This window comes from Trachurus japonicus, chromosome 1 (genome assembly GCF_045865225.1).
Source record: "Trachurus japonicus isolate A0001 chromosome 1, Traja_1.0".
NCBI classification, from domain to species: Eukaryota; Metazoa; Chordata; class Actinopteri; order Carangiformes; family Carangidae; genus Trachurus; species Trachurus japonicus.
In genome coordinates this window covers 12925944-13502659 of record NC_140907.1, presented here as the reverse complement: position 1 = coordinate 13502659, position 576716 = coordinate 12925944, and the positions used below count along the sequence as shown (strand labels likewise).

The following is a 576716-nucleotide window of genomic DNA, read 5'->3' as shown; positions in this document are numbered from 1 at the left end:
AAGTGGGGCTCGCCGTTTGCAACTTTGTAGGGGTCGCTATTTAGCCATTTTGGCACGTTCATTTTAAACGACTTTACCAACGTGCCGTCCCGATGTGCATGCCAAAAATGGTGTGTTTTTCGAGCATGTTCAGGGGTCCAAATATGCGATTGAAATTGGGTAAGAATAATAAAAACTATATATATTACTATTTCAATATAGTGTTTTTTCCCCCGGGGGCGGGGCTTCGTGTACTACTTGATTACTTGGTTACTTTTTACTTAGGGTGTTCACGGGACTTTGTTTCACTCTTTGTTGCTTGACACCGCTCTCGAATACTAATAGGGTCCTCATGGGACTCTGTCCCGCTCGGGCCCTAATAAAATAAAGAATATTATAAAAACATACAAACATGTTGAAAATGTTCAACTTAAAGGAAACTAAGTTACACATTTAATTCCTCCCGGCCAGTAGTGTTGCACTCTCAGACTGAAAACACACCTGAATCATTTCACACTAACTGACCTGTAGACGAACCCGACAAACCCGCAGCATCACGCCTGCGCCGGAAACGTTACAGTACCGACTGACTGTTACATTAGCAAACATTTAGCTTATCTGTCCAGAAGGAAAACGGCAACCTCCGCGTGGCTTTTGAGCCCCCTTGCTTCCTTAAAGCAGAAGTAAGCGGAATGTTTGTGTTAATATAAGTCTTATGGTGCGTTCCAGGCAGGCTTTTTAACCCGTAAGTCACGACTTCAAGTCACCAGTTACGAGTTTGTAGCGTTCCAGGCAAGTTACGAGTTACGAACTGGGAACTGGGAGTAGATCGATCTAGTACGAGTTCACAGGTGGGAAGTTACGAGTTTGACTGTACGTTCTAACGGGTAACCATAGGAACAGGTCGGAAAAATACGAGTTACGGGTTGCCTGGAACGCACCATATATCTTCTGATGGCAATCACTTACATAGAGTGTTTGTTGTTTTACAATATACAGTATTTCTAATTAGAGTTTATTGAGAATTTTTTCTATATATAGTCTATATAGTTTTAATTATAATGGTAACAGTTGAAATACCATTTAAAAAAAAAACATTTTTATCAAATTAATGACAACAACATGGTTGACGTTATGGTAACAGGGTTGACAAGACTAATAGATGACAGGACACACATTCTATTGTCTACACTGTAAAGGTAACAGGGTTGACAGTAACAGGGTTGACTATTTCAAGCTAATTTGCCCATTGCTAGCTGAAATAAATGCTAGCTAAAGGGCAAGCTATGTGCTTTGAAAGGTAATTACCTGTAGATATTGATTATATTATGAGAAATAGAAAATTGTTTAGATTTATATGTTAAAAAGTGGTAACAGGGTTGACGTTGTATGCTTGTCCCCCTCTGTCCAACCTTGAAAAAACATCAAAAATAGCACTTGTTACTGAGCTGTTAGCATCCTGGGTAAGAGATGATGCAAACTCCTGTCAACCATGTCAAATCTGGGATGTACCATTGTTTTTTTAGGGTTTTTTGGTTAGGGTAACAGGGTTGACATAAAATCAGGGGACACCGATAAATTGGTAAATATTTATAATAATTAATATATATTATTACCCAAAACACTGTTTTACAATAAGATCATACTTATAACAATATGTAAATGTGAACATTTTAACATTTTGCCAACATTTTACAAATTAAAAGTCCTGTTGATGTACAACAACAACAACAGTGAGGGACAGGCCAAAAACCTCACCCTCATCAGCATAAAAGTCATTTTAATTATTTAAAATTATATTTAATTGACTTTAATTTGATGTTATAGTAAGGAGAGAAGACATGGTAATTATATATTTTTAAATTACATATTCATTTGTTGTTATCATAATTTTATGACTGATTACTTCTTGGGGACGCAAAAGTTACCGATTTCATGGAATGACCCCAATACATTAGCAAGCTAGCACTGCAGCTAGCTGCCTTAGCACCCACCAGTCCAGCAGTACGCAGCATAACTCAAAGTCGGTCCTCAGCCCCAGCTTTTCCCTTAGGGCTCGGAAGGGGCTGAAAGCCAACTTCAGATTCACCATGGTTCTTTTAAGATTTCTGTCCGCCTCGCGTCTCGCCTCGCGTCTCGCCTCGCGTCTCGCCTCAGTGTCACTGATGTTCCTTTTCTTCCTTGCTGGAAGGTGTTCATCCTCCATTTTCCCAGGCTTGATGGCAGCTTCACCGTGCTCTGTCATTGGCCGGGGGGGAAAAAAAAAAACACACCCACTGCTCGCCCACAAACGTCCCGGGCGGCTAGTTGAACAGTTAAACGAGTGGAAGATTAAATGGTCTCCAAACTTTTACTTAGGCACATAATTTTATGTCAATTTATTGAATATAACCCACAGGTGTTACTGTCACACAGCTCATGTGTTTATTCTGCACAAAACCATGAGAAACAAACACCAGACGTCAAGCTGGTGTAGGAACACAAATTCTTTTGTTCACTTAAAGCAGAAGTAAGTGATATATTTGTGTTAATATAAGTCTTAAATAGTTATATCTTCCGACAGCAATCACTTACATAGAGTGTTTGGTCTGAAACACGGGTCTCTCAGTCCCTCTGCTCTGCTCTGAGCCGAGGAGAAAACATTTATCGTATCCTACAGTTTTTATCCAATGAGGAGAGAGAACGGCATGCAGGGCTGTCAGCCCCCCTGTAATCCTCTCAGCAGGCACGCCGATTTTTCCCAGTGGCCACCCGTGGTACTGCAACAAAAAATCCCATGCGGCCCAGAAAGGATTTTTCCCATAGACCGCAATAGTAAAAGAGAAGCCTGTAAAACTGTTCACAGGACACCTCCAGCTGTAACCTCCGTTAATTACTAATCTTTGTATTCTATATTTTTAAGTCATGGACTTTTTATCCGTCAAAATGTTTTCTAACGGTCAGAAAAGCCACAGAAAAGTCTCATTTCTGGCCGTGACGTCACGGCTGTGTCCGTGCACCAGCAGTGCGCGGTCGTGTGTGTCTCGGGACCGAGGATGCCTGAAACTAATGAGACGCTGTCCGGTGCTAAAATCACTCAGAAAAGTGGAAAACACGGCTCAAAGGTGAGTTTTTGTTTGGTCACATCGAGTTAATTTAACTTTATGATAGTTAATGTCTGTTATTAGTCTCTTGTCAACTCGTATTCTTAAACGTAACGTTTTAATTGATGAGATCGCCTCGTAATGACTGCTTTTACTGACGTGAAACCCGGACTGTTTTACATTACTGCTCCTGTAAAACTCATATTTTTCAGTCATTTTAGCTTGATAAGTCATTTATGCTTAACAACAACAGCCCCAACTAACAGTTTTATTATCAATAATCTTGGTTAATCGTTTGAGCCATTATACATCAGAAATGTTCGATATTCTAAATCCCAAAGTTATTTCTTAAATTTGGAGATCATCATTTATATTGATCAACCGATTGTCAGCAATCAAAATGCAACTATTTTCAAACTGTCCTCCTTGTCCTTTTTTCTGGTTTCATCTCTCACATGTCAATTTGCTGGTGGGTCAGTCTGTTGTTTCAAAAATCTTATATTTAGGAAACAATGTCATAGGTTTTGTTGGGCCAGATAAGATTTTTTTTCAAGCAGCCTTTTTTATTTATTTTACTAGGTTGTCCCTTGAGGTTCAATGTCTTTTGCGAGGCTGAGCTGGTGCACAACAGTAATAAAAGCACATATAACTGAGGACATGCACAAAACTCTTCAATCTATTCTAACCGTACATTGTGTTAACCATTCCTTAAAGTCTTTAACTTTAATGTTGTTTGATTTTTTTAAAAATTAACCTGATGTGTGCTTTCTGATCGCTGGGAGCAATGATAATCAGTCTCTTATGCATTTTCCTTTTCTTTATTCACCCATTAAACATGTGGGCTCCCCCCTCTTACCAGTCTGCAATGTCCCTACCCTATTTCCATAAAATTCAGGGTACCATTGTAAATGTGTTTAATTGAGGTTTGAGGTTCTTAAAACACAAGTATCAAAAACATTAAGAAAATGTTACTGAACAGAGTCCAGAAAATGCAGCAGTTCCAGCAGTATCGTGACAAAGTCAATATAAAATCAACATAAAGATCAAATTAAATCTTGAACTGAAGGAGGAGAAAGTATAAAAATATATGTGCTGTCAGTAACACGTGTAATAACTGGATTCTAGTTTCTGATTGGTTGAGCTGGGCTCAAAATAAGAAGTTACTTCAAGATAATTTACATCTAGTAATAACATGACATCTGTATATAACAACTGTTGTCATTACATTGATTCTGACTGGACCACAATCAGAGCTCAATAAACAAATCAATCATGCGTAGCACATCCAGATCACATGTTAAAGCCAGGTGTGAAGGGCGCCGTCAGTTTAACCACTAACATTAAAAAGGGAACTTTGGGCTCGACTTTGAAGGAGTAAATATTCCAAAGGAGTTTTGTTACAACAGTTATCAACTTCTTACCGCTAATTGTAACTTAACTGATCAGCACAGTGTGTGACCTCATGTCAGAACAGCACATTCTCCGATGGTGTGAACAGATGACCACCACTACCTGAGGTCTCCATCCTCCAGTCTGCAGCAGACGGTCCTTTAAAGATGTGATGACATCAGTAAACAAGTGCAGGGGAGAAACTGCTGACAAGTCGATGATGGTGTGAAGACATTTCAGTGAAAAGCAGCAGAACAACCTGACGTCCAGCTGCTCAGTCCACTACATCTCAGGTTGAAGCAAACACTGGTACATGTCCCTGCTTCAGTGTAATCCCAGTACAACCACTGTCACCTTCACACCCCGTCTCAGCTGCTGTTGCTGCTCGGTGACGTTGCTGTGTTGGTCTGTCCATTGATCTGGTCACCGCCATCATCCTCATCGGCATCTGGCAGGTTAGTCCATGTGAAGCGGCTCTCACAGAAATAGCACGCCTGGTTAACAACTATCTTTAGTCCTTGGACACGTTTTCTGACTGAACATTGTTTGTTGCATTCCCGGCACGACTTGAACATCTGGAGGATGCACTCTTCATCAACGATGAACTCTGAGGAGCTGATGAGAAGAAGGTAAAGGTGTTAGTCACTTGGACAAAGAGAAATGAACAACTGAAAGCTAAAGATGACAAAGGTAAGAGGGACGGAGGAAATCTCATCAGCATACCTTCCCAAGTCCACTGTGTAACGTCCATCTTCCACACTTAAAGTGGTACTGATTTCCTCATCCCCTTGAATATCTGCTTGTGGATTCATTTGAAACAGTTAGTACCTTACTGCGTGTTCACACTAAAAGCTTCCAAAGCGTCAAAAACGCCGGGAGTTAAATCATTTTCAATGAGAGCCCCGCAACCTGAACCACCAAAGCATTAACTGCCAAAATATTTTGCCGCTTTGGAAGCTGTCTTGTCTGTAGTGCATCCTCAGGCGTTTTTGACGCTTTGGAAGCTTTTGTTGCGAACATACAGTTACTTTTACTATAAACAAGTTGCTTGTAACCAGAAGGCCTTTGTTAATGTAAATGTGACTCACCTCTATTAACTTTTTTTTGTGAAAGCTTGATTGTCAACCGTCTGTCTTGACTTCCTGCTTTTTGAGGGGCTGCAACTTTTTTCCTAGGAGCCTTTAAATGGGACAAGGCACAGAAACCCACCAGCACACCAAATTAGTATCTTCTATACCATTGCATGTACCGTACTATACACTTTGAATTAACTTAAAGTAAAAGGAAGACGTGATAACTCTCCCATCACAAGAGATCAGTCTGTTCAACATACCTTTCCATTTTCAGATGGACAGACAACAGGAGCAGCACAAGTCTCTTGTTTGTCTTTGTTTAATGAACTTGAAGAGGATTCACAATCCATACTGTCACTGGACAAACAGAAAACAAAGAAGCACAAGGTGATAGATGAGTTTTCCTGCTCATATGTGTTTAGGCAAGCTGAGAGATGCTTGATATAATTTCTAATGAAACATTTCACTATGTCCAACACTCTGATCCTAATAAAGCCATTGATTACTGAGCCAATAAACCAACGTATCTAACAAACCTGCTCATAAGACTCGCTCACTCACCACGTGTCATTTGAATCACGTCTGTCAGACGTCAGCGGTTCAGGTCGATTCTCTGAACTGGTCCGAATTATCGTGTTTATTTACATTCACACTACTTGGAAACACGCAAGACCATGACCCGTTTCTGGTTGTAGTAGTGGTGTAAGTAGTTTAGTTCAAACTAACATCCGTCAGGATGGTGGGCACTTGGTGCTAGCTACCTGCTAACGCACCCGTCCAGCTGAATAAAAAGAGTCCTTCTGGGTCCTGGGTACTTTTTCCTTAATCCCACAGGCATTCCCTTGATCTAACCCTCTTCTCCTTCTGCGTCAATACGGGAGAGATATTTGACTGACTTTTGTAGAGCTTCAGATGCCATCTTGTATCTTTGTATAACATAACATTTGGTGAGCTGAATCCCTAGGTCATAAAATGTGGTTTAAGTTAATTTAAATGTAAGCCTAGGCTACCAGATCGTTTACCACCTCAGCCAACAACAACTTCAATCACACACAGTGACAATGTTAACAGCAACTGAACAATTATAAGCTTTGTGTGTCACACTGCTTCAGGGAAAAGGGTAGCAAATGTCAACAAATACAACAGAGCATTGAAAGGTAACTTTGTTATCAACAGCACTTACACAATCCAGGAGATGGTGGCTCCATTCTCATTAACAATCTGAGTGTCCTTCACACTCACTGGGTGCGTGCTGCATATTAACAGTGAAAAAATAATATGATGAATCAAGAAGTCATCCCAACAAGTGCAAATACATTTGTAAATCTAATAATGACCGCAGGTAATGTGCTGTGATTAGCTAGATAATTGCAAACATACTTGGTCTACAGAACAACCTGCAGAAATGCCACATACACAGACAAGATTACCTCTGAGATTCAACACCGTTGCTGGAAAGTGGTGGTGGACGGGGTGGCTGGACGTTTCTGATGACCGTCGTCTGGATTGATAAGCATGTTCCCTTTGAGTGTTTTTCGTAACTGGAACAAAAAGGATGGAAATTGTAATTTTGTACCCTTGACTGCAGTCAAACATACACAAATATAACAGTGTATTCCTGTTCACTTCCAGTCTGTGTGAGTGAAACATTAGCTTCCTGTGGCGAATCAAGAAGCCAATCCGCAGATTATTATTTTATACTTATATTATTGTATTATACTATGTTATACACATACTATAATATGTATTATTGCGAGTGGCTCACCCCAGGCTGCTGGCATGGTTGTTTAGGCCCACAACCGCTGGGGGGGGGGGCATGATTAGAAAGGTCCCAACCAGGATTCAATTCAATTAATTTAACACAAACATAAACACGTGCCTGGTTTGTTCAGTTGTAAGCAGTGTGTGTGATGGTGTTTGGCTCTGAGTGTTGACGGGGCCACAAACAAAACGTTGTAGGGCCTATGGCCAGCCCTGGGTTCTCCCCGCAATAAACAAGCACATTGCTCAAACTTTTGTAGTAGGAACATTGGGGGAAATAAACGCTTGAGGCATTTTTTTTTTACCATCAATAAGTCCAGCTCCCTACAAAGTCCACCCATCTCTTCCTCTTGCCTCACTGCACACTAAAACTACCTGTCCAGCAGAAACTTCGCGACCATCTCGTCCTTTTTTAGCTCAGGATGAAGCTGCATCAGTCTCCGCCATCGCTCGAAAGAAGAGCCAATGTTGATGCGAGTTTTGGCTCTTGCTTTATCAAGTTCTCTCTTGTTTTGGGCTTTTTCAAAAACAATCTTCCTTTTGCCGACCGGTTTCCCTGCGGGGGCGGCTGAAGGTGGCCCGCATTTGTCGGCCATTGTTTTAACACAGTTCGTTTCCCAAAACGGCCCTTATTATTGTCTCACAGCTTTGCTCTTCCTGGTCGGGGGCGGGGAAGAATGCGCGCGCGGTTACGTCGGAGGCACGGCGGTGGAAGATAGTGAGTTTATATCCCTGGTGGATTTTTCTCTCCCACATTTTAGTGTCCCATCAACTTATTAATAGGATTTTAACTTTAAAAAATAAATAAAAGAAAGATGTTAATTTCCAGGAAGGTACGTGTTGGTTTAACATTTGTTTTGGAAGGTTGCTTTTATTTTGAAATCAGTTACACGCTCTTTCCCTAATGTCTAAACACCTACCGAAAAACAGCGTGGAGGCTGGCTTGACCACAGTGCTGACATTACACGACACCCTGACAGAAATCCCAAGACAATTATACATTGACTAGCCTATAGGACAATAATAGCGATACATCTACTGACACTGCTTCAGAAATTACGTTTATTACCTGTCCAACAGCCGTAAAGCCATGTCAGTGTCTGACCTGAGTCCGAGTTTTGCTTTCAAGGCTCTCCATAGAGGAAAAGCAACACCGATACAAACACGCGTTTGTCTTCTCTGTCGGTCACTCTCTTTCTTTGACTTGATTCCTTCTGCTGAGCGACGGGGTTTTTTCTTGGGAATACAACCCCCCTCTGAACCCTGGCTTGGGGGCTTCTTAGGGTCGTTAGCCATGTTTATATCCGTCGCTTGGAGACCACGGATGTGTAATGAAAACGTGGATCTACTATAATGCATCCATGGTAGAGCCAGTGCTTCGCCTCCCTCATGCTGCGTTCAAAACAACTCGGAACTCTGGGTTCTCCTCTTTGTCTTGCTGGTGGGCTACAAACCAGAGTTTAAAAGGTGCATGCCGCCACCCAGTGCACTGGAGTGTGTAGCATCATGACTTTGGCCCCGTTTCAGATAAAAAATAAAGCTTTCTAGAATTGTACTTGATTTCCCCCTATTTCTAACAATCTTTTTACCCTCCCTCGTTTTCATTTCTATAAGTAATTGTTATATACATATAGGTTTTGGTTTGCCTGTTTTATTTGTTTACTTTTATGTTAGATGTGTAATTATTGTACATTGGGTGTCAAAATTAAAAAAAGGACCACACAGTCAATGCATCAATGCATTTTAATGCCAAAATAAGTTAAAACATTATGAAATATAGTATTTATTTACGTCAACAGATTACATACCAATAAAATGTATGTTGTTATTTCTCTTTGATTTTAAATGATCTGTTTTCATTATTAAATGCCACTCTGAGCCTCTGCATACTATGAGCTGTATACAGAGTGGTGACTTTGAACAGAGCACATTTTACACAGAGAGCACATAGAAAATTTCCTCAGCAGCATGTTGGTCTGAGCGATGATCCATAAGATCATATGAAAAGATATAATGCCAAGATATTTTAATTCCCTTGACATGTCCAAGGGGCCCTCAGAGGTAAAACACAGGAAAAATTGGGCAGTATATCCATCAATGTTCTCCTTAAAGACCCGTTTAATTTCCCCCGGGTTGACGGTATATTCCCAGTGGAAGCCTGGAGGGGCACAGCCTTAACATTTAGCACCATAGCTATTGAGATGTGGTCAGAGGTGGCCATCCATAGCAGATCTCTATGTTTTCTAGAGAGGCATAAGCATCTGCTGTACACACACAGTGGGTGAGGCCAGGAGGTACTTACATAGGTAAAAAAAATCAGAAAGAAAAATCAGAAAGAGTAGAACAGTTGAAGAATAGCAAGAATAGTTTGCAGATAAAATATAGGCCTAATTGTTATCCTCACAAAAGTGTACAAGATGTTTTGCAAAAAGAGAACTACTATCTGATAGGTCAGCATTAAAATCACCAATGACATAAGTACACATTGAGTCATTATCCTCAATGAAGGAATGAATAAAACCTCATCTGTTCTGAAATTCATCCATAGACTCATAAGATTCAAATACACCATGTCAGGGGAGAGCATGAGCGGTCTCTTGATACCTGTCAACATGGTCCCTTAAAGGAGGACAGAGAAAAGGAGTGGATGGAGAAGGCGTCTGTGATCCAAGCTTTGTCTGAAATCATTCTCAGTAAACGCTGGCTGAAGGAGGATCACATGTTTAAACTTCAGATATGATTATGCAGTTTAATTTTCAAGTTGTGTTGCTTTAAAAAATATAACTTAGTGTTTCTATTTAACATATGTACACATGTACAGTACTGTTCAGAAAAAAAGTTATATACTCCATTCTCTATCGATAAAAATGTACTTACTTAATAGAATTTTTAGATTCTAATCCCCCTTTAATCCAACGTTGTAACATTGTCCCTAAAGTCTTACAAACATTTTATTTTCAACATCAAAGGCCTGCTACAACACCATCTGAGTGTTACTTCTTTTTTTCCAATAGATTTTACTATATTTGGGTTTTACAGGGTAAACATTGTGAGTTCATAAAGAGCAGGTTTATAGACTGCCTAGCTTATATTGCTGTTGTGAACAGTCAACATTTCTGGCCAACAAATGCGCAGACATAAATCTTGTAGACATGTACAGTAATCTACAGCAATATGTACTTGGTAAAAAAAAAAAGAAAGGAAAAAAAAAAAAAGCAAACTCTAATTCAGTATTTCGATGTTTGGAGAAAAGAGAAACTGACATGAATATTTCCAAATAAGCAGTAGACAATAGGCGACATATGACAGCACAGATGACTTTACACATATTATGAGGACAAACGCCAAACCAATGAGACTGCCTGGTATCTGCAGTTTTCTGACCAAACAACGCCAACCAGTATCCTTCGCATCAGAAACAAGCTCACATATGCGCTACAGAGTCCTACTCTACAATTACAATGTAAGCTTTATGGTTATTTTCCACTGAAAATCAAAACAAATGTAGCAGGGGTAATTACCTGTTAAGAAGATATGTGGACAACTCGGCATCGGTTTTAAACCCTTTCAGGTCACGTAGCTCCCTCCACCTCTGAAAAGCTTCTCCGATATTTACCCTTGTTTTACCTCGGCTTCGGTCGAGTTCTTTCTTTTTTGCTTCTTTATCTTTCCAAGCCATCGTCTTCTTTTTTGTTGTCTTAGTACTCGCCCAGACTGTTGTTAGCAACCGGCGTACGGTGAGTTTCTCCATTGCGGCTGGTTGTTTGTCCGCCATTGCTCTCTCTAACCTCCTGACGCTGTGAACGACACAGCTGAGCGGCAGCATGAGCGGAGGCAGGGGGCATGGGGCGGTCCGCAGCCAGCGTGTGTTTGATTCATTCAGACGCTCCTCTGGCTGTATATTCATGCAAATCGCGGTAGAAGCAGTAGGTGGGGCCAGAGCGATATCTATCGCTCTGGGTGGGGCTAATGAAGCAGCCTTTTTGTTTTTTCACGGATTACTTTATTTATATACCACTCAGTGGCGGCTGGTGCTAAAATAAATTGGGGGGGCGTCAGATAAATAAGATAAATAAAGAGCATTGCTAACTTCACATCCAGCAGTAAACAGCAGTCAGCAGCGGATCAGCTGATCTCTCCCTCCGTACAAACGCTCCGTTCTGATCTAGCCCCACTGGACTTTCAAAGTAAAGGTGACGCAGCTGAAAATTAGTTAGGCTAAATAGTGAAACAGCGGCGCCTTTATAGCCGATTTTAGGATGAAACTCTGAACATAACCTGAAACAACAGATTTTTCTTTTGCTGCGGCCGCCATTGTCTCCTGTCTTGTTGTTGTCTGTCTGCTCCGTGTGCACGCCATGGATGTATTATATTAACGGTGCACGCGGGTGAGTCTGTAGCTGTTTGAGTGACAGGCACGTCGCCGCTGCCAGGGGAGTGACTTTGATTGACAGGTCAGGTATCATGAATCAATCCGATTGGATGAAAAAATGACCCAAACGCGCTGATTGGCCACGGGCGCAGAGAGCTGCGCCCGGAGGAGAATCTTGAAGTGACCAATTAGAGACCAGCATGAAGTCACATGGAAGCCAAAAGTTTAAGAGCCCACATACACACTCATTAGGCCGGCGCCCCTCGCTATTGAAATGTATGAAACAACCCAGACTAAACCCAATATGGAATGGAAAGGCTTACGAATTTCAAAGTAAAACCCATTGTATGAGTGAACACTGAACAGATATGGTAATTACTTTTTATTATATTTATGTTTACTGTGTCTACACTTTTTTCCTGAAATTTTGATGGGGGCGGCGCCCTAGCGCCCCCTATTGACCGGCCGCCACTGATACCACTGTCTGGACAACATATAGCGACAGTTTTAGCAAATATGACAAAAAGTTACTTTTAGCCTTTACAAATCATCAACTGCTTCCTGGCATGACATAGGAACGTACACTTCTTGGATGTGACTCATGTGGAAACAGCGATTTACGGATTATGTTTTTACATTACGGGAAAGTAACATGATAAACTATTATTCAGATGGCGTGTCACTCGAAGTCTCCAAAAAGGCAAAAGTAAAAAAAAAAAAAAAAGAGATTTGAGCTTTCTCTAATTCTCAAAAGTCACCAACAGCATGTAACAACAGGATTGTCGTGGTCGTGTTCGCCCGGGGAATGGTTTTAATGGAACACCGACCGTTACCTAGCAGTTTAACGACCGGCTTCAGTTACTTTTGTTTACGTATGTGGATCAACATAGCCTAGAAATCTAGACGCACCCTAGCGGCAGCAAAAATATTTGCTCCGTAGGTAGGTCTAGAAACAATTAGCCATAGGAACTTTTTGAGTCTCGAACACCGATTGTGTTCACCAATCACATCGCTCTATCTGTTTAGAGAGTCGTTGGGCGGGCTTAACGCGATGACGACATACATTTTAATTGGCTTGTCAGGCTAACGTCATCCTGCTCTTTGCTCTGATTGGTCGTAGCGCTACCCTATTGCGTGCAGAGGCAGTTTGAAAGACAGCCTTCATCCCGCCCCCTGGATTGAGCCGAGGTCTACCGGTCGTTTCCAGAGTCCAGACTATACATATAGTCTGGCTTGTCAGGCTAGGATCAACAGTTATATTATGGCAATAAACTAAATAGGCTAAGCAAGTGTGCTTTAACTAAAACACTAAAACAGGACAGAATGAAACATGGTGGCAGCATGCAGACCATATAATACATCCATGATGCAGACAGTCTGTGATGTAATGCATGGTTTTTGGCACATCAGACTAGAATAGTGATTCCCAAACTGCAACTTTCTACTCTCTGAGCATTTGCATGATAAGGAGTTTTCTACAAGCCTGCCTTGTCTGGGTGATATTTATTCTGGTCTGAATTAACTTTATCTTGGATTACAGTAGGGTTCTGCAACTATAAAATAAGATAAAATAATCCTTTATTTATTCCACAGTGGGGAAATTCACAGGGGGCAGCAGCAGACAACAGTGAAGAAATGTTTTATGTTAAAGGAGTCATCACCCGGAAATCGCATTTTTCCTTGTTAAAACATGTATACTGGTGTTGGACCTCAGTGGAGTTTTTTCGTTTGGGCTCTTTGTTTAAGCCAGAGTAGCTCATGAGGCTGCACACCGCAAAATTACGAGATTTTGACTCTGCTCCTATGGTGACGTCACACTTCTCTTCCACCACCCCGACTTCCGCCACGCTGCCATTACTTATTGTTTTATTTCCCACTGTAGCGCTGTTATTTCGTCACTTTATTAAGTTTTAATATTTTTTCATGCGAGAAAGTAAGGGTTTAGATCCCCAATGTGCAGTTAGTTTATCCAAATGACGGCTGTTTAGAAATTTTCTCCGCGTTGGGAGAAGTGAGGCTCCAGCGAGCTGTAGCGAGCACCAGAGGAGCGGAGGAGGAGTGACTGTCAGCAACCCGCCTGCAGTGCTCGTTTAGCCGGCCGAACGACGTCGTCATGCCGCGGGAGGAAACAATCGTTAATTTATTACGTTTTAATATTTTTTCGTGCGAGAAAGTAAGGGTTTAGATCCCCAATGTGCGGTTAATTTATCCAAATGACGGCTTTGTTTCCTGTTTTACATTATTGGACACACTGATTAATCCAGGTGTGCCTGAGTAGTCACAATGGTCAGACACACCTGGATTAATTAGGTTGTCCAATAATGTAAGACAGGAAATGAAGGAGCAGCATTAAGTTCAGGAAGTAGTGGAGCTGTGCAAAGAGCCCATTGTGGCAGTCGTATTAATTTGTTTGAATGAAAAGTGAAGCTTCACACAGAGCAGCTCTGCCCCGGGGCTCTGTAGTCTACGTACAGAAATCACCACATTTGCATCAATAAATACATGTTTTACAATGAACTGATAAAATGTTGTTTTATTTTATGAAGTTATATAACATGGTACACGACTGAGAGCAGCATAGTATGCGGTTTCCAATACAGCCTGCATGTAGCCCACTGGGCCAGCCACCATTCCGGCTCTGTCCTTCGTGCGTCCAATCAATGCGCACCTCATTACATATTCATACAATGAACATCCGGATCAGTCAAAACCTCGCGCTTACTCTCACGAGAGAAAGTTGCCGTATGAAAAAGTGTCAGAACAAGCTCTATGTTTGAATTTTTTATTTTATTTTAATGTTTCCAATAAGTTTTAAGAATTGATTCAAAGCAATTTAAGGGGGATTGGATACGTAAAAAACCAGGTGATGACTCCTTTAATAAATTGATATGTGAGAGATAAAGTTGAAAGTTGAAGCCCTGGTTAAAAAAATCAAGTCAAGCTACCTCACCACATTCTCCGCCACATTTGGCCGCTTCTGTTGGCTCAGAATGCCGATGGGAATAAGTCCAGCACCAGAAGTCTTCCAAAGGAAGCTCACACATACACTGCAGGGCTTATCTGGATTATAACTACATCAACTACATCATAGCTGATGATGTGTTGATCACAGGATAAGGGGTAACAAGAGGAGGCCAACAAAGATCACAACAAGAAACTGAGACACTTCCTGCTCAGGTGCTGGGAGAACAACATTAAGCTGAATAAAGACAAATTCAAGATGCGACAACCAGAAGTATCCTACATTGGACACCTACTGACTGCTGAGGGACTGCACGTTCACCCGGAAAAAGTAAGAGCAGTCAAGAAAATGCTGTAGGCCAACAGATCGTGAGAGGTGTACAGAGACAGATTGACGTGTATGGTAAATTACCATGAGCACCTGTCAGAATAGAGTTAGAGGTTTTAAGACAACTCACACACATTCATTTTATGAGAAAATTGCAACAGAAGCAAACTCAACTGATTTTGTATCCTCAACATCTCCTGAGTGAGGGAAAAAAAAGCCCAGAAGAATCCCATTAGGGGAAAGTTTTGAAAAACACCCAAACATATCCCATTTATACGCATATAAAAAAAAAAATTTCACGTGAATAGGGTAAAATTTTTAACCTTTACATATCTCCATGAAAATTACTGAGTTGATTACTTACATTAAGACAAACAAAAAATGTATTATAAGTTTTTAGAAATTCTTTGTTAACATGAGAAAATTTGCATAAATGCCACCGTTTTGATGGCACATAATATGAAGTTGCTGTGGTGGTACCGGCATGAAAATTGGAATGAGTTGACTCCATCGGTCAACCGACAAGTTGACCACTTTAAATTTCAAGATGACTGCAATTTTTCAAGACAGCCACATCCTTAGTAGAGCAGGTATGAGCCAACAGTGCATAATCCAATTACGTATGGCTAATTTGCACACATACAACACCTGATCTAAACATTGGGTGGGCAGGTGAAAATGTCTTGTTCAATATTGTTAACATATTACAGTTAAAAAACTTAAGGAATGGAACCAATTTAGGCTACTCATTAAATTAATGCTCATTAAATTAATGAGCATTAATAGAGACCATTTACAGTCTATGATAGAGACGGAGCATGTCATACCTGCTCTACTAAGGATGTGGCTGTCTTGAAAAATTGCAGTCATCTTGAAATTTAAAGTGGTCAACTTGTCGGTTGACCGATGGAGTCAACTCATTCCAATTTTCATGCCGGTACCACCACAGCAACTTCATATATACATGTGCCGTCAAAACGGTGGCATTTATGCAAATTTATGCAAATTTGCTCATGTTAACAAAGAATTTCTAAAAACTTGTAATACATTTTTTGTTTGTCTTAATGTAAGTAATCAACTCAGTAATTTTCATGGAGATATCTAAAGGTTAAAAAGTGTACCCTATTGACATGAAAAAATGTTTTTATGTGCGTAAATGGGATATGTTTGGGTGTTTTTCGAAACTTTCCCCTAATGGGATTCTTCGGGGCTTTTTTTCCCTCACTCAGGAGATGCTGAGGATACAAAATCAGTTGAGTTTGCTTCTGTTGCAATTTGTTTAACGTTGACCCCTTTTTTGGCCTAAAATTACTGTAGGCTACTACAAAGAAAACATGTGGGAATGGTCTGATGTACATAAAGAGGCATTTCAGGGGTTAAAGGACAAAAAAGCATGTCCTTTGTTTAAGATTGCTGTTTATAACTAATATTAAGTGATGTTGAGTTTACAAGTCTTTCGTTTAAGGTTAATGTTCATTAAAGCTATGTCAAGGTTGAGAAAGACGACGAGAAAGATTTGAAAATAACGCGTGCACACACACGCACGCACACACACCTCCCCTCGGCGCCTCCTACAAACAACAAAATCAGTTGAGCCTCTGAGATTTGAAAAAAAAAAAAGCCAGTATTGGCACAGACTAATGAAAGTTATTTATGTAGGCTAAGATCTACCACAATAAAACACAAAAATTACCTGTTCAACAAGAATTCTGCTGTCTCAGCGTCTGATTTCAGTCCCAAATCCTGGCAAAGCTTTCTCCACCGGTCAAAGGATTCCCCGATGTTTACTCGGTTCCTATGTAGGTCACATTTCTTCTTGGTTTCTGCCTTTTCCTCGGCCGACTTGCGTTTTCTTGCAACCTTCGCCGTTGGGGCAAGCAGAAGCCGCTTGCTGGTATCGGTCTTTTCCTTCTCCATGGCAACAGAAACTCTGGTAGCTGAGCTGCTAAGCTAATCACTAGCCGCTCAGAGTTTACAGAGAGGGAAGGGGAGGGGAGGAGAGGAGTCGGGATGACGAAGAGCAGGGGAGGCGAAGGGATTGGATGGAGGGTACGAGCCAATGCGAGCCAGACGGGGCGCGTGGCTCCCATTGGTCAGTTTCTATGCAGGCCTACAGCTGATAGACTGAATGGATGGGTTTTTGGTTCTTTTTTGCTATTTAGTAGATCGGACTACAGGACCATAATTGCCGTATAAACGATGTTAATAATAATCGCCAATCTTCCAAATGGTAGACCATAGCTTTAAGATATTTATTTGGGACAAAATAAGTTACTTCAAAAGAAAAAAGAAAGATAACAACAGTAGCCGTGCTGTCGTGTTGTGTCCCGGGGAACGGTTTTAATGTAACACCAACCGTTACCCCGGAAGCAGCTTCAGTTCTTCTTGTTTACGTTCTGAGTCTGATAACCCACCCACCGCTCCACGGAGGGACTTCTCCACAAAAGCACACAGCTGGGAGGAGGGGGCTTGTCAAAACAACCCAAACACCCACACCCGTCGAGGTTGTATTCATCCTGCAGCGGTTATTATCCCTCTCTCACACACACACCGACGGCGCTGGTGTTAGTGACCCGTCTTTTGAAGGGGGTTGCTCTGATCTCGGCTAACCCCCGCCGGGTCGTTGAGTTTGGCTGCCGGAAGCCGCTTCAGTGTTTGACAGCTCCAGGTCACATAAGGTGAATTGACACAGCGATTTACCTGTCCAGCAGAAAGGCAGCCCGCTGCGCGTCCGTTTGAAATCCTTTCAGATCCCCGAGTGTCCGCCACTGCTCTATGCCACACCGATGTTCACTCTGGTTTTATTTCTTGTTCGATCCAACTCTTTCTTTTTTGTTTGCTTTCAGCGAGAGATTTGCCACTACCAGTTTCTTTTTTTTGTGTGTGATTCTCTTATCTGATTATTTATTTACTTAGTTTTTATTATTATTATTTTTTCTTTCTTTCTTTCTTTTTCCCATTTGTAAGCTTAGATATCACAAGTTGACTATTATTCTGATATCTGGCCGTTTGTGGATTAGCTGGGGTTAGGAGAGCCTTGTCTGTGTGTGTGTGTGTGTGTGTGTGTAAGTCCTGTAATGTGTTTCAATGTATTTGTTCTTCTCTTATTTCTTTACCTATCATTGTATCTTTTTGTGGAAGGACCCCCTCAAAAATGAGATGATTCATCTCAAGGGGCTATCCTGAATAAATAAATTCAAAATAAATTCAAATCAGGAACCCCCTGACCAGAATAGGTTTAATTATGATGCCGGGAGCTGTAGGCTTTTCAGGCTGCTGCATAAATAGACATAGAGAAACATGATTGCCCCAAACAAACAGACCTTTCCTTACTGATAGCTAAATGGGAAAACATAATAAAAAGAGGAAAAACAGCTATATGTTTTGTTTTTAAAACACATTCTGCCTACCTCAGCTTTAATGTTGGTTGATTAAAAAAGCACCCGGGCCAATGACAATCATGACTCATGTCTCTCATGAATTCTCCTTCTCTTCATTCCATTGTGATTGTTTTTAGCTCATAGGCAAAACGTACACATGCTGGTTTTGGATTGAAACACAAAGGGCTGCAATGTTAAAACACCATCTTCTCATAGTGTGATGGATCTAATGAGCACACAAATGTCCTGTCATCAGCCATTAAACATGTGGGCTCCCCCCTCTTACCAGCCTTCAATGTGTCTATTTCCATAAAGTTCAGGGTGCCATTGTAGGCTATATGTGTTTTATTGAGGTTTGAACTTCTTTCAACACACTTTACCATAAAGTATCAAAAACATAAAGGAGAAGGCAGCAGCAGTTCCAGCAGTATCGTGACAAAGTCGATATAGAATCAACATAAAGTGCTGTCAGTAACACGTGTAATAACTGGATTCTAGTTTCTGATTGGTTGAGCTGGGCTCAAAATAATTAGTTACTTCAAGATAATTTACATCTAGTAATAACATGACATCTGTATATAACGAAGGTTACAGTTGTAACTACGGTTCTATGAGTCCCGGATGACCGCCAGAGGCGGTGCTTTAAGCACTGGATAACTCCGCCCGCGCTAGCGCATGTCGAGTACGAATAACAACAATGTCACCTGTGACCCCTGCATGACCCCCGGGAGGCTATATCTTCCGGTGTCAGCAGGCAATCGGCTCCCAAAATCTGCTCGTGAACGCGCGAGGATTCTGAGGGACAGAGCGCTCTGGCGGTCATCCGGGACTCATAGAACCGTAGTTACAACTGTAACCTTCGTTCTATTTCGTCCCTCCTGACCGCCAGAGGCGGTGCTTTAAGCACTGGATGACATATACCAACAGTGTCATGAAGAATCCCACAACCCACCTTACTGAAGAGAGGTCGAAGGCCCAGGGCAAAGGACCACGCCCAACGGGTGGGGAGCAGCAACATTAAGCCGGTAAAAGCGGTGGAAAGTACCCGGCGACGACCAAGAGGCTGCAGAACAGATGTCATCCAGGGGTACGCCCCTCAGGGCAGCCCAGGACGTGGAGACACCGCGTGTGGAGTGGCATCTGACCCCCGCCGGCAATGCCCGACCGTTGATCCTGTAAGCACAAGAGATGGTGTCCACAATCCAATGAGAAAGGCGCTGTTTGGAGAGGGCACAACCTCTGGTACGACCCCCATAACAAACAAACAACTGTTCCGTCTGCCGCACATGTGCAGTGGCACTGATATAGGCAGCCAGGGCCCGCACAGGACACAAAACACGCAACTCATCATCAGCCGCTGGGGGATCAAACCGCGCCAGGTGAATAGGGCGGTTGACATGGCCACGGGGCAGGGTTTTCGGCAGAAACGCAACATTAGGCCACAGGGTCACACTCGCACCCTCAGGCCCCCAACGTAGGCAGGACTCGCCAACAGACAAAGCCTGCAACTCCCCCACCCGCTTTGCTGAGGTGATAGCCAGAAGAAAGGCCGTCTTCAACGACAGCCACTTAAGGTCAGCCTGGGCGAGAGGTTCAAAGGGTGAAGAAGCCAGGGCCTTCAGCACCAGGGAGAGGTCCCACGCTGGAACCCTCGGGGACACAGTGGGCCGCAGCCTCAATGCCCCCCTCAGAAATAGAGACACCAACCGCTGGCACCCGACGGTAGCACTGTCAACGAGATCATGCCGCCCTGAAATGGCAGCCACATACACCCTCAAAGTGGAAGGTGCACGACCATCGTCCAGGAGAGACTGAAGAAAGTCCAGAACGGTGGTCACTGGACAAGAAGTGGGGTCCTCCCCCCTGTCAGCACACCAGGCAGAGAACCTCCTCCACTTGCAGTCATACTGGAGGCGGGTGGACGATGCACGAGCATGCGAGATGGTTCGTCGGACAGGCTCAGTGCAACCGGTCAGAAGTGTGTCGGGCCCTGCAGCGGCCAAGCCCACAACTGGAGACGGCAGGGGTCGGGGTGCCAAATCCGGCCCCCTAGCTGGGACAGGAGATCCCTCCTCCCTGGGAGACGCCATGGCGAGCTGCAGCAGAGCTTCCGCAGCAGAGGAAACCAGGGCCTCCCTGGCCAGAATGGGGCCACCAGGAGGAGGCGATGTCCCCGAAGAAGGACCCACTGCAGCGTCGGGAGGATCAGAGGCAGCGGTGGAAAGGCGTACAGGAAGACGCTGGGCCACTCGTGCCCCAAGGCATCCTGTCCTAGAGGACTGTCCTCCTCCGTCCAGGAAAACCACAGGGGACAATGGGTTGACGCCCTCGAGGCAAAGAGATCCACCTCCGCCCTGCCGAAAACGCCCCAGATCAGCTCGACCACCTCTGGGTGTAGCCTCCACTCCCCCGGCGGGGGCTTGCGCCGAGAAAGGAAATCCGCCACCTGATTCCGATCCCCCGGGAGCCACATCGCTCGCAAGCTCAACAGATGGGGCGTGGCCCATGTCAGCAGGCGCTGGGACACCTGCAACAGTTGCGCTGACTTGGTGCCCCCCTGATGGTTGATCTGGGAGACCACTGCCCTGTTGTCTGACCGAACCAGCACATGTTTCCCCTGCAGGTGCGGAAGAAAATGGCGGAGAGCCAGGTGGACAGCCCGCAGCTCCAACACATTGACGTGCTGCGTGCGGTCCCGAGGAGACCACCGTCCCTGGGCGGACCTGCCACGCCAGACTGCACCCCAGCATAACTGGGATGCATCTGTTGCAACCGTCTCTCGGAAGGAAGGAAGGACCCCCAGAGGAGCGCCCCCCAGTAGGAACGCCCTGTCCTGCCATGGCGCCAGGGCGTGGAAACAGACCCGAGACACCCTGAGCAGCTTGTGCTTGTGAGACCTCGGGTGCAGATGGAAGCTGTTCAGCCACATCTGAAGCGGACGCAGCAGCAGCAGGCCGGAAGGTATGGCAGTCGATGCGGCCGTCAGTTTGCCCAGGAGCTGCAGGAACTGAACGAAAGGGAGCCGCCTGCCCCTCTTGAAGAAAGGAAGGAGCCGGAGGATGTCGTCCACGCGTCTCTCCGACAGGTAGGCCTTCATGGCGACAGAGTCCAGAACCAGACCCAAATAGGCAGCCCGCTGAGTGGGAACCAGACAACTCTTTGCAACGTTGACCTTGAGGCCCAGTCGAGACACATGCAACATTAGACGGTTGGTATCCCGCATCACCTGGGCCCGGGATGGCGCACACACCAACCAGTCGTCCAGATAAGGCAGGACCTTCATGCCCCCTGCCTGCAGAGGCGCCAAGGCCGCTGCAACACAGCGGGTAAACACCCTGGGGGACAGGGAGAGCCCAAAGGGGAGCACCCTGAATTGATAATGGTGGCCCTGGAAGGCAAACCTGAGGAAGGGCTGATGATGAGCCGCGATCGGGACATGAAAGTATGCATCTTTCAAATCTATGGTTGTGAACCACTCGCCGGGGCAGACCACACGCTGAACAACTGCTGTAGTCAGCATGTGGAACGGCAGAACTTTCAAATACCTGTTCAGGCCACGCAGGTCCAGGATGGGTCGCAGTCCGCCGTCCTTCTTGCTGACCAGGAAGTAGGTGGAATAAAACCCCCCGGGATGAAGGAGGGGGTCCACCGGTAGGATGGCACCCTTGTCCAGGAGGGTGGACAGCTCCTGGGCTAGGGCTTGGGCCTTGGCCGGTAGATGTGATCTTCACCCGGCCAAAGGCAGGGGGCCGGCGTCGGAATTGCAATTCGTACCCCTGGGTCAAGGTGGACACAACCCAGGGGTCCGGACAGCAGGCAGCCCAGTGACTGAGCTGCTGCTGGGAAAAGCATCCGACGACCGGCCCCGTGGCCCTAGCGCCGCTGCCCCCGGGCCCTGAAGGAACCGGAGGAACGGCGGTCGGGCTTAGAGGCCTGCTGCTGGCGCGGTGAGCGGCGCACTGTGGCACGAAAGTCACCTGTCGGCTTCCTCGTGTCCCGTCGCGACGGCCGCTGAGCAGCCTGGGGGGGCATCTGTGGAGGACGTGGAGGGGCAGATGGGAACGCCCTCGGCCTGCTGGAGGTAGGCGTCCTCTTGTGGAGACCTGCCAGTCGCCTCCTGGTCTCATCCGCCTCAGCTGTGCGGTCCAAGGCCTCCAGGGCTGCGGAGCCAAACAGCTCACCAGGCGCCGCTGGCACCCCACGAAGGACCCTGCGAGTCGCCTCCGTCAGGGGCGATTGGGCCAGCCAGACGTGACGGCGAGTGTGGACCAGAGTGGACATGAGCCGACCCAATTCTCTCGACTGGCAGGCAAAGGCCTGCAGGGAGGCGTCGCAGATGTCGCGGACGGAGTCGTCCACGTGGGCATCCTGCAGAGAAGTCGAGAGAGCCAAGAGGAAGTGGGACAGGGTGTTTCCCAGGCGGCCGATGCGCGCTGCTGTGGTGTAAGCCCTGCAGACATAATCATCAAGGCAAGGCAAGGCAAGGCAATTTTATTTGTATAGCCCGTTTTTACAAACAGTTTGTCTCAAAGGGCTTTACATGGCATCGTAACAACATCCTCTGTCCTTAGACCCTCACATCGACTGAGGAAAAACTCCATGGAAACCCTTTTAACAGGGAAAAGTCGGAGAAACCTCAGGGTGAGCAACAGAGGAGGGATCCCTCACCCAGGACGGACAGACGTGCAATAGATGTTGTTACAGACTTTACACTGGGCAGAAGGGCACCGGGGGTCAGGCTTCATTGCCTCATCCGGAGACACGATCAAGGCCGCAATCGCAGGCTCCACCGCTGGCATGTGGAGAAGGCCAACTGCCTCAGCACCCTCCATGGCAGCCAAGGCCCGCTCATCCGACCCCGGCCTGGTGAAGGCCGACGTGTCTGCCCAGCAAGAGTGCAGCTCCTTCAAAAAATCTGGAGAGTGCGGTACCACAGTCTTCGCCGGTGGGGGGTTGCGCCTGTAGAAAGCACTGGGAGCCTTACCCTCGGTAGGCGCATCAAGCTGCAGGCGTGCCAGGGCAGCCCGGATGATTGCCCCCATGGACGAATCCTCAGAGCCCCGCCGGGAACCCGAGGCCGAAGAATGCGAGGAGCCCGCTACCGTTGGAGTCGCCAACTCAACCTGCTCAGAATCATTAAACTGGCTGGATGAAGCTGCAATGGAGATGGCATCGTCCACTGGCAGCGGTGACCCCCGAGTAGCCGTAGCAGCAGCATGTGGCATCCTACCAGCAGGCTGCAGGCCAAGGAGAAGCGCCTTCATCTCCTCCATATCAGCCGCCAGACGGTCAACCTTTGAGGAGAGCTGGTCGTCCGTCTTCCTGCGTCGTTTCCCTGCGGGGACAGCACCCACGTCCCGTGAGGCAGGCCTCTTCTGTGCAGCATCCCGACAGGAATCCGCCCCCCCGGACTGGAATGAGGGCAGACAGGAGAGTGGATCCAGTTGGGCTAGCCTGGCCAGCCTTATCGACCTCGGCATAATGCTGCAATTTATACAGGCTTCATCGTTGATGGCCTCCCGCAGGTGATCCACACCAAGGCAGGACACACACCGGTCATGGCCATCCTCAGGCTCCAGGGACGCCATACAGCTGCCACAGGCATGCGCCATCCGGAACCAGGTGGCAAAAAAACACAAAAAAGAGACAAGATGTGACGTCGCCGGGACGGAAACGCCAACACCTTGAAACACAAAGCCAAGTTGGGAGAGGGGGCAGGAACGCAACCTTCACCAACAAGGTAAGCAGTTTTTTAACACAACTGAGCTAGAAGAGGGATTGGAACCCTACCTCAATAACACAGTTGAATCCTTCAATAATACTTTGAACACTAACAGAGAAACACAAAAAAGAACAGTTAATAGCATTCAAAGCAGCACAAACCTGCTAGCAACACAGCCCTCAGCAGCTGCGTGCAATGCTGGAAGGTGAGGGGCGGAAACGCCACCACCCAGCCAGCCACCTTTACAGAGCAGGTAAAGAACATACAACGTGCAAATCGCCGGCTACAGCCTCTGGGAGGACGAGCGTCAGCCCATTACTCCCGCCACGAAGGCACGAGGCTGCACAAAGCCAGCAGCACGCCAGTAATAGCTGTACCAGGCCAATTAAATGGCCATGCTATACTTACGTACACCTCGACGCGCGGTCGCGAGAAGAATGAAGGCCGATTGCCTGCTGACACCGGAAGATATAGCCTCCCGGGGGTCATGCAGGGGTCACAGGTGACATTGTTGTTATTCGTACTCGACATGCGCTAGCGCGGGCGGAGTTATCCAGTGCTTAAAGCACCGCCTCTGGCGGTCAGGAGGGACGAAATAGAACAACTGTTGTCATTACATTGATTCTGACTGGACCACAATCAGAGCTCAATAAACAAATCAATTATGCGTTCTGGGCAAACTAGTTCATCCAGATCACATGTTAAAGCCAGGTGTGAAGGGCGCCGTCAGTTTAACCACTAACATTAAAAAGGGAACTTTGGGCTCGACTTTGAAGGAGTAAATATTCCAAAGGAGTTTTGTTACAGTTATCAACTTCTTACCGCTAATTGTAACTTAACTGATCAGCACAGTGTGTGACCTCATGTCAGAACAGCACATTCTCCGATGGTGTGAACAGATGACCACCACAACCTGAGGTCTCCATCCTCAAGACATTTCAGTGAAAAGCAGCAGAACAACCTGACGTCCAGCTGCTCAGTCCACTACATCTCAGGTTGAAGCAAACACTGGTACATGTCCCTGCTTCAGTGTAATCCCAGTACAACCACTGTCACCTTCACCACCCCGTCTCAGCTGGTGTTGCTGCTCGGTGACGTTGCTGTGTTGGTCTGTCCATTGATCTGGTCACCGCCATCATCCTCATCGGCATCTGGCAGGTTAGTCCATGTGAAGCGGCTCTCACAGAAATAGCACGCCTGGTTAACAACTATCTTTAGTCCTTGGACACGTTTTCTGACTGAACATTGTTTGTTGCATTCCCGGCACGACTTGAACATCTGGAGGATGCACTCTTCATCAACGATGAACTCTGAGGAGCTGATGAGAAGAAGATAAAGGTGTTAGTCACTTCAACTCAGCACTGAAAGCTGAAGATGACAAAGGTAAGAGGGACGGAGGAAATCTCATCAGCATACCTTCCCAAGTCCACTGTGTAACGTCCATCTCCCACAGTTAAAGTGGTACGGATTTCCTCATGCTCATCTTCTTGAATATCTGCTTGTGGATTTATTTTAAACAGTTAATACCTTACTTTTAGAAGAAGCTAGTTGCTTGTAACCAGAAGGGCTTTGTTAATGTAAATGTGACTCACCTCGATTGTTCCTTAACTGTTTGTCTTGGCCTTTTTCCCTTGAAGCCTTAAAATGTGACAAGGCATAGAAACCCATCAGCACACCACTTAGAAGGCACTGTTAGTGTAACAAGGACAACAGCATCTTCAGTCAGATGTTATACACAGGAAGCAAACAGCAGGACATCCCATACAGGAAGCTAAGAGCCCATCCACACGGATAAGGCTTTAATGAATCCGCATAAGTTTTTTATCGTTCAGATGGAAACAGTGTTTTCAGGGGGTGATAACGGTATTTTGTGCAAAAGGGAATCTGAAAACATCGCCCCAGCGTTTTCATGCAGACACCCTGTCTCACCCTGGCATTTAAAGCAGAAGTAAGTGGTCCGGTCGTTTTCGCTAATGCTGCGTTCCATGCCGGCTTTTGAAATCGTAAATTACAGCTTCAAGTCACAACTTACGACTTTGTAGCGTTTCAGGCAACCCACTCGTGTTTTTCCGACCTGTTTTACCGGTGAAAGTCACTATAACGGCCACTCGTAACTTCCGACCCGTGAACTCGTACCAGATCAAACTGATACAACTTCACAGCTCGGAGTTACGAGTTGCCTTGAACGCACCATAACAGTCCTCGTCCCTACGTCGCCACATTCACGGCGTCCCTTGGCTGCACACACAGCCCTGCATGCCGTTCTCTCTCCTCATTGGATAAAAACTGTAGGATACGATAAATGTTTTCTCTTCGGCTCAGAGCAGAGCAGAGGGACTGACAGACCCGTGTTTCAGTCCAAACACTCTATGTAAGTGATTGCTGTCGGAAGATATAACTATTTAAGACTTATATTAACACAAATATATCACTTACTTCTGCTTTAAACTACACCTTCAAGTTCACACATGTTCGAACGTCAGTTTCCACCTTTGAATGTTCCCTTTTTTTTTTTTTATTAACAATTTTTCTTTATTTGTTTTAGTTATCAATGTTAACAATACATTGCAATACAATCCCCTCTGGATTATAGAGAACAATAAAAAACAAAAAACAAACAAACATAAAATACAATCATCAAGAACAGAGCCTGTATACAATTATATAAAATCAAGTCTCTCCTTATATAATAACCATTTCCCCCATCTTTTAGCAAATAAGTGTTCTTTCACTTTCAACTTGTATGTGAGATGTTCCATCGCTAGTATATCGTCTATAATTGACATCCATTGTTTGTTACAAGGGGGGTCAGTCTTGAGCCAGTTTTTAGTAATGGCCCTCTTCCCAGCCACCAAAAGCTTAATCAGATATTGGTCTCCTATATGCACCGATCCATCCAAATGTCCGAGGTACAGAACAAGACAAGACTTAGGAATCACATATTCCAGCACATTGCAGAGAACTGAGTGAACATTCCCCCAGAAGGGCTGTATATTTGTGCATTTCCAAAAGATGTGTGTGTGATCTGAATCTATGTCATTACACAGTCTCCAGCATGGCCGGTGAGTACCCAACTGTTTGCTTTTGATTCTAGGTGTGATAAAATATCGAATTAGATTCTTCCAATTAAATTCTCTCCATCTCAGTGACTGTGTAGTAGTTTTGGTGTGCTTTCCACAAATCATGCCATGTCCCTTCTGGAATCTCCTCACCCAGCTCCCTTTCCCACTTGGCTTTAACATATAATGTTGACTCTATTTTAGATTCCATTAAGCAGCCATATAAAACAGATACTGCTTTTGGGATGAATGTTCCCATTTTTAAAATAATTTTAATTCTGTTCTAATGGCGAAGTTCATTTTGACAGCCTTACTATACACTATGAATTAACAGGAAGATGTGATAACTGTCCTATCACAAGAGATCAGTCAGTTCAACGTACCTTTCCATTTTCAGATGAATAGACAACAGGAGCAGCACAAGTCTCTTGTTTGTCTTCGTTTGATGAACTCGAAGGGGATTCACAATCCATACTGTCACTGGACAAACAGAAAACAAAGAAGCACCAGGTGATAGATGAGTTTTCCTATTAATAAGTGTGTTTAGGCAAGCTGAGTTTCTTTGTTTGTTAGTCCAAAGAATCTCAGATTCTGCATTACACAGGAACAGTTGGATGAGAAATTAAACATCTTCAAGTGTCTTTTACACCAATAAATGCTGATACGTTTCACCACTGTTGTCATATTTATCATATACCCAAATAACATCTATCTTGTTCCAACCAATAAAAGCTAGGCATCAATTATAAATGGATTAAAAGCAATAATCAGTGACTTTTCCCAGGGCTCCAGACTTCATCTTTCAGTAGTTGACTGATGTGCCAAAACAGAAATGCTTGATTCAATTTCTAATGAAACATTTCACTATGTCCAACTCTCTGGTCCGAATAAAGCCATTGATTACTGAGCCAATAAACCTGTTGTCTTATCAGATACCAATGTATCTAACAAACCTGCTCACCAGACTCACTCACTCACCACGTCTCAACTGAATCACGTCTCTCAGACTTCAGCGGGTCGGGTCGATTCTCTGAACTGGGCCGAAGGTTACTGCAGTCATGGGAAAAATGTGTTTATTAGTGTGTTTATTCACATTTACACTTCTTGGAAACATGCGACACAAACACGTTTCTAGTTGTAGTGATGGAAGTAGTTTAGTTCACATTAACATCCGTCAAAACGGTGCCATGTCAGCATCTGTTCTCAGTCGCAATTCAAGTTGAAGCTGCCTCCATGAGTTGAACACGTGTCCGATGTTTACCCGGGTGCCAGACCGGCTTTTGTCGTAATTTCGTATCGACTCACGAGTTGCCGCTGATAAAACCTTTGTTTTCTTATTAGTTTGACTTTTTAGTGGACTTCGGGTGGTGGTGGTGGTGGTGGTGGGTCGTTTGCTGCACGTAGCAGAATCCATTTCTACCCAAACACTAGTTTGAATTGACTGCGCTCGTCTTCTTCCCGCATCGAAGGGAGGACGCGCATTCAGCATGACTGCGCGGGACCACAAATTGCAGCACATTATGCAGCACACGTGGGTGGGCTCCTTCTTTTTGGTTTTGAGCACTCGATCCGTGATGAAGAGGCTCCAGTGGTGCTTCGACACCTTGTTCATTACTTAGTGCTCGAGTAGGACATCTAGTGGTCAATAAAATGAAGTGAAGCGCAATCGAGATGTGTCAATAATTGGTTTGTGGATTGTTTGGGAATTGATTTGCCATGCACATTCCTGTTCGACAGTGCTACATGGTTGCATGGTCTGAAGCTGACACAATAAAATATAAATGAAGCCATGTTGAAAACCATGTTTCCTATTTTAATTGTAGTAGTATAATTAGCCGGATATATTATGCTATGAATCATATTCAATCCTAAAACAAGTCTAAATAGCCTATGGCTTAAAATGTTAAATGGTGTGTATACTAAATTGCAAATGTGGTCTCATTTCAAAAGAGATGAATTAAATGACAATGATTTACAGCCCAGGATTCAATCTCACTCCAACTCTACGACTTCAGCTAGGAAATTGCATCAGTCCTTTAAGTGAGTTCACTTAGTTAGTAACTAAGTTAGTAACAAACACAAGTTAGTTACTCCTTCAATGATACTTTGTCAATTCCCACCAATGTGCATGTTACAGCGCTTACATCAACTGTTTTCAGCTACTCCGAGTATCATTGTTTAGTAATGCAACACTGTCAAACTAAATCTCTGTTGACTCAGTCTTTCCTTGCTTCGAAGGCTCAGCCCAGCTCGGCTCTACCAAAGAGCTGAGACAACCAAACCAGTGACAGGTGATTCACGTGACGTCCGAAGCACTCAACTGCTCCGGACATCACTGGTGTGCTTCAAACGTCACTAATCCCGTGACCAAACCACGCATCGGCACAGTGGTTCGATACAACTGCTTCATGAGCTACCGTGCAAGTGTCGGAGCCTCGGTTGTTAGAAGACCTATTCATCACCCATTAGCATTAAAAAACTTAAATTAAATGCATGTTTAGTTTTTCACAAATCCTGCCCCAAGTTCCTTTAAGGTATCACATCATTTACCACTTCAGCTACTACAACTGGAAATGGTACACAGTGACAGTGCCAACAGAAACTGAACAATTATAAGATGTGTGTGTCACACTGTTCCAGGGAAAAGGGTAGCATATGTGAAAAAATACAGAACAACAAGTAGAGCATTCAAAGGTAACTGTGTGTTAGCACTTACACACTCTGACTGAGGATGTTGACTCCATCCTCATCAACAATCTGGGTGTCCTTCACACTCATGAAGTGCATGCTGCATGTTATAAGTGAAAAAATGATAAAAACATGAGTAACTCAAACATGATCCCACACTGTAAAAAACCCAATGAATGACATTTTGGGCTAACCAAAAATATATTGCTGAATCAATTTCTTGGCGTGGTATCAATTGACTGAACCTGTTAATCTATGTTGGAATGATCATTCTTTGGAAATTGTTGAAAGAACTAACATATTCAAATACAGTGAACACCCACAGTTAGCTGTTGGCTCAATTAAAAGACATAAATCCAGTCAAAGAGATGCTGGCTGTCATGTGACATTTCATACGAGTGACTCGTTCAATCAATGACAAATGATTCATTAAGTGAATGAAGTTAAAACTTGTCCACAAGGCCAGTGCAAATGTGCCATTCGAGGAGCAGCATCTTCAGAGACCAGACAAGGTGAGTTTATTCACATCAAGTTGCTAAATAATAAACTCTACTTTGTTGGTAGTTGTATCTTAACTCATGATGGTCGACGTGTTCCTAGCGAACAAGTTAAATAACCGTCTTAATATTTCTTTGGCTTTGATATTCTAGCTAGTTAGCTAACATTAGCTAGCTGACAGACTGACTAGCTAATGTTAATGTTGGCTGGAGGATACCGGCCATCAGCTAAACTAACGCTTAGTTTTAATATTTTTTCATGCGAGAAAGAAATCATTTAGAGTCCCAATCTGCGGACAGTTAATCCAAATGACGCCTGTTTGGAAATTTGCTCCCACGTTTTTGGAGAAGTGAAGCTCCACCTGAGCAGCCACAGAGAGTAGAGGGTCGTCAAGGAGTCAGCAGCTGGTTAATTCATGATCTCATTGAATGGTTTGTTAAATGAAAAGTGAGGCTCCAGGTCAGAAGAGCAGCGCTGCCCCGGGGCTCTGGATGTACAGAAATCATCACATTCATATCAATAAATTCATGTTTCACAATTAGCCTAACTGATTGGTCTACATTAAATTTAATCTAATCAACATACAACAGAGGGAAATTCTTTGTGACGCGTTTGTGTTTTCACTGTTTTCGCCTGCTGTAACTTAAGCAATATTTTTTTTCATATGATATATGCAGGACCCACTGTGTATATTGTTTTATGATTTATTAATGTGAAACAATTTTAATGTTAGTAAATATTATCTCCCACGTGTGGCCTATCGGTGCAAGTAATAATGCAGTGTTGAACATTGTGTGATGCAATTTCCTAATTGTTCTTTCTATACAGAACACAACATTACCATGCATCGAAGATCGGTTGCAATCCAAGGCCTGCAGTACTTTCTCAAAGAACCTACACTATCATGAAGACATGTCAGGTAAATCAACATTTCAGGCATCAGGGGGAAACACTTCTGCTATAAATATCTTGAAAGATTTTAACGAGTCTTGTATGTACTTTAATTTAGACAGCTGATGTGGAGACTGCAACTGACGGAGTTAAGGTCGACATCCTGGAGTTGGTGCCAGTTCCTGCAAAGTTGCACTATTTGCATTTTTAATAAAGTTGTGTTAAAAAAACATTGCTGCTTTCATTCTGTTGATTCAGTATGTCTAGTTTTACATCCAATTAAGAATTTTATGTTGATTGCTTTAATGAACAATTGTATAGAAACTAATTCCCTAGCTATTTTTCATTGGGATGTCCAATGAAGAATTTCTAATTGAAAGTATGATAAGATAATGGATAAACTTTAATTGAGTGAATTCTTTAATGGTTGGGATAATGGATAAACTTTAATTGAGTGAATTCTTCTGATGGTTGGGCAAGCAAACAAATCAAATTGAGCCAACCAAGATTTTTTAATTGAGAGAATTACTTGAACAGAGAAATTGAGTAAATTAACAATAGCTAGGGAATTAGTTACTGAAAGATTTTACATTGGAACAGCTCTTTTTTTTTTTACAGTGCAACAAGTGCAAATACATCTGTAGGTCTAATAATGACCACAAGTAAAGTGCTGTGATTAGCTAGATATTAGCAAACATACTTGGTCTACAGAACAACCTGCAGAAATGCCACATACACAAAGATTACCTCTGAGATTTGGCGCCGTTGCTGGAAAGTGGTGGTGGAGGAGGTGGCTTGACGTTTCTGATGACCATCGTCTGGATTGATAAGCATGAACCGCTCAAGTGTTTTTCGTAACTGTAATAAAAAGGATGGAAGCTGTCAAATTTTGGCGCCTTTTCATATTAAAATAAAGCTCTCTGGAGCTGTATTCAATTTCCCCCTATTTCTAACAATACTTTTGCACTCCCTCATTGTTCCTAACCATCTTAGGCTTAGTCGAAGATCATTATACCCTCCCCCAACCCCCTCACCAGGGATGACCAGACATTACTACATTTTCCACTTCTTTTCAACCGCATCTGTAACTTTTTTTTGTTATACTGTATTTACAGTTTTTAACTTTACAACACATACCACAGTAGTTACACATAAAAGAAAACAGAGCAAAGGAAGAGGGGAAAAGAAAGGGGGCTGCCAGACAGTTGTAATTTTACATAAGTAGACTTACAGGAAAAAAAAAACATAGTTGAAGTTTTTAAAGTAAAGCAAGTACCATGTGAAAGGTTGAGTCAGGCATCACACCTGACACTGGGCCAATTTGGCCAACCTCAAGGTAAAACGCTAAAGGCGGACCAAGTGTGTCCCATTTCGGCAACCGTATTCCAACATGGCGACGCACTTGGCATCCTTATTCTTACAGTGGTTTCTCATATTATAGCCTAACGTTACTAAATGAAACATGAAACTTTCACAGGTTTTATTGGTGCATTTTAGGCAAAATTTCGGCTTATTAGCTGGCATTTACTGTGACAAAAAGCCGGCTTTTACAGCGACTTTGACAGTTAACGTTACTGAAACCACGTAAACATACCTACTTCTGTATCAACGACGCTTGGATACACACATAACAACACAGACACTACACATACACTGACCTCACTCCTCCGGTGGACCTGTATGTTTACGTGGACTTTGACAGCTACTGAAACCACGTAAACATATACAGTTCTGTACGTTAGCCTATTTTAGCAGGAACTACGGTTATGCTGCTTTTGGTAATGAGGAACTCCAAACCGAGTGAAAAACGTTAGCTTTGGGCTAATTTAGGCAGTACAGTCGACTTACATGTCGAGGAGAACGGTGGCCAATTCCGCGTCCCTTTTAAAATCTTTCTCCTTCATGAGTTTCTTCCACCTGGTGAAGGCTTTCCCGATGTTAACCCGATTTTTTTGAATGCTCCGGTCACGCTGCCTTTTAACTTCCCTTTTTTCTAGCGATGGTACAACTGGCTCTAGTGCTGCATATGCATGGTCCTGCATTATGCTGCAGTTGTGCAGGTTTGCCGGGGAAGTAAGTTAAGCCTCCCTCGCTGAACTCCTCCGGCGTCTCAAGCAACAACTCAATTAATGACAGTTTCCATGGAGCGGGTGAGTCCACCACTGACCTCAGCTTGGGTATAAAAAAAGGGAAGGAGCAGAATGGGGCGGTGTTTAGCTCAGTTAGTAGCGCACCCGCCCCATGTGTTGAGGCTAGAGTTTTCACTGCATGAAAAGCCAAAAAATATACAAAAAAAATCCTGCAATCCTGTGGAAGAAATTGGACTCAGTGGTGAATGGCATTAGGCTTGGTGTGGACTGGTGCATTGCCATACACTTGACACAGCTTGATAAGGAAATTGTAATTGTAAATGTCTATACCCCATATGCCAGAATAATGAAGAAGGCTAGGCTATATCAATAAGTTGGCGTTTATACATTTTTTCTTAATAAATGAGCAATTTACTAGTGTCTTTATTGTCGGGGATATGAATGCAGATATTTCAGACAGTAGATCTGTATTTGCTAACCACCTGAATCATCTCTGTAGAGATAATAATCTAATACTGTCCAGCAGGGAGTTGTTGCCATCTGAAAGCTACACATATAAGTGAGGCATGGCACACCACATCCTGGTTAGATCATTGTCTCTCAACAGCTGATGCTCACACTTCTTTGGAAATTTTATATAATGCATCTACCTCAGATCACATTCCTGTAAAGATGGTTATTAGATGGGATAACATACCTGACACTGTAAAATGTGCAAACAGTTTTATTCCAGATCACGTGGACTAGTCTGGCCCTCTCTTTTAGAGGAAGACATTGCTTCCTATTTTACTCACACCGATCAACTGTTGAGCAACATCTGCCAATAGAGGCACTGATTTGTAAAAATACTATCTGTTCTAACATTAAACATAAAATGGATATTTCTGCAGTGTACATTGATATTGTAACAGCTCTAGGCTACTTAAAGTCAGCGAGTCTCTTCTTGAAACAAAAAAGAAGGGGAAAGCTAGACCTGGCTGCAACACGTATGTTGCTGAATTCTATACGGAAGCCTGTGAAGCTACTAAATCTTAAACCAAAATCTGGTAAACCAAGACAGGGACCTATTTTTGAATACAAGAAGCATACAAACGCAAAATATAATATTCTATTACATCAGTAAAAGCGAGCAAACTTTGAGGGCTGACTCCATGGCCAAGAAACTTTTAGATAAAAACAGCAAAGCTTTCTGGAAAGAGGTAAAGTGTGTTAATAATTGCAAACCATCATTACCATGTAGGATGGAGTCTCTGGTGCAAATGCAATTGCTGCACTCTGGCAACAGCATTGTAATAAACTATTTAACTGTGTCCCACTGTCCCAACTGAATGCTATCAAGTAGATGCTGTTGAAAGTGTGAGTACAATCAAGACCCATGAGGTTTATCAAGTGATCAGAAACCTCTCAGTCAATAAATCTACAGGCATGGATTATCTCTGCTGCTGAGCATCTCAAATTTGCCAGCTCAAGGTTATCTCCTCTGCTTGCCCTCTGCTTTACTGCCTTCATGGTCCATGGCTGTCTTCTATGGTGACAGTGCTGCTGGTTCCTGTTGTCAAGGATAAATCAGGAGAAGTATGCAGCTCACCTTTTATTGTGAATAGAGTGTGCCAGGGCTGACATCATAACCTAGAAGTTTATCATTGCCCTGGTCCGGAAGGAAAAGTGAATAGGATTGTTGCATTTTGTTTTGGATTATGTCAGAAAACAAGCTACATCTGACGCAAGTTTATGAAGTAAAAAGCTAACGTTAGGCTAACGTTACTGCTACACGGTCTGAGAATACGTTACAGTTACTGCCATGGACTAACGTTATAGCTATTTTATGTCAATGTAAGGTTACAGCATTCACACAGAAAGAAAGACCAGAAAGAAAACTTACCAGTCTAACAGAAACTCCGCTACTTCTGCGTCGGTTTTAAAACCTCTAAGCTTCTTTAGTTCTCTCCAGCTGTCAAATGCTACTCTGCCCAGGGAAACTCGTGTAGCATTTGCAATTTTTACATAGTTCTGACGGTCTTTCATACTTTCAATAAAAGTTTTAGGTTTTTTGGGTGGTGGTTGACTAGGAGGTGCAGGTGGAGGTCGGAAAACCGGCTGGTCCTTCGGCTGTGCCATGATTAATGCCTAGCTGCTGGCAGATGGCTGGCTGTGATGTGCTGAGTGTAGAATCAAAAGTGCTTGCATACTAGAGCGCATGCGCAGAGCAGCGTGCACGTTGACTGACAGACGGGCCATCCAACCAAAGTTGTCTGAGACTAATTTGATTGGTTGGCCAAATTTTAGCCCCTACTCCTTATACACAGAAGACCAAATTTGTCATTGATATGTCAAATCACTTATGTCATCAATTACTGTCTAATACTTAACCGATATACTTGTATTTTTATATTTTTGTCACAAAATGAGCCGCCCGGGATGGTACCTTTACTACATTACTTTTATAATGTAGTAACTCAGCTACTTTTTTGGCAATAGTAATTAATTACTTTTTAAAAGTAACATGCCCAACAGTACATATCCTACAAAATACATTCTTAGTGTTATAGTCGACCGGTCTTGAGACCATATTTTCAAGGTCTTGGTCTTGGCTCTCTGAATTACGTTTTACTCAGTTTTGTCTCAGTCAAGCTGGACTCTGGATTTTTTTTCTCAAGACCAGCCAAAACCACACTATTCTTTTTGTTAACCGCAAATGTCTCTGCTGGTACTGAATCCAGTAACGGTCTTGAAAGTGGTCTCGGTTTTGCCCCCCTCAAAGTCTTGGTCTTCTTATACGCTCAGGTCTTGGTCTTGACTCGGTCTCGGGTTTGGTGGTCTTGACTACATCACTACTGTTGTGGTCTAAACAGAGACTTGTATTTTTGTTGAGAGACATGGATTAAAAATGAGATTTACAATGAGTCAGTTTAGGCATCTGTGTCGTTACGCTACAAGATTACAGTGACTATTGATTAAATTTAATTACAGCCCCAAAATGTCCATGGTCCCTCCCTTATGAAAATCACTCCATTGTTGCAGCCAAAAAAAGACAGTAACACATGTGGATCTATAAAACAAAATGCTGTGGGGCCCAAACAGCATAGTTTTATTGCTCAGCTTTCTGCAAGAGTACAAGAAGTTTATTACATTGCTTCTTTATTGTCCATATGTACAGGTGTCAGTTACAAGCTCACAGAGCAGCTGATGTGAAAAAACTATGAACATGTATACTGTAATAATAAATACAAAACAGGTAGAGGATCAAAAGAAATAAAACATGGTGCAGTTAAAAAAAAAGGGTTGTTTTTTTTCCTCTTTTGTACTGAATTCAATCGAAAAGTCATTTACACAGACACACACAGACACACATTTCCACATTAAACTGTAAATTTGTGCTTAAAAGTGTGGGGAGAGCTTGTTGTTGTGTGTCATCTATTAAACCACCATTACAATATGTCATTTTGATCAGAGTTGTCTCTAAATTTATTCAAGTAAATTAATCAGATCAACCAGAGTAAACAAAAATGTGTTTCCAGAGCTTTATAAAGTTAACAATGACCAGCAATTTTATACTTAAACATGTGATCGATTTAGCCGCTTAACTGGGGAGAAATGTTGTTTCCCCTTGTCTGGAAGATGCTCAACCCCCCACAACTTCTGCACTGAAGACTGAACCAGCCAGAGAACTTGGTGCCCAAAAAAAAAAAAAAAAAAGAGCAGAAGACAACTGTGTGCACTGGACAAACATACTGTACATGTGTGTGCATATCAAGAGCATGTGTGTATATATGTTGTCGACATAAAAATTAATCAGTCCATTAACTATTTGGTACAAAGAAGGAAGTGTCTGATTATAACTTGGAGCCCAAGTATGCATAATGTGTGCAAAAAAGTAATGCATTTCTTTTCTGCCTCTGAGTTGAGTTATTAAAGGTGAATTTGAATAAAATCTCTGCAACTGTACAAAGACAACAATTTCAATGTACTCTGTTTACTTTTTGTTTTCTCTCATGACCACAGTAATCAGCTAAGAAACTTCATGGTTGCAAATGCAGGCAGATACATACAGAATACAAAAAAAAAAAAAGAACATTTAAGTGATTTTTCCAAGTCAACAAGTTTTCTAAGAGTAATAATTAAGCAAATAAATAGGCTTGATCTCTCGAGCATCCATTCATGCAGTGGGGTTTTGTTTTTGGATAGAGGCTCTGTTGATGGAGCCGCCTCGCAGGATTTTAACTGACTTTGTGTTTTGGTTGAACATTTTCACCATGTAGCACCCAGGAGTTCAGCCACAGTAAACTGCCAACATTTGCAGTCCTGAGGACGTGAGACCACGAACAGCATTCGGGCTACTTCCTCACTTTTGAAAAATTCATGTTACAGACTGCTCTTGTGCATATGAAATAAAACGGTTTGTGTGTGCTGTTTGGTATTCAGTGGTGACACAGATGTCCAGAGCAGCAAATATAGCCTTTCTTGTCCTTCCATGAAGGTATGAGTGTGCCAAAAATACAAAAACAAATGTGTCCCATCTAAATCAAAATCTCACTTTAAACTGCCAACTTTTACACTCTATCACGGGTTTAAAGACAAGGCCTGTGAAATATTAGTTTCCATTAAAACCAGTTTTACCCCTCCTCACATACTAGCCTAATGAATGTAAAATAAGAAAAGGAAAAAAACAAAAACAACTTCACCTGAGAATGCAAAGAGGTCTGTGACAGACACCAACATGCTTGCATTTAAATTGAACAGAAAGAACAAGCAACAATATACAAAATAGCTATGTATTTGTACATATATACTCAAAAATTACAAGTGTTTAGATATTTTTTTTCTCTGTATATTTCTATTGTAGTTATATAGCAAATGAAACATGATATATTTTAATCTATCGTGAAGAAAGCACTCCTGCCATCACTGCTCAGTTTGTAAAGTGCGATAAAGTGACAAGAGAGAAAGAAATACTTCTGCCTTACTAAACCGATGTGACTGAAAATAGACATCTGCCTTGAAAGGCTTTTTAATGAAGCCTGGTCCCGAGGACAGTTGTGCCCTTTTCACATATGAGCTGAAAGGAAGCGTGCAGAGTTACGCTTTCGCTTTGTTGGATAGAATGAAAACAAAAAACAAAAAAAAACATGCATACTTGTATTTTCTGGGAGACAAATAAGACAAAAGGAAGACGAACCAGGCTCAAACAGTGAGGTTCAATCAGCTTTGCAGCGACATCGACAGGATACTCTGTGGTGGCAGAGTTGAAGGAACTCATTTACAAAACGTCTACCTTCCCTGCAATACAAACACACACTTGTGTACACATGCAGGAACACACAGACACACACGTTTACAAGAGCTGCGGCCACAGTGTGCAGTGATTCAGGGAAAAAAATAGGATTCATGCCTCCTTCTTCTTCACTAGAGTCTGTCCCTCATCTTTGAACAACCGCCACAAACTTGACTGAGAAACGCCACAAAACATCAGCTCGTCTGTACATTTGTACATCGACATCAGTGTGTGATGAGTTTCATTTCAAAATGACACATCCACTATGAAAATCATATGGTCTTACAGGTACAAAATGACTGCTGGTATAAAAGTTGAACTAATTATGAAGCATTGGTGTAAAAAGCAAAGATTTTCTATTCTGGATTTGAATTAGCTATGTTTTTTCTTTTTTCTTTTTTTTTTAACAAAAGATGATATGTAGCATTTTGGAATGAAACCCTTCAAATGCATCAAAGCATCACACTGAGGTAGAATAAATGTGTTGCTCTCCTCCAAGATGAAGCACATCTGCACAACTCTGCAGTCATGAGGACTGGTAGGTGTATTGGTTGAGGTCAAGATGGCTACTTAGGGCAAGATATGGCTACCTGCAAGAATTCAGTAGCATGACAATGATAAACAAAAAAGAAAAACAATCTTATCAAATTGCAAAACAAAATAGTAACTCACTTTCCTCAAAGGCCTCTGAATAAAAAAACAAAAAAAAACACTTTTGTAAGATATTGAACTGTAGATTGATAAACCATTTCCTGATTTGATTAGATTCAAAGTGAGATGGCCTCTACAGGTCTTTTCACTTTTTCTTTTTTCTGACTGCAGTGGATGTCGACGAGAAAACAAAATGTGTCATGAAACTGCCCACTCCAAACAATAAAAGAAAAAAAATAATACTCATAACAGTTCCTAATTTCCTCTCAGTATTTCACATGAACTAAAAAACAAAAAAACAAAACAGGATGGGTTGACTCTCTAGCAGCTGTTCAAACATATCTATAAGAAGACAGCGGTGAGGGGAGGAGGAAGACTGCAGGCTGGTCAAAGACGTACGAGTCAGGCTCTGAGTGCGCCCTTTGGCATCTCACACACTTAAATTGATCATCTGTCAGAGTCCTGCACACAGTTACGCACAAACACACTCCACGACGTTCCTCTCATTCCACAGCGAAGCCACAGGTCTCCTCGATCGCCGTCAGCAGCTTATCGTACAGCTTGTCGTAGCTCTCGTAGGGCGGAATGTCGATCCGATTGAAGCTGGATGGAAACAGAGAGAGAACGGGTTGAGGCTATGAAGGACTGAAAGACACTCTTTAGTCATACTCGTGATAATAAAACCGTGTGTGTGTGTGTGTGTGTGTGTGTGTGTGTGAGTGTGTGTGGACTCACCAGGTGTGGGCTTTGGGCAGGTTGTTGGTGTTGGCATCAATCTGATGAATGGTGAAGAGTCTGGGTCCAGCAGCACCTGCAGGAAAAACACACGAGGCTCGATCAGGCGCAGTTTGACATCAAACTCCACAGTGAAGACCCTCACCAACATCTCAGCTGATAACCTGCAGGGCCAGACACGGTTTCATCACACCGTTTTTTCCACTGGTCTTTTACAAGAGCTAAAACATGTTCCTGTAATTTCTTGTATTTTAAGGGAAATTATATCTGAGAATGAACCAACATACACTGATCAGACATAACGTTAAAGCAGTTAACAGCTTTTGTTGTTGTGGCTGCATTGCTTATTTATCCTATACCCCAACCTGTTGTCTGTTTCACTTTTTTGACACTTAAATTGAAGTTCCAATCATTTTCTACAGAGTCATGTCAAAAAAACAAAGATCAGTCCTAACATTATAACTAGTCAACTGTTTTAATGACGTGGCCCATCTATGCACTTCATATTATATGTTATTGTTGTCTGAGCCTCCCAGGAACTGCAGTTTTTCAATGGAAACACTATGATCACTTCAAACTTTCTTTCTTTAAACTTGATTCTAGTTACCCATTTATCAATAATATGGACCGTAAACACAGTATCAAGTTTAAGAGTTTAAGAAAATGCCCTGTTTTCTAATGCCAACTGGAGAATTGGTTTATTCGGGCGTTTTAACTTTTTTCTCCGGAGAGGAAAAAAACACAAATGAGATCATGAATCAATGAAGGAAAAAACAACTTGATTCGACGATTAGTCGGCTATGGGCAAAATCTGACGAATTAGATTCGACTATGAAAATCCTTAGTCGAGGACACCCCTAATTAAAACAGAAGCTAAACCAGTGCTCGACTGGAAGACATGCGCACACACAGACGGAGGCAGACACGCACCCTGCAAAGCCTTGAAGCCCTGCAGTGGGACTCTGGATGAGCCAGTGACAAACTGCAGTAGTCGGGCCCTCCTCTCCTCATCAAACGACTCCACGGCTTTCCAAAACCACTTGACGATGTTGCTGTCAGGGGTGCAGTGCTTCAGGCGGGTGTTGGACTTCCAGTCTGAGATGTCGATCTTACCCAGGCCACACACGATCAGCTGAAAGTAAAAAACTTTAATATTATTTCAGGTTCATTCACAGGTACTGAATCAGTGTAGTGTAAATTGTTGTGTTTTCTCTCTTGAAATATAGAGTAAAAAGTCAACGAGTTGTCTGGTTTTGTGTGTGCGTATAACGAGAGCTGCTGAAGGTTTTCTACTGTACCTCCAGTTCCTTCTCATCAAAGGCTTTGAGAAGGTGTTCAGGGATGACCTCATTGAAGCCTTTCTGCAGGGCCAGAAACTGAGCCTCGATGCCGTGCAGGAAACGCCAGTTCACATACAACCTGCAGAGGTTAAGAAGGGAGAGGAGGATGGGAAAAAGGCAGTGTGACGGTGAAAATCAATGGGAATCCGGTGAAAATGTGAGAAAATGTTACTTGTTTGGGCTGAAATTGAACCTGGTTGCTAAGTGCGTGTATTTTTCACATCCTCATGTTTGTATGTATACACGTGTTCGTCCTTCTCCATACCTAACATACTCCTTTTTGGTGTCCTCTGTGACAGGGACACTCTTGCCGTTGGGTTTCAGTTCATGCTGGATGATTTCTCCGTAGGCATTGTGCTCAACACAGAAAGTGTGGTCCAGGACGCCGGTGATGTCGTTGTCCCTGAGGAGAGAGAGAGAGAGAGAGAGAGAGAGAGAGAGAGAGAGAGAGAGAGAGAGAGAGAGAGAGAGAGAGAGAGAGAGAGAGAGAGAGAGAGAGAGAGAGAGAGAGAGTCACAACTGGGGTCAACTCAACTTCTAAAAAAACAGCTGTAACCTGCAGGCACCATCACCAGACTAACATACTGTTTGTTATTTAGACCTCGTCTTAGCAACTGGTTGGTTGCTGAGGTTTTTTTTTTTTAATGGTTTCTTTAATTTACGGCAACTTATTCTATCTGCAAAGTACATTTTCTTCTTCATTAACCATCATTGATTGTTGCTGAGTCATTGTCAGCAATGACTCGGCAAGAATTTCTTCTCAACAGCTCTGACGCAGCAGACTTAACCAAAGTAAGAAGCGTTAAGTCACACCAGGATAAGAGCAACTCGGCCTCCACAGGTGACCAGCACTTGTTGAAGTGTAAGAGCTGGACTCCAGATGTTAACCTGAATTGGCAGCAGAGGGCGCCACAATCTTTAGGATTTGGTTTTCGCTAAACAGTTGACAAAGACAAGCGGTCAAGTGTCTGCATGCATTTCAAATATGTCTGCTCTATCCTGGTTTTAGTGGTCTTTGTGTTTTCAATATATTGACACAGTATTTTTCACCGCAATTAAATAAAACCCTTTGTAAACTTTCAATGACAATTTTACTGGTTCATGCAGAAAATCAGTATAAAGTTACAGTTAGTGTGTAAGAAGTGTTGCGTAACCCATATTCCCATGTGTTTTGAACAGAAAAATTGCTTTTGCATTTAAGATTTAATAGCAGTAATGTGTGTTTTCTATTGCAGGTTGCGTTGCCAGTGTAGTGCATTTAAAAAATAATGGGTCATTTGAGGGGAAAAAAAAAAAAAAAGTTCTCACAGAATCCAGACGAGGCTGTTGTGGAGGTCGGGGTCAACAGACTCCATGTCATCCAGTGTGATGGGTTTTCCCAGCAGCTGTTTGTAGAAGGGCAGAGTGAAGCCTCCGTCGATGTAGTGGCCGTGGAACACCGCCATCCCCATGATACGACCCACAAAGTGGAAGTACGACAGGTGCTCCTGCAGAAAAATATAGATATTAAAAACAAACCAGTTTTAATACTAATACTATTACCTAAGAGTTGCTCATTCAAATCATACCATTGATACATGGCATGGTAATGGAAACATTTTGTTATTATTATCATGATTTATTTATAATTATTATGATTATTACTACATGTCCACATACAGAGCAGAACCCAATTACATAAATCAAGTTAACAAGTACTATCTTTTGCTTGAAGATGCCAGATCAAAACCATTGTAACAAAAAAAAAAACATTTCACATGTCTACGTCTGATGACTGGCTGCATAGAGAAATCCTTACAACACATTTATTACACTACTTCCTTACGCTTGACTATAAAGCTAGATGACTCGTACCGGGTTGACAGCAGAGTCGGGGTTAATCTGTAGAGTGTAGATGTCGTCTCTGGAGTACTGGAACAGGCCGTAGTAGGGGTTCAGCATCTCGTGGGACAGCAGGTATAACCATTCCCTAATGCATACACACAGATTTACCATACTGTGAAAGCAGTGCTTCAAATGATGCTCAAAAAATAATAAATAAATGTTAGCCGACATTTAAAAAATCACATAAATGTTAAAGTAAATGTGACAAATTACCTTGCGACCCCACCATAGTCCAGCCCCTCCTCCCCTCTGAATTTGATCATCAGTCTTTTCCAGAGATCCTTCGGACGCATCTTCATCACCTGTCGATACGACTCCTACGGTTCAACACAAACATCAGATTTAACATTTCACAGTACGTGAAACAAGACCGGCTTTGATACGACAGAGCAAACCTCAACAAGGTAACACTTTATGGATTTAGCAAAAAATAGTAATGTTGAAATGAGTTGAGGTGTCAGTATACTATGAACGTGTGTGGACATGTTAAGAGGTCAACATGTAGGAACTAAAACAGTCATTGCTGATGTATTGGTTTCCACATAATGATGATTTGCGTGACGAGCAGAGGCAAAAATTACTAACTGTTAATAAAAAAAATATTTCAGTCTATCTTGATTATTCTGCTCTTGCCTCCCTTCATCACACCCCTGCACACAGTTACAGTTAAACAAACAGCGTGTGTGTGTTTCCTTTTCACATTACATAAGAGACTTCTCTCTGTCGGTGCTCTCAGCGGAGTCCAGGCCGCACCACAATAAACAATCTGCTGCTGCAGCAACAGCAGCGCTACAACCCAGAGAGCATGACGGAGCTGGGCTGCACAGGCACTGAGACGCTTTTAAACACACACATTTTACAAAATGTATTTGAATCCGCCAACGCAAGATTCAACGTTTTAGGACTGATTATCATGGAGCTGTAACAGCGGCGCAGATGGCGTCTCCTCGGTCACACGACCGGGCTGCAGGCAAAAGCCGAGACAGCGCTCAGGTTGGTACGCATCCTGATCATCGACATGTTGGTGAAAGGGAGGAAATGTATAAAGAGCATCCAAAACCCACCACTTCATGGCTGAATGTACACGGTGCAAGACGGAGCATTTGTGTTTGTCACATGTCAACTTGTGGCAGTGAACATGTGTGAATGGGAAACCTTGCTATAAGCCTTGTAAGTTCATGCACACACACACACTGCCAATGGTAAACTGCAGCACTGGTTTCTGCAGAAAAAAAAAAAACCTCAAGTGGATCTGCAGAGCTGGTTTTCACACTTAACTTTCCCCTTCCACAGCTGTCACGTCGAAGGGGGATGAAGTCATATTTTTCATTGCTCCACTTGTAGTTATGAAGTTATGTCTGGCCCCGAACACTTGCCACTGCTGCCTTAGCTCCTTTTCTCACCCGCTCCCTACCCCACCTCCCCCCAACCCTTTAGCTGCTGAAATCATCCAGAAAGAATGCCTTTGCCTTGGTAGAACAAATGATTGGGAGAGAAACAAAAAGAGAGACAGAGGAAGAGAAGAAAAGGCATAAAGGAATAGTTTCTTTGTGGTGTTGTGAAGGCCTTTTTGTTCTGCTTTTCCCTGGAAATCATAAAATGGTTCTCAGTACTGCTTATGTGCTGCCTCAGGCCCTTTTCTAGCAAACACTGTAAATGAGGTGATAAAATGTCAGTAAAATGCACAGATCTGGGTTTGCGATCGTTTTCACGGATGTTTAGACTTAATCAGTCGGCATGTGATGCTCTGAATGCCGAATTATGAATTTCATGAACGCGTGATTGATGCACATTCACGGCGAATTCTTTGTTGTTATGCATTGGTTTGCATGCATGTGTGTGCAGCGATGTTCAGCGGGGCCTCAGATGTTTCCTTTTATGGTTTAAGGCACATCCGAAATTTCAGGTTTGAGTGTCATTTTATGAGCATCGCAACTATTTTTAGACGAGCACGCGCGCTGTTGAAGTGGATTATTTCTGGTGCATGACGGTTCATGATCTGTGAACTTAGGGGGAAGTAATTGTTTATGTTCATTTTGCCATCTAGGCAGCAGGACTGTTCTCAAGGGCATTGGGTTACCAAAACAAAAACAACCGCACTGTTACTGTTTTGTTTGTGTGTTTATCGGTGTGTGAATGGGTCATCTCTTCTTTACCTCAAATATCTCCTCACGGCAGACCTCGATGCGGCAGTGGCCAGCCTGGGGTTGCTGCTGAGACAGTTCCTGCCGCAGGATCTTCAGTTTCTGCACCAGGTCTCTCTTGTATTTAGGCACCGTCAGGCACTCGGCGTCTTCAGGTAACTGGGCAGGTGAGAGCGGTTGCGGAGGGCCCCCGGGACCACCCTGGTCCTTCAACTGAGGCGGATGACTGGAGGGATAAGATGTTTGGAAGGGAGGTGGAGGGGGAACAGTCAAGGAGAGGGAGGGGGATGAGTGACATGAAAGGGGGGAGAAGACAGAATAGTGGTGTCAGTGTGATTCATCGTTCACTTAAACAGCAGTATTGCATAGTTTGTCCCGAGTTGCCCTCTCCAAAAACACAATTTCCATTCGTCGTAGCGCAGCTGTTTACTGTCTCATGGTCACAGGGAAATTTTTCATGTGCACTGCTTTGGTGGAGGCAACAGATTTATACGAAGATAGAAGGAAGAAAGAGGGATATGTCCTGTAGGGAATTCCCCAGCCCCTCCATCTCAAATATCCTTTAACCGCTGAACTAGGGAGTTTTGTAAGAAATTCCCTCTCCAGCCCTCACCGTCCTCACTCCTCTCCAAGCAAAGAGCACTAAAGAGAGGACTAAGCCCTGAGTAAATCTGATCCAGACCTGTGGACAGGCTGGGCCTTCGACCAGACGTTTGGTAAATATCACCACCAGGAGAGACGGAGAGGAGGAGATAAAACCTGAGCGAGTAGAGAGAGGGAGACACACACACAAATGAAGAGAAAGGAAGAACAATAGTAGCTGGCGCCTCTGACTAGCTGAGCTGGGCAGATAGGTCAATGTATTCTCTTTGTGCATGGTCATCACACACTTCTCTCTATTTCCTTTTACCCAAATTTCTTTCTTTTTTTAACTCCCTCTAAATCACCAGCTCCATCTCTGTGCCTTCAATTCTTTTTACATCCCGAGACATCTTCACTTCTTGTCTAAAGCTAATAGAAGTTGACAGCTTCCATCATCTGTCCACTGAAGCTGCCAACATCCCTCATACCTGGAGGTATAGAGGAAAAAAAAACACCAGCATTTCTGTAAACTCCCAGCCTTGTTTCTGTCAACATTGGCACTGGAGATACCTTTTTTTATGGGCTGCAAGTTATGACCTGATAAATGCATTGCAGACTCAAGCCGCCACTCTTGAGATCGTGTTTGCCTGGTCAAAGTGCAGCCTTGTTTTGCAATTTCAGAGCAACAAGGTTAAGAGTGGAAAAGGCTGTGGGCAGGGCGGCAGGCACGTCTGTCACACAGAACTTAAATCCTGACCTTTATCCTCCTTCGCTCTGCTGCCATTCAGAGCCTGTATATTCTAAGAAAAGGATAAGATACAATCTTATACAATCTTGGCAAAGATGTGCGATGGTCAGTGTTCTAGGTCTGGCCTCCTCCAGGCCTCACTGTGGTGTCGGTGGTGAGACGCCTGGGTGGGCCTCCTGAAAACATAATCCATCTCTCCCTTCAACAGGACAGCAGCCCTTATTTTCCTGCGAGGAGACGCTGAGCCAGCAGAGGACTTCTTGAAAAGAGGCTACTGTCCTCCGCTGGGAGCGGAGAGTCCGGGCTGCTGTTCGCCAAACAAAGGCGGCACACCGAGAGGCCAGAGCTGGTATGTGAGGGAAGGAGAGGACTTCTAAGGCGGCGGCACACAGCCACCCACTTATTCCAACACTCATTGTACACTTGGGCTCTCTGGTTCAGTAGGTTGAAAAAGGCCTCATCTATTTGGGCTTTCCAAACTAAACGGGTGCAGTGTTTCACCAGTCTATCCCTGTATAATCAAGTCTGCTGCTATTTATTTTATTGGCAGGCACTGGGGCTCCTAGCATGTCAAAGAAAGGGTAAGACTGCAGCGGAGCAGTCCTGAAAACCACTTTAGGAAGGAGGAGGAGAAGAAAAGATGACCTTAAAACAAAATGGAATGAGTTGCTTTTGGCTGGGAGGCTCAAGAACCATATAATAAAGCGTAATTTCAGCGCACTTTTTTTTTTCTCCTTCTGAGGGCACAGTGTAATTAAAAATATGTTTCAACATAGTTCATCGTCTCTGGTTTCCAAATGGGACAAGCTCTGCATATTTGATGGTAAATATAGAAAATACAAGCACAGCAAAGTTGAAAATCTGCCCAGGCCGAAAAAGAGAAATGGTTCCTATTGCTGTGACAGCTTGGGTGAAATATGACATTTGGGAAGAAATATAAACTTTCAAATTCAACGCAAGAGCCAGAGGATTTTATTATTGTTATTCCAAGGTAGAAGAAACGGGAGGAAAGAGGCTGAAGGAGTCAAGAAATGAAGGAGTGAACATTTTTCTGAGCTGGATCACCTGCGCCTGAACCTGCAGAGTCATGATAGGCCTCGGTCCTCTCTCTCCGTGTACGCGGGGAGACGGTCTGGCCGTGTGTCAGGTCAGGTGAGAGAGTGCACTGCGCGCACAGGAGAGCGAGTCTGCGCGTATGTTTGTGTAAGACAAAGTATACTTGCTCCTTTTTCTCTGACAGCTGCCACAGGTGGGCCGAGATGACAGTTGAGTAAGTAAAGCGGTGTGAAAGCCAGACCAGCCACCACAACACACCCACTCTGCCCCCCCCAGCCCCCCACCCACCCAGCTCTGAGAATTAAAGGGGTCCTTTATAAGTCGATGTGCTTTGAGTATCAGCTGGTGCCCCCGCTCCTTGCACTTGCCTAAAAACCAGGAGAGGGCATAGAGGTCGGCCAAAAGTGCCACTGCTGCTGACTCTGCAGTAGTCTGTGTGTGTGTGTGTGTGTGTGTGTGTGTGTGTGTGTTGCCAGTAAAAGTGTGACCTCTCACATTCTTCCCAACTGCCAAGCTCCCACATCTGCACACTTCTACCCTCTCCAAAAGTACATGAAGTACAGGAAACCAGCAGCAGACAGACTGTGGTGATGAGACTGCCTACTGACTAAAATATGTTGCATCTGAAGACACTTCTTCTTCTTCAGGATGAAATATTCGCAAAAATTCTGCCATGACACAGGAAAAAAAAACAAAAAAAAAACACACACAATCTTCTTTCTCCTGACATTTGATTTTCATGAGCAACATCCAATGAGAAATATTGCTAAAATCCAGTGAAGTTGCTACAGTAACCCTTGAACGAGCAGAAGTTTTACAGTAACAGCAGAAAGCGGTTCACCATGTGCACTACAGAGTGAAATCCATTAAGTGTCTTAATAAAATACAAAGCATTTGTTAGGAATGACATTTTTTTATAGGGATTTAAGCTTTCACACAGACTGTCCTCTTCTGTTCACTCTTACACTGACGGCCTATTAATACCGCGCCTACAGACGGAGCATTCATCCTGCTGTGGATACTGTTTAGACGGCTGGCATTTACTGTATCATCAGGTTGCACGTGAGGTTTAGAAACTACTGCAGAAAATGTCAAGTACTGTACATATTGTAGATATACACTGGATTTACTGCTAACCCAATAATTTGCTTTCCTATTTATCTTCCACAGGTTAAATATACTACACACCCATGATGCACCAAGTATAATCATCACTTTTTAAACATAAATGCAAATATTGATATAACTGTCATGAAGATTTATAACTTGGTTGGGAAAATACCTGCTGATGCCCACTAAACTTCAACCCAGAGCCAACTAAAAATACCTTCGGCAAACACTGATGTAATCTTTCAGACATATACGATGTGCTGGTGCAAGGGAGGAAGCTAAGTATGCGAGAAACAGTGTGGCAGACCACAGTAATGTAGCTGTGTCTGACTGTCTGACAATTCAAAGCCTTCATCAGTCTGAGGTTGACGGCAGCAGGACTGTCTGAGTCACTTTTAAACCAAGATGTGTGCTGGAGGTTCAATAGACTGGAGGTGCAAACTGTAGACTTGCAATGCTGAATATCAAATCTGTTCCACGCCATCCTGCAGTCAAAACACACACTGTTAGTGTTTCCACAGATGGGGAGGAAAACACACAGACTGAACGACAAAAGGGGTCAAAAGGTGCGAGGTGAAGCAACAACTACAAAGTTGCAGAACCCAAAATGCAGTTTCAATGAAAAAGGAGTTTTTTCCTCTTTCTCTTGTATTTCAGGACACAACATTATCAGCAGGTCTGATTATTATTTGTCAAAATAAATCTAAATAGGTATGCTTAAAAGCATACAGTCAAAATGAAGCAAAGACTTCTTTAGACTGATTACATTTTAAAAATTGCTGCCAGTGCAATTTAGTGAAGAAGTGACAACACCAGCTGCACATTTGGGACCCTAAAAAAGCACCGAAAACAATCCTGTCTGACAACTCAACACAACAGTATTTTTGTGTTTTTTTTTCCCAGTAGAAAGACTCTTGTTATTTAATTATTTCATTGCCATCACTCTCTTTCCAGGTCAGCACTGACAGTTTGGCTTGCAGCAGGTTTTTTTTTTTACTTTAAGTCAACACATTGCTTTTTGTTCACCGCTTGATCAAAGCGAGTTTCTCTTCTGCAGCGCTTATATTTGTTTGGCCGACCAACTCTGTTTTCTCCGTTGTCAACTGCTGTATTTTATTCTATTGATTTAAGTTTGTGTCCATTTGCCAGAAACTAAAAAGAAAACATGCATTAAAGAGAGGCAGATAAACCCTAACAAAAGTGAAATCATCCTCCGGTGGTATGAAGGGAACAGCAGCGTCCTGACATCTCAGTGCTGTAAGAAAAAAAAGAAAAAAGTCCCTTTGCCCCCTCTCTCTCTCTCTCTCTCTCTGTGCAGCATGCATACTTTCCTTTACAATGAAATCAACTATCGCACCATCTATGCAGCTATGCAGATATCTAAAGAAAAACAAAGATTTTTAGTTTCATTTAGATTTTTTTTCCCTCGAACGCCACACATCAGCATGATGTAACATGCACTCGGCTCATCCTGAAATGCAACCCCACCCCCACAAAACCATCACCTTCAATCTCCCTTTAGGAAAACAGGTCAGTGCAGAGCTGCATTACAGCAGGTCACAGTGTGTGTATGTGTATGTGTGTGCGCAACGTCACGTGTGGTGCATGAATTGGACCTGTGTGGATGTGGGGCGAAATATTCTTAAATCCTGGCATAGATAATGAGAATTATTGAGGAGTCACAAGCATAATTTAAACTCACATCCCTACATTTTTCTATTAGATATATACGCTATAGAATAAGGACATCTTAATTTTTTATCTCCTTACAATCTACTTCATAACCTCCTTTCTTTCTATCTATTTTTCCCCAGGGGAGCAATAAAGTTATTTTGATTCATCAAAAGTGTTACAGAGCTGAGGATAATGTATAAAAAGGTCAACACATTAACATTAAATAGTCAGATGTTAAGACTATTACACACTAAGTATGTAGATCTACAGTGTGTGTAAACAGACTTGCCCCCCCCCCCCCCCCCCCCCCCCCCACCATGTTGTCTCTGCCTCTCTGCCAGCTGTTTTCTTTTAATGGCCCTCCTGTCAGTCACCCTGGGTGTTTAGATTGGACGCTCTCACGCAGTAAATAATCCAGCGTTATATTTGGACTGTTGAGACCATTTAACATGGCCAATAAAATGTTGTGTTTCGGAGCCAAAATCAGTCGGCAGTCTCATCACCACAGTGTGCACGACACTCATCTACTTTAATTCTTCCTACGCCACGGAGAAGAACAACCTTTTTAATAAAACGAAGCTAAGAGGGTTTTTGACAATCAACTGATGTGTTTTTTTGACACACAGATTTATTTCCACTGGTATGATGATGACATCAGAGAGAAAAGAGGAAGTGTTTAAAGAGAAGTGGCACCGACCGTTTTTGATGCTGAGCTCATTTGCTTTTATACGTTTTAAACCTCTTAAGATAAAATAATTCATGTGATTTCCTGGCCATAATTTTGCGTTGCTTGAAATGCAGCTGATTTGACGGCTAGTCTTACAGGCACAATACAAACCTGATTGGCTTGAATATTGATTAGACTTATGACAAGAATCTAAAATAGAAAAACTCCAAATTTGGCTTCAACTTCTGCTAAAATATTTATAAAGATACAGGCCAAATACAGTTCAGGTGCCATGTGATGGATCATGGACTGCATATAGAGGGTGTTTTCATTAACCCAGTCTGCATCAAGGTAAGCCGTCCTAGAAATTAGAGCTTGTTAATTTCGACCTTCTCAAAGCTCTAAAACTGTGTCTGAACTCTCTCAAATCTCTCCTAATAAGGAGTCAGACAAGCAGTTAATGATGCTGACTGGATAACATAGCTGAGCTTCAACTCACAACCAGGGGCTATTCTGACACATATGGATACTATTTGACCAAATGACCAGATGTTGATTTCCCAAACATGTCCATCGTGCCAGCAGCTGTTATTGCAAGAGGTTTTGACAAAGAATTTGTACAAAAAAGAAAAGAAAAAAAAAAGCTACAGGGGAAAAAATCTCCACATCTCGATGTTCCTCTTGCTCTCGTGATTTCTAGCTCATACGCTGTCAGACGTGAAGTGACGGGAACTTACCAGACAGAGAACGATCTAAGATTCAGTTAACGCGGTAGTTGTTTTATCAGTGACACACAACACAAGCTCAAGTCCGTTCAGCGTGAATGTCACAGATTCGTTCGTTAGCCATCAGAGCTAACGCACGGCTGATGTTTTCATCCTGTATATGTTCAGTGAGTCTACGCGCTGGTGCTAAGCTAACAGCTGCTGTGCTAACATGTGTTGAGTATTATTTTTCCTGGTGGGGTCGGATACATCAGGCTTCTCTGTTGGCTTGGCTGGCTGCGGGCTGAGCTACAGTGAAGGCAGACTGCTGACAGAGAGGACAAACACACTGAAAGGTGGAGTGACAACTCCCACGACATAGAAGCCAGGGTTGTGTGTGTGTGTGTTTGAATGACATCCTCAGGGTTGGAAGTCAACTTTGATGAAGGCTACACAAAACATGCACATATATACATAAACACACACCAACTGGACATTGGAGGACTGTCATGGTCAGCATTTTTTCTTCATGATCATGTGTGTGTGTGTGTGTGTGTGTAGCCTTTGAGTGACTGGCTGCTGAAAGTGCTTTATACAGACAGCTGGAGTGAGAGCATGAAAAGTCCTGTTAGCCTGTGAATGCTGACTGCATTGTTCACATGTACGTATGTCACAGACCCCATGTAAGCGTGTGTATGCACACTTTGCACAGACATTGTGTTGCCTGCGTGCAAGTGCGTGAATGTGTATTTGTGCTCACAAATATCCTCATGTGTTTGTGTGGGTTACCTGAGGTTAGTGTTTTGGCTGTCCATGGCCACACGGGAACCATTTGGACTTGGGCTGCTGGAGGAAACAGGAGGGGAGAGGGGAGGGAAAGACAGGGAAAGACAAAGAGGGAGAAAATTACATACAAGAGAAGGTGAATGACAGAGAAGGGTATTGAAGCATTGCAGGACAGCAGGACAAATACAGATAGGACAAATGCATAGATAAGACAAGAGAAAAGGACACAAAGAAGCAGGAGAGATGAAAAGGGTAGTGAAAGAGAAGAGGAAATAAACAGAAGAAGGAGACATTAAAAAAATGCAAAGAGAGGAAATGGATGAAAAGACAGCAGAGTTGGTGAGAACATCAGAAAGTGGATGGGAAGGAAGACAAATTGGCAGATACACGAGACAGGGGGTAGGGGAGAGGACAAACAGAGAAGAACAAAAATATAAGGTGAGATGAATAAAGACAGTCATCTGTGTTTATCTTATATCAGACATATTCATTGCTGGGGGATTCATGACTGTCGTGTGCATCACAGGCTCCCTAACAGTTTTTTCCCTCATGTCGGGTTATTCCAGCATCCCCAGACAGGAGTCATCACGTCCATTTCCAGGATGGATAGTGTGAGTGTAAAGCTTCTTCTAAAAACACTGAGTCTCTAACAGTCACATGAGCAGAGCGGAGAGCGGCTCTGGATGTCCTCTACTCAAAACCATAAACAGGGCAAATCTGACTTGTTTAAGAGCCGTGGCCAAACATGTAAGAGATCAACATTGACACAATTAAACATTAACACCACTAGGTCTGAATTGGTGTGAAAAATCTGATTATTTCCCTCCATTGAGAAAACGTGTCATGCTGATTTCTTGTCCAGGTCATCTGCCTCTATTTACTCTCGTGGCCAGCTCTTCAATACAAGGACATCTGGTAACTTTTATGATCAAGTGGCTACGAAGTCATAATCCATCGGTTGTTGTTTCACTGAAATTATTGCTGTTTGTTTCTGTGTTTCTGTCACAGCTAGTTTGAGTTTTTACGGTAACGGGGACTGTTACCTTTACAAAACAGACATAACCCTACAGATTTGCATTCAGCAACATATTTGCAGTTGTGTTTTATAGTTGTTGTGTACACGGCTTTTATGTAAAAGGATAAAATGCTGGAACAACTTAATTTGTCCTGGGAAACGCTGACAGTCAATGTGATCTACCCTGAATATTCTGCCCTGGCTGACACACATTATTAACTGATGGACTCACTTGAGTACAAGATGCAGGTTCGCAGACAGTCGCGGGTCCGTGAACTGTGTTGTTCGGTTGTTGTGGTCGACGAAGTAGACGCGGCCGGTGGCTGTGTTTCTGATCTCCCAGCCGGGTGGCAGCGGGCCAAGCTCCTCACAGTTCACATTGCTGAGGTCCCTGAACAAAGTTATGTGAAGCCATTAGTAACAATGACACAGCAAATAAAATGCAAGTCTGAATGTGACTGTAAATAGAAGCACACATGCTACAGAAAACAAACAGATCAATGACCATCATACTACACCATCTGTAGCTTTCATCCTAAATTAAAGAATAGACTGGGCACTCTTTTCTTTTGTTTTTCTAAACTCCCAAATATGAAACAACTGATCAATAAGTGTTTTTAGTTTACTTGATAGTCCTGCTGATAGTGACAGACAGTGATGAAAAATAAGTTGTTCCCACAGCAGTTTCACAAGACTCAACCAATTAAAACACAGGAGCTCAGACCCAAGAGCCTCTGCAACATTAACATTGTCATTATCCTTCTGAAAAAGTCTCTGCTCTAATTTCTGGATTCTCTTTCTGTCCTGTATACTGACATTCCTGTCAGTAGAAGTCCTGATCTGGGACAACGCCATAGCCTACAGAGGTCTTGTGTGTGTGTGTGTGTGTGTGTGTGTGTGTGCGTACACTTTGTCCTTGTGTGAAGTGAGGACACATCACTCAGGGACAAAAGCACATGCCTCGCTGCATTCATCACAACATACCGGGTCATTTCAGCGGCTCTGTCCAAACTGACCAAACCCAAAGTTGCTGCTGTAAGTTGGACGTTGGACGCATGTGCTTCATCACTAAGCAGCAGCTACACCGACACAAGGCCAAAAAGTGTAACGCAATCACACCGCCTGCGATCTCTGGTGAATTAAGTAGTGGGCTATTGAGAGTTGGTGAACAGAATGATTGAATGCAGAACCACTGGCCTGCTGGTGTTTTCAGCTCAACATCTGTCCAAAAACTTTCTTCCAGCTCCACGTCGGACTCAGAGGTCATTATTTTGGCTGACCCCGACTTGAGCCTGAAACTTGACTAATAAGACTGTTTTTGAACAAAGCCCTGAGCAATTACGTGAGAAATTAGGTCTGATCCAAACCAGTCAAGTCGACTTTGGCCCTGTCAGTTTTGGGAATATATGTCAAATTTTATATTAGGATTAAAACAATACAGGCTGTCCACACTATGATGAATCTATCATGTACTTAACTCAATATGTTTTTAATTCTGAGATAATTAAGCTCATATTAAGAGATCTTTGTGACACCTCAAAAAAAAAAAAAGAGTTGCTTTAGAAATATAGATATTTAACAATACATGTGAAAAACATACAAGGGTATGCACAAAGTAATTACCTGGGTACCCGGGGGTCATGCCAGGTGCTGACTCCAGTCTGCGTGTGGAGGAAGTAGACCTGGCCCTGCTGAGTTGTTCTTTGCTCTGAAAAAACAAAACAAAAAACAAATGAGATTTTTTTTTAAAATTTGCATTAATATGCCAAAAGGCAAAAAGCAGCACTGAAACAAGCTTGGGACTGTTGTCGACCGTTGTTGTTCTCTAGTCTAGTTCAGATGGGTACAAGCGTGGATAGCGAGTTTGTGTATTTTGGAGACGAGGAAGTCTGTTTATAATTGATGTGACAGGCAAACTGCTGGGACAATGTTGAACTAAGAGTTTCTTAAGGTGTGTGCCAATGTAATCAATTAGTTCCTCTACAGTCTCCAGTAGGCCTTTCCCAGGAGTGTGGGGAAAATAAAATGTGAGGGAAATTTATCAAAGACTTCCATGAGTGTTTTTCCTTACAGAGCGTTCCTTGATGCATCCTAGTTGCCTTGTTTTCTCTTAAAGGCTTGTGTGTGTGTGTATGTGTATGTGTATGTGTATGTGTATGTGTGTGTGTGTGTGTGTGTGTGTGTGTGCGCTGAAAGCCCATCCACTCCTATTAATCTCCAAAACCAAAAGAAATGGAAAGGAAAATGCTGCCATTCATGCCAAACCCACTAATATAATATACTGTAAACAAATAAGGGAATTGAGGACACCAAAGTGAAATCTGAGGAGACCGGCTCTTATTTGTAATCCGTCACTGACTCGTTGGACCTTTGGTTCGATCCAACTCATGGATGAATGGAGAGTGAGTGTGTGAATGTTGGCACACGGTGTGCGCGCTGCACGGGCGTGGTGGTGTTCATGTGTGTATATCCAGCCGCTAATCCATCACTACCCCCCACCCCAACTTCCTACTGGCACAACTTGTTTCCTACCCACCTCTCCCTGTCTTTTTTCCTCTCACACATTCCCCCTCTCTCCTGTTCTCTCTCTCTCTCTCTCCTGTTCTCTCTCACGCTCCCTCACCACACCCAGCCGCTGGTTCAGAGGGTTCAGCTGAGGAAGAAAGCTCACTAGCTGTTGGGCATCAGTGACTCATTTTGTCCGACCTCGGCCAGCCTCGGTGGACACAGCAGGACGTTTCAAAAGGGGGCACAGGTCCAGCGGTGCCATTCTAAATCACTGGCATGCAGCCCCACACTTAAAATAATAATTTATTTTACAGACTCTGTGGGTATTGTGGGGTGCGCTGTGGCCGACTGTGAAAAGTGCACATTTCGGAAAAACATTCAGATGCTGGAAATTGTACTTGCTCCGGCATTATTTTCCCAATGTGTTTGAATGCCGCAAGTAAGGCCAACTTAAGTAATACAGTACAATGAGAGAAAATAACAAGTAACTCCAAGTGCCTTTCCTGAATTAAACACAGAGCTATGAATACTCCGATTCCCCTCCTTTCCTTCGTTGTGGGAATATCAGTCGGCAGAGCCAAAACGTTCCAACAAACAGGAGAGAAAATGAGAGGAGAGACAGACTGTTAACACACAGCAAGAGATGTTATGATGTGGTGCTGTGGGAGGGAGGGGTGGAGGGAGGGAGGTAGAAGGGGATTAACGGTGTGAGTTAGCCCAAATGTGGACCAGAGAAACAGACAGAGACAGAACAAGAAAGGAGGCTACAAATGACATTTAAACATTTTCTCATCATTAAAGCAGAAGTAAGTGATATATTTGTGTTAATATAAGTCTTAAATAGTTATATCTTCCGACAGCAATCACTTACATAGAGTGTTTGGTCTGAAACACGGGTCTGTCAGTCACTCTGCTCTGCTCTGAGCCGAGGAGAAAACATTTATCGTATCCTACAGTTTTTATCCAATGAGGAGAGAGAACGGCATGCAGGGCTGTGTGTGCAGCCAAGGAACGCCGTGAATGTGGCGACATAGGGACGAGGACTGTTATGGTGCGTTCAAGGAAACTCGTATTTTTCCGACCGTGAAGTGGTACCAGTTCGATCTGGTACGAGTTCACCGGTCGGAAGTTACGAGTGGCCGTTATAGTGACTTTCACCAGTAAAACAGGTCGGAAAAACACGAGTGGGTTGCCTGAAACGCTACAAAGTCGTAAGTCGTGACTTGAAGCTGTAATTTACGATTTCAAAAGTCTGCCTGGAACGCAGCATTAGCGAAAACGACCGGACCACTTACTTCTGCTTTAAGAGAAAGAAAAGTTGTACCAAGTATTCCTGCCTCCAGGCTACAAACACCACAGAGCCCGAGAGCAGCTCACCACGTCTTTGATCTGCGTGTGTTGTATTTTTGAGGTCATGTCTGGGACCTCACCTCATAAGTAACTCAGGTAAACGCAGAGCGACGACGAGAAACTCCAAGATGTTTAAAAAACTACAGTTACAACACAGTTTTGAGATGTTGTGACTGGCCACTCGGAGGATTACAGTATCATGCACTCCTTCTCTACTTTCACAGTGTGAATTCTGAACAGGTAGTTACCCATAGAGAGTTACTGTGTGTGTGTGTGTGTGTGTGTGTGTGTGTGTGTGTGTCTCTGTCTCTGTGAGAGTGTGTGTGTGTGTGTGTGTGTGTGTGTGTGTCTCTCACCATAACCCTCGGGCAGGTCAGGAGGCGTGTGCAGGTGTGTCCGACTCATGTAGTTACGATGCCGCTGTGATCTGACCCGTCTCTCCTGGACCCGCTGCTCGCCTGGCGGGCCGCTGGCCACGGCCCCGTTGACCGGTGTCATCACTGGCGTGTTCTCATCGACCACGCAGCTCAGCGGGCGTCCTGATGGGCTGGAGTACTCCGACGCCGGCCTGGGAGGGAGGAGAGGGAGAGTGAATGTTTGTGTTTAGGTAAGCTGTGGTCCTATGAAGGTGTGTCCTGCTAAATCAAATCTTACAGTTTATTTTCATGTTTGCTACTGTTTGTAGTTGCTAATCAACATACATGGTGAGCAAATAAACATTTTAATTAACAAATTGGGAAACAATTAAAACCAAAAAAGCTAGTATTTGTCTTAATAAGACAAAACTTCAGCTTTCTTGCTGTGAGCTGGATGGATTAATTGACAAGAACAACACTTTACATGCATGGTGGGGTGTGTCTCTACCGTCAGGGTGAGAAGGTGCTTTACAGGTTTTCTAAAAGTGAAATCTTAGGTGTAGCAGGTTTATTTCTCCATGTGATGTCTAGACAACTGAAGTGTAATTATTGGAAAATAGCTTGTGTCATCAGTCCTCGAGGGGAAAATGTATTTCATAGTTATGGTTAAGATTTAAGTGATATGCATGATTATGGGTTTGAATGAGAGCAAACAAAGTCTTCATAGACTACGGCAGAATGTTAAATTGTGTTTGTGTGCTGGCGAACAGCAGGACTCCTACAGCAGATATCTAATAAGCAGACACAGACACAGGCATGTTGGCTTACTGACACGTTTTGTGTCTGTGTGTGTGTGTGTGTGTGCGTATGCGTACGTGCGTGTAGCACGTCTGACCACTGTCTGCGTGTCTGGAGTTACTGACGCCTTGGCTATCTTAAACCTTGGACCATTGTCTGTCAACCCACAGCCAACCTGCTCCCCCCTCAACATACTCCTGGTCCCTCGCATTTCCTCCGCTTCCACGCTCATTTAATTCCCGGCTCTCTGTGTTCTTTCCTCTTGTTCTACCATTATTCCCAGTCTCTGAGCCAGTCTCCCCAGTCCTCCAAAGTGTCAACTCATAACTAATTCATGGTCCAGATTTGTCTTCAGCCAAGAGCAGCGACAACAGCCAGTAAAGAACAGTGTGTAGAAAAAAAACAATGGCTACAATTCAAGATAATCTGCCAAAGAGAAAACTAATTCTTGAGGAGGAACATTAAGTTTTACAGTATTACATTTTGTTTTTTTGGTAGGTTAACTTGTAATGTATCCATAGACAGACAAAAAAAACAAAAAAAAAACACTTTTAGTCAACTTATCCTCTTGTTCACAAACTGTTTCTCTTCTGACACTGAATGACAGCATCCCTACCTGATCGTTTTCATTCTTAAAATCAACTTTTCGACCTCCTTCTCTGACCTACCACTTAACCTCTTCTTCACCACTTCTTGTTCTTCTTTTGTACCTGGTTCTGCTGCCGAAGGGGCCAGAACGGATGTGTAGTAAGAGTGCGTGAGGCTGCGAGGGACAGTTTTTTTTTTTTTTTTTTGCATACTACCTTACTGCTCCACTGATATGGGCCAAGTAGGAAGGCGACAGTTGTTCTTACAGGAACAGGGGCCAAGCAAAACCTGGCTGCCCGACTGGCTGGCTAGTTTGTGTGTGTGTGTGTGTGTGTGTGTGTGTGTGTGTGTGTGTGTGTGTGTGTGTGTGTGTGTGTGTGTATTGTAGTGGGGTGAGGGGCTAAGGAAACTGACAGCAATTCACTCATTACCGACAGACTGTTATTGTTGTGAGCGGAGCTGAGTGGAAGTTTTTTTTTTTTTCTGAAAGGGGAAGTGGAGGAAAGTACAACCACTTAAACAGACCGCTCCTGCTTTTTTTTGTGAAAGGTCAAGTTTGTTGTGGTTTACAATAGTGCAACTGCTGAACTAAAGACAGGCAGTAAAATATTATGGATGATATTATTTTGGCCTTTGGAAAGCTCTCGTCGACTTTCTTTTCTAATATTCTACATCATTCATCAGTCATCATGTGTGCATGTGTGCAGTCGTACCTGGTGGGTCTCTCCCATTGTGTGGTACGGGTGATGTGGTTAAGGTACTGTATCCTGCCAGAGGCTGTCCTCCTCTCCTCCCAGCTGTTTCACAGAATATGAAGACACACAGGAACTTAATATACATAAAGCAATATCAAAAATTAAAGCAATAAAGAATAAACACTGTTTTTATACCTGAAAGGCTCTTAATGAATCATCATTAGGCATGGAGATTGATATCCCAAATCAACAATACAATGCATAAAAGTTGAGAAAGAAAAAAAGCAGGAATAAGACGAACCCATCAGGCAAATCATTGTCAAACAGACGACTGCAGTCCACCACCGGCCCTCCTGTCCCGATGCGATCTCTGGACTGAAGACTTACTACACATGACAAAGACAAGGAAGGGGTACATCAATAACATTTGATTTCTTATCTATGATGGCAAAGATTGACTGTGATCAGCATCTTGTAGGGCATGAACTCCAGTTCCACTGATGCTCTCATACATATGCCTCGTGTATATTCTTCATGTTTCCTTTTCCGTCTGACATCCCCGCTGCGGTTCAGTGGTTAGGTAATGAATTGAGTCAGAGTATTGACACAGACTATACCGTCTGGGTCAAGTTGTGTTTTGTCATTTTTACATAATATAGCCAGAGTTGTGTTTGACACAAACATTGGTTCAGCATTTACTTTCATAGTCTCCAATATCAAAAAAACATTTGGTATCTGAATTTTCCAACTTATGTGTACTTAATCGTGGAGGAATTTGAAATAACAGAACACTTTGTGTTGAGATGCCTTAATAGTCATTTCCAGCTGGTACTTACTTGAGAGTTTTCAGACAATTAAACTTGACTTATGTCTGGGCTATATTTGAGTCATACATACCATACTCACACTGTGATTTTATTCTATGCAGATGACATAAGATCATTTTTGTACACATATACAGTATACTGTAACTGGTGTAGCGTTACTTACCTACTATCTGTCCTCTCACAGTGTCATTGTCATTGGGGCCCAGCTTATTCAGGTCCAATCTCTGATCTGGAGGGCAAAATAAACAAAAACCATAGATTTAACATCTGCTCCTTTTTTTCAACCATCACCCTGTTCAGGCGCTAAGATGTCTAACCTTTCAATATTTACACTAAGTGACCAAAAACATATTTGTCTGACAAACAGACTTCAAGTGCACTACTAGGGCATCATTTCAGTGGTTTTTACATGTATAGCGCTGCAACTTATGAAAGGAGGTTGAATAGTTTGGAAAATCCAGCCAACCTTGGCAGGGCAGCGACCAACAGGGACCGAACTGGCCGGTGCTGGCAGAGTGTTGGAGCTTTTATTTTGTTCCAGTCATCACTATTGTCAAGCCAAAATAAACGGATTTTCTGAAAATTCACAAATGTATAATTTACACAGTCCAGTAGCCTAAATTACTTCCCCCCCCCATGCACAAGTCAGTTGGGATAAACTAACGTAGCCAGTCAAAACTCTTGATATTATAAATCAAATCTCCACACTATTGCGCCTTTATAATGTTTAAAAATACAACACTCTGCCCTGCAGTAGAAACGCCTCTGCAGCTTTCCCTACTTGGTGTGAAAAGGTTTAAATACGGACACACCAGTGTCATGAAATCTGGGCCTGAAATGTGTTAACTATCTTGTTGTTTCTGGAAAAGTAAGAGCACATTGTCTGTTAAGCACAGGATAGCACTGTCGGACACAGACAGCACAGGAACACAACCCAGGAAGAGTCGGAACAAGATCCAGACACAGATACACTGCAGTCTCTTTCTCTAGCACACACACACACACACACCGAGCGACTTGTGCAGTGCCAGTCCAGCTGACCAGCACAGGGACCAGGAGTGACATCAATTGGTGCCCATTAACAATAAAACCTGTGTGTGTGTGTGCTTGATATGTAAGCATAGATTTACTTAAACATGTAAAACTACAACATATTCAGACATGAAGCTGAGTGTAAGTTTAGGAGAGGGAGGAGAGGAAGGGAATTATGCAGAAGAGGCAGAAAAAGACAGAGTGAGAGGGAGTGAGAGAAAGGAAGATAAAGAGATGCCCCAGTTCTCCATGTGCTAATACTAAAACCAAAGTCAGACTGGATTTGTAACGGCTTGCCAGTATGGTTTTGTATGCACATGAAATTGTATGTCTGTTTGTATGTATAGACTAAGCAGATCTCAACAAACCTGTAACTTGTTTCCAGACTTGTGTGTATGTATGTGTGTGTGTGTGTATGTGTGCATCTGTTCTGGATATGTGTCTAGACTAAACAGTGATGGCCTAAGCCTTTCATGGCTAGAAGAGTAAGCAGATTTTTCTCTTAAATAAGAGAGAAGAGAAACTGAGAGACACAACATTTACAGACCATTAACCACAAGCCCTCAGTGCACCATGCAACTTCTCAGAGCTGTCATAACTGTGTGTTACAGCGAACTAAGTACACACGTGTTAATATAGACTAACATGAGTTTAGCATGTTTAATCACTCCTTCACTTTATTGCACATCTGTCTCCACATGTGTACGTACACATATCGTGTCCGTACAAATATATTGTGTAAGTATCAGTCTGCAAATAAGTGAATATAATTAGCCATTACTTCAACACTATAAATGCTGACAAATGAGTTACCATCAGGGTGAAAGGCGAGGCAGTCTGACATGTGAAGTCATTTAGAAAGAAAGAAAGAAAAAAAAAAACTGGCGGTAGTGCATTTGTGGGTTCAGAAGTGGGGCAGAGGACTTGGAGATTTGTTTCTGCCCCGCTACAGGAAGTGGAGCTCACTGCAGAACCAGACAGGCCTCTGGTAAACAGACAATCATGGTGGATCCCCTTCTGGTTTGCAAACCTGTGTGTGTGTGTGTGTGTGTGTGTGTGTGTGTGTGTGTGTGTGTGTGTGTGTGTGTGTGTGCAGGGGTGAAACAGCTCTGTGAGGTTGTGTTTGCACTGCATGACCAAGAGAGGTATGTGTGCGGATGTGCCTTCTAGGAAAAAGGGCAATTCCAGTAAACTATTTTGTGTGTGTGTGTGTGTGTGTAGGTTTAATGTTTGCATCTGTATGTGCATCATGGTTAGACCACAGACTGGGCACTGTTCATGTGTCTGCCCCACGCAGGACGAGGACAAAGGGATAAAGAGAGCGCTGGTGTCTCGTCGTACATCGTGTCTCCCTGTCCACTTACAGCGACTATGATAAAGTATAACGTTTGCTGTACAATAAGTGGCTGGTCTGGAGCCTGACTGGAGCCTATACCGCATGTTTCTTGTAGTTGAGGATAAGTCTGAGGGCAAATCATATGGGGGTAAAAGTATGGCACCAGGCTTCGATGGCCATCAAGGTCCCTCTTATGGCAACAACGATACTGCTGAGGTTCTTGGTGAATTAGTGGGTGAATTTTATGAGCCAAGAATGAACTCTACAGTGACGCATTAAACTTGACAGTTGAGGGCTATTTTATCTGAACCAACGTAATTACAAGTGTCTACAGTCATGGAAGTATCCAACTATGCAGTTTGGATTTTAAAAAGCATCCAACAAATGGTAATTATATTCAGACAGACAATTTTTAAAGTGGCTGCGAGGACGACTCTGGAATGAATGAATTTAAATAGGGAAAAGGTAAGACGCATAAAGGCGAGGGGGGGGGGCATAAGACTTTGTGTGTGAAGGTGGATTGAAGGAAAGGAGGAGAAGGAATGTTTGAAAATATGGACTAGACAACTGTTTAGTGTTTATAGCCTTGTTCAAACTTGGCATTTAGGTGTGCCTTGGGTGACCCGATCACAAGTGGACAACTCTAAGCACAGCTGTGATTCATTAGGACTCATCTGATCTGAGAGCTGGATTCTGGACACATGCTTTTCACAGTGCAAAGGCATCCTACTGTAGGTGACAACAGAGGACCATCTACTCAAATGATGTCCTGCGTTATAGTCTAATTGAGTCAGCTGCCATGAAGGCAGACAGGGTTAACAAGTATGTGACTGTTCACAGAGAAAATAAATTTAAATCAATTGTAAATTAAACAGCATCTTGTGTCAAACACTGACAATAACTTCATCAGCAGGACTAGGCCTATACCTGCAATAATAAAAGCTATTTGTTTCCTTCACAGAGAGTTGCGCTGCTCTAAAATGAATTGTGGCTATTGATTCAGCCCCAGGTGGAAGATGTCTACAGCGGGCAATATCTCTGATATGTGTTGCCTAAATGACTTGCTTGTGTACTGTGGCCATAAATCTTCCAGCAATGAATGGCTGGCATAGGAGCAGCAGCAGGATGCAAGCTGGGGGAGCAACAGCAGCGCTGTTGAAAGAGTGAAACATGTAGCAGCAGGCTACCTAGCTATCACACTGCTGCAGCCAGATAAAATGCAGGCACAGGAAAGACACCCTGGTCCCCGGGCACGAGCTCTGTCTCTGCTTCTGGAGACAGCGCGTCTGACCCACACACGTCTATCTGACTACGCGTGGTGAGTGCAGGATGTACTGTATGTGCATACACCGAATCAAAATGAAAACAACTTTCAGTGTCTGCATTTGTTTACCAGGAGGAAATTCATCTGCAGCTCGCATGACAATCAGAATCAGATATGACACACAACACAGTAAAAAACAAACAAAACAAAGAAAAGACAGAGATGCAAACTTGGTTCTTTCAGCCACTGGATGGAGCCTCCCCATCACCTTTCACTAACAAGCCAGACTGGCACCTCGGGGTAAAGGCCACAATAAACATGCAGACGGATCATGATGAGACCAGACGCCCATGACCTCTTCCCCCCCAGCGAGTGTTTAAAAACACAGAGTAACTATGCACTTACTCATAGACAAACATACACAGGTACTTACAGCCAGTGTCTTTGAGTCTGTTGATGGCACTGGACAAGAGGCGGACACAGCCCAGGAAACCTGCGCCCTGCTTTTTGTGGATCTTCTTGTGGTTCCACACACTTATGGTGATAGAGTCCGCCTTTCCAATGTATCTGACGAGAAAGAGAGAGAGCGAAAGGCCGAGTCAATAAGACAGAAAATGGGATTGATGGCAGAAGGAGAAGTCGTTTGCAGTGTTGTCATTATGCATATAATTTCAGATGATCCAGTGAGACGTGCTTGTTTGCACACCGCAGGGGGCTCAAACCTTTAAAACTATTTTTTTAATCAACTGACAGGAAATGAAACTTGGAAATTAAATTAGCTCATAAGCTAAAACAAACTTGTACTCAGAAAAGTTTCCAATACACTAACACACACACACACACGGCGAAAATAAACAAAAAAATCTTCAACCTCCATTTTGCATCTCTTATTAACTGCGTCTCGCTGACAGCATGAGAACAATGCGCGCAGTGTTTGTGGTGCAGACTTTCAGACTGTGTAATGAGGCAGATTAGTTGATTTAAAAGTGACTTCTGTGTATGTGTTTGTGTGTCTGCAGATTTAGCACAGCTGAGGCCAGTCTAGTCGTGGTGGAAGAACAGAGGAAGTCCCCGTGATGTACTCCGCCGCTGTCTGAGACCCAGACGGCTCCCGCAGTAGACACACAGAGTTGAACATTGAACACACACACACACACGCATGCATGCATGCACGCATACACACACACATAATTACAGCCTATCATCTGGCTCGGATGCAAAGCTCTACATTATGCCGTATATCACTTGTGTGTGTGGGGGGGGGGGTCCCTTCTGAAAACATTAAAATGTATAAGTTTAGTAAGTAAACAAAATCACAGGAGCTGGTAAATTGTTTCACTGAAATAAAATGACAACCTGTGTGGGTTGTGGATATTTGTATGTGTGCAGTGGTTTAGTTTCAAGTCAGCATCTGAATGTCAGATCAGGATGATATGACCGTTTAACACTAAGTGGTGACAAATGGATAAGAGATAACACTCAAATTTCTTCTCCAATAAAGTTAATTTAAAGCTGATTTGCCATGAGGGGGCATGTACAGACTTGCAACCACTGGAGGTAAAGCAGTGCCAGTTTCCAATCTTGTCAAGTCCTGTGTCACATCATAATATGCACTTTATAATCAGATCATTTCAGCACATCCTTCGCTGTGTTTTGTGTGCTGTGATGCTCCGTAAATCATCTCCCTGTGGACGTTAATGGTGTTCAAGTTTAATCTTGTGCTCCTGCTTTCACACAATTTGGTAGTCAGAGTTGGAGGCAAGTGTGATGCTGTGGGATGAAGCATCATAAAAATAACAGAAAGAAAGGAGAACTGAAATAGCAGACGAGACAATGAGTGTCCGAGGACAAGAGAACAGGTAGAACAATATGTTATTTCCTCACACAGAACTGCAGAGCCGAATCCGTTTTAGGACAGCGGCATTATATAACATTGCAGATACTAAACTATACAGTTTACTGTACTTTTAGCAGATTAAAATCTGGCTCCAACACAACTACAGATTAAAATGACTGATGAGACTCTCCGTCCTCTGTAGATGGTTGTTGGTAGTGAAGTTGAGTTGCACAAAAACCACTTCCCAGTGTCTCACAGTTGATAAAAGGTGTTTAGCAGTGATAAAATAAAAGCTGCTTGCTGAAAACACAGATATAGTTGTAGTGTGCTCAGCAGAATAATAAAGGGATCACCTAGTAAAGGTAAATACGTTCTTAAAGGATAACCCTGATTCCTGAATATTGTCAAACCTCAAACGTAATGAGAGCCATTAAAGTAAGTTATTCCAGAAATAATAATGTAACATAGCTAACATTAACTGGAAATTAATTATTATCTGATAATGTAAACCATTACATATAGACATGTCCTTTTCTCTCCACTTTGTTGACATTAGTTTCATTAAGAAACTACCACTGAATCTTAATTTCTTTCTTGCATAGAGACACACACACACAAATAGACACACAAACCACCACACACACAAACCACCACCACCACACACACACACACACACACACACACACAACACACACACACACACACACACACACACACACACACACACACACACACACACACACACACACACACACACACACACACACACACACACACACACACACACACACACACACACACACACACACACACACACACACACACACACACACACACACACACACACACACACACACACACACACACGCTTCATTATGTGGTTACATCAACAACAAAAAATAGGGATAAGCATTCCTAGTCTTACAGACAACAGCAGTGGAGGGGAAAAAGTCTTGGGTCAAATTCAGATTAGCTTTCCAGAACATACCAAAATCCAGACCTGCAAGATTTCCCCAACCCTTTTTGCCAGGGAACATACATTACAAAGTGAAATTGAAAATATTATTTCTCTCCCGATTGGACATATTTCATATTACTATTGGACACTTCTCAGTTGTTAACGTCCACAAATCTCAGAGTGGAGATTCTACAGCGCTGGCTCGTCCATATCAAGTACCTTGATCTGATTTATGTGGTGGGAGTAGATGCCAAAGCATTCTTCCTTACTTCCCTCAAAGCTTACTCTTACCCTACTCTTATATTCACCCAGCACCTCAGTCTAGTTCTCCTCTTCCACTTTTCGACATACACTTTCATAGACTTTTGTTCCGTCTCTTAATGGAAAACTGAGCAGATCTGAGCACTAACATCACTTACAGAGTGCAATAGGTTCTGGGTGGCACAACCGCCGCCTACTGAAGTAGGATGAATCTCTGCTGTCAGCCCAAGACAAAATACTTGAGCGTACAGTCATAGTTATAAAGACATGCTTTCTATTAATATTGACTTTGATGTCAGCCCATTTTCACCTATGCCAACTCACTGCAGACAAGAATCAGGCAGAGTGAAATCGTAACCAGCTTAAAGGACTGACAGGGCGTCCCGCTGGTTCACGTGGTAAACAGTGTAGCATGAAGGCTTAGTTCTTATTGCAGCAGCATCGACTCGAATCCGACCTCTGGCCCTTTTCAGCGCGACGCACACTCTCTCTTCCCTGTCTCTCTCGCTATCTTTCCCTGCAACTATTGAAAAGATAACACTATGTGCAGGATTCCTCACTTTTTGATGAAGCTGTGGGTGGGTATGTGAGCTTCCAAGAGAGTCAACTTGGCAGCTACTGTCAATGCCAACTACACATAGATGTTAAAAACTCACTACATCCATGACATTCAGCTTTTTTGGGGACAAATCAAAAAATAGAAACAACTCTTGCTCAGGCTGGATGTGTGAAGACCGGTAGGGTAACAGAGGCTGTCACTGGGGAACGGGGGCTTGCACAGTACAACATGTACTGCGTGTAATGAGAGTGAAAGCTCTGGGAGCAACTGAAGCAATGTGAGAAGTTGTACTAACTGAAAAGGCTGAAAACTGGTGGCCAAACATGAAGAGGAAACCTGCCAAGACCAGACCTACATATACTACTATGAGTTCATGAACTTTCTGCGCTTTAAATGTTTTAAAAGTTTTTGCACGGTCTCGGACACCGATACATATTATAGAGCATCAACTGCAATATATTTTTAAGGCATTTATGATGCGTAATATAGGGTAGCAAAGCCTCTGGCGGAATTAGTGTCATGTGGGGAGAGACCCCACCTCCTAATGCTGGCAGCTCGAGACAGGGGGTGTGGTGAGCTGGCAATCCGCCAAGCCCACACTCCCATCTGCTTTCTGTGGCATGTTAGCCATTTCCTGAACCAGAGGAAGAGGCCAGGGTCGCTGGCAGGGAACGCACTCCACAGAGAGGGTGGGGATCCAGTAGGGGGAAGAGAATTATGTAAAAGAGGGAGCGGATCTGAGGTTGATGTTGACAGGCAAGTAGAAGCATTGCAAAACATTTTTGTGTGTTTGAAAATAAATGCATGTGACGAGAAAGGCCAAATGCATCTGTTGTTACATGCAAATGGCCGAGACACAAAAACAGTAACACGTGCATGGACATTTAAAAACTGTACAAGATCAAAAAGGATTGTAATTAGAGCCACTAACAATGACAATCAATTAATTTCCTATTTTATAAAAATCAAAACATTAAGTCTATTAAAGGTCAGGAAATAGCGGGAAAAAAGTCAACCCAGGTATCAACTAATAGGTAGACAAAGTACAAAACCAGGTTAGACTCACATTGGAGAAGCTGAAACTAAAACTCTGTATTTCAGTAAATTTTGCTTGAAAAATTCCTCTTCAGTCAAATATAGCAAGATCGTTGCCTATTCACCAACTGTTGAACAAATATTAATAAATAATATGGACGTTTTAATTATAGCATCATATTTGCTGCTATTGTCTGAATGATTCAAGTTAATATATGTATTCATATATTTTATAATCCATCTGGAGAGGCAGTGCTGGATATCCGTTGTCATACACATTTTCACCTTGTCATTATTCCCACCCACTCTTCATTGCCAGTCCCTCTGTGGTTCTTCCCCTTCAGTGTGTTCAACTCTTAATATCTGGCTTCCTTTTCCCTCTGCACTTCCCCTCCTTCCACTGTTTCCTTCCATCTCTCACCACAACATAATCTCGGTTGCCAGTGGGTCCTTTGGGTCCTGTGGGGTGATCACTCCACGTTAAGGGCCTGTCAACACAGGCCTAAGTACAGGGGACGTTCACACCACACAGTCTCAGGGAAATACTGAGCTTCATAGTTTAATACAGGCACTTGTCGAGCATATTGCTGATTCTGTTTCTAGTCATTCTGGGTTCTGAGGTCGGTAGACAATATAATGACCACATTTTGCTTTAACTCGCTCAAACAATCTAGCCTGCAAAAATACGAGACGCTTTTGCCTCCTGTTTCCCTTCTGGTTTCCTTGACCATTGCATAATTCATAGATTTCATTTGAAATGCCAATGATTTGCATTTCCGAGACTAAAGGCAAAGACGGAGTTTTATTTCCTTGCCAGGTTTCAAGAATCATGTTAAACAGATTCACAAAGGCATGAGCGGCTCACCCCAAAAGAGATCACTGGAGTAATAGTGCCCCCCCACGTACAGCCACAATTGATTCAGAGAAAGTGAAGTGACCAGAAAAATCTAGACAAATTAATCGCTTGGTAGCCCAAAACCATGTAGCAAACTGCACATTTTACCACCCAAAACAGGCAGAATATGTTGTAGAGAGTTGTGTTTTCCACAAAACTCATTTGAATATGTCTGGCGAGGCCTGTGGTATGTCACGTCTAAAATTTCACCCATGTTCATTCGTAAAATGTGTCTAAAAGGTTTATAGATGGGTGTTTCCTAGCGCAAAAACAAATCTACATTCCTGAAACACTTGACATAGCAGTTTCATATAGCGACACACTGGAGAACAAACCACTATACAACCCCTCTGTGACAACTATGGTCTCTCTGTCGAGGTGGCGCAACATTTGTTTTCTTTTGTGCTGCTGACTTACAGATCATAATGTTGATTCCACTTTGGGTCCAGCGTGTTTCTCACAGTATCTGTAGAGTGGCATTGTCCTGAACCGTCCACCACCACTTTGGCGAAGGGATCTGGCAACCCTGTAAACAAACAAAAAAAACAGTCAGCGACAAGTGAAATGGTCGTGTTGAGCTCGTGTACAAACCCTCTGACCCATTTACGAGACTGCAGTCACACATTCATCTCTGGTTGTCGCTGTTCATATAGACACTTATGATGACAACTGCATTTGAATACACTCGACTCTCAACCATAAAATGACACACATTTATTTACACAGGTACCTATTCAAATTACTTTTCAGTTCTCCCTGCAAACTCTCTGGCTTATTTTATTCTTTTAAGAACAGTGGGATAACGCTGGTTGATGCTGTTAAACATCACATTTGATCTACATCTGTAAGTGAAGTACTTGTTGACCAAAGCCAAGCAGCGTTGACTTGGATTTAACTCTGTGAAGGTCATGAAACTGAAATAAAGACCGACCATACACACATATTGCTGTGTCAGCCTGAGAGCTACTCAACGCTAGAAAACTACTGGTCTAATGAATCAAGCATCTTGTTTTAATGACACTAGTGGCTTCAGATAGTTGTAATCTTGTTTGAGTTAATGTAACCAACATTATCAAAACATATGTCAGGAGGGGCTGGTTAAACAGGTTGGTCATGTAAACATTTCTGCTAACAGTGTGTATCTCATAAAAATTAAACTGAAGATATCTAAAGGTAAGAAGTGAATACTGTTAATAAAATGATGTCCTATGTGAATCATCGATGTGAAACGTTTACAGAGCGCAGACAGGAAGCATTAATGTCTCACAGTATCATATTCAGGTGGAAACCTGATAAGTGATTTTGTCTTGGTCTGCTTAGCTGGAATTTTCTTTGTTGGACTTGGTGACTGTGCATGTGTGTATGTGTGTATGTGTGTTTTAAATGTGTCAGAGTATACACACCTCTGGGCACCGATACTTGACACAAGTCAAACCTGTTCAGTCACCCACTCTCTGGCCTGGGACTTCCCACAGCTGTGGGTTTGCGTGTTAGTGCGTGTTAGTGCGTGTTAGGCAAAAATAATAAATCTACTATTGTCTGTATCCATGACTTCCAGGTTAATGGAGAATCAAGTCACTGGGTAACCACCCTGTTACGGCTGCAATTAAGTGTTTAAAACAGGTAATTAAAGTAAATGATATGAGATGGGAAAAAGGTATCCTTTTGTGAAACTGTCTCATCAGCCGGATGAGATGATGCATCACCTCTGACATTAATGCTGGTGGCAGAGAATGGCTGTCGGTCCTCGTAACTTAAAGAGACAAAAAGCCCTCAAGCTTAATGTAAATAAGAAACCATGAAGACAACCAGGAGCAACCCTCCCACAGACGCTCTCTAATTTCATCAAGTCACATATTACTTCTGTTTTTCTATATTTTTATTAGCTTGTGTTCAGATAGACAGCAAAATATAAACTAATTTTCCACCCATGCAAAATGTATGATTTGATGCAGAATCAGTTTGAAATGTTTTCTAGACTTTAGACTGACATTTGTATTTATTCTCTGTAACAGCCAGTGAGGCTTGGCCGTGGGCTTGACTAAATAAGGTGCAATTTCTGTTCAGTCCTATTAAAGCCATTTAATTAAGTCTAGTGCTTCCATGCCAGTGGACCTGGTATCTATTACTAGAAGTTAGATTAGCGGTGGGTCCCCATGCGTGCCAGACCTCCTGCTGTGTATAACAGACAGACAGCTCCTAAGGGACTTCATTTACAGCATGGCTTCAAAAGCCAGCAAGCTGCCACTGCTGACAAAGCCCATTCTCAGGCACGAGGGGGGGAATGGGACAAGAATAGCAACACGTAAAAATAGGCTTTACTTACTGAAGAAGTCTTTCTTTGCCAGGTTCTTCGCACACAAGACTGCAAGAAAAGAAATAAAGAACGATGTTAATGACAGGTTAAAAATTAGACGTGTACGAAATAAAAAATAAATAAATACACAGGCCGACCACCGTTAAGAATATTAAGATCAAAAAAATTATAAAGAATACCGCTTCAAGAGTATGAGACATTTCATCATCCATCAGTTATATTGTTTTATTTATAGTGTGCCATGTAGCACATTAGTGTATCATTACCTTCCTGCCTGCTTGTAGACGAGTTTTATACTGTTTTAACTACTTAAATTCTTTTAGTGATGACACTGAATCTCTACCATATTATATTAATTTAATAATGTTTTAAAATTACACAATTTTGGATTAGGTTACCTTTTTCTCACTAGTAATATTTCAAGTAAAAGGCCAGCTAAACATTACATTATTAATTTCTCTCTTATCTGTAAAAAATTGACACACTTTCCTATAAGTGATGGCTACTGTCTTTTAGTCTATTGGTTTGTCCTTCCCCAATGCCCTTTTGCAGACCTGGAGACCAGTTTTTAGAGTTTCTCTTTGTAAAATATTAAGTAGACAAGCACTTGTTTCGTGTATAAAGCAAGTCCCTGAGCGTATGCATCACAGACAACATACAATGGCTTTCAGCAGAGACGGGAGAAATAAAGACAGCAAGTCTGTGTTTGACTTTGTTCTGCTCTTGTCTTTTTTATTCCCATCTCCAACTGTCTCTCTGCTGGCATGTTGTAGGGCCTAGGTGAACTGAAGCAGACTAGTGCTTTCATTGGAGCTGGCTAGACAATCCTATGACAGTTATAGAGCCAGACAAAGTAGGCCAAGCATCAACATTCAAGAGCAATGGCAGAGAAAACTAACACAATGAATATAACAAAAAGAACAGTGAACCTGAGACTCGTCAAAGCGAGCTCAATGAGCATTGTGGGCTGGTAGTAGACACACCAACACTATAATCACGTATTTATCAGTGAATAAGAGGTGGAACTCAACTCTAAGCAAACAAAGCGAAAAGAGAAGGTTACATCTTTCTGCAAGTGCTTCCACCCATTTATCCTTTTTCCATAAACTGCTTTTGAGTCACAGTCATGGGCAGAAACCTTCAATTGATCATTAGGACAGATATAGGTGACCACTTTCTTTTCCAACTTCAAAGTACCTGACCTATTTGATATAGTACCGCAATAGTTTTTTAGGGCCAAAAGACGTAGATCATCTGCAGTCGTTAAACAGCTCAATGAGCTGTAAAGGGACACTGGAAATTGAGATACATCCTGCAAACTTTATTAGATAATATGGCAAGCAGTGCACTATGAATACTCTACGTAATATCCATCATGACGCAAAAAGACTGAATTACTACATACAGGAAATTATTTTTCATTACTTCATTCTGCAGAATGAATCCCGTACAGACAATTCATACAAAACAAGTTTGTCATGTGAGAGTATAGATGTCACAAAAAACAGTTATTCAGGACCAATTCGATGCTAAACTTCTGAGAACAGTACTTGTTTTTTTTTACAGTCGCATAGATACCAAAGGTGCTGTAGGTAGTGGAGATGATTCTTCTTGGTCGACAAAGGCAGAGTAATAAACACAGAAGCAACATGTGGTATGGCAGCAGCAAATGCGGTGCAAGAATCTACTGCAGATTATAAAACTGACTCTAACATAAATACCTTCACACAATGTGACTGTCTACTTTGAAGTCAATACAAACGACCACACTACAAAAGTCCTTGTATATCGACATGTGTCTGTGTCAGAGGCTTTCTTATCGTTCCATCTCTCAAGCGCTTTAAGACCCCTATAAAGCAAAACAGTGACGTATTGGGCACATCGCGTACACGACTTACACAACAAATCATGTCAGAGTATGTGATTTCTGGCAGGAAGTCGAAACAAGCAACACTTTTGTAAAATATATGGACAAGTCTGGGAAACCAACCAAGCATTACATCCATTCAATATGGAGACCTTGACGGTGACCAAAATGACACAGTCAGACAAATCAGACAGAATCACAACATGGGAACAGACAATCTCAACACAAACCAAATTACACTGACTGGGCCGACTGAATGAACACTAACCATCAGCTTGTCAGGGGAAATTACACTGCCAAAGCCGACAGTATGGGCACAGGCCAAATCAGAGGCGGCCAGAAAAACCTCCTGTGGGACAAAACGGACACCGTGTTGTTGGCAGACGGGAGAAAAAGCAGGAGAAACAGTGGCCTGAAATCTTGGCAGAACATTTGTGGGCAGAGAATCCATCTCAGAAACTAAATCAGCCAACAAAGTTTCAATAGGTGATTATCCTAAGCCTAAAAAACTCACTAAAATACATATGTGTAAAACTTTTTGGATTTGAGGGTATCGTCCAGGTTGTGTAAGTCTGAAATAATTCAAACAAACTCCTGCTGTATCAGTGTTGATTTTACATTGGAGCCTTATACATTTGTATGGGGTATTTGGTTTATTTTGTGAAAAAGATGGTCTGAGAAATTTTTCTGAAAACCTCTATTTGAGGCATTGTTGGCGATATAACCCTCACAGATTTCAAAAATCATCTTACAACTAGCTCCACCAGGATTTAGATAAACATGGGCTAAATATGTTGATAATCTTATCTGGGCTTATGAAGACTCCACCACTGTGGATCCTAGCATCAATGAGGAATCAAATCTCATCTCGGCACCCTGTGGGTATCCAGCAGTGTAGACGAGCTGCCACGTGAGCAGGCAGGCCGCGGTGACCCAGCGCTGGCAGAGGACCAAACTCATCCAGATCCTGACACGGAAAGCTAGGTCAACTAGGAATCAGTAAACGACCAGGGAGCCCGGGGCTGGATCGTCATCTCTATCACAGACAGACACCCATCTGAGCAATAAGAAGGACAATAAATACGTCTGCACAGCTAAGGAGTGTGGGACACAACCATCCACTGATTGATCCTTTACTACATTTTTTTCTTGAGACAGTTTCTCTGATGACTACTGTTTGATAAAAGAGTTGAAAGGTTTCTCAGAACATCCAGGTGATATTTTTGTCTAATTTTAGTCTCTTTTTTAAAACCCACTATCGGTTCAAAACAAAGCGGCTAAAAAAAGGCAGCTGAGTAATAGCCTAAAGATATAATTACACATTTTGGCTGTACTCCCAAGTACCATGGATCGGAAGCACTGTGTTGTGTCATGTCGTACCACCTGGCTTCCACTTTCACGTTCAATGTGCTGGTGCACTACAGGTCACCAAAACAAAACAATATGTTGTCAGTGTTGAACTTCATCATAGTGTGCGAGTCTGACATAACTAACCTCTGTAATGCATGCCGAAAATGACCAGTGTCAGCCGTCAATCAGCCAATCACCGCAAGTTATCACTCATCAAACATCATCAAAAAAAATCTGATCAGGGTATCCCTGGTAATCACAGAGCATAATAAAATGAGACCGACATATTTCTCAGTATTTGGTCAAAATGTAATAATACTCATATTGGCAGACCGTGTATGTGAACATTCATCCGAGGAAAAGAAATCAGCTTCGAGAAGGAAAGGAACCTATTAAGAGCTTACATAAACTGCAGCTTTTCATGGCGCATTGCTCATTTCGTCATTCGACCACCCAAAGTTGCCATCGCCTTAAACCAATCTGTGAGAGTAGTTAAAGGGTCAAAAAGGGTTCAACTTGGCTGCATTGTTTATCAAAAGGATTTGAAACAGCTGCTGTTTTGGGACCATTTGTAGGTGTGTTAGCCCATTCCACAGTCTGAAACAAACCATAAATCAAACTAACAGTCAAACCAAGCAGGCCTATCCATCTGAGAAGCTAACAGGGGATAATGGCTTTACCACTGTCTGGTAGCTAAGGGACATGGAGACAGACAGTGCCCTGTCATTGACCCAGACAATATGTACTAAGGCTTTAGAGGTCATAGCTTTCTGTCACCAGGGGAAATGGTTGTGTACCAATCAAGTGTTCGGCTTTATAAAGGCTGCAAATCTACATCTGAAAACTAGAAAGTATCATTATCTTTGATTATGCCCCATGACCAGAATGGTGCAAAATAAATGCCACACAATGAGTCAGAAACTATCAATGAAAGGGAGATGTTTTTAAAAGATATGATTATCTTGGTGTGAGAATATCACATTTGTCCTGTCGCTTCGTTGTAACAGCCAGAACACCAAATATCATTTTACAGCACAAACACAGCCCAACCGATGCCAAACTGTAATTTACATAAATCGTTATCCAATAATGTATGGTAATGAGCCCCTTTTGTAGTCATTACAAAACAAGCACTATGTCCCCCTGACCTTATAGCGCAGCCGTTTGAGCGGCGGGAGCTTTGTACGTCTCCGTCTGTCTGAATACAAAGGTCGGGCTGAAGGTTGGCATTAGTTCTGGTCAAAAGGTCAAAGGTTGTAAACAGACAGGGGTGGGGGGGCCTGAGGGGATTCCCTCTTGTTTTCTCAAGGGAGACTTCCAAGTTGCCATTTGCAACGGCTGCTTAACGCCTCACTCTGTTTGTTGGGAGAAGGCGTTGGGGGTGGGATGAGTCAGATGCTCAAAATCCTATAAATCCTAACAGAGTGCACTATTTTTTGATTGAGCTGATATTTTTAGCTTGATACACCACTGCTTGCGCATACAGTATAATAGCAGCAGAACTCACAAAATTAAACATTGTCAAACTTTTTAAAATAGAATAAATCTTCTACAGTTCCAATGCACATATCTATTCATAACACATCACTGGTATCTGTCATTCATTCATTGTGATATTATTCACTCTGAACAAGAGAAAAGTCGTGTGTGGGTTGTGTAAAAAGCACAATTGCAAAGGCCCACAGTTAAGTCAAACAAATTAGAAAATTTACTGATTAGGAAAAATATGTGGTACTGATGGTTGACTTTGTTGGTGGAGTGCAGTTCAAGTGTACATTAAGTTTAATCATCCTGCCTACAGATCCTGGCACTGTAAAATGACTGTCGTGGGGAAATAATAATTCGTTTATGAAGAAAGCGCAGGAAAAAGATAAAGGACATGAGCTGCATTCAAGTTCACAATAGTGTGTGATTTGCACTGCACAGTCCACTGAACCACCAGCATGCCTCTCGCCTCTTGCGCTCTGCATTAACATTGTCAAACCACAGAGCTTGGCTGCTCTGCCCTAAACCAAAGGAGTTGTTGTCAGTAACTCCAGTGGACGATCGCACGATAGACCGCCGCCAACTCCATGGTCAAGTACAGACATTTTGTGGTTCATTTGTTCAATGAATTCTCCAGCAGCACTACAATGACAGGACAGTAAAGCCATGCTGCATCAGCATCCCTTTGCAGACTACTAAAAAAGCAGCGTTTTGGAGCAGTGAAGAGAGTTCATCCTATGATCATTTCATTTCATCCTCTATTTTAGGGCACATTTGGTTTCTGCACCAATGAGATGGCTGGACCTAATACGTGTATGAACGAGCTATTCCCTTTAACACTTCTGATCACTTTGCATGTCTCGTCAATATGACATATTGAACGCATCTGTTCATTGGATGGTTATATCCATCAGCGTTAACAGGCACAGCAGAGCAGGAATACGATGCAGCTGCTTCCACTGGACATGTTGTGAGCTTGGTTCACATGTTGTAATGTAAGGGGAACAAGCCAATTTTCACATTTCACATTTCCCACCTGCGAAACAGTGCAGGAGACCGAGTTAAGACATTTCAAGAAGCCTGCTTGTCCTCATTTAAATGTTGTTGCTAAAAGTTCATTAACATCAATGAACTTCTAATGATTTTCATTCACTCACACCCTGTGTGAGCATGACAACACCCACGTTATCTTTTGAGTCATCAACCGCTGCATCAAATCCTCCTGAACCCTCGTTCCATTCTTCAAAGGACATCTACATAAAAGTGTGTTACAGTAGCGGAGCTCCTTCAGGGAATAAAGCAATGTGTAACGAATGAGCTGCAGAAAAGTGATGGTGGAGCAGGGAATGGGAGCCGAGCAGAGGAAAAGGTTGGCAGTCAGTTGTCAATATGGCAGTGGACGAAGTTTGTGCTGCAATGAGTCAATCCATAAATACTGCAGCTTCTCAGGACCAAGAAAAGTCACATTGTTTCTCCCACTGATGGTAAATTCAAGGGGGTATGCTCTAGTAAATATCTGCCCAACATTAACTGCGTTGGGGTTTTTTTTGTAAGGTTAATTACATTCAGAGGAAGGCACAGTGCTTGTCATTACTACCTATAGAAAGGCTATTTCAACCCGCAGGCAAGCTACTGCCTTGGCTGCAGTGTTACCTGTCCAGGAGGTGAAACGCCACCTGCCTAATAATGTGTTGGTCCCTTTTGCTGCCAAATACGCAACAAACTGTGTGTATTTTGACAGCTTTCTGGTTCTTTCACAACCAGCATGAACTTCTTCAGCGGTTTGAGCAACAGTAGCTGGTCTGTTGGATCGAACCACACGGGCCACGCAGCCTTCACTCCCCACGCGTATTAATGAGCGTTGGTTGTACCACTGCTGCCTAATATATCGCACCTGCTAACAGGAGCCATGATGAAGTGTTATTCACTTCAGCTGTCACTGGTCATCATGTTGTGCCTGATCAGTGTCCATCTTCATAGTGAAAACAATATTTCAATTTGGAAGGAGCTGAGGTGAGTAAAGCGAACAGCAGATACAAACTGTCAACTAAAGCTAGTGATATGTTCATCTCTGAAGCCACTTTTAACTTTTAATAAATGGTATAAAAAATTTCCAGCGTCGTGGCATTTCATTTTCTGATCTTAATTTCTACATGTAAATGTCAAAAACATAACATAATTGATCCCATCTATGATGACTCTGGCACAACAACACCACCACCACTGCTGCTGCTGAAAAAAGGAATTACTGAACACTCATCTACTTGGTATGTATAGCTACAAACAGAATTAAGTGTATTATTGTGCATCTATAATGGGCTAATGACCCTTAATTGCCATGCTGGTGGTGTGTAATGAAAACAGAGTAGAAGCCAAACATTAACATGGTAGACAACGTGGGTTGGTGTTGCTTACGGTTCTGGAAAAAGCCACAAGGGTTGGTAAAATCAGTTTTAGTTTCTTATACATATTTGAATAAAAAAAACATATTCAAACTTTTCAAGACCTACCTGGAAAATGCATTTCACCCTATAGGCCTGTGGAGTAGCTCTCTCTGTACATTTATTAAAACTAATTCATTTCAAAGTTAAAAAAAAAAAAAGAACAAAACCCTGCTCTTTACACAACCTTCCCTGTCATTAGTGACAGTCATTCATATTCAAAATAGGAAGGCCCACATCCTTTGTCATTGCCCCTGTTATGACTCTTGCTCCAGCCGCATGCTGTCTCATTCACAGTATTGTTCAATCTTTAAACAAAATACTTCCTCTTCCCCTCCTCACGCTTCCCTAACGGGCATGCTCACTCTCCTCAACACACAGAATACATGTTGGCAAAATGTCAAGCACAAGTACCGTGTGTACGTGACCAACTCTATGTTACTGCTTCAAGTACACAAAGCAAAATAATAATGATGCCGTGGTGTGAATGAGCATTTATGGGTGTCTAAAATTGGGTAACGTTGCCAAACTGGTCTTCTAATCTGCACTACACTTCCTTCCCAGCCTCCCACCCTCAGCCTTCCTCCAGCCCAGCGAATGCTCGGGATGCCAATTATGTCATTCATTTGAGAGGCCAGCAGTCTACAGCTGACACTCCCCCTCCTTCTCCTCTTCCTCTCCGCTTCCCGAGGAGATGCCAACAAACCGGAGTCGGGCCTGTGTGGAGGGAAACGTAGCCGAGTCCATTGAGGGAGGAAGAGGAGGGCTGGGTTGGAGAGAGGGGTGAGAGGGTAAAAGACAAAATGTTCATCTGGAGAATCTGCCGTGGAACGGAGAAGGAGGAAGGGAGGAATGTGAGGAGAGGAAGAGAGAGGTCTATCTAGAGTCACAAATCTGAGGAACGTAGACGGCGGAGGGGGAGAGGGGAGAGGAACAGGCAAAGCAGAGGGAGGGAGAGACAGGGGAGGTTAATTTGGACATGGGGATTTTGACGGTGATGATATTCAGGCAGTGACATAGTGTTTAAATACTGTGCAAGGAGTAGCAGGGATGGCAGGGAGAGATAAGAGGTGATGACAGCACAGCAGAGGAGGGATAAAAGAATGAGTAAATTAGACTAGCATTTAGTTTGGAAATTCATTGTGTGCACAGTGAAATTTTGTTGGAAGTCTGCACATATAATACTGTGGCTGAAAACCTTTTGAAGAATCCAACCATTTCCATTCTGATGAACCTGAAGCCCCATCTGAAGCCGTCGCCTCCATCAGCATGTGTGCCTCTCAAATCACAAATGTTTCCATGAATGGAGCCTGGGCTCCTACTATTATTATTACTCTATCAAAGCAGAGATTGCACCCTCAAAAGGTGATACACAGCATATAAATGTCAGGTTTGAAAAAAAATTCAATCTTTCTATTCTTCCATTTTACTACAATTTCATTTCAGGTTGCGGTCCATGGCAATTTAACCCAAGAAACAGTCTGCTAACAAACAAGAGTCAGCTGATTGTGGGTAATGAATGATCCCCAACACTTATCATTTTCTCTGTACTATTATTACACATTGTATGGAATTAATATTAGATCTGCCCTGATTTACACACATCTGCATCACCAGCATATAATCTATGCTTGCAATACTGATGTACATGCGATTGTCCAACTGATTATCATTGAAGAGCTGCTTGTTGTGTGCTGATGCTGAGCTGTGATTGAACAGAGTAGAGGGGATCGATAGACAGAACATGTCAGGGACAATCACCATGAGAGAGATACAAAGACAGAGCGGTAGAGACAGACAGACAGACAGACAGACAGACAGACAGACAGACAGACAGACAGACAGACAGACAGACAGACAGTCGTTTCTCTGTGGCTCCTTCGTAACTAATGCTTTGTTTGTGATGACAACTTTCTTCAGTCAACATAGCCATAACAGCAATCTATCATCCTACTGTCAGCACTGAGGGCAACTCACTCTTGCCCTATGGTCACTCCTTCTCACCTGCCCACCCCCATCAACACCAGAATAATATCAGCTATTGGCAATTTTGCAAGATGTTAGGATGACCGTGTACAATCCTATCACACATGGGTAGTTGACATGACGCATGATTTTTCCGTAATCAAGTAAAAATATCCATTAAAATGTATTCTTCCTCCACATAACTCATGTCAATAATGCAAAATAGGATGTTTAATGTAACTGTTTTCCTTTTTGATTAAGGATATGTTTTATTCTGTCTTTATTTTACGATAACCATGGAAAAAGTCCTGCGGTGTGACCGTAATAAATTAGATATGAAAAATTAACATGTATAAAATAAATACAATCATCAAAATAATTGTTCATAAACACCTTTTGGCATTCATTTATACATATTTACTTGACTAATAGAAAGGTTTAAAATGCACAAGACTCCTATATTAAATATCACAGTAAGTTAATTTTTGTAATGAAAATGCTGTCCTGCGGTGTGACATGAAAGCTCAGGGTTTTTAAACAGGCATTTTTTATAGACAACTATAGGCGTTCTTTTGTCAAGAGGAACCAGGAAGTGCCTCAGATATTGCACTGTCATTTGAGGATTAAAAGGTGAGTGTTAATCTCTCATTAATTTAACAAATTTCATACTTTATGTCAAATGATCAACGTGTCCACTTTTGTTAGTCCTGCGGTGTGACAGCTCTACTTTGAGAAAATTAAGACATTTATTTTCAAAAATCACCTAATAAGGTTAGAAACACTATATTTATTCAGCTAGCAAGATGCTAACACTCAGCAATGTATAGTAACGATTCAAAATGGCCACAATTGTGTAAATGTCCTGTGGTGTGACAGTATTGTCCCACGGTGTGACACACCTTAGTCAACTGTGTTATGAGTTAAAAGCCTGTTGTTTTTAAAATGTAGGCTGTTTTGTAACATTTTATCATTATATTGTATTTTGTAAAGGTACCATGTACAATATTTAGCATAAATTTTGCCATTTAATGCATTGAATTAGCTTGGAGCTCATTTTTTATCTGCGGTCCCTTTGTTCCCCTGTTTTATCATTGTTTGTTGTGTATGAAAAGTAATTGGTCACTGAGAATTGTTTTGAACTGTTTTTTGTTGTTTTAGGAATGAGCAGAGAAGGACAGGAGGTACTGTGAAAGGCTGAACCAGGATGAGATCAGGCGTGTGGAGATACTTAGGGAAAGAAGGAGAAAGTAAATGTGTCCAAGCTGTTCAAATTATAAGTTGTTTTGAAAATGTGCTTAAAATGTTGTTAAAATTCTTAGTCTTGACTATCCTAGACTTTATGAGTTAAAATAATTGTCATTAATTACAGTGTGTCTTGTTTAGTTACGAATCTGATGTGATGTCTCCAAAATGTTAACATGTCTTGTTCACAAATATTAAGTTTTGTGTTAAAATTCATATAGTTAGAGCCAAGAGTGAAACTATATTTTTGTATTTTGTCAGATGATTTACATAAATGAATGTAATTGTTCTAGTAGCACCTAATAAATTTCTACTAATAATCGTATAGTGTCTCATCTTGTCCTGTGGTGTGACATCATGTCATGCGGTGTGACACCACTTAAAATAAAATTAAAAGGCTTTTATGAAGATTTAGTTAATCCAATCCTCATGTGTTTGTTTTTAAACAATGCATAATTTAACTGTAAGAAAAAACAGCATTTTCATCATAATATTAACATTTTGTAAGAAAGTTTCACTAGTGTGAGCAATACAAGAGGCTACAATTAAAGAATGGAACTGAAAAATAGCTAGAATAAGTTACCTGTGTAGATTATCAATGATAGTTTGCAGAAAGGGATCCTTAAACTTTCAATTAAAGTAATCTATATTTGAAAATATTATTATTATTTTTGTAAATTTTACTGTAATGTGATGTCACACCGCAGGACAATTTATGTCCGGGCATGTGAAAAAAGCTTATGAAAAAGTGGAAAAAATAAAAAATATCTGCTGAACACTAACAGTTCAAGAAAATTCATACTTTGAACATTAGAATTTCATTTAATGTCATTAATAATTTGTACTTTGTAAAAAAAATTACTGTTTCACCTTAGTTTGTCAACTACCCACATATAGATTCAAAGAGCCAGGACAGCAAATGACACCACCCAGCTACACTAAAAAAGGGGAGTATTGAGTTACTGAGGCCTCAGCTCTATGCAAATATCCCTCAGATGAAGCGGTAACACCATGCAGGTGGGAGTCAAATGTGGTCATCAAGCAAAGTCTTGCTCCTACAATACTATAGTATTACCTTTAAACTTTTGTTTCACTTTAAAGTATATTTTTTGGCGTTTTTGCCTTTATTTGATAGCACAGTGAGATAGACAGGAAAGGGGGAGGCAGAGAGAGGGGGAATGGCATGCAGAAAAGGTCTGCCCAACGCGAGATTCACATCGGGGACGCCTGCGTTGAGGACTGTAGCCTCTACATGGGGCGGCCGCCTTAACCACTGCGCCGCGCACCGCCCCCTTTGTTTCACTTTAAACAAAATGGAGAGAAATCTGATTGTTGAGGCGTCCAGCTTCTGGTGCACTGATGTGTCTCTGTCTAATAACTGATCAGAAAAGAGCAGAACACGAGACAAACTGAGAACAACAACAAACCGACAGCATTGTTGGCGTGTCTGGTGGTGGCAGGGACATCAGACACCAACTGCTCAGTCAAAGGAGAGTACGTAAAGAACACAGCACACCGCAAAGAATACATATTCATGAGAGGCCAGAAGGAAAACGGGGGGGGTTGGCTAAATTACCTTTTAAATGGGGGCAAGCTGTCTCCTGGATAGTAGGAAACCAAGCAAGAAAAGTGACATGACACAGAGAGAAAAGGATGGAGGGAGGGATTAAAAAAACACAAGGGGGAGGAAATAAGCCGGAGGGAGTCAAGCTCATCTTAAGTCTGAGTCACAAAGTAAATGTGATGCTCACACAGGAAGCATTCAGACTGAAGTTTAATTTAGATACAGTCAGGTGTAATATACCACGGGGAAGAAAGGAGGCATCTCGTTCTTATCTACAAGCGCTTTAGCTTATGTAAAGCTGGGACGGTCTCTTTATGAGCACAGACCTCTCTCTGTGATTCACACAACAACGGTGTCAGGAATGCAGCGCAGCCACTTCTCGTCAAACATGTGGGTTTGGACAGTTTGCCTCAATATGTGGACATATAAGACATCATGTTGGAGCTAATTAGCCACTTAAACTGCTTGTTTATTGTACTTGTGAAATTCTGTAATCTTAAAAAAGACAGCAGTTATGATGCTCCATTAGCGTAACACTAAAGCTTATTCAACTTGTCTCCTTAAGGCGCCTTGAGCCACATCTACTGTGTCATCATCCCCAAAGGATTGAGTGTTTCTGTGTGTGTGAAAATAACAGGCAGCAGATGTGTACTACATTTATGTGTGTGTGTGTGTTCATTCACATATGGATGCCAGGGTTAATTTATTATCTGTCCGCGTGTGGAGTGTAAGCCTTAGAAACAAGGGAATGAGAAAAGACAGGGGCAGAATCAGATGACGACTGTGATTATGAAGTGGAAAACAGTGTTCAGAGGTTGAGGTGGGGAGGTGGGGTCTAGAGAGCGCTGAGAAGAGAGGAGAGGGCAATAAAAGAGAAAAACTGCAGTGATGGAAGAGGGGATGGGGACAAATAAAACAGGGGAAGAAGAAGCTGCAAAATATAATGAGGAAAATTAAGGAGGAGAAGTGAAATAAAGAAGGGAGGGCAGAGATGAAGCCTTGGGTACCACAGCATGCCAGTCCTCTTGCGTCCCACAACCACTAAGGGGGGAAAGCAACACAGAGCCTATGGTCTCAACATGTAGGCGTCCTCCCAGACACAGACATTTATTCTGATTTCCAGTGAGTTTCACCGAGGCAACAACAGGACACGATGGGACGGCCACAATAAAACCATGTGTTGATGAGACACTGGCTGCAATATTCATCTAATGACTGTTTCAACACAACACCAATCAAAGTCATACTCTGACTTTGTTTTGAAAACATTATTTTGTCATCTGCCAACAACAACGCCACACATAAAAGCTTCCCTCTGGCTAAACCAGTGGACAGTTCAGTCAAAATTCACTGGAACATGTTCAAGTTCCTCAAACTCTGCGTTATTGTTCCAGATCATATATTCCTGTGTTCGCAAGTTTCAAATCCTCTGTTTTTACAGCTTTGGACTTTCTATAGCTTTAGTATCAAATATGTAAAAATCAATGACAAATAAACATAGGCAAACGAACAGCAAAGATTGCGATACTTGCCACCATGGGCAATACATCATAAAATGAGGAACTCGCTTTATCAAATTTGCATTTCACTGTTTTGATTGTGCTCAAGACACAGACACAAATACACACCCGCCTTCACATGTTAAATTATTGACATGATATAATTAATAATAACAAACATTGTGCTCATGTTATGACTACACACTTCATGTTGCGTCCAGAACGGTTAAAAAAAACCCTTTTCATTCCCCCATCATATTCAGGTACAACTGTGAAAGGTGTCTGTCTCATGGCGATAACATGACGATGTCACTTCCGTCAAGGGTTTTCTACAGTAGTTTTGCTGGGAACATGGATCACGTGAGAAAAAAACAAAACAAAGACCTAATCACCCAAACTTTTACCCTAACAAGAAGGAGAAAGGAGGAGTTGTCGTCTCTGGTTTAGATGCCATAAACGGATGTAGTGTGATACATGAGTTTGACGCTGCTGCCCAGATGTCCCATGATCATATGACAGGCACTGGTGAGGAGCCAAGTCATTAGACTGTGTTTATGTATTGCAGAGTATGAGCAGTAAACGGCACTTGTACCATATATTCCTCTACTGACGTAGCTGCTCTATTCACTATCCTACCGACAGACGATAAGCGCCGGAGGGGCGAGCTCGGCGGATAGTGGTTGTATGTGCGAGACAGAACGGTGAGGCGCCGCAGCAGCTACGACAGAGAGAGTGATAGGCCAGTGCATGTTATGTTTCCTGTCACTCTGAGTGTGAAAAGCACGGAGAGAGAGGTTACTTCAGGCTGCAGGAGTTTTCCTCGTCTCTGTGTACACATAAATATTCAACTGAGCCTGGCGGACTTTGATGGCAGAGTCCAGGGCTTTTTTGTTGAGTGTGGGTGGGTGGAGGGTATTGATGTCTGGCACAAAACCACATCTACCAAAAAAAAAAGACAGTAAGAACCTGACTGTGCATAGCTAACACTGACCGCAATAACAGACAATTCAAAACAGTACTTCAACTGACATGGGGCAACACTGGCCACACAGATATATTTATTACTCCGCACATCATGTCAAACTGAAGTGTCATCTCAAACTTTCTCTTTCTGTACAGACGTATATCCTTGTTATTATTATTATTATTATTATTATTATTATATAAAAGCTTCAGTAAAACACTACTTTTTACAGCTATATTAATAAGAGAGTGACTCTAACAGTCAGTTTGTCACCAAGCAGCTGGATTGCCATGTTGCAAAAAAGGCCTGAGACTGCAGCCACTCTGTGTGTCACCAGAGAGCGGCTGCCTACTGTTGCTGAACGACAGGTGCTGTTATTGTGATTATGTTAAAAGTGGAGCGGGACAATGAGGCCGGCCAGCACTGTGTCCGTGCTACCTGATCCCCGTCTCCACAGTAAAAACCACAATCACTGTCAAACTGAAATCACTCATCTCCTGCTGCTGCTGCTGCTGCTGCTGCTGCTGCAGCTCCTCTCTCCCAGGCTGGAAACACAGACGCAGACAGAGAGTGGGATGTGATTTGAGTGGCAGTGTATGTGCGTATGTTAGTACAGTAGACGTGCTGATTGGTCCACCAGACGTACAGACGGGCGCGCACGCACGCACACAGAGGTGGGCAGGCTGACTGCAGAAACAGTAGCAGGAGAGCAGTGAGGGGGAGGAATACCGTGCGATGCCGTCCTGCTTCCACTGAGTTTAGAATAAATGAAAAAATAAATATATATATATATACCAGTTAGAAATCAAACACATTTTCTTTATTCACAGGCAAAAGTTGTTAATATTTACGTCTCTAACCAAGCAACAGTGATGCATCTGTGGTGAGGCTGCACACTGGCCACATTTCTCATTTACTGGGAGTCAAAGAGAAAAATTGTTTTATTTCAGCTCTGCTTCCACTTTTATTTAAATAAAGTTTTGTTTCAATTTAAGTAATACGCCCAATTTTCTACTGAGATTTGAAAGCTACATAGTTCTTTTAACAAAAAGATGGAGACTGTGGTACTAAGGGGCTGCAAACATCATTCCTCTGATAGCACAACAGTTTGCTCTGAGTCTGGTTCATTGGGATTTCTAATTAAGCAATTTGATTTAATGTCGATGTATGCCAAATGCAAGTGCAGACTCAAAACACTCCTGTCGATGATGACAGTGGCTGCAGTGATTACTACAGTCGCTTCCTGCAATACTTTTAAATGGTTAAAATGTAAATGAATCTATTATTTTTGCTAAAGCTCTCTGAAATCCCCCCATAGAGGCCTTGGGGTCCCCAAGCAAACTCACTAAAAACACTAAGTACTGTACTGTGGCGAGGGACCGGTACAGGAAGTGCGTTTGTGTATGCACGTGTGTGTGTGTGTGCGTATGTGTGTGTGTGTGTGTGTGTGCACATCACAAGTTGAAAACAGATAAAGCAAAAAATACACCAAGCTGGAGCCACACCGACAGAGTCGTCTGTCAGCTGTCTGGACGAGATCCGGGGTTGAGTGAGGGAGAGGAAGGAAGAGAGAGAAATGACAGAGAGATGAGGGACATCCTGTTCAAGAAAGAAAAGAGAGTAAAAGACTGCAAAGAAAAATGCAGGATACAGAGACACATGATGAGAGGCTGCAGTGGGGAGGTGGAGAGTTCAGGCAGTGAAAGGAAGAGAGATAGGCAGGATGCAGTAAAGTGCTAGAGCAATTACCTGCCTCTTCACATGTTCCAAATTAAGTTTTTAAGACTCAGGTTTTTGCCTTCCCTCATAATTTTCAGAGGCTGTCAGAAATATTATGCTCTAGCCATATGAAAATAAAAATGTGATATTTCTCCTCCATATTCTGCAGGAAAATCCTCTCGAAGCACTTGGAAAGTTTAATGTATTCTGCATATTGAAGCCCACCTCCTCTCCAGTCCGAGGCTGTTATGCAATACTGAGGTGTTCAGTCTTTCCATTTTCCTGCTCCGAAGTACACAAATGCCACCAAGTTCCAAAGTAATTTGAAAAGCAGATAAAACTAAAGGGTTGACTGAATCAAGCAAAGTCTAAGAGCAGCAAAGCTATTTAGAAGAAGGCAAAACCATAGGCTATGCTGTACCAGATGATAACGTATTGAATATTTAACAATATCCCTTATGTATGTTCTATATTCAAAGGAGCCAGAATCAGTTTTATCCTGAGATCCAGCCATATATCGCACAGAGAACAGATTTTGGTGCAGCAGAAAGCACACAAGCTTCCCTTCCCTGTGTGTTGCATGGTGAGACACAGGTCATGAGTGGGGAACAGTAAAGCTGAGTTATGAGACTGGCAGTGCCCTGTGAGATTTCATTACTGAGTCACTATTCTTCCTAATACACTGTTGTGGTGTTGAGATACAAATAGCAAGGCTGGAAATATTAAGTCAGCTTGGATTTGTCATTTTCAACAGCAAAGTATCCAAACAAATCATTAAGACCCGATCAGATATCAGGCAGCATTCGTCCTGGGTTAACAGAGGACTGACCAGCTGCACACAGCCGACATCTCTCCAGACGCCGCCTCTGTCTGCTGTAACTGACTGTTGTAACCCTGATAGAAAAATCCACAATTTAACCCAAAAGAAATATACCCAGTGTTTTCCTATTTTAACCTACCTTACCTCGCTATCTGTTCATCTTGTTTCATTTCAACTCACCGTGACAGTCAACATTTTTCTCCCATTGACAGTCAGGTGTTTTTCTCAGACCCTCCTCACACACACACATAGATATACTGACTAGATGCCGCGTTCCTAGGCAACTCTATTGAGTGGAATAAGTCAACGCGGCCGCCATCTTGGTCCGGGGGAAGCCGTGTCTATACTGCACTAGTCAACAGAGGCAGACGTGTATCAACCATAGACTGTAAAAAGAATGGACGTAGCGTCCGTGACGTCACCCATTGGTTTTGGGGAGTCGTTTTTGTGACTCAAATATGGCGGCCTGAACAGCGCCATGTTGGATTGGCCGGCCGAGAACCCGCCCACTGGCCTCGAAGCAGCTGTCCACGGAGCTGCTCGGACCTGTCACTCAACGTTTCCGCGCCCTAATTGGCCAGGGTTTTAACCTAATAACAGTAAAACGGTAGAGTTAAAAAAAAATTCACCCCCCTCAGAGTGTGTGCGGGGGTAGAAACTATCGATTGAGACGAAAAAACGTTCTGACACCAGGCTTTTAACATGTTTACTGAGGATGTAAAGTCGGCGATTTTAACATGGGGGTCTATGAGGAATGCTCCCTTCTGACACCAGCCCCCAGAGGAATCCGAGGGGATTGCAGTTTTTTGAACGCGGAAGTGAGCTTCACTTCTCAGACCGACAACTGCCCCCTTGGTATCAACCATTAAAATCGCCATAACTCATCGAATATTCAACCGATTTTCAAGCCGTTTGGTTTATTATAAATGTCAGACATATATTTATGATACAACATTCATATTTTTTGTTTTGATGTATTAAACATACACTTAGATACTCAGACACACACCCACATGCATAAATACACTGAAATTTGTTCTACAAGGGTCTGACCGGGTCTGACTGCTTGTCAGCCGTATATTATGTCTATGGTCAGAACCCCGGACCAAGATGGCGGCGCTATTGACGTACGCTGAGAAGCAGAACGCGGCATCTAGTCAGTATATATATCTATGACACACACAGAGCAGAAGTGAAACAAGAGCATTGTTTTGGTTTATTTGCTATGGTGGCCCAGACGGGTCAAAACAATGCAAAAGCCACAAAACAAACACATAGCAACAACATGCATGCAAATAAAGCCACAACATGAAACCAAAAGGCACAACACAAATGCAAAAGTGAGAACAAGAGTTGTTGTAACCTTTACACTCCTGGTGTGATATCTTTTGTTGTTGCCGTATTGTTGCTATGCATCAAAGCCGCTGTAGCCTACTTTTACACCCGATACTGGGATGAACAAATGTGAGCAATGAGCATCTTCTCATTGATAATCCATTTTCTGTTCTAGTCTGTCACGTGAAATCTGAAGAAAAGTGTAACTGTGATGAAAAGGTGCCTGACAATCAAGAAAATCTTATATCTGGAGTCCTTATACAAGTAGTTTCTACAGAAATTCTTTGTTTGCAAACAGCTTACAAGCGGAGGTCAGTGTATTTTCAGGCAGCACACTTACGTAACTAATAAATGAAAAAAAAAGTGGAGATTATTAGGTGTTTACAACATTCCTCTAGTTTGTAAATTAGAACCAGAGGTTGATTCTTCTAGTCTGAAATGATGGACTATTAGAAACATTTTTATTGAGGCTTTACTCATCTCAGGGGCATAACCACATGTTCAATCAACAAGTTGACATTTACTGAAAATACCTTAAGTTAAAATATTGGCATTTATTGTTTGGGATTACCCAATGTGCAATTAGAACCGTTCATGTTTTGACGACAAATTACGCAAAATGTGCCACATTATTTTGTCTGGTCTGCTGCGTCTGAAAGCTGCTGTCTCCTGTGTTTCCTTTTAGATCTACCGATAACGCAGCTCACAAGGCAGTGCGTCACAGAGTGAATAAAACGTTTCCATATGATGAGGAGGGCCGCATGAACGGTGAATGGGTGTATAGGATCCGTCGAGTGTGTGTGCGGTCAATTGAAGTATATGCTTGTGATGCAGACTAAACAGAGCTGGAGGAAGTTTGGGTATGGAGCTCTGCGCTGCACTACAAAACCTAACCACAACACAGTGACCCCAGACGCTAGAGGCAAGATCAAGCAGACACACAGCATGGCTCACAGGAGCATCATCTCCTTCCTGACAAGGACCATGCACACAGACTAATCTATAGCGCTCGTATCGATGCTAGACCATAACTCAACACAGCACTTACAGCCAGATGACCGGACTGAGTCATTCATTGGAAATCAAAGACTGGAAGTCCAATTTTACTTGGCACAGAGCATGCATTTGACACAAGAGCTCCTCTGCATCCCATAAACTAAGACCATTTTACACTTTACCAAAACATCTTAACACTGACATCTGCTGCAGATGTTCTGGGTAATTGATTCAAGCTTAGATTGAAAGCTTTGAGTGTTTTGGTTTTTAAATGCAGCCTATTAGAAATCACAAAAAATGAATACATATATCATTAATGTTTACTGCTGCTGTGTGGTCTGCCTACTGTTGGGTTTTGGGGAGTCGTGCTTTTTGTCCCTTACTTCAACATTGCACGTTCAGAAGTCACAGTGACAGACGGGCTCAGAAAAACACAAGAAGCCAAGTCGAAGAGGAAGTGTCTGATTCCAGAAAGAGGAAAACCAGAGGTAAGCAATATGGAAATGAACACGTAGGCTTCAACATATCATACTCTCGGGAATGCTGGCTAAAACAGCACTGAGTCTCTGCCTTCAAAAAGGCAGTGGACTGTAAAGACGAATCGCCCACTGACCTCCTGACACAACACATTACTTTTGTCAATGTGGTGAGGTAGAAATAAGAGGTGCATACTGCATACACACAACGGCTGAAGGCTTGCTTATCATGCTAAGGTTCATGAGCAACGCTCTGCCCTCTGCCTTTATGCCACGAGTTTAAATCAGCATTACATCTGCAGATTCCCTCCGCTCAGCTTTCGATTTCCTTTATGCAAATGCAAGAAATGTGAATATTTTTATCCCATGGTTCTCAATATCTGTGGGGTAGCAGGGCTGTAAATAAAACTGGTCAAAAAGAACAGCTCAGTCAGTGTCTGGGAGACGATTTCTATACGATCACAATATTCGAGCAGCGCTTATTAATTACTTCATAACTGGGTCAAACTGCACTGTCTGCCAGAGCTGCTCGCTCCTAAAACACGCCGTTCTCACAGATACAGTAAATAAAACAGAGAGCAACACAGTAAACATGTCGCCATGTGTATGCTGTGTGCCCATGAATCATTATCACCAACTCTGGTCCACATTTCAACTGTCAAAACTTTGTATTGTTTGAAGTGGGGGTAAAAAAAAAAAGCCACCTGGAATTGAGAGAGCTCAGACCTAACAAAATAAATATCACCACATGGTCCAAGCACCTTCTGTGTTGATTATAGACGTGACAATCACTATGTAATCATTCACATCGCAGAGACTGGTCGATGGCGAGCCGTTTCGTTGGCTCGGCTGAATCCATCCGAGGTGAAAATGAGCGAATGAGTCAGAGATGGTAGTGTGAGACGCAAAATTGTGTGATTAAAAAAAAAAGAAAAACAGAAACGTGTACAATACAGCTGCCAGATTCAGACAAACAGAGAGAATTATTTCCAAACAACTGTGTTTTATTTCCTCTCATTTCAGGCATCTTCACTGAATCAACTCGTCCAAAATGGCGGTAAATATTTGCCTCTTCGTCATGCATTTTAAAATTCTTCTAGCGTTGATTCTAATTTGAACAAAGCTTAACATCCATGATGTGCAACTCATGTGGACATCATAAGTTGAATGTTGACAATTCTTGTTGATTTCTTACCATCGCTATAGAGCAACTTCTTGTAACATTCATTCTTCATATTCCAGGGAGCTGACAGACTTAATTTAGCTCTGACAGCACATCCTGTGGAAGCTGGATTGTGTACAGGGATTTGTCCGTGTGCATGTGGACGCAAGCTTGTGTTTGTCTTCTGTTTTGAGTGCACAAACATTGCACATACAAACAAGCCGACACACAGCTGCAGTCTCTGAGAGCTGACGGCGAACGCTAAGACGGTGGTCCCTGACTAGTATACTTCCCTGAAATGCACTCTGCCCTGGCGCTAACGCTGGAGCAGAGAGGAAGGCTCGATCTTTATCTTAATCACCAGCTTCCTGACTTTTTTCCCCCCCTTCAACACACAAACACACAAGCTCCCGCACCAGCTTCCCAACATTTTACCACGAGGCGCATACACACACACACACAAACTCAAAGCATGACACTTGATGAAAAATGTCCATGTGGGTTTCCTTTGCTTGCCTGAGTGTCACGCGCTCGCACACAACAGGGAGAATCCTGAGATGATTCTTCCAGTCGTTCCCTGCTCGCTGCGTGCCAACTGGAGGCTAATGGAGGAAATGGATCACATAGACAGACTCCCTTTCCCCCCGAGCAGCAGAAAGCAGCAACAGCAGCACAGTGCAGCCAAGAGGCCATATTTGAATGGGGCGAGGGAGACTCAAGACTCGTTCCCCTCGTACAGCGCGTGTCACTGACCTATGAGGAACTCCAGATTCCATTCAGGGAAGGAAAGTGAGGGGAACACCCTGTTCTTGTTCAATTTCAGCAAATCATACACCAGCTCTCGCTGCAAAGGAGACATAAGGGGGAACTAGACCAACTGTCGGCTCCCTGCAGTGTTCAGAATAACAGCTCTCACAACCCGAGACTGCTCTCTTTTACAAGCTTGGCAGCGTGCTCTGTGGGGACACGACGACACACCGCCTACCAGCAAACTCAAACCACAATGTTTTCATTAATTTAGGCATCAAAGAGCAGCTGTCCCAGATAAATGTTCCAGACTTGAGGAGGATCCACACAAAAAAAAAGAGCGATTCTGATGAAATTAGAAGGTGGCATTTAAACGTAGTGTGGGATGACTTATCTGGGGATGAATACAATCAAAATCTTGCAGTGTGTCTGTGTCTGTGTGTGTTTGTAAGACCACCCTACGCAAATGCTAATCTACTGCCGTGACGGGAGGGGATCCCAGTGAGGGTGGCGAGCTCTGACAGTCACATCACCGTGACGGCAATCGAGGAAAAGCTTCACTTTGACTGGGGAGAATTTAAAGAAAACGCATCGCACAACGACGACTGACTAGATTGCATGAGCAGAAACAATAGTAGAATGTTTTTATGAATAACACTTGTCTTGCACCCAAGAGGAGGTTCAACATACGTGCAGAGAATTGCGATTGAAACAGCAAAATGCAAAGAAGAAAAAAAAACCAGGATCCTCTGCAGGGGCAACATGCCCCAGTTACAGATGGAGGTACGTGTTACTAGTGATAACACAGTGATTAGTCTCGGTCCTGCTCCTGCAAAGACCTGCATCCATATGAGGACTTACATGGAAGGCTTTAAAGCAACTAACGACCAAGACAGAAAACTTATCTTACACAACTAAACTTCAATTGAAATGTTATTCTGCAGTAAAACCTGATCGATAAAAACCCATTGTTTTCCAAGTAATCTGACTTGGCCACACTGGTGTTGACCAGCAGGGATTAAAAACTGGGAAAATGGCAATGAGGCTAGACTGCAAATAACACGCCATACAAGTTACTAACTAGTCTTAATGATTTCAGCTGAATTCAAATCAAAACTGTTGGTCAAGACAAACAAATGTGATATAGTTCCAACCACAGGTGCCTTATCTCCTTTAGATCCCAGGTTTTTTAGTTTGACCGATTCCCCATCTGTCGAAAACGAAAATAAAAACAAATGCAAACTTGGAGACCACAGCGCAGACTGAGTGAAACTGGACTATGGCTGGTATGCGATGTTAGGTCAAAATGCACCCGGTCTCAGACACATAAATCAAACGTGGCCACAACCAAACACACATGTTTAGTTGCAAAGAACGCACCAGTCTAAATGTTGACTTAGCATCACTGATCATCACTGTGTGAGCAGCAGCAACTCTGGTTGGCTTCTGCCATGTGAACCCAAATGGCTCCCTCCCAAGACACACACATACACACACACACAGTTGTCCTTATCCTTTCTCTTTAGTGAAGGACAGACAGAGGATGTGTCTAAGATCAGGAAAGACTCACATTTCCTCTCTGAGGTTTCACATTCCTGGGATTCCATCTGAAGACCACTGCAGCCCATTTAAAACCATTCCCCATATGGAGGGGTGAAAAAAAAAGAGAGAAAGAAACCCAGAGCAAGCGAGCAGAAAGGACGGCTGAGTAGTTCTTTGGGCTCTTACAGTTTATTTCTCTTTATAAATACCAATCTACCCTTGTAGATTAATGACCTTGTTGTTCACTAGCAGCACATTATGCTCAATGAGGAGACTCTTCATTCACTATACCTACCAAAAATCAAACCATGACAGAACACCTGTTTCTGACCCAATGCTGTAGAAACTTAAAAGTTATAGTACCCTGTTGTGAATCTATAAAGATTATAGTAGTTTAACATCAAACACCAGTAAAACATCAACAGATTAGAGGCTCTGTCCTTCCACCATCAGGTGTGTCATTTCATGTGGATACAATCAGGAGATGCTGGGGGTGAAAGACTGGACATTTGGTCCTGTCTACATCCATCACTCCAGGCCAAACATACCAATGCCATCTCCTGCCCTAGTGAGATCACAACTAGGGGCAAACCAGAAACCGCTTGCCAAACTGGGAAATGCTTATGAATACCCATACCTTGGAGTATTAATTCAAGGACCACCATATGGTACCACATGGTTCCTCTCTTCTGCGCTTTCCACCGTTGTTCATGGACCACAGTTAAAAGACCTAAGACACCACTAGGCCATAAAAGGTGATACCAAGGTGATAAAATGATGACTTAAAAAAAACAACAAATAACTGCGATGAGTTGAGTGTGCAGACACACGGTATGAGCCTTGTCATTTCCTTAGAAAATCAATGCACCGAAGCCACGGACTCATTGATAGATAATCACACTTTGGTTTTTTAATGAACTGAAGAAACAAGTGTCGGGAATAATCACAAACTCCAGACGTCGATTTACGTTATCAGACTTCCCGATGCCCAATCTAAGGATATACATCTAAGCTAAGTTTTATGGGAAGCCCAAGCAAAGTGAATAAAGAGCCACAAATAATGCTAACCAGCTCCAGCTCGGTTATTAACCTTCAACATAAACAGTTAACAGGAGGTTACAGCTCTTTTTTTTTTTTGCTAACGAGCAAGGTTCACTGGCTGCCTTTTGTGTTGCTGTGCAGGTTAGCCTGGGATACACCCGGTAGAAATTATACAATTTGAACGTGTCAAACATTATAAGTATAGGGTGTAGTAATAATAATGAGAACTGTAGAGCTGATAGGAGTAGTTTTGCTCTCCGTTTAGCAGCAGCAGATGTTAACCTGGTGGGTCGGCCAGTAGCATGCTAACGTGCTAACTAACGTCTGTCGCTGCGGCGCAGCAGCAGCAGCAGGAGCAGGAGGAGCAGGAGGTTTAGACTCACTTACCTGTCAACCGCAGCTTCACTGGGCCATTTCTCCTCACTCCTTGGTTAGACATTCCCCTTTGTGTTCCAGCTTGATGAAAAAAAAATCACAAAAAGTCTCTAATTCGTGTGTCACCGTGTGGTTTTCTTCAAAAGGGTATCTCCCAAAACAATCCCCGTGCTAGCTTCAGGTTAGCCCGTAGTATCACCACCATAGCAAATCACGCTGACTGATGCAACGTAATGGGATCACAACCATGTCGCTGGGGTAACACTCTCGTCTTGAGCCTCTTTCGCGTAAAAATGGCAAATAAAACTACGTCCCCAGGGGTCGTTCATGCCGCGAGCCACGGGTGCTGATACCGATCAGGTGAACGGTTTGCCCTCCATCCGGACGAGCGTCTCCTGTGCCGAGCAGCTCAGACTGAAGCTGCTGCTGCTGGTGGTGAAGGCTGAGCTCCAGACAGACAGGCTCAGGCACGGTACGCACACAACCACTTCCGCTGCCGACCGGCCTTCAAAATAAAAGCAGGAGTCACCAATGCGTTGGCTCATAAACCTCCAAGCGCAATGGCCTGCCTTTAGAAACGGACACCACCCCTGCTGCTTTTTTATACAGTCTATGGTTATTAAGTCAGGACACATTTACTTTTAAAGTTTTGTTGTTTTCAACTGTAAAGCCACGTTTGGTTTTTTAAATGCGCTATATCATTAGTATTTTTTTATTTTTTATTAAAGTGGGTCCTGACGTTAGATTATCTCTCTAGCACGACGATGTCGCGGAAAAGCCACCAGTTTTATTCTAATCTCTAGTAATGTTAAGTTACTTAACAATAAACCACCAATCAATTTTCATCACTGCAGTGGTACAAGGGTGTACATTTATTTTGAAGGTACGGCTACCAATTTCCGTCTTTAATTTAGATAACTTTATGCAGATTGTGGTGACGTGAACAAGCCAGATATATGTGAAAGCTGCTGGAACATGGTCGAGTGGTATCAAATTTTAATGAACTTCAATATTAGGTGTACAAATAGGATTAATATGAATCTGTGAAAACGGAATAAATTATGACCAGGGAAATGTAGAAGAGACTAATTTTATAAGTCTGTTACATGCCCTCCCATGTGAAATGTCACTGGTATACATAATACAGCCACCATGTGGCAAAAACAATAACACACATAAAAAGAAAAAAAACAAACTATGACAAGGCTATTTTGAACCAATTCAACCATTGAACCCCCATGGACATTATGTGATATTTCCTGAGGGTAGGTAAATACAGGTATGAGGAATGTGACATTTCAGAGTCACTGGGCCTGATTCGCCTCCTTCCTGGGCCATCTACTGTGATCTTAGGAAGAGACGTTACAAGTTTAACATTTCAGTAAAATATTTTACATGTCCAACAAACAGAACAGTGTCATGAAATGATGTAAGCTCACAACAAGAGAATAAGCAGCGCCACCTAGTGGTGACATGGACTCAGAACAACCCTTCATGCCATACTAGTTCCTCACACCTCCACTCTGTCACATCTTTTCAACAAATTACTGAAGCGGTATTTCCCATCTTATAGTCTGCTTACACATCAAGAAAAAAAAAAACACTGCATGTATGAATAAAATTTATTTACAAATATTTTTCAAAACGGAGATATTTTGTCTTTGTACTGTTATGTACAAGGATGAAATGTCTAAAAAAAATTACAAAAGTACAAAATAAAAGGACAGAATCTTCCTTTTTGTATATGTTACAAATAGCAAACTGGATGTGTTAAAACTGGAAAGTGCTTTGGTCTTGGGAAATCTGGAAGTTATAGCTGTCCGCTGTAGCCTCAGGAACCACAGAGTCGTCATCTTCATTCTGAAAGACAGGGTGGACAGGAGGAGAGTGGCATTAGAGGATTAACCAAGTCTTGGCATGTTAGCGGATGTTTCATGGACACGGATTAAGATAGTTTCCCTGTCCCTGAGCCAAGAATGAACCTGTTGAAAACTGATTGATATTAAAAGGCAGATCTAAAAGCAGAGGGAAGTTCTTTTTAAAAAGCTTTTGGTTAGAGATTTGGCTGGAGGTGCAAAACTTTCATTTAAAACTACAGGGAGCATTTGTGTCAGTACACTAAATGATTGCCTCCGTAACAAGCCAACAACCAGTTTAAGCTACTGTACGTGTAAACTGCACCACACCTCACATTTATTCTTTGACAAAAGTAAGTAGAGCAAAGAAATCCCATGAACAACATCTGCTGCCAGATTGAGTCATACAACTGACAATGTAGTTGTGCTTCTACAGCCAACACATAACAGGGCTATTGTCAGCGACAAAAACAGAGATGCAGAAAAAAAAAAATCAACTACAAACACCTCAGTGAAACCGCTATGGTCATTAAAACATTTAAAAACCATGTGACATTGTATTCACATCTCTACAGATCAACAGAGATCAGATGCCTGTCATCAGTCAAACTTACCTCATCAGAAAAAAATTTGTCTATAATGTTAAGAGAGGACTTGTAAACGGCTTCATTGTCATGAGACTGCAGTGCTTCAATCTTGTCCAAACCGCCCAACTCCTCAATCATCAGGCACAGTTTCTCCGTCTCACCAGCTTTGAGTGCCATCTGTGAGGAAAAGAGAAAAATCTAATTATAAAGGTTTCCTCACACAATAGATATCCAGTGACCATTCATTTTAATCCGCAAATGTCAAGACTCAACCTGCGTCATTTAATCTATACTGTGAGATTAAATTCAGCAGATCTACATGTTTCCTCATCTCAAAAAACCCAGTGTTAATCTCTAGCTCCCTGAGATCTAAAAACAAATATCTGCAAACAGAGGAGTGTGTGAGGTTACGTTTAAAGGTCAATATATCTCTTAAAAACTTTAACTCTTTTGAGGCTCTTGCATTGAAATCATCTCCACATATTAAGAAGTGACTCACTGGCCCTTGTTCACATTTTTAAGAAGAATGAGGTGAATAGACCGTACATTATTACAGATACAGACCAACAAGTGAATCTGTTACAGTGATTGACACTTTTGGTTTCACCCAGTTTGTGACTGAACCAAGAGGTAACACTCTGGACTGACCGTCTAGTTTGACCATCTCTCAGCCAGAGAAATTACACAGTGAAAAAGACAGTTGAAAAGGTTTACACTGTGGGCCTCAAAGGAAGCCTGCAGGAGATTGGACCATAAATGATGCAAATCAAAATGAGAAGCTCTCTACTTCCCCTGGCAAAAGTGTGTGTTGGTATATATTAGAGGGCTTCCTCCACTACTATATTAATCAGTAACTAGATCTCTTGTGACAAACTCACACAGAAGTCTCTTATCTTTACAGCCCATTATTTTCTAACATTTACCAGTAATATAATAGAGATTTGGTACAATATCAGTTCTTTAATTATGTTGAATCTCAGATACTCACACACCTTGAGGCGGTCTCTTGAAATATTGTCCAAGCTGGTGCTACTGTAGCTTCTAAATTAAGTGAACTGTTTATCTGCTAACCTGCACCCTAATCTTTCACTCCAACATTTTGACAAAACTCAAATGCTGGTCATTGGCCTGACCATGACTACTTCAAGACAAATACCTGTAAAATGTTGTAGACCGCATCCAGGATAACCAAGATGATCTTGCTGTCTTTAGCTGTCAGTAAGTTGAGCAGAGGGCCCAGGACATTGCAGTGGACAAGGTATGCCACTTGCTCCACTGTTCCACCACTGGTGTAATTGGTGATGGCCCACACGGCCTCCTTCTGGGTCTTGTAGTCTCCCTAAACAAAACAAAAAGAAACCTGATATCTTAGGCCAGTGAAAAGTACAAAAATATAGCTGAGATACTGATACAAAACGAACAATCATGCAACAAACCATGACATCATGATCATTAGCACAGTTATAGAACTAATCGCCTTGTTGTTTACATCTACTTCCGGGTAGAAAACCCGCATGAGAACAATAGTCACGGACAAGAGTTTCGCTATATATACATATATATATATATATATATATATATATATATTTTTTTTCATGTCACTATATCGCCGTTTAGACTAATCTGATGTTTGTAAAGTTTATAAAACCAATGACTGGACAAACATTACTATTTATGTGTGCACATTTTTGTAATTAGTCATGGTTATCAGAGATTAGCTGGGCTAACGGTTAGCTACCTGTTTAACTGTAATAACTCAGTGACTGAATAAACGGTCCATGAAAAAATATTTTCTCCAACGGATATCTTAGTTACAACATGACTGAGCTAACTGGATTAGTTTCATGTCGTGTCCGACAACAGGAGGGTTTTAACAGCTGACGTCCTGGTGTTAGCTTAGCTACCGCCGTTAGCTGTCCCCGTCAGCTGAGCCACTGATGCTTTCTAGACACACACACAAAACACACACACACAGAAATAGTAATGTTTCTTCAATCATTTCAGATTTGTCTAAACGGTGATAGGGCGTGAAAAATATTATATATATAGCTAAACTCTTTGTTCAAATTACGTGCTGTTTTCTACCTGGAAGTAGTTGTAAACAACAAGGCGATTCGGTCTATACCTTAGAAAAATGTACTTGATCATAGAACAGTGGAACTATGTTTAACCTACAGAGGGTCCGATGGGTGGAGAAAAGTGAAAAGTAAGTGACTGTGTAGGTTTGTTGATATTATATCACATTTAATTACATTAAGGTTAATTTCAGAACTAGAACCGTCACATCAAGCACTACGGATACTAGGAATGGGGCCCAGATGTTCCCTTAAGGCTGTTTATTGTTGAATAATTGTAAAATGCTTGGGTAAAAAGAAGAGGACAATGTCCCCCATCAAAAAATAAAACTGATTATCCTGTAATTAATTAATTAAGTCCATTTGGACATGCAAAAGGCCAGCAATATTATCCTTCTGTTTTTATGTCCTGACCTGTTGGAGGATCTCCACCAGAATGGGTATCAGTCCTGAATCGATGACCTCCTGAATCTGGCAGTCCTTGCCAGCTGTGATGTTGGACACTGTCCAGGCTGCTTCTTTCTGGATGTTGGGCTTCTGGTGGCGGAGGAGGCCGGGCAACATCTGCAGGGCACCTGAGTTCAGAACACTCTGGGTCTGCTCATCAGTCCCAGTCACAATGTTGCCAAGTGACCGCAGAGATGGAGTCTAAGAGGAAAAAGGAAACGTAGTCACATCTTCAGATCACATCTGACAGCACACATGGTCTGAGACTTTGTACCAGAAAAACAGCACTAAAATTCAACAGAAAGATTTTCCTGTAGCACTAAATTAAAAAGAGCATTGTAGACTGTGCGTTAATTGCCCTTTCAAATGACAAAATTAAAACAAACATTTGAGTTTAACAAACACTACACCACATACACACATACTACACTACACCACATACCACAATAGAGAGCTCCCCACAGGCCAGAAGCTCTACCAGACGAGGCACCAGGCCAGCCTGCACCACCACTTCTATCCTCTCGTTGACGCCGTCCGTAAGATAGGACACAGCCCAACAGGTGTCAGCCAGGACCTCCCTGTCGTCATGGTGCAGGAGACGCACCAGGGCTGGAAGTAGCTGCTGCACTGCCGTCAAGGGAGGGGCGGGGTTCTTGTTCCGACACAGGTTGGACAGCGTCCAGGTGACATTGCGCAGGTAGCCAGGCTGGTACAGTGGTTTAAGAGTCAAGTGTTATTTTGGAACATCACAGACAGAGTCACAACATGATAGAGTAACATGCAGTGTGCCACATTGCTGAGTCTGACAGGACTCAAATGTGAAAAGTCTCTCTGCAAAGAGACAAATCAGAATGAATTCTCTAACCCCAGTAAAAACAGTTTAACTGTATTTCTGTATTTCTATTTCTCGAGTGTATGTGCTGTGCAACAGACCTCTTAACTTGTCACTAGCTCTTAAAAATCGAAAAATAATAACTTAACACCAAATGCAGATAAAAAAAAGAAAAGAAACAGGAAGCTTATTGCTCTTCCTCTTGTTGCAGTCAATAATCTGACACCAAATGTCACAGTCATCAAACAACAGTGTCCTTGCTGTATAACACTGTGTTAGACATGTTAATTTCCCTGCTGCAACTTCTTGAGGCGGTACCAGAAACAGGCAGGAGAGGAATTGGCTCCGAGTCTAATGCAGCATTGGGAAACATATACTCACATACTATAAATGCACCCATGACCACAGTAATGAGAGCAGTGAGGTCAATTCTGTACTGCACGAACTGTATGACAAATCTATTACCCGTTGGATCTGGCTGATTTGCATACACCAAAACAGACTGTAAATATCTTTTAATCTGCACCAGGCATCTCCCCAACTTTACTGAAAACAAATATTTAACATAGGGAAATGCAAAAATGTTTTGATGCCTTACATGCAATATGTCTAAACTGTATCTGGATAGAACATACGGGTCCTTAATGTGACATAAAAGTGCTTCTTAAAGCCAGCAGTGTAATCATGTTTAGAAAAGGAAACTCACAGGAAACACAGACAGGTCAGGGGCTGTAAGCAGGGCCAGGAGCGGCTGCAGTCCTCCATGTTTGATAACTAGGTCTCTGTAATTGGAGCCATCACCTGAATTAAGATAAAAGACATTTTTAATCAATAGTCAACAGCACATTCACAGGACAGAAAAAGTTTCATGTAATGAAAGTTGCTTATGGATGCTTTACCATGAAAGATGGAGCATATGGTTAAGAATTTCAAAAGAAGCCCTTAATGGACAAGAGCTTTCTGCATGTTATTCTATTTCTATATAGTACCAGTGCTTAGCTTTCATTATGCATTGTACATGCATTGTAACACATTATCTGACTGAAACAAGTGCTAGATACTCCAAGCGGCTGAGGCTCCAAGGTTGTTATGCATTAACAATGAACTAACAACATCACGCTGCAGAGTTTTATGGCACACCCTTTGTTCATAAATTCATTATTACAACCTCTGGAGACCGACAATCTTTCCAGCCAAAAATAATATGCAGCTCTTCACATTACACATTTCTAGGCTAATAAGATAAACAATCTAAGGACGCAGGGTGCGGTAACAGAGCGACAAAAGTGAAACAAGTATTTAAAATCACAAAGAGAATACCTGCAATGTTGCCCAAGGCCCAGATGGCCTGTTCGCTTATGTGCAGATGGGGCGATGCCACCAGGCTGATGAAGGCCGGGATGGCCCCTCCTTCCACGACAGCAGTGGTCTGGTCTGATGTACCTGAGGCAATGTTGGTCAGAGCCCAAGCTGCCTCAAATTGGATGGGAGGACATTCAGACAATGCCAGAAAACTAGCAAACCTTGGGATGAGATTGGCAGCAATTATGCTGTCAATTGGTGGGTGCTTTTCTCTGGAGAGGAGCTTTCTATACATAAAAAAAAACACAAACACAGTTGGTTTAGTGATCAAGAGAAGGTAAGGAGGAAGTAAAGTTGTGACAATGTTAAATGTCATTAATTTAATAACTAGTTGGAGGGAAAACACGGAATGGTGTTTGACTGGTTTGGGTATAGACTAATTGCTGTCTTACTTAAAGCAGAAGTAAGTGGTCCGGTCGTTTTCGCTAATGCTGCGTTCCAGGCAGGCTTTTGAAATCGCAAATTACAGTTTCAAGTCACAACTTACGACTTTGTAGCGTTCCAGGCAACCCACTCGTGTTTTTCCGACCTGTTTTACCGGTGAAAGTCACTATAACGGCCACTCGTAACTTCCGACCGGTGAACTCGTACCAGATCAAACTGGTACGACTTCACGGTCGGAAAAATACGAGTTTCCTTGAACGCACCATAACAGTCCTCGTCGTTACGTCACCACATTCACGGCGTCCCTTGGCTGCACACACAGCCCTGCATGCCGTTCTCTCTCCTCATTGGATAAAAACTGTAGGATACGATAAATGTTTTCTCTTCGGCTCAGAGCAGAGCAGAGGGACTGACAGACCCGTGTTTCAGACCAAACACTCTATGTAAGTGATTGCTGTCGGAAGATATAACTATTTAAGACTTATATTAACACAAATATATCACTTACTTCTGCTTTAACAGAAACTAAACAAGAGTCCTGAAAAATATGCTTTTCAAACCCAACCGTCTGAACATATGATGAACAAATGGGTCTTGATAGATGTCTTTTATTGTCCCATAGGGAAATTTTATCTCACAATACACACACCATGTACACCACCAAAAACATAAAACCCACCAGACACATTATCACACACTTGGCTGGCTTTACCGTTAGTAAGAATAATGCCACAGTCTAATGCTCATTCTAATAATGAAGATGCTTGTTATAATAACATTTAAACACACTTCTAGTATTGTTCAAGACCATTTTTACCTGGCAGCCTGGGTGGCCTGCAGCTGATGATCAAGGTTCTGGCTGTTTACACCAGCGACAATCTCTTCCACAGACCAATGCTGTGGAGGCTGTGGAAACAGAAACAAAACATGATTGCTTGATCAAACAGCAGTTAAAAACAACTTCACTGAAGCATGTTTAGGTGGCAGGATCAGGTTGATGCAAATCAACTATGAAAAAGACTTTCAGCTACATGGTGTTTATCCAAAAGCCTTAATAACATGGTGGTATAATATTATTCACAGTCAGCCAGTCTTTTTAAAGACAGGGGTATTTTTAAATGAGGTAGGATAGCGTCCACACTGCTATCATTAGGCGCTCCCCTTAAGTTTCTCACTGACCTTTGACCACCGTGTGAAAACAGTGAACTACTTTCAGATTATCAGCCGCGCAGGTTAAGTTTGTGTTGACCTTTTCTTGACATATAGGGTGACGCAGCCCGTTTGTAGGCGATTATCATATTTCAAACGTGGCAGGTGCGTCCTATTTACTGCACCCCGCCAAATCAAGAGTGCGACCAGGGCAGTCCAGCAGACCAGACCAGACCAGACCAGGGGCTGATCAGCTAGCTGCAGAGTGCAACTACACTAGACTACCTGTGCGTTTGGATCCTGCTCTTGCAGAGGGGAGGTCGGCTCGTCCAGAAGACTCTGGACATTTCTCCTCTTCAGGATTTGATCGTCTTTCTTAGCTTTTCGGAGCTCCACGTTGACTTCCGCTCTCCTTCGCCTAAGCTCCTGTGAAAATGAAAATGTCGACACCCACAAAAGTTTTATCGATCTGCAGGCCTGTATACGTACTACTGGACAATCCACCACGGACTGTCACCACAGTAATTATGTGTGTGTTAGTTTTGTGCCAGTCGTTGCGAGCTAGCGGGGCTTACGTTGGCATCTTTCCCTTTGTTTTTGAACTGGTTGAGCCGAGCTCCGCTGTCGCTGCCCGCTGACATTCCTGACCGTTGAGCAAGACGAACGGTTCTTCCACAGACGTTACACACCCGCTGCCTGCGGAGAGACGGGGCTCAGCGGTCAAACGGCCGGGCCAACGGCTGCCTTCACCGGCGGCGGCGTCGAGCTAAACCGGGTTAGCGAGAGTCCGCTCGGCTGCGCTTGTCGTGAAGCCAAGCCGGTTATCTAACACCATGTGGCCCAGTGCACACGGAGCCCGTCTGGTAAACCAACACCCCCCCCAAATCCCGCTGAAAACCACAGAACTGAAGGTAGTATTATCAAATCAGAGGCAAAGACAACGATTTAAACGATTCAAGTACTAATACGTTTGTTAAAATGTATATTTAGACGTAGAGCATGTGCTACCGGCTTACCTTGCAGATTTCTCCTAGGCTATTTTTTTCTTACAATAGATGTGACGTCAGGCACATACCGCCCTGTGTCGCTTCTGATTTGCCATTGGTCGGTTGTCCTCCAAGCTCCTCCTCCTGACCCGCGATTAGAAAAAAATGCATCAAACAACAAAACGTTGTCAAAGGCAACCGGCGTTAGTATCGCGAGATAAAGCGGACACTGTTTCTCAATATGGGTATTTTCTTTACTCCAACATGTGTATTTAGGTTATCAGAGGCTTAAATGAGCCACAAATCGCAAGTTTCCGTCTATGGGTTGATTTGATAACGGATATTTTTGGCATTGTATGGCGTAATGACCCAGTGGCCTAATGGATAAGGCATCAGCCTCCGGAGCTGGGGATTGTGGGTTCGAGTCCCATCTGGGTCGTCTTTAACTTCCTTTTCTGGGCTCGTCCAGACGAGGATGAGCAGCATGACGAACCACGGCCTCGTCTCGTTAGTACGTCGGTATATCCTCCGGTGACGGCCCCACCTCGTTGCCAGACTCTGAGCGACCTCGATTCTTTTAGCAATGTATAAACGATCAATAGCCTATCTACAATGGTCAAACACGTCAAATATGGCTACCCCTACTGCAATCAAGTGTAGGGTAGGCACGGAAGTAGCCTACCTAGTATTTGATTTGAATATGCTGTAGGATACAGAAAAGATTGATCATATAATATAACTGGTTCCTCCATTCACATTTTATGTTTGGCAGAACTTTTTTTTTTATGATAGACTGCCTATCCCTTTTTTATTCTACAGCTTATCTGCATATTTCCTGATATCTGTCTTATCTATGTAGTTCTGTAAATTTGTTTAAATGGAGGAAATGGTAAAATAAGTGGAGCAGTTCAATTTATTTGTAAAGTTCTAAATCATATCATACACTATCATGGCATTCACCATTTCCTTTCTTATTTGAAAGTGTGATGATAAGGGCGGTTTTTAATCAGGTCTCAGAATTCCTCTGGCTGTGCGAACAACCACTCAACTGAAACAGCCCTGCAGGCAACCAGAGCCGCAGCTCAGTTCTTATCTTTGCTGGAGCTATCAGCAACCTGACCACATCCTGCTGTCCACACTCTTTGATATGGGCATCTTGAGTTAAGTGCTTACTTAGTTTAAATCCCACTGGGAGCTCCTTCAGTGTGTCACAGCAAGGACAAACATTTTCACTTCATCCCCTCCCCACAGGAGTGCCCCAAGTATTGGCACCCCTCTTCTTATATGCACCAACTCCATGGATGCAATTAGCCTATCTGGTCACACGACCTCTCTTGACCTGCAGATGACATCCAACTTTACCTGTTGTTCCCACGAGTAAACCCAAAGGTTTATGAGTCGTTCTTAGCCTGTGTTTCAGACATATCTGCATGGATCAATAAATATAAATGATCAAACGTTTGACCATGACCAGCTGTCCTTCCATGTGCCACTTTGCACTACAACATAGGAAAATGCAGGCCCTTCCTGACTCGGTGTACTGCAGCTCTTGGTCCAAGCCAATTGGTTACATCTCATTCGGCTGCACATCCCATGGTCTCCCAAATCAAATTGAAATCACTGGTATGATGTAATACATGTATGTTTTTCCTGTCATTAATGCGTTAAAAACTGTACCCTATGCAATGACATACTGCAAACATCGCAGTCAAGATGCATCACCCTTCTTCTTTAAATCTGAATCTGAAGATGGTAAAAATGGTAAAATACGGTTATTGCTGGGTGATTAGCAATTAAACCATACAAATGATCTAAAGAAATAGTGGTCACCATGATGCAAAAAGTAGTGATTGTGGAATATTTTATGTTATGCTGCATGCAATTTCTCACTGTGGCCATCAGAGGGAAGTAAAGTCTGGTGAATTTAAACACATTCAGGTCAATAATCACATCCAGCATTGAAGCAGGATAACCCCCAACCATTACTTGAAATAGCGAGTGTTTTATCTTACCCATTAAATTTGTAGTAAAGTAAGTATGAATAGGTACATTCCATTTTTGTCATCGTTTTGGACACAACCAGTCAGAAGGTAAATCTAGTAGCCTATCCTTTTGCATAAAATACAACTAAGTAAACAGCAGATAATATCAGAGACATATTTCCCCTCTTATATTGTAAACAACCATGTATGAATGAAGGGAGTGTCATGCCAAAGTGTTTATTTCTATGTTTGGGACGTCCCACTACCTCCCTTTCCCCCTCACATCTCAGTGGGCAGTATAAAAATCCCAGGAATCCCAGCTCTGGTGCAGACCTTAAAGCTGATCTCACTGACCATCCAGGATGACAGGGATTACTGTGTTTCTCTTGTTTCTAGGCTTTCCCTTATACAACACAGAGGAGCGTGTTGTCAATGGTGAGTGCAAACTTTGTTTTTGTCAATTTTAAGCAGGAGTGGTTTTCTTAGGGCTACATCCTCACTTGTTACTTTATCCTTTTAGTTGGATTCTCCACTGTTGTAGTTTATTTGATTGCTTTTAAACTCCTAAGCCTTGCATGTAATAGTTACAAACTGCATGGATTTAAATATGTGACAATATATCACTAAAAAACAATACAAACATTTTTAACAATCTTGGGTGATACTGAAAAGTGGGCTATGCATTTGACTATGATACAATTATACAATTAGATAGGTTTGATAATGTGCTACATGAGTTAAGTTGATTTGTGTAACTTGGTTTGATTTGAATTTCACTATATTGTAGATCTAATTATAGGCTACATGTTTGGTATAGCCTATTTGGTATTTTTAATCAAGGTAAGGTCCACTATGCAAATCAGTCTGCTGTTATAGCCTATTGCTGGATCAAAGGAGTTTTGCAATGACACCACTCATTCAGGTTGTGTAAATTTAATGGAAATATTTTGTGTTTATTAAACTCAGAGTTATACAGCTTAATGGAAAAGGGTCAGAGCAGCTTTGTGGATCCAGCCCCGGGCAACCAGAGCCGGCTGGTGGTCAAGGAGTCCTCCCTGCCCATCAACGAGCTGCTGGAAAAAGGCAGCAAGACCTCCGAGTCCAAATTCGCCCTCCATCCTCTGCCCTCGGTTTTGTGGCCCAAGCACAGCGACCTGGCCCCCATCCCTCGCCACCACACCCCCCACAACAAGAGCAAGAAGGGCCCCAAGAGCGACCGTCTGCTGGAGCACAACAGCGAGAAAACCAGAGGAGGGGAAGCCGCCGGTGTGCTTCCCAAAGCCCCGCTGTCAGGAGCCGCAGCAGCCGCCGCCGCCACCAACCGCTCCGGGCAGAAGCCCAGCCAGGACGCCCAGTCCAACAGCAGCCCCCCTCAGCAGGGCGACGCAGAGGGACACCCCAACTCCAGACCCAGGGGTCCAGCCCACTCGCAGCCCCAGGCTCAGCCGCAGCAGCCGGCGCCCTCTCCGCGGAGAGAGCCGCCCAACCGGCGGCTGGACCCCGAGGAGAACCGGCCGGGGAAGTCCAGCCTCTATCAGTCCGGTATCGGCGCGGCGAGCCGGAACAACAGCCGGCCGCCGGTCGTCTTCAACCGGCGCTCCTCCAGCCTGCTCTACCAGTTCGACATCCTGAGGCGAGGTAGGCTACAAATAAGGATTCATTATTGTATCCTGACCTTGACAAGTGACCTCTGTAGTAATATTATTGACCCATTCACATATTCATCAGGATTTTCAAGACTGAGCGCTGCAGTGTCATCTTTCAAACTCCCTGTTGGGATATTTCAAAAGAGTGAAATTATGCAAGAGTTCAGCCATCTGGGAAAATCTCTGATGCGAAACATCAGTGTTATTTATTACCAGTAATAATCTGTGCAGTCTGACCTTTGATATTCAATATTACACAATCACAATGAAGGATGCAAACCTTTTATGTGATAAACTAGCCTAATAGTTGGGCCTCCTCGCTCTTACTCATCTACTCCCTAAAGAGCCTTATGTATTATAATGTTTTGGGGAAATTGCATTCAAACTGAATTTCAGTTTCAGTCTTAGTGAAACTACAGACTTTCCAAAAAATGTTTCTAAAGAAAGAAACAACTTTGTTGCAGGTCATCATTTGTTTCTGTCTTCCCAGTTCCCACGTTCTTGTCAAAGAGAAAGAAAGAAAAAATGATATGTCAGTCAAACAAGATCATACTTATCAGCAGCCATATAGAGTTCAGCGAGTTCACACATAAAGTTAAAGAGCTATAATGACAGTGATGGTTTTTCCTCACCCAACGTCCCCTGCCACTAATTATAACCCCTTCCCTACAAATCTGGCTGTCACCGTGTCGCTTTGTGTGTGTGTGTGTGTGTGTGTGTGTGTGTGTGTGTGTGGTATTGTAGAGCAGATGGAAAATGCAGGAACTGATGTGATCCAATCACACACAGGTCTACCACCTCCTCCTGTCTCCTGTGGAGGGATGTGACGCCTGCGTTTTGTAATGACAACCTCTTCTCTTTCCTAATGTCGGTGGAATGAGAGCGCGGCTCCGAGCAGACAGGAAGTCCCTCTTCTTTTCTTCTACTCATCCTTCCATCCTGTCCTGTGCTTGTCTTCTCCTTCTGCAGAGCCTGACTTCACACATGATGCCTTCTGCATGAGCGAGTGCAGGAAGGAGAAGGAGGAGAGAGAGTATTACTGCTACAGTGAGTTTGGTACGTATCCTGTGAGAGACAGCATTAAGACTCCTGTCCTCTCATATTTTCTATTGAATTACTCTTTTTTAAATTGATCTTTTACATTGATCCCTCAACCACAGGTATTAATTCGGAGCATGTTGATAAGTTGTGGTGTTTCCCGTGTCTTTCAAACAGCTATCAACGGGATAGTGCACGACATCGAGGTGTTGCGTAAAGGCATACGGCTCATTACACTGATGGTAAGCAGTGATGGTTTCTACAAAATGAGCCGTCTCTACGTGACCCCGGACAGCTTCTTCTTCAAAGTTCGCCTTCTGGTCCTGGACACATTCAAGTGCAGCAAACCCTGTCCTGATATCAAACTTGGTGAGTGCAGCAACATACAGAAGTCTCATAAATCAAGCAATCTGCCTTAAATTTGAACTAATTAAACTCTATCATAAGGATAGTTGTGCAAGCCGAGATCTCATGGTGGATTACAATTACTAAGTGCTTTACATTATTTTGTAGCTTTAATATCTTAACAACCTTAAATTCATACTTGACATTATTTTTAGTTGTTGATTTCACTGGTTTTGTTTATAGAGGCTCCTCAAAGTCACTTATTGTGGGAGCATGCACAGAGTTGGGTAATTCACATTACACATAAGCACATTTCTTCAGACACTTCACATCATAGCTTCTCTTCATTGGATGTGGGAATTCTATTTTCCCGAGATCAGCAGAAGCAGTAACAACTCCTTGTTTAGTGCAAACATAAAAGTTGCTTGATTGTGCACATTTTTCACCCCCTCCTCCTCATACTTTAACGTTCCCTCTTGCTTATTCCCAAGGGACCAGATACATTATAATGGGCCAGATCTACCACCGGAGGCGCCACCTTCCCAACGACCTCCTGAACCTGCTGAGTGGTAAACTGAAGCCTGGAGACGGACTTCTGCGAAGCAGCAACTATGTCAAGAGGTTCAACAAACGGAGACACCAGAAAGCCCTGGAGGCCTCACGCTCCAGGTGTAGGTGAACCCAAGATAAGACAATCGCCCCCTTCTGCAGGGGAAGAGACATTGCAGCTTATGAGAACTGATCGTAACTAACCGCTCAGTGTTGTGCAAGAGAGAGGACGTTTTGCAGGAGAAGGCATGGATTTATTTTCATATGGACTGCTATGATGTACCATAGTGTAACAAAATGAGTTTATAGAATGGGTATATTTCCTCATTTTGCATCATGTGGGCACTTCTTGGTTTGATTCATGTGTATTTAACAACCTAATATTTATCCTGAGAAAAAGATCAGATCCAGCCTTTTTATCCCCAATATAATCCAAGCAACAAAATCAACCTACAAGGTCATTGTAATACGTCCACACTATATAACACAATACAGAAGATGAAACTTATTTTACATTCAAACATATTGGCTTTTATTGATAACAATCATTATCACAGTTGCTCACTCTTAGTAAATGTAGGAGCCTTGGAACTTGTCATACAAATTCAACTTTGAAATCTCCCTTTAATTAATCTTTGATGCTTCTTAATAGATATGAATGCAAAATGATGTATTGCACTGAATAGTATTGTTTTGTATCACCCAGTCCCGTGCATGGTGTCCCTGTGGTTGTTATTGGTACGCAGGAAATGCACTATTATTGTTACAAGGTCCAAAGGGAGGGAATGAAGGGCCTGAAAAAGCAGCAGCAAACCCCAGAGGAGGAGGAGGAGGAGGAGAGAGGAAAAAGGAGGGGAGGTGGGGTGGGTGGGTGGGTTGCGGGGCAGGACCTTTACTTGTCATGAAGGCGGCTTATTTTGGGCCATGCTGAATGAGGAAGGGGTGTGTTGATGTAGGGACTAAGCCATAAGTCTAATCACAGGAATCTGATCCTCTCCGCACCTGGACACATGACCTGGAAAAAAAAAAAAAAAGTGCCTCCATCACAGCTCCTCTTTGGGTCGGCTCTTGTTTTCTTGCTTACACACAAACACGCACTCCTTTGGGAAGGCTGGGGGGATGGGGGAGGGGGGAAGGGGGGCACAGGAGGTAAGTGTTTAGGGCAGGATCAGAGAAAGGGGCAGGCAGGGCCGAGCTGGAGAAGGAATAAAGACAGTTATGTAAAATGACACAGGGAGGGGATTAGGGCAGGAGAAGGGGTGTTGGGTCTGTCTTTGTGAAGAAGCAGCTTCTTATTTAATCAGAAATCCCTGGCTTGATTGTAGTACGACCCTGAGCCCATGCTTTTTATGAAAGGGAAAAGATTTGCACTGAATGCTGACATTGCTTTTAATACACAAACCCAATAAAAAGGTGTATTTGTTTTGTACTCCATGACCCAGTGAGGAATTTATTTGTCTTTGAACTCACCCTCCACTCTCACGCTCTCACATACATCTCCCCCTCTGACTGAAACATTGATCCTCATTATCATTCCCAGTGATTGCATGAGGGGGAGCCCCCGAAGTAAGACGCTTTAATTAAAGTTTAACTCCCATGGTCTCCGTCTCGCCTCTGGGAAGAAGATACAGTAGACCGACTTGGAAACTTGGTCCGTGGAGTCGGCCACGGCTGAGCTGAGCCTCTCTTCTCCCCCTCTGTCCGTCTGTCAGCCCGAGCCGGTCAGTTCCCAGGCTCCACGAAGCCTCTATCTGGGATCAGCGCTGGAGGGAACAGATGCAGGCGGGCAGGAAACAGGAGCCTGCTCCACATCTCGGCTACTATCGCAGCAGGAGGACATTCCTCATCGCGGAGGATGTAAAGGGAGCAGGAGGGGAGAGAGGAGGGGGGAGGTGGGAATATCTCCAAGTTGTTTCCTGTGTGATAGCCCCCAAGCCACAAGAGGGGAGTGAGAGAAAGAGACAAGGGTGGTGGACTGGAACCACTCTGGGCCTGTGGTCATCAGCGCCGATGTGGCCCTCTGGATTCATTTAGCTGCAGGGGGTGGGGAGGTAAGAGGAGGGGAGAAGGGCGTTAAAGGACAGAGAAGGGTCAACCTTAGAGGTCGACCTCGTGTGTGATGTTGGTAATTTGATCACAGGGGAGTTTGTATGAGGATCATGACCTTGTCCTTCAGCTCTCAGGAGCAACCACCTCAAAGCCCCTCTCCCTGAAAGATCATGTAGGATGAGGTCTGAACACGCTTTGCAGGTCTAGACCAACACATGGGTGTTAGGGAAAAAGAAGGGTTTAATATCCCCATCTCTCCTCTTCCATGTACCGAATGTATGTAATGGTTCATAATTCAGTTGTTGAACCAGATTTTTTTTTAAATGTAATAAAACTGACTATGGCCCTTTTACTCGATGGACCCTGGGGTCTTCAGGCCCCCTGGTGGTCTGGGGTCATGGGCAGGGCTTTGTCTTTACAGGGGTGATAATCAAACCAAGATAAAGAAAGCAGATAAGCAGATAAACAAGCAAAAACTAACATGAAGTAGCAAGATCCAAATGAACCGAGATCGTTATGAACATTTACTTCTTAGAAATGTTAATTCATATTAAGTGGTGAGGTCAAAACAATAAGTTGGTTGGGGGTGCTTGGTGGTCAGGTGGTTAGAGCATACTGTATGTTGGCATGGCCTCCAGCAGTGATCACCGGTTCGACTCCCGACTAAGACAATCTTTACATCATGTCATTCCCCCACTCTGTGTGCCTGCTTTCCCGTCTGTTTTCACTAGCCAATCAAATAAAGACATAATAAATGAAACAAAAAATTAACAAAACAAAACAAAAAAAGAGTCTGCCAAATCGCTTTTTAATCTGTTCTGTGGTGTCACTCAAGGTTCTGTCCTGGGTCCTCTGGTGTGTACGCCTACACCTGTCCGAGAGTAAATTAAAGTGGGGGCAAAGTAAAAAAAATTTTTTTTTTTACAAACAGTTGAGTTTAAGAGGGAACGAAACACAACAAAGACCCATGACTTGGGGATGCTATGGGGTGGCTCAAGTTCTTTTGAAGGTTTCAATTAGACTTGTTTACGCTAGGACCGGACACGGTGAAATATGCTAATTAGTTATTTTTGTGTTTTTTCCAGCTGAGAATCATAACTAGATTCACAACCAGATTCTTGTAATCATTTAATCACGTCTAAACGTCTCAATCCGTCCACGGCGTTGCTGTTTTTAACCAGGTCATCTAAAAGGTCTTGTGACACCAATCTTGAATCCTGCGTCCCATTAAAATCAGGATCCAGTTCTGGATTCTTGTTTATGGCTCTTCAGTGTCTAGTGTGAGAATTAACGTTGCATTTTTCTTCCCTCTGTTGTTCATTCTCCTTAAGTCAGTATTTATGCTTACATTTATTTTTTATAATGAAATTCTTTGTAACATCTGTAGGCACAATATAAATCCATGTCCTGACAATGTGAGAATACAAGAATTACACAAGAGCACACAGTGACAACCTTGTGTGATAAATCAGATAAACTAGAGTGTAAGTAATAAGCGGATGCAACCGAAGAAAAGACAAATCTTTCCAGAGCTGGTGTCAAAAACATTACTTTATTATCTAGGATGAAATGTCCTATCAAGTACAAAAGAGAATCTCTTCAGAGTTGCCACAATCTGTTAAAAACATAGAGTACTTTGTATCTGCAGTTTCGTTGCTTCAAGATTACTCAAAAAAACTGAGAACTTTTCATTGATATGAATAAATAATACAAGAAATGCAATGTCAATATAGACGTTATGCTGAACTGGTTGGTTTCTTACAAAAAATGAAAAAAACTCTTTTCAAGAGTTACTGTGTCACTCTACCCCATTCAAAACCTTTATGCTCACAATATGCAGCGCTTTTAATATAAAGGGCAAGTTCACCTAAATGTAGAGTTCACTTTAATTAAAGAGAAAAAATAGACAGTTAAAATATACAGGCGGGCTTAGTTGCTGGTTCAAAGAGTGAAAAATAAAAGTTTCTACTGCTCTAAAAATCTTTCATTTCTACATATTTGGACAGCAATAATATACAATAGAGATTACAAACAGTGGATGAAACACGTCATCGTCAGATTACAAAGAGACATACATTTGTGTGAAAGACACACAAACAGAAAAGAGGACAGAAGCTACATTATCTCTCAACTCTTGTACGCTGAAAAGAAAAAACTTTGATTGAAACTGAAATGTCTGATTAATTTGAAATAGTCAACGATCAACTTAGAGACAACTGTAACTGTGTCTTAATACTGCTCCCTTCCTACAAAAATGATAAACTCACATTACAAAAATGTTCCCAAATATGTTAAAAATGCAGCTATAAAATTTTCATACAAACCCCACGGTACAAAGACTCCCCAGTCCCCACTCACAGTTTACTCCCAGACATGCTGCCACAGACCGCAACATAACTGAGCTGATGCTGAGTGGAAAAGTCCATTATCCAATTACTTAACCATGCTTTGAGGGCGAGTTGAGAGACAGATGTGAGCCAACCTGTCAACTTCAATGAAATATGCTGGAAGAAGTGGCTGATAGATAAGGGGTGGGGCATTCGGCCACTGACAGAAAAGGACAGAGAGCTTAGAGTAGATGTTTATGTTTGTGTGTATGTGTGTGTGGGTGCGTGCGTGTGGAGGGAGGTACAGTACATGTGGGTTAATTAAGCCTTTCACAAGTTTCAGCCTGGAGCCTCGTTCTTGACCTCCTTTTAAAATAAAGGTCACATTTAAAAGGACGCCAAGACAAGGTAACATTCTTCTCTTCAATCTCAGAAAAGCAGTAGAAATGATAGAAGCTCAGAAGAAGGGCAGGATGTGTTCGGCGGACGGCCTGTCGTGGGTGTTTTACAGGGGAAGGCCACGCAGCCCTCGGTTAATAAAACGACGACCCTGTTGAATTACTCAAGTGAGTGCTGTCTACAACGATATATCATTTTAAATAAAGGGAATGTAAATGAAATGTACCATTGACAGACATGTTCAGAGTCAATGCGTCCGATAACCACCCTTTGAACACAACCGAGGGCGAAGTGACGGGTCCAGAGGTGTTAGGTGTGAAACATGGAAGGTGACACTGCATATTCACCCAAGCCAAGCTGAATCAAGTGGATCTGAAAACTGACCGTGTTCAATGGGATCCCTTCTTACGGTGAATGAGTTACAAATATCCCTACAGCACCGATGAAGTGCTGCTTTCAGACATGCACCATGTTGAATGAGACAGATGAACCCCATGGTAAGTGAAGTATGTGAAATGTGCAGATCCTGTATATTTAGCCTGACGTCGGGCACGAACAGGGGACATCTGTGCACTCCTGAAGCCGTTTTTTTTTTCATTTGCAGCTGCGAGTTAAAGCTTAGATGTTTGCATCGTAAGAATGTGACGGGATGACATTACAGCTGGATCCCTGGACGGGAGGAACAAAGCAGACACTTTGCTATATAGGATACAGAAACACAAATCTCAAATAGTGATCCGCTACAGAGTGAACACAGCTCTTCAACATTTAGCTTCTGCCGTGAGATCGGACCGTCACTGCACGTCCAACCAGCCAGTTTACACACGTGGTCTGCTGATGTTGACTCCCCACACCTGGATCTCTCTCCTCACTGGTAGGTAGGAGCGGGGGGGACCAGGCCGCCCAAACTGGGTCCAGGACCGTCCTGCCCCTGGTCTGAAGGGGAGACTTCACTGCCATTAGGTCCCACTGATGCTTTGGATGAAAAGGGGCTTTTGAATCGACTTCTCTCTCTCCCCCCTCAGCACTGCAGTGGAGGTGTTGGAGGCCTGGCTCTGTCACGCCAGTGCGAGCCGACTGTCAGCCGGGAGTGTGCTCTCCTCTAGAGAGGCTCAGGTTCAGGTGCAGCCTGACTGGGACCACAGGGCTTAATCATTCAGAGGAAACCACAAGCCTTGCCTTTTTGACACTTGTTTTTTTTGTTTGTTTTTTTTTAGGAGGGAGCTAAGAGGCTGCTGATTGTAGTTTGTTGTTATGAGACCTACAGAGACGGGCAAAGAGAGGAGGAAGAAACAGTTGGAAAACTTCTTTTCCTTTGCTTTTTTTTTATTAAAAGCTTTACAATATGACAAAAATATGCACTAAGGGAAATACAAAAAAACCCCAAAACAAAACAAAACATGTATTGGATGCCAGTGGGTCAGACACTTTGATATAGCCCAAGCAGCCATGTTGGTGAAATGTTAACGAATTTGTGTGATGTGTGATGTTGGCCCGACAGTGTATGTACAAGGGCTTTTTGTTTCTCACTGGAGACTGCCGAGCTCGCCATATTTAGAACAGGAAAGCTAAACTAGATTTTCTCCAATCTATTTTTACAGTTCCTACCATTATTTCCTTTTTATAGCATAAAAATAATCCTTCACAAAAAAGATAGAATATGCACATAAAATAACATTATACATGGGAACAGCCAGTAAAAAGAAACTAATAAATGTTGCATGCTTGTTTTTTAAAATTCTCGGCTAAGAAATGAGGTAAAAATGTTCTGCTGCAGCATGTTATGACCAATACAATAAACAACAGTTCTGTCAAATTAAAAGATAAGTTATCTGTGTGTGACTGTGTGTGAGGAACTTAAAGAGGAACTCAGATTTCACAAAAAAACTCAATAGCTTGGTTTCTTTTTTTCAAAATTGTATCTCAAGAAAGAGAATGACAAACTTAGCTTCGTATTTTGCCTATTATCCAACATAAACAAAATATCAGTCATCTGTTGCAAGAAGTGTAAGAAAATACATTTTTCCCTTGAATGCTTTGTGTTACCAACATGGCTGCCATTATTAGACAGTAGAAACTTTTTTTTTTTCCTTCCTTTTGCTTTTAAAATAAAAAAAGATCACACCTATAGTGTGGCTTAATATATGCACTTTCTTACAAAGTTTTTTTTTAAAGCTGTTTTAGACAAAAACAGCTGAACCTGGGTTAGCAAATTATAATTTTTTGTTTGTTTTAAGAGTGACCCGGGCACCCAGGAGTTTGACATCACAATCTGCAAGAGAGGGAGAGAGAGAGAGAGAGAGGGAGAATGGATGGTGTAAATACATGCGGGTGAAGCACATTGCCGTTTTCGGCACAAAAAAGCTGGATGCAAACCATAAGACTGACTCTGCTTAGTAAACATCGCAGCTGAAATGCTCATAGACGCTCCATGCGTGATGAGATGAGCCAAGAGAAGGACTATGAGCATCTCCTCATGAAATGTTTCATTTCCTCCACAGTAAATTAACATAAATCAATAAAGCTGAAAGAAAACAATGTACACATATAAGAAGTAACCAAAATGCAACTAAGCTTGGGCAAAATCTTGTAGTGTGCATCCACCCGAAGCAAATCACATCGCAGCGCAGCAAAGGAAAATGCAGTGAGGTGAGTTTGGATGCATAACAAAGCAAAACATTCCTATGCTACAAGGTGCTAAATTGTTGTGCAGGGCTCAACCGCATAGGATCGGCTGCTTCCATGTGATGCACAGCAGCAGAGGCAACTGCATAAATGGCCACAACTTGCTTTTTAACTGGGCTGTTTCACGGACTATAAATCATGTAAAAACATCAATAACAGAAAATGGACCTTGATTACAGAGTGAAAGCCGAGGCAGAGATGTTGTTATGGGTGTAAAACCAGCGGACCGAAGCCTGAGTGTGTGTGAAACGAGGAACCCACCAAGATGGAACGAGGGTGTGACTGAACGCTCATACGGCACCGCAGAGAGAAAAAAAAAAATCTCATGGCGGCAAATGCATGTATCACTTCCAATAGTGCGGAAGACAAATGAGACTTTAAAAGGACACAAACAGAAATAATTACTCTTACAATGATAGTTTCATGTGGACCTGGCTGTATGAGCATTCACTCGCGTCCACAAATAAACAGTAGGTGAGTGGAGGGAACACCAGACAGTGATCGAGGAAATCAAAGGGAAGGAGCAGTCGACTAGTGTCAGTGACAATGGGCTTTCCCATAAAAAGTTATGTTTTATTGCTCTCTCTGGAGAAGGCCTGTGTCTGCTGAGGCTCCAGGGAGGTCAGAGGTCAGAAAGCAGCATGGCTGGAGCTGCCGACGACTCTGCCCTTTTATTCAGTGAAGCTCTTACGACTGCACTTCTCCTGTTTCTAACTAGTTGCCATTTCGTGTTTCTTTTCCTAACAAGTGTTCATCGTTTTCGTCGTCCGCCCGTCTTACCTGCTGGCTTTGAAGCCTTTGAGCTTCTGGACAAAGAAGTTCTCCAGAACCTCGGCACACTGGTAGAACGGCGAGTCGCTGGGGTTGTAGTAGCGGCAGTTATCGAAGATTTTGGTCATGTCCGCCACGAACTCTGTCAGCTTCACGTACTCGCGCTTCTGTAACCTCTCCTCCATGGTGGAAAGGTCTGAAAACAGGGGATTGCAGAAATATATTTGGTCAAAGATTGTATGTACAGTATGTAAGAACAAAACAAATCCTACAAACTTAATTGCGAGGTCTTGCTGGAGACAAGCATCACATATGCGGAAGCAGCAGATAAATAGCTTTTCTAATCAACTCTGTTGATCAAATCAGCATGTCTGCTCCAAAGTAATTGCAGCTTATGTGGGATGTCTTTGACAGGCTTTCAAATATGTTTCCTGGGAGCACAGTTCATCACTTTATATATGACAGCAAAAATCCAGAGCGTCTGCCAGCTTTAACCTCGATCTACTCAGACTTTCAGAGTCGAGTGAGATCTGACCGATTTGTCATTCCTGAGGAAAGTGTCATTATCCGAGTGTCATTCCTGAGACAAAAAAATCCACCCTTAATTAATGGAACCTTTGACCATCCAATGAATCAGTGTAGAGCCGCTTTGACTTTCAGCTTTCAGTGACACTAACCTGGTCGGACCGAGTTAGAAACTGAATTAAATGAGATTGAGTTAGCGAGAAGGCTAACTGGCAGCAGCTGAGGCTTGGTATGATCGCTGCTGCCGGCGGGTTTGCTCTGCACGGCGTCCCCGGGGCTGCGTTTTAAACAAACATATCCGACTCTTAACCTCCTTAACCCCCACCCAGCTGGCCAGGGGCTTACAGACCTCATGGTCAATATCAAAGACCTCCTTCTTCTCCGTCATCAGATTTCATCTCAAAACCCTCCAAAAACTACCAACGGCTGCAGCTACACCGGCCAAATGCTCTTTTTATTTTCTGAAAATCAACAAGGTCTTTTTCTTGCGGTGGAAGGGAGAGGGGAGGGGTTTCCAGGAGCAGGCCAACAGGGGCCGAGTGTGGAGCTGGTCCCTTTCCACAGGGAGCCCGGCAGACCCGGAGCAGCTCATTAACGGTTTGTTTGTGTGGAAGTTCAAAAAGGCCCTGTTGACGAAAGTCCCCGTTTACATGGCCGGTTTGATCTGAGTTGGAGGGCTTCCTCCCTGCGAGCCTCCTGACGGCCGTGTTTTAATGTTGGAGATATAGAGACCGGCTGTTACGTCCGAGGCCTAAAGCAATCATGAAATGAAAACAGTACGACTGAGGCAACTTGATCTACTGAACACAGATTGCTCCCAATCCTGGTCTGAGCAGCTCAGTATTAAGTATCTGCTGATTCACAACTCATGATCTGATGTTTTCCTACATAACACAGTCAAAGTAGTTAAAGGATGTTAAAATTCATGAGTCCAGTCCACAAAAGATACGGAGTCTAAAGTCTGAAGAGCTCTGCCCTGGACCACAGCTCCCTTTAAAACTTGCACTGTGTCCAGTAATAATCACTGTTGTATGATATCGTCTGGGTTTACAAAACATAGTCATTACTTTCATCATAAATTAATGTGCCTTTTTATTTAAATTTATGCATTATTCACTATCATGACTTTAAAATAGTGAAAATTATCAATCATATTTAACAATATTTTTCTTATTACCAACACATTTGCTAGTCATATTACATCTTGTTTTTTGCTGTTGTAGTTTGAACGACGACGTGTTTTCTTTCGTTTTGTCTTAAACTACATCCTGCAGCTACAGCACAAAATGAACGGAAACTGAGGAAGTTAAATCTCATTGGTCGACTTCAAAAACTGATGTGTCTCTGGAAAATCACCATCGACTACATGCAATTTTAAGTAAATGAGCTGTAAGATGCATCATTTATACCGAACTTTACATTTGTATGACTTGGAGATCTGTTCAGTGATAAGCATTTTAATTCAACAGGCTTCTTCAGCGGGGCCGTGAAAATACAGAGGGGGAAAAAATGGTGGAGCCGTTAAAATAAAAGTGAGAAATGTATAAAAGCTCAATATGTGCATAAATACAGGCCCTCAGTGGTGGAATGAGCATGTTCAATGGGAATGGGAAAACTCATTTCCCAAAGGCTGCTGGACAGTAGCTGGGAGACGTTCGATCACAAACCGTGTTGTGGTTATTTGTGTCACGTGGTCGTGGTCTTTGAACATTCGTTACACTCACCCATTGGTTCCTTGATGACCCTGTAGTAGTCCGGGGCGTCATTTGTATCCACTGGCTCCAGGAACGGCCACGCCATTTTATGTGCCTGCAGAGGAGGGAGGGCCCGAAAGAGAGAGATGAAGAGAAAGACAAGACACTTGAGAAAGCTGAAACCAATGAAGAAAAACAAACAGCACCGTGAAAATGACACTGGAAGCAGGTGGGTCAACACAGATGTTCGCTCTCTCCCTCTCTCTCCCTCACACACACACACTCGCACAAAAATACCACTTGGACAGAGGAGGAGAAAATGAGAGGAGAAGAGGTAGGAGGAGGGGGAGGAGGAGGAGGGAGTAAGAGAAAAGAAAGGGAAGCTAAAAAAAGAAAAGAAAATCTGACTCCAGGCAGCGGTCCAAGTGGAGCTCTGGGGACTCGAATCAATCTGATAAGTCGCACACAGAGGACTTTTGTTTGCTGCCTTTACACTGTAGTGGGACGAGGAGGAGCTGTGTTGGTGTTCAGTCTGTTGCTGCTCATAAAAACACCACTGCTCTGTTACAGCTGCTTCAGAGAGCTGGTGTAGCCACATGGTTCATAACATGGGGAGGTTTTTATTCTTTTATTATGATTTGCATAATTAGGTTTGTTTGTTTCTCAGCAGTGCCTTCACTAAATTACATTTCCTTTTCACAACAGTATTGCAGCTACCCGTCAATACTGGTTCATCTTTGCCTGATTATCACAAACCCTCTTCCATTCACCGCTGCTTTGCTGCAGACGGTTTGGTGTGAACGTGTGCAGTGGTGGCGGCTGTTCACCTGTAGGGAACGCAGGATTCTCCGCAGACCCTCGTAGTCCTTGTCAGTGAGCGGGGTGAAGACCGTCATGGCGTCCTCCGTCGACTGACACTGTGGGCACACGTACTCATCGATGTGGTTGGCCTCGCTCTGCAGGATGCCCACGCAGCGACCGTGGTACCAGTTTTGACACCGATCGCAGCCGATGTAGAACCTGAGAGGGCGACAAAGTGTTGACTTTTAGTTGAAGCTTTTGCATTTTAAGTCGTCGGCCTAAGTTTAGGTTTCGTCCAATTAACAATTTTCATATTTTCTGTGTGCAGTCTTGAGTGATGGCTCGAGAGTGTTTTGTGACCTTTGACCACCAAAACATAACTAGTCTTGTCAAGGCATTAAGGCAGGAAAGCAAAACACCTCCTGTTCTGGCTGTCACCAGCGTGGAGGCATAAAAATGAGCCATCTTTTTTTTTTTTTTTTTGTAAAAAGAGCTATCTTTCATATAAATCAAGAATTTTCTGAGTCTCTCTGTCCTTTGATTTTCTTCAAAACCACTCATCTGTTCGATATCAAATTTGGACGGTGTATTGCTCAGGGTTTTGGTTGAGAAGCTGTTGAGACTGTAACTATAACCCTTACATGACCTAACCGTAACCTTCACATAAACTCAGCTCAAAATGGTGACTGCAGACACTAAAGAGGGATGTTAAAAAAACGTTAAGGCTGTGGATGGCACACTGATAAACTCGAGTGAGCAGAGAGAGAGAAAAAAAAGCCATTCATTGCCATCCTGCCTGATACCAGAGCTCTTTAACTATCATGAGGGCTCCAGCGCGTGGTTTGCTTGGACATGGGAAAACCACGCTGGGCAAGGAAGCTGCAGCGAAGTCAAAATGCCACATTCTTCAACATGACCGCTGCCAGTTTCGATCACCAAGTATGTGAGGAGGAGGTAAGAAGCTTGTACGAAGCTCGCTGGAGAATTACAGCTCTCTGTCGTCTTTACCGATGAAGCGGAGAGCTTGTTCTGTGAAAGGAGGGAGAACACGATGCCTCCCGTCGATTACACTTCATTCACCATAACGGAGTGCGATCAGCAGGAGACGAGGCTCTTGTAATCGGAGCGACCGGTATTCAACGAAGCAGTGCTAAGGCGCTTTGCAAACAGGGTTTATGTCGCATTACTGGATGAGCAGAGAAAATTCACACTGCTGAGTGATGTCCCATCTTGCAAAGGAACCGAGTGCAGGATATTAAGGAAGTGCACTGACGCTGTTAAGTAAAGATCCTGCTCTCTGGCTGATTAGAGTGTTGGGACCAGAACAACGAGCCAGTGATTGTGAAACAACAACGACAGCAATTCAGGTCCTGAAGAAGAGGAGGAAGTAGCAGCTGAACCAAAAAAAGTCAAACTATTACTCAAGGAGTTTATAGAGCGCAGTGCGGCGGCCCAGTGGTTCTCACTGCAGCCTCACAGCCAGCAGGCCGTGGTTTTCAGTCCACTGACCAGCTGCCCCTCTCTCTGTGTGAACACTGTTAGGGGTTCTCACTCTGGTTCCCAAACCCAGTTTTGAACCAGCCGGCGCGTTCAGACCGAAAAAAAAAAGTTTGGAAGCTGAGAAGTCGATTCTCAAGGGAACCAAGAAATAGTTGGTTCTTCCCTGCAAACCGTTACATCATCCCTGGGCATGTTGTAGATGAACAGGAAGGAGGAGAAGGCAACGACTGACAACCTGGGGAAAAACTATTTGTCGTGGTCTGCCAAAGAAACAAAATGTTTAATGGCGATTTTGGCGTCTACAGAATTACAAGAAAGAACAAGTTGTATGAATTACCCTTTAATTTGGCGCTTAATAAAGTAAAGTAATTCTTATCTTTTAAATTGGGTAAGGGATGGCAAAGGCTGGGTTCACTTGAGCACCAGACCAAATAATTAATCAACTTTAAAAACTGAAGAGGGATTATTTAGACAGCAAAAAAGCAAACATTTTGCCACTGTTGTGTTTACTTCTGCCAGAGTAAAGCAGAGTAAAGTCCTCCCACTTTGGTTCCACTTAAAATGGTGTGAACGTGGGCTGGTTCGCCAGAAAGCACAGAAACCAGAGCCAGAACCAGAACCGTGTCTGTCTGAAAACACCCAGTATTGATCGTCTCTCGGAGCTTTAAATATTCACACTTTCTTTGTCATTCACTGATCACTATTGATCAAAAGGGTGGAGGTCAAGCAGTGAGGTTTAGTTAAGTCAGCAAGGCAAAACAGCCCTTAACTGTTGTTTTCATACACGCACACATACACACAGCTTACTGGGACTCGTCGTATGGTGTTTGACAGATGCAGTACAACTCCTCTGTGGTGCCCTCCTGGCCCCGTTTACACTCCACACAGATGTAGTCGTCCATTTTCTTGGCCTCCTTCTCTGTGATGCCGACACAGTCACCATGGTACCAGTTGGTGCAAAGGTCGCAGCCGATGTAGAACCTGTGGAGAGAGAAACATTTAATGGTTCCTTTGTTGAATAATGACTGAAGTCAAGTTTTTTAAAGACTAGTGGCTACAGCTGACAGTTGAGTGATATCAGTTATGTCAGAGCAGTGCTGATTTAAAGCCCATGTACACAACACTGGAGTGTGATACAGATATAGTTAGGATTTAAATGTACCGTAAAGCATTTGTATTTTTAATGTTTCCACCACATATAAATCAGAAAAATGATTTAATGCATCAAAAAGAGACTTTGTGTTTTTGTTTGACATGAGAAAATGCAACATGGTGGAAAGAGATGGTGAAAGAGGAAAGGTAAAATGCAGGGATTACTTATTTTTGAGATTTTTTTTCTGCTTTAGTCTGTGACCAGATTGCTTTAGTTTCATTCTTGGTTTTACTTGTTTTCTTTTAGACAGTCAGCAAGAAAACGACACAAATGAAGCTTTTGTTCATCCCTTGTTCTAACACTGGTTCTACAACCAGGGCTTGCTTGTATTTCAGATGCATGCCCTGCTGCAGCCCGTGGGCTTGTGTTTGACTGCAGCCCAAAAGTACAACCTCAGCTGTGACTTCTTCAGAGTCATGAATTTAAATCCAGGAACTAAAAGGTTCCTAGAGAAGTTACTGTACCAAAAAATAAGTATTTCATTAAGCATAAGGGAGCATGATCATACTTGGTCTCGTCGTAGGGCGTCTTGCAGATGCAGTAGAGCTTGGTGTCCTTTTTGCTCTCCTTGGTGCTCGTCGTCGAGATCATCTTCTTCTTCTTGGACTTCGCCGACAGCGTGGTCTCCTTCTCCTCTTCTCGTTTCCGTTTGTGTGTGGGGGTGATGGCGGTGGTGTGGTGGTGCTGAGCGGCGATGCCATGCGTGTGTGCCAGAGTGTGTTGCTGCTGGTTGTGAGCGGCGGCTGCGGCGGCGGCGGCCTGGGCTGCCTGCTGGGCCGCCGCCTGCGCCCTCTCCCTCTCCTTCTCCCTCCGCATCCGCAACAGGTCTCGCTTCAGCTCCTCCTGAGGAGTGGAGTGTCAAGACAGAGGGGGTCAAAAACAAGTAGAGTTTCCTACACCGGTCATATTCTACAGATTTATGAATGTGTAAGACCTTTTGGCGCAATAAAGGCAATTAAATCTTTTTTTTGTATGAACCTCCCACTCTGTTCAAGAAATCGTTTTGTGTGCCTCCCTTCAGTTCTTCGTACCTGAGCCTCAAGCTGCAGCTCCTTGTCGAGAAGCGCTCGCTTCTTCAGGATTTCCATCTTGAGGCTCTCTTTGTGCCGGTAAAGGAGCGAGGAGAGCTTGCTGGCATTTGCCAACCTCCTTTTCGCCTCCACCACCTCCTCCTTCTTCCTCCTCTTGGCCGCCTGCCTCTCATCCTTGTCTATCCGGTCCAGGATGTACTTCATCACCTGGTTGCATACAATCATTCTAGACAGACACAAAGAAGGAGGAGGGGAAAAAGAGAAAAGGACTTCATTCAGATTCTACATCCTTGTGACCTTTTACAAGTTACAGTGGATCATTAATGCACATTGTATAGACTAGTAAGGCCCTGTATACTGGGCATGAACAGGCCCTTGAATGCAGCAGAAAAAGAGGTCATAGTTAAACCTAAAAACAGAGCTCAAGAACAGGCCTGCTCAGTCTAATGAGGACCCATGTGAAATAGGGCTGTGGCCCATTAAGGGTATTTTAAAGGAATAAAAGACAAATAATACTCCTGCTGAGAGAGGCGAAGGATAAAAGAGCAGGGAGGGAGAGGATTATCACAGATCTGAATCTTAAATTCAGAAAGCCAGTACAGTCAGGACACAGAGGAAGAAAGTTATCCCTCCGACACACCAGTGGGAAGGAGCCGAATATTAATCCAAACAATGCTTCAATGTTTCAGAGAGCACAACCTGCAGACTACTGGCTATTTCAAAAATGTGAACATCTAACTTTCCACATGTTAGAAACGGCAGTGCGTATCAATGAACAAAGAGAGCATTTCTCTCGGCACAGGTCCTTGAGGCATTCTGGTGGCTTGGTTGTTTGAGCTATGTGACTCCAAAAGTCCTGGGTTTGACTCTGGTTCTGCGCTTTTCTTGTATCTCGTCTCTATCTGGCTCTACATATTTCTGTTCTCCACTGTGAACTATCAAATAAGAGCCAGAATGCAAAAAAAAAAAGGAAACCTACATCTTGGAAAAACAAATTGCTTTCTTTCCTACCATTTCTGCTTGTACTGCTCGGAAAAGCTTTCTGCATGACTTGACAGACGAAATGCACAATCACTTTAGATCCTAAACCTAACACTGCTACAAGCGATGAAACGTAGAAACAACGGTGCCATCATTTCTAGTCCCCTAGTTGTGTTACTAGACCGTGTGTCTTACAGATGTTAGAGGGGTATTTGGTCGCCCAGTGAGTCCAGAGATGGACAGATAGAAGATGAGTGAGAAGCCACACTGCTCTTGTAAACATGTGAGGGACAGAGAAAAGTAAAATACATAAGGTTGTGCATAAAGTCCTATATAGTGTGATACCAGTGGATCCTGGATGAGAAAACTATGTATAAGATATGAAAAGTAAGAAAAGAAAATTGACAGCCTGACTATTTATATGTAAATATAAAAGTTATGGCTCTACGTATGCAGTATGTTCACCGCTGTTCGCTAACATTCACAACTAGGATTGAAAACCGTTCCGAGAGCCTGGTCCAGGGCATGTTTGTGTGAATGACATACAAACACATCCATGGCTGCCGAGGTCAAAGACGGGCCAGGGCTCCTGCAGCGTGCTCTGAAATACACACTGCAAATGCAGCGTGAAAGTGGAGGACACAAATGAAACAGGACACGCCAACACAACCGACGTGATGATGTGAGTTCCAGGCTTGCACCGACGGGATTATGTTTTGACGGAAAAGCGAGAGAGAGAAAAGGATGACATGAAGAAATGGAAAAAAGGAGGAAAAAGTAAGCAGGGAGACGGACAACGGACAGAGCTGCTGTAGTGATGTCACGGTAGTCTGGGTTTGGTGTTTCAGGTCTGTGTGAATGGAAACAGTGTTGACACACCGTCTGTGGACATAAACACGGGGTTGTCAGAGTCAACGGTAGGTCAGAGTATAATCTATCTATATGAAGATGGAAGGAAGGGAAGGAACGAGCTTTTCTAAACATTCCACTTCTGGTTTTGATTTCATAGATTTTATTGTTGGTGTTCAGAGGAGCGGTGGCTGTCCGAGCTCATCTTACAAAATAAAACAGCACTTTTTTTTTAATGGTCAAAGTGACACATCACTCTGGGTACTACACTACCGGTACTTTGGTAAAACAGTGCCAGGATACCGGCAGCAGTACGGCTCAGTGGAATGATACACGGTTAAAACAGACAATCGCCATCTGAGAATCAATACACGTAATGTTAGTAATAAAAGTCAGATTACTTCATTTTCTGGACAGAATGTACTCAGAGGGGGAAACTACCAGTGTTGGTAATAACGGCGTTAGAGTATAACGGCGTTACTAACGGCGTTATATTTTTCAGTAACGAGTAATCTAATTGATTACTTTTCCCATCGTTACAACGCCGTTGCCGTTACTGAGAATGTGAAGTGGCGCGTTACTACAGTTCGGTTGAATGAAACGCAAGGTGGTTTCGACCACACATCAGCTGCCTCAGGTCAGGGCATGACGGCGAGCTAAAGGTAACGCAGCTAACGCAGCATCCGAGACCCATCAGCTGTGCGCCAGTGCAGCCTGCAGCCCCTGGGACACAGCTGGAGAGTCACAGCGAGACACAAGCACCCACTCCACCCGAGCAGCAGCAGCGGTATGAATCCGACAGACAGACGGACTCCAATTGACGCCTGAAACGCTAAACACAGAGCACTCGCTCTGGGTAAACACAGCTGATAGATCGAAAAAAAAAAAAAAAAAAAAAAGACCGCTGGAGTGAATTTACCTACTTTCCGTCAGGTTCTTGAATGTAACTCGGTCAAGATGCAGCATGATGATGATGGTAAAATTTACAGATAAAAATACGCGTTTTTTCATCAGCATCAGTCTACAGAAATGACGGATAGAGGGGAAAAGGCTTTATGCACAGCTCCACTGCTCCACTGCTCCTGATTCCAGGTGTCTGACCATTGTTGTGACTACTGAGGTCAGAGTCACAGACACACCTGGATTAATCAGTTTGTCCAATAATGCAAGACAGGAAATAAAGGAGCTGGTTTAAGTTCAGGAAGTAAGTGGAGCTGTGCATAAAGCCCATTCCATCAACCTTTATTTAGTGGGAGCATTGGAAAAAAAACACCAAAAAAAACGTTTTAAAGTAACGAAAAAGTTACTTTCTCAGTAACGCATTACTTTTTGGTTTAAGTAACTCAGTTACTAACTGAGTTACTTTTTAAATGAAGTAACTAGTAACTGTAACTGGTTACTATTTTTCATTAACTTGCACAACACTGGAAACTACACAGAAAAAAAATATATAAATAAAAAACCTGAACGGGGGTTTATATAAAAGTTAACTACATGCCCACAAATCAGTGAAAGGGCCGCTAGGGCTTTGTGTGATTTCATTGTACAACCTCTCTCATTTATAAATGGATTTGTCTTTGTGTTCATGCTCCCAGGGTCACAGTGAGGACATGCAGCTGTTGATGGTTACACACCCAAAAGTTCCCATGCTGCGTAGTACCTCCCAGTATGGTGTTGAATCAATGTCACATGGAGACAGGAGGGGGACGGGATATAGACTGCCAAGTGTTGGGGATGCACATCCATAAGATCAGAACATAAAGGCATCGACTGAAAGAGGCAGGACCGTCTCACAGATAATGATCCTAAACATATTTTCTATTCCGTTCTTGTCTGCATGTTGTCACGGTGCATTTTATCTGATAGGTGAAGCAAATCAAGCGCTTCTTATGATCCCCAACCTCAAAATGTCCTGCCTACATTAACGCGCGCGGAAACAAAATTTATGAACACAAACCTCTGATTCTCTTCTCTCTCTGCGGGCGTCATGGTCTTCTTCTGCTTCAGGTGCTCGATCACAGCGTTTTGTTTCATCACCACCTGAAACACAACGTCAGAGCAGGCGGCGCGTTCAGCAGCAGAACAGATATTTACATTTTTGAGAGGAAATGATCAAATGTGAAACATACATGCAGAGTATAGTAAATACACACAGCGACAGGTGAAAACACACACACACACATAATTGGCAGTATTAAGCCCAACAGACAGAGACTGTAAAAATAAACCCAGTCTTAGCGGAGGGTTGGCGGTTGGAGGACGGTGACTGTTTATGTACTGATGGCAGGGAGACGGACGGCTCTGGAGCGAGATGGATGACCCGGCTGTGACGGCTGCCAGAGCACGCTGCGCACTCGACGCACCTGTTTCTGGATGATGTCGCTCTGGCTGGCTGCGTTGAGGGCTTGCTCTCTCTTGGCCTCAGCGGCCTGTCTCTTCTTCTGCTGCTGCTGTTCTCTGAGCTGCTGGATCCTCTGCAGCTGCTCCTGCACAGAAGCTGCCTGGATGGTCACCACGTTCCCAATCTGCACAGAGACAACAACATGGTGGTGTGTTGAATAAATGCACTTGGGGGGTGAAAAGACTTCATCCCTGTAATTTAAATGAGCAAAATCAAAAAGAAAAAAAATATGAAAGATGTAGAGAAAAGTACCAGTTAAAGAGGAAACTGAAGAGAAAGAAAAGCTAAAATTATGTAATATTGTACTCCCCCTGACCCAGATGAGATACTTAGAGGTGTGAAGTCATCAAAAATGGATTATATGACCCATTTGTATCTGATCTGCTACAGGTAGCCAGAAGATAAAACACACAAAGCCTCCTAATTTCCCGATGTTTGCTTTTAATTTCACTGTGATCAAAAGCTTTCAAAAGTATCATGAGTTACGATCTAGTTTAGCAAACACGCTGCGCTACCTGTCCTCCCTGAGCTGAGGTGGTCCCGGTCTGTTGTATCTGGATAGGAAGCTGCAGTTTGATGTGCTGTGGCAGAGAGCCTCCACCCTGCTGGGCCTGCAGCTGAGCCAGCACCTGAACACAAGAAACACAAGATATACACATTTAACCGAGCAGAAAAGAAAATCATCAGTTTTTGCTTGTGCATTTACATCAAGTATTTATCTAGGGGGTTACATCACACTTTCAGCTACATTATACGATCAAAGCTGCTAATGCAGAATCCAGACACAGTTTGGACCAGACAGATGAAATCAATGGTTCACAGAATGATCTGGGCTTCAAATGTTTGAACTTCTTTATTAGCCTTGCAACAGATTACACTCCCCAGTACAGTAAAGTGTCTTACTGGATACTTTGTAGCTTCCCCTGCGTCATTTGAACTGCAGGCGTAGTGGACTGAGGTTTTATGGCTCATTTTCCAGTACCAACCACTATGTTTATTTTCTAATCATACCTGTACCTGCTGCTGCAGTCCAGACATGCTGATGAGCTGAGGCGTCTGCTGCAGCTGCAGCTGGGCCGTTCCTCCTTGTGTTTTAACCTGCAGGGAGGTGGGGGACTGGATGGGCATGTGGGCCTGCGTCTGAGGGGGCAGCTGGCCTTGTGGAGTGGCTGAAGTAGGGCTGCTGGTGGTGGCCAGTGGGGGCACCCCTGCCTGGACGGGGGCTGCTGCCTGCTGGGCGGGCTGGGCCGGGGTTTTCGTAGAGGTGGAGTTGGGCTGACCGGGAACTGTGGTGGCTAGAGAAACAAGGGGTTTGGAGAGGAAGGGAAGATAAAGACTTAAATGTCACATTCACAACATGGCGCAGAGATATGCACGGATTTACTTATCTAATCTAACTACTGTGTTTTTATGATGTTTTAAATGTAAATGCAGAAAATGGAGGTGTTCTGAGCTTCCTTTGTATTGTCTCTCACAATTTTGAGTGATTTTCTGATACAGTTTACTACTCAGGGGTATTTTCCCAAATTTTTCAGTTCTTTGACTCAACCTTAGTGATAGCTGATCTGTCAGGTGAGCCTTGCTTGTGTATAAGTTGTACCTGTGCTTGATGTGGGTGTGGCAGCTGAGGCCAAGGGCGTGAAGAGGAAGCGCTGCACCTGGCCGTTGGGCAGAGCCGCCTGCATGAGCTGCTGCCCCGGCCCTGGGATGACGGTGACCCCGTGAGGTATCACCTGCAGCTGGCCGGTGGTCTGACCCTGGCCTTGAACCATGACCGTCAGAGCCTGCTGGGTGCCGCCGACACCAGCCTGCCGATCGACACCCGACCCCGCCTGCTGCTTCTACAGGAGGAGGGGGTTGTTAGTCGGAGGATACATCAGAGCAGTGAGGTTAGGGAACAGTGCAGTTACACTGCCTGTCCAAAAAAAAGTCACCACTTGGATTTCACTAGGCTAATAGGTAAGAGCCTCCCATTGGATAATTACTGCATCGATGATTATGTTTCAGCTGGAAACAACTTTTTTAGCCCATTTTTTAAATGTTGGAAGACACTTCCTGTGGTCGTGGAAAATATGTTAATCTGTTTCAGAAGGGTCAAATTATTGGCATCAAGCAAAGAAACATCTAAGGAGAATGTTGAGTATACTAATATTGGGTTAAGAACTGTCCAACGTATTATTAAAGACTGAATGGATCGGGGTATATACTGTATAATGGATCGGGAACCATCAACTTCAAGGAAGAAATGTGGTCCAATGTGACCACAGAGTCCAGACCTTAACCCCACTGACAATATTTGAAATAAATGTTGTGACATTGCAGAGGCTTATTGAAACAATGCCACAGCAAGTGCGTGCCGAAATTAAAGTTAAAGGCGGTCCAATAAAATATTAGAGTGCGTGACTTTCTTGTTTTTGGATGGGCAGTGTATGTTTTAATAATACAGTTTTTTTTTTTTTTTTGCTCTTCAACTATTTACTTTCTTTTCACTTTTTATTGTAAAGAACAACATGTCAGGAGGAATAATGTGCACATGACATGATCATTAATCTTTTCAACACTAAATTTATCTCAAAGATTTTATAAATGATACACACAAATAATTTATAAAAAGACTAATTTCATTGCTGTGTGCTCAAGATAACATTTCCCTCACTGACCTGTGTGAGCTGGGTGAGCTGTGCCAGCGTGAGTTTAACCTGGCCTTGCCCCTGTGCCCGTGGGGTGCCGGGCGGTGTTTGGCCCGCCGCTTGTCCTGCTGCGGTGGGGCTGGCTGCCCCCTGGCCAGTGACCGTGGCAACGGGGCTGGCACCAGATATTGCCGTGGAAACTGCCTGGCCTCGAATGATCTGCGTCACTACTTGCTGGCCACCCTGACCTGGAAGAGAGAGGTGTGGCAGATCTGTCACGGAGCAGGCAATAAACATGTAGCCATAGAGGCTGGGCAACATACATGACTCACAGCGGGGTGAGAGGTGGTGGTGGCGGTGGTGGTGGTGGGGGGGTCAGTTATTCTTTGAGGGCGAGTTCCTCTTTGGCCAAATAAAAAGCACTCAAGCTCACAAGAGGAATACGTTACCTTGCTGGACCACGAGAGGTGTCCGAAGTATCGTCTTTCCCATTGGTCCTGTCTGCTGGATCGGGGTTCGGATCACTGTCATTCCTGGACGGATCTGACTACCAGCTGCCAGAACCTGGAGAGATATTTGCGTCAAGACATTAATAATAAAGACGACAGGTTCATCCCTAAACTATGAGAATCTGACAATAAGAGTGAGGTCTAGGATAAAAAACCCCAAATAAAAACAAACATCTGGTTTCAATATAAAATACATTATTTCCTATGGTAAAACTAATGTAAAGAGAAACTACAGAGAGCAACAGAAATGGTAACGGAGAGGCATTGTATTTACTTCTTTATTTTTGCAAACAGACTAGAAAATAAACCAATGGAAAAAAATGAAGTAAAGCTCAAATGTACAGATGATAATGACAGGAGTGTTTATAAAAAAACTCTTCACAGATAAGGTGAGAACAGAAGGCAGCTGTACCTGTTGCTGGGAGCCGGGGGTGTTGGGCCTGATGTTGAGCGTCGTAGTGCGGGGTTGGAATGTGGTGTAGGTCTGGGCGCCACCCGCCGTGCTGGATGGGATGATACCCAACACTTTCTGCTGGACCACACCTGCAACGAGAAGAGGAGTAGAGAGACACCAGGGTGAATGAGGAGCAGGATGAGGAGAAGGCAGGGGAGCACTTTGCCAGTGTTAAATATTAGGTAAGATGAACTCAAAACATAACTGGGGGAATGAAACAAGAAGAACAAGGAGCGATATTTAGAGATGTAACAAAATGGCGTTGGAAGACATGTGGTTTGATGCAAGCGAAAAAGTCGAGGGGCAATTGAATTTTAAAGAAATTGACAGGCGCAAGATGTGTTTCTTATAGACGCAATTTTGTAACTTATCCGACTGCTTGTCAACTTGAATTTGATCAGTGATGTTTATTTTTCACAGGGCTGCCCTTTATTACATCAAACATATCCACCACCAAATTTAAAAACGCTCAAACGTCTCTAATACAATTAGATGTTTGCATGTTACAAGTGAGCGGTTGTACAGAGCTGCTACATTGACGCGACTCAGTACAATATTTGTGGCCTTCGCTCCCCGCTTGATGGCCAGCGTTTGATCACGGCGACGGTAAATATTAGTCGAGCAGGTAAACAAAATCTTCAAAGGCTCACTGAAAGCTTAGTTGGGTTCCCCCCAACATATCTGAACCCCCCTCATACATTATGCATGAATTCAGAACCTACTTTAAAAACTTTCATCTGACAAAGGCAGCGTTTCATATTTGTTCGACAGGCTCTGTGCCTTCATGAGCTCACGTGAAGCTGATGGCAGAAATGGAAACCATGAGAGCGCTGCTCTTTTTCCTCTGCTGCCTTGTTGCTGCGGTTTTTCGACCGCAACCGAGCAGGTAAACCTATACATCAAGGTTTTCCCTCTTCAAACAGGGACGCTAAACCCGGTCGTAAGACCTGGGGAGTAGCTGCTCTGGTCGCACACATCAAACACTTGTTTCTATGGACTTGCTGTTTGGAGAGGTCGGGGAGTTGGGACTCCGGTGAGTGGAGAGGTACACTTTTATTCACACACACAAAAAAAAAAAATCTGAGGGGAAAAAAAGAAAAATGGAATCCCACTATAGAGGGCTACCTGTCTGGGCAGCAGACCTCAGGGTAAACTTGTTTTCCTCTCTAACTTCCTTAAGCCGTTCCAAAACAAACAGGGCGCCCAACAGTCATGCTGGATAAATACACATGTCCATTAAATGGCTACACTCCACCTGAACTTAGTTTCTCCTTCATGACAACTTCAAAAGGTAAGAAAAGTCACTTCCCTCAAATCCTTGGTGAATATCATTCTCTTTATCTGGTGATTGCATGTACATGTTAAAGAATACATTTATTACACATTGAGATGCTCTTTTTCTGTCTATTAATTGCTACATTGCTTTTTGTTTGATAATTAGATTTTATTCCGTTTTTTCTTTTCATTTTGGTTGTTCGCCTGACAGAAAGGATAGAAATAAGGAAAAAGGTCAGTAACTGTAAAAATGAATCCGTATTACTTAATAGAAACATTTCCAGATGAACCTTTTTTACTCCATGTTTCTGTGTTAGTCTTTGAATGAGAAAAGAGAAGAAATAGCCCGCACAACCTCGTTTGTCCAGAATATTTTACTGACAACGTTCTTCTCTTTTCTACTGTCCTTTTGGCCCAGCACCCCAAGCAAGGGATGTGCGTATATTTTCACAGTCTTTGAATGATATACATCCTCATTCTGAAATGCTGTAATTTAATTTGGAAAAATACAGAGTGTAGCTTGAAGTTACTGGTTTTGTGAATACTGAATCTGACCTATGTGACCCAGGCGAGAGCTGTCAGCAGCTCTAATGGAGCCTGTCAACGTGTCAGACCACCTCTACCGAACGCTGAGCAGCATCCATCATCCGATCGCTTGACAGGGCCACAGACAGGTCAGGTGCTGCTCTGTACAAACCATCACCTCATCTGCGGTGTCAATATTGACATTTAAAAAAGAAAACCTAATAGGCACCTAAACTTAAGATAGCTCAATTCTGAATCCACAGTCTGGATTTAGATCCTCAGACTACACAAGTCTACCATCCTGAAAACCCATCCAACCAAAATAACAGCTTTCTATTAGATTACCATGCCGACAAGACACAACCAGACATGATGTGCCACGCCGGACTACGCTGCTGAGTCACAGGGTTGGCACACAATGGGCACCACAGTGGGGCTGGGGTGGAGCGTGCTGCCACAGTGGCACAAAACACAGTGAGCGACTGGCTGCTTCTCAGATGGCAGCACCTTTCACATCTGTGGCATCTAGAACCAGATGGAACAAGAGGCTCATTTAAAGCCTCTTGTATTGCAAGGCTCGGTGTAAGTTTTGCAGTTTTGCATGTTTACATTTGAAAAATGTGTGATGAGTAAATAACACAAATGATAATCACACATCATCTTTACCTTTTGTTCAGTCATTTACTCAATTTAATTTTAGGTTTATGCCGTAACGTCTCTTAAAGACAACCTTACACAGAGAATTAAGCCTCTGGTAAGACTAATCAGGAAGGGCGCTGTGACTCTGAGGTCTGGACCTCGATTAAATGAAGTGCTTCATGCATGATTTCAAGCACTAACAGGAAAACACAAGTGCATTAGAGCAGCGGGAAAACCAACTGTGACAAGTGTGACTGATTCAGAAAGAGTGTAGGGTTTTAATAGAGGCCTATTAGTTCTTCTGAGATGTGGGGCTAAAATGACAGTCTGCTTCTGTACTTGGTAATCAAGGACAGAGGATGTTTAATTTATGTACTGTATATATGTTATTGGAGATTTCAAAACATTTGGGTTTGCGTTAACTGGCACTGACAACGTTCAAAAAGACTGAGAACAGGCTCGGTCCTTTCTGGGCGACACGCGCGCGGTTGGCACGCTAATTTGCTTACACAATGCCATTAACCCGCTGGATCTAATTTGACTCCTTTGACACGTTTGAAAAGTTTCAGCTGTGGGGTCGAGGCGAAGAAATGAAAACACAAACTCATCCTGGAATGGCGACGGATGGAAAGAAACATCTAGTCCGAATAACTGTAACTTGTGCTCTCTGTTTGCTTCAGAGGTGTGACTTATTCAAATCTGCCTTACCTCCTTGTGAAGTTGGCACGTTGACCGTGACGATCTTGCTGTTGGCGGGCAGCGGCAGCTTGGTGGTAATTACCTTTCCACCCACCGAGGTTCCCGTAATCTGGAAGGTGTGCCCACCAGACGTGGCCACGGTGGTCTCTGTACCGGCCCCTAATCCAGCAGACGGACAGAAAACATGATCAGAAACACTGTAACTACTGTCAATCAGTTGATGATCGCTGCTTCTAATTAACTGTGATGCTACGGCGGTTGATGCCGCTGGCTCTCATGAACTTCAGACTTCACATACATTACTTGTGATTACTTTACATCTACATGAAATAGAAAACAAGAGATTTAATGTCGGTAGCCACAGTCCTCTGTCAGGTACCTGTGGTTTGACCCTGCTTCACCCAGGTGGCAAACGACTGCTGGAAGTTCTTGCTCTGCTGGAATGTGACGGGGGTGCCCATCTTGGTGGACAGCACCACCTTGGTGCCGGGGGTCCCCGGGCCGGACAACGAACCGACAATGACTTTGGGTGTGATGGCAGATGTTACAGGAGTCCCTGTTGGAGTAACTGTGACTGTCCCAGGCTTTTGCTCCAGACGTTTCTGAAACGGTAAGTTAACACACATTAATGCACATTCAATAACCGAATACAGACACTAAAAGACAACACAGAGTAGAGATGTAGATTGGTGAAGACTGAGACGTATTACATGTTTCTTGTCTTGGCAGCAACCGCTCAAAAAGGTTAAGTACCGGTAAGTGCATAATAACCCACAAACGCGAGACAAGTCTGACTTGACACAAATGGACAAACAGGAAGAAACTGAACATTGGAAATTGAACTAAACCACACTTACCTTGGCCTGCTCTGCTGCCTGAGCTTTCTCTTTCTCCACCCTGTAAAAGAAAAAGGAAGCCAAAAATCTCATCAGAGCCTTTACAAATTAAAAACAATGGAAATTGGGGTTATGTAAATATCGCTGGTTTTTAAAAAACTGAAGCTTGAAAACAGGTTTCAACACAAATCAGTTTAACACAAAAATATCGGCAAACGGACAGTTTCTGTGCAATATCACAAGTTCCTAAATGGTTGTGGCAGTTCACAGTATTGATGCTACGCAGCAGATGTAGCCAACAACATGCGTAATCGCCATGAGCCTCGGCCCTCTGACCTTTCTGAGAAGGCTCTGATCTCCCAGAGGTCCAGCTCCTCCTCAGCCACCCATGTCTCAATCACCACCGGGCCCGTCTGCTTGGCCGGCTCAGGCTTCTTGGGGCGCAAGGCACTGGAGCGCAGGCCCTTCCTCTGAGGGGTGTGGGTTTCTGGGATTGTGGACAGAAGAATAAATTAGAAATATCCAACAACAAGCCCAAATGGTCTGTCATCATCAATAGAATAATATTACCAACCAGAGAAGGAGAAATGCAACTGATGAACAAACACAGGGACAAGTGTAGGTTTTGTTTACATAGTCTGCTCTCTTAAAATGCTTTCCACAGTGTTGGGAATAAAAGAAAAGCACCCTAACCTTTGGGAGTCTCGGGCACTCCAAGCGGGCAGATGATTTTGCGGATGCAGTACTCTGAGCGAATGCCGTAGGGCCCCACGTCACGGCGCTTGATGATCTCTGTGGTGGTGATTTCAGTGTCCGACGTCTCTGTAGCAATGAGTGGGGATAGGGCTGGGTTGGTATGGTGATGAGGAGGAAAGCCCGAGAAATGGAGGGAATGCACTCCAACATAAAAACAGTGACACCCAAATGAGACTCAGGGTCTTTTTTTCTTCAGGCTCACATAAAGGAAAGAGAACCCAAGTAAACACAAGAATATATCAAAGTTTCTATCAACAATTTCTCATTTGTGCATCCATCTCCCACAGAGCAAGTGGAAATTCACTAACTTATATAGGAAACCATTAATTCCACTGTCAACAGAAGCCATTTCCGCATTTGCTTTATTGCCCTTATCCCCTTCCTTCCAGAATGAAGAGCATCTTTATTATGTGCTGATTTGGGGGGGGGGGGGGTTCTACCTGTACGGGTGGTGCCCACGGCAGCGGATGGTTTGACAGCCATGTCGTCCCACCTCAGACTGGCCCACAGGAGCCTCAGCATCAGACTCACACCAGCCAAAGACTTCACAGTCTGCAGACGGTACCTGTAACACGACCCCGAGGTTCAAGCATTAGTCACGTTTAGTTACATGTTAACAATGTTGCAGCTGTAGTGAAATAAACTGAGACATGATGAAAAAGTCTGTTTGCTGAAAATTTGGGAAGATAGAAACAAAAGAGTAGGCGCTCTACTGCCTCGTGTCATGCAGGTCATTAGAGCAGTGCAGCTGACTCCCAGTGACTTACTCAGCATCACAGAGAAACACACTGCAGTATGATCATGGAACAGGAAGAGGCCGAGTAAAAACAGACTGAGGTTTCTGGTGATGCTGCCGTCCCCTCATGCGAGAAACAGAACAACCGTCTGCCATCTTTAATAACTCATTTAAAAATGCTAATTTCAGTTGAGGAGGAGATATTACTCCCGACTACAAAAGCACACAGACCGAGAGTTTTAAATCACAAAGTTCAAAGTGGAAGCATGTGCATATTTCATTTGGTTCTTTTTAATGTACCAACAATCTGAGTGCTACAGACTGCTCTCAGATGACAGGACGATATCAATGAATTATTTCCTCAGATTTCATCTTAAAAAGAATAATTCCTTCCGTTCGTCATTATGGCCGTGGCTGCCAGCGATGAACTTGTCACATTCGATATGGTCATGTGAAATATCTTGAACAACATGATCATCACAAGGCTGTGAGTGTTGTATGGGGTTTGGTAGATGTTCATTTTCCCATGTGTGAGTACAGGCCAGGGAAATAAAAATCCCTGGGTTGCAGGGTTGGGTCATTGCACAAAGTGAACATCCTGACACTTCTCCGACCGCCGGATGATTCACGTCTACTTCGGAACTCTGAGGTCCGGTCAAAATAACCAGAGGTCCCTGTGTGACACCCGGCTCAGAGCCACAACATGGCTTCAGGGCCAAAGCCACAAACGTCAGACAGGCAGAGAGAAGACATAATGAACGACAAGTCAACAGGACGTGGCGCTCCGACAGAACCAGGAGAGGGTTTGAAGGTGAATAATGAAGAGGAAGAGTATCGTCTAAACGCCTGCAGTCCTTTTTTTTGTGTGGAAATGTCACACAAGAGAGATAACATTGACACGGCTGCATTATTTGACCGGGTGTGGGTAATAAAACAAAAGCATGTGACACAGGCACAGGTGCTGTCAAACTCATTTCTTTCTGTTAGATTGCATTTCTTTTCTTATTTTCATGCAACAGAGACAAAATGCAGTAAAAATGTTGCAACGATACAGACAAACCTCTTCCATACACCATCTCTGGTTGGCTGCCCTCCCACAAAGCACAAATCAACTCTTATTCGTCTAATAAATATGTGATAAACACAGGGTTGTCTTCTGATTAAGGTTGTATTATAAATACATTACTCTGAGATGGCCATTTATAATTCAACAGTGTAAGTCGGTTCTAGCCTTTCCTCAATTTTAATGAAAAGTAAATCTGCTGTGCTGCCATTGAAAGTTTTTTAATGAGAGAGATTTTTCAGTAGATACAAATCACATCCAAGTGTCAAATTCTAAAATTTATATATTCACTTAAGAAAATGAATCAAAAATGTGATTTGTTCAAGAATAGATTCAAAATTCTGGGAGCTTAACAGCACATCCACAGTCACACAGGAAGTTGTGAAAGCACAGGTTAAGGTCTAGTGTGGCAGTGTTGTAAAACAAATTACATGTTAATATGAAGGCAAAGATAACGTAGATTTGTTCGTATTTGTGTAAAGTGCTTCATTACAGATCATAGGTTGTCAAATCCGTTCTCACAGATAATATAGACACAAATCTATCTCCATACAATACCAGAAGTAATGAAACCGTGTGTGATGAAACGACGTGTGGTTTGGGCGGTAAGAGCAGCCTTACCTCCAGGTGATGCCAAACGTGGGCCTCGGTGAAGGATACGGCCAGATGTCCAGGGCGGGCTTCGCGTTGTAGCTGAACACATGCACCTCTCGGAAGCCGCCCCGCCTCGCCAGCACCTTCAGGTCGTCGTGTGGCAGCACGAAGATACTCTTGCGGCTGCTCTTGGTGACGAACTTGCGGTAGGAAGGAAGAGCCGTGTCCGAGCGCGTCTTCTTGGTGCGGGAGAACTTGAGCAGGCGGACGCGGCCCTTTGTCAACGAGTCCTCTTGGCTCACGGTAACCGACGTCACCGACGTTTTGCCGCTCGGGTCGGTCGTCGACTTGCTGACGCACGCGGAGAGCGTCGTCCTCTGCTTCTGCGTCACCGTCTCGCTCGGGCCGCCGTCCGACTGACCGTCCGGCCCCGGGGAACAGACTTTGGTCACAGTAGTTTTGGTCATGGTGGTCAGAGTGGACACTGCGCTGCTTTCTGTCGTCGCCGTCGGTGCGGTGGCCGTCCTCGTCTCCTTGGAGACCACCGTCGTCGTCGTGGTGGTGGTGGTGGACACCGTGGTTACCTGGGTGACGGTGGTCTTGGACGCATCCGCCGCCGCCGCGCCGCTGTTGCTGCTCTCCTCCGTGAAGCCGTCGCTCAGACTGGACTCCTCGGCCGACGGGATGGGGGACGGCGCCATCCGGATGATCTTGACCGCGGGACTGGGTTTGGTTTCCGCGGACTGAGCCTGCAGCGGCGCCGTGCTGTTGTGCTGCGGAGCGCTCTGAGTGTTAGTATCTCCAAGTGCGTCTATGTTGTTCTCCAGCCTTTTCATCTTCAGCGGGGGTTTGTAGTCCTGCTCCGGTAACGTCTTGCTCTCCGCCTCCGGGGCCAGGCTCGGTTCTTTCACCGCTGTACCGTCATTTACAGGCGTCACGTCTCCGTTCACCAAAGGCTTTTGCTGCGTGACGTCTTTCAGCGGCGCAACTAGTCCTTGGTCTTCAGTTTTACCAGTGCTGTTCACCACCACGGGCTGGGGACTGTCGGTGAGTACGCCGTTATTCGAGCTCATTACAGAGTTACTCAACATGCTCTCGCTCCCCAAGCCGTCATTTCCATTTACCTGAGGGAGAGGAGGAACTGGCTCGGGAGTGCTAACACTTTGGGCTTTATGTTGTCCAATTTCTTGCATATTTTCTCGGTTCTCCCCCGGCCCCGTGCCATTTTCCTCAGTGCCTGAATGTGCTGAGCTTAATGTTTCTGGGTTTTGCTCAACAGGTGTAGAAGGAGATGTGTTATGACCGCTCTTTTGGTCAAGAACACTTGTGGATGTCCTTTCGGAGTCAAGTTTCAAACTGGGCACGTCAGACCCTGGATTTTCAACATGTGCAGCCTTGGTAACATCTGATGGTACACTGGCTGTTTGTTGCTCTAAAGAGCGATGAGTTCCCTGTGCTGTTACCTCCTCTCCACCAGGCAGTTTAACACCCTCTTGCCCTGAAATATCTGAACTGCTTTCTTTTGGCCCCGTAGTCCTTTCCACTAAATCTGCCTCCAGCTTCTGGGGCAGGGAGGTGGTTTGGTTTTGCGGTGGAGCTGAATCTCCACCTGTACCTGCACTGCAACTGTCTTTGGGTGTGGAGTCCGTAACAGGAGAAGTTAGAGGCGGAGTGACGACGTCCTCTGTAGGTTTAGAGAGTTCGGTACGACTCTCCGCCTTGACTTCTCCTCCTCCAACTTCTCCTGGTCCTGGAGTTTGTGTTGTGGAGGGTTTCTCCTCCACTTTCACGGCGGTGCCCAGTACGAGCTGTGTCTGAGTGAGAGAATGGGGCTTGAGTGGTGACCGTGGCCGGACTGGAGTGCTCGGAGCGGGGACAAAAGTGGATGAGACTGGTGTGGGAGTCTGGGGTTTGGAGGCAGAGACCTGCTGCCTTTGCTTCTCTTCGATGATGTGCTGCTTGACTCGGCGCTCCAGCAGGCAGTCCAGCTTGGAGGCCTTGACCTTCTTCTTGTAGGCAACGCGGGTGAGGAAGCCCTTGCTGACATCCACTACATCGTAGTTAAAGGGTCGCTGAGGGCCCTCGGGAGCCTCCTCCTTCATGGAAGCTTTATTCTCCTGAATACTGGACCCTGGAGAAGAAATAAAGGTTTAGGTTTTAATTTGCATCGACGAAAAAGAAGATACTTCTTCACACACTCTTCACAATTCCTCAATTAAGTGAAATTATTATATAAGGGTATTAGGGATGTCACGATAATAGATTTTTTTGGTACGATTATTGTCAGAGAAATAATCACGGTATTACGATTATCACGATTATTGTGCATTAATTAATTTCAAACACTATTAATATGTAAAATCAAATATCGTTAAAATAAACATTACCAATTATAAAATATTTTAAATATCTATTAAAATATGACCAATTATTAATCCACCAGGGGAAGTGTTTAAAATTAACTTAAACATTTGGTATCGATGACAATTAATGACTTGAATATTTCAATCTTTTTTTTTAATTACAAATGACACTCTAGCATTTAAATTCCTACCAATTCAATGCTACGTTAGGTAAATGGACCAGTATCTGTGCATTTACCTTTACTTTGGTGCACATCTGCCGACACGGTTCATACATAATCTTTTTTTGGAAAGTGACGGTATTTAGGAATCTTTGCGATCAATTAATTGTGGCGTTTAATACCACGATTAATTGTGACATCTCTAAAGGGTATGTATTCTATCTTTTTTTTAAATTGGAAAATATAACAAAAATCAGCACTCATACCAGACAGGCGATTGAGTATAATGCTTTTAGACATGAGGTCACCTGTCTTACTTTGCTCTTCGTCTGATCGTGACTCTGGTGGATCCACCTCCATCTTTGCTGGTGATTCATTTACTGACAATTCCTCCATCTTTTCTTTTTCATCCACTGCTTCTTTCTTATCCACTTCCATCGTCTCATTTGACTGTTCGACAGATAGCGGACGATCCGTTGCAGGTTCGGAGAGGCCTTGATCTTTTGCATCGCTGCTTAAAGCAGCAGCTCCCTGAGCTTCTTCTGGTGTGGGTGCACTGGGCCGTCGACTCAAGTCCAGCAGGGTGCATTTCTTGCCAAGTTTAGCATCTTTGGTAAACAGATGGACAAAGAGAGGTTTTTTTTAACTTATTCTGAAACACTGCTGGGGTCACAGATAATGCAATTAATCAGACAATTCAATAGCACAAACTGTTAGTTGATTAAAAAAAATAAATAATAAATAATCATGAGAAGGATTTTTTCGCCGTTTTCAGGGCGAAAAAAATAAATGTTAAATGTTAAATAAATGTTGACTCTGCAGTTCAACATCACTTTGACATAATTACACAATGTTTAACGTGGATGTTAGAGAATATAAACTATCTGTGAGGTCTGTGACTAAAGTAATAACACACAACTCAATCACATCCTCAAATATATCAAAGGAGAGACTTAATTCACTGAAGCCCAACCAACCCACGATGACACTGTGGAGATTACTAAACGAGAGACTAATTCCCTCTCAGAATCAAAGAGACTTTGAATTTGAGAAACCCTTAGTCCAAATAACTAAAAACCACATTTTAGGCCCCAAACTTTCCCGTTCCAGACCTTCCAGTTCTTTGCGGTAGTTGGCATTGGTGTTGCCGGGAAGCCGAGGGACAAACCGCTGCACATAAGTCTTACTGATCCAACTCCAGCCCCCGTAGCCCGTAACGCGATACTCCTCTCCTTTCTGCTTCCACACCTTCACATAAGACATAAGAAAGGAGAAGCAGAGTGAGAAACACAGGGGAAAGGTTGAAACGGAGAAAAGTGAATTAGGAGGGACAAAAAAAGTGGTGGGAACGGAGAGAGCGAAGGTATAAAGAGAGATCTTTTAGTTTAGAGGCTGTTCACACACTGATCACTAATTGCTGAGGGAAATGACTCACACAGCTCAGCTCGCTGTATCAAAGAGCCCTTGATGGTCACTCACGCACTTAAGTGCACAACATGCACACCAGTGTTTCCCATTGCAATGACTCAATTTTCCAGGCATTAATTTCTCAACCAAGAAGTAGACGAGTCTGAAACATTATTACCGTCATCCTATTATCAATATGTTTCATGCTGCATTATAATAATATATAAAATACTTAGGACGGCTGTATTTTATACATGAAATCAACACTCCTACCACTCAGTGACTGACAGTCTCTATTCACTGTACGATGCTGTTCACAGTTGCAAGAAAGATTGATTTCACTTGCATATACAGCTTGGCTGTTTTGTTGATGTGAAAGAACATCTTGTTGTCAGTGGTGAGCAGATGGAGCTGAACACTGAGCATCTGCCACTGTGCAACCTATATCGCATCTACATAAATAAAAAAAATCTAAACTGTTGACCTACCTGGTGTTTAATTGGGAAAGTGTACTTGACCCAAGTGGCCTGTTGCATGGTCTCTTCATCCTCCAGCTTCTTCTCCCTCTTTTTCACTTTCTCCTTCTCCTCACGCTCCATTGATGTCATGCGATTTAACCTGAAAACATTTTCAACTGTTACACATGCATGTTAAGCCTGCAGCTCTTAGAGATAAACTGAAATTACACAGAGGTAAATGATCGCTCCAGGTTGTGTTTTAGCATAAGAACCTTTTTTTGGGCCTTCACTGTGTTTTGTTTACTTGCAAAAGCCTGTTCAATGATGGTGACTTCACAACAACCATTCATTATCTTTTCAACCCTTAAAGTTACATATTTTGCACTGTGGTGCTGACAAATGCACCTGGGAATACATTTTCTGTTTGACAACCTGACAACATTAACTGATAAAAGATGGGAGGATGGCGGCTGCTCTTGGAACAGTTTCTATAAAACACACACACTTGTTCGAAAAAAGTTGCTGAACTGCAACTTGTGGAGCTCACACACTCTTTCTTTGATGATCTCACTTCAGTCACACACACACACACACACACACACACACGGAGCCTGAACTTGTGAAATCTTGGACAATCACTTCTTTAGAGGGGCGTTGTGGTGTGGAAGCAGTAGTAGAGGCAGAGGTGGGTGGTACTGGTAGTGGACTCACAGTCTAAATATTATGCCTCACAGCTAGGGTGGGCCTTTTGATCTGATCTGGTTATGATCGCCTCTGCCTGCTAAACCCGACCACACATCCCCTACGCACATGCACTGAATGCTTGTTTGAGTCCTTAGCTTTTTGAGAGTATTTGAATGTGTTGCATTTAAGCTGAACTTGTGGATGGATCATACAGTATAAGTAATATTTTGTTTATCTGTGTGTGAGTAAAAGCACTGATTTATGAATATGTAGTGTACATGTATTTAGTATAAGATGTGCATGATGTGTACCTGGTGTGGCCCAGCGAGTCCTTCCAGACAGGCAGCATGGCCACAGGTTTAATGGCACACTCCAGGATGGCCAGAGCCAGCGCAAACTCTCTGGCCTTACTGCACATCTGAACCGCCTTGATCCAATTGGTCCTAGAAAAAAAAGAAAAAAAAAGACAGACCGACATTAAACATTTTTGTTGCTTTTATTTCTACACATACATTTCTGGATTTACTGAAAACTAAAGCAAATCTCCACTGAACATTTTGTGTAGCTGTACATACAAACATACATCGTTTCTATATCCCTTCTTCCACTCTCTTCTTTACCTGTGTGAGGCCCAGTTCGGGTGCATGAACGGTGCTGGGACGTTGTTCTCCAGCTGGATGATGGTGAGTCTCAGCGTGGAGATGGTGAGGACCTTAGAGCCGTGAATAGATCCGTTCCACTTAAATTCTCCTGCAGGTGTCATGCAGAACTTGTGCGAGAGATGCCGCCTCTTGTCGTGGTCCTGATGAAAGACACATTAAGTGGGTTTAAGTCAGGGATAGACATTGGGAATCTGAAAGACTGGGAATGTTTCACACAGTTACCGCCGTGCTACTTGCCTCTCTGTGCTGGTGCTTGTTGAGAGCCAGGGCGTTGGCGCTGTACTGGTTGTGATAGACGCGGTACTTTCCCTCCTGGCCCAGCTTGAAGAACTGGCTGAGGGTGCCCTTCATCACCACGTCCTTGCGCGTGCTGACACGGGTGACGTCGCCCTGTGCATTCACTACTAGTACCTGTGGGGGTAAGATAATCCGATCAGAACCCATTGCATTCACGTTGAATGAGACGGGCATCGACTCGGAGAAGTCCTTGCTGTTCTTACTCAGCTGATTGACTGTCTTTTCACTAGTTAATGAGCAGTTTAAGTATTATCCCGAGGAGCCAGTGCTTGAGGCTCATACCTTAGTAAACACAGAACCTGCTGTCTGTAAGAGCAGCATCATTTCTTCCATGACTCTCACCTCTTTTCCTTCTTTAAAGCCCTTGTTGGCTTCGTGCACGGCGGCAGCCACCTGTTGACTCTTGAGCTGGCTCAGCTTGCTCTCTGGGTTCCTCAGCCGGGTCACCATGCGAGTTGCAGCAGACTTCTTGCTGAGACCTGTCGCCTCACCGTTGGCTGCATCTTTACCCTCCCCTTAAAATGCAATAATCGTTTCAGTCAAAGTCAGAAGAAGGCGATTGATACACTGAAGAAAATTTTATGTGAATAAAATATGATGTGCAGAGATTATTGTAATAGAAAACCAATATGACTGGTTTGATATACGGGACAGTCATTCAAAGCTATAGTATACATTTCTCCAGAGGAAAGTTGTTATATTACATCAAAACGAGAAGTTTTTGTGTCAGACCTGTATCATCGAGGCTGGCTAGTGATGACTGGGAGGACTTGTCAGCCAGGTCTGGAGGTTCAGGGCCCCTGGGAGGGCCCCCGGCTCCCATGCTGCCGTTACTGTTCTCCTCGCTGGTCTGGGAGGGCTGGCTCAGGCTCGGGATCCCGTCTCCACTGACAGAATCTGATGATGATGGGTTCTCTGCTGCACACAGAAAATCAATACTGATTGTACAATAAACGAAGCCTGCAGGTATCAACTGCGCTCTTCTTCTCAATATCTGTGAGATCTTTAAATTGTTTGTGCAGCAAGATGCAGGACAGGTGTCAGCGCATATTGAGATTACTGAGCAAATAAAACTGTAGCATGAAAGCTGTGAATACTGACCGATAAACATGAAACTCTGCTGAAAAAGCTCAGTTTCAGTGACGACAAACTGACTAGTAAGAGCTCTGAAATGTAGTTTATAGTTAAGGCTGCGGCTCCCCCTACTGTTAAGTCATGCGTAATGCATGCACCACATGACCCATCCAGGAACGGCAAAGGTTTGTTCACAAATGACCACACGGACAAAAACAACAAATGCTGCTGTGTAGTTTTTCCGGATGAGTATGTGCAGGTCATCAATCATCGATCACAAGCGGGCAGCCAAAGAAAAGCTTTTCATAAGAATTATTGAACCAAGAGACAAACGATCACTGTCCCTTGTTGCCTGATCCCTGAGTGAGGCCAGTCATGCTGAATGCAGTGACAAAGCCATCTGATTGCAAATCATTTGATGCAATCAGCTTCTTGGCTCTTGGGCAAAAAAAAAAAAAGAGAGAGCATGAGGAATTAAAAGTTTGAGTGCAGAATGGCTGAAAGAGCTCCAGAGCTGATGCCAGGCTTCAAGAAATAAAAAACTGGACGACTGAACACAAAAGCCAGCAGATGGAATGAGAGCTACATGCAAAAAGAAGCAGGCGGCGTCGGAAACACCAGAGCACTCTGGGGCGTATGGCGGAGCACACAAGTCGCAACGGATGTTAGGTGCATGAGATTCATCATCACACAATCCGGTCTCGGGCAAATCCCCCAAAACGAAGCTTAATGAGGGTCGGCGTCATCCTGACAGCTCCTTTGATACCTTTGGTGTTGTTAGAGACCTCCACAGGGGAGCAGCCCTCTGTCCCAGCCTCTGGCGTGGAGGCCGCGGGCTTTGGAGGCTCAGCGGGCAGGCTAGAGCTCACGGTGGCAGTTTGTGTCGGAGCAGAGGTGTGGGCTGGAAGTATAGTAGGTCCACATGAGAGGTTACTGCCACTGTGGCCTTCTTGGTCAGTGGGCGGAGCCTCGGCAACTACAGGTGAACAGCAGCAGTGTTGTAAATACTGTAGATTTTAGGCCATAATGCAGCAGTGGTTGAGGCTGACAAATATGGTCAAACATTGTGTCAAATACATTTTAGACACTGTTGGCAAAGCTATCTAATGTTTCCTTTAAAAATGCATCTACACATCATATGGAGCTGTTGAAATTAGCTTTTTCAGATTTACGCAGTCATGCATTTATGGAAATATAGACATTTATATTCATTATGCTCTCAAGGCTAATTAGACGGCGCCTACCAAACCTGTATAATTCACTCTCAACTCATGCCAAGATGTTTATGTTTTGTTCTGCGGCCAATACAGTAAGTGTCTAGTTATTGCACAGTTAGAGTTCCTTTACTGCACCGGATAATACATCTCTAGCAAGACACCAATATAAATGAACATATGTGCACTGTGAGCGTCCAACTCCTCACTTGCATCTTCACAAAGAGCGCAGCATCTCTCAATGGCCACGCATTCAAATAACTGTGCAATTGATTCTTGAGTCAATAACTAATTACACTATTGTGATGATGTCCTTATTTCTAAAGCTCATAAAAGAGGAGAGTGGAAGTACTGAGAGTTAAACAGTAAAAAAAAGTTTTTAAAAGGTTAGATGTTATGTTGTTGTTCTTTTAATGGCACTTTCATCTTTACTTTTGGATACATATTTGGCCATGGTAGTTATTGAGTATTTTGTGAAATATAAACTTCATGATTACCTCCAGTTTTGACCCCATCCTTTTTCTCCTCTTTGACATCTTCGTTTGTCTCGTTTTTGACATTGCCCTCCAGTTGTCCCTCCTCTTTCGGCTTCAACTCGGCGTTGTCCTTGTCTGCATCAGCCTCCTTCTTCTCCTTCTCCAGCCGTGCTTTCTGGGCCTCCTCGGCAGCCCGTCTTTTCACCTCCTCCAGCTCCTCCTCCTTCTTAGCCCGCAGCCGGTCCAGGATCTCCTCTGGATGAGAGAGGACAGGGAAAACAAAAGAAGAGCAGTTGTTGTGAGATTAAAGAAATTCAGGGTCGAGTCCATAAAGCCCCTTTTCCCACTGGCCAAAAAAACTGTTTAAACCTGCTAACTTTAGTGGGAAAGTCGGCAGAAATGTCCCAAGCCAGACAGACAGAATGAGATTCATGGCAGTCACACTCAATGAGACAACACTGAGAAACAAAACATGAAATAATCAATTCAAAAGTAAAGCAACTCCCCCAATAAATAATTCTGCAAGATATTCAGAACATCGCTGACAAGCAAAAAAAAATTGTGCCTGGAAACAGAAAAATGTCATGTTCAAGAGGTATCCTAAAATGATTTTAAAAAAGATGTGTGTCACTTGAAAGGATATTAATGGTAATAGAAAAGAAACAATGAGATAACTTTGTTTGTTGTTGTTACATTTGTGACGTAAAGGCAAAAAAGCTTCAAAGTGTTTATACACTGATTATCTGTTCTCTGATTTTGACTTCTAACCTGCTCCAGCGTATTGTGTGTGGTTGGAGAGCACAGACAGACAAAGTGCTTTATCTCAGGCTGATTGTTCCACTGATACTGAGCAGCGAGCGTGCCGGGTCATTAATACACAGTAGACGACTGAAGTCATTTATGAGTATGACTCATCATCCCCATTGTGGATGAACACAAACCAGTGGCGTGAAACCTCGATCCGCACTGATGGGCAATTTGTATAATAAAGCTGTAAATAGATGATAACCTTTTGTTTTGTTAAATCACATAGCGGGGTGTGAGCAGGAGAGCATAAACAAAATGGATAGAGGGATTAAATGCAGAAAGCTGTCGTTCCAAAATACATAATGCACAGAAAAACAGCACTCAGGGAAAGTAAAAACACCAGAAATGCAAATGGACTGAATCTGTGTTTTATTAATGAGATGGCCACAAAAACTTTGTGGTCAGGCTTGTTTTTGTTCAGTATGTTGACCTGAACATTGCTGCTCATGTTCAGCGGCTGTCGTCCGTCTGCCGTCTGCCCAATTTCATGTGAATGCAGCATGAAAAATACGATTGAGTTGCTTGCGATATACAACCGCAACGCTAGATGGGAGTAATTCCTACACAATGTACCTTTAAACAACGCAAATTTATAAATGGCGAGAGAGGACTGACACATGTCCACTATCACCTCACTAGGGAAGACACTTGCAGGGTAGACTAAATACGATGATAGTGTGATAATGTCATCAGTTTACCACCGGTGTCACCAAGTTTTAGGAAATACAACACATTTTATATACGACAGCCACAAACTGACTGTGTAAAAAAAATGGCTTAAAGAAAAGTTGAATCCAACTGAATTTATAAGCCTCCATCTGTTTTCCACATATTTTCATTTATTGTATTTTTGTGTTTTGGGGTTATAATGCAGTCTTGTTTAATGAGTTGTAAAAACCAGCTGCCACATATACAAACCAGAACAAAATAACGACGGGACACACCGAGTAGTAAGTGCTTTCTCTAACTTACTGACTGATTATTCCCTTGTACATTAAGTGTGCAAGAGTGCATTCATATGCCAGCTCACACTGTGCTAGAAAGAGACCACATTGGCAGCACAGACATGAAGCTGCTGCTGCTGCTAGTTTGAAAATGTTTGACAAAAACCATATTTATCCTTTCAAGTGACACACTTTTTTTTTTCTCCTTCTACCACGTTATCTACTTCCTGGGTGTGAAAAAAATGTTCAAGACTGTTGTCAGTGGGAACCTGTAACTTATCTATGCACAGCAGACGCTTGTTGGTAAACACCGAATTACACGGCACAGTTTCAATTGTGCTGCTTTTTCTTGAAGCTACAAACTGTTATGAATTTGACTGAATGGTATTAACGGCCAAAGGCACGCACATGGAGTTGGTGGATACCCTGCAGACAGAAAGGAAGGGATGAGGGACCGCGGGGAAGCTGGATGTTAGCCAGACTGGGACCAGAGTAAGGTTACATAATAGCTGGGTTGATTCCTATGGCCCAGCCATCTATGACTGGGTGGCATTCATGAGCAATGAGGGGGGGGGGGGGAGGAGAGGAGAGAGACAGCCAGAGACAGAGAAGACAGAAATACTTTGTGCTTAAAGATGTCCTTCATCCGCTCTGATCAGGACGCACCTCAGATTCTCTGGAAACGAGGTTCATTTATGAAAAAGGCAAAGAATTAGGAGCTCTTTACCGTTGGCGGCTGTGAGGAAACACTTGTTGCTGCCGCGGGCCTTGTTGGTTAGGTCCTCAGTGATGTCCATGTGTGTGTGCACCTCATCCCTTATCTCCTCAAGGGCTGCATTCAAGTCGACCTCCCAGAACTCCTTATCCAGGCAATCTATCAGCTCAGCCAGCTGGACCTGGGAAGCACAGAGTTTAGGGAGAGTTCACTAAATGATCCAACACAAGATTATGACTGCAGCACTGCCAAAGATTGTTTGGATGAACTGTGTGTTAATTAAAAGAAATAACAGTTAGTTCATGAGGTATGACTTCTTCAAAAAGGAAACAAATACAGAAGTGACGAAGACGGAAAAACAGATGTTTAAGTGAGTTTGTTTAAAGAGATTACATCCCTTGTTTGAGGAGAAGATGAGACCCATTTACCTTGGTGCTGTAGTACCAGATGGCTTTGTCCTCCTGCTCACCGTCCTCCTCACTGTAGGGGAGAAATGAGAGAGGAGACAAAGGTGAAAAATTAGGCAACACGACGGGGGAAGGTCGGGACATATGCTTGCTCTCTGTTATGCAGCTGTGTGTGCTTTAATAATAACTGGTTGACATTTGTTTGGTCAGCGGATGAATTTCTCATCTCTCTTTCTTTGTTCACATCAAACTCATCATCAAGGACCGCGAGATACAATTTACATCACATTGATGTGGATTGTGCCTGATTAACTTCACCTAGAGGATCCATCCATTATAAATGTTCATTTTACAGCTTGCCTGCATGAATGTTAAAGCCCATTTCCATGTCTCTCTGGTGATACAGTGACGTCTATTCCTCGTCCCAGACAATAGAGTGAACATCGACGACGCGGCCATTCAACAACTCAAAAACAGGAGCAGGTGTGCAAAGCATACAAGGTGCCAATGGGGAATAAAGGACAAAAAAAATCCACTTAAGAATCCTCCACACTGCAACACTGTCTGTTATTTTCTTCAATTGTTCTGTGAGTGTGCAAGAAAACACTGGAGGTCTGTTTTTAAACACAAATCAAATAGCTGATGTACAGTCTGTGTATCTTGCAACCGTAAAATATTTGTTAAAGAGCTGTAGTTTAGATGCATCGCTTGAGTTTCATAGGTCTTTTGGAAACATAACATAACAACTGATCTTAAAGGTCCACGGTGTCTTCATAGCAAGTGCACACATTTGGCTGTTAGAAGCATCTTGGACACACTGGTTGTCTGTGATGTTGGAGAGAATAATTAATTTAAGTTACAGATACACATTTAATTCAAAAATTGAAACAATGGAAGTATGATACAGCTTGAATAATTAGACTGGGCGAGGCTGGTAAATAAAATACCAACATTAAACCTATTTTTAATCGTATGTACGGCAAAAAAATTTGTATCACAACCACCATGTCAGACATTTTTTTGGTTGTATTAATTTACAAATTGCTTGAAATCATTACTCATCCCTAGGACACTTGAGCTCATGTAGCAGCAGCCACTAGTATCTACAGAGTGGCATATCTGACAGCTTTTGGCCCAGCATGCTGCATGTCCAGGGACTGTGACGCCCGAGGGAACATAACACTTGTGTCTGTCTGTTCAGCATCCTTCCAGGACTCCTCTAACAGGCACATTTGTGTACACACATCCAGACAAGTGCACACACAGATACACCTAACGTTCGTGCACATACAGTACATACAGTCACGCAAGCTTGTTTCCTGTGCACATTGCTCTTTTGCACACACACACACACACACACACACACCCTCTGGAGGGAGACTGAAGATCAACACCTGCTTGGGGCACAAAGTGGAGAGCAGTGCAGAGCAGAGAAAAGAAAAGAAGAGAGAGACAGTGAATTGCAGCAATGACAAAACTTTGTCCACCCGTCCTCTTAAATCTCACTGCATTATCATTCAGGTGATCCATCTATCCTTTATGGTTTTTTGTAGCAGCCTTTCTGTTGCTGCTGCTGACCACACACATACCATCTGTGACTGCTCAATACAGAGATAATTTGCGAACGTGTAGGACCAATACTGCTGATGGTCAGGTTTATGTTAAATCCTATGGAGTAATGCCGTTATATGTTTTGGTTTATTAAAAAGCGTGGCTTAGCAACATGCAGGAAATCAGCTTGTGGTTTGCTAAAACGTATCCCTATGATCTCACTGTCGGTGAGAATTGCAAGCAGCGTCTGCAGGTGCAAAATAGTTTGATGGGCAGTAAATGGAACTTGTTTGTCCAAATAGTCGTGCAGTAGTGTTCAATCTGTCAACGTACACTTTCCGTGTACGTTTGACTTTGGGTGCTGGCCTATGTGTCAAACTTTTGGGCGTGTAGCGAGATGGGTTACTGAGGGTGTTTCGACCTCGCTTCATTACTGACTCCCAGACCTGGGTGGGCTCAGACAGGAAAGAGCCTGGCTCAGCACAATTATATTTTATTCTACTATGACATAGTAGTTAAGATCAGGGCCCCAGACTAACTTTTTTTTAATTGGAGCACAGTGGGCCCTAACTTAAAATTTTAGGAATGCAGTGACTGTAAATCAACATAGTAGAGATGCAACAATTAATCAAACAATAAGCGATAGTCGAATAATCGGTTTGAGTAGTTTTTGAAGAAAAAAAAAAGTCTAAATTCTCTGATTTCAGCTTCTTAAATGTGAATATTTCTGGTTTCTTTGTTACTTTACGACAATATACTAAGTATCTCTTTGGTTTGTGGACAAAACAAGACATTTGAGGATGTTATTTTGTGGTTTGGGAAACACACTAATTGATATTTTTCTAAATTTTTTTACATTTTATTGATCAAACAACTACCAGTAATCAATTAAAGCAGAAGTAAGAGGAATGTTTGTGTTAATATAAGTCTTAAATAGTTATATCTTCCGACAGCAATCACTTATATAGAGTGTTTGGTCTGAAACACGGGTCTGTCAGCCACTCTGCTCTGCTGTAAGCCGAGGAGAAAACTTTCCTTGTATCCTACAACCTTTATCCAATGAGGAGAGAGAACGGCATAAAGGGGCGGTCCTCTCTGTGTGTGCAGCCAAGGGATGCGCGTGAATGTGGTGACGTAGGGACGAGGGCGGGGACTGCTAACTCCATCTGCTGACAGGAAGTTAGCCAAAACAAGCGGATCGCTTACTTCTGCTTTAATCGTTTAAATAATCGACAGATTAATCGATAATGAAAATAATCGTTAGTTGCAGCCCCAGCACAGTGAATATTCACATTTCCTTTTCATTCATGATCCTCACACATATTGGCCTGCCACCTGTAATGACAGATACCAGATTCTTTGAGTTGCCCCTTCCATGTTTAAATGGTGTTTTAAAAACAAACAAATTTACTGGTTGCACATGCGCAAGTAGATAAAAAATGTACTTGCACTGTCTCAAATCTTAAGGGCAGTCTGGAGCCCTGAAGATACAAATATAATTTATGCTCCATAAGTCAGAAACGCTTAAATAACATTAACAGTTTATGAACAATGTTGTGATTAAGTAATGCTGTGTTAAAAACAACTCATACAACAGTCTCTTATGATTGAGCTATGTCTCTATGCATTTCATGGGTATTATTAATTCCTTGGATTGGCAAGGAGGCTCCCAAATGCACAAAGCTAATCACACTGAGCTCCACTGACAGTGTAACAGAGTAACAGTGCATGGTGTAAGTCAAGAAGACCGCTGATCTCACAATTGCCAAATGTCTTGAGATAAGATCCTGGGACAAGGTAATCTGACCCACAATTAATGTGGCAGATCAGCTGCACAGATGGCAGCTACAGTTTATGTTGTATTGTGTCAAATCACGGCACCGGAATGAGCAGAAAGGAAATAACAAGACAAGTGGCCAAATCTCTCCTCCTTGTGTTTATAACCCTACATGCAGATGCTGATGTTTGTGACCACACGTTTGCAATGACTGGTTAAGCTGCTTCACCTTCATGGGCAAAATACTGCATATTCTATAAGACACTATATAACACCAACGCACAGAAATTGGACAACTGTGTGAGCTAGGGATGTCACGATTACTTGTTTTCACAATTAATCGTGGTATTAAACGCCACAATTAATTGATCGTAAAGATTCCTAAATACCATCACTTTTTAAAAAAGATTATGTTGGAACCATATCTGCAGATGTGCACCAAAGTAAAGGTAAATGCACAGATACTGGTCCATTTATCTAAAGTAACACTGAATTAGTAGGAATTTAAATGTTAGCGTGTCATTTGTATTGTGAAAAAAATGATTAAAATAAACTTAAACATTTGATATGGATGACAATTAATGACTTAAATATTTCAAACACTTCCCCCAGTGGATTAATAACTGGTCCTATATTAAGAGATTAGTAATGTGATTATATTTTGACTATATTTGATTTTATACATTCATAATGTTGTGAAATTTATTGATGCATTATGATCGTGATAATCGTAATACCGTGATTATTTCTCTGACAATAATCGCACCAAGAAAATCTATAATCGTGACATCACTAGTGTGAGCTGGTAATGTCTTTTACCGGGCTAAAATAAGTGAACTCAGACTCAAACTTGTTTCACAGTCAGTCCTAATCAAATGTTTGAGTTATATTTGTGTATTTTAGTAACTTTTACTATAAATTTTAAGATGCCATATTAGATTGAGCCACTCACACTGCCCCTCGGAGTTCCCTCGGAGCATAAAAACAGTGTAAACTTACACAACAAGGCGGCGGTTCAGGAACCAGTATTTTCGGTGATGCCTGTCGAAGCCGACTGGCAGCTGACGGAGAAACGGCTTGCTCTTCTGAACCTCCGGGATGCAGTCCGCAACGCCGGGTACCTTGTGCGCCACGCACACTTCGCACTGCCACTCGTCCTCTGGCACCTCCTGCAGCGGCGGCTTCACACACTCCAGATGGTAAACGGCCGAACACGTCTCGCAGCACAGCAGGTCGCCCAGACGATGGCACACCCTGCAGTGGTCGTCGTAGGCGACCACGCCTTCTGACATTAGCTCCTCCCGTGCAATATTGGTCGCCAGGAACTGGTCCACCAAAAACTGAAGTACTTTAATTTTGCTGTCCAGTGGTTCGTACGGGTAATCCTCACATTCCTGAAAAGGCAGAATATGCCGGTACTCCGGGTCGCTCTCGCAGTACGCCCGCACCACCTCCGGCCAGGTCATACCGTCCACAAAATACAGCGTCGAGTTAACGGAGTCCTTCACGTCGGCGGGTCCAAATGTGGTGTTGGAAGTGTCCTCCTCTCTGAGAATAGCCTTGAGCAGGGAGATGTGGGTCTCTGCCAGCAGCGTGCACTGCTCCTGGCTGGCCAGCGCCGAGCAGAAGTCCTCGAAGCGGAACGGAGAGAGCCGCAGAACCGAGCCAAAGTTGCGGAGGACCTCGTAGACGGCCGACGCGTTCAGGAGCTGTGAGGTAGGAATCAGGAGGTCGTCAGAGGACTTGGGAAGCTCCAAGGGAGGAATGTCCTTCGCCTCGAGGATTGGAGACCGCGGTCGCACTGTCCGACCCCTCCGACTCCGGCCTGCGAGGAGGTGAAAGAGGCAGGAAAGGAGGGAGAGCAGGTAAACAAAGGGGGAAAAATTAGAAAATGTCCATAAGCATTGTGGGCTGCCTCACTTTTCTATCCATTAAGTAGAAAGTTAACACGCAGTAACTCCATCTGAAATATAGGTGTTCGGAGAGAAAGTTGATGAGAATGAAAATAACTTTTTGCTGCTTTTAATCACCACACACAGTCTAACAACTGGATTGAGCCAAACTTTATACCGTATGTTTACCGGCAGTCAACGTGACTCTATGCCTGAACTTATTAGCTCACTTGATGTCTTACTAAACTCTTATCTTGCTCCAACAGCGCAGCGCCTTCAGCGATGCAGGCATGAGGAGGGTATCCCCGGGGTCCCTGGGGAGATCCACAACAATCTCGCAGCTTGCTTGGTGGCACTTAAGGAGAGATAAGCCAGAGAGCCGCCACCGTACCTTAGGAGCTCAAAGCCTCAACTCCTGTTCGCATCCAGATGGGATGAAATAACTTCAAATGTAATATCTATATTAAGTGAATAAGAATAAGCCTGCATTTGTGGTTGATTTGAGGAGGGGGGTGGGTGGCGTTCCAGGTCATTCAACCTGCATTATCTTTTCACAAGTAGACCAAATAAACAAACGGTGTGATATTACACCACTGCATCCGCAACGTCTTTGATGCTGCACCTTCCCTGTAAACACTGCATTTACGGCTGATAGCATCATGATTCAGTGGTTTTAGAAGTGATGCGTAAACAAAGCACGAGTGATGTGTAACCACAACAACATGAATGGCTATATCATGAATGGTGAAGGTCAGCGATTGAGCTGTGACAGCAGTATGGTATGGACGGGTCAACCAGGAGATGACGGTGGTGGGTACATTTGGAAAACAGCATGGATATACACCAGTCAACAATTAACACATTAATACAGGTGACTGGTTATAATGTTGTGATTCATCTGACTGGGTCAAGCCATAAAGCCGTGGAAAATAATTAAAACTGCAAATTAAGTTTCAAATCAAGTTAGGAATAGTTAATTAATGAGCCACAACATTAAAACCTGTCACCTGTTTTAATGTTAGGGCTGTCTGGTGTATGTACCTAATTGCACTAATCCTACCCTCCTCACCCTCACACTCAGAGCTGCACCACAATGTCATGTTCACACGTCTTCAGAAGAAGCAGATGACCTGGACATTTAAAGTTGAGAGGTATAGTAATCTCTGAACTGCAATAAATCCAGACAGGTCAAATATATCAAGAGAAAAGCGTAGTGTTAAAGTTTTTTTTTAAAGAGAAAGTTGTTGTTTCACGGAAAATGTAGATTTATGAAGGCACAAAAATACCCTGAGTCATATTTTCTAATCCTGTCCATCAGCCTGCAAACCGCTCCCAGTGCATTACTTTACATAACAGGACGTGTCAATTGATTTTTTTTTACAGATACAATATTATGATAATGACTGTTCATGTCCTGGGATGTGGTGGCTCTCAGCTGCTCACCTGATAAACATCCCAGTGGTTACTATGGTAACGGTGCACCGCGTTATATCGTAATGAGATGTTTGCAACAAGTGCAAAAAAAGAGCGCCTCTCTTCAAAACAAAGGCCTGCCAAACTCATTTAGCAGCATTATGTAACTGAAATATGTCTGCTGAAATCCAGCTGGAAAATGAACATTTAAATGTTTTGAGTCCCCACGCCCCCCCCCCAAAAAAAACAAAAAAAAAACAATTATTATTTATATACACCTTAATTGGGTACCCCAGCTTTGGAGCCACTGTGAACTGTCAAACTGAGACCAATGAGAAACAATGTTTATAAAACTACCTGTTTTGATGGAGCGTAGTTTACATAATAGAAAGTAGACTTACTCTGTTTTTTTTTTTTAATATAGTCTATAAGTAGAAATACTGAATGAATGAATGAAATGAATGGAAAGTAGCAAACGCTGTCCCCTACATCTTCCCTCCCGGTGTGCGCGAGAACACGTCAAAAATACGGTGCATGTGGGGAAAAAAAAAAAAAAAAAGTCCGGTGGAAAAACACTCATTATTCATTATAAAATGACAACAAAAAATGTGCTGATTCGACAAAAATTAAAAGCATGAGAGCCGGTTGAAGCGTGCAGCGGATCTGCCAGCCAGCGGCCAGCAGAGCACACGGTAAACAAAGGCCTGTTTCTGAGTGCAAGCTCCATTTTGAACAATGCGGCTTGGTTTCTGTACTGAGCTAAAAATAAAATGCACACTTTAAGTAATGCAAACATGCGTGGCTAAAGTGCGCGCACTTGCAAAGCATCGTACCTGGGGTGCTACCGAGCGTGCTGTGGCTCCTAAAACTACTCTCGGTGCAGTAGCTGGCATCATCATCATCATATGGTAGCTCCTCCAGATAGTCCGAGTCGTTTCCCAAGGCCTCCTCTTCTTCAAGATCCGACGAAGGGTTGTCGTTCAGGAGTTCATCTTCTTCTGACCTGTAGCTTAAATTATCCTCCTCCTCGTCGCTGTTGTCGTCGTAGACCACCTTGGTCTGCGGCCGCCTCACTCCGCCTCTGCCGCCGCGGCCGCCTCTCGACCCCCTGCCTCTGCCTCTGCCTCCTCTGCCCCGCGACGCCGCGGCCGCCGCCGCCGCCGCCGCGATGGAGCCTCCAACTTTCCTGCGGCCCCGGGACGAATGAAAGTTGTCTCGGCCGGAGATCTCCGTCTCCACCTCCGTCGAGCTGGTGCCGCAGACCCCGCCGCTCCCTCCGCGCCCCCGGCCCCGGCCCCTGCCTCTGCCCCGGCCGCGCATCCCTCTGCTCCGGCCGCCCCGGGAGCCGCGGACTGGCCCCGGCGAGCCCTCCCGCATCACGGCCGCTTGTTTGGGCGGCCTTCCTCTTCTCCCCCTCATTGTAGGAGAGAGTCTCTTCTGTTCCGCTTCAATCTCGGTGCTGGGATAAGGCACTCACACCGGAGAAAAACGGGGTAGAAGGAAAACAACGGCTCTGGTGACGGTTCCCGACGGTCCCCCACCAAGCCCCGGTCTCAATTTCAGGGCGGAAAGCTCAAACTGAATGGCCGGTGTCCCGCTCTGGGTCGCCTGCAGACGCCATTTTTCTTCTCGGCTCTCCCTCCGTTGAAAACACAGCAGGCCCCAGAGCTGCGTCAAGCCGCGCACACATAGCGGTTGTACCGGAAGTACGGCGGATATCCTTCAAAGTAAAAGCAAAGCAAACACTGACATTGAGAAAACAATAATAAATCCCCTGGCGCACTCAACAAAACCCCACGACCACGCCCATTTATATTAAATATTTACTTTCATATTGGCAGTTTGAACACCGCAAAAAACGCATTTTAAACATTTTTAGTTTTAACAAATCCCCAGTAGCAGAGCCGGATGTGTTGTATTTCCTCTAACTTCACAGTTAACAGGCCAGAGTAGATGCGAGGTCACGTGACTCACTATTCCACAATAGACGCAATTGCCGTGCTAGTTCATAAAATTACATATCCGTGCAAACGCCGTCCACTAGTAGTATTTTATCAGTGCTAGCCGGTCCTGCTGGGTGGTTTCAATCACAGGTGCATCGACCGTATTCAGTGAAGCACCTTCCTTCGTGTCGGCCCCGTCGCCATCATCGTCACTGTAAAGCGGGCGAGAAGATAAGCAGCATACGTCCGACTACACCGAGCCACTATTACATGAGCCTGAACAAGTCGGCGTAAAAAGTATATTAAAAGGTTTAAAATGGCGCGAATGTGTAAAACACTGCTTAAATTAATTTATTCGCCAAATACATTTTGCACAGCTTCTTTACTTCTGAATCATTACGAAGGAAACTTGAACTAGATAGTTAAGTCAGTGCGGTAATAACCGAGCTGGAATAAAAACGTGCGCTACTCATGTGTAACAACGCGGCCAAAAGTAGCATCCAAACCTACTGCCGTGCAGGTGCAGCACCGTGGCCGGTGACCCGAGACACTCTCCACTCGGGGTCTGTCTGAAGTTAGTTTGAATTTATTCATATTCATTATTTCGTGTCAGGTTGTGCTTCCTTCTCCTCATAGTGTGGTCGTGCCCTGAGCGACAGACACGGTAACCACAGCAGCCTGTAGCTCGAGGCAGCTCGACACGGGAGATAAACCTACGTTTTTCGCAAATATCGCTGAAAGATTACGTAGTGGAATCGAACCCGTTTGTATACAGATTTATTGAAATACAGTAAGAATATATCTTGTACAGTTGTCGTGGCCGAGTGGTTAAGGCGATGGACTAGAAATCCATTGGGGTCTCCCCGCGCAGGTTCGAATCCTGCCGACAACGAATTCTTTTTGGATCAAAAACAGTGTTGTCAATCAGTAATAAACTAGTAATAACATAGTAATAAACTAGTAATAAGCTATTACTAGTTTATTACTGATTGACAACACTGTCTTTAAGCTATGGGAATCGATTTTGTCACAGCTTTATTTAGACTTGTAGTTCTTGACCCGGTCTTGGTCTCAAAACCAGTTTTTGTGGTCTCGGTCTGGACAGTGTTTGGTCTGGGTCTCGGGTCTCTCGGTCTCGCAATGTCTCGGACTGGCAGAACGGTCTCGAAGGGATTTGTGGCCTACAATATCCAGGCAGGCATGCTTTTTTGGGGGGGATATCATTATTTATTCGCCCCCTTCAAGTGGTATTTTGTGACACAGAAGCGTTGGCACTCGTCCTCTCGCGTTCTACAACTCATGCGGAATAGCAAAATATGGCCTAACTAGTTGTCTTTTGGTCTCGTTCTCGGTCTTAGTCTTGACTTGGTGATACTCTCTGGTCTTGGTCTCGTCTTGACTTCAAGTCTAGCTTTATTACGACAAAGAATGGAAATGCTAGTGTCATTTGTGAGCTGATAAACTTTGAAACTGACATTGTATTTCTACAGGACCCGTTGAGGACTTGGATTAATGTTCCCTCATACTGCTGTCTTCATTACGAATTCAGTGTAGTGGTCATAGTGTGTATGTAAAGTGGGAGGAAATGAGGAATCCAAGGACCACAGTGGTTGCTCTAAATGTTGGGTGCATTACATCAATGCAAAAAGCCTTTTGGACAAGGATCTAACATCACTACTACAGATAAAGCACTCACATGTTTAATACAAATGATTTAACAGATTATAAACTAACAGAAATAATAACACTTGATTCAATTCATCCCACAAATTGTGCTTTTGTATATGACATTGATCTTTTTAATAAAAATAAAAGTCACACATGGATTAACAGTTTCCATTGTTATATAACTGTATTCAACAAAAAGACTTTCCTGTAGAAAATCCAGTAGAGTCACAGCTGACAGATTCACAAATATTCAGCTGTGTTGGGACAAATACAAAAATACAACGGTTTACTCTCACAGCCAAGTGTTCAAATGCCGTGTCTCATTAAGAATGTTAAAAACCATGAGGACTCTGCCCTATTAGGTTGCTTTTACACAGATCTTACCAACTCCTTATTAACCAGGATGACACATGAGCAGCGTTTAGATTAATCATGCAATTCATGTTATTTAAGTGGCCAAATTTCCATCGGCTGAAACAAGTTTTAAAACAGTTCAAATGCATTGACAAGTTAATTTAACTCCAAACAGTAAGACTCATGCAACTTGAATTCTGATGGCTGTGCAAAAAAAGCCCTCATAATACCAGTCCAGGCATGTTAACAACCGTGAAACCACTCAAGGTGAAACGATGGGAGGAGACATTATGCTCAAAGGTTTATTAAAAGTATTCTGTACACAGTCTAAAAGAGCTCAATGACTTCAATGGAGTACTGTCCGACGTCCGTCTTCTTTTTCATCTTATTGAGTTCTTCGAGGCTGCCTTCGATCTTTCCAAGCTCAGAAACCAGCCTCACCTGAGGGCACAAGAAGGCAAATTGTTTTAAACTCTTTCTCGGATAACTTTTTACATGTGACTTTTCCCCCCTGATAAAACTGCAGCACTGATTTAGTCTTTATAAACCCAGTGTCTACACAGCTACAGTAACACGAGCTGCACAGAATGAATATTATCAAACCAACATGCAGCCATTTACAGAGCAGACAATGGAGAGACTGTTACCTGAGACTTAACAAAGCTGTGGAGGTTCAGCAGTAAGCCTTTGGCGTCTGGAGTCATCACTAGCACTGTGAAATGGGCATCCAGCACCAAGCATACCCAATCCATGATCTACAATCAAACACAAAGAAAAACAGTGTTAGACTCATTAGGTGGGCTATTTTGTAGACAATTCATTGAAAATGTATTCCACTGCTGAGACTTTAATAAAGTCCTGTGTAATACAATGACAGTAGCACATTTACATGTTTGTTAGATCTTTGATTTTTCTTTTTTTTTAGTTTAAAAAAAAATTAACTCTAAACTTAGAAATTACTTCGTTTTTTTTAGTTTAAAAAAAAAGGGGAAAAAAGGAGTAATTCCTAAATTTAGATCATAATGATGGGATTTTGGCAAATATGACCATACTTTGCACTTCCATTGGCTGTATTTCTTAAAATCTATATCAGTATAACCCTCATCTCATATCTTGATATTGACTTGTGTATTGTTTATAATAAAAGATCTACCAGTAAAGTGAGTGCATGGTTTTTTTTTTTCCGCCTCCACATCTGTCACAATGTGTCCTGTTGGCAAAGACACTTCCTGCACTGAAATGTCAAGTGTGGACTCGTTAATTATCTAGTTCGACACTGACACCTACCTGAGTCAGACTTGGTGATCTCAATCCATGCTTCTGTGGGAAAGCTTCTTGGTAATATTTTAGGTAAAGGAACTGCAGGTACTTGAGGAAAAGCTGATTGGATGAGAAAGACAAAGAACACGGGTGTATTAGCTGACCGAGAATCTTTAAAGAACAGAAAATAAGTTGTGTAACATCATGAAATTAAATATATCTGCTAAGTCTAAGTTTTGAATTGTGAATAAAAATGATAAAACAGTCAGAAATACTGCATAAAGACTGAGGACTAAGGGACTACAAATGGTACCTAAAGCTCACACACAATCTCAAGATAAACTATCCGTTACTTACGACAACATGCTGGGAGGAGAGATCTTTTAGGTGTGGGAGGATGAAGGTGTCGCTGTACGCCGTCTGCAGGATCTCATTTCTTTGGAGCATGAGTTAAGATCACACATATCAAAACTTCTCAGTCTGTCTAATTTAAGCTATTGAGTAACACACAAACTTTCAGCTGAATGTGAACAGCTGCCTGATAGACACAATGGTGAAATGTTGCGTTTGAGTGCCAGTGCAATGGGAGGATACAGTAGAACCGCCTTGTGTAATCCCACTGGACACATCTGTTCTGGTGGAGTTAAGGAGTTCTCTGTGTTTTCCGTCTTGTCGTCTGCACCACCGCCGCCGAGGGCGTCCGGCCGGTCCTCGTCGAAGAGGGTCGGGCTGAAACCGTTCTGTACCGGGCCACGCTCCATGGAGATGAGGGTCTCCATGAAGGAGACGCTGTCGGGCTCCAGGCTGGCTTTCTCTGCATCAACATCTGGCATACTGCAAGGTGAAGCCAGCAGGACAGCACACTGTTATTTTACCATCGTATGTTACAGGTCACCTCATACTCAGATAATGACAGCGTTAAGCCACTTTTATTACATGATATGCAGGATGTTTTATCAAACATTGACACCACCTTTTGATGGCAGAATTTAAAACAATGTTTAACTTTAGTGCCACCCGGTGGTTGCAGCAAAGGGACAGAGGCATCAATTCATGCCTGTATCATATCGACTGAAGGAGTTGTGTTGTCAAAACCATCATTTAATATCTTAGTGGCTTCTTTAAAATCTCGTATCGATTGGCCTTCTCTTAATTTGTTTTATTATTGTTGTATGATTATTTTAAACTTTTAATTCTGATTTTATTCCTCTTGGTGGTTTTATGTTTTTTTTATTACAGGCAGTTGCATTTGATATGTTTTATTTCTGTTGTACAGCACCTTGTAACTTGTTTTTGAAAAGCAAAGCTATATATAAATAAAGTTATTATTATTATTATTATTAATAATATAATTTATTAAGTTTTGATTTTGACCTGATGAAGGCCTTGAGACAGGCACAGGTTACAGCTTCAGGGATGTCAGGGAAGAACTGCAGGCAGAGCTGACACAGGTAGTAATCCTTCCTCTCCAGGGCCAACAGCACCAGGTCAGGACACATGCTGCAGAGGATCAAGGTGGTAAACGGTCACATTTAACAGAAATAATAATGGCTGATGTACTCTACTAATCAGTGTGGTTTGGGTAATTTAATGCATCTTCTCCACATCACTCTACCTGTCATGAAAACCAATGCAGGGTCTGGGGTTTACAAGAGCATTCATGTACAGAAATACATTCTGTGGAATAAAGGGTGCTGAAATACAGTAGGTAACTTGTTGTCTTACTGACCTGTGGCAGAGGCACTGAGTGTGCACAAGTTGGGCCAGGGTGCTCGGGGTGTAGAAGGCTGGATCAGCCAGACTTCGAGACACTAGGGTTGATACTAGCTGTCCTACACAGGGCTGTAGGTCCTGGGTGTCTGATCGAGAAAGAAGCCCGTCCACTTCTTTCTGGACATCCTCTAGTGGTGCTGTCTACATCGGGAAAATTTAATATTTACAAATTATACAAAAACGTACAAAACAAATTATTTGTTAACCTTGTTATGTGGACATGTCCAGATTCAGAGTTTTATCATAGAGAGCCAAGAAAAGTCTCAGTTTTACCTTGACGAGTGCCAGAACCTGGTCAGTTGTTAAACAAGGTGCTGACTGGGTCTTACGGTTTGTTCTCTGGAAGCAAAGAAGAGTCAAATTCATTTGTGTTGCCATGAAAGACAAAATGCCAGTAACAAAAAAAGGAATAATTATCCCAACCCTAAACAATACATTAGCCCTGTACTACAGTTTCTTTTGCCAAGTTACTCAACTTTAAACATTTTGTGAATAATGCACCACTACTGTATCTCCCTTGAAGGTCGTGCCAATTAGTTTAATGAACTCAGTTCTTTTTTTTTTTATATGTGCTGTAAGCCTGGGAAAATACAAAGTTTTCATAGCAAGAGTGTAGGAGGTGATGCAACTCATACAGCAAAAGAAAGAAAGAAATCTGGCCTTGCTGCATCTAAGTCATTATGCAACATACAGTCTTCCTGGTCTCCACAGTTCTGGAGGGCTGAGCTTTCTCTCCGTGCAGAAGGTTATTCCAGGATGGTACACAAGCTGGAGATTTGGACTCTGTGGTAATTAGAAAACACAATGTATGAGGGAAAACAGACTTTTCCCAACACAGGCTATCAGTGCTGCTGAGAACAACTGATCATATGGACCGACATGTGTTTTACAATGTATTGCTGCTATATTAATTACTATCTAGGCATACAGCTTTAAAGGTTACGTGCGTGTGATCCATGCATCTCGTTTACTTTTGGCAGATGCAAAATCTTCTTAAATCACAGTCCTGGTATTATAAAATTGTTTGAGCTCACCTTCGGTCTTGGCCTGCTTTAGTTTCCCCAGTGCAGAGGCCAGGGAAGATTTGGGGCAAACAAATGGTATAACAGAGAAGGTTTTCCCATGTGGAATGAATAACTTGTTGGAATAACACCATAGCTAAATAAAGAGAAAAGAAAAACAAATTGGAATTAATGGTGCAAATGAACATAATAGAGATCATGCAGACGGCCCAGGTTGTCTATTCATGTTTCCATTTCAAGATTGTAAACTGAAAAAACAAAAAACAAAAAAACAAAAAAACTGTAAACTGCCATTTAGTTGTGAGGAGGGACGGTGAACCCTGTCACAGTGAAGCAGGCATGATGCTCTACCAAAGTCATACAGTCCTCCATCAGCACCCAGCAGCTGGAAGGACAGGGAACCCTTGGCCGGCAGTAACAACAATGATGAAGTGAAAACTGAGTTGATGCTTCGTGCAAACTTCTAACCTTAGCGACAGAAACTCATGAACACATCAGCTGTGTGCAGAAACATTAGAAAACAACTACAGTATCTTGGATCAAAAACAATCCTTACCTGCCCATAGATTTTACCCGCCATCTCTTTTCCTGCCTGAAGTGTCTGGAAGTTTGTATTCCAGATACAGAGAAAGTCTGAAAAAACAAAGGAGGAGCCGTTCAGGAACAAACCAACACTTACATTAGAAACTGGAGCCACATAACTTCACTCTGAAAATTACTGTAATTGAAGACTAGACAAGTGTGAGACTTGTTTTCATGTATCATAAATTAAACCTAGAAATTCATTTAGTTTACAAAAACAAAATCAACCGTGGTTTTGGGAGACTTCTCTGATGTTGTGCATGACTGACGTTTCACTGACATACCCATTGTGTGTCCCAGACAGAGGTCATTAATCATTCTATCATCTATTCAATCATCCAGACACTCAGCCTGATTACATCTGAGAAACTCCATAAGCAAACAGACATGTCTGAGTGGGGCATGTGCATGTGTCTTTATCGTAGGCAGAGCAAACCCACTCCACTCACCTTTACCAGCTCCAGCTGAGGGATGTGGAACTCCCACCACAGCGACGTGGGCTTCGTCCAGGACCAGGGCCGATGCTGCCTCCAGCAGCCCATCACCGACGGGAAGAGACAGCAGCAGGCTACGGGGAAGTGGAAGAGCCTGAGCCCCCTCGTCGGTCCCCAGGCCGCGCACGGATACCACACTCTGGTACACGTGACCGTTAGGGTCTGGGTGGTGGGATGAGGACGAGGCAGAAAAAAGGGGTAAAAGGATTATTGAGGGAGGAGACTAGAGGGGGTTCAGAAAGACATTCCTACTCATCTTGCACGTAACATTGTGCAATGCAGTGTCTAAGTTCTAACAAACCTTAGGAATTTGTGTGTTAATTAATTCAAAGATCATTTAATGAACAATGCAATGCCCCAGTACCCCCTAAATAACCCTAAACCTATGGACAGTCACTCTGCACTACAACATTTTGCACAATAACTTATTTAGTACTGTAGTATTTTGTATACATCTTTATTCTATTCTTTTATATAGTATATATGTGTATTTATAGTATATGCATATTTCCTTTTTGTATATAGTATATGCATATCGTTTGCACTAGAATATTTTAATTAATTCTATTTTATTTTATTTTAATTCTTAATTCTCTAAATTCTTATTCCATTCTATTTTTGGTACTTTTATGTTTGCACCCGACACCAAGACAAGTTCCTCGTGCTGTAAACTGACCTTTACTGCTCTTGGCAATAAAACAGTTCTGATTCTGATTCTGACAACTGTACAACAAGGTAAATACCGGGAGCAAAAATGTTCCACCCTCAGCTCAGCTGTAAGTGAATGAAGGTTCACACATGAATTACTGTGCGCATGACTGAATTAATCCTATAATACTAAAAACATGTCGGCTAGGTTAATCCTCCAGTCAGCGCCACTGACCAAAGGCACTGGCTCATAATCTGGAGTTGGTCCCCGGGCGCTGCACCGCGGCTGCCCACTGCTCCTCAGGGATGGGTTAAATGCAGAGAAAGAATTTCACTGTACTAGCTGTATATGTGACAAATAAAGTACCTTTAAACCTTTAAACCTTTATACTCTACATGAATCAGAGGGATGGTTGAGTGCACTAAAGTAACTCTGTGTGAGCAGCACCACAATATATTATAGATTTTTTTTTATGTTAACTGAAATTTACATTCACCTTCTCATATGCTGACAGCTGAGCGCTAAGGCTGCAGTAGCTATTAGTAAGCATGCCTACGTCTACAGAACCGGGATCATTCACTTTTCACATGCAGTGATGCTGAGATGCACAGTCTGAGCTCCATTGGCAGCACCAAGTGTGGAAACAATATCCACTGCAGTGCCAGCAATTAAAGGTTGTTGTTATTTCTACAGGAAAATGGTGTCACCCACTCCAGAGGCCATGAAAACACCCTGTGCTAGCGACACTAAAAATATTTTCACAGGAAATGCAGGCTTACAGAGATAAAGCAGGCGGATGTGTTTATCCTTGTAGGAGACAGAGAAGCTGAGCGGGGAGAGGCCAGGCTCTTCTCTCTCCAGCCGGTACCTCTGTAGGCTGTTAGGGTTCAGTCTCTGTAGGTAGAGGAAGTGGTCTCCTTTCTGTGGACAGACAGCAACAGGCTGCTCAAGTCAAACAGGCATTTGAGAAATACTAAAAATGAATCGTTTACGCTGACATGCCATTAGGACAGACAAAATGTTTTGTGAGAAATTGTTCATAAAACTCACATCTTGTCATACACATGCATTTCCGTCCAGCATCATGAGCATGCTATTGACTTACATGTCTTTATGCATGTTCAATCAATACTTATATTTATTAGGTGGACTGAATTATCCTCTTTCATTTAAATTATTTTACCTGTTCAGTTGTGAAGATGACAAACTGTTGTGTCTCTGCTACAACGTTGGTGCTCCACCTAAAGACAAAAGAAAACTCATTAGCACGCTACCAGAAACAACAGGTCATTCATAGCACTAGCAAAGATATAGTCTTATAATAACAAACGTAAACTGCTTAAAAGTAATACAGGCAGATTGGGATGTTTGCTCAACACAAGAGCTTCACTGGGGGTGTGAGGCAGGTATAGGTACAGTAATGATACTGACCTGATTGCCTCTTCTTGAGACAGGACCTCCTCTATAGGCTGCTGGGGAGCAGAGAGCAGAGAGTCCAGCAACCTCACAGCTCCTCTCTGAAACAAGACCACAGGCTCTCCTCCATGTGCACACTGGACCCTCCAGACTTCTGATGACACCTGGGGCGCACAGGAGGCAGGAATGAGAATGTGATCAGCTTGATCAACAATCACTTAGGGCACTTACATCAGATTAAGGGAGTTTCTAAAAGATAGGAGTACTGTATAGTCTAAATAATACATAACTACAGTCACTTATGGAACGCACCATCTCAGTGGAAAGAAAGAAAGACTATTATATTCATGTTTCTGTAATCCCAGTTAATTTGAGGTGAAGGAAATGTTCAAATAGATTGGATGTGCTGTAGACTGTGAAGAGAAACATGCAGCAAATTGGTGCATGTCTCCTTAAAGAAGTCATGAACACCCACACTCTGACTTACCGTTGCTTTGAAGGCTTTATCCAAGAGTAGGTCTTCTTCCTTCCAAATTCTGATAACCTAAAAGGCAAAAAAAAAAGAAAAATCAAATCACTATAACAATACGGACAGGATCATGCAAATCTGGTAAACAAGTTGATGGAGAAATAAAATCAGCAAAAAAATGTAGTAAACTCACAAACACGGCAAAAGTTGAATGAAAAAGCAGTTTTTCAGTCGTTACTTTTTCAATAAACTTAGTAATGGCACCACATGCGGCATGCCTTTCTTGCTTATGTTATAAGAAAACAAACTTGGCTGATTCATTTTTCTTTTTTTTTCTCCATGCAATCTGACATCAAGTCAGTGGGCTTCTCCTCCTACTAATACAAACACAGGCAGGATGGCATGGAAAAGTTTACCTTGTTGTCTGAGACTGCCACATACTCCTTGGTTTGTGGGTTGAAGACTGCAGCACAGGTCAAACTCTGACCTTGTTTGACTGTCCAGTTGCCCAGAGGCTTCTGGTCCGACACCTGCCAGGACCACAGAAGTAAAAGAAGACCAGTTAATCATATTTATTTGTAGTAATAATCATTCTCTAATAATGTGTTACCAACCATATTATACCTACAACTACAGTGATGGATGTAAGACATGCTGACAATGACATTAAATCCACTACATCTGACCGTGGCCTGAAATACATCCAACTCTAGTTCCCATGGTAAACATAAGGCTTTAGCAGTGTAAGCTTGTAGGAGCTTTAAAACGACTCACACACAGCTGTAACTTAAGTTACTCCTGTAACTCAAACAGATCACTACAGCCTGTCATATTAGATCAATAGATGAGGTCATTGAGCAGCCAGTTGTGTAAAAAGACACTGACATGCTGGCCTCGAGCTAAACCCGCGGTGAGCCTGCTACATGTTGTTTTCTAACAGGATGCCGCGCGGTGGACACAGCTAGCATTAGCTAACCCACCCTGCGTGTTTTTATAACCTAGCATGGCTTTACTTCAACCCGTAACACCCTTCGCTTTCGCTTTTCACGGAAAGGGAGTCAAAGAGCTGTTATAGCTATAGAAAGTGTACATTGTCGTGTCCGTGGTTTCTGTCAGTGTTGCTGCAAAGAGTCGGTGATGCCAGCACGAGTTGCACGGGTCGCACTGGTCCCCTGGCCCGGTTTAAGAGAGCCTGCCCAAAACAAACACCAAAACTCACCTTGTACAGTGTGACAGATCTAGTTGAGTCTGTGACGATGATATGGTCGCTGTCTCTCTCCTGTTCGATGCCCTGAATGCCTGAATTTGATCCATTTTGTGCTGGAACAAGTCCGCACAACGTGTAACCCTCATACAGCGCGGCCATGCTTGACGAGAAGAAAGTCAAATCTCGCGGAATGTCGCGAGAACAGACAAATGCCACCCGGAACCACGCTGCTGTTGCCGCTTCATCTGGAGGATGTTTGAAGCTGTCGGAAGAAAATCTTGCAGTACAATGTTGCTGTATATTACAAATATATGATATTTACAATTATATGTTGTTGTTTTTTAATATATATTTAAATGAAATATTCAGATATTAAACTCCATTGTTATTTTACAGCAGCTTTCCTCAAGAACATGACAAATTCCCCCAAATTCATCTTTATCCTAATTGGAAACATGCTTACAATACAGCGTTAAAACAGTGTTTACGGCACATAAATCAAAACTGCAATAAAAATGTTCTGAATTACCAGTAGATAGGCTACTCCTATAAACAAAGCTTTTGCACATCACAAAAAGCTTAACAAATGTTATAACCACTAATCTTCTGTTTGGAGCAGGGCATGACCGGAGGTCTGAGAGAAATTTGTGACAGACTATATATAAAGTCTTTATAACTTCCTCATGGATCATAGGCAAATTCACATTAGGCGAAGCAACACAATAGTAGCCTAATAAGAGGTCAACTCAAAGTTTATCATTTCAGTTTTTCGGACTAGTAGATTAGTGTCAGAGCTACAGAATAAGGAAGACATTGAAATTATTCTTACTGATATCCACAGCACCCAACCCAAGAACCCATCCACATCACAGATGTACCTCTATAACACAGTGTACGGAATCGGATGCACCAGGCTCTAGAGTCTAGGAGTTCGGGGTCTAGAGCCCTCTTTGTGTGTGTGTGTGTGTGTGTGTGTGTGTGTGTGTGTGTCTGTCTGTCTGTCTGTCTGTCTGTCTGTCTGTCTGTCTGTCTGTGCATATGCCTATGTATGTGCTTGAGTGTGTATGTGTATGTATTTGTATTTGTATCTCTATGTGTATTTGTGGGGGTGGGAGGTTTGGGTTTTCATGCTTTTTCTTTGTCGTTCATGGTTTTTTGTTTTTATCCTCTGTGAGGCACTTTGTACTCAAACGTAAGAAAAGTGCCATATAAATAAAGTTGATTGACTGATTGATTGAAGAATTAAAAAACAAAAACAAGGTTTTCATATGCAAACAGTTTGTCAACATGTTTCAAGTATATTTTAGTAAAAATGCCACACCTATGTGTTTCTAAATGAGAAAATGTGATTATGAGATAAAATATCATGACTGACGAGAATCAGTGCCACCTAGCTGTCTTTGATTTTCCCCTCAGGACCAGGACTTATGGTCCTGCTGGTGAACTGATGCTGGTCTCACCAGCCCCCTCTGCTGACCATAGGGACACACTGCACACTCCTGATGCTCAGTGTGTCTGTACCAACATACTGTACAGTCTGGGTCGAAGCTCAGCTCTCATCTGAAGGAGTCACTGCCATCACCTGGACCTGCACTCTGAACAGAGGACACAATATTTCTACTGCCCTCGACTCCATGAAGGAGAAACTGAGGGCTGATCAAAGGCTGGACCTGTCCCCTGTCTGAGGAGGAAGACTCTGCAGCGTCATGGATGGCTAATGCAAAGACATTTCTCTGTGCCTTGTTGCTATTTAAGTATCAGTATTTTGTATCTATTTAATAATGCACAACACTGAACCAGGACCTGTTGCCAAGATACTAAGTGGGACTGTTTTTATTTTAGTATTTCAAATCCAGTTACCTCTTGAGGACAGAGCTCTTAAAATGAGGCATTTATACATCCCACAACACACATCCACCGTCTTCTTCTCATCACCTAAACCCTTTCTGAAACAGCAGTTTTCTGTAGCCTACTAAAAAAACATTAACTTTCTAGTAGTCTGACTTTTTAAGACAATCAGGGAGATGACCTTTAAAATAATACTAGAAAACAGGACCACAAACAGGAAGTGGTTTCAGGTGGTGAATTGACTTGATCTGTTCGCTGCACCTACAGTATGAAGTTTCAAAGATTCTCCGTCTGCGGTTCAACTACACGAGCATCACATTGCCTTCAAATGTGGATCTCTGTTTAGTTTTTTGTTGCTGCTTTGATTGCTGTAGATTATGTTGCATTTATCTGAGTAAAGATCAATACGACGAGATGCACTCACTCAGTAATGAAGCACTCAGCATCGCCTGTGGTCAGCTACACGGAGGAAAGCTGCTCTCCAGAGCCATATGCATGTTTCTGTAATGATGCCAAAGTTCAGAAGGTAGAAAAATGGCCTCCTTTCTCCATCTCTTCACCACACAGATGGACGTCAACTAATTGTATCTGGCTTGTTTAGACTTAAAAGAAAAAACTTGATTTGCCTTATAAAACTGAGCAGGTTTGGAGATAACGAGGAGATATAATGAGTCAGAAACATATTTGTAGAGCTGAAACAATGTCTCGCCATGTCTTCATTATTCTGTTTTGTCTAAAACTGTCCTCCAGTGACCAGATCTTTAGTCAATGCTTGAATAACTTTATTTCTGTCTGTCCCTGTACATCATAAACCGCACAATTGTTATTGTTGACCTGCATGGTCTTAGTTGTACTCGGCCTAAAGCTGAGAGGTTTGTTGTGGGGAAGGTTGGCCAAGGTAAGACTGCGTACCCTTTATATTTTCTCATGTTATAGTCACTATGGGTTGTTGGTGTATGGATCTTTTTTTTTTTAGATAGCCTAAGTAAGTCAGGCCTTTTGTTTTGTCAGAATTAGTCAGTTCTATTTATTTCATTTCTTTGGCACGACCCCCACGGCCCTCCTTACCCCATCCACACTGGAGAAACCTCTGTTTATTTGTTTGTTCAATGTTTTAATGTGAATAAAGTTAAAAAAAAATTTGGTTTTTCACTCCTTGTCCCTCTCTTCATTGGTTGTCGGGTTACTGTTCCTACTAGGAGACGTAACAGAGTGTCACAGACTGGACTAGTTAAATAATTTATTTGTTAAGCAGATTTGATGTTTCATTTTAGCAGAAACAGGACAGTTGAATATAAGATGACAGTATTTTCTCTCTCGTCTCATATTTTGTCACATAAAAAAAAAATTTTGTAAGTATTTCATACACGCAGATATTATCTAGTACCTCTCCTAGTGTTTTTTTTTTTTTCAAATAATATTCACTATTTGTAAAATGTAAACATGAAGTCATTTACATGGTATCATATATGTTGCCAATTAACTCCTAAAAACTCCCCAGATCATCTTTGATCTGCAAAAGGGTTTGTGGAAGACTCGACAGATGTTTTATTCAGACGCAGTTTCTTTGAACTGCCAGAAGAGGGCGTGAGTAGCTCATGTATGTGGACACTGACTCGTGAATCACAGCACCAAAGGAGAAGAACAATATTTTTCTACTTCTATGAGGCACATGAAAGAGTTGGAAAAAAAAGTTATGATTTTTAGTTTTGTTTTGCACATAGTCTAAGAGAAGCTGTGAATATCCTACATTTTCTTCTAAGGCGAGGCGCTGCAGCACAAAGCTCTGAGGAGGGAAATTACAAATCTGTATTTTTTTTCTCTCTCTCTTCAGAACAGTCCAATATGATGAACTCATTTCCTGGTTATTGAGCTCTCTAAGCGAGGCTTGGCAGCTGATGTTGCACATCCTTGCTTTCCACCCACTTAACCTAATATCATCATGCATTATGTACTACTCTCAATGGTTCATGTTGGGAGTGTGTGTGTGTGTGTAGGGGAAGCAAAGGTACAGTTCATAGTTTAATTCATCTCAACATGTTTCATTCATCTTCCTAGAGAGAATCGTCCTTTTCACACGGTGAGAGGATATTTCAAACTACTCTAATCATGCTGTTGATACAGTGAAAGCCCAGAGGGGAACTCTTGCCCTAGAGACTGCTGATCAGTTATACGCTTGCTCGGTGTGCTGGTGTCAGATGTGGTCTTCTGTTAATGCCAGTTTGATCTCAGCTTGAATTGAAATGTGCTCCAGGTTTTCAATTGTGACTTGCTGTTTGCACTTGAGGAACTTTTATATTAACAAAGGAAAAAAAAAAACAGGCCTGCAGCGGTTTCCTTTCTCTCTTGTTCACTCAGACAGTGAATCTGCAGCTGCCTGCATGAGGTTGTGCTTGTGTGTCGGTGTGTTTGTGTCTGTGCGTGGGGGCCTGCAGAGTGGGTTTTGTGCTACAGGCAGTGTTTGCAGCTGTCTTCATTTCAAGATGTTTGGGCAGATGGGTGACCACCAGACCACACTAAAGAAAGAGATTTAAAAGAAATCAAGTCTGTGTATAACAGCTCTTTAGATTATCAGATGATCCTAATTCTGTTTTTTACCAGAGCCCATACTGAGCCACACCCTTGTGTAACAACATTATGAAGCAATCTGAAATGGATGCATGGGCAGGATGTGAGGAGATTTACCAGCTTTTTCAGCTCGTTGATATAATGATGGATGCCATTAGTGCCCAGTTACTCAAATAAAACAAGGAGGCTAAAATGGTTTACTGACATACTTCTGGTGGATCCACACCCAAGAGCTGGTTTCCTGCAGCAAGAGTTTTAGGTGCAGCTTTTGGATTCAGATTTGCATTTACAGTAGGCTATATAAAATCATTTGGTGGAAATCAGTCAAAACACGTTGATTTTGAAGAAGCTACAAATGTACCAGCCTTAAAACTGCTTTTAGTGATTGAGTTAAGTTGAAGAATTAGTGACACTTTATTTTTGGGTTTTCCCCCCTCGCTCCGGTGCAGGGCCTCTTGCCGACTGGAAAGGCTGACAGGCAGCTGATGAAACCACTGCCAGAGTCCTGTAAAGAGCGTGGATGGAGACAGGCAGAGCTGAGACATGACTCACACAGTTTCACCCCTCATCAAGCCACAATGAGAATGGGCACGCTGATTAATCCATGTTTGATGATTTCTGGTATGCCCTCTTTCCTCCCTTCACTTTTGTCCAAGACTTCTTTTCTCACATGTTTCTGTTCCCTCTGTTCACTCCTCTTTGAGTTTTGTTAGAGAAAACAACAGCTGATGTCAGATGTCTTAACCCATTCACTCTCTTCTCTCTCTCTCTGTGAGTTGCAATAGTCTTTGTATGTCCTCTCTCTTTTCATTGATTTGTATTGTGGGGCCTGCAGCTGCAGCTCAACTTTAAAAAAAAAAAAAGCATTCAACTTGCAGCCATTGTGGGTTTGTACCATCGGGAAATGGACACTGTGCAAGAATATGAGTGAAGAAAATGAGCAATGTAGATGTTAAAGCTTTTATTCAGGCACGCTTCCAACTATCCAAACCCCAGGAAACAGAAAAATCTTTGTGCAATGTGAAGGAGGAAGAGAAGAGGGGAATCACATATTTGACCTGCAGTCGGACTGGAGGGAGGGAAGTAATGAAACTAATTGGAAAAACTAAACAATTATTGTACTGACAGTCATGTGAAACAGTCCTTGACTTGTTTTACATGTAATGAAAAGAGAAGCAACAAACAAGACCTGACAATGATAGAACACAGCAGTGGGCAATAAAACAATGTTATAGAAATGGTAAAAGCACACCGTGTGCAAGACCACTGCCTTCTAAGTCTACTTTGACATTTAAAATGCTTGTTTGTGGTTGAATATAACTCGTATAACTGCAGGATCTGGAAACCAGTGAAACAGTTACCACTTCCTCTTATCTTGTCGACTGCAGATTGAAATGAAACAAGAGTTACTCTGAGGTCAAGCTCAGGCTAATGTTTCACAAACTGGATGCAGGGAAAGATAGGCAGGGGGAAATTATTGGGAAGGTTGCTTCCCATAGCCTAGCCTAGGTCAAGCTATCAGCCTTTTCTTTTTTAATTTTGACAGTTACTCTTTATTTGTGGTTTTATGGTAGTATCTACTGAGCATGGCTGCAATTGTTTATTGAAAGCTTCCTGTTTGACAACTGAGTTTGAGGATATATAGTTCTTAATCTACAGTGACTCCATACATTTTAAGACACTTCCACTACCAGTTATATCTTTTTCTCGTAGAAAATCCTCTTTCCTCCCCCACCACTTCTTTCTTTTCTCAAACCCAACCAGTTGAAGCAGATGGCTGCCAACCCCTGAGCCCATTTCTGCTGAAGGTTTTTCCTCTTCCCTGTCCAAGTGCTTGCTTGCTCTTTGTGGGAACTGTTGGATTTCTCTCAGTAATAAAGTAATGTCTTGACCTTACCCTGTAAAGTAGTTTTTATGATTTTGTGCTATAAACTGACCCAGTGAATGTGGTCTGAGTCTGACCCCTAGATTGGGAGCCACTGGACTAAACGAGGCTACCTAACTAGCAGCAGTAAAGTGCTGCCTAGCCAACACACTGATGCATCATTGTGTTACCAATCTGATAATGTCAGAATCAGATATCGGTCACATGCTTCTACTTTGATTCTTGATACCGGGACTATCAAAAGCAGTGGATTTTGCTTGTATTCGAGTATTTGTTTAACTTTGTCTTCCTAATCTGAGCACTTCCTCCTCCCATGATGATATTAAACTGCTGTGCACCTCCCCAGGACTGCAGGTTTAGGACCCCCACCCCTCCCCAAACCGCTCCACACCACACGACCTTTTTTTTTTTTTTTTTTTTTTTATTATTTTTTTTCTTTATTTAAGTGTTCAAAGTGTACAAAAAGTGTCAAACACCGACACACAACACAACACGAGAGCTGCTCCACATTCAGAAAGACAATGGATAAAACAAATAAATACAGCAAGGATCTCACTCAAATAAGTAGAAAATGAAGAAAATTAGACAAACAGAAACAAAACAAAAATAAATAAATATTGTCATGTCAATACATAGGTGTGTAATAATCACTGTTAACAAATTCCATTAAATGTCAGGAAGTACAATAAATACCTTTTCATAGTTTTCTAGCTGGGGCTTGTGTTTGAATTTGACGTCACTCCTGCTTTGCATAAGTCTCGCGCGTTTGATTGGAGCGCTCGCGGGATTTAATCTGCATTTTTCTCTTTTGACCACCACGCTTCGCCTTCAATCCTCAAAACGGACTCCTCGGTCGTTCAGCCCCCCCCCGCGCCTCCACTCCACCCGCCCCCCACCAACCCCTCCCCTCCCGCCCAGGTCCATCCTTCATGAAGGGGAGCAGCCTGCCGCCGCCCGCCGCTGCTCAAACGTGGAGGGAAGGACACAGAGAGGGACGCCCCGCCGCTGAGTGCGCGGCTCCATTGTTAGTGCGGTTAAATTTACGGTTTTGTCGACATATTCAGTGCATTTTTTTTTTTTTTTTACCTCCACGCTGGAGTCGGAGGGAGGGAGGGGACTGTTTGTTTCTCCCGGAGTCTTTGAGGAGCAGAGGCGGTGGTTGAAAGGTACGGAGGATTTACTACGTTGCAACGTTTCCAGCGCGAGGGGAATTATTCTAAAAAAAATCTCGTTTAATGTGAAATATCTCAACATCACACTAGCTACCTCAAAATGACCGTTTTGCTTTAAAACGCACACATTGTTTCATGTGTAGTGAATGCACAGACCAAACATGACGTGCTTTGGGAGCCTGTCGTCCTCTTTGTAATGTGGAGTGGCCACTTGGTGCCTGGATGTGATGATGGATGTGTAATGTTAGCCTTCCCTGGGCGGTGTTGATACCAACGTGGGGGTTATTCCTGCATGTTTAGGTTTAGCTACAGTGTTGGTCGGTGCTGCTGTCCTGTCTTACCAGGCTCAGTTTTTTATTGACTGGCTTCATGTGTTTCTGCTCTGCAAGCTGCCCCGGCGTGTACCGCTATTGTTCTGTGAGGCTGGACTGGGCCTTTTGCTAAACCAGGGTGAATTCAGCCTGTTTGTTCCCAGAGACAAATGGTGTTATTAAAGCTCCACTTGAGGCTTGGAAAAACACCCAGTAACTTGTAAAACAATGGCTCCAAGAGTAAGGGCCAGAGACCACCCAGGGGTCCTTGACAGGGTCAAAACAGTATGATATTGGCAGTATTGGAAATGTTAGATACTTGTGGAGGGGAAAAAACTTTTTAAAGTGTTCTATGCCTTATTAAATATTTTGTGAAATTGTCCATGCACTGATCATAAAGATGAAATCTCTTTAATGTCTCAGATGTCATGTTTATAATTTGAGATCATTTGAAGTCACTTGGCTTATAAAACTTAGGCTATGTGTCAGCACATGTCATATGTCTTGATATTGATTTGAAAATTGGACCTTGGATTTCTTGTCTCTCTTCTTGAGAGTTTTTAAGTCTTCTTGCTTTGTTTCTTGCCAAACTTGCTGTCATTCTTGTTTTTTTTTCCTGCACAATAAGCAATCTAGACTTGGCAGAGTGGTATGAGAAAAGACAGCATCGCCTGCAGATCTCAGTGATGGAGGGATGTTGTTTATTATTCAGGTTTTGGCTCGGAGTCAACATGACATAATTGGTGTGTTTAGGCCCAGTGGGTGTGGTGGGCAGGACCAGTGACTCTGTCCTTGGCTTCTGAATGTATCTGACATGTGGAAAGTCATTGGAGAGTGTGGAACCCCCCCCCCAAAAAAAAAAATCAATGTACCGCTGCTCCTATGGGTGTGTGAGTTGTTACTGAGCAGTTTATCGTCAGCAGGGTGTGAAACCAAGTGTGAATGACACATGCACATGGCCTGTCCCTCGTGCCTTTTTTGATGTTCAGGCAAAGCTCCATTGGCTCATTGCAGGGTCACTGGTACTGTGTCGCTAAAGGCTCAAGGGCTAAATCCACCCCAACTTGTGTTTCTAGTCCAAAAACATCATGACAACGATGTTTGGATGGTTTTATCGAATGCAGCAGATGGATGGATTTTGGAAAGATTTATTTATCATTGAGTATCCCACAATCCATTGCGCACAGGTCAATATGTTAATACGTAACATGCATTACCAACAACAAATAAATGTTCCTTTTTGTTTGTCAAGTTTACCGTTGCATCCAATCAAGGATGAAGAGCATGTCGTCATCAATCGTATTTCACCATGTTTTCACAGTGTAGGTCTTTGAGACCCAAAACAGACACTCTCCAAACAGAAGTGATGTCATTTTGAGTCAAAAACCTCTGAAACATGCAAACTACATTAAAAGTAAAAAAGTGATAGGATAATCAGGCAGTGCTAGTGCTATATGTGTTAAAATGAGTCGACAATTCTCTAAACAGAACATCGAGGATTAGGGAAGCAAATGAATCCATCCATTGAGTCATTATTGTTGGTCTCTCTCCGAGGTAAGACTGTTGTTGACCCTTCAGGTTTGCAAGATCCAGCCTCCGAACAGGAACACAGCTTGTGTTATACTGCAAAGCTCCTTCCCCTGTCCACACCTCCTGTTTCCCTTTCCTCTTCCTAAAGGCCAGTGGACAAGCTCAGAATAGTTTTCATTTCACTGCTCCCTGTAACCTCCCGAAACATAAAGAGGCTGGGTAAGATGATTTGAAAAGAAGAAACAAAGGGAGTTACATCTTTGAACAGGAGTTGTGTCATTCATAAAACGAGTGGTAGTACAGAAAATCTCCACAGCCTGGTGCAACATGGATTTGATTGTGACAAATTATTTGTGAAAACTTTATTCCTTGTGTTTGTTTACTTGTTTGCTAAGTTTTAAGTTCAGTGTATGGCATGCCCCCCCATCTCTTGGTATGTGTAGTTCATGCAGGTCTGGTGCCTTGTGGGGTGGGTGCAGTTGTTTATTTCAAGCATGACAGTCTGGAAAAAAATGCAGGTGGCACCGTGGCTGACACTGCAGCAGTAGACGCTTTAAGATGGATGCCACATATTGGGGAAGTGGAACAAATCTCAATGCTCAGTGACCGAATGAGTGAAATACCCACTCTGCAGTTTGTTTGCTTTTCACTGAAACATCTTCACTACTGTTACAAGTTCTGAACACCCTGTGGACATGTACTCATGTAGCCTACACCTTTTCTCTCTCTAAGCGTCAAGATTTGATTTGCGATGATAGGCTTGTGACCAAAAAGTGGTCATCATCCACTGTCTCCAGTGTCAGGATTTAGTGTAGGATTAATACATCTAATGGTTGATTTGTGCTGTTTGTTCAGCTTTGCGTGTGTGCATCAGTGTAACAGCTGTGAGAGGTTATGGTGGTTATGGATGTCAGGGTCAAGGGTTTAAATTTCCTTCCCACCACAATCACATGGTGTGAGAACAGAATGTACTTACCAGATACTTTTTTATCTTTTGGTATTCATAGTCATTATGGAACATTATTTTTTTAAAGCTGCAATTAGTCACATCAGAGAGATGATTAGACTAATTCACTTAAATTAAAGGTGAAAAGGAAGGTCAGTGCAATATAATCTGAATTGATCCATGTGTAGCCCATACAGAATGAATGCAAAAGTTAATGTTTTTAATTGTGTGCATGCAATAGAAATCAAAGCATCCACCTGCCTAGCATTTTACTTTGGGGCTACAAATAATTAAATAACTGGTTTGTATTAGTATGTTTCTTTTTTCTTTTCTTTTAAAATCAATATATTGTTTTGTTCACACAAGTTTTGAGCCCTTGTGACATTTAATCAATTTATCATTTGATCTTTAAGATGTCAGAAGTTGTTGTTTTAAATGGCATCATCTTGATTTATTGCCTTTCAGCAATAGGTTGGTTTTTTTGGTATTCTGTTGAAAGCGTTGGTACTGAACTTTAATCTGCAAAGGCTATTTGTACCACAGGGATGTCGCTTCTCAGTCCGTCCCTTGTCCGAGGAGGAGTCACTTTGGAGTCAAGGCAGCTGAATGGGGAAGACACATCCCCTGTATAGCATAGACTCTAGAGCATTTGCATCTGCTTGGAAGGCAGCTGCTTACCCAGCCTGCAACCAGTGTCAGGCTCGGTCCCACACCCATGGGAATTCAATCCGAAATTTTTCCTGCTCTGCTGCATTTGCCACTCGGGGCAACAAACTGTATTTCATCACCCACCCTTCAGGGTTTGTTGTGCATCTCCCTGTGTCGCTCTTGGCCGTCGAGCAGTGAGATTGTGAGACGGCGTTGGTGCTGTAGCTCTCGTCACTGTGGTTTGGAGGCTGGCACACTCCTGCCCATTAGGATAAAGTGGTGGACGCTGGCGCTGCGTTTTTAGGCACTCAGTCTGTCTGGGACTGTGAATCTGGGCTCGGTGCACTGTAATTATTAAAAGTAGTAACTCAGCACTTTCAGAGTCTGTTTGTTGGTTCACTTTGGTAGCGTTGAATGTTACCCCACAGAAATACTATGCTGTGTGACTATCCTTTTTTTTTTTAATTGCAGCTTTGCCATTATACGTATTTGCAGGTAATGACACAGAAGTGTAGATTATAGGAAAACCTACATTTGAAAACACAGCAGCTGTATAAAAGGAGAGGCTTCCCCCTCCCCCTTAGCAGTATGTTGCAGCTGTCATTACTGAAGCAGTGCTGTACATTTAGATCAATTTGGTTATTGATCCAGGTCTGTCTGAGTTGGATTTATAAGTGCACAGTAGCTATAAAGGTGTGCAGTTGTTTGTGTTGGGCAGGCTCGCTGTATCCTGTTCTCATCTCATCCTTGGCTCTGCATCTTAACATGCATCAGAAAGCCAATCCTATGTGTTGAGTAATTGGTTTGTGTGTGTGCGTGTATTTCTCACTGTTAAGGGGCGTGACTGTGGGTTTGGCTGTTGCCAGAGAGGCCGGCAGATGAGGTGTGGGATCAGTGTCCATCTGGCCTCAGCTCACCCTGCCCTGTCAGAGGCATGGTAACTGATCTGGCCCGCAGGCTCTCCAGCATTATATTGACTATCTGCCTGCTTGTCTATAGCCAGTTGGCTGGTGCACAGGAGAGTAGCTGCTGGCTTTAATATAGGAAAACTGATGTCAGCTCTGGCTTCTCTGCAGCTAACCATTCCTGACAGAATTGCTTAATTTGACTCTTGTTTTTATGTTGAACTCAAGTTACTGAAAATGCTAGAGCCTTTTTTTTTTTAAACGAAGTTGATGTGAACAGAAGGAAGGGTTTCAGTGTTTCTTATACCTGCACAGTCTTATCCAGCCCCTTTCTACCGTTTATTAGTTAATTGAGTCGGAAGCAACAGGAAATAAAAAAGAGAGGGAGATAACAACTTGGACAAAGGTCCTTTTGTGAGTTTTTTTCTTTATAGCCATGGTGGTTTCATTCTATAACTCCCTTGGCACCTTTTATTGTCTATTCATCTCATGCCGACCTGGCATCCTCAATACTGTCAAGCATCCTCTGTTTAAACAAAGTTAGATGAGCAGCTCACTTCTTCACTTTTATGGACAGGTGTGTATGAAAGTAAGAGAAAGTGCAAACAAGCAAGTGTGTGTGGGAAAAAGTCTGACCTGAAGCTGATGCTTTTCCCCCCCCAGGTATTTACAGTTCATGATTTGCAACTTACTACAATATTATGTGTATGAGACAAGCTAGGTCTGCGTGTCTTCATGGTGTTGTGTGGTAAAGAAGACTTAGCTGTCACAGGCTAACAGACCTCAGTTCAGTCAAGCAAACACTACATCCATCATGTCATTTGTACATCTACTGTATGAACGAGGTGTCACCCATCTTTCCATCTTTCCCCCCTGCAGCCTGTTTTGATGTCCCTGGGGGTCTTTTGGGTGAAGTTACCCATGCCAGCTGCTCCTCTGTCCCGTTGCACCAGTTAATCCACTCAGATCCAACCCCCACTCCCCTCAGCACCACTATGCCTGAGGGGGGGTTACATGGTGCAAATTGCAGACAATAGAGCTTGTCTGCCCACCAACCCCCTCACGGTGCCCTCATGTTAAACTCAGTTCAGCACACAAACACTTAAGATTATCACTGTCGCTGTTCTTTTTGGACCAGCTCTGGCTACACACACTCACTCCTATCCCCCTGATGGTCAATGATGCCACCCTACCGCCTTAACTTGATCCCCTGGGGGCTGTGGTGACGGCCACAGGGCCTATAGCTGGTGCCTTTATGAAAACCCAGCCAGGTTAGAGCAGATTGTAACCCACTTCCACACAGCCTCGTAGACCACTGCGCTGCCAGTAGCCCCGAGTCCACCCCCTGGTAGCTGCCACTCCCTTCAAGGCTAACTGGCTTAGGCCACTTAACTTGTAGCCACACTTAACCACCTGCTCCTAATGGCCTTATCGAGTATCTTACAGTCACTTAGCACATGTTAGTATCCCCACTGGAATTGATTAGAATAAGCTGCCTGCTTGATGTCAAGTCCAGACCCCCCCCTTCTTTGACAAAGGTCTGTTTTTCTTTTCTCCCAAGAGTATTGACTATGCTAGAGCATCTCTAACTTGTTCTCACCAGTTTATTCTTTAGGTTTATTTATTTATATGCACTCTGCCTACACAGATAATCATGATGCTGCTCATTTCCCATGGAGCTTTCCACTAATCTTATCAAAGTTAGAGTTGTAAGCCATTGTCTGCGTCACACTTGTTGGGGGAGGGGGAGCTAATAATTATTGTACTTTTTTTTGTTTTGTATTGTACCTAGCCTTGACCAAAGTAGAGTTTGATTCTAAAGTTCACAATTGTCATGGCTTGGCCTTTGGGGGCTAGACTATAGACTATAGTCAAGTGTTGGCCTTAGATTTCTCTTTGGATGAATTCCTGCTTAATGCAGGGATTCTCCACAGATGCTGCAGTCTGTAGACGGCAAGGAAACTTACTGAAGGGAAGCATCTGTCAATACAAATGCAGTCTTGGAAAGAAAACGGTATGGAGCTTGTCGGCACATGCACACACAGTGTTATGTGGACAGATGAGGAGAATCCAACCAGTCTGCAAGATCATTTAGGGGTTAATGTGTTTCTTTGTCTACTGATAACGAGGTGCATCGAGCACCATTTATCTTGATCATTTCCTGGCAGAGATGAGGAGGCTCTGACAGTAGCATTGCACTCCACACATACGTACACGTAATCATAAAAAGTCCATGATGGAGACTGACAGGGGCAGGAGACAAGACCTGATGCTGAGGCAAAAGACCAATAAGAAGCTCTTCAGAAAGCTCTGCTGCACCCAAAGTGTCCATCTGTCTTGATGTTTAGACTTTAGTTGTGCGAGCACAAAAAAACTAAAAGGCAATCCAAGTTATAGACAAGCATTAGCTCTAGTGGTTATTTAACTTTGTTTCATTTTGATTCCTTGAGGCCGGCACGGGGGCACACAGCTCTCATTTAAAAAAAACAGGTTCACAGTGGATGCACAGGCAAAGGGAAAAGTGATGTTACTACTTATGAAGATAAAGTTCAGTAAACTTTCCCTCTTGTGATAAGCTTGTTAGAGGAAAAGGGGTCAGTGTGATGTGTTGTCAGCGCCTGGAATAGCTCTTACTGTCCCCCCATTTTTCTCAGCAGATCGAGGGAGTGTTCACACACAGTGTGTGTTTCTGTGGTTTTGTTTTTAGTGAGACCATGCTGAGAAAGAATGCCCTCACTGCGCCCCGCAAGAAACAGGGCTGTGTTGCTTTCGGTGTGTGTGGTTTCACTCTGTCTGTTGGGCAGCCTGCTGAGGAATGCTGCCAGAGATGAGTGGGTGTTGTAATGTAAACAGTCATCTCTGATCTGCGCACCTTGGCCATGTCTTAAGAGTTATGTACAGCTGACAGTTGATGTGTGCCTTGTTTTATGTCAGAAAAAAAGAACTTAAAGAAAGAGTGTGTGCTTGAAAAGAGACCACACATCTGAGTATGTTACACGATGGCAGAGGATGGCAGTACTCAAGAAACCAGTTCTGAACTGATTCATCCTCTCAGGCAACCAGTAAAACATCTTCCATACTATAGCAGCGGGTTTCCTGACAGGCAATTTCCATAGATACAAAGAATCTCCGTTTGAACACGCCTGTGCGCTTCACAGCTGGTGGGACGTTGTGCCAGAAGTCAATAATCCAATAGCTGTGTTGCACAGACAGTGACAGCAGCTGACAAACTACTTCAGCCTTCACTGACTTGATGTTTGTTTATTGGTCGTTTCTTTACCTGGTGCAAGCTGCCTCCATCATTTTAAGTTCGGCAAAATGATCCAATATAACGTGGAGTGCAGGCAGGTATTTCACAAACTGAGCTCTTTACGCACACAGATGGACTTATCTTGTCCCCTGTCTGTGCCTCGGAGGCCAGATGAATTACTTTTTTACAAAGGTCTCTGAAGTGGCTGAACTCATAATTTCCTGTTGATTGATGTGGAAATAAAAGTTATCATGAAATCATACATACAGTATACGGCTATTTAAAGACTAAGTTAAATCTCTTAGTTTGTTAATGAGTGATTGCATCGTTTCCTTCTTTGGTTATCGAAACTTCATAAAACTGTGTTATCATCTCTGTTTGGCCAAAGAGAGCACACTGCATTCTTGTTAAATATTTCCTCCTTTTTTATGAATGCATTCTTCTGTTTTGCTTGCACATTATTGTACAACACAAGCTTGACCTCTTTAGTTGATATTGTGATACTCATTTGTTGTACTCAGCCAGAGCCAGAGTTTAAAGTCGCTTTAGTGAAATAGATTTTGTTGATAAATTTCCCTTTCTCTTTTTTTCCTTTGATAAAACCTCCTGAAGGTCTCATGATCTAATGTATTGGAGTGAGGGAGCTGTAAAGACATCATGTGCATAGATGGAGGCGACTATTGAGCAACGTCCTCTATAGAGTTGTGTGTTCACATATTCAAGGCTCCAACAGTTCGTATGAACTCGGCCTCTCCTGTCAGCGTGCTTTGAGGCGTTTGTGTTCCTACAGCAGATTGAATTTCTCTTCTTTCTCTCTCCAACTCAGTCACTCTATGCGTGTGTGTGAGTGTGTGAACTAAACACTCACTTGATGATACGGCAGAAACAGCACCGCTGCCTTGTATGGTCTGATGGAGCAGCCAGCCTTTACACGCACACACACAATGTCCCGTTTTTATTGGAGTCAGTTTACCTAGCCACATTTGACATGAATTTGCTTTTAGGTTCCTCATTGGTCACTGTGGGCTACTTCTGTAAATTATTATTTTTTTAGTCCTAGGCATTAAGGATTCTGAGTGAAAGTGAGAGCAGCTTTCCACAGCTACTCTGTTGCTCTGAGCTCCAGGTCAGGAACCCTCCCCGTTTCCCCAAATATGATTGAATCTCTTGTTCTTCTTTCATTCCATCACATGAACTGGCTCCCATCTCCCTCTAAACCTTCATTTTCTATCCTCACACAGTTTCAAACACATACACACACACACAAACACACACACTTGCACTCAATGCTTCCTGTGTTTCTTCCTGTGTACACATCTCTCTCTGTCACACACACTCATTATCGTAACACACTCAGACAACATTGCCTGCCAAACACTCCCAGACCTGTTAGTTTGGTCAAGTTCACCAAGCCAAAATGTCCGAAGGTGTGGCTCAAGAAACACTGTAGATGAATCAAGTGCGCCTGTGGAATTGAGAGAATGCAGGAAGTGGCGGGCCACGACATTCTTGTCTCACTTTCTTTGCTCTGCATGTGTATAAATTTGTAAATGACATTTTCATGTCTTTCTGATTACTTTTATTCTTCTAAAACACACTTTTATTACAATTTATGAACTGGTGTTGGATTTTAAGTAATAACGGGACAGCAGCCACTTAAGACCAGCTGTCCCTTAGTCACTACCCCTTTAATTGGTGCAACAAGAACACGCCTAACTCCAGCTATTAGTTGTTAAATAGTCGGCATGCACTTTGATATGCAAGTAATAATCACTTTATTAAACTTACAATGGACTCAGTCAGAACATCCTTTAACCCCAGTGTAACACACCCACTTGCCTGCCAATGACCCTTTCACTCTTTTACACACACACACACACACACACACACACACACACACACACACACACACACGCGCACACACACACACAAACACACACACACAGAGCGCCAGCTGTCACTGTGTAGCCCTGAAGACGAGCGGAAGTCTGCAGCGCTGGAATGTGGATTGGTCGGATGTGCTCTTGATACCGCTGCTGCTTTAAGCATTCACTTTCTATAAGTAGAAACCCAACGTCATGCAAAGGACATTTCATGTGCAAATATCGTTTTCTTTTTTGACTTTTGGTTTGTTTGTTTGTTTATTAGATCCCCATTAGCTGCTGTACAAGACGGCAGCTATTGTTCCTGGGGTCAAGACCTTCCTTAACTTGATTTCCTGTTTGCACAATTGAACTGTCATTTGGCAAAGACAACAAGAATTCACCTGAGGAATTGTGAGCAGCTGGAATAAATGTAGCTGTATAAATAAATCAGTTATCATGAGGCTTTCTAATATTATTTTCTGTTACTCAACAAAGAATTTCAGCTTTGATACAAAAATGTGCACAAAGAAAAATATGCCTAATAGTCCTTCTGTTATGTGTTTGTATTTATCTGCAGTCAGTTTAGTGTGTGAGTGTGTGTATATTAACAGTTGCTGCTTTATGATAGTTGTAGATCTACAGATGTCATTAAGCCCCAGCATCAGTATCAGCAGCCCCCCCCCTCCCCCCCTCCACCACCTCCTCCTCCAGTCTGCACAATGCATTCCAAACCCCTACCATGCTCTCAACACAACTAAATCCCTCTCTGCTTGTATTAGACACAGTATTAAAAGTGACCCATTTTATCAGGCACCACAACCGATGTCTGGACGCGTAGAGCAACACACTGAGAGACGGGGTACAGCAGATGTAATTTAACTGCCTTAAGACAGGTCAGGAGGAAGATTTAATGATGCATAAGGCCGTAGTTATTTATTAGAAGAAGGGGAATGTAAATACCACCGAGGCCATCGAGTTCTTTCTCCGTCTAGACAGACTCTCTTTATCAATCTTACAGAGTGGTTGCTGCATTTATGAACACAACTTTCTCCTGCTTTGGCTTAACATACAGTATACCGCTGCTGTAGCTTTTTCAGCTATTCTACCTTTTGTTTTTGTCATCACAATACTTACAAGTCATTGTAATTGTTACCAGGGGTACTAAGCTCTTTGTGTTTCAAGCTATGGGGCTGGTTGAGAAGAAAACATGCCGTGTCCTCATTCAATATAGTTATAAATCTTCAGTGAACAAGGATTTGTTATGCAAATGTGGACTGAGAGAACAGATTTTTTTCTTGTTGTATTTCATCAAAATGCATGAGGCCGGTCGTCTTGACCAGTTTTTTTTTTTTAAACGCTGCAGTAATTTTTCACAACATAAATTCTGGATCCCTGACCCAGCGTGTCCCCCGCTAGGTGTCAACAGCTTGAAGAGGCACCAAATTGAGTTTAGCATTGGTGTCAAGTGTGACATTTTCTGAGGGATTTGGAAACGCACACCAAGGCTACAGAGCGGTCTCGCTGTTATTCGGTAAAAGTCTTGTCTGTGCGATGTGGATGGGATTTTAATGATCCATTCGCGTCCTTTCTGTGCTGCGTCACATAGTTTTCAGCTGGTCAGTGATGATGCCTTTACTTGCCCAGAAAGGGGTCATCGCATGAGGAATGTGATTCATGCTGCTGTCTGCTAAGCCCCTGGCATTAGTAGCTGGACTGGCAAAACTGTGCCATGCCATGCACGTCACAGTGCCAACGAACTCCCCGACTCACCCCTCTTTGTGTTTGGACCAGCTCCTGTCTGAGTAAAATGGGGGTGGGGGTTATTCACAAATGGATCCACAAACTTTCTTCAAGGGGCAAGTTTGACCTGTATCTGTTAAAGTGTGCCTTTTTTTTGTACACATATTGTCAAGATTAAGATCTAGGATGTCTTATCAGGAGGAGCCACCTAGTTGGTGTTTCTTGTCGTTTTTTTGCTTCGACAGTTTCTACCAAAGTGATAACACATTTTATTTATTTATTTATTTATTTATTTATTTTACAATTAGATCTCTGCTTTATGGTTCCCAATTTGCTAATGGCTTCATACCCTTCCTGGTCCATATAAATGGACTGATGTTAATGGAGCTGCTCAGCGCTGTCCCAAGGGCTGTGCACATTAGCTAATTCACCCTCATTTGAAGCTTGACATTTTCCAAAAGAAGGGACAATCCAAACATTGTTACTCGACACCACTTGGCTTCCTCTCTCTGTGAGATTTGTAACTACTGATACCAGAGGAGAAGGAAATATAACAGAGGGGGCAGTAGGAGTGGAGGTTCAGTTGAAAGCCAAGGCGAGTTCAACTTAAAGCTTGCATGACTGAACTGAAGAGGTGGAGCCTGGGGATTTTTTGAACAAGAGAGTTGTGGGTTTCACTGGCTACATGTACAGGTGTGTTTGTGGTCTGTGAAGTTGTGTAGTTATTATCAGTACTTACCTGGCCAAACGGGTCTTTCCGGGAGCGGCAACAAATGGATATTTATCCACTTGTGGTTAGATTTGATTAATCTTTTGTTTTTTTTGGCTCAACTGGTAACCATTGCATTGATGACAAGTATAGATCTTTTCATCTGGTAAATGGTGAAACAGCACCCCAGTATCACATTGCCTTGGTTGTTAATGTGTAACCAGTGAACAAACTGTTTCTTGACCTTAGGACAAGAATTGGTGTTCCTTCTCCAATGCAAGTAATCCTAAAATATCAGTCAGCCAGAGATGAATACGGTTGCTTAAATAACATTAATCATTGTATAAGCAATAGTATGTTCTAGTATCACTGATTATTATGTAGTTGGTAATCTCACATTTATGGAAAACTTTGCTTTTGGAAAGATATTTTTTATTATTATTTATTTACTATAGTTATTACTCATGCCTTTCTTACCTTGACCTAATTCTGGTCAACATGTGTTTGTGTACTGTCCCTTTGCTTTTTATATATCTCCTTTTTTTTATTTTTATTTTTTAAAGGTGTTTGTTTTATTGCATAGCTTTTGTCAACGGAGGTCTTTGCTGTATATTTCTATCCATCTCAATATTTAGTTTCCTCTTCAATCCATCTCTTGCACAGCTTGTTTCCTGGGCCACGCAGAGCCTCTACTGGCTAGACCATCTGTGTAGCAATTTACTGGAAGCAGATCTATTAGGAGTGGGAGGATGGGACTAAGGAGTTGAGGAGAACAAGTGGCTATAGGAAAAAAGAGGGGCGTAATCGGATGGGGGGCGGGTAGCAAATACGATGGCCAGAGGGGCAGAGGAATGGTGAGTGTGGGTGGAGAGGATGATTGAAGGGAAGGAGGATAAACCCAAACGGATCCAGGAGGAGCTCTGTCTAGTCTGAGAGAGAGGAAGCTAGACTTAGGTTAATGAATTCAACTCCATTCACACACACACACATGCTCCACACACACCATCCCTTTGCAGCTTCTTATCCTGCTCTTATACTCCACACTCATTCCCAGTGCTGTCAATTGAGGAATTTCCCAGCACACAGATCTCTTTTAAGTAGTCACTGAGCGACTTGATGATTACCATCTGCGTTTGCTCAACGTGAAGGAAAGCAGTGCCCAACAAATGGGCCATTTACTACTTGTTGTCCGTCTCCTCTCTTTGCTCGCTCTGTGGGCTGTGTGTCATGGCAGGAGATTGTGAAGCTTCTCTTGGCTTTCAAGACCAACCCAAACCACAGCTTTTTCCTCTTTCAACATACTTGAAGCCATTTGGAGCACAGTCACAAGTCATCAACTTTTTGTATTCCTTTCCCCATAAATCGTGTGTTTAAAAATTCCACTTTTCTTTGAACTGTGGTGTTTTTAAGTTAGTTTTTGCTGTGTCATGCATTATGCTGCATCATCTTTGTCGGTTATGTGTTAAACGACTGCGAAGGAGTGACCGGTTTAAAGAGGAGTTTGGTTGGCATTTCACACTGCTCACTTCCTGTTTTTCTGATTTCCCCCAAATTCCACGAAGGCCCCTCGCCATAAACGGAATTTCCTTTGGCCAACAGAGACGATGTTATGACTTCATGAGTGGATCAATTCTGCATTTTAAGATACTAATTTTTTATTCTGCTTTGCTTCTACAGGATATTAAAGTGTGAGAGGAGTTTGTCATCCAAGACCAGTGTGAGCTACTGGACCCTAATAAACAGCAGCAACACCGGTGTCCACGACTTTGGAGGAGGGGATGAAACCGGATGGGGTTACCATGGAAACCACAGAGCCCACGGAAGCTGCAGCGATAGCAGAGACCCCTTCATTGCAGGACAACTCAACAGAACAAGAACCATCTCAACCAGAAGATGCTGCGAACATTGCCGTGCCCGCTGCTGCTCCAAAAGCCAATGGCAAGCCAGTGGCGTCAGAGCCCAAAGTCAAACCAAAAGCTGTTGCGACTAAAATACAGCCTGCAACTAAAACACAGCCCACAGCCAAATCTGCAGGGGCTTCTGGATCCAACTCACGGCCAGGTACTGCCTCACACCGTACGATGAATAATGTCAAAACCTCCAACAACGTCCCTGCAGCTGTGGCCAAGAGAACGACGGCGCCAACCGCAGCAAAAGCATCAGCGTCGGGGGCCGTACCCAAAAGACCACTGGGTGCAACAGCATCGGCTACACAGCAGACTTCCTCTGTTGCTGCTGCCACAGCAAAAAATGGTACCAAACCCACAACAGTGAATGGCACCAAGAGGAGACCAGTAGCTGAGACTGTTAATGCAGCAAAACCCAAAACCGCAGGTGTGTCTAAAATAATAATAATAATAATAAATAAGTAAAAATAATTGTGTGTGTGTGTGTAAGCATTTTAAGTTTTCTGTCATTGTTTTCTTTTTTTCTATCCAATCTCATCGGCCCTATCATCTTCTCTTTTTTGCAGTTTCTACCAGCAGACCAGTGGCGTCCTCTGTCCCAAAGCCCAGCACTTCAACCACAACAAAAGTCGGCAGTGCTGCTGTTTCAAAGACCACAAGGTATGCATATAGCAAACAGGCAACAGGTGCCTGATGGAACTGTGTTTAATACCCCTCTCTTACTCACTACGTTTCCGTCTCTCTGAGATCCGAACATTGTAATCCCCTTACAGACTGGATGAGACTGACTTTGTTTATCTTGATGCCCTGAAAGGGAGCAGCGGAGAATGATGCCCATTGTGGTCTTTGGGCTGTTATTGAGTCAAATTTCGCTTCAAGAGTGTGAGTCATGTCAGCAGAAATAACCTGAGACAGAGGGCCTTAACAGAGGCAGCGATACTGAAGAACAACCGCTTTGTCCAAAATGGACCCCCTGGCAGCAAGCAGCCCCACCTCCCTAGGGCAGGGAGCTATTGACATGGCTCATAATCCCTCTTGTACTGGCCCAGTGGTTTTGGACATGGAGTGGTGTAGTTGGATAAAACTTGCTCAACTTGTTGCTCACTTGTTGCTCACTGGTCCTTTCCTGTCATTTCAGCTAGAGAGCTTTTTTACTTGACAGAAATCTTGAAATTCAGGCTTCCATAAGCAAACATAATTATCAGCCGGAGGCCAAAGCAACAGCTATAAAACATTTTTCATTATTAAACTATGTAAACGCAGTTTTTGAACTTGATTAATCATGAACTCATTTGTGGAAATGAAGCGATCCATCTCCAAAGTTTAGAGTCAAGTCTATAATTCGCCAATCCAACATCTCTCCACAGGATGTAATGTTCTGTCCTGAGAGGCCTGATTAGATTCTGCTTCTACTTGTCTTCCCTCTTAATGTTCTTCTATTAGATAAAGGAAAAATGTGCTGCATCACTCCATTTTCTGAAGCAGCAGAGTCACTGAATTGTTTCCTGCTACAAGAAATAAAATAAATGCATGTGGAACCAACATCAGTTTCTCCACCGAAACTCCAATTTCATATTTCACACAGGAGATGAAGCTGTTTCATGGTCAACTGGTATATTTTATTACTCAAAAATGAACAGGGTTACTTTTATGTAGAAGTTCACAATGTGGCAAGATGTAGACAGTGAAATTGTGGAGCTTAAGACAGGGTTTTTTTCCTCCTCGTTGTTGTTGTTGTTGTGGTGTGTGTGTGTGGGGGTAACCGTGTCAGGCTCATCCTCTGAATTAATCAGATGAGGCATTGAAGTGTAGGAGTCTGATTACAGTCGCACATCATCCTTATGTGACCCTTCAGGCTTGTTCACCAGGATGTGACATTAGACACTTACCTCTCAGCTTGAGACACACGGCGGCACAACAGGAGAACAGCAGCAGGTGACGGGCGTCGCGCGGTGGCACGATGCGGTTTTTTTTGTGTGATGGCAAAGTCATCAGCATCTTGAATCCTTTTGTGTAGCAACCACACAGCAGTGGTGTGTATTTCAGTTTGTGTCGGTGTTCGTGCCGGCTCTCTGGCAGAGTGGGACACCAGTACAAATGGACCTTTCTGCTCAAGCAGTGACTTGCATTAGTCGTGACACTTAACACAATAGCACTAACCTCCATAGCAGCACATCCAACAGAAGTGAATGGTGTAAAAGGATTTGGCAAACTACCCAAGGAGATTATTTAGTTGCACCACAATGGGTCCATCACTTTATCCTTGTGATTTTATAGGTGTCTCTCTTTGTAATTCGAGCCTTGCCATTGTTTCTCATGTTGCTGAGACAACAGCAGTCATGGTGGCCAAACTGTCGTTCTTTTTTTCAAGTCAAGTGTCTGCAGGTGAATATTGTTTGATTTGTAGTCGACTTGTAGGGAGGTCAACATGTGCAACAACCATGTAGTGGTGGCACAGTGTCCAATAGAAAGACCAGCTCATTAAGTATTAATGTTAATTGGTCCAGAGGGAGAAATAAAAACCAATTGATTTTGAAAAAAGGAGCCTCTTTCAAGAAGGGTAAATGAGATTTGGTGATGGGTTCTATGAACTGCTAGGGATTTGTGCGTAGGCAAGGTGCCGATCTGATGTGGATGTAATGGGGCACGGTGATGGAGCAGGGCTGTTTCACCTGCGTGTTGCCACTTCAGTGTTTGTAAGTAACCGTATGTAACCAAGAAACATGGAAGATGGACAATTCATCTGCATGACAGGAGGATGTCTCTGTCCAAGTGGTCGATCAGAAGCCTTGATAGCCGAGGCCGAAGCCAAATGTTATAAAACCTGGCACCCACTCCGCTCTGCTCTCCTCCAGTGATAAGTTAGTGTCCTTGCACTGACGGAGCAATCAGTCTTTGCCCACCCCACCCCCTCTTTCAATCTCCCGTCTCTTGCCCCTCATCCCTCTTTTCTGCCGTCTGTGCATGTACACTGCTGGGCATTTGTCCAGGATCTCCTCAAGCCCTCCTTACAGGCTAACCTCCATTTACCATTCGAGCTCATGCATCATTTAGCTGCATACAGGGACTGGAAAATGCACAGTGAAGTTGTGTAACACGAGGAGGACAATGATGTAGTATGGCTTCGTGTTGCTGAGCAATCTGTAGCATGATTAATATTCAGTCACATTTGGGAATGGACAGAATTGCAGGAGGATAGTACCTATCTTATTTACCTTAATTTAAAACCTTAAAACCAGAACAAGTCGTAATGGAGAACTGATTAAAGTTCCTACAAATAAAAGCATGGTAATACACTTTCTTCTCAGCCTGTCACTGTGTTTGTTTCTCCCACTGACTCATCCCCTGATTTCCTCTGTGTTGTTCCATTGGACATAAAACTGTGTCACTTCTCCCTGACCAGTCTTGGCAGGGAGCAGGATTACTGGCCTAACGGAAAAGACCCATGGCATCGATCACAGTGACAGTGGGTGCCTAGGGCCTCATAAGAGCCGGTGCTGTCTGCCCGGCCATTGCTAGGCTGCAACACTTCATCTAAATTCTCCACTGAGCTGATTCAGGGCTCCTCTTCTTTATTGTCAAGGAGATGTGTAGGCCTGCAAAAGCCCCAGGAATGTGTGCTCCTCTCAGGAGGGAGTAAAGCAGCTGGTTTTGGAAAGCCTACAAGCCAAACAAGGTATTGTTTGGGTGCTTTATTTCCATTTGTTGTCTCGGAGGGGGCTCTTGAAGTGATGAGGGGAGAAAGGGTGGGAACAGAGGAATGTGTATTTAAACTACATTTTATTTGTAGGATGAGCTACAAACTGCTTTCTTCGTCTTTGGCTTGATTAAAACAGAATAATTGAATCCATAAGCGGGTATGTCATGGAAGCAAGCCTCCCAGCTGTGTTTTGGGAATAAAGAAGATGAATTCATGGATGGAGTGGGTGTGCCTCCACCGAAAACTTTCCTGACTCATGTTTACACTTGATTTCACTGCTGCTCAGCATGTTCCATTAGTAGTATTTTATATTTTATCTGTTGTGAATATTGAGTGTACCTTAAAACAAAGAGAGTCCATGATGTGTAGCCGTGTCTCTGTGCTGACCTTTGCCCTTAAAATCCTGTAGATGGGTGTATAGCGCCTCTCATCCTCTCTTTGGACCGTTGATTTGTATTGATCCCCCCCCCTCCCCTCGTTGGCAGGAAATGTAATCCATACTAATACACCAACATCAGAAGGGCCGGCCAACACCCACAGACAGTGTGTAGAGTAGTAGCATTAGTGGGTCTGTCTATTCCTCTGTGTGTCGTCCCTCTGGATCAAACCTTTATGAGTTCTGACTCATTGTAAAAGAATGAAGGGAGGGGTTTGGGGATTTTGAGGGTTTATAGTGTGTCTGTGACCTCTCCTTACACTCTCTATTCCAAACCCTTAACTACTTCCTTCATTTCTCCCTCCCTCCCACCCTCCCACCCCTTCGGAGGAAGCCTTGTCCACCTTGATTCTTTTACTCGAGTGCTCATGTCAATTCAGATTTGGCTCGCATACAGGATCGGACATTGGGAAAAAATGACCTTAATTAGCTGCACCTCACGTTGCAACCCAAATCCAAGGGGCCAATTACACTATCCCATAACTATGAGTCCGTGTCTGGGCAGTGACTGTGATCTCAGAAACAAATGGTCATTGTAATGGTTAATGTCATGTGGGAGCGGCATCTGTGCTGGCATGCTACTCCACTGAACTCCATCAAAGTCGGTGTGTCTTTGTCAGTTCATGTCTACATCATTGGTCGTACTAGTAGGCAGACCAAGAACCAAAAGAAGACATAATGAAGATTACTGTAATTGGTGATTGGGTCACACGGTTCTTTAAGGCAATTACATTTGACTTTGCAGTGCTTGCTGTTTTTTAAAAGTCGATCTGTCTGATTAGAAACAGATGTCAAATTATTTACACTGCTGAGGTTTTGCATTGTTTCTGAACACAAGGGTTCAAGTGGAGAAACGAGGACTGGTGCTGCCTGCGGCTGACGACTCGCTCATTTCACAGACTTTTGTTTGTAGGTTAGCTGGTGCGGCAGTGCATTGCAGCACCGACTATGTCAAATTCTTGGAGCCTGACTAGGCAAACGCATTGTGTTGAGATTTCACAGATCCTAGTATAGCACAAGCATAAGCAACCTTCAGAGCTGTATGTAGGTTACTGCTTTTTCATATCACTGCACTGCAAGTATGATGCACAAATGCCACCTTACATTTAACTCACCTCAGTACACATCTCTTTCTGACTGTCACATTTCATATAATAATAGGGTGTTGGCAAATGGTAGTTGTTTATAACTGCTTTTTTCTGTTGAGCTGTTCAGAGTGGCTATGTTTCTAGAGCAGAATGTGCATACTAGCCCTTCACGTGGCCCTCAGTGAGGCCCTGTTTTGCATTACTGAATATGATTTCAAATTGTGATTTCTTATGTTTCATAAGAAAAAGAAATTGTGCCTGGCACAGTGCTTAAGCAGATGTCAGCAGTCATTACGAACCGTAATGGGACCAGTTTCAGTGCAGTGATGGGGTCAGTGACCTGATTGGAATTTGTCTAAAACATTTTTTAAAGAAGATGCCTAATAACTATGACTAAGCCTGACTAAACTTAATTATCTACAATTATCTACACCACCTACCACCAACATTTCATAAACAACAATTATTGGGAAGTCGTCAAGGCAGCATGGTGATGCTTACATTTTGTAGTGACATGTCGATGGAAAACAATGCTAGGGACAGAAATTTCTGCAGGGTTAACTTGGGACACTCATTGATTATGGTGGTAAAAGCATCATGTTTTGTGTTCGGGACATATTGTTTTGGGTTTGACCACTGACAACTGAGTTTCTCTTCCTCTGTCTCACAGTGAAAATCATTAGTCCATGTGTATCATGTCTAATAAGATTTGCCTTCACAGTACAATGTGGTCCTTTCTGCTACTGCCACTTTTCATTTCCTCAGATGTCATCTTGTCTACCTTTTGCATTACCTCTTTGTCATTCTTCTCCTGGTAAAGCTTTCCATTTCCCTTCCATCTTTCTTCCTCCCCCTCCTTCTCATTATATCCTGCCCTTGTATCTTGGTAGTGAGAGGAAAAAGGAGGAGGCATTAATGTGGCAATAGATGGATGGAACTGTGTTAATGTGTTCCCATTGTTGAAATTGCTTTTGTGGTTCACATTAGAACAGGTCAATTATTTATGCTTGTACATGCATAGTGAGACGCAGCATCACATTTCATGTCTGGACCGTTGCCAACAAATTTAAGCTGTGTTTGTTTTTATTCTTCAGTGTTTGTTTACCACCTGGCCATGTCCTCCTTTCTCTGCCTCCAGGCCTGCTACAGCTCCCTCAACAACTCGGTCTGCATCCACTACTACATCTAGGCCCACCACAGCCGCAGCGAAGCCATCCACCATGACAACTACCAGAACCACTGCTTCCAGAGCTGCTACAGCGCCCCCTACTGGCAGGACCACAACGGCACAGCCACCTAAAACTGCTCTCAAGAAAGGTTAGAAGTTATTCCTTGTTCTGTCCACAAGACACTTATCTGACTGGATGCTCAAATGAATATTTTATAGTGTGTCTGGGACTGAAGTATTTTTAGTTGACTGTTGAGTCAAAACTCTTATCACACAAAAAAAATGGGTGCATTGAATTTTGTCGGTTTTGTCTTTGCATTAGTTGTGAGCCGACCTCCTCCTGCTACAGCGGCAAAGAAACCTGCTACAGCTCCACCTACTACAACATCAGCTGCTACCAAAAAACCAGGGCCTTCGAAACCCGCGGCCGCTGTAAAGCTCAATGCTGCCTCCAAATTGTCTGCAGCAGCCAAGGCAACAGACCCCAAGGTGTCACAGCCCAAAACTCCTGCAAAGCCGCCCACAAAGAAACCCGTTGCTGCTGTTCGGTTCCCTGCCACTAACAAACAGCCCCTCGGACGAACCCCACCTGCCTCTCCAGCCAGCAAACCTGCAAATGGCACTACATCTCAGGCAAAACATGGACCCAAACCCACTCAGGCTGTCCCACCTTTCACTGCAGCCAAGAAGATGGGGGCTTCAGATATCGCTCCACCTGCTGTAGAAGTACAAGGCGCTGCCGGTGCAGTGGTAGCAGTTGCCACAGCAGCAGCTATTGTTGCAGAAACACAAGCAGAGGCTGCAGTGGCCTTACCACAGGAATCAGTCCTCGCTGCTTCTGCACCAGAAGAGGCTCCTCTCCCACTCTTAGCACAGAATATCCCACCAGAGGTGGAACCTCAAGAGCCTGCGCAAAGCCAAGCAGCTGCTCCCACCCCCCCACAAAGCCCTGTCAGGGCAGCCTTACCACCAACACCTGCACCCCAGGAACAGCTAGAAGTCAGTGCTCCTTTAATAACAGCACAGGAGCAGATCCCTGCCCCAGCTGAGCCTACATTACCACCTGTTGCCTCCCCTCCACACCTGTCAGAAGACCCCGTCTACTTGCTCACGAACCAAGCCCCATCCACATCCAAGACCCCCCCTGCAGCATCAAACGCCGTCCCTCAGATAGTTCCCCCAACCGATCTAAATGAGGAGGACGATGAAGAGGAGAGGGAGAGAAGCCAACTGGTTTCCATGTCTGAAATGAGTGGGACCACACAACCCACGGAAGAATCCCAGCCCGGGTCAGCTGGACCGGTGGGCTCTGCTTGGCGGGCCGGCGGCGCCTTGCTCTCTGAGCTGGACTCCGAGGATGTGAGCGGCAGTCAGCAGGGTGCGTCAGAGTTTAGCACGCCTGGCGTAATGGAGGGCACAGAGAGCATGGACGATCTGGGAGACGGCAGCCTCAAAGGAGCCATCGACATGGAAGGAGCCTCGGCAGGTTCCCCCGACTCCGAGAAGGTTCCCGAAATACCAGCCAACGACTTTGACGAGGACGAGTACGACGAAGACGACGACAACGACCGCGTGTGTGACATGGACGTTTGCTCTGAGCGGACGGACGAACTGCCGAGACCCAGGCACGACAACGATGTGGACGAGGAGGAGGAGGACGACGACGACGTGGAGATGGCCAGCGAGGGGGTGACGGAGAGCGGGCTGGAGAGCTACGGCAACGCGGACGAGGATGACTTTGCGGAGGATGAAAGGCTGGACAATTTGAACAGAGTGGCCCAGCCCCCTCCTCCCCCTCCTCTGCTGCCCTCCGCCCCGGCTGCTCAGTGGGACCAACCAAACCCCTTCGCCGACCACTGGGCAGACCCTCTCCAGCCTCAGCAGGCTCTGGAAAACTTCTCTCAGGTGGCAGGAGCAGCTGGAGCAAGTCCTTTGGTAGACCCTTGGCAAGCAGACTCTGAGACCCCGACTCAGACCCCCGCGCAAGCTTGGCTGGAACTAGGCTCTGTGCCCTTTGTCAATGAAAACCAAGAAGCTCCCCATCATTCCTCTGGTAAAAACGAGGCCCAAATGTACCTGGATCATTCCAACCCCGCTCCGATGCATACCCTGGCCCCGGCCCCCCTCTCCGCCCCAGGAATGTCTCTGTCCAGCACCCTCAGCAGCGAGACCAGCACGCCCGAGGAGCTCGGCGACTACAATCGTGACGGGAAGCTCCAGCCTCAAGATGCACAAGCCGCAGCGCTCTCCCCCCAGGACGACATAGACAACCAGGACCACTTGGAGAGAGGAGACGGGGAAGGAGAGGAGGAGGCCGAGACCCTGCCAGCCGACGAAGTCCTCGGAGGCCCCGCCACCGCGCCCACCTCCAACCCCTCATCGTCCTCGGTAACGGAGGACGAGGCCAGCGACACGGAGGGGGAAGCTCAGCTGGACGACTCTCTGGAGAGCCCAGCGGTCTGTAGCATCACCTTCGACAACCAGCCGTCAGCGCAGCGCTGCCTGTCCACCGTGGAAGAGGGAGAAGAGGCCGAGGTAGAGGAGGCCGGCGCGGGCGAAGACACCACCCCACCTTCGGCCACCTCGCTGGCGTCTTACGGCTTCGACACCATGACCACGGCTTCAAACTCCAACGCTCAGTCCACGGGCGAGAGCTGCATCAAGAGCCCTGGGATCTTCTCGCTGGAGGAGCTGCCCGAGGAGCTCAAGGAGCCCGACCTCCAGGAGCCCGGCGCCCAGCTGGGCTTCACGGAGCAGCAGTACATCGAGTGCGGGAAGCAGGGGGCGGAGTCGGCGGAGCTCGATGAAGTGCCAAGGGCAGAGGAAGACCCCTCATCAACTCCGTGCACTATGCAGCAACCAGAGGAAAACCCAGACGACGTCCAACCTCCCTACTATTCAGCTATCTGTGAAAAGACTGAGAACTCTTTTGCAGGTAACGTATAGTTCATCATCTCCCTAACAGTCCCCTCGTCTCCCTCCGGCCCCGTTCTAGCCTCCCAAAAACAATATTTCACTGTTGTAGTTCTTGTTGTCAGTGTTTGTCCTGAAAATCTCTGGGGGTGGAAGTAATCAAAGTAAAACTTAAAAAAACAGAGAGCAAAAAAAGGGAAGGAAAAAAAAAAAAGAGGACAGCAGTGGCTCTTCCCTCTGATATAACATTTCCATTATGAGTATATGGCTTAAATTCCTGTATGTGCAATAGCTACTACTATTTACTCCTAATGTCTGAGCGTGTGTGGGTTTTGGTTTCTGTTTTATTTAACGCAGAATGATGTGGTTGCCCTGAAATGGCATGGATTTGACTTGTCTGTTTACAGCACTTAATGAGGGAAAAACCAGAAAATGCAGCATAACAAAAGAAATGTGGAATGAACTGTTTAACATGTTTTCATGTGTATTTATCCTTTTGACTTAAAACTGATCATTGAAAATGATTTTTTGATTGTATATTCATGTTTGATTTTGCTCTCCTACTTTATGATACAGGCAATCTTCCTTATCCTCAATCACTCTTCATCTCTTCTTGCACTTTAAAACTGTACCCCAGCTTTTTTCTGTGTTTATCCATCTTTTGGAGTAATGAACCTTAAAACTTTAAATAAAGATTAGATTTTTACAATGATGTAATTTCTCACTGTACAGTTTTATTGAAATCAGCACTTTGAGATTAAGGCATATTTATAATCTGTTGAGCTATGGTGCAAGACAAATCATCCAACACTACCTGCATCTGTCAATCTCACAAACTTTTTTTTTTTGTGCCTTGTGGCTCTAGACATCCCATGACATTGCAGACACTCAACAGTCACAGCCTATCAAGGGCCAGTTGTTGTCATACACTCACACAGACACTCATGCATAATTTATGGCCTTTCCTTTCAAAAACTGGAAACGACTCGTGCCCGGCCTCGACGACTTCACTCGCCTGACAGCCACGTAACTGGAGTGAACCTGCTGTGATCTGCTGTGACTTGATCATCCATTCCACACGAGATCTTCTCATACCCGGATCAAACTTCAGCACCAAGGAGTTTGACATCATTGTCCAGCAATCAAGACTGACACAACTTTGCTTGTTCTGCTGCCACTTTGATTTCCCTCCACTGTGGGTGTGTTGCTCTTTTCTACTGCTTTGTTTTATTTTATTTTATTTTTGAGCCATTCCTGCTGCACTGTTCTACAACGATGTATTCAGGTCAACTGAGCTATGCATGTCACTGTTGCACAATGACTTGACTTTCATCTCATTATTTTTGATTGGTTTGTTCAGGGTTAGCCAAATAGCTTGGCTCTAGGTATGGATGTACTTGAGGTGGAATAATCTCCAACCTTATCCTGATCCCTTCTAAAGCCAAGCTATAATTTCAGTTTTCTTGTGATGCTGGATGTATATACAGTAAATGCATGGAGAGCTTTTGCATGTATCACTGGTTGACTAACTACAAACTCTATTCACGGGTGATGACAGTGTAAGCTTGCAATTAGCCTCTCTGTGGTTGTTTGTCTCATCTTTGTTGATAGTATTTGCATATACAGGAAGTTGGCTGCTTTTTTTTTTTTTGTTAGCTCACAAAATCTTTTTGGGTGTCATTTTTAAAAGAAAAATTACATGTAGGAAAAATTAACGCACAAATGCTCTCTGTGCAAATTTCCGTACGCTGGCCCCAGTCACCACCCCCAGTCACCTCACCTTTGGGTCACTATTTTCTGGTGTGTTCACCATTTTTACACAAATATTACAAATATGGGTCCAATGCAGACTGTCACTGCTGCAAACAATGTCCCTCTGTCATTTTGCTCAACATACAAATCTATACGTAGTTGCCTGTCTCTCTAGTTCTCTCTAGGCCACTGGCAGACCTTTGGGCTTGGCTTCACAATGCTTCCTCTCTTCCCTTAGCAAGTATGAGGCTGTGAGGACCACCCCCCTCCCCCCCTCCCTCTACACCCTCCTGCTTGTTACTCACACTGCACCGCTGTCACTGTCCTGCTACCTGTGACTTCTGTTTTTTATAACATCACGCTACTGTAATCTTCCTTCCCACTTCCTCTCACACACAGGCTTCACTGCACTACCGCACCCTCACCGCCGTGATCACGCAGCATACCCTAGAGCCTACTGCGACATCGTCATACCTCACGGCGCCTCCGTCACCCCGACGAAGCTGACCTGCGCCGACCTCCCGCCCAGGAGCCCCGGGCAGAAGGCGTTGAGCCCCCAGCTGCTCCGGCTGGAGCAACACCAGAGACAGCTGCTGGAGATGCAGCAGCGCAGGGATCAACAGAGCAGACCGCTGGAGGAGGCGGAGCAGGAGAGGAAGAGGCGGGAGGAGGAGGAGCAGAGGAAGAAGAAGGAGGAAGCGGAAGAAGAAATAAAGAGAAATAAAGAGGAGGAGGAGGAGAGAAAGGTGAGAGAGGCCGAGGTGACAAAGAAGGAAGAGGAGGAAAAATCGAAGAAAGAAGAGGAGCTGAAGCAGAGGAGAGACCTTGAACTGCAGCTGCAGCAGCAACAACAGGAGCTGCAGCAAAGGCAGCAGATCATGCAGTGGCAACAAGAGCTCCAGCAGTCCAACAAAGGTCAGGCAGTGCTGTTGTCCCCCTCCTCGGGCCTGTGCACCATCTATGAAGCCTTGGAGAATAGTGATGAAGAGGGAGCTGAAGCAGAAGCTGAAGAACAGGGAACAAAGGAGATGAACCACGCCGAAGAGAAGGAAGAGCCCGAGCAAGAGACGGTGAATGAAGACATGAATGGTGATTGTGAAAGGGTGACGCCAGATGAAGATACACATGGAGACTCTTCATCGTCAACGGAGAACCTGCCTCATCACCAAGACTCCCCTCAGACGCCCAGCAGCCCCTCCCAGGACGGAGACAGCTCCTCCCCCTGCCCTCCCGAGTCTCCGGAGCGACCGCCACCCCTGGACCTGGACTGGGGGAAGAAAGTGGACATCGTCCAGCAGCTGATCAATCAGACTCTAATGCTCAATGGGGACGGCTGCTCGTCCCTGCTGCTGATGCCAGGGGGCGCCGGAGGCACGCTGAGCCCCCTGGAGAGCAGCCTGTGGCCCAGCCTGTTGCCCCCCCTCACCCCTCCCTCTGCCACCGTCACCTCTGTCAGTAGTTTCTCCCCAGAGGCCACTGGGAGCTCACCACAGGGAGAGTGGACAGTGGTAGAGCTGGAGACGCATCACTGAGAGACCTGGGTGCGCGTTTTAACTATGAATGCAGCCTCTGCAGATTCAGCAGTGCTGCTGAACATTAACAACACTCACACAGGGATGATGACAGTGAAGTGCTGTCTATACACGCACACTGCATATACTTGGGAATTCAAGATTAGAAGAAACAAACACAGTTTGGGCCGTATTTACTCTGCTGTTGCAATACACTCAAACAAATTAATATTAACTTGTGGAGCAGCTGTGAGCAGTTGTACACACTGAAGGAATATATTTTAACTTGGAAAAAGTACCAGAAGAAATTACAATATCAGTCAAAGAAGATAAACTAGGTCACAGATATAATAATAATTGTTGGTGGTGCTACAATTTAACAGCTGACTGTCTACTGTATTTCAAGAATATTTGAAGTTTTGATATATGCATAAAAGCTAAGGGACTTTGTTGTTCTCAATTAAAACCCTCAGGCAGTGCTTACCCCAGGCTAGGCCCCGCCCCCAACAAAAGATATGGTCAGGTGTAGAATTTAGGAAGTTGAAGACTGTTAAGGTTTTGTTCAAGGACAAGGTAAGTCAGTCATCAGTCCCTAATGTTATTTTCTGTCTTTGTCCTTTTTATTGACCATTACCAACCTGGAAGAGTCAAGGGTGAATACTTCATCTGATGTTTGACTCTTAAAAAGGAAGGAAAGAAGGAGACACTTTAACTTCTAGTCTTTAGACACCGATTTATTTTTACCAACACTTTGACATATATTTCGTCTAAGAAAAGGGGTAAGCGCATTTTTGGCTCTAAAGTAATCAAATCTAAGTATACTAAATGAGTGTGAACATATTTTTTTCTTTTAATTACAATGTGAACTTGTCCCACAAGTCCCACACCCCACAAATAGACTTGATGGTGTAGTAACTAAAATACGTCTGATCTCAGCCACAATGAAATTTAAGAAGACAAACGCAACACAAAACTACTGCGAAATTCGGCACCTTTATTACCTCACATGTGATATCCTGCACCACTGCAAACAGACTCTACACTCTAATATTGCATTTCAATCCTTTCCCCACACACCTGAAACCATGTGATTACGGACAAGCTCCCATGATGCATCACTGCTACTGACTCAACAGGGTGGAACCCGACACTTTTCTTTATGCCAAATCTTTGTGCCATGGGTGGCCAGCCACACTCACCCCAACGGTGCCAAATGGCCACTGCTTATCTAAGATGAAACACTGATAGATTTGGCTACTTTTATTTGTGTTCCTCGCCTGTAGCCCCTTGAGCTTTTGTATCGTTGTCACACTGAAGATTATGCACTGAAGAGTAACATGCTACTGAATAGTTTAGTGAGAACACTGATCCCAGACTTCTGTGAAATTGCACTTCAACAAATCCCTAAGGTCTTGTAACAATTCAAATATGCTGATAACAGAGGCCTAGAAGCTATGACTGGTTATTTGCAAGTCTGTTTTCATCTTCTTTCTCCACTTACTTTGGTCTAATTTATTTACTATAACCGACATCAAAGACACCATCATTCTTACCAAAGGACAGTGTGTGTGACATGCAGACGTTTCCCTTTTGAAACACTGGAGTCGGGCTCTAATGAGGTTTTAGTGATATGAATATGATTGTGTTGATAGATGAGGTTTGATAGTGATTGAGTTCAATACTGCTGAAAGTTAGTTTTTGCAAACGGATCTCTCTCATGGTCAGCGTCTCTGTTCTGTAGCTGCACATGAACTTTTTCCATAGGTTTAGGCTTCCTTAGATTCTCATGCTCGTGTGTTAGATGGCTTTACATCAGTCACACCACACAGACAGGTGATGGTCTGAAGTTATACCGGCCCTCTACTCTGGTACTGTTCAGTACACACACTTAATCACTTCTCTGGGTTTTAACCGATACTGCTGTGAAGGCCAGGAGTCACTGTATTGTCTTATAAGGAGGAGGGATATCATTAGAAAGATGGGGGATTCTTGGATATCAGGTTATTCTGGGTATTAACTGTGTATTGATGTTGGATCTGTGATGAGCTACGGTACGGTTGTGTTTGTGTGTCTCACTGGTTGTTAGTGTTCATATCAATGCCATTTGTAGGTGTCAACGTGTCGTATGTGGGACACTGCGTTTGTCAGTCAGAGTTTAAGGCGGTTGAATTGAGATTTCACTTTTTCTATCGGCTCTTTGGAATTATATTTCCTCTCGTGTCCCTTTTTTGAATCTGTTTTGTATTTAGTCAGTTCTTTGTTGCCTTGCCCTCCAGTGTTAAAAACCATATGAAGGCTGAATTGTTTATTCACTGAAGTAAAAACAGGAGATTTGGCATCCAGTCCTTTAACCTTAACTGACTTTTAAAACAGATTCTTGCCCCTTTCCCATCACTGGATCCAGAAGTGCACACTAGCCTACTTTGTCCAGTCTCTTATCGAAGCCTGTGTCGTAGATGAGAGGCTGCATGTCTGCACCTCCAGGTGGGACACATTACATCACTGCATTTTTTGACAAAGCTGGACTTTTTAAATGTGCTTACGCATACATGTGTAGTGTTTTTGTAATCATTTGTCTGTATATTGTTTAAAGACTGATCACTGTAATGAAGGGAAACTCCACTTTACTTTTGTACTTTAGAGATTTAGAGGTATAGTAGCCCTTTAAGAGTCATATATATTTTATTGAATTAGAGAATGATTGATGTCGGTTGTAAGTGGTAGATTTTATTTTCTGTTGTATAAGGTAAATGCCTTTCTTTAGGTCCAGTCAACAGAACTGATGGACTGAGTGGTTACAAGGTCAAACTGAACACAGCAGGCTGAAGAAAAAGAAGAAGAAAAAACATGCTCAAAGATGTGAAATCGCCCATTTTTGGATATTAATTTATTGAAAATGAAATGGTGCATATGTGTACTAATTTAAATGGCTTGATGAACCTGTTAAATTGAAGTAACTTGGGTGCTCACTTGTGAGGCCCAAATAATGGCAGCTTGGTTTAAAATGTACAATTTTTCCTCATTATCTTTGACTTTATGAAAAACGGAAAAGTGATTGTGTGTAATTATTTCAGTACAATGTTTAATGTAAATAAAATGTGTTTTTTAAAAAAACAACATTTCAGGACTTTATTACAACACAGTCTTAAAACTTAAAATACTTGTACATTTCTTTCAAGTTTACCACATTAACACACTCAGCAGAATAAAGTGCCCAAATAGTTAACATATGATACTTTACTGTTACTGTTTACTGCTGGCGTTTCTGCTGCAACATCCAGACACCAGTAACCAGAACATGAGAATCTCTCACCAGCACACAGAACTGTCCCATAATAACTACCTTCAGGTTTTACTTCTAACATCTGGTGTGAGCTGAACTGGTCCCACTCTCTTTCCACCTGCTGGATATCGATGTTTAGAAGTCAGACAATATGCAGAAGTTTCAACTAAGACAATAAGCTTAGAACACATAAGGCTGTTTCTTCTCTCTCTATCTGTCTGTGTGTGTGTGTGTGTGTGTGTGTGTGTGTACCTGTTAGGCTCGGTTTCATCCAAACAGAGAAGATTGTGGTTGGCGTACGTTAACACCAGCTGCTCCAACCTGTCATACAGCTGCTGAGAGAAATCTAACAGCTGAACACACACATAGTGGGGGTTTTGAGGCAGTCAGGTTGTATCAGTTAAACCATGACAGTTTCATACAGTGAACACAAATGGTGTCATTCAGCAACAGATATTTCCTGTTTTATTCCCAATAAATGAATAAGGAACAGATCTAAATCAATCTTAAGCAGCTAACCATATCACAACATTATAACGAATGTTCTCTGAGGTGAGGTGCATCGAACAAGGGTTTTTGTTGTTATTGGCCCGATGAACCAAGGTGTAATTTCCATGCATGTAAGTGTCATGTATAAGGTTATGAGGTGCGTAACCCTCACCCATCTCTGGCTAACTGACCCTGCCTGCCTAAAATGCCAGAAACAGCCAGATGAAACCAGTGCATTGTGGGTACTGGAGACCCTACCCATTCACGAGGCAGCTGTGTAAGTCATCTGCTTTGCTCATGAGGAACTGGAGCTGCAGCTGCATGGACTGGAGGCTCTCACAGTCACAGCTGCAGGCTGCAGGTTCACCACTGGGCGGCGCCAGAGCAACACTGGCCAACAAAGACAGACCGCTGCTTTGATACCAAGCAAAGATGATTTTCAACATTAGCAAATTATAGAAAGTGGTTGATTAAAAAACAACAACTTGGGAGTTACTAGACAGTCCTGTCTTTCATTTTGATTATATAGGCTAGTTACTGTATAATCTATCATTTACTATCAAGCAAATGTTAGCCTTATTATTGGGCTACATGTCTCTTCTTCACAAAAGAGTTTGCTCTTCATCAGTCAATTGATTTAGTCTTTGTTTTATTCTGCTGTCAAAAACCAATTCCAGTGATTTAAAGTCATTGTAAGTCGACGGAAGGAATTTAAGGTTCAGGTTCAGGTTCAGGTTCAAAAATCTCTCAACTGACTGCATTTTTTCCTAAGAAGGATTCAGTTTGTTTTCAGTGCTTCTTTCTTTGTTGGAGCTGGCCTGTGTTCGACATGGTGAGTGCTGAGTAGCCGTGAGTTTTCCTTCCTACACAATCTAAATGTCAGACAGACTGTGTTCATACTACAATCACATGTATATATTGTGTCTTTTCTACAATATGGATCAATAATGAAGAGAGGAAGAAGAGATGAGAGCAAGACACAATACACTACAAACTAAAAAAGGGATGTAAACATTTATTTATCGTTATTATCAGGTTTCTTATAGCAACATTGATCAATAAGTCAGTCCTCAGTTTACCCTGTGCAACACACTTCAAGCAACTATAAGTCAGAGGAAATGAGGAGAGAAAAATGTAAACCAAAGAAAGGGCTGTGCTTTATAAATTCATTGTTACTACTGTTATATTGATAAGTTCTTAGCGCAGGTCAAAAACAGGAGCCTTAAGACAATCAATGGCATCACATTTAGACTGTGATTTATTCTGTAACACTCAAAACAGTCACATTAAAAAAAAAGTAAATAATAAGTAAAAGTCACCTATAAAAGTCACAGGAAATATTGGGAATAGGAATACATTCATGAGCAATTTTGCAGTTTTGTTTACAAAAACATTATATATATAACACAACTATTTTCTTAAATCATGGATCAAACCTGAACCACTATGTGTTGTATTGTGGAATTAGACTGTTAAAATGTCTTGAGGATGTTCTGGGCAGGTCCTGGTGATATTTTTGGTAGTGAACCCCTCCCATGATAGTATATTGGTATAAATGTAGGCTGTAAAGCTCTATCAGTGGTTTTCCTCCTCATACTCAAGCTACTCAAGTTAAGGGTTTTCTTCAGTCGATGTGAGGGTCTAGAGGATGTTGTAATGATGCTATGTAAAGCCCTTTGAGACAAACTGTTTGTAAAAATGGGCTATACCTCGAGCTATGCCTTGCCTTGCTGCTGGTTAGATTGTCAAATCTCTATCAGCTCTGCCTTCTCTCCTCAAGTGTGTCTTTCCTTTGTGTGAGAGTACTAACATGTGTCCTTGCTCAAATTTATGAGGGTTGATGAGAAGACAAAGAAGCAGATTGTTTTTGTAAAAAAAAAAAAAAAAGCCTGGCAGAGTGTTTTTAAAATGGCCACCAAAACAACTGGGATTCACTGATAATGGGCTGAGGAATAGAGCTGCTCGCCCTGCGTCGTGCACCAGATAAAATCTACCAATCTGTTGCAGACTGAGAGGAATGAGGTTGCCAGTTCCTCTGGCTTAGAATATGACTTTGGCTCTGGTACCTCAAACATGTTTGATTTAATTTTGCCAATACGGTTGGTGTGTGAAGTAATGATTAACAGCAGGTGTGGTTTCCTGGCCTTCAGCCACAGAGGAGGGGGCCTGCTTAGTTTTTCATATTTGAAACCTTATTATATTTGGCATTATGTTCATGCATTCAAATTTGACATGGGGTTTAATGGCCCATGTGTCTGTGTTGTGAAAAACGAATAACTCAAATATTTTTCTGCCTTACAGAATGTTTAACCAAGACGACGCACACATTTTGGCTTTTCTGACCATTTCCCATTCTTCTGACAAACAATCTCCATGCCTCCCAGCAGGATGTAGTTCCCGTTGCAGCCATATTTGATTGTTTCCATGAATTCAAAGGCTCTCTGGTCCTTGTCTGACATGTAGCCATTGTTAATGCCCCCTGGTGGAGGACATGTCACCACTGCAAAAGAACAAACTCATTCAAATCATTAGAGAGACCATTAAAGTTCATGTTGTTTTGTGTTTGTTGTCTTCTGTTTGTACCACTTGGCTGCTGATAATCCCACAGTGTTGCTGGTTGAAGTGTATGGATCTATTTCCCTGGAACAAAATGTGGTTCCATTCAATCTAATGTATTATAATGTGTTCCCTTTCAGCTCTTTCTCTTCTGCCTAATGATGGCCACTTAACTGGAACCATAGTACTAGAGTGAGAAATCCACAAAGGCTTTATTCTTGGCAGATTGTTTTGTCTTGTTTCCTACAAACGATACACTTACAACCCCTACTGGCATAGAGAACAACCTTTTGAGCTGTAATCCACTATTTTTGAAAAATACATTTTAATGATCATTAATACATTCAGCAAACCCACTTGAGAATTGTTAAGTACCTCTGAATATGTCAATCAAGAGGATTTCAGACCCACCAAAAACAGCTCATCGAATGGTTTTAGACTGCCCTGAAGTTTGTTAATCTCAGATAAACACTTAGCAAGACAATGCCTAATATTCAGGTCAGGATCACTTACTATACTGAACTATACTTAAACAATGTATCTTCATTAAACTTATCATGGTCACAACAAAATGTCCATCTTATGTGTCAAAAAGGCCTTTAGCCTGCCCACTGGACTCCCAGTCACATCTCACTGATAATTCTTGTGATGTGTTGCACTTTATAAACAGTGGACAAAAGGCTTGGGTGAGATCAGAGTGGAGAATTTCTGATGGGTGTACGATAGTCTCTGTTATCTTCTATGTGTGGATATTTTTGTGTTAGAGTAAAATTGAGAAACCTGAGCATTTAAAATTCCATGAAATCTGGACCCCCTCCCCTCCCCTCCCCCAATGTGGAGCTTTGTGCTGAGGTTGTTGAATCACTAAATGTGTCTTACAGTGGTTATTAACCCATACCTTGACATTCAGGCGTCTCGCTCCATGTGCCACTCTCGGTGCATGTTGCAGTTTCAGCACCAATAACTGCATACGGAGGCCGACACTTGTATGTCACTCTGGTGCCGTACTTAGTGGTGTTCCCTCTTATCCTCTTATTATAAACCACCAATCCAAACTTTGGAATTGGAGCAAGACCACAGGTCACAGCTACAAGGGAGGAGAGAGAATATGCTGGTTGATATGTACTGCACATTATAGTGTTTTTGTTAAGATTAAAAACAGAACATCGTAAATGATAGGTTTGTTGTCTTCTATTTCTAGCTAAATAATGTCTTTGAAGATCACAGATTTTCTTTTCATGAGTGAGTAATATATTTTGTATATTTCACTGGTCTTGCAGTGGATTACTTATACGACTGCACTCTGGTGCCGGTCCACTCCATGTTCCATTGGCCTGGCACAGAGCAGAGCTGGGTCCAGTCAAGGTGTACCTGTGAAAAGCAGCCAGTTTAGACAGTGAAGATATTCACAAAATATTTGATAGTGGATTTGACAGTGGATGGATATTGAATGCATTAAAGTCAAGTGTTTATAGATCAGAGGAAAAGGAGACAAAAGTTAGATAGGGGCAAGATTATCTTGACTTTGGTTAATTGGTTTCCTGCAGCTGATGTGTGTTGAATACAGTTGTCAAGTTGTTTGTTCTCAGTAGGCATCCTGTCATTGTTTAGTAGTCAGTTAGTAATCAATGGCACTAGCAGTAACTTGATGAGTAGAACGAATAATGTACCTGACTAGAGATACTTAAAGCAGAAGTAAGCTGAATGTTTGTGTTAATATAAGTCTTAAATAGTTCTATCTTCCAACAGAAATCACTTATATAGAGTGTTTGGTCTGAAACACGGGTCTGTCAGTCACTCTGCTCTGCTGTAAGCCGAGGAGAAAACCTTCCTTGTATCCTACAACCTTTATCCAATGAGGAGAGAGAACGGCATAAAGGGGCGGTCCTCTCTGTGTGTGCAGCCAAGGGATGCGCGTGAATGTGGTGACATAGGGACGAGGGCGGGGACTGCTAACTTCATCGGCTGACAGGAAGTTATCCAAAACGACCGGATGGCTTACTTCTGCTTTAATTTGCACACTGAAATTACCAGGGATACGGAACAGGAAGGGGAGCAAGAGAACAGAGGACAACATCTGGCCTAACACAGCAACCACTGCATAACAGGAGATCTCATCCAGGTTCATCAGCAGATTATTCCCAAAGTAATGAAAGACATCACACAAAAGATTTAACAAGATGTTCTCACATTACCCTTCATTACAAGTGTAGTTGACGGTGCTCTGGTACGCATTGTCAACTAAGTGGAATTCTCCATTAGACAGGAGAGGGATGGGACACCGTTTTGCTGCATGAGAGTAGAGAGTATGTGTAAACAGACGTTTTTGCAATTTAGCTTTTACTGAATTATAAATGCGCTGCTCTACCTGCTGTAGTTACATACAACCCTAATGAGGTCAAGCTGTGATTTCATTGTAGCTCACTATCTACAACAAAACAACTTACTCTTTGGTCCTGAATATATTCATACCAAACATGCCAAATATTTAGATTAGTATCATTATATACCATTACTTAATACTTACAGTATTGTAACATGATAGGAATATTGTAATCAGAAATTATTAGAAATGTTGCATGTACATGCTTGACAATAAATAAAATATTCTCGTTAAATGATTGTGACAATGTGATTTATTCTTAAAAGATAAAGGCTATATCTTCTCAAAACTTTATTGATCAATCTCTTCCATACATATCACTGATATTTAAACCACAATTAACCTTTATAATAGGAATAAAAAGAAGAATGTGTCTTGAAAAAAAAATCAAACTTTATAAATCACTGTCACAATACCTTCAGTTTTCACTAGAATAATAGGAACTTACGTCTGCAGGATAAACTGGTCGGTGACCATTTTCCACTTTCACCACAAACAATCTTCCGAGGGCCCGACACAGGTGTGTATCCCTGTTTACATGACAGCACTAACTCTGTGCCGGGGTTAAAATATCTCTGAATCCCATCCATCTTAATATTGTCTTCCAGCTCAGGCCTGAAACACACTGCAATGACACGTTGTTTGTGTAAGTGTGTGTGTGTGTGTGTGTGTTACAAATCATGGCATTTAGCAAGACAAGGACTGATGCACTGCCAACAAAAGAATATCAATCCCATCTCTGTGTTTGTGTTTCTGTATAAACAGACACAGGACATAAACATACTTCACATTTTGAGATTATTGAAAATGTCAGTAAACATTTAAATGAAAATGAAAATCTATTTCTGAGTCAAAAGAGTTTAGTCAGAACAGAAAAAAAAAGATTCTGTCAGCTTCCTGTCAGAAGAGCAGCAGAACTGTAACAAACCATTTCACATAGCAAATGAGATGGAAAAAAAGGGCTTGGGCTGCAAAACTAAACACGATCATTTCTTAAACAAACAAAACCAAAGGATATCAAACGAAAGCGACTAATATTATATTGCATACCATTATCTGTGGATGAAATGGTGGTAAAGAATAGAAATGGGCAGAGCAAAAACAAAGTCCGTTTGTGCTCCATCTTTGTCCGGGTACAGACAGTCCTCTGTTTTCTCCTGTGCTCTTTGACTTAGATACTGAAACTCTGTCCTGCTGCAGCTGTTTGAGCTTCTCTAAAAGTAAACAGATAAGAGCAGCATGAAGTAAGTGGTGCCCCCCCCCCCCATTCCTGTTTTCAATAGCAGACCGTAATCCATGTGACATTTTACTGGAGATGGGAGGTTCCACCAGATTTCTTCATAATTTCCTTTTTTCATCTGCGTAACAAGCCCTTCGAGGAAAATGAAACCCACCTCCCCCAGAGGACTAATATATAGACTAATATATATTTTTTGCTGTTCTTTAGGGGGTTGTTATCACAGCTGAATAAACCAAACCAAACAATCTAAGAAACATTTATGTTACAACAACAAACCCGACCTCTCTGCGTGCCTGTCATTCGGGGCGTGCATGAGAGCGCATGTGGCTTCCACATTGGGGAGGTGTGTCTTTAAAGCATTCTAGATGAAATGTTTGAAATAAAGATAAAAGAAAAACTGAAAAGAATATCAAATCAAATCAGTAAATACAGAAGGACCTGAACCCCATTCACGGTTTAAGATTTGTGTGAAGTTTTGTGGTATGCTATCTCAATACCGAAGCATTTCTGGCAGGAAGTCTTTGATGATTAAAATAGATTTCAAGCAAGAAAAGGAACTGTTCTGTTACAAAACTTGCCAACACACATCACAAGAAGGCTTGTGGATAGCAACCGTATTTACTTTATTATCAGTCGAAGTTGAAAATGACAGTCAAAAATAAAAGATGAAGGAGACCATCAGCAAAGGCAAGTCTGTCTAGCAGCATATTATTACAGATTCGTTTTTCAGACAGAGCTTTGGACCCCCTCAGTGCGCTTCAGCTCATGGTGTGAAATGTTATGCAGTTCTTGCAGGGCTTTCGGGAGGCGGAGACGTGCACATGGTGATTTCTGATGGAAGGGATTTGGGCCTTAAGTTGTACTCCACTTTGCCTGGCTCTAAAAAGCAAGAAAAAGCAAGAAAAAGAATAATTCATTTACATGCATGCAGAGCTCCAAGGCTCCAGGCCCAGATGGGTTTACCCTGGAATTCTACAGAGCCTTCTCTGGTCAGATCTCTGCCCTTTTGCTGGACGTTTTCAACGAATCATTCTCAGGGGCCGATAAGTCACCCCCCCCCACTTTTTATATGGCCTCCATTTCTTTGATACTTAAGCAGGACAAAGACCCACTCGAACCAGGTTCATATAGACCCATCAGCCTCCTTAATGTTGACACCAAGCTATTGGCAAAGACACTGGCCTCTAGGCTCGAGAGAGTTCTCCCGTCAGTGATCTCAGAAGACCAAACCGGATTTATTAAAAACAGATTTTTATTCTCAAATATTCGAAGACTTTTTAATATAATTTACTCCCCTAGCCCAGATCCAACAATCCCAGAGATATTGATTTCAATGGACGCCGAGAAGGCTTTTGATAGGGTCGAGTGGGTTTTTTTTGTTTACTGCAATGAGAAAGTTTGGTTTTGGCGAACGATTCATATTCTGGGTGAAACTCCTGTATAAGGCTCCCCAAGCATATATCCTGACTAATTAATCTCCCGCTCAGACCCCTTTCCTCTCCACAGAGGGGACGAGGCAGGGCTGCCCGCTCTCTCCCCTATTGTTCGCCCTGGTCATTGAACCTTTAGCTATTGCATTACGATCTTCGGGTCAATTTCAGGGTGTACATAGGGGAAGTAGAGAACATAGGGTCTCCTTATACGCAGATGACCTGCTCTTATATGCTCAGAGTCCGGCTGAATCAATCCCACACATTTTATCTCTGTTGAAGGAATTTGGTAAAGTTTCTGGATATAAGCTCAATTTCTCTAAGAGTGAATTATTTCCAATAAACTCGGCGGCTCAGAGTATATCCTACTCCCAATTTCCGTTCAAGGTGGTACAGGGCTCATTTAAACACCTGGGGGTGATGGTCAATAGAACATACTCAGATCTGTACAAACTGAACTTTAAGACACTCTTGGAGCGCACCGTCAGAGACCTGGGGAGATGGTCCCACCTCCCATTGACCCTGGCAGGAAAAGTGAATATCGTAAAAATGAATGTTCTCCCAAGGTTTATGTTTTTGTTTCAATGTATCCCTATTGTGCTAAACAAATCTTTCTTTGGACAATTGATAGCTTTCAGTGACGTCACTTCCCAGGGACCTGGCGGTCAAAAGCAACATTCCAAAGTGGCCCCGCAATGGACTTTCTATGGACAAACAACCGAGTAATGACTTAAATCATCTGCCAGCAGCCGAGAAAGAAAGATATAAAAAACAGCTTTGAAGTTTTGGGGACTTGTGACCCATATTCAACACCAGCTGCTGTATACCAGCTGTTTAAAATGACCAGTTCCCTGCCGAAGCTCGAGTTGGGCGATGTTTACATTTAGCTACCTGGTGGAGAATCCATCATCCTCCACCGCTTGCAACCAATATTTCCGGTGTTATGGCTCAACTGGTGTCTGATTAAAAGCCCCATTTTGTAGTTTTTTGATCTTAAAATAATGTTTCTGAACTCGTTGAAGTGGTAGAAATGTACCTGTAACTTTCCTGTGTGGGAACACCGTCCTGGTACCGCAGCTCCGCTGAGCTCCACAGTCTGAGTTCCAGCTCACTGAGCCCAGGCTCCCTGCTCCTCTCACCCACAAACCAGAGCCCTTAGCTGGGCTGCACGGTGACCAGCTGCCCCCCCTTTACCCCCCGGAGCTTTGCTACGCACCGCTACCGACGGCAACGATGGCGGCGGTCCGATAGCAGCGGGACCGGCGGCGGCGGCGGCGATGGTAACCCGGCGGGACCGCCCGCCACCGGACACGGCAACAGCACCGCCCGCGGCGGCAGCGACACGGTAATGGGGGTCGGGACCGACCGCGGCGCGGCGAGGACGATGTTGTTATTGTATTTTCAGAGTGTTTTCCATTAGTTCGTAACTTTAACATGACAGGCTTTGTCATACTGTGCAGTATTGTGCAGAGTGAGAGCAGTGTGGCGCTGACTGACTGTAGATTGCCTGAACAGGTTCACTCACAGAAGCATATTCGCTGCAGTAACATGTGAACTGCGGCTTGATTTGTGAATTTGTGACAAATCTGCGGACGGAAGTGCAGCACAGCTGTTGTTCGGTACGGTAACCAGTTAAATCAGACACCAGTTGGGCCATAACACCGGTATTTTTGAAGCAGCAGGGAGCAGTGTGTGTTTTTCTGCCTTGTCCTAAGCCGCAGACAGCGGGGAAGTGGATTGTTTTGACCGCCAGGGGGGCGTTCCACACGGGCCGTGACGTCACATGAAAGCTATCAATTGGACAGTGAAATCTCTAAGTTTGTGTGGAACAAAAGAAAGCCAAGGATTAGGAGGGCTTTCCTGCAGCGCCCAAAATGTGTTGGTGGGCTGGGCCTCCCGAACTTTCAGAACTATTACTGGGCTTGCAACATAAGAAACCTCTCATTCTGGAACAGGTACAAAGTGTCTGATGACCGGCCTGCTTGGCTTCACATCGAGGAAGACTCATGTCGACCCACATCATTGGGTGCCCTGTTGTTTTCCCCTCTCCCTATATCTCACGAATACACCCATCACAACCCGGTGGTGGACCACTCGCTGCGAATCTGGGCCAAGATAAGACACAGTCTTGGTTGGCTGAGGGGTTCCCTCTTGGCTCCCTTGTCCCCAAACCAACACTTTGTCCCATCGTTGGAAAGTAACACCTTCCAGCGATGGTCTGGTAATGGGATCAGTAGAATGAAGGATTTGTACATAGATGGTTTATTTCCTACATTTGATCAGTTATGTAAAAAAATTTAACCTACCACCGTCTCACTTTTTGCTTATCTTCAGATCCGGAGTTACATCCAGTCCAATACAGTTACATTCCCAAATATTCCCAAACCTATGCAATTGAATGTACTTTTTTCTGTTGATCCCACGACGAGAGGAGTGATATCCCTTATTTACAACCAATAGCTGCATATGCAGAGATCACCCTAGACCATATAAAAAATGCTTGGGAGAAAGACTTGGGTTTAGAACTGTCAAAAGACCAATGGAAGAATGCACAGAGTAATGTCCACACCTCCTCCATATGTGCTAGACATGGCCTTATACAGTTAAAGGTTTTGCATAGAGCTCATCTCTCTAAAGTTAAAATTTGTAAAATGTACCCAGATTCAGATCCACTTTGTGACCGATGCAAGATCCACCCAGCCACACTGGCACATATGTTTTGGTCGTGCCCAAAGCTGTCACAGTATTGGACTTCTATATTCAAGACTCTATCAGACTGCTTTGGGCATGTACTTGATCCTGACCCGGTATTGGCCATTTTTGGGGTTGCAGGGGAGAACAGCCCCCTGAGGGGGTCTAATAAAGTTGTGGCTAGGTTCACAACACTATTGGCCCGCAGACTCATTCTGCTCAACTGGAAACAGGCAAACCCACCATCTCACATAATGTGGAGGAGAGACGCCATGCAACACCTAGCGTTGGAAAAACTGAGATTTACTCTGCGGGGCTCTGAAGAGAGCTTCCACAGGACTTGGCGATCCTTCATAGAGGTGGTGGCTGGGTAGGCTACACTCCCCTCCTCTTATTCTTTTTTTTTTTTTTTTTTCTCCTCAACTATTTTCTATCATGTAAACTGTACGGCTGTAGTAGTTTTCTATTTATCTTTTTTCACAAATGATTGAATGACTCTTAGTAACTGAAAGATGTATAGGTAATCTGTGGTAACCTTATAAATTGTTTTTTTTTTATAATTTTTAATGTTTTTTTTGATGTTTGGCTTTTTTTTGTCTGTTGTTTTTTTTTTTTGTTTGTTTGTTTTTGTTTTTGTTTTTGTTTTTTTTGTATTTTTATGTCTATTATGTCTGTCTGCGTGCTGTTTAACCTATTTTATTTCCCCCATTTTTGTAGTTTGTTATATGAGTGTTTTTTGTGGGATAAAATAAAATAAAAATATATTTAAAAAAAAATAAAAAGCAAGAAAAAGAGAAGGGGATATTTCACCGTGGTTACAAAATATTTAATGTAACTGCACAGAAACATCATTTCTGTGCAACACAGAAAAACAATGGCACTATGTTGAACTGTAAAGGCATTCAAATATACTGTGCTCTAGTAAGTAGCTTATCTATAAAGAACATGAAAATGTATAGTACAGATGTATGCATCTGTAAACGCAATTACATATATTTTATCATTTTATTTTGATATATTATAAATTACAGCATGGTGCCTAAATTGCAAACACATCCTCTCTAATCAAAGTATTAATTTAATGAATCTTTGGGACATTGTGCACTGGTCAGTCTTAGACAAGTGAATTTATCGAGCTGGCAAGGACTTACCCTGGAAGCACTCTGGGATGGGGAGGGTTCCATCATTACAGGTGGTGGCCACAGGATAGCCGCACCTCTCGTCTCTGTTCAGGCAATAGAAGGCAACATGTTCTCCGTGGAGGACTCTGTTAGGCTTCAGGTCTGAGATCCAGATCTTCTTGGCATTGTAGAAAATACGGCCTCTTTTGATTCCAACAGTGCAGGGGGCTGGATGGAAAACAGGGCGGTTGAAGCAGATGGTTATAAAATTACTGTTAGTTTGAAGTACCCTTTCCAAATTTTCACATAAAAGCAGCACGGCCTGATGATGGCTCTTAAGATCAAGTCTTCCCTCGACTGACTCACCTCTGCACACCGGCTTGGAGGACCAGTTCCCTGTGTTTTGGCACTGTATCTCAGCCTGGCCATCAAGAACGTAGTGCTCATTGCAGGCGTATTTAACCGCCTCCTTGTATCCATGTGGCCTCATCACGGCAAAGGTGATGACGCCATTTGGTATATTTGTTGGAATGGGGCAGCTGACATCTGGGGTGATCAAAGACAGGGGGCGTTACAACTGCACAGTCAGACAGGGAGGTGGTTAAAGAAGATGGAAAACACTGATGTCCTCTCTGTGTACCTCGGCACACCGGTGGCTCAGGTACACTTCCGTCAGCCTTGCAGGATCCCCTCTCGTGACTTGGTGCTTTGGGCGGGTTACACTCGTACGTCCAGCCCTGCCCATACATGGTGGTCTGACCAGTAACAGGCTTATCGTAGACGATTCTTCCATCTCGTGGTTGTTTGGGCAGAGGACAATTCACAGCTGTAGGGGCAAAAAGCAATCGCATTAATTCTCAAATCCCACTCTGTTAGCTTTTAGAAGGCAACGTCCACACTGAGCAGGCTCTCAGCCCTCAGTTTATTGGGAAAACAGTGCTAAAATTAGTGCTGCATCAACGGCCCTGCAATAAATCCTCCATCATGAAGGCTGTAATGTTCAGTTTTTGTTGCTGATTCCACCGGATGATTGTTGTGCAGGATGGAGCAACGTGTCGCTCTTGACCCGTAAATCCTACCATCACTGATTTGAGTTCACTGATCCCACAAATTACAGGCACCAAAAACAAGATCATACACTTGAATCAAGACCTTTTAAACGCAATCTGAGCAAATTGAGCATTCATGCAGGAGGATTTACTGCAGCACTGTTGGATTAGATACATTTTTAGCTAGGTGTTCTAAATATAGGCTACTGCTACAACAGTTTCCTACTTTGTTTTGTTTCATTTTAGGAAGCCTTTGTAAGACCTGGCCAGGTACAACAGATGGAAACTAGCCTTTTGGCTAAATCTGGCATAGTTACTGAAATGTTTTTTTTAATATGCTCTGTCCCTGTCAAACAAACAAGTACATAAAAATAAAATGCTATTTATAAAAGGAAATGGATTGAATGTATTTCAACCTCCAATGTTTTCATGCGGTACCTTTGCAGACAGGTGGTGCACTGCTCCAGGTGCCGTCGTGTAAGCAACTGCTTACATTGGCTCCCAGCATGACATACCTGACAAACAAAGATTCATATTGTTCTGACATTGTATATAACTCAAACACATACAGTAGCTTGTAATGATCTGTTTGAAATTGGAAAGTGAGTTGTACTCTCTTACCCATCGTCACACGTGAAGTTGAGCACGCTCTTGAATGGAGCTTCTGTCCTCCCCTTTGCTAAAGGCCGTAGAGGTACGGGGATCGGGCACATCTTAGCTGAAGAAATATAAGACAATAAACTAGTGACAACACTGAATATCCATCTCTGGTGGGTCAGACACACTGAGTGGAAAAATAGTGCAGAGAGAAGAGCAGGACCAAATCAATTACTGTATCTTTTCAGACTTTGATACAGTGGATTTCATAAGAGAAATGATCATGCACACACAGATTGAGATACGCATTTGCAAATAATAAAGTAGCAATAATATCTCCATAGAAATAGCTCAGTGTAATGGCACAAGAGGTTTCTGTTCTATAATGACTGTGTTATCCACCACCATTACAGCCATTTAAAAATATGCTTCTAAATCTACTTCACATAATCATGATTACTATCTGTACCCTCTTTTCCTCTTTTACTTTTTTTACCCACTGCATTTATATGACAGTATACAAAGATATGCACCAAAACTTGTTACTTGTGATTTTGGTATATTGTTTATGTTTTAAAAAATTAAAACGTTTTTTTGTTTAGTAAGTGTCTTGAATGGTTATTGATCCTCACAGCATTTTAGTCTTAACAGCATGTGAACCTCAACATGTCACAGGAGACAGGGAAAGCCAGGTATCATGGAGTAAAGTGAACCAACACAGTGCAACACATTTTTAATTGTGGTTGTTTTTACCTTATAGGTGGCTATAACATTTTATGGATTAGAGCTATTCTAACTCACGGGAACATGCCAGGTTTGACAGCGTCCACTCTCCTGTGGCGGTGCAGGTTATCTGTTGAGCGGTGGTGGTTGAAGGCAGGTATCCCTGATCACACCTCAGAGTCACCGCTTCTCCAACCTCATACACTCGTTTTAGTGTGGACTCATCAATCCCATCAGTGACAGGTGGGCGGCTACACACTGATTAAAGACAAAAAAGAAAAAAGCCACAATGTCCAACAATTTATCATTCACTGTGCAAATTATGACATTGTAAACCATGAATTGAACTTTTCTGTGGATTTAATATGATGTCTATAAGATACAAAATTACAAACAGAAAAAGCACAATGACTAACAACAAGCCAGCCAATAAGCACTGTGACTTAATGGATGGATAATACACATAACACAACTCTCTTGCTTTTCTTTTTTACCTTTCTTAGATGTTCCAGTTGTGTATAAAGCAACTTGACAGAGGAGCAACAAGGCCAAGGTTGGAGCCATATTCTCAAAAGTGGGGTCTCCTTAGTATCCCCTGCGTCTGGGTGGGGGGTTGGGGTTATGTGGCCAACATAAGGGCTGCTGGGTAATGGGCGCGTGACAGTATGCTCCAATCAGATGCAAGCTCCTATTGATTGAGTACAAAGGTCTTCACTCCCGCATATTTACCTGGAGATGGTCGATAAACTTGATTTGGTACAAGAGCTGGCAGCAGATATGAAGTGTGATAAGAACTACTGAATAATGACAAAGACACACACACACACACACACACACACACACACACACACACACACACACACACACACACAGACACACACACACACACACACACACACACACACACACACACACACACACACACACACACACACACACACACACACACACACACACTATGCTGGTCGTGTTGTTGAACAGATGTTTACCTCCAGCTATGCGGGTCATGTACAGTAGGCTAACTGAAGATTAATGAATGAACTCTCTGACTGCTTCTCTCTCATATCTCCAAACAGTTTATCCAGAAATTTGTTGATATTTCCTTTGAAACCGATGCCAGTATTGCTGAAAACTCCATATTTCTTATGCCATGAGCATGGCTGGGAGTGAAAGCATTTGATATTGATGGAACCCCATACACACAGAGAGTTTTGATGAACAGTTGCCTGCTTAAATCACCTGCACACAGAGAAAGATAAGAAAGAGGAATATTTGATTGTTGATTCTTTTAAAGCTACAAACTGTGACTCTGAATCACCTATGATGCAATATCCAACTGGGTCAAATGATCTAGTGATGATAAATAGCTCGGTGCCATGTGGTTCCAGGGAATGAAAGATCTGTTGTTTTTTTTTACCTGATTCATCAGTTTGCAAACATTTGTCTTTCACATAAGGAGGTATGGGATGGGTCAGTGAACCTGCTGACACTGGCAAACTCAGAAGAGCAGGTGAACCGACTGTGAATATCCAGTCATGAAGCAAACGTTCATAAACAACCACACATGATCAGAGACAATCAGGCTGCTAAATAGAATACAATGTATCTATGGATAATGTATGTGAATCTAATCGTTGGCTCATATAAAATAGGGCCAACTGTAATCAGCACCTTGCCCTAAAGGACTTTATGACAGTTTACATGTTAGAACCAAATGTTAATATAAAGATATTAGTAAACATACTAGATTGTATTTAAGTATTAGGCTACATTAGCACATTAGGAACTGAAGTCACACACAGTTAAAATGCAATGTGTGGGTGAACTTTTGGTGCTCCACGTGATAAACATTTTCTACAAGGAAGGGATTAAAAACAAACAAACATGTAATGCATTTTTTTTCCACACGATGACGCCGCCATCCTAAATTCTCGCGGCGTGGGGGCCTCCTCCCTCCCGGAGCGTGACATCAGCCGGAGAGACAGGGAGGAAACGGAGCGGAGCAGCATCAAGTTACACAAACATACACAAAACCACCATCAGGAAGTTAGTCTTCGAAATAAAGTGTAGGCTAACTCTATAAACTCAATTTTAGATTTTGGTGTGTTTGAGACTTACACATTTATACCTTTCTTTTTTCTTTTTCTTTTTTTGTAATATCTCTTTTTATTTCGCAATATTTCAGCACAAAAGACAACAAAAATATCCATCCTGATACAGTATCAGTGACAGTTATACTTTCCATTTTTTTGTGTGTGTGTACCCACATCGCTCCCCTCCCCATATTTCCAAAACCACAACCAAACAAATTCCAGTACAAACCTGAGAAGAGCAGTAGCTAGTCTGCGGATGAATTATTATGTTCTCAGCTGAGCTTCTCAGAGGAATCAATAGATCCACAGTGCTCGGTGTTTAACAGAGGAAGTGAATATTCATAAAGGTTTCATGGCTTGTTTTTGATGATTTAAAAGGTCCGTGGGTTTTGCTTTCATGTACTATTTCTTTTTTCTTTTGACAAGGACACCGTGAACCTCTTTATGACAGTGACTGAGATTAAAGGCTGTACAGATACACTGAGGACACCAAGGCTGTTTTTTTTTCAATGGCACTTTGAGGATTTTCAAATTATATCACAGTTACACAATCAGCCACAGTTTACCAGGTACACCATGCAAAAAACTAATGTAGTCCAGCAGCTTAGCAATAGGTCTACTTCATGTCTCTGTGCAGCTTATATATAATTCTTCTGCTCATCAGTGTTAGACTGTTCACTCAACTTTATGTTTGATATCCATTTGTGATGTGAGTGTGCTATATAGCCTACTGGGAAGTTTTCCAAATAGTTTACCCACACCTGATGCCATTGCTGAGATGAGCAGTTTGAACATAATTAAACATTGCAGGAAAACAATTGACGTTTAGAACAGAGTTACAGACCAGGCATTTAATAAATGTCCTGTTGTGATTGAACTTCACCCATTCAATCAGAGAGGAGAAAGGAATGACCGCACCAATTGAATTAGAAAGGGCAACAGACTACAGCTGCTCCAAAAATCATAATCAAGATTATTTTCTCACAATATGAAATCATGATTATTTAACACATTTTCTCATATTAAAGCAGAGGGTGTTCTGTCTGTGTAAATATTCATGTTCTGCACAATATAGATTAAGATACAGTATCAGAGTGTGGGATACAATGTTGCAACAATACTATTGTAACATTGTAGGCTACTGAATAAAAGGAACATGGAGATGAACTTTAATGCAGCTTTTACTTTGCTAATTCCTGTCCTCTAGTCACATGTCACTCACTTAATCAATAACAGGCTCAAGGTAAATATGAGAAGTAGGCTACCGCACCATCTGATTCTGACTGTTTTGTATCTCACGACTCTGCCCCGCAGATCTCAAAACAACATGCACCGATAATTAAAGGTAATGAACCTACCCCGGCCCTATAATAATAATAATAATAATAATAATAATAAACTTTATTTCTATAGCACCTTTCAAAACCATGTTTACAAGGTGCTTCACAAAATACAAATACAATATCATTGAGAAAATAAAGCAATTAGAAAGTGATGAAAACATCATAGAAGTCGGAGGTTATGTGATCTATGCAAAGATGGCCAGATTGGTGATGAGTTCCATGTTTTGTTTGAATGCAAGAACACATGTATTGTATATCTAAGAGAAAAATACCTCCCTAAATACTATGTTCGTCGCCCATCTATGTTTAAACTAATTTTGTTATTACAGTCTGATAAAACAAAAGTTATTTATAAGCTAGGTGCTTTTCTGAAACGTGTTCTTCCTCTGTTTAAGTGATAGTTTTTGCTCTGTCCTGGTCAGAGATGTATGTACAAAGTATGTACAGCCCCCACTGCCTCTTGCTATGTCTGATTATTTGTACTGTTTTATTGTTTGTGCTCCATACCACTGAGAAAAATAAAATAAAGTAAAAGTAAAGAAAACAGTGAACAGACATCCCTTCTATGACTATATGGATTAATTTGTCAAAATGTTGGACTATCCCTTTAACATGTGATTTGTTTTTTTAAAAGGCTTTTATTTTGAAGGTGAGACCGGACGTGGTGTATTTGCAGTGCTGCGGCATTGACGGCAGTCGGAGCTGTCAGCGGAGCAGCCCAGTGGCAGCGACAGGCAGGGGAAAGCCCTCACACTGAGAGTAGGGTGTCTCCAGTGAAGACCGCCGCTCCGCACTCTGCAGCCTCCACGCTGAGGAACGGACTCTCAAACACTTGAAGACAGCAAAGGCAACCGCTGTAGCATCGGCTTGTGTGTTTGTCTGTGTGAGTGTGAGTGAGCGAGAGAGAGTGTTTTCTTTAGGGGGGAAGAGACGATGGCTGATGTGAGTTCAAACGAGTCGTCCACCGGGGACGTAGCGAACAGGTTCGCTCGCAAAGGTGCTCTGAGGCAAAAAAACGTCCACGAAGTCAAGGACCACAAGTTCACAGCCAGGTTCTTCAAGCAGCCGACTTTCTGCAGCCACTGCACCGACTTCATCTGGTAAGCCTTCCGTGTCCCACCGGGCTCCAGCCCCTCCTGACTGACTGACTGACTGACTGCTGTGCTGCTGCCTGTTGCATGTTGGATAAGTTCAGACAGTCGAGGAGCCCAACACTCTGCTCGGTGATGTAACACACAACTGAACTTCAGGCTAACTTTCCCTTCTTAAACCTGCAGCCTCGACACTTCTGACTGCCTCACCTCTTAAAGTCTCTGCTGTCAGAGAGTCTGCAAGTTCTGCTCCTGCCACATTTCACTGCAGGGATCTTCAATCGCCCAGATTCCTGTCTTAAGTAGTTCCATATGGGAGGAGTTATGCTGTTGTTTATATCATTAGTGTATCATTGTATATGGTTGCATGGGTGTGGGTCCTGGAAATTCCCACTCAGAAGCAGTGACAATAAAGCAGTCACTTTGATTTTTGATTGGCTACATGGTCCAGGATCTGTGAATGAGAACACGTTCACATTGTGGTGAATGTGCTGCTGTCACGGTGGCTTGTATCAGTCTTTCCATAAAACTAAAAGATAACAGGGGCTGCAGTTAAAAGTCCACCTCCATTGCCGTGTTTCCCCTATCAACACTTTGCAGCTGTGCTTCTTGGTTAAAGTCTTTGGATGACTAATAGCTCCCCTCTTCCTGGCTCTGAAGCTCGGCCCATTCAGACCTTCAGTCTACAGCTACAGGCTTTGACTGGGGCCAGCTTTAGTGTTTACTGGTCCAGCTGGGTGGGATTTTGGGTGAAATTCTGCAGTTTACTAGCAATTGTGGTGTGAGCCTATATGGAAAACCACGTCACATTCTACAGGAAATGTTTTAACATCATGCACATGGTATGTAGTTTAAACACAAAGTGAAGGGGGGCAGTGATTCCTGCAGAGGCACAGTGTTGCTTTTACGCTGCAGTTAGTGGCTCTTAGAGAAACTGTATACGGAAAGTAAGACAAAACATTAGTTTCTCATCACTGTGTCTATCAAATATGTCTGTTAGTGTTCATATCAAGTTCTCCCATCTGTCCCAGTCAGTGTTCAGAGGTCACTGTTTAGTTTAGTCTTCAGTTTAGCTTCAGGCACTTTAAGTGTTTTGTTATCGTGCTGTGTTTTTCCTAGTGAAACTGTGTGAGGAGTAAACTTGCAGACTGCTTGGTAGAGCTGCATCACCCACGGTTGGTGCAGGTGGGAGTGTGATCTCACGAACTTAATCACTACCTTTATCACTAGCTACTGGCTTCTAACCCTCTCCTTGACACCTTGACACCAAACACAGTCCCAGTGTGCTGTGCTCTGAGATCTGGAACATGTTGTTTTGTTTTAGACATTCAAACAGAGAGCATCTCCATTCATTTAGGTCTCAGAGCTTTTGGCATTTTCATGAGGCTGTTTTTGTTTCCAGGTTAGTTGTCACTGTTTGTCTTAGTTTCAGTTTCAGTTGTGGGATCTGATAATTATGGGAGAACAGAGAAAGAAATATTCAGAAAACCCACATAGAGTGTGCATTGTGTGTTTCTGCCTGTAGTTACTTTCTGTTTAAACAGAAAGAATGAAGTTGAATATCTGACAGCAGTTGAGCAATCTGGCTAAAAGCATGTGGACACCAGGATATTATACCCAGATGTTATCCAGATGTTACAGTTCACTCTTGAGAGCTTCTTTAAAGGGACAACGAGGAGTTTCTATTCGGTTATAAAAAAGTATCACGTTAATGTGGATGAATCTCCGCTACCCACACTTGTTAATGGGCCCATTTTCGATAAATATATCGTTCTGTCTCTATCGTTATTTTGTTATTATTAGTGGTGGCGGAGATGCTGGTCGAGCCGACCAGCGTTTCCTTCGTGGCGAGTCATGAGAATAACGCCGCCGAATCACAGTTTATGGTCGGAACTACGGTGGTATGTGAACCTCTTTGAACCTCTGACTTTAATTATTGATGAATGAAAACATGAGTCTGTCTTGCGCCCGGTCAAAGAAATGTACGGTGCGCGTGGAGGCTCATAAATGTAGTGTGAAAACGCTTCGCTTTTCCAAAACTCCTCGTTGTCCCTTTAAGATTTCTCAACTTGGGCTCAGGGATTCACTCCCATTCAGCCACTAGAGCATCACTGAGCTGATGGTGGATCATGATGAGGCCTGATGCACGGTCTAAAATACCTCAGGCTTTAAGATTTCACTTTTAGTAAAGCTAAGAGCCCAAGCGAGAAACATAAGTCATGACATGAAAGTTTTTCTTTCATTCGTTTTGGTTGGAGGAGACGATAATGAAAGGCTAGAGGCAAAATGTAAACGTTTTAAAGCCTAATGGTCCTCCTGCACTGTGAAATTAACAAACCTATCTGTGTAAGAATGAATGGATTTACTGTCTGTATGAGAGAGAGAGAGAGAGAGAGAGAGAGAGACAACAATTTAATCCGTCCTTCTTTGTTTTCACAGGGGGTTTGGAAAACAAGGATTCCAGTGCCAAGGTAAAAGAAAAATTGTCTCCGACATGTAACTCGTTGTGTGTCATGTACAGTTTGTTTAATCACTGTCACATAAACTGTCACTTTGGAAATGACCTTTTCATTTTCTCCCTGTCGGGTTCGCTGCTGTACACCAGCTACGTTTCATCTGTACAACATGTGTGTGAATCACTGATTTGTCTGTGAGCATGTCTCTGCTCATACATGACAGTGAGTCTATAGGACACATTCATCATACTCATTGTGTCCAAATGTTCATCCTCATACCAAACCAAATTACCAAACCCCCCTCATGATTTGTTTGCTATTTTGCAAACGGGACATTATTTGTTTAGCGTAGTGTTATTGTGGTCATTATGCATCTGATTGTGGCCAGAAGAAAAGCCTAGAATAACATTATCTTTAATTTGTCATAGTACAATTGGAAATGTAGAGAGGGATGTGTTGTTTGTCTCAGTGGTCAATATATTTTGAATGAATACTGTGGATATCTATGACAAGTGTCTTTGAGCTTGTTGCATGGTGCAGCAAGTGCATGGTTATTAAATTGACTCAAATGTGTTAACTGCTTATTATCACTAGAGTACTTACAAACAAGCGAGGCTTGTGCTCAACAGTGTGTGTGTGTGTGATGGGTTCTGGCTGTGTGAGTTAAAGACAAAAGGAATGGCAGGTATTTTAAGTGAAGAGAGAGGGACAGAGAGGACGTACATAGCACACAGATATGGAAAGACGTTGCAGCTGGAGTCAGACGCAGGACCTCACGCTGAAGGTGGATTTCCTATCAACACATTTTGAGTTTCAGCATGCATCACCTCAAAGAATTCCTCATCTAATGTGGAAACTTTCGGGCCTGCCAAAGCCTCGCTGTGGCTCTGAGTGCCCAGGTAACAGTGCAGATGATGTCAAACTCCTGTTGCACTTAGTTATGGACACTGATTTTCTTTCAGCGTGTCACATCCAGCGCATGAAGTGAAATTTGAATCGCGTTTGATTTTTTATTTGCGTAGAAAACATGGAAAATCTCTTGACGCTGAAATAAAAGTGTCCCGTGGCACACTTATTTACACTCAGTGTTTCTTATTGAAATATTAAATGCGCTTTTGCAAAAAACCTTTTTTTTTTAAATTTATTTTTAATCCTGTGTTGTTTACGTCCATGTTTACTGCCTTAGTTGGTGCAGGGTCAGCTTATTATCAGTACATCAGTGCGGCCTACATTTGTGCGTCCTCTTGCACACAGAAAAACAAAATCCTGATCCACTCACAAAAACACCACTTCACAGCACTGCACTGCCAGTGGACAAAACGCTACGAGGTGCCTTTACCATCAGTTTTTAAACAGTTTGCATTTCTTCACCCCTTGTGCAATGGAAATATATAGAGGAGAGTTTGCCCTTAACGAGCGCTGACATGTTGACTGTCTTTTTTTCTGTCGTTTGGGGAAAGACTTGATGGATATCTAGACAGCTCTGTTGAGCAGAAGAAGCAGTCTGTCTCGGCTAGAGACTTCCAGATAAACAGTTTGCCACGCAGCGTGTTTGATCTCAGTGATTCAGAAGCTCTTCTCCTGAGAGTGTCAGAGTGAGTGAGATGTGCAGAGGCCTTTATTACTCATCATATCAATAAATTTAGAGTGTTCGTTGTGTCCCATGCGTGTGTGAGGGCCTTTGTCTGGTAAATGTTTGCATACTGCACAGGAGCATGCATATTAACCCGTGTCTGCATGTAAATATAAACAACGTGACGCCCACTCTTCCCTGTGATCTCCTCTCACAGAGGTGAGATGCTGCCCGCTCTCAGCCTTCTACTATGTGCTCCTACATGCGTGAAACCAGGCTCGGCAAATGAGTCAGTCCAAGGTGTCGGGAGTGATGACAGCTTAACATGTTTTTTGCATAACCTGACATTATCATCAGCGTGTCTGCCATCCCCCTCCTCTGCTTTCACAGCAACTTGTCATTTTCTTCCTGCCTCATTTATACTGTCAGAGCTTTTAATACAGGAGACGATGAATTCAATGATAGCAAGGACATCAGAGACCGCAGCGCGGCATTAAGGAGGTCTCCAGCACAATTAGTATTTTGCAGCCTTTTTCCTCCGTGTAAAACACTGAGGCCTGCGAGCAAACTCAAAAACCACGTATTTTACTTCCATCATAAATCTGTGCCCGGCCCTGCTAAATAAATAATGTCTGCCTTATCCAGATGAGGGTGGCTGGTTCCACTAGCTATTCACAGAGAGTAAGGTCCCCACTTTATAATACAGTATCTGTTTAGCCATCAATTATTAAACGTAAGCTTCTATAAAATGAGGGTCAGGCCCTCCAGCAGAGACAGCGAGCCTCCCAGTCAATACTCGAAAATGACAAAGTGATCAACTGGAGAGTGGCATTTCTGTAACAAGAGTGACATTTAATTTTCAGGCCTGCAAATGTCCCTTTTCCAAGAATAGGGAGGGCTGAACAGTGTTATGTCACAAGTGTTGTGTTTAGTGTTGAAGCTCCTAACCCCTTTTTCTTTTTTAATGAAAACTGAATGTCACTATCACATTTCTAAGCTAATTTAGTGTCTTCCTGCTTTTTACTTATTTTATTATTTTTCAGTCAAGTAATTAGAGCAAAAAAAATGTATCATGTAATTAATTAGGTCTCATATTAATGGATGGGAATATTTCCTGGTTTTATTTTTAGTCTAACAGTACATTAGACTGTGTGTGGGTTGGAGGAACAGTTTGAATGTCATCTTAGGCCTTGGGAAATTGCAGTTTTGGCTATTTGCTGACATTTTAAAGATGAAACCAGTCTGTCCAGGAAGTCATTATTTTAATGAAAATAATTGTTGGTTGCAGCCATAATAATGATATTGATGTGTGTTAGGATGTGGTCATAATGCGCTATACTGTGATGTACAGTGTGAGGACTTACTGGAAAATGTGAGCATCATCTACTTGTGTAAAACATTAACTTATGCAATTGAAAATGAAAAAAATAAAATAAAATCAAACCTCCTTTAACCCATCACGGGGGAGTGAAATATTAGAGCGAAGTTACAGTGATGTTGAAGAGGGTTAATGTTGTGGAAACAAACAAGTCTATCAGTAACCACCTCTCTTGATGCTATCTGCATCATGAACGATCTGTCTGTCGTCTCCTGGCTGCCGTCCCTCTGGAGTTGTATTTCAAGGGCCTGGCCTGCTGCTGTCGGGTGTGCAGCCGGGTATCTCAAATCACCATTTTGTTGACATTGTAATACAGCAGGGCAATTTGTACCCATGTCACTGAGCAGATTTACCATTTAGATCATGTTAAATGCACGAGGTCTCTCTCTTTGGAAACTTTGCAGTCAGCGGTTTAGGGTGAGTGTCTGTTGGAGTTTCTCATTTGGCTTTCTCTCCTTCAACTACCGAGTTAACAAGGGTTTAATTTACCTGAGTAATCCTGGTCTGTGACCTGCTTCACCCTCATTCAGATAAACATATTCATAGGTAACCACAATCATTCACTGGCTGCTGAGTATCCCCCCCTCAAGTGTCTTAGGGACCAAGTGTGTGCTTCAAGGGCACCTGTGCGTACACTCACAGCAACAAGTTCTAGTGTCATATTCATATTCATTCTCATGTTCCTTGTCCCAGCATTTCTAGCCAGTTCAGGATTTCCACCATGTAACAGGATGTAGTTGGTATGATGAGCCTAGCATGCACTGCCACTGTGAAGCCATTAGTACAGCTGCATGCAGTCCCACAGTATCGATCCTTTATCAGATTTGATTAATAACAAGCTTTTAGTCCATCACACCCAGCTAATGCTTGCTCTTGTCCCTTCTGACTGATATAAAGCAGGAAATTGTTACTCAGATACTAAAACTTTGGCTCACAAACTCTTCTTCCTCTTGGCAAAACAGCACTGAATTCAAAATCAATTTCAAAATAAACTGCTGCTCTGCACTGGCTGTAATTTAAAACGGTCCCGGGTAGATTCTTCCTGGAGGCCATATTCCAACAGAGCAGAAATATAACAGGATTTGAGAAGCGAAAGGAATAAACTAAAAGGCAGCACAAAATATTGTTTGGGGAAAAAAATGGCATTCCCGTGGCTTCGGTGACTGTAGGAGTCTCATTTTTGGCACCGTGCTCTCCTCGTAACACAGATCATCTCTGCAGTGTTGATGCAGTCGATTTGTGCACTCTTAATGGTTTATGTATTGACAGGCTATAGACTACTGAATTTCACCTGAGGCTTTCCAATGTTCCCTGATGCACAAGAAGAGACACTAATGAGTTTTCGTTTGCCTCCCAAAAGACAAGACTACTTGATGTCCTGCCATACGAGCGAAATGAGGGCATGGACCGATCAATGGGGATGAATCTTTGACCCCTGTAGTAGCCTGCTGGCCAACTGTTAATTGGTATAATTGTGATTGTGTAAATGCCAGCCCTCTGTAGAAAAGTGTCTTTGAACCATGTATTATTCTAACTCTGACCATCTATCTATTTCTAACACATAAACAAACCCTGCCTCCTGCTTCTTTTCAGTTTAAGTGGTCTTGATTGTTCCACTGGATCAAACTAATAACAACCACTCCAAACTATTTTTCAGCTGTCAAATTCCTTTGATGCACAGCAGCTTTGTTAACTGTTGCTGCTCAGTTTTTGGACAGTACTCAGGATATCCTCGTGCCAATCCCAATAAGGCCTCTGTTGACAGTTTCTTACTTCCTGAATGTCCATGGTTCCCTTCCGTGCTGGATGAAGCACGTCGTCTACTTTTCCTTTTTGTTGTTGAGTAATTTTTCCTTTTCCACCCTCCTCAAAGAATGCATGACCCTTAACTGTTGCTTTTCTTGAAGTCTCTTTGAAAAGCCAGGTTGAAGTCTTTGGTTCAGCACTGATGCATTGTCAGCGGTAACCACAAAGAGAAGGCAGATCGTGTGCAGACACAACATTTAAACTCTGCGTCCTTATATATTGCAGTGTTTGAGTAATGACTGCATGTTGCCCATCATAGTCATGAAAGTATAGACATCTCAAGCAAGCAGTGCGTGTCTACGGGCACCACTGTTCCACTGCTGTTGTGCGGCAGATTTATGCTTCATGCAGACAATGATACACTGGCTCATGCTTTTATTTCTCCAGGGGTCTAGACAGCATATAATAAACTCCATCTTTTCATGAGAGACATGAGAGTTTATTACAATTTCAAACTCAGGTGACCTGAAATAAACCATGCTGATGTGTGCCTCAGTGAGCAGTGAAATTACAGGGAAAAGGTGTATCTCTACCCCAGAGGGGTAGAACATTATTGAGCTTATGCCACTTTATTATATTATTATTTGTGGTCTCATGCTGAAGGTTGAATTGCAAAAAATGAAACTTGGCCCAACAAGTGGAATTGATGTGCAAATGCTTCCCAAGAAACCTGATGGTGGTTTTGTAATTATGCTCTGTTGGGCTCGAAAGTGCAATTTTTGTCCATGTGTTAGGTCTGGGTTCATTGAGTTCTTGGTCCAGCTCAGTGTGCTCTAAAACCTCTTGGACCAATAAAGTTCACCATGACAGACTTTCAGCTAATTTGCATAATTGGGAAATCACTAAAATAGCATATGCCTTTTTAACTAAACTTGGCTTACTGTTGTTCTCTTTCTTTGTTGTTTTTAGCCTCTGTGAGGCACTTTGTGTTGCTGCTTTTAGCATGAAAGGTGCCATATAAATAAATAAAATTTGAATTTGAATTTGAATACTGCATTCTAGGCTACTATAAACAGGCAAGATAGGACCAAAAACATGACTACCATCCAAACTCTGGATGCTTTAGAGGAAATTGCTCACAACTCAAACTGTCTTAGTAACTTTGATTAAGTTTAGTTGAGACATCCTGTGCTATCTCTGTCTCTGTCTGATCTGAACTTTGATATCACATCTAGCAAAGAGGTTATTTGAACTGGATAATTCTTCAGAGAAGTTCTTCTCTGGCTTCTTCCAACTCAGTAGTGTTGTTTTTATTTTTCCTCCATCAGATTCTGATTATGCAGATTTCAATGTCAACATTAGTATTCACCGATTTTCTGTTAGAGTTTTCTTTGTTTATGTATTAATTTACCCACACAACTATGTGGAAGTGATGCAAACATCAAAGAAGCAGGGAGTCTTTTTTTTTTTTCCATTTGTGCAGCAATTTCAGCCATGAAAGGCGTTGAAAACGTTCCATCATTTTGGCCGCATAGTAATGATTTCTGAGAGGAAAAAATCATGACGGAAACATGAAAGACCTGTCCACTGTGGTCATTCACAGAAGCCCTCAGCCTCGGCCACGGCTGTGAAACCACTGACCACTCTGCTGCATTTGTTCTTTTATGTCTGCCACCATAGTGGCCTTGCCTTTGTGTGGGCTCTTGTCTCTGTTCTTTTATTTCTTTGTTGTAAAGCAGCGTACTTAGAACAAAGACACATTCAGTGCTAATAGCTTTGATGCTAACAACTGAATTTTGGAACTGTGGCACGTGTGCTGTCAGTTTCTGTTCCCTGTCTTTTCATCTCTTTTTTGCACTCACTTGCTTGTCTCTCTGTCATTTCTTGGGCTTTTTGCCAAAAAACTGTTTTCCATATCGTCCTCTGTCCTGGCTGGCTGCCCATGGTATTCCTCCTATATGACTGTATCACTTTCCGTCGTCCTTTCTACACGCTCACACACACACACACACACACGCACAGGTATTGGGTTTATGCCGTTTTTTTTTCTTATACAGTAATGTTGAATGGGTTAAAATGTTCCAGCTGCTTCATCAAGATACAAACTGTTTGAATGGAGCAGAGCAGAGAAGAGGCGTCATGGCGAATGTGATGTGTGTGTGTGCGTGTGTGCTTGTCGGTGCACATGTGTGTTTATGAGGCAGAGAAAGAAGGGGCAGAGTTCATCACAGACTATATTTAGAGTTGCTTCTCAGTCCCCTGAAGAGATACACTGCTATGCATAGCGTTGGTTCTGTTTATAGGAGGACACTTTTCAGATGGCCACAGTGTGATTACATAAAGCCTTTGTCTGAGAATAAACATAATGGTCAAGTTCTGCCAATGTTTGCAACTTGACCAGGGATCTATGCTCAAGTCACAGCATTGAGGCTGCCAGGCTGGGTTATGACGTTTTTCCTATTCATTTCTGTCCCCAAATCAATCAGATATACCTCGACTAGTCAGATGATAGCACCACAAAAAGGAACTTTGGGATTCAGCTGGTAATTCAGGAGCTTTTATGCTATTGTTTCACGTTCATCTGATTAATCTAAATATTTTAGTTTTTTAATATTTGAAAGTTGCTGGTGATTTTTTTTCCTTTTCCTACATGACCCTATACCGACGAGCACAGGCAGCTATATAAACAGAGGCACAGTTACAAACCCAGTAAACTGCAGTGGACTGCCCATGAACAGAGAATGCTAACAAGACACAGAAGTGGCCTTTTATTTAGCACAGAACATGTAACTTTTTGTCATCCATCTCTAATTTCACAGTAAGCTGAACAAAGCAATGTGAGATGTGATTTTCTACAGCAGTCAGCAGCAGTCTGCTATGTAAAAAAGTGGTCTAATAAGAATTTCATACCGCAGTTATAGTTGCTATACTGTAGATTTGCATTTTGGCCAATATAACACAGTAAATGTGGGTATGGTGATAAAGCTGTTAACCACCAGTGTCAGTCAACAGTATCACAGTATGAATATTGGTGCAGTCCTTTCCCTCATTACTCTTGAACAACTCCGCAATGCACTTTTTTGTATCTCATAGAAACCTTTAATTGGTACCACTGAGGTTGACACCTTTAAGTGGTACTGTGTGATCACACACCGTGACCTCTGCACTGCTTCTTCCTGCCTGTGAAGGGGCGTAGGCAGAGATGTGGCCTCTCCGACACTGACCATAATAACTAATGCTGCTCCAGCGAATCCCCAGCATTAAAACAGCTTAGCCCTAAAGCCTCCCCAGCTGTAAAAGGCTCACCACTCTGAATTCATATTCACCACAGAACCTAGTTAGAACAATTCTTAGCTATTAGCTACTTCCTGTTATTTTCTGTCCACTACTGTCTTGGCTTATGGATCTAAGGTTGTCTCAAGTAGTGCTGTGTACTTAAATTACCTTAAAAATATGGCACATTATTTGAATAATACAGATGAGATACAAATGAAGATACAACATACATTTTCTTATATGTCTTTCAATGTGGTGTTAGACCACGCCTCAGTGTGAGGCAGCGCTGCTCTTCCAAAAAGACCAAACAAACATGTGAGCCCTGTTTGAAGGGTCTTCTAGTTTGGGCTGGTGTAGCAGATTTGATCCATTTAGTGAATGCCAACCATTACCTTCATATCCTCAATATGCTGAGCTGAAAATCCAAATAAATACCTTCCAGTTGTTTGGCTTTTTTCAGGGGAAACTTTCGCTGTGTTTGCAGAGAGGATGGAGGTCTGCTGTGTACTTTACAGAGGAAAATCGATCTGATATTGTGTTATCAGAGTAAAGGAATTCAGATCATTTCAGCTGTTTCGTTTAATTTCGATGCACTGTTTGGACGACTGTGCTGTCATGGGAATTCTGGGTCTGTTATCTGCCATCCCTGTTTTTGATTTTTCCGGAAGTGTGAATCACAGCAAGACTGCAGATGAGAAAGATGTTAAGGCCCGCAGCAAACAGTGTATGAGTTGTGGTGGTGGTCAGCTACTTTAGGCTGCATTTGACCATTTCCACTGTCAACCATAATGCCCTCAAACAGACAAGTCCAGACTATTGGAGTCTACTCTGCACATTCCCCATGTGGGCATGTTTTGTCATTGAGCCACAACTGAATGAAGCCTTAATGATGACTTTAAAGTAAATTGGAGGTTTTGGCTCGTAGCTTGGTTCTGTTCAGACTGAGGCAACATTGCCAAAGTGAACTGTGGGGCCATTTTGGACTTCCCTGAAAGCCTCTCATCTCTCTTCCTGTTTCCCAACAATCAATTCAGACCAGCTGCATTAAGATTAGACTAATCTATCATAGCGGTCTGCATTATTTATTACCTGAATCCCCACCATGCCTTTGGTGAGAATGTCGTGTTGTGTTCCAATGTGCTTCATACCTCTGGAGTGTTTGCCACTGTACAAGCTCATGTTTCCACAGAAATATTATGCTATTTGTCATGTTTGGCAGCCTAGAGGGAGTGTACTGGAATATGTATTCCCAGTGCTTACAGAATGAGCATTTATTATGAATATTGCTTTTAAATTCATGTGACTGAGCACTGATGTTCAGTCAAATCTGTCGATATTTTTAAATAGTGTTGTGATGTTTTCTGCTCTCTTGCTGCTGCAGTGCTTCTCCCTAGGCCTCTTGGTCTGTATTAGATTACCTTCTGGGCTTCCATGGAGACTCAGACGACACGTTGATGCAAATCTGCTTGTCTCTTGGCACAGGACGGCTCCTGCATGGAGGGAAATACATCCTCTGACACCTGCACGTCATGAGATAATAGAGCCCCGTTTATTTCCTGATTGCATGCTGTCATGATGTAGCCCAAATCTGTTGCACAGTTTGATAAGGGGATTTGAGCTCAGGAAGGGGACCGACTGAGCAGTCCCAGGTGGGATGACGTCCCTATTCCTGCTGTCATACTGATGTCACATGGAATTTGAATGGTCACATTTGTCCTGTCTCTCGTTGTCAGTTGAAAAACACAGGCATGCCATTGCCACGGCATCGTGGGGCTTTTTAGTCAAATTCTGAGGAGCAACTCAGAACGCCTGGATTTGTGACAGTGCTTCCTCTGTAAATTTGTCAGCAGTGAGGAGAAAGGGCATCAGGGGTGGGTGCACACACAGCATGCTCTCGTATGCACCTCGAGTGACAGTCAGACATAGGGTTGGCCAAAAGTTGGTGTATTTTTAAAATGTTTTTCTGTGCTCATAACACCCAGACTGAATATCAATGTGTAATAAAAATCCTTTTAACTTGTCTTTTCCCTCATCTCTCTCTGTTTTTCTCCTTTTCTCTCTCTCTTCCTCTCACCTCAGCCGGGTGTCAACATGTATATCCACTTCCTGTATGCGTTTTTTTTTTCTTTTCATTGACAGCCCTTTGCAGAGTCGTGTAACTGCAACATTATGCCATTGCAGAAGATCCTGCCTGTTGCATCAAATACTGCTCTTAGCCCTCTTCACATGTGACAAATACTATCTCAGAATTCCCATTTATTTCACTGGGAATAGTTCATTTATTTCAATTGGCACTCAGATGTTTGATCCAATTCAAGTTTACCATGTTTTAAATTGGAGGTTAAGTAAATTCATAAAGTTTGTGACAAGCTTTTACAGTTTTACAATATTGTCTACACAATTATAGTAATTAGTAGTAATAAGATTTCCCTTAAAAAAAAGAGGAAAAAGTATGGTATTTCAATGGTACACGAGAACATTATACCATTGTTGGATATTGGAGTTGGAACCAAATCTTCAACCATAGGGCCGCACATTTTGAAATTTTTTATAGATCAATAACCAACGCTCGTTAACCGAGCTGTTATAAAACACATACACAGCTGTGAAACGCCACGTCCATTGTGCTCTTGCTGATCGGCGCTCAGATGGTGCTTAGATCTTCCAAGTTTGAACTCTGTTTTATGCAAAGTGCAGCCAAACAACAGGCCACAGAGAGAAGAACAGCAGAGCGCTCCTCTGACAGCTCATGTGCGAGCTGCCAGTGAGCCGGCTGGAGAGTGTTAGTATTAATTGGTCAAAATTCTTCTTATAGGTTAACGGTTAATTATTTTGTGCATCCCTATCTCCAACCCTTATGCAAATGTTCAGACTGTACTGCAGTGTACACTTTTATGTGAAATTTATTATGCGAAATAGACCTAACTAACAATGTCAATGATACCGTACAGTTCACTCTGAACATGTAAACGTTTGTTTTGTGTTTTACTGTCACTGTTGGCTTGATGTGGACCATGTGGAGAATCATTCACTAGCCTCTATTAGATAAGTCTGACGTTTTATGTAAACCAGAATGCGACACTGTAGTCTGTCACTACTCTCTTTCTGTAGCATCTGCATTTTTCAATCCCAAATTCCTTTCTGGTGAATACGTGTCTAAAGCTCAGTCCTTAGTAAACCTTCAGATTTCCATACCCAGACTTGTAGTGTTGTAGCAGTCTTGATACATAGGGGAACACATTTGCGTAGAGGTATACCCATGCAGAGTCAGGTGTTGAACAAGGCCCTGCCAGCAGCTTTGTGTCGTGGCATCTGCTCTGTGTTTGCTCAGAGGCTTTGGGCTCCTGCAGGAGGAAGCGTTTGGCAGCTTGGTCATAAAGGACTCAGGTTGAGAGCAAGCAGATGAGCATGCAGAGCCAAAGTCCCAGACTCTCAGCTCACAATGTTTCCCCTTTTGGCTTCTCTCAAATAGTTACAGTTGATATTTATTGTGCTTTATTAGGCTGACAGTGCCTGAATACAAATTTGTCATATTTATCATGGGAAATATTTTTCTTGTTACAGTGTTCTAACGCGGTTGATGATGGACGGTCATAAAACATGCAACAGCCATAAAACATATGACAGTGTTTTTCATCAGTGAGACCTGGATGTTTCCCAGGACTAATATAGAGTTGGCTTATTTTATCACCCCCTGTTTTAAAACAGGATTTAGCAATCTACATGTAAAATAAATAAATAAATGAACTATAGAAGAGGCTGGGATAGAGTTCTTGCACTGACAGCAGCCTTTGTAGTGTACAACATCAAGCATCAGCAGCAACGCAGCCACAAACCGTTTTGCATTTCCAGTAAGGGGCGTGGCTTGCTTTCTCTGGACTGAAAAGTCTTGTATGTTGCTCTCTCTACCTACACATATGCAGCAGCAGCAGTCTTGCTGAGTTGTTTGGGGTGTTGCTGAAAGGCTTTCAGGCGAGTGTGGGAACATAACAGAATGTGATGGAGATGAGGCACGCTGTGGGCCTGCGGAAACAGCACAATGGTAGCACGCAATCACAAGTGTCACCAGCATGAAGCCACTGCTAGGACACATTATCCCTGCAGATGTGATGTCCTTTTCAGGATGCACCTAGTTAGGCTAGTTTTGACCCCTACAACAATCATAATGGTTTCTTAAAATCACCCATTTAGATGATTAAAGCCACATCTATGGTTTCACTGTTTTAAATCTACTCTCAGATGGTCGGTGGTACCGTTTTGAGGGGCACAATGGTGTCATAGGTGCTTAATGGAAGCTTAACGAACGTCAGCTTTCACTTGATTGAAACGCTCATTCATCCCGTTTTAGTCTTTTTTTTTTTTGTGTGTGTGAATGAAACCACCTGTTGTTAAGCCATTTGCTCGTAGGAAGTGTCCCCACTCACCGGGATTAACTTTTTGGGCTGGATGTGAGCAGCAGGGAACAATCCTTCCCTGCCTCTTCTGAATCGATGCTGTAACATTGACAAGTCACAAATCCCACATCTGTCTCCATGCAAAGTAGGCCTGTGGGCTGGGCCGGGCTGCAGAGTACCTAAGCTGGATTGTCTGCCTTGCCATTTATTTCAGACCTCCCACTGGCCTCTGCAGTTTAATAAAAGCTGCAGTTTTAGCTCGTTGTTTCACATCGACGGCTGGTGATCCTCAGGTCAGCATCTCAGGATGCTCAGCCGCTCTGGGGTTTTATCGATCAGTGTTGCTCTTCCATATCATTATGGCTCTACAGCTGCAGGTTCATTTGAATGTACCTTTTAATTGATGGCATCTATCTCATCAGTATTAAAAGGCAGGCTTCACATAAAGACATGTAGGAAACTGCAGTGGGGAATTCCCTCTTGTAAATAAGACCCAGCACTGTGAGAGGGTGTAGGTACACTGGAAAACAGCCTGGCTGTAACGCCATTGGTCAATATTACATAAACAAATGGGTGAGTTGAATTGTTTGTGTATGGCTCCCCTATACATCCCCCACTTAATATGGGAAAGCAAAATTGGACAACATGACTCTGAGCCTCCGCTCTCTTCCCTCCTGCCTCACAGGTCTTTGAAATTTGATCTTAGAAGCTTCACAGATGTGGAGTGGTAATGGATTTTTTTTTTGCAGTTTGAAAACATTTCTGTTGTCTGTTCCTGCCTCTTTCTTTTCATAGTCTCTTTTCTGGGCTTTTTGAAAGAAGAACTGGTGTGAGCTGGTGTCTCAGGAGTTTATTGCAATAATCAGCTATGGCAGCTGAAAAGGAGGATACACTTACACACACACACATTTCTACACTGGCTTCTTTTACCACATCCTTTGGGGGAATTTCTGACTGACATGGAACTGGGAAATAGATCTTAGCATTTACATCAGGCGTTTGTCTTGATTGACAGGCACCAAGCTTATACCCCCCTCCCACCGCCCCCACCGCCCCTCTGTAGATTAACTATACCAGCCCCCCCCCACTTCCCACTCTTACCAGTATTACACAGCCAAAGTGCCAGATCGCTGCCATCGGTTGTGGTGAAGTCACTGATGGATTATGGAGTACTGAATAATCCAGACTACGATGATGATAACTTTGTATCGTTTAATCATCAGCCTGTGTGATCAGATACACAGTATGTTGTCCGTTCTGCTGTATTAGTCTGCGCCGGTTTACACAAACAAATGGAAAAGGCTGTATAGAGGTTGAACCACATAAACACGGATTGGTTTTAAGTTATTAAACTGTCATTTAGGTCTGTATGTCAACATCTGCTCCCTTAAAGCGCTGAGCTATGGCTCAAAGCTTAAAGGACAATTCTGGGCAAATTCAACCTGGGGCTATAGTTTCCTAGTATTTTATGTATAAAAGAATGAATCCTAATGTCGACTGATTTGCAGTAGTTGTGTCTGTCCCTGCATCGCCATGGCTGACCAAATTTACTCTTTTCAGGCTGTTTACATCCCACAAAACCACAACGTCAGGTGGCTATTCAAACATACACTGAGGGGTTTGTTTACTTCCAGAAAGCCGACATGTTTGTAAACGGAGCTGTAATACAAAGTTTTGCGAAGTCCCGCAGTTGACCGTCTCAGTATGTTTTTCTTTCTTTCTTTCTTTCTTTCTTTCTTTCTTTCTTTCTTTCTTTCTTTCTTTCTTTCTTTCTTTCTTTCTTTCTTTCTTTCTTTCTTTCTTTTTTTTAGATAAACCCAAACCACACTAACCGCTAGTTGATATCAAGATGTTGAACCACAGGACAGTGTTGTGATGATCAACTAGCTGTAGATATGAAAGTGAAGCTTTACTGAAAACCATAGTACGGAGAAGTACTACTTTGCTGCTGATGCAGACCAGGTACCTTCCACTACTCCAACTGAAAAGCCCAGTGTGCTGCTAATGACTGTTAAGTCCTTTATTTACAGCTGGCAGACTTTCCCTGTCTGCATGTTTATCTCTATGTTGCTCTTTTGATCCGGACCATGTATATAACTCTGTGTTTTAGAGGTAACATGAGGATGGAGATCATAACAAGGCACCTGCTAATGCTTCCGGCTGAGGGAGCAATTGAATTTCTCTGGCTCTTGCCAACATCATTACAGCTATGATGTGTCTTCACAGACACTGACTGCGTGTGATGTTGTAGTGTTGAACAGTTTCCTCGCCCTAGTGCATTCACTGCAGATGGTACCGCATGTGTAAGTACATATTCAACACTGAGCACTGCCCCAGAGTAAAGCAACAGATTCCTGCTTTAATTTCATTTTGGACACCTCTGGGAAAACATCCATGAAAATCTGAATGGCCAGTTATAACCTCACTAATAGAGTACAGTAGAAAGCTGTGGACAACAGAGTGATTTGATTGACAATTACAAGTAATATGCATATGATACGATTAAAGTACACAGGAGTATTATTTGGCAAAATAGTTTTAAAAAAGATCATATCTGGCTGCACTGTGATAAAGAGTTGATGCAGGTGGAACATTGTATAAACCTGGAGGAATAGTTTGTCAAAAGACTTAAAAACAAAACTTGACATTTAGAGGAACAGTAAATACACTGTTCAAAAGATTCTCCGAAATAAAAATGGTCTCCCTATTACTTCTTTCTCCATTTTATTTAAATAGCCTCCATGTATGTGTTGCACATACCCACTTGTCAAAGACAGGTTATGTACAACCAGATAACCATGCACTCAATTGAGAAATTCCCACACCATAGTGATGCAAGTGGTCCCATTCCCATTCATAACTGTCTGCATTCACACTCTGTATTTTCAGTTTCGGTTTCTCTGACCACTGAAACTCGCTTCATCTTTCTCCTCCCCGTGTCTGTGGGTTTGAGCTCTTTTAGGCCTCTGTCTGTGGGGATATTTATTCTCTCTGAACAAGAAGGAGGAGTTTGTGGGAGGTAAAAAGCTACAGCGGATTAGCGAAAATACGTATGTTGTGAAGTTCCCATTTTCACATCCGTTAAACTTTTATTTTATTAATGAGAACAGCTGTGTTCTATAGAAAATGATTTGACTTTCAGATAATCTGCAACAAATTTACAACAGCATCCAGAAATGGAGGGATGAGCTGTTTTAACTCTGAGTGGCCTGAATGTAGCCTTTGCAGACTATTACAGAGAGAATAATGCGCATTGGTAAAAACCCATGGATTCAACTTAATAAAAGGTGTACCTTCCAGAGGTGCACGCCACTTTGGGTACGGATCAGAATGCTTTTAAAACTGAGAGGGTTTCGTTAATCCATGGGGAGGTGCAGCACTAAACATTACCAAGGATTAGAGAGGGATATTACTGTCTGACTGCATTAGAGGTGTATTAGATAGCTCCATGATGGAGCACAGACTAATGCACCAGGCTCTGAATTACAGCATAATCTGCATTTAATTGCCCAGAGTTTTGTTGTGATAATGGCATTATCTAATGGAAGAGCTCTAGAAGGGTTTGTACCAAGAACAAAAGGCAGGGGAAATGGAAAGGACTGAGTTGTCGTTACAGATGTGGGACTCTCACTTGTGATGATTACTCGCACTGACGAACTGCTGAGATGTTTTTTGACCTTAGTTGCACAAAGATCCCTTTCATCGTGACAAAAACTGTTTTTCAACAGTGGAAATGGCAAGAATGTAAAAACAGGAATTTTGAAGTCAATGCAGTTGAATCGCATTGCATGGCGTGGAAATGAAAACAATGGTTTTGGAAGAGGTCCTTTGTGTGTGTGTGTGTGTAATTTGCATGCCTTCCAGCTATTGTCAAGATCTGCAGGCTGTTGCTGTCTCAGTCAAATGATTCGCACCATACTAATGAAATTAAAAGTCACACCATGAGCCATGTGAAGTTGCATAAATTCAGGTTGTGCCCTCTGATAACTCTTCAAATCGTTTTACAGCTTCCCTAGAAACAGCGATAGAAAACAAAAAAGCCATATTTTGTGGTTTGGTTTTACAGCATGTGTGCACACAGTTGTAGTAGCAGGGTTTAACAGTAAATATTGATTTGCTCAGCCCCCCTCTTGCTTGTCAGTGCACAACCAGCCAACACATGATCAGATTATTTCCCCACCACTGCATGTTAACCTGTTTGGATGCTGTGTACCAACTGTGCGTTATTACTGGGCCTTGCTTTTACAAAAAATAATTCCTAACTCAAACACGCTCTTGAAGTGTGAATTTGTTCCAGTACTTGGCCGTCAGAATGAAACAATAATACATACATTTTCAGTTCTTTCAATATATAATTTGTCAGAGTCCTCACAGTTGGGTGGCTCCAGGACTCAAATCTGCTTGGTCTGTTGCACCAAGTCAACCTTTGTGAAAGTATATGATGGGTGGTATTTACCTAATATAATGTGGACTGTGCTGTCTCCAAGAGGGAAAATACCAAGCTTGAATGTCACAGGCTGAGACACTAGATTGCTAACTGAAGCTCAGAGATTGATTGTTCTTCTAATTTGTCCAGTGGTGAATCAATGCAAATATTGTTGAAAGCATTGATGAGCTGCCAATACAGTTCAGAGATTAAAAGGAAGGAACAGCTGCTCTCTGGCCGCTTGAACCAAGACGATATTTGTGTGATTGGAGGCACAGTGTTTCACATGCGGAGATTTGATTTGATCCAAAATTACAAGGACTGAACAGACTTTGAATATGAACTTGCACTCACTGAAAACAATAAACTTCTACCTTGAAGTCTCACAGCCTGAAGCTTGCATCAAAGTGTGTTGGTGCAGCGTTTCTTTCATAGTTTGTCACTGGTTGACAGTTAATTATCAAATCACACGACGCATTTACTGACATTTTCAAAGTGCAAACTGAAGCACATTTCACCCTGATAACATTTCTAAACTCTGACAGTTGGGGAGAAAAACATGACAGAAATATTCATCCTTTGCTCTTCATCTAGGAAAGCGTCTAAGACGCGCTCCTTGCTTGTGTAAGATAACTGTCTTTAAGCTTCACCTTGATGTACAGTTTCCACTGTACTGGCTGATTTTGAAGGCAGTGCACTGAGTTATTTTAAGCTTTTTATTCGAGAGAAGAACACACCTTTCGAAGAGAACAAAGGTGCAGTTAATGAGTATCATGTGAGTTAATGATGAATATCTAGAGCACAGATCATGGAGCCATAGTGTGGTGGTGGTGAGGGATTTTCATCCAGTCAGTATGAACGCTTACTTGACATTTGCCTTTGATCTCATATGGGGCTAGAAACTTGCAAAATGATTAACATAAATCCCTGATACGCCAGTAATTATAGAAAGCGTCACATGGAAATGTCATATACTTCTCCTTGCACCTTTTTTGTTATTGTGTTTAAATAGTTAATCCTGCCACATTCTGTAGAAAGGCATTTTATAATCCTTTTCTAAAAATGTTCCCATTGTTCCTTTAATAGATCATCTAAATACCTAGTTTATCTGGCCACAGATTGCAAAGTGCTTTATAATCCATTTGCATAAAGACAAGATGAGACTTAAGTGACTTTAAGCTGATGTAATATTGTAAACAGAAAACAACAATGCTTTTTCTCAGCAGAAATGTGCAGTGTGTTGGGGGCAAAGAGTGATCTAGCTCTTAAAACAATATCAACATACAGCTCATCCCTAATGCTACTCTGTCATCTGTGAAAGTGGAGAAAGGATTTTAGAGGTAAATGACAAAAATAATCATGTTCTGTCCCCACATTTCAACTTACTGGAAGGGTTCAACCAGTTCAACACATTTTTACTTAAAACCTTTTTAAAGTTCCTAATGTAGTATCTAGAATTGAATGAAAATGTAATGACTGATGAGCTTGTGTTGTGTGTGTGTGTGTGGAGATGAAAATTGTCTGTCAGCTGTGATCCATTAAAAACCTATACAGGATGTCAGGAGCACAGGGAAAAAAGTGAAAAAAAAGAGGTAGATGAAGACGTGAATGAAACAAAACATGTCCTACACACTCATCTCCCTGTTCAGGCAAAGGCCAACAGGATAAGCAGCCTGCAAACCCACATAACTAAGCTTGTTCCTTTCAAACAGCGCGATTGTCATCCACAATGCAGCCATCCCCCCAGACTGACCCTGAAGTTTGTTTGAACTCTGGAGTCCAGTATTCATTAAAAAGCACTAACATGCCTTCACTTCCAAAAACAAAGAGACATGCTGTTTATCTTTTTTTGGACTGAGTGCAAATTTCAAACCACCAGCAGGAAACTACTCCAAAGAATTCATCTATTGAGAGAAAGATTCTCGCTGTCTGAAAGACATCTGCTCTTATTGCCTCATAAATAAGACTATAGTGTGAGGTTTGAGTCTTCATTGTTTTGCTGTTGACCTCCTTTAAATGTGTTTGTGGCACAAAATGAATGAATAACAAGACCAGATTTAAAAGGAGGTGGAAACATTCTTTCTAGAAAGTGAATCCGTGTAATTGCAACCAAAATATCCACTCGAGCTGTGATTTTTTTTCTTTATATGATGCTACACATAAACTCTCTCTCGGTGTAGATGGATCACTGTTTCACATCAGGAGCCTATTGCATGACCCTGAGTTACACAGCATTTGTTTCTGTTTATGGGTGAGATGAGAGCGCTTAATGTTGTCCACACTGTGAGTCAGCATTTGTTGCCCTTTAGAAATGAGTCATAGTGGGTATATGGTGTGAGGGGGGAAAAGGTGTTAGGGCTGTTTATTCAGCCATGAGAGGCGTGCCTGTCATAACTCTGGATAGTAAAGTGTATGTGTGTGTATATATGTTGGTGTGTGTGTTTTTATTCTGCACTCCTGGGTTCTTGCAACCAAGTGGACAACTGTGTGTCTTTTAGCTAAACTAACATCTTCTTGCCTTCCCTGTTGTTTACTGACTGTCTGCATGACAGCATAATCCCTGTGTTTAATCTGCACTTCTGAGGATTAAATCTGATGGAGCACGTTGTTGTGACCTGAACAAAGTTATTGTTGGAGGGGAAGGTTAGGAAGACGGATGTGGAGACCAGACACCAGTGTAATTGTTACACGGTACACCTTGTTGATATTTTACTTGAAATGTTCCCTGAATGCTTTTAGCCTGGCTAATAACTTTAAGATGTTGTTCTTTCTTGTAACTACATAATTTGTCTCTGTGTGTATTGTGTATTGAGTACCAGTGAACCAGCACCAGGTGGCCCATGCTTACTGTAAGTGTAATTCTGTTAAATGATCGCCACATATGTCTCACCAAGGTTACATCACACACATTTCTCTAGGTTGCAGTGAAGTGCTGCTGGGTTTTCCCCTTGTTTAACTTGATCAGTTGATTCAGTTGGGGGTTGTAATAATATCAAGTACACTCTGGCACCGTACATGCTGCCTGAGATGGGACTTCAAACAAAGCTTATTAAATCCTTCCTGGTTTCACACACCAGACCATCTGACTAAGCTTTTACCTTGAAACACACCTGCCTATGACATCACACACCAACAGTCTGGACTAGGGATGTCACGATTATAGATTTTCTTTGTACGATTATTGCCAGAGAAATAATCACGGTATTACGATTATCACGATTATTATGCATTAATTAATTTACATTAATGAATGTGTAAAATATAACTACAATACTAATTATTTATACTAAATATTTGAAGTCTCTGCTATTAATATATAACCATTAACCAATTATTAATCCTCCAGGGGAAGTGTAATATTCAAGTCATTAATTCTCATCTATACCAAATGATAAACCAAAAGTTTATCACACAAATTACTGGCTAACATTTAAATTCCTACCAATCGTATGTTATGTTAGGTAAATGGACCAGTATTTCTTACATTTATCTTCACTTTGACACCACATCTGCCTCTGTGTTTCCAACATAATCTTTTTTGGAAAGTGAGGGTATTTGGAAATCTTTACGATTAATTAATTGTGGCGCTTAATACCACGATTAATTGTGAAAACAAGTAATCGTGACATCCCTAGTCTGGACCTGCCTCATTTGCTGCTGATGAGAGGTGCAGCGCATTTGAATTCAAATAACCACTTTAGAAAGACGGCAATCGGAAACCACTTCAGCACAGTGTGGCACCGTACCACGTCGTAGGCTTTGCCCCGTCTCTCACTGTCCTGACACAATAAAAACAAAAGGTTTACAGTTAGAATCATTGTAGTTAAGTTGCGTTCACACCGGACCTTTTATTTTTGACGCTGTCGCTTGTGTCGCTCCAAAAAAATTGCTCTGCCACTCGGCTGCAGTCACTCGTCAGTTTGGAACGATACAACAGATCACTCTGATGACGTTATTCAAGCGATTCCAGTCGCTCTTTTTTTCCCGTTTGTGTTGGTCCAGCACAGCTGACATTTTACCTGTTGCAGCTGTTTACCTGTTGTAAATCCGTGATTTCAGTAGCTAATCAGCGCTGAGCGCTGAGCGACTGATCGCCAGAGAGTTGGGATTTCTCATCTCGAGCGACAGAGCGATGTCGCTCGGAGCCCCAGCGATTTTTCGCCCGAGCGATTAAACGCTCAATCGCTCGTTTGCATTGACTTAATATGTAAGCTTGTCGCCAGCGACAAAAATAAAAGGTCTGGTGTGAACGCACCTTTAACTGTTGATCTTTGGGATTCTCCTTGTTCTTCAGTTCACATTTACTTGAATTTATTTGGTACTGTTATGGTCGGACTAGCTGGTTCAGAACACTTAAGCCCAGTCTTAAATATCTGGACAACAACTGATGTAATACCTCAGATGATAATAGGACAATACTGACGTTGGTGATGCCTTGATTTATTCATCAAATGCCACTAGTTTTCGTTTTTTAGTGAAGTATCCCAGCAGCTATTAGAGTAATCACCATTAAACTTGGTTCAACCATCTGTGTTCCCTTCAGGATGCTGACTTTGTTGCCGGCTCAAAGGTGATTTACTACAGGTTATAGTCGGTCCAACAAAGTCCTACAGAGTGGCTGTCCACTTGAAACTTGATTCCCATTGAGATAAGGTTCTTGTATTATCCGTACACCATAAATCTCTATGAGTAGAGAGAAATACTTCTCTAATGCTTTGCATAGGATGGTTCATTTTCCTTTTTCTCTCTCTCCAGTCTAGTTGTGCTTTTAAATCAACATCATTTAAATCCATCCAGTGGAAATTCTTTGGCAATTGTCAGCACACTTTTCCTTCAGCTCTGGATGTTTGTGCTGTGATGAGGAAAAGGCGCATGACAAATGGCATGTTTAAGCTTTTGTGTTCTTCTCTTGTAGAGCTGAAATTTGGGTAGAGGCAAACTACTAAACTGATCCAATCCTCAGTGAAGTGTAACGATGAGGACATTTTACAAACGGCCATGAAAGGTTTTGCCAACAGACTGCTCTTTATTTAGATTTCATGATCCCCTTTGCTCGCTGCTGTTGGGATTTATTCATGCTTCGGCTACCTGTCAAATAATGTGCCCAGTATCCATCACTTTATTTACTCATCCATTTTTACCCCCACCCCCCTCCGACCTGCCCTGTTCTGCCTTTTTGGTGCACAGGGTTCAGAGCTGTGTCCTATTAATAACCCTCATAATTTTATTTTCTGGGGCCACTGGTCTGTGAAAAATCCTTCAGCTCTAACGCACTTATCTGTGAGGAAATCAGATGTCTTGTGAGGAGTATGTCCTCTGATCATCTCCTGAGGATTCAAAAGGAAAACATGGAAATGTGTCTTTTTGACACTTGAGTCTGTATGAGACAAAAATGCCAAAACAAGTTCCTGTGTGTGTAAACATACTGGCTAATAAAGCTGATTCTGATTCTAATTCTGAAATTGAATTAAAGAAGAAGATGGAAAAAAAAGAATCCAAAATGTCCATAAGGTTTGAAGGCTCTTCACTGACCATGAGCTGTTCAGTAGTCAGGGTAAGGCTTAACTGTTGACTGTTTAACTGCAGATCATTTTGAAGGGAGGAAAAAGGGAGGCATGTGTGTCGTGAGTGAAAATCAAAGAAATTGCAGGAAAGTGGTGCATGCTGTGAAAGTTGAGGCCCTCATTCACTCTCACTCTTTCCACTTCAAATGAAATTTCCAACTGGCCAAGCTTGTGGCCACTGAAATCTCATCTTCCACCCCCATTGTCATGGTTCCTCCAAATATGACCTCATCTGAGCCTCTTTCCCGTTAATTATCAAAGTTATTTCAGTAAAGCATTACACAGAATGGCTTTGTTTCACCCCCTTCTTTCTTTCTTCATTCACCTTTTTTTCTTCACTCTGGGGCTTGCCACTCTTTAGATATCGTTTTTCATTTTGGCCGCATGAGCTTTGTTTGAAGTGTCGCAAGCACAAACGATTCACCACATTTAATCTTGTGGCTTCTGCTAGAATAGATCTAGATCTAGATCTCAGTGAAGCTGTGTAACAGGTTGCAGGTCAATAGTACTTTGGTTGTGGGTTTATCTTGGGCAACCTCACTGCATTACCTGGTCCTGGTGCTACATTGAAAGGATAAATACCTGATGGTGATGGCCTAATAAAGGCAGGATCCACTAGGGTAGCCTATATAATTAGGGTTATCCTATAACCATTTACCAACAAAATACCTAATATAATCAAGTTAAAATACCACTACTGAATTTACACACCAAATTTGGTTTTTACTTATTTAAATTCATTTCATAATTCATTTCATAAATTAAAGATCCTCAGAGATCTTTTAATTGTCAGGCACACACAGGTAGGGGATCATAAGACTTAAGACCAAAGTTTTTAAGAGAACAGTGATGTGATGTCCTAAACATGTTAGGCGATAATGTTATTTAAGTTCAGTTTTCTGCTAATTGGAGTACTTGTTTCATTTACTCCCTGAGGGGAGATCTTGATCCTCTTCTTTCAGGGGTTGGTGATGGTTATCCTACACTAAATAACTCTTGCTCCAAGCTGTTTATCCAGGGCCCAGCTATTGTTGTCTTTACCATCAGTTTAATGCTGGTGCATTATTGTAGAACACAAACAAAAACACCCATTGGCCTTTTAGTTACATTGACCTATGTCACATGTAAAATACTCGTTCATAAATGTTTAACATTACATGTGAGCAGTGTTGCTTTACCTCACAGAACAAGAAATCTTTGTGTTGTCTATAATGGCAAACTAGGTTACAGTATTTGGCATCAAGTTCTATTCATCCCTCTTGTCTCTCTCTGAAACAAATGCATGTTTAATAGCAGCTGACAGTGGAAAGGCCTGGGGGAAATACTGCAGGTAGCGACATCACTGCTGCAACAGGAAGCATCGGGGTGTGCAGGAAATGTCATAAATTTGCAAACATTCACTTGAACTTGCCTGAGATGGATGAGATGAGATTAACACCAAGTCCACCTGCGCCACCGTATTCCATCTGCTTACTGTAATATCAGTGTCAAGTGTCTTGGTAAAGCAGATCAACCTTTATAGCTGTTACCATAAAGAATGGTTTTATACCCTTGGCCTTGTGAGAAATTAACTGGGCATTTAATGTATCTTTCCTCATTATAGGTCGTTAGTGTCCAGTAGACATTTCTTTGAGATGGATTTCTATATGCATGTCCATGTTCATTCGTCCTGTTCATTCAGGCAGCTCAATTGTGTGGAAATTTGGTGATTGTCAGTGTGTAATAGATTTCAGATAGTATGAGATAAAGCCTCCTATTGGTTTACAGCTGGCTTTTGCTTCTGTTCACTCTCTGGAGTTAACCCGGGGGCTGTAGTTTTTTGCGAAGTGGACGTACCGATAATTACTGCAAACGTTTTTGCCTTCGAATTTGGTTTCTTCTTTAGCACACCCCAGGCTAGAGGCCCTAACAAACTACATGTTAGATTTGATGTGCTTGTTCCGTTCTTTTGTCGGAAAAACATATTTGCGTAAGGAAAATCAAATATACTAATGCAGGAATGGAGGATGGAAAGAACTTTCGCCAGCAGCCACAAAATTGAGTCAGGCAAGACTCTTGACGCAGCAGAAGCAGCACGTCAACATCCTGATTAAGACGGTGATTATCAAGGAGATAAAGATGTGAACTCTCCAGCTAGTTTGGAGGCAAACATATGACTAAACAAAACAAGTGAGGAAGAAGCAAACTCTTGACTATTAAATTCTGCTCCGGTATTGCCCCTCAGAGTGCGTAATTATTCCAGTGTCAAATAAATCTGTGCTTATTTTATGCACCGTCCACCCCTGAACTCATTACAATGCACATCTATCACACAGCGTATTAGTCAAACATCTACTCTGCTGCAAAGTGAGTGCTCCAGGCAGCATCTTGAGCCACGGCACTAATTTGACTAAAGCTCGGGCATTAGGTAAACAAGATTTCCATTCAGAGGCCGATAAAAACCATGATGAAAAAAGAAAATGGGCCAATTCATTGCAATTTCTTTAGGGAATAAAAGAAGCTTCGGCTCAGCGGATAGAATTTAGTTTGCAAGGAAGAGCTGTGTATCAGAGAGGTAAAATACAGTAATAATAAATAAAGAAACACCTCATGGATGAAGCTGGACTTGAGTGTGTATAAAATGCACCTAAAGGACTTTGTATCATTTATCATGCCTTCTGATGCTCCCTATAGCTATAGATTGACACCACTCTCTTGTTCTTCCCTGTCTTTCCTCTCCTCTCGTGCCTATCCATCCATTTCCCTTGAGGAGCTCTGTCAGCCTCACTTAGCTGCCCTGTTGGCGATTACTCCTCATGTAAACAACGCACACACACTTTATCTCCCATACCCCTGCACCTAATGTCTCCTGACGTCACCATCACAAACCTATAGCCCGCTGTCTCTCTTTCTACATCCACTTGTGGACACAGTCTCTTGCACACATTGACAGGCACTGGAGCTTTGCTCTGAATGCTGCTGCTGCTGCTGGTGCTGCTATTCCTGCACCTTAACAAGGAGGATTGAACCTTTTTCTCCCTCAGGGGACATGGACGAGCGGCACACAATACAGGAAGGAGCAGTGAAACGGGAGCTGAACAAGGCAGCAGCGTTGTGCTGTCAGAGCTTTGGCTTTTCTTCAGGCGTATAGGCCCTAGAAAATACCTGCTTCATTGTGAGACTTTTATGGCGCCTCACCCTTCACAAATGAACTTTGCTCTGGGAGGTGGTGGGGTGATAATGACATAGTCTTGTGTGTAGTTGTGTATCTGTGTGTGAGTGTGTGTGGTGGGGTCAGGAAAAGGTCAATGTACAATGATTGTTACATTTGGTTTGTTCAATGATGTGCTTCCTGATACGTTGTGGAGAGGAAATGATAAACTGTGAGACATTTGGTAAAGACATTATATCGACAGTTAAAGGGATACGCCAACATTTTTTTCATATCTTGCCTCACTCCAGAGTCCATGACAAGCAGATAGACACCATCCTTTCGACTTTGCATGCAGTAACAAGGAGCTGTATCGCCCATAATTAGCTTAGCTCAAACACTGGAAGTGTATAGGAAGTGTTAGCCTGCCTCCTACCCCAGCCGAAATCAGCAGTCAGAAGCTGATTTCATTTTAGCTCTAAACTCTGTAAATATATAACTTTATCGACATTTCAAACATTTTTAGGCGAGAAAGTAGCCGTTTAGATCAGCAGTGTGTTGTTAATTTGTCTAAATACCAGCTGTTTACAATTTTGTTCGGACGAATTCGGCGCTACTCAAGCTAGCCGTTGTGACCAACGCACTTCCGGTTACTTTCACAAAAAAAAAACACCCGTTGCCCTTTACATACAGAAAACCATGACAATAGAATTTGTGCTTTTACTTTGAAATGGGAAGCTAACCTACCCTCGATGTAGCTAGCTTGGACCAAAATAAACCGTCTTTGCTTGAACCCTCCATTTCCCGGCATTTGACCGCTCAAGATCCCTTACTGGAGAGTTTTGTCAGTTCTGAGATGAAGATCGGTCCGCCGGTTTCCGTTTAGAGTTGAGTGTCTCTGATGACTTTAGGTGGAGGCAGGCTAACACTACCTATGCACTTCCAGCGTTTGAGCTAAGCTAATTACGGGCGATACGGCTCTATCTCCCTTGTTACTGCACGCACAGTCGAAAGGATGGTGTCTATCTGCTTGTCATGGACTCGGGAGTGAGGCAAGACACATAAAAAAAAATAAAAAAATGTTGGCGTATCCCTTTAAACAGAACCTTCAAAATAAGTCACTGTTATTTTCACCCTCTCCTCTTCACATTAGAAAACATTCTCAGCTTGTTTTGTCCAACAAAGAGAGAACTTAAGATTTTTTTTTAAACAGGAGTTTAATGACCAGAAAAAACAAACATATGACACAAAAGGAATAAATGGGAGGAGATGGTGTGAGGACTTTGCCAGACGACCTGATTTCTGTGCCAGGGCGAGGTGAAAGCCAGCATGAGGTCATCTGTCACTTTCTCACAGAGCGCTAATTTTAGCATCATCACATTCATCTGTCTTCCCCTGCTCTCCCCCACTGTCATACCACTTAGCACCACCCGCCGCATGCTTCCCTTTGTGTCAGCCGCGACTTGGTTGGTGGTTACAAGGGTGACATGTTTGACAGCGCTGACTGTGCGTGTAATGTGTGTTTGAGGGTCTGCACGTGTAGACAACAAGACGAAGGAATAGCGTGCGCCTGGACAGGGGCGTGAACTCATGACTTGCATAAGTGGCCATTGTGGCTCAGAGTGTTTACATTCCTCACAGCCTCTCATCATCTTTAAAAAAAACCCCAACAAATACCAGCAGTGTGGCGCTTGTGTCACAGACATGGATCAGGTTGAACCAACCAATCACGAGTCGTGCGCCACTGAATCACTTCACAAGTCCTGTGAATGACTTCTGTTATTGTGGCGTGTGCATCTGTGCAGCTCGAGTGTGTTTGAACGTGTGTGTGAAACACTGTGCGAGTGCTGATGGTGAATGAATGATTTGTTCTATAGATAAACTCCATTCACTCACTAGTAACACGGTGATGTCATGTGCCCACACAACGTAGATCGTTTACAATGGAGACCACTCACACACGGGAACGACGACAACCAGCGCGGCCTGCAAACTGCAATCGCTGTTTCGATTTGGAAACAATTAAAGAATCAATGAGAAGTGTCAGCATTGATTTTGCCAACTGTTTTACTACATTTCGCAGCTTCTTAAATGGGAGGATTTGAGATGTCGTCTTTGGGAATTTTTTAGTAATACAGAGTAAAAGATGACAAAAATAATCTTCAGTAACCATGGCAGCACTCTTATTGGATGTGTTGGTTAAATATTATTTGTGTAGAGCCCATTACACAGTGATGGTGAAGTCGCTGGTCATGATCCAAGCCCCTTAAATTTTCAACCAGGTCTCAGAGACCATTAGTCTCACATCATCACTAATATCACGCAGGATTGACCTGACTACAAAGGAAACCATTTATCCAAGCGCTGTGACAGTTGGCCACTTGCTGTTATGAAGATGACACAAAACACGCCCATTTCCTGACGTGTAATCAGGCGCTGCTCCCCTAACACCATTTTCCTCCTTCCTGCTTCCCCATTATTGGTTGTTATTTTCTGCGACAGGAAGTTATAGACGGATATGGACGACCACAATGTGTTGCTTCTGGGGCTTCGGTTAACAAACAAACAAACAAACAAACAAATGGCAGTGTCCCCCCTTCTCTACACACACAAACAGGCACATAAACACAGGGTTCAAGTTTCACCACTCCATTATCTGCTCTGAGGTAACATTTCTCAAATATGCCCATGTTGGCAGACATTAATGCAATCTGTGGTACTACGAGTTTATATATATATATATATATATATATATATATATATATATATATATATATGTATATATATATATCTTTGTATATATATATTTTTTGTTGTTGTTTCCATCTGCCCTGGTTTGCTTCCTGTCAGATCTGGTGATTTGCATAGAAATGGAATAAAATTGCAGCCTCATAGATGATAAGTTTGATATGCTAAATGCATTGTACTGTATCTGGGAATACAGTTATGTTTGGGAAGCTACATGTACATGTTAACTCAGCTTTAAAATGATACTCTTTCTTCAAACACAGTCTCTTCAATAGCATTGCTGTCATGTATAGAAAAAAACAGTGTGGTACACATGCCACTTATAGGCAAGTGCAGTGTCAGCAGCAAACAAAAGAGTAGGGCTGTTTGCACTAAAGTCATATGAGCCTGTTGTTTGCATCGGTAGACGTGTTTTCCTTATTCCACCTTTTGTTTGCAACACTGACAAAGGATGTGGTTGATTTCAGAAGTGCTCTGTGAGGCGGCCTCCTCATAGCTGCGCTCCCTTTGTCTTTGTAAGCTAATTCAATTTCTCAAAACCACACAGAAACTGTTAGAGCTCTTGCCTCGACACTGACGTATGAGGCAGTAATGGGTGTCGCTCAGTCCGGGTGTTCACAGCTTGTGTGACATGCAGGAGATAACCTTGCTGTCAGAGAGGGAGAAGAGAGCAGGAGTAAAAAAAGAAAAGAGAGACGGAAAGAAAAAGGAATGCTTTGGCGATCGCTCGGCGCATTTCCAGCCTTGTGGTGTTTACCTCCCCACACATTCACACACGCCCACACACACGGACCCGCTCAGTGGAGGGTTGGGGAGAGTAATATCCCGCTGTAAGAACCACAATAAGCAGTTTCTGTGGCCAGCTGACCGCAGCCGAGGGAGCTGCAGCACCGGAGGAAACGCTGTCAGAAGAAGCAGACCATAAGCTGAAGCAGGCCTCTGTAATTAAGCAGTGATGGAATGTTTAATTTTTTTTTCTACACAGTCTCTTCACCTCTTCTTTTCTGGGCTCTCTCATTTCATTACCTAATTTAGCCACAAGGGACATTAAAGTTTTATCCTTTTCTCATTAGTCACATTTAAGCTATTATTTTCTCATATTCTGCAGTTTTTCTTTTTTCTCTCACCCCACTGCAGTATGTTGTACTTTATGCGCTTTATCCGCAATGTCTCATATGAGCAGACCACTTATTTCAGAGGTCAAGGAGATGTGCTCATTGTGCCCATTGGCTTTTCAGTTGATGACACCTTTTATCCCCCTCTCACCTCAGGTCAGGGATCTGTCCTGTTTTAACCCTTATATCTTAGTCCAGTCCAAAGTGGCTCATGATAAAGTAGGGGAGTGTTGTTCTTACGACACTGACTTACCTGTACTCTGTGTTTGTGTGGTCACTGAAGTGCAACCTGAAATGACTCCACTGACTCACAATCCAGGAAGATTTGTTTAGCGTCACCACCTGTTGACATTTGTCTGCTTTTATCACTTTCAAACCTGAAATGACGACGTGTGTTTTATTACCGTATCCCGTTGCTGACATTTACACTGTGGATGATCACGCCTCATTATTGAGAGCCTCATCTGCTTTTATACAACAACACTGGATACAATAAAAAGATCATGTTAGCTGTAACAGTAGTGAAGAGGAAGAATTGTTAAGTACAGTACATAGTCACAACACGATAAGAGAGTAATTGTTACTCATTAAGGGTGTAACTGTACAGAACATTTTGCAAACAAAAAAGAAATACCTTCAGAATTCAGATATGTGCCTTTACATAATATATTTATACTATGACCATTACACCACTGCATTCCCACCATCAACACCTATCTCAGCTAAAAAGATGAGCTGCGGACACATTTCTAAAATGATAATCATCTGGTTGTTAGTTTAGTTGTGGTCAGTTCAACCTGTGGCTCTGTGAATAAAGTTTCAATTGTGGTAACTTCAAAGTAATGACAGGAACCAAAAATACTACAGCTTATAACATAACCATAATGTGGCAACATGATGGTTTTTACACTTGGATTTTTTGTGTGTAGATTAAACAACCATGATATATTGTAGCAGTTCATAATCTTTAGAGGCAGGGCAATTTGGTTAATTTGGGAAGAGCCAGGCTGAATGTGTTTCACTCTGTTTCCAGCTAAGCAGCTGCTGGCTGTTGGCTCTTATTTATCATAAAGACACATCAGTGGTATCCATCCTTTTGTCTAACTCTGGGGAAAGAATGTGAGCCAGTGTTTCTTTACTATCACTTTTACCTTGATGTATGAAGTAGAAGTACTGTTGGTATGGTTACCTGGCGTTTAGTATATCTGCTGGATTGATACACTGGTGATCACTTGTGATTGAGGTGTTCAGGATAGAGTTGTAACAGACTGTCAGCAAATATCTTTCTGGGGTGTAAGTGAACACATGTTTTGAGGAAAAAGAAGTGAGTCCGGGCTTTAGGTCTATTTCATAAATACAACCTGCCATCTGTATCGCATAACTGTTATAAGGTATCAAGTACGGCTAGAAGAATTAAATTAAATGACTGATTTACCCTATCAGGCTTGTCTCTCTTCCATTGAGCTGTCATATACTGAGCCAACCCTTTGTGCCTGCAGGCCACAGTCAATAGAGGAAGACACAGAGAGACAGAGACACAGAGACACAGAGACACCATCAACCACACACATGCTAACACGTGTGTCCAACTGACAAGAGAGCGATGCTTGATTGTGAAAACCCGAATGACACATCCTGTAATTTTCAGTGTGCGTGCTGACTTCAGGCCACCTCTACTTCAACTAATCACCCTAGTATTTACACGTGGTAAATAAACCTTTCAAGAAAATCCAAAACAGTAGTCTTTGCACCATCATTTCTCAAATAACCACTTTCCAAGCTACAGTAGATGTCTGACAAGAGTTGCAGGAAAAACTGGCACCTTACTGTATATGTGGAACTACACTTTTTAGCAGTTGTTCAGTCCTGACCACAACACCTGCAGTGAAGTGGTAAAACTAGTCTGCACATACTGGTTGTACCTTTAAGATGGCTGACTCCAAAAACAGAGATTAATGTTAGGATATTATTGGTGAGCAGGAGGCTCTATGATTAGAACAGTCATTATTTTACAGTCTGTACCTGGGATAATATGTTGTGGATTAATTTTTAATAAAATGAATCCTTTCCTCATTTGGTGGAGTGTCCTATTTAACCTCACACGGATGCTGAAGGCCTCCAGTTTTCCAGCTTGTTAGTGACTTTGGGGAAGTTCTCCTAAAGGTTTGACTCCTTTATAATTGTGCAGCTGTAGCTTAATGCATATCTACTGCAGTGCTTACACTAGGTTTGATAAAGGTTGTGACATGAATCAGGCTGTCTGCCACCACGCCCAGTAATCTCCTATGATTATTTATAGCCTCTGCAATGCTAGACCTCCAGGGAGGATGGAGAGGTTTAAACCATTGTGTAACAGTGGGTATGCCTTCTTTGTAGAGGGGTGTGTGTGCATGTATCTATGTTTATCTTTGTATGCTTCTATATTATGATTTTTTTTAACTTTCTGCTCCTGTTCTGGCTGGGTCTCACAATGTTCCTCCTACATGTTCACACTACAAACCAGTAAAGAAAACTCATTAATTTAGTAATACGTGGATCACCAGAATAAAATTGGCAGTCTTGGTGCCTGTACAGTACAATGCACTGGTTCAGCTTCCTCTGCAGAGTGGTTAAATGTTGGTTTATGCTGTTGTTGGCTCACTGTTCTCATGGGTGGGTATATGCTTCATCTCTCAAGATAGCGAGGCTATACACCCTGGACAACACAAACACACACACACACACACCCCTCTGCACTCCTGGGGAATCCTCATATACAGTGCACTATGGGGGAGAAAACAGTAGAGAGAGAGAAACTAACACCGAGGCCTACAGTACAGTCTGTAGGGAGCATGGTCAGGATAGAGAATATAGACATCTTACTGTGGTATTACAGATGAGAAGCCCTCTTTTTTAAACGCTATATACTATTTTAAATGCCGGGATTTAAAAATTAGCCGTCATTAAATCCAAACCCATAGGCTATGCTTTCACGCCTGTGAGTTATTCTGTGTCCTGGCCTCAGCTGACAGAAATGAATTGTTTGGAGGCTTTCTGGGGGTGTAGGAATAATGAAAACCCAGAATGCTGCCAATAAAAAACTATTTTTCTCTGAAATGGTGTCACAGTGTTTTCTATTTATTAGCCAGCTCTGTCATTGGGTATAATTTATGTCCCCGAGCAATACGAGGAACTGCAGGGACATTATTAGAGATCGATGAATTCGGCTCCATCTTGAGGTATAACTCAGTTGGAAGAGATCTAGTACGTACTGAGCAGCAGCACTGCTGCCTGTGAGGATAGAGAGAGAAGCTGTGGGTGCATATCAACCTTCCTCTGTTTTATTCAAATTTGCACCATTATATCAGTCGTGGGGGGTTGGTTCCATTAGGATGAAGGAAGAGGTAATGAGTAATATATGAATATCTTTCACAGGCATGCCGTCTATGACTAAGGTATGTTGAAATTAAGACTCGCAGCAGTTGTCCCGCAGTCAGGGGCCTCATTTCTGCTTCTGGGGTTCTTGATAGTCCTACTCTGTCTGGATTGTTCTTTTTACATTTGTCTTGCAGTCAAGTCAACTGTGAAAACACTGTGTATTTCCAAGGAAAATATTTTTTGTGCCTTTAGTTGTAGACATGCACATCCATAAAAAAATCAATCCCTGACATTTGGCTCCATTGTGCGGGTAGGGCCTGTATCTCTGACATTATACCATAACATTATCTGTAGTCAGTCCTGCACATTTTGTTCCTCTGCAAAATAGATAAACTAGCACATCCAGCCTTTCTTGTGTGGCTATTTCTAAAAGAGTGGCCCCCTTAATTTTAACCTCTTCCTGTCAAGTGTAATTGGGGAGCTGCAAGAGTTGATGAGTTGCCTTTAGTTCGTCTGCCCCGCAGTTCTTATTGTCTGACCTCACAATTGCAGGTTGTGGGCCCATTTTCAGCCTCCAGACACTGTCTAGAGGATGAAGTGTGTTGTTAGTGTTTTGTGCTTTTGTAACCAACATTTTGTTGTCCCCAAACGGCAGAAAGCATTGAATTCATTTCTCTGCCTTTCAGTCTGTATACCCTCATTATCTCACACTCATTTTCATACCTCTTTTTTTCCTCCCACATATTAAGCCATGTCATTTATCCATAAGTAGGATGGTGTTTGCCTGTTCTCACAGCACAATGGCCTTGAGCCCCTGATTAACCCTGTGATACTTGAAAACTGGCTGCCCATGAAAACGTTCCTGAGCTGTAATTGCACAAAGCAGACACGAGCTGACTAATGAGATGGACAGATAAATGAAACCCCAGCTGACATCCTGTTGCTTATCTCTATCCCTCCCCAGCATTTTATCAATAGCGACTCAGAAGTGAACACGGTGCCTCAGAGGAGTGTGATTTCAAATTAAAAGACTAATGATAGAAAAAACAGAAAAGCACAGTAAATGTCAATTTCGGAGTTACTGCCATGCAATCGAACATTAAATCTTCTAGGGTTTTGGTGAAACGAATGCAGTATAATATAATATAGATTAATAATAAAAGAATATGGTATGTAAGCTATATATTCCCTACATATGAATGAGGTTTTAGTGAACCTTTGGGAATGTAATGATCAGAAGCCCGTAACCTAATAAACATAATACACACAACACAATAAAATTAAATCACAATCAATACCCTCCGACAATGACCCAGGTCAAAATTGAACGCCATTAAAACAGCCTCTTTTCCCCCCTGATACAACAGTTAAAATGTTAGCTGCAGGGTGCTTTTTCACCAGTCAATGTGGTATTGATGTCCTGGTTTTGACATTATGATAGAATCTGTGAACGCTTTAGAAAATACATTTTATAGTGCCATTTTCTAACTGTCTTTTTCTACAACACAAGTGTGTCTCCATATAGAGTCGTCCCTTTGTGTCAGTGTGTTATGGTGTCACCTATGGTGGAGGAGTTTAAATGCCAGTGTGTGGTAGTGAATAATTGATAGGGATAAAAACAGATTCTTTTGCCGGCAAGACAAGGGAGATGTTCACATTTGTCAATAGATGGATGAAATAAAAACGCAAACAAGAACAATGAATGTGTCTTCACATGTGGGCCCCAAGAGTCTGTCTTTGTGCCTTCAAAATGTCAAGTTGACTCCCTGACAAAAGGAGCTGGGTCTAGAGGTGTAATGACAGTCAGCTAGAATTGTGCTATGTAAATGTTCAGAAAAACCCAGAGTGCTCAGTAACGCCACGCAACGTCATGCACACTATACAAAATTAATCCTATAAATCTCTGAAAGACTGAATTCATGTTAATGTTGTTCGTAAATCTTTCATTTTCCAAACATGTTTGAAATGGAAGAAACTGTCCTCACATGTCACATATGTGTTATTTACTGTATTATTATCTGTTGGTGACAGTAGGCAGCTCATGTCCTTGTCAAGAACATCCTTCCCAAAATTTTAATGTAAAAAACATTTTATTTTTTGACAGACTGCTCTGCAATGGCTGTATCCTGCTAACATAATGAGCACTCATTGTTACTATGTCTACAGCTAGCCAAGAGAAAAAGCAACAGTAGCCTTTATGTCATGTGTGGAGCGATGCTACTGCAGATGTCAGCAGTAACAGGGTTTGTTGTAGGATTATTATCCTGCACCTGTCAGTCCTGGCAGAATCATACCTCAATTGCCTCCAACATCAACATTGCAAGCACTTATACCACAGTAGAAACACAGGCATTGTCACATTATGAGAAGATAAGCACTGCAGTGGTTTTGGGCTCTTGTTAACCCTTGGTGTAAACGAGGCCCTGAAGTTCTTGAGCATGTGAAAACTCACAGATTGTCAGATTGACATGTGTGCTGAAATGTGTTGCCCTTTTTTCTGCTTTAGATACTTAATTTTATAATGAATTAAGTAGGAAGTGACTGTAGATGTTGGTCTGCCCTAAGCATGTGGTTATCAAGTTATTATGCAACAGTTTTCCCCTTTCACACTCTTAAAGCTGTATTTGGTGTTAAAAAAAAAGAAAAGAAAAAAAAGAGAGAGAGTAGAAATGGCTTTTGGTCAATAAATACATTGTTCAACAGCAAATGGAAATGTCACTGCTTGCCTTCCTGGAGTGTGTTCCCTTCATCCTGCAGACAGTTTACAGGCTGTGCTTTGGATTAGCCCTGCCTTTTCAAAATCCCATTAAGACTCTACCCTATCAGTTACTTTAAATCTTAGCCACTGTAAGCTTACTTGTAAGGTTGCTGATTAGACTCTGGATACTATGTAGATCATGTCTGTCTGCATATGAGTTGATTTAGTTCCCGAAATCCAGTAACTTGTTCATTCCAATGCAGTTAACGACAAACACTTGGTGCAATGAAGTCACAGTTTCCTATTTATGCAAACGTTGTGCACCCATATTTTTCTTGATTGTTTTAATTGCCTGCATTGGCTTGAACGCTTGAATGTTCCTCTGGTGTGTATTTCGAATACTATACTATACTATACTATACTATACTATACTATACTATACTATACTACTATACTATAAAGTTAAACAAGAACAAGCTTGTGCAATTTAATTGCAAATAATTATGCACTGTACAGTTCTCTTGTCAGAGATCAGTACTGTCAGATGTTTACCAAGACTCTGACTATAATTTAATTGGTCAGTAACTTTGGGCAGAACAAAGAGATCTGTATGCATAGTGAATGTAAGACCCTGTTTGTATTCTGTGGAGAAGCTGTCCAAATAAAAGCCAGCTGTATCTCCCCACATGCTTGCCTTGAGCTAGAAACAGGAAGCGGGGCCCAGCCCTGTGAGCCTGCTGGGAGGAGAGCTACGAGGCTGGTATGAGATTCTCCCCTGGAGAAACACTGCAGCAACTCGTATTCAAAAAGGCTTTGTTTCATCTGCTCCAGGCCGTTACTTGGACAGAGAAATAAAAGCCATTTGAATTTTTACAGCAAGGTTTAAGGAAATAAGACTCCATGTGAGGAGATTTTCACTGATAAGGAACAATAATGAACGAGGAAATGCTTTTTCTGAACTGGTAGGGACTACAGTAGCTGGTTTTCCTGCAGTTAAAGGATTAGTGTGCATATACGTATGTGGGCATGTACATAATATGTGTGTGTATATATATGTGTGAGGTAATTGCCAAGAAGCTCATATCGTCATGGTTCATGTGGCACAGCGAAATGATATGGTCCCTGGGATCAAGCTGAAATCACCCACACAGAGAGTGATTCAAGACAACAGCAGTATATTTGTAACCCTCATTTAATACGTGTTGTTGTGTGCATTAAATGGAGCATAATACTCCAGATGTATACTGATCCTGATTTGCTGCAGCCCAGTGAATGACCCTATTCAAAATTGATGCTCTTACTCAAAAAGATGTTCTATTTATCCATTGCTTGGTGTTTCCCTAAACCCCATATGGATTGAAAAATTACTTCAGTGGGTGATAGTATCCATGACAATGCCCATCATGCAGTAACCCTACACAGCAGGGCCTGCTCTTGGCATATGGCGACATAAGCGGTCGCCTATAGTGCCATCTGCCTGAGGGGCGATACCAGTCACCTTCGGGAAAAAAGGGACGAGCCTCACGCGCTGGCGCGATTGCGTCTCGGACCCGATATGTTTTTGTTCATATTTCAGTCATTTTACGCCTTAGAAAAGATTTAGGTTTCCCTATAGCGGCTTGCATGGAGAGTGACGGGAGAGCAGACCAATCCTGTCAATCAAAACAATGGTGAAACTTCATAGACGCATAATCATTAGGAGAGAGAGAGAAACAGTGATGAGGATGGTGTTGTTTAAGATCCTGAAAGTTTAGACTCATCTGATGAGGAGCATTATGGAAAAAAAGACGACAGAGTTCAGATTTCAGCCTGTTCAGACAGCAAGGCCACAGCTCCAGCTCTGTATATGACCTGTTGAGCTCTTCAAACTCTTTTTCACCTTTCAAATAGCACAGACACTGTGACAACACATGTAGGCTTACATTATATCAATATTATACATGTTGTGTTTTCTGTGGCCTAAATATTTTGTTTGGAGAAAAATATGCTCATTTCTCTTTTATACACATCTCATGGAGCTTGATATATAATGTGAAATCAATATTCAGCTTCTTTTATTACATTTGAGACATTTGGTGGGAGTAATCTCGCCTATACTGTAGGGCACCAAAATGCATGTTCGCCTGAAAAGACTGCCCATCCTGTTCCTCAAGTCAGGATCCAGTCCACCAACTGTCATGCAGTGTCCTGCTCTCCAGGCTTCTTCTGAGTAGCTCATTTCCATCCAGAAAAATGTAGATATGTGCACGAATACAAAGACAAGCCCTCCTGCATTGATGAGCAAACACAGAGAGGCAGTTTTGTTCCAATGGGTAAAAATACCAGCTCTGTGGTCGCATTCCTCCAGGGTTAGAGTTGGATACCTCTACTGGCTGCTAAAATTTCTCAGCTTCACTATTGTCTCTCCATGTTAAAGCCAGGGAAGGCCCTCCTTCCTTGCTCCAACCTGACAGCCTGTCATGACAGGTGAGGTGTTGTGACAGCCTGAGAATGCAGCTCTGTCATGCAGTCCTCCCTGAAATGTTGAATATGCAGCACCTTTCCATCACCAACCCCCCCACCCCCCCACCCCCCCACCCCATGGAACCTAACCCACTTGTCTCAACTTTTCAACATTTCAGAATCACGGTGTTTTCAGAGGTTTTTACAAAATAAAAGTCTTCAGTATGAGTCGATATGAATATTGTCTTGCACAGACGGTATAGGCCTAAACGATTTTCTGTGTAGATTTACAAAAAGCTGTGAGTATGGAATAAGCTGCTATAAATTGCATAACCAAATCTTTGCTCACAAGTTTAATTTGGAAAAAGGATGCTGCTTATTTTGGTCTCGGTGAATCATTAATTAATATCACTGGTGTTCCAGCAAGTCTCTTTTGGAGCCCAGAACTGTTTTCAGTCTATTCTATTTTTGCTCCACATGACTGAGTTGTGGCATTACACAATGTGCTCTGAGATGTTCCCTGTACACAATGTCCATAGGCGCAGAAGTTGAAGCTTTTGAGGAGACTACAGTGTGAGGGCAGGCAGAAAGCCAGGTCAGGTTAATCCACTGATGTGCTTGAGTGGAAGGGTTGAGTCGTGGAAGAAGAGCGCTGCCTCGTCCAGCCACGGTCTTCCACAGAAGCTGACTAGAAATTTCTCTCCCGCTTACAGAGCTGTCCATGCGGGAGAAAAGATATGTTCACACCCAGTGGGCCTGTGTCCTTTTCAAATGCTGCCTTGAACCCGTTCACACCACAGTGCAGATCACTGCTGACTTCCAAGTGGCAGTTTCCCGCTTTGCTCTCCACAGCTGTGCAGGTTGGGCCGGTCCACGGGAGTTTATAATTTGCTTTAGAGTGACCTCTCCTTCTGCCTGATGGAAATGTGTGCATTGTTTTAAATGTTATGACCATGACATGTATTGACCGTTCAGACCTTACTTGCTGAGGAAAATAATCCATTTGTCCATTGTAGTATTGATTGTACAGTCTCGCGTGTACCAGCGGAGTCAAGCATTTATAGTCTCTCGGGCTCGTCCTTGTATCCATCAATGCTCAGACTTGTTAGACCAGTCCTTTTTTGTGTTTAGATGTAAATGTAACACTTGACTAAACATCACACACAAACACACAGAACAGAGGAGAGATGAGAGTTGCTCCCCTTGACCAGCCAGTGGCATTATCCTGAGGATATACAGTATGAGCTATTTGCTTTTAACTGCAGTAACAAAGAACAGAGGCTGCATCCTGGATCATTCATGTTCTGCTATAAACAAGATACAGCCTAGCTCTGGTCCACATCACTCTCTCATTTTAAAGCCACATGGAGTTATGTGCATCCAAATCTATTTCCACTGTTCACTTTAAAGATTTAATAGTGTGTCAGTGGAAATGAAAACACCTGCCACATCTATTGATTTTTACGTATTCACCCAGCAAATTTAAATGGCTGTTATTCATTGTCGTCATTAACTGTTGACTTGATTCTTGGCAAAGCCATTAGTGGCTATTGAGTCATTTATTCTAAATCCTCAAGCAGCTCTTCACAGCAAGTCAGCCACGTGTGTGAGCCTAGGAGTCAGTTAGGTATTTATTAAGGGCTGCTTAGCACAGATCAGCAGTATCTTGAGGAGAATCCCAAATATGTATTGAATTTAACCCCATGATATCAAGCAGTTTCCTAAACAATAAATTTATAATTAAAATAATCAACAATACATATCATTAACTGGTGTAGAAATAAGCCATATGTATAATATTGATCTGCTGATTCTGCACCCACCTAATTACAGGCACCATTGGAAACATACAAGGTAGGCTACTTACTGTAAAGTATTATCTCATCCATTATTGTAACAAGAAAACAGTTGTAGCCTGTAATTGCTGATTAGAAAGCAGACACAGTGAAAAAGAAAAAAGAAAAAAGTACACTCTAATGTCTAATGTCACAGTCTGGTCAATGTAATGGATCAGTTGTTGCAAGGCGTCGTATTATAAAGGTTGGCTGCAGACGCACACCTCGGTTTGGGTGCACTAACACCCCCAGTATGTCACAAAAGGTATGCGTCGCCTGCCTTTACTATGCCATTCCTGGCATATGGGAAACCATTCACATCATCCACATCATCCACATCGTGGGCTGTGGTCACAGTTGCTCATGATGCACTTGGCAGAGTTGTGCTGTGTCAAGTGCATAGAAATTTCTCAGTCTAGACAACGAAAACATCAATACACAGTAACGGTTTTCTTGGGAACAATTGGCACACAGACAATAGGCCTACACCTACCGCAGGCATCGTCAACTGTGTTATCCAGTTTCTCCAAGCCATGCTTGACTACCAATCTGAAAGGCTTTGTTTTTACTTTTATTCCTTACTGATGTACCTTCTCCAGTACTATGGTGGCCCCTCACTGTACCTCTGACTCTCTGCCATGTTGTTTCTGCCCTACCTGTCTGGTATTATGGTTGACTCTAATTGTTATAGCTTCAAGGATTCCCCTTGAGTGCCCATTGTGTCATTTGTATAGACAGCTATCCACCTCCTTCCATTACATGTCGTGCCTCTTGACCGCTCTCTCACACAAGTGCCCATTATCTGTGCAGTGTGCACAGTCTCCTTCTCACTATCTGCCAATTACCAGCAAAGAAAACACCTATGCATTTCCTTTATAGACATCACTTATACAATCTGTGGTGCATGTCTCTTGAGCCGAGGTTGATTAAGCCTTTTAATACCCTGTAATATCTGTTGAACTTACTTTTTTTTATAACATATGGAACTTAATTGCCATTTAAATGATGAATCTCTTAAAGAGAGACATTTACTGAGGAAATAATGAGCCAGAATTTAATTGGACCTTGTTTATAAGAGAGCGGGGAATCAATGCAAGAAGATAGAATCATTTAATATTCATTTGTACTTGTGGATAAAGAATATCTTTGATGATTTCCAAGACCAAGCTGCACACAGAATGACTAATTGGGTTTTTTTTTTTTTTTTTTTTCAACTTTTACGTCAAACCCAGTCCAGTTTCACTGCATATTCATAGTGAATAACATAAGTAAAAAATGCAGCCTGAGCCGCTTTTCAGTGCATAGCTGACAGATATGAACCAGAATATTTTTGGACATTGTCAGAATTTCTCCCAGGCTGCTGCAAAACATGTCCATCAGAATAAATGAACTGTTTAAATACATTTTGTGTCAGTACCCTACTGTGAGTTGTGTTTTTTTAACTGCCTTGTTTTCAGTGTCATTACTTTGCAGATTGTAAACCCTGGAACTTCTAGCTTATATTGGTAAAGACAGGATCATTATTCAGTAAATGACTTGATTCTGTGTATATTTTGTTGCGTGTCTGCAAAGTTGGCCTCTTAGTCACTGTGAGTGCAGCAGCTCCCACTGTGCTGTTTGTTTTCTATCTTTGGAAGAGAGAAGTTCATGTTAATAAATGATCAGTGTTATAAATGCTCATAAAGGTTTGTTTACAATTGTGATGGTAAAACATTCTCAGCCCCATTTGTGAGAGAGGTCATCAAGATTTGTACAGTCAGAAGATACTGACTGAAGCTCCATCTATGGAGCTTTTTGTTGTATTTCTACATGCACCCGGAGAATATTTACTGTTGCCTGTCTTGTTAGAGTGGCTCTTTTCAGTTACACGCCCTTGGCTTTAATTCTTGCAGTGAGATAAGTACCTTAATTTCTTACAATAACCTAGTCGTAGCTTGTTTCCTTGGAAACAACCCTTTATTTGCCCAGTATGCCCATGGCACTCTTAGCATTTAGCATTTCAAAGTGGACACTTTAGCAATCTAAAACCACTGTCATCGTGTATCTGCTTCTCTTCTCTTCTCTTCTCTTCTCTTCTCTTCTCTTCTCTTCTCTTCTCTTCTCTTCTCTTCTCTTCTCTTCTCTTCTCTTCTCTTCTCTACGCATACATAATAATTAGACAATGCACAATCCCATACAGTTAATAGCAGGAGAATCTGCTGAAACTTCACCTTCATCCTTCAGAAAACAAGGCTAACTGTCATCAGGGCGGCCTCAGACAACTGTTTATGACCAGTATACTGTCCTTAAACAGTGAGTGTGAAGTGTAAATATCACAAGGAAACTGGGACAGGTTCCTTGATCAGGAGTTTACACTGTAAGAGCTGGTGTTTAACTTCAACACAATGCATGACTGACAAACAAATGGTCTAAGTTAAATAGTAAATACAGTGTGTCTACAGAAGCTCCCTTTGATGCCCCAGGCTGCCGACAAGAACAAATGATGGTGTCAAAGGCCGACTTCTATTATCTAGTTCATCTGATACTGGATGTTACCAGAGATGTAGACAGATGTAAATATCTGATAGACCTCATCATCGTGCCACTACATGTTTGCTCAATCCTTCATGTACCGATTGTGAGTGCAGTGGACTGTGAGATACTGAGCGCTCTGAAGGATTTGTAGTTTACATGATGTTGCTGCTATAATAAGGTACAAGAAAGTGGTATTTCTCAGCCACATTTGAAAGAGCATTGGAGGAAAATTGATTTTTGTGTGTGTGTGTGTGTGTGTGTGTGTCAAAAAAGGCATCCATCTCGAAAATGGATTATACCAAAATCTTAGTCTTCCTTTCTCCTACCCTAATATATCACTTTGCTGCTGTTTAAAAGTGCCAAATCTTTATTTATGTTTTTTTTTTTTTTTTTTTACTTAATTTTGTGTATATTTTGTATGGTCTGCATCAAATAGCTACTTAAGTTTTCCAATAGATGTTTTCAATCTTATTTGTGTCAGTGCTGAGGTATTTACAACATATGACAGGATTGCAAACACTAAAAAAACAGGAATAACCTGTTATATGTGTCAGGCGAAACCTGATGAGTAGGTTGTACGCTATTATACAACTGGTCATTGACCATAAGCCAAGCTGACAGGACAACCAGGTCTCCAAACACCACACCATGACAATGACATTCTGTAACTGATCTTAAACATACAGTGCATAGTAAAAGTTTCTCCAAGATTAGAGAAAGTGCTTGATATGTTGTCTGATATCTGAGTAAATAAAGCAGGCAGACATGTTGGCGTATAGTCACCAACTTATAGGACATGGACTGTAGGACAATTGTTGTGAAGTTTATGATCCTTGTGGCTGTGCCTGGTAGTAACACTCGTGCATGTTTTAACCCCCTTGGTTTTATGTTGGTGACATAATGTGCCGAACAATGTGAACACAACACAAACTTTCTTTTAACCATTCATAAACACAACAAGCATACACAACTAAATGAATAAAACAGAGATGTGGCTGCACCCTCATGCCCTCTGTGTTCTTGAAACTGTCACAGAGGAGAAAACAGCTGCCAAGTAGTTTTAGTTTGAAGGTTTAATCGTTTTACAATGATCACTATTATTGAGTATGGAATAGATGCCACTGAAGAGACTTGACACAGTCCACAGTAGCTGCCACTAATCCACAGTAGAGCCCTCTCTTCCTAAAAAGGTGGAGATGTTGGGGCCCATAAATCAAGGGACACAATAATGGCTCTATTCATTTTTCATTTTGCTCCATGTTACTTTAAATGATAAATGATCCCCCTGTTAGGGATTGGCTATGGCTCATGTGTCAGTGATGCACAACATTGTCAGCCTTAATATCCAGAGTTTGAAGTTATGATGGTAGTAAATACAGACATCAATGTGGAAAAGCTTTGTGGATGATGTGAATGGTGAGGCGGCCACCTCACTGCTGTTGACCTCTAACAGCATCATCATGTGCTGAGGCCATTGCTGTTGTTGAAGATTTGTGCGATGTAGTAGTACTTTGGTTACATTTTCTTCTAAATAATAGAGTTTCATGACATTGAGTTCCAATGGGTGTTGTATTGAATGTTGAAGAATGTTGAATGAGAATAAAAGTAACAGTAATTTAGTGATGCCCTGAGAGTTGGTTGTTAACCAGATGTGTCATGTCATATCATTTGTAATAGTCATGTTTGTGTCTTTTCAGACTTGAAATTGTCGCATTAAAAACCTGTCACTCAAACACCGTAAGTCATTTCCACCGTTTTCCCTCTTTTTCAGATCTAAGTAGTCTCTTTCTAATGATTTTCCTCATTCCCCTTTTCATAGCCGTGGAGTTATTGCTAGGTGACAGTCAGCAAAATGATTCAGGCTTTCAAGTGGAGAAAAGAACCCCAGGGAATAATCAAAACCCCCCTATGTCTGTGGCGAGAGGCTTTTGTCAAGGCCACCACTCAGCTGTAAGGCCCCTTGATAGTTTGAGCTTTCTCTCCTACAATCACTTTGTTTCTGTGAGGTACCTGCAAACCTGCGCACTGTTGAATAAAAGCATCCCCTGTTTCTCATTTCCTCCCTGAATTCTGAAAAAAAAACTTCAGGAAATTGCTCCTATAAACTTGTGACCTGGAAAAAATTTAGAGGGAATTGATTTGCGAGAGTGGAATAGCTATACGCCCAAGCTTTTTTTTTTTTTTATCTTTTGAGAATAAGAGTGAGAGCAATAAGTATTGATTTGAAGACCCTCATTACGTTCTTCTCTTGCTGTATAATTAATTCTGTCTAGAGAGTAAGGAAATTATAAGGTCAGAAGCAAACAAATATCTCCAGTTGCCTGAACAGACCTATTGGACACACGTCAACTCAGCTGCTCCCAAAGATGACTTATCTAATGTCAGAGATAACATCCCTAAAGTCCATTTTCTTGATTGTTGTAAGAAAATGGTTCACCTAGGCTTACATGACCCTGTGAGCTTTAATTGTTTTATTTTATATCATCAGTCTCTAAAGTCCTCATTTTAATCTAATAGCTCTTAATAGCAACAGCTTTGAGGGGAAACCAACCATCTGAACCTGATGTCCTAATTGTGATGCTTTACAAGTTCTGTAGGTTTTCTAATGATAGGTTTAGGTAAGTGCTTGATTAGTAGTACAGTAGGTATCAACTGATATGGCTTTTTGTCAGGGCAGATTCCTGTACTAGTAATTTGTAATCAAGGAGACCTGTAACTGATGTTTTGATCTCATATGGTAACAAAAATCTACAGCTACATGAGGTCTTTCACTGTGGTGTCCAGGCGTCACTATTATTTCTTTTTTCAGTGCGAGACTCCTCTGAATTATGTTTTAGCTAAGATTAGATTAGATTTGGCTTTATTTGTCCCACAGTGGGGGTATCATACAAATGTCTCTCTCTCTCTCTCTCTCTCTCTCTCTCTCTCCCCTCCTCAGTTTGTTTTGAATCAGTAGTTAACCATGTCCAATACTGACAATTGAAAAAATACCGAACCCAATAATGGAGCAGGCTGATTGGTCGCTGCTGTAATATCCCCTCGCAGTGATGCAGTTGCAGTGGAGCAAGCCTAATGGAGATGTTCTTCAGATATGGCATCAGAGGTGATGAATGTGTTGAACTGCTGCAAGTGTTGCTCCAGAACAAAGCCGCTGGGACAACTGATCACAGGCAGGCAAGCTCTAATGAGAACAGCAGAAGACGATGAGCTTCGACCCCCTCCATCTTTCCTTCACTGACCTCGGCCTTTATCTCTCTCCATTGGTGCAGCCTGCTCTCCCACCCTCTTGCTCTTTGTCACTCACATTCTTTCAACAAACAAAGCCAATTCCATAAATCTCTGGAGAAGCAGTTTCCAGTGAATAGTTGCCCCAGCCAGAAAACAATGGTTTAGGTATTTGGATTGACCACTTAATCCCGGGCAGCAGGTTTTTTGTAAAAGGCAGAAATTGGAGAAAGAAAACAGATAAAGCTCATGAGGCATCAATGAAGTGCCAAAATGGAACCGACTCAAGTTCACTGCTGACTGTGATCAGTCGCATCTTCTGAATCTGTTGAGCACATATGTTTTGTATTTTCTGTGGGGTACAAATTAGAGTGCTGAAGACTGGTGCAGCATATTCCTGCTTATACTGGCTATTGCTATACTGTAGCTTATATCCACTTTATGTAACATTTTTTAAATAAGCTCCTGTGAAAAACCTGTGGGGCGCGTCACAGGAGAAATGCACTGCCGTAAAGGAGGCAATGTTCTGAATTGTCTCAGCAGCAGCTGTCTTCGGGAGGAACGGGAGAAAAGTGAGGTCAAGGATAAGACACAAGCAATTACACCAACCTGTTTAGCATTAGCATTAGCTCACTGTAACAACCTGTACATCCCTGCAGCCCCTTGGTCCTCAAAGAGTGAATTGAGGGGGCTCACACCAGTATCAGCTATGTACTCTGGGATGAATTATGGATGCATTGAATCACCGAGATTTATGGCCTATGTGGTTAGTGGGCTGACTGTGGTGTGAGTTATGGGTCATGGTTTCATGTTGGATATTGACCGCACTGACCGATCGCTCCTAGGAGGCATGCTGGGATAGTAGGGGTCGAGTTTTGGTGGTGTGTTATGTCTATATGTGGGGGTTGTATTGATCTGCCTCATTAAAGTACATGTGAATACCATAACGTTTTTGGCAACCTGAACCCTTATTGTTTTGTAAAGTCTATGCATAGATAGTCAATTATAATGTCTGTGTTTCTTGACTTGAATACATATGTAGGCATATATACTGTAGGTATTTATATTTTTCATTTCTAGTTATTGATTGTGGCATCATTGGTAGAAAATCTGCAGTTACTGGATTTTTGGCCTGTGAAAACTTGGCTGGGGAAGAGGATTATCTCCTCAATAACTCCTGCCACCATGATATATTTCAGTCCTCATAGAGCTTATGTGTGAATATTTACTACTGAAGCAGAGATGTTGGAGATAAAGCGCATTTACGATCCAAAGAAAAGCATGTCTATAGACAGTTTGCATGGGGTTGGTTGGGTCCTGCCAATTTCAAATGAGGTGCAAAGTACATTCTTTCTTAACTACATACCATTACTGAAAAAGACAAAAGAGCATTGTAAAAGATAGAATTATTTTGGCACAAATTTATTGTATAAAAGTGAACATCCTGCCAAAAAACAAAAACATATCTCTCTCAGATGCTACCAACCCCAGTCCCTCAATCATTTCTCAAACAATTTAACACCAGTTTCACATGGTTCATCTGGAGAAACAAATCACCCAGGATAGAGCCCTCTCCTCTCCTTGGAAGTGGCACACAGAGCAAGCACATCCGCCGATGTGGAAACAAATTGAACAGCATCATCTAAACAATTTGAAATTGGATTCAGTACCATATATGAGCTGTCTAAATTCCCTTCTGACTACAACAATAAACCCAGTCACTTACATTTAAGATTTGACAACAAGTTACAGTAGGAAATAAACAGGCTATTTTCAAGCTATCTTGACAAATCTCCTTTTCACATAAATCCTTCTTTGCCTAAAGGTCTTAGACACAGTATCACAAAATTGTGGTTCACAAAGGGTATCAAAACTTTTTGGAGTCCGTTCAAAGATGGGACACTTGGTGACCAGGCACTTAATTATCTCAGAAGAGGGTGGTCACCTGCAATCACTAGGTGAGCTTGCTCTAGATAAACTTGTACATGATAAACCGGTGTGAGAGAGTATCTCAGGAATTAGGAATTAGGCATTAGGGGTGAAAAGCAAATGGGAAGATCTCGAGTGTAATTTTAAAGAAGCCGACTGGGAAGACCTTTGCACATGGGACTCAGTACTTCTCTTATACTAGACATAAAACTACATGAAACAACCTTATACTGTATTATACTCCTGAAAGACTGCATAGTACTGTATAAGCCTCAGTAGCAGATCTGCTAAAGATGTAAAACTGAAGTAAGGATATTGATACACATGCTCTGGGCGTTTTCATGTCGAAATTCATACTGGACCTCAATACTCAAGGTGCTTATCGACATCACAGGAGTAGCCTATCCATCCCTGCAGAGCCAAGAGTAACCTTATTGGCTGACACGCCCACGATAAAAAACAATAATAACTACCCCGGCTTTTTAAAAATTGTAATTTACTGTAACTCTGTGACAAAGTACATATTCTGTAGGAATTAGTGGTCAGACCTAAAGGGAGGGAGGGGTGTGAGGCTGGGAGGAATGTGCTGACCTAATATTTATGTTCATATTCTTGTACACTGTGGCATTATTAAGCCCAAGGGCTGTTGTGTTAGAAAAAAGACAATGTTGAAAAAAAAAAGAATTAAAATACATCTCTTACAAACCATATTAATCAAATATTCATGGTGCACTCAGCCATGATGCTGTTTTGGCTGACGCTCTGACAGCCTTTTGACAAGACTCAAAAAGGTGAATCTCACTCAGCTGGTGCAGAGGGCAGAAATGCAAACAATAGTGTTGTTGACATATGCACTGTGTGTGACACTGTTTAATCTGGTGTCTGCCACCCACAAAACAAACTACACTCCACCGAGAAAACACTACATACATCTGCATGCTCTTGTTTGTTTCATTAAAAAAAAAAGTATTTCATAACAAATGCATTACTTTGGGAAAAAAAGGACATTTTCATGCGGTGTTGTGTTATTTCCACCTGTGGTTGACGTTGCCAATTCCTTTCTGAAAACTGATGTTTCTTCCAGCGAATATTGATTCCTTTGCAGTGTGAATCATCAAGAATGATATGAGAGTGAGTGACCGTGTGGAATACCAATAATGCATTTCTTACTCTAAACAAACGTGATTAACTATTGGTACTGTGATCCAAACACTGCTGCTGGTCAGGTACCAGGTGGGGAAAATAGCAACATTAGATGTAATATGGCAGATGCGTCTGTGATAATGAACATTTTGAAGGGACTGAGATGGTTTCCTGTGAGTTATGATTCAAAATAAAGTATCATATAAAGATGATTTATGAGCCACTTTTCAGTGCAATTGAATTAAGTTTTATATGCAAAATATGCAGCCTAAGTATTAAACAGTAATAAACAGGATTTATCTTTGGCGACACGCCACACTGCTGGTACCTTATTCTTCCCTCACCACACCACCACCACCAACACTCATTCACACAACCATTCATCCATCATTGTTTTTGTTTTTTTTGTTTGTGGGTTATTGAAGATTATTGGATGTTTGTTAATGGAATTGATATGGGACACTAAACCCACTCCTCCTGTTTGGATCGCTTTGATTATTATTATTACTAATTATTGAAATGTGACTTTATGGCTTCCTGATTTATTTGTGATAACATCCCTGAAAGATTAAATAACTTGGGTTACACTAATTGTGATTAATTGTGATCAGTTGAATTTCCAATTTCCACGATTCTGAGAGACATACAGTGAATATGTTTTTTTTTTGTAGCAGGATTAGGTTGTAAAACAATCAGTCCCTGAGAAGTGACAGATTAGTGTCTGTCTCGCGCCCATTAACTTTTAGATACTGTTGAGCTTTAAGTCACGCTACAACAAACGTGCTATACTAATGGGCTGTTACATTCATAAATAGTCGACTTTAGTCGAGGCAGCTCTGTGACAGGACAGATGGTGGATGCATGTACAGGGTTTGACTCATGCCAAAACAAAAGTGTTCATAAGTCAGAAGTAATAACCATAAACTTTACAGCTGCACTGTCATTACTTGGTTTGTGTTGCATGTCTTTTTGTTTTTGATTGTGATGACACCTGTCTTTCAACTTACATTTCCCTGGAAGTCTGTGACTGGCTTTTTGTTTGCTGTTCAGCCATGGTGCCACTCTGGGCTCATCTTCGTATTTAAGTTTCGGGTGGAGCTCTTTGAGAGAGATTCTGTGAAAATACGCGGAGTGATCTGTAGGTGGATGCGTGCGCAAGAGTGTGGGAGACATGCACATTACTTTGCACAAGGGAAACTGTAAAACTAAAAATCAAGTGTGGCCACTGAAAATGCATCACATCACTGATGCAGCACAAACCACTAATGGAGTCAGCACGGGGGTTACTCAGTGCTGAGTGAAGGCTATTGAAAACCACCGATTCGCATGCTTTCATCTCATGCCGTAAGTGTCCGCCTTGAAAACATTAAGTTCTATAAAGCGAGGGAGGGACGCTCTTGTCTCTCAAAAGGAGAAAGGAAGAGGGAAAAAAACACATTTACCTTGGTGCATTTTTGAAGAACAAGTGTCAGCATGAGCAAGTGAGGATAGAACAAGGAGGATTGATGTTTTTTGTTAAGTGTCCCAGACTAGCTCACACAGGACGCCCTCCTCACCTTGTCTCCCTCTGGTGACAGCCAGTTCTCGAGAGCCAGTAACAGGCGCCTTCCTCAACCTGGAGTCTGCTGCAGCTTGGCTGCAGACTAGAGTGCACTCAGTGACCTTACACTTAAGCCACAGTTGTATTCCAACGAGCACCATGAAAGTACCGTATGTGGGGCTGGATGTGTTCACGGTATCAATACATCTTCGGTAACTGTTGTCCGTTTGTGGACCTGTCCATCTGCACTGAGTGTGTTGCATGTGCATAGACAAGTGTGAGTGTATGTGTGTGGCTGTGGTGTGTGCTTAGCTCCTGTCATGTCAGTGAGGAGGTGGCACTGTACTGTGCAATAAGAGCAGTCAGCCTGCAGGCAGCACTGGCCATCTGGACACATGATGAGGAGCCTGGCCCAGACATCAGTCATTTTCTTTCCAATCCCTCTCAGTGTTATCAGATTTCTGTCTCTTTTTGCTGTCTGTATATCAATCAGCCATCATGATGCACTGTATTTAACCATGTCTCTCTTCTCTCCTTTTTGTTCTCCACCTGTCTCTTTCTGATCTCTCTCTCTATCCCTCCTTCTTTCCCTCTTCTCCTCTTGTCTCTTTTCTCCCTGCAGTTTGCTGTTTTGTGGTCCACAAGAGGTGCCATGAATTTGTCACGTTTTGCTGCCCAGGGGCAGATAAGGGCCCTGACACAGATGTAAGTAAACCTGTTGCCTCTCACGTGTTCATCTGTGAGAAGGTGCCGTTTCCTCTCATTACTCCAAAGTAGAGCACAGACCTGCCTCTTCTCTGAGCAGGTGGGGTCTCTTTGACAGCTGCAGACCTGACAGATACTGTACTGTATCCTTGCTGCGTTGTGAAGCGGTGGTCTGTAGCAGACGAAAACCAAAACTTTCTCTTCTCTCTGAAAAACACCTAAAGCTGCAAACTGCATACTGTAGTGCTACAATTTCAATTAGAACAATGTCTCTCTGAAATGATAAAATTATCTCCTGTTTGAGTGATACTGATGATTAGATAGATAATGAAGACTGAAGAAAAGATATAGTTCATATTAATAATGTAAACTTTGTTAATATATCTTAAAAGAAGAGTTGTTTTACTCTGGTAGAAAGCAGGAATGAAGGCCATTTAAATGTTAAAAACTCTTGATCTGTGATTGAAGTGCAGCAACAGATGGTTAATTCAGTTCATTCAATGTCAGTTTTCCAGTTGGCTCACTGGCCGCAAGGTTTAGGAAAAGTAATTCCAGCCCCAACTGTCATCATTGCAAGATGAACTTTAGATCGTCCTCTTCTTTTTAGAAAACCTCCTGCAATTTTTCCCCCAAAATATAATTGTGACTTAACAACAGACTGACAGCGACCTGTCTCCCTGAAAGGGTCACAGTATAACTCTAAATAATAATTCTAATTCATCAGGACTGAGTTCAGACAAAAGCCGATTGGCAGATTACTGTGCCATTAGCGATGACCTTATCTGGCCCAGAGACAGATGGGAAATGTTGTATCGGTGGCCAAAGCCAACACACCTACATCTGTTTTTGCCAGGCCAAGAGATGCTACACCGAATGAACAGCTGGTTTCCCTGCAAGATTTTAGATTTTTTTTTCTAGCAGTAATATGGATTCACTGAGCAGAATTGGCAACATCAAATGCATTAAAAAGGATTCCTTTAATTGGACCATCAAAATAGTTTGAGATGCTCGATAAATATCAGCACTTGTGTGACACGTTCACTGAGGTCTCCCATTCGCTCCTTCATTGGCTGCAAGCACCAACTACTGTATGTGCCATCAGCTGCTTCTTGCCTGCTTGATAAGTGTGAAACTCCATTTACATGCCTCCTTGCCTGCCGGGCATGCGTAGCCTCTGAGCGTTACAGCAGCACAGCCCGGCCTGTGTAATTGGAGATATGTCAGTGTGTCATTCAGGATCATCAACCCAGACTCTTTAAATAGAGCACGCCATGGATGACACGGAAGCCGTAACAGCAGAAAATAGTCTGAGCAGGGGGATTCTGGGGCTCAGAGTAGTGAGGGAACATCAGGGTTATCAATAACGAGACAGTTGACTTTTAATGACCCTTGACATCTGCGTGTTGTGATTCCAGTCTCCTAATTTTGTTTCATGTGAAACGTATGAAAGACCTTTGTAAATTTACCAGGATCTCCTTATTCATTCATATTTTAACCATTTGGAAATGTTTAAAATGAATAATACTGTATGAAGTAGAATTAGAACCTTTTGTCCAACCTTATTACATTGTGACCTTATTGAACCCTATCCTTTAAGTCTACAGTATTTCCTGCTGCTGCACTTAGATATACAGTATGGATAATGTGTTTTGTACCATGTTCTTATCTAATATCCCAACAGTGTTAAAGAGGTACTGTACTAATGTGTAGAAATCCAATTCCGAGCAAACTTGACTCAGAGGAAAGGGGTGTTAAATTATTCTGAGGCTTTTGTTCAACTCTGCTGAGATTATGACTGTAACAACTCTACAACTTTTGTGACCACATGGCTGCCAACCACCAGCTAAATATCTCTCCTTTAAAAATGCATGAGTATGTTATCTCCTCCCATTTCAAAAATATTTGAAGCTCCTTTTTAATATACATTTCTGTGCACTTAGCAGTACCGTTGCCAGGGGCAACCACACTTATTACATGGCTTGGTGCCTCCCAGGCGTACAATTCAGGAAGGCAATAACTCCCATGGCCAGCAAATATCCTGAAGATCTGCAGTATCTAGGCTACCTGCATTTTATGACTCATGTCTGTATTTTATAACTCCCCTACTGGAAGAAACAAAGTGTGCGCAAAGATGCCAAAAAGAGCCTCTAGATCTTTTCAGCTGCAGTCTTGGCATGAGCGGCTGGCCTTGGTTAACCATGAATACATTCTTCCTCGCAGCTACAGCCTCAGGGTGTTGTTTCAAGGGCAGGATAGGCCGCACATAATACACATTACTCGCACATGAGAGCTTTAGTTTGTGGGCGCCGTCTCTGTGGAGAGAGCCAGCGCTTGATTCTTCCATCGATTTCAGAGTGATTGAATGTCTGCCGGGTCACAGGCTTCCTGCTCAAAATACTAAAATTCTGCTTCTCATTGAATTTGTCATGTAAACTGGTAAAAATGATACAGGTAAACGGTGCACAACTAGTAACAAGCTGTGTCTCCTGAGCATGTGAAGACCTTGTCTGCAATGACTCAACTTTCATGCCAAACGCAGCATCACAGTGTGAAGGTTACATTTCAATTTTAAGAAAAGGAGGAATTTTGTAAATCTTAAGATTGAAATTTGGGTCTTTCTTTGGTTTCTGTAGACTTGAACTATTACTTAGTATTCTGTGTAAATGGAATTGCATGCCAGGTGTTGTTTGTTAATAAATTATTTCTAGTGATCTGTAATAGTATCACTTGTAATCACATTCCATGAGTTAGTCTGATTAAACCACTTAATTTGACAAAATGTTTTTGTTCAACTGCCAGGTGTAACGTTACGGGCAGCTTGAGTAAGTTCAGCGCTTTACAGGACGAGCCAATCAATAATGCAAGAGCTTCCCGTTTCACTACAGGGGCTCAGCAGATGAAACTGAGAGGTCTGATGTGCTTGCGTTTGCAGGAGCGTGTGGCTGCTGCATCATTGATGTCCACTCAACGAGTGCAGCACACATGACCCAGGGCAATCTGCAAGTCTTTTTGCACTGATTTCCCCTCAGCTTACATACACACACACACGCATGCACACACACACACGCACTCAGACAGTCACCCCTATCCCCTCAGGGCTGTTCAGTGCACAGATAGCTGTTGCAGAGTAACAGAGTTAAGCAGGAGCACAGTGCCCTTTCTGTATCCTCTGCTTGGAAACAGACAGAACTGACCTGAGGGCGACACGACCGCATGGCAGAGCTCAAACAGAAACTCAGGAAATTCTCCAATGCCATTTTGAATGTCCATCCTGCAGGATATTATGCAAATGATCCACAATATCCATCAACCAAATGGTATCAGAAACACATCCTCAAATCAGTTAAAGGGATGCAGTCACAAGGTATGAGCAGGCCTTCACTTAATCTGAGAGAAATAATACTGAGTAATGCTTTAGGCAGGTCAAATATTTAAAAGGACAAATCACACAGGAGGAGATGGTTTGGACAGACTTCAGCAGGTCTGGGGAAAATAGGTGTTCTGGTGACAGGGCTTGGGACACACACCGTCTCAATTACAAGGACTGTGCTTGGGAATTGAAAAACAAGATTAAACTGGAGTGAAGCGAAATTACATCATCAGCTCCACAGGCATTTTCGGTTGTCACGGGCAATGGAGCATTTCGCCTGTGTTTTTAGTCCATTTTCTTCCAGCGATGGTGTTGGACATCTCATTTGAACAGGCCTGTTCTGGCCCAGAAGTTGTCTATAAACAGCTGGACATGGTGTTCACTTTTGACTCAAGCACCTTTAAGTGAGTGGCTGAGGTCCTGGGGAGAGGATTCTGCTCGCTGTGATGTAAATATCAGTTTGCCAGTATGAATCACCACAAGACTGTTTGTGTTTTCAGTCAACCATACAGTTAGCATGGACAGTGGAAAGCAGCTTCATGTAGCTGTTGAACCATATAGCAGATGTGCGTTAAATGTTGTTTGAAGGAACAAGGTTTAAACTTCAAAAAGGAGTTGCCCTTTCCTCTTTAGAACGCTTTTCTCTCTAAAGACCAAAATCAGTGAAGAATAAAGGACTAACTCTTGGCTCATGTCTTTAAAATGAACAAAGAAAAGCTTGTTAGTGCCCAGACCTCAAATAGGAAGCTGTGCCTGTGCAGACCACACTCCAGGCGAGTGAAACCTGCTGCTGAAATAAAAACCAAAAAGAAATGTTTGAAAAGAATTGTATCCCAAAACCTTGCAGTATAGTCTCTGAGTGGGATGTTTTACTTCGAGTAGTATTCAATGTTTGTCTGAATGCAAATATAGCCACTCATGACATGTGTGACGTAATTGCCTCTGTATCAGTGTCAGCACAAGTCAGTCTCCCAAACCTTACTGAGTCAAATCCCAGCACATGCTTTTAGGACACGCCCCTACGTGAGCCCTGGCACAAACCCTAACTTCCAAGGAAACACGGACACAAAGAAACTTGACGCTGCATATTTGTGCTTAGTGGGCTGATTTTATTTTGGTCTATGGGTGCTGACATGTCCTGCAGGACTCTTGTGTCACTACTACACTGTTTTAACTAAATGAGATCATTGTAGACTCAAACATGCCTAAAAACACACAAGACATTCACACAAAATCACACCGGGGTACGTGCCAGATAGGATTATCTCTGTTGCCGGTAGCTGCAGCCAGCAGAGCGGGCACACGAGAGGAGACGTATAACAGCTACTCATGTCCTTCCACAGGGAATAAGAGAATGTGTTATGCTAATGTAGTGTATCTAATGAAGTTTGGCCTCTTTCACCGAGCTGTATTCTTTGTCTTAGATGAGCCACCCCCTGTGCGATGTGTTTGGAAATGTTGCTGTGGGTTTATCAGTTGAAATCCACATTAGCACCAGTTGCACAGAGGAGCATGGTCGGGAGTAAATCAAAGGAAGAAAAAAAAGGTCAAAAATGGGCGCCATTACTGTTTTTATGATTTGCTGATGGACCGGAGAACATACAAGCCTGGCAGAGTTTAGGATAGAGAAGTAGGGAGAGAAGGAAATGGAAAGGAGATCATTTCTAGATAATAAAGAAGACAGGACAAGATGGTGATGGATGAAGCATTGCAGAAAATACCAAGTCCATTTCAGGATTTGATTTTAGGGTCTGTTTGCTATAATGCACTGCTGCATCCTTCTCCTGGTTAGACAAATCCTCTAGCTGATACTGTAGATGCACTGGGACTGGATGTGCTGCAGGATGATGTTGTTTTGGCTCTGGGTTTCTTATTTTATTAATACAAGTACTTCAGGCCATGATAAATGACAGTGTTTTAGTCAAAAAGGCATGACAGATTGTTTCTACAGTACATGGAGCTGACTAATTTATGAAAAATTGTCTTCAGAGGATGTGCCCGTTCTCTATGCAGCAGCAAAAACACTGTTGGTCATAAATGTTAATGTTTCTGATGTAGATTTGCTCGGATTGTAGACCATGCATTATGCCTCGCAGTGGACTCCATATCTGATGAGGCAGAGGCTCATGAACTTCTCATCTTCGACCCTGAAGGAATTAAGTCTCCTGAGGGGACGCCGGCTAACATAAACAAATATGTGGGTCTTTCAGCAGCATGCTCATAACCAACTTCATACCCAAACTATGACGTGTGTAGATGTTGTAACAAGCACTCACACTACCAATTTCCATTAAACTGAATTGCTGTTAAAATTAAAACCCAGCGAAAGAGTTTTTAATTTAGGGCTGACCACACGAAGATGAGAATAGACGGTGTTTTGAGTTCCCATGCTCTGACAGACAAAAATAAAAAGAATAAGAACATAAGAGATTATTATTCTGTCTGGGAAGTGTTTACAGAGTTGGACTACGTATCTCTGTGGCTCTTTAGAGTGGTCTTTCCCTGGAGATGTGTGCCTCATACACAAGGTTGTGATATTGTACTTTCAACCAGGCATGATGTCATTATGATTGTGTTTTTTTTCACACAACATTGGATTAGTCCTAGCATGCAGGAATCAGAGGAAATGTACTTTTTGGTCGCTGTTGTTATGGGTTGAACTTTTCTTTCTTCTGAAAAGAAAACTGGAGAAAAAAAAAAGACTGAGTTGTAATTATGTTATCTGCACAATGTTACCTTTATCTTGCATGCTGCTGCTGAGACACGATTCAAGGCAGCAGTTTAATTCAATTACAGAAGATTTAGTTAATGAAAGTCACATTCAAACAAACACTGATTTGTATGGTAGAGGTCACATTATTAGTGTTAGCATTGGACATGCAAAGATCGGCCCATACCTAAATAATATAAGCTTTTGACATTTTGACTCAAGCTTCTCTGATTCTCATCAGTGTGTACAGTAATTGATTCAGAGTGAATGTGAGAGGAACAACGCTGCTGCCCTTTGTGATGAACGTTCATTATGAAATACTGAGGAAAAGAGGATAATAACGAAGCCTTTTGTTGTTCACAGTAACAGTTAAATTGAAAACTGAAAGGTCAGTTAGATCTAACGTAGTTAGATCTTTATGAAACAACAAACATGTGTTATGGACAGGGCTATCCTAAGCACTATGATGTGCTGGTTTCCCCAGTAACTCAGTCACTGGATCAGACATGAAGATTATTTAATAATCATTTATTTGAACAGATTTGCTGACAAATGTGAAACACGTACATGCTAAATTTCCATATCTCAAATATATAAATATGATAATGAAACTATGACCCGCAATAGTTGACGATTAGATTCGTAGAACTCTGTTTTCCCTACTAATCTCGCCGTTGGGTGGAGAAAGGCCGTCTTTCTCTCTTTATTTGGGTGTTTTAGCTCTTTTCTCTGGGCGGAAAAAGACACAAATGAGATCATGAATCACAACATGATTCGATGATTAGTTGACTAAAGGCAAAATCTGGCAAATCTACTATGAAACGTATTAGTCGGGGACACCCCTAAATGATACTATATATTATATTTTTTTCAGAACAGTATTATTGTGGTTATCATCAGAGCTGACTGATGCCTGATGTGATGGTAGAGCGTCCTCTGGGTTTCCTGCTGATGGTATTTTTACGCTCTAGGATCCTAATGAACACTAACAGATCTCTAGTCTCTCTTGCTAATGGTCTGTGACATGCCTGTCTAAAAGGAGGTTTGATGAAGGCTTTGCTAGGGGGAGATGATACAGATGGGTGTAACTGCTTCCATGCTCTCAAATGTGTGTTTATGTGTGTGTGTGTATATATATGGTAGCAGTGGAGGACAGAAGATGGGTGGCTGCAGTGAGGTCTGCTCAATCACTTCCTGGGGAAACATTGTCTTTTATATTTAAAATATACCATGTGGACCCACAAAATGCTTGGATAGAAAACACAAGTCAAACAGAATAAGAGGAAACTGTTAGCAAGAAGAAAAATGGTTGAAGAAAGCAAAGAATAAACCGTGTTTTTCATGGTTTATTTGCAGAACTAAGGCGATAAACAAGCCTGTGTTTGTCACTAGAATAACAACATACTGTTATTTTATGACAGAAATAGCTACTTTCACTGTTAAGAGCCCAGTATATGGGTACTGTCTATCAATTTAAATCAATTTAAAACATCGTCACTATAATTCTTTATAAAGAGCATACTGTATGCACGCACGCAGGCACACACGCATTCTTGAGGTAAATGCCAAATGCCAGATGATTTGGTGAATATGAAGTTTTCAGTGCCTGAAATGTTTTTTTATCATCCAACTTTCATTTAGAATTCACACTTAATCATGACTTTCAATCTTTGCTGTATTGCAGTGGCTGGATCTGCACAGGGGGATGATACATAGTCCAAGACAAGCACTGAAATGAGGAACACAGTTGTCTCAACTCTAACTTAAAAATTTAATAAAAGGACTGACTCATCGTTACACCCACAGTGACTGCCGGTCCCTGCCCTATGCTACCACTACAATGCTTTTCCAGACCGTATTTTGTACTGCGTTGCAAAGCCATCCCTACAGTGTCTGTGCTTTGCATGAATTAATATTATAAAAATTACAAGCTGTGGGCTAAATAAGAATATATATTTTATATATTTGGACTGTAACATTTGTTTAACCGTTTAAAATTCATGTATTAGACAGTGTTAAGTTGACATCAGGTCCCTGGATATCTCACATTCAGGAGATTTCAGAATTGTAACCTCAGCTTGCACGTCAGTTGATCTGTTTCAAGTTGAGATTGATTACTGCACAATGGGTAGTTCAGAGGAGGCTGAACTGAGAGTGAGACACAAAGTCTTGTTGGACAGTTTGTAGTTAGAGCTACCAGATAATGCAAACTGCAGCATTGTTCTACCTTTGCTGCTGCCTGTGATTTAAAACTGCAGCAACTTCACACTCCCAGGCGACGAGTCACTAACCTGCCATGAGCAGCTCATGAAAGGTGGTAAAAAGTGGAATGCAAGTTAAGTGCTTCATCAACAGATCTCTCCATCACAGATTAATAACCGAGGCAGTCAAGATGCATAGGGCCTCTTAAGGCTCAATGGTTGTGTCCTTGTTTGTTCAGTATGATGGGAACCACAGCTAATCAGAATTCCTGTCTCCTTGACCCTGCACAATCCCCCCATCAAGCACGCATACCCTCTCTCTCTCTCTCACACACGCTCACTCACACACACACGCACACACACTGAAAACACACAAAGAAAATTATGCAATACACACACACACACACTTGCATACACACACAAGCACATTCTATCAGTCCCTCCGAGGTTTGTTTACAGCAAGTATCTGGTAGCCTGTCTCGCTTCCAACCATGCTAAATATTGCTAACGACCAGCGCATGGGAGAGTTGGAACTGCTCTTGACCCTGAATCAACTTGGTGTCACAGATGCTGCAGGACGGGAGTTTGTCCTCACCAGTGCCTGCCAGCACACTACAAAATATCCATGTCCATCCCCCTTTGGCTTCAGTATTGAGTCTAATATAAAAGCAGGTAATGGTTCTGCTGGATGTTTTAGCCCATTTACCCCCAGTCATTTTTTTACAACCTTTCCTCGAAGTCCCGAAGTGTACCACATGTTTTTACATTGACTTTGTCAGCAGCTGCTGTGTTGAAATAACTTCAGTGCACTATAAAAATAAACCTTTAAGGATTTCACTTTTCTGAGGTCCTGGTCATCAGTTTTATTACCAAAGTAGCACTGTGTTATAATCAACAAAGGTGGGGTCTGACTGATAGAATTACCGTAAGAAATCTACAGCTGTCAAATACTTTACGTGGTGGCGTAAAGGTAAAGGCATGGTTTATGTAAGATCCTGTCAAACAGGCAGACATGCTATAACTGTCGCTCATGTCAGCGCACACAAAACCACTTGAAATAGAAGCCTGAGGGGGACTGAAGTCTAAACTTGACCTCACATGTGAGAGGGAGGCCTGAAGCTGAACCAGCAGTAGGTCTGGAGCTCAACCCCAGAAATAGAATGATTTACAGATAGGCCAGGCTGCCTCTCTCCATCTCCCTCTGTATCTCCAGAGGCTTAGGTACAGTGCTGTGGACTTGCATATTTGGTTTATGGGTCATTAATTACTTAACTTGTGTTGTGTTATGCAAAGAGAAATAAATATTTAGTGTAAAGTGATCTAGCAGTGTTTGCAACATGTTGGTAGTTTACTTGCAGCAACGAGGCTGATTAGCTGCTGAAAATGTATGAGGCAGTTCACTGTCAGAGCAGTGTAAACTAGCAGGGAAAGATAAATTATCAATGTATCCCTGATCTTTTACCACTGATGATGGTTGCTTGATTTGTGATCCAACTCAAGACAGTATATCAGATTTTATATATAAAAAAATAAATAAATACTGAATCACGCCAATATTATATGGCTAGGATTCAAGCATCGACTGTATTTATTCCATGTTGACAGCATGATTTGAAAGAGCACTGGCTCACTAACTAACCAATTCTGTTATGTTAAGTGTAAATATTGATTCAATTCAAGTGCTTGATGCCATAAAGCTTTAGAAATAGTATCATAGCATTTGAAACAATAGATTCTGACCATAAGCCACTGTTATGTTCTCAGTATTTCTTGAAACGAAATTCTCGGTCAGATTTAGATGGCAGAAGTCAGATTTAGTCAGGTAATTGGATAGTAACTTGTTATGGATCCTCATTGAATATAAATCTGAGAATCTTTTCTTCTTTGTGTCTTTCTTTGTCTTTTCAAACCACTTTGTGTCTGCTGAATTCCTGGGCTCCTGAAGCCAAAGTACACACACAGGTAGCTGCAGTCAAAACATTGATTGCACAGACAGACAAAAGCTAACTTTTATCGAGTTCCTGTAATCCAAAGCACAGTGGGAAGACCAGAGAAAGCAGAGTTGAACAGCAGTACAGTAAAGCCACTACCCCTGTCAGCTGGATCATTACTGTGAAAAAAGACTCTGCCAAGACTTTGGCAATTAGATAACTTTTTAGAACACATCTTGTGAAGTTCTTTTAATTATTAAGTACCTGACAGATGGCCTTTGCCTGATGAGACACTTTATTTGGGCTTTTTGGCGTTTGTAACATGCCTACAGTAAATGAACCAACAGGTCTTATTTTTTCAGTTTTACCCCTTGTCTTTTTACTTGTTCCTATGCTTGAGAAAAGTTTGGCCTGGAGGTAGTAAACAGTGCAGTCATCATCCAGCTGATGTGGCAGCCCTGACAGACCCCCTTGTCCTCTCCCGACCCTGAGGATGTCACTCGCAGCATGTGTGAGTCGCTATGCTAATGAGCGTCTACGGTGTCCATGTGTGAAAGTGCTGTATAATGTGGGATCTTTCCCACAGCTAGACTTTCCTCTAGCTGTGTGAAGGGAGGCACAACAGTTTGTCCAAAGGGCTGCAAGATCTCGGAGCTGAGATCTGAGAGCTGAGGTCTGTTGTGCTGTTTTTGACTTGACCACAACCATGTGGCTAGCCTTATTATCGTGAATTTGACTGACTGACTGACTGATGGACATGGTACTGCCACCACTTCTCAGCATAGTGCCAAGCTCGAGCTCCAGTCCATTGAACCTCTCTTGTTTCCTGGCTGCTTGGGAAGTCGGAAAGAAAAGTCATCTAATGAGGCTTCGTACAAACTGCGCTGACCAAGTCTACATCTTAAAACAGAGGGAGTCACACATAAAAAACCTGCCTCTAATAAAAGCTGTTACTGTATGTTGTGCAGTCAACAGTAAATAAAAGCTAAAGCAGAGACAGACAGAGGATGTTCTCTGTGTGACAGACAAAATGAGATTGTGAGAATGTGATTTCAGTGCAAATAAAGACAAAAGCCTGAAAAAATTACTTAAAAAAGAAAAATTGTCTTTCTTCCCTCACTTTCTCTCTGAGTTTTTATAAGTATGAAATCACAGCTCAGTCTACATTTTTTACCAAGTCTTGTTCTTGTAAAGCTCCATTCAGTTGATCCAGGGTCATGAAACAGTTATAATATGTTTGTCATCTTGGATTGTGTTAAACTCGATCCACAATCTAAATATTTGAAATATACTTAAAGGATTGTGTTTAATTGCATGTGCATGTTTGTATTTTGTGTGTGAGTATGTGTGTCTGTACTGGCTCTGAAGGATGGGGTCTGATTTGCAGCAGGGGTTCATGAAGGCCAGATTGCCACAGCAGGAGTGTAGGATGCTTTTTTTTTAGAGGTAGGGGCCACATGCTGGGTGTCGTCACCAGCACCTGGCTTCTACTTTTTTTATCACATGGTTGTAGTTGTATGTCAACATAAAAAAATCAACACTTGCTCCTGCACTCACTTGAAGCTCTTTTATTTGGTCAACGTTTCGGTCTGTTGACCTTCATCAGGACCCAGTGTGAATATGTATACTGGGTCCTGATGAAGGTCAATAGACCGAAACGTTGACCAAATAAAAGACCTTCAAGTGAATGCAGGAGCAAGGGTTGATTTTTTATGTTGAACTTGACTGGGGATCTGCCCACCCAAAGGAGAATGCGCATGCTGATTAAACCTTTGTAGTTGTATGTCAACCAAAGTTTAAATACAAGAGTCAATGATTATATTTTAGTTTTCAAAACAATTTGTAGTCAAATGGTAAAATCGAGTGCTTACAAGAAAAGAAACATTTCAGACCTGGTTCAAATGCAAGAACCCTCTCGACACTCTATTAGAGCCAGAAACTGAAAGGAAATACCTGTAGTTAACTGAAAGCTGTTGTTGAGCTGTGAGCTGTGCTGCTAACACCTTCAAATATAAGGACCTATCTTCAGGTAATGATTTTTATTTTGGCTATTTTTTGTTTGGAATTGATCCATATGGAGTCTGAACACCTCTCCTAGTATAGTTGTAGAAAGGTTTGCTGAGTCATGCTTCTGCAAAAACATACTCATGCATCTTGAGAAACTCAGTGAGGGGTAGCTTATAGATTTGGTAAAAGTGGACCTGAGGTAGACCCCTGAGGCACTCCACAACAAGTGCCTTGGTTTTTGCTTGATCTATTGCTTCAACTCACTGAGTTGCTCAGGCTTTGTTGGGGGATAACCTAACATAGTACTAGGGTTACAAAACTGCTGTAAAAGATGACATTCATTTATACAAAGTCAGTAAGAAAGACAACTTGGGCCCTGACTGATTAAAAAATATCAGCTATTATTTCTACCTCTGCTCACAGACAGATGTGTTAACAGATAACACACGGCAAGGAAAACCCCCTGTGAGTTGTGGTGGCAACCTGCCCTCCTCCCAGCACTCAGCAGCTTAGTGAAAGGCCAAGAGGAATCAGAGTGGTGATTTATACGCTAAAAATAGTAACCTTGCCTAGCCTAACACCTCATGTCTGGATAAATGACAGCTCTGTTTTATTCCCTCCTCAGCTTAGTAACCATGGCGTGAACTCCTGTAGCTGGACGCCAAGACAAGAATCTCCACTAAAAAGTAGCCAGGAGTAAAGTTTGTGGCTGTGTCTGTGTGTGAGTGTTCAGGGGAGTTAAGTGATGGGCAGCTCAAGCATTTTAATCAAGCTTTGTATTACAATCCACAGTGCTTTAAACAAGCCTGTGTGTTCATTCATGTGATTGACTGTAAGCAGGTTTGATGGGAGTAGGGAAAGGGTGATTAATGTGATGTAAAACATATTTTAAAGTTAAAGGGCTGCAGTGTAATGGCAGTGACACAGTAACATAGACTGTTTTGTATGGTTCAGCATATTGTCATGGTGTCATAAGCCATGTGCAGAGGCTTGACCATGATTCTTTGAAACTGGCGGCTGTGCAAGAAGGCAATTATTTCACAGAGACACAGATGAAATTAAACAAGACTCCCAAATCAACCAGAATAGCTAATTTAAGAACCCTCTAAGTCATTGTTTTAATAGCATTTTAAAGGCCAAATCGCTTAATCAAACATATTTAAATATCATCATCATTTGTGTAATTGTAGACTATATGCAATATTAGTTAAGAAGGCAGTAATTCCCACTTTATACAGTGTTCGTTCTCCTGGTTCTTACTATGCACACGGTCACAGTATGTACAGTATCAGCAGATATTGATTTACAGTAGGAGACTGTCACACAGGAGGAACACATACTGCATCTATCAAACATATCCTACTGTAACCCTTCCCAGAATACAGATTTAAAGGAAAAGAAAAACACTCCTCTATGTCATTCCCATTTTATTTATCTGTATGTTTATACTCATTTAAACACAAACACGGATTAACCACAAAAGAGGGTGACTCAAAAACTGGTAAATGGAGGAGCATACTGCCACCTCGACTGAAATGTCAATTCCCAGTGAGGGATGAAGAGAGAGAGAGAGAGAGAGAGAGAGAGAGAGAGAGAGAGAGAGAGAGAGAGAGAGAGAGAGAGAGAGAGAGAGAGAGAGAGAGAGATCAGAAAAGAAGTTGATGGTGGTCAATAATTTTCTGATGTTGGGTATTAAGGAAATTGTTCACCTTGAAGAGATACAGTTATAACTTATTCCTCAATCCTGAGGGGAACAGATGAATGGAAGAGATAAGGATAAGGGAAGGTAGGATATGGCGGAGATGAAGTGATATGTCTCATTTCACACTCACTCTCTTTCGCTCTCCCTCTGCCTGCAAATGTCACACCGGGTGGATCTCTTTGGACTCTGTGGGATGCAGGTGGACTGAATTAGCCACCCAGCCCCTTTGATGATTGCTGCTCTCGGGTCATTCCATATTCTTCTGTGCAATAAAGTAAAAACAATGGAACCGTCAGTGTTGTTTTGATTCTGAACGGCTGCTGTTTTGCTGCCTGGAGGTGATTTTGTGCAAATTGCAATTTGTTAACTCTTCATAGTCAACTGTGTTTGTTGGGTTTGATGTGAGAATAACATTTGAAAAGGACAGGGAAACTCGGTGTGATGACGTGCATGTAAGCTGAACAGTCTGCTTCCTGTAGGTTAAGCATAATGTATATGAGAAACCTATAGTTTACAGAAGGAGGATTATTGAAACCTAATTTTACAGGCTATGTCTCACCTGCCAGGCGAAAGCTGATTTCTTGGTCATAAAATATAATGTATTTTGGCTTTTCACATATGACTTCATGCAGACAGAAATCTTGTTCATTTTGTATGCATGTTTGATGTTGGTCTTTTTTTTTTTGAATAGTGATGAGGGGGTTGCAGTTCCTCTGCAGGCGCTGTGGTTAATCCGTGGATTGGGCAGGCTGGGTAAAAAAAACAAAAAAACATCCTGATTAACAACGGATGGGTAGCAGAGGATATTCTCTAAAATGTGAACATGTTTTCATCAGGCAAGAATTTGACTATATTTGGACCCCTGAACACCTTCGAATAAATGTATTATTTTTGGCAACAGTCAAATGTTACTATGAATTTTCAGATAGTATGTGTCTGGGAAGTATGAGAGACATTCACAAAATCACTGTCTGCCTGTGCTCAAACACCTGATGCTATTTTTGTTTTAACCAAAAGACGACAACTTTTACTCTAAATAAATGTTTGTTCATTTATAGTCAGCCTTATTCAGTGCAACATGTTTATGCTTCATCACTGAAAAATAATGGTAAAGTGTTATCGAAAGCAGGTCTCTAAATTGTGGAAAATAACTTGTTTGTGTGGGTTGTGGGTGGATTTATGCATATGTGTGGATTTGGATAACATCAGAGCTGATCCGCACATCACAGTCCTCAATGTGTTCTACTGTGTCAGTGTTATAACTGGCGTGACAGCCCACATGGTATCAGCATTTGGCACCAATTGTATCTGTTAAATATAGTAGTAGCCTAGTTTGTATTAGTATTTGACTTACTTCTCAGTATGATCAGAAATTACATTGTGGTCTGGATGAATACGCAATTCTGATTGGCTGCAGGGTGTCAGTTAAAAAACCTATAAAGGCGTTCAGATCAAATTGCCTGATGACAGTTAAGTTATTGTGCTGGTTCAACTGCTAGTTGGTAACAATGGCAACAGAGACTCAGAATACAGTAGGCTATAACAAGTTTTCTTCAACACATTATCCCCTGACCACTGAGTCTGTAACACACTTTGTATCACGTAACGTTAAGCCATCATCTCACTTCCCTTCACTGATCAACTATAAGGTGCTAAGATTTCCTTTTTCTCGCCTGCAGACAAGAGATATTGAACTGTTTTATTAGCTGGTAAGCTAGCATGGAGCAGCTTTAATTTTTAACTACGAATATTGAAAGTATTAAAATGTAATGGTCAGAAACTAAGGAAGCTGCTGTTGTGCTGTGTGTGTACGGTAACATGTTAATCAATGTCAGTGTTTCAAGACACGATTAACAACGTCTTACAGTGTTTGTAATATGAATGTGGTTGCAATGTTTTTTGACACGTTATGAAGTTGAAATTTAAATTTGAGTCCCAACTGGAGAAAGTTGCATAAAAGGCGTTGTGTGGTAATTTACATTTATACATATTAAAGTAGTGAACAGGGTGAGAATGTCATTGTTCATCTCACTGTTGAGTGCTGTGGGCAGGATGGAGGGTGACCCTTGTCTTAAACATCATCCACCTCCTCTCCTCCCCCCTCTGCTGGGAAGCCCCTGCTCAGCTTCACCCTGCCAAGCTGTTCATTAACAGGGGCTGGTCGGCGTCCTGCTTGCTAATTAAGCTAGATTGGAGAGCCTGGCTAATTAGCCAACATCACTGTGCTGACCTCCTGTGCTTCTGTTTTCATCCCTATCTCCTGGTTGCCTCCGAGTCTTTTGATCAGCCCTCTGCGCTGTGTCTGTTTTTGATCTGTGACTTCACATGCAGATCTGCCTGGGCTTAATACAGGGCAAATACCAAAATATGTTTAGGGATTAGATAAAGGAAAATCTACCAAAAAAAAAAAAATCAAATGACTCATAACTTTGAAGTAAAAATAACAGCATGTTTGTGTTGGCTATATCTTGGTTAAAGGGACAACGAGGAGTTTCTAATCGGTTATAAAAAAGTCTCACGTTAATGTGGATGAATCTACGCTACCCACACTTGTTAATGGGCCCATTTTCGATAAATATATCATTCTGTCTCTATCGTTATTTTGTTACTATTAGTGGTGGCGGAGATGCTGGTCGAGCCGACCAGCGTTTCTTTACTTTCAGTTTCGCAACGAGTCATGAGAATAACGCAGCTGACTCGCCGTTTATGGTCAGAACTACGACGGTATGTGAACCTCTTTGAACCTCTGACTTTAATTATTGATGAATGAAAACATGAGTCCGTCTTGCGCCGGTCAAAAGAATTTTACGGTGCGCGCGGAGGCTCATAAATGTAGTGTGAAAACGCTTCGCTTTTCCAAAACTCCTTGTTGTCCCTTTAACTTTATAATAACATAAAATGGTATCCTCTATGCATGCCACCAAAGATAATTAATGTAATATTTAGATTAAATGTCTTTCTCCCTTGTTACCCTCACCATGATCAAAGCCAACGTCCATCATTGTTATGACTGTTTGATAAAAAATGTGAGTCATTGTTTACTCCTTATCTATCATGGGGTTTTCCTACGACACACACAATGTTGTTAACGTAACGCCAGTTAGAGTTCATGAAATTTTTGCTTCTTGTTATCGCCATTTCTTTTTGTGACAGTGTAATAGACATACCACCATGCATGCATAGCCTTTAATGGTTTGTTGAATGGTTTGTATCATGGTCTTGCACGAGTACACGAGTCACACAATTTACCACAGGGCAATAAAGATGTTATTCTCCCCTAGTGATGCAAAATCTCTCAAATTACATGTCTTTGGATGTGACATCTGGCCTATCATATTGTCTTTCACATTACTGATAACCAAAGGGCAGCCTCCTCCTTGAATCATCCAATCAACATGTAACACCCTCTGGCTTTGTTTTGCCATTTTGGTCATCTCGTGTTGAGCCTAGTGATTGAGCTCGTCATTGCTTTCGGCATTACACTCTGTTTCCCCTGCTGTTCTGCCAGGGCAGCGCCACCCAGTCTGTCTTGAATTTCCCATTAAGACCCAATTAGGCTGTAATAAGGGCTAGAAGCCACAGGGGCAAACCCTTCCATCCCACAGCTTGCAGAAAGGATGTGTTAATGGACAGCCTAGCGTGCCTAGTGATGTCGCTTACACTCATTTACAGGTTTCATTTTCTGCACATTACAGCTCGCTCTAGTGAATCTTTAAATGACACAGTGGAAATAAGTCAAAGACTTTACATCTGCTTTGCTGGATGTCGACATTAATTCATTTTTAGGTTAATTTTGCGGTGATTTATCAAGTAGATTTTGTTTGAATAAATATGCTTGGGCCACGCTAGTAATGTGGCTCAAGGGACAACAACGTCTGTTGGTCCAGAGACTGAAATCTCAACAACTATGAGTCCAATTAAATTCTATACAGACAATTATTTTCCCTAGAGGAGGGATCATAGTCACTGCTGTGATCCTCTGACTCTCAAATGCCACCTTGTGTGGGAGCTGAAGAGAATTACATCAGCTAAAGCTCCATCACTGACTGTGGGCCATGAATGAATGAAAATGTGTATTGTATTATAATTTCAGTGATCAAGACCCCAGGGAGAGTAGCTACTGGAAAGCCCAGCAGCTAATGGGAGTCTTTAATAAACATAAACACTCACCACTTTGCTATTATTCCTCTACCCTATACTTTTTTATTAGTATGTTTAAGGGTACACTCTTGGTTGCTCTCTTACAATAATACTTTTAGAGCCCTCCGAAAAAATGTGCAGTGGAAATCTAGCTTGTGTTACTAGTCTGTGACATTTTATAGTCTACTAGTCCATTAGTCAAAATGAAATCAATATAAAAATCAGCAAGACAAATGTTTGTAGGCTCAGTAAAAACAGGAGTGAGCATAAGACCTCCAATTCAGGAGACTTAGCGTCTGTTGTCACGAGCCTTAGCAGTGGTTGACCATTCCTCGGATTCAAGCAACAGCCCACGTGGCGAGCATCTGTCAAGGCTCAAAGCGCTGACATTTTTGCTGACTCGCCACCTCATCGCCTCCGCTGGCCTGTTACCGCTTTGTCTCGCATGGTTCTCTCGATTATCTTGGAACATTTAGCCGTCGTTTCAGCCATCAGAGGCTGACAGTTGATAAAAATACATGATTCATCAGCAGCTGAATGTGGCCGTTCGTTGCCATCGCTCATTCATGCTGTAGATAGAGGGAACAAAGCAAAGGGAGGGGGACGGGGGGACGGGACAAGAGGATAATCCTTCAGGATCAGCTGTGTGTGGGTGGACATGAGTAAGTGCAGCTGGCACACCCTCTCTGTCCCTCCCTCTCTCTGTGTGTCTCTCTCTCTACACTGTCTACCTTTCTCTTTCCCTTGTCTGACCTAACACACTAACTGCTGGCCTGTACTTGATGTGGCTGCTAATTCAATAGGCATATGTATGTGATTGTGTGACATGCCTTACTGTAACTCTGCATGAAAACACTGAATTTGAAAAATGAAATAGTTCAAACATCATAATAATATAACATATCATGTGTAATCAAGATTTGGACATTTATCCTGTGTATGTACGTGGTTACCGAGCCGTGACAGAGAGAGCAATGATTCAGATTTCCTGTTAAGATTCTTCACATGTTTCTGGTGGTGGTTGCTGTAGCTGTGAGGTGATACTAATGTGTCTACTGTGTATTTTCACAAAATGTTATGGCGGATTGACTTTGAAGTCACTCAAGATGACGGACAGCTCAGGCAAGTCGACCATCAACCTGTAACTGCTCTTATCGTGGTGGCAGTCTGAGCTGGGCTGAACACAGAGATTGTCAGGACTCACAGACCAGACAGATCTAGGAAAGACAAGCAGAACAATGACTGTGTGATATGTTTGTTTTTAATACTTACGCACACTTAACTGTCCTTTGGCATAAGATTATCATTACATTTTGAAGATTTAGGCTTTTTTTTTTATTAATTAGACCCCATTGCTGAGATTTTCTGTACTGTATATCCAAAAGCCACCCCCTTTTTAGATGTAGGTTCATGTAAACTGGGTCCATGACCTGTTTATAATGTTTCCACCCTTTGGGGACATAATAGAATCTTTAAATGATCTATTTTTAAAGCTGTCTACTCTGCGGCAGCTGAAATGTTATCACTTTGCTTCAGACCAGGACTCTCCTTAGCCTTACAGGAGAGGACAGCAGAAAGACAGACAAAAGACGCATTTCTCTTTATCCTGTAAAGGTGCAAAGGCTCTGCTGACTGACAGGCAGGATGTGGCAGATTGGGATCAAGATCTACAGTAAGGAGCCTGAATGAGCCTCTGTTGCAGTGGTCCAGAGGCCAGTGTCAAACAGACTGTGGCGCCTCATGGTGCGATACTGTCAACCCTCACCAAGATGCTCCCCTTACTGATGATTTATTTCTGCTCGGTCCATCTCCTTTCATTCATTTTACATTGGACCCTTTCTCAACATACTACTGTAAAGAAATAGGAGAGACACTCGTAGGACTGTTGTATTTTTCTCTCCTTCCTGAGAGAATGAAGCTCTAGTGTTTCCATTGAATACATAGATAGGGATTTTTTTTTAAACGAGAAAAAAAGGGAACTGACCAGCCTGGATAATGTTCTCATTGCAAATCCACTTAAAGGGATCCTAACTCTGAAAGAGATTTATAGTATAGCACAATTTGAGAATGAGCACGAAAGCACTTTGAAACAGGTCCTTGGAGAAGTGGCAGTCCTCCAGTTTTCACCTCAGCGGCGTGTGCTTCATGAGCTGCAGTTTGAGTCCACAAAATCAATGAATAAATGAATGAAAGTAATAGGGTGGAAACTGGTTCTGCTTGTTCAACAGGTAACATCAAAAGAACACTTCATGCCTTACTTAACAGTGGATATTTACATTTTGCACCAAGTGACATTTGTTTAGTTAAATACTACATTATACTTACTTGTGAATGAGCTGCCTCATAAATGGTATGTTACCATTTCAGTGCTGAAATAAATTGTTCACCAAAAAGCTGAACAGGAGAGTTCTGGAAGTGGCACCATGCAACGTTTCCTTCCAGTTACAGTCCTCAGACTGGTTCTGCTACATCCACTGAGTCATCGCTTCATGTGTTAACAGGAGGGGGGTCTTTATTTGTCTCTACTGGTGAAACACTCTCACAGCTGAGTGGAGCATTTGACCTGTCATAACTCAGTTGTATCCTCTTACATCACTCCTCTGCCTGTAGCTAATAGTTACTCTTCATGCCAAATATTGCCTTATTTGAGTATCCAAATGATGTAATGGATGCTGGCCCAGTGAGTGGCTGTGATCATCTGATTAAAAGATGGGTGCTGCATTTACTCCTTAGGGGTGGAAGGAAGCTGAACATGCAAATGCCAGGCCTTTGCTCAGGAATGACAAATGCAAATAAGGCACACTGGATGAGTTGTTTCATTGGTGCTGTCTTACACTACAAGTCCATACAACAGTGTCAGAATTATGAAGAAAGAACGAAGCCAACAGAGATACACTACAGTGTTATCTTTATAATGTGAAGACGTGATTTAGTCTGTAGCAGCAACCTGTAGCTCCTTCACTCCTCTGTCTCACTGGTAGTGATGTGCAGTATTAGCCTGGAGCAATGAGCTGCAGTAATAAGAAGCTAATGAGGAATGAAAAGCTTTCATGATGATTTGATGAGTGTTTACACCCATTAACTGAGCAGCGAAAAGAACAATAACACATGATACATGTGTTTCTATTATTAGCGCAGTGCACACAGTCTGATACAGTTTCTGACACTTATGGAGTTCTGAAAACCAAGAAGCAGTGTCTTTTTCACTGTTGATGGTAATAATCACTGAGGCTTAAATTGTGTTAATTTCCACAAGATTCGTCCTGCAAGTGTGCGATAATTCCTCGATACATTGTGTCTTTCTAAATGTGCATGGCTGTGAAAATTAACCATGTAATTGCAAGAGTGAAATGAACCGAATTTCTGTCTCTGGGGCTCTTGAATTGAATGCGAACAACTCAATGTTCAGCCTCCCCACCCCACATCAGATTGAATAAAAGGCTGATACAGATTGATTGGCTGGGGTGTACCAGGAAGAAAATAGCCGGTGACTCAGGTCAGCTGATTGTCCTGAGAGACTCTTCATATTGGTCACACACAATGGTGTTCTGTGATGCTGAAGGACGATTTTGCCTTCAACTTGTTTTTGCGAAATCACATGTGAGTGAAGGAAGGGATGTTGAGACTGAATGAAGACATTCTTCCAGGGTAGATCTTTTGAAATTATAGCTTTGTGTCAAAATCCTGTAAACATCCAGTACTTTTCTGTTGCCAAAGTATTAGTAATTACAGTACTGTCTGTATTTTTGTTTGCAACTTTCCCAAGGACAAAAATATCCTCCCTTTTCAATACTTAGACTCAAGAGAGCTTCATTGTCATCCTACAGTATATGCCTGCTCAAATAAATGAAATTCTGTTTGCCCGCAGGCGGGGCGAATAAAAAATTTACTTTTTAAACCACATTTTTAAGGGGCGTCATCAGAACTGTGAATAAACAGGAAAGTTGTTCTTACAGCTTTTACTAAATGATGGCTCTTTTTTCTTTCCTCTTTAATTCCTCCAGGATCCCAGAACAAAACACAAGTTCAAGATCCACACCTATGGGAGCCCCACCTTCTGTGACCACTGTGGCTCTCTGCTCTATGGCCTCATCCACCAGGGGATGAAATGTGACTGTGAGTAAATTCCACTCGATGAGCGTGTCACCATTTAACATGAACAAAATTAAATTATTCTTGAAGTCTAAAAATAGAATCTATAGTATATTATTGAACATTGAGTCTGAGCGGTTGTGCTTTGTTAATATTGCTATCATATACAGTAAATAGCTGCTTAGATTGTAAACCATAACCATCAACAGTTTAAAGCTGTAAAGGAGGAATATTAATCCTGCGCTCTGTTATCCGGGTCAATGAGGCGTAAGTATGGTATGTATGTGATAATGATGGTGTGATAAGTGGTCAGGGCATTGACTTTATCTGTCAGTGCCCTGAAAAAAAAAATCCTATTGTTCCTCTTCACTGAATATCACAGGCTTATGTATTACCCCTCCTCCTTGACTTTCACTCATTATAATCACACATTGTCTATTTTCAGTGTGTAGCTATGTTTTTTGCACCTTGAACAGACCTCCTATCAAAGCTTTATTAATATCCCTCTGTCACTCCTCTTCTCTTTAATCTTGCGTTAGTGGATTAAAGTCTGAATGCCTTAATGAGCTCCTAAATACATTATCCGCCACCTACTACAGACCACCAGTTATGGCTAATGATTGCTCCAGGGTGTACATAAATAGAGATGTGGAGCGGCAAATTATTTTGGCAGATCAATTTCACCTCTAATCACAGCACAAAAAGACTTCACTGTAGAATTTATAAGCACTGTTGAGCCACAAGAATGTGACAGTGAGGCACAATAAAAATAAATGGAGAGCAGAGCAATAGCACGGCCATTTTTCATTATTTTTCACCTTCTCACCTGGTGTGATGATGTAACCACAGGAAACCGTTCCCAATCCGTGCAAGGGTGGCTCAGCTGGCTGACACATGCCATGTATGACATCACAGGGCTGAATCTGGGTCATAACCTTGTTATCTCCTCTCATACAGCTTTCGGAGAAATATTCATTACTGTAAATATCGTGCCAAACCTGTATGACACATGAAATGAAATTGAAACATGTCCTTATATAGGTAAGACATTTCTAGAGGACAGTATTAAAGCAGCTTATACTATTTGTATTGGAACATGAGGCCATGAGAAGCTGCGTACATGCACACATTGCTTTTATAAGAGTACTAGATTGTTGTGATAATAAGGGATTCTTGCCATTTTAAATGTAAAAATATGCATAAAATGTGCTTTTGAACATATAATTGTTCAATAAAGCTGTTAAGGTTTGTTGATTAGATTTATTTATAACAGTGTCACTATGTCGGTCAGTTCTGAGAGAGCCCTGAGGCGGTTGATTTGTCCTCGACGCTGATATCTTTTATCTCCCCTCTCTGACCCTCCAGCCTGTGATATGAACGTCCATAAGCAGTGTGTGATGAACGTGCCCAGCCTGTGTGGAACTGATTACACCGAAAGGAGGGGGCGTCTTTACCTCAAGTGTGAGGTCACCGTGGACAAGCTGCAGGTCACAGGTACAGTAGGCCTCTCTTCTCCACACGGTTACAAGATGGACACTATTGTTCTGATTCAATTAAGCCTGGATCAGTTTCAACACTTTGTCCTATCGTCCATAAAACCTGACTGTCTGATTATGCACGCACGCACGCACGCACGCACGCACGCACGCACGCACGCACGCACGCACGCACGCACGCACGCACGCACGCACGCACACACTCACTCTACCCCTGCTGCCATTAACTGAATTAAAACTCGCTCGCCATTAGCTCGGCCTTAACTCGGCAGCTTGTGATGCTGTGACTCCACCTTCTCACTACATGACTGACTGTGACTCTGGCCCTGTGACTATCAGCTATCAGTATTCTGCGAAGGCCTGTTCCCTGTTGGTGCACAGATCGATAGAGCCTCTCCTGCTAAACATTCTCCTCTAACAAGCAATTCACAGTTACGACACACTTGGAAGGCAATCCCAATCCAAATGTGTATTCCTGCAGTGGTGTGTGGTCTGCTGCGTGGGCCTCGTGATGTTACTCTTTTTAAACAGTCACGACTTGCACTGTGTTGGCTGGTTTTCCTGATGTAACCGAATTGTCTCTGTAACGCAAATTAAAAGCCTGATATATTAATTTATGTCTCATCAAAATTACATACAGGATCTGAGCACTGTGCTTGTAAACAGGGTCATGGCTTTACAGTTGTCTTTCTAAACGTTTTTCATCAGAAGGCTTTTCTACATCATCGTATCATTCTTATCCTCCCCTCCCCATTTTAATTACTGATGCCTGTGGTTTCAAAGAAACACCTGGTCTTCCCGGGTGTAATGAGATACTGTTAAATAATTGTAATGAATGGTAATGATATTGTTTTCAGTCTATTCCAAAAAACCTCCTCACCATTTGTTATTATCATCTGAACAACCAAAAGAGACTAACACTTGCAAACTACTCTCTTTGTCTGTCTCTTCACAACAATATGTTGTTGTTTTTTTAAGTATATTTTTTGGCTTTTCATGCCTTTATTAGATAGTTCAGTTGAGAGAGACAGGAAATGGGGAACGAGAAAGGGGGAATGACATGCAGGAAAGGGCCGCACAATGCAGGATTCGAACCAGGGCCACCGGCAGTGAGGACTGTGGCCTCTACATATGGGGCGCCTGCTTAACCCACTGCGCCACTCGACGCCCCACAACAATATATTTTAACAAGAGAAACGGCTTCTTGGTTAATCACAACAAAAGCAACAAGATTTTTGGCCTTTTAGCATTCAGTATCTTTTCCCCCCAAGGTTTTTTCATTGATGTGTTCATTGTCTTGTTTTTGCTTATTATTTCTTGCATGTCTTGGCAGTGACTACTTACATATTTCAGTGCATAAATCACAAACTGTTTGACAGTTTATGATTGTTAACTTTGCAGACAGTGTTGAATAATCCATCTGAGCAAGTAATGGCAGAGCAGCAGCTGTGGTTAAGATGAGATCATTTTATGCATAATCTGTCAGATGTATGTGTTATAACATTCTGGATCAATCCTGGTTCGAGTCTGCTGTGAGAGCAGAGTCTTTTTTGAACAATGCGAAGAGCTGTGGTCCTATCAGCATACAGTAGCTACCACAGGAATCTGCACGACTGGATAAAACTGTTAAGAATAGTATCAGGTTGCTATAGCTTGTCTTGTGTTGAAATGTAGATGTAGATATTGCAGAACACACATTGTAAGTGCATATAGAACACCACAGCAAGTGTATTACTCATGCTGTGGTTTTTATTAAAAAACCAGTAGGACAGAGTAGACAGTGGACAAGTTTATTATGGTGGACAAGTTTATTATGGAAACATTACGGTATGGCCGTATATTTTGGTCCAGGAGAACACTTTGCCTCTTATTCGGAGGCATGCTGTAAATCCCCTGGTCGTAATGATGGTGCATTAGCACATCTGCTAGAACAATAGTGAAGGCACTGAGCTGACAGTGGGTGCACATAATCATTCAATTAGCCGGCTTAGGGGGGGTCAGTCCATTTCAAGACCCTGGCATTGAACTTTACGGACTTATTCATCTCTCAAATTATTGCTAGGAGGAACATTGTGAGAGGTTGGCAGGGCATCTTTATGCATGGCTCACACGCCACAAAAGTTATGAATTTAAATAATGATCAAAATTATGCAATATGCACTAAAGTATGAATGTCTTATTCCCATGCTTGAGTCAATTATTAGTATTATATTGGTACAAAGTTGACCTAATTGGGTTTATACTATGCTCAGTTACCACCAGCTTTAACTATAAATGTAAAAAGTAAACCTAAACATCGGTAAAGGTTATGGTTACATAAAGCAGTGATTATGTTTGATGATATCATGCAAGATCTTGCCAAAAGTCTGGCTCTCACCTTTGTCAGGTATTTTTTTTCTTCCTCAGTGAGTTCATTAACTGCATCAATGCTTATGCACACTAGTTTAATGTTTTAAGGAATACTTGTGGTTATTGTAAATACTTAAATACTCTCGTTTATAAAAATGTAACATTTAGATCGTCTTTATGATCACATGTTGAAATATGTAAACAACAGTTTAAACACTGTTGAGATCACTTCAGAACATACTGAACCGGTCAAATAATTCACAAATATTTATTCAAGATCTTGGGCTGAGACTTTGCTTTCCCCCTTTTCTGTCCTCTCATCTCCTCACCCACCACAGCCCCCTCATCTGCCTGAATGCATGTCCAGTTAAAGCATTTTACATAATGGGTCCTGCCTTTGTTGAGATAACTCAATTTCAAGGTGAAATATTAGCAACAAAGACACAAAAACATACTGCAAGGTACGGCAAACCACTTGAAAGAACAAGATGGCTTTCAAAGATTCAAATATTGCAAAATAGGCTTCAAAAGTTAAAAAAAAAAAAAAAAAAATCCTACACTTCCCTTTCTCTTTTCATTTGGTCTCTCAATTCAAGGCCTCATAATACTCTGCCTGACAAGATGCATGTATCCACACTGACCTTCTTCATTCAGTAATTGGCTTTAGAAAAACATCCAGTTCAATACGCCCTTTTTAGCTGAACTGTGCATGACCACATTCTGAGGTTAACTCATATTTGTGAGAATTTATTTGAATATATCACATGTGCATAAGTAGGCTACACAGAAGCATATGTATGTGTTTGTTTTGGTTTGAATGAAAATCTACAGTCCCTTGAATGTAGAGGTATAGTAGCTTGGACATAACATGCATGTTATCATTTGCATGTCTTGCCTTATTTGTGTGTGTGTAGGTGTGTAGGTGTGTGTATAAAACTGCTGTACCAGCCTGCAGCCCACTCAGGCCAGATTGTATCACAGATTACATTAGCTGCTGTAGACGCCTTGCAGACGGCCTGCCAAACACAATTGTGTTACATTCTGAAGAGTTTAGCAAGAAGGTGCAGTGGATGGCAGCAGGAAACAGTACACCATTTTTAGATTCGCAGACACATGTGATACTTGTATAAAGGTGTTTGTGTTTGTGTGTGTGTGTTTATTTGTGCATACATTTTGTCTACAGTATACATATACTGTGTAAACAGCCAGCTGAACTACTGTAGCTGTTGATATTGGAAACTATTGGCTGCTATAATCCACAGCATTGTCCATGTGTACACATATTAATCATAGCATTAAGAGTAACCAATAACTCCAGCCCCTTGTAATTAGCAAGCAATGCAATTACTTTTTCAATGTGAAAAAATAATAAGCAATTAATTATGTCTGTCTTGTAAGTTGCACAACGTGGATGGTGATTCATGCTATGAAACAAAGGTGGCTATTTACACAAGTCTCTCATTAAATATAGGGCCTACTGTATTTTGAGGTAACATCTGCTTTAAATTACCAGTGTCTATTTTATTCCTTGTGAGGATTGTTTTATTTCCTTCCACAATTCAAATAAAAGAGATTCAACTGAGGTTTAAGAGTAAAGTGCCTGACTGACATCTGTTTTGGTCTCTGAAAAGTTAAAGGTTGAATATGGAATTACCAGAATACCACCATCTATTGATCAGAGCTAGGAACAACAACAACAGAAAAATAATACGTACTTGCAGTCGTAGCCAAACCGTTGCTACATGCAACACGTCAACATTTCTTAAATTATTTAATTCAGACTAAATAGCCTATCATTTTTTATGGAAAAGCAATAGGCTACTTGTATTCTGCAACCCTCTAAACACTGCATGGTCTATTATTTTTGACCAACCCTAACCCTTTTAATAAGCATATTCCATATTGAACCTTTAAGGTTTATTTTCCCCCACTGGGTATTGACCGCCAATACTTTAAGTACAGACACACACACACTCAGTTTCTCTCTCCGTCTGTCCTCAAATTCCTCAAATTGACTTAAATTAATTTTTCTGGAGCACAGTTGGTCTGACGCCCAAGCAGCTCTTGTTCCAAAAAGCCTTATTCTTAAAGTTTGGATCTGAATTTACATTTCTCATTTGTCTTAATAACAACAGCAGTGATTACAGCATTTGTCGTCCAAGTCAAAACAGCTCACTCTCCTCTCCTTAGTCTCACTCACACCTGCTGACGTCTTGAGAATTGTTTTAAATGATTTGGTGCCTTGGAGCCAGACCAGTCTGCAAGCCAACTAAAGCTACTGCAAAGTTATAATGCAACAAAACATACGATCAGACACTCGGATGTCCAGAATAAGCCCGGTTGAGATGGAAAGTGTGAGTGAGTGAATGCAAAACTATGAGGGAAGAATTGCCTAATCAACCCCACAGTGCACACATACTCAACGGTGATTGAAGAGTGACTCCCAAATTTAACCTGGGCCTAAAATGGGAAATTAATGTGGCTGCCATGAACCCACAACAACTCCAACCACACCGATAGAGACAGACACACAGACTTTCTGGCAACTGACTCTGAAATGGCCAAAAGAAATGAGTCACTCAGAAACACTGAGAGAGATTTGTGCAGCTTCCTGGAGCACGAGTGGTGAGAATGTGTGTTTTTGTTAGTCAGGCTGAGCTGGAGATGGGAGGGGAGGCGCTGAAGAAGACAAAACATGTTCTGTTTCTCTGGTCAAAGACAGACGTAGCCCATTAACCTTGCCCTCCGCCTCTTACTCTTGCTTACACACAGCTCCCCTCTGTCCATTGGTGCTGAGGAAGCCACCCTCCTGTTTGTTTCAGCAATACTATTGTTCATTGACTCTGTGCGCATATCCAGAGTACCAACAGCCACTTGGGAGAGAACACTGCTCTGTAATTTCTGTCCATTTTCGCTTTTATTTATACTATCCTTTTTCTGTGTGCATGTGCATGTGTGTGTGCGGGTATGTGCATGCATGTGCGTGCGCCCTTGTCGCCTGCAGGTCCTCTGGGAGTGTGTGAGAGACAGTGGTAATAATTACATTTCCATTTTGTTCCCTCGTTGACTCACCCAGTTCTGCAGCGGAGCCTCATTTAACAAGCCCTCTGCTCTCCCTCTCACTTCTCTCTGTCTTTTTTATCTCCGCTTTAACCTTTTCATCAGATTTCTCCTCTTGCCTCAGTGTTAAATATGTCTCTGCTGTTAATATTGCTGTAGGAGTCAATATGTTTTATATAGAGGTGCAATGTAGGTGTGCGTAGGTCAGATTGGTGCTCGCAGCAGATATAGATGTGGGCGGATCAGGGAGACCAGTTCTACTGCTGAACCTTTTGGAGGTGTAGTGACACTTTACAGTAAAAGACAGAAGGCACCCTAAACACTGTTACCACCCCCTGGCTGATGGAGCTGGCAGAGATCTATGCTGCATCTCTGGGTCTATTCGGCTGTGGCCTTTGATGTATTCTTATTACTAGAGATACCTGGTCAAATGTGGAAAACATAACTGCAGAGAGAGAGAGATATTCACCGTACTGCCACACTGAGGCTAGAGTGAAATATTAATGGTAACTTTTGGACCATAATGCACTGCAGCTTTCATCTTAATGATCTGTATGGATATTTGGCCCAGCCCTTAGACGACAACAAAGGTCAAAGGTTGCCTGCACAAAAATACATCACACTATCATCACTACCATACCCTAATAAACAAAATTACTGTCGTCTATCATAGTTTTATGTTCTCCTTAACCGCAACATCTTCTATCTCTTCCTCAGACACCCTGCTCTTCTATCTCCCTTCATTGCCTCTATTTCATTCTTTTAGTTTCTTGGCTAAATACTAAACATCCTCAATATATTTAAACAACAGTGTGTATGGTCTGGGTGTGTGTGCATGTGTGTATTTTACCCATGTAATAGTACAATGGCTTCATCCTGCAGACTCACTTGGTTGCCCTATGTCAGTTATTTCTTCATATTTAGTACATTTTAGTCAATAAATTGGTTTCTCTCATGTCTCCATTCTGTGTTAGTGTGGTACCACATCTTTCTTCCTGCTGATCAGAAGGAATCAGAGCTGATGTGTTACTGAAATGTTCAAGTATTTCCACTTTTTATTATTTGAGTGGCTTTACTGTCTTTCTGTGCAGTATGTATTTCCAGTCAGTTCGATGCTTCATGGAAGTTTCTCATTCAGTTAGCCAGTCATTAGAAAAAAGATGATATCCTGCCTTTCCTGTTGGCGCTCTGAATCCAGGGAAGACTGTCTGGAAGGCAGATCTGGGGTTGGATCAAGGCTCCGTCTGGGGTTTGAATGCAGCTTGCGGTTCTGCCAATTGATAATCACTGCCCGGCAATCTGAATGCTGCTGATTTAGTGCCATTGCTTCCACTCCACAGCCTTTTCTCTGTAATTTTCATTTCTTTGTAGTGTCTGAGTCATCCTGCACGAAGGCCAACAGATTCTTGCCAACACAAAATTTACTTTAAAATTTCCGCTATTATATTTTCCCATAAAATCAGGGTTGAGATGGAGCAGCTGACAGCACTTGCAGTGGCAGCACTTTTCCATTGCAGGGAGTTGGCACTAACTCCTGTTTTAAATGTCCTGTCGTGAGCTCTTGGGTTGTGTAACAATGTAGCTGTAGTTAAGATGTAATCCACCAGAATAGTAGTGTGGTCACAATAAAGAAGATATTTTCATTTAGGAATAATCTGTAATACACTTGAGATCAATCCCATTACAGTTCACGGTGAAGGTGCAGTAGTCTGGTCGCTCTGTTCATTTAAGCTGATGTAATATTACATAATAAAGCAAACAGACCTGCTGGCCAACGTTTAAGTAGTGGGCTTTCAAAGGAGCACAGAGCCGCACTGAGAGGGTGGAGAGCGAAACTCGTGGGTTAAGATATTTACACAGGGAGGTGAAGAACAAACATGGCTGACCTCATATTTGAGGAAGGGTCACCTGGTGTCAGCTGGAGACAAGGCTTTGTATGTGTCTGTGTGCAGGTTTCTCAGACTCGGTTTCAGTTTTTAAACCAATGAGGCTATGTGTGCCAGTGCAGCACTTAGCTACTTATCCACAGTAGATACTGTACAGTCTGCAGCATAATGAGCCTTCTAAATGGTGTGCAACAGTTCAACTTCCCAACAGTTTTCGGACCAGGGAAGGCAAGAGTCACATCTGTTCAGATACAAGTAGCATGTGTTATAGAGAAACGCAGGAGCTCCCATCTTATGTCTGACTGCTTCCTTTGCTACAGGAGTGAAACTTTATGTAATAGACGAGGTAGACACCTCACAAAGAGCATGTTCTATGAGGCATTCAGTGTTATAGCCTCAGTAAAGCTGTTGAACTATGTGCTTATACAAAGATAATGACATAACATATTTTCTAGTACAGTGTTTAACAAAAGCATCTACAGTATAACTAAGCACCATTGATTCAACTTTTCTTGAACAACCATGACCTTGGTGACTGAGAGAGACAGAGTTCAACAAGTTGTTTTTAATTTTTTATACTTGTGTTAAGTATTTTTTTTGGAGTGGCTGCACCATCTTTGTCTCGTTGCTGCTGTTAAAATGCCAAAGACTTGTATCCAAGCAACTATTTGAAGGCCTCTGCACACACCCCTGCTCCCTTTGTCCGAGTGTTAGACTGTGTGTCTATTTGCATATGCATGTGTTTTTAAAGTCGCTTGCGCCGTCATCCACGTATACTGCATTTCATATCATTATATTGTTTTACCTTTGACTAAGAATTCTCAACAATGCAGAAAATGTTAAAGTCAGCTTTATTCTTGGCAGTGCATCCGTATAAATAGTTTGACTTCACACACATCTTGTTTGAGTTATTCCGTACGGTTGTGGAGTGGCCATGCTTCAAAAGACAGGCTAGTGTACCCCCTACTGGTCATGACAGGAAGTAGAATTTGCAGTACTATTACTTTATTTAATGCTCCTACCTGTAGTCAGGTAATTCGTAAAGAACAACATAATCAGGGCAAACAGAGCATTCAGCCCACACACACACTCTGCAGTCCTGCAGAACTGGTGTTTTTTTTTTTTAATACAGTTTTGTTCATACAGTATGCATTTTCATTTTCCATTCACCAAACCACTTCCCGTACTTTGTATGTATTATGCTACTTTGTATTATTAATTAAATTTGTATTATTTGATAAAGTTTTAGTTGAGTTAATTATCATACTGTTATATGATGACTGAGTGTATTCCCTTTTCATTAAAACAAGCTCAAGCCACTGAAATTTAAAAAAAAAAAAATCTCTCCTTGTTGGTCTGGTCAGGGCAGTTTTTAAAAAAAATGCCATGTGGTTACTGGGGCTTTGCATACATACGGCCAGGAAATGAAATATTCAAAACACGACCTTAAGAGCCTTATGCACAGAGCTTAAAGGCTCATGAATTCACATGCATATACATGTAAACAGAGCTTCCATATTATATTAAATATATACAATGAATCATGTGATTGACTGTGTGTGAGGACTCTATGCCATGCAAATGTCCACTTCCACCATAGCCTCCTCTGTACAGTAGCTGTCTAGTCACTGTAAAAACACCTCTGACATACAGCCATGTTTATGAACAGACACAGCTCATATCAACATTTGTTACTTTTACAGCTGCTGCTCCAGTGAATGTGCAGGCTATTAGAGACCGCCTGCTATTTCCTCCAGAAGATGAAGCAGACAAAATGTGGCATCCATTATTAAGCTCACGTATTAAATTCATTTGTCTCTCCCATTTTACCTCTTCTTGGTGAAATTGGAAGATGGGAATAATGAGAAGACAGCGAGGCCTAGTGTTTTATCTGAGCTTCTAAGAAATCATCCAAAACAGTCTTTATTCCAGTCTTTCCTTCTCTGCTCTAGAGTGAATCCATATCAGAGTGGACTCAGCTATACAGTAGACTGACTTTGCACTCACAGCTGAGCGCTGCCAGCTTAGCATCGCTCAATAACTTCCCACACCTCGAGCTGCTTCAGAGAGTGTCTGTCGGTCTGTCCACTCAGGGACTGCATGTTACCTCTCTGTCTCTTTCCCTTTCTCTCAGCATATACTGTATGCCTGTATGTGTGTGTGTGTGTGTGTGTTTTCTACAGCAGCTCACTCCATCACTCATCTAACTTCACTCCTCGTTCACCACCTAAATCCTCCACCACAGGTGCTGAGAATAAAAGCAAACAATGGGAAGCTATTTGTTGATTGCTTATGAAATAATCATCTGGCTCCATTGGTGTGAACTCACTGAAACTAAAATGAAGCGACTTTGGCAGGGATGGTTTTAGCAGCAGCGCAATTAATAAAATAAAGTCGTAATATAAATAATGCTTCATATGATCATTAATTTTGCCCTGGGTTGTACAACATGTGTGGCATCCTGTTAGATATAGAATAACACTGTGTCTGTGTTGTACTGGACTCAGAAGTGACAGTTCCTCTTTGATTTTGTACATGTATCCCTCTTAATCCTATCAATACTATTCCCCCATTCGGAATATTCCAGATAACACGCTGGGTTTAGCAGTTATCTCATGTAGTATTAACATCCTGGCTTTGCACCCTCCTCTCCAGGGCAAAGGTCAGTCAGCATCTTCACTGCTCAGGCTGACTCTAGTGTGAGTGACAGGGCCACATGGAGAGATTTCTGGGGGTCTCCAGAGGTTGAGCCAAGCGAAGCAGGCATTCGGTCTGTCCCTGCAGGGGTGCTGGCTGCATTGTGTGCAGAATAAACATACAGTAGTATCTGTGTGTATCTGTGTGTGTGTTGGCAGGGTCGCTGTATGTGTATATGTCTATGTTTGTGTGCGCTCAGGTCTGACAGTGCTCCAGTCCTCAAGACTAATCGGTGTAAATGTCTCTGGTGTGCGGCTAAATACAGGAGGACAAGAAGAGGTCCGTCAGCTACTTCAGTGTGACACTGCCTGTAATTTTGAATCATTGTTCTTGTAACAGATCTGCTTTTGCTCCCTATATGGCTCAGGCAATCCTCAGTCCTCATAGGCAGTGACTTGCCGTTTGATCTTCAACACCTGCAGTTGATCCTATTGATGTTCTGCTGCTGCTTAAAAGAAAGCATCTGTTTTTCTTCGACCAGAGCAATTTGTACTGTAGGAGCCATACAGAATATGAATGAAGACTTCAGTGTGCACACAAGACAGTGTGCTCATTTAGTTACTGAAACAAAGCTTATTAACTCCTTCAGCTAGCCGCACTCCAGTTTTGTAATGTGGTAAATATAGGGTTTGCTATGACTGTGCTTTGTTTCCTTGACTTCCTGTAATGACACTCAAGACAAACAATAACATTTCTTCTGCAGAGTCACTCTATCACTCTCTTTGTACTGTAAATGAGGTGCAGTTGTATTTGCCCATTGATGTGTCTCTATAGACAAAGTCCGATTTTCTTTCTATTGTTTATTTTCCTCAGTGGGTGAAGGCAAAAACATGATCCCCATGGACCCCAACGGCCTGTCTGACCCATATGTGAAGCTCAAGCTCACACCAGACCCCAAAAATGAGACCAAGCAGAAGACCAAAACCATCCGCTCCAACCTCAACCCTGTATGGAACGAGACCTTTAATTTGTGAGTCAACTAGCTGTTGTTACTCTTCTAATGTATTGTGAAATTCATGGCCTTATTAATATAATTTAATGAGAATTGTAATGTTAGATATGCCTTTAAAACATTATAATGTAGTTGTTTTTATATATATATGTTTTTTTGTATAATAATCGTAATTCTATCTCTGTGTTGCACAGCAAGCTGAAACCTACAGACAAGGACCGCAGGCTGTCGGTGGAGGTGTGGGACTGGGACCGGACCACCAGAAATGACTTCATGGGAGCCCTCTCTTTTGGCGTGTCAGAGCTCATGAAAGCTCCAGTCTGTGGCTGGTAATGCTCACTTCCTTTAGGACTGACTGCTGTCATTGACCCTTGGGAAATGTGTCAGTGTGGTATATACAGTGCTAGGCTGTAATTTTCCAGTTTGAGGCCTGTTTGCTCTGAGATTAATTATAATTGTGCCAGATTCGCCTGAGCCACAGAAACTATTGCTTTGCTATGATCTGTACCTGTTGATTAAGAGTGAAAGATTAATGGAAGTTGATCAGAAAAAGGGAAGGTCAATTCATTCACCCACTAATTTCCTATTTTACAACATATCTCTCTGTGTTTATCCCTCTGTGTCCGCCCCTTTCCTCCTCTTGCTCTCTCTTCCTGTCTTTCTCCTCCTTGCCTCTTCCCTCTCTTTCCGGTTTCCTCTTCCAGGTACAAGTTATTGTGCCAGGAGGAAGGAGAGTATTACAACGTTCCCATCTCAGAGGAGGATGATGGTAATGAGGAACTGAGGCAGAAATTTGAGGTGAGGACCACGCTTAAATAATCACCACTGTGCATTATTGTCTTCTGATATTGTTGTCTGTTACTGACCTGTGTGTTGTTGACAGATTATAGTCCTGATAAGTGTGTTAACCTGCTCATTTTATGAATGGCTCTCTATGAGACTTCTCTTTTGGGTGATTACTTCTTTAATATTGAATGCATATCAGAGTCACTGTTGATGATGACATGGTACTGTAACTCAATCACTGTCATAGCTGTGCACAGGTTTCTGGCCATCACACTGTCACCCCTTGTTTATATCATTTAAGTAGATCCAATAGACACTATTAATGGGTGAGTATGAACATCTGAGCTGTTGGCCCACAACCCACAGCTTTAAAACAAGCACGTCCCTGAGAATTATTGAGTGGTCACATGCTCTCCTCAGCTGTTAAATTAAAGACGACAGTGAGACAGCTGCAGCTTTCAAAGACCTCAACAGCTCGAGGTGGTTTTGTGCTGGAGAATTCATTTCTACAACAAACGTGTGTGTGTGTGCGCGCGCGCGCGCGTGTGTGTGTGTGTCAATTCTTTCTTACATCTGAGAGATTCCACTCAGGAGTAAATCAAAGCAGTCCTTTGATATATCTATTTGATATATATATATATTTTTGTACAGGCAGCTGTCTTTTAATCTACAGATGTTTTCTTTGACAAAAACGTAAAAGGTTTGAGACGAAGGTTTGATACAGTATCTTAAACTATTTTTTTGTATATCAAAGAAAAAAAAAAAAGAACACTTCTCTTTGAAAGCATTCAGCTTTTAATGCAATGTTAATTGATTTGACGATCATCATCTTAATAATCTTAGCACATTTCCAACATTGATGTGAAATATCAAGAGTATCTTGAATTAATCGAAATCCCACCCAAATGTACAGTAAATATGAAAACATACTGTACAAAAACATCTTCAGAGGTGGATGATGAGACTCGACTGCATGCTCTTTTCCTTCATACATTTTTCTGCACCAGTAGTGTTTCTGGCCTGCTGAGAGCCAAGCAGCACTTTGTGTGGTCCCCTGATTGTCCTCTCATATTGTTCAGCCTCTCAGTGGGAGCCCAGGCCACATGATGAGACTTTATAAATTCATTTTCTGTGACATTTCTGCCACACAAAGTTGAGAATTGTAGATAGAATTAGAAAAAATGGAAAGGATGAAAGTGCATGGTTAGGATTCAAACCAAAACTAATTGGCATATTATTTTGGTGACAAAATAGTTACAACTACCCTTTCTCTTCCCTGTTAGTATATATTTCCTGTTCTTCGGTACAGTGATAATCTACTGTAGGTTGATTGAGTCCTTGGGATTTTATTCATAAAAGATAATAGATAGACGTTTGAAATAATGATTAAAAAAAAACTTGCTATTGTAATATTACCATTACCATTACCACCAGAGCCAGGTTTGGGACTGTTTAGTGGTAACATGTGGATACAACAGGTCTTTCTAGGTCCTCATACAGGCAGTGGCAGTAAAGCACTGAAATGATGAGGGAAGGCAGAGAAACGAGATGAAGAATAGGAGAGCTGATTGATGTCGGAGATGAGTCTGACCTCTCGGCACCTGTCTGTATGTGGTTGTGATGGTAACAGCTCCACAAGACCTGCCGTGCACATGTTCAGCAAAACGAGATGCATGATGCATCAGGGTCGAGGTGTTGCTGCTTTGTGTGTGTCAGGGTTCAGCAGGTAGTCCTTCACCCTGCTCGCACACACACACACACACACACACACACACACACACACGCACACATGCGCACGTGCAGACACAAGCTGGTCCACATGCATTTTCAGAGAACAGAAAATTTCAACATTTCTATTTTCTTCTGAAATTTGATAAAAGAATCTTAACATACCTCCTCATCACATATACAGTATAGATGAAACTGCTAATGCATACATCTCTGATGTAAAAGCATTACCACACTGGCAATATACAGTAGCAGTACTCTTAACTTTACCTTTTTATTATTATATTTTATATTTCATATTTTTGGATGTCCTTCGCCTGAAGAGCCTGTCTCTCTCTCTTCTTCATAAACCCCTCTGTGGTTCTCTCCCTTTTTTCCCCTAGCCTCCTGCTCCCTCCTGTGTGCTTGGTGAGACTTATACTGTACAACTGCTTCTTCATCCTGTGTCACGTTGTCATATTTAATGCAAGAGTTTCTCTCTCCCTCTCTTCCCTTCTTGCCCCTGCTCTCAGGACTGCCAAATTAACTTTAATCTAAAGGTAGCCCTCTCCTCTCCTCTCCTCTCCTCTCCTCTCCTCTCCTCTCCTCTCCTCTCCTCTCCTCTCCTCTCCTCTCCTCTCCTCTCCTCTCCTCTCCTCTCCTCTCCTCTTGTTTCATCCTGTTGTGGTGATGTTTGATCATTTGTATGTGGTTCCAAACTGCTGCAAATCGATCCAGTTTACTAACAATTTGTTCTGGGTGTGAGTTGGGTATTCATAAAACAAATGACCACATTAAAACAAAGAAGCAAACTATGTTTGGAAGTACTCAAATACCAACACAAATGAGAAGGGTATTTTTTTTTTATATGAAAAGTATAACTAGATGGATTTGTGTCAACAAAATTTCTTCACCTGACATAAATGAGGAACATGAGGCACTTAAAGCCCGTCACAGAATGATGTGTTTATTTTAATCAAGTGAGAGCGTTTTTCAGCATCACTGCTTCATGTCCCTTGGAGACTGTCAGAGGATTGTTAGTAAATCCTGATGCTGAACTGTTCACAGTTCACGGCCATACATCTGTCTGCATGTTTGTCCCTGTATTCTGTCTGTGCCTTGTCTGTGGGTAACTCTGCCTGTTTTCATCATGCTTACATCATCATCACTGCAGGTATAACCTGGTCGTAACCATGGTCCTCTCTTAGAGCTTGCTGCAGCATTGTGTGTCATCTTCTCTATCTCTGCTTCTTCCACCTGTTTACGTCTCATTGTATCTCCTGGTCACACTTCACTTTCAGTCTAATGCAGGAATGGTGAACTACAGGAATAGGCAACACTTGATACAAAACACAGAGAAACAATTTCTATTGTGGCCACTAGATGTCAGCAACGAACTGAACTAAATCCTTCAGAATATTGAGCAACCCTGTTGCTGAGTGTTTGTGTATGTGTGTGCTTCTTCATCCTAGTTGGGGATATGATTTCTTTGCACTTACTTTATAATTCTCAGTGACATTTACAGAATTTCTTTTACCTTCATTTATTTATTATTTTTTATCATCATGGTATAACATTATGCCTTTTCTCTTGCTCAAAAAAACAGTAAAATCAAGTCTTTCTCACTTAGTCATGTGTTTGTTCTGTGTTTCTGTCACATGGTGAACCTCCCACTACAGTATATCATGGTGACTGACAGTTATAATAGCAGCCTTGTGAAATTATATTCTACCACCTGTGGCGTGGGCTCTGCAATTTCCTTTTTTCTCTGTGTGTATGAGCTACAATCCTATTGTCCTGCAACTATCTGCATATAAGATGCTCAAGTGTACTAAGTGAGTCAGCCCTTTTGGCTCCATTCTCCCTGTGGTTTCAGGACCAAGCAGTTGTGGAAGACTCTGATCAGGTGCGTCTGAGAGGAAGGAAGTAAGGCTGCTGCTCGCTCGGCTCGGCCAAGCTCTTTTCATTGGCTAAAGCTTACAGGTGTGCTGTGGTCTGGTTCCGTCTGCTCTGCTTTGAGTTACGCTGCTGCTCTCCCAGATAAAGAGCAGACTATGGTAGACGCCATTAACCAAACTAAAGCTTCTCAGCGTTGGTTGTGTCATGTTAAATGCCTTGATTTAATCTGAACAGTGTTTTGAGTGATTCCTGAAGGTCAAAAGTGATAAATCAAGGGACTTTATCATATCAGTTTGCTGTTGGATTACATTCATTTTTTTCCCCGCTTCCTACCAGTCTCTATTTTGTCAACAGATATTAAAAGAGTTTCAAAATATTTCATGTAACTGGGACCATTTGTTTATACCAAAAGTGACCTTCGCTGGCTTGATGTCAAGTGAAGGTTGGTTGCTCATAGGCTACTTTACTTCTGTCTATTTTCTTAGGAAGAGTAATGAATATCGACAATATTGTATTCCAGTTTGTTATAATAATCCTTGCTAAAGATAAACAGAGTGCCTTCTTTGTAGCATGTAGATGTAGATTATAGCCATGATGTCAGGGTGCAGCATGATTTTGGACCTGCATTTGGACTTGGCTGAGTGTGAAGTTTGGACATGTCAATGCAGGTTGTGCTTTTTGCAGCAGGACAGAAAAGTACATGAAACTTATGTCATACTGTATGTGGTGGTTGTTTAGCATTGAAAGGTGTGTCTTTTTCAGCATAACACACTGTAGTTTTCTAGGAAGCTTCTTGAAGCATCTTGCTCCCCCCGGGATACTGAGCATGTCTCTGGCATGGAGGAAACACAAAGAAGAGAATCTCTTTACATTTCTACAAATACAGGTCAACATCAGACGCCACAGTGTGGCACCATTGTCTTTATTACTACAGGAGCTGTGTTTCTCCAGTGAGACATCAGCAGTGCAGTGGTTAGGTTTGATGTGATAGTAACTTTCACACCACATTAAGAAGTGATTCCAATGATTTAAAGCTTAAACTAATGTTCTGTCTATTTCCAGTTATGAAGGTGTACGTATCTTCAAAATATGTGTTTATGCGCAATAAGAAAGTGTCCACCGAACATACAGGCATTCATGTCCATTGTTCATAATGTTAGTGATCTTGTTGAACTTGTATAAACTTTCTCCACAGTTACGACATTAACAAATAACAAGAGCAGCCTGTACTCAGGTTGCACTTCATTTGAATGAGAATTGCTAGTTAGGATGCTTTAGGATGGTTTAGGATGTTAATATCCTCATGTTTGACGCAGTTAGTTGCACCTAATTTAATTGTATTTCTTTGTATGGAGCAATTTCTTAAAATCACACCAGCTCTACAGTGGCACCGCAGTCCCATTTCACCTCCTTAATTTTCAATTCTGCTCATCAATGACTGTATTGTGGCTGTGACTGAGCAAATCAACAGTGTGAGTGAGTGTGTGTGTGAGCACATGAAGAGGATACTTTCCCAAAGATGTTGGGGCATTTTAGGAATGAAATTCATATATCTGAAATATCTAATGGTTGTAGATGTTTCATTCAGACAGAGTCACTGGAGGGTTGGGTCTGGAGATATTTTTCATTGCATTTTACTACAAGAAGAATCCACCACAATTTGATAACTCTTCAAGGTCCATGTTTTTAGGAAATTGAGGAACCTGCTATTTTGACTGAAGTACACACTCGCCATTTTACATTATGTGTGCCTTACTTTTAAGATGTGTATCTCTTACCCACCCTGTCCTCTGTGCCCTGAGTACAGAAAGCCAAGCTAGGCCCAGGTAAAAAGGTGATCGACGACGAGACCGATGACACCGGCTCTAGCCAGCTGCCATCCAGCAGCCTGGACCAAGTCAAACTCGGCGACTTCTCCTTCCTGGCTGTGCTGGGGAAAGGGAGCTTCGGCAAGGTGAGACAACTGACCTGAGGCAACGTGTACAGTATCTAAACAAAGAGCATCTAATTATAAGCTTTTCTTGTTCTGACCCCCACCCCCCTTCTCTGTTTCTTCTGAAGGTCATGTTGGCAGAGATGAGGGGCACTGAAGAGCTGTATGCTATCAAGATCCTGAAGAAAGATGTGGTGATCCAGGACGATGATGTTGAATGCACCATGGTGGAGAAGAGAGTCCTGGCCCAAGAGGACAAGCCGCCCTTCCTCACACATCTCCACTCGTGCTTCCAGACTGTGGTAGGTAAAACGCTCCCGGGCACACATCAGGACAAGGCACCCCAGGTCAGGTCGAACCAAATTCATTCACGAAGGGGCTTTTAGCTAAACATATTACTCATGGAGTGATGTAGAGAGCAGTAGAGGACGTGCATGACGAGCACAATTAAAAAAACAAAAACAAAAAACTAAAGCGGAAACAAACAAACCTTAATTAGAGTGCTGAGGTTTGTGTGTGCGTGAACTTGTGTATTGACTTTGAGTCATACCAAAACCAGACTACATGACGTGGTCACACATAGTGAAAAAACATGCTCTCATATAGTATATGCATAATGTGTGCACACGCACATTTGAAATATTTATTTATGCCCACATATAAAGAAGTACAAGGGTTCTTGCACAAGGGACATAAACTCTGCCAGTGCAGTTGACAACGGGAGACGGTCAGACACAAAGCGCCTGGGCAGCTGAACACAGTTACATGCAGAATGACCTACAGGTCAGATAGAAAGCAGACATTCAAGGATACAAAAAACAACGTCTCCTCCAGATTGAGCGGCTACCAATAATAACTGAGACTGAGCAGTACCTGGCCAACTGTTTAGCTCTTCTTTTAGGGAGGCCGGCCATTTGAAGGCCCCTCACAACCAACTTATGCACATGCTCCAGACTACCAAATATAAAGACTAGAAGTTTACATCTGTAGCCCAGCTGAGAGATGGTCTGCTTCAGCTGCTGGTATTTCAGCACTTTGGTCAGAAAGGCCTCCTCTAGGCTGTAATCAAAGGTACAGCCGACCTCCAGAATGAGCACCTCTCTATGATTTTCATTAACAACAACAACATCAGGAGTATTAGCTGTTACATTAGAGAACACACACACACACACACACACACACACACACACACACACACACACACACACACACTGACACTTGAGCCAAATCCAGACAAAGTTTCCTCATTTCTTTTAGGTCTTTGAGAATCACTCAAGGTCTCTCTGACAATAACAGCTGATGGTTGAGTGACATAATGTGACGGTCATTGACAAATGACACGTATTTATTCGGCAGATGAAATATTTGTCTTATGTCAACGATAAAGTCAAATAACCTGGTATTCTGATCTTTACGTCTTTGGAAAGATTTCTTGAATTTAACCTGACAGCGTCTTTCATTGAAAGCTTTACATGCTGCACTCCTTCCGCACAATTACGTGTAAATGTTAAAAAAAACAACGAATGGTTAGCTTTATCAGCATGCCTCTTGGTGAATGCACTCAGCCACTGGTTAGACAGCGGCAAAGCTGACCAGTAGCAGCTGATTACAACCGCAGCCCCAATAGGCACACAGAGGAAATAGAAGGAGACACTGCCTGGTTCATAGCTTATTCATGAATATACAAATGCTTGTGCATACTCCCACACACAAAAACAGACTAACTGTGTTGCACACTAACACATCCTCCAAGAGATGTTGCTTGTACTGGTATTGACAATAACTGTGGTTTGTAAGAAGTGGAATATTGATGATACGGTATGTTATAATAATAGACATAGGATTATATCACACTTAATCACATTTGTACAGTTGTGGTTACAGACTCTTTTTACCTCTCTCCACCTATTCTCGTATTTGAGACCAAATTTTTTTTCCAAAAAAGAGACTGAAAGCTTTGTTATTTTTAGTACTTATTACTTTTTATATCTTTTTAATGATCATAATGTTATTGTCAATTTTCTGCTGAACATTAAATGAAAATATGATTGAAATCGCAATATCCAAATATGTGAAGCTGCAGTTTTTTTTTGATAAAATTAAGATGTATCACAGCAGAACATTAATGAAAGTCTTGGCCTAGACATCATATTCTCAATTTTCGTTGAAAATTAAATGCGAAATCACAAACATCTCCCAATTTGATTACAATATGATTTATTTTCCTCATATTGTTCAGTCCCAATAAGACAAGGCATATTAGGCAGGTACAGCTTTGCTGTCAGCTCAGTGCACCACTAAATGTTTGCCTCTGGATGTTTTGGTCTGTAAATGTAACCTACTGTTTATTATTGTTAAGTTGTTGTGTTTTTGATATCAGAGCTGTTTCACACAAACACTTTGAGATTTAAGATGAAATGCTCTTTTTGAAAGAATCCGAAAAAGGTTTTTGAGAATAGCGTGTTGTCAATATTCATCAGAATTCATGAGAGTCAAAACCGGCTGAAGCATCTTTTATTGAGTGAGAACACCGCTGTGTCAAAGAGTTAGAAGAACTCAGAGAAATGCAAGAGGTTCAGAGAAGTGAAGAAGGTGTATCGCACATTGCCTGTTTGGTCGTGGGTATTGACACCCTGGCAAACCAGGTGGAAGGTTCAGCCTCGCCATCTGTGTAGCTCTGTTGCTGTGAGAGTTAGTTGTTTCACGCTTTGCCAGTAAGAGACATTCAAACACAGTGTGACGAGGGTCAGGCCAAACTTGTCATGGGCTGTAAGCAACCAGCACCGTTAGGCAAAGTGAATATTTCCTGACAGATGTCTGTGTTTTCTTTTTCCATGAAGCACTTTGTTGTGGGCTTTTTAGGTCACCTTGTCATGGAAAATGTAGCGGGAACGATGGAGTGGCTCAGACAGCAGAGCGAGGGGAGCCTGTAACACTGAACTGTATCTTTTCTGTTCAGAGTTTGACAGCAAATAGAAAAAACAACAACTGTGGAGCAGTTTTTATGGAACTTGCAATTTTCTTTGTGCAAAAACAGTGATGTTCTGTGCTTTTCTCTTTCTACCCTCTCATGCCTCATCCACCCCCACCTCCTCTACTTTTGTATCTCTTTCTGTGTGACCACAGGATCGTCTCTACTTTGTCATGGAGTTTGTGAATGGGGGAGACCTCATGTACCATATCCAACAAGTGGGCAAGTTCAAGGAGCCTCAGGCAGTGTAAGACATGGCGGTTTAAGATCTTGGTTTTCATCTCAGTCTGTTAACATCATTACTTGGTGATACAAACGTACACAACAAACCGTGATTTGACAATTTTGGATAAAGTACAATTTTCTGTGATGTTGTTATTATTTCTTGAATATAGAAAAACCTCCTCAAAAGTCGGTTGAAGGTACAATTTCTTCATATTGAGAGCCTGTAAATGTGTGGTTGTTATTGCAGGTTCTATGCAGCAGAGATTGCTGTTGGCCTCTTCTTCCTGCACAGTAAAGGAGTCATCTACAGGTGAGTGTTAACCAGTTTACACCGTGTAATACCCACTGCTCTTCTAATTCAGTTCTTACACGTTTCTGTAAGTCATAGAAATAATGTGCTATACTGTATATATCAGAGGTTTGTTTGGAATAAATCGCAGATAAGAAGCATTATCCAGTTAGCCTTAGCAGTGAAAGCCACCTGATGAAACATTTAAAAGCAGAGGTCAACAGCTTCAAGGATGTTTTGAATGTCTGTGTCCCTCCTCAGGGATCTGAAGTTGGACAATGTGATGCTGGACTGCGAGGGACACATTAAGATTGCTGACTTTGGCATGTGTAAAGAGAACATGTTAGAAGGAGTGACCACACGCACCTTCTGCGGCACTCCAGACTACATAGCCCCAGAGGTAGGTAAAGCTCAATGTTTGTGTGTGTGTGTGTGTGTGTGTGTTTTGATGCATGAGGTCATCTCTGTCACTGTCTGGTCTGAGCCTGTGTCACCCTTGTGCTCCAGATTAAGGTCACTGCCTCAGGACAGAAACGCACATACACAAGGGCACACGCGTGTACACGCTCACATTCTCTAATGACGTAAGCATCCCCAGTCAGACAGACGCCCAGCATGTCTTCTGGCAAGTCTAAATTAACCCAAACATACAAGCTGGGGTCTCTGAATGTCCCAGTGGGGTTTTCTCACCAGTGAAGTTGATCCTCTATCAAACTGCTGGTTCGTTCAGTTTCTGCTGCAATTATGAAGCCAAGATTTTACTGCATGAACCTGCCATTACACATATGCCTCTGTAGTTGCTGTGCTTCTTTTCCAGGTGTTGACTGGTGACATTCATAGGTTTTGGATATAGAAAGCAGTATGCTCTAGTACATCTTAATGTTCTACTTTTCAACGTTAAGTCAGTGTGACAGGGATCCTAACCAGCATTCACTTTCAATGCTGAATGTGTCCTTGCACTGGTTTCCGTCCAAATGGTGGACCGACCCTGCACTCATTTAGGGGTAAATCCGAGTTGACTGACTGGGATGAACGTTGAGCTCACTGCTCGCTACATAGGTGGATCCCTGGAGATGTTTCAGTTCCATTTCAAAAATGAACCTTGCCTCTGCTGGCTCTAAATGCGTGTGCCTGCTATTCTATTCTCTTAATTTCACTGAGTATAACAGTAAGAGGCTTGACATAGCAATTTTCATCTGTTCGTACTTTCTGCACTGATTCAGTTCGTGCACCTCTCTGGCCATTATCAGTTAGTTCGCTTCTATTTAATGGTGGGCTGCGTTATCGATCCTCTCTAAAACCCTCTCTGATAGACTGCGAGGTTAATTCCAGCCCACGGACGCAGGGTGAACATGCTGTGACCGTTCAGAGTCAGACTGACACTAATGTGCCAGCTATGGATGACACAGCGGGAGAGCAGAGCAGCTACTATTTCCATAGCCAAGACACACACTTCATGTAACACACTTTAGGCTGAGTGACACATACATGATGGTACACGGTCAAATGCATGACACACCTTGTGCGCACAGTTCTGCAGACACCGAATATCTGAATGCGCACAGCCTTTCAAAAGCAACACAAAGCCAGCCATGCACAAACTTGTACATGAGCGTTTTTGAGCACACTCGGAAAAACACTCGGAGATGGGGGCTGACCTTAAGAATGGTCATGGACTGGTGACATTTTCAGAGATAATTGAGGGAAAAAGCACCTCAAATTGCATTTGACAGAAGTATCACGGCATAATTAGTTCAGTAGCAGATTTCAACTTCATGGTTTGGACACATGCTTCACACAATTAACATTTATTGGTCCCTTGTTTTGTATTGTGTTTACACATTATATAAGCTGTCAGAACCAGCTATGCTAGAGCTTGTGTCTTTATATTTGGAAGCTACAATGAGTTGTATTGAATTTGAGATTGTGTTACTGATCCTCTGTCAAGCATTAGGATGTGTTTGATCGATCTACCTGAGATTTGTATCAGTCAACAACAATAACATTTGAAGAGCCTTTTTAAGTAAAGTGAAGTCAAGTTGTCTTTATTAGTCCACAATGCCACAAAAATAGAAAACAATAACGAGGACAAATATGCAAAAACATTGGCTCATATGCATTGGTTATTCTCTGAAATTTGAATTAAGTTACAGCAACAGGCGGTAGGTGGTCCATTTTTCAAATTAAAGGTCAGGAGGAAAATAGGATAACATAAATTCCCAAGAGCTGAGAAGCACCAATATGGACACTAGTGTTTATTCACAGCGGTGGGGTGGGGAGCACCTGCCAACCTGAATCAGGAAACCTCTCACACACTGTAGTGCACATTAGTGTTTATACAAGCTGCTGTTGTGAGGTCACTTCTGCAACATCGCTGTGTTGGTGGGGTTTGTGCATGTGTTGAGATGAGGAATACTTTCAGTGGGTCTCCTGATGACAGAATGCAGTATTGCTCTTGCTACTCGTCACAACACACATGCACGTACGCGCACGCATACACACACACAAAGCCACAAACACACACATCTGACCTATATAGCCAGTCATTGGTAGCTCCTGTCTGGGAGGAATGCTCACACTAATGTGAATTTACACCTCAATGACTTTGACACAGAGAGAAAGAGATAGCGAGGAACACACAGACACAGACACAGACACAGAAGAGACCAAACAGAAAAAGATTACAAAGCAGACATTAGGTATCAACCGTGAGTAAAAGAGAATAAGCTGATAAGTGTGACTGGACACTGAAGGGAAGGAGTTAAGATAAGCAGGAACTGAAATGACTTACCTAAAGGAGAGTTTTTGAGGATATTGAGCTGTCTGACGCAGGCCGTCTTGCTCCGTGCCTTACGCGGTCCCCACTGCGTTGTGGCTTTAGGAGTCATGAGTGTCTGTGGGCCCCAACAGCAGCTGCATGATACTGTATAACACAAATGTATTCATCAACTGCGATCTACTGTCAGTTGGTGTTCCTCCACAAAGTGTTAATGTGTAATAATACAGGATAGTGAGGCAGAACTTCCTAATCTAATAAGTTCACAACCAGCATTGATATGAATAAGAGCGGTTGTTCTGCGACATTCATTTTCTCTGTAATTTGCTTTCCATTTGCTTTAATGAAGGGACTTCATTTATTATAAACAAAAAGTTCTCACGCAGGCTTGAAACTTTTGAAAGATGTTTTGCTAATTCATAATCACACCCAAATGTATTGCTTCAGGCGAGCTGCCCGTGCACATGTCAGGGTTGTTTAAGATGCAGATATGTACCGTGGCTCCGTCTTTGTCATTGAATAATGACTGCTGCTGTTCCTCATTTCTCAAAAAGTTTGAGGACTGGGAATAGCAAGCCTGAGTCATCGCATACTTGCCGCCTGGCCATGTGCTTTTGCAGTGGCAGCTCCATTTTTAAACCCTTCCACCAATTACTGGGCTCTGAAACCAGTGTTTTCAGATAAGAGCTGTTGGTAGTCTTAGAAAATCACTTCATCCGTGGGTAGAAAAGTGAGTGAGAAGTGATAAAACGGCCGAGGGAGGTGGAGAAGAGAAATTGAGAAAGAAGCAGCTAATAAGACAAGGGGAGAAGAACTGACAGCAATGTAGAGAGCAAGGGCAGGAAAATAGCCATGTCAACTTCCTAATAGCAGTTTATCTCTGTGACAGGTTATTTGAACATTCAGAAATATAGAAATGATTTATCTTTTATCTTTTGTTATTCTTCTTCCCTCATTTTTTCTCCTCTCTGCCTCAGGGCTTTTTTTCCTCTGCTGCTTCACTATACTACATGTGCATGCCACTACCATGTATTTATTTTATGGGGTTATTTTTAATTTACATCATTAGTCTGTAATTGCATGCTCCTGGTAATTGATACAGTATATGGTGCATGTAAAGAAATAAGTTCCAGTGTCATTGTCAATACATCATATCCCGTGGCAGTGCAGTTGGGAATCTGTAGTGATATATTACAAACTGCCAATATAAAATAAAAATATAAAGTATTTATCCATAACTCACTGTAGTTTGTTGAGTTCATATTTATGTAGCAAGAGACTCTTTCATGTGTTTTACTTGACTATTCTTTCAGTCATCTGTCACTCACTTGCCACTTTATGGAAGTCCAGTAGCAAAGAAGTGTAGTAGTACCCTTAATAACTTGTCTTCTTGTGAAAAGGTACTGCTCCTCCACTGTGCTACTTGCAGTGTGGGACGCTCACGTAAAACCCCAAGGCTGCTCATTAATATCATCAGTGAATGAAACCAACCACAGCATACACTACTGAGAAATGCTTTCAAAAACAGACTACTAAAGCATGGCCTAATGCACACTGTGTCTGCTCCACAGCACTCACATTCCTCAAAGGGATCCCATAACAACAGCCTCATAGATATTCACTTAACACCCTGTAACAGTGCCGGCCATAAGGGCGGCGATGTGCGCTGTAGTGTTCGACCACACTACGTTTTTTTCCCCATCTGTTTCCATATGGAGGAAGGACGGTTAAAAAAGTGCAGTTTGATGCTTCTGTGTGTTTTTATATGTGTGTGTGTGTAGTGAGCAGAGTAGCCTTGAATAGCTAGCAGTCTGATCCAGAACTGTCATGTAGCATTAGGTCTAATGGGTGAGAGATGTCTTAAGCAATGCACACGCAAACACACACACACACACATGCAGACTGTTCAAGCCACTAGCGCAGGTACATACACACTCACACACAGGCACATAGAACACATTTTGACTCAAATATAATATTACAGTGAATCATGAGCATCATATGTAAGAAAGAAGAATGTAAAGACTATTCAATTTTATTTTACCCTCTCTCTCTTTCTTTCTCTCTTGCAGGCATACACACACAAGCACACGCACACATTTGCACTTCTGTGAATCAACAGAGCTGTCCTGGCCAGGGGCTCTCATACATTAAAGTAAAACATAAAACAGGACGAGAGCAGGGAATGTCAGGAACGGGTCACCCTTGTTTATTTCTATCTCTGGCAACCTGGTAGAATACAGAGCACCCCATGTATTTATCAGCCTCACGCAAACAAACATCCTTGGTACATAATAAATGAGTTGAAAGCTGAATGTCTAGACTTAACATGCTGGTTCAGAGAAGGAAGGTCACCATGCCTGGAACTGTAAATATCCGCTGGTGTTGTTTCAGACAGGCGATGGGTGGCAAGGGCAGCGGGTCACAGCAGCATAATATTAGTGCAGGGCTCTGCAGAATGGCCTGAAACTGATCTAAACAGTCATTTTTAGCTTAACTGTAATAGTTGTCTCTGGCTTTTCTTTTTTGTCTTTTCTCTTTGTCTTTGCCTCACTTTCACAGACTCTGAATCTGACTCCTCTTCCCCTCCCACTCTTAACCCTCTGTCCTTCCCTTAGGTTTCCTCTTTTAACTTTCTCTGAAGGAAACTGATTTAGCATTTGTGACAGAGTGACAATAATGTGACAACTTAACAGTAAATATTACATTTTTTATAAAATGGATGGAATTTTTTCACTTTTCTGTCTTGCTGACCAGAGACCAGGCGATTTTGGAGGAGTGCTTTGATAGGCTGCACTTGAATGGCTAGATGCTAATGTGTACATGCAATTATCCACATGATTGCCACTATTTTAGTTTAGCATGTAGGCATACAGTACACTAAGTTGCTCTGGATAGAAAAACAGCCAAGTCTAATGGAAAAGTTGTGAGATTTTTAGGTCACAAATTGAAGTATCCAGCCTCCTGCCATTTTATATAGGCGCAACCAAGTTGCAGTAATACTTTCAACAAAGAAAATGTTGTCTTACTTCATTGTATTTCATACCATCTGGTTCTCCTATCTCTCTCCTTTGCTTCTCTCCTTCATTGTCTCTCTCTTAACATTTTTCATCTCTCTTCCTCTCTTTCTCCAATTCCGTAACACAAGCTGAGATTCCCAGCTACATTGACTTGATGTGTCTACATGCCCTCCATTTCATTTAAATTCCTTATTGCACATGGTTGCACAAGAGAGACTGTGAGGTCATTTCTCAGTGACACAGTGCAACAAATATATAAATAGGTCCTTAATGGAACACTGTGTAACACTTGGCGTAGTGCACAGCAGCGTCACTGTAAAACAGTTATCTCTTTGCAAATCAATAGATAAAAAACTGGACTTTTCTTGATTTTATTTTATTTTGGTTTAGATGTGAGCACAGAGTACAGAGATACATGTTTTCCCAGTTCGATCATTCTGCTTTCAGTGTACAATTAGAAGGATTATTTTCATACATATTGAAATATTTCAATTGAGGCAGTGCCAGCCTTTTGTGAAAACAAATCTTCAGAGTGTGTAGCTGAACTCGTTGGCAGCTGTCAGGTCGGACTGAAGGTCGGCGTGATACCTGTAGGAGGAGGGGATTTGAACAGGAAGCTCCGAGGCTTCCCTCACTGTCGAGTCTTTGACCCTCCAGCTAATTAAAAACATCGAACCATGATAAGGAAAAGGGGCTTTTCCCTACACTGCACCGTCTTAAGAACGGAGGGAAGCCGGGGATTAAGGCTTCGCTTCTCCAGGCACCATGTTCACTTGGATGTGAAAACATCCTTACGTAGAGCCTCAAACACATTTTCTCATGCGTGCACTTGTCATTTTAACACCGCCGTCACTCCATGTCATGACCTTATTCTCATTCTCTTTCATGTTGGTATGATCTTTAGGAGCTTATACACGTTCACCGACAGAATAATACGCGTGCTGTGTGTTAAATAGATCTGCACAGTTCATGTCATGATTTTTATGTCTTAAGCCGTATAGGTCCGGCAAAGCACTAGTATAACACTGTTAGCTGTTTCTTAGAAATTAATCAGATTTATAATGAGAATCAAAAAGTTACACTGTAACCAAAGAGACCTGAATATCCGCTCTGATTTGATCAATGAGAGCTGAACTGTGAATCCATAAAGATTAATCAGTATCTGCTTCTCCATAATGATGTTACTGCAATCAAATGAAATATTATTATTATTTTTTTTAGTCATAGAGGATTCCGATTGCACTGGTAAGGCTATTGGATGGTTTTGGGCGCATCACTGGGCATACTGTAGAGCAGAATACCAGTGAATGTACAGAGGTTGCGATCGCTGTCTGCCCAGACCCATGACCTGGCCTCCATGTGCACATCCACCTGGTCTCCTTTCTGAAGCAGCAGCACTACTCCGTTAGAGCCGTTGTCAGTGACGTCTGAGGCGGTGGCGTGCTCAGCTGTGCCCACAACAACCTCACCGTTCTTGTACAGCAACAAAAAGCCAGGGTGTCCACCGTTAGCATGTGAGTAGAGGGTGAAATGGTAAACGCCGCTCACTGGTGCCGTGAAGACGCCTGTGCAGGAAGTCAGAAGCATGAAGGGGACAATGAGGCTAAGACTTGAAAACGTGATTTTAAATTCAACTTTTGAAGAACCAGATGAGTTTCTAATTGAAATGCATCACAGCATTGTTACTATATATTAACCACTTCCAAGACTAACAGCAGGAATATACCAGGGAAAGTCAAACAACGCTCAGGCTCATAAATTATTAAATTAAGCTGTAAGATACAACACTGTAGGAGGTTGTTGGTCAAAAGACTTTACACATTATTGTATTTTGTTATTGAAATTAATGCACAGATGACACAAATATGTTACTGTAATACATTACCTGTTGTGGGATTATAGCTTTCACCAATGTTGGTGATGACTTTCTTGTAGATAAGAGTAGTCTCACTGTTAAATGGCCCAATGTGCACTTGGTTCTCTTCCAAAGCAGCTGAGAAGGCCACCTTATCTGTTAAAAGATCAACAACAAAGAATATGATGGACAGTTCTTCTTATGTAGCTATACTTTTAAAAAGAGACAGCAGAGCTACAATAAAAAACAGCATGTAATCTCTATGTACTTAAAGCCAAATGTCATTCATGCCATATTGATGTCTAGACTCTTTTACCTTCAGTCATTGTTGTCTTCACCTCTTCCACTGCAGCAGCCGTCTGCTCCACCTTGTTCTTCAGCTCCTCCTGCACAGCCTGATTCTTCTCCAGTTTGTCTTCCAGCTCTGTCATGAAAATATATAAAACACGATAAAATTCCCTGGAGTCAGTGCCATGACAAAATACCAAAATAAAACAAAAACATAACAAAAGGATAACTTCATAATAACATTTGAAGCTTAACGTGGATGTGTTTGTACAGGGAACAGATATATGAGCAGATATGACAAGCTTGCCTTGATCAGCTGTTTTGAGTGCCTCCATCTCAGCTTCTGTTTTTTCCAGCTTTGTGTTCATCTCCTGACTCAAAATCTCAGCGGCTTTCAGTCTAGCGTCAAACTCTGTGGGGATATTGAAAACTATGAGTGCAGTGAACCTACCTACTGATATTGTGGTCATGATAACTTTATAGACAGGGTATGTAAATACAATATATGTTTCGCTACCTGTATTCATTCTCTGCAGTGCTTCCACTTTAGTTTCAGTGACTCCAAGGCGTGTGTTAATTTCTTCAGTCAAGCCTTCACTGGCCTCTAATTTGGACTTGAACTCTAGTGGAAGAAAAAAAAAGCACAAGATTAATTCAGTCATTTTATCTCATTTAGATCATTGAGGAGATCAGAATGAGCATACAGTCTCAATCCCCCCTCATTACTTGGACGGCTACCTTGATCAGCTGTCTTGAGAGCGTTCACCTCCCTCTCTGCATCTTCACTCTTGATCTTCAGCTCCTCACTCAGGCTCTCAGTGAGCCCCAGTCTGGCTGTCAGATCTGTGGATCATCAGTTAGGCAAATACAGATTATCACTATGATCAGAATGTGGGTGATGTACAGCACTTATTCTCTTTTACCTTGATCAGCTGCATTCAGTGCCTGCATTTGTTTCAGTGCATTCTCAAGGCTGACCTTCAGCTCCCCTGTCAGACTCTCACTGGTTGACAACCTGGCATCCAACTCTTTGGTTTAGGTGGAGGTTTTGGAAAATGAAACAACAGTGTCAGATTAGTATAGTTTAGTTAATAGCGAGAGGAGATAAAGAGGAAGAAAGGCTTGATAAACCTCTAATACAATGCAACCACTGGCCTTTTTTTTTTTTTTAGAGATATTGGGATTTTGTGTCATGTGTTGAGACATATAAACATCAAAGAACTGAACTGAATTTAGGATGATCAGATAGTGTTAAGTGATTTTTTCATCTGTTTCAAGACAGACAATTTAAGAAAAACAGAAAATAGATAGTGCTACTCGGTTATGCATGCATGCATGCATGTATGCGCAGCATAGTATAGTCTATTTTGCATGCTATGTGCAAAACACTGGGGGATGTGAAATGCAGTATAAATCAGAGGGTATGCAGCTTTCAGTGCCCTAACCTAACTGCAAGTATCCATATGAATGTCTCACACTGTACAGTACCTTGATCAGTGGTCTTCAACACCTTCACCTCTGTCTCTGTCTTTCCCAGCCTGGTAGCCAACACATTGTCAAGACTCTCACTGGTCTCCAGTCTGGACTCAAACCCTGACGGTTCAAATGAGGATAGGATTTAAATTTGATTTCAACATCTTCTATTTTCTGATAAATTCCTTATTCACAGTGTAATTGTACCAGTATAACAATTGCTACGTGAAGGCCTACCTTTAATTTCCATCTGTAATTGTGCCACTAGTGCTCGTTGAGTCTCTGCCTGGATATTGGTTGCATTCAGCCTGGCTTCTAGATCTACTCAATACACAGAGGAATTAGACACAACATTAACTAACATAGACAACATCTGACGCCTCAAAATATTACTTTTTCAAACATAACCATGCAGTGAATATGTGATTTACTGACCTTGATCAGCTGTCTGCAGTGCCTTCACCTCTATGTCAACATCTCCAAACTTATTCCCCAGCTCCGTCAATCTGATGTTCAACTCTTTTCATGGTAAAATGTTCATAACAAAGGGGCGAATAAATACAGCGAGTTTCTCTCCAGTCAAATATAAATCATAAAGTGAGTTGAGAAGAGAGGAAAATCTACTTTTCTAGGCATTAATAATTCACTTGTTTGTTGTGTTACCTTTGCTTTCCTTCTGTAGCTGCTCCACACGCGTGCTTTGTCCTTCCAAATCACTGGCGTTCAGTCTTGCTTCCAGTTCTTCTCAGTGAGGATAGAAGAAAGAAAAAAAATCGTCAGAATAAACAATACGTTTTTGCATAAAAATATTTTGAGAAGGATCTCCTCTTTACCTTGATCCACACCCTTCAGCGCCTCCACCTCTGTCTCTGTGTTGGTAAGCCGGACATTCAGCTCCTTCTCGAGAGTCTCGCTGGTCTGCAGTCTGGACCCAAACTCTGAAGGTTGAAATGATGAGAGTCAAATATTGTTTCCCTTAAATCCAGCAAAACATCTTATCAAGTGGTAGTATTAATATAATAATTTCTGTCTGAGTTAATTTACCTTTAATTTCAGTCTGTAATGACGCCACCAAAGTCTTTTGTGTGTCTGCCTGCACATCAGTGGCATTCAGTCTTGCCTCAAAGTCTGGTTATTACATTAAGAACGAATGAAAAGTAAAACACACAGAAAATTCCAAAAGAAAAAACATAACAACACAATAGTCCTTCTACCTTCCACCAAATACATTTTGCAAACATTGCTGTACATAATCATTAAAAATGAGTGGAGTTCATTTACCTTGATCAGCTGCCTGCAGGGCCTTCACTTCTGCATCTGCATCTCCAAGCTTATTTCCCAGGTCTGTCACTCTTGTGTTCAACTCTGTTTGTTCAAAAATAGGGATAAATATTGCAGGACTTCAAAAAATCAGTCAACTATAAATAATGAGGTGAGATTAGATAAATTGAGATGAGAGGGGAATCGACTTCTGGTCATTAATAATTGAGTTGTTTTTTGTATTACCTCTATTTTCCCTCCGCAGTTGTTCCAACCGTTTGCTTTGGCCCTCCAGATCACTGGCGTTCAGTCTGGCCTCCAATGCTGCGTTATATAATAGACAATAATATTAACAAATGAAAACAAAAGGAATTAAAGTCTGCAGTAGATCGATAATCGCACACATATAAAACAGAAGAAATATCTTATGGATATTTAAATGGCTTTTTATTATACATGTTATGGGTAAATGTGCTTTACCAGTATACGACCGCACAACTTGCTCCACTTGCTTCCTTTGCTCCTCTTCCTGCATCTCACTGACTCTCAGTCTGGCCTCATGGTCTGTTTTTACATTATGGAAATAATGCAATGTCAAACACACATACTCCTTATCAAAAGGAGAGACAGAGATTTTTATTTTAGTTGTTTCCATAATATACCTGTAAAGCCTTTCTTCAAAGCATCCACCTGTTCCCATAGTTCCTCCATCAGGCTGTCAACAGCTGTCCGTTCTGTTCATTAAAATGTACAAAAAATTCAATATTTAATAACAACGCTGCATAATTCAAGTGTGAAAAGAACTTTGGACGCTCAGGAGGATGCAGGACATGCATCACCTGCTGCACATACCCTGCACTTTCTGAAGCTCTGCCAGTCTCTCTTTGGCCTGTTCCAGCTCATTTCTCTGCTCATCCAAAAAAGCCATCATTTCTCTGAGCAGAGTGAAGCTATCTGCTCCAGCAGCCTCATCCTGACTATGAGCGATAGCAGCGAGCCTCTGCCCCAGGACGTTCGCCTCTGACAGGCAGCAGCTGAGCAGCAGAAGTGCAACAACCCTCATCTTTGTGGTCTGTAGAGCTGTGACACCTAAGAGGTCTGCAGGAGCCATTTTTAAGCATTAGGTGGCCGTGTGAAAGGTTATGTAAAGTCTGTATGTTGCTTACATGTAACTGACCCCCTGATGTCCACCAAGGGTCAAGGATAGGGGGGGCCATCGTGATAAGAGTCCACTTACAAAAAGACCATGGAAATTTAGATTCAACACTGGCTAACATAACAGATTTGTATGTAAATTCAATCTCTGAGATACTGAGCATTAGGGGTGGGAATCACCAGAGGCCCTGCAGTACGATCTTATCACGATACTTGTGTCTCAATACAATATTAGTGCGAAAAAGATTTAAATATGCTGCGATATATTGCGGTTTAGTAACTTTTTTCAACTGCAAATGATGTCATCAAATGAAAACTGTATCTGAAACAATATTGCCATGCAAAATATCACAATACTATGCTGTATTGATTTTTTCCCTCACCCCTACTGAGCATGAAAAATGTCACCGAGAAATTGTATTTGAGTGCGTTCATTATTCACTGCACATTAATGGTCATACATTTCAGTGGATCACTCAGGCCCAATCAAACTCACTAAATGCAGCTGTATTGAAATACTGTAAATACTGTGCAAAGGGAGTCAGAGAGAAGCAAACAGGCGAAAGGCTGAAATTCACCAGGCTGAATGCAAATATGATGGAATGATGTCATGATCATCTTAATTGGATCACCATGCCATCAAGCATTATTTATTTAGGGACTGTTCTGACTGTGCAGTTTATTGCTATTTTTCGTCAATAATAGTTGTTACAATGTTGTACAATAGTTGTACAACACAACAGCTTTGACATCACCCTAGACACTCCTGCAAGTTTTTTTTTTTAAGTATATTTTTTGGCTTTTTGCCTTTTTTCGATAGTACACAGTAGAGATAGACAGGAAAGGGGGTGGCAGAGAGAGGGGGAATGACATGCAGCAAAGGGTTGCCCGACGTGGGATTCGAACCGGGGCCACTTGCGGTGAGGACTGTAGTCTCTACATGGGGTGGCCGCTTTACCCACTGCGCCACGCACCGCCCCGACACTCCTGCAAGTTTTTATGTCCAACTGAAATTAATTAAGAGGAAAAATAATTGAATGGAAAAAATAAAAAAATCACAGTTTAAGATCTTACTGTAAATATGTGACATATAAATGGTTTATTGCCTCTGTAACTCTCACAGTTACAGTGACATTCAGAGATACATTGGCGTGCGTGCATACAACTTTGTGCACATGCTTGCCTTTGTATATGAGGGGAAACACGTGAATGTACTGCGTGTCCAGCAGGCTCCCATTAGCTCTCAGGACATAGTCATGACACTGGAGTGCTGTGTTTGTCCGCCTGTGTGCGTTTTATGTGCGTACGTGGGCTCCCATGGGCAAATCAGAGGTCAGGTGTTAAGCAGCGAAGGTTATACAGTGATGCAGAATAGAACTGCTTTCACACACACCTAGGTACACAAGTATGTGCCAGTTTAGGTGTGTATCTGCATGTGAGTCTTTGTTTATTCATGCACACAGTGTATTGTCCATGCCTGTGTGTGTATGTGTAACTAAGCTAGAGGAAGGTCTTGCGGCTACATGTGAGCAGCAGAGGTCAGATGTTGCTCAGAATAAGTCACAGTGCAATGTAGTCGCTGACTGGACCTACAGTTGTGTATGAGCATAGCTCCCCTGTATCTTTTGTGTGTGTGCGCATGAATGTAGTATGCTGTTAACATAATGTGCCTGTTCACTGTGCGTGAGCTTGAACTGTATATAGCACAAGGCCGCATCAAGAGGAGATGCCAGAGAAATGGATGGATGGACACTGCCCATTCAAAGTGACAATGTTGTTGCACCTAGATTCCATCTTGTCTACCTTCAAGCTGTAGTTGTCACAGAGACAGATTGACATCTATGTAAAGAGAAATGAAATGTTATGTAATGAAAAATACCAATGCTCTCATAATGCTGTCATAAATCACATGCTGTGGTGACATGACATTAGCCTTGTTTGGTTTGGCTTAAACAGGAGACAATGGAATAGAGGCTCTTAGCAACATAGCAGTGCCGTAAAAGGGGCTTGTGTTTTGTTATCCACTTTGCACCAAATGCCCACTTCCTCTCAGAAGTTGTGAGTCTCCTACTGTATCCTCTTTGTTCAGAAATGGTGCATGTATTGTTTGTTGCAGGTGATAAAATATGAGAGATTCCTTGGTCCTCCAGCTTTTATGATCAGTCACAGCAACTTTGCTTTACATGTTTTCTTTGTCTGAGTCAAATCACTGCATGAAGAGAGAAGCAGCCATGTTGTCTGTGAGACTGTAATGCACTGACTGGGCAGGGTTGGATTTACCTACTGTCACACTTCATACGATTGTGTCTGTTTGCATTTCAAGGCAATGTTTATTCTAAACCACTTGGCAGCTTTCGACAGACATGAGGAAAGCACAGAAACTCGTTGGATGAAATCAATTCATAATACAGAAACTACTGAGCTGCTACAATATCACGGCCATTTAGATTTACATAAAACTGAGCCTTACAGTGGCAGTTTGCATGAAAAGATATATGCAACCATGCTGGAAGGAGGCCCATGGAGTATTTTAGAATGGCTTCCTGAAATTGTTTTTACAGTGATTTACATATGAAGAGTTACAGTATACACTAAGCACCATGCAGTTATTGATGTTTGACGGAGGTATATGATATGATATGATATGATATGATATTATATTATATTTCAAGCTGTGGTTGTCACTGAACGAAGTAAAAGATTAGTAAACGAGTTTCTCTGCAGACTCTGTCGTTGTGTATTTTATACAAAATCGTTTGTTTGAGTTTGGGTGAACTTTTTTTCTTTCTTCCCACACAGATCATTGCATACCAGCCATATGGACGGTCTGTAGACTGGTGGGCATACGGAGTGCTGCTCTACGAAATGCTTGCAGGACAGGTGAGTGGTGTTACACACACACACACACACACACACACACACACACACACACACACACACACACACACACCACACACACACACACACACACACACACACACACACACACACACACACACACACACTCACTCACTCACTCACACATACACGATGCCTTCTTATGTAATTGCTTGCTACAAATGGTGTGATAACTTCACATAAACAAGGTTGTTCACAGATTGCTCGCACCCTCATTTTTCCCACACGCACTCAGGTGGTGTTTACTACAGACCTTCCCACCACCTCTGATAACAAACATTGACACATATACTCATTAAACATCCTTCCGCTTTCCTATCACAGGACAGTTCATGTAACCTTTCACCCTGTTTTGTAGTCTGTGTGTGCATGTGAGTGTTTTCCCTTACACAGATTTGTAAAATTTAGATGCATGATTTAAATGTTTTACATGCACAGAGTAGCAGCAAATCAACCATGGAGTTGCCTGCATTTGCACACTGTTGGAGGAAATTAAAAATGTCTTTTTTTTTTTTTACTTCACTGAACAACTCCATTCGTGCCAAACCTTTTTTTTTTGCCTGACTACTCAGAAGCCTACATTTTCTTAGTCTCTTTCTATATGAAGACACGACATGCTGTGCTGCGAGTGAACAGGAGTCACTATTCTAGACAGTGTTTTCAGCTTATAAAGGGAACTTACCATTAACATGTCGGCTTGTAAAGAGACATTTCTTTAAAAAAAAAAAACACCTGAAGAGCGACATGCAACTGGTCTATGTAAATTAAGTCATTAGACTATCTGTGTAATTTAATACATTCATTGCATATTGAACAGTTTTCTCACCTGCCATCCTTTTTCTGGTAGGTATGTATTGTATGGTTTATTTATCAGACATAACATTAGCCTGAGTTTATTCTCACAAAAAAATATCACCATTTGTAATTGAGACGCTTTGCTCACAATGTTTTGATAAAATATGTTTCAAAGACTCAGTGTTAAATGACTTATTAGGATGTTTATGACTTATTAATACATTTTTTGAATTGCAACTATATGCAAAAGCTCACTCCTTCAAAGCAAAATATAAATGTGTTTTTTTTTCCTTCATTCCCAAATGAACTTAGAAGACGTGTCGGTTTTTACCTATTCAGATGTTCCCTCCCCTCTCTATGTGAAATCAGGTAGAGGGGGCAGGATGTAGACAGGCTATCTCTCGCCGATGGGACCAGTGGAGTGGAAATGACGAATAATTCATTTTATGGACTGTCAAAACACCCACATTATGGTTACTGATGATAACCACTCAGTGTGGAGGGGAAAAAGCTGGGTCATCCACTCCATTTGCCCTGCAAGGTTTTCATTTGGAAGTTGTTCTTACAAATTATCTCCACTGCTGCTCTTTGTTTTTGGTCCTTTTTCACCTCTTTGTTGTTCTCATTGTTCTGTATTTTCTCTTCCCTGTATAGTTTTGAATCTTTATTTATTAGAGGATGGATTGGTGCGACATGCTGACATTTTAATTTTCACTTTAACACTGTGTGATAAGGGATGAAACACAAATACACTCTCAATATCGTTTCCTTTCACCATTAGCCTCCATTTGATGGAGAGGATGAAGATGAGCTCTTCCAGTCCATAATGGAGCACAATGTGTCATACCCCAAGTCCATGTCCAAAGAAGCTGTCTCCGTCTGCAAAGGGGTGAGTGAATGTTTTTTGTCATCCACAGTGAAATCTTTCACAGTTATCGACCAGTTTTTGTGGTTTAAGCAAAATTAAGAATCCTAACCTATATCACGTGTTTGTAAAAGATTAACTTTGTACTTACTTTTAGTGGCTTTGTTTTCAAGCCTTGGGAATAGATTCCCTCAAATGCACTTAAACTGCTTTATATGAAACCTGCCTCCTCAGTCAGAGACTTGTTTTCCCCAGGAGCTTTTCCCACCCGGGTGGAAAATCCTCTAAATCAGGCATTTTAAGCTCTGCATCTTTTACACTTCTCACTGAAGCCAAATTGATACAAGGCCTTGTGAGAGACTACAAGCCTTTCCCGCTAGGTCCACAGACAAGTGACTGGCTGCGTCTTTTCTTAGCTTTCCGGGGTAAGATGTAACATGACAAGTCTAGCTCAATTTGCTGTAAGAATGAAGTGTGAGCTTTTTAAATAGTGTCTGGGAACTCATTTGGAAGTTCCCTCTCCTCTTTCCTGTGTCTTTGACATTTGCATTATTAATACTGAAAGGGTACATTGAAATTGACTGTTACAGTAAGGCATAGCTCAATGAGCTTGATTTTTAAAGTTTATACCAAGTGCTGTGTTTGTCATTCCATAAAAGTATAAAATATTTCACCTACATAAGAGATATAACATATTATTTTTGATATTTTTTTTACAATACGTTTTGTAAAAAAAAAAAAATCCTTTTAAAAACATTAAACATTGGGAGGGAGGGAGTTCCATAGGGTTGGTGTAGCCACACTGCACCAACCACATGCATTACAGCCAGCTTATACTGACAAAAGTTCAGACGTTAAGAACTTCTGTACAAATAATTGTAGATGCCTGATATTTGTGCAGCCAAAGTCCTCATACTAAACTGTATTAGAACAGCAGGGACCAGAACTGATGTAATTGTTCGAATAATTTCTTTTGTGTAAACATTTTTTTTTCTCCAACTATCACTTCTACTCCTCAAGTCATCTTTATATCTACTCAGTTTTCTGCCCCACACATACTGTAATGTCACAATCATATGGTGCACCTCAGTCACAGTATACTGTATAGCTGTGTGATCTCCATTCAAAATACAGAGTATGATTTCGCATTAAATGCGATGGCCCAGTACTGGCCTTGTTGATGGCAATTTTCAGTCCTTTAAAGTGGTCTCCTGTGACGTGCTTACCGGGAGTAATAGCAGTAACAGAGTTGTAGTGAGATTGTTTTTCATGAGATGGCTCTTCCCGGTAACAGCCGAGGAGTGTTTAGACTCTACACTCTCCTGGGATGCTGTTTCAGCAGCCGTGGGTACTGTATATATGCCTGCCGGATCTCCAGAGACAGAGGGAACTGAACATGGGTCAGTGCAAGTCAAGCAGGCTGGGACATAGTAGCTGTTTGTCTCATTTTATGTTTTCAACAGAAAGACAGAAGAACAATGGTAAAACTTAGCTTTTGTGGGGGTTTTTTAGGGCTCTTACCTAATGGATTCAATGAAAGTCAGTGAAATTCTAAGTCTGCCCCAATTTGTTACTTCACAGAACAAACAAGTCAAAATTGATTAGCATGAATTGTGCACTTACTCATTTATTTGCACTTTAACCTCTGCATGTATGACCCTGCACTTAAACTCAGAGAGCAGAGGGAAACACTGGTATTTCAGTGCATTTTCATCCTCAGGGGCACTGATGTACAATAAATACAGATTAATTTTGACATCTGTCTCAGGCACTGATGACATGAAGTTAGACTTTGGATTATTATTATATTATTTTAGACCCCGAGATGCTCACAAAAAAAGAAGAAGTCAGACATTTAGTGTACGTGTGTTTGTGTGTATTAGGAATTTAATGGTGAATGTAGCAGTTTTATTTGTGTCCGGAGGCAGTGTGGAGTCAATGAGCTGTGAAATAATACACTTCGTCTCCATGTCCCTTCCTCAACTTTGCTCTCTTTGTCCCCCTCTTCCTCTTCCATTCTGTCTTATTTTCTTAGGTCTGTGTGTATGTGTATGTGTAGGTACGTGTGTGTGTGTGTGTGTGTGTGTGTGTGTGTGTGTGTCCAGCACTTTGTGGGCACCACAATCCTGGACCCCACAAGTTTAACTGTGTGTTTTAGGGTAAATAAAACACTTGGTTTGATAGTCCAGGTTAGGGAATGTATTATATCAGTGACTGGTCCTCACGAAACAAGGATGCGTGCGTTTGGCCTCATCTCAGCCCAAGGCCCAGTCTCAAGGTTTGCTTGGCATGGCTGCATCACTTTCTCTAAATGGATGCATAGTGCTTGTCAGTAGCATGACCCACAAAAGAGAGAGAGAACAAATTGATGTTAGGGAGGAGAAAAGGAAAACAAGAGAATGAGAGGGAGGGAGGTAAAGAGAGGTTGAACGAGCAGAGAGATCGAAGAGTGAAATAGTCAAGAAAGACAATAAAAAGAATAAAGAAAAGAAAAGGACATGTATTCAAATAGTATAGTGCATTGTAATTGGTAGCTGGATACCTGCAACTATTCATGCAGATCTCAAAAACAAATAAACTGTATTACATTTGAAATAGGTCAAAGATGTAGATGCACATTCATCTAAATAATGGGATGACACCAAAAGGTCATTCATTTTAGTGTTGTTATGGTTCATAATGATTACTGGAGGAGGGTGAGATTGATACTAGCACACATGAAAAATGTGTTCTGGGTGTAAATTTTGATGATAAATATGTTTTATGAAGTTCGCTCATTCAAAAGTGTTTCAATGTGAGTAATTGACTTTAATGAAAGCACTGAGGCAAACGCATCCAGCCCAAACCACATGTGCTGTCTGAGTGCTGCATAATGTCTTGTCTGCAGAGAAACTGAACCCATTTATTATTTTCAAAAGATGAAAGCGACGGTGCGTGTGTGTCCGTGTATGTATGTGTGTGTTTTGAAGGCCTTGATGCACTGAATCACACAGTTTCACCTGGCCAGACTCCCAGCTGACTTAGAGACCCCATCTGCCTTCTCTTTTACTCAATCTAACTGTCTCTCCTCCCTCTCCCCTGGCTCCCTCTCTTCCGTCTCATCAAGTCTCACGATATGGTGTTCTCTGCAGAAACAGCAGGGGGGCTTCAGAGTTATGTTGACTTTAAACCTTGTGCTGACAGTTCATGACGCGCTGCAGCCGCTCTGAGATTGGAGTGTTAACAGTTTGCGGACAGACTGAACAAATGTTCTCAGCAAAACGTTAACAGCACTTCTTTTTCTGGAGATGATCCGTCACACTAATGCAAAAATAATTCAAGTGCTCAGCACTCAACAACAACAAAAAGATTTGAGTGTTTGATTGCCACAGTGGTAGCCAGCCAAGCAGTCAGTCACTTTCAGGACAAACCAAGGTGTGATGTGTGTCATTTTAATGGTGACAGCCATGTGTTTGCAGGGGGATGCTTTCTCACTGTCACTGACAGTCTTGTGAACAACCCGAAAACTGCAAATGACTTTTTTCTCCCCCATCAAGAAGTGTCTGGAGTGCTCTGCCAGCTGGATACACTCCACTAGTTCAGATGTATCTTGTAGGACGTGCAGCAAGGGAACTGTGGGAACTCAGCAAGTGGAAGTTCACCACCTTGTTTTGCACTTCTTATCTTAAGCTTACTGTATGTGAATAAAGCAAAATGTACATGTTTGAGGTTTCCTGGTTTGTGAAGAAACACATCCACCTTCAAACAAACACTGGGATTTGTGATTTTTTTTTAATCCCATTTATTTTCTACGGGAGACATTTTGAGAGAGAGTTGAGAAACAATATCAACACACACAACTGCCTGTCACCTCTTGAGTTAAACCCAATGTTGTCTAAACTCTATAAGACAAACAAATAGTTAAAACGTGTCCATTTGTATGAGGCTCAGTCTAACTTTTAGAAAGTTTATGAATTAATGGAGGAAGACAACGGCTGTATGATTGTTAAACATGTAATATTCCCCAACTGACGAGGTGACTGAGCTGCATGTAAAGGCATGCATTACAGATCAGGGATTTAAACAGTTTTACATGCTTGTGTGTGTCTGCGTGTACTGTCACCTTGTGCATACCACTTAGAAAGTATACACTGCCGAGAAACCGGCCTGTTTAAGCATTTAAATGAGCTGCAGTAAGTCAAACAAAGCACCATTTCCATTTCAGGCTCCAGTACAGAGGTCGTTTTGTCCTTGGGCTGTCAATACTGAAACCTACCAGGCTCCCTGTCCATCTCCTAACAACTCCTTTCCCTTCCTTTGCAATTCAATCAGGCCAAATGACTCCACTAAGGCAGGGTAGATAATGCAAAAAAAACAAAAATTTACATAAATAGCAGCAGTGCTAGCAGGTACATATACACACTTATAAAAACAAGCAACCGACAAGTCATTATCTTCCACTATGAATTCCCCCAACAACATAATTAAAACCTATCACAGTTTTTGCCAGCCAGACAACTTTGCTGCTGGACCATATAACTAACCTTGACTCTTGTCTTAGTCTAATTGTGTGCCATAAGATCGCATCCATGGCATCCCTTGCCTTTAGTTCAATCCTGAATGTTACATCGTCACCATTAAAATAAAATGTGTGATGAGAATGTATTTGCATTATTTGACCTTGAGTTTAAAAAGTGTGCTGCTTTAATGCATTGCAATGCATTAAAACATTTTCCTCCTCCAGGCCAACTAATATTTAGTTTATGTAAGCAGGTATGTATACTGTAGGATCTCCTGCTGTAAGCCGAACAAACAAATGTGATTCCAGACCCTGTATTTGAATAATTATGTTTATGTAATATTAGTTGGCTCCTACATCGTTTGGCTCTGACAGATTGGCTATGTGTCCTGTTGGTACCCTGTTTTTGTTTGCTTTTGAACAAAGTGCGGATTGCGTCCCCGTGTTGTCTGTGGTGCGACTGGAAGCGGCAGTAGCTCTCTAAAGGCAGAACGAGCCGAGGGAGAGAGGAGAGGGAGGGCAGTTCTGTCACTCTTTTTCAGACCCATCTGTTTCGTTGTCATTTACTGACCTAGAAAAGAGGTGGAATCACATTACAAAACACATCAGTGAATGTGCACAGAAGGGACAGAAAACAAGGGAGAGTTTTCCTGCACTCTGGCGAGAAATAAATCCAAACACTAAATGCGTAGGTCAAACCTGCAAACTCTGTGTTCACTGAACTTCTTTCCATTTATAAGACACAGAAAGATGAACATTTTCTCTTTTTCTGTTAAGAAAAAAGGAAACCACTGAAAAACCCATTTGAAGCATTAATTCCACAGTTTTGTTCCTGCATAGAATTGACCTTATTGTTAAGTGCACAAAATAGCCAGCGATTGGGATACAATTACCATCTAGTATATTTTCTGTGATGTAACTCCATATTCTCTTTGTTTCTTACTTTGAGCAGCTGATGACCAAGCACCCATCCAAGCGTCTGGGCTGTGGTCTTGAGGGAGAGAGGGACATCAGAGAACATGCCTTCTTCAGACGCATCGACTGGGAACGCCTCACGAACAGGGAGGTTCAGCCGCCATTCAAGCCCAAAGTGGTAAGTCCTGAAAATACTTATGCTCAGGGTTTAATTAATACTTCATAGTCTAATTAGGTGTAATACTGATTGATATAATTACTGTAACCGAGTTTAATAGAGTCAGAAGCCTCTCTCACATGAGTTTAGCCTTTGTTAAAAAAGGCCACATTTTCCATTATAGTGTAATGGGAGATAGTGATATATCTTCGGATGTGCCTGTCCTGCATCACAGCAACAGGAGAGGAACAGTAGAGAGAGCATGCACCTGTTTTTATAGATGCTTTCAAATCAAGCATTAAAAGCACTAGTGAAAATGTTAGAAATGTGAAACACAAACATTGAAATACCATTAAACAGGTTTTAACATTTAACTGAAGAGGAAAAGCTGATGAATCAGAATAAAGAATGATTAGACGATTGCAGAGGTGCAGGGGAAACTGGCTTTTAATGCTCATTTTATTTTGTTGGTTTTCTGAAAATGTATGCAGAAAATGCATTCTGCATTTGAACTGAAGCCTTACTATTGGCAACCCAGTAACACAAAAATACCTTAAGCGCAGTGCCACTCTGTTTTTGTCCTTTACCTCAGTGCTGCTGGTCGCAGTGCGTTTGTTCTCTTGTTTACTCTTTTTGCCTTAGTTGATTTCACTTGGCTTTTCATTCATATGACATCTTTTTAAAACTTTGCCTATACTGTATGAACAGTGCCATTCAACACACACCCCTCTCTCCTCTGTACCATAAAGCAGTCAACAGTTTCCTCTCAATCACAGCACATATCAAAAGCAGTGTAGCAGCCTCCTCTTACAGTCCGTTAATGGAGTTAATTACTGTTGAAAAAATTACATCACTACGTTACTGAGTCTTAGGGCACACTGTGTCACATCCACATGCAAACACAAACCACAAGACAAGGAAACAACTACAGTACTGCTCCCTGAACTGCACACATCTAACCAAACAAGAACAGATGTGCTCATCACTACAAGACAAATCTGTTATGGCAAGACGTCTTCTGCCCTTCTGCTGCGTTATCTGCTCCCTAGGGGACTATTTGTTCTTGGCTGTTTGTCTACTAACTTAGACCTCACTCAGATATGTCAGAACACACACACACGAAGCGAGAGTCACTAGTTAAAAGTTAACTCTCGACACAGTCTTAAGGTAAGGTAATGCTATATTTTTTTAATCTGTAAGTGATTTAAAAGTACCTGATTAACTTTAAATAACCCTGAGTAATAATAACAGCATTCACTTAAATTCAGACAACATGCTCACAGTAGGAGGTGTTTTGTGTTTGATATGTTAAGTAAATAAAGTTCAAGTGAAATAAACAGGTGGTGCATAATGTAGCAATCTAGACAGTTGTGAGTTACATTCTGGATTCAAGACTAATTTTGTAGGACTAAAACACACACATGCAGATTACAGATAATGCTGCCTGCATGTTATGATGATTTCACTTTCTTCTTCGATTTCATTAGTAACATCTCATCCAATCTTATTTAATGCACCTTATCACTCCAGGAAATCCTCCTTGCTAATATAATAAAATTTGCTATAAAAATGACCCAAAACATGAAGATGCTATCACTTGATGGATTTACACATATTATGGAAATTTCTCTTCTTTGCAGTGAAAGTCAATTAACTGAAAGCAACATACCACCCCCTCCCTCCTTCTTGCTGTCTCACACATGCAGTTCCCACCCACATAAACACAGCACCCAGGCATGTTGGTGGCAGGACACTGTTCTGAAATCTCTTCTCTAGCAGCAAGCCTCCAAAAGTCTTCGACAGACAAAATGAAAGCAGGAAAAAATAGTTTGTGAAAACTGGATGTCAAGTATGTAAAGTGATATTTCACTTTATTAGACATTTCAGCATTTTCTAGCATATTTTCTTTTACATAATTTCACAGATTGTCATTTGAGTGGTCCTCAAGTAGTGTCAAACTGTTTTTAGTGTCCAGTTGGAGCACAGGCAACGGAGAGAGGATATTTCAGAGATTATGTTTTCAGCACTTGCCACAGAACTTTTAAAGTGATCAAAATGAATACTTTCAAGAGAATGTTTTTTTTTTAAATCGATAACAGGTACTTGTGAAAAAAGAGGAAGAGGTGCCTTTCTCAGTTGTAGTTTTTAATTTTGTAGCTGTGAAAGTACAGTTCAAAACAGTCACCATGACATGGCAGGAATCCCAAAACCTTAGCAAATAAAACCAAAACTGTGTGTATAGTTACAGGAGGTAAGTGGAAAAACTTTTTCTTTGTGACTTAGCTGAACCCTTCGATAAATTATTATTTTTTTCTTTCAAAATGTTCTTACGGCTTAGTCACTCAGCAGCAGCACTTATGCAGATGGAGCAAGGACAACTGTAAGCAGGGTTTGATCGTGGGTGTTAATGGGCATTCACGGATAAATGTTTTTGCTGTATTTTGTCATTAATAGAGAAACATTTGATGTGATGTTGATGCATACAGTATGTGAAGTGAGTTGATGCCTCTGATGTACTATATGAGGACCATCCATCTATCCATTTCTATACATGCTTCTCCTGTGTGGGGGGCCACAGCCCATCACAGCACAAATTGGTTGAAAAGCAGAAGACACCCAGGGCAGGTTGCTATGGTTTCTTACAGGGCTTGTATCAACAAGATGCTAACTACTGATGCCTCTCCAGGTAAATTAATGTTATAAAAATGAGAGAAGTCATATGTTTAATATATTTTTTACTTTTTGTCATTGAAGGTGACTGCATTAAAAAAAGGCTTATGCTTGTATTTGCAAGGAGTCGAGATAGCACTTGGCTGACGTAGTCTGACTGCTGTCAAAGGGTTGTGTGCTTTTACACTGACAGCAAAAGAAGGAATAGACCACAGTTGTTAAGTTTTATAAAAACATTATATTTAAGGATAAGGATAATAATTTGAGGCTTTGCTAAACAAGCAGAACTGAAGTCACTGTGATGTCCAGTGATCTGAGATGGAATATATAATACAGGATAATACAAGTTTAAGATGACACTCCTTAGTATAGTCAAAATATTGCTGTGTGCAGAGGCTGCAAATACTATGAGTTACATGGACCATAAGTAATTTCCAAGCCTCTCCTCTTACTCTATAATGAATGTGACATCCATTTATTATAAATGCATACAGTATCTGTATACAGTACAGTATGCAATGCAGTTCATATTTCCTGCACAATAAGGTGTAGTTTTGAAATCCCTTGAGTTTACAATGACCGCCACACAGTTTCTCCCTGTCTCTCTGTTCATCTTCATTTTACCATTCTATCATTTATATGTACGCACAACATACAGAGAAAGAGAGGGAGAGACAGAGAGAAAGAAAGAGAGGCTCATACAGAGTTCATGTAGGCTGTGTTTTGAACAAAAAGAGATAGAATAAACAGGAGGCAGCAGTAGGTCAGTCAGTGTGTGTGTGTGTGTGTGTGTGTGTGTGTGTGTGTGTGTGTCTGTGTGTCTGTGTCCATCTTATATTCATTTTAAATACTGTAGTTCTCTTCTGTTTCACCCTCAAGGGCTGCAGTTCCTCTAATCAGGTGAATCCTGGCTTCTTTGTCCATGTAGGCTCCCACTGAGTGGATGTGCTGGATATGCTACGTGTGTGCTTTGTGTGTGTGTATGTGTGTCTGCAGGGATGTGAAGGTTATGGAACATGTAGGTTAACAGAGATTGAGAAAAGCAGGGGAGGAAGAGTTCCTTGCATGTACCGTACTCCTTTTCTGTGTCTTTTTGCAGCATAAGAGTGCAAGTTTGTCGGTGTGTAGGGGAGGTAATCGATATCAGATGGAGAAAGGAAAGCCTCTGAGCTTGTGTATTTGTCCACGCCAAAGTTGCGGGGAGGTGGATGCATGCAAGTGTGCATGTCCTTTTCACAGTGCATGCTTGCATGGGTCCAGCTGCAGATGCACATAAGGGTGAAAGATGGGAGAGGTGGAGAGAAAGTTACAAAACGTTGCCGAATGCTCTCTGACTACCATAACCTACTCTTAAATGATGCATCATGTCCATCTCATTATGCCATGTAATACAGTGCTCTGTAGAGTCCATTACCGCCAAATGGCTATCATTATACACCTCCCTCTCACCCCTCACCAGGTCTAACCCTGTCTCTCTAATCCACCCCCCTGCTCTTTCCTTTCTCCTTGTGCATCTAACCCTGCTCAATCTCACTTCATCCGCCTGTGACAGCTGTGGAATTGCAATCAATACACCGGCTGCACCCAGCTGAGAGATTCAGTCCATCTGTATCTATTGGACCGGGGCTTCAGACAGCACGAAGGACACAGTCTTTGCGGTAGAATGAGTGTGAGAGCAGGCTCAGTTAGTGTTGATCCATATTTATAGTGTTGGATGCTGTCACCGTGCAGCCGTCTACTGCAGGTAACACAACAAATCGCTCAGCTAAATGTCAACTACATCCAGCAAGCAGCGTTGGCGTGAAATCAGGCTAATTTTTTCGGAGAACAACACACTTGATGCGCACACGTTTTTTTTTGCACCCACTTGTGGATAGCCCATAGTCTTTATGGCTGACTGGAGCAGAGCTGGATGGAAAAACTAGGTCAAATAAGAAGCTGTTGATTGATGGTGAATGAAGGAAGGGAAGAAACAGGGCAAGAAAGAGTGGGAGGACTTAGTCACTGAACAGAAGTCATGGAAAAGTGTCCAAGGAAGAGATGTGCATGCTGGATGAGATACATGGACACTCTTGCACGCAGAGAGAGAGAGAGAGAGAGAGAATTATGGCAATATGGATGAGTTGTGACTCACTGTAGCTGTAAGAAAATGAGAGGCACAGTCTGTTGCAGCATGACTGAGCATATCTGCCTTTCCTCTTTTAGCTTACGGGACATACAAGGGAACAGTTCAAGTTTGTTTGTGTATTTATTTCTTCAAATTATTTGTATTTTTTATCATTATTAAAACTCCCAAGGATGCCAAGTCTGGTGCATTTGGGTGGATGTATTAAAAATCCAACCTGCAATCTTTCCAATTTAAACACAGACACCCTTCTGCTCTTCTTACTGTATATAGACGGTTTTCAAGAAATTTGGTCCAAACTGCATTTCTTTGAAGCTTAGCCAAAATCCTGCTGTTCATGTAACGTCTCTATTTTTTCTTTGGTTTTCTGCACCAATAACCAATGGGTTCGACTATGCTGTGTGTGAGTTCATAAACCACAAAGACTTTTCTCAAAGAAAAAAACAACAACTCAAAATCAATGCATTTAAAACTTTACTTTTCACATTATGTAAGTTCTAATGACAGATGCTTGTGTAAATGATTCGCTACCAAAGACAGGCAAACAATTAAACAAAACAAAACATGACGTTTGCGATGATGATGACAAGAGCGGAGAGCTTCCCATGCCAGTGGCTTCAGGGAGAGCGAGCAAGTGACAGAGAGAGAGCGTCTTGGCATAACTCTTAATGGAGGCAGGCACTCATTTATCATCCTAAGTAGCTGAGTGTTCTTTTAATATGCTTGAGTGCAGAGGCGTGCACGTCTGTACGTGTGTAGAGAGAGAGAGAGATTAAAGTGAGAGAAAGTAGGTCAAAAACCCGTGTAGCGCACTATGCCACCGTGTATGGGAGGATGTATCAACAGCATAATGGCTTTGGTCTCACCCCATAAGGGTTGGCTGAATCACACAATGTGGAATCGGAGATGTAAGACCAGCTCTGCCCCCCGCCTCCAACCAAACCTAATTTTCTCCCTTTTGTTCTTGCTGAGTTGATCATGCTTCATTTATCTTGTGCAGCTCCTTCACAACGGTTTCTAGACAATTCAAAGTCCTTTATATGTAGTGTGATGCTATAACACAACAAATCTAAAGTCTTTCTGTTTAAAAAAAAACAAAAAAAACAAAACGGACACGGACCAGAATGAATGAAGCGTGTTTGTCAAATATGTCCAGAAACTGAGCTCTGTCAGTTCAGCAGCTGAAGCTTCATCCTACATACACTTAGACATTTTGGTGCTATAGCGTTTGCCAGTGGAGGTCAGAATGAAAAGTGTGTTGCTTCACTTGAACGACAGATGGTCAATGATGGATAGAAGAAGACAGGTAGTCAGTAGCGGTTGAAGGATCCTGGTGATTACCCATCAGGTATCTGCTCTGTTGGAAAGAGAGAGAGAGAGTACATCCAGAGACACAGCACACATAAAGACACAGAGTCACATTCGCTCCTTATCTTCTATCCACTCTGACAGGGTGGTAGTGGCTTGGAGCGAGCGTCACCTGTCAGTGACAACAGTCATGGGAATGGGAGATTTAAAAAAGAAGCACTCAGACACACACCTCAGAAACGTTTTTGTGTTCTGTCTTGTTCACTTCTGTTAAATGACCTGACATCTTCTGTCAAGCCACACCAATATTAAAAAAGTATAAATAGAAATGTCTGTACCTTTATACTACAGTGTCTATGCTTTACAAACACAGATAGACATGCTTAAACACACACAGACAGACACGCAAGCTCTTGCTGGTACACACAGAGACACGTAAATGCAAACATACACACACTCAGACAATGTTGTCCTGTCTGCGAATGTAATGTAGGGCAGCAGTGGATACGGCCAGTTAGTCATGAGTTAGTCAAGAGCTTCAAAGCCAGGTCACAGATGGTTGTAGGCTCAAACTGCCCACATATCAACAATTAAAACTGATTAAAAGAGACTGGAAATAAAGAGCAGAGGATGTGTAATGGTTGATCCAAGGGCTCCCTGTTCTGTAAAACCACTCTCATTTTCGTTTATTTGTAGTGTTGATCGTAAGTGAAGCCCACTGGGGACACAGGTCCTGAACTTGTGTTGGAACGTATGAGTGTATGAGTCAGTCAGTCAGTTACTGTATAGTCTACACTCTTAGAAATACATAAAAGTGCTAACTAGAACCACATAAGGTTCTTCGGCTTGGCCAGGTGGAACCCTCAGTTTTACCAAGAAGCCTTGAAAAACCCTCTCTTCAAAAAAGGGGCTTTCAGGGGCAAATGGTTCCAGCTAGAACCTCAGCCCTTCTAGAAGAACCCTTTTGGAACCCATATTTCTAAGAGTGTAAATAGAAATTCAGTAGGGACAATGAACGAGATTTCTGTCTGCTGGGTTGTTTTGAAGTACAGTACATGTGACAAGTGGAGGAGTCAGAAGATGCCAAGAGGACTTTGCTAATCAACTAATTGACCCTTCGCTAAGCCCCGCCCCCCTTGGTTACTGTTACTACGTCAGTCAAGCTTTTATGGAGTTTTATGGAGTTTTATGGAGTTTTCAGCAATATTGGCATCAATTTCTAAGGAAATATCAGCATATTTCTGGATAAACTGTTCTGAGATATCACAGAGAAGGAATCACAAAGATCATTCGTAGTTTTCAGTGACGTGACTCGCGCAGGAGGATAAAACATCTGTTCAACGACACAACTGGACTCATTTTTTCCCGTCTATCAACCCACGAAGACTTAAGTCATCTCACTGATCATGAAAGATAAGTTGTCAAACTGCAAGTTTTTTATTAGGCTACACTGTGTCATTTTGTAACATTTTTGGTTAGTGGTGCCGCAGGATTTTTTTAATGAACAAAATGTGCCATTGCTCAAAAAAGGTTGAAAAACACTGCTGTACACCACCGCTTCAGCATATTGTTTTCTGCCGAAAGCTTGACTGGCCTCTTGTGCATATGGTTGCTAGCGTAGGATTGGACAATAGCCATTAGTGGGAGGGTCAATTGGTCTCCCAGTATAATTTTTATTCTAGTAGTAGACATCAGCCAATGTTATTTTTCACTCCCATACCTTGAGTATTGGAACTTTGATGTAATGTTTGGTGAAACACCTACCCTTTGAGTCTAATAGACCAATGTTTATTTCTCTGGCAACAGTGTCAATGTGGTTGTGGTTACCATCATCCTTTATTCCTGTTCAAGTCCCGTGTCGTACAGCCCTTTGGCATTTGGTTCCACACAGTTATTATCCTCCAAACCAGCCGCAAAACCAGATCTCCTCAGGGAACATAAACACTTATCAATCGAAGCATCTGGTCCCAGAGTACGTGTGCATGTGTGTGTTTGGGTGTGTGATTTTGTGTATATACGAATGCATGCATCCACATCCACATCCACATCCATGTGTAGGTGGACTTACTGATGAGGACGTATGAGAATATGAGGATGATGTATGCAGCCTTCTGTCTTTCACTATTGATCTGTCTCCAGTAAAGAGAGAAAGATGACTTAAAAGTCCTCTATTGACAAATCTCTGATTTGATTTGATTTACAGTTTTTTATGATCGCTATGACACGTTTTTCAATACTTAAAACACTTTTTCAAAACTTTTCACACAGTTATCACAACATCAGCCTGTGTGGGCTATACAATAACACATTTCTTGTTCTTTTGACACAAATACATGCATTTAACACATTTAAACTAAACATTTTAACTTCTTTTACACACAAGTTCGACTAAGACCAAAACAGTAGAAGTTACAGTAACTGGGACATTTTCAATTGCTTTCACACTGTTTGTCAAAACAGAAAACCTCATGTTGAAAGCCAAACCTAAAGGCCAAAGTGAACAGCAGTTCACATTGTAGACTGAAACAAATTTATGACCTGTATTTTGTTTACGTAATTGCTTTTGAAAGCAGTTGATTGAGCTCATGCAAATACATCATCACAGCTGATTCTTTTTTCAGTAATTTCTTCTGTTCCTTTTTCTTTTTGGGCAACAGCTACTGTAAATGCTGATTTTTTTCTCTTTAAGTAAATTTAATTTGCAAATACTGTAATACAGTTAAGTGTTACAAAAAAAGGAACAAAATTCATGCCCAACAAATGAAAAATGAAGAGGGGTTCAAAATAAACTACAACACGAACATCAATTTATGATCAATACAATAATCTGTCTATTGTAAAACATTAGATCTGACACATGTTAAGTGATTCGGTTTGTGTTATTCCATCAGTTGTTAGTGTTTTTATGACACTGTGCTGTGACTGACTACATGTTTCTGTTAGAAGACAACATGTGTCAGTGTTTTGGTAGATTTGGTGAGTTGTGTTAGTGTATTATTGTATTTTGAAAATGTGTGTCTGTGGTTAGTTATACTGTGTGATTTTGAGCATGAAATTTTGAGCAATAAGTAATTGTGTGTTTTAGGTGTGATATGTGTGAAGAGTTTTGAAAAAGTGTTTTAAGTATTGAAAAATGGGTTAGAGCGATCGTAAAAAAAAAAAAAACTGTCAGACAAAACCACCTCATCTCCACCTGAGGGACACCTCACTAATGCTCTTTATAGATTAACTACAGACAGACCTTCAGTCACCGATCTGACATGTCACATCTACAGTAAATGACAAATTGAGGTCTTTTTATGCTGACACCAGAGTGCAAAGTCTAAAAAGTGTTGCGTAATAGTGAGTCAGAACATTAAATATTGATGCTATTGATTCAAGTCAAAGAGCTCAGATGCCAAACTGACAGGTTTTTGCTGAACATGTGACCAAAAGTTGAGAGCATGGTGCTGGTGCAGTTTGAAACAGGTTTGGATTTGAGGATGGACCTTTCTCCTTGAAAAGAATGGTAAGGGCACCGAGGCCGTTGGCAAGTTTGTGTTGGAGAGTACACTTGTGGCCAGATCAGTCACAAAAGCTAATCCTAAAGGGACAATGATAGCCTGGACGTGTGGCTAAGATAATATACAGAACCATGAATCAGATTAGCTTGGAAGGAGATAAAACAGTCTGTCTTTTTGTCCTCCAGTCCTAAAACCAGTGCCTAGTGTTGGTAACGGTTGTTGGACAAAGGCAGACAGTCGGTGTGGCTTTTGAACAGGATCTGTTGATGTGTGCTTTTCTTGGTAATGCAGTTAAAATAGCATGTGAGATGACTGAGCCTTACACTGTCTTTTGCCCCAGTTGGAGGGAATAGGTGATACAAATGCAAATCTCCGCTGTCTCACTCGACATCAGAATTCTCTGAAGTGCTAATTCATCCAGCATGTGACATGATCTGTTTCCATGTCTTTGTTTTAATTTGATTATTCTCTCATCGCGGAAACACAAAAACATGTTTGATGTCTCCTGTTAAATACTGACAGCTTGCCTCCCTCTCATAAACACACCATTTAACCCTTCTGTGACCTTGTTGCACCTTGATACTGTCGCTGTTTTTTTCACTCAAGGAATCATCTCATCTTTCTAAGATAATCAGCTTTGACAGTTGGAGGTCAAATGCTCAAAAGCACGTATAGCTGAGACAAAGGAGCTGCATAGCGGGTTGTTAGATCAGTGTGAACACAGAGTGCTTTATAACAGACGCTGTTTGATTTCATAGAATCAAACCTGAGCCTTGTTTACAGGGAACTGCTTTGCTCGTTCCACAGCTGTGACAATGTTGATTTGGTATTCAGAGGGGTGCATTGTGATTCAGGTGAATGAGATGTAGAGCATGTAATCTGATGTTGTCAAACCGCCTCCCCTGCAAAAGTGGGGTATCAGGTGTGAAATGTTCTCCATTTTTTATCTAGGCTAGACAATGGGGTAAAGATGCAATTAGTTGGTGGGTCGAAATCTGAGAACACAAAAATGTTGCTTTTTGTTCTGTCCATGCACATTGTGAAGTTGGTCAGCCCAGTGTGATTAAATTGAGTAAAATGAATGGTGATGGCAATTATAGTGACGGATGATGACTATGATGTTATGTGTCCTGTGCTTTGGGCTCATCTGCGAAAATTTCCAAGAAGTTCAAAGCGAATTCTGCTAAATGTGATGGCGGCTCTTGTCTCTGAATTTTGCTGTGTATCGGCTTTCAAAGAATTGCAGTGTGCATATTTCTGCCAGTGCTCCAGATTTTTTTTTCTGATTGGTCTGTTTGCACTCTTCATGTTATTCCACATAACCTCATGTCTAAACGTCTCCTTTTGCTTCTTCTCCTCTCTCTCTCTTACAGTGTGGCAAAGGAGCAGAGAACTTTGACAAGTTCTTCACACGCACTCAGCCCCAGCTCACACCACCAGATGAGCTGGTTATCGCCAACATCGACCAGGCCGAGTTTTCAGGCTTCTCTTTCATCAACCCACAATTTGTACACCCGTCGCTTACCATCAGCGAATGAGAAGGAGGGGAAACCTCCCTGAAGAACCTCCCTGCTCACTGCCACCCACTTATACCTGCCAACCATCTAACATCTGACCACAACTTGATCAAAGGCCCACTTAATGTATTGGTATTACTCGTAAGCAAGAATTTAGCACATCCACATTTGTTCTATACTCTGTCTTTGCCAGTATAGATTATATAGATTAGACTCTTTCTAATTTCCTTTAGTTTAATAATGAGCATGCACTATAGACGAGGATGTCCTTTTTTAACCCTGCAATTTATATTGACAGTTTACTATAACTGGAGGCACTGAGACAGTAGAGCGTCAGGCTTTATTTATATATGCCAGTATATGATTCATTTCAGAGAATGAATTAATCTTGATAATATAATCAAGAGAATATTGAAGGAGCTAAGATCAGCTAAGATATAAAGCGCAGGCTTTTCTGTAAAGGATACCTGTTGCAAAAGACACATGCTTAGAAATCTCAATGGATAAACAACGTAGTCTACAGATGTAGTTGGTGGGCAAGAGTTTGTTTTCATATGGATAATCATCACATCATAGTTGTTACCGTGTGATGACTGGGATAAACGCCCATATAATGCTGTGTAGACGCTATAGCCAAATATGAAGGACAGGTGGTGCAGGAGTTGTAACAGCACCTTGTGATTTGATGTTTCCTGTATCGTGTTTACACTTTTCTTGCCCTTTGGTTTCATGGTGATGGTATAAAATTATATTTTAGTACAAACTGAATCCAGCCACTCTGACCTTTGACTGTGCAGCGCAAACCAACAGTTACCTATTTGAATAATATGCAGCCTGTAAAAAAGCACATTTCTGAGACACACAGGCATCAAATTGTCAGAGTTGGTTTCAGTTTATCAAAACTTAAGATGAACATTGTTTTGGAAACAATGATTTGCAGACATATTTCCCAGCCCTAACTAAGCTGCAGACATTTACCTCGTCGATAATTTTGTGGACACACAATCAACAATAATCAGTCTAGCATGTGGGCAGTGACATCTACCTTAAAAAATCAAACCGATGAAGTTTACAGTTTGTCATGTTTTAACACTCGTCAGTGTTAACTTTTGTCCCTGTCCTATGCCCACAACTACAAAGCCTCCCTTCAGTGATAAATGTCTTAACAGAAACAGGACAAGACATTTGAGTTAACTGTTAATGATTACTTAAGAATACTTTGAATACTTACAAACTAGGAATATAACATCAATTCATCTTTGTGTATTAACCGTGCAATGTTATATTGCACACAGTATCATACCCTCCAGCATAGACAAAACACATTTGTCAGATTTCTTAGATACACAAGTTGCAAATGAAAAACATTGTTTTGTTGTCCTGAGAACAAAACCTCCCTTCATTAGTACAGTATGTCAACATAATCATTGTTAGTTGGATATTAACCTTTTTTCTAACCGTCTTCATTTTGTTTTTATGACGTCTTTTAACTAGATTTGTTTTTACTCTCCTCTTTTCTGTGAACTCATACCTATTTTTCCATTAGATCAGATGAATATTTAAATGTATCTAACATCAGTGTATAACTCCTTTGTAAATAATCATGAGTTATTTAAAAAGAGTATAGCAAGTTACAGTTTTATACCAACACCTGAATGTGCTTTTATTACATTAATTAGATAAACCAATATTTGTATGTGTAAAAAAAAAAGAAAAGAAAGAAAAAGAAGAAAAAAAAGACAAACAACTAGGAACATAACCCAGTAGAAATCAACTTTGTAACAACTGGATGTCCTAAATAGAATCCAGATTTAGCAAGTTGTAAAAAAAAAAAAAAAAAAAAATCTGTTACCGTATACTTGGCAGATTTATCAAAACCTTTTCTTTTTTTCCTTTTAATTTTCTGTAATCATACTCAATGATTTTTACTGCAAATTGTGTGTTGATTGGATGCGTGTCAGGGCTTTGGCTGTCCTTCTGTATCTGCATGCTGTTGGTTGGCATCATACATGCACGTGATCCGCTAAATACTGCATGCTATAAAGTATGAAACCCCAAAGAGTTGCAACCTTAAAATGATACTCCGTGTAAAATCGAACTTTAAAGGTTAAGAATCTCCAGTTGTCAAATGATTTCATGTTGATCAATAGTGACTGGTTTTGACTGTGGGGGAAAAAGTGTCCATGTTGACAACAAATGTCTCAAATTAACTCTTACATCATAATCCACTTTAAGATGTGTATCTGTATGATATGAACAATACACTGTTTCCATCTCAGCCCTCACACCCGACTCTGTGCATGGACCATCAGGACCATGGACCGTCAGATTGGTCCATGCACAGTGAGTGAGAAACACTCGGGTGGAGAGTCACTGTAAGTACAGCTCTAGATTGACTGAATTTAACGCAGGCCAGTAGACATCACAGTCAGTTACTGTAAGACTGCTGATTTTAGACCAACAAGACTCTTCAATGTTGTTGTGTGACAACATAATAATAACGATGAAACTCTGAAAGTCGTAATGCCCAGGCAGGTGGGTGAGTTATGTGTGAAATCACGACTGAGTAGCAGAAGCGTGTGAACCGAAAAAAAGAGAGAGAAAAAAGACACAAAAAGAAATGGATATCAAGATTGTATGGGCAATCTGGGTTGAAGAAGGAAGAATATATCAGAGATTTAATAGATACAAATACTTTTTTCTTGAAACCTAGTCACCGGCTCTAGAGCAGTGCTCTTTTCTGTAGGAGCTTTACAGTTTATGAAGTTACATTATGGCTCTGGTTGGTATGGCGATGTGGAAACCTGAATCCAGAGCTTTGAGTTTTGACTCAAGACCACTGCTCATTGCTAAGCCAGTGGGACCACTCGCTCTCTAGTGTCTCATGAAAGGGGTTTATGTTATAGTTTCAATGTTGTGTTGTTGTTGTTGTTTTTGTTTTATGCTTTTGACATTTTTTTTTGGCTGTTTTCAGTGTTGTCCGTTTTATTTCTTTACCTTCTGTTCAAGAAATTCAGGAATGTTTTAAAGGATATTATATCACATTAGAAAACTCATATCAGATGGATACATAGGAACTATTGAAGCATTTATAAAAATCTTTATCTGTTTTTCTAAGAGTATTGCTCTCCTTCCATGTTTCCTATCATATAATATATATATATAGTATATAACCTTCTGCATGTGCCAAACCTGGAAATCCCCAGAACCCGACAATAGCAGCGTTGCACTAGCTGTAGTCACATGAATGACTGTCTGTGGCAGCTTCTCCCTGCAGAGACTGAGAGCTGCGTAAAGCCACTCCTGCTACACACTCGATTAGCAACATACCATAGACTAGCATGTTGCCATGAGTATAGCAATGCACATTGTGTCAGTAAACATTACAATGCCAGTCGGTTTGATTGTCAACTCACCATAAACGGTACTTTATCCTCCTGCCTCCTGTCTAACTTTGGGCAGAACTGTGTCAGAAAATCATTTTAACCTGTGGAGCTTTTAATATCACATTGACAGTGAATTCTTCAGAAGTGAGAGAAACTATTCCTTGTACATACTCAGAGTTAACTCAGCAACAGTCTTGCCCTCGTCTGAATTTGCACCTCTGTATCTTGCTCTGTCCCTTTATAACAGAATCTCTAATGACATTGTTTCCCTATTTCTTTCTTCTTAAAAAAGTTTTCAGAATATAAACTCACGGTCAGTGTGGGCATAAAAAAAGATGAATACTCTCCCCTTGTGTGCCTTTCCCAACTTTAACGGAGAACCATTACATCTTCCTTTTGATCCCTATCTACCTTGTTCTACTTTAAAGTCTCTACTTCATTTTTACTCCTTATCATTACCCCACATCATGTATTTTTAATCCATTGTCTATTAGCTTTGTTAATTAACGTCTAATTTTACGTCTATGTTAGTGTCTCCACACACCTCAAAATTGTCATGAATGTAAATAAAAGATCTTTAAAAAAAACAAAAAAAAACTGCACACTTTGTTCACATAAATGTTCCTTCATCTGGTCTGTAAATCTGAATTTTAAGCACATTTTATTGACTGACACCAATAACCCTTAGTCTGATAGACTGTAACTTGGGTCACCCTTGTCTGCTTGCTTTACCTTTACCTCCCTGTGCCTATTAACGACTGAATGATGTAGTGAGTTAATTAATAAACGTATCAACAATATTAAAGGATGATAGATGGGGAGTGAAGCAGTTGACATGTGACATAAGGACAGATGATGATGGCTTCTTTTAAGGATGGCCCCTGTGCCTCGTCACATTGAACCAGCCCTCCCCTGTTGTCTTGTATGCCCTCTTTTAGTCTACCTGTTCCTCCGTCCTCAGTGCCTGGGCCAAGTCAATCCATCATGTTATCGACAGTGTCCTCCTCCTTTCACCCTTTAAATCCTATCAGGTCAGGGAAGCAGATGACTTTTCTTAGAATTCACACAGCTAGTGTCAATTACACTCTTTACTGATTACCCTCAATACTCCTAATGGGAAAGGAATTAGCCAAATTTATTTAGTGTTTTACTTTGTTAACATTTGATTTGATGTCCTCACCTTTTTTGTTTGTACTGTAACATTATGCAACAATTTTACCTTAAACTTACTGCTTCGGATTCATTTTGATGGTACGCTGACTTGTAACACAGAGAACGGCGCATCTTTCACTCCCACTTTGCGCTCCAAATATCTCTTTTTGGACTATGTAACTTTGGTTGAGCAGTTACAAGACACTTTACAGCACTATATCACACACTGACGGAGGTCAGACTGGGTCTGTCAGTTAGCTGTTCGAAGCTTGATACTGTATGCTTAGGACCAGGACATCATAGGCAAAGCAATTAGCTTCTAGCATCTACATTTTCACACACAGTGTCAGTTCAGAAGGTGTCTTGTCTGTCAGATTAGCCAAATACTGACTTGACATGAGTGGACAGCACGATTGCTGGTTTCTTCTGTGGTATTCTGCTTCCATAATCTTTAGCTGCTCAGACTAGGGGCCCAACAGAATATAAAACACCAACACGTGGCTGTGGAGGCTGCTGTTGCCGCTGCTCAACATAAGATACATAGTCCTGCTTTAAGGGGTTAAGGTGGCCAGATAATGAAATACATTTTTCATTTTGAGAGAGAAGTCAGTCACGATTTTATTTTGTTTGTTTGTTTCAATTGGAATTTCTTAAATTACTCCTTAGCTACCCGTTTGTTTTATGTGAATCATGCCTAACCTCTTTCTTCTTGGTAGTAAGTCATTACTCTCAGCTGTGTCCTGTTGGCTGTAAAATACGAGAGTTGAAGTGGACTGCCATCTGTTTGGGCGTACAGAGCACAGGATCAGTGATGTGCTGGAATGCCTTATCTCTTAACCCTTACATTAACATGGTCTCTAACTCTCCTCTCTATGTTAGTTTATAATATCAGCATCCCTGTCATTGTACATAAATGACTTACAGTAGATATCTACATAGACTGTAAAAGAAAGAATATATTGTATTTTAAAAAATGGTGTATGTTTGTTTTCTTCCCTTGTCAGCCTGAAAACTTTCAAATGAGTCTGAGCTACTTACCTTGTAACAGATTGTGTCATTTGTACCTAATGTATGATAATGCTAATAAAAAAGGAAATTAAGTCCATACTTATGTGGGTGAATGTTTTCTTCTCCCTTTGCTTAAACATAATTTGCACATCCCCTAGTATTAAAAAGATATATTATGACTCTAGTATTATAATGATGGTCATGATGATATTGCATGATGACGTATTTTAAGAAGCGCGTCAGTGGTATCAGTTTAGTTTAGTTTAGTTTATTAGTTTATTAAGGGACAGTGCAATTACATTAATTATTTGCAGAAAACAATGAAGAGATGGTTGCACCAGATTTAGCTCACAGCTAATTTCCATCTGTCAACTGTCAGCTTTTCTTATTCAATGTTAAATTTTATCGGGTGGGTTCTTCCTGGGCTCTGTGTATGTGTCAGGTTCTCGCAGTAGTTTGTTGGCTGACATTGAGTTTTGGGGAAAGCAGAGGGGTGAGGAGCATCACGGTCCAGCTGCAAGACCTGACTGGCACTGCTAGATCCCTACGAGATTTCACTTAAGGATGCAGGCTCACCTGACTTAAGGCTTTCCTTTTCAGCAAGGAGTGGAGTAATGTGGTGCCCAGTATCCCATTTTGAGATTAGCCCCATTGCCAATTTACCAGATATCCGTCACAAAATATAGGATGAAAACTCCTTCAACTCAAGCAGAGTTTTTATTTTCATGAAACACTACCTGTGGCTACGTACGGCAACTGTAGTTCAGATCTATAGTTATTTCATGTGACATCTGTGGTTATTTGATCTCATTTAGCATCCTGTTGCTTTTTTTCTAATGTATGTTAAACAACTTTCATAACTGGGCTGTTGTCATAAAGCCTAATTTTTGTCTTGACAAATACTGTATATGGAGATTAAGTTCAATGCTAAGATAGAGTTAGCTGAAGACGGTTAAAACCATTTTGCAGTTCTTACTGCTGGCCTGTGTTAATGTATTGTTCATTTAAAAGTTTTTTGTTTTTTTTCCGACCTTGAACCCTTCTCATGTTGGGCTTTTCCTCTCTCGTCTATCTTGTTAGTCACAATGCTCGAACTATTAAACATATCCTCAGATTGGCTTTCATCTATCTTACTGATGTTTTCTCAAATGAGGGCCCATAATTACTCTTACTTCCATCCCAGCTGGATGGTGGCCAAAGTCCTAAATGGTAGCTTGCTTGCTCGTGCAATGTGGTGTATTGAAGATATTAGAATTTTCAATCCTTTTGTTCTTCATAAGTACTTGACTTAAATTTGAGTCATTCTAACTGCATTTAACAAATACAGTTTTCAGTGTGTTTCGTTTAATTAAAAACAGGATTTTCCCATCCTGGTTCATAATCTTGTCTACAGTCTTGTTTTACTCTTGTTTGTTTCTTCACGTGACAAGGCATATAGCTGCTATTTGATAAGAGAAAGCCCTGCAGTATGTTGACTGTGGACCCAGCTGGTGTGTGAGCTCTTGTTTAACACATATATGTTTCAGGCCACTGGTTTCTCTCATTCTCCCTCAATTACACAAACAGACAAATACACACACATAACCTCAGCACTGCTTCATCTGTTATGAAACTGCCAGAGTCATATGCAGCCGTATTGTTTTGTTATGAGAGCCTGTAAAACAGATGCATTATTGTTACAGTCTGATACACATGGGCATCTTGAATAATGACTAAGCCAGGGTATATTATAGGAACTGAATGATTTATGTTTATATAATCTGAAGAAAGAAACAAGAAAGGAGTATAAAAGATGACAGCACCGTGTTTTTCTGAGTTTGCATGTAGTCAAAATGATGTCAAAATCCTTGATTTTCTTTGCTTTGGTCAGCAAGGGCACAGTGTCCCTGAAATCCCAAAGGATGTAAGGAAAGAAAAGTTTGAAAATGAATGAAAATTTGCTGCAGGCTTTGATGTTTGGTGGTCAAAGCAGAGGTCAAAACAGACAGCAGGAGAGGGCAAGTGTGCTTCAATGGTATCCAATGATGTAATGTGTAAGAAATAAGGTTCTGAAAGAAAGTGATGCAAAATGGAACGAGAGGTTCTGATTGTCTTCCTGTGAAGTGAGCGAGAGGTTATGTGAAAGGTCAAGTTAGAGCCCAGCTGCTGAGAGCCTTTATTCACTCCTGCTTATGAGCAGGCAGCAGCAGAATGTGGTGGGTAGTCATGCACATGCATGGGATTCACCAGATGCTCCTAGATGACTGAATGAACGTCCATATGCTCAGAGACAGTTTGTGCTGATGTCAGTCTGACAGCAACTCAGACGAATCTGCACTTTCCTGACCATGTGACCAAATGCTATCATGAAACTATCACATTTAACACAAATTTTGCTCTAGGCTTCATCCTTAATTTGTCCAGTCACTGTTTTCTAACATCATTTGGGAACACGTGGGCAGACTAAACAGTACATCTGTTTTCTACATGAACCAGATATTGCAGGGATACATTTTAGTTAGAGGTGGTAATAATGCAAAGAGAGAGAGAGAGAGAGAAAAACAGAACAAAGATCACAGTATGATTTAGTGAAGGTCCATTTTCATTGGCATAACATTAACTTCATTCAAATACAGGGCAGGAATGTGAGCAATTCTTTACACAGGCATTGTTTTCTGAAGGCTAATGTTGTGATATACGACATCCCTCCCACTCTGTTTTTGATTTCTGTAGTTTTTCCTTTTCCTTGTTTTTTTTTCTGTTTAAGAAACACATTTTAAATTTCCATGCATTAATGCACTGATCTTATAAGCCCCCTGATTTGCTTGAACCATGAACTATTTTTTTGGTCCCCCTAATTTTGGTGTGAATTTTGAGTTGTTCATGACAAATAGCAGAACACATTTTTTTTTTTTTTTTACAGCAAACGTGGGTTATCTCGTCACTTTTCACATCAAAGTAATATATTTTGTCCTACGTAGAAGACAAAGAATAGGAGACAGGATGTACTGTAATGGCAGTATTTATTACTGTACTTTTACATTTGGAAATGATCTTGACTTGACTTATTTTGTCATGTGCAATATGTTTCAGGGCCCTTAGGCTATATGAATGTGCATTTAATAAATGTTGAAACCCTCACATTTTGCATGTAGCCCATCATTCACATACTGTACAACAGTTTATTTGTTTCCTGCTTTCTAGTTTCCCCTTTCTACACTAAAATCTGCTGAAAGGGTATGAATCATAGACTCACTGAAAGTGAACAGCACGTGAACGCAGCAGCTCCCCATCTCCGCACACCTGAAGAGAAGAAGAGAGAAGAGAAGAGAAGAGAAGAGAAGAGAAGTACTGGTGAGGAGCTGGGTACCACGTGCCTCGCGCCACACCGTTAGTACGGGTTTGGATAGTAGTGGTGCGCGAGCTACGCAGCTTCGTCCGCCTCGACACACAGGCTTATCGCGCGCCAAAGCCTCGACATCTGAGCCGAGCGACTGAACAACAGGAGAAAAGAAAAGGAGAAAGAAGAGAGGAAGAGGAGGAACAGTGTTTTATCTCAACGAGTCTTCTTCGTGAAGGTAACAGGCTCAGTCACGGTGTTTGTCTTTTATGTTGAGTGCAAAGTTGAACGTCACAAACTACATTAAGCCCACGAGAAAGGCTTCGTTTATGGGTTTGTGTCGCTCGTGCCTCGGATGTTTTTGCTTGCCAATGCTTCCATTGTCAAACAGATGGTCAGCCCTGACAGATAAAACCTAACTTTATTACTATGTTAAGAGTGGAGTTAAAGCCCACTTCGTTATGATTTTAAGTTCCTTTCATCTGCCGATACACACATTTAAGTTTACTTTTTAAGTGTTACATGAAACATAATGTGCGCTTCTCTGCCTTCTGACTCCATGCTTCCACACACAAAGCTGAACTCTCTTTGTTATCTAAAGCTTTAAACCAGTGATCACAGGGTAGCTACCATATTATTTTCTTGTCATGTAACGCGGCACAGCTTGAAGAAAGGAAATATGTTGTGACACAGCAAATCATTTTTTAGGATGACAAAGAAAGAGAGCGAGGGGAAAGCAGAGCTGTTAAAAGTGTTTCCTCTGTGTGATTAAATAAGTCGTAAAGTGAAACCTACACTCGGAGATAGCACTCAATTTAGGGTTTAGATGAGCTGAGCCTCCACTGCAGCCTTGTTTAACAACACGCTGAATGAACTAAGCTTATTATTGACTGACTGTTTAGCATGGCACCGTCTGTGAGCGCTTCAGCACCGCGGACAGAGATTTGAGCTGGAGCCAAGGATTAAACGGCAGGACTAACACACAGCTGGCTCAGTGCACTACGGAGGAGGGAGCCAACGTAGTGTGGGCTACTGGGTTCACAATTAACTGACGAAATAACGTGAATTATTTCTACATAGATGCTAGTGGAACCTGCATTTATTGGGGTTAGTCAGAACACGGACTGATAAGCTTCATTTTCTTTTCATTTATTGCAAAGGTCATTACAAAAACCAAAACAAAAGTAAACAAAACCACTAGTTCTGATAATGACATTTTAGATCATGTTTGCATCAGTAGGCAGCCCACAGGTACGAGTTCGCTACTTGGCTGACATCCATTCCTCAGTGTGCCAGCCAGACTAATACACGCACAAACTTAAACTGGGATGGTTTGTGGGCTGCAGGGGATTATCTGACTGCAATGGCAGAATAGTAATGGTTCCCAGGCACTGTCCAATACAGGCTGCTCACACTTTATCTGGATCAGAGCCTACTTGTTGCACAGAGACAGACATGGATATAATAACTGTTCTCTTGATACAATGGGGTAGTAGTTCAGACTGAAACTTAAAATAAAGTCCACTGAGTGTTTGAAAAATCACATTCATACTGTTTGTTCCACTAATGTAAAAGCTTGTTTATCCAAATAGTTTTCAAATGTACTGTTCAGGGTTTACCTATATGTTCACGACAGTCGATTTTGTCAGTTGATAAACCTTGCTTTTGGGAAATATGGACATGCTCAGTGTTCTTAGTGTGCTTTGGGGAGTTATAAACACACGGCATGTATAAAGGTAGATGGTCAATTAGTGTAAGTGGTCGATATCGCTATGTACGAATATTAAGATAAGAATTTTTCTCAGTAAATCTATAAAGTCTTGTTGTTTAGGTTCATGTGCTGTGGAGGTTGTTTCGTCAGGGGGTTAGATACCTAGAAGCATCTCTAGAAACATTTTTTTATTTTTTTATTTGCTATTCTTAGTGTGTAATATATGAACGATGTGTTATATTCCCTGTAGCGACTGCCTACTCTCTTGGCTGCACTTCATTGGTTTCCGTTATCATACACCCTCTAAGCAACATTCTGATGGGATATATCCTCAGAAAGTAAACACAATCCTCTCCAGTGATTGATGTTTGACGATGTATAGTGCTGTGGCTCAGACTGAGACACTGTTATACCCTTTTCCCACCAAAATTATTGGGTTTTTTAATGGAAGCTAGTCGAGTTTGCCTTTCTGTTTGGACTGACACACATAGCAACGAGGAGTAATGCCATCACATGCACTTATACACAGTGTTGTGCTAGTTACTGAAAAACAGTAACTAGTTACAGTTACTAGTTACTTCATTAAAAAAGTAACTCCGTTAGTAACTCAGTTACTTCAACCAAAAAGTAATGCGTTACTGAGAAAGTAACTTTTTCGTTACTTTTTCGTTTTTTTCCCCCAATGCTCCCATTAAATAAAGGTTGATTGAATTCCCCTCTAACCTCATTTCAGTTCTGTACTGATGCTGATGAAAAAACGGTTTTTATCTTTAAAATTTTACCATCATCATCATGCTGCATGATGTCAGCATGTAGCCTACAGCAGCATGACAGAACTGCAAACATCTTGAGGATACTACTTTGACCGAGTTACGTTCAAGAACCTGTTTAATGACGGAAAGTACTAAATTCACTCCAGCGGTAATTTCTTTCGATCGATCAGCTGTGTTGACCCAGAGTGATCAGCTGTGTTTACCGTTTCAGGCGTCCGTCTGTCGGACTCGAACCGCTGCTGCTCGGTGGAGTGGGTGCTTGTTGTGTCTCGCTGTGACTCTCGAGCTGTGTCCCAGGGGCTGCAGCCTGAACTGGGACACAGCTTCGGTCTCGGATGCTACGTTAGCTACGTTACCTTAGCTCGCCGTCATGCCGTGCTCTGACCTGTCCAGTCCTCTTCATGGAGCGTGTTAGATTACGTGTGGGACGCTAGAGGGCGGCCACCAAGCGCTTTGTTTTTCACCGTGTTGCAGTGTGCTCTGTCTTTCTATCAATTCAATGAAACTTTATTGATCGCTAAAATGTAATGGGAAGTGTGTGCCGCTGTAAAACCTCACCAAAAGGAACGGAGTAACGCAGCGTCTGGTAACGGTAACGGAGTTACTGATTTTAAAAAACAACGCGTTACGTTATTAGTTACTGAAAAAAGTAACGGCGTTACGTAACGGCGTTACTAATAACGCGTTACTACCCAACACTGCTTATACAGTACACATGCAGAAGACTGGGTGAGAGAGTGAGCTGCTAGCCGCTGTAGAAACTGATAAAACGGATCTGTCACGTGGAGCTCCTGTAAAAGTGTTGGAGCCTCTGTGTAAGACGATTTGATCTGTCATTGTGTTACTTACTCAACTTATTTTGAAGCCACAGTGTTTCTGGTTTAACAGCACCGTGCTGGGCAGATTGATGGGTCTACATCGTCTGAGCTCTGAAAGCCGTCATAGCACCCAGGTGTTATGTTCACATCAATGCTGATGATTGGAGATTTGGCTCGAGTCGTTTGACCCAGGTGTAAAAGCTGATTGATTCTTTTCTATTCCTGGCAAAAGCCCAATGTCAGTGGGTCATAGTGGGTTTTTTGACCTGTGGGAAAGGGACTTAAGCAGTTTTTTCACATAATATTAGAACGTATAAAATTCCATGTAGTGCGTCTTTAATTAATTCTTGTATTATCCTACGTATGTGTGTTTGAGAATCTATACATGACAGCATAGACTCTGTCCTGCATATCCTCTATACTTCTCTATGATGAATGTGTCTCTATGTGTATTCTCCTGTTTTGCTCTGTATCCACATGTGAAACGCACTACCGGATAGGAAGCCTTGTTTTGGGACTCGCTTATCAGTTCATTCGTGCTTGACTAATTCGGAGGCCTCTCTGTATAGTGTTGCCTGGCGACAGGGCCAAGTCAAGCACTTATAAATGGGAGATGTGTTCTCACAACGAATATGGAAAAAATGGATGTTAGTGCCGTTGCTTTAGGTTTTTATTGTGCCTGAGACGATGTGTGTCGGCCCTTTTAGAGATCACTTCTTTGGTATTCACTAAGGTTTTGGGATTCAATAGTCTTTCATGTTTGTTACAAATATGTCTACATGAAATGAAGTAGTTCAGAATAACTGTCACTAATAAACACAGAGTTTTGATACAGCAAATGGATCTTTGAAGGGTCGTTGCAGTCTTTTCTGTCACTTAATGTATTTACGAAGCCATTAAATGCATAGAAGAAAGTGACTGATAAGCAACCTGTGCACTTTCTGGTCATGAAGGTATGGAGCAATGCGCAAGGGGATGGCAGCTCAAAGCCAAAACCATTTGCTAAAAGACATAAGGGAAATGCCTTTGGAACAGGATGAAAGGCGTGGGCTATATTCAGAGCTGCCCCATCCAATTAAGATGATCTGACATTACAGAAGAGAGATGTAATGTGTTTTGCAGCCTGCTCTGGAGTCTTGACGATGTGGGAAGAGAGGGAGGAGAACACCTCCCACATGAGGTCAACTAGTTCAGCTGTTTCTATTTAAATATCTGGCAACATAAAAGCAACCACTTTAGTGATTTTGTAACCAAAATCCAGCTTTAAACCTGGTGAAATGGTGAGAATTTAACAGATTTCTGCGGCACTCCGTCCTGACAGCTTGCATCACCACCACCACCACCACCACCACCACCTCTCTCTGCTGTTCGCCAGATGATGCACTGTAAGTCGTCTGGCCTGCAGCAGGGATTTGGCTTTAACTACTGCTTTTTCTCATTTTTGGTAGGCATGCCCTCAAGGGAAGGCTGAGGCATCTCCAAAATTAGACCACTGAGAAATCACACTAGCTTGTTAGTTCACTGCTGAAAACCCACATTTCTCAAAGATAATGGCAGATATACAGGAACAAGTGGAAAACATGTCTGTGATATAATATTATTGCTACTAAAAACAAAAGGTCAGGCTACTATGTGCAGTTTGATAGAGTAACTCTGATTAATAATGGTAATGTTGGGTGATGTTATTATTATATAAACATTACAAATTATGGTAGGTAATATATTTTAACAGCTGCACAGAAAAAGTCACTACTCAGTTGACAACTAGTCAGTTAAAATATTTACCATGCAGTGTACAGGTTAGGTTACTATGTTGGCAGAGGGTGGATTGCCTCTGGGTATTGCAGGGACACTTTATATAGTCTGAATTATGAATTTGATTTCCTTAGCCCTTATTGGGTGTTTTCTTAGAAGGATTTTACTTAGAAATGAAAACAAATAAAATTGGAGATTGGCAATGTCAATATCAATGACCAAGAAGCACATCAAGGCTTGTGCAGGCTTTGGAAAAAATGACATCATTGTGACAATGGTTGCATTTTTCCTCTTTACTGTAATACTCATGATGCAGAAAAGACAGGAAAAAGTGGCTGCACACACTTTGTGGGGCAGTAAAATGGACTTTATTTGGACAATTGTGGTTGAGTATAACTGTCATTTGTCACATTTGAGTGTCTGAGAAAGGGAGTGCACATGATATGCATGTAAACCTGTGCACTCGTACCATAAGCATGTGTGGTGTGGTGGTTTCCTCTTATTACATCTGTCGCAACTGTATAGGCAGAATATTGATGATGGGGGCTGCCAGCTTCGTCCAGCTGTGTCAGTGGCTTGATGGCATACGTATCTCCTCTCTCGTGCATTGGTACTGCTATTGTCCTCAGGCTCGTCCAATCAGGCCCAGTAACATCAACCAACAGCAACAAACTCCCACAGTGTTATTTGCCTGTCCACCTCAGAGGCAACAGAGGGGCTGCACTCACAGCCACGCTCTTACGGCCACAGTAACTGGGTCAATAAGCACGCCAAAAGAGATCCATGCTTTGACGCTGACAAACCCTAGACAGAGATGAACAAATAAGCAAATTAAAATCAAGATATCAGTAGTTTCACAGTGACATTCAGTGCTTTTGACCACAGTCATGGGCCATATACAGCCGGTTCAACTCGAATAAATGTTTAAAGCCCCGTCAACAATATTTATTTATAAATATGCAGTGTTATCCAAACAAATTATCTAGAAATCATCGTACACTTGTCAAGTCTGACAAAGCCGAGGTTAGAATTCTCACTTGATCATCACGTCTGCCAAAATAAACATGCATTTTCATTTCCACACTGTGTTCATTGTGTTTGAGGGAATCTGTGTTTCAACATTGTCTTCTACAGCAATTTCTCTTTCCTTTGCCTTTGCATTTCCAATTGTTTCTGGAAAAATGTGGCATTTTTGCCACTGAGCTGTTGAAATTAAGGTTGACAGGAGGTTAGGAGCATGTTAACAAAGAAGACAGAAAAGGGATGCCCTACTTTTGATGATGACGTGCCCTTTACTCTAGCAGCGGTCTGCATCTGCCTTACTTGATGCCAGCATGGCCTCTGGACCCCTAGTGGCATTATTCGGTGTCACATTGATGGCTGAAAATGTTAACAATGTTTTGTTACTTTTAGCAAATCCCCCTTTTCTCTACTGTGGATATAAAAAGGTCTTCCAGGAACTAGTGTAGCCACTAAAATGTAGTTCCTTTAGTTTTTGAAACAAAATTTACATTAATTGTAACAGCTGCAATCCTCTTACTGAATTTGTAAGCACAGGCAGGAGTGGTCTCTATTCACAAGTTTCTAAACAACAAGATGTTTATGCATGAGAGAGGTTGTCTTGTGTGTCCCTTTGCAGGCGGGGAGGCACAATGAGGCTTTTTGTTTGTCCCAGTGGCTTTGAACATTTAATGAGAAACATTTCTCAATAAAAAATAAAAGCAATTTTCTCAACTGAGAATGGTCTCCACTTATAACCAAATCATTGATGTGTGTGTATGTGCGCGTACGTGTGTGTGTATTTGTATGTCTTGTGTCTGGTGGATATAATTTGCCCCTCTGTGTTGCTACCTGTCTTATTAACAAGACGAGGAACATCTAATGTTGTCAAATAAAGTTCAAACCTGAGGTCAGACACTAAAACTGTTGTACTACATTTTGTTTTTCCATAAACTGGTTTCAGCCAAACAGATTCACAGTCATTCTTAAGTTTAGATCTTGAGTTAATTCTTTAGAGGCCAACTGCATCATCCTCTGTAACTAAAAGGCTTTGTCTCTTAATGGATGTTTTGACATCTAATAATGCTTAATTCATGGTGTTTAATGTTAATGTTTAGTTTCATTATCCTTTAACGGGACACAGTTATTAATGTAGCTAATTACAATTCCCTTGAGATATACATAAAACTACTTGAATGCTTTCCCCAGTTAGTATTTCATATGACTAACTTTGGTCACTAGTATAACTTGGCAATATTTAAAGGTAGCTACAAAAATCTGTCAATAGCCTAATGGTGCTGGTGATTTGTTGGATGCACTGGTGCTGGCACAGAGAAATGTACATCTAACCTCCATTGTGTGTGTGCTGGAAGTTTGAGTTTCATCCATACTGCATCAAGAAGCTCTACATTTTTTTGTAAGCAGGTTGATGGTGTTACTGACGATATAAACCAAAAAATATTCAATCTAAACGTGGACTGTCTGACCTTGGTTTTCACCTAATCATGCAAAGCTAAGCTCCTAGGTGACAGGGGCTCAACGTTACATTTCAAAAAGTTATAATCTTCAGTTGAAAGCTTTTGTTGTGAAGCAGGTATCAGCTCTCTGTGTTGTGAATCTGGTAAATTAAAATATGTGCTTCACTTAAATTCATCCTCCTGCTCTTGATCTTAATAGTGACCATGTTGTGAATAGTACCGGGGTGTTGGTCTGGTATTTGTCTGATCTTTAAGTACGTAATAGCAGGATGGTATCTGTACAGAAAAAAACATTTCTAGTGCATGTATACAGTACAATGGAAACACATGAAAGTACTTTAGCATCGATATTTAGATTTAGATTATTATTTTAACCATTCTGTATCTTTACAGATATTTTTTGTAGGTGCTTGTACAACCAACCTTAGGAGCTCATTCATTTCTCATACAGTTATGGAACCCTATTTGTGGAGGCTCCCAGTTAGGAGCAATCAGCATTTCAACGTTTTCCTCTGCTGCTGTGTGACTAAGAACAGCTGGTTGAGCGTAGTAACACAAAAAGGTCTATTGAGTGGAAAGTTGTTGCTTGATGCTGAATGACTAAAATTAGAGCCTTTACATAGGCATTGTAAAAGAATAGCCACTGATTGCACCATGGTCAGGAATAGCTGAGGTTCAATGATAGTCCTCTCATTAGTACATGGTCACTTGTGCTTTAGTGAGCTCTGGAGTCGCTTGCAGACTTTGGCTCTGATGTAACAGACTATATGACAGACTAATGTCTAAATCCATCTGTTGACTCTCATAAGATGAACTGTGGTATAATGAATTCTGGGTAAATTCACCTATTTACCCCAGCAGGAAATGTTTGTCATTCAGAAGAATTCAACAGTAACAAGGATTACTTTTTTAGTTAAGACAGAAACCTAAAAACTCTTTCTCTTTTCACTGGAACTATGTTTTCAGTAGCTTCCACTCACCATCTGACCTGTGGTTCATATTGTGAGGGCAGAAAGAGACACTCGCAGCTGTCCCTGCGGAAGATAAAAACACACAACACTGTGGAGACTACTGTTTTCTTTTTATAAAAGTTTAATAGCTGCTGTTGTGGTCGTAAATCTTTCATTCTCTGGTTCAAGGCAATTATCATACTTCTACATATCTTAGAAATGTCATTTCACATCAGAAGATGTAGGAGGTTGAATATGGCTTGGTTTATAATTTTCAGGGAATTTGATTGAGATAAGAAATAACAACTCCAAGCAGGCAAGAACATGCAAAAATAACCAATTCATATCTTGAATTTGAAGAATTATTGGATATCTTTTTCTTATTTTTTCAACCTCTGAAATATGGGTTAAAAGGGACAATACAGATAAGGAAGACTAGATGCATGTGTGCAGCATTGAACTCTATGTTGAATGTGTGTTGGAGCAATAGTCTTCTAAGATTTATTACCCTTTGTATCAATAAAGTGGGGCAAGTGGCTTTATGCCCATTAGAGGGAGGAGGTAGGGGCATATTGTTATAAATGATCTTACACAATGAACTCTACTGGATACATTGAACATTTTCTATGACATAGATTTTTTATAATGACCTGTATGTGTATGATGTAAATGTAATGTATGTATAAGATGCAACTAAATGAGGTAAAAATGTTTAATGCCAGTGTCTCCTTTGCTGCAAACATGAAGCAATTTGTTGAAATATTAGATGCTGCATCTTCCTCAAAGCTTTATGAGGTCCACACCTCATCCCCCTCTGCGTCTGACTCTTCTGCCTGTTGAGTCGCTGCAATCTGGCAGATGTGTGGAGATTTCCATACTCCGTTCTACTGAGGCTTTACATCCAGCCATGGTACGAGATGTTGATCCATGGAGAGAGAGACAGCGAGGAAAAGAAGTTCAAAATCCTCTCACATATTCACCCCCATCTTTTCAGTCTCCCAGTGGGTGCTCAATGTGGCAGCACGCTGAGAACTCATTATGTAAAATCAATTCCTTTCAACATGTATCCCATGCCAAGCTCCCCAGCGCTCCGGCTTCCGCCGAATGTGGGCATCAGCCACCATACGAACGGATCCATTGTTGTGTGTGACGAGTGTACACATTCATATGCTGACACATATTGCTCACCATCTGCAATGCCGCTTCTGCATCACTTGATGTGTAAGGGAGAAAGAGGAAGTGGATTTGTATCAGATATTTTGTTTTATATTTCTCTTTTTCATATTATTAACGGTTTGACTTATATTTCAATTCATTTTGCTGGAGGCATTGTGAGGGAAAACTTTACATAATGCTTTTTTTCTCCACACATGCCCCACTAAGCCTTTGGCCTTGTACAATGTGGTTATTTAAATTCTAATAGAGAGAGGGAATCTTTCTAAGCTGAAAGGAAAGAAGTCCTCTGTTATGCCACAGTATCTGCGATCACATTCCTATTCATTTCCAACTCATCTCCATCGTCAGTAGTGAACTTGGATTCAGATGAAGCAGCCCTCAGAACTCACTTCACCCACATTTTTCAGATGCACCCTCCATTTGTCTCTGCACCTTGCTTGCCTGAGGGACAGTTTGATCCTCTTTCAGACGGGCTTTTACGATAACATCGCTCAGATAGAAATTTGCGAAAGATGTTTTACCTTATATATTACCTTATGTTTTACCTTATTTTTTCCTCCCATCTTCCCAGCTCCCCTTTCTGCCGGCGGCGCACCCCCTCTTCTGTTGAGGCTGTGGTATGAGCCTATGTGGCAGGAAGGCGCTGACGTTGCTGAGCAGCGTGTTCGCTGTCTGCGGCCTGGGCCTGTTGGGGATCGCTGTAAGCACCGACTACTGGCTCTACCTGGAGGAGGGCGTCATCCTTCCGCTCAATCAGAGCACGGAGGTACGCATGTCCCTTCACTCTGGACTCTGGAGGGTTTGCTTCTTGGCTGGTGAGTTGGCGTGAAAGCTGAAACACACAGACAACATCAAAACCTTTATGTTAATGTCTTCAATTCAAAAGGAGAAGAAGATGTTTTAGTATAATCAGGACTTTAAAATTTAGATAAGTTCAATGTATCTGACCAACACAGTATTGTTTCAGTTTGCTCTGTCTTGCTTAAAGCTGTGGGGAATGAGTCAGGCCTTGAATGTCTTCAATATAATGTTAGTTATACGTTATCTATGTGTCTTTCCTTTTTACCTCCTCCTGTTTAACCACTAGACTGCTGAAAGTCTGAAAGCATGATTTTGTTTTTTACTTTGCTTTCACCTCTGTGAGGCAGTGGGACCAGTACCTCTCCATTTGTGTGTCCAACTGTACAGCAACTTTACGCTGCACCCTTGAAAGTGTCACATATTTTTATCCAGTTAACAGAAGGCTTTTAAACTCTTCTCTCCTCCTGACCTACCCAGAAGCACTTTGGATTGATGCTGAAAACCCTTACCTCTGTGGCTGTGATGTATCGTTCCTTCTCTCTGACCTGCATCCTTTCTCCCCCGCAGCACCTAACGTGAAAAAAAAAACAAGGATTGCATTAGAAAAGCTGATGTGTTTCCGCAGTGCATGCTGAAGCACCTTACACTTGTTCCTCCCCAGCTCCAACATTGCAAAGGCATGCTCTGAGGTCTTCAATGGAAAAGAAACACTAACTGCTGAGTTTCACTCTTTTCTTAGAGACACAGCTCTCCAGACAAGTGTTGTCCCAGAGTAATCCAGGTATCAACTTTTGCTCTTATACTATTTTCCCTCTGGTAACGGCGGCAGTTCACTATCCTCTTGCTGTTGTTGGAAATGTGTTGATGAGGCATAAATCTGCTATCATTCATTACACCCAACTTAAATGCATTTAAACTCTCCCAGCCTTTAAGCATATGACTCAAAGCCTGAAAGAAGTTTTTGTTCTGCAAAAACTCATCCTGTCACATTATTCCTCTCTCTGTTTAATTGTTCCATTAACCCCATGTGCCACAACTGACCTGCTCTGTCCTGTTCCAGTGTTAATCGCTCGGTTTCAGTAGATTTGTAGGCAATCAAGTAGTGATTAGGTAACAGATGTTAGGCCCATTGCTATAAATGGACTAATGGTCCCGTGTTGGTTTTAGGAGCAATTGAGTGTCCTTATTGCCCATTTAACTGTTCTGGTGCATAGTGTTTGACCCAGAAACAATTACAGCGCGGTCACAGTGGGCTACACTGTTACGCCAGAGAACGTGAATGAGCCTGTATGGTGTTTTTTTGGCGGCTATTGATGTCAGTTCGAGCTCATCGGGTGTTTGGCTGTCAGCGTTTCATTCTAGCGCGAGTTCATGGAGAGGATCTTTACTGACACAGCCAGCACTTACAATCTGACAGGGTGTCATTGCTGTAAAACATGATCAATACAGGGCCTTATACTACTTATATAATGTATACTGGACAGCACAGTAATTCTAATAAGCAATGGCACTGACTAAATGAGGTGAATTTAGCTTGTTTTTTCTTGTATGATTTACAATGAATTTTCTTGTAAAATACCGTACAATACTCTCCCCTTAATACAGATACAGGCTATAGTGTAAGCTTTGCTGTAGCTGCTAAATTGATCTACTTCCATCTACTTTCAATAAATGACTTCCATTATAGAAGTGTTACTGGAGTCTGTCAAGACTGAAAATGATTTTAAAGTTAAAGATCCCATATTATACTCTTTTTACTCAATTTCACTCAGCTGTCAGACGTCCAACTAAACTGTATTTGAAATGTATTGCCCCAAACTGATCTGTGGTCCTGAATGTCGGCTGTCTAAAAGTCGCTCAAATGAGCTCTACTGAGAACAAGCTGTTTCTGTGCCTGCACCTTTAAGTAACATGGTTACTGTACACGGCAAAGATTATTACCATTTTATGACTTAAAATTGGTAGGTATTTCATCAATTTAGCTTCTTGCTGTGCACTGCAGCCATAGAAATAGATGTGGTAGGCGTTTTATTGCGCTGAGGGGCCGGCCTCACTCCCGTTGTGACATCACCACAGGAGCTGAGTCTGAACAGCCTGTATGAGCACCGTTTTACCAGTCGGTGGGCTGCAGAGTCGATGCAGGACCCATTTGCTTTCCTCATTCTAGGAGTTGGTAAGCTCAGGGAGGATCAGTTTATGTATGTAGAGACCAGAAAAAACCTGTTTTTCATAATATGGGACCTTTATTATACAGTATCCTATGTTACGTTGCCATTCTATAGAATTAAAAAGTGCTTGATGCTTGTCAAAAGCAAGACACAGGAAAAAAACAAACTTGTAGAAAGACCTTGTCACTGCCTATAGTTACAAATGTTCTCACTCCCTGATATTTCTTGCCTTGCCCATTTTATTCTTATTGTCAGTCCTCATACAGTACAGTAGTATATCACAGTCATGCAGTCTCTTACACACATTAACTTTACACAGAGAAAGAGATATTTGATAGACTGGTCAAGAAATCCACAAATGCAATGGTAGAGTAATAGCATCTGTTGCCATGCAAGTTTTTACAGTATGTAATCTCATCAATATGAGGTGGGAGCATGAATCAAAACTGACCAATTGATCATTCTATATGATAAAAACACCAAGACTAATAACCTATAGGATGCCTCGCATCTTCATTCATGGCTGAAACCTTCAGTATGCATTGTTACTGCTCCGGCATTATGACATTAAATATGCTGAAACACAAACTATCACCTGATCCAACACCTCACAGTGTTATGGGGCTAATGAAGTGTTGATAAAGGTATGACTTACATCAGAGTGTGTATTTGTGTGTCAGTGTGATTCAGTGCCAGACTTTTTATTGTACATATCAAAGTGATAAAGGGAAGGTGCTAAAATCTAATGAAAGGTGTTTCATACCAACGCTGAGCGTGAATACTGACTGTACTGAAGCTGTTGATTTTTTTTATTGTTATTGTTAATATTAATATTTTTATTGTGTATTTCCCCTGTGTATTCTAATACTGGGGGTTTCAGTGGGTATAAATTGTATGATATATGAACACTTGTTTTTTGGTTATTCAACACATTTTTCACAACCGTCACACAAACATTACCAACACAAATAGATGAATGAAATAACTCCTGTCTGGTTACTGGGAACTTCTCATTTGCAATGTACAGTCAGAACTTTATGCTATGATGGGTATAATCATGCAAAGGCTCCAAGATGTCTCCTCTGCTAGCATATTGTACATGATTATATGTTGTGTGACTTTTTATGTGACTTTTCTTTGCCACAGCGGGCCACTTTGTAATTGTAATCATTTGTCACAATGTACTGTAATCAGAGCGCTGAATGCTATGTGGACTTTTATTGAATATATTTTTTCCTGCCCTTTTTTTCCAGGGGATGAGAAAGGACGATGTTTTACCATAGAGTATGTGATGCCAACTAATGTCCAGATGACCTCCGAGTCCACTGTTAGTGTGCTCAGTGAGTAACTTTTAACACTTCACGATTACTGTATAGGCCTATGCACAGTGGTTCATTGTGGTGAAACTGTTCAGGTGTTTAATTTGAAATGAACTGCAGCGCCAACTAGGGGCACAGTGGTGAAGGATCAAGATATTGTAAAGCAGGAATAAGCTGCAAAAAAAACCTGAATAAAAGGGGAAAAAAAGCTTAATTTAGGTGCTTATCACCACTTACTGTACACACATTGTGGTGTTTTGTTTTAAAGATATCATCTGTTTGGACACATTTTGTGTAATCTCCCACTTAATGTTCATTTTCTTAACTCCACGGGAGTGGAGTCAAGTCTGTGGATAGTTTTAATGTAAGAGTTTCTTTCATGTTCTGTATTAGTGGAGATAAAATAGTGCTGATATGAGGATGAATGTTACAAAATGAGCTATTTTTGAAAAATGAACCCTTGCTCAAGGATGTGAACGTGGGGTCTCATTTTCACTGCCCCACTAACTCTTGCTGGTTGGTTGGGCACCTGAACAGTGGAAAGTAGGGAGAACGCCTGGACCTTAAAGGCAGCACAGCCTCTAAGTGAACCTCACTGCTGGCAGGTGAAAGAAGTCTGTTAACACCACGTGTCACTGAGGGAGAAGTGGAGCACACATATGTCAAGAGCCCTTTCCAGGCCAATGGTAGGGTTCGTGTTGACAACAGTGTTGACAATTGATTTTCTTAAGCCAAGTCCAAAGTCATCATATACATGACCTCAGTCTGACCCGTGCACATGTCACTAGTGGCCATAGCCAGGCAGTACGCTGTCATCAATCCATCAACAGTGTGGTTTATGCTATTCCAAGCCCAATCCCATGGCCAAGTTCACTCAGGTTAAGAGCTGAATTTGTTTAAAATATTTAAAGGTGCCATTTTCATTTCATATAGACCCCCTTTCAGGATGAACATGCATGGATACCCACAAGTACTAGAAGTGTTCAGCCAAGCTGTCAGGAGGACTACAGGATTTCATACCCTAGATTTCAAATCCCCTGTGTGTTCAAGATGTAGTCCAAAACAGGATTACACAGAGCAAAGGTGACAGAGCATGTCATCTAAATATTGACTCTAGTTCCGTTTACTAGCTTTTTCCAAAGTTTCTTTTTTGTCATTTAAGTTTTTATTCACTTACTTATGTCAAACATCATACAAATACATCAGATTTCAACACAAATAAATCAACCATATTAAACAAAACTACACAGAATAAAAACAAAATATGCATATACATATAATATACACACACAAATCCCAGCCCATAAACAGCACAGCATATCTCCCAACAGTAAACACTGTGTCTTTTTGGATTGGTTGACTGCTCCTGCAGAGAGAGACCTGGTCGGAGTGCAGATAGTGTTTGTAGCCCAGTGGCTGATCCATAAATTATGCACAGTATGCAGTACCTCATTCTTCAGTTTCAGAGCCAACATTAGTAAAAAAAAAAAAAAAAAAGAAGAAGAAGAAAAAAAAAGCAAAAAAAAAAACACCTACTACTCTAACAAAGCTTAATTTGGTGCTGGTGTAGTCTAAAGTTGATTATAATTGGCAAGTTCACCACACAAACCAAACTTTACCCAACTTATTGAAAACACTTCCCTTAGAGTTGGACTCCCACAGTCTAAGACATCTGGTCCTCTTTGCTGACATTTTGTGCAATGGAGAACACAATAGGGGTGCCAAAGACTCCCATTGCAGCTGGGAGGAACTGTACCATTTATGCACAGTAGGGAAGTCCAGCTCCATCGTAATAGAAATGAAGAGGCCATGACCTAAAACTATGAAATGCCAACTCCATGAGACCAATAAGACTCAAGCTCTCTTGTTTGTTAACAGGAAACAAAGACAAAAAAGCAAAACAAAAACAGTATTAAATAAAAAATAAAATGGAAGTTTCTCATCCACTCCCTCTAAACATTTCTTCTCTTTCTTCATCATGGTTTCTTTTCTCTTATTCCAGAGATGATCCGCTCCGCTACACCTTTCCCTCTGGTCAGCCTCTTCTTTATGTTCATTGGTTTTGTGCTCAGTAACATTGGCCACATCCGACCACATCGCACAATCCTGGCCTTCGTTTCTGGGATCTTCTTCATCCTGTCAGGTACTTGGTTTGACCTTTACTGCACATCCAAATTGTTTGAACACAAATGTGATACGTACACAAGTGAACTCAATCTAATTAGTGGAAACAATTACAAATCATACTGTATACAATATATTTTTATAATCTACCTCTCCACTCCTCTCTGTCTCTCTCTGTGCCCCCCATAGGTCTATCTCTGGTTGTTGGTCTGGTCTTGTACATCTCCAACATTAATGATGAAATGCTAAACAGGACCAAAACTAATGAGGCTTACTTCAGCTACAAGTACGGCTGGTCATTCGCATTCGCTGCCATCTCCTTCCTGCTCACTGAGGTATTTGGTAGTGTAATTGTTTTTGTTTTTCACATTACACTAGCATGCATTAAACTCATCATTAAAGCAGAATATAATTTGTGTTGTCTCTTATCTTTTATGTGGATTTAGTATTTAGCATATTACCACAGTAAACTTTTTTGATCCTTGGATTCTATCCCCTTCAGACGGCCGGTGTCATGTCAGTGTATCTGTTCATGAAGCGCTACACAGCAGAGGAAATGTACAGGCCCCACCAGGGCTTCTACCGGCCGCGACTCAGCAACTGCTCCGACTACTCTGGGCAGTTCCTCCATCCAGATGCCTGGGCCGGCCGAGGCCGCAGTGCCTCCTCCATCTCCTCCGAGGCCTCGCTGCAGATGAACTCCTCCAACTACCCTGCCCTCCTCAAGTGTCCAGAGTATGAACAAATGTCCTCTTCACCTTGCTGAGGCAGGAGAGGAGTAGTTGTGTTAGCACTGTATGCATCAATTTGATCTGCCTGGAATCTGGCATAAAACTTGTCCAATGATTTTATATTTTCCAGCTTGAAACACAGCAAGCCCCGTCTTTAGGTGTCCTGACTATGACCTGGTTCTCACCTCCCTCCCTACTGCTGATTTTTTTTTGGTTACACCTTTTGGTTGAGGGAGTTGAACATATGGCAGAAGTTGCAGTTCAGGTTATTCTCAGCTGACCTGTCTTGTTCTGGAGAGAGCTGTGAGACAGTAACAGAAGAAAGAGTTTGACAAGATTGTACTTTTAGCTGCTTTTTCTCTAGTTTTTAGTGATGGGTGAGTGGCTACCTCCTGAACTGAACTTGGTAGGGTGAAGCCATCTGATAAAAGTAAGGTTGTGTTTCAGTCTGCAGTGAGCAACACCACTATACGTCTGTAGCACTGCCACAGTCCTGATAGGTATATGACAGAATTACCTGCTGCACATCTGTAGACATGGAGAGCGTAAAACATGGATTAAAGCATGACTGCAGTCGGGTGACAAATTAAAGGAAAAACCTGAAAAATGAGTGGAGAAATAGGATGACAATGCTCCACAGGGCACAATAGGCCAGTATTATGGCCTGGTTGAACACCTACAGTATGAGAGATGGGAGCTAGTCTGGCAGCACATGGAGAGCCAGCATCAGGCATGTTACAATATTCTTTTTCTTTCTTAAATTTCTCACCCATCTGTATATCCATTGCATACAGAGTCCGCACACTGTCAAAAGGAACATTACAGTAAGTTAAAAAAACAAACACAATATGGCCAATGACATCACCAGTGTAGAAATTGTAAGCACTGGTTCAGGACAGAATGTTTTCTCAATTTGATAATAAGACCATTGCTCAAATTGAGCAGGCCTCCTGTTGTAAAGAAAAGTTAAAGCCAGTCAAGCGAATAACTCAGATCCTCAGTTGTCACTTTTCGAGTGCAGGACACTGCACTCTGTGCAGAAAATGGCTTGTTGTTGTTTCTGTGAAGTCAGGAGCTGTTACTCTGCCTGAATTTTCAGTGTTCAAGTGTAAAGCTCATGATTCACAGGATGAATGTGAATTTCGACTATTCTAATAGATCATTTTAGTTGACAGTTTTGTAAAAAAGAATTTAAAAAAAAGAAAGAAAAAAGTGTTTGACTGGGGTTACATACTGGGAGAGTTGGGTTTGTAACAGATGGTGTTTGACCTTCCATGTGAACCTCACCTCTTTCTCAACCATTGGCAGTGTAAGTGTTGAAACCAAAGGAAATCTTTGTGTTATAGGCTGCTAGTCCACACATATGACATATATTCTACAAAAAAAATCTTAATCTGAACAATTCCAATGGTTATATAAACTGTTGAGTATGTATGTATTGTAAAGTAAAGTAAACAGGCAAAATAAAAATAGCCTATGATTATTTAATTGAATATTAAAAGTGTGTATAAAAGACAGTGTAGGGACAGTACTGCTTGATTGTGCTTATCAGATTTGAGTTGTAAAAGGATATATTTGAATAAGAAGGAAAAGGCGACAGAGGAGACGATGGACTTTGTCTGGTCATAGTTTTGCTGGGGAATGTGAATGAGTCAGGTGGTATCAAAAGACTATTTTGATATAGAGCCATTGTGAATGTAAGATGCACTGAAGGAAAAGACTGCTAAATGAGAAAAAATACCTCTCCTATAGAGATATATTAACCCAAATTATAGATCAATATTTTTCTAATTTTCCCTCTTATAATGACAGATTATTCTTCGATGTTTGACCTACAAATATACTGCAATCCTTAGTGTGCCAAGGAAAAAGTTGTATCCAGGTAAAGTGGCAAAGTATTGAATATATACATTTCATGCAACGTTAAGTGTGGGTAAACATATTACAGAGAAACATTTTGTCTTGTGCAATAAATTTATGTTAGTTTTATATATTGCTAAGATTATAACTATTGTTAGTACATAATGTTGCATGGTGTGAATTCCACATATTAATGGCATGCAACATTTCATCACTGCGTAACATGTAAACAAAACTTAGCTTAATAAAGGATAATAAGCACAACCTGACTGTGCTATAAGCTAAACTCTCACTCTCTTAAGCACTATTCTGATATAGACCAGGTGTATTTTGTTTATTTTCAACACTGTAAATATGAGATCATCAGTGTGTATATAGACTCTTATACTTTTTTGTATAGATGGCAGTACATGTAAAATATGGTTGTTCTGTTGTTGGTTAGATTCATCTGCAGTATATAAGAGACAGCTGCTTCGCCTCCTGCGTCACACTGAGAATGGGAGCCTTTGCATAATGTGATACTCACATACGTAAATGTAAAGTATCCAGATGGTGTCATTGTCACACATGAAATGGAATATCTGTGTATTTTTACAATCAGAGTCATTTTCTTAATGTGAAATGTGATGAAATATGTATACTCAAAGAAATAAAGTTTAATGGGATTTGATAAACAACAAACATTTCTGCTTGTGTTATTATTATTATTATTGTGAATTAATGACGTATGTGACTAAATATAACTGATAATAAGATCTTTGGCCTAACATCTATCTTAAGAAATGTATCATGGTTCCATCATTTAATGATCAAAATGAAAACTCTCACATTTGGCAACTGCTCAAAGACTAAGAATATACTAGCTTGATAAGAGACGTCAAAAGAACTGGACACAGATGGATAACATGTATAATGTGCGTAAATCAAGAACATAGGACAGCGAGCACACCTGAGGGAGTGCATAATTGTAACTGGAGCAGTCAAAACATTAACTCTGATGTAACATAGAAGAAACAAGTGTTAGTTATAGTTAATGTGCTGCACAATGTCACCCTCTATTGAGATAGAGTGGAAATGCATATAAAAAAAACAACAATTATCTATTGTTTATATTCTTCTTTTTTTAGCTTTAGTAACACGTGAAACATTTCATTTCAATCTGCATGATAATAAAGATAATCTGAGGCTACACATGCTGCCCACTATTGAAGGATCATTTATACAGAGAGTGAATTCTCATATATGGATTGTCAAGCCATATTAACAATGCTCTCGCTTCAAACAGAAGTAAAGTCAGATCTCTGCCACACAGAGTTAGACACAGTGTGGAGCCAGTGCCTCTCTGACCGTGTGAGCTGGCACTCGTCTGTCTGGGTTAGTGAGATGTAATGGTTCTATCAACAGGATGGAGGCAGCATGTAAAGACTGCATATAAACTGTTATCATATTGGCCTGATGAGCTGGCACGTTCCCAAACTGATTGCTCCCTCCCACCCATCTGACATCTAAACCACATGTTGCGAATTTCACTGTTGGTAGGAAATACAGCTCATGGTAGATGCTGTCATTACCCTTGGTACTATTGAACAAGCGGACACATCCCTCTTTTTTTCAGATCCTGGTTGCCTCTGATAAGAAGCAGCACAACAGCCCCATCTAGTGTTATTTCTGCAACAACACAGCTTTACAAGAGTCTATGAAGAGTGAAGGTGGTCGGAGTCAACTGATTGATGAATAAGTGTAATGATTTGATACATTTCACTGATTAGTGCAACTAATTTAATCACACGGACACACACATACTCCTCATTCACTACAGACCACCGTTTCCCTCCCTCTTCTAGCGAGACCAATGGTGCACAGTTTGTAATGTTACTTTCATTTATGCATACATTTAACTCATCTCATATTCTTCACCTGCATTCCAACTCACATGTTGTTACCTTTAAGGTCAATAGGGCTGGGTGGAGCCATGTGTTTCCATGTGAGTTATCGAAGAACTATAAATGAAAATACTTTTCCGACTATGCCTCTTTTTTTTTCTCACAGTTTGAACCTTAAACATTAAATAACTCTGTCTTCTGATTGAAAAAACAAACACACACACCAAGTTATTTCACCTCTCCATAACCTTAGACACTTTTTCCCTCAGATGAGCAGCTGAATAGATAAAATGAAGAGCAGCTTCAAGGCCCCATGTTTTCAAATATACAGTATATGTAATCCAATTCCATTTGAAAAGAAAATCAATAAACTGAGATGTAAAAGAGGTGCATGAATATCGATCACTTTTTTTTTGTATTTTAGGTGACACAGATCCATAAGGAGTGGTCCAGCTGTGATCCAGCCATCCAGAAAAGGAAAGAAAGCAATCAAAGGGAGTTACAATTAAACCTAACAAAGAATAAATAAGTAGCTAACACACTGTATGGTGGTGAAGTAAATCAAGTATCATCTATCGCATTGTCTATTGTGTTTAAACTGAACAACATCATAACTGACAGCTATGCATATGTTTTAATTAACAAATGGTAATATGGGGAATTTCTGATCATCTAACATGTAAACCAGAAAGATGCTGGTGAGAGAATACCACTGAGACACTCCAGCAGTGGTTTAACAAGCCCTGGCTGACTTTGCCCCACAGTAATTCATCTTTATTGTCGTTCCAGTCCCCCCAAACACTCAAGGGACTTGTGAGATTGACCCCAAAGTCTTTTAAAGAGTCACTGTCACATAATAGTTGTTAGGAACTTCCTCTGCACAATGTTGATTTGAAAAGAAAATTGTATGTGAGTAAACAAACTGTATTTTGAGATTAATGGAAGGGGGCCATCTGAGCTTTTCCTCTTCACATCATCATCATTCATCATGCTCAATTAGACGGTCTGTAGAGGGGCAAGTTGGCTCCATTTACGAACCTCTGCACCCCATGGGCCCTGCTCCCGAGGTCACTCTGCAAGTGATTTTGTCTCCATACTGTTATCAGGGTGTGCTGTGGTTAAACTGACTTGAAAAGCTTGTTTTGATCCACTTTCTTTTTTTTCATCTCACCCAAATCTCAACTAATGGAAGATAGTGAGAGAAACAGCACAGGCTAATCAGTCCTCGCAGTTTGGATTTACTCCTCTGTGTGTGTGTGTGTGTGTGTGTGTGTGTGTGTGTATGCTGCCTGCATTTTTTTTAAACTTGTATAGGGGTTATGTGGCTTTAAATTGACATATGTCTGAGGACAGTTTGACACTGTGTATCCTCTCTTTCATCTTTATTATGGCTTTAGATTCAATTTTATTATAAAACCAAAATGTACTATGATACTGAATAAAAAATGCAATGAAAATTGGTAAGTTAATTGTCTTACACAAATATTATGATGACTTAAAGCAGAAGTATGCAATCTGGTCGTTTTGACTAACTTCCTGTCAGCCGATGGAGTTAGCTGTCCCCGCCCTCGTCCCTATGTCACCACATTAACACGCATCCCTTGGCTGCACACACAGAGAGGACCGCCTTGTATATTTTTATTTATGAAATTGATATGCTAAGGAGTTACATTTGTTTCTTTGTTATTCAAAGAGTAGGTTTTACAATAAAAAAAAGATTTGAGAGCAAAACAGAAGTTCTGCAATCAAAAAAAAAAGAAAAAGATTTGAGAGCAAAAGTATCAGTATTGCAAGTAAAAAAAAGAGAGATTGATTTAAAAACTGCAAACCCAAAAGTTTCTTTTGCAAATCCAAAGGTTTTGTTTTTAAGTCTTTTTTTTCCCGTTTGCGAGTCAAAAGTTGAACCTGGTGGGCAGGGCCTAAACTGAAAGCTGTAAGACACATCTCTATTGGCCAGTCTCGATCGGAATGACAGCTTGCAAAGGAACATGGGAGTTCACTCAAAGATGAGTAGAGTTAGAGTATCTTTGGTTCACGGGGAATTCAGTAAGAGTGTGCAAGTAAGGTAAGAAATCCATCTATAGGGCTTATGTTGAAACCTCACCCCAACGTAGGGAGATACATCATGAAAAACAGGAGAAAGGGGAGGAAAGCATGAATGAATGGAAGAAGCAGACAGAACTCTTATACTCTCTTTTACTCCGTGCGCTTGACCGCAGGGGGTTCCCCCAGTCTAATCACTCGTTTTGATTCACCAAGCTCTGCCACACCGTAGTTAACAATTCCCCTTTACCCTATTCCAATGCCCCCCAATACAGAACTACTTGAGATCTGTGTCAGTGAAGGAATTCTCGATCAGTCTCGACTGCTCGATACCACAACACTCACACAATCAAATTATCATCAAGTAGGAAACCACCCCACATTTAGGCCTAATATGAAAAATAACAAACTTATCCCTGTGTCCTCACAAAGATTTTAACTTTATCGATTAACAGGAACAACACTACCAATTAATAGTAGTCTTCGGCTCATTCTGGCATCGGCTCATTCCGGCATCGGGCACATTCCCGGCATCGGCTCATTCCTGGCATCGGCTTATTCCGGCATCGGGCACATTACCGGCATCGGATCATTCCTGGCATCGGCTTATTCCGGCATCTGGCACATTCCCGGTATTAAAATGTCCTTATGAATTTTAGAAGACAACCTTTAGAGGTTTTCCATGCAAGTGATGAGTTTTGCGTCTTCCAAAAACAGCTGAGCTTGGAAACTTATATACTGTATTATATAAGTGTTAAAGACAACCCTTAGCAGTTTTCCATTCAAGTAATGAGTTTTATGTCTTCCAAAAACAGCTGGGCTAGGACACTAACATATGATATAAGTTTTAAAAGACAACCCTTAGTGGTCTTAAAAAACTAGGCTAGGACACTTATTCACCATCTCTCACGTGAGGCTATGTGTTTTTAATACTTTATGTGTGACCATTCAGTATACAACAAGACAATTCTCTTAAAGCAGAAGTAAGTGGTCCGGTCGTTTTCGCTAATGCTGCGTTCCAGGCAGGCTTTTGAAATCGTAAATTACAGCTTCAAGTCACAACTTACGACTTTGTAGCGCTCCAGGCAACCCACTCGTGTTTTTCCGACCTGTTTTACCGGTGAAAGTCACTATAACGGCCACTCGTAACTTCCGACCGGTGAAGTCGTACCAGATCGAACTGGTATGACTTCACGTCGGAAAAATACAAGTTTCCTTGAACGCACCATAACAGTCCTCGTCCCTACGTCACCACTAGTGATGGGAATTCCGGCTCTTTTTGGAGAGCCAGTTCTTTCGGCTCGGCTCACTAAAAAGAGCCGGCTCTTTCGGCTCCCAAGTGGCTCCTCAGATTTTATGTTGTTTATCACCAAAATAATGCAAAACTATGTGTAAAATTAATTACTAATGTAAAAAAACAAACATTATATCAAATATTTTCATTTATGCCTTTATTTACTGAACACACTCAACCTTGAATAGAGTGTTACAAAAATAAATTATAAAGTAGGCCTATAAAAAACAAAGTCCAGGGCTCCAGACTAACATTTCTTTTGCACTTATGGATGAAAACTTCTCATGTCAAAAAAAAAATCAAAATCAAAATAATCAATCAAAATTGTCAATGCTGTACATCCTGCATACAGATGTGCCTGTGCAGGTTGTTTGTGGAGCCTGCTCCATATGAGATTTTCACCTTGCACAATCTACACTCTGCCTTTGAACTGCTTACTGCTTATTTAAATGCCCAAAATGACGGTCAGACTGTCAGATGGGGGGAGGATAGCAATTTGAACGCATTAGCGCGATTTAGCGCATTTGTTTATTACTGTCACTACCCTACCTGTCCATGTGCCTGGTGAGTGCCCGCACCAGCTAGAGAGAGAGAGAGGGGGAGAGAGAGAGAGAGAGAGAGAGAGAGAGGTGCTGCCACAGGCTCGTGCTGGATGCGCTGGTTGATTAGTTTTGTTTTTACCCCCTTCCCCCGTCGATCTGTGGCTTTCACTACAACAAGCAGAGGAGAAAAAAAAACTAAAACGGCTCCCAATGAGGAGCCGGCTCCCGTCGTTCACTTCAAAGAGCAGGCTCTTAGAGCCGGATCGTTCGCGACCGACACATCACTAGTCACCACATTCACGGCGTCCCTTGGCTGCACACACAGCCCTGCATGCCGTTCTCTCTCCTCATTGGATAAAAACTGTAGGATACGATAAATGTTTTCTCCTGGGCTCAGAGCAGAGCAGAGTGACTGACAGACCCGTGTTTCAGACCAAACACTCTATAGAAGTGATTGCTGTCGGAAGATATAACTATTTAAGACTTATATTAACACAAATATATCACTTACTTCTGCTTTAATGGTATGAAACACAGTTTTTTTTTTCAAAATAGTTTTACGGATGTTAGGATTACCTTATTCAGACAATTTAATTTAGTAGTCTCCAATGTGCAGAAATTTGATAGAAAAGGTTTCCTGCTTACCCTTCGTTTAGCCGGCTTGGAATTGTCTGAAAAAAGTTTTCCTTCGATCCACTCTGGTGGTCCTCAGTCAGACACGGTCTCAGAGTCAACCAATCCGGGTCATGGCACCTTAGTGAAACAACAAAGACAACATGATATGTGCAGCGGAAGGAGTACACAAATTTTAAGGACTTCAAAAAAGAAAACAATTCCCTCAGTTTTGCGACATCTTTCATCCTTATTGCTCTACCTCTCCGTTCTCTGTCTTTTGCCTGACTGCTTGTGGAGAAGACAAATCTCCTCCTGCCTTTTGCTGAGAAGGTTATTTGAAATTACAGCAGGTTAACCTCAATTCAGTGGGAGACCTGAGGGACATGCACATGGCAGTGCAGAATCCATGTTGTCTGTCTAAATGGTGACAGTTTTCTTTTTACTTTTTCACGTTTCCCACAGATTTAGATCTTTATCATAACTCTTTGCTCTGTGCTTGCTTTGTTAAGTGTAAGTAATTATTTGACTTAACATGATCTGATGGCACTGTGTGTGTGTGTGTGTGCGTGCGTGTGTGTGTGTATTCTTCCACATAAAAGCTACTGATTAGCTTTCTCACTCAATGACTAGCTACATAATTTGTTTCACTCCAGCTGTGACCCCCTGCTCTTTACAACTGAAGGTCTGGTAAGACACAACATATAAAAACATTCAGGAACAGAAAGTTGTTGCACTAAAAAAACAAAAACTAATAGATAACTAAAACTAATAATATAGATCGTAGATCATATAGATTAAACTAACCACCACTAGTTTTAGGTCACATGTCCTGTTTGTAATGTCTTGTAAACATGAACCACTTGTGTGAGATTTCATGATTGCTTTGTGAAGTCTTGAGTACTCCTAATGTCTAATGGCTCTGTGGTTTCGGTGGGTGCCCCGGCTGCCGAGGCTGCAGTCCTCGCTGCAGCCGGCCTCGGTTCAAATCCCGAATCTGCTGGCCCTTTGCTACATGTAAGATGAGGAAAACTTCTTCCTCAGTGCAGGGCTGGACTGGGACAAAACAATCAACCCTGGCAATTTTGGCCCAGACTGGACCACCACAATTGGTCAGACACCACCCACCAGTACACCATCCTTGCAGTCCCCTTAAATATGCAAACCTATTACAAGTAAGTGCCGTAGACAAGTGTACCAGTCCAAATGGACCAGTATACTCACTCGCCATAACTAATATGTAACCCTTTTAGCTATATTTTGCCCAACGCCTCTTCAGCTACACACTGCTCACTCTGTCGGCCCCACTCTCCTGTCCCTGCTCAGCTTCCCTGTGCTGCTTCTGGTGACCATGGCCACCCTCTCCTCCTACCAGTTAATCCGACCACGATGACGGCTGTGGCTGTAGCAGCCCCTGCAGTAAACATATGACTGATGTGTTTTGCCCGTAACTTCACTGCACACTGTACTGTACATCTGGCCACTGGCATGCCTCTGCCTCAGTCTGATAACCTAAACTCCATAATCAGATCCTAAAGTGAAACTGAGAGGAGCTGCCTTATGCTAACATTAGCTCACTGTGAGGGTACATAGTTGAAATTTGAGCTCCAGTCCTGCAACATGCATGCAGCACGCTCTTGTGGACACCGAGGTACATCGAGAAGACTGGTGTACTGATGCAGTGACCCACAGGGATTTGTTCGAGTACACCCAATCACTAGTCTGTCTGACTATGGCACAAGGGAAGGGCCAGAGGAAGGACGTCAAGAGGTCCCTCACCATCCCAACTCCATGGTCGTATGCTGCCCCCTATTTGTTTGGAGTATGAATTTGACTGTTAGCCAATTCATACGTATCTCTCTCTCACCGTTTGCTATTTAATTCAAACTTATGATTAGTTAATGAAATGAATAAGTCTGCTTGCTTGTTTTTAAACCATTTTGAAAATGAGAAAATCCCCAAATGACTGCCAAATCAATTATCAACAAAGGAATGTTATTTGAAGATTTAACAGCTTGGCTTCCTGAAATATTCAAGAAGAACTCTCTGCTTTTAACCACTGATGTTGTGCAGCAAGATTCAAAGCCTGATTAGACTCATGGGACTTAAAAAATTAGTCTTTGAAGATCAGCCCTGCAATATGCACCCCTTTTTAAAATCTCTCAACCACCCACTGTGGTGACTGCTTGCTGCCTCCGACCCAAACAAGCAGGATTTTGAGTCAGCGGGTGCAGGGGACAGATGGTCTGCAGTGAGGACCCTGAAACCACCAAAGTGCTGAATTCCTTTGTGCTGGTATCACTCTGTGCTAAACGGGTAGGAAAATTGAAGAACTCAAAGGTCTGTCTCTCTGTCTCGCCTCATTCTCCTGTGCCAGCCTTGCATTTGGTGTGACATTGGAGCTAACACGCATCTCCTCATTTAAAAAAGTCATCTTTAGAGCAAGCCCTCTCTCCGGTTCCTTTAACTAGTTTGGGGAAATGCTGCTTTTAGTTGCAATCAGTTGAAATTGTCCTTCAAAGGCTGTGGGTCTCTTATATGCGTCTTCAATATTACGGAGAAACTTTAAAAAGAAAAAAAAAACCCGCTGGTCTAAACTAAAGCTTGTCATAGCACAGCCAGCCTCTGGCAGCCTGAGGGCTGAGTCTGTGTTTGCTTTCTTTTAGCCCAATCTGCTCTTTATCTATCTTATGTGCTCTAGGCGATGTCTGCACAGCACAGAATAACACCAAAAGACAAGCAAGAGAACAGGGATATTTTTTTAACCCTCACAACACTATTTTTTTTTTACGGTTTTTAAGTGCTGCTTGTCAGTTTTATCACATATGTCACATTCATGTAGATGTGCTAGCTGCTGCTCTGATGTCAACACATAAAAACTCCCAGAAGCCTAAAATAATTATCTTTGATTTGGAGTTTAACTTTTAGCACATGTCTCAGCTGGTATTGCATATTCAACATTTTAACATTTCCTCTCCTCTTGCCTCTGTCTTATTTAGTCCCACTTTCTCTTACAGGCTTTTCAAAAGAAACAAGACCCAAAAGCAGCAGCCTTCACCCTACAATTTTGCCAAAATCGGTCACAATTTTCACAAAATCATTTCAAAAGAAATAACAAATTACTTCCTTGATAAGGCATCCAATTTCCTGTGTAATGGCCCTAGCACGTTGGCACGCCAACTGAAGTTGTGCACCGGGCAGCTATGCAGCTTTACCCTCTTTCACAGGATAGGCCAGGACGTCAAAACCAACCCTGTCAAATTTGTAAAGCAAGTTCAGAGAGGTCGCAGAGGAGATGCTCTTGGCACAGGTTAAAGAATCTGCATGGGGAGAGGACAGCACCTGTCACAGTTCAGTCATCCAGCTCTCAGTATATTTCCATTGATCCTGCCTCAGCCTGCCAGCCACGCCCACCTCGTCAGTCTACTCTACTCACCTGTGCACACAGCTGCTTCTCATCACATGCAATCAGCCCAGCATATACTCACCAGCTCCACATTCATTCCTTTGCCAGATTGTTCTTTGCCATGCGAGACTTTCTGGTCGGATTGTCTGCCCGTGCTGTCGTCTCTCTGGTACTGAACTCCTGCCTGCCACTGTGTGAACTGTTTGCCTGTCTGCCAGACTTTCAGTAAACCTTTGAACTCTCTCCATTGGTTCTGAGTCTTTGTGTTGTAATTGGGTTCATACCCCACCCGTTACAGCACCATGAGAAAGTAGGAAGCTGGCGGTGGAGACTGCAATTACCAGAGTGAACAGGAGAGCTGCGCCAAAGCACTCCCTCAAGTTAGACAGGGACAATGGAGAACGCTTAAAGTGGAGTGAGGAGGAGGTGAAGTCGAAAAGAACTTGGGAACATGATGATCATGAGAATTAAACTCATTATCACTGGTCCCTGTGTACTGCCATTACCTCCGCCACTTTAGACAGGCAATTTGAAAAACCCACGTCAATTGTACTAAGATATAACATCAACCAGACACTTCTGGTCAGAATGCAAAAAATAGCTCAAGGATGGGGCTGGATAAACAAGAGTATGGGGTGCACACCATAAGGCATCACTATGGCAACTGTTGGGGTTTGGGATCACTTCATATGTAAAGAGATTTGGTTTTCCATTTGTTAAATTGCCTTTAATTTTCTTTCTTTCTTTCTTTCTTTCTTTCTTTCTTTCTTTCTTTCTTTCTTTCTTTCTTTCTTTCTTTCTTTCTTTCTTTTCTTGTGGTAAGTAAAGAGAAGTGTCTGTTATACCTGTACATCTGTGAAATTGGAAACTGGGTATTCTTTTTAGGTTGGTACACTGTATTGGCTGGATATATTTTCAATAGAATGTCATGTTTTTATGCTTATGTTATATTAATATCAGCATGTTATGAGGAGTTATGGAAGCTGAAAATGGGATGAGGGATCGAAGCAGGCTGAGCAGCTCAGTGCTAAAGCTGTGTGTGTATCAGAGGCAAAGCAGCATTGTGCAAACAGTCCAACCATAGCAGCATAAAAATCTGTTGGTGGTTTCTTATCATGTGATGGTATGAAAGCTTTCTGGGCACTTGTGTAATTTAGACTTTCTGTTTGCTGATGCAACTGAAAACATTGCATTTCTCTCAGAGGAAGTCCAATGGAAGTCTGTAGATCTACAAATTGAGAGCTGAGCCCACTCTGCATCACCGAGCCCGGAGATGCTCCAGTTTTAATATGCAGAATGTGAAACTCATGAGCTTGTTAACATATTCTCACTCTCCCTGCTCCTCCAGCGAGCACCTTCTTACTACTTTATCATATTTTCATTTTCCTCCACCCTCCTCTCCATCCTTCCTCATTTTATCTCCTAATCCTCACCATCCTCTTGCCTTCATCCTCACTATAGGCTAATTCTCACCTCTCGACACAGAGACAAACACACACCCAGACCCTGACACTGTCTTTCTGCTCTCCTTGCAGGGACCAGGAAGTGATTCAGGGCTGGGGATCATAGGATGGGGTCCCCACTCAAAGAGATTAAACGGTGCAAACAGCAGCTGCCAGGGCCAAACACTGCAGGCGATCTCTGGTTGTATCTCTTTCTCTTTTCCAGTGTAGAAAAAGAAGATTACGCCACTGAAAAAAAGAAAATACCCGATCTGTAAACAGCTGAGGGCTTAAAGTGACAGGCCTGGCCCTGAGCAGACTTTATGGGACTTTATATTTATTTAAGAACATGGAGGCTGAGTTTGTGATTACTTCTCTACTGTTTTTATGAGCAGGGATGATTTTGTAAACAAACCAAGGTTCCAAGTTCAAAGCTGTGTTGATGGATGCTTTAAGAAATATTTCATCAATAGTGCTTTCAGGGTCTTTAAAGTTTCTGCTAGCCTATTCCAGCCACAAATCAAATCTTCCTAATCTCAACTCCGCTGTCAGTGACGGTGTTTTTTATTTTCATTCATTTATATAAATATCTTTCTGTTGGTGTGAGATTTTTTTCAAAACGTTTGGCACTGCGCGCATGTCTAGGTGCATATGTTCTGAGTGTGTAACTTGTGTGTAGTTTTTATTTGGCTGTACATTATAATGCAAATGCATCTATCTCCTCGCAGAGAGCGCTTACTGTAATTCTCCTGCACTCTTACATTACTGTGCGAGTTTGTGTGGGTCCATTGATGCTCTTCACTCCGACGGTTCCCATTGGCTTGGCTACAACCCGTGGAAGGTGTGGTCTGGATGATGGATGGTGCTGCTTTTAGTCAAACCCTGCAGTTTAATATTGAACAGAAAAGTGTCGGGAAGCCGCGGTCATGTGTGTTCGACACAAATGTATCTGACTTCTCTCTTAGCCTATTCCTCATTAAGTCGCACTTGTTCCAGGAATGCGTCACCAGATTTTCAGCCACCTGTGGCAGGATTTAAGATGAAGACGTGTCCTGAAAACTCCGAGGAATGAAAGGGAAACTGTTCTCTTGTCAAGCCCTGTCACTTGGATTGCACTCCGACTGAAGTTTAGGACGGAAAGAAGCTCTTTTTAAAGCACTTAAGGATCGAGGGAAAACCCGCGAGATGTGAGTGCGTCTTATTTGACCATAATCATGGGCACCGTGCGCTACTCGCCCTGTGCGTAAGCTGTTGTGGAGAGTCCACACATTATGAGACGCGATGGCATGGTGTGACCGAGGGGTTCAGACTTTACTGGCCGTCGTGGGGGCCTTCGCCGCCTTCAGCCTCATGACCATCGCCATCGGCACCGACTACTGGCTCTACTCCCGTGCGTACATCTGCAACGCCACTAATGTCACCACGGACGAGACCCAGATGCAAACCAAGAAAGTCAAAGGCGATCTGACGCATTCTGGACTGTGGAGGATCTGCTGTATCGAAGGTAAAGCCAAGTCTTGTGAGTCGGTGTCCGTGAGTTGACAAACTTTTTTGAAGTGCTAATGCGCAATTTGTCTGGCACAGCAGCTGATCGCCTTCTGATTGTTTGTTTCACAGTGCAGAAGGGGGCAGTGTACACGGTGTGATTGTTCAAATAGCCACGACAAGTTAAGTCAGTGCGATGAAACAGGACCTGGAGAAAGAGGGACTATCCGTATAAGAAAGAAAAGAAAATCTCAGTTTTTGTGGCAGCCAAAGAAATGGGAACATTTTGTCAGTCATATTTCTGTTGCTACATGTATGGATACCATTTACTACAATGACACGACGAGAGAGAAATTGGAGGGAAACCACTCCTTGTTGCGTATATTGGCGTTGTTGTGTGCATGTAGGTTAGGTGCGTGCGCGCGCGCGTAATGGCACATTTGCCTCTGTTTTCCTTGTAAATGATTTAATTGATATCTGGCATGCATAGAAACATAATGACCATTGATCGTTTAAAACAAGCAGTACTTTATTTATTTTGGTTCGTCCGTATTTTCTCATTAACGTAAAACGGTTGCTTGGCAACTTGTTCCATAAAATTGCATAGACTGAAAAAAGTTTTGGAGAGTGTTTGAGCAACAGACACATTGCTCATGATCTGCCAAGATATGATGCTCAACTAACACTCGTGAAGACCTGGCTTGTGACACTGGGTGAACAGCTTGGTGTTGTTTAAATATTACATCATGGAGCGTGCGACTGCTTCTCTGGAGAGAGAGAGGCCAAATGAATGAAATCAATCAGTTGATCAGAGAAGGTGGTCGCCAGTGACGTCCTCCAGTGGAGCTGTCCTCTGCCGCTGGTGCTGAAATCTCCACTCTGGATGATGCTCGTTTCCTTTAACTAACTAACCGACAAAGGATGAATTAACTAACTTTATGGTGCACTAGAGCACTTTGAGCTGGTATAACTTGGATTTTTTAAACTTGTTTTATTTATCTATGTATTATTAATTATTAATATTGATTATTGTGTGTTTTTTATTGTGTGAATGAGCAGCTGACCAACTCGTAATTTCCTTCGGGATCAATAAAGTTGCATCTAATCTAATCTCCAGCTTCAGGTGCAGAAATTGTAACAAGCAGGAAGCTAGGAATAGTCACTCACTGACTCAAACAAATTGACCGAAGGGCTCTGCGAATTTTAGTTCAAACCTCCTCCACACCATTGTCTGCAGAACTTCATGCTCATTCATGTTTTACACCGTAACATCATTCCACAGAATCAGAAAGACTGTGTTGTGCGTGGGGAGGTCCAAGGAGGCGTGCCCAAAACATCTGTATGCAGATGTGTTGCATAGGTAGACACTTTCTTTTCCACAAACTTTAGCTCTGTGCTGTTAACAGGAATTACTGGATTTTTATACTTTAAAAAAGTGCATTGCTATTTATGGATTTCCAAAGGTGATCAAAAGACACATTCCCTCTGCCTCACTTCAAACCCCAGAGAGTACCATCAGCAGGAGTGATGGAGTGATCGCTGATCTTACACATCTGTCGTCTTTTCCACCATCTTCTCCTTCCCTGCTCCAAGGGAAGGGTGTTGAGCTGAAACTAAAAGCAACACACTTTTTCCTTCTCACTCACTCACTCACTCACACACGCACACACACACAACACCACCACTTGTGCCACACTGTTGGCTCTGTCAGCAAACCTGCATGTAGCTACCAACTACCTTATTTTAGCTGAGCCAAAAGACTTCCCAAGACTTTGGCTTTAATGACGACCAATCAAAGGCTCACTCTCAAAACTGCACTGACTTCAAACATGGACAACTCCAGGATACGAACTCTAATCTAGAGTCGCTCCCTCTTTTGCTTAATTCATTTTTTCACATGTCAAAATTTAAAATTATTCTTTCAGTTCTCATCTACCCCTTTGTGGTTGATTTGAAAAAGTAATGAAAAAGAAAGGATCAAAGCTTTAACTTCATTTAACCGTCCGCTCATTTCATTTCCCAGTTGAGAGATAAGCTCTTCTAGGAACAAAGAAAAATAAGGAGCCTAACCAGTTGTATTAGGTCAAATGAGGGACATAAATAATGGTTAAGCCCGGGGACAGACCAGACGGTTAACCTTGTTGAAGAAATCTGGCTCGTCTTTATGTGCCAAACAGACGTCTGCTTGAGTGTTGTCCTCTTGAGGGACGTGCAGGTTCACCTCGGGCGAGCGTTGGTGGCAATGAGCTTTTAAAGGAAACAAAGTGAAATATTGTTCTGCAGCCAGTCATGCTGAAATACAACAAGAGCTCTCACTTAAGGAACACACCCCTGATTGGTGAACACGTTAGAGTGACACTAAAAGATGTGACGTCTTTCACAATGGTACAACTTGAGAGGGACAAATCCTGCTGACTTGCCCCGAGCCATCATCTCACCAAGTGTTTTTCAGTCAATTTGAGTGGATGAGCTTTTCTGTGGCTTTGTTCGTGTGTGTGTGTGTGTGTGTGTGTGTGTGTGTCACATGTTTCTGTGGAGCATCTGAATGTGTGTGTCTGTCTGTCTGTGTGTGTAAGCCTGGTGAATGCATTAGTAAGATGTCAAAGGCGTCCTCTGAGAAGCGGAGCTAGAAATGTGATTCTGGGTTGCCGGGGGGAGGTTGCCATGGTGAAGCTATGCTGAGTAATAAAAGATGGGCTCCGGTCTCTCAGACAGATGGGCTCTGGGGAGATACCTCCCCTACTGAGCTCACTCTCTTCCTCTCTCCCCTCTCTATCTTTCTCAGCGTCGTTCCTTGGATTATTAACTCACTGGCCTTCTGTGTGTTGTTTATTGATATAATAATGTTGCTCCAACATCCTGCCTCTTTGTTTGATCCTTTTAACGTTTTTTTTTTCTTCTTTCCTCATTCCATTCCCTTTACCCTACACCTTTCACTGCTATTCCTATATCTCTTGGATGACACAATCGTGAAAAAATCCAATTACTCTGAAACACTAGTCTGAAATTCATACGCTCACACACACAGTGTATTGAATATATTCTGCTTCTATATTGATCCAAAGAGTGTGCTTGGTACGTTAAAAAAAAAAATCAAAAAGGAAACTGAGAGGGGGCTGAAGAGGGAAACATTTCAGAACAGCAGATTGGAGAGAAGTGGGTAATTGAGACATGATAGTGGTTAGAGTGTGCTCAGGATGTGAGTTGAAAGAGACTGAAAGGGCGAGGTTGAGAGAGTGGAGTCAGTGAAGATAAACTGAGTCTGGGCTCTTATAGTCACAGACAATAACCATAGAAGATTGCAAACAAATGGCACATAGAAAGTTTGTGCTGATGTTGAGTTAAAAAAACAACAACTGTTGAATAATTTCCACTCAGCCTCCACCTAAACGCATTATGTGTGTCCTTATGGCCTGACAAACAAGGTTAATGTATTTCTTACCTCCATCCCACCACCACCATAACTCCACCCCAGAGCAAATTCAACTAGATGATTGTCTGCCGATGCCCTGCAAATGTACAGAGATGGAGACCCTGCTCACACTTATTTTGTAGCCACAGTTGAGTTCAGCCACACCTACACCACTGGAGTGTCATTGTCTTATATTTACAGCTGCACATTTAGGAGAGGGCAGAAGTGAGTCACAGACAGATCATTTCTATCCAGCACAGTACAGGCAATGTTATGTTTTCATTCATTGATGTTCCCAAAACACATTATAGAATGGAATATAATAACTTTATTATCCCAAAGGGGGAATTCATTTGTCTGTCAGCTCATCTGCCATTAGCGGAAGAATTAAAAAGCCTGATGGCTGTAGGTACAAAGGATCTTCTCTCTCCATCCACCACTGCCATTATGTGAATTCTTAAAAGACTATAAATCCTGTTGAACATTTCAAAATCCATGTTTGCTTGCTGGCCTGCAGTCTTCTCCCACACCTTTCCTGGCACTTTATTCTACATTAGCGCTGCCATAGTGCCAGACATGGTCAAAAACTCCACCTCTCAAACAACACAATCTGGTGAGCTGGCGGTCTAAAGGCTGTAAAATGGAGCGTTGAACTGTTTGTAATGTGACACTTGACCTTCCACAATGACTGGATTCAAAACCATTCATACAATCAACTGTAAAATTAGAAGAATATTTTAATTCTTATTTAATTTGATTTATTTGAGCTATAAACACTACAAAACAAACTTCAAGAACATACTGCACTTTCTAATCTTCTGATTTTTTTTCCTTTGTTTTAAATTAGCACTTTGGATTTTACACAATTTGCTTTGACAGTATGGTTTAGACTGAATAATATGTTATTTGTACAATAGTTTTAAGCTCTGAAAAATCGGTGGGAGTCTGACCCCTTAGCACCCACACGATGGAAATTGTACATGGTTATTGAGATTTTGTTCCTGTTACAAGAAAAATAAGAATTCCTTACTTTTTTTTTTCTTTTAACATTTTTTGCACAGTGAATGTGAAAAATCAGGTTCTGTTAAACCTTATTGGTTTCCTCCGGATACCTCCCATGTAATTTGATACATCCACAGGTGTCAGGTTTGGGTGTCGAGCGTATAGTCACAGAACAACTAATACAATACCAAAGACAGAAATGACAGGAAGCAGCAGCAAAATCACACATCAGACACTTAATTCAAAGTCTAACCTTTCAATATTCATAATGCCCCAATGTTTTATTCTCTTAAAAGTGGAGGGAAGATTTTCTCTGTGAGGAGACTGGGTCTTTGAATAGAAGGTGCCTGAGGGCTCGAGAACTTCAGAACCTCAGATCCACAGCAGCCTATCCTCAAATGGTTTCTGACATGGTTAGAGGTGAAAATAGGACAGTTCAGCACTAGTTAATATGTTCTTCACAAAAAAAAACTTTTCTACAACTTATTTGTCTCAGGGTCATTAAATTGCATGTGGAGTCAGTGGATGGTCAGCATGCAATTTCTTTTATACCTGTCTTCATTAGAGCTTCTTGTGTCAAGCTCTATTATAAAGACACAATGTTTGCCTTTAACTGCCATCATTTCTTCCCTTCATATGGCCATCAGTCACATTTATAGTCAGTGTGCTCTTTGCTTCTCCACAGGTATCAACAAAGGAAGCTGTTTTCGGATCAATCATTTTCCAGAGGATAATGACTACGATACTGACAGCTCTGAGTACATCTTACGTAAGTCACTGCAACTCTACATCTTCAAACGCTTCAACCCTTAACCCGTCTCTGCTCTCCTTTTTTTGTGTGTGTAGTGATGGAGTTATCACAAGGACAATTAATGTGTCATGACATCCTTCCCCTCCTCATAAAAGCCTGATGTCATGACAGTACAGTAATTGGAGCGACGGAGATGATGAAGTGTGTTTGTGCTGATGAGTAAGAGGCTTGTCTTAAACACGACTTTTCCCATGTAAGCGTACATCTCACATTTGACAAAGGGAATTTAATAAGACATCAGAGTTGGGTACCACTCTGAACACCTGCACTGAAAAATTGTCTGCACTGTTCTGTTTGGCCTCAGCTACTAATGAATCCATCAATTTATGCTCGAGGTTTCATATCAGCTTCACTTGGCATATCGCATTTGGTTTCCACTCTGATGCCCTGTCCCCCCACACAACTGTTCCCATCTTTGCTGTTGTCTATATTGATGAATGAAGCTCATGGAAATTAAATCCTGCAGTCCCTTTGCTTAGTGTCATGGAAAGGCAGAAACGTCTGCTAATTAGGCTGTGGTATCTGCCCAAGCATTCATCTGTTAAATCTGAGGCAGTCTTGGCTTTTCTTTCCCTGACACCCCTCTATTTCTATACATATGGCAGAGTGTCGCGACTACGTGCCACCCTGGCAAGTTAAGTTTCACAATTAAGGCTCTAACAAGTCTAGGCTTCAGGGCTGACACAGGTGCACATATTTCTATTACTAAAACCCTGGAGTCTGGTGGGAATTTGCTGCCATATCGCCCAATGTTTGACTCACCGGTTGCTTCACGGTCATCACCTGTAGCTTGGTCGGCGAATCCCTCTTAGCAGACCGGCGTCCTGCTGCAGTGGCACCGGGCCGGCACCAGCTCGGCGTCCTGCGTGCATCGACCTCCGTCCGTCGTCACGCGGTCATGGCTTTGTCAGTTCATTTGTGTTTTGATGAGACAATAACTAAACGATAAATCAATCTTGCGGTGAAGGGGATTCTTCCGTCAGCTCCCCGGGACAGCTGCCTCGTGTCCTCTTTGGCGTTTTCCCAGCATCCCTTGCTCCTTCCGCTCACGTCAGACTTAAGCGGACAGGTAGCCAGGCAACCAATCAGAACATTACACAATATGGCAGCCCCCCTTCTCAAACCTACGAAAGTACATGTGTCAGCCAGGCCTGCCATACATTGTAATTATCAATCAATCAATCAATCAATCAATCAATCAATCAATCAATCAATCAATCAATCAATCAATCAATCAATCAATCAATCAATCAATCAATTTGTTTATTTCAGGCATGTCAATTAAATCATCATCATCACACTTCATCTTACAATTCACATGGCCGAAAGGGAAAGCGGGAGAAGCAAAATCTTATCTAGTCCCGTTTAGATTAGATTAGATTAGATTAGATACGAAAATGTATTGTCTGTTTATCACAGAAAGTTATCTTTGACGTGGCTCAAAACACATTAAAAGAAGACAGACACGATAAAAGAAATAAAACGAAATCAGGTGCTCATACTAAAAGGACGGGGAAAACACAAGCATACTGCATGTTAATTTAAGTGCTTAAAGTGGTGATCAGTGGTGTGGTGCACTTAAATTGTTCAGTTTTTGTTTAGAATGTTTATGGCTGTGGGAATGAATGAGTTTTTGTAAATCGACAGTCACACTCTCACCTTGTGTCTCTCATGAACAGGTATTGTGCGTGCATCAAGCTTATTCCCCATTCTCAGCACCATCCTACTGATGCTGGGTGGCCTGTGTGTCGGGATGGGCCGCATCTATAACAACAAGAACAACATCCTGCTCAGTGCTGGCATCCTGTTTGTGGCTGCAGGTAGGACGAGACTGAGAACAAACAGAGTATAAACAGCGTTGCAGACAGACAGAAAGGATATTGGCTCGCAGTGGAAGACAGACACAATAAAGGAGGGTTTCCCTTAAGTGTCAGTGTGGCAAATCAAGTTTTGCCTCTTCTTTTAAAAGTAACATATCCTGTATTTCAAAAGAAAATACGAAATGTGTTTTTCTCTTTGGCATATTTTGCTGTTTTTGAATGACAGCATAACAGCATATGTCCCAAAGCTTCTTTCCTTCCTCTTCAATCCATTATGCATCTGTCTGGAAGTGACAAATACTTCTTTCTGCATGTGCAAAGAGGAATGTCAAAAGATTAAAATCTCAGTGATAGGTGTGAATATTAAAGCTGCATTTACATAAAACCTCCTTCTTCATCAAGAGGATTTTACACAAGAGATCGAACTTGTAAAGCCGGGTTTCAGGTTTTGAATGTGATAGTTATAGGTGTGTGAACCTAACCTGAATCAGCAACAAATAACAGTGGGAAATTGCACATGGTATATAATCTGTAGGGTTTATTCATCACACTTTTTAGGCATTTTACATCAAAGCTCTGTGCTTTTCATTCATCTTTCCTTTTAACTTTCCCCCTTCACTTTGACCTCTCTCATCCGTCCTGTCTTCAGGTCTGAGCAACATCATTGGCATCATCGTCTACATCTCCAGCAATGCCGGCGATCCCAGTGACAAGAAGGATGAGGACAAGAAGAACCAGTACAACTATGGATGGTCCTTCTACTTTGGCGCTCTCTCCTTCATCGTGGCCGAGTCGGTGGGCGTTCTTGCAGTCAACATATATATCGAGAAAAACAAAGAGACACGCTTCAGAGCCAGACACGACTTCATCAAAACCATTCACTCCTCTTCACCTTACTCCCGCATACCAAGTTACCGTCACAGACGAAGGCGCTCACGCTCCAGCTCAAGGTCGACCGATCCATCCCGTGAGCCCTCCCCGGTGGGGATGAAGCTCGGTGGAGGCGGTGGCGGGGGAGCAGGAGCTTTGTCAATGGGGTTGCCGATGGGGGATATATCTCTGTACTCCCTCAGTAGGGACCCTCTGAAAGGTGGAAGTGGCACTGCAGGGCCCTACAGTCCTGAGAGGGACTCTGGGTTTTTACAAGTCCACAACTGCTTCCAGAAAGATCTGAAAGATGGAGTAAACAGGAGGACCACGCCGGTATGAGGTCAGAAGCGTATCGCTGTGTAAAACAATAAGCTTGATGGAGCATACTAGATGTTGTACTGCTGATGAGGAAGAACAATTCCTCCCTGGGGCTGCTCAGGCAGCAGCAATGCTGAAAGGTCAGAGCTCAAAATTGTTTTCCTTGTGTCCCTCTGTGACAGAATAGTGCCAATCAGTGTTTCATTTGGAGGAAGAAGTAAACTAATATCAAAAAACTTTTTTATGATATGACTCAATGTCTTGTTTAAATTGTGGATGCAGCCATTTTGTAGCAATATGTGGACTGATTTTGAAATGCGATACCAACTCTTAGTACGTGACTGCTACTCTACAGAAAGGCTGAAAATATTGTAGGCTACTAGGTCTGGAAGACTTAGGTTTTACTAATTCTACATAGCCAGTGTTGGCATAAACAGCTGTCTTACCAAGATCTTCAGCCATCATTGCATTTATAATGCGAGGCTAAAGTGACTCAGTATCAGAAAATGGCAAGACAGGCGGGCTGGGCTGGGGCTAGCACGCTAACTTGAGACGGAGGAAAGATGGAGATAGTGATAGAAACAGAGCTGGAGTGGTGAGCAAAAGTTAGTTATACACTAAACTTATAATGTTTCCTCAAAAGTGGTAAGCGAACAGCTGCTAATGCTGACCATGTAGCAATAGCAACACATACAAATAGCTTCTTTAAGACTTGATGAAATGGAAAAAGGAGGAACCTTTGATAAACGTGATGCTCATTATAATAATAATTTTGAAAGTTGAGCTTCAGGCAATTATGTTTTTCCTCCAAAGTAGCTGTGTAGTGTTTTGAAAATGAACGTATATCTTGTATTCTGAGACAAAGAGAAATGCTTGTCTCCAAAATGATTTGCTAAAATGAAGTGATTTATGTGATTGTTTGTAATGAGAGTATTGTTGTATTGTACTTGTTTGTAACTTAACACAACTGGTGCTAACTTAATCTGTACACTTTTGATAGTCTTAAGCCTTCTCAACTGCCATTTAAATACTTTTACTGTATATCGGTAACCTCTCTCAAGCTTGTATGTGAGTCATGTGATAAATCTATGTTACAGGATGTGAAGCGTGTGTTACGGCTCTGAAACACTGCCACACTATAACGCACTATGAATATGGATTTCTGTAGATATACAGTATATAACAACAGTGTCAAGGCACACGGTCATGTCAGTACATTCCAGTATGCTGTGTGATGTATCAGTATAAACATAATGTGTACAGATTGTCAGATTGTCTGTGTAGTTTGCTCTCCATTTGCTCAGGGAAGATACATTGAACAAATGATTTCCATACCTAGATCAGACAGACTGTTACAGCGTGGTGTGTAAAAACAGAGGTGAAGTCACACTGTAAGCGTTGCTGTTAATTAATATGCCTCCTGTTTCTGCATTTACTGCCTTTGTGTTCAGAGGGTTTTTGTCTGGAGCAGATTTTTTGGATCAAGAAAATACACATATATTCAGGGCAGAACTCATATTGAAAGTATTTATGTACTCATACTGCTACATACCCTGTGTTTGGAAATTATAATTTTTAAGGAATTTACAAGCAGAAATAATTCTGTGTCATGATGTGCTTATTAGGGGCCAGGCAGCGTAAGCTGCCGGGAACCTATTGTTTCCTCAGTCTTCTTCTTCTTCTTCGGAAATCTTAAAAAGTACCAGAGTCCTGGATGTTTTATGCTGAAGGAGTTTATTTACTTGATCAAGGAGAACAGAAGAGTTGTCAACACAACATAAGTGTGTGATGCCACCTCAATTCTGACTCTGAGGGCCAAACAGCAAAGCTCAGATTCTTCTACTAGAAAGGTGGACAGAGCCTGCAAAGGGGGGATGCACTAACATCCTATTGGCTATTGGGCATAAACATTACGATAAAGATTCACACCAGCTAGGAGATGGGTGAGCAACAATAGTGTTATTCAGTGACGGTGACCGTTATCATCTAACTCTACAGTTGTGTCTGCAAACCACCAAGATAGGACAGGATAGAAAACTTTATTGATCCCCAAAGGGAAACTGCTTTTCCACCCAATAAAAACACATACATCCACTTATCAAACAATACAAACAATTCCATACCATTGCACAAAAACAGCTGTATCAACATGATTGGATACTTAATACGACAGAGTACTCAAAACAAGTGAATTAAATTGATACAGGCAAAGATAAATAAATAAATAAATATACACCTCCAGAAGGTAAAAAAAAACAACAACAAACAACTGCCAGTGATTGCTGTTAAAAAATCTGACTGCTGCAGGAACAAAGGAGCGTCTGAGTCGTTCAGTAGAACTAACTGCCCACTGAATGAGCTTTTGAGCTCCTTAAATGTATTGTGGAATTGGTGGTTTTCGTAGAGAAGACTGTTTTCAACTTGGTCCGTGTTCTCTTCTCCACTAAGAGGCCAAAGAGGGACCATGGCCTTGCCATGTTCTACAGAGAGAAAGTAGGGCAGGTAACTCTCTCCAATAGTAATCAAACAGAAAGTCCTCTAATTCATAGCTCTCCACTATAACACAAAGGGTTTGACCATTAACTGCACAGAGCAGTGAAATTCCTCCCAAACAATCCCCTCTCATTGATCATAAGATCAATAGCCTATATATTTTAGCACCTTAAGGTGAGTTAATGTCAAGCTGTCAGAACCAAAGAACATCATGCAATACAAGAGCATCAATGAGATCAAATGTTAAATGTAAATCATTAAAATATAATAAACAATTAAACAAATACATGCATCAATGGTGATAAAAATGATGTTGTAAAATGAAGACACAATTAAAGAACAACACACAGGTGACTGATGTAATAGTCACACCCCTCTCATATACTGTAGCATGTCAGCTTATCTAACATGTGACCCATGAATCCCATCTTCCCATCAACAAGGATCGCTAGAGGCAAACCCTGAATGGGGTAAAGAACCCCTGAAACACCTGAGTGTTAGAAGGGCTCACGGTGGAAATCACAGCCACATGAGCCTACTCACAGGAATGATCTTCAACCCATGTGCTAACTGCACAGTAAGAGGGCCACCACCATGGAGACGTTACTAGCACATGTGATGCATGGTGGCATGTGATCCATCTCTTTGATCGTCGACTGTTCTCCTCATATGTCAAGCAGTTATATGTATCATTGATTTATTACCCCCAATGAGTGATGAGGACACTTGGCCTCGCCAGCAGATTACAATGAGATGATTTCAAACAACAATAACAATTCAAACTCATGTTAATGTGAAATTCTGGCGGGTTCATCAGTTCATTCTCACCACAAGAGATCACTGCCTCGCTCCGCAGGATCTCTCTGCTCTCCCTCCCAGTCAGCCTCAAAATCAATGTCGTTGGAGTTCACGTTTCACCTTACTCTGATGGTTCTCCATCTGTAACCAGGGCAAAAGAGATCCCCAGAGGAGAACAAAGACAAGTGCTCCTCCGATCATGAGCCATAGCGAGCCGCCTCCTCGACCTCGGCCCTCGGGGAGAATCTGTACCTTGCCGCATGCACCCGTTCTGGTTTGCCCTCAACTTTCAGAGCTGTTTATGTCCACAGCAACACCTGATATGGACCCTGCGCCTAGGAGACAGAGACACCTTTTCCAGAGATTTCATTATCCGAAAGAGTGAATGGGCTCATCTGAAGGTCTCGGGAGTCTGTCTGCACCTGCAAGTGATATTTCTTTAAGATTTCAGTTAGTTTGTTTATATAGTCAGACATGTACTTATTTGTCCAAATCAGAGTGGTTTTGCTTTGTGTTAAAGGAGGACTTACACCGGTGGACATGGGTCTGCCCATCAATACTTTGTGTAGACTTAGTCCTGTTGTTGCATATGGTGCATTTCTAACACCAATGGCAGTGCGTCAGGCCATTTCAAGCCCGTTGCCATCATTGTTATTGTCAGTCTTTATTTGATGGTCGAGTTAATTCTTTCTACTTGACCTGAACTTTGTGGATGGTATGGAACATGTAATTCCCAAGTGAACCCAAGAGCTTTTGAGAGTGCCTGTGTGATTTGTGAAATAATCTTTTTGACATTTTGACAATTTTTGAAATCTGCCTTGACAACTGCTGCCTGGCTGGTGACTACCTGTGTCCATTTGTGAGGCCATGCACCAGGTTCCAGCCAATGGGCTCATGGACAGGAAATGAAGGACCTGCCTTAAATTCAGGGAGTGGTGGAGCTGTGCATAGAGCCCATTAGCTCAATGAGTTGATGTTCTTGTTGTCTGCCTATTTTGTCTCTTACTCAGAATTGTCTAAATTTGTCCAAAATTGTCTGGCCCCGACCATTGCTGCAAAGCTGCTTTAATTTTCTCACACTTCTACCATTGCATGATATTGAAAAAAAAAATAACTTTTATGGCAAAAAATGGATACATTTGTATGCGGATACAATTATTTTATTGACTGGTTGGGTGGTTGATCCAAAACCCTTAAAGCAGAAGTAAGCGGAATGTTTGTGTTAATATAAGTCATAAATAGTTATATCTTCTGACAGCAATCACTTACATAGAGTGTTTGGTCCAAAACACGGGTCTGTCAGTCACTCTGCTCTGCTGTAAGCCGAGGAGAAAACGTTTGTATACTTCCTTGTATCCTACAACCTTTATCCAATGAGGAGAGAGAACGGCATGAAGGGCTGTGTGCAGCCAAGGGATGCGCGTGAATGTGGTGACGCAGGGACGAGGACCAATAGATCCATGACGAGGGCGGGGACTGCTAACTCCATCGGCTGACAAAAAGTTAGCCAAAACGACCGGATCGCTTACTTCTGATTTAAGAAAAAGTTTTTAAATTCCTTTATACCTTCAAAGTAATTCTATAATTTGTGTTAGATTGGGATTAAAGAGAAGTTTGTGTAAAACTGCGCTTTATAATTACAGTACACGTCACTTTGGAGCTTGACATAAAATATGAGCTGAATGAATATGAATCAGCGGAATGAGGCAACACAGCTTTTCCTCATGGACAAAGTATTTAGTTTATGATGCGGACTTGATGGGATCTGCTATGAAACTTCATGGCAGACGGTCAAACAACCACAGGGTGTTAAAAGGAATCTGCATCAGCCAACTTACTGCTTGACTGAACCCACAGGCTCCCAAATGCTCACCCAGACTCTGGAAAGCTTGTCTCGTTGTCTCCAAACAAGAGCCGGAGCAGAGTAAATGTTATATATTGTATGGAAGGGCAGTCAGAGTTCTAATTACTCACCATTGGGATTGCACACGCTTGACTGGCCACCATCAGCTTCATGATTTGTCTCCCAGTTGAATATTTTTAGCAGCAGAGGTTTTATTTAGTTGTTGTTTTGTGAATCAGTGTCATGGTGGTTTCCCTGTGTGTTTCAACATACAGAGCCATAAGAGGGCGTGTTGTCGCTGCAGCTATAGTTGTCATTCAAGTCACTGAGCGGGAGAAGGGGAAGCCTTGAATTAGAACAGACTAGAATTCTGCGTGTGTGATGTATCTTTGTTTCGCCATACTGGTCTGATGACCTTGTTTCTCAGCTCCACTTATGAATTTGGGTGATTTTTCTTCACCCCTCTCCTCTGTCCATCACCCAGGCTGTTAAGCCCTGTGAATTTGAATGCTGTGGAACCTCGCTGATATTTTCATCCTTGAGAAAGCTGTGCCCCTCCTCTCACACTCCCTGTCCCTCCTATTGGGTCCGGGTGAAATACTGTAGGCTATCTCCTCCAGGAAAAAGGCAGGGCCTCCTCTCTACACAGTCCCACCACTAGCCAACATGCTTGTTAGCATCGGCACCACGCTGTGCAGGACAGATAAAATAACACTTTGGGGTCTCGACAGGTTCTGTCTTTGTAACCTGATCTGTTGGTGTGACAAACAGTAGATGACACAGCAGCTCATGCTTCAGCTATCTTTATCCTAAACCTGATGCACCCATAGCCATAACAAAGCATTAATAGCCAGCAATGGTTTATTTTGTTTGGAAAAGAAGTTTCTTGGCTGCAATTTTAGTCATTAAAGCTTCTCAGAGATATTTTAGATGAGGTTGTAAATCATGCATCACCTCTTGTAGCACTTGGATCTTGTCGTAATGGTTTGTGCACATTTCTACTGATGTGGGAGAGGGTCAGACTAGAATAATGCCACTGTTATTTTCACGAATTATCATCAATGATCAATGGCGAGAGCAAAGATAGTAATTTTATTTGTTCATTCATTTATTCATTTAATTCGCTGTTTCATTAGCATTAATGTAAGTTTTCCATTATCTCAGGCGCCAGAACAAATGGGAATGCCTGGCGCAGAGAGATCCCCTCTCCACAGGAAACTCTCTCTCTCTCCTACCAAGTTCTTTTTGAAAATTCAAAATGGCTGACATTTCTCCAAGCAGGGGGCTTGATTCCTTGCTCCCTGTTGATATTGCTGCCATATTGTCGATCCAGGAACCACAGGCATCCATTAGGATGACATCTGTCACTGTGCTAAGACTGGATTTAGCGAGCAGCAGCTGCAGCTTAACCCTTTTCATCTGCTAAGATGTAAAAAAAGAAAAAGAAAAAAAAAAGAGAGAGAGACAGAGAGAGATCCTCATGGCGTTGTGTGATGTATCCAATTATCATAGAATATCTGCAGAAATGCGGCTCATCCAGTAAACAAGCAAATGTCACAGGACTTAACCTGTGGTTATAACTTGAACTTGAACTCCTTAATCATGACAGGAGGAGCCCAGCTCCTCAGCCAATACATGGAAAATAGTCTCTTCTGGTCTACCAAGAAGAAAAACAAATCAAAGTTACATTTCAGAAATATTCAGGGCTAATGACACTCTCTGATTTAATAAGTAAGGCATTACTTTATTTTATTTATTCAATTCCTACTTCCCTTACAAAACAAATGCCAATAAAGATAATTACCCAGTAATTATAATGAACGATTGACGCAAATATTGATTTCACTATATTTAATTTATACAATTATTACCAAGCCTGTGAATGCAAAGTGTCTTCGGTCATAGGGCTGTGAATATTTTGTTTTGCTTTGTAATTGTATAATATGTTTGACGGGCAATGTTTCCTTCTTATTATTTAGCTATTAAGATCATGATTAGACTTCAATATGATCAAGTGGGAAAAAAATCTAAAAGAATATTTCAGATGTTCTTACTTCTCCTTCTTATTGCTGGTCTATTTGTTTATTTAGACGGGACAGTGCATGGACACTGAGTACTACACCGGACTTAGCACTGCTGCTAAATTTCATCCGTAAGCAAGTCAAGTTTATTTGTAAAGCCCTATACCTCATTAGACCTTACAGCAATGGTTCTCTATCAAGGAAAACTAAAACAACTATCTAAAACTAAAACAAAATGTCAAAATACCGTAGGGTGTAGGATAAAAAAATAAGACAGACTGTAGATAGGGTCCACTCTCTATTTATTTTTCTATTTCACTTCATATGTGGCAGTACAGTGCATGATACATGAACATGAACATAGGACATACAGTATGAACTTCTCCACTTTAAATGTTGCTGAAACTGAACTTCTGGTTGTTAAATGAGGCTGTCACACACCAGAAGTCTGTCATGAACACACAACACACAAGATTTTTTCGAGGCTGTGCAACAGCCGGAAAAAACAAAATCTTCTGAGTGACCACCTGTTGTTTTCATTTAAAGTTGTCTCAGGAAGATGTATGACTCGAAATCCTTTTAGGAGCACTGTGTCTGTTCGGCAATTTAATGCTTTCTTTGATTATTACAAGTGTCTTTCAACAACACTCTCCAATTAAATTCTCAATTTAAGTCATTGACTGTTTTTAAATGTAGCTTGACATAATAAGCTCCTCATGACTAATTATAAAAAGTTGAGGTCATGCTTTCTTCCATTCTCTTTCATCAGGTACGTATTTACATAATTGATTCTATACTCATCAGTTACTACACCACCAAATGATGAATTACATGTTGTTGCACACATGGTTTACACATTAGAGTCCATGCATAGTGTTCAAACAAAATCTCACTGGTATACAAACCGGACTTGGCTGTATCAACACCTCTTAATCTTGTAAAGACAAAAAAGCCAGTGTAGGTCAATTTCGGCTTTAGATGGCTGCACTGTGATTTAAAATACAAATTAACTTTTGGAAAGAGTAATCAATCTCTCCTTTGACTGTAATCAATGTTACAGTTAGCACCTTAGCTCGGCAGTTGGGCAGCAGACAAGATTTCGAAGACATAATGACTGCAGCCGTGTGTCCTCTGTGATTACAGTCAATAAGGCTTAGTGGTTCAGGTTGTGTCCACATCATTAGTCCAGAGGATGAGGTTATTTCCCTTGGAAGATATTTGAAGAGCCGGAGCCCTCCTCAGAGGACACACACCTATACTTACAGCTCCAGTGTGGTAGTCAGAGGTCAAAGGTTGAACCCACCAATGTCGATGAGGTCAGGAAATGTTGCTCCTTTGGAAGTCATTATGGCAGTGCAATTGTTCAGAATGAAAGAAAGTTGTGAAAGGGGCTGGACTGATTAAGATTTCAGTGTGGATTGTTTGTCCAGGCTGCCACATGCTGAGTGTGATGTATTGACACATGGAAGTATAAAAACATACCAATTAACATGAGTGCACTTCCCCCACCTGCTCCACCTTAAAGCAGAAGTAAGCGATCCGGTCGTTTGGGCTAATGCTGCGTTCCAGGCAGGCTTTTGAAACCGTAAGTTACAGCTTCAAGTCACGACTTACGACTTTGTAGCGTTCCAGGTAACCCGTAACTCGTGTTTTTCCGACCTGTTGCACCTGTTTTACCTGTGAAAGTCACTATAACGGCCACTCGTAACTTCCGACCCGTGAACTCGTACCAGATCGAACTGGTACGACTTCACAGGTCGGAAAAACACGAGTTACGGGTTTCCTTGAACGCACCATAACGTCTTGTCAGCCGATGGAGTTAGCAGCCCCCGCCCTCGTCATGGATCTATTGGTCCTCGTCCCTACGTCACCACATTCAGGCGCTTCCCTTGGCTGCACACACAGCCCTTCATGCCGTTCTCTCTCCTCATTGGATAAAGGTTGTAGGATACGAGAAAAGTTTTCTCCTCGGCTTACATAACACATAACACACACACACACACACACACACAAAGCTGCATACTAAAGGGACTGACAAATAAGCCTGTGATTATCCTGCTGACTACATCACTGTGTCACAATCTGTAATGTGTAATCCAACTACTGATCTAACGATGCATTGACTACAAATAACTATGTAAGGATAATGAATAAATTATGTTTTCAGTTTCAGCTGAAAAGAGGAGGAAAGGTGATGAAATATAACCCGTTTGCAGCTTACATTCTTTGTAAAACACATAGTTCCAACGGTTTTCATTACAGTGACATTAGTAAGTAATTGGTCATAATGATAAAAAATAGATGTTGGACATATGGAGCCATACATACAGTATATTTGATGAAGAGAGTATGCATTATTACTATTATTATTATAACCTTTATTTATTCTCGAGAGACATTGAGGTTGCCCTCATTTTCAATGTCGTCGAGTTTGTTACTTTTCACAAAATTACTGGTGTGGTTGAGAAAACAGTGGTACAAAAAAAAAGACACACCTTAGTCCTGCAACACAGTACCATGAAATAATTAATTAAATAGTGAAATAATTAAATATATGTTTTACATGAAATGAATTGGTATTTAATGAATTAATGACACATTTAATAAATTATTTATGTATTTAATACCAATTTCAATTAAAGCAGATATCATCGGCACGGCCGTTTCGGCTAATGCTGTGTTCAAGGCAGGCTTTTGAAACCGTAAGTTACAGCTTCAAGTCACAACTACGACTTGGTAGCGTTCCAGGTAACCCGTAGCTCGTGTTTTTACCGTCCTGTTGTCTGTGAAAGTTCCCTATAACGGCCACTCGTAACTTCCGACCCGTGAACTCGTACCAGATCGAACTGGTATGACTTCACAGGAAGGAAAAACACAAAGTACGAGTTTCCTTGAACGCACCATGAGTTAGCAGCCCCCGCCCTTGTCAGGCATCAATTGGTCCTCGTGCTACGTCACCACATTCACGCGCATCCCTTGGCTGCACACACAGCCCTTCATGCCGTTCTCTCCCCTCATTGGATAACACTTGTATCCCACAAGGAAAATTTTCTCCTCGGGTTACAGGAGCAGAGCAGAGTGACGGAGAGACTCGTGTTTAGGCTGAAATACTTCATGTAAGTGATTGCTGACGGAAAATAGGACTATTTAGGACTTATATTAACAAAAACATTCCACTGATATCTGCTTTAATTAATGACACATTTAATAAATTATTTATGTATTTAATTCTACATTTAATTAATTAATTCTACATTTAATTAATTAATTACACATTTAAGTAATTATTTAATGGTGTATTTATATATTTCATTGTGGCACTTTCAGTCCTCCATACTGTATATGTATGTAGGCTACTATAGATCATAGGTCTATAACATTAGATTAGTAATTTCCACTATTTCCTGATTTTGTGAAGTATGAAACAGTAAATGTGCATGATTCTTCTTTGACAAATGACCTGATCAAATCATCAAGATGATTTACACAATGACAATTATCTGTCAGATTCTCTAATTGATTAGTTGACTAATCATTTCAACCCTTAATTACTGTAACCCTATTTTACTTACATATAATTGGTTAGGGTTAGGGTTAAAAGCAAAATAAGCTTTCATTGTCATGATTCCTTGCCTAACGTGAACTTGAATGTTACAGTAGTCATCAAACAGTCAGGAATACTCTGGCTTTAAATCAGACTTACAGAACATTTACAAGCCACAGCCCTTCAAACGAAAATAGACTGGCATGTTGTAGAAATATTTTGACCAAACACAGCAACAAAACTGAGGCAATAGGTTTCACACTGGGATCTTATATCCCAGTAATACTTGTAAGGGGTAATTCCACTGAGCTCACACTGGACGAGCGACAGGACATGCCCTGGTCAGGACACTTGTGGGTCTGTCTGGAAAATTTTGGCAACTGAGCCACCAAACGTTTACCTACATTAGAAGAAGAGAGCTGCACAGGCTGACTGATACTGAACTTGACATTCTGAGCGACAGAACTACAAGAAAATGCAGAAACAAGAAATGGTAAATGGACCTGCTCTGCTCAAATTTCTTTTCCAGTCTCTGGGACCACTCAAAGCGCATTCACCCTTTTACACGCACACATGTATGCATTACTGTTCATAGACAGCTTTGTGGAAGCTAATCATTCACACATCGGATGACAGGGCAAGTGTGCGTTCAGTAACTTGCCAAAGGACACTTCAACATGTGGACTGGAGCCGGGATAAGAGACAGGAATCAAACCACTGACCTTCCGGTTAATGGACGACCTGCTTTACTTTATCAGTGCCTGACTGAATGAATGGATGGTTATTATGGACACCTGTGAGCATCCAAATACTGCTGTTCTTCTGTATCTTTCATAAACTTGACTCATCCAAAACTTGATGGCTCCAACTTGTAATTTTCTGTTTAATGTAAAGCTGCACCCCTCATGTTGCCATGTTTAACTGGATTCAATGGTGTGCAAATAGTACCCTAACCTATGAGTGGTGTTTAAAGCCAATATAAAAATATTATTAATATTATAGTAAAAGACAGAATGTAGAAAAACAAAACAAAAACAAATAAACATCCAAGATAATACAGTGCTGAATGGATGAGGCAAAGTGAATTAATATGGACTATTTGTTTCATTGAAGATTTGAAAGAGAAGCTGTGGACTACATTGGTTTCTAGTGGGTGGATCTAGTTGGTGAGTCCTTAACTGGAAACAGCACTGCTATCTACACATGCTATCTTGCAGTGTGTGCAGGTTTGCAGTTATTTCTCAAGTTCTACTTTTGTTGCTGTGAGGACATTTTGACTTTCACCAGCGCCTGAGGGGGGAAGTGGGTCACAATTCTCATAAAGAGACTCAAAGTGGGACAAGGCTTAAAAAAAGATAAACAGACGTACCAACATAGGGGAATTATAAAGAAGGTATTAGTGCACCTTTTGCTATTTCATATAATCCCCCATTTTCTGTCTCTTCTTCCACCAGTTATTTCATTAAAACGAATATTGCAAGAATATTTCCTTATAGTTTTACTATGACAGCATAAAGAATACAATTTCAGGTTTCAAACAGGTGATGTGGTTCAAAGGTAGAATCAAAGGATGAGGGCTTGACTGCAAACTTTGTGCTCTGTTATGACCATCACAAGTGAATCACTGTTTTACAGCGGGATGGAGCAGGTCCAAGCATTTTTAAATCCATTAAAGTGTCTTTAATGGCATTGGATTTAAAGTACCCTTACTGTAATACAGCAGGATAACACCAGTGCACTAGCCGGTCAGAAACCACTGCTTTCTTATAGTCACTCATGTTTATACTTTGCCCCGCTTGCAGTGAACATTGTGAACTTTACACAGCCTAACACTTATGAAAGCTCATGTTTCCTTTCTGCTCTAGAGAAAGATATTGTTCCTTCTGCTAGTCCTTTGGGTTGACTTAGGGCTTTTCCACACAGATCCTTGCCTACAACAAAATAAACAGTATATTGCAGCAGGACAAAGATTATGTCTGGGTGGATGGAGAGAAGTGGGGGACACACGCTAACTGATATCCCCTTATAAAGTCACTTGAGAGTGAGCAGAAATGTTATAAAAAAAAAAGATTTTACCCTGATACTGCAGAGATAAGACACTAAGAGAAACAGTTGTGATCCCTCTAAGCTTAATCTGGACTGTAATGCACAGTGATAAGTGGGGATCCTGACAGGAATCACCAAATGAGGAATAACTAAAAGCAATATTGTTTCATTGGGAGAACTCCTCTGACAGCTGGAGCCACGCCGATGCTCTTTATAAACACATCCAATTTCTCCTTATAAATAGTTTACAGAGACAAGGCGGAGAGTGTAAACACAGCCACTGTAGATGGAGAGAAAGTAGAAGCATGAAAAGTTATTCTCACAATGCATTCGGAAAGTTTGCATGTGTGAAAACTGTTTTTGAGCGGCAACTTGTTATAGCACGTTACACATCTCCACCCACTGGCAGTGTAACCGGATAAGCAGACAGCCTGACATCTTGACTCACTGGTCACATTTATAGCATCCAACTGCCCCATCTGCCCCACCCCGCCCACCCCCACTCCCCCAACCCCACAGCAAAACAGTTACCGACACATGCAGCAGCCTCCGTGCCCATTGCCCACCATGGCAGACAGACAGTTTGGTAATCAACTTTCCTGATCTACCTCAACAGATGTCAGTCTAAACTTGCAGCCCCATCAGTTGTGCAGCAACTCACAGTGAGTAGGCAGAAGGGGACTTGTAACTAGGACAGGAGCAGTCTGGCCCCTTTCCCTTCGAACCAGAGGCACAGATTTGAAACAGGGGGAGAGAAGGCACTAGTCTTAGGCAGAGAGAGAACATAAGGCGAGACGTTCTGGGAAGCCTGCTGCAGTCACTTGAGGACAGAAGCCCCTGGGACACCGACCAGTGTGCCCACTTTGCAGAGCATCAAATTATATTCATATACTTTATTACTATCATATCAAGAGAAGAATATTCACTGAACAAGAAGTCTCACCTCCTGGAAACATGCACAAGCGAACAAAGATAAAGATTGCCATCTTCGTGCTGCTGGTGGGTATGGCTTGCATGTTCACAGCGGTGGTAACGGACCACTGGGCAGTGCTCAGCCCGGAGGTGAAAGAAGCAAACACGACCTGCGAGGCGGCCCACTTTGGCCTGTGGAGGCTGTGCAAGAAGCACATTTACATTAGCTCGGAAAACTTCATGTTGGATCACGGCTGCGGACCCATCAGCCTGCCCGGAGGTAAGAGTAAAATCTGAAATGTCTTCTGTGGCATGTGAAATTAGATTAAAACTGAAAAACCATATATCACTTCTGGTCTCGGTAATAAAAGGTGTGTTTGGAGTTGTTTGTCAGGGGCTGTGAAGTGCCTCTCTGCAGTCCAGCACTATGCTCATGAGGTATGACGCTACTAAGAATAGAGGTCCTTATGCAGCATATGACATTATAAAGAAAAGACAGATCCTGTTTAGTAAGTTACATGCTTGTGACTGTTCATGATACAATAAAGGCTCTGCCTGTGGTTACATAATTGTTTTTAAGGTAAATTATACCATCTGAGGTCTGTTGGAATTGACTCCAGAAATACAATTTAAGAAATGTCAATGGTTGTAAATGTTTTCTAAGGAAATCATCAATGATGGTGAAATACTGTGGTGTGGCAAATGTGATAATTGTACTTTAAGAGGAATCCTTAGGCAGCAGTTAGCCATAAAGACTTAGCCAGACCACCTATATATTTGACACCAACTAGAGATACCCAAGCGTGTGGTATGGAGGCTGCAGACTTCTAGTAACCAAACATTAGACACCACAACAGCTGATTCTACCGGTGGCTCCTCCTTTCTGGGCGAGAATGTGTTTATTAGTAAAAGCAGCTGGCCCATGATGTTCCACAAACACTGCAAAAAAACAAAACAAAACAAAAGAAAAACATCTCCAGTGAACAGAGGTTTAAATAGGTAGTGATAGGAAGGTACTGAGAACATTTACAAAAGTAGTGTACTTTGGTACATTTTTGAGTTGCTTTACTTGCATAGGTCATTTGCTATAGTGCACATTTTGCAGGTGCATGCTTGTTTTAATCGGACATACATTCACAGTATTGAGGCATTAGTTGGGATGGGAATTGGCAAAATTAGATTTTCTACAATAATTTTTACATGACACACAATGCAGGGCTCTGTAAAGGGCAACTCTCCTGCTGATAGTAGCAATTTTTAAAGTATAATTCATTTATTCTATAATGGACTGTGTTTGCAGTGAATGGTATGGATACTTGTGCCACCACGGCCCTGAATGATGCTGACATAATGTAGTATGTCTATCATGTGTATCCTGATAACCCAACAAGGGTTCACTTTGCTATGTCGCAAAATAAACTTTGTATGATAACAGATGCTCTTACAGCTACTTGGAAAAGCACCAGACTGTGAGTGAATAAAATGCGAGTTAACAGTGTTGAGCTTTTGCTGTCTAGTAATGACTCACATCTCATTGTCTAGTGCTGAGGGTCACTCATCAACATAATGATTGCCAAGACCTAATGGCATGATGACTGTTATATTGAGAGGTGGATATTTAACTATTGATTGTTGTCAGATTTTGTTGGTCATAATTTGGAAATGTGGCTGAAATTTCCACTCAGATTTGTCCTGCTCCCAGAGCTGACAGACACTCCCAGAATGTGACTTCACTGATGGCAGCTGTTTAACTTTTGGGAATCCCAGACACTGTCTGCCCTGCAGGGCTGTTCCAGGAGCAGATGAAATGCCTGAGGGTGGTTCATTTGTTCAGGCATGTGCTGAATACACTAAAACAGCTCTGCCCACACCAGACATGCAGGGAATTCTTCAAACTGTGGCAAGTGGCACACATCTCTAATTATAGAGCATTCATATGATATGATATGAAATTATATGATATGAAATGATACGATATTACTCTGTTTTTACTAGTCACTGGCCAATATCAAAAGGTTTTTTATATTTGCTGCATTATGTGATTCGTGATGACCACCCCTGTAGCCTTTATTTGAGAACTTAGTAAATCTAACAGAGATTCCCAGGAGTCTCTCCAGGCCCAAAGGCTGTATTTGGAGAGGAACGTTATTGTTTATCATAGCCACACATTTTCAGAGAGGTGTCAACCTCTGATCCAAAGCAGGACTTACAACAGTGTGTGGGGAGGGGCTGTTTGCCATGGCACTCTCATCTGGAAAATATGGGCTGCGTTTGTGTTTAAATCGAGTGCTGACAAAGTGCAGATGGTGAGATGATCGCTAAGGAAACCTCATGTGTGTGCAGACTGACGTATCATGTTTGATACCTCTCAGAGAGGAAGTTTCATCCAAGACCAAGTTTAGCTGAGGACTATTTTCTTTCACTTTTAGTGGCTATGCTCTAGTCTGTTGTCCTGCTTTCTTTTCATATTGGGATTGCTTTTGATATTCTGAGCTGCAGGGAGCTGTAAGTATAAGCAACATTAGATATTCTGTTAACCAGAGAAGTTACAAAGCTCTTCCATGTTGCTGCCCCCATGTGTTTCATTTTCAAAGGCACTGCAAACACTTTGAATTTTGTGCTTTAATGATTGAATATTGTGCAAACTGCTCAGCAAGCAGTCAGCGTTATAAAAATAGGCCATGTAAATACTCAGCTGTCTTGGGTGGAAGCCGCGAGGGTCAAGTGTTCTCGTCAAGTCCAGCGTTCCTCTGAGTGACGGGACCACCTGGAAGCGTTAGGCATAGCTCTTTGGCCTGCTGTCTCACCCACCAAATTGTTCCCACGAGACCGTCCTGCAGCTTCCTGTCTCCAAGCAGCTCACATAGCCACTGAAATTACTTTAGGCTCTTTGGGTGTGGGATGCATGGTCCCAAAAAGCAAGTGGAACCACTGGCATTTTGCCTTCATAAGCACTCAAGTGACATGGCAACCCAGTCATAGGTGTCATATGGAGACGTTTATGTCGACATGTGATAAATCCAAAACTTCATTTTACTTCTTTATACAGTAGTTTGTGCTTCAAACTCACAAAACCTGATTGGGACCAGAAATAAAATGTAAATGTAAAAACAAGTCATCCACACAGCAATATAACTCAACGATATAATTCAACTTGTCTTCACGTGTCAAAGTTGACTGACCTGAAAACAACAGTTACATTGTACCAACAAAACATTAAAACAGCTCCAGAGGTCAGGGCCAAACATACGCTGTGGACAAAACAAATTGACACATCAAAGCTATAAAAGGTGCTGCCATGGCATGTGCAGAGATGCTGTTAATCCAGTGTCCTCACCTGATCTGTGGAAGGATGACAGAGTGCCCTATTAGGAACATGAGAGGCTTTGCAGAGCTTGACAAAAAGCCTTGTAAGAGGAGGACCAGCAACAAGTAGTTTCTACAGTGATGAATGTATGTATGTATGTGTATATGTATGTATGTATGTGTGTGTGTGTGTGTGTGTGTGTGAGAGAGAGAGAGAGAGAGAGAGAGAGAGCGAGTGCTCTCCTATGGCAGCACGCTCCACAGATGAATACAGATTAATAATTAATAGTACAGTTTTGTGTGTATTTTTATGCAGTTTGTACTCTAAAGACAACAAAAAGGTTTAATTAGGCAATGCACAGTTACATGGGAGAATAAAGCTACCTAACGCAGATAATGAGCTCAACACACACACACTCCAAGTTCTAATAAGTTCTGAGTGACGCTGCTTAGATAAGAAACCAGATGTGCATTTAGTGAATGAAGAACCAGACAAGAGTCCAAATTGACTAAAACTCAAACCCAAATTCCAGGGATTAAGTAGAGGAGGGAAATGATTAGCATTCCTTTAAAAACATCAGTATTCACAGTTTTTGGAAATAAGTTCCAAGATATTTACCATTTTCCTTTTGAACATAAGATGATTTCGCTCAGAAGTCCAAATTTGAAGGACCTCAATCCCACTCTCATACAGTGTGCTTCCTACAGTGAAAAAAAAATGCTGGTGCTTGTTGCTTAGTAACAACCTCTGTTTCCTTTTTCTTTTAATTCACCACTCCTTGTCCTCATTCATAAAAAAAATATTTTGAGCTTGTAATTTCAAATGATTTTTTTTAAATGAATATTGCTAAATTGACTTGACTTACAAAACAATATAAAGCAGAGATAGTATGTGTGGTTATTACAACTAATTTCTCTGTGCTGCTTCCTTTTAGGGACCTTTCAACATCCCTATTTGCTTATTTTCATGGTTCCCAGGGAACATAGGAAAATGATGCCCACCCCCCAGCATGGGTGGTTGAGTGCTAACTGTGATATGATACCATGCAGTATGACATATTTCCACATGAAAGCATTTCATTGATGTCCCATGGTGAGACTATATGGAAAACAGGATTAGAAACTTGCATGTGGAGACTTTATAGCATAACCAAGATCATTGACATGCACCAGACTTTCCACGGGATTAAGTGACATAGTGGTCTGGTGTTACATGCGTAAACATTCTCACTATCGCTCTGTAAATAAGATCATCCAAACCCGCCGCATCTTATCTCTTTTTAATGTCAGGACATTCTTCTGCTTTTAGAAGTACATGATACATTAACTTCACCAGCTTTTAACCCCTGTATATATTATTAAAACGTAATGGTACACATGTGATATGAGATGAGTCAGATGTAATCAATATTTGACATGTAACTATGTCTATTTCTACACTGGATTCATGGACGTTTTTAGAGTTGGCATGGCATCAAAGAGTATTTATTCAATCCAAACCAACCCCTGATCACACAAGGCAGTCTGGCTCTATTTACACAAATCCCTAAGGTTTAACACCTCGTCTGCTTGAGAAGAATTGAACTTGATGTCTGCTGTAACCATTTTTACTTTTATGACAGTCAAACCACAAAGAGCAGACTACGATTCATCACGCAACCGGTTTAGTGGTAAATATATCCCAGAGGTGTTAATCTCTGGTATGCTCTTGGAAAAACAATGTGAGATGAATGTGAGACAGTGTGAATTGCCCAATTGAAGTATCAATTCACATGCAAGAAGCCGGTGCATATTCTATTCTATTATGACCTGGACAATATTCACATGCAAAACACAGTGGGTGGGGTACAGCCATTGGTGGGGTAAAGTTTATGAAGACAGGTGTGAGGTTCACAGGTTGAGTAAAGACAAAGATGTAGTTTAAAGACAACTTCCTCAACAACAAAAGCAAACAAAAGATGGTAGTTATACTTGACAATGTGAAACATTTTTTATCTGCAGTAACTACAATCTGAAACAAAAATACGATAACATGCAGGGCATTTGGTGACAAACCAACAGAGAATTATCACGCAATTTCACAGTGGGCTACCCCTCAGCTCTTCATCCTATTTTTTATTGCCTTTTAGCTCTTTTTTTCCTATATTTTTGATATAGGCTATGGGTCACAGATGTACTGTTTTGATAATTAATCCTGCTCACAACAGAAAACAGCTATTTTCGGGATTAAGAAAAAAACAAAAAAACAAGCCACTAGCTGGGACCTAGCTGGTGAAGCATTTAGTAGTTATGAAGCCAAAATCTCTGCTTCATAAAGGTCTTAGGACCAAAATGTTGTATCTTTGTTGTATATTTAAGTTATTTGCAAGTCGAAGGACAGTGTGCTGGCAAATTTTTCATTTTTTTTCTTCTTTACGTAGTTATGAAGCCAGAAATATCTCTCAGAAGTTGGTAAAGGGAAAAAAAAATCAGAAGAAAAAAAAGTGTGAGCAGGTGACTTATGCTAAACAGATGAATACAAACATGACTCCAGATGAATGATAATGTTGCTCTGTCTCTCCTGGGTGTGTGAATGCTGCTTTTTGTTAACTCAGTAGCCATAACAATTTTACAATGTGCAGACCAAACTTGGCTCAATAAACTCAATTAATGCAGATTTGACTTTGAACTAAGTCCTGTCTTCTTTCTTTCCACAGATGAAAACTGCACTTACTTTGGGCACTTCACTCCTGGGCAGGATACTGAGATATTTGAATATAAAACACAAAAAGGTAGGTAATACACACTGGTGCCCACTTTATTCTCGCCTTGTCTGAAAGTGAGAAATGGAAAGACTAATCTGTGAATTCACATGTTCTTTGGAGCATCCCAGTCTGTGTAAAGTTCAACATCAAACCAGCTGCACCACAGTTTCCCACCTGACTTCACCTGCTGCTGCTGCTGCTCTGCTCTCTGTGGGCTCAGATTTTCATTTATGTTGACTTCTAAACACACAACGCAGGCAGCACTGTCACAGCAGGCGTATTTGACCGTCTGTCAAAGACAAAAGCTGTCATCCCACATCGAACTAACCCAACCCTCTGTGCAGCTGTGGCTATAAAGTCAATGGGCCTCATTCACGAACCGTTCTTAAGAACAAATTTGTTCTTAAGTCCTACTTACGAAGTTTTTACGAAGATTGTGGCATTCATGAATGTTTTCTTATCCAGAATTTGTTCTTAACTAAGAACAAAATCTACGAACAGTCAGGAGTATACTTACGCACTTTTAAGTGCTGAGACTTCTGCAAAAATAACCGATTATAGTGTTTTCTTTTGTTCTGCAGTTGTATGATATTATATGATTTGAATAAGAATTATTTTCTTATCTTTTATGATGTTTTTAATAATTATATATTAATAATAATAATTGACAAATCATTGCAGTTTCTTAAAAAAAACATTATAGACACTTAATTCATATCAGTTTTTTTTTAAGTGTTCACACTACACACAACTGTTTTTATTATTTTTTTAAATATATGATAATATGATGATATTTATGATGGCACACGTGAGAGTGTGGTCTCTCTGATAACAACCCGAAGAGCTGCATCCACTGCTGGCTACTAAATATAGCCTAAATATAAATATAAATATAAAAATATAAACTAAATATAAGCCTTTTGTTTGTTTCTTTGTTTCATTCCTGCCACAGTAGCGCCACTTCACTACTTTAGTTCTTTTTATGTTTGGAGTCTGGTGCTCCCTCCCAGATTTTCATTTGAGCATTTCAACTTTCTTTCTCACTCCACCTTCTCTGCTCAGTGCCTGTGGGTTCTGTGTGCACACGGCCCTGCAGTCTCATGCCCTTTTACAGGCATTGATGGGGCGGTTACCTATGCTAATCCTATGTTAATTAGACTCACCTGGCACACGCCCTCAACTTACGAGGAGATGGCATTCATCAAGTAGGAACACAGCTGCGAACAATTCTGAGGCTTACGAACGCGTTGATGAATCTGACGTAGGGTTTTCTTAAGGAACCTCTTAAGAACAACTTAAGAAAGAATCTAAGAAGGTTCTTAAGAAGATATTGGTGAATGAGGCCCAATGTGCTTCCACAGGTTATAATTTGCAGCATCATATGTCCCACATCATCTCACTGCCAAAAGCAGACAGCATACACGAAACACATTGACACTGCATTACATGTGATATTTATTTATTTGTTTTGTTGGGACCGCAACAGCAGCGCCAGCCCTACAATCAGGACTATCCTGACTGAATGATTGATAGATCATATTTCCATAACTGACCAGCCAAATCAGCCGAGATTTGACATTCAATATGTATTTGGCACAGACAGGCTCTGATAGTGAGGTGTTTACAGACTTCAATGTTGCCAGTTTAGCGCTTTGTATCTAGATTTAGATTTTAGACTTCTTTTGAACAGGACTAGATCTAAACTGTGACCCGATCATATATGGATGCCAACTGAGGCTTAAGACTATAACTCTTTTTACAGTGCTTACAGAGCCACATGGGTTTCCCAGCCACATGAAGGAGAACTTACAACCAACCAATACACTGAGCCTTGCCTCCACGACAACAATTACTGTAAATACATGCATCACAGGGTTACTAAAAGAGGCAAAGGAATAACCAAAACCTAAAGTAATTGACAGATCGGAATATCCCATGAACAACAGAAAAACCAGCATCTGGAAATGAGACAGTTGGCTTACAGCAGCACAGTGATAAAAGAAAAGAACAGTCTCTCACTGAAATGCTTAAGGCCTTTTAATTTCAACCAATTACAGGAAATGTTGAGTCTCTGAAATGAAGTAACTTAATGTAGTAACTTAAACACGACTTAAACAATCTAACCCTAACCCTAACAGGAATGATACATGTGCAGGTACTAAAAAACTCCCATCTCTAATTCTATACATGAAACAAAGTGAGTTAGATGTAGAGTAGAGACATGACTCAAATAAAACTCTGCTAAGTTCTGAAATCAAGGTAAATGAAAGCTTAACTCTCTGGCTGATCATTTTACATTTACTTACAGCTGAAATCACAGCTTAGTATTTATCTTAAATGTATAGTATGTGTTTGTTGATTCGGCAGTTATAAAATCAGAATTTGACCTTTGCGGATCCAGCCACATACACACAAGTTTTGACTTAGTCTTGTTTTTGAAGATTTATGCATTTTGAATGATTCTGTTAATGTGTTTCCTTCCCGGTGATAATCTGCTGGGGATTGTTTATCACTCTCATACCATGCGTTAGGAACAGTCTGAGAGATGTTGTGTACATGCAATACAATAAATATTTCCTACTCCTGTTCCCTTGTTTCCTTACACTCGTTCCCTCTCCTCAGTGACCCTGTTTTACTGCTATGGCCTCTCTGAGCACAGCCGACACACGTTGTATGACAGCCCTCCCATGTAATGTGGGTTAGAGGGCTGAGCACATGTGGAGCACTGTCACACTCAATTACTGGGGTGTGAGTCTGAATAGACTTATACATGAAGTCGAACACACCCCCACACCCTAAACTCTGACATGTTAATGCATTCATCGGTATCCCATCCTCCAACACACATATGCATGCATGCAGGCACACACACACATGCACACACACACACACATGCACATGCAGCATCCTAGTGCTGATGGCCAGCCCTTGAGGGGCACACTGCAAGTTTGCTGGAATGATTGCAGCACTAGGCCTAAGTTCCTTGTTGTGTTATTCACTCTTGACTGAGCCATTTGGCCATACCATAATGGTACATATGGTTGAATGAACATAGTAGATGGATGTCACCACAGGCAGATCCATCCATACAGCAAGACTCTGGCCTGCCATAGGGAGTTTGCCAGTGAAAAATAAATGAAGTAGAATGAGAATGGTGCTATAGTTTAGAATAGTTGAGGACACTTTATGAATGGATCTGGGCCTTTTGAGGAGCTTCATACATTTTACTAACCCACATAAACAATGCACAACGATTATAAGATGTTATCATGTTACATCTCTTTCCTCCGGGCACACAAAGCATGAATGAATCAAAATTTCCTTTCTTCTCCGCAGCAGTGCATGGAGATAGACAGAGATAGATAAGATTTGCATGTGCCCATTCTAGAAATCAGAGGAAAATAAAGCAAATTTTAACAATTCTGGATCTTTATGTTTTTAATCAAATCTATATAAAAAAAACCCATCAATATGTGCGCATACACATGCTACATATATGCATGAATATAAAATACATAGACATCAAATCATTATAACACTATGACTTAAAAATCTTCTCTGTGGTTGGCTTTTTTCACACCTACATTTCAGTATGTATAGTTCTAAGGTGCTAACGTGACTGAAACAGGCATCTTGTGAATGTTTACCTCATTTTAGCATGGGGAAACTTTGTTGTTTCAGACTGAGCTAACCAATGAGCTGCACAGACATGCAGTATCTCAGAGAACACAGAGCGTTCAGGGTGCGGCCCGTCCTCCCCTGCCAGCAGAAGATGAAGGCTCTCTCCCCCCAAAGGAGCGCCTCTCCCCTGGGCATGGTTCACAGGCAAACAGGAGGCAGATCAAAGGCCTCACATCCTTATCCACCCCTCTGCTCAGAAAAAAACAAGCCAGCTGCTGTTGCTGCTACACAGAGACACTATCAGTCAGCACAGGGACCAAAGCACAAAGTATATTATTTTTCTAATGTTCTGGTAAAGCTTATTCTTCTGTGTCACACTGGGTGATGTGTCCATTGTTTCCATTCATCACTGCAAACCACATTTCTTCACATGTTCTCTTCTGCTGCTGTACAATAAAAAAAAAAGCCACTATTTCACCAAATATGTATTAGTCCGCTGCTGAAAATAGTTCCCAAGAATTCACTATTGACTCTTCTGTAATGTTTGCTCAACTGTACCCTGATGTTTTATGAAAGAATTACTTGCCTTTAAAAACGTACCATGGTAAGATAGGTTTGGGTCAGGATCTAGGATCTAATAAAATAATAATAATAATGATAATACTAAAAATGATAATAGAATAAAGCAGCCATATCCCATAAGTCTAACTCGACACTGTACTGTTTTCTACAATTGTAAGAAATTCTCCATGTGCAAAACCAGCTGATTTGAAATTGGATTGGCTAAATGAAACACTAGTGTTTCAATCAACAAGTAAATGCCGAAATGCTACATGCTGTCATTTCTGGGCTACTGTTATTACTCACTTCAAAGCAGAGGAGCATGTCCTCAATAATTCATTGCTGCTTGTTAAAGTGGTGTCTTATTATTGATTGTAGAAACTGTGAGACTGTGCCTTTCTAACCACAAGCTGGCTTCTCTGTATCTGTGAATCACAGACTTATATGAAATGGTAGACTGTTGTAGACGTTGTTATTCTTTTTACATCATAATAATGATGACAACTGCCAATGCTCTGTTGTCTCTTTCATTCCACAGAGTACAACATTTCTGCTGCAGCCATCTCCATCTTCAGTCTTGGCTTCATTCTACTGGGCTCTCTGTGTTTACTGGGATCATGTACTGGTAAAGGCAAAGGAAGAGACTACCTCCTCAAACCTGCTGGCATGTTCTTTGCATTTGCAGGTGGGTTCAGTTGTAATAAGCAACAAAACTACAGTAGCAAACTACCACAGAGTGTGTGTCACAGTATAACCTCTCTCTTTCTCCCAGGCCTCTGTTCCTTCATCTCACTGGAGGTGATGCGTCAGTCGGTCAAACGGATGATCGAGAGCACCGACACCATCTGGATGGAGTACTACTACTCCTGGTCTTTCGCCTGCGCCTGCACCGGCTTCGTCCTCCTCTTTCTCTGCGGCATCGCCCTCCTGCTTCTGTCCATGCCCCAGATGCCCAGGAACCCGTGGGAGACTTGCATGGACGCCGAGCCGGAGCAAGCGGAGTGATTGGCTGCACAGACAGACGAGGGCGGGATGAGAGTGACTGTGTCTTTTGTTTTGATAACAGGTGTTAGATTCATTTCAAGAACAGCAGCTGGCCTTGAAGGGGTCAGGCCATGACGACAAGAGACTGGCTCTGGTGTGGATGGACTGATGCAGTGATCATGGGAAATTCAACCTCCCTACAATTACAAAGCAAACTGAATGTGGGCCTTTTTGTTGGAGTTCTGAATGTTTGCCTTATCCTGTATGTCCTGTAAGTCCTCGCCACCACCTCCATGGGTTTGGTTCATATCAGAGGCCAGAGCTCAGATCTGACCCGTGGCCTAAAAAAAAAAAAAAAAACCCATCATATTTCTCAACAAGAGCGGATCTGGGCCAAATATTTGCAAATATCTGAAAGTATGGTTATATGCCTCCCTTTGCAACTCATCCTTTATTACCTGCCTTATAGTAATATAGTAAAAGTCACTGTTATGCATCCTTGATCTTCTTTGGTCCCACTTTTGCCATTGTCATGCACACTGTAGTTCAAAGGATGACAATAACATTTTGGGAATATAGTAGATACAGTTATGGCCAGACAACATGATAACTTGATTTTATGTACTGCTTTCTGTATGATATCTTGTACATATCTAATGTTCAGCTGTTGGTTTTTGTATGGACAAGGAATCACTCACTTACAATAAGTAGAACAAGTCATGATCTGTATATCAAGTTGTATGTTTTAACATTTATAAAGAACCTTTTAAGATGAAGACGGTCCTGTTGATAAGAACTTTTGGGTAAAGAAATTATTTTAGAGCAGAGCAGGAGCACAGAGCAGGTTTGTGTGTGTGTGTGTGTGGCAAGCTGAATGCTAAACACCCACATAGCCACAGCACAGCACTGATCATGCTGGAAGAGGTTCAGTTCTAGCAGGTGCACATACAAGGCCTTTCACTTTTTGTTGACGGCTCCAGAGCCGTGCTCAGACAAAAAAATCTCTGTTCATTTCCCAGTGTGTCACAAGTCGTTATTGTACTATATTGTCAAGGTGTGAAAGAAATCCATATAGAGAACATAAAATCCACATGTTTCATGTCTTATGTGTGGGCAGATACAAATGTGTAAGTGCCAAAAAAAAAGAGGGCAGAAGAAATAGAAAAAAATGCAGCCTTGCTTACAGTGGACTGCCAGTCAAAGCTGGTCCAGTCACACTAACACATGACAGGAAATATGACACACCTCTATTTTTAGCAATGCAACTGTGGTGCAGTTTTGTAAACCACTGCTGCACATCAAGTGCATTATTTCTAAATTATCTGAGATAATGATAATAATGACATTTTGACTTGATGCTGCTCAGTTACAGCAAACTCAAGTATTTGGGATGAGCTCTAACAACAATGAGAAAAGTGAGCAGATGTGGACCAGCGCTGGAAGTGTCAGAATTTCAAAGCAGCAATAGCAGTAAACTCTTATGAGGCCTCAGCAATCACATGAAGCATGGATAAGAGGATAGGGCTGAGTCATTCAGGTGACGAAGCAGGAAGCTAAGATAATTATCTATAGTGATCAGAAAAAATGATAGCATTAAATGTTTAGAATTGTCAGTTTCCCTGTGGGGATTACTGAGTTACTTTTTTGGCCATGTTAAGTAAGTAAGTAAGTAGATAAATTGACCTCCCTCTGCAGAACCAGGTGTGATGCCAAAACAGTTCACACACTGCTCACTTATGCAGCTGTTCAAACTTTAAATTAATTACTTTTGTCTTTATTTTATCTACAGTATTTTTTTTTTTAGAAATATGTCAAAAGCTGAAACATGAAAAGAAACAGGAATAGAAGAAGCTGTGACAAATGCTGACATGTGCTTTCTGTATTCTTTCTGAATTTCTTATGTTAGACTTTACCATTGAACACGGCATGCAAACAAACCGGTTGTGGAATTCAGTGATTGTGTGTGGGTGTGTTGATTATAAGTTAAAACTTTGTAATGAACAACTTGATTAAAACTTGCTTTAGACAACATCTGTCCTTTGACATCACTTTACGTAACAAAGCAACAATTCAGAAGTGTGAAGCAGAGGCCACTGCTGCTGATGTTAGGAGTTTTTCCATTAAGTGGTGGAGAGCTGTATTTTATTTAATCTGATGTGTAATTGTTGCTTTAAAGGCTTTAAAACTGATGAAAAATTAACATATGCTGAAAAAAATGGTATTGGCATAAAGCCTGCATTTTCCTAAATGCCATGTATTTCCATGTAGAGAATGATGAGGGGAAAAAGGACATAGAATTCAAGGAGTTTCAATAAAAACACTTTAATAGAGAAACAAATAAAAAAGAAAATAAACCTTTGAAACACAGTCTAAATCCTTTATTATAACCACCACCAATTGAAATGAGTAAAGAGTAAAACAGATCTATTCATTATTTTGTACCCACGAGGGAGGAACCAATGGGACGAGGAGGCTGGGAGAACAGGTGTGCCATTGATTCACTGCAGCGAGGGAAGAACAGAGGAGAGCAAACAGATAACAGGAAGAGATGTGGCGTTTATAGAAGGCTGAACACAGTGCTCTCTACTGGCTGGGCAAAAGGTTGCTCCCTTTCCATGTGCCACACACACTCACGCACACACACACGCGCGCGCACACACACACGTCGGTGCCGCTCTGTTTTCTTAAGACGGTAACACAGAAAATATCAATTTGAGATGGTGACGTATGGAGCAATATCGGTAGGTGCTGACATTTTAAACTCAGCTTCATTTGAAGAGTCAGTACTCTTCATTTTCAGGCAAAGATCATGTCAAACTCATTTTTTTGAACATAAAGATGTGTGAAAGGACAAAAAAAATAAAATAAAAAATAAAAATGAAGCATTAAAAACAAATCAGCCTTAAGAGAAAAAATTGCAAAATAAAATCCCTTTAAAATGTCTTTGGCTCAATCTCTTCTACTTCAAAAATAAATAAAAGTGTAGCTGAAGAAGCAGTGAAATATTAGTATTGCACAACTTCAGAGATTAGCCAATGACTGCCTTGTGGAAAAGAGATTCCTCCAAACAAACGTGTCTGAAAGCTTCGTCAATTCACCACACACCAGGGAGCAACCTCAGCTTTAGCCCTGCTAAGTAACTGCAAAAAAAAAAGAAAGAAAGAAAAGAAAAAAGAAATACATGACCATTACATATTTGATTGACATGTTAGTAAATTATTATAATAATAGTTTTGTTGATAATGTCACAAGTTATTGTACACATCAAATAATATACCAAAATTTGACTCTGTAGGTTGAACAAAAGCTTTTTTTTTTTTTCTTCTTTTCTTTTTTTCATCCACAAATCAATACAAACTGATAAAAACAGGGATAAAAACCAGCCAGGTCATCTCAACATGCATGAAAAGAAAAACAGTCTTCACATTAACAAACAAAAAAAAAGCAAAAAAAAAAAAAAAAAAGAGGAAAAAAAATTCCATGTTGATTGTTACACAGCTGTAAAGTGGTGAGAAAAACAGAACAGGACAAATCCAGCAACATATACTTAAAAATATGTATTGTACAGTGAAAGAATTCATCATCTTTTAACAGTTGCAACATAAAGTCTCCTCTTTGTCAAATCAGTCAGACACCGTCTTTAAAAAAGAAAGAAAAGAAAAAACAGATTTTTTTTTTTTTAAAAGTTACAACGACATGTTGCAACTACCAGCTGGGTTGTTGTTGTCCATTTCTAGAATTATTATTTTTTGTGAATTTGCATAATTAAAAAGGGCATACCTCTTCTTTGAACAGCTTCTACAAAATTGAGGCGCTCCCAAAGTTCTTGTTTGTAAATACCTAGAAAATGCATATTTACAAGTATGTGTTGTTCTCTGCTAAGTCAAAAAATCTGGACCTTTGAAATTACAATGTCACAACTTAAAAAGAAACCATAGCCTGTGTGAAGCTCTCTGCTGACTTGTTCAGAAACACATCTAAATAGTTAGCTGTGGGGTTTTAGCTTTCTGAGGAACGTGACATTTCAAGAGATTTAATGGTGACTAACTGCCAGCGGGATGAGCTCATTACAATTAGATCAATCTGCAGATAGGGCAGTGACGTTTTAACAGTTAATGAATTACACATAATAACAACAACAAGCACTGGATGACAGTCTCCAGTATTGCTTTTATCATAAAAGGTAAAACATTGGCAGCTATATCGTTAACGGCATCTTTTCTTTAAAAAATATTCCACTATTGTGGGACTCAAATCATCGGGGCTTCAGGATGTTCAAGCAGTGAAATTCATGTGCGTGAAGCTGTGTGGCCTCGCGTTGCCAACCGATAACAAGCAGCTGTCTGACTGGATTTAAAAGGTGAATGTTCCTGTGTTGGGTTCTTTGAGCGTTTTGGGACGTAATAGAAAAATGCATGTGGCTGGAGCAGACGAAAGGCATGGTCAGCACTTTTTTTTCCCACTGTCACTGCATCAATCAGATCATCCTAAAAAAAAAAAAAAAAAGTGGAGTGTTTGTTTCTTTGTCTTAACAAACAGGAACAACTTCCACAACATTACCGTTTCATTCTTAAATATGCACAAGACATACCAAGTCAGACCTTTCTGAACAGCTTATTGTGTTTTTTTTTGGTTAAATCTCAAGCAGGGTGTTTAATGCCCTGGTAATTGGACACTGTGATTAAGAAGTGTGAGATGCTTTTGGCTCTGAATTCTATGGGGAATTGACTGTCTGTTTTGAGGAACTACGAGCAAATATGAGCTCAGGAAAGAGTTGAGTGGTTATTTCTCGCTGTAAGTTCATTTGAGTGAGAGATTCAGAGTCATACAGAGAAAATGGAAGAGGATCTTTGGACAATCCACCTTCCAGCAGTAGTAAGTGGTGATCTGTTAAAGAAAGTAACACTAGAGCTACAGCAATTCCAATAAGATAAAAAGGCCAGAAGCTTTTCACACACACACACACACAATGCTCTTTATGTTTTCCAAGATTTAACCAAAAAGACTGAACTTCGCTGTGTTCAAAAAGGTCTGACAGGCGGCTTTAATCACACCCTCAGTTTCAACTTACCCATCATGACATGCCACTCTGACCTCACCACTCTCTTCACTTTCAAAAACCCTCAAGAGTACTGAAACTTTTCAACAAACAAACAGAAAAATATCCAGTCCATTAGAGACTAAACCAACAGAAAAAAACAAAACAAAAAACATTTTGTATCCCCAGCAGTTATTGAAACAATTTCCCTGGTGAAGGTTTTGTTGAGAAGTAACTCTGTCACAATGCAATGACTGTCTCAAAGAAGAAATAAAATGAAACAGACAAAAAAAAAAGAAAAAAAAAAAGGAAGAGATAAAATGAAAATGAAATAAAAATGACCAAGCACCTGCCACAGGCGAAGCAGTTTGGGATAATCTTATCACACAAAGCAATGTCTGGTGTTGTCTGATCCTTAAAGCAAAAACAAGGGAGGAATGACATGGTCTGTTGCTAGTTTCACACCGGCTCTATTGTTGCTGATGAGGCAATGGTGAAAAATAAAATATGCTATCAATATTTTGTATTGTTGTTTTCCAGTAAATAATCACATTAACTACTAAATCACTGAAGGTGATTCCCAGGTAAAGATGTCTAAGAATTAAGGATCAGAAGCCAATGAACAAAAAAAAAAAAAATTCATAATTCAAATGCTAGCATGATACAGGAATTTAAGGACATGTCTGTGGCATACAATTCAGTCTTTTATTTTCTTTATATGTACAGATTAGAGGAAAATTATCTACTTCTATACATTGTTCCATGTAGTTTCTGTGTCAGTTGACCACTTAGCTTTTGTCCATTACCACAACTACAGTAGTCTGAAAATCAAGACGTAACGTCCACTCAAAACTGAGGAATACAAAATGAGAAACATACTTATTTAGCAACCAACAAAACCAACTTCAGCAAGGAAAAATAAACAGGAAGCTAAGTGGTCAACCAAGTCTCGCCTTTTTTATTAATTTTTTATAACTTTTTTTTAGCATTACGTACATATACAAGTGTAGATAATATAAGTATATATTCATATATACATAATGAGTATGTATATATACCAGTAATGCATTCATTATATATACTTATTTTCTTCACAGATATGTGAAACAGGAGAAAAGATGACTTACAAATAAAAAGTTAAAATGAAACAAAATGCATAAAACAAACCTACTGATAGAAACAATTTATAAATGCACTTTGCACTATTTTTTTTTTGTTTTTAGAGATAGTTTTTCTTTTTTTGTTTAGTTTTTTTTTCTTTTTTCTTTTTTTTAATCTTATCACTTATTAATAATGTGGGAGAGGTGACACTCATTTAAAGTAGGAATAGTACCCATTGCTACCATTTGAACTTCCTATTCTCAGCTCTTGAAGGAGGGAGAGAGGGTCGCTGTTCTTTTTGACCTGTTCAGGGCGAACAGCTCGGGGCTTGGGTGGCGCACGGAGGGCACTCGCATATGACATGGTGGGTGGCTTATTTAAATTCGGAGCCCCCGGGTTGGGCTCTGTGGGAGCCTGCGGCGGCGGTGGTGGCGGCGGCTGCTGCTGCTGCTGTTGTTGTTGTTGTTGTTGTTGTTGTTGCTGCTGCTGCTGCTGCTGTTGCTGCTGCTGCTTGTTATTGGGCATGAGAGGAGGAAACTGTCCAAGGTGCTGAAGGGAGTTGAGGGAGTGTGGGTGTGTCTGCTGTGCTGCTGTGGCCTCAGCCTTCACCTGCTCCTCTGTCTGACGAAGGGCTTTGGAAGCTAAACCGAAATCATGAGAGGTAAATGAGACTTAGATCGAACATTCGGTTAAACAACAAACTATGATGTAATACACAATATGATTCATAGTTATGATTTGGAACAACAAAGCCTGGCGAGATGCTCCCGCCAGCAGTATATTTGGAGATACCTACCCAGAATTTCCCGGTGTTGGGCTAGTGTGCCGGCTCCGTTACATGGAATGTTCTGGAACGGACCGGGACCCCCACCGTTACTGGGCCAAGGGTCGTGTGAGGGATAAACGTAGTGGGCGTGCGGGTGTTGTTGATGATGCTGTATGTGCCGATGGGGGTGGTCCTGGGGGTCTGACGGACAGGGCTGGGGCTGCTGGGAAAGGGCGTTGTGGGCGTTGGCTGGAGACGGTTCATCTGGGTAGCTGGAGGAGATGCGGCGCTGATAGAGAGGCCGACCGGGACCCCGGGGTTCATACTGTGTATACAGTAAAGAAGGTAAGAAGGATGTTAGTCTGACTGGACGGCATTCATTATGAGCTTCAGAAAAAGAAAAAAAACCCCCACCTCTTTACAAATGTTTGTCGATAACTATTTTATACTTTTAAACTTTTTTGAAAATGCATCTTCACTGTGGAAAAAAAACATCTTTGTGCTTATTATGATGACAGCTCCTGGCCAGTCAGTGCCTGTGTGTGTGTGTTTGTCTTAGGTGTCAGAGGAGGCCGAGGAGAGGAGTCTCTCTCTCTCTCTCTCGGCCCTGCCCCCAATCCCTTTCTGTTGTGTTCAGCCTTTGGTCTTATTCTGCAGCATGCAACACCTTTCACTACACTGTTCACACACAACCACTTTCAAATCAGACTTGTAATCAATAGAAAACAAAACTGAGCATAGCAAATATCTGTTTATCTTCAAAAGTTCTATTTAGTAAGCAAAGCCATGAGTGCATCCCATCTTCTTTTTCTACAGCATTTGAGCTACACAGTTTAACGTTCTTTCTGCATCTCTTCTCAAATTTGTGTGATTTAAGCCCCTAATTATCCACATTTGCCTGTTAGCATGGATCATTAGAAGACTTTGAAAGCTCTGCTTCATGCAAAATTTACAAAAATATTAGAATGAAGCCTGACTGGACTAAAAACATTATAATACTCAACATCAGGAAAGTATTCCCCCGTATGGAAGTGAATTGAGCAAGACAGGTATGAACCGCGAGTGAAACCTGACCACATATAAATCACACATCGCGAGCCAAATGGATAAATAATTCTTACGTCATCTACGTTGTGAAGGGCTGTGGCTGCTGATGCTCTGGGGGACAGTGGGTGGTAGGACTCCTGGTCTGGACCTTGACTCTGTTGGTGTTGCTGCTGCTGCTGCTGCTGCTGTTGTTGCTGCTGCTGCTGCTGCTGTTGTTGTTGTTGTTGTTGTTGTTGTTGCTGTTGTTGTTGTTGTTGTTGTTGCTGCTGCTGCTGCTGTTGCTGGTGCTGATGGTGAAGTTGCATCAGGTGGACTTGCTCTTGTCTGCTGGGGTGAGCCATGATGGGCAGTCCATAAGGAAGGCCGTGGCCCTGGTTCCCTAACAGGTGGTTTTGCTGCGGTGGGCTCACTGATGCAGCTCCACCGTGGGACCACTCTTGCAGAAGGTATTTGACCTGGGAGGGAGGGGGGCTGGCGGGGTGAGTTGGTGGCTGATGTGGGTAGCTACCAGTGTTGTACAGAGGATTCCCCGGGTGCTGCTGCTGCTGCTGCTGCTGCTGCTGCAGGGCTGGATTGTTGAGAAGGTTGTCGTTGAGGAGGTTGCGACCGGTGTCATGGGAGTAAGGTACTGATGGGAAAGGGCCGGCGTGATTGGAGGGGGTGGCTAAAGAGGATGAGGGGTCACCTGAGGCACGGGACTGGGACTGCCGGTACTGGAGGAGACGAGACTGAGGCGGGGGCTGCATCTCTGCTGCTTCCCTGGGTTCAGGCTGCTCCTGTGGGGGCATCTCTCTCAACAGGCCTGGGTACCTGGGATTTAAAACATTATTTCTTTACATTTGAACTTGGCATCATGCTTTGTAGCAACAGCTAATAAAATCAGCCAAGTTTCACATGACTAACAACACAAAGCTGTATCGAGTCTAACCTGGTGTAAGGTGGTCCAGAGGAGGCTGAAGAAACAACTTCATCCTCCATGTTGGCACTAAGGCCCCAACTAGCTGCCCGGAGCAGTTGATGGGGGATGCGGGCCATGCCGGGTTGAGCAAGGTGAGCGAGCTGTTGAGGCAAAGGGAAGGCAACGTTGCCGGGGAGGAAAGGGCCCGCAGCCTCCCCCCACTGGCCCAGCCTGGCCGCCTGCTGCTGCTGCTGCTGCTGCTGGCTCAGAGCCTCGAGAGCCAAAGGACCCTGGAGGTCTGAAAGAGGCAACCAAGTGATTAGTCATAAGGCTCATTTAAGCTAAACGTTAGATACAGATGTGTTCATTTTGTGTATACAATGCATCTTTTTTTCTGAAAGCTTACAGATGAGCAGTTCCACTGGAAATCTTGGGGGCAGTGTGGCCGAAATACAACCAAATGACGCAATGACAATATATATTTTTTATTTTTAAATGGCCTTCTTCAACAATGCTGGGTCCAGACTTTGGAGGTATATGGCAAGTGATTATCCATTGTTTACAGAGGGGAGATTTTGGAGGTTTGTGCATGGAAGGATTCATCCAAACTTGCATACTTAATGCAATTTATTTTTCAGATAATCTATCTGACCAAATTGTATTCATCACGAAGAGCATGATTGACATTCAAAAAGTCAGTAGCACCAATCAGCATGAGGTCTTTTGCAACTCCCTTCTCCTCAGCTTCCTTTTATACCACATTTCACGCTGAAATGGTAAATGCTATTAACTGAAAATAAATTGGTGAGTGACAAATGAGATAATTAAAAAAAAAAAAAATCATTTAGGTAATTAACATCACATCTTGCATTCCAAAGTGAAACTTGGTTCAACCATTTCCCTTGTGCCAAAGTATGGAATAAGATAGTGTAACACTCACCAAGACCATCTCCCAGGTTTCCATCCTGTCCGTCCTCCCCAAAGCTATTGACCCTGTTATGCTGCGACAGGCCCGGGTGGTGTGCTCCTGGGTGGCCCATTGGAGTCCTAATGGAGCTACTCATCTCCTCCACCCCACCGGGCTCCGGCCCATCCATAGTGGGAGACTGGACCGCCCTGTGAGGAGGTATGGGGCCACTGAAGAAGGAAGCGTTGTGGCTACCACCAGCGTAGGCAGGACTGAGCTGTTGCTGCTGCTGTTGACTTTGTTGGCCCATTCCTGGGTGCTGAGGCTGGCCGACCCGATAAGGAAGCCTGGAGACTGGGTACTGTGGGGGGAAGGGTCTTCCACTGGCAGGATGTGGAGGGAAAGCTGGGTTGGGTGGGGCCAGGTGGTAGTTGAGGGGTCTCTGGGGAGCCGTGGGGTCTTTTCGATGAAGCAGTGCGTTGGGAAATCCAACCAGTCCATCTGTCTGTGAATCTAGACTTTGACTTTGGCCAGTGTCTAAATCTCCCTGAAACAAAAATAAAGAGCATTAGAAAAAAATTGACAATTAAGTCGTCATCACAGATTCACAAAGCTCTTACCATAAGATAAGTAACGTCAAGTAAAAAACAAACAAACACAATGTCACAGCTTGCCTGTTTTTCCTTCATGTCGGTGGATTTCCTCTCTGGAGTCTGAAGACGGCTCTGTTCTGACTTTGGACATCCTTCTAATTTACCTAAGAAGTCCAAACCAAAAACTTTGAGTCTAACATTACGATAAAAATACATGACAGTCATGACATATAACAACATAACATGCTTTTGGTGGCTGATTGTTGCAGAAAATAAACTCAAGGCCCACCATTTCTGATGGGGTCTGCCTGCAGCTCCTTGTCGGGGCTGGGCTGACCCATGCCGAGAGGAGAGGGGTGGGCTACCCCACTGTATGGTATTGGGGAGCCTCGATTCTGGGCCTGTAATAGATTGAAGTTGTAGGCCATGGCTGCAGGATGGCTCATGATGCGAGGGTCCACAGCAAAGCGATTCTGGTAACCTGGCCAAGGCAACTAAAGAAAATAAAAGGACAGACAGTGGAATGAGCAGATGACACGAGTCTGAATTACACATAGCACATCACTGAGAATGTTAATTATGAACATTAATGTATGAAAACAACAAACCTATTGTTTAGTCCTTTCATTATAATTGTGATCATTGAATTGAATTGAATTGACTTTATTGATCCCCGAGGAGGGACATTTTTTTGTCCCAGCACCACATAACAATAAAAAGGCAAAAACACAATATACGTATATAAAAATAGACAGATAAATACTCTTGGCATCATGTACACAAACCATCATAGAAGTGTGATGGTGATGCCTATGCATTCATTTATTTAATTTTATTAGTACAAGAGACCATGTGGAATAACCATTCATTCATCCTCCATTCAACAAGACTTATTCTACAGACAGCCTTCATACATTTGTGTAATGTGACTCAAAAAATAGCATAATGACAAAGCAATCAGTAAATCTATAATTAGTAATTTTAGTTATTTGAAATAGTTTAGCCTGGGCTGCCAACTATGAATAAGAAAAAGTTGAAATAAATGACTTTCGCATTAGTTGCAGTTCTGCTCTTAGACTGGCCAAGTAAGAAAGGCCTATGTATCTGTCAGTTTGTAACCAGAAACAGAGAACTCACCGGCAGGGGCATGGACATGACCATGTTTCCACCGTACACGGCAGGAACGTAGAGGATACTGGCTCCTGTGTGAGGATCTATCCTCTGCACAGGACTGGGTGACTTTCCCATGCCAGCTGGTGTTCCACCCAAGGGTGGTGTGAAAGCCCGAATAGGGTTTCCCATCAGCACAGCCGGATTGGGTTGGACTGCAACGAGAGAAGGTTGCAAGTTAATACAAGTAAAAGGCAAGTGGTGCTTAACCCTAATGTGATGACACAGCGATGGTGAGAAGCACACAAGACGTGTCTAATTATTAATAGACTGGGAAATGTTATAAATAATACACTGAGAGATTCAATAGGAGAGGATGAAAAATATATACCACTGACGGCAAACCAGTTTTAGAGTTGCCATGAAGCGTAGAAGGATTGTGATTTGCACAATTAGATTTTTTTTTTGCTTCAGCTAATGTAGCTTGCTGACAATCTGCAGTTGTACGTGTCTGAAACAAACTGATTGTCCTCCCCTGGTGAACATCATATTACAAACTCCTTGCTGTGCTGTTCAAAGCTGCGCTGCTGACGATTTCAGTAGCCTCAGGCCTTCATGCATCCATCTGGGCTTCTACATTAGATTGGCTCATATCAAGATGTCAACATGTGTGTTTGTATGTGTGTAGCAAGACAGCATAAAAAGAAACAACCAGAACTATTTTATTGTTGCTGTTGTAAAGCCTAACCACAATATACAAAACATAGTGATGAGAGTGTAATAAGGACAAAGTGTGATAATTATCTTTGTATGTAACACTATATGCTGTCAGTTTTCTGTCAACTTAATGATTGCAGAAGCTTGTGTGATGAGCTAAAGCTTTAGAGGGATACTTTATTTTGAAATGGACATTAGAAAATGTTACTAAATAATGCTAATGATATTGAGAATATGGGCAGACATTTGTCACAGTATAGAATCTTTTTCAGACAATCAACATGGCCAGTTTGTTTAACTCACCATATCCCTCAGGTGGCAGGTGCTCTGTGTGGTTTGCATGTTTCCCCTGTAAGACAAAAGAATCATTAGGAAGTGATGAAGGACGACAACAAATCCATATGGAGGAGAAAAGAGAGGGTTAGTGAGCCGTGTAGTGTGGCCAAGTGTGGAGTAAAAACACAACGCCGGAAACTATAAAGAAATATAACTGAGCATACAGCAGTTGCAATACAGTCCTGACTATCCCACATCTGTCACAGCATCTATAGGAGCACCAACTCAGCAGAATCCAGCCTGCCAGCAGAGCTCAGTGACGTGAATCCATAATATTAATGTATTGTGCAGATGCCTTCTGCTCCTATAGAATCAGCAGTAGAAAAGCTAGGTTGCATTGGAGTCACATGCATCTGCAATATTAAAATTTAAAATACCACCACTACTACGGAGGTTGGATAAAAGTAAAAGCAACCTGTACAAATTTGTCTTAAAATTTGGTCAACAAACACAACCTTTTTAACTAATAACACACAACTAACTGTATTCTTCTACACTGAACACACCAAACTGGTATTATTATTAACAGTCTGTCCCACTTCACTGTGGCGTTGACAGGTAGTCCTCAACAGGATGTATGCTTATTGGAGGAGGCAGAAATTAATGATATCCGTCAATCAGGTCGATACAAACTAATCCGGTTGACCACGGAGAACACTTCCACAAGCCTTAGATAGACCATGTTAGAGTCACTCAACAGAGCCAAAGCACCAAGATGTGTTAAACAAAGCAAAAAGCCTCATACAAATCACAATCTGTCCACTGTTCCTTAAAATAGCCAAACATCATACACAACAGGGATATTAAATGTTTAGATTTGACACTTAAGATGTTTTTTTTTTTTTATCGTAGTACCTTTCGTATTGGCATTATATGATAACATACAAAAAAAAAAAATTAAAGCAGCAAATCCTAACACACTGGATAAAGTGGCATCCATAGGGCAGTGGTTATTTTAGTGTGAATAGAAAAGTGGACCCCAGGATGCTGCTGAAGGTTTGGATGACTTCTCAAATAGCAGGGAACTGGTAAAAATAAAAGGGGTTGCTTATTTGATGTTAAAAAATACTAGATGGCTATACAGTGGCTGTCAAACAAGAGCACTGGTTGCCTCTGAAATTAGCAGTGTTTGCTTGCCAATGTATAGAAGAATAAGTGGCATTAAGTTATAGGTTTGGTGGCAAGACACAATAACAAGAACAAGACTGACAGCATGTATAGATAAACAAAAATATGTGTTTAAGAGGAAGTCAAATAAGTTTTCCTTTTAATCGTTCCTTATGTCACAGAAAGTATAAGGTCTGATTTTCAAATACATTAAGAAGTAGTAAATACTTATTTAATTTTGTCTTCAACATAATTGTGCGGAAGCTGAAACTACAAACAGCAGAACACTAAACCTCTCAACATGAAGTCAACAGAGAAATATATTTCTGGCATATATTTCTTGTATGGGGGCCTGATAATGAAATACTATATTCTTGATGTAATTGTAATTACAAATTGTATTCAGTGCCCTAAGCCTCAAGATATACAAATATTTTGTTTATCGCAACATGTCTGCCACGAATCATACCTGGTAATAATGATCAACAGAAAAAAGTGCATAAAAATATATATATTTACATGCTTTTGTGCCACCTAAACACAATAACTGACTCAAACAGCAACATTCAACCCAACAGGTTTTTTTTTTTTCCTCCTATATCAGAAGCTGTGGTGAGACAGTTATTAAAATGGGCATCATTCTATTATTAAATGATATTTGTATAGCGGTAGATTGTTTTTGGCTGTGGGTGCATCAGCCATATACAGAGGTGCCAAGAATGGAGTGATGTGCAGTATACGAGGAGGGAAACAATTCATTGCGTATTGCGTACTGGCTGCAGTGTCTGTGTATGCTGTGTTGTGAGCTCCATTGTACGTACTGTGGAGAGAGTAAGAGGATGTGTGTGTGTGTGTGCGTGTGTGTACGTGTGTGTGCGTGTGTGTGTCTCTGCGGAGGTGCGGCTCATTAGGCCCAGTGGGTGATGGCAGCAGGTTGGCAGCTGTGGTGATTTCGTTAACCTTTACCTCAGGGCAGGAGGGAGGACAGACACACCAAGACATTTCAACCCGAGCTAAACAATCAAACAACACATCCTTCCAACCTGTAACACTAATTTCCTATTGGTGTTGTTGGGTTGTGTTTGTGTTGTTCTGGGGCTAAAATGAATGACCACCAAGTCATTTCCTGTGGTCAAAATTAAACTGAGTAATTTTATTAGATATCTGCTTTGTACCCATCGTACCCGTCAAAGGCTTTCGTCACTTTTCCTCTCTAAAAAGAAGCAGCACTCAATTTATTTCTGATAATTTGTTTGCCATTTCCATAAACCAGCACATGGTTACTCTGCATTACAACTCCTTAACTCTTCCTTTATTCCTTTCAATTCTGCCTAAATGTATGCAACACAGTCAGGGCTATTTTTTTTTCATCTTCCCAAATTTCTACAGTTTGCTGTGAGGATTTCTAATGCAGAAAGTGAAAGAAATGGATGGGAAAAAATAAAAATGAAAAAATAAACATTCCTTCCACTTTGGAAACGCCTTACCTTAGGGGGTGACTGCTGCTGCTGTTGCTGCTGCTGTGGACCCTGCTTGTTGGAGGCAGGCTGTGCATGCTGAGGATGTGGATGATGGTGAGGATGGAGGGCCTGTGAAGAGGAGTGGTGTCCTTGCATGGGTCTTAGGGCACGTGGGATGAATTCTGGGGCCAGTGGGTTGAGAACGTAGGTCTTCTTGAGCTCCAGGGCCTCCAGCTGGGCCTTGATCTGCTCAAAGGTGATGCCATGGAGGCTTGAGTTTTCGTGGCAGATGGAGATGAAATGCTCCCAGAATTTTCTGAAAAAGGGAAACAAGAGGAAACAACAGATGGAGAAAAGTTTTACTTGTATTCTCCTTTATCCCTCCTTGTTTGGACTGAGTGTTTCATGGATCATCTTGTTGAATTTTTCCTGCTGGCAGTGTTAACAAATTACTCCTTGGGGGTTAAATATAAAAGTCAAGTCTGTTTAAAACAAACTAAGCTAAAGTTAGCTGATAGCTAATTCACATTGACAAACAACACAAAACAGACATCAACAAAAAAACAAAACACCAACAATCAAACAAAGGAGATTTTGACCTTTAGTTACACCTCAACTCATCTCAGCTAGTGCCTATCCACCGTTTCTCAACACTTCCTTCAGTCACTTCTCTGACCAGGACCTTTGGCTCCTGAGAGGAGCTTCAGCCTTGGGCAAACAATGCACTTGTTCTGGACACATCACAGTAAATGCTCTGCATTTGCAGGCTGACATTTAGAAACAGCGAAGGACCTGACATGCTGCGATAACTAGCAGACACAACTGATGGTTGCTATGGAGATTGGCGGTTGGGAAAGCATGGAGATGGGCTGAAGAGATTCAAAAAGAGAAAGGAAGCAGTGGCCAATGGTGATCCTCTCATACATATATGAAAAAACTACGGGGCGCCATATGGCTCAGTGGGTTGAGCAGGCACCCCATGTGCAGAGGCTACAGTTGTCACTGTAGCTGGTCCCGGTTCGATTCCCGAAACGGGTGGGCCTTTGCTGCATGACATTCCCCCCTCTCTCTGCCTCCCCATTTCCTGTCTCTTTCTACTATCCTATCAATGAAAAAGGCAAAAGCCCCAAAAATATACAAAAAAAGAGAGAAAAACTATGATTGCAACCAAAAGCTTAGCATATGGAGGAAGAACTGGTGTCTGCATAAAAAGTTAACAAACCGGTCTGAAATTTACTTGATTGACTGGCGCTCAGTTCTCAGAAAAAGCGTGTTGACACACGTGACGTTGCACATTGCTCATTTTTGTTGCGCATGCCTAGGCTACTTGCGTACCAGTTATGTGCACCCCTGATTATAACATTAAGCAAGATCTGATACGTCAGAGCTTTAAGTCAAAAGTGCTCATATTTACCTGCAGCGCCCAACAGAGCACAGTGCTATGGGGTCTCCCACGACTGCAACCAGGGATTGGGCTCGGGTGATGGCTGTGTTGAGTAGCTTGTAATTTGAGAGAAAGCCATAGTCAAGGTCTTCTGTTGAGTCCTCCACTAGCTGTTCTTTGCGTTTGATGGCCGTCTGTTTGTGCTTGCAGGTATGCCGTGTCCGCACCGTGCTGAGGAACAGCACCCGGAACTGTTTACCTGCAAACAATTATCAAGTATGAGTATTATGACCTTTCTAGATAGAAGTCCTATACAAGTCAAACATTTCATCAAAAGAAGCTACGTCTGTTGGAGAAATTTTCTGTTAATAATTTCTAATAATTTAGAAACACATGTAAGATTAGTTTATGGCTAACACGTTTGAGGAACACAGTTCTTTTGACGAAGAAAAAGGCAACAAAATGGCAATGATTGAAAATCATGGGTGAACTTAATTTCTTCATTTGCTGCCATGAAATTTGATATCAGTAGAAACTGAACCCACTTTCTAAGCTCGCTGCTAAAAATACATAACAGAAAAAATGGTCTCGGAATAATTTAATTTTCTCATGGCTGACAGAAATGACAAACAAACATCATCCAAAGGTATGTTATAGTCAAATTTAAAGCACCAGCTGCTGTACGGTTTTCCTGTGTATGTGTCCACACGCTTCATATGTGACTAATGAGGAAGTTAATTAACCATGCAAAGCAGCTGGATGCAGTAAGCAGGAGCTACATGGCACTGAAGCACAGGAGCAGCAGCCTCAACACCTTATATTGGTACTTGATGATGTGAAGGGCAACATGAACACTGATAACTGCAGTGGGACATAGTAAGGATTAGTCTTTAGGGTAATGGAGATGTGCATTTTAACTGCTGAGACACACAAATCATCTCACTCACACAGACCCCATTTCATCATTGAGAAATTCTGAGACCTTTGGGGATTTATGCTTTTCAATTTGGTTGTGTGCAACTACTGTGCTTTGATTGTCTGATCACAGCTGCTTTTTTTTCATTTTTCATTTCCTATGATTTGAAAATGATCATAAACACCATCCACATAACAAAAAGAATCAATTCTTAATCTATGTTGTGTCAGTCATGCTTGGAGTGGGCAGCAGCCCAGCATAAATCTCACCATAATCATATATTGATAGTGTTGTAGCTCTATTTTCAGTGTTTGTGCCACTGACTTCACAAAGTAATATTCTGATACAAAGCACCATGGTTAGTGCTATTTCTCACCTTGAACATTGAGCACTCTCTCCACGCTGACCTCATGCATCCGCTTCTTTCTTAGCTCAGCACGAATGCGGAACACCTGGTCGGCATACGGCGACACCACACCAATGCTGCCCTCGTCCAGCTTGCCCCAGGCCACTGGCCACTTCTTGCGCAGCTCCTCCACCCGCTCCACAATCTCAAATACCTGGGGAGATGGAGGAGCAGCATGATGACGGAGGGGAAAAAACAACAAGGCTCAAATGCAAGGTGTCCTCACACCATGGTCCACACACAGACACACAAAGACACACACATTTGTGCTGTATGGCGTCATCAAAATCAACCCACAAAACAGAGATGTGTCTTGGTGAAAGTGAACACAAGGTGAAACCTTTGAAACCACTTCATCATCATCATACAATTATAAATTCCAAATGAGGCCTAAATATTACACAGGCATTTCCATCTGATTTGAGCTGTGGGTAAACTGACGCATTTAGACTTTAAAAACATTTTAAAAATATTCAACAGTAAATCACCACTCTGTAGCAATTTTTGCTTCAACTGTACAATGTATTGATCTGACTTATTTTGATCACTATAAACTTAAGTGTGTAGTGATTAGGATATTGTGTCCAATCCACTTAATATTTCAAAACTGAACAAATGTTACAAAAATAACCCTATTCACTGATATTATCAATTCTACTTGGCTGAAAGTATCGCCATCATGATTACAAGGTAGCGGTTATCATTTAGTTCTGGCTCCAGTAGGTGAGTTTCACAGAAACTTTAGAATCTCGGGTTTGCAAGGTGTTCACATTTGCGCTCACATGAGTTTTAAAGTCGGAATTAATATTTTGAGTCCTATTTTTCATTTTCATTTATTTTTTTTATCATGAGTAGTTTTTGCTCAGAGCTTTGGCATACTGCTGGAGGCTTTGTACTGTCATGGAAATATTGTCTCACACTTGATGCTAAGCCCATCAAAGACATTTTCACAAGACAAACAAATGGACACGCTTTTGTCAGAGCATTTGTATTCCGCAAGATTATGATAATGTTGGAAATGGTTTGACATGGGTGCTGTATCAAAGAGACGGGTGGTAATTTATATGGCATTGTTGACAGTTTGGGAGCAGGATCAAGATGCATCCATGTTTAATTGGTGAGAAGATGTCAGCAGTGGGTCGGTGGTCGGAGACAGCAAATGACCAAAACTATTTCAGTCTGCACAGGGACCAATCAGAGACTGGCTCTGAGTGAATCATGCATCTTTAGTGTCAAAGCTCTTAGTTGGCCTCTTAATTAAGCTGATGGATTTCTTCTTCAATTATGATTGAAAGACAGCAGGCATTCCTATTAATGGTGATGGAAGAAACAGTGCTGAATAATTGGAAAGTAAAAGGCTGATGAATATTATCCATAAAACTTGTTAAAATTAAAATGGATAAAATACTAATAATTCCTACTCTAATCTGGGTCAAATCTGTGTTTTTCATGGTTCATCAGTTATCACTCATGTCTTCTAAAAATGTGGAAGTTTGGTTTGTTTCATTTTTTGCTGATTATTTAAGATGGTCTGGCACCATTACATCTCAGATGTAGCTTTGTCACACTGACGGAGAGAGACTCAGACTCTGCAAATGATGTCTTTACTCAAACAGCCAATCATGCAGATACAGGTCAGGAGCCTCAGTTAATGATAACAACAAACATCAGAATGTGGAGGGAAAAAAGTGATCTCTGTGAGTTTAACCATGACATGATTGTTGGTGCCAGACTGGCTGGTTCGAGTATTTCAGGGAGTGTTGATCTCCTGGGATTTTCACACATATCAGTCTCTAGAGTTTTTACTCAGAATGGTGCGAAAGAAAAAAATTCTCAGTAAGCATCGGCTCTGCAGACACTTTGTTGATGAGAAAGGGCTGGGGAGAATGGCCAGACTGGGTGAAGCTGACAGAAAGATTAGTCATTCATGGTTTGAAAGCCACAGCCTATCTGGGCGTAGTTACTAACAATGAGTATCCCTCTATAGTTGCAATACACCACCTTCTAATGGTTACTTCCTGCATGACAATGCACCACATTACAAAGTTAAAGTAATCTCAGAACACAGGGTTTCCCCCAGTGTATAACACTGCCCCCAGCGGATGGCTATTTATTTATTCTAATTTATCTCACTTTTAAATGTGACCAGCATTACAAGGTTTGTTTTAATGGTGTTTTCTCTCTTTCACAGTCACACACATACACTGGTGCAGACCGAGGGTTGTACAGTATGTGGGAAAACGGGAGATTGACTGCATGCTGACAAATTTGCAGAAATAATGTGTTGTGATCATATCAACATGGAGTAGAATTTCAAAAGCATGTTAACAGCATATTATGGAACTCATGAAGAGTTCAGGGTATTTTGAGAGCAAAGGAGGCCTTACACAGTGTTAGTATGATGCTCCTAAGAAAGGGCTTGGAAACGAGCGCAGACAGAAAAACATATGAGACTAATGCAGCTTGAAGATGACAGCATGTTCACAGCTGGACAAGAGAGGAAAAAAAATATCCAACATTAACTTGTCAATGTGTGAGAGGTAAGGGGTGAAACTAGAATATAGGGAAGCCTCAGTCAGTTCATGTCGTAGTAACAACAGGATTGCCAGCCAAGAGTTAGTTTTAGTTTTTTCAATATCTGAGAATTTGAGTGTTGTCCCCATGTTGATTTGCTTATTATCAGACTGGATACAGTACATGTATCACCATAAATAAATTAAATTAAATGAAACCAAATCAGTGAGCAGGAGAAACTAATCCTGATTAACTTCTCAATGATCATGTTTTCATGCTTAAAGAGTTGAATGGAACAAGGCTATTCTCTATTATGGTTTAGTTCTAAATGTAAGACATGCATTTAGGGAACAATTGACGGATTACTGCATGACACTTTGTGGGACTTTTGTACAATTCATGAATACATTTGTTTCACAGCGCATGTAAAAGTAAAACACAAGTGGTGATGTAATTTCTGTTGTATAGTTACAGGAATTTAAACATTTTGAAGATGCAGGCATTAACCTCAATAAATTAACTGTTATTGCATTAAGTATATTATGAATTATGAATATGAAATATGAATTACAAAACTTTGTATCTGAGAAATTGTGTAATCCTCTTAATGACATTCAGCTACAAATTTAAGATAATTCATAATATGTGGGAAACATCAGATACGACAGCAGAGCAACAGAAAATGATGACTTCAATTCGTATCCAAGACCACATTGGCAAGCTGCCACCATTGAAAAGATATGTGTTTGTGTTTGTTTAACTTATGAGGATCAGGTGGAACTCATATTCTGTTTTGTCTGGGTGAGTTTGCAATAATACTCTGACATATACCTCTGCATTGTTGTAGTAGGCAGTGCTGTTCTTCTCCTGGACATCTTCTCCTCTGGCTGTGAAGAAGGTTAGAGGGTAGAAATCCTTATGGGAGGGCTGCTTCCCACTTGCCATTAACTTCCCATCATAAAATAACTCTGATGTGTAGCTGTAGGAAGAGAAAAGAAGGAGGTGGTGAATGTAAATATGAGAGTAGAGATTGTATTGATCAGAAATCACAGCCAATTTAAGCCGAATGGATGTTCTTTATGAATTTTATTATAAAGATCAAATCTGTGTGCAGTTAAGGAGTACACAGAAGCAGAAGAGTTGCTTGGTGAGTGTTCATTTGATGTGAGCGGTCAGATTGCTGCTCATGCAACAAAGAGACAGACCGGCATGAAACCTTAAAATTGAATGACAGACAATCCTCAGCATATCCTCTGCCAGTAGCAGGGTTGGAACCTGTAACATGTTTCCAAATCACACCTGAATCCAAAATGCTAAATAGCTGGCAGTGTACGAAGCCGTCTGCCAGGACCTGCCTAAGTAACTAAGTCACGCATCGACACAAGAGCCTGTCCACCTGTTTAGATAGGAGCTAGCATGCGTGGCTAATGGGAACATATCAGTTTGGTAAATTGACCACAAGAGGAGAGGAAGGAGAGAAGCCAGTATGACTGTGGTCAAGTTTATCCTTTTTTCAAACATCTCTGTTAACTGTATCATGCCTCTGAAAATAAATCCATCTCCAGAGCTGTCCACTCTTCATCTCTATCCAAGTGCTCAACTTCAATACTTTTATCACCACAAACTACAGCCTGCACAAGCAGGCAGTGTATAGTATTCCCTCACTCAACAGAGTTAATTATACAGTATATCGCCTGCTCTCTTTCTCCTGGGCTGTCTGCCTCTCTCTATTTGTCACTGCTCCGCACACATTTGCACACAAACAGGCAGATGCCCAGCAACACCACACACACCCTCACTCTGTGTATGTTTGTTTAATCCATAATTTAAGATTTTTTGTTTACGTTAAGAGTTTTTGTGAATGCACATACATGGAACAGACATTATTATTGTATATATTTTGGAAAAGGTACATACTGATTACTTGTAAATGTTCAGTGTGCGTGTGGTACCCTAGGATTGTTGACCAGTCAAACATTTTCTTTGTGTCTTATATAAATTCAATCTGGACTTCTGTTGTTTTGTCATAGGGCTTTTGTCTACATGAACACAGCCATTATAATCCCTTTTCCTCTCTGGACACAGGTCCATCAGATCTTCTCCTCTGCTGCTATTCTATATTATCTTCTATTCTGGCCCGTCCTCCCACCACATCTTCTCTCAAGTATCTCATCTTTCCTCCATCCTTCTCAGTCTTTACTCCCACAGTTTCAACACAGGTCAGTGTTGAGGGCTCACACCTACTTGATGATAGCTTCATGGGAGCGGTAGTTCTCACAAAGGAGGATGCGACAGGGGTACTCCGGAGGGTAGTGCTCATACAGTCGGTCCAGCAGTGACACGTGCAGGTTACGCTCCCGGGCAAACTCGCTGTACACGAATGGACTGAGCTGCAAATAAAGGGACAGAGAAACAAAGTTAGTTTCGAAACATGTCGCAGGTACTTGACTGTTCTCTTCTTGACCTTTTTTTTTTCTTTTTAGCTTTGAATTTCAGTTTGTTATACCAATTTAACAGTCTAACAAACCAGTGTCATGTGGTGACTAAATAACATAGAATCCCAGTGATTTGAAAACAAATTAAATTTTTTTTTATATATATGTATAAACCAGTCAAAGTTACAGAACTGCTCTAATTTGGTGGACAAAGCAGAACAATGTTTGACCAGTAGGATTTGATTACTTCTTGTGGAAGCAATATCAAAAGTCTGACCATGTGCGAGTGAATAAAGCATAAATCAATTTACACAATTTCGGTGTGTTGCTTTCCTCTGGTCCTACAGTGGCATGATTTATGATGATCTTCCCATTGTGCTTTGATTCAAATTGGGTTACACATTTTCAAAATTGCAGACGCCCACACAAACATGCAGACTCATTTACCTTTTCTCTTTTGACCACTGCCATGTACAGGGCGGCTATTTATCTGAAGCTTGAATCTTAATTTAAGCCCGCCAGTGAGAGAGAATCAGTAAGCTTAAGAGGGCCCAACACAGTCAATAAGAAAGCAAACGATCAATAGAGGCCTTAGCCTTCATTGACAATTCAGCTCCTGAATGGAGGAGGCAACCTTCCACAGAGGAAACGCGGTGACTGAGAAAGAGACAAATGGATACACGGGTAGATAGTGTATTTAAAATCTTTTTTTTTTCTTTGCTCAAAGAAATGGCTGAAAGAAATTAAGCAATTAAAGTATACCTCGCCCTCACTGCCTACTGATAATTCTATGCACAGGAGGAAATAGGGATGTAAGCCCTTGTGTTGGCTTAGAGAGCTTGAATGACATGAGCTTATATTTATGTTATCTTTGGTTGAAGTGGTCTCTAGAACCACAGCACTACAGTGGCTGCTGTCTGTTCTTTTGTATTAGAAGTAGGCAACAGTGAAGTCTAATGCAGCGCAAAACACAAACGGAGCTGCTTTCTGTCACTAATGTGGCATCTCTTCCTCTATGCCTTTATTTGGGTCAGTCTTCAAACATCTGAGACAATGGACCCAAGTCCCTGTAATGTGCACCGACATTATCCTGTGAATTATAATTTAGCAGGTTGTATTTTCAGTCAAAATTCAAACTAGATATTTTCTAACTGCCTTTGTTGACTCTGTTCACTTACCTGCATGTGGTCCCCAGCCAGCACGATGCGAGTGGTCTTGCTAGCTAGAGCAAAAGGCATGATGGTTTCACACTCCATAGCCTGGGCTGCTTCATCCAGTAGGATATGAGAGAACAACCCTGCAAAAACACATGGGACACCAACATCAATCGAGCTGTATTCAGTTTAATCTACGTTCACTAATGGATTTGATTTTGCAAATCCACCAAAAGAACAAATTCACTTCCACTTAATTGTGTTGAGCTGAACCAGTCCTCACAGTTTGAGTGTTTAGCTATCCATAGCCCATCTCAATCTTTAGGCCAATAACTCAAATTATTGTCTCATAACAGGGTAAAAGATTGGTAATTATTAAGTCAATAGTTTCCTAATCCATAACACTTGGAGAAGTCTGATATTGCTTGAAACTGATTTGATCATATCTATCATTTATCATGAATCCACAAAGTTAGCATCTCCTTATGACATTTCAACATAGCTTTCCATTGACTCATACTATGCCCTCCCAACAAGTTCTCCAAGGTTGTCTGAACAAAATGCCTGGGGGCATTTTGGATTTAAACATTTGAGGAGGACAAACGTTATGAAAACACAGCTGTCATTCTTTGTTGAAATTCTGTAGAAACATTGAACTCAGACATAATTTGACAAGATTCAGCTTAGATGTACCTCGGGATGTCACTATGATTTAGAAAGAGACTTTCTCCATGTTGTCAGATCAAAGCCCAGTGAATCAAGTTGAATCAAATGATTCTTACCAATCACTATACATTTCCCAAAAGATTTTTGTTTACCTGGAGCATTCAAACAATTTAACCATGGCTAATAAGCCATTTTTTCCCCTCTCCCTCTTTAAACCAGCCCTGCAAACCAAAGGCAGGGTTTTGTGGATGTTTTGAAAGGGATGAAACAGTAGCCTAACCCTGATTTAAAAAGCTCAAACGGTGCTCAGCAGTATGAAGGGAGGGGATGAAACGGCATGGCAAATGAGTGCTGGAGCAGGAAGGAGAGAGAGGCTGAATAACAACCAGCGAGCAGCCTCTAAAGCCCAAACACCATTTCCACAGGAAACTATATGCAGATATGAAATGTGACGGTTGGAAATAACAACATAAACTCTGTGACTGTCAAGAAGTAAACAAACAACAGGAACATGGGCAGGCAAGAAAAGAGGCAGAGCAGTTTGATTTGAGGCAAAATTCACTCCTTCATATGTGCCTTAGAACAAACGCCTGCAAAATGTATTGATCCCCCCCCCAGCTGTCAAGCCTCAAACCGGTGTTCTCTCTGAACTGTGTCTGCGACTCATTGGAGCACATGGTGGTTTTTGTTCCTCCACTGTGGCCCTGATAAAAATGTATACACAATTATATTGTACATAATTGAGTACATCTATTAGAGCTTATGATGTGATAAAATGCCCTTTCAGAATAATGGACCAGACTTAAAGGGATAGTTCAACATTTTGGCAAATTGGCCCATTGCCATAATCGCTATAGTCATAGCAATAGGTTCGTTACCTTTAATTGTCGGTGTAAGCTATTTTTAGAACAGAGCAGCGGAGCGGCAGGCTGCTCAGGGCTATGCTATGGAGGCTAAGAGAATTTCTTGGTTTTCCTCATCAAACTCATCAAATACACAATCCAACAACTCCAAAAGGCTGTCGTGGACAAGTTGTGACCTGCACAATCACCACGCTGTGAGATAACAACACAACGTTACCAGACAGAGTTGTTTTAGAGGTAAATTCATGCAAAACCGCTGATGCGTGTTACGTTCAGGGACAGTTTTTCAGCAAGCAGACTCTGTATTTACCCTGTATTTACCTCGAAAACGGCTCAGTTTCGTAACGTTCCATTATTATCTCATAGCGTGGTGGTTGTGCAGGTCACAACTTGTCCACGAAAGCGTTTTGGAGTTTTGGGATTTTGTATTTGATGAGTTTGATGAGGGAAACCAAGAAATTCCTTTAGCCTCCATAGCGTAGCTCTGAGCAGTTCGCCGCTCCGCTCCTCCGTTCTAAAAATAGCTTACACCGACAAATAAAGGTAACGAACCTACTGCTATGGCTATAGCGATTATGGCAATAGGCCAATTTGCCAAAATGTTGAACTATCCCTTTAAGTGTACATGCAATGATGGAGAAAAATATCTTGACTAAACATATATATACCGTATGTAGAATAAATATGGTTACATTCCATCCTTTTAATTATGTAATGATCTCTCTAACAATAATAGAGCTACTAGACAGTGAGGAAAGATTGTCACTTATTCCATTCACACAGTATAACTTGCATACAATTATGCACATGAGTAATCTCTGAATCGTAGGCATAAACCTTAAGTGATGCACTTGAGCAATCTCTCAATAGTATATATAAAGGATGAGTGAGCAGCCAAGCTGCACAGTGTTTCGCTGTGGGGAGAATCATTTCAGGCGGTGCAGTTGAAGCTTCCACTGAGTTCTTCATTTGTTTCCTATCTTGCACAACAACGCAGCCATAGGGACTTCATAAAGATGTGCAACCGCTTAAATCATATCGTTAATTATTGAGGCAAGGCACTTTAGTTGACCTCTCCTATAAATTGTGGTCAGCAACAGCCCCGCTGTATCCTGCCTACTCGTTTTCATTCAATTCACATGAATACGTAAGGGCCAAACAACACTCACAAATGATGTACACATGGGTCATTACAGATGGGAATGTTTCTCCAGGCAGGGAAGCAGAGATTAGGAGGAAGGCAAGGAGGAGGGGGGGGGGGGCAGACATGGTCTTTATGAGCACCAAGCAGAGCAGACAAACAGGCAGCGGTGAAGGAACATGGTGCTTAATGCTTCACCTGGAGAACAGCTGCCTGCCTCTGGGAGCCTATCTCTGAACTGGGGAGCAAATTACATTTCTGTGGCTGCTATCCGTCGCTAGACCAATAATGGTGTTCAAATTCGACAAAACAGTGGTCAGAGAAAGAAAGTAGAGATTTTAATGCAGAGGTGAAAGAGATCAGAGGTACAGTGTTGCTAACGTGATTTGGGTGAGAGATGACTGTTAATAATAAATGTCGGCTCCTCCACCTCGCACACGCCCAGTCTCTCACATTCTCTTCCTGCTATTTTAACACTGTACAGTTGACTGGGAAAATCAGATCTGTGAATGTGAAAGGGTCTACGCAGGTACCTAAAAGGTTTGAAAGCTTTGTCAAAGTAACACTGTTTCTTAATTTTTCTTGGATGTGTTTTGGTGCCTTTCATCCACTGTGAACCCATAAGCCGCCAGCTTATTTTCAGATAGAATCATTCCCCTATTGACTACATTATGAGCCACAGTCTTAAACCTTTATCACCATGCTGCAAAGTCCAGTAGTCTCCAGACACAATAATATATGATACTCAGCTAAGCCCTGGTCTGCTGGGAAGTGAAAATATGGCATCAAGTGTCCAAGTCTGTCCTGTACCTTCATATTAGTTAATTTATACCATTTTGTTTCCAAATTGGTTTATATTACGGATTCAATCTCCTTGTGCTCAAGAAATAATTAAATGTGACGGCAATTAGAGATAACTGTATTACTGTCCTGTGACTGTCCAATTCCAGGGATGTAGTCGATTCATAACAGCAGCTGGCAAGATGGTAGACAAACACACAGCTACACCGCATGTCACGTTAGGGAGACATCATCATCATCATCATCATCAAAAAGAAAGAAAAAGCTCATGTCTCCCCAACAGCTGAATTTCATTCATGAATACAGAGTTTGCTTTTTTGTACTTCAGTAGAGAAAAAGGCAGAAAATCAAACCAAAACCAAAATACATCTAATGCCGGGCTGCGGAAGAGCTGCTCAACGAAAATTGCGTGTGAGCCGGACGCGCATTTCTGTTCAAAGATTTTTTATCTTCACGTGTGGGGTCTCACAGATAAAAAATCTGTTGAGATTTAGAAAATCTTCATGTGTGTACCAGGCTTTACATGAGTAGACATTACAATTCCTTGATGGTGCGTGACAGCATTAACACATGTTCATTTACAGACGGAACACCAAGCATGTACGGTTCCAACACATATCTAGGCCACAGAAGATGAAAATCAGCAAGTCAAACATAAATTACATGACAGCTTAACCATCTTTTTTTGGGGCGACCTCTGTGTTTGGGGTGGGAGATTTATTATTGCTACTTAGTAGACTTTCTGGCTCCCAGTTGCCTCGTTTCCTGGCGATTTTCATCACCGTTGAACACCAGGAGAGCAGGAGAGATGAAACGTGGGGAGGAGGGCTAATGATGTAAAGTACATTAGAAACAGGCAGATGGTGTTCCCAAGCAACAGACAAAGCCCCTCCGCTGACACATTAGAGTCGGTTATTAGCCTGCACTGACAAATTGGTTTGTTTTCAATGTTTTTTACACGACTTAAATGACTTCCATCTCTCTCTAAAAGGTGGGTGGCTGCCAACACTGGGTATCAGAGTCACTGGGGATGACCAAGGGACAGGAAACTGGATGCTCTGAGCAGTGCCTGCATATCATTTTGAGTTTTTATGTGTTGACTCAATTCTATGTTAATATCTGAGCCTGTGATTTTTTTTGTCATTGTTTTGGCATTTCTAATATTTTCTGTCTCATTCACATATGGTTCACAATAGGGTATAAGAGAATTCACCACATTAGTTGTTGTTACAGACTGTCAGACTTTGATATTTAATTTTTATTCATACAGGGTTATACACTCTACACTATTTTTCTGGTCACTAACCTGTTTTTGTATGTCTGATAAAGTATCTGCTCATTCTTAATATTTACTTGTTTTGTTTTTTACTGTTATCCTAATCTGTTCGTGCAATTTGGATAACTGAAATGGCCATCAACAGAGACACTTGCAGAACTCGAATCGCAACTGGAAAAACCCTGCCATGTCCAACCACTCTTTTTGGAAGGTATCGTTTGCCTTTTCAGGATAGGGCAGTGAAGAGAGGCAAAGGAAAGCAGAGAGTGAGACTGTGGGAAGGACATGCAGGACATCGCCTCAGTTGGGAGACGATCTTGTGTTCAAATGCTCTGAGGCAGACTATGCCAAAGTGGGACATGCTCCAACCACCTAACCATTCGAGCACCCCATATTGAACCATTCTCAAGGTACAAATGCATCATCCAGTATCAAGTTGACAAATGAGACTTTTATGACTTACCAGGCTCCAAATCAAGCTGACAGAGGTATTGGGAGGTGCTGAGGGTGACCACCACCACACGGTGCCTGAGGATGTCTTCCCTCGTTGGCATCTGGAAAGTGATGTGTGTGCCGGAGATGAGACAGTACTGCTGGACCACTGGGTGGACCGTCTTTACCCAGCGGTTCCTGAAGTATACCCTGGAGACGGAGAGACAAAAAGGACAACCATCAGGGCAAAAGTATACAACTAGAGTTCCTCCTGCATTGTGAATACAGCCCATTATTTTATGGTAAATTCGCCTTCCTGAGGTTATTGTGTCAAAAATGAGTCAGAGATGATCTCAGACTGTAAATTGTGGGTAAATTTAGAATCTTTACAGGTAAGATTCTTCTTTCTATGAGAAATACATTTGCACAGCTGCACATGACTCTCTGTATGCCTCAGGTCTGCAATAAACTGATCGTCACAGACAGCCAGAGAGGAAGACTCTTGAAGATTGTCTCTTCGGGATGTTGGTCAGTCTTTTTCCATACTGTGGCCCTAAATATTCATACTGGCCTCTTTTTATTCTTCAGTGAGCCGACATATCCTAAAGGAGACAAGGAGGGCTGTGAGGGGAGTTTCCTACAGTGATTATGGAGGAATTCATACTGGAACCGGCTGAAATCAGACTGGCCACTCATGTGAAACAAGCCATTTGATTGCCCATATGGTCACTAGGCTTGTGTGGCTAGAGACAGACACACACACCATTCCTTCGTGACCTCTCGGATTGCTCAAGTGCGATTAGAAGTCACTCGTGCGATTTAGGAAAGCTGTGTTTATCTTCTGAGTGTGTGTCTATGCCTCCAGGTGTAGTTGTTAAAGCAGGAACCGTACCGAAGTCCCATCCCCAACGTCAGCCTAATGTTTGCCTGTTGTTGCTATGAGGCAAAGACAACCCGGCCACTCCACAATCACTGTATAATAAGTAGGTATCACAGACTTTCCATGATGACTGAGTGTCATACAGATCGTCCCTGTCAAGGCAAACCTCTGCGAACAGATACACAAAAATTCAAAATCTGAAACAGCCTGCTATATAGCTAGTTCATATAATCATTAGTGTTGGTCTGCTACTGTTAACACAAAAAATGACATAATGAGGAACAGCAAGGTTTGATGTTGTCTTAATGCCTCCTTCAGGGATCCAATTTATATTCTGTGTGCGTTTCCTTACCTGAGAGGTCTGGCATGTGGATTGCCTGCTTCAACGTAAGGATGAAGGTAGTCCTTAATGTAAAGGTCAGCCGCACTGTTGGAGTGGGTACAGATCAGGACCCTGTGGAGACAAAAGACAATCAGTTCAGATATGAACCATGATGCACAGCTGCTAGAAGGTCTTGAAAGATAAAACTGAAACTATTGGCTCAATTAGTTACCACTTTAAGCATGTGTGAACATTTTTTGTCATTATTTTGGGTTAAGTTACAATGGTTAACTTTAATTTGTCTAAATTTGAAACATCATACATACTTCAGGGTTTAGATATATACTGTATATATTTTTTTATCACCGCATCTTTAAAGACAGAGAAGGCACCTCATCCCCAATAATACTTCAAAATATTAGCAGTAAAGGAATTATTTGTCATCATGGCATTTGCTTTTAAGCCCAACAGCAGTTACAGCGTTAGACAGACAGCAAGGTCAGTTTTGTTCACTTATTAAAATTGAAAGCTGCACAAAACTGTCTTTTATAGTTGTTCATTTAAACATCAGTGAAACATTAGAGTGACATACTGTATTTGCAGAGAAAGCTTTGAGTGTTAAACCTGTATGACAGCCCATACTGGGTACACCTGCCCAGGGTCTATATGAACTCCTCTTCACCGTTTTCACAGTTTTATGAGCAGGAAGCACTAGTCCAGAGGGTCACCTTCCTGTGTCTTCGCTTTTAAAATATCTATAATTTATCCTCACATACAATGTTAAATGCATTCAGAGTGAAATGAGAAATGAATATTACATTGCTACACATTTTTAAAAGGGCATTTTTTTCCTTTCACATTACATATATAAACCCCTTTTTCCCTTAATAAAAAACAACAACGTTAGCTTTTGTTCAGGGGACACTGTCCAAGGTATTGCATTCATTTTTTATAAAGACCAGGAAACATTTATGTGCTTGTGCAACATCGTTTTGCCTCTGACACAAGAAGCTGCATAATTTCCTGTGAGTGTTTGCACACAGTGAGGGAGCACGCTAATGAATGTCAGTGGAAGGTTATCTTGATCTCTTTTATTGTTACGCAACACTTAGTGGACCGCTGAAGTGACATACAGTAACTTGAGTGATCAGATTATGGTTTATATGAACATCCATTCCAGCTCAAGAAATGTGTTGATCATCAAACTCTCAATGTGCAGTGACCACAAATGACACAAATTCTTGCAAACAACCAGCACATTTAGTCTTCAAGTAATGTCACACACACACTCTAAAGTGTGCACACCCACACAGAGGCTCCACCACGACATACACACATGCACGCACAAACACTGACGCACGGAGCTTGACACTTTGCAGTTCAGTGTTTTCTTAACTTTAAATGTCAAACCCAAGGCTGTTACTGGCCTGAGGCTAAAGCTGAGGCCACAGCAGCAACAGCCCAGCACCACCTGCTGCCTCCATGACGCCTTTTGACTGACCTCCCATGCCGTCTTAAATTCTTATTAATGATGCCAGTCCCGACACACACACACCTTTCCTTCCCCACAAACTCCCAAACACTTACACTCAGTGACACCTTATCATATGTCACAATGACTGTTCGTAGAATCGCTGGTCTACAAGATCAGAGACGGAGGTTTGTGATATCATGGTTGCTGAATAAATCCTACAATCCTAAAATGATGTTATAGCTAGTTCATATATAGGCGAGAACGGTTTTAGGAAAAAATGTCACTAATGTTTTTGATTAGTAGTAAAACAGGAGATATTGTTGTTTAATTGTGTTGCATTATATTGAGTTGTTTCTTACAGTTTAGGCCTCTGTGTGTGCAATGAGACTCACAATACAATATCTTACAATCAAAATCATAAACAGACCCCAAAGTGACTGTAGAGTTCAATCATCAGCTCTCGCAATCAACAAAAACTGAAAATAACAACCTTCATGAAGGCAGGATTTACACAGGAACACCACCAGTTTTAGCTAGCCATGTGTTCATAACCAAGACGTCTCCAGATGCAGACTGATAAAGTAAGAGATATTTTCACAGCCTAATTTCACAGAATAACAACACTCTGTGTGGGCATTGACAGGTTAATAACCGACTCAACAGTTATCTCAAAAGACCTCAGTTTCCCAGCACTCACACCTGTTAACAAGTTAAGATGCTCAAAATTTCCTTCCATCATTACACCCAACACCTTTCCATTGCAGAAATAAGAACAGTCCCAGTTTTCAGTGCAACACTCAGGAATGAAATGCTTGCTTTACTTTGAGCTACATCACTGTGAGGCAATATACACCTGGTAAGGTGCAAATCTTCTTGTGGTTGCCAACAGAGGTAAAATAAACAGAGGTAAAATAAATCATGAAAAAAAAACAAGCAAGAAAAAGAAAAAACACCATAACAGACCTGCTGTGGTCCTGGCGGAGGATGTGTTTGACAGCCTGTGCCAGGGTGAATGTCTTGCCCGTGCCGTAGGGCCCAATGATGAGGATTGGGGGCAGGGAGATGGTGACGGGTGTGGTGATGGCCAGGATGGCCTCTTTCTGCTTGGCATTTAGACGGGGATCCAGCTGCTCATCCCACTGCCTGGAGGTGGATGGGACAATGCAGAAATTATTAGAGGAAATAATTAATTGGCTTTTCATTGATTCATGCAATAATTTGACATTTTCAAGCACTTAGATAAAATATTTCCTCATAAACTAGTCATCAATTTGAACATGAGACAGAAACATTCTGCTGATTTAATAAACGTCAGTGGGACAGAGATAAAGTGAGAAGGAGAAATTCTTGCACAGAATCACAGAAAATGTGAGGTGTGCGTGTGTACAATACAGATGGGTATGCGAAAGGGAGGCACATATGTGAGTCCATCCACATACTTGTAAAGCATGATAGTTACTGTGCGTAAAGGTATTTTATTTTGTCACATATGGAGCTTGTACAGTGAGATTTCTTCTCTGCATTTAACCCATCCCTGAGGAGCAGAGGGCCGCCACGGCGCCCGGGACCAACTCCAGATCTTGAGCCAGTGCCTTTGGTCAGTGATGCTGACTGGATGATTAACCTAACTGACATGTTTTTAGTGGTGGGGGAAACCGGAGTACCCGGAGGAAACCCACACAGACACGAGGAGAACATGTAAACTCCACACAGAAAGGACCTGGCTCGAACCCAGGACCTTCTTGCTGTGAGGCGACAGTGATAACCACCGCGCCGTCTACCGTGTGTGTGTGTGTGTGTGTGTGTGTAGCGTGTACCCAACTGTACCCTACTCCTCAAAGATAAGATAAACTAATTAACTTTCTCTGTACTCAAGATATACTAGTATATATTATAAACTGTATTTTGGCTCCAAAGATCAATAATTTCCACCAATAACTTGACATGACTAATTACGACATCTAAATTCTCAATCACTCATTTATTACAGTTATACACACACATTTGGCTTATGTGTGGCTAGTAATTCAAATAAAAAAAAAGTTAAATTAATATTTAATGTTAAATAAATGTTTTGCCACAATATAGATAAAAAAAACTGAAAAGGACTGTTGCCAAATCTAAGCTTTGCATTAGACTGGGTTAAAACCAACGTAAAATGGCCAGCCGATACAATCCCTTTTTTTTATTTACGTTTTACTTTTATGTTTAGGAACAAGTGAGACTTTTAATTAGTCTTAATTCATCTTTTTTGTGAGGTCTGATCCTACTCTTAAATCAAGACTGTGCACCAGTTTAGAATCACAAAGCAGCAAACTGTTCAGGTCTATCATCTGCAGGAGGAAGATGAGACGGGGACTAACCAGCATGATCATTAGCTGCTGTTTAAAAGACAGATTTGTATTTTACTCTCCAGAAAAAAATACTATAATGCACTGCTTTAAATGATAAAGTTAACTTCAGAAACTACGTAGTTAAAGTGCTCAAGTATGACGTTATATATATTTTAAAAAATCACCTTACAAGACTTTCTGGCACCACGACTTGGGGTGTATCTATCTGACACTGATGTTAAAACTAACGAGCATAACATAACATAAACTGTGAGCTTAAACCTTTGCTAAATTCACTACTTGGTCCATATATAATCACCCTCACTTATCCAAATTCCAATTAAAACAAAAGTCTACATCAATCATATCATGGAGCCCAGATAAAGCAGCAGCCTCAAAAATCGCAGGGATTATATTTGACTTTGGCTCCAGTCAATAAAGATTACTGCCTCACTCCCCTCACCTGTCCAACGTCAGCGAGATATCTAAAGCTGCGAGGAGCCGCCAGCATTTGAGAATGACCGCCAAGTCAGCAAGGCAAGGGATATTCAGTCAACTCTCAAATTGATGTGGTGTCCCCTCTGTGAGGGTATCTGTCAAGCTAATGTGGTGCAGGAATTAAAGGAGTTTCTGTATAAGAAATGTGTTTAGGATTAGTACTATTTACTATACACAAATGTGTGTACATCCTGTGTGCACACATCATCCCTGTTTTCCTAGAAAAACTAAATAAATGGAGGTTGTAGCCTTTAGTAGATATCTGATGTCTGGCAATCAACGTGCAATATGAAAAAAGGTTTCCTCTTCTACACAATAACATGGATCAATCTCCTGTTTGTGCAAAGTGGAACTTAATTATTCTTATCGATTAAATTGTATTTTACTTCTTCAAAGGCAGTTATATTTCCCAGTTTCAGAATAAGATCAGAATAAAATATTCACGGATTAATTTCTGCATCAGTTTTAAATAGTTAAAGGGGAACTATGCAAGTCCGCTCGCTTTTCCGCTTACACTGATGTTTCAAGGTTGGTTTTCAGCCGTGAGACGCCAGGTGACGGCAGAGAGCCTCTGTTCTCACTCGTAATTAGTCACAAGTCATGTAGTTAACTATCACAATTACTCCGGAGCTTTTTAATTAAGGCAAAAATCTAGCATAGCCACGGGAGAAATCCTGCTTAGTTCCCCTTTAAGTAGTTTGCGTGTGTTTGTGATAGTGGAATACACACCTGTTGGGGCTCCAGGGGATTGTGGGGACAAGGCCAATGTCAGGGAAAAGGATGGTGTTATCTTTGATGCGATCCAGGGCATAGTGCATTTCACAGAGTGGCAGTCTGTTCAGCTGGAACTGCAGCTCCACCTAAAACAGAGGCAACACCAAGAGATTAATAAGCAGTCAATCCAAACAACTGCTCACCTCACCATTATATCATATTATGTTATAAGAAATACATTGTTCTTCAGGTCAATACAGTAGCCTTGAAACCAACAGGAGTAATTAATTTCTCCTCTCTCATAATTCATAGAGAATCCACATAATTCAGAGAATAACTCCATCCCCATTCAAAAATATTTAATGTATTTTTGTGTCTCATTTCTGTTGGTCTATTTACATTTCTATTTCATTCCTTTGCCTCAATCAGACATGTGTAACCACTGCATTTTTCCACTGCTGTAGGGCCCAATCATAATAAAGGCGCACAGGAGCCTTAGAAATACATTGTTAAGTATACAATGCATTCAGGACATGAAGGTAAAAATCAGAGGGAGGAGAAAAAACAAATGCAAAACAAAAAGAAGCAAGTGGAGCACAGCACGGAGAAAAGTGGGGGAGAAAAACAAGAGCGGGAAAGTCTGACATATGTGAGAGTGAGAAGAGCATCAAGGCTGTGCAGAATATTGTAAGAACCCACAGAGGAGACAGGGAAATTAAATTGAAGCACATAAGCAGGCAGGAGCGACGTATGAAGAAGAATAAGAAGATTATGCTCCACCGTGATGGGGGTTGTTTTGATAACTGTTAACAAAGCCTTGTTTCCTCTGCTGCGGGCTCGTAAGGACAGAAATATCAAACTGAGGTAGCTGAAGGTAGACTTGTGTAAGAGGCAGATTTCTCAGAACTAAAGAACCTGAGACCAAACGGTGCTTTCAGTTTTCCTGAGAAAATCCCCTTCTTCTGTCCTGTAGCCTTTTGTAAAAATTTAAATTATCTACCAGATTTCCAAGTCCACAACAATTTGAGCAGAAAAAAATCCTTAGCTGGATGATAACTCAAATCTCCAAGGCTCTACCAAGTATTGCTTGTTTTAATTCACCTGCACTCTCTGCTCTGCTGCCAAACTACCTGGTCTAATTTAATATCTAGGTCTATCTATTTTTTATGACTAAAAAGTCACAAAAGCACATCATGCTTGGGCACAGAGGTGTCTCCTTAGGTGCCTTGGTGCGGCCAGTACCTGTATTTCTCTGTCCGGCAGTAGCCCCAGCTCGTCACAGCAGTCCTTGCAGATCCTCAGGAAGATGTATTCCTTTGTCTTCTCCTCGATCACGGCCTCATAAACGCGCTCTTTGACCCCAGGAGGTGCTTGGCTGCAGAACCCCTCACGGCCCAAGGGCAGCACCAGGACTGAATTTACCTTGGTCATCACTAGCCGTCCAGCCAGAGTGTCCTAAGGTGAAGAAAAAAAGACTGGTCAGAAGAGCTATCTGACAACACTGTAACTTTAAACAGTAGTTATAAATATTCATCCTCCAAAATCATGACACATGTAGAAAAGTCGGAAACCAGTGTGTCAAGTGTATACTGCCATTGCCGATTCAACTGGTGCAGTTACCTCAGAAAGTGTTTCAGTGAGTTTGAAGCGTGCAAAGAGCTGTCCACCCTGGGCATACTTGGCTCCAACAGAAATGCCAGTCAGCATAAAGCTGGTAACCAGCTGGAGGTTCACTTTGATGTTAAACCTGAGGGAACAAACACAGACATTTGGTTATGTTTTAGCAGACCTTAGCATGCCTTATCTTATGATCACTGTAGATATAATGAAAAAGAAAACTATTTACAGTATCTCAGTACATTCACTTGTGATGAAGGCACACATAAGTCCTTGCTTCACTGAAGACGTTTTAACCCTGAAACTACTACATCGGGGCTATTCACATACGTATGCTGGGGGCTATATTTCCTGAGAGCTAAGGGCCCAGGGGCCAAACAATTCCCTGAGCTATTTGCAGTATGTATGTACACTCAACCCAATGTGGCACCACAGTTTAAAAAACGTTTTATTTTGCCATGTTGGAAAAGAAACCTAATTATTTACCATAAAATAAATCAAATAGGCCTCTGTGATCAGGTCAAGTCGTTACGTTTTGCTTCACATCGTGAAATATTAACATCACTCGTCAGGTCAACTTTTTCCCATATAAGTGTTGGTTATGGTAAAGGGTAACTGCAGCATTGCTATGGTGTAAAAGAAGCTGATGAGATTGACCAGGACGTATACTGGTCCACACCAACACTGATGCATTTTTACTGTGCTTTCGTATACAGATATGTGCTTTCGTACAGATATAATGTTCAAAGAAAAAAAGGAAAAAATCCAGAGTGCTCAGAAGGTTCAAAACATATGACGAAGGTGCTCTTTGGTGGGAACATTGGTCAAAAAAGGAAAATCCAAGGCACTCTTCTTCAATAATATAAAAAGCCAAAACGCGTGGATTGTAACCCACTCAAATGTTTTTATTCAATATAGCCATTGTATAAATAAAGGCTTTTTATATTATTGAAGAAGAGTGCCTTGGATTTTCCTTTTTTATACAGATGTAATGTGTTTAAAAGCACTAACAACTAATTGACATATTTTGTGAAAGCTTTTCACATTTTTCAAAATATTAGGCCACTAAAATAATAAATTATCAGCAAGGAACCTAAAAAAAAAGAGAAAAAAGAAAAAAAAGCAGAGCTTATCCAAACACATGTTTGGCGAAAAATTGAAGCACTTTTATATAAAACAGTGCTTAGTTCTGGATTGTTTAAGATTGCCTCTCTGGTCCCTGTCTGATCTGAAATGATGAAATAGGAAGAAATACTGGCGGTGAACTGGTGATGGATGATTGACATATGCAGATAACTTAGTAGATTCTGTTTTTATTTGCAAACCAATGGTGGTTACACAACCAAGGGGACTCTTGGGGTCTCTTGTTATGGTTTTGCATCAGCTTTTCTGGCTATACCTACTCTCAGAGGAAAAACATTTAGACAAAAACAAGCAGCCAGTCACTGTTAGCTCTCCATTACTCACTCCATGCTGACTTTAGATAATCACCTGATGTACCTTGACCTCCAAAATAAATCTGCCAAATGGAAGGATGTTTCTCTCAGCAGGTAAAAAATATATCTAGTCTGAAATTATTCACAGTTATTCTAATAGATACACTTAGGTTCTATCTACATGTCTGAAATCAGCTTCCAGGAATCCACCCGTGTGCTGAAACTGAATCAGTCATGAGAAGTATCAGAACACGGATGGTTTAACAGGCGGAGGGATTATTCATATGCACATTGGAAGCACAGCAGATTAAAAGAACACTTCATACTTCTACATTAGAAGAAATAGGAAGGGAATCATAATTTAATTCTTTACCAAGTCAAATGACGCTATGAGTCATGAGACAAAATCAAATTATAAGCAAAAAGGAAAGCTGAGACATTTATAGTGCAGTAGGGGGTGGTCCACTGCAATGAATCAATGTGGGATTAAGTATTTATTGTGATTTTAGTTGAAAGCTCAGTTCATTCAGTTAAAACCACGATAGCAGCAGGCGAAGAATTTCAAAATAAGGCAAAAATGAAAACAGTATTTCCCAAAGCTGCCTTAAAAGAGCCACCTTAGATATACACAGCACTTGCATTGGAAGGCAAGCTGCACACTCACTTTGCAAATTCACAATGAAGGCTGAGTCTGACACCTTGTGGCGTGTTGACATCTTGTAGCACAAGATATTTACACCACGCAGCCTAAAACTGGGCTCATGGATTCAAGGACTTAATTTGTTATTCCGTCGCATGGCACATGGTAGGGATGAAATTTAGTTTCTGAGGTTTTATTGGTTCATGTATTTTTAACAATGACTATTGTTAATAGGGTTATATAAGCTTAATTATGGTCCAACTGTTCAATCATCTCACAGCAAAGTTGCCAATAGGCTATGTGAGGACTGCAATGCTGAGTAGTCAGATTAATAGAAATTAATCTATATAAATCAGCCCTTTGAAACAGCACACAGCCAACCAAAGGGCACTAAAAGATGAAGAAATAAAATACATTCAACACAGAAGATCAAATATCAATAAAACAATAAAACAACCAGAAGCAAGGAATGGGATAGCCATCCCATAGTCTGGTGGACTAGTGACGCCAATGTGATGAAGGCAACAGTATTTGGACTAATTGCACCTGACAAGACTTTAAGAAATATTGTTGAGAGGAAAGTTAATTACTTGTCACCAGTCACTGAGACATCCTTTTGTTTGGGTTGAACAAAAATTACTCTCCAATAGGAGGGAACAGGTAGTATATAGACCTTGAATAAGATTAGTAATCATCATGCAACATGGTAGTTTCAAGGTAGGTTTGTCAGCACTGCCTGTTTGTGTCTGGCATTTGTACCTAACATTAGGTCTTACTATCAGCAGCTCAGAATGGCAAGAGGGCAATGGATTTAATTAGCTAATAAGCATATACAATCAAGTCAGATCATGTGACTATGTTTAGATTTCTTGGTCTGGCACAATCAGTAGAATATTTTAACAAACATTTGCACACTTACAGTTCTCTACCTGCATGTTCATTACGAACTGCAGTGACTACATAGATATTAAAATCTTTTAACACTGTTAAACCAATGTCCACCTTGTTGATGTGTGAACTCAACTTTTTTTTTTTTTTCAAAGTATATTTTGGGGGCATTTTGCCTTTAATTGACAGATTAGTTGAGAGAGACAGGAAATGGGGAGGAAAGAGGGGGAATGAAACGCAGCAAAGGGCCACCCGATGCGGAATTCAAACTGGGGCCAGCTGCAGAGAGGACTTTAGCCTCTACACATGGGGCGCCTGCTCTACCTACTGAGCTAGATAGTACTTAAAGACTGCAAATACATAGAAACTGCACTTGAACATTAGTTAAAAACATTTAAGTGAATTTGTCTTTGGTTTGTTAGATGTTTTTTAACACTGATATATAATTGTGCAGAGAACAGTGGAGATCTTTGACTACTCAAGCCAAGTGAGAGAAAGGCAGGACAAATTGTGTACTCACTTGCTGACTTCCTTGTATTGTGCAATCTCTTCTATGTAGAGCAGGTCATGCAGTCGGGCCTGGTAGTTGTCTTTGGTCAGTGTCTTGTCCAGGACTGACTGGGTGAAGAGCTGGTCGGCCGACAGTGGGATCTGATAGCGGGAAAGGAGGCTGCGCTCCAGTTCAGCCATCGTCTCATTAGGACAAAACTCTACAATGGTCTTACAGGAAGAGTCCCAGCGCTTCGCAGTTATCAAGAGCTGTTGCCTGGCTGCCATCAAATGTTCAAGGTCTGAGGCACAAAGGACAAGACATTAGGTGAACGCATTGCTGTTGCTCTGCATTTAAACAATTTCCATCTACACTTAAAAAACTTTGCCAAAAAATCAGGAACTTAATCTCTAATTACATCTCTATTTATCTAGAATCATAAAAATATTAACCATTTTTGTGAAATGCTGTCATCTTCAGTCATCACAACCTTGAACCTTGAACCAAAGTCTTATCAGTTCATCATTAAGTCCAAGTGAACTTGTGCACAAAATCTGAAGAAATTCCTGGTGTAATGGACATGTAATATTTACATAGACGGAACCGTGAGGTTACCATGACCTTCGGCAACCAAAAAATAAAAAATAAAAATAAATAAATATATATAACTCTGTTCTCTAACTATTGCTGGTGCAGAGGCGAAATATCTACATCTACTCAAGCAATTTATACTTTGACACCCATATGAAACAGAGTTTATCTGTGAAGAGATGTTTTGGAAATAAAAGCTTCATGACACTAGTTGTGACAGAACTTTAATACATTTTAAAAACTTGTCAAAGTGACTTCCTTGCTTCAACATACCTTCAATAGAGGCAGCATCGACCATGATCCGCTGCATCAGCACAGGTTCTGAGCCGAAGTCAAAAACAACAGTTTGTCGGAAGGTACCAAAGATCTCTGTACTGAAGCTCACAGCAACCTTGTAGACACAGTTGTCCAGGCCATTGTCTGCTGCCACTATGAGAAAAGAAAGTTTATTTTAAGTGCATTATACAAGCAGCAGACAGCAGAGGAATAACTTCTACATTCATTCAAGTGAGAGGGCATCAAAGTTCGTAAATTACACTTGTCTGTCACAAAATCAAAATGACAAAGCAAAATTGGAAAAATGTATCATATGCAAAGTCAAAAAGTACAGATTAAAATGCGCCGTACAAGACTTTTTATTATCTTACATTTGAACAACTGAGGCAAAAAACAGCCAATGTAAAACGTGTTTGCCCAGTAGACGGGTAAGAGATTAAATTAGAACGGTAAAACCTATTTAGCTGACCCAGTCCTAAAAACTCTATGAACAAACCGTGTGAGCAAATATCATGTTTTCTTTCCAAGTTCAAATAATTCAAAGGCTCTCATTGTTAAATTGAATGTGATAAGTGATGACAGAAATATATGGGGCAAAAAACCTTTACTAAAAAAACTGTGAGAACAGTGTATCACTAGAAAATGGTAAGAAAGATTAATATATTAGTATAATTGCTGTTTTTTTTTTTTATTGTTTACTTAATGCTAATGCTATTTTCAAACAGTCACTGATCTACTGTACATCATTATCAAATTTCATCAACTTTGCAAAATACTGTTCATGTTGTTGTTGATTTATATTAATATGTATTATTGTTATATAATTGCTTTAAATGTACCTTTTCCCCTCTGCTTACTGTTTTGTGCAGTCTGTCTTGACAATACTGCATTTGACTCAAGTCATGTCAGAAATGTATCTGAATTTCAAAAAAATCTGAATTTGAAAAAAGTAAGATCCCCTAAAGTGTCATCCTTGATCACTAAATAGGGATATATGACATACATGCTGTGTCCTCTCCTGGAGTCCACTCTTGGCAGCCTTTGGGAACAGCTTGGAGCTGATCCCCAGCTGACACGCCTGTGATGAAGAAATGTGGCCGGTGGGCATCATAGAGCAGGGCGATGCGGTACAGCTTCCTAGCCGGCTAGTGGGGGAGAGAGAGAAAAAGAATTCATATAAGCAAAAGATGTTCAGTTTTATGATCCAACTAACACTGGCAGGTTTGCAGTGAGAACATGTTGTCATTATTCTGCGTCATACTGAGACATGATCCTACCTTGCACAACAACGAGAAGGCCCAGGAGTGGGAGGATTTTTTGGTGGTGACAGTAACAGAGAGGCTGGAGCTGGTTTCTACATTCACTCCTTCCAAACAGTCACTTAGCTAGAAAAAGGAAACACAAGTTTAGAGAAGGTATCCAATGGCACTGACTGGTGAAAAGTTCACTGCTGCACGAAACGTAAATGACTGGAACCTTTGGAAACACGACATTTCTTATTCAATGGCCAAGAACCACATATAGCTTAATTATATTAACAAAGGCTTATGAATGTGTGCTCCTGAATGTGTCCCTGATTAAACTGTACGATTATTGCTGCTTATTACTGTCTGTGAGGTCAACAGAGCTAAACTAATTAAAAGAAGAAAAAAAAATCCATCCTACAAATACACAAAGGCCCTGTGTGACTGCATGGCATTTGTAAATGTAAAATATTATTTCTAATTCATCATGTTTTAGTCTCTCTTTTGTGCAAGTCTCACTCTCTTACCACCATGCGCGCACACACACAAACACACCAGTGGCTAAAAACAAGAACGTATACTCGTTTATTTGCATAACGCAAGAGCAGGGAAGTGAGATCAGATCACAAGTGATATGTTGAGATGCATTTTAAAGCAGGTGTGAAATGATAGGCTTAGAGCTCTCTACTTGTGATTGGGTCACTGAAAAGGCATTTTAATGCAAAGGTCTGAACAGGGACAAAGTTTCTGTGTGTGTGCGTGTTTTCAGCTGTTTTGCAGGACCACTTTTGAGCTTGCATGCACAGACAAAAAGGCACTCACCACTTTCTCTGGGGAGAGGGAGTTCATCCACTTCTCTATCAGCGTCTCCATGTAGTTTTCAGTGAAGTGCTTGCTCTCCTGCTGCTGTTTGAGGCGGATGAGGCGTGACGCATAGCGTTTCTGCCACTCCATCAGCTCCTCCTGCGAGTGGGCTGACGTACACTGGGCCCCGTACCGACACAGACCCTGCTCCAAGTACCTACGGCAAAGGCAAACAGCACATGCTGAAGTGGTGCAAATACGAGTATTTTATTAATTTATTATTCATCTAAAAATAATCAGTGAAAAATTCAACAATTTGTTTTGCGTTATGAATGACTTGAGAGAACTTAAACTTTACTAGTTGTAGTGTCTTGATCAGAATTTGCTGTGTTTCTCTGTTTCATTCATTGGTAATAAACTGTGCCGCTAGTACAGAAACGGAACATTAAAGCTATCAAGGGCAGATCAAACTCACAAGTTCACAAGATAAGGTTTAACAGATAATAAATTGTTTATTACTCACACAACTTTGTGCAAATAATAACCGGATGTTTTGCGTTACCTTTTACAGAGGGTGTACTCCTCACTGCTGGTGACTCCTCGGGGAGGAGGTCGGAACTGCCAGCCATCTTGAACCTCTGTCAATACACACAGCCAAGTGGTCAATAGGACACTGAGCCAGTGCCACTGAAAATCATCAGATGGGCTTCAGCCAGATGTTAACCCATTTGCTATGTGATCAAGTTGCCAACTGGCTGAGTTAAGGCTTTCTAAACATGAATACTATCATCTGCACCTGAGTAAATGTGATTTTGAGGGAAGTATTGAAATCAACTCGTGCAACAGATTTGCTCACCTTCCTCCTGGTCATCTGTGTATTCTGGTGCCATGTCTCTATTTATAGCCTGATAGAAACAGAGATATCGGGGAGTGGGGAGAGCAGGGGAGGTGGGGGGTACACAGAGATTATTACCATCATGTCAAATGCTAACTCAGCCACATATAAGCAGATAGACCACTAGACTCATTACATGCAAATGAGCAATAAATCCACAACAGCTACAAGCTAGACAGGGGAGCACAAAATAATTAAGTTAGCGTTGAGGTCTGGCCATTAGTCATCTTTATGACTCTCGCCTGCGAGCATTAAACCATCAAACCCACAACCAAAAGGCATAAACAAACTGGGGCAGGAAACATTACTTATGTGTGCAGCCCTACAATCAGAGACACTTACCTCTATTTCTGAGAGGAGCATTTTTAATCTGGTCAGGTCTTTTGCGACAATGCCATTCTATGAAAGAAGGTGGAAAAACATACATATTTTTACAACTTAATACTGCACATAAGTCTTTAAGTTCATGCAGATTTTTCAATGTGCAATTTTTTTTCATCATGTTACAGGAATGTAGAAACATTTAAATCCATTTGTTTTGTTTTTTTTAAAAGCTACACTACAATTTCAAATATTTGCATCACCAAACAGCAGTGAAAGATGTCACCTGAAAGCCATACAATTTTTATTATGTTCTACTAACTACTGCACCACTTGCATGAAAAAAATGTTCAGGTGGAACATTGTGAATTTCACGGCTCTTATTACATATCGATATTTTTCTTTTAAAGATTGATTAATTGAGTGCCTCTACTTTTTTTGTAATTTACATTTTTATTGAATTTTTAAGAAACACAAGTAAGTACAGGGTTAATGATACAGGTGTTGGATTTGTTTTTGGTGTAGAAATGTTGTGCCATATAAAGAATGAGATTATAAAATCAAAACATATATATCACATATAAGAAATCTAGTCCATAAAATAAAAGTTTGCTGCATTTAGTGGATACATCCTTTTTAATCCAGAGACAGACAGAATATACTGTACAAAGTACATCTGAACTGTGATTTGTGAGCTAACAATGCCCTTGAGTGTTGACCTTTGACCTACAAAATCTAATTATCTCATCCATATGAATGTTGTCCAAAGTTCTGTTAAAGCGTTACTTTGGTATCAAGTTCATGAGAGTGGGGCAGGACTGACGAATGGATATCCCAAATAGCATTAATAATCACACTGTGCCAGCGCGGGGGCTTAAAAAGATAAATCTGATCTGCAGTATCTGATTAGTGCAAAGCATTTTATAAGTAGCCTAGAAATTTTAAATTAAATGTTAATCATTGAAAATAACGGACAGGTGGGCACATCTCTATAGCTGTGAAAGACATGACAACACACAGTGACACTCCACAGGACAGCTAAACTACTGTATTCTGTGTTTGGAGCACCAGCATCACATGGGGCCAAGATGAATAAATGAGAGAAGAAACAAGAGTTTACTGCCTTCTCCGGTGTTTCTATTCTAATTCTGAAGTACTTCTCTCATGTGCCAGAGAAAGGTCAATAGTTTTGCCGTTAACACTTTTATCAGCTTTTAGAGTGAGACAATTGAGAAACTGTGGATAATTATATCCGTCAAAGTATAGCTTGGGTTGACACTAAAATACAAAGAAGAGCAGAATGAGGAGGAGTTTGGGGAAAACAAATGGGGAAGTTTGATAGTGATGTGTGAAAACGTGGGAGTAAAAAAGGGAGGAGGGCAGTGAGAAGTGGATAGATAATAACTCTGTGTCCAAATGATGTTTTGATTGTTTTAATCTCTAAAAGAGACATTGAAAAACAAGAAGAGAGAGAGATCTGCCTAGTAAACAGGGTTGTCCTCACTTGCATAAAATCTTGCATGACCTTGGGGCCAAGCTCAACCTCTGAATACGTACTTATGCCTGTTTGTGTGTGTGTGTTTGCTGCAGTGGGCAGGAAGTGGCTGCAAAAAGGAGAAGAGTGGAGCTGGAGGAGGCACCTTGGCAGCAAAACACATGTTGACGTATAAAGACAGTGGTTAGAATGAGCAAAGGGAAGGAAAGGTCAGAAGGAAGAAAAAGTGGAAAAGGGAAGAGAATATAAAAAGTGGCCTTCTTGTCGTGTTAAAATCCCCAAAGCACCACTGATATAAACAAAACACTATATCCTAGGCATTCATTTCCCTCCCTTTTAATCCAGTGGTGGCCATTAGGTTGGAATTTTTAATTAATAGTGAGGTTGTAAATACCCTTTAAAAATGACATTTATTCAGCACACTGTTTTGATATCACCAGAGCATTTCAGCTCCATCCAAAAACCCAATCTTTCAAATTAATATTATCGCGCAATATTATCTTTTAATTGTATAATATCACAGCTTTAAATGTAGTGTGCCATGACAGTCTAATTTCACTGAGTGTCAGTACACACATTTTGAATAAAGTTGTTCATGAATCATACCATTGGCTCTCCATACAAGGCTTTAGAGAGGATGCTGGCCACCTCCTGCAGGCTGCCATCCAACAGCATGGAGCGCAAGCTGGCCTGTAGTGAACCGTCTCCCCTGGCAATCTCTTCTACGAGTACTACGACAGGACAAAAAATACAGGGAGGACAGGTAAGGAAACAATTTACTCAGTTGGTTTCTTTTAATATGTATGTGTATAATACATGTTTTTACAAGTCAGTTCTCCAGAAAACAGAGAAAGAAATAGGGATCCACTTTAAATTTGTTTGTATGAAATTCAGATATCTCAGGTTGTGTGTATTTCTCTTTTTTCAGTCAGGTTAATGTTGTCGTGTTTGTTTTAACTTGCACAGTCACTGGAGTGTATGTGACAAATAAACTCTCTTGAATTTTGTGCAGTATATTGTAGCACACCCCATTCTATTGAGTAGACCAAACCAGGTGCTACATTTGGCTAATGACTGACATTTACCTTCACTGAGGCGTAATCTTTGTCCTGGGACATTACCCATCTTTTGAACAACAAAAACTGAGGCAATTTACAGACCCAAACATTTGTTCTCTTATCCTTTTGAACTGTGCTGGGTAAGTGGGACCAATTTCTAAATTCCTTCCACTACACAGAGACCAAGGCATGTTAAAACTTTCATCACCCTCTCTCCTACAGCTTCTTTAAACCTAAAAACAAGACCACAGTATCACCAAATGGTTCCGATTTACATTGCCACTCACCATGTTTGCAGTCTTCATCTGCTTCATCATAGTTTTTCTGTTGACAGAAAAGAAAAAAGGAGATAGGTGGTAGCCATAACAAAATGGAAAATACTTTGTGTTTGAGGGTCAAAGCTTCACATAAACTCCAAGAACGGCTATCTTTGCCTCACGATGGAGTCCCTCACACTATCATTACAGGACTTAAGTAGTTTCCATAATCTTAGGGCTTAAGTAACTGGTATAATTTTAGTGTGCTGGGAAGATAACATACGAGAACCATGGAGGAAAAAGGCAAGGGTTATTGTTCTCATTTCTTACAATCTCTTCATGGTAATTTACCCAGTGATTAGAGGGACAATAGTGGATTTAAAGCGCAATGATCAGCTTACACCACTTCATTGTAATGCATTAATTATTTAGGAATAGGGTCAAATTGTTCTCTGGTCGATGACAACTACGCAACAGTGCGGAGATCTCCCTCAAAATTGTGTCATTTTTCAAATAAAGCTCTCCACCCCTCACACCAAATAAAACAGACCTACGTGTGTACTGCACACTGGCACTCTTGACTGCCAGGTAAAATGGAAAATAAATGGTGGTGACATAGCAAGAGAAGAGGAGGGAGAAGTGCGTTTTGCGCAGAGGAACATAGAATAGTATTCATTTCACACAAACACTGAATACTACAGTAGTCTAAAGTTATTATTATGGCGCTACAGGCGAAATGTTCAACATGTTACAAAGATGAGGGTTTGTTCTCCATATGCAACATGGAAGACTGACTGACCCGCCAGAAACAAAGCAAAATGTGTTTATTGCAAAACATTTTGTACAAGTGTCACTGAAATCTCCATTAACTCATGCTAGGTACCAAAGTAGTCCTCACCAGCTGCAAGAAGGCAGCAATCCGGTAGAGCAGGGCACGGCTGCGGAGGGGTCCGGTGACGGCAAGGGATGGAGGGCTCGGCGGGACAGGGGCACCGGAGGATGGGGCTTGGGGCACAAGGACCACCAGGGCGTCCGTGCTGTGGCTGACTGCCGCCTCGTACTCCCGCCTGACTAACGATCTGCTGGCTTCTTCACATGACTTCTCCGCTCTCCTGTCCGCCATGACTCAGGGACAAAAGTCTGGAAATAGGAAAAGACAAGAGCAAATACAATATGACATTTTCTGTAACATTTCTTTTATCTGTTGGCCATTGCAACCAAAATTTGAGTATTATCACCGTATTGGGTGAGGGAAGGGCGTGCTTGTCATATCAAACTACCTTGTATAGCACTCAGTTAGAAAGCCTTCAAACGGAAAATATATCCATACTAACATTTTAAAACTATGATTGTTGACCAGACTTAAAACCGAAAGCTACAGCCGGTATTCAGACTCCTTAAAATTTTCTGCAGAATGCAGACTTACGCTAAAATTAAAAACATTTTCTGTTTCTGTTTATATAGCCTACATACCACATAATGACAATGCAGACTTACATTTCAAAAATGTTCTATGATAAAATTTAGCTAAGGTTTCTCTAATGTCTCTTATTCATCTTGGAGATGGACATTAGTGGTAAATCCAACTGATTGGATCCTGAGGCTGACAATGCCCATCAGAAAAAAATCTTACAATCATCGTATACAAAACATTTGCATATCGTTGTATGTCATGTGGGATCTGTCTCTGTGAACTTTTATACAATGTGATATGTTAATAGGGGGTGTTACATGTTATGTCTGTCTTTGTGTATAGGTCATGTCATTTCTTTTTATATTTTCTACATGTTATGTTTGTCCTATAAATGAGCTACCCAGGGTCAGGAATACAAAAGAAGCTCAGCCTGAACTGACAATAACATGGTATCATATAGTATCGTATTGTATTGTGTCAAGCCAGGAGGTGGAAACAGTTGCCTGCTGAGCTCAGAAACTTTTTGAGTGTACTTGTTTTGCCTGTACTATTGGTGTTAAAGCTACATTAGATAATGTAGGCAATGCAGATGTGCATTTGCAGCAACGCCAGAGCGTGTGCAGGTCCACCACAACTTATGAAAAACAAACGCCCCAGACTTTTGTATAGAGATATTTCACATTTGATAAAGATCATCAGTGCCAAGCTTTAGACAACCAGAAGTCACTATGCAAACAAGAACAGAGAGCATTTTCAATGAAAGGAGGGGACTCTAACAAACAGTTTAAAGACAGGCGTCCAGATCTGTACACAGAATTCAGTTTGAGTGAGACCCACATGAAAGCCCCGCAAAATGTTGTCAAAATGTTCATGTCCTGTTTGTGAATTCCAGCATGCTGTACACGCACGTCCAAAAAGGCTAACATTATCCTGTTGAAGCTAAATAGTGAGAGTGCATAATGTGAGCTGGGTGCTGACAAAATTAGAAGGTTACAGTCATTACTGCTCTGTCTGTTAAAACTCAGACTTTTTAAATGAATAGTTTACACCTAGTTACAAAGTGTTGTGTATGTGTCTGTGTTACCAGGCAGGCATTGTAGGTTTTTTTTTTCTCTGCCATGTTATCAAATTTCATTTTGCAAATTTAGAATTACATTGTCCTCTCTTCACATAAAACTGCTTTGTGGTGAAAAATACTTTTCACTTTTGGTTCAGCAACATTTTGCAGGTGTTCCTTGCCTCTTACATTTTGACACTGGTTCAACAACATTTCCAAACTCCCTGCACTTTCTTACTGTTGGCCCTTCAGGAAACCCTTGGACACCCTTGGAGCGCACACTACAGAAAACATAACCCCAGCCAGTACAGAATATTCTTTCCACAGGAACTGAAATGCTCTAGATAATGCAACTGTCAACTCAAGGGCAGAGAAAAAGTTTTCATGTTGTGTTTCTCTAAAACTGTGATATTTATTCCTATATTACTCTAACAATTTGCAACATTTATGTTCTTTTTTTTTTTTTTTACATACATGTTATGGGTAAAACTTTGGGCTTGTGAATTGTCAAAAAAAAATCCAAGTTGTCACAATCTCTGTCTCAATATCTAGTCAATCACTGACCCAGTGTCAGACCCGGTTGACGGTTGTTGTCCACAGTCAAACAAATACATCTGCCAAAGTAGCTGCCCCCAAAACCACATTTTACCATGATGACACACATACGCACGCACACAGGATGAAAACCACACAAGAAAAAAAAAGTTCAACCTGAAGGTATAAAATAACACTGAACTCAATATTTTGCTGTTTATATTTTTCTGTTAAAGCCTTTATCAACAGTATTACTTCAAATCTCATCCTGGCTGTATTTGGTCTAATCCATTCTCCTTCCTCTTTAAACAACTATGAGAAATTAGCTGTTCTGTTAGCTCTGTACTCTTCTGGCCAAACAAACTGGAAGTCAATAACAAATAATAGTTAATTTTACAGGCTTAAGAGCTGGCAAATATACATTATGCTATACATTGAAAACATCTGATATTCACTTCTGAACAAGTAAAATGAGATGGGAGACATCCTGCAAGACCTCCACCCCATGCACCTGAGATAGTGTCTGTTGCTGCTCTGTGGCATTGACACTTATGCATGTTTATGTAGTATAATGCAGCCAGATGATGATACTAATGTGTATTTTGTGCTGCTCAAAATTGACTTTGTTTCCCCCCTGTTTCCATGCATTTCTGCATACTTATTATTTATATACATTTCTTGTTTTTGGGCCAAAAGAAGATATTTGAAGAATTAATTTTCAAGAACAAGTGAAGCGTTATTCCCCGGAGAAACATTGTTTTATGATTGGTAGCACACAATGTGGATGTCTGCTCAGCACAATGCACATCATCATGAGCTATGTCACAAATCAGCAGGAGGAGAGAATGAAGCTCCTACAGGTGGCTCCTACATAACTTAAAACGTTCTGTGCCTCTGCTCACATTGTGTACATTAAAATACACCCGCAACTAGCTGGAAGGGGCAGCAGTCATATGAGAACCCTAAAGCATTTGGTGAAACATACTTGTATCATAATAGTGGAGCCAACAGTCTGGCATCATCTGACTGCATAGGCATTATCATAACTGATAATGCAGATTATTAGTTATTTATTGAGACTAGGCGATGTGCTAGTCGGTACATGAAAGGACAGCGGGTGTGTTGTGACACTTCAGTGCCACAGAGCCAAACAGTCAACATTAACATGTGCCAAAGAAATACAAGTCAATATGCACCTTTGAACTGTGATTTAGGCTCTAGTACTAGTGCAAAGTGCTATATATCCCATAGTTGAGATAACGAACCAACCTCCCAGTCATGGGTGAGTCTAATTTAGAAGCATCTTTTTGTTTCTAAAACACTGTGTGCCACCTGTCACCTGATGCAGAATAGAGAATTGGCCTACTATTTCTTTAATATTGAAATCAACACATAGATGCTTGTCATAAGTGGCATTAATAATACTCAATACTTTGCTCTTAAAGGCTTTCATGTCTGACACTGCTGCTATAGATGTGGCTAAACTCGATAGGTCATGTATTGATATCTACATTCAGCTACTGTCAAATAAATTAGCAAAGGCAGGGCTTATAAAAACTAGCTGAAGACACTAAGACGGTTGTCAATCACAACATGTTTTGCCAATCACAAATGTGTATCTAAACACACATTCATATTAAAGTTTAAGAAGGATTAGTATTTGTTTCTGTGTATTGGAGACAGTGTGTGTGATTGTAGGTGGTGGTGTGAGGATCTGGCAACCTTTCTACATATTAGGGTATAATTAGTACCGGGGACTAAATTTAATTCCTAGAGAGAATCATGTGATTGTTTAGGGTTGTTTAAAGTCAACATATTTATACATGCTATCAACTCTATGGAAAATTAAGAAATGCTACATGACTGAGAATCTGCATCCATGCTATAAAAAAGTTTGACGTTCACATTGAAGATTTTAATCAACCACAACACAGACATCAAAAGGATGGTTTACCATAAAATGTTTTTAAAAAAAAGTCCCTAAAATGGATTTGATAGGCAAGCAGAGAAATCTAGTCAACAAAAGCACTGCACCTCATAGTTTCTCTCTACTAGTTGAACAGTTACTGCAGAAATCCTGCATCCATTATTACATTTAAAAGCCAAGCAGTTTTAGCAGGTTTATTTCAGGTCACTTGTCTGGTCTGATAGGGGAACTTTTACCTTTCCCTCAATGCTGAGCTTGAAATCTACAGTTGATGCAAGATTCAGTAATCCCACCGCTAGTCTCTATGGCCCCAGCAACATTTTCATTCATGCCTTAGCAAACAACAGAAAAAGCAGCAGGGCAGTAGTGACAATCTAAACCTCAGCACGGGATTACAAGAAGGTACACCGTGACCTGCTGGGGAATATCAAGGCTGCAAATGCTCAACCTTGGCCAATAGCCTAGTAACTTTTGGTCCTACATCCACCTCACTGGGTTTACCAGTGGCACTGCATCTTATCTCAGGGTGGCAGAGAAAGAGCTTTTATCACAGAAACGCTGCCCAAAAAGCCCCATTAGGATTATTATGTGCAAAGATGGCTGGCAAAACAAACTTTTAGGTTTCTAATTAAAATTCCACAACAATTAGCTGATGCTGAATTTCCATTCCAACACTGACCACAGTGTGGAAATACAGATTTTGAGCACTCTGGCTCAAAAGAACAGCCCAACTGTGGAAGTCATTTGGGGTACATTTGTGACAGTTGATGGCGTCACACACAACATATGTTAAAGGTGCAAAATCATGCAAAACATCATCACAGATAATCACATTTTCTGGGAAAAAATTACTTTCTGTGGGGGAAAGATTCATTTGATATTTTATTCTTAGATGAAGGGAAAAAAACATTTAGGCTACCATTTCACTTAATTTTGTAATCAAACACATCTTAACCTTGCAATAAGTGTCTCATATAGTTACTTTCTGAGCACAGAGCAACAGGCAACTATGCTTGTACCAGCTGCTCAAGCCCAACTGACACTGCCTCTCTGAGTCAGTCTGTTCTCATCTCAAACAGACAAATTCTTCAGCTGATGTACAGTACTTGATGGGTGCACAAATGACACAGGCACTCGGGATAGTAATGATGTATAGCATCTACCATAGGTTTTACCAAGAATAACATAGACGCTATACAATGCAGTGTTAGCACAACATTCAATGTTTCTTTTTTACTTTGTTAAAGCACATCTATATCCTTATCCTGCTAAACGAACTGAGTATAAACAAACTGATAATGGTGCATGATGTAAGCAGTTAAAACAGTTGGATTTCATCTACTGTCTGTTACTGATAAAATATTTCAGCTCTATTGTTCTCCATAAGCTTGTGTTTCCACAAGAGAAAATTTGAAATATTGCTGAGCTTTTTTTTTCTAAAAAATATTTTTTCAGATCAAACACAATTACATTTCTTATGAGTGAGCTACATGCTGATGTATCCTGTATGTATCCTTACATTCCTTTATCCTTATACCTGTTTATAGCAACTGCCAAAATATCATAATAACACAGTATATTAAACATCTTAAGAATCTCACAAAAGAAAAACTAGCCAAGCCCCTGTTCCTACAAAACAGGTTCAAGTGGATGTAGGAAAGTGTATTGAGAGTGCACATGGTCTCTCACAGCAGAAAATGATTAATTGCATAAATAGGCGGTCATCTCATAACACTGCTCTCAATGTGGTAACTATTCTACTATTGTGGTAGACATCCCTTTAATCTAATTTTATAATACAAAATTACAATAACACAGTTACTAAATGCTGCACTGTGTACATGTAGCAGGGCCAAACAGGGCCTGAAAGTTGCTTGAGCTATGTTACTGAAAAATTTAGTCACTGATGAATGCAAATACATAATCTTAAGGCAACATTTACTCCAATAAAGAGGGGTTGCTTTAAAAACCTAAATAGCGATTTTGTATCTGTAGGAATTGTTCTGACCTAATATTATTGTTGGCCAGCCAGCCACTTCATAGAGACAACAACAAATAGTTTGGCGGGATGCAGTGGCTGGACACCTGTGTTGTGTTTTGCTCCAATTGTTGGGTCTCTGTATAAAGGCTAAAGCTTCGTCTGTCGTACCGTGTAGTAGATTGCTAAATTTACAGTTGGGGAAAGCTGTAAAAGATCATCGACTGCAGCTTTCCTCCTGACATAACGTTATTTGGCTCGACATGATCGTTGGCTGCAACGTGAAGAAAACACGGCTTAAAAAAAAAGAAAAGAAAAAAACTTAGAAATTTCTCTGCCCTGATTAGTAAATATAAAGAGAGCACAGGCTAATAAACACAGCCGCTGGGATTGACTTGTTTCGTGTTACTGTGGGTAGTTATAGCTGTTGTTTGTCTGCTAAACTTGTCATGACTGTTGCAAGTCAGAGCGATGACGGCAGCGTTACAAAGCCTCGGAAAACGTCCGCACAGTGTTAGGGGGGTAACTTAACGTTCACATTTGCTCGGGGTAAACAGTGTTGCCACACTAGCCAGGGTATGCGTAAGCTAACAGTTAGCTTGCTAGCCAAAACACGGCCTTTCTTGGCACCAAAACTGGCAAAGCTCACAACAAGAATAGCTTGGCTGGTTTGTTAACGTTAGCAAGCTAGCTAGCTAGCTAGGTTCGCCGAAACAAAACGGGTTCGGGCCTGTAATTTTGCCACGGTGTTTGGGCGCATATAATGGATATGACATCGTGTTGTTATCCGTGCGTGAACTCAAAGCATCCGTCATTATCCCACTGATTTATGAGGAGGATTCTTGTCAGTGGCTCTGCGACGAAAAAGACAACTAAAAGGGCTGAAAATGGGAAGTCAACACTTACCTAGCTTTACTTTCTACGCCATCTTGGATCCACTTGTCAGACCATCGCAAAGCATAGTGGGATGTACTGATCTGAAGGTTGAGCGGACTGGTGTGTGTGTGCGTGCGTGCGTGCGTGTTGTATCGCGTGTGTGTGTGTGTGCGCGCGCGTGGGAAGGGGGACTGAGGGGTGGGGGTGTATGTGGTTAAGACTTGGGATTCACTGGGGGTTAAAGTAAAGGGGGATTTGTCTGAAAATGTTCAGGGTTCTGTCCCATTCATATAAAACTCAGAGTGTAGCTACAAACTGCTCCTGGAGCAGAAGTGAAGGACATTGTGGAACTGGCCTCATTCTCTACAGCTGCTATGGCAATTACTAAAGAGGCACACAAAAACACAATTGTGACATTTAGCACCAAACACACCTTCTTGTGCCATAGGCTACTTTGGCTTATTGGCATAAGAATGTAACAAATGTGGATTCGTGGAAAAACCTACAAAACCTTTAAATCACATAGGAATAGATTCTTGGTGAACCTTTAACGTGCAAGCCAGAGACAGATGATTAAAAAAGTGAGGACACCCAAATTGTTATTGTAACTCAGTAGTTAATACAATGAGCAGACTTGATAATGCAGTAATTGCTAGGTCCAAAGGTGTGTGCTGGGAGCAAAAGAAAAGAAACCAATGTAATCAAAAATCACATTTTACATTAAACCATCATTCTCCAAACACTCTCAAAAATATGAGTGTTGTAATGATGCTCTTTATGCTAACAATTAATTTAGATTTTATATTTCATATTTAAACAAGGCAACTTGCCGTGACAATCATGTCATTTCACCAAAGTGATGGTCTAAAATTACAGTAGTATATTAATTTCCTGCCTGGTATTCAGTGTATGCATCATCCTCTTTTCCAACCGGATCTGTCAGACCAGCCTCAGTGCTCCTTGACATCAATCATACAGGTCTGTGGAAATCTATTAAGAGAGTTGAACACCATTCTACTCATTTGATGCTTTGGTAATCGTGGTGTAGAGCCCAGTTTAATTTCCAAGGGGGGTTTGCAGTCTAGTCACCTCAAATGCCAAAGTACGTGAATCACAAATTATTAATACATCTTCATTTACTCTCTCATTTTTTCAGATTCCTTTGTCCCCAACTTGGAGGTGGTGGTCTAAGTGCCCCATGGAGTTTTGATTTTTTATTCCTCCTGCTTCTTCTTGTAAAAAAAGGAAAAAGTCTGCTACAGTGAATACACCCAACTAATTGGCTTTTAAATAAACTAGCTACAAACCTTTATACGAAAATTACTGCATTAGGTCCAACTTAATATTGTACAACAGTACAGTGATTCATGTTTCTGTAAAACATGCGGTCGGGTTTAATGATGTTGCCTCAGCAATAATAGGCGAAGCATCTGTGGGTCATGGAAAGTAACAGAGAAATCATGCCCCCTTTTTACCAGTATCAGTGTTTATTGTCCTTATCACGAAATGCTGTAGTAACATAAAAGGATGGGTATGCTACATAAATTAGTGGAGGGAGACTTTAAGTTTTAATTTCTTACTAGTAATGTCTCCAGCTTTGACCATGCCAGCTGTCAATCTGACCTAAGACTGATAGTGGAAAATGATGGGATGCTTTCATTTTTACAAGCTTAAAACTTATCGTACGCGTGTTGTTATGTATGCCAGTTGGGTCAATGATAAACTACATACAATAGTTAACCAAATGTGAGGAGTTTATTGTTTACATTGCTAAGTATACATGTAAAAGAGGTCTCAGCCAAGTTTTCATACAGCAAAGAGAAACATATTCGAAGGCCAAGTCTTTGCTAGCTAGGACAGAAGGATGCAAATGAGGGGAGGTGCTCATGTGTTTATTGTCAATGCTTTACCGACCAGTAAAAAATGAACAAAGTTGGGGTGCTGTGTATGTGCTGCAGACTTTTCGCCAACTATATGACATTGGAATAATTCTGCAATCACAGTCCACCAATATACTGTATATTCAAAAACATTGCCACAGTAGGATAAAACAACAAATATGGACCAAAACAAAAAATATCATCACACTTTATTCCTGTTTCACTGCAGATTGTGGATCATCTCCTCCTTGGCAATAAGATGTGTGGTCTTGTTGACCAGCGACATTAGAGAGTTGAGTTTGTGCGACCAGTCGTTGAGCAGGTCATTGGGGTCTTTGGGCCTCTGGAAGTTAATGATGCCAGCCATCCGATCGACCTTGGCATAGATCGTTTTGTTTACGACAAGGCTGGAGAGGAACTCCTCAGATTCCTGTGAAAACATTCAAGCAGACAGACATAATGTTAGTGTCTTTAAAAACTTTTTTGACTGGGTTCCATATCTGGAATTAATTTCCCTTACTATTCAAATTATGATAAACATTTTCATAGTCTGTTGGCCAAGCCATGAGCTACCTAAGATATGGAATTTGTCGATGTGCCCTAACTATGATAATCTGTACATTTAACCATTGTCTTCAGATCTTGAACTCAAAATGTCACCATTGCTCATAAAAACAGAGAACATACACTGACAAACAATATACCATCAACTTCAGTGTGCATGGGCTACATAGTAAAAGTGTTACTTACATCAATGGAGAGGTCAAGGAGTCCAGCCATCCTCTTCATTGTGATTCTTGTGTAATACTTGGCCATTATTCTTATGTTCTTGGGGAAAATGGAGAGAAATCCATTACTACACACATCTGCAGCTAAATATTTCAGTGTAATTAAACTATCTATTACCATTCTAATTTGATAACAGCTTAATGTAAAATATAGTAAAAATTGTGTCCACCATGTGCTAGCTGATTGCTTTGAATGTCTTAAGAGAAAGCTGAGAGGCTCTTAGAAAACTTTCTGATTGATTTATTTGACCTCTGTGTGTGTTTCAGCTCAAAGTGAGAAGACCAATTTCTCAACTGTGTGACTTACATGCTCCACCACTCTGTTCTTCAGGTCCTTCCACCTTTTCTCGGCCTCCTCTGAATAAGTGAAGACGTCTGTGGCAGGGCTGTCAGGGGAGCCGTCTCTCAACTCCTTCCCATAGTCCTCTACCAGGGAGGCCCAGCGCATCAGCTCCATGGTGGTGAACTGCTTTAGAAGGTCCCTGGGGGAAAAGAGGAATTACAGACAGTAAGTGTGTGATATTGCCTTTTGTGACAACTTCCCCACTGCTGATAGCACAGTTTTAAACATCTTGATATGACAATATAAGATAACAGCACTGTGCCAATGCAGTCATAAGTCAGATGAGGACCAAATCACATAATGTCCGTGGCTCATTTCCTGAATTTAAAGTGCAGGCAACAGGTCAAGAAGCATGAAATATGTCTTACTTGTATTTAGGGATTTCTTCCAGTTTCTTGTCTGCACTGATTCTGTGCACCAGGTCGGACTGCTCGTTATCATAAGGGGCGAGAATCACGTACAGCACCACACTCTTCAGGGCCTGAAAGACAAATGTATTTTTTTACTGTTTAAAATAAGCAATAGCAAACAAAAATTTTCCTCTACAGCAATAGCGCATCATAAAGACAAACTTAGGACTGTGAACAGACAGACAGTGAAACCCTGTTTACCTGTTGCCACTTGCTGCTGTCCTCCAGAATGCAGGGGGTGTCATAAATGGCCCGGTAGTGTTTGCAGATAGACAGGTAAGAGCCCTCGTGCTGGTCAACTTGAATCATGAGGTTGTAGTACTTCAGCTTCAACTCCTAAAATGTGCCATGGGACAAAAAGGAAGAATTAGCATTCAGTTACACCAACCTATTTAACTCAGATCCAGCATGAAACAAAAACTCTTTCCCAAAATCCTGCTGTAAAAGTGAACACACAGACAATGCTTTTCAAATATTTCTCGAGTCAATTCGAGGGAATGCTTGCAATATTTAGTGCTCAATTCCTGGTTGATTTCTTACCTCAGAGCCCTCTTCCTGGAAGAATTTGGTGTTTATCTTCTTGCTGATGATCTGGGTACGAATGTAATCCTTGACAGCAATGCAAAGCCTCATCTGTTCCAGGATAAACTCGACCTTCTCCTTTTTCTCCATGGACCCATATGTCTCCACCTAAGTCAGGGAAAACAACATTTTCTGTGCAATTAGTATGCAGCAGACCATGAAACACAAAACATCAACCATCAAATCTATTTCCCTCAAGAGTACAATACACTTAAGCTTCTTCAAACAGAGATGTTGCCCCTTTAGTACCCTCAACTACTTTACAGAGAAATTACAGTCTGTCACTCTCTTACCTGCAGTTCCTGGAGAATGGCAGCAGCCTCTTTGACTTCTCCACTCTGCTCCTTGATGTTAGCCAAAGTCTTTGTCAGCCTTGCACGCTCAATCTCCACGTAGATCTGATGACATGATCAGTAGTAACAGTGAGGAGGATGCTTAAGGGCTTAGTAGGATGTTCACGACAACTTTTCCTCACTACCTAACAACATTTGCATCCACCCAGCAGAAAAAGATCAATTTTGAGTAAACCCTTGTAAATTGTGAAAAAAGTTTTAACAAGTCTAATCTTTAAATGAATACAGGTTAAAGAGAAACATTCAGTCATTACACAAAAATAGTTCCAATGATAGACAAGACTTCATGTTGCTGCAAATGAAAAACATTTTGTATTTTTTGTTTGTTTTCACAAATTTTGTCTCTAGTTTGCACATAAATACATTTCACTGACCTTGCCAGCAGTCACAGTGCGAAGTGTGTCGATGAGTCTCAGTTTGATGGTCAGATCAGTCACAGAGTCCACATACTTGTAACATTCTTGCACCATTTTGGCAACAGCCTGATAAGACAGAGCACATCAAAAATTAGATGTGGGTCTCAGTAATAAGACCCAGACTAAATAACAACAGCAGTAAATTATGTTTATTTAAGTCAATTTTCTTATCTTTAATTTCTAGTCATAGCTACTTTCTAAAGTTTCCAAAACTTACCATTCATAGGAGATGATTTACTTATGGAAAACTACCTAAATATGCCACTGAATATTTTGGATACGGGGGCTCTACAGCTTGACTAAAAAATTGCCAATATTGGAAGAAAAAAAATATTTTCAGGGAATGGGATTAAAGGGATAGTTCAACATTTTGGCAAATTTGCCTATTGCCATAATCCCTATAGTTTTAGGAGCAGGGTGGTCAAGTTGTGACCTGCACATTCACGACTCTATGAAATAATAACGTATAATTATGTAACATTACGACACATGAAGCAAATACTCAGAACTACTTGCGCTTTTGAAGTCACTCTACTGAGCAGCCATGTCTGGGATGTAGTTCTGGCTACGCATTTGCCTAGGCTTGTTCTGTATACCGGTGCTAAATTGGTACCGGTGTACTGAGGCATTTAAAACGGTTGGATGAGACCGGTACTTGCATTTTGTATATAGCGCCGCCAGCAGCGGTGGCGTCGCCGCGTGAAGTCGCCGTATTGTCATTTGAGCCGGAGCAAGCAGGCGAACGGGGGAGCGAGCAGCGTGGAGCGAGCAGCGTGGAGCAGCAAACGGAGCACGGTGCATTTATTTATTACCGTTACAATGCGACCTGGCCATGTGCCCGTGTTTGTGTGTGTGTGTAAGATGGTCTATGTATGGGAAACACTGGAGGTGTGTGTCTGAGTAAAATGAACATTTTTGTTTAATTCTATAAACTACTGATAATTTCTCCCAAAAATCGCAACTGGTCAAAATAACAAATAAGATGCAAGTGTTTTTTAGACCTCAAATAATGCAAAAAAAATTTCAATTTTAAAAAGTGCAGCAGCAGTGATTGTTTACTGATTACTTACTTATTAAGTTTTTCTATTAAAGGGACAACGAGGAGTTTTTATTTGGTTATAAAAAAAGTCTCACATTAATGTGGATGAATCTACGCTACCTACACGTACACATTGTTAATGGCTCCATTTTCGATAAATATATCATTTTGTCTCTATTGTTATTTTGTTGGCGGAAACGCTGGGCGAGCCGACCAGTGTTTCCTTACTTTCGGTTTTGCGGACGCAGCGGGTCATGAGAATAACGCCGCCAAATCGCCGCTTATGGTCGTAACTACGACGGTATCTGATCGTCTTCGAACCTCTGACTTTCATTCTTGATGAATGAAAACATTCTTGGCAAGACGTCCGTCTTGCGCCGGTCCAAGAATTTCACCGTGCGCACGGAGGCTCATGGTAAATGTAGTATGAAAACACTTCGCTTTCCAAAACTCCTCATTGTCCCTTTAAAAGTAAGTCAATAATGACATTTTTTGTGCTCTCTTTTTATTCAGAAAAGTATCGAAATACATATCGATACCAAAATGTTGGTATACACATATACCATATAACACTACATCTGCCTCGAAAACAACTCTCTCTCGTAATGTTACATTATTATTTCATAGTGTGGTGAATGTGCAGGTCCCAACACAAGAGCGTTTTGGAGTTGTTAGATTGTGCATTTGATGAGTTTGATGAGGGAAAGGTGAAAATACCGCACCGTGCAGAGCTCACGTCTCTCCCCCGTTGACCTAAAAACAGCTTGCACTGACAATTAAAGGTAATGAACCTACTCCTAAAACTATAGGGATTATGGCAATAGGCGAATTTTCCAAAAATGTTGAACTACCCCTTTAAGAATATATTAGGTTCCAACTCTTTAGTGAAATACAGGTGTCTGACCTGTTTGAGCTGACTCCTCCTTTTGGTGAGCAACATGATGTTTTCATTTAGGGCATCCCAGTCCTTGGCCTCATGACACATCTGGACAACAGCCACAAGTATTCTGGAGGTGGACACCATGTCTGATGCCTGAGGGAAGGTGGGAGGCAGGTAAGTAAACACAGACTACAATATAATCAGAAAACACAAACATTTAGATGGTTTCATTACTTTTATCAGAGTTTATTCATAGTCTCAATGTAATGTTCTTTTCTGGATTGAACGCATTATAATCCAGAATTCAATTAGCACTATACAATATACTGAAATGGGCTAGTGGGGGGAAAAAAATCACATAATTAAGTGTTCGTGTATTTACAACAACACCGACTTACTGTTCTCGTTTGCTTCTCCAGAGACAATAAGCTCTCAATGGCCTCCTGCAGCTTGCCCTCCTATGGCAGAAAAATAAACAAGCTCGGCGTCAGTTACACACATTTCCTACAAACATGACAAACATGAACTTAAGTTATCTATTCCTCTCTATCAACATGCTAGCATTGTTAGCAAGTGAGCTAAGTTGTCAATGACGAGACTGCTAAAACTACTAGCATGCTAGCGAGCTTATACCATAAACAAACGTTTATGTGGGAATAAAAATGGTAACAGAGATGTCCTAAAGTTAAAAATGCGTCAACATTTATTAGGTGTTTTCACTCAATACACAGGTTAAATGAAGTTTCCGAGTGGTACCAAAGCGAGTATGTGTTAGCCGCGATGCTAACACGATGATCCTGGTGCACCATGACTCAGCCGGCGGTAGTCTCTTTCACTCTCTTACTTACTTTGGCCATTTTTTCGCATTCCGGGAGACGCTCGTCTACAGTTGAACTGTAGTCGACCTCCATCTTCACAATCCTGCCATCGGATCTTTCGGACCGCTCATCGGTAACGTTAATGTTTGCCATTTTCGGGCGAGAATAATCTTCTAGGCTTTTTCTTTCCTGTCGTCAAGACGCAGCCGAGTCCGACCACAGAGCAGTATTTTGCTTGTCAAATGAACGGAACGGGGCCTGCGACCAATCAGAGGAGAGGACCACATAGGTGTCCGAGGCGCCGGAAGGACCCGGCCCAGATCTTTGGATGCGTTATGTGCATAACTTCAACTGATCCAAACACATTTTAATTAATACTTTAATACTTTATAATTTATTATATGACGACCTAATGTGAACGTCTCTGGTGACAGTCGTTTTCGAAATGACAATTTCTTGCTATAAAAAAAAATGATACAGTGGGTCAGTGTGATGATAAATACATAGATGATGGAGAAGTGATTGAAAAATAGGTCCTTTCTGTTTTACAAGTTGTAGATGTGATATAATGAAGACAATAATACAGAATCAAAAGAATGTCACTGAATCAATCTTTGGCTGAAAGAAAAAAGAAAACTTTTCATTTTCAGTTTTGAAATAAAGAAAACATTGTTCAATAGAGTAAAATAAATATTATTAATCTATTTAGGCTACTGCAAAACATTCAACCACAACTATTCAGCATAAGCAATAATAACCTACATGTATTTTTTTTCATAGTTAACAGAGATACGTTTTTTCAACTTCATTGTAAACTAAATCTTATAGCACAATATGGTAGCCTACAGAAGGTGGCGCCATGCACCTAACATTTGGTAGCCTACTCAATCTGCCTAAAATCAAATAAGAAACAGTTTACAATATATATGAATATAGAATACAATATAAAGTATTTGAATGATGACAGGTTTAACACTGCACAATTTCTTGATTTAATTTTTTACACAGTTTAATGTTATTTTCCAGTCTTTACAACTGGACTTAATAATTGGCACCTTTACCTGGGGAGCCACTTTAATCAGTTTTGCAGGCAGTCATTTTAATTTGGTGTCAATGCCAATTATGAAAACTATTTTTCTTATTTATTCAACTAAACTATATGAAATGAAAACAAGTGGCACCTAGTTCAAGATGCCATTTTCCTTGAGATACACACAATATATTTGACATGAGAGACAAGTTTTAATAATAATAAGAAGGAAGCAAAGGGATGCAAACACACTGTAAAGACTGACAGCTACCGCTCTTGGATTTGATAAGACTTTCCAGAATGCAACTAGGAAAAAAAAAAAAAAGTCATATAAAACAGTTTTTCTCCATGAAATGATGATGATAACAGAGGAGGGGACATAATAAAAATAGTGAGGGAGGGAAAAGTGTGGGAAAGATAACAGTTCTTTTGAGTGAACTAAATGAGGAGTGCAATGAATGAAGAACTTTGTGAATGGACATGAGCACATGAATGAATACAGAGTGTAATGGCCGTAGTCCACCAGTGGATGTCACTTTGATGTCTGCATTGTGCGGTCCTGTCTTTGCTTCCTTTAAAGGCTCCATTGCCCCCATGAATAAAGCTAATGTGGGTCAGTGATTTTCCTGCTCGTGGCAGAGAAGGCCCCTCAGCTCCAAGCTAAAATCAGTTTGATCCCAATGCAGGCTCAGCATAGACCTTGGAGGCCTGATAAACTGAATATGACTCTGATCCACTGAGAGGAAGATCAGATATGGAACAACTACTGTGATTGCAGAGACATGAAATTATTCTGGGTGCTTTGAGACTTCAAACACATCAGGAAGAGCTCCACTGAAGAGGCCTAATTAAAGCCTCAAATATGTCATCATCAATATTATCTCTCTCAATACCAATGAGACAATTATAGCTGCTGCGCAGCGATGGGTCGGGTCCGGGCTACTTTTGGGCAAATTTAGGCAATTCTGAGCAACAAACAGGAGAATAGGAAGACAAGACAGTTGTCCTTATAATGTCCAATTTGGACCAGTTGAGGATTGAACCCACAACCTCGGGAACCAAAGACCGTTGTCTATCGCACTGAGCTAATTGACAAGTGGCAGTTCAACAGTGGCTTCACAAATTGAGTAAGCCATTCACTGTCGTGTAGGCAGATTTGAAACCACAGTAAAAAGAAAAATCAGTTTTTGAGGTAATGATATGTATTTGTTAAACATCTACTGTGACTCTAAGATGTTAGGAGCCTTCGCACATAGTCCAGTCCAAGCTATTTGGATTTTTAAAATTAGAAGCTTGCTGTGGTGCCACCATTAGGACAATTGTCTTGTGTTTCGTGTTGAGGACAACTGACATTTTGATCTGTCATCATCATCATCATCACCCTTGCTGGGACTCGAACCCACAGCCTCTGACACCAAGAACCAGCTCCTAACTGGCTGAGCTAATTGGCTTGTAGTGAGACCTGCTGTGTAGCTTCATTTATCCACTCAGGTGAGCCAGTGCCCAGGCAGCTGTTGTAAAGGCAGATTTCAAAAATGGTCAAAAAGTCAGAAATTATGTTATCTAAACAAAAATCTGTTAATACATAAATTGCATTTAGACAGCAAAACAGCTTGAGGACATGTGACATTTTGATCTGTCATCATCATCATCATCATCATCATCACCCTTGCTGGGTCTCGAACCCACAACCTCTGACACCAAGAACCAGCTCTTAACCCGCTGAGCTAATTGGCTGGTAGTGAGACCTGCTGTGTAGCTTCATTTATCCACTCAGGTGAGTCAGTGCCCGGGCAGCTGTTGTGATGAAATGGTCAAAATTTCTGAAATTCAGTCATCTAAACAAAAATCTGATAATACATAAATTGCATCTTGACAGCATGAAAATGTTGGTGATTTGTTTTTAATGATAAGTGTTTTGCTTCATAAGAGAAAATCTGATGTTTAAAAATTCCACACTCACATTGGCTGCAGTTGTTCCCATGAGAGCAGAATTCAAAATGTTCTCAAAAATTCAGTTTTTGAATTAAAATTCTGATATTTGCCAAACTTCATTAACCATGACTCCAGAATATTCTAATTTTTTTTCAGGAAGTTTGAAAATGTATTTAGCAAGAATTTGATGGTATATGTTTACAGTAGTGTTTACAGTCAAACGTTTTCATGCACTGTAGGCTCAATTTTTGCTTAATCAAAAATCCGAGAAACAAGTTTTGTGGAGGACAGTCTGGAGATGCTCTGTAGCAAGTTTGGTGACAATTGAGCAAAAATTGTGGGAGGAGATACATTTTAAAAGTTTTACAGTTATTGAAAAAAACAGAGTGATGGACTTCATAATTTGTAATGAGTTTAAGTGGACAAAAGTTTCAGCAGTATTGAGGCTACATTGTGGTGAAGTTTCAACACTGTAGCATCTACCGTTGGTTTGGTAGGAATTTTTAAAGTTTTTAAATTTAAACGCTTATTGTGCCCCCCCTAGGAGGGGGGGGCACATGTCCTTGGAGTTGAGTGCATCTGGCATGGGACTGAACCTTTGTGCAAAGTTTGGTGAGTTTTCGCCCATGGGAAGTATGACTTCCTTGGAAGAAGAAGAAAGAAAGAAAGAAGAAGAAGAAGAATTCCTAGGAATACAATAGTGTCCCGGCAGCTTAGCTGCCCGGACCCTAAAGAAAGAAGAAGAATTCCTAGGAATACAATAGTGTCCCGGCAGCTTAGCTGCTTTAGCTTTTTCAAATCATCAGATGTACACAGGACAGAACTCAGCTCATACGGAAAAAAAACTGAGTATGACCCCAGCTGTCGTTTCACCTTTTCCAACACAGTGGTTTTCTGCTAGAAAGTGGGACAGAGGTAGGCCTATTTAGCAATTTCAGAGCTCACAGATTTGTGTGGTATTATTGACACAACACAGTGGTTCAGATGACATCAGGCACTAATCTCCTTTCTGATCAACACAGACCTTATTGAAATAGTTAGGTCATCATTAGATAATGGCTATAGGGCTACTACAGAGACACAACCCCACTGTCCCGTGGCCTCTGAGGTTCGGGGGTTTTTGGTTTAGAGAAAGACAGACTGCCACAAATGAAATACCAGCCGGGTATTATATAATTATTTTCCTTGTATTATGCATGAGATAAATATGAATGAAAACTTTTTTTATTGACTTTCTTTATTGGAAGCAATTTCACAGGCAACATGACAGTGCAATGTGACAGAGAGGACTTTCAGTCTATCATTTTTTTCCAGTCATTTCATCCCTCTCACAATCACACCCCACCCAAAAGAGAATAGTTCTCAATGAAAATCCAGTATCAACATGTAAACAGTACAGAATACATACTACAACAAATACATAAATAAGGAAAATAATGAATTAAATAAGTACATGAAATAAAAATGTAAATTATTTTAATTATTTTAACAATTAAAAAAAGAGCAACAGGAGGAAAAGGCTCGCACACTGATCAGAAATGGCAATGTCCACCATTAACGGATGCAACAAAGATTTAATGGTCCATCAAACAACAAAAAAGTGCAACCATGGTGATAACATGTAGGATTATACAGAGAAACATTTCAAGACATACAGGATACTGTATGTAGGCCGAAACGTTTTTGTCTTACTTATTTTTGTTTCTTTATTTTATTTTATCACCATGGTTGCACTTTTTTGTTGTTTGATGGACCATTAAATCTTTGTTGCATCCGTTAATCTCTGGTGGACATTGCCATTTTTGATCAGTGTGCAAGCCTTTTCCTCGTGTTGCTCTCAAATGTTTGTTGGCCTACGGACCTGAAAAGAGGATTTTTTGGACAGTGAGCAAGAGCGCAAACACCTTTTCTTCTTTTTGTCACAACAATTAAAAAAATAAATAAAAAATAAAGAGTGGGCTCAGTCTTCACAGTCAGGGAGAGATCAATATGATTTAAGAGATTTAAGAGAGGTCTCAAAGTCTTTTCAAATGAGTTTAAGGAGCCATTGGGAAAATCTAAGCTATTCAAGTCTAATGGACAGTAACATCTATTTCACCCACCTGCTATGAGATGGAGGTTGAGGGTGTTTGCCTTGCCAAAAGATTGGCAATGCACAACTTTAGAGGTAAAAGGTGGCATGCAGGGGGACACCAAACAAAGCCAAAAGAGGTTCAGGAGAGATAGTAGTGTTATATGCTGTGCTAAGAGTTTTGAAGATTTCAGACCAGAATGTGGCAAGCCTGCGGGACAGAACCAAAACATTATGGGAATGGTTGCACCTATTGCAGGAGTCAGTTACATTGGGGTAAATCCGAGATAGCCTCAAATTAGTGTAGTGAGCTTTGTGTACAACTTTACACTGTAAGAGGCTGTGCCTCGCACACATTGAGGACCATAAAACTTGTTGCCAATAATCATCAGGCAGTGTGGTTCCAAGCTCCTCTTCCCAAGAATCCTTGGGACCAGAGGCATGGATGTCAATAGTAGAATTGATAAGGCTGTAAATGCTAGAAATTAGTCGCTTTTGTTCAGGATCAAGAGCCAATAACGAGTCAACTAGATTCCGGGGGATGACTAGGGAATTTGGGGTTCTGATTCTGAATAAAATGCCTTGTCTGCAAAAAACTAAATAGCTAGAATTTAGGCAAATCAAATGTCTTTGAGTGCTCAGAAAAGGACATAAAAGTCTCTTCGTTGTAAAGGTCCTTAAATTTAGTTATCCCTTTGTCAAACCAAGTACAAAAGATCAAATCAGTGCAAGAGGGCAGAAGGTGTGTTTACAATGGGGGAGAGGTCTGAGGCCCTATGGAGGCCTTGGCTTTTCATAAAACCTTTTCCTGAATCCATCATTCAGTTAGTTACCACTGGGTTTGAGGGAATGAAGAGAGAGTTTAGAGGATGCAAGTTCCATATCCACCCATGCATGGTGCTCTTCAGCTGCTGTGTTGGTAATCCAGTATAAAAGTTTATGAATATTACAGGACCAGTAATACAGTATGTAAGACATTCGGCAATGCTAAGCCAACAAGAGCCTTTGAGAGCTGTAGCATTGATCTTCTGATGCATGGATTTTTATTGCCCCAGAGGAAGGAACTTATTAATTGACCGAGCGATCTAAAAAAAATACTTTTTAATAAGGATGAGGATATGTGAAAAAAGATACAGAAATTTGGGTAAAACAACCATTTTAACTAAACTAACACTACCTACTATGGATAGTGGGAGACCAGACCATCTGTCAAAGTCTAGTTTACACCTCTCAAGGAGAGAGGGGAATGGATGGGAAGAAGTTCGCTCTTGTAGAGGTTAAGTTTATACAAATTTATCGAAGATACTTAGAACCACGGGGAGAGAGGCAGCTGGGTTAGACATGTATAAAAAGAGGTTGTCGGCATACATATGAACTTTCCCAGCTCTCCTACCCTCCTGACGCAGCCAGATGAGAGGCTCAATAGCTGTGGCAAATGAGAGGGGGGAAAGAGGGCAGCCCTGTCTGGTTCCACGAATCCACGATAGAGGGGAAATGCGGCAGACTGGAGCCCGTTTGAGTGGGCTGAGGCGACTGGGCTGGCGTAAAGCAATTTGATCCAAGGCATAAATTCTGGATTGAAACCGAATTTCTGCAAAACAAAAAAAAGGAAGTTCCACTCCAACCTGTCGAAAGCCTTCTCCGCATGAAATAATCACTTCCGGAATGTTCGACTAGGAGCACTAATGATATTTAGGATCCTCCTTGTGTTATGAAATGAGTGCCTATGAATGAAAACTTTGTTTGTTTTCACACACCCTGCTATCTGCCTGGAGATAGCTTTCTTTTTTTGAAGCAGGGCCTTTATCGAATAGCTGATTGTGAGGAGAAAGGCAGGATCCAGCCATGGATGTTGCAGTTAGATGTGTGGCCATGACAATTTGGCTACTAGCTCGTCCCATGTTTTTCTATGGGTCAGGACATGTCTTGAGACATCTTATCCATATGTCTTGAGGTATCTAGAAGAATGTCTTATTTATCGAAGAAACCTATAGACAGTTGAAAGCTGTCTTAGGACGCCTTTGTAATACTAACAGCCTCACAGCATCTTAGGGTTTCCCCTTTCTTTCAAAGTTGTTTGCTTTAAATACAGTTCACAACAATTCAAGCTTGTGTGGGAAAAAACAACAAATCTAATAGAGTAATGAATAAATGCAAAAATGAGATCTAGTGCATTATATGTGATACTAAATGTGTATGTTATAGCCTATATCACTAAGCAGTACCTTGAGCCTGATTCCCACATATTAGCAGTATGCAACTGGCCATAGTGTTTGTCTCAGTATTATATACCTTACCATAAATATTTTGAAGCTAAATGTGTGCATGCAGTTACTGTAAACAAAGTATATCTTAAAGCAGAAGTAAGCGATCCGGTCGTTTTGGCTAACTTCTTGTCAGTCGATGGAGTTCAGTCCCCGCCCTCGTCATGGATCTATTGATCCTCGTCCCTACGTCACCACATTCACGCGCATCCCTTAGCTGCACACACAGAGAGGACCGCCCCTTTATGCCGTTCTCTCTCCTCATTGGATAAAGGTTGTAGGATACAAGGAAAGTTTTCTCCTCGGTTTACAGCAGAGCAGAGTGACTGACAGACCCGTGTTTCAGACCAAACACTCTATGTAAGTGATTGCTGTTGGAAGATATAACTATTTAAGACTCATATTAACACAAAAATTCTGCATACTTCTGCTTTAAAATAATCTATTTTCAGTCAGCTTTAATAAACTTTGCACATCACCTCACATGGCATTCGGTAATATTACTGTGGCAGTGTAGAGAGGTTTATGGAATGCTATTATGTAAATTATTAAGTTGAAAACATGACTCATTTATTTCATAATGCCCATTTAATGTGCTGCCCTACAATGTTGGGCCATTGACCAGAACACACAGGAGAAAACTTTTATGTGAGACTGATGCTCAGTTAATGGGACTAATCCATCAGAGCTCTGGAGCAGTTTGCCTGAGGAAGAAATACAAAATGTTGTATCATTATTTAAAACACATCCAAGACATCTTCCTGTAACCTCACATTCATGATGACGCCTATGTCTGCTCCTTAATAAGAGACATACTCTTATGTTTAGCTTAGAGTATTCAAATAATGAATGGATAATCAAATTTGTGTCTTGGCCACAGTCTCGTGGCTCCCCATTATAGCAGTAATAACGTCACAGACACAAACTCATGCAAAGATACTGTAGCCTATACTTGTGTTGCAAATGCATTTAAGTGTTTTGTTGATTGTTTCCACCATTAAATGAAGTCCTGTGTCCCATACATTCAGTAGGAAATACATTTGCTTTACATAACATGCTCACACATGAGTTTGAGGATCAAGTGGAGGGTTTAATTTCAAATTCCGTTTCAGTGTGTTTGCTGGCTTGAAAATATTTCTGGGGAGAAATGCTGAATGTGTGCTGACAGTGGAAAACACTGTCAGCATCTTCATCGCACACTGTAAATACGAGTGAATTTTGCTGAGTAGGCTCAAATAAATCAAAGGTGTCAATGAAGCCAGGAGGTCAACTCACAGCTTAATTAACAGCGACTGTTTATTAATGTGTTTACACTGAAGCAGGACTCAAAAGGACTAAGCATGACTACATGTCGCTTGGCTGTACTTTTAAGCGTGAAGCCTGGCAGGCAAGTTTTTATGCATGGACAGTGAAATGTTTGTCACTAACCCAAGAGCTTGTTTACCAGGGGAAGTCCCACAATGTAGGCCTACAATTTATTCCAACTTTTAAATCCAGGACCTGATAAGTGGGGGAAGGATGGGAACATCTTTGATTTTTAAATGAAACAACACTGTAAGTGCGCAATAACATGTACTTTCACCTTTCTGACACAATATCCGAGTTATTACTGTAAAGGTGTGACCATCATCCAAAAGCCATTGGATTCGATATTTTCTTGCCTTCAAGTCCATGCAATATTGTCTTAAAACTATGAGAGGGTGCATATGCATTGACACTCACACTCACACATATGATTCTGTAAGTCAGCACTTTAACCTCATCGGTGTTTGGTTTCAAATGCAATAGAGTCACTGCTCAAACACTCAACACTGGCTGCACTTTGGGCTGCTGATGTGAAACTGATTGTTTACTAAAGTGGCAAACGCCCTACAAGGGCATAGCACATCATGTGTGTGTGTGTGTGTGTGTGTGTGTGCGTGAGAGAGAGAGAGAGAGAGAGAGAGAGAGAGAGAGAGAGAGAGTGTGCAGCAGTAGTTTAGTGTTGTCTGTGAGAGAGGGGGGAAAGGGCGAGACGTGTAGTGCAGCACCGAGGTGATGTTTCCTGTGCGGTGGCTGAGCCGACCGATGTTTCCACTAAGTAGCCTACCGCGTCGTATTTCAGCGGGCCCAGCTAAGGGAGGACGAGGGGGGCTGGGGCTGCTGAGAACTGCTTCAATTTTCCGATTCCTCTGTAAGCTGGATATAAGTAGGGGAGGGGAAAAAGGGTAGACTGAGCTGAAAGACCTCCTTTACCTCTAACTCCATGAGTTGTTTCGTCCCTGAAGTCATCTAGCCTATTTTAAATGTGAATATGTAATGAAGGACGTTTGTTGTGCAGCGCAGCTTTGAATGGGCAAATGCTTTTTCATTAACAGCAATCTAGACATATAGCGGTATCCCGAGTAGACCCCTGAGGGTTACACCCCGCCTTTCCGAAGCCCCGCCTTTCCGACAATAGACTTCCATTCATCGTAATAGCGGGGTTTTCTATTTTTTCTAAAGACCCCGCTACTCCGAAAAGGCTATTGGGGGAAACCCCCAGCGCGCAGTGCGCATTGATCCTTTTTTCCTTTTTGGGGTCAAACGGATCATGTGCATAATTAACTGCAAAACAAGCAAATACTTCATATTAATGACATACAACGTTCATTATGCTTCTAGCCTGTCTAGCCTCTACCTGGTCTTTTTTTACTAAACTTAACCAACTCCTTTCTTCATTGCCTAAGCCCAACCAAAGCATCTCCCTCAGTCAGCTGTCAGCACGAGCGGTGGCTGCAGCAGCCTCGCGCCCCTGTGAGCTCAAGCCGGGTTCAGCCGTGCTCGAGCGGAGCAGGGGGGGAGAAAAAGAAAAAAAGTGTATTTCTATTACTGTGTGGGAGATCTCCAACAACGGAGTTGGGGAGAAAGCAAGTGGGACAGATCTGCCCAGTCCCTGAGCAGCGCACGTTTCACAGACAAGCCACAAAGCAGAATGTAAACAACGTCACGCGGTTCAGCACCTTGGACAGCTGCGGGGGGGAGGAGGGGGTGTCGGAGTAGCGGTGTTTCGAAGTGGGGGTATTTCGGAACAGCGGGGTGTCGAAGTGGAGGGGTGTCGGAATGGAGAGCTGTCCCCACCCCTGAGCAGCTTAGCGGCATAACACAATGTCACATCCGGTCAAAAATATTTCATAATAATTGCCTTTGAGTCGCTTTTTGGAGGAGTCAATAATTACACTGAGACTAGGCCTATAGCAATTTACTGTATAGCCTACTCTGTAATAAATTAATAATGAGAATGAATGGATAAATAAATGAATAGATTATAAATTCAAGGTAGTCAAGGCATCATAATGCTTTCAAGCATTTGTTATGGTCTTCATGCATATATTTAAAAAAGCACATTAAAACCCAAAACATAGAACATAAAAAACATAAATAGGTAGTTCTGGTACAGAAAACCAATTCACAACAGACAAATGAGATTTACAGATTGAATTTGATTTGACCTGGTTATATACACACATGAAAAGATTAAGCAATCTAAGCAGCAAATATCCAACCTACTATATAAAATTCATCTGGCAGTGAATGAATTGTCAGCTTAAATTTAATCGTAAAACATAGGCTACCTACTTTTAACAAAGAAATAGGCTACACCAGTCTTGAGATGTTTCCTGCACATATAAATCAATAGAGGACAATTAAAATCTGCTACAGGCAAATAGGCTAGAAAACAATCACTAAACAATTAAAAACTGGAAAGGATAGTGTGATATACTCGACTGGTGCAGCTTCCTTTACACTTAGCCTGTGACTCAAATTGATGACACCTGAGAACCAATTGGCTTTTTGAGTCCCACTCAATCCAGCCTCTTTAGCTATAGGCTACAGTGATATATGAGATATTTTCATATAGCCTACTTGTTTAATGTATGCTCTTATGACACACAACAGGAATAACACGATGTAAATAAACACTGATAGGCTACTTTGGAACCCAAGAAGTTCCGTGCTCTTATTTTGAAGGCTGAAATCTCATGAGTTCCGGTCCTTTTTTGGCGCTTTCCTTGTGCTGCTTGACTCGTCAGTGTGATAGGAGGGGACAACCCTGGACCGAGCTCATTTCTGCCCTCACGTCCCCCCCGCCGGAGAGAGAGAGAGAGAGAGAGAGAGAAGGAGAGACAGAGTCCGCTGGTTCCGATGAAAGAAGTCAGTCGTAACTCGGGGTGTATTTCCTAACCCGGGCTAAGGCTTTAACCAGCCCTCCACATGCGCTGACACGTCCTTCAGATATCACACTCATCCCGTCGGCCCGCGGAGGACGTTTACTTGGCTGGCTTGACACATTAGTGAACACACACACACACACACACATACACACACACAGCAGAGACGCGCAAGAAGCGGGGGAGATGTTGCTGAAGGAGTACAGGATATGCATGCCCCTCACGGTAGAGGAGGTAAGTTCACTACTAATTCTTAACTCTTCTTTTTTTAAATTTTCGCCAAGACTGAGGTCCGGCATTGATCACTTCACACTACTACCGTAGCTACTTCACAGCTACAACATTGGATTTAGTGTTGTAGACATGTGGCAGCAGGAGCTTAGATGAGACAAACACATTCACATGAACTTGAAGCAGCCTACTACTTCATTTAAAACATCTCTCTGTCACTACTTCTCTTTGACAGTGTATTCAGCACTTATTTGATCTCTCATCCCCCTCTCATAAAAGACAATAGTCCTAAATATATCCTCTTACAGTCAGATACAGAACAAGCAGCATGGTTCTATAGCTTGTGTCATCAGTTGAGAGTGAAGTGATGTAAAATGGGATCTGATCAGCACACTGAAAGAGGCACTAGATGACCATTGCAATGTTGTGGTTTCATCACTGTTCCTGTTTTGGACACACACACGCACACACACACATAACCCTAGCAAGCACATGTAAAACTGCCATGTATAATAAACCCATGCTGGTCTATTGGTTGACCTGGATGACAGTAAGTGGGGATCAGCGGGGGAGTCTCCACACTTAGTTGTGCTACAGTTGCACTTGTGCTGCACTGGTTGTTATCACAGAGACATGGGGCCATTGTCCATATTTAGACTATTTTTCTATTTGGTCTCACGACTTGAGTCTAAAATTAGAAGGTGAAAATGATTGCTCTCTTGTCCCGGCATGCACGCTATACAGCACAGCAGCTTCTTTTTCAATTATCACTCATGTCATTGTTTTTTTACGCGTCTACATAGCTGGTGCTGTTTGTGGTGTGTGTGTGTGTGTGTGGGTGTGGGTGTTGTTGGTTTTCTTATAGCTGTGTGGATGGAATAATGGTCTCTTGCTGCAGCACAGCATCACAGCTGACATCAGATTGTGAGTTCAAAACCCAGTTGAGATTTAGTGTTGTCTGAAGAAACGTGTCGCTGGAACAGGCAATGCATTCAACAGTTAAATAAAAGCTATTTTAGGAAAGAAAAAGGAGTGGGGAATGTGGAAAAATTTGCTTACATTTGCATCCTCTCAGTTTCTCTCTGTAGTGATCATAATCTGACAGCTGGTCTGCATGATCATGTTTAACATGCATCGTGTTTATTGCCATTTTTTTCCCCCCCAGGACAGACTTTCTAGGAACTGAATAAATCACCAGGGAATGATGTGCAGTAAGACGCACCCCTGTCTTACAGGCTTGCTCATTTAGATGAACTCTTGACAAGAATAATGTATTTATTCTATCTTTGCGTTGCCACAAGGCAGCCAGTGCTATATATTCTCTTACCACAAGCAGCGAAAAAGGCATTAAACCACTGACTCATGCAGAAACCTGTGGTTAAAAAGGAAATGGCATCTACGACTACAAGGGTATCGTGGGAAGAATATGCTTGCAGTTTCTCTTGCATGTGCATTTGACCTCACGTGTGTGTGTGTGTTTGTGTGTTTGCATTCATACGTGCATTTCCCGTTCAGTAAATCGTCCTCTGCCATGTGGTGTATTTCAAACCCAGAGGAGTAGGTGAGTCCTCTGGTCACGCCTGATGAACTTGTGAGCAGATGGTTTGTTATTAGCAGCAAGAATAGATAGAATAGAAATGAATGGCTCAGTCTGTGATCAATTTTCGAACAAAAGGGCCGTTCCACCACATAAAAATCAAAATGCACAAACGCAGTGTTGTCTATACTGTGATTATTCCAAAATTGACAAGTCTGTTAAAACATGGTGGATCAACACTAGAACCTTTGTAAATATTTTTAATCATATAGCCTATGCTTCAGATTCACATGGCTAAAAAAAAAAAAGGATTGCATTTGAGGTATTACGAGTAGCCCTATCAGCACCTGCTGTAACTTCCTGTTGCTCTAAACTGCTACAGAGAAAAACACTTCCTTTAGAGTGCAGGCCAAGACTGAAGCGTTGCAAGCATGTCCGATCTCTGATTCCTGTCTCTTCAAGTTCCTGCCACTTCAAATTCTTAGTAATTCTTTGTTGCCCAGCTGGTGTAGATTTCAAAACGTTGTAAGCAAAACAGGATGCGTTATGGAGCTAAGAAAAACAATACAATTAGAAGTGAAGGGGTGCATGTGTACTTTCTGCAAAGTTAAAGACAGTAAGGCATCATTGTTTGTTGACTGTCCCGACTTAGAATGAGGTCTATTTAATGGTCTGGAGGGAAATGTAGAGGAGGACGCAGTGGTTTGTTCTGTTTGTTCTTATCATGGCTGCGCACATTGAGCCGAGTGTCTCCTAAAAAGTTGACTCACTGTTTCCTGCCCGGTCCAAAGGGGGAGAGGAAAGACACATAGCTGGAGACACTGATGGAATGAAAGACGGATGGGCGGCGGTGGATGGACGGTGAGGAAGGACAAACGACTCCGGGCTGACTGCTCAGGGGCCGAGGGAATAGGGGACAGACGGAGGAAAAGGATGGCAGAGAGGATGGAAAGAGTGTGGGGGGGAGGGAGGGAGGAGGGGAGGGGGGGTAATACGGGAAGTTCTGGGAGGATTTTCTTTTTTTCTGAAAAAAATCCCCAGGGTCATGCACTAATACTGTGTGTCTATGTGTGCTTAAATATGGAGTCATGGGGACATGCAAGGTCACGTCTCTCTGTGTATTGTCTCTGGGAAGAGATTACTGTCTGCTGCTTGGATGGGTTGCGTCATCACAGCCCTTACTACCGCAGATGTTGGACCGACTATCCGAGCAGTGTTTATACAAGTTCAACAAACAGCACACACACTTAAGAAATCATTTAGCGACACCAGAGGGAGTTGTTCCGTGAGGCCCGATTCTGTTCCCGGTCTGGGTTTGTGCCTGACATGTTCCTACTGCCCTTTCCCTCCATTTTCCATTTTATACTTGGAATACAAATTAGAATACCTACTCTGTTAGGGTGAAACCGTAAAAACAATCCCCAACACAACAGGTACATTATGTATATCCCTTTATATAATCGGATATGTGGACATTGTTTTCAGCCCTACCGTATTGATTATGTCATAAGTAGGGCCAGGATGACTCAGCGTAAGTCATGCCAAATCAAGAAATTCAGGTCTGGATTATGTTGGAAACTTTGAGTTACGGGTTTAGTCACAGCAGCACAGCCTCTTTGTTGGAGTGTTGGCTTGAAGTTCCACCTCAGAAAAGATTTAGATGTAACTCTAACCTGAACCACTTAGCCGAGAAATAATCATTGTCCCTTCCCAGTGCCTTAGGGATAACTCTGCTGTGCGGCTCTCCTGTGAGCGCAGTCATTCATCTGCCACAACAGCACAGCACACGGTTTTTTGTTTTTTTTCTCTCTCCTGAAAAGGATAGAGAAGCGATGCATCACAGGAGACTGGGATAGATGTGCTGCTCCCTCTCCTGCACTGCGTGTCAGTCCATCTACCGTTTATGTCTTTCTCTGCTGCAGCCGCTCTCGCTTGCTCAAGCTCACGAGAAAACTTGCTGACATCGCCCCAACCTCTGGCTGACCCGAGTCACCGTGTGCCTCCAGAAAAAACACGCCTTCTTTCATGAACCTGTACCAACCCTAAACGCGGCCTTGGTTGGAGAATCTGGAGCTTTTGATTTCACACTCTAATAACTTCATCTGTGGTGAAAAGCGCACCGAAGACCTGCTTAGAGTTGTGCTCAGACTCACAAAGATGGAGGGAGGCTGTATCAGCTGAATGAGGTTTTCACATGAGCTTGGGTAGAGGGAAGCAGAATTGAAGCAGATCTTCACTGCAGAAGGCCAACCTCTCTTTTTTTCCCCCCATTATCCGTAGCGATTCATAGCATAATGACATTGAGTGGAGACCAGAGAAAACGACACCCATTCAAAGCTGAATAAACTGAACATCTATGCGTTTTGAGTCTAGTCGATGTAGTCGATCGGCGCTCGTGGCTGAATGGCTGTTTGATGAGGTGTTAGGTCTGGCAATAACTAAAGATTATGGCTCCATCTGATCGTAAAAAGAGTGTAATCTGCTTTGACGTCTTCTCTCGCCATAGGCTGTCATACACACCGTGAATCTAAAGGCAAAACCATTTAAGATAAGATAAGATAAGATTGACTTAATTGTCCCATAGAGGGAAATGCGTAAAGAGCATGGTGCATAGGTACACACATTAAAACCACAGGACTGACAACAACTGAACATATAGTCACATTTACATACAGCAGCAAGAAACAGACATACACCAATGCATTTCCAGTTCAAGTAATGCGATAAAGTGCAATATTCTGCAAAATTAAATCAGTCATTAGTAAGATAAGATACTAATAAGCAAGTAGTAATAAAAATATAAACCTAAAAAACTCATAAAACTTAAAACAGAAGCAACAGTGGCAGTGTAGATGACTACATTTCACATTTAGTTTATTTCTGACCAGCGTACTATTCACAGGCAGTGAGGTGTTTAGAGCACAGTACATCTGGTTCAAACCTCTCAGAAATTAAAGATAGTTCCTCTGTTTCCACTTTGCATATTTATGAGTGTGTGTGTGGATTTTGATTGAATGTTAAACAGATAGCATGTGGGCATGTTCAATCACATTTGAGACCCTGTAATGACTTTTACAAAGGGAAGTTGCTTGTTCAGGTGTTGGTGGTGGGTGGAGAGGATGGATGAGCTTTACTCAGGGATGGATGACTGTGAATGGGAGGATGTGGAACTGGCTGGCTGCTTGAATGAATGAATGATTGAATGAATGAATGAATGAATGGTCCAGACACCTGTGTTGTTGTTATTGTTGTTATTTTCAATGCATCAGCATTTCTGCACATCTCAGTCCAGCCAGAATTCATTAGAGGGATTGGATATCCTATACTCTAGTTCAGCGCCCGTGCTTGCCAAAACTCACATATAGTTCATTCACCTCGCTAAAGCATCATTTGGGCTCACGCTGTGTGGTGTAAACTGCACAGCTGCATCTATTCTGCACAGATGTTGACATATGAGCGCACACCACCGCAGACAGCCGTTTGTCTAGAAGCAGCTTGGCAGAGGAGCCAACACCTGATATTTGTCATATTGTGTTGTAGTGGACCAATGAAGTATTGTAATCGGATTTGAACTGCTGTGTCATATTTTGTGCCTCTGGCCCAGGAGGGATTATCAGTGATAGATGTTCATAGAAATGTTCATCATGTCTGTATCAGCCCTCCAGCATGACATTGACAGTCTGAACCATTTCTTGCAACACAAGCTTTGATTGCCCGAGGCATTACAAAATGCATGAAAACAGTTTTCCTCTGTGTCGGCATTAGCATCTGTTTGCCCTGGTTACTTATTTCACGTTGGATTAAAAAAAAAAAAAAAGACAAAGAAAAAAAGATTGGTTTGCTGAAACCCCCTTTTAATAAGGGCTCTTTAACAAGATTGGTTGCCATTGTTCAGTCCCAGAGCATGTTTCCATGACGGCAGCAGTTAATTTCATGTATCCACAGGCTAGGAGAACTGTAAAGCAACAAGAAATAAATGTGCTCAAGCTCAGCGTGGACACAGAGGCTTCTTCCCAGACAAATCAAACTGTTTTCTTAGGGAGGGTAATTAAAGAAGACAGTGTCCTTGGACGGCTGGGTGTTCCTGCATTTAGAAGGAGTGATGTAATGAAATGTAATATGAAGTTGTGTAACGCTACACTTTATTGATCCCTGTAGGGGAATTCTCCTCCTCCTGTCCCCCCGTTCACACAGGGGTTATGGTCAATTAGGTTGCTGCTTTCCAACCTGTGGGGGGGCCAACACATAGTAAGTAAGTTCCAGCGAAGCCAGGACACAACCACATAACACTGATACCTATCTGTTCAACCTATTTTCCTTCTCTGTGACCCAACACACACACACACACATCCACTCCAGGGTTTGTTTAGGAAATGGAGCCTGTTAGACGCTGTTTGTTTCTTTGGTGTCATGGTAAGGTGCAAGGCCTCTTTGCCATCTGGTATACATGACAATGCTGTGATTCAATCAACATCCCATTTAATGCCATTTACTCTTCGAGAGGAAACCATCATGGGTTGTGATGGACCATTATCCATGGATGAAGCCCTTTCTCATTTCCTAGATGGCTCTGTGTGTGTGTGTACTGTATGTGTGTGTGTATTGGCAGAAAGGCTGTTTCATAACACGAGAGCTATATGAGATCGTCACGCTTTTGCTGACAGTCCCACTCTGGAGAGGGGCTGTTTCACTTATCAGTAGAACATGATTCTGTTTGTCTCTCTCTCTCTCTCGTACACACCCACACCCTCGGTCCGAGCGTGGCATGTTTCTATTATTTAACAGTAACATGCATAACACACATCACAGGACACACCATCGCTGTATCTATGCTGTGACCTGCACTCAACTCCAAATCGGTATCCAGCTCCGCCGCCTGACATCCCGAGCCGCTCAAATGAGGCCGATGATGAGCTCAGTGGGCCGATGAAGTGTAGCATTGGATCCTAACGCGATGAAACGGAGTAAAAAGCCTGGTGCAATGGCTTTTTGGAAAAAAAATAACTTGGCATGAAATGAAAACCAGCAGGGAGCACTGCTTGATTGTTGCGCTCTGTTCTGTGTGTTTTCTCTTAAATAAAACATTGATTTTATACAACACATTAACTGTGATGACTGCAGCAATTTTGACCTTTTTCTTTATATTAATTATTCAGAGGCATACTTGTAAAATATATGTAAAAAACTTTTTTTTCTCCACATAAAGGAAAGCTCCACTCTTTCATGCTCTGCGGACTCTTTTTGTTCACGTTTTGATTAGAGACGTCCTCATGTCACTCACAGCGAAGTAAAATGAGGATCTCTTCCCCCATCTCTCAGTCTCCGCTGCACCGACAAATCACAGGAGGGATAAAAGTCTTTTTCTACAAGCAGCCACAGTCTGAAGGCGGTTGCTAAATCGGTAACGTGTAGCTGAAAATACAGACAAAGCAGCTGATTCTTTAGACCAAAGCCACTATTCTTCCTGTGTTCAGCGCGGACAGCTTCACTGAAACTGCTTTCCTGTTGCTGCTGCTGCTGCTGCGGGTTAACTCGCTCACACTGTATCTCAGGAACAGCTGAGGCAGCATGCTGGGATTAGAATAAAACGCTTCACTGTTTGTTGTACGTCAACGTGACTGAGGAATTTGAAGGATTGGAATTATATTTAGTCTGTGAATAGACGTCGGTATAAAAAATCACCCAAATATATACAAATATGGTAAAAGGCTGAGAGGCTGGATGGAAGACGAGGGTGAGTTAATGGAATTATGTGTGAGATGAAGCTTTGCAGCCTCTTTACAGTTACTTGACGTTACAAACATTAACGCGCTGCACTCAGCCAAACACCTACAAAGAGGATTTATGCACATTTCTTTGTTGTTTATCAGAGGAGCTTTCACAGGCTGCGGTTGAGCAACACTGACAGCAGTTTAAAAAAAAAAAAGTTTATATGGGCAGGGCATTGACGTGTGGAATGACTGGTCTTGGCCAATGACAGCATGGGTGTACGCGCAAGTAAAGTCATGCGTCAGAGATGAAGGATTACAGGTGATTTGGTGACGGTGAAGGTGCCGTGATGAGTAGTGTGTAAGAGATCTAGTCATGAGTAATATTATAAATACATTGATCATTGTGAGGCGGACGGTCTGCTTGAGCAGTGTCCTGCAGCGTTCATACAGTCACATTATAGAGTCTCAACACAGGAGCCCACTAGTATGAATGGAGTTTTTTCCATAGTAGTTTGTAGAGCCTTAGGAATGTGGGTCGTTCCACTCAAAAACACTTAACCTTGGGGCGCCGTGTTGCACAGTGGGTTCAGCAGGCGCCCCATATGCAGAGGCTATGCAGTCCTCGCTGCAGTCGGCCCCGAGTTCGAATCCCGCATCGGGCGGCCCCTTATTTCATGTCATTCCCCCTGTTTCTGCCTCCCAATTTCCTGTCTTTCTCAACAGTACTATCAAATGAAGGCAAAAAAAGAGGCAAAAATATACTTAACCTCTCTCACATCACTTTTGGTTAAAGCAGAAGTAAGCGGAATGTTTGTGTTAATGTAAGTCTCAAATAGTTAGGCTATATCTTCCGACGGCAATCACTTACCGTATATAGAGTGTTTGGTCTGAAACACGGGTCTGTCAGTCACTCTGCTCTGCTGTAAGCTGAGGAGAAAACTTTCCTTGTATCCTACAACCTTTATCCAATGAGGAGAGAGAACGGCATAAAGGGGCGGTCCTCTCTGTGTGTGCAGACAAGGGATGCGCGTGAATGTGGTGACGTAGGGACGAGGGCGGGGACTGCTAACTCCATCGGCTGACAAGAAGTTAGCCAAAACGACCGGATCGCTTACTTCTGCTTTAAGTACCACTTGCATTTTTGTCTGATTTTGTTGGGTGCTATATTCATTTATTTATTAATCAAATGTTACAAAATAGTAAAAAATACCAGGTAACAGCTTATAGTATCTTATTTTATCTTTTTGTTGTACTGAAATATGGGAAAAAAACAACAATCAAAGCAAAGCACATTTGTTTTTTTGTTTTTTTTGCTGGTGATATAAATAAAACAATTATCCGTTGTCAGATCATGATTCATTCTTTGTCTTTTAGTTTCTGTCATGACTTGTTGCGTGTACACAGCACCTTGTTGGAGCCGCACTGTGCGGGAGAAGTTGTCCACATTGAGACTGCATGGGAAAGGCAAAATTAATGAATGCATGATTGAAATTGATTGATAGCGATGTTGCACCGTTGGAGTCATGTTGCCCACAAATGAATTATCTCCACACCCAGCTGTGCTGTTCTGTTCACAGCAACTGCTGCAAATTCCAGTAATGGCTTTAACTGGCTCATGTACACTGTGCAGACCACCTTGTCATTACTTGTCCACCTGCAGCCAAAATTCCCTCCAAATGTGCGTTTTATGAACGATCGAACAGACTCTTCCAGAAGAATTAGTGAGTGGTCGGAGGTAACAACACAGCAAACATGGGAGTCAGTGTCAATGGATTCTGGCTGTGAAGCAGAGAAATAGTTTATAAAGGGGAGGGGGTTTCTGAACACTGTTATGATTTGGAGGGTGGTTCCTTCCTTTTCCCCGGTAGATTGTCCCTGAATTTATTTTTAGTCCTGCATCATGGCACTAAACAGTGTTGATATGGCGTCTTGAATCCTCGTATCAAACAGCTGATCTTGCAATACGCTGAGAGCAGAGAACTTACTGTCTTTTACTTTATGATTTATAGTTCCTGAATGAATGCAATCTTTTTCACTCTTTGACTTCTTGCCTTAAGCTGTGAGCTTCTTCTGCTCGGTTAACCAAACCTATAGCCTCCACATTTAGCTTTACTTTATTCACAGTCATCTCAATAGCACTCTAACAACAGTAGTACAGATTTTGAATATTTATCTACAATTGCAGGGCTCTGGACTGAGGCTAGCTGGTCGTCCTTGTCAGCTTTGTATAATGCACAAGACACCATGCAGTGTCCAGTGTCTTTTTTCATCACACACTTCCCACTGGGCTGTACTCCTCAGGTCAGCCTATAGCATGTGACCTTCTTTTGAAGAGGCTGTGGAGAAACATTATCACAAGGTCCACATCAACACATTGTGGTGCTCAAAGCTTCATTTAGGCTTGTAACATCTCCATTACTCCAGCAAATGTCACATTAATAATGCTGTTACTTGAACGTGAAAATGGTTTTTAAAGTGCTCTTGTTAGTTTATTTGGCCACACTTATCAGGGGGTTATCCAGCATGTACCGTGTGCAGTGACACTGATTAGGGCTCCGACTGTTTTGTCAACCGCTTGCCTTTTATTTGTGAGACTAGCTGTTACGACTGGAGGCTATGAAGCGTGAGTTGTCATCTGATCAAATTTAATTCAATGTTCTGGCGGTCCTTTCTCACCTTCTGCAGTTTCACTCGCGTATAGTGGATGTGTAGCGGTGTATGCCTACGTGTTCACAGGCACAGAGCACAGAGAGCGTTTTCTATAACCTGTGCTTGTGGAGTAGCTGCAAGTCCCCGCTTAAACTCAGAGGTTGTACATGTGCAGCAGTAGAAGGGGGAAGCAGCGCAAAGCAGAGAAATAGAAAAAAATAGCAAAACCTTTTTCTTTTTTCTTTTCAATTAGTATGAGGAGAAGATAGGAAAGCTTTACCAGAAATGATCAAGACAAGGATGAGGGTGGACAGATCGAGATGGAGAGAGGAGGTTCATTTGATGCTTTCATGCAAGTTAGGCTACTTGCTGTAAAGTACATGTGGATGGAAAGTCGGAGAGAAAGAGGAGACAGACAGAGGAGACAGACAGAGGAAGTTGAGTTAAAGGACGTAATCTGTGGTTAATGCAGCCTGTGGTTTTCTGTGCAGCTCTTAAGAGAGTGTGGCTTTTTTGTGGGTGCATTAAAACGCTACTGGTTTTCACTGTAATTCCAACAGCTCTGAAATAATCTTTAAGAAGATCAATGTATGTGAAGGTTTTTTTTTTTGTTTCTTCTCCTTTAATTCCTCTGGCTGGATGCATCAGAGCCCACATGATAATAAAAAAAGCATTTGTGATTCATAGGTGCATCTGTTCTCTACTTGCGATTTTGAAGTTTGGAAAGTTTTGCTTCCGTTGTGCGTTATGAGGATACTTTTCCTCTCGGGATAAGAATACACAAGAGCGTGCTGGTCATCATGCTGTTCTGCTGTGCCGCCTGCCCACACACAGGTGCAGTGCATCTTGGAAGAACTATCGGCTCAGCCCACACACACACGCGCGCATACATAGATATATATACACAAATTAGACGGGCTATACATAGCTTATATGGTGACACACTTCATTATCATCTCTCGTTTCCATGGTTACAAGTGGCATCTATCCCTACCATTACCCCATAGCAGAGTAGATTATAGTGATTATGGTGTGTAAGACCATCCTTTGGATAACTGTCAAATAATGAGGCATGTCGATGGAGTCTTACCAAACCTCAAGCCTGGGATTTCGCACCACTCACTTTCTAGTGTGTTTTCCATGTGTCATCTTGGACATAATAGTGTGAAGGCAATGACGAACTAATTAACTGGTCACTCTCGGGTGGTTTAAAGTTGCCCAGAGCATTTATTCATAAGAGTTTGATTACAGTGTTTATTAAGTATTATTAGGTTTCAACGGACTGACTCAGAACCTACAGCCGTGGTACTAGCTAACCTCAACATGCTGACAGTGCATGTTTAGATGATGTAATATTGAAAATGTCCACAATATTATCAGGCTATTGTTTGCTAATGAGCAGTGTGTGCTTTCTCTCCTGCTCTTATTTAGATTATGTTTAATTGAAGATCTTTGGGGCTTTTACTATTGGCTGGACAAAACAAGACTTAAAGGGATAGTTCAATATTTTGGCAAATTGGCCCATTGCCATGATCCCTATAGTAGCAGTAGGTTCGTTACCTTTAATTGTTGTAATTGTAATTTTTAGTACGGCCAAGCCGAGCCACGGGCTGCTCAGAGCTACGCTACGGAGGCTCATGGGATTTCTTGGTTTCCTTCATCAAACTCATCAAATACACAATCCAAAAACTCCAACTTGTGGACAAGTTGTGACCTGCACATTAAAGCAGAAGTAAGCGATCCGGTAGTTTTGGCTAACTTTCTGTCAGCCGATGGAGTTAGCAGCCCCCGCCCTCGTCCCTACGTCACCACATTCACGCGCATCCCTTGGCTGCACACACAGAGAGGACCGCCCCTTTATGCCGTTCTCTCTCCTCATTGGATAAAGGTTGTAGGATACAAGGAAAGTTTTCTCCTCGGCTTAGTGACTGACAGACCCGTGTTTCAGACCAAACACTCTATGTGAGTGATTGCTGTCGGAAGATATAACTATTTAAGACTTATATTAACACAAACATTCTGCTTACTTCTGCTTTAACTCAAATTCACATTAATTCAAAAGTTGAATTTAAAAAAAAAATCTGATACATTTACTGGGCATTTTTATCCACAACTGTAAAGTAGGGGGTATTCAGTATTAGTATGTATTACTGATCAACTAAAATTTTTAATCAAATTTCCAAAATGTATTTAAAATTAAGATTCTTGACCAAAAATCATTCGATTTGATGTAATACAGTGAAAGTTATGGCCAAATTAGCCTCCCAGTGGCCTCAACGGCAGTTTTCATGGTTATAGGTTGTTCTGATTTCACCTGATATACCACATCAGAAACCTTTGATGTTTACACTAGATATACTTGCTGCTTTTGTCACATTGGCAAGCAAAAAAAAGCACTCCATTACATCAAAGCTGCAGTAAATGATCTTTTTAGTCACTGTTCCGCTGTTGTCTCATAAAGGTTAAACGTTTTCATCTGAATTTGAAATGGAAAAACCCCATGGTTTTTGAGAGATTATGATGACAAGTTTGGTATCAAAGTGTTGCATCCTGTGTATAATGAGGAATAACTCATCTCTCATGATACCTATTCTGGAGCAGTCGTTTCACAGAACAGCACTGGTGTTAGCTGGAAAATGATCCAGTTTGTCTCAGTTTCCAGTATCATGAGGTCTCAGTACAAGGTTTTCTAGGGACAGCACTGTTTTACAAGCATGGGAAAAATGTAAGGTCAGTATTTCCTCTGTCACTTCCACACGAGGGAATTGTGATGAAGGAACACCGAGATCATCAGCCCACTGAATACCTGCTGAAATGATGCTAATAAACGCCACGTCTTATCTTCATGGCCTCATAGTAAAGGCTGTGGTTCAGTCACTCTCCACCGCTGGCAGGAGAGAGGAGAGCCATTGGATGTAGTATGTATATATGTATGTGTGTGTGTGTCAGTGAGAGAGAGAGAGAGAGAGAATAAAAGAAATAGAGAAAGACTGTCAGACAGAATTATCTTCCTGTCACATGATTGTAAAGTAAAGGTAGGTCACATTCTCAGCCCTTCTTCTGAAAAAGACGAGTAGGGATTGATTTTCTCCGTTACTGGTGTGCGTGTGTGCATGCTCCTGTTTTAGTGTCCTCTTCGACTGAGTCAGCCCTAACCATGGCTGATTTGTAGCGTGATTTAGAGGATTAGGGAGCGAAAATGCCTGCTAAGATGTATTGACTGGTGGGAGTGTGTGTGTGTGTGTGAGACACATGGGCAAGATAAATTATGTTTTGAGAAACAAGACGAGAGATGTCCTCATCTATTCATTTGCATAACAGGAGAATTACTCACATTGACCGTTCAGTGCTGTCAGTTAATATGACAGGACAAAAAAAACAAACAAACATGTTTTTTAATCGGGCAATAAGCACTTTGCTTTTGTGTGCACTTTTATGGAAAACGGGTGAAGAATAGAGACCGTTAGCGCCTCTATTAGTGGCTTTTGTATGTTGTGTATGCTGCATCTCCATAATTCACACATAATATTTTCGATACATTGGGTGTCAGGAGAATAAATACTGTATCACTGTGATTTTCTTTTTTTTTTTGTATTTGATTTATGATTTTTGATTTTCTTTCCTTTTATTATAAGAAGTATTTCGACATCAATGCAGGCCTCAAACTCAGTTGAGCCAAATAGGTTGTTAAAGTGGTAGTGAATACACGGCTAGTTTGTTTAGAAATGTCAATATCATCATGGATGGCTTTTCCTGTCTTCTTTGGCAATGATGATCCTGGTTAGGACAGGCTGTTGATGTGAGTGTTTGTGTGTGAAAGTGGTGATACTCTGCATAATACTGATTAAAATACACTGGTTGAAAACTGGACAAATGCTACTCTCTATAGAAGTTGTTTTTCACTGGGGAAAGGGCTTGCAGAAGATATTACGGCCGCTTTAGGGCAGACTTGTGTTGTAATTGTAAAATCACCTGACTATGGAACAAGAATTGCACATGACATTTATAGCCAGCTGACCCCCCCCACCCCCACCATCTCTCCCCATCCACCCTAAGGGCTTCAACTTAAAAACAGTATTACACTAAGCCTCTCTTACATCATATTGGAGCAGTATTTCAGAAATGGATAAAAGCAAAGTTGAATATCCCACCAACAGTTTGTTGACCTTATTTTATTCAGCCTGTTATTTTTCATGTCATCAAGTTTTGAGGTCAATAAGCTCGACTGACCCGTTTACCCTGTCTCATTCTCATGGTTCATTTGAACGCCACAAGTCTGTTACTTTATTCGGGGTCCTATTTATGTAATGTTCATGTTTACTCTCATTAGCAACACTCAGGCAAAATTGTGAATGGTGTTATTGTGCTTGCGTTGTTGTGTCTCCCTCACAAGTTTCATGAATGTAGCCTTGATAGCCTCATTCAAATGGCCACTGCAGCCCGACTGAGCGTTCACTTTTGACTCTTCACTCTTGGGCACTTATTGACGGGCAGAGGGCAGTCCTCCTCTACAGCAGTTTGACTTATTGAATTATTGATTATCAAAGTCGTGAACTCTGGATTTGATGCCACGGAATTTAAAAGTTAATTAGAGTAACTCGTGAAATATCTATCTGTTGTCTTTGCGTGTTCAAACAAGTGTTGTCATTGTCATATTTAAAGGACAATGTCTTGTTGCTGCTCTTAGCCATTAAAATAGCCAAGGACTTTTGTCTGACATACGCAGTTCATTCGAGGTCATTTAGTGTAACTGGATCAAGAAGCTATTTTGAATTCAGATCATAGTCACTGACAGTCATATGACAGTCTGTGACATCATCAAAATGGCCCCTGAATAGACCTGTGGATTTGCAGCAAGGTGAAGTCATCTCCCTTTCGATATTTGATAATTTCACCTTTTAATGGTGTGGTGACTTATAAACTCATAAACCCCACTATTGTTTAATTTTTATTAAAATAAGTAAATGTTGTCAGTAATTTTAATAAATATCATTGGTTAAAATAAAATTGTGTTGTATCTGGTTAGCTGAAGTTAATAAATAATAATTATAAAGACATTTTCTTTAAGTTTTTGCACAAGAAATATTAAAATTTCAACGGGCAGAAAAATTTCAAGTCACAAATTTTATTTCATTTTTCCGATGCTTGAACCTGTGTCAGGTTGGTTAAACATGGGCTGTGTCCAGTCACCTCATGTTGTCTTATAGGAGATTTCTAGGTATCAAAGTCCTCAAATTTCAAACAGATGCTATTTGAGGATGCTGACATGTGAAAATTGCATAATAGAGCTTTAAGGTGCTTACTGTGTGTGCTTCAGTTTCATAGAGTTTCCATAACAACTAAACAGTGCAATGTTTCTTGACAGCTATCTTAAGTGTACCAGTTAGTGGAAAAAAAACAAAAAACACTTGAGACTGCTGATTTGTATGTACAAGTCCCAGTCTGTTCATTTGAAGGCTGTGGTGCAAACAATCTAAGTGTGCATCTCATAAAGACTATCTCCCTTCTCTTCCATCACGGTTCACCCTCCTTTCACTTTCCAGGTTTTACAGCCCTGGAAAGGCAAACAGGGGGCAGATGTGCCAGCTCTTTAAATAGACCTAAAGAGGTCTTAACAAGCCGTCTGCTCAGCTCTAGTTAATGTCCAGCTGCCCCTCACGGCCCCTTTTGAAATTCCTGAAATCAGGTACAATTACTGACATCTTTTTTATTTGACCAAACCAGATAGTCACTATTCCTGCACAGCTCATTTTTTTCAAAGTAGAATTGCAGTGATTTCAGTCTTGAGCCTTTTCCATAGCTTCTCCAGGCTGAGTGGAGTCACTGATGTGATTCATCCCGTATCGATCACTTTGTGCTTATTTTCTACTCTCGAGGTTGTTGCTTTCTGACCCAAAATGCAATGTTTGTTTGGTGCTAATGCACGGCTGAACACTTCCCACACACTATCTCTTTTCTCGGTGTGCACGCTTGCGTATATTTGCGTGCGTATGAAACACTTTCATCCCACATGTTTCTCTCCTGAGGACTACCCTTCCAAAATCCTGCGCCACAGTCCCAGGATTCACAGTAGGGAGAGGATACATTTATATTTATACATAATATATTTAGACACTCTTTTATTTCCCTGTAGATGCGCACAAAATGCATCCTCTCCCAGTGCACTAATTAGCCTTTTATCTCTTGAAAAGGCTCTTCTTTGCATTTGTATGGCTAATTATGTATCTTTCCAATTCTAAGAATTCTAATAAAGATACTGATTTGACAAAACGACGAGATGAGACAAAAATGTTGCACACTTGATGCTGGTCGCTGGGTCATATACTAGTGGTGCTGGTGAGGTGAGGTGGGCTGCCTGAATTAGTGACCGTTGCCAGCATTTGTTCAATGTTTTTTTTCCCAATAAGGTCATTAAAATACCAGCAAACAGTTAATGCGGATTATGTGGATTATGCCCTTTCTGCAACAGTGTCACACAAAAAGTTTTGGGTCTCTATTTGAAATTCAGAAAGGCTTATTAACAAGCAAGACACAACATTTTTGTGGGGCAACTGACAAGGGGGCAGTAACAGTGGCAGAATACAGATAGCGAGAAAACCAATAAACAAACATGATATAATTATTCTTTAGATCCTGAAGCTCAAAAAAGAGCAGTTTATATCATCACTAATTCACTGGGAAGACTCGTCATTTTTAAGAGGTGAAATAAATAACACATTCTTCCTTTATGAAGTGAAATCAGTTCAATACACTCAGACGTTTTAATGCCAAAAACTTGGTCTAATGTTAAAACTTTAGATAGCTATATATGCTGTTGCTTTGTAAATCTGCCAACCTTAGGAATGTTTTCTGCTGTAACACTAGAAAAGTAATGTCTTAACGGCATTCATACAAGACACAACAACAAGAATGGGTGTCATTATGATTTTATTGGTATTAGGCTACTTTTTTGTTAAGAAATAAAAACTTTTCTAGCTTGAAAAAAAAAAAGAACAACATTGCATGTGATACATTTGTCACACTTATGACAGCGTGCGGTGTCTGCATTCATGGATTTGGATCATTTAGCTCTGTCTACCTTATGAGCTTTAATCGGTGTGTGTGCCGCTGCGAGTGTAGCCAGTGTGTAGCCAGTGTGTAGCCAGTGTGTAGCCCACGGCCACGTGTGTTTGGAAAAACAACCCTCTTCGCCCTTTGCAACAGAGCAGGCAGTTGGAGTGAACCGCTGAGAGAGGTGTCTCTCGTTTTCTGTGAGAGTAGTAAAAATATATCACACATACAGTATGACCACGTGGGGTAAATGTGCAAGATAACATTACCGTGACTACTCAACCACCGATAACAGCACTGTTATGGTTGGATACTGCGATCTTGAATAACGTAACCCCTGGGGCTTAGGACCCATCTACTAAACTCTCAGGCTAGCTAGTGCTACCTCACCAACTGATTAGCTAGCGTTTTTTTTTCTTACAGAAGGATCTAAATTACTTTCACCACTTACCCTGTATGACTGACCATTCTGTCATGTTATTATAGTCAAAGCAGCTTTGTAATTAGCTGAAAACCCAATTGTTTGTGCTGATTTCAAATTGAACTGAATCCAAAATAACTTAGCATTTGTTACTGATTGAGACTCCATAGCAAACAATACATTTACTGTAGTTTGGTCCAAGGCGAAAAGTCAAAGTCACTGTGATCTCACAAAACACACGTTTGGCCATAACTCAAGAATTGCTACACTGATTACGATCAGAAACCTTCGAAATTCCTTCGAAGTCTTCACCACATGCATCACATGAGTCTGGACAGACGTGGATGTAAATTGCAACTTCAAACCGTGGAAAGAATACGACTGTAGAAAGACTGCAACTGAGCCAAACCAGCGATGAACCTCTCTTTGAGGCAGGAATGTTTTGCTGGGTAAATAATAAGATATGGTTCTTCTGTCTTGTCTCTGTTTTAACTCCAAACAGTTTCTCCTTCCTCTCTGTCATCACACACAGCCACTCTCTCACACACATCCAGACCCACATGCTCATGCACGCTGGCCACGAATCAACATTGGAGATATTTTGGAAAAATCTGAGTGATTTCCTTGAAATCCAGGGGTAGAGTGAGGCATTGCTGCTGGGCTTCTTTGGCCTTAATAGGGCTTTGACGTCAGTGGAAGACAGAACTGGACAGAGATGCATATTTCTGAAACTTCACCCAAGAGGCCTTAATAGAGGACCTTTTGCATCCCCTCATTTTGCTGGTTCAGTGATGTTGATCACACTTGGCACGTTATCTGGGCCTCATAGATTTGTGCTCTGCAAATAGTTTTATTTGTACATAATGTGCTGAGCTCAAAATGTATACAAAATAAAAGACATCAAAATAAGTTATTTTGAGTTTAATGACACTGTAGATTATATTTGATTTCTATTATTCTCTTTTTATAACCTGTTAAAAGCAAGAAAATATTTTTTTGTTTTGTTTTCAAAACCATTGCATATTTATACCATTTCTTTTTTTTTTGCTTGGTACGTACGCTGATTGAGATTTGTTTTCTGGCCAACTTGCATTCCTAGATAACATTATGTAGGGTTAGTTTTAACCCCGTGTCGGTCACTGTGCATGAATATTTTGTGTCTGTTTCGGGGATTGACCCCGGTCATGGGTGTGTGTGAAAAGCACATTTGCAGCATGTTTGCAGAGGAATGACGCAAGCAGCTGGTCAGGGAAGTGGGAACCGGTCCAGAGGGCTGAACTGTACGCTGAGGCTGAACGTCAAACTCCTCTTCTCTATTTGTTTATCTTTGCTGTTTCTTCACTGTGTGGCTTCAAAGCTCAGAGTGGAGACATGTGGGGAAGGAAAAAAAAAAGTGGGAGGGAAGGAATTCATGAGGAGAAAGAAAGATAGAGAGGGGCGGGGGTTCCTGCATTGCTGTTCTGACAACATTGACAGCTGGGAGGAAGTAATGTGTAGAAAGCAGAGGTGGTGCCAAAAAGAAAGTTGGCCTCAAGTACAGTATATGATGGTGCATATCTCATCCAGAGCGCGTGGAATGTATTTCCACCCTGTCACGTTGGTATGAACCCTACACCTGATAATTACCTTCAGTTCCCTACAACACAAAGTTAAAAATCAAACAAGTTCCTCCTTTATACAACCATTATTATAGCTTTATGACTAATGACTGAGTCAGGTGACTTAAAGGGATACGCCAACATTTTTTTGTGTGTCTCGCCTCACTCCCGAGTCCATGACAAGCAGATAGACACCATCCTTTCGACTGTGCGTGCAGTAACAAGGGAGATAGAGCCGTATCCCCCTTAGCTAGCTTAGCTCAAACGCTGGAAGTGCATAGGTAGCGTTAGTCTGCTTCCTACCCGAGCCGAAATCAGCAGTCATTTGATTTAATTTTAGCTCTAAACTCTGTAAATATATCACTTTATCGACATTTCAAACATTTTTAGACGAGAAAGTAGCCGTTTAGATCAGCAGTGTGTCATTAATTTGTCTAAATACCAGCTGTTTACAATTTTGTTCGGACGAATTCGGCGCTACTCAAGCTAGCCGTTGTGACCAACGCACTTCTGGTTACTTTCACAAAATAAACACCCGTTGCTCTTTACATACAGAAGTGCTTTTACTTTGAAATAGGAAGCTAACCTGCCCTCAATGTAGCTAGCTTGAATCAAAATAAACCGTCTTTGCTTGAACCCTCCGTTTTGACCGATCTTGTCCCGTTACCGGCATTTGACCGCTCAAGATGCCTTATCGGAGAGTTTTGTCAGCTCTGAGACGAAGATCGGCCCGCCAGTTTCCGTTTAGAGTTGCTGAGTGTCTCCGATGACTTTAGGTGGAGGCAGGCTACCATTACCCATACGCTAATTACGGGCGATAGGGCTCTCCCTTGTTACTGCACGCACAGTCGAAAAAAATGTTGGCGTATCCCTTTAAGTAAGTGTTATACTATGTTCAAGTGCATTTAAGACCATCCATGAGCAGCACTGGGACTCCACAGTGGACTGTCCTGGGTCTGTTCCTGTTCACCTTGAATACCTAAGTGTGCACCTGGACAGTAAACTGGACTGGTCTACTAGAATGACCAGAGGACGCTCTTTTTCCTCAGGAGGATCTGCAGTGAAGTGTTTTATCAATCAGTCACCATTGTCCTCTTTATGCTGAGGTCTGTTGGGGCAGCCCATTTGGCTCTACACTCTGTCAATATGTGGCCTTTTAAATGTGTCTGTCTTTCAGATGGCCCAGACCAAGACGGTTGGTGTGTTGGTATGTCCATGCAGGGAAAGGGGAAGCGAAGCTGGGAAGTTCAGAGAACACAAGCGGTAGCCTCATTAACTTTTGGTTGTGGGACTGTTGACTCAAGGTTTACATTCACCACATCGGTCGCTCATGACTCAGAAAAACAAACAAAAGTGTGAGAAATCAGAAACGTGCCTTCAGAAATAATTGTTTGTGTGGCTTGCTCGCGGTTATCGGGGCTGCAGGCGTTCGGCAGAAAAGTAAAACATTGCGTGTCAGGCTTTGATGCTCTGTTTGAAATTATGATCAAATTTATGAAGCCACAAATTGGTTCAGCGTCATGGAAAATCAGTTATGAGCTCAAATGGGTGTGGGCCCATACATGTAGCTGCCTTCAGTTATGTCTTGTGTGTGTGTGTGTGTGTGTGTGTGTGTGTGTATGAGAGAGAGAAAAAAAGGGTAACACTTTGTTTTTATTTATTCACTCCAAACATTTGGACATTATTAAGTATTAATGTGACCTAAATGACAGACTCATAATGAATAATTTGAATGGTTTTATTTATTCAACATGAGAATCTTTGTATTGTACGAGGGTATGATTTCAGGATTCTCAATTTGTATTTGTTTTTCATAATTGTATAGATGAAGTTGAGGCTTCCAGCAAAATAGTTCTTGCTTGTCAGACCTTATGGTTGATATTTCCTGGATTTGTTTTTGTAAAAAAAAAAAAGAAAAAAAAAGAGGCCATGCTCCAAACCTCATATAAACATCATTGTTACACAATCCTTCAACAAGCCTCACACCACAAAAAAAATGTCACTGTTAAACATTCATGTGTATCGTCTTTGGGAATTTTGTTTCTGGTAAAAAAAAAAAAAATGCTTTGCTGTCACACAGCTGAGCAGAGTTCATACATTTAATTTGAAAGTGTGAGTTTGCTGTTTGGTGGTCTGTTAAAGATTGTCACAAGATATTAGCTAATTCATATAAGCAAAGTTTGAAAGTTTATATACCTATCTGTTTCTTCTCCTTTTTAAAGTTGTCTTGCATACTCACCTGTCTGTTGTCTATGTCCCACCTATGTCTCTTGTGTGTGCTCGGCCTTGGATCAATGGTCTCTGTTAGTGACACTGTTATGGAAACACTGTTTATACACACACACACACACACACACACACATAGAGAAGGTCAAGGACATTCAGACATCAACCTTTCAGCATACTCTTCTAGTGCTATAATTTAACAATATAATGCAATCTCTTGTTGCCTGTCTTTTATCATTGTTTGTGGAAAAGAAATAGAAATGTTCCGATACCATTCTTTCCCTCCCGATACTGATTCCAATAGTTTGAGTTTGAGTTTACAACACACTGGTATCGGTCAATACCCCCCGCCCCCCCACCCCCCTTATCATTAGGTTTGGCTCTTCTTCCAGTTTGGCCCAAGTTTCTCCTCCCTTCTGGCACCATCCTGAAGAAGTGCTGTATGAAGTTAGAATCAAATAGCCTACAACAAAATAGGTTGTAGGGCAAACAGATCAATAAGTTTGAAAGATTTGCAGATCAGGTGTTTTTTTCCAGTATGTCAGGCTGGTAGTCGTGGGATTTGGCAGAAATATTAATAAACAATGATATTACATAAACCTGGCTCTATTTGCACAGTCTTGAATTCTACCCAACTTGTCATTGTGTCCAAATTCCTCTAAGGCCTGAGCAGATGACAGCGATGCATCATGACTAAGATTACATTAAATACTCTTCTAATTTGGATAAATAACTGCAAAAAGGTGAAATCCTTCCAACATGGAGAAGAAGCTAAACAGGCTCTTACTGGGCTCATTCTGGATATTTGAACTGCTATGCAAAGACTTCCACATCTCCAAAGACAAAAACAAATTCAGACTTTTCAGACTCAGTCTTTTTACCTGAGATTACAGAAACTAAACATAATCTTTTGTAGAGATTATCTTTGGCTGCTTCTGGCTTTGAATGCAGAGCCAACCATTAAGCAATAAATGTCTCTCAAGTGATTTACAAGGACTGAAATGTCTTGTCTTGGCTCCCTCTCTGGCCACAGCACCCTGTGCCTCCATCTCTCTCTCTCTTTCCTGCTTCTATTTTCCTCTCTTTCTGTCTGCCACACACACACTCACATACACTGGCAGTTCACAGGCACCAACTTGCACTTCTCCAGGAGGAACAGACTTCTGCAAACCTGTAATGTAGTTGTAGTTGCGTAAGTCTGTTGCAGTCCTTTTTAATCTATTTAGCACTCTGCTCTGTGGCAGTGCCTCTTTTCTTTCTGTCTCTCCCTCCCTCCCTCTGTCTGTCTGCCATATATGGGCCATATCACAGCAGGACTGCAAGAACTTTATATGTTCAGTTGTTGAAATGTCACTCTTTGTGGAGGATTATATGTTTCTGAGAGAGAGAAAAGTTGCCAATATCAATTGAGTTTTGGCCAATAAGAGAACAGGAAAACAACAGCAGAAGCAGACAGATACACTGCTGCCATTCTACACTTTTTGCAAAGCTGTTATAGCTAATGCAAATAGGCAATAGCCTTTTCCAAACAGGTGTGAAGTACAGTAATATTAGTATCACTTTTTGGTTGTGTTTTCTGGCCACAATAAAAAAAAAAAATGCAAGTCCAGTATTCATTGTCCACCTTATCTACTTTTAAATGTTTTTGAAACTATTGGTTACATTGAGACAGACTGATAGTCATCTAAATGTTTTCTGTAATGATTGTTAGGCAGATGCTGAACAGCTACATATTTAAAACACATGGTGACATTGCCAGATACTATGCAAGTTAATTGCCAGTTTCAAAAAGTTCCTTTGTGATGAGGGAAGGTGCAGCATGATGAGTTTTACGTTTGGTTTGGTAGGTGTGGGTTGTCTCCAGGTACTCCTGCCTCCACCCACAGTCTACAGGCTTGTGTGTTAAATTAACTGCCGACTCTGCAACTGGTGCAACTGGTTTTTCGTCTCTATATGTCGTCCCTGTGGTAGACTGGTGACCTGCCCAGGGTGTAGGGATTGGCTCCAGCCCCACTGTAACCCTGCACAAATAAGTGGTGTATACAATGGATTGATGGATGGATGGCCCTCCTACGTCTGGCTACGAACACGTTGGCTTTATTGTGGGGTCTGATTTCTTTCACCACATGACGACCTCACGTTTTGAATATTTCAGTCACGTCATTTGCATGCAGTGTCAGGGGCTGATTCTCTGTGAGTCACAGGGGAAACATTGGTCATCTTGGAATGGAGACATACTCGTGAATTTAATTTTCTCTGTTACTCAGCAGCAGTATATCAGAGGGGCCCTGTACTCAGAAATGTCTTGCTGTGCCTTAACAGAAATATCTGAGATTCTTCATCAGTTTTCACTCCAAGAGTGCTGAGAGAAATGTGAACAAAACATCCCAATCTCTCTCTCACACACACACACACACACATATACGTAATACACAAATGCACACACATACAAAGTCTCCCTCTGTCTCATTCTCACTCACACACGTTCACAGACTGTCGTCTCCCCTCAGGGAGCCGCTGCAGTGGACACTCGGTAAGGAGAGCTCTATTGATCTACCTGCAGGTGGGTGAAGAAGGCCCCATTACTGCTTTAATAACACACTCTCCTCTGTGTCAGCTTGCCATCTAGGCTCTGCAGCCCCTCAGCCTGTCCGGTCACACGGCCTGCGTGGAGCACGGCATTGCATGTGACTGACACAAAGACTGTCGTCATAATGCAGAGGCTTACCGACTCAGCTCTCTGAATTGCACACATCTGCTGGTACTTACTATCTACACGTTACTTCGTTCCAGGAAAATCTCAAGCTAGACCTTGTTGGTTTTTCTCAAAGTTTTTTCTTCCAAGGTCTTTACTTCTCACACAGTGATGGTAAACATGACAATGTCCTGCATTTTGTCAGTGTTGGAAGAGCCACTTTGGATAATGCTATAGTCCTCGTGTATGTTATTATCTACTGTAGCTATAGAATATGAAAATGACTATGAGCTACAGTAAAACAACAGCGATCAATTTCCACTTGTTGAAGTGTCTTTTTAATTCTGCTTTTGACATTCACAAAGCTTTTTAGTTTTTTGATGTCCTTTCAAATGTCAGTTTTTAAATAGAAACACAATTGTGCAGGTTGTTTACGTCTGTGAATTGAGGCCGACAAAGGCCACTCTGTTCCATTAAGTATTTCTGTTGTGCTAATGGATACTGAGGAAGAAACTGCTAGGTTCATTCATTTCATATTCTCCATCGGTGCTGCTGAAATCTTGCATGCAGGGGCTAAATGAATGCTCCACAAGCCAAAATCGCTGCTGTGTGATTTTTCACACTATCAGTCAGTGTCATCTCAAACCTCTGATGGGAATGACCATGAAAATCCCAGATTAAACCGCTTGGACCAGAGGATTTGGAGTAACAGGGATCATGGGATTTATTTGACTTAAATCATAAAGAAACCTTAATGTGTAAGTGAAGAGTCAACTCACAAGGGGTCCAGTCAGGAAAAACAGGGAAGGGGGAGAAGGAGTGTGTTACGGTCATCTTGTTGCTTAACATTCCTGACATACTGTATCCCTGGTGACTGTCATTACTTTAGGTCCTGAATGGTCTTTGTTAGTGTGCGTGCCTGCAGCAGTCTTCAAACTTTTTCACATTCATTTTTGTTTTGCGACTCCTGTTGGTGCCTAAGTTAATGACTCTGCGAAAAACTGAATGAATAAAGATTAAAAAAAGGTATGTTACTTTTCTGATCTTCACCCATCGCCGTCACCATGGCAATCACCACCAATCCGCAGTTAGTCGGTTCCTGGAAAATCAAGTCATTCTTTGGTTCCCAGAAAACTCTTATGGTGTTCCAAAAGAAAGAAAGAGAGGCGATTTGGAAAGGCTTTGGTTCCCATGTTGATACACGGCCAAATGAGCTCCACTCTGTGCTTCCTCTGTTTCTGAGGCTTCAGGCCTTTTTATTCCTTCCCCTCTGGCTGATTTGTTTGTGCGCTCTAATGTGTTTGTGGCTCTGTTACCCAGGCAGTGGGTTTGTTACTCAAAAGTTTGGCATGGTCGCTCACTTGAGTTGCGTCCTGCTCTGCTACTTTCTATGTGGTTTGCCTCTTATGGTGAAAAAAAAGTAGCGTATTCATATTTGTCATATGCAGTTATAGGCAGGCCATTCACTTGTTTTGTCAATAAATCAATGGCTGGTGTAGACTCATTGAGTCTTAAAAGTTAGTGTTTGAATTGTTTTCAGCAAACTCTTTAGGTCAGTCAGTACACATTCAGTTTGGTAGAAAATGGGAAATGAGAATATCCGTTTTTTGGTGAAGATCCATGACCCAAACTGTGGAGGCACTTCATCATGTAGGGGCGAAGAAAACAGCAAAAAAGGAAGATGGACGATATTCGGAGATTAAACATGGACAGAAGGCTTAAAAGATATTCAGAAGTCAAGCAGCTGTCAGCCAAGTCAGGCCCGTCCATGGCAGCATGCATGAATAGCAGAAAACACAGCATTCCTGTTTTTATAGTACAACGAATGATATTTGGTAATATGCTAAGATGCATTCATAGATATCAGATAGTGTCTGAACCCCAAACAGATTCCTTGATTACGTTGGTTATGGGAAATGTGGAAATGTATGAATGGATAGAAAAGTCTTTTGTATTTATTCAGGATTTGTTTGTAACTTGATACATGTACAAATAGCAGTGGCATCTACTTTCATTACGTTGGGGAAGTTGGTATTGGTTGGTATTCATTCTTTTGTAATTGCTTAATTGATTAGGAGATTTTTCAATTAATGTGAAGATTTTCAGTTTTTAATTATTAGTTCCATTTATTCAATCAGTTTTGTTTTTGCTTTTTAATAAGCAGTGCTGGGATAAGAGTGCCGTTCTGCCTGGTCATTATTATTCATGCCATAAACTCATCACAGATAAGTGTTGGTCAGGAAAGAAATGGGTTTTGAATAAAACAGTACATACAGTATGTGTGAGGATGATTCTGCCTGTCCCACATGTCTCTATACTCTGTCTGTCCTGAACTTTATCTCCGTTTGACCCACGGCCTCCCTGAGACCCCACCTGTCCTATATTTTTCAACAACTCTTTTTTTCCCCTGCCGATGAGTGCTGACATTTCCTTGCTAAATTCCACGGGGAACTTCTAAGCGTTAAGAGCGTGTAGCTAAAGAAAGACGTCCCTGTGTTATCATACGTACAGTACAGACCTATTTTTATGCAACCCCCTGCTCTCTACACACAGACCAGATTCTGTGCTGACATACACGTAGACGCACACCAGGGTGGAAGCTCGTCTTTACAACTGCGTGCCAGGATCACACAGAGAATCTTGACTGTGATTTCACTTTGTACTTTAACACTGTTGCAGACCAACAGTCAGTGCTTGTCATTGTATTCTGGGAGTTATTTTTAGATGCTTTTATTTGCTTTCTGTGGAATAGGGCTTCAATTATTAAACTTTATTGATTATGCAACAAATCATTCAGTATGTTTTAACTAATAAGAGAAAATCCCAGAATGCCAAAGACATCCTACTCATTCAGCAGTGGGTAATAAACGTAGGAAATAATAACAGGAGGACGGGCTTTTTATACTGTAAGTATAGTACTACTTTGCATCCTAGTCTCTTGAGGATACTGCCGTCAGTGCATTTAATGGGAGGATGTAAAATATCCATTTATGCGTTCTCATATTCTAGTTTACAATCCATGTCCTCTCTTAATCTGTTATTCAACCTGCATAACTATACTTTGCCCAGCACATGTGCAGTGATTGTGCTGCCAGAGGATTCATATTTCCACTATTTTTTTTTTTTTGCCAACAGCTGCTCAGCAGCACTCTGTGTCTGTCAGGAGACTGTCAGGCTTGAGTCCAATTTAAACCGGATTAGACTCACAGTAGCAGGCTATGTGATTCTAATTATTATCAATCCATCCACAATTGTAATCCACTGTGCATCTGCCATGTCAAATGTATAGAGCAAATTACCTGCTGCTTTTCAGGCAGCCCTGATCTCCTGTGTTGTATTTATCACGGACACCAAATTGCACCACTTGCATGTGTGTGTGAGCTGTGATGATTTATGTTTGAAGCCATGCAGTGTTAACCCAGGTTATGAATGACTGCGCCCACTTTCCCTGTCTGAGGAAACTGTAGCTGTCCAAGGTACTGAACTGCATTTCTAGCCCACACACACACATGCACGCACGCACACACACACACGCACACACACACACACACACACACACACACACACATACATCCTTTGTTGAAGAAAATGCTGACATCAGTGATTCCTTGAGCTTCTAGCTAACCAGCTGTGTCGTCGAGTAGGCCACTCCTTACTGCAGCTAGAAGTTAATGGTGTGTGTGTGATGTGTGTGTGTGTGTGTGCGCGCATGTGAGAGGGACTTTCACACACCTTTCCCAACTACTTATTTCCTGTTTAGTGAAAAGTGTCTGCAGGGAGCAAGATGCAGCTGCTGCTCGTTGCTTTAAGCACTGGCATGTTGATTTGTATGCGTGTAGAGAGCCAGAGTGCATGCAGTTGTGTGTGGTGGACACACTTGCTTCCGTTTACAGTGTGTAGTGACCAGACATATTTTAGACTTGAGCCTTTTTTAAACACAGGAAAGAGATATTTCTGCAAACTGTTGTATTAAAAAAAAATTAAAAGCATATTTTCCCCCCTCACTACTATCCTTGTGAAGCCTAAACCCCAAAAGGTATTTGTAAGAAAAAGAACTTGGTGTCATCATGTCTGAGGAGGCAGCCTAAAAACTTAGCTCTTATTAGAGGCACAAATAACCTGAAGGACAAGATTGAAAAATTGCAACACATTTCTCTCTCTCTTTTTTTTTTTTTTACTACATATTTCTAAAGCTAACGCGGCTAAAGCTACCACCTACAAGGTGGAGAGAAAGTGATTGAGTTACAGGAAACAAAGACAGAGTTGCATTAACAAACAGTAATTACCAAAGGCCAAGTAAATGCACTGAGGCAAAATACAGCTGAAATTAAAGCTGCTAAAAACACACACAGGGTCGTCTGTTTGCAACACAACAGCTAATTGTACACAGTATTTAATCCCTGCTTTCAGCTTCTTCTCCATCCTGTCTCGTCTGCGGCGAGCTTCACACACCTCAAACAACATGCAGAGAGCTGTATGATTGTTACTTTAGCACCCGAGGGAATGCCTCTGTCAATTCAGTAGCACAGTTTTGGAATTTGGGACCTATTATTGAAATATTTAGTGGCCTGCTGTGAACTGCTGGGAGTAGTGTTTGTTCTGCCTGTTAGGTTGTGTAATGTTTATGTTGGGAAATATTGTTTTAGTAGAAAGAGCAGTGCCTGAAGATTCTCACCATAAGATAAATGTTTGACTTCCCCTTCGCTTCCAGTTTGTCACTGAACCTTTTAACTCACTGTAATTGCATTTGATATAGAAAGTGTTTTCTTTAGAGTAAAACAGCACAGAAGTGTGTAGAGGGACAGTATCCTTCTCTCAACTTTACATGCATCATAATGGAAATAGATGTGGGTAAATTAGTTTGTCAGAAACAAAAACAAAAACATATGCCGAGGCATACTCAAACACATTACAATCTCATGCACACAACTCTACATAGAACCAGACTGAGAAGAGTATGTGTTCATTTTCACATGAGGATGATGTTCATTGAGATGAAACCCTTGAGGAAGTGGATTAATTGACAGCTCAGTGAAGATAAATTACCCGGCTGCTCTGTGTGTTTGTCCATGTGAGTGTGCCTCAGAATGAGTTTGTGCCCCAAAGTCTATAGCTATAACTATAATTAGCTCCTGCGTTTTGGTTGCCTTGGTAGCACCACAAAGTCCTTGTGACTGCGGCTTTGTGTGTGTGTGTGTGTGTCAGTGTCGGTGCGAATGTGCGAAGGAAATTGCCTTAACAAGTGTGCGGTGGTATTTTTCACTTATCGGTCAACTGCATAGCTGCATGGATGTGGCATCAGGGACACATTTGGATAAAGTTACACAAATAAAATGCTCACACGGCTGCTCCTAGAACAGCCCAGGGTGCTCATCTGAACTAAAGTAGATGCACGACGTTAGATCGAATAGATCCAAGGAGAGTTGTTTTCCAGCAGGCTTAATCAGTCTATAATAGGAAAAAAGAGACAGGGTACCTTCACATCACTGATCTGTCTCGCAGTTTATTTGAACTCTGGAGCAGTTAGTTGCTTTGGTTTAGTGGGAACAGTGCCATTTAACCTCAGGTGTTTGTTTCATGGCGACAATGACTTCGAGTCTTCATTCAGTAGAGCTGCAGTGCATTCATTAAGAGTGAAACCAATCCAATCCACAGCTCGGGGATTTATGGGTGTGGGAAGACAGTGTTGCAGGCTGAGCAGTCAACAGCAGTTCCTCTGGCTTAGAAAGCCCAGAACAATAAAATAAAACGTGTGAACTGCACCTTAGACTGTTGAGTGACGACCAGTTGTGTCTTCTTGTTTCTGTCTGGTATAAATGACTAAGTGCAGGAAAGATAAAGATTTATTTTGATCTCCCCTCCTTAAAGTGAAATTCCGGCGTAAGTGTAAACCATGGTCAAACACACCGTAACACCGAGTTAGACCCCACCTCGAGAGATCAATTTGCCCGACCGCTACATTCACGAGATCCACCAACTTCAGCAAATACCGCAATATCGCCACACACGGCGCTCTCCGGATCCACAGTCTGACCGCAACCAAAACGCCACCATTTGCCCAAAATAATGCTCAGAACTGCACCAAATGTCATCAATAGTACACACAGGGTCCCAGCACGTAGTACGAGTTGTCAAACATCTGCTAGCTTTGCCTGTTTTCTTTAGCAAGGAGATGCAACTCAACTCACCTACTTCTCCTCCGGGAGCCGCTCGTTGGTGAGGAAGCCCTGACGAGTCGATCACCGAGTGCACCGGAGTTCCGCAGCTCTTAAAAATGCTCATTTGCGCCTATATCGTGCCCAGCACTCGATAATAATAGTTATAAAGTGATATGCAAGATAAAAAATAAAAAAAACTCTGATTGTATTTCCATGAGGTAATTGTTGATTGAGCTGCGGAACTCCGGTGCACTCGGTGATCGACTCGTCAGGGCTTCCTCACCAACGAGCGGCTCCAGGAGGAGAAGTAGGTGAGTTGAGTTGCATCTCCTTGCTAAAGAAAACAGGCAAAGCTAGCAGATGTTTGACAACTCGTACTACGTGCTGGGACCCTGTGTGTACTATTGATGACATTTGGTGCAGTTCTGAGCATTATTTTGGGCAAATGGTGGCGTTTTGGTTGCGGTCAGACAGTGGATCCGGAGAGCGCCGTGTGTGGCGATATTGCGGTATTTGCTGAAGTTGGTGGATCTCGTGAATGTAGCGGTCGGGCAAATTGATCTCTCGAGGGGGGGTCTAACTCGGTGTTACGGTGTGTTTGACCGTGGTTTACACTTACGCCGGAATTTCACTTTAAGTGTTATGAGGTTAGAAAGTGAAATTCCATTGTGATCCAGACTAAACGACAACTAAAGGCAACTAAACTTGGTAAAAACCAGGCATTGATTAGTCACTAATGATGATCGACTAATTGATCCCCTTCAACCAACCACCTGTGCTGAATGCTCTGGTGTCTGCAGCTCAGAGAAGTGCTGTGTGTAGTGTAGTCCCACCTGCCACCTTGTTAAATGTGCAGTCACAGCAACGCAACATGTCGGCTGTGTGAACTTCTACAAACTGAAAATAACATAACGCAGTGGTTGATCACACACAGATTCTTGCTATTGATATTGGGGGCAAAAAAAAAACTCTGATTGCCTTCCTGGTAAAAAATAGTTAGTTAGAGTTTGGGTTTAAGTATTTAACTGAAGAAAATGCATGAGGGGAAATAGGCAGTTAGCATGAGAACGTGTTTGTTTTGCGTGGTTGTAGCCAGGTCTCATTTCCTTTCTCTATCAGTCACACACACACAATCACACACACAGAACCCACAGAGCACCAGGTAAGGTCAGAGCAAGTGTACTCAAGCATACCTCTTAGTTTCATCCATATCACTGCAGCACTGTGTCCATCAGGGGATACTGTAGGTAAAGTACAATAAAAATTGGAAGCGGGGTGGTTATTAATAGTTACCTTCAGCTAGTCGCATTTAAATACCTGTACTGTGTAATGGAGTGTGTAGATTAGATCAGCCTCTCAGAGCAGAAGAATAATTATTGTTTGGTAGATTGAACATGACGGCACCTAAATATGAGCAATTAGGAATGTGCTGCCAAAACTGCGGATTTTCTCTTTAGGGTGAATTGATGTTTGTGGATGGTGAGTATTTGAATCCACTAATATTTTAGATGGACATTGAAAGGAAATGTGACACAGGTTGCATTTAACTGTTGGAAACTAATAGGGTTGCTTTAAAAAAATATATATATTTAACAAAACTATTCATTTAGTTGTATGGCATCAACCCTAAAACATTTATTATCAAATGAATATAAAATTCATAATAAAAATTCTCAATAACATGTGAACAACTCTCATTTAAGATGAATGAGCAAGTCAAACAGACAAACCAAGATCATTTCAAGATTGGGAAAACGCGTCTTTCACTTGTCTTCGTGCTGCTATGACAATGAATCCAGTCATCTTCCATTATCATCTCGGCAGGTGGATTTGAGCAACAGGTTCCTGTCTAGTTACTGGTTTCATCTCCACATGTTGATGCAGCTTAGCGTGTGTGACAGAGCTTCAGTACACCTGCACTCGCGCTGACGCTCTTCTGTTTATGGAACCTTGAAATCTGCCCGTGATGAAGAGCGACTGAATTAATTCAGCCTTTGCGGCATCTGTTGCTCGCTATGACAAGGATGCATAATCATCCAGGTGATGCCTCATAATGCCCATGGAGATGAGTTTTTCTTTACATTAGTAATTGTATGCTTTATGATCCATTTATTTCTGTATAGGGGCCCTGTGTAAGTATAACTGTTGCCATAATAATCAGAATTGCAATATTCAGTCTGATGGACAATTTGGGATAGATGATGATTAAATTATTTGTGTAATTATTAATCTCTTCAATTATATTACAGCCTGTGTGAGTCAGTGGCTATCCTCTGCTGCACAATTTGATTTATATCGATTTTTTGGGAATACTTTTTTCCTCCCCTTCTTCCTCACTGCCAGAATAGTATATTGCCGATCCTGTTCAATGTTCATACAAAAATGTGAATGTATAGATTATATATTGCCCTAGCTTAGTATCCATTAGGCCACTGCTATCCCAATAATACACTATTGATTTCTCTCAGCTTGTCACTCTGACAAACCTTTTGTTGCTAACCCATGTCACACCAGGGTATATAAAGTTCACCACCTGAGACCAATCAGTTATATATTATTGGATATCAATACAGCAATGTGTCGGTGCTGTTCTGTCTTCGGCCATACAGACACAGAGATTGTGTGTGTTTTTAAGAGGTTTGCGGACAGCAAAACTCAGTCAGGAGGTTCAAGAGGGTCTTTTCCTTACACACACAGACTTTGCCACAATAATGTGTCCGGCGCTGGTGAGAAATCACCCTCAGCTGACTGGCCGGTGCCGTCAGGTTACATTGGGAATCATTAGCGCGTATAGAATTACACCACTGTGGACAGTAACACTACCTCAACTGTCATTATGCAATACCCCTGCGTGTACATTGCATCAGTAATGCACAGGGCAAGAGAGGGTGTCATAGACGTCAGAGGATGATGAAAGTAAGAGATGTAGAGATGAGGACAGGAAGAATGACGAGTGGCAGGAGCCGGAGGGAAGAGAGAAAAGTGCATGTATGGTCAGCAGAACTGTGTGTTTATTATTGAAAGGGCCGCAGCGGTCAGAGCAGAGTGAATATATGGGTCACTGGTACTATTTCATTTTTCTGAAAACTCTGATTGATTTAAATTGTCGCTAAATGAAACGAGAGTAGACTCATTGCCAGTTTGGTCTATTTTTAAGCACACACATCCGTCATCTAACTGCAGCTCAATTACTAATTCTTCATTCAGTATGTAAATTGCACAGTATCGGCAACACTTGCAATCTGTATCAAGAGTTGTCAGTAGGCGTGAGCGAAGTTGTGAAAATGTCACACAGCAGGTTGTTTCCAAAACTGCTCAACCAAAATAAACCAAATAAATAGATAGAAATGTCTCTCAAACTGGTCCATGGTTTATGGACTACACTGTGCTTTGCTTTATTCTGATTAATATTCATTAATATTCTGGTTAAATACCCCAGGAGGTGGGCGGAAGTTCCATGGCGTGGCATGACGACTATGACACATGTCACTATAGCTAGAGGGTGACAAATGTAAAACTGCAATGATAGTAACTGCTTTCACTAAGGTCTTTTGTTGATATGATGCTAATGAATGCTAATTTACATACAACAGTACCTTTTTGTTATTTTATGCTTTTAGATTTGCTGAAAAAGTGCACTTAAAGTAAGCACAGTTCAGATGAAGAGCCTAATCTGGTTATGTAAGACTATAGTTCTACTTAAATCAACCGAGGGTGATTTTCCAAATAAGTCATCAGGTTTAGGCCTAAAAAAGAAGCATGAGTAAGAACAAGACAATGAAAACGGAACAAGGACAAGAAGACAAAGTGTGAGTGGAGGAAGACAAAGGGAAAGGGAAGAGGAGGAGGCAGGGAAATTGACTGCCCTTAGTCCCTGATGATGAAGTCAAACTTCAAGCAACAAGGCTAAAAATAGCACATAGTACAGTAGCAGCCCTACTGCCACTGCTGCTGCCACACACACACACACACACACACACACACACACACACACACACACACACGCCCCATCCCAGTAGGGATTCCCATCAAAGCTGCCTTCACCCATTCTGACCTTTTCAGTTAAGTTATGCTCGCTCACTCTCTCACTCTGTCATTCACAGCCTCCCTGTGTGGTATGAACCATTCACCTGCAAACCTACACTGAGACTCTACATTCAAAAAGACTTTGGAGACACATGAACACCGTGTTCACTCACAGACCGCTCTATTCAGCTCCCTCTCCCACACACATTTGGTACAGATTGACCTCCACCAGCCTTATTTGCCAGGTGTCCTGCAACGGTGCTCTGCTTTCAAATGTGAAAACTGACTTATACCTGAAACTAGTTTCACATGAATCTTCACATCATCCCGCAACACTACATAACTGAAGGCACAAAACGTATTGAAGGATGTGAAGCCTAATCTTAACTCGATTCATGGCTGCAAAAAGGCCAAAATCCACCACAAGAAATAATCGTTTTGCTGAAAAACACATCAAAACTTCTGATATTTAAAATACATTGTGTACCTTGTTAACAGCAATGACTAAATAGTTTTGTCTCAAAATCCATTTAATTGGTTTTCTGTAGCTGTAAAACATCATGTTGACACTAGACAAATGGTCTGTTCCAGTTGAGCTGTTTCACAATTTTTTTTTTTAATTAGTCATTACACGGTGCTACAGTAACTGTATGTGACATCACACATGTGAAATGACTCTACAGACCCTTTACCTATCACGTATGTGGTCTAGGTTGAAACAAACAAGCAAGCAGTTGAAAAACCTGACAGCCCACACAGCGTTTACACTGTTCACGTCAGATAATTAGATAACATGTTAGAAGTAGAAGGCATGACACTCTCAGTGTTCAAGAATAGAGCTCATTGTTATGTAAAACAATGGCCATTGAAAAAATACAGCAGAATATGGAGCTGAACTGGGTGTACACAGTCCCACAGCAAATGAGAGCGGAAAAAAGCTAATTACGAGAAGAGCAGCGCGTGTGAGACGTATGGAGGAAAGGCGGTGGAAAAAGACACTACATACAGACGTATGTCATAAAAACCACAGTGAAACCATGGCGCATAGTCTCTCCAGCCTCCGTCTTCACGCTGTCGGTGTGCATTGTCTTTGTTTCCTGCCTGCTGTGGCCACTGTGCACAACACAGCGTGTGAGAATGAGTGTGAAGACCTCAGAGCCTCACACCACTGACTTCTGTCTGCAGAGTTGCATGGGAAAAAAAAAATTACATCGCTTTTAGTCCAAGCAAAACTCTGAACAGCAGAAATGAAAATTTTCTACAATTGTTCAACTTCTGACACATTCTTCTTATTCATGACATGATCACAACTTCAGAGGAAGGAATCAGACCATATTGGTCACAATGACAGTGGGAATAAGAAGAAAAAAGATTCAGCAGAGAGTGGTCAGGGTGTTTCGGCGTGACAAAGAAGAAAGAAAGTCCAAGAGCTGCGGAGAGTGGCGTGGAGTTGAAAAGAAAATTACATGATGAGAGAGGGCAAACGTGAGAGGATGCATTAGTGAGGAGAGTGAAGTGACAGATAGGAGACGGATGAGTCGACTCTATTATAGTTTAGATAGACAGTGGGACTAAGAGACAGAAGATTGCTGTGAGCGGCGTTTGGTCAGGCTAAAGCACAGAAAAACCCTCAGCTTGTGGCGAGCGGCTGCCAGAGCGCATGGACTGACACCGGAGGCACGCTGACCAGTCGAACCCCCCACCCCACCCCACCCCCGTCCTCTTCGCTGGGCTTTATGGCTCTTTAATGAGAGTCACTGTCTCCCTGTAAATCAGAGCTTTTTCAGCCCTGGTGGTCAGCAGTCTCAACGTTATTTTCTCTTCCTGTGCACATAATTGCAATAAAAGAATACATTTCAAGAAAATCCTTGTAGATTGTACAAGAGTGGATTGTTTTCTTATCCTTATGGCTAAGATACAGCTTTTCAAGTAATCTCTATGGCTGAAGTCGCTGGTCGTGATCTTCTTCTCAGTGATTTGTGTCATACTGATTGTTGTTGATTATCAGAGAGAACGCTGACAGTTTATTCCTTTTCCACTGTCCAGACAATATTTGGCTTCTTTGATTTCTATATTAATGTATGAACTTAATATGCTTGGGCAACCAGCAAGTGCACACACACATAGTAGTCAACCCCCTCTACTGTATCTCTCTCTGTCATAGAGGAACCTGAAAAAGTGGATGTACAAGATTACTTTCACTCAGGGCTACGGTGACATAGAGCAAAAAAGAACAAAGTGACCTCAAGTGTGTCTGTTACAATGTCACATAAATCAAAGGAAATTCAGCACAAAAAAGAGGAAGGCATACGAGTTTTGTGCAAACCAAGATGGCAGCAAGTTTGAAAAAAATGACGAACAAACAGCTAGCAACAGCTCGTTTAGCCGACAGCGCGGAGCTCGCCGAGCTAGTTAAGCTAGCAGCTGGGTCATTATCAAAATACGGTGATTTTCCGAGTCAAAAAAGTTAAAAATTTTAATTCAGTTTTCACAAATTTTATTTAGTGGGAACTATTTATTAGCATGTTGACTATGTTAGCAACTATAATGGACAACTATAATATTTTTCTTTTTTTTTCATCTCATTGGTGTTACCACATGGTAACCACATGGTCCATAAAAATATTTCATTATAGCGCAAATCAAAGTAACACCAATGACACACAAAAAGAACCACATTGAAAAATGAAATTTTAATTGGAAATATCTTACTTTTTACTCATGAAAGAGACACTCACAATGTATTGTCTTAAATGGCTCTTTTTCTTCTTCTTCTTTCTGACCTTGGGAGTTCTCTTACATATTCTTAACCTTTAAAAATAATGGTCTGTGATACCAGTAACACCAATGACACCAAATCGAAGGACAGATATTCTTTTAAAAATATCTTTATTATTAAATAGCCAATTTAGATTTAATTTTATTCTTATATTAAGCTCAGTGTTTGCCCATTATTGACCACTTTTTTTTTTTTAAACAAAAAAGAGGAAATATTTTTACACTGTCCAATAGCGTTGAACCATGGCAGTGGGACAAGTGTTTTTTAGATACAAAGGAAATTAAAACTGAAAAAAATAAAATAAAACAGTAAATATATAAACTGAAATTATCATCATCATTTAAAATGGTTTTAAATTACATAATTTTGGTTTAATGTGGATGATTTTTTAAAATTTTCAAGCATTTGTGTGTCTGGAAAGTGCAGGGACATGTTTTTCACCGTATTTTGATAATGACCCAGCTGCAGAAGCTATCAAGGAGGCTATCCCCACACCCGTGGAGGACGTGGTGTCTCAGCTGACAAACAAGACACAGGATCTGGTGAATGCACAGGTCGCGGGATTCTGTGGCGAGATGGTTGCCATGCAGGCTGATATTTCGAAGTGTATGGACTATATCGTATGGCGGAGGTGGACAGCCAGCTCTCTTCGTCGGTGAGCAAACTGGCAGCAAAGCACGTTCAGCTAGAGGACAGGTCGCGTAGATCTCTTACGCAGAAAAGATGTGGATGTTGCCTTTTTACAGGAGTCCCCCTTAAGAACTACAGATGTCCGCCAATTTTCAAACAAACACTATTATGTGGCCGCCTCAGCATCACTGGATACCAAAACTAGGGGGTCACTAGTAGTACTGAGACGTAACCTCTCAGTAACTATACTTGGACAGTGAGGATGGTAGGATTTCTTATATTAAGACTATTATATCTGGACGCAAATGTGCTTTTATTTCAGTTTATGCTCCATCTAAATATGAACCAGAGTTCTTTCCCAGCTTAACAGAAGTCTTATTGCATCTTCAGGACGTCTCGCTTATCCTTGGTGCAGACATGAACTGTAATGTAAATGCGATAATGGATAAATCTGCTCAGCGCTCCACGACTATACACAGCTACAAGCATCAAAAGACTTTCAGAACTTCCTGTCAGTACTTACTTAGCTTATCACTATCAACTCCACATCTAAACAATACACTTTTTATTCAGCAAGACATCAGAATTTCTCCAGAACATACAGTATATTAACTTCAGCTTCTTCCCTTTCTGAAATACATGATGTTGTTATCAAGCCATGTTTTTTATTAGATCACAGCATTGTCGCAGCGCGCTTCACACTCCTAGGTACACCCCCTAGAGCTCCACATTGGCAGTTGAATGTTTCACTTGAACTTTTCTCAAAGGAAAGTTAAACACCTAATAGATGTTAATACAGGCTCAGTAGATGATCCTAGATTTTTATGGGAAGCTATAAAGGGTTATATTAGTGACTCCTCAATCTCATCCTCATCCCACCTTAATAAGAGTGGACTAAACAAGATAACCGAACTGGAGAATACTTTCACTCAGCTAGAGGTGCAACAACAAGCCACATATTACGCCGTATATTAGCCAGGCGTTACGAGGCAGAATAGCTGTGACAAGAATTGAGTTGAACTCTTTGTTAAGACGTAGGGCGGAGTTCTCAATGCACAGGACAAGAAGAACATATTATTTCAATGGTGCCAGACCAATTCACCTTTTAGCTTTAAGACTGAAAAACCATGAAAAATATTCAAATATTACAGGCATTAAATCACTTCTTCCCACACTGAGCAACCCACTTGATTATGATACATCCCAAAACCCCAACCATCACTTAATACACTGTAAGTAGAGCATGGGCAAAAGAAAGAGGGAAAAATATAAGGTAGAAAATGAGTCAAATGGGAAACATTTTCAAGAGTTGATGAGGACAGACCAATGTGTTTTCTGTGTGGGTATACTTTGTGTCCCATTTACTGGTGGTGACCCGCTGTGTAACGGCACAAACTGTGAGCCATTTACCCCAGAACAGGTTGGACATGAGAGGGTTTTATAGCCTGTATCTCTCCTCCCAAGAAAACAGTCTCAACAGTTCATTTCCAAACAGATTATCAGCGAGAGCAGAGCAGCTGTGAGGACTGGGCTCTGTGGAAGTGAAGTGTTTGATTAAACGCTGATTATAGGATGTGTGTTTATATACAGTATGTTCTTGTTTGCATGTGTTTACCACCAAGATGGGCATTTGCACCTGTTCTCATGTGTGTCAGCGAACTATGCTTCTCTTTGTGTGTGTGTGTGTGTGTGCATGTGTGTGTGTGTTTGAGTGGAGGATGCTTTTCCCTCCACCAGAACAGGGCTAATGGTTTGTTTACATCCTCTCAAGTTTCGGGGGGGATTTACAGTCCCTGTGTTGGCCAGCGAGGACGAGGAGGGAGGATCCACAGAGTCAGGAACAAACCTCTTCCTCTGCATCCTCTTCCTCCTCCTTGGTTGTAGTTCTCTGTAACATCCTCGTCCCGCGCCGCGTCCCCAGCCTCTCCATCATTTGTTGTCCCTCCTCATTTTCACTCCCCCCACAAAATACTTACTCACTTTACCACCTTAATGTAGAGTACCTGTCTTTATTATTCTCTCCGCACTCATCTATCAGTCTTTCTTCCCACCGCCTGTCCAGATTTCACTTCACTCCCTCACTTCTGTCATTTGTCTTGTCTAGACCCTCTCTCTCACTCATTCTCACTTCCATTATCTCCCTCTCTCTGGTTCCTCTGTTTTGTCTGGGTCTTGACTTGTTCCTCACACCCCCTGTCTCTCTCGGTCCCTCCATCCATTTTTCTTTTTAATGTAATTGCAATGCAGTTGTTTCTTTTTTCCCCTTGATGCCTCCCAACAATATTAAAAGTCAAACCCTGTCACAAAAGTTTACTGGAACTCCTGCTTTAAAATCCCCCCCCCTTATTCTCCATTTTCACACTCTCGTTAAATCATAAATCAGCCAAGCCTAAGTCAGAACCATCCATTATCATTGCTCCAGGCTCTCGGAAGATATCAATTAAAAATATTGCCATGAAATGAAGGTGAGTCCATGTAAGAGGTCTCATCTTGAGATGATCTCAAGTGACAGACTCGACTGCACTTAACTTGAAGATTTTATTAGAAAATATTGTCTTCTAATATTTCCTTTGGTATGACATCCTACAGTGTCTACTAGACTAATATATTTGTAATACATAATATTTAGCATGCTTTAAGCATTTTTATTATCTTGAAGCTTGTCTTTTTTATGCACCTCACCTCCAGTTTCATAGGTCTAATAGTTCTCACCAGATTTTCGATGAATAGATTGTAGAGTCTAATAATCTGAAGTGTTCATAATGGCCTAATGGTCAGTTAATCTTATAAATAAATTCAAGATTGTTCAAACACCAAATTCCAACATCTCTTATATTGAGTTTTATTTATGTTTTACTTTACCATGTTTTATTCCAAGTATTGATCCATACAAAGATATATTAGTGTTTTTTGTGGTCTCAGGCTTCTCACACCAGCTCTACAATGGTTCAGTTACTCAGAGGAGAGACTGGGTGGGACTGCTGTATTCAGTTTCTCAATACAAGCTCTGTGCATTTCTCTGTGAAAGTGTTCTAATAGTTTCTCAGCATTTATATAGACCTGGACCTGCTTTATCACCAGAAAGACTTAGAGGTATTACTTTCTGCAAAATAGGTCTTTTAACAGTGGATTCATTTTCTCAGATGCACATTAAAATTTCAGAAATCTAAAACCCAACTGGGATTACAACATGTTGTGAAGCCAAGCCAAGTAAAAATCTGTTGTGTTGAAGAAAAACTGTGTGAGCAGGTTTATTGGTTATCTTTTATTGTCAGACTTTCTGTAGATTCCCTGAATTCAAACATTAAAACTGTTGAGAAATGCCATTTACCTGTGACCACATTGAACTATTAATTTTCCTTTCAGCCATGAAATTGAAACCCACATGAAATTGCGTGACAGCGGGCCATTAATTAGGCTGCTCTGACCTACCACTTACCACCATTGATGTTCCAGCTAAATGCCTTCCACATCCATATAGTTTTTTCAACACTTGTTGGCAGCCAGCATGAATTCATTGTTCTAAATGCAGACTCGCTGATCGGTTAATGAATGCAGTCAATTAAATAATCACTCAAACTGTGAAACTGACGGAAAAATATGCCAGTTTTTGTGTCACTTAGGAGGCACCATGTTTGCTTTGTGCTTTTTCACTGTGAAGCACAAGATATCGCTCAAAAAGTAACTACACAATATGCACATACAGTCGATGTACAGCATGTGCATCTGCCCACTTTGACAGACAAGACAAATCTAATGACACAAAGAGCATTGAGCATATGCTCTGCCCCCCTTCACCCCACCTCATACACACACACACACAACACAGTGGCATGTTACGGAGTGCTCTTCACACCACTCTCTTGTGACACACACAGGGTGCAGCAGCTGTGGGCGCCGATCTGCAATTCATAGCACACAACCGTGACCTTCACCTCAATGCCAGCAGCTAACTGGGTTTCAGCCCAGATCTGTGGAGACCGGAGGTTTGACTGGACTTTCACCGCTAATAAGAGCATGTTTCAGTCCAGACAGGTGTAACATCATTCTGACAAGCCCGTATCTGAATTTGGCGTCGAGGGAAATTTTTGACGTGGAAACATCCGCCAAGTTGGCCTGGCGTGTCTTTAAAGCTTCTGCTCCTGGGACGATGGATTTCCTCGAACCGGTTGGCTTTTGTTCGGCAGCCTGTATCCACGTGCATGTGCATATAATTTAGAGTGATGATGTGGATTCTACGTCAGAGTGGCCACACTAATCGCGACAAGTATTTTCACATTCATCACACGTTTCGATGAATGTAAATATTATTGTTTTACTTTTTGAATTGCAGTCTTATTATATACCATATATTGTATTTATACAACTCAAGGATGAACTATTTCTCCCTACTACACTTTCTACGGTTCTTTCTCTTTTCCTCATGCTGTATACAGCATATATTTTAGCCTCAGGACAACATCCCATCTATCTGTCTCTGGCATTGGATTTGTAAATATAGTAAATGTGTACTGCTCATCGTCTGTGTGCACAGGCCTGTCTGCTCTGCACGTGTGATGACATGATGAATAATAATAGTTTGGGTGATTAATAGTTCTGTCAGAGGTGAGGCATGTCCTCCGGTGTATGCCTCAGCTGGCCAGCACTTTGTCCCACATTAGCAGGAACTTGGAGCTGACAGGTATCAGGTTGAGTCACAGGTGGACACCTCAGCACAGTTTGTTTCACTTAAAGGTCAAGGGAGCAGCCATCAAAATCAATATATAACAACTCGCATCAGTTTTTGAAATGTAATTCATGTTAAAATTAGATAGTCCGGTCTTTTGTTTGGATTGTTTGTTTTTTTATTCCTTTCAGAAAGGGGAGCAGGGAGAAACTCTGCATCCCAAATGACTGGCACTGGCAATTTAGACAAACGTGGTAATAGTAACCATTATCCAGGTGATTGACCTGACTCTGTTCTTAAATTCAGTCTGAAATGAACTGAGACTTTGTTGAAACTTTGTTTCAGGTCGTTCAGGAATATCTTTTTTTCCCCACACAAAAATGATGTATTATGTCACATTAAGGAAAAAAATGTTATACAAACCAGTTGGTTGTCTTTTCCACATCAATTGTTATGCAAAGTAAAAAAATGCGCAGTTGTCCACCTGTGTTGAAGTATTGACCTGTGCATATTGAGAGCACATTTGTTGACAACCTCGCATAACAGGATGAGTTTGGGGAAACATTGGTGAAAAGGTCAAATCTTGCACAGCAAACCTGCTTTGATGGTAAAACAAAGACGGGAAGCATGTTAGACAGTTCCTGGGTTTGACCTGTCTCCCAGCCTCCAGCATTCTCAGTTAAACCTCTTGTGCACTCATCTTGTCTTTTTTTAAAACACAAATAACGTGTTTTTCTTACTGACAAATCCTTTCTCAGCCTGTTCTACCTCAGCCCACTCCGTGTGGCTGTGGGGAGCGAAGCTGGGAAGGTGGGAGAAGAAGCCACAGGCTTCTTGTGGAGGATAGGACAGAGATGTACTGCAGATGTCTCTCCATCCTGCACACTGGTCATTTCATATGGTGCTCAGGCCGGGCAACATCCATAACTTCTCTCTTTCTCCTTTTCTCTCTTACTCACTCATGCACTATCTTTACCATCTTTTTCTGTCTTGTTCAGTTGCCCTTTCTCTCTCTACTCTCTTTTACCTTCATAAACACTTGCACTAATTACACTCCTGGTCTACCTATTGACTGTCAGGCCTACAGCTGAAGGATAATCTTATCTGGAGAGAGCAGCCCCCAGTGCACTGCACGCTGCCGCCCAGTTGATTAAATGTGCACAGAACAGGGGGAGAAGAGTGTATGTGTGTGTGTGTGTGTGTGTGTGTGTGTGTGCTTTTGCCATCATAGGTAATGAAACTGCAAAGTGATGGGTCCAGAGCTGTGCCAACAGTATGTGATTGTGTATGTATGCATTCAGCTGTGTGTGTGTGTGTGTGTGTGTGTGTGTGCAAGTGCGTGTGCGTTTGGATAGATGGAGGAAAAGGCTGAAGGCTGTGGACCTGTGTAATCCTAGTTACATGCAGAGGTGAGATTAAATGTTTTTAAATATGCATTTTTAGAATGTAGCCTACATGGCATGAAAACCACATATCCCCAAATTTGGTGATTTTAAAAAAATTGTTATCTAAAAGGATTAAGCGTGACTATGGGTTGAGAGACTTCTATAAGTGCATTATTTAAAGGCTGAAAACACCATTTTTTTTGGTTTTGTTTTTTTAAATAAGAATGAAGAACTGTCATTTCTTATTTAAGTTAAAAAAAAAACAGTGAGTTATATCTTTGATAATCAAGATGTCATGATTAAATTCAGGCAAAACCTGTCTGTGTAAGACTCCATCTCTCCCCCCGCGTACTGACCACTGTTCTCTAACAGTGCTGCCAAACTTGGACAGTGGTAAGAAGGAAAGCCTCTATTCAAGCTGTCCAGTCATGTGGGATCAGAATATTTCAGAATTACAAACCGGAAACCAATATTTGAAGCCAGAAAAACAATCAATCAATAAAATCTAAATGTGAGTTCCGGCTGTGAAAAAAGACTAATGCTACATTTACATGGTGCCAGCTCGACTTGACTAGACTCTACTCGCCCTTTTTGGTTTTCCATTAGGTAAAAGTACTTGGTACTATTATACTTCTGTGGTACCACCTCGGCCAAAGTTCCAAAACAGGTAAAGAAAAGAGGTCCTAAAAGGTGACATGAATTCTGATTGGTCAGAGAGAATCGTCACTGCGTCATCACTGTGCGGCATGCACGGAATATCCTGCACGGCTCAAACCCATTTGGCCATTTTTAAACAGCTAATCTATCACAGTGGTCGCAATTTTTCAGTCAGTTCAGTTCATTTCAGAAATTGGCAACCCGAAAAACTATGGCGTGGTCAATCGAGGAGGTCAACCATCCCATCGATATCCTCCATTGTTTCTGTGTGCGTGTGTCACATTGAAGATGACGTCACAAAAGTTTTGCACAGCGTTGCTATGATGACTAGCTTCTCTAAAGGCGGTACTATCCTGTAACGGACAACGACCTCCAGAATGTACCTGGTAACAAAGAGCTAGTACCACTAGTGGAAACGCTGTATAAAATGCAGCGCAGGCGTAACCATAGCATAAGTGATGAAACACATTAACGTGAGTGCAGCCTCAGTCTGGTCTAATATTGTGCCAGAATTCATGTTTTTGGTTATTTTCCTTGATTTGATTTTCAGATTTCCCCCCAGAATTGTATTAAATTAATCGTTATTGTTCCCCACTGATTTGTGTGAATGGAAGCCATGATTTTTTCAAGCATGTGGCTCCATGACTTTTACCTGAGACAGCTCAAATCCAGGCAGACCAAGTACTATATATTATCTTACCACTCTGAGGCGGTAATATTACATCTTCATCTTAAGAAAAAGAGAAGAGATACACATCCAGAGTTCTGGTGTTTTTAATAAGGGTCCAGCAGTCTTCTGCCGTTGAGCATATTGTCTTCGAGAGAAAACCCTGGTGATGTTTTTAAAATAGCTATTAATAAAAGAAAAGCCCACCTTTCTGCTTGTGTCACCAGAGGTCCTCGGCGTGTGATAGCACTATGTACATACGTGCTTCCCACACAGGCTCATAACACTCAGTAACCATGAAAGCACACTGAGCTCAATTATGAAGCCGTGGGCCGAGGATTATTTATATACTTCCACTGTCATCTCTGCAGCTATTTCACTTTTTCACATGGAAATTGAGCAATTAAAATCACATGAGCTCTCCGAGAAAGGTTCCCTTTTTTATCCCCCTGCCAAAGTTGCTTATACATGTTGTCAGGGTTTCAGTACCTGCCAAGCACAAAACGGTCTCTCTGCTGGGCTGCCATGGTGTTCCCCGAGGATATTAATGTGGCCCTCTACGAGTGGAACACAGTGATTAGCAGAGCCATTAGTGCAGCTATTACTTGACATTGACATTCAAATGGAGAGGTGTGCTGACCTGGCTGAGGAGCAGTACTGTTTGACTGCAGGTTAATTATGTCCTCACTACTTTTGGTGGTTTTCACAATCAAGGAGTACTGCAAACAGAGGGTTGTTTATTCTGTATAATCTCCCAAGGTTAGGTTTAAAATCTGTTAAGGCTTACTGGAATATCATCTTTACAAAAAGATATGACTTTTTGCTAATGTATTTGGAAAAATACAACTAGTTCCTATAGTTTGTTAGGCTGCCTCAGCCCATGATGGATCACTTGAAAATTGCATTCCCACCCATAAAACCTAATTTGTGCCCAATCAAATTAACCAATTAGTTCTGTTTGTAAGAGCAAAGTGTGTTTCCAGCTGGTAAAACACATGACTTAATTTAATAATGGCTTTCACGTTAATAGCCATGCACAGTAAAAAATGTGCACAAGATTTAGACTTGCACTAAATGTCTCTAACAAGCTGGAGACTGCAGATGTTAGAGAAACAAACCTCTGAAAACTTTACTTATTTACCACTTTCTTCTCATAAATAAAATACCACATGTACAATGGTAAAACTACAAACACAATTCCATATACTTATTTAGGTTGCAGAAAAGACAACGCTTTATACCTTTATCTGTATTGTGCACCTTATCATAGCTCCTCAGTGGCAGCAGTGTTCGTTAAATGGGGGAACATATATTCTCAGCCAAGGTCCCACTTTCAATTAAAACCTGAGATGAAATGCCTCCGTCACTGTTTGCCTGAGTGTGCCAGTGAGTATTTGAGGCCACGACTTTGACGAGTAAACAGAACAAGGAGGGAGATTATCTCTCAGTTAACAGAAAATGATTCTGCTCTGTCCTCTTTCCATTGTGGCCCCTCTTTGGCTATTGCTCTCATACATCTGAGTTCCTGCTTTGTATAAATGCAGTGATACACAGCCTGCTGATCATAACTCCTTCTCTCACTGTGTTTCCTTTCCTTCCCTCCTATTTTCAACTTCCCTTATCTGCTGATTTCTCTTTTCTTCTCCCTATCCCTTCCCCTTTTTCCTTTTTTTAAATCCCCTACTTTTTTATTCTCCTTCATCCTCTGACCTTCTCACCCTCCCGACCCACACAACAACTGAGCTGTAGCTTTACTGACCGTACAAGCATGCCAACTCCTCTCTTCCTTCACCTTTCCTACTCCACTTTCTTGATGATGGTGCTGTAGCGTTATCGACTGCACAGAAATGCTGAGGGAGTCCAGATAGACCACATATTGATCGATACAGCTTAACGCAGCTAGGTTGTTTATTTATATTGTCTTTCCCCAGTCCAGCAGTATGTCTGGCTGTCTGACAGCAAGTCTAGACCTGTTTAAGCTGTTAGAGGTGGGAGTAGTAGTACAGTTTCTTTTTCCTCCCTAATTATTGGTTTTGTGGAATAAAATAAGACCTTTATCACTTGTTTTGGGAAAGCTTGTGCCATTATATAAAGACACTTTAGGTGGGCAGAAATAAATTAGATGAAAATGAACTGGATTGGAAAGTTGGAAAGTGAGTCAAGTGTGAATAATTTAAATGATGTTGGATGCAGCTGATTGAGCTTATTGTTGTGTTTTCCTATGAGTGAGCCCCAGACATGCAGAAAGCAAATAAGTCCTGGAAGGTTTTAAAATGTGAGAATCTTTAACTATTTCCAAGTATTACAAACCTCAATTTTAAGTCATGCTTTTCATTTATTTTATTGAAAGATATCAATGCATACTGATACGAATTTTGGTGGTAAAACAGGAAGAATTACACTAGATGTTGGTCCAACTGAGGTCTTTTTGCTGGCAGATTTTACTGTATGCACTGTATTTGAAATCTGAAGCATTTCTCTTCTCAGTTAATCTTGGCAGTTGAGAACAACAGACCTTGTGCAAGAACCACTTGTCCGGACAGATTTGTTCTTCGTAGGAGTGATTTCAAAGAACTTTTAGCATTCGTCAGTTTTTTCTAAGATAAAAGAAAAACAACAAGTTGGATGTCTAGGCCTGTGCAGGTCATAATCGTTCAAGCTGGTCCACCTTTCTCCACACTGTAAAAATGTTGTTTGCCAACCACAATGAATACATAGAATAAAGCAAGGGCAATATTAATATACTATTTACAGTACTTTAACCACAGCTCTCCGATTTACTGAGAAGTTTGAGAATGTTCTCTTTTTTTTTTCTTCACATTTTATGATTTCCTATTTACTGTTTTGACTTGGCAACATATGCTGGGAAATTCTCTCAGCTGCCTCAAGGTGCCCATGCATCAGAATTAACACATGATAGTGTGCTGTCATCTACTGCATAATATTCTGTTAATCTTCATAACTGTCACATTCCTTTGACCATCTCTCATCTAATTTTGCTTTGTGAAGCTATTGTTTGGTATCTTAATATTAAACAATCTCTCTTTGTGTTTGTCACAGTACGGTGCTGCTCTGATGACCCAGTGGAGGCTGTATTCATAGTTTTTAATTATTTGAGTTCCAAACTATTGGCACCGTAAAATTTGTTGTCTCCTCGTCTACTGATTTCCAACAGTGAGACCTGAACCTCTGTGGTGTGAATTTTTTATTTTCTCTCCTGAATGACATTTTTGGAAATGAAACCTGCTCATAGACAGAACAGAACATACAAAGATAGGGCACTGATTATGCTAATGATCACAACTCACAAACGCATGCCCCCTTGTGAAAAGGTGCATTCATCGTGTTGAAAGGAGAAATTAAAATTTGCACGGTTTACAGAGTTTGGTTTGCTATGGCCTCACAATGGGGGAAGAGGTTTTGGGTATAAGAATATGAAAAAGTTCTTGCTCGGGTGATATCAAGGGGTTGGTTTGTGTGGGAAGAGAAGATATTCCAAACCACTTTAAGCTAAAAGCTTTTCTGAGTAATAAATCGTGACATCTGTTAAACAGCAGACTGCCTTGAATGCCTTTATCATCCAGAAAAAAAGCCAGAAAAACCACAGACAGATTTTCTTTGTGTGTTGTTATTTGATGAAAATGACTGAAAATCTAGAACGCAGCAGGAAAACAAGCTGCCAGATCAGCTAATAGTGAGCCTCCTGTTTGTAAGTCCACCAAAGACACAGCAAACCAGTCCACAATGGTCCCATTTTGAAGAAAATGAAATATTAAAGTGCCAGTGTCTTACACACAAGTCCAACATTTTTTGGATTTTGGTTTCAGCAACCTGGACCAGAACTCCGCAGCAAGCAGCGATAATGACAACACACTCGAGTTTATTGGCATTGATTAACGAGCAACAACAAACCAGAGGGCCTTGTCATCAGACAAATCGAATAAAGATAAGGCCAAGAACTGCCCTCTTTGTGCTGGCTGCATCATGTAACAAAATGATCGATCACGCTGGGAAGATCCCAGACGAGAGATAGACCGAGTCGCACTTCAGCGCTGCCACGTTCTCTGAAGTGATTGCCTGTTTTGCTGCGGTGGGGGGGAAATAACAGGGCCATTCAACCGGGCAACACAAGCTTTTATTTGTTGTTGTGTAAACCTTCCCTAATTTGGAGAGGCTTGTTCACGGTCAAGCACATTCATCACGGTGTCCTCGAACATTTCAGATAATCGTACCGGCCCTCATGCATCGTGTACGCACACCCTTGAATTTTTAGAAGTTGATTATGGCTATTGCTCATCGATGACGAGGGGAGTGGGAAAGGACAACTCTTGTCTGAGCCGACGTTTATTAGGCTGATGTCACACTTCACTGCCTCTGCAGCCCCCGTGACCCAAACATTTGTTTCTGTCCGTCTATACCGCTCTCTAATGTTCTGCTTTGTCCTCACTTCCGAACAAAGGACTCGCGAAAAGTCCCTCCTGGTCTTTCGTCCTCTTTTAAATTCCCCTCTCAGCTTGTCCTCTGCCTCATTGTCTTTCAATCTACATCGTCCCTCATTTTTTATGTGGCACGTAGAAGAAGGATGGAGAGCATCTGCATTATTTACAGTAGCTCTTAACCTGGTTGGCTCACCCTCATCACAACCCAGAGCTGTTTTTAGAAACGCCGCCTTTGCTTTCGAGACTTCAATGAAAAAGTGAACTTTTATTAATGCAGTGGACGTGTCTGTGGTTTAGAGGAGAAGAGGCTGAATTGGCGGAGGGTGAAGTCATGGTGTTTGTTTTTGCTCTTTCTCTATACTCCGTAAGAGAGAAGAGAGGTGATGTAATAACTTCAGCTTTTTTCAGCTTTGACCTTATTCTGCATTAATATATTAAAACAAATGGGCACAGGACTTTTATCTACTTTGAACACTGAATTACATAAGCTTCTCTTATACAGTCTTATCCTTATTTGGAAGTCGTACATATTTCAAAGCATGTTCATTTTCAGTGGTGATCTTCTTGACATTCTCTGTAATTAATTTATTGTAACTCACTCTGAACCTTCTCAAAAGTTAACATGTTGCTGACAGACTGTCTTAAAGCACTAGGTCGCCCAAGTCCGATCACTGAGACGCCACCAGACCTCATTTATATTAAATCAGTGTACTAATGCTGTTGACGTACATGTAGTTGAACTGGGCTACCCCCATTATCGGTGTTATAAAACACATGGAGACTGGTCATTAACTTCAGAACTGATGCACACTGCGTATGTGTTATTTCAGTTCTGTGAGAGCTGGAAATGACTCTTTTCATTTTTATAATCTCATGTACTTATGAAGGTTCCCCACTACAAACACTGCCCCATACTGAACTTTAATGAACTTCTTAGTGGCTGGTTGGTTTTGCTCCATTGACGCTCAATTAGCATTTTTTTCTAAATGGCCTTTAAAGTAGTTCTAATTAATCATTTTTGCATCATTTCACATGGATGACATGGCCGCTTGTATATCAATAGCGTTGCTTGTTGTGGTTTGCCGGTCTTTATCCACCAATTGCCCCAAACATTCAATATATTATCCAATCATCATCATCTGATGTTAGAAGCCGGAGCATCAAGTGTTTGACATTATTTCCTGTAAAATGAAAGTGTTACCAAAGACTTTGCATAGATTTCCAAATGATTTACTAACTGGTTAATCAATAAATTGTTTTGTCAGCTAGACAAAAACAAAAACGATCTTGCAAAGTTTTCTCTATTGTGATGTTGTACTGTGACTGTGTTGCCTAATCAGTGTGCAGCAGAAGACACCTAAGAAATATGCTCCACATCTGGAGAAAATGTCCAAAAAAAAGAAAAGAAAGAAAAGTAAAGGACATCATTTTTATATTACACATCCTCACAGTGGCTCAGGTCAGACAAACACTGTGTGTCTCTATTACAGTTTGTCTCTGCTCATAACCTGCTGCGGTGTCTAGCTCTCTAGTCTGAAAAGGCTTGGTGTGTGTGTGTGTGTGTGTCTGTGTGCATCCACAGTGTTAAATGTATACCGATTGTTGAAGAGCAGGGCCTTGGAGTGACAAGATACAGAGGAAGTGAGTCATTGTGTTGATGCCCTTTCAAAGTTTCACAGTAAAACTACAGCACCACAAACAACACAGTGAAGTTGCTGCAACTGTAGAAGTGTGTGTGTATGTGTGTGTGTGTGTGTGTGTGTGTGTGTGTGTGTGTGTGTGTGTGTGTGTGTGTGTGTAAAACACTGCTTAATGGGTTTACGGTGTTATTTCATGCAACGTTAATGGCTTATTGATTTTAATGTACAACAGCAATGCATGCATGGATGAGTGGTTTCTAGGTTGTGAGAGTGTAAATGTCCATAATTGTGTGTGTTTCACTTTGAATTTGAAAGTGTTGCAGTCCATTCAGAGAGCAGCACTGAGCTGCGGTGGTTAACTGTGTTGTTCTGGGCTCCTCCCATAGTCCAAAAACATGCAGGTTAGGTTCATCTGCATTTGCATCTGTAAGTGTTGTAAATGTGTGTGTGAATGGTTTGTCTATGTGTTGGCTCTATTAAATGTATTACCAGGTGGTTACTGTATCAAAATAGCTCAGGAATATATAAATATTTCCCTTTATTAACTGCTGTTTTAAATTCCAGCAAACCTGCTATCATCTGTGGAGTCTCCCTTTCATTAAAATGGCTAGACATCAACCAGCAGAGGAAATAAGAATAAGGAAATTAAGGTTTATTTTTAATGCACCTGCCACATACTTGATCAGAATGAATGAATCCTTTCCCTACACTATGTTATGGCCTCTTTATTCTTGTGTGTCTGGTATTTTTATGATTACATACTACACTTGTCTCACACATGTCACAAGTCCTGTATGTACATTTTTTATTTAACTACCTATTAAGGATCTTACCTTATAGTAGCACACTTGACCCATTCTGTGTGAGATAATTATGGGATAGTAAATGGACCAATTAAGACATCAAAAGCACAAATCCTCTGCTTGCATCCTTCCTTCATTAATTTTGGCACATACCTGTGAAGTAGGTGTATCCACGAGAGATTCGCAGCAGCAGCTGAGGTGCTGACACCGTTTTTCGCTTCTGTCCTGGGAGCTGTTTTGGGGCGAGCACCACACATATTCTCCTGACAGCATTTCACAGCTCAGAGCACGACCGTGACAGGTAAAGCTCAGGGTGAGAGTAAGTGTTGAAACCAGGGGAATACAGTTGATGTTGCACCCCTTCATTATTAGTGCTCCACTCTCACTTATTTTGTAACTGGAGCTCATGTGTGGCTGAGAGGAGCCCAGACAGGAGAGAGTATTTTTTTTTTAGCTGAGCAGGAGTCACAGCCTGTAAAAGATAAAAGGATTAGAAGCATCATCGGTCATCACCAGACCATCTTTTTTTCTTTTTTTGCTGTTCGCACTTCATTTATCTCTTCCTCTCATTCTCCTCTTTCCAGTCCACTCTCCACAATTTCCAGTTGTGTCTCTTCTCTGTGTCCCTGATTTAATTCCAGCCCCTCCTTCTCATTAAAACTCCTCAACTTACCCTGCTTTGATGCTCCTCAGTCCCTCACTCTCAGTCAGCTCCTTTTCTCTCTCTTTGAAATAATTCATTCATTTCCATATCTTCTCCTCCCTGGGTCTTTTGTCACCAACAGAAGCGTTGGATTTAGAATATGAAGATTAAAGATCAAAAGAAGACAGAAGTGCTGCCTTAAAATAGGCGATTCACACTTTATTGCCTGAATAAAAGTGAACATGCTTGATGCTTCAGGGCATCTACAACTGGAAGAGCAGTTATTACGTGGCAGAGTTGACTGGTAGTTGATAGCACGGTGCAAGATGTACAAATGCTGTAGTCATGTTCATTAAAACAAAAGGTTTTGCTAAAAAAAAAAGTAAGTCTGCCTTTTAGTTGTTTAGTGTTTGTTGCAGCAGAAGTAGCCATGACTTCACTTTATTTTCTGACCTTTTTCCTCAACTAAACGAATTAATGCAGTAAAAAAAGAATGAGGGCCAAGCAAACGTGCAACTCATGGTCATGCTCAGCCCAGACTTATGTAAACTCGACCAAACATATGCGTTGCTCCTTGTCACTGAATGATGTGTCTGCCACTTTCTGAAAGCCACAGGGTGTTGTGGAAGAAAAATCACAGTTGAGCCATAGTTGTGTATAATTCTAACCTTGTAGTGAACCCAAAGGTTTTATTCAGGGGTAAATGCCGTCTGACTGAACCATTTATATCCTGAAGTAAGTGAAGTGTGAAGGTGTCACATTTTGAGTGAGGAAAATAAAAACTGAACTATTATAATGAAATCACAAACATGTGAATATTCAGTGTTTGTGGCTCAGCCTCCGGCTCCTTGGCCTGTTCTGCATGATAATGAAGTAGTGAGTATCGTTCTTAAGGAAAATGAGCAGATGCAGGTGGAAAATGTTTTATGCTTAGTATTCAGTGTGTTTTTTAATTTTTTTTTTAAGCTAGTCACTATTTCCACCACAGAAGTTAGGAGTGTCCTCGACTAAGGATTTTCATAGTCGAATTTGATTCGTCAGACTTTGCCCATAGTCGACTAACTGTTGAATCATGTTTCCTGATCTCATTCATTAGGCTGCGTACACAACTTAAACGTCTCTCCTAGGTGCTGCACGATCGATAGACAGAGAGTGCGACCCTTAGTTTAATATTCTAAATAAAACTTTAGGCCCGAATTTAATTAAAAAACATCAAGTGGTGAGAGAGAAAGACGGGTGCGCCGGTGCTCGAGCACTCAAAACTACTACTTCTATGTAAAATCAGATGTTCAGCTGCGATGAGCACCCCTATATATTCAGAATGGTACGGTCCTTTTTCCATAATCACACTTTCGATGATTCGACGACGGGGTTCAGAGTCGACTATTTGAGGTCACCCCTAGAAATTTACTTAAATATTCCAAATTTGGGAGAAAGATTGTGTGATTATTAGGGTCTCATTACATATTGAAAACTTAATGATGAAATCAAGTAGATTATTCATTTTCTATGGTGCAAAGTGCAGTCAGAAGTTTGTGTTTCTCTGCAACTGTTAAAAATAAGTCACTACTTTTAAAGTTATGTGAGACTGTAAACACTGGTTCAGAGTTTGACCTAGGAAACAGTCATTTAGGAAGTAATCTCCCATCTAGGGTCCGTTTAATAGCTTTTAAGTGGCTTTCAGTCACATCACATATATGATGATGTTGAATTCCTATATGCTTGTGGGATTTGACACTTGACATGTAGCCATTTAGTATCTCAGCACATCTAATAATGTTTGACTGCAGTACTGCTTTTTAAGGTTTCTAAGTTTCCCATGAGGTTGTTGTCAGACTGTTGTGTGTGAACGTTTCCTCTCCCTGTGTTTTTATCTTCCAGTACCGGATCGGGCAGCTGTACATGATCAGTAAACACAGCCATGAGCAGAGCGATCGAGGGGAAGGGGTGGAGGTCGTCCAGAATGAACCCTACGAAGACCCGACGCACGGCCAAGGACAGTTCACAGAGAAACGAGTCTACCTCAACAGGTCAGTGGAATATGATGATTAGATATGTGTGATATGTTTCACCCACTCCGTGTGGATGAAACTGTTGATTTTAATATATGAAAGTGTCTGTATCTGATATGAGACCTGGGCTCATAGGACATGCTCTTTGTTTGTTAATAAACAGAGGAAGGACTGAGGGGGTGGAGGGTAAAACAGGAGCCACCGTGGCTGAACAGCTGAAGAAAAGAGCACGACCCACAGAAACTCAAACTTTGTTAGCAGTAAAGTCAAGATAAAAGGCGTCGTAAAACCACCCACACTGGTTCCTTGGCAGGCTATGTCTGGGTAGTGCAGGACTGAAGCTACAGCTGGTAGCTTATTCACAAGTTCTACTTGAGATGTAATGTTGTAAAACCTGGACTGCAAGGAATATTTTTTAAATGAACCTGTCAACTAGTTAAGAGTACATTCAATCATTAGACAAGACTGATCGGACTTGCACACACAGAGGTACACTCATGCTGCCTTCATGCTCGAGTGTCTTAATCATCATACTGTAGTTCACCATCACCATACTGTCGCATCTCACTGAATCCTGTGATTGAATCTTTGTGCATCAATATATGTACAGTATGTGCTCAAGCAAATACAGTATATGTGCGACCCTGTCGTGTTAGATCTTCATGAGTCAGACAGATACTGTACCAGACAATAAGAAAGAAAATATGTGGAGAAAAGAGAGAGAAAAAGGGACTGATAGAGGGAGGAAAAGACCAAGAGAGAGAGAGAGAGAGAAGAGAGGAAGGACAGAGATGCTGTGAACACAAATACCTGTGTCAGCTTTCACTGGGCCGGGATCTCATTATGTCGAGTCAGCACAGCTCCTTCTCTGCAGAGGAGAGGAGGAAAGAAGGCAGAGGAAGCAAACAGAGATACAGTAGGGCAGGCTTTCATTCAGGTCTTTTTCTAACGTAAACTTAGAAAAAAAAACTGAAATAGAGCGTTTTAGTAGTTTAGTTTAATTTTCTCAAATTCATAAAAAGACATTTTTACACTTCATGGTCATCATCATGGTTTCAATAAAAAAGGAATTCAAGTTACTCTATGATAGAGAAGGTTTGGGATTTCTCTCAATATGAGTTCAAAAGAGGCTTTAGATGTTTCAAAATATAAACTGTCCTTCCGCCTCAATTGCAACAGCCCACTTAAGCAGTCTTTACATGGATGGTATTTTATTACAAGAAGTGAGAAAGGATGAATGGTGGACAGGATGGAAATGAAACAATCCAAACCACCCAGATTTAGGTCCATTTACATCTGCGTCTTGGATAGAAAAAAACAGTGCACTGACCTTTCCAGAGCAGCTGAAATTGTATTAAGGTAAAATGTTAATTTGTCAGGGTGAACACCAAATGATGCATAAATACAGCTGGCATAGCTAGTCATGGTTCTCTCTTAAGTTGCACCATGAAAAGGGGATTTATTAAAGATCCGTCAGCTCATTCGTGTCCTGCCTCTTAGCCAATGTCAACTGGGATTGGCCTCAGAATTATGAGCAGTAATGCTAATGACTGTCTGGATAAATGAATGGTGTTCTTCCATCACTGATGTTAATGTGGACAAACACGTAACAAGACAGTGACATAGACGCTTTGTGTATCTGTAATTAAAAAAAAGACTCCCTTCTGAATGAGGGAAGAAGAAAAAAGGTAATCAGAAAAAAGAACACATGCAGTGTATGATGGAAAAACTAATACGAACTAACTAACTAATATTTAGATTAGAATTAGATTATGTCATAAATTAGATTAATTAAATGGATTGTTCCATTTTTCTGGCCCATTTAACTTGCCCTCCATGGTTGGCCCTGCAACGAGTAAACATTTAGCTCTGAATCACCAGCAGGGAAGTCAATCTGGACTCGCTCTGTCACACTTCAACCAGCCCATTAATCCTCACAGTCTGCCTCGCACCGTACTTCAATATTTGACCTGATCTCATCCAACCTGAACACTGATGAAGAGCAGAGACAGCTGATTTTATGATGGAATTAAGTTCGGCCTTTTCACTTGGATGTGGTCAACTCAACTGGTGTTTTTTTCTTTCTTCTGAATACAAACAGGCGCTTTGGCTGAAAAACTCCCAAACACCCACCCACCACGTTTGCACACTTGGCAATGTGGTCTCCGTCGCAGCAGCTATTGGCAAAGATCTTTAAAAGAACAAGGAGGGAATGGGGAGAAATCAACAAATGGAGGTGTAGGAGGAGTGTCAGTCTCTTTTGTTGGGAGACTGAAAAAGAAAGCGAGAGAGAGAGAGAGAGAGAGAGAGAGAGAGAGAGATGAGCGAGCGAGCCTGCCAACAATCACACAATGTGACCGTCGAAAGCTGTTTTTATTCGCAGCCGTCACGATGCAGTGGGTGCCGCATTTCTGCTTCAAGAGAAACTGTTTTCCATGTCAATCAAAGGAAGTGGAGCTGAAGGCTGGCTACATGAAAACCCAGTGCACTCCATTGTTTGACATGTCTCAGATAAGTTCCCAATGCAGACCCGATTACAGACTAACAGAGTTCAGAGTTCGAGATCAGAGACTGTCAAGCATGCACACTCACACACAGAATCCCCCTGGGCGCACATATTGGCAGTAAGCTGTGCGTCTGTGAACGCTGAGCATATGGGAGATAATACAGGGAGAGTCAAAGAGCCACAGCGGGCTCAGTTTTATACACTGTCAAATCACAATGTGTCATTTTAATGCTTCTTTTTGCACAGATTAAACAAACAAGATATAACAAGTTAGTCAGCTTTAGATGTGCTGGGATGGTGGATTTTTTTTTACCACTGAGACAGACTAGCTGTTCACCCACATTTCCACTCTTGTTAATAAGCAAACCACCTGCTGGCTGTGGCTTCACTCTGAAGCTAGAAGAAGAGAGGGATCTGTCCTCTAGTCTAACTCTTGGCATACAATATAATAATAAAATAGAAAATGTTATATCCGTGGTTGGTCTGATTATTTACTTAGCAAATTGATTTATTCTTCTCAAATGATTTGCATCTTGCTGTCCCTGTCAAGTTAATACCGAATACAGCCAATGGTGAAAGAGCAGCACTCGCCTCTCCATCATCACTGCCACTGAAAGTTCTTTTGAGCGGCCAACAAATTAGACAGTGGTTGTACTGGGTAGCTGCTAGGGGTGGGTATTGGCAAGGACCTCACGATACGATACGCATCACGATACTTGAGTCACGATACGATACGATATTGCGATATCCAAATTTTGCGATATATTACGATATTCTACGATATTCTACGATATTCTACATAGTTCACTGAAAAATGTAAAAGGCATTATGCATCTTAAAATCCGAGTTGTATGTACATCAGATGATAGTGATAATTTATGGGACAAACTGAGTCAAGACAATGTAATTCAAATTATCCATGCCATTTTATACAAGTGCAAGTTACAACTACATACTTGCATGTACAACACACTGTCTGAGGTAGCAGTACAGTGACACCTCGCGGAGCAGAGGTTCGGAAGTCGTACTGGATTTACGTCTGAAACATGATTTATTATTTGAATTTTTTTTATTTTTTTTTAAATCGATATTTAAATATTGAATATTGATATCGTATCGCAATATAAAGTATCGCGATATATTGCCATATCGATATTTTTGCCCACCCCTAGTAGCTGCCTTCCATGTGGGGATATGTAATTGTGTGAGTGTGTAGACAGAAACCATTTCTGTCAGCAGGGATTGCACACTGTCCTGTAGTTTCTCCACTTGGAGCTGATTTTTCCTTTCACAAGTTTTTGATGACTGCTGCGATGATGGAGGTAATTCCACGTCCATCCCTGCTTTGCTCTTGAATACTCACTGTCTTCTTCTCTCCTCATCCGATTCTGTCTCTCTGCAGTAAACTACCCAGCTGGGCTCGAGCAGTGGTTCCCAAAATCTTCTACGTGACAGAGAAAGCGTGGAACTACTACCCGTACACCATAACAGGTGAGCTCACAGAGGCTGTAAAGCTAATCAGACAGATGCAGTTTGAAGATCGGCCAGCGCCACACATTGCACCGTTCACATCATATCAAATCCATTTAGCTGCTGTAAGGGAAAGAAAGAGCCTCACTGTAACACAGGGACACTTGCCTGGTGTAGAGGTGGAGACTACAGGAGCTCAGACTTTAATAGCACTGCAGTCACATGAAGTGCACGTCTCTCTTTTTTTTTAAAGGTCAGCTTCTCAGCAAGTTTTTGTTGGGCTAAAAAGTTGAAAATACTGTTGACTCAGCACTCACCACTTTGTGCACGTGGTGTTTTACTGGATGTTTTAGGGAGTTGGACAAGACCGTGAACACACAGGTGGTCTCTAGAAGCACAGCATGTCGCCCTTTCAAGCACATGATCCAAGATTACCAGTTTCCACTGAATTTTTAACAGGTTTTTTTTTAAAAAGACACACCTCAAGGAGAAAGCTTTTCCACCAAAGGCCTTGTGCACCCTCAGACATGTGCTGTATAATTCAGGACACCCTGATTCTCAGATGTCAGCTTCGTTTTCTGAAGGACATGTGGAGGTTTTACCAGATGAAGGTTTGGTCCCTGTGCTGCGACATTGGAAGAGGTTTTATATCCCTGTAAGCAAAATCTAAAGGAAAAGCGAGAGGTCAGGATAAATACAGAAAGAGAATCATGGATAAACAAAGTATGAAATAAACTTTAAAATTGTGAAGGGAGCAGCTCACAAAAAACAAAACAACACAGCAGACACTGTAGATTCACAAGATTCACATCTCAATAGTAACACATTTGAATGTCTCAGTTGCGATGATGACAAAATGATCGCACTTTCAGTCACACCATTGCAGCTTTCTGTCTATAATTGTCAGTGTGTGCCAGGACAACACCATGTGAGAAAAGCATAAACATGTTATTGACATGGAAATATGTTCGTGGCGACATGTATTTGCATTTTTACAGTTTTTTTTCCGTAAAGCAAATGTCTCATCCACACTGACTGGCAGCGAGTGCGTCAGTGGAGCAAGCTTCACTTTGGCAAATAGCTAATGTTACAGACAACAGTAGTCAGGAGTGCAAGGATCAGAGCTGCAGTGGCGAGAACATGTTTCTGTGATGCTTTAATGATCCTGATCTGAGGGAGACGTGTTACAAGCCGAGGAACATAGATAAAAGGGAATGTCTTTTTGATGACAGCAAATTAGAGAAAGTAGAGGAGAAAGCCACAGAGGAAGGGATGATGTGGGGTACATGTACATGTCAGAGTCACTATTTTATGCAAACAAGTCACATTTTCTCGTACATTGTTCCACTCTCATTTCCTTTTATAAACCGTGGAAGATCTGAGCAGGCTGTGTAACTAACTGTGTCTCTGGTGTTTTGTCTCTCTGCTCCGACCTGATGTCTGTGTCATGCCCCTGCCTCGGACTGTAGAATACACTGTAAGTATCCTTCATGCTTGTTTCATTGTTTTGCATTTATGTATTTTGGAAATTAATTTTTGGGTGTGTGAAGTTGGATTTTAATTCATTAGGAGTGAGCATTTTCACATTTCCATTTTCTAAAATAAAACACATGCAGCTTTGAAGAACCAAATTTGTCACAGTTGGCTTGCTGAATGGAGTGTGAAGTGTTTGTAGTTCAGTCTTTGTAGAAGCTAGAATGTATTTTGTCTTTGTTTCCCCTTTCCTTTACCAAAGGTTTAGTTTTTCTAGTTAGAAAATATATCCCTTCATCAAATCACACACACATACACACACACACTGGTGGGTGTTGTCTTTGCTAATATGCAGAACGTGAAAACACATGAAGCTTTTGCAGATCAAGCAAAGACATTGCCTTACAGGCTTCTGTTGTGCTGAGTGAGAAATGTCGACGGCATGAGTCACGGCGCTTTAGGGTGCGGGATAAGAGGGGGAAAGAGGACTATGTAGTGGCAACAACAAATATTTGATATTGTGTCTGTTTATGTGTGGGAGGGTTTTGTGTTTCAGTGTGAGTTGGTGTAAAAACACCCATCCATTTAAAACATTTTTTTTTTAAGCCAAAAGACTCAAATTGTCCCGAATTGTCTGGGCTAAATGAAATAATTACATAGTTGAAAGCATATTGATTTAAGGGAAGCATACTGACTTAGTGGCCTCTTATTGTCAGCTCAAATAAATCCTTATTTTGTTTCGTTACATATGGTCTCACATGTTTTTTTGTTCGTTTTTTAACCACAGTGCTCATTCCTGCCCAAGTTCTCCATCCACATAGAGACAAAATATGAGGACAACAAAGGATGCAATGACAATGTGAGTACACCATGTTTGTGCACATGTATATTTTATGTGTTGATACTGATATTTGGTGATGATGTTCATATTACATAATATAACTTAATAAGGCATTTTAAATACAAAACAATACAAACAATTTATTTAACATGAAGAGATTAAGGAGTATTAAGCGCCTGTAAACCCAAAGCTCCAGTCAAGGAATCAGTCAGGCTTTGCCAAACTATACAAATCTCATCTTAATGTGACATTGTTATCTGTTGCTCACATTCAAAAACATGTAAGCCAAAATAGGACAATCAAAAAAACAAAAGATCACATAGCAGACATATGGTAGAAAATTAGATCTCTGTGAAGGCTGCATCATCCAGGCAGATCTGGCAACTCGCGCCCTCCCGTGCAATCCCGGCATCCTGCGTTGCCAACTATACATGAGCCCTGAGAGTCAGCCAAATACTGCTCCACTTGTTGGACAGCTAATTTCATTTGGGCTGCTGGCCTACTCTCTGCCTTTCTCTCTATATTTTACTCCACTCTCCAGCTTGTATTAGTCATGAAAGGCTGCCGCTGAAGAAGTGAAAAAGAAGCATTATGTTGGGTGGTGTGCAACAGACAAATTGCTTGAAATATACCAGGGTGGGCGGCCAGCAAGTTGATTTTACCGTGTCTTCATTTTCTGCCTGAAACTGGGAGGAATTGCTCCCAACTTTGGCTCGAGTGTCTTTTCTTGTGATGTATCTCAAAGTGATTACATGTAGAGTGCAGAGAAAACCACAACAGATTGTCAGCATGCATAAAACATGTAGTGATATTTTAGATTGATGCTTGTTTTGGTTCGACAGGACAAGGCGACAGATGAAAGGATTCTTTCTTGAATTTAAATAGCAGAAATCGCCACGAGCAAACGCATTTAATGGCTGATAACTGAACGAAATCTCAGTAGTACATGAATACTGTATGTGTTTGTGTTTTTGTGTGTGTGTGTTTGAGAGAGAGGGAGAGTTTGCCAGTTTGAGATGCCTGTAGATATGAGCATATGAACATCTGTCCACTCAGGGTGCTTTTTCACTGTATGTGAACACAGTAGGAAAAGGAATAAACAAAGGAGTAGAGGAGAGGAATAAGGGAGGAAAATCGTGCGTCTGTGGACAGGAAATGAGTGGGAGTAGGGTGTGGTAACATTATATGACATGTAGAATTCCATAGTACTATCCAGTGTTACACACACACACACACACACACACACACACACACACACACACACACACACATGTACACTGACTCATATGCACACACACTAGCACATTAAGCTTTAACATGTGTCCTGAGGCACATGTTGCTCTTGTAAAATCTCCACAGACTCTTCAGCTGCACAGCAAGCAGGATGAGAAAATGCATCTCTTTCCATCTTTTTCTATCAACACTTTGACACAGTTGTTTTCATATTTTTACCACTTGGCCAGTCAGGCAACCCTTTACCCCTTAGGCAGATAATTTCTATTTTCTATTTCTTTTTTTTCTTTTTGTTAATTTAGAGTGCCTTGACAAATATGCTTACAACTATTATGTTGTTGACCCATTATATTCAGCCAATCGTTACATTTATGTGTGTAATGAGTATGAATTGTCTGTTTTGTTTGGATTGTCCTTTTAGAGGGTAATGAAGTAAAGTCCAACCCAGTTATTTTACTCAGTCAGTGATGGCTATCAGCTCTCACACAGCATTTCAGGACAGAAATGCCTGCGTTTGCTGTGTGTTCAGTGAAATCTGGTGACATACCCATCTAAAATAGTTTATAGGGTATTTGCATAAAGCATCAAACTGGAATGCAAAATGCTACTGTTTTTTTTCGCTATTTCACCCTCTCCCTGTATTTCTCTCTATTTTTCTCTCACCTTGCTGTGGTTTGGCAATAATGTCCGAGTTCAAATAACAAATCGTCCGAAAAGTCCTTGAAAATTAGTATTCATGCCTCTTATACACTGGAATAAGCTTCTTTTATCAATGGACTATTTACATGAAATTCATGAACTCTCCCAGTGAAGTGCAGTGAGGACATGCGTGCATTTAAATTTTGCAAAGTGATGCACACCTGCTCACTGCAGATATTTTTGCCCTCTGCTTCTCATTTAACACAAATCCATGTTTCTGCTCTCGTTTCATCACCAGTCCTCTCTCACTCCCCCCTCGTCCTTGTCCCTGTCCTTACCACTGTTTCCCCCTCCTCTCCTGCACCCTACCCCCACCCCTCCACCCGATCTCTTTTTCATTGTTTACCTCCTCATTTTCTCCTCTCATCCACCTCTGCCTCCCTCCCTCTCCACTCATCCCAGTCTCCATCCCTGTCGCTTGGCTGCACTCATGCATGCTGACATATCAGCCCTTATTGTGCCAGCAGTGCTCATCCAGTATATGAGAGACAGAATGTACTAAGAGAAGGAAAGGAGGAGGGGGAAAAGGAGAGGGAGAGAGAGAGAGATAGAGGAAGAGATGTTTCACAGTTGTGTTGGGTGGCAACAGAAAGCTCCAAAATGATGGGGAAGCATGTAGTGACTGGTTATGTCATAAATAATAAAAACAGAATCTGCGTTTGCCAAAATACTTAGGTCTGATCATCCAGAATCAGAAAGTGAGGCTACAACAGAGATGAGAATGACACCCTGTAGAGTCATGTTATTACTTAAACTAATTTCACTTGTCAGCTGCTGAGAAGCTGCTTCTGCCTGCTGGGGAATTAATTTACGACTCAGGAAATAATGAAGTCTGAAGCTTCCCAAACTCTTAAAACAGACCATGACTGAACCTTTCAACCCTCCAACTGATCTGACACGAAGAAGAAATGAAATTGTGGGTGCGCTCAGTTCACTGAGAGCTCAACACAGGGGCTCTGTGTAAGAATTCTTCATTTCAATAGAGACCAGTGAGTTTCACACCACCATATTTAGCCCAAAATGGATTTGTTTAGCAACATCTTGTGCGAGACAACTGAATGCTTTTTTTTTTCTAAATCTTTTAGACATAGCTGGTTGTTTAATGTTAATTCAATGGAATTATTTTCACTAAATTTAACCTGCAAGCATTCTGCCCTCAATTATTGTCAAGACAAATCTCCATTGAGGCCATTGTCTTATAACCTCGCTCTAATCTAATTGCACACATTCCTCTTGTATCTCCAGTACCTGGTAGACACTGTGGTACGTAGGTGCTTTATTCAAGAATGTTCTCATGATGATAGTGTGTGTAGAAATATATAAACACACACACCATTGTATGTTCATGTTTTTTTCTGAATGAATAGACTGCATTATTATGAATTGACTGATGAATTGACAAAGAGATATCTTGCAGTAATATTAAAATATGGTATATTATTGTAGTAGTAAAAGGTTCCATTAAATCAACTGCATTGGCACTAACGAAGAGAAGCTAAGCAGGGAATAAGTAAGTTACACAGTCTGTTTTAACAACATGTGACAGTAATTGCAATCACTTGGCACAGTAGCAAATTGTGAACGTCGAGCCCCTCCTAGTGGTTATGCAAACAATTACAATGTGCTGCTGTGGCTTTTCCGAGTGATGACGGGACATTGAGTGGCACTGTCATTACTACTATGAGTAATACCCAGTGAGTCAAACGGTAATGTAGAATTTCTGTCCAGATGTCTGATGATGTAATGTAACCTGGATTGAGTGTTTTCTGCGAGGACTCTACTCCAATTGGCTGGCAGAGGCAAACTGGACTGTTTTTCTTTTCAGATCTTCGACACGGAGCTGAAGGAGCAGGAGAGGGAGGTGTGCTATATCGACATCGCCTACGACGAGATCCCAGAGCGTTACTACAAAGATTCTGAGGTGAGTGTGCAGAGGTGTGTGTGTGTCTGTGTGTGTGTATAAATGTTTGTGTTTGTCAGAAGTTGACACTAGCAGAGAGGTGCAAGTAGTTGTATTGCTGAATCTGTAAGTGCAAAAGTAAAGTAAAACAATGTGACTGAAAGCCCCTGTGTTTAAACTAATTTATGTCTAATAATTATCCTGTGATGAGGTTCTACTATCCCTATGAGAAGGAAAACAATAGTGTGCATGATATTAGTATTATCATTATTGTCTGTTGTTAGTTTGTTGAAACCGTCACTCTAATACAAACTTTGGGGACTTGAGAAAAGCCAAGTCAATCCCAAAGCAGCATTCATCTGTCGCCTTTGAGTTTGTGCAGTGTGGGATCTGGTAATTGTCTTCATAGCTGTTTGATAACAGATTGCCTCAGCTCTAATGAGCCTGGATAGAGATCCTCCAAGGACCAGATGGGTTAATGCAAATGGTATTTAATCCTAGCATCCATTCATGCATCTAATCTTAGGCTGTCCCATAAGAGTAACTCCACTGGGGTGCAGAAACAATGATGCCTGAAGGTTTTTGTTAATTATGGTTTTATTGAACGTGTGTTCATGCTTCCACTTCGCAGGACTTGCGATATTTCAAATCCGAGAAGACGTCGCGGGGGATGCTGCAGGAAGGCTGGAGGGACACCCAGAGTCCCATCATGTGCTCATACAAACTGGTCACTGTCAAGTTTGAGGTGTGGGGCCTGCAGACACGGGTGGAGCAGTTCGTACACAAGGTGAGAGGTCAACCATGGGGTGTCCCTCTCATTTTAATCAGCAGTCGAACTTATGGTTACACTTCTCCCACTTGGCATCATTTATTTTTTTCGGTTCAGTTTGATCATTGTGGTCTTATTTAAAACATTGGCAATACTCTTATCATTTTCATATTTCTACAAATCCTATCGACACACCAAAATCAACAATAGGTCAGTTCTGTCTTCTCTTCTGATTTTCTAATGCTCAGCATTAAGGCCATTCTCTCTTACTGGAGACATGAATATTTTAAAAAGGGCTTATCAAACTGTGGAGTGATGTATTGTCTGTGCTGCTCTAAATGTATCAAAGAACATCACTTTGTTCACATTTAGTTTAATGGAAAAATACAGTCAAGTTTGGATTCTTATTTAAAATCTCATAGATTTGAGGGGAGAGTAACTCAGATTATTGGTGATCATACTTCCACAGCTTGAGACTTTAAACATGACAGAAGTCAAACATAAAAGGATTTTTTTTTAAAAAAGGCTGTGTGAGTATTTATTTGAAGGACTGTGGCTCAGGAGGTAGAGTGGACCACCAATAACTGGAGTGTTGGTGGTTTCGAATCCCACTCCTCCCCGGTTGCTGTCGTTGTGTTGTTGGGCAAGACACCATACCCACTTTGCCTCATGTGAATGCGTATGAATGTTTGGTGGTGGTCGGAGGGGCCATCTGGCACATTGTTGTTATTTTACTGATCATTATTGTGTTGCAGGTTGTCCGTGATGTTCTGCTGCTGGGACACAGACAGGCCTTTGCCTGGGTGGATGAATGGATTGGTAAGTCGTGCTGTCAGTGCTCTGTGCACCTCATAGCCATTGAGTCATCTATTTACTCACACATGTTCTGTTAAGTTGAAGTATTTTACAAACCCATGGATGCTTCTTAAAGAGTTTCTTATTGATGTATATTGTTAATGATTCCATAGTTTTAAACTTAAACTTTAGATGTGCTGTGTAACTATTTATTCTTTAGACTGTTAGAACTGTCAAAGCTACTGTTATTATACAGACTACTGTTGTGATTACTGTTTATTCATCAAATCATGTGCATGTCAAATCACTCCACCTGCATCTAACCCCTGTCACTGCCAGTCCTGCTCATTCTCCTGTAGCATGGATCTTCCTCTGGGTGTCAGCACTAACCCAACAATAACAAACACTGTACTCTAGTTTCCAGGCACAGTCGGTGTTTGTTTCAAATGCAACCTGCATGATGAAAACAACTATTTAAATTGTAACCTTTCATGTTTCATGAGAAATTCAGAGTAAGAGGATGTAGCGCAAAATCTCATGCATACCAAACGTGTGCCTGAGGTCCAATGCTTGCCAGGCAATTACATGAAGGAATGATTGGAGATTTACATGACTGAATGAAGCTCTTCTTGACACATGAAAGATGACACTGCCTGTCTCTCTGAGCATCTTGTTGCACAAGAGGCAGCCCTGTTTGTATTCATAGGTGGCTACAACACATCCACTCACTCTCAACTGCTGAGCCTTTCCCGTAGCTGTAGGGCATGTAGATAACAAACCCCTGATCTTTGTCATGAAACTGTCCCTCTCCTCTCTTTACCTGCTAATCCTCAACCACAACTCCCTACAATCTGGATATTCTTTGAAGTATTCCCAAAATCCTCTCACATGTGGAATGATTTTGGCTGTGGAGCGAGTGAGACCTTGGTGTCGTGTGCTTACAGTGATCCAACCTCCTCCTCGGGTGTGGATTGTTTATGCCTTTTCTTACTCTTGAAAGGTCCATGACCTCATCCTTCCTTTCCTCCTTCCTGGTGTGGCTCAGGTTTGTCTAGCTGTCTCCTGTGAACTCTTGCCATGGGAAGCTAGTGCTTAAACCTATAAAGCTTTATTTAAAAAAATCATCTGTTAAAATTTCTATATTCACCCACGGCATGCACCCTTGCCAGCTAATCCTCTTCTCCCCTACCTGTCTCTTAACTGGAGCGCTATTACTGTATAGAGGAGTTACCAACCTTTCGACCCTCGTTCCACCCCTCCCCCCTTCTTCCAGATATGACTTTGGATGACGTGCGGGATTACGAGAAACAAATGCATGAGAAAACCAACATTAAAGTTTGCCATGAGCACCCATCTTCATTGGATGACATAGAGATCCATGACAAAGCCAGAGTATGTGTCTTTTTCATTGTTTCTTCACTTCATTGTCCCTCCTCTGTCACATTTTTGAACCGTTGGCAACTCCCGAAGCTGTTACAGTTGCCCACCTGTCCACATACATCCACTCATTCTGTCCCACATTGAGTCGAGCTCTGCATACATTGAATATGTTTATTCAAGCAGCTGCATTTACTGTTGCACCCTAAAGGATCTGAAAGTTTATCTAAGAAATAAAGAGTGTGGCGATATAAGTATTGACAATAACCGTGATATTAAAATGAAATATTATAATAACTCAATAATACTTATGATCACGTTGTGATGGCAGATGTTTGACCCTGTGGATCTTTTGTTTATCAGTTCATCTGGTTGCTTTTTTGGGATCCATTCAGTGTAATTGTTTTTTCTTTGTACAGGCTCTCTCTACACTTTCATCGCTACATTATTAATTTGCCAAAAAAAGAGATAAAACACATGATAAACAAAATTAAATGAATTAATTTATCTGTAAATGTCATTTCAATTAATTATGTTGGCTACAATAACTCTCTGGTGAAAATCTGACTTTTGGACCGCCCTATTAGTAAGGCTACACATATGAGCACATTTGCAATTTGTCACAAAATGTGAGCTTCTTGGTTTGAGCCTATGTTTAGCATGACCATGCCTATAGACTGAAATAATGACTGATTATTGAAAACTCTGGTTCCTTAAACCATCTCTTTCCTATCCAGACATGACAATGGATGAGGTGAGAGAATTTGAGCGTGCCATCCAGGAGGCCACCAACCAGAAGATCGGGATGTTTCCCCCGTCCATCTCCATCAGCGAGACGCCCCTGTCCTCCTGTGCCCTCACCGGCCCCGCCAGCGCTCCCTCCACTCCCATGTGCACTGATGCGCCCGAGTCCCTCTCTGTCCCCAAGGACCGACCCCGCAAAAAGTCAGCTCCAGAAACCCTGACCCTTCCTGACCCTGCCCCAAGTGGCGCCCCCGAGGGCTCTACCCCGAGCCCGCTTCCTGTTTCAAACCACCTCCAGGCATCCACGCCACCTTCATCCAACTCTGATCTTGCTGAGATGGATGAACAGTAGAGGGACCTTGGGATGTCAAACCCTTTGCTTCACTTAAACTAACCAACCAACCCAATTGTCTTAGTAGCCCAATGAGACTAGCCTAACCTCCAAACACCAGTGCCCAGATGTTCAAGTTCTCTAGCCATATCCAATGATTTTCCAATGACACAGCAATTGCTCTAGATGTCTTCATCGTTGTAATTGATACCACACAGGCAGCTGTAGGCCCAGCCACCCTGACGTGGCCCCTGACTTCCTCTCGCTGTGAGTCAAGCCAGCTACATGTCTTATCTATGGCAACAACCACCTGTGATGTCTAATCAAACAAAGAGCGTCCATGATTATTTTGGTTGAGCGTAAGTTCCTTATGTTATAAGAATAAATGATACTCATTGTTTCCTTAGTTGTTTCTTCAATCAGATGAGCTGATTGTTCTCAAGCTATTGAACTATGTAGTTGCCTTAACACCACATAATCAGTGGTGTTTATTAGTTCTGACAATGTGAGGCAAATGTAATCCCTTTTCAGTCTGTAAAATGGCTGTATGTAACAAATTAGAAAATAAATCAATGTTAGAAAAGTGGAGTAGCACAGTAGACTTAATATTAGACTAACACACACGAGAAAGACAGCCAAGTGCCCTCATGAAACCACCACCTATAGTAGCAATTGTATCCTGAGCCATCCAAACAGGCCTGTGGATCAATTTGCATCCATCTTCGTCCATCCCAAACTCCAATTACACAACAGAATGCAAGATCAGTACAGTCGCGAGAGTTTACACCTCAGGTCTACCCCTCCT

At 41.7% G+C, this 576716-nt stretch overlaps 17 protein-coding genes, 1 long non-coding RNA gene and 2 other non-coding genes across 36 annotated transcripts in view; 10 read left to right on the top strand and 10 right to left on the bottom strand.

Annotated features, from left to right (window-relative positions):
- LOC146991497 (uncharacterized) overlaps nucleotides 1-4592 on the top strand; it is a 9360-nt gene extending 4768 nt beyond the window's left edge. The window contains exon 3 of the long non-coding RNA XR_015035696.1: nucleotides 4514-4592. This is a non-coding gene — a long non-coding RNA (uncharacterized LOC146991497). The remainder of the gene's footprint in view (nucleotides 1-4513) is intronic.
- Nucleotides 3960-33316, bottom strand: LOC146991496 (uncharacterized). Of its 2 annotated transcripts, XM_085773661.1 has the most exons (8): nucleotides 33033-33316; nucleotides 31932-32042; nucleotides 29824-29895; nucleotides 28086-28157; nucleotides 27491-27587; nucleotides 5540-5630; nucleotides 5175-5247; nucleotides 3960-5066 (listed from the first exon to the last, which is right to left on the bottom strand). In XM_085773661.1, exons 1-8 carry the CDS (start codon nucleotides 33224-33226, stop codon nucleotides 4820-4822), a joined length of 957 nt encoding a protein of 318 aa, XP_085629787.1. In that variant the 5' UTR covers nucleotides 33227-33316; the 3' UTR covers nucleotides 3960-4819. The 2 variants fall into 2 exon arrangements, with proteins under 2 accessions (XP_085629787.1, XP_085629797.1); XM_085773671.1 differs by lacking the exons at nucleotides 27491-27587; nucleotides 28086-28157; nucleotides 29824-29895; nucleotides 31932-32042; nucleotides 33033-33316 and adding exons at nucleotides 5785-5881; nucleotides 6955-7065; nucleotides 8355-8672.
- A 3006-nt stretch (nucleotides 33317-36322) lies between these two features.
- LOC146991495 (E3 ubiquitin-protein ligase SMURF2-like) lies at nucleotides 36323-97264 on the bottom strand. Of its 2 annotated transcripts, none has more exons than XM_085773618.1 (20): nucleotides 96861-97264; nucleotides 72268-72306; nucleotides 70359-70467; nucleotides 64830-64963; nucleotides 60928-60993; nucleotides 60239-60323; nucleotides 59956-60039; nucleotides 57857-58068; nucleotides 55266-55350; nucleotides 53875-54033; nucleotides 52631-52687; nucleotides 45313-45526; nucleotides 43370-43473; nucleotides 43127-43241; nucleotides 42581-42759; nucleotides 41538-41675; nucleotides 41231-41351; nucleotides 40863-41064; nucleotides 39933-40008; nucleotides 36323-39800 (listed from the first exon to the last, which is right to left on the bottom strand). In XM_085773618.1, the coding sequence occupies exons 1-20, from the start codon at nucleotides 96910-96912 to the stop codon at nucleotides 39701-39703; spliced, it is 2331 nt and encodes a 776-aa protein (XP_085629744.1). In that variant the 5' UTR covers nucleotides 96913-97264; the 3' UTR covers nucleotides 36323-39700. The 2 variants fall into 2 exon arrangements, with proteins under 2 accessions (XP_085629744.1, XP_085629754.1); XM_085773628.1 differs by having other exon boundaries at nucleotides 52631-52684.
- Nucleotides 97265-98456: 1192 nt separating this feature from the next.
- LOC146991494 (importin subunit alpha-1-like) lies at nucleotides 98457-106588 on the bottom strand. The gene is made up of 11 exons (XM_085773728.1): nucleotides 106557-106588; nucleotides 106116-106236; nucleotides 105826-105966; nucleotides 105209-105297; nucleotides 103966-104234; nucleotides 103352-103446; nucleotides 102256-102519; nucleotides 101781-102014; nucleotides 100448-100630; nucleotides 99319-99468; nucleotides 98457-98708 (listed from the first exon to the last, which is right to left on the bottom strand). Exons 2-11 carry the CDS (start codon nucleotides 106179-106181, stop codon nucleotides 98619-98621), a joined length of 1581 nt encoding a protein of 526 aa, XP_085629854.1. The 5' UTR covers nucleotides 106182-106236; nucleotides 106557-106588; the 3' UTR covers nucleotides 98457-98618.
- Nucleotides 106589-106892: 304 nt separating this feature from the next.
- Nucleotides 106893-106965, top strand: trnar-ccg (transfer RNA arginine (anticodon CCG)). Its single transcript has one exon. It is a non-coding gene; the product is annotated as a tRNA-Arg (tRNA).
- A 1684-nt stretch (nucleotides 106966-108649) lies between these two features.
- On the top strand, nucleotides 108650-113515 carry LOC146991492 (uncharacterized). Its single transcript, XM_085773717.1, has 5 exons — nucleotides 108650-108943; nucleotides 109475-110146; nucleotides 111124-111210; nucleotides 111370-111561; nucleotides 112029-113515. The coding sequence occupies exons 1-5, from the start codon at nucleotides 108871-108873 to the stop codon at nucleotides 112214-112216; spliced, it is 1212 nt and encodes a 403-aa protein (XP_085629843.1). The 5' UTR covers nucleotides 108650-108870; the 3' UTR covers nucleotides 112217-113515.
- Nucleotides 113516-115668: 2153 nt separating this feature from the next.
- Nucleotides 115669-161937, bottom strand: LOC146991491 (nucleosome-remodeling factor subunit BPTF-like). 10 transcript variants are annotated; one of them, XM_085773603.1, is made up of 36 exons: nucleotides 161104-161937; nucleotides 157965-158790; nucleotides 153659-153710; nucleotides 153243-153411; nucleotides 150786-151019; nucleotides 149841-150050; nucleotides 148733-148915; nucleotides 148343-148515; nucleotides 147941-148114; nucleotides 147662-147843; nucleotides 147353-147484; nucleotides 146388-146517; nucleotides 145605-145740; nucleotides 144810-145100; nucleotides 141996-144099; nucleotides 140016-140140; nucleotides 139513-139665; nucleotides 139156-139306; nucleotides 138841-138880; nucleotides 138363-138585; nucleotides 137993-138142; nucleotides 134804-134934; nucleotides 134332-134446; nucleotides 133913-134130; nucleotides 132853-133093; nucleotides 132264-132547; nucleotides 131768-131881; nucleotides 131215-131376; nucleotides 130809-130891; nucleotides 127022-127247; nucleotides 126499-126833; nucleotides 125645-125818; nucleotides 123364-123556; nucleotides 122567-122651; nucleotides 120327-120513; nucleotides 115669-118122 (listed from the first exon to the last, which is right to left on the bottom strand). In XM_085773603.1, exons 1-36 carry the CDS (start codon nucleotides 161687-161689, stop codon nucleotides 118086-118088), a joined length of 9009 nt encoding a protein of 3002 aa, XP_085629729.1. In that variant the 5' UTR covers nucleotides 161690-161937; the 3' UTR covers nucleotides 115669-118085. The 10 variants fall into 10 exon arrangements, with proteins under 10 accessions (XP_085629729.1, XP_085629644.1, XP_085629654.1 ...); XM_085773518.1 differs by having other exon boundaries at nucleotides 148733-148918; nucleotides 161104-161925; XM_085773528.1 differs by having other exon boundaries at nucleotides 139513-139641; nucleotides 148733-148918; nucleotides 161104-161925.
- Nucleotides 161938-163023: 1086 nt separating this feature from the next.
- Nucleotides 163024-163105, top strand: trnas-aga (transfer RNA serine (anticodon AGA)). The gene has a single exon. It is a non-coding gene; the product is annotated as a tRNA-Ser (tRNA).
- An 884-nt stretch (nucleotides 163106-163989) lies between these two features.
- Nucleotides 163990-173279, bottom strand: nol11 (nucleolar protein 11). The gene is made up of 18 exons (XM_085773507.1): nucleotides 173120-173279; nucleotides 172317-172430; nucleotides 171919-171975; nucleotides 171447-171595; nucleotides 171199-171256; nucleotides 170795-170936; nucleotides 169322-169528; nucleotides 168847-168923; nucleotides 168303-168426; nucleotides 167960-168051; nucleotides 167542-167607; nucleotides 167225-167409; nucleotides 166870-166995; nucleotides 166090-166329; nucleotides 165853-165931; nucleotides 165523-165615; nucleotides 164883-164990; nucleotides 163990-164676 (listed from the first exon to the last, which is right to left on the bottom strand). The coding sequence occupies exons 1-18, from the start codon at nucleotides 173264-173266 to the stop codon at nucleotides 164563-164565; spliced, it is 2178 nt and encodes a 725-aa protein (XP_085629633.1). The 5' UTR covers nucleotides 173267-173279; the 3' UTR covers nucleotides 163990-164562.
- Nucleotides 173280-180374: 7095 nt separating this feature from the next.
- Nucleotides 180375-207092, top strand: prr36a (proline rich 36a). The gene is made up of 6 exons (XM_085773494.1): nucleotides 180375-180574; nucleotides 194162-194818; nucleotides 194958-195051; nucleotides 200754-200932; nucleotides 201106-203718; nucleotides 205848-207092. The coding sequence occupies exons 2-6, from the start codon at nucleotides 194263-194265 to the stop codon at nucleotides 206978-206980; spliced, it is 4575 nt and encodes a 1524-aa protein (XP_085629620.1). The 5' UTR covers nucleotides 180375-180574; nucleotides 194162-194262; the 3' UTR covers nucleotides 206981-207092.
- Nucleotides 207093-212802: 5710 nt separating this feature from the next.
- On the bottom strand, nucleotides 212803-216930 carry LOC146991487 (beta-2-glycoprotein 1-like). Of its 4 annotated transcripts, none has more exons than XM_085773456.1 (6): nucleotides 216721-216930; nucleotides 216119-216295; nucleotides 215483-215576; nucleotides 214576-214658; nucleotides 214186-214374; nucleotides 212811-213231 (listed from the first exon to the last, which is right to left on the bottom strand). In XM_085773456.1, the coding sequence occupies exons 1-6, from the start codon at nucleotides 216791-216793 to the stop codon at nucleotides 213038-213040; spliced, it is 810 nt and encodes a 269-aa protein (XP_085629582.1). In that variant the 5' UTR covers nucleotides 216794-216930; the 3' UTR covers nucleotides 212811-213037. The 4 variants fall into 4 exon arrangements, with proteins under 4 accessions (XP_085629600.1, XP_085629608.1, XP_085629582.1 ...); XM_085773466.1 differs by having other exon boundaries at nucleotides 212814-213231; nucleotides 214582-214658; XM_085773474.1 differs by lacking the exons at nucleotides 215483-215576; nucleotides 216721-216930 and having other exon boundaries at nucleotides 212803-213231; nucleotides 216119-216251.
- Nucleotides 216931-217509: 579 nt separating this feature from the next.
- On the bottom strand, nucleotides 217510-225128 carry LOC146991486 (beta-2-glycoprotein 1-like). The gene is made up of 8 exons (XM_085773442.1): nucleotides 225016-225128; nucleotides 224600-224779; nucleotides 223823-223919; nucleotides 223640-223716; nucleotides 222793-222978; nucleotides 222519-222698; nucleotides 222183-222380; nucleotides 217510-217789 (listed from the first exon to the last, which is right to left on the bottom strand). Exons 1-8 carry the CDS (start codon nucleotides 225083-225085, stop codon nucleotides 217689-217691), a joined length of 1089 nt encoding a protein of 362 aa, XP_085629568.1. The 5' UTR covers nucleotides 225086-225128; the 3' UTR covers nucleotides 217510-217688.
- A 3561-nt stretch (nucleotides 225129-228689) lies between these two features.
- prkcaa (protein kinase C, alpha, a) lies at nucleotides 228690-362344 on the top strand. 2 transcript variants are annotated; one of them, XM_085773420.1, is made up of 18 exons: nucleotides 228690-229057; nucleotides 231488-231519; nucleotides 282160-282242; nucleotides 304308-304419; nucleotides 305761-305889; nucleotides 316697-316853; nucleotides 317030-317164; nucleotides 317540-317633; nucleotides 321205-321234; nucleotides 323035-323181; nucleotides 323289-323462; nucleotides 326287-326378; nucleotides 326604-326666; nucleotides 326907-327045; nucleotides 341272-341352; nucleotides 342947-343054; nucleotides 348481-348621; nucleotides 359580-362344. In XM_085773420.1, the coding sequence occupies exons 1-18, from the start codon at nucleotides 228891-228893 to the stop codon at nucleotides 359742-359744; spliced, it is 2049 nt and encodes a 682-aa protein (XP_085629546.1). In that variant the 5' UTR covers nucleotides 228690-228890; the 3' UTR covers nucleotides 359745-362344. The 2 variants fall into 2 exon arrangements, with proteins under 2 accessions (XP_085629546.1, XP_085629554.1); XM_085773428.1 differs by lacking the exon at nucleotides 321205-321234.
- Nucleotides 332825-338482, bottom strand: LOC146991485 (uncharacterized). The gene is made up of 18 exons (XM_085773407.1): nucleotides 338170-338482; nucleotides 337980-338051; nucleotides 337798-337881; nucleotides 337564-337641; nucleotides 337339-337422; nucleotides 337102-337185; nucleotides 336891-336995; nucleotides 336721-336798; nucleotides 336493-336576; nucleotides 336295-336378; nucleotides 336073-336177; nucleotides 335508-335612; nucleotides 335323-335427; nucleotides 335102-335206; nucleotides 334892-334996; nucleotides 334613-334720; nucleotides 334327-334452; nucleotides 332825-334006 (listed from the first exon to the last, which is right to left on the bottom strand). Exons 1-18 carry the CDS (start codon nucleotides 338426-338428, stop codon nucleotides 333693-333695), a joined length of 2085 nt encoding a protein of 694 aa, XP_085629533.1. The 5' UTR covers nucleotides 338429-338482; the 3' UTR covers nucleotides 332825-333692.
- A 6265-nt stretch (nucleotides 362345-368609) lies between the features above and the next one.
- Nucleotides 368610-385827, top strand: LOC146991483 (voltage-dependent calcium channel gamma-5 subunit). Of its 2 annotated transcripts, XM_085773386.1 has the most exons (7): nucleotides 368610-368826; nucleotides 378820-379063; nucleotides 379789-379830; nucleotides 382471-382557; nucleotides 384539-384679; nucleotides 384850-384995; nucleotides 385163-385827. In XM_085773386.1, the coding sequence occupies exons 2-7, from the start codon at nucleotides 378868-378870 to the stop codon at nucleotides 385424-385426; spliced, it is 876 nt and encodes a 291-aa protein (XP_085629512.1). In that variant the 5' UTR covers nucleotides 368610-368826; nucleotides 378820-378867; the 3' UTR covers nucleotides 385427-385827. The 2 variants fall into 2 exon arrangements, with proteins under 2 accessions (XP_085629512.1, XP_085629522.1); XM_085773396.1 differs by lacking the exon at nucleotides 379789-379830 and having other exon boundaries at nucleotides 368615-368826.
- Nucleotides 385828-399357: 13530 nt separating this feature from the next.
- LOC146991482 (voltage-dependent calcium channel gamma-4 subunit-like) lies at nucleotides 399358-409818 on the top strand. Its single transcript, XM_085773375.1, has 4 exons — nucleotides 399358-399977; nucleotides 405058-405141; nucleotides 406863-407003; nucleotides 407653-409818. Exons 1-4 carry the CDS (start codon nucleotides 399755-399757, stop codon nucleotides 408210-408212), a joined length of 1008 nt encoding a protein of 335 aa, XP_085629501.1. The 5' UTR covers nucleotides 399358-399754; the 3' UTR covers nucleotides 408213-409818.
- An 11675-nt stretch (nucleotides 409819-421493) lies between these two features.
- Nucleotides 421494-433852, top strand: LOC146991481 (voltage-dependent calcium channel gamma-1 subunit-like). The gene is made up of 4 exons (XM_085773364.1): nucleotides 421494-422128; nucleotides 427851-427925; nucleotides 432619-432765; nucleotides 432853-433852. The coding sequence occupies exons 1-4, from the start codon at nucleotides 421891-421893 to the stop codon at nucleotides 433083-433085; spliced, it is 693 nt and encodes a 230-aa protein (XP_085629490.1). The 5' UTR covers nucleotides 421494-421890; the 3' UTR covers nucleotides 433086-433852.
- A 3429-nt stretch (nucleotides 433853-437281) lies between these two features.
- helz (helicase with zinc finger) lies at nucleotides 437282-488332 on the bottom strand. The gene is made up of 33 exons (XM_085773337.1): nucleotides 488182-488332; nucleotides 481264-481505; nucleotides 480396-480432; nucleotides 479657-479781; nucleotides 477577-477633; nucleotides 477196-477244; nucleotides 476902-476977; nucleotides 476358-476556; nucleotides 475569-475676; nucleotides 475295-475436; nucleotides 474289-474444; nucleotides 473455-473725; nucleotides 469974-470100; nucleotides 469596-469808; nucleotides 468369-468499; nucleotides 465772-465951; nucleotides 463365-463466; nucleotides 462164-462342; nucleotides 456978-457096; nucleotides 455609-455754; nucleotides 454196-454343; nucleotides 450821-451004; nucleotides 449559-449787; nucleotides 448172-448460; nucleotides 445545-445590; nucleotides 444552-444739; nucleotides 443704-443908; nucleotides 443496-443578; nucleotides 442855-443368; nucleotides 441945-442212; nucleotides 441091-441826; nucleotides 440000-440294; nucleotides 437282-439844 (listed from the first exon to the last, which is right to left on the bottom strand). The coding sequence occupies exons 2-33, from the start codon at nucleotides 481486-481488 to the stop codon at nucleotides 439414-439416; spliced, it is 6258 nt and encodes a 2085-aa protein (XP_085629463.1). The 5' UTR covers nucleotides 481489-481505; nucleotides 488182-488332; the 3' UTR covers nucleotides 437282-439413.
- Nucleotides 488333-489887: 1555 nt separating this feature from the next.
- psmd12 (proteasome 26S subunit, non-ATPase 12) lies at nucleotides 489888-495900 on the bottom strand. The gene is made up of 11 exons (XM_085773351.1): nucleotides 495691-495900; nucleotides 495241-495300; nucleotides 494867-494995; nucleotides 492882-492989; nucleotides 492448-492552; nucleotides 492113-492262; nucleotides 491774-491908; nucleotides 491531-491643; nucleotides 491127-491301; nucleotides 490782-490859; nucleotides 489888-490461 (listed from the first exon to the last, which is right to left on the bottom strand). Exons 1-11 carry the CDS (start codon nucleotides 495811-495813, stop codon nucleotides 490252-490254), a joined length of 1386 nt encoding a protein of 461 aa, XP_085629477.1. The 5' UTR covers nucleotides 495814-495900; the 3' UTR covers nucleotides 489888-490251.
- Nucleotides 495901-507077: 11177 nt separating this feature from the next.
- Nucleotides 507078-576313, top strand: LOC146991478 (cytoplasmic phosphatidylinositol transfer protein 1-like). The gene is made up of 9 exons (XM_085773323.1): nucleotides 507078-507384; nucleotides 561643-561791; nucleotides 565682-565770; nucleotides 567219-567226; nucleotides 568010-568081; nucleotides 571821-571916; nucleotides 572527-572682; nucleotides 573420-573483; nucleotides 575574-576313. The coding sequence occupies exons 1-9, from the start codon at nucleotides 507337-507339 to the stop codon at nucleotides 575930-575932; spliced, it is 1041 nt and encodes a 346-aa protein (XP_085629449.1). The 5' UTR covers nucleotides 507078-507336; the 3' UTR covers nucleotides 575933-576313.
- The last annotated feature ends 403 nt before the right edge of the window (nucleotides 576314-576716 follow it).

Bases quoted from the DNA above. Each gene is read 5' to 3' on its own strand.
- LOC146991496 (XM_085773661.1), bottom strand. From the start codon at position 33,226: ATGCAGGACCATGCATATGCAGCACTAGAGCCAGTTGTACCATCGCTA. The intron at 29,896-31,931 runs GTAATCTTTGTG...TATAACATGCAG, and splicing joins AACGGCGCCAAATCTCAGAG to CATGCACTTCATGAGTGTGA. The intron at 28,158-29,823 runs GTAAGTGCTAAC...CCATGACTGCAG, and splicing joins AACATCCTCAGTCAGAGTGT to TAACCTTCGGCCCAGTTCAG.
- LOC146991495 (XM_085773618.1), bottom strand. From the start codon at position 96,912: ATGTCTAACCAAGGAGTGAGGAGAAATGGCCCAGTGAAGCTGCGGTTG. The intron at 60,994-64,829 runs GTAAGTACCTGT...TTTGCCCTCCAG, and splicing joins CAGACTCAAAGACACTGGCT to ATCAGAGATTGGACCTGAAT. The intron at 40,009-40,862 runs GTGCGTGTCTGC...TTTTTCCTGCAG, and splicing joins GGGCTTCAAGGCTTTGCAGG to GTGCTGCTGGACCCAGACTC.
- LOC146991494 (XM_085773728.1), bottom strand. From the start codon at position 106,181: ATGTCAGCGGGCAGCGACAGCGGAGCTCGGCTCAACCAGTTCAAAAAC. The intron at 105,298-105,825 runs GTAGTCTAGTGT...CTGTTTCCACAG, and splicing joins AGCAGGATCCAAACGCACAG to CCTCCACAGCATTGGTCTGT. The intron at 99,469-100,447 runs GTATTTGTCTTG...TTTTCCTCACAG, and splicing joins CGGTCTACAACATTTTACAG to ATGGCACTCAAAGCTGGTGA.
- LOC146991492 (XM_085773717.1), top strand. From the start codon at position 108,871: ATGACAGGGATTACTGTGTTTCTCTTGTTTCTAGGCTTTCCCTTATAC. The intron at 110,147-111,123 runs GTAGGCTACAAA...CTCCTTCTGCAG, and splicing joins GTTCGACATCCTGAGGCGAG to AGCCTGACTTCACACATGAT. The intron at 111,211-111,369 runs GTACGTATCCTG...TCTTTCAAACAG, and splicing joins TTACTGCTACAGTGAGTTTG to CTATCAACGGGATAGTGCAC.
- LOC146991491 (XM_085773518.1), bottom strand. From the start codon at position 161,689: ATGAGGGGGAGAAGAGGAAGGCCGCCCAAACAAGCGGCCGTGATGCGG. The intron at 139,307-139,512 runs GTTAGGGTGCTT...CCACAATCCCAG, and splicing joins AGTGCCCGAGACTCCCAAAG to AAACCCACACCCCTCAGAGG. The intron at 127,248-130,808 runs GTTTGTGTTCAT...GTGTCTGTCTAG, and splicing joins GAGAGAGAAGAGAATCAGAG to AATGATTGTATGCAACCAGG.
- nol11 (XM_085773507.1), bottom strand. From the start codon at position 173,266: ATGGCCGCGCTGTATGAGGGTTACACGTTGTGCGGACTTGTTCCAGCA. The intron at 167,608-167,959 runs GTATGTTGCATA...CTTTGCTTCCAG, and splicing joins CTGTGGAGACCAGGAAGACT to AGAACAAACCGTAAGACCCA. The intron at 165,932-166,089 runs GTATCCTCCCAT...CATGCTCCAAAG, and splicing joins TTACACAAGGCGGTTCTACT to AAATGAGATCCTGCAGACGG.
- prr36a (XM_085773494.1), top strand. From the start codon at position 194,263: ATGAAACCGGATGGGGTTACCATGGAAACCACAGAGCCCACGGAAGCT. The intron at 195,052-200,753 runs GTATGCATATAG...CTCTGCCTCCAG, and splicing joins GCTGTTTCAAAGACCACAAG to GCCTGCTACAGCTCCCTCAA. The intron at 200,933-201,105 runs GTTAGAAGTTAT...TCTTTGCATTAG, and splicing joins TAAAACTGCTCTCAAGAAAG to TTGTGAGCCGACCTCCTCCT.
- LOC146991487 (XM_085773456.1), bottom strand. From the start codon at position 216,793: ATGGAGCACAAACGGACTTTGTTTTTGCTCTGCCCATTTCTATTCTTT. The intron at 215,577-216,118 runs GTAAGTTCCTAT...ACTCTCATGCAG, and splicing joins GACCAGTTTATCCTGCAGAC to CAAAACGGTGTCCCATCCCT. The intron at 214,659-215,482 runs GTAATGTGAGAA...TGCTTTTCACAG, and splicing joins AACTACACTTGTAATGAAGG to GTACACCTTGACTGGACCCA.
- LOC146991486 (XM_085773442.1), bottom strand. From the start codon at position 225,085: ATGGCTCCAACCTTGGCCTTGTTGCTCCTCTGTCAAGTTGCTTTATAC. The intron at 223,717-223,822 runs GTAAGAGAGTAC...TTTGTTTGTCAG, and splicing joins AACTTCACGTGTGACGATGG to GTATGTCATGCTGGGAGCCA. The intron at 217,790-222,182 runs GTAAGTCCTTGC...CTTGCTTTTTAG, and splicing joins CATCCCAGAGTGCTTCCAGG to AGCCAGGCAAAGTGGAGTAC.
- prkcaa (XM_085773420.1), top strand. From the start codon at position 228,891: ATGGCTGATGTGAGTTCAAACGAGTCGTCCACCGGGGACGTAGCGAAC. The intron at 317,165-317,539 runs GTAATGCTCACT...TTCCTCTTCCAG, and splicing joins AAAGCTCCAGTCTGTGGCTG to GTACAAGTTATTGTGCCAGG. The intron at 343,055-348,480 runs GTGAGTGAATGT...TACTTTGAGCAG, and splicing joins CTGTCTCCGTCTGCAAAGGG to CTGATGACCAAGCACCCATC.
- LOC146991485 (XM_085773407.1), bottom strand. From the start codon at position 338,428: ATGGCTCCTGCAGACCTCTTAGGTGTCACAGCTCTACAGACCACAAAG. The intron at 337,882-337,979 runs GTATATTATGGA...ATGTAAAAACAG, and splicing joins TTTGAAGAAAGGCTTTACAG to ACCATGAGGCCAGACTGAGA. The intron at 334,007-334,326 runs GTAATGTATTAC...CTTCCTGCACAG, and splicing joins AAGCTATAATCCCACAACAG to GCGTCTTCACGGCACCAGTG.
- LOC146991483 (XM_085773386.1), top strand. From the start codon at position 378,868: ATGAGCCTATGTGGCAGGAAGGCGCTGACGTTGCTGAGCAGCGTGTTC. The intron at 379,064-379,788 runs GTGAGTTGGCGT...CTCTTTTCTTAG, and splicing joins GAGGGTTTGCTTCTTGGCTG to AGACACAGCTCTCCAGACAA. The intron at 384,680-384,849 runs GTACTTGGTTTG...TGCCCCCCATAG, and splicing joins GATCTTCTTCATCCTGTCAG to GTCTATCTCTGGTTGTTGGT.
- LOC146991482 (XM_085773375.1), top strand. From the start codon at position 399,755: ATGGCATGGTGTGACCGAGGGGTTCAGACTTTACTGGCCGTCGTGGGG. The intron at 405,142-406,862 runs GTAAGTCACTGC...TCTCATGAACAG, and splicing joins CAGCTCTGAGTACATCTTAC to GTATTGTGCGTGCATCAAGC. The intron at 407,004-407,652 runs GTAGGACGAGAC...TCCTGTCTTCAG, and splicing joins CATCCTGTTTGTGGCTGCAG to GTCTGAGCAACATCATTGGC.
- LOC146991481 (XM_085773364.1), top strand. From the start codon at position 421,891: ATGCACAAGCGAACAAAGATAAAGATTGCCATCTTCGTGCTGCTGGTG. The intron at 422,129-427,850 runs GTAAGAGTAAAA...TTCTTTCCACAG, and splicing joins ACCCATCAGCCTGCCCGGAG to ATGAAAACTGCACTTACTTT. The intron at 432,766-432,852 runs GTGGGTTCAGTT...TCTTTCTCCCAG, and splicing joins CATGTTCTTTGCATTTGCAG to GCCTCTGTTCCTTCATCTCA.
- helz (XM_085773337.1), bottom strand. From the start codon at position 481,488: ATGGCGGACAGGAGAGCGGAGAAGTCATGTGAAGAAGCCAGCAGATCG. The intron at 455,755-456,977 runs GTAAGTGAACAG...CTTTATTTGCAG, and splicing joins TGGCTGGGGACCACATGCAG to CTCAGTCCATTCGTGTACAG. The intron at 441,827-441,944 runs GTTAGACTCGAT...TTTAAATCCCAG, and splicing joins TCTGGACCACCTTACACCAG to GTACCCAGGCCTGTTGAGAG.
- psmd12 (XM_085773351.1), bottom strand. From the start codon at position 495,813: ATGGCAAACATTAACGTTACCGATGAGCGGTCCGAAAGATCCGATGGC. The intron at 494,996-495,240 runs GTAAGTCGGTGT...ACCTTCCCTCAG, and splicing joins TGGAGAAGCAAACGAGAACA to GCATCAGACATGGTGTCCAC. The intron at 490,462-490,781 runs GTAAGTAACACT...ATGTTTTCACAG, and splicing joins TCCTTGACCTCTCCATTGAT to GAATCTGAGGAGTTCCTCTC.
- LOC146991478 (XM_085773323.1), top strand. From the start codon at position 507,337: ATGTTGCTGAAGGAGTACAGGATATGCATGCCCCTCACGGTAGAGGAG. The intron at 572,683-573,419 runs GTGAGAGGTCAA...ATTGTGTTGCAG, and splicing joins TGGAGCAGTTCGTACACAAG to GTTGTCCGTGATGTTCTGCT. The intron at 573,484-575,573 runs GTAAGTCGTGCT...TTTCCTATCCAG, and splicing joins CTGGGTGGATGAATGGATTG to ACATGACAATGGATGAGGTG.